This window comes from Lepisosteus platostomus, chromosome 14, assembly GCF_059453375.1.
Source record: "Lepisosteus platostomus isolate fLepPlt1 chromosome 14, fLepPlt1.hap1, whole genome shotgun sequence".
NCBI lineage: Eukaryota > Metazoa > Chordata > Actinopteri > Semionotiformes > Lepisosteidae > Lepisosteus > Lepisosteus platostomus.
Genome location: NC_142624.1, coordinates 1,580,374 through 2,049,230, shown reverse-complemented (window position 1 = coordinate 2,049,230; position 468,857 = coordinate 1,580,374). Strand labels below are relative to the sequence as shown.

The 468,857-nt window shown below is 56.4% G+C and overlaps 34 protein-coding genes, 2 long non-coding RNA genes and 2 other non-coding genes across 92 annotated transcripts; 19 read left to right on the top strand and 19 right to left on the bottom strand.

Annotated features, from left to right (window-relative positions):
• Nucleotides 1-18,447: 18,447 nt before the first annotated feature.
• LOC148648653 (desumoylating isopeptidase 1-like) lies at nt 18,448-24,832 on the bottom strand. The gene is made up of 6 exons (XM_088606380.1): nt 24,383-24,832; nt 23,009-23,030; nt 22,500-22,569; nt 21,621-21,730; nt 20,920-21,042; nt 18,448-20,333 (listed from the first exon to the last, which is right to left on the bottom strand). Exons 1-6 carry the CDS (start codon nt 24,471-24,473, stop codon nt 20,240-20,242), a joined length of 510 nt encoding a protein of 169 aa, XP_088462506.1. The 5' UTR covers nt 24,474-24,832; the 3' UTR covers nt 18,448-20,239.
• Nucleotides 24,833-26,515: 1,683 nt separating this feature from the next.
• xrcc6 (X-ray repair cross complementing 6) lies at nt 26,516-36,675 on the top strand. 5 transcript variants are annotated; one of them, XM_088606376.1, is made up of 14 exons: nt 26,516-26,639; nt 27,956-28,071; nt 28,785-28,894; nt 28,977-29,115; nt 29,752-30,006; nt 30,706-30,895; nt 31,463-31,649; nt 31,874-32,042; nt 32,140-32,301; nt 32,409-32,538; nt 33,125-33,225; nt 35,609-35,728; nt 35,875-36,101; nt 36,207-36,675. In XM_088606376.1, the coding sequence occupies exons 2-13, from the start codon at nt 27,996-27,998 to the stop codon at nt 36,072-36,074; spliced, it is 1,839 nt and encodes a 612-aa protein (XP_088462502.1). In that variant the 5' UTR covers nt 26,516-26,639; nt 27,956-27,995; the 3' UTR covers nt 36,075-36,101; nt 36,207-36,675. The 5 variants fall into 5 exon arrangements, with proteins under 5 accessions (XP_088462502.1, XP_088462501.1, XP_088462503.1 ...); XM_088606375.1 differs by having other exon boundaries at nt 27,966-28,071; nt 35,875-36,675; XM_088606377.1 differs by having other exon boundaries at nt 35,878-36,675.
• Nucleotides 36,676-47,316: 10,641 nt separating this feature from the next.
• josd1 (Josephin domain containing 1) lies at nt 47,317-53,649 on the top strand. 4 transcript variants are annotated; one of them, XM_088606420.1, is made up of 5 exons: nt 47,317-47,729; nt 49,527-50,813; nt 51,743-51,871; nt 52,041-52,235; nt 52,578-53,649. In XM_088606420.1, exons 2-5 carry the CDS (start codon nt 50,572-50,574, stop codon nt 52,678-52,680), a joined length of 669 nt encoding a protein of 222 aa, XP_088462546.1. In that variant the 5' UTR covers nt 47,317-47,729; nt 49,527-50,571; the 3' UTR covers nt 52,681-53,649. The 4 variants fall into 4 exon arrangements, with proteins under 4 accessions (XP_088462546.1, XP_088462548.1, XP_088462549.1 ...); XM_088606422.1 differs by having other exon boundaries at nt 47,317-47,773; XM_088606423.1 differs by lacking the exon at nt 47,317-47,729 and adding an exon at nt 48,776-48,900.
• A 133-nt stretch (nt 53,650-53,782) lies between these two features.
• On the top strand, nt 53,783-63,509 carry LOC148648650 (chromobox protein homolog 7-like). Its single transcript, XM_088606419.1, has 6 exons — nt 53,783-55,211; nt 57,254-57,297; nt 57,486-57,551; nt 58,821-58,887; nt 59,256-59,646; nt 60,290-63,509. Exons 1-6 carry the CDS (start codon nt 55,143-55,145, stop codon nt 60,433-60,435), a joined length of 783 nt encoding a protein of 260 aa, XP_088462545.1. The 5' UTR covers nt 53,783-55,142; the 3' UTR covers nt 60,436-63,509.
• Nucleotides 63,510-65,973: 2,464 nt separating this feature from the next.
• LOC148648649 (histone acetyltransferase p300-like) lies at nt 65,974-106,176 on the bottom strand. Of its 6 annotated transcripts, XR_015926417.1 has the most exons (33): nt 104,794-106,176; nt 102,630-103,479; nt 95,917-96,551; nt 93,562-93,738; nt 92,429-92,720; nt 91,386-91,499; nt 90,461-90,700; nt 89,441-89,546; nt 88,557-88,694; nt 88,107-88,224; nt 87,438-87,606; nt 87,181-87,324; nt 86,796-86,881; nt 86,488-86,631; nt 85,558-86,049; nt 85,199-85,393; nt 84,823-84,991; nt 84,464-84,615; nt 81,073-81,312; nt 80,103-80,191; nt 78,164-78,244; nt 77,455-77,511; nt 76,678-76,755; nt 76,409-76,476; nt 75,730-75,880; nt 74,802-74,948; nt 74,330-74,443; nt 74,012-74,177; nt 73,288-73,455; nt 72,053-72,214; nt 71,586-71,867; nt 67,357-71,076; nt 65,974-66,964 (listed from the first exon to the last, which is right to left on the bottom strand). XR_015926417.1 is itself a non-coding variant. In XM_088606381.1 (32 exons), exons 2-32 carry the CDS (start codon nt 102,724-102,726, stop codon nt 67,957-67,959), a joined length of 8,391 nt encoding a protein of 2,796 aa, XP_088462507.1. In that variant the 5' UTR covers nt 102,727-103,479; nt 104,794-106,176; the 3' UTR covers nt 65,974-67,956. The 6 variants fall into 6 exon arrangements, 5 of the variants coding, with proteins under 5 accessions (XP_088462507.1, XP_088462508.1, XP_088462509.1 ...); XM_088606381.1 differs by having other exon boundaries at nt 65,974-71,076; XM_088606382.1 differs by having other exon boundaries at nt 65,974-71,076; nt 84,497-84,615.
• A 1,517-nt stretch (nt 106,177-107,693) lies between these two features.
• xpnpep3 (X-prolyl aminopeptidase 3, mitochondrial) lies at nt 107,694-116,309 on the bottom strand. Of its 2 annotated transcripts, XM_088606408.1 has the most exons (10): nt 116,000-116,305; nt 115,415-115,537; nt 114,806-115,222; nt 114,198-114,394; nt 113,877-113,939; nt 112,742-112,855; nt 110,898-110,983; nt 110,500-110,683; nt 109,207-109,327; nt 107,694-108,544 (listed from the first exon to the last, which is right to left on the bottom strand). In XM_088606408.1, the coding sequence occupies exons 1-10, from the start codon at nt 116,079-116,081 to the stop codon at nt 108,378-108,380; spliced, it is 1,554 nt and encodes a 517-aa protein (XP_088462534.1). In that variant the 5' UTR covers nt 116,082-116,305; the 3' UTR covers nt 107,694-108,377. The 2 variants fall into 2 exon arrangements, with proteins under 2 accessions (XP_088462534.1, XP_088462535.1); XM_088606409.1 differs by lacking the exon at nt 110,500-110,683 and having other exon boundaries at nt 116,000-116,309.
• Nucleotides 116,310-116,403: 94 nt separating this feature from the next.
• On the top strand, nt 116,404-123,377 carry st13 (ST13 Hsp70 interacting protein). Of its 2 annotated transcripts, none has more exons than XM_088606413.1 (13): nt 116,404-116,525; nt 116,878-117,017; nt 118,359-118,416; nt 118,578-118,665; nt 119,310-119,383; nt 119,670-119,736; nt 120,059-120,143; nt 120,312-120,422; nt 121,023-121,125; nt 121,453-121,569; nt 121,783-121,831; nt 121,957-122,045; nt 122,652-123,377. In XM_088606413.1, exons 2-13 carry the CDS (start codon nt 116,908-116,910, stop codon nt 122,781-122,783), a joined length of 1,083 nt encoding a protein of 360 aa, XP_088462539.1. In that variant the 5' UTR covers nt 116,404-116,525; nt 116,878-116,907; the 3' UTR covers nt 122,784-123,377. The 2 variants fall into 2 exon arrangements, with proteins under 2 accessions (XP_088462539.1, XP_088462540.1); XM_088606414.1 differs by lacking the exon at nt 116,404-116,525 and adding an exon at nt 116,653-116,787.
• A 781-nt stretch (nt 123,378-124,158) lies between these two features.
• Nucleotides 124,159-127,318, bottom strand: rbx1 (ring-box 1, E3 ubiquitin protein ligase). The gene is made up of 5 exons (XM_088606372.1): nt 127,171-127,318; nt 126,266-126,344; nt 125,708-125,778; nt 125,206-125,291; nt 124,159-124,426 (listed from the first exon to the last, which is right to left on the bottom strand). The coding sequence occupies exons 1-5, from the start codon at nt 127,315-127,317 to the stop codon at nt 124,414-124,416; spliced, it is 396 nt and encodes a 131-aa protein (XP_088462498.1). The 5' UTR covers nt 127,318; the 3' UTR covers nt 124,159-124,413.
• On the top strand, nt 127,297-145,487 carry l3mbtl2 (L3MBTL histone methyl-lysine binding protein 2). Of its 4 annotated transcripts, XM_088606362.1 has the most exons (20): nt 127,297-127,523; nt 127,870-128,013; nt 128,462-128,646; nt 129,229-129,335; nt 136,249-136,432; nt 136,879-137,012; nt 137,097-137,220; nt 138,860-138,939; nt 139,035-139,152; nt 139,336-139,470; nt 140,426-140,514; nt 141,134-141,365; nt 141,457-141,533; nt 141,626-141,730; nt 141,962-142,109; nt 142,907-142,989; nt 143,071-143,305; nt 143,431-143,487; nt 143,577-143,687; nt 144,160-145,487. In XM_088606362.1, exons 1-20 carry the CDS (start codon nt 127,411-127,413, stop codon nt 144,285-144,287), a joined length of 2,589 nt encoding a protein of 862 aa, XP_088462488.1. In that variant the 5' UTR covers nt 127,297-127,410; the 3' UTR covers nt 144,288-145,487. The 4 variants fall into 4 exon arrangements, with proteins under 4 accessions (XP_088462488.1, XP_088462490.1, XP_088462489.1 ...); XM_088606364.1 differs by lacking the exons at nt 127,297-127,523; nt 127,870-128,013; nt 128,462-128,646; nt 129,229-129,335 and adding exons at nt 132,724-132,741; nt 134,033-134,151; XM_088606363.1 differs by lacking the exons at nt 127,297-127,523; nt 127,870-128,013; nt 128,462-128,646; nt 129,229-129,335 and adding exons at nt 132,774-133,542; nt 134,033-134,151.
• trnaq-cug (transfer RNA glutamine (anticodon CUG)) lies at nt 132,339-132,410 on the bottom strand. Its single transcript has one exon. It is a non-coding gene; the product is annotated as a tRNA-Gln (tRNA).
• Nucleotides 145,488-145,583: 96 nt separating the features above from the next.
• On the bottom strand, nt 145,584-155,725 carry chadlb (chondroadherin-like b). The gene is made up of 9 exons (XM_088606367.1): nt 155,402-155,725; nt 153,984-154,104; nt 153,176-153,361; nt 152,110-152,304; nt 151,516-151,817; nt 149,653-150,151; nt 148,528-149,214; nt 147,830-147,996; nt 145,584-146,870 (listed from the first exon to the last, which is right to left on the bottom strand). The coding sequence occupies exons 2-9, from the start codon at nt 154,023-154,025 to the stop codon at nt 146,591-146,593; spliced, it is 2,358 nt and encodes a 785-aa protein (XP_088462493.1). The 5' UTR covers nt 154,026-154,104; nt 155,402-155,725; the 3' UTR covers nt 145,584-146,590.
• A 298-nt stretch (nt 155,726-156,023) lies between these two features.
• rangap1b (Ran GTPase activating protein 1b) lies at nt 156,024-165,677 on the bottom strand. Its single transcript, XM_088606368.1, has 16 exons — nt 165,515-165,677; nt 163,363-163,482; nt 163,038-163,165; nt 162,355-162,414; nt 161,524-161,703; nt 161,257-161,391; nt 160,598-160,756; nt 160,114-160,227; nt 159,645-159,744; nt 159,458-159,542; nt 159,176-159,356; nt 158,893-159,009; nt 158,251-158,353; nt 158,045-158,133; nt 157,632-157,753; nt 156,024-157,464 (listed from the first exon to the last, which is right to left on the bottom strand). Exons 2-16 carry the CDS (start codon nt 163,472-163,474, stop codon nt 157,341-157,343), a joined length of 1,809 nt encoding a protein of 602 aa, XP_088462494.1. The 5' UTR covers nt 163,475-163,482; nt 165,515-165,677; the 3' UTR covers nt 156,024-157,340.
• Nucleotides 165,678-166,449: 772 nt separating this feature from the next.
• Nucleotides 166,450-191,810, top strand: zc3h7bb (zinc finger CCCH-type containing 7Bb). Of its 9 annotated transcripts, none has more exons than XM_088606359.1 (24): nt 166,487-166,511; nt 169,152-169,212; nt 169,299-169,335; nt 170,060-170,257; nt 171,391-171,549; nt 172,163-172,243; nt 172,462-172,521; nt 172,877-172,919; nt 173,546-173,772; nt 174,645-174,972; nt 175,325-175,383; nt 175,974-176,085; nt 176,267-176,428; nt 178,228-178,433; nt 178,969-179,069; nt 179,797-179,978; nt 180,372-180,448; nt 180,813-181,030; nt 181,152-181,257; nt 182,226-182,334; nt 183,250-183,383; nt 183,484-183,653; nt 186,833-190,839; nt 191,073-191,810. In XM_088606359.1, the coding sequence occupies exons 2-23, from the start codon at nt 169,154-169,156 to the stop codon at nt 187,014-187,016; spliced, it is 3,012 nt and encodes a 1,003-aa protein (XP_088462485.1). In that variant the 5' UTR covers nt 166,487-166,511; nt 169,152-169,153; the 3' UTR covers nt 187,017-190,839; nt 191,073-191,810. The 9 variants fall into 9 exon arrangements, with proteins under 9 accessions (XP_088462483.1, XP_088462485.1, XP_088462487.1 ...); XM_088606361.1 differs by lacking the exon at nt 166,487-166,511 and adding an exon at nt 166,542-166,711; XM_088606358.1 differs by lacking the exon at nt 166,487-166,511 and adding an exon at nt 166,708-166,847.
• Nucleotides 191,811-194,155: 2,345 nt separating this feature from the next.
• tefb (TEF transcription factor, PAR bZIP family member b) lies at nt 194,156-203,251 on the top strand. Of its 3 annotated transcripts, none has more exons than XM_088606370.1 (5): nt 194,156-194,444; nt 199,085-199,495; nt 200,385-200,605; nt 200,908-201,119; nt 201,421-203,251. In XM_088606370.1, the coding sequence occupies exons 1-5, from the start codon at nt 194,339-194,341 to the stop codon at nt 201,464-201,466; spliced, it is 996 nt and encodes a 331-aa protein (XP_088462496.1). In that variant the 5' UTR covers nt 194,156-194,338; the 3' UTR covers nt 201,467-203,251. The 3 variants fall into 3 exon arrangements, with proteins under 3 accessions (XP_088462496.1, XP_088462497.1, XP_088462495.1); XM_088606369.1 differs by lacking the exon at nt 194,156-194,444 and adding an exon at nt 197,218-197,549; XM_088606371.1 differs by lacking the exon at nt 201,421-203,251 and having other exon boundaries at nt 200,908-201,123.
• A 2,049-nt stretch (nt 203,252-205,300) lies between these two features.
• tob2 (transducer of ERBB2, 2) lies at nt 205,301-211,858 on the bottom strand. Of its 2 annotated transcripts, none has more exons than XM_088606352.1 (2): nt 211,726-211,858; nt 205,301-209,130 (listed from the first exon to the last, which is right to left on the bottom strand). In XM_088606352.1, the coding sequence occupies exon 2, from the start codon at nt 208,922-208,924 to the stop codon at nt 207,644-207,646; it is 1,281 nt and encodes a 426-aa protein (XP_088462478.1). In that variant the 5' UTR covers nt 208,925-209,130; nt 211,726-211,858; the 3' UTR covers nt 205,301-207,643. The 2 variants fall into 2 exon arrangements, with proteins under 2 accessions (XP_088462478.1, XP_088462477.1); XM_088606351.1 differs by having other exon boundaries at nt 211,609-211,853.
• Nucleotides 211,859-214,366: 2,508 nt separating this feature from the next.
• Nucleotides 214,367-217,166, bottom strand: phf5a (PHD finger protein 5A). Its single transcript, XM_088606349.1, has 4 exons — nt 216,861-217,166; nt 216,253-216,276; nt 215,365-215,531; nt 214,367-214,591 (listed from the first exon to the last, which is right to left on the bottom strand). Exons 1-4 carry the CDS (start codon nt 216,910-216,912, stop codon nt 214,502-214,504), a joined length of 333 nt encoding a protein of 110 aa, XP_088462475.1. The 5' UTR covers nt 216,913-217,166; the 3' UTR covers nt 214,367-214,501.
• Nucleotides 217,167-217,420: 254 nt separating this feature from the next.
• On the top strand, nt 217,421-231,651 carry aco2 (aconitase 2, mitochondrial). The gene is made up of 17 exons (XM_088606348.1): nt 217,421-217,573; nt 220,233-220,375; nt 220,475-220,733; nt 220,983-221,075; nt 221,174-221,332; nt 221,887-222,037; nt 222,278-222,382; nt 222,492-222,583; nt 223,538-223,643; nt 224,288-224,445; nt 225,325-225,398; nt 226,098-226,209; nt 226,735-227,013; nt 227,684-227,875; nt 228,036-228,168; nt 228,334-228,455; nt 228,838-231,651. The coding sequence occupies exons 1-17, from the start codon at nt 217,538-217,540 to the stop codon at nt 228,970-228,972; spliced, it is 2,349 nt and encodes a 782-aa protein (XP_088462474.1). The 5' UTR covers nt 217,421-217,537; the 3' UTR covers nt 228,973-231,651.
• Nucleotides 231,652-232,917: 1,266 nt separating this feature from the next.
• polr3h (polymerase (RNA) III (DNA directed) polypeptide H) lies at nt 232,918-237,672 on the top strand. 4 transcript variants are annotated; one of them, XM_088606343.1, is made up of 8 exons: nt 232,923-233,067; nt 233,345-233,427; nt 233,948-234,162; nt 234,682-234,778; nt 235,277-235,363; nt 235,825-235,888; nt 236,200-236,428; nt 237,161-237,672. In XM_088606343.1, exons 3-8 carry the CDS (start codon nt 234,052-234,054, stop codon nt 237,212-237,214), a joined length of 642 nt encoding a protein of 213 aa, XP_088462469.1. In that variant the 5' UTR covers nt 232,923-233,067; nt 233,345-233,427; nt 233,948-234,051; the 3' UTR covers nt 237,215-237,672. The 4 variants fall into 4 exon arrangements, with proteins under 4 accessions (XP_088462471.1, XP_088462468.1, XP_088462469.1 ...); XM_088606345.1 differs by having other exon boundaries at nt 232,918-233,427; nt 236,207-236,428; XM_088606342.1 differs by having other exon boundaries at nt 232,922-233,427.
• Nucleotides 237,673-238,593: 921 nt separating this feature from the next.
• On the top strand, nt 238,594-244,466 carry csdc2a (cold shock domain containing C2, RNA binding a). Of its 2 annotated transcripts, none has more exons than XM_088606347.1 (4): nt 238,594-238,959; nt 241,537-241,773; nt 242,391-242,513; nt 243,074-244,466. In XM_088606347.1, the coding sequence occupies exons 2-4, from the start codon at nt 241,595-241,597 to the stop codon at nt 243,234-243,236; spliced, it is 465 nt and encodes a 154-aa protein (XP_088462473.1). In that variant the 5' UTR covers nt 238,594-238,959; nt 241,537-241,594; the 3' UTR covers nt 243,237-244,466. The 2 variants fall into 2 exon arrangements, with proteins under 2 accessions (XP_088462473.1, XP_088462472.1); XM_088606346.1 differs by having other exon boundaries at nt 238,596-238,937; nt 241,523-241,773.
• Nucleotides 244,467-245,017: 551 nt separating this feature from the next.
• On the bottom strand, nt 245,018-254,605 carry pmm1 (phosphomannomutase 1). Of its 2 annotated transcripts, none has more exons than XM_088606339.1 (9): nt 254,358-254,605; nt 254,196-254,287; nt 251,566-251,683; nt 250,643-250,719; nt 250,076-250,167; nt 249,632-249,731; nt 248,999-249,074; nt 246,667-246,782; nt 245,018-246,295 (listed from the first exon to the last, which is right to left on the bottom strand). In XM_088606339.1, the coding sequence occupies exons 2-9, from the start codon at nt 254,277-254,279 to the stop codon at nt 246,107-246,109; spliced, it is 852 nt and encodes a 283-aa protein (XP_088462465.1). In that variant the 5' UTR covers nt 254,280-254,287; nt 254,358-254,605; the 3' UTR covers nt 245,018-246,106. The 2 variants fall into 2 exon arrangements, with proteins under 2 accessions (XP_088462465.1, XP_088462466.1); XM_088606340.1 differs by having other exon boundaries at nt 254,480-254,602.
• Nucleotides 254,606-259,099: 4,494 nt separating this feature from the next.
• LOC148648633 (guanylyl cyclase C-like) lies at nt 259,100-282,315 on the top strand. 3 transcript variants are annotated; one of them, XM_088606330.1, is made up of 28 exons: nt 259,103-259,575; nt 259,673-260,426; nt 261,679-261,791; nt 262,028-262,095; nt 263,014-263,226; nt 263,739-263,857; nt 264,253-264,349; nt 264,701-264,815; nt 265,382-265,535; nt 265,937-266,022; nt 266,354-266,462; nt 267,077-267,158; nt 267,391-267,496; nt 268,009-268,071; nt 268,917-268,988; nt 269,206-269,310; nt 269,878-269,964; nt 270,289-270,421; nt 270,776-270,913; nt 275,240-275,331; nt 275,648-275,739; nt 276,659-276,817; nt 278,360-278,552; nt 278,871-279,045; nt 279,999-280,097; nt 280,509-280,603; nt 281,088-281,164; nt 281,271-282,315. In XM_088606330.1, exons 2-28 carry the CDS (start codon nt 260,216-260,218, stop codon nt 281,461-281,463), a joined length of 3,246 nt encoding a protein of 1,081 aa, XP_088462456.1. In that variant the 5' UTR covers nt 259,103-259,575; nt 259,673-260,215; the 3' UTR covers nt 281,464-282,315. The 3 variants fall into 3 exon arrangements, with proteins under 3 accessions (XP_088462457.1, XP_088462456.1, XP_088462454.1); XM_088606328.1 differs by having other exon boundaries at nt 259,103-259,843; nt 259,958-260,426; XM_088606331.1 differs by lacking the exons at nt 279,999-280,097; nt 280,509-280,603; nt 281,088-281,164; nt 281,271-282,315 and having other exon boundaries at nt 259,100-260,426; nt 278,360-278,593; nt 278,871-279,010.
• Nucleotides 282,316-283,457: 1,142 nt separating this feature from the next.
• Nucleotides 283,458-291,228, bottom strand: kctd17 (potassium channel tetramerization domain containing 17). Of its 3 annotated transcripts, none has more exons than XM_088606334.1 (7): nt 290,646-291,228; nt 288,037-288,145; nt 287,422-287,513; nt 286,981-287,079; nt 286,603-286,728; nt 285,867-285,995; nt 283,458-284,771 (listed from the first exon to the last, which is right to left on the bottom strand). In XM_088606334.1, exons 1-6 carry the CDS (start codon nt 291,066-291,068, stop codon nt 285,912-285,914), a joined length of 933 nt encoding a protein of 310 aa, XP_088462460.1. In that variant the 5' UTR covers nt 291,069-291,228; the 3' UTR covers nt 283,458-284,771; nt 285,867-285,911. The 3 variants fall into 3 exon arrangements, with proteins under 3 accessions (XP_088462460.1, XP_088462461.1, XP_088462462.1); XM_088606335.1 differs by having other exon boundaries at nt 286,981-287,076; nt 290,646-291,225; XM_088606336.1 differs by lacking the exon at nt 285,867-285,995 and having other exon boundaries at nt 290,646-291,225.
• A 546-nt stretch (nt 291,229-291,774) lies between these two features.
• On the bottom strand, nt 291,775-302,360 carry LOC148648631 (uncharacterized). Its single transcript, XM_088606338.1, has 5 exons — nt 301,898-302,360; nt 300,428-300,634; nt 299,488-299,577; nt 295,886-296,059; nt 291,775-293,430 (listed from the first exon to the last, which is right to left on the bottom strand). The coding sequence occupies exons 2-5, from the start codon at nt 300,507-300,509 to the stop codon at nt 293,117-293,119; spliced, it is 660 nt and encodes a 219-aa protein (XP_088462464.1). The 5' UTR covers nt 300,510-300,634; nt 301,898-302,360; the 3' UTR covers nt 291,775-293,116.
• A 144-nt stretch (nt 302,361-302,504) lies between these two features.
• LOC148648629 (lysosomal leucine aminopeptidase-like) lies at nt 302,505-315,371 on the bottom strand. 2 transcript variants are annotated; one of them, XM_088606333.1, is made up of 12 exons: nt 315,317-315,371; nt 314,349-314,604; nt 312,581-312,803; nt 312,405-312,488; nt 311,521-311,662; nt 309,778-309,930; nt 308,884-309,028; nt 307,725-307,925; nt 306,841-306,981; nt 304,642-304,827; nt 304,039-304,145; nt 302,505-303,688 (listed from the first exon to the last, which is right to left on the bottom strand). In XM_088606333.1, the coding sequence occupies exons 2-12, from the start codon at nt 314,437-314,439 to the stop codon at nt 303,479-303,481; spliced, it is 1,683 nt and encodes a 560-aa protein (XP_088462459.1). In that variant the 5' UTR covers nt 314,440-314,604; nt 315,317-315,371; the 3' UTR covers nt 302,505-303,478. The 2 variants fall into 2 exon arrangements, with proteins under 2 accessions (XP_088462459.1, XP_088462458.1); XM_088606332.1 differs by lacking the exon at nt 315,317-315,371 and adding an exon at nt 314,823-315,109.
• On the bottom strand, nt 304,837-306,831 carry LOC148648630 (uncharacterized). The gene is made up of 3 exons (XR_015926416.1): nt 306,572-306,831; nt 304,950-304,979; nt 304,837-304,919 (listed from the first exon to the last, which is right to left on the bottom strand). It is a non-coding gene; the product is annotated as an uncharacterized LOC148648630 (long non-coding RNA).
• Nucleotides 315,314-315,386, bottom strand: trnar-ccu (transfer RNA arginine (anticodon CCU)). Its single transcript has one exon. It is a non-coding gene; the product is annotated as a tRNA-Arg (tRNA).
• A 284-nt stretch (nt 315,387-315,670) lies between these two features.
• On the top strand, nt 315,671-319,217 carry cby1 (chibby 1, beta catenin antagonist). Its single transcript, XM_088606337.1, has 5 exons — nt 315,671-315,914; nt 316,813-316,901; nt 317,283-317,388; nt 317,986-318,098; nt 318,302-319,217. The coding sequence occupies exons 1-5, from the start codon at nt 315,686-315,688 to the stop codon at nt 318,380-318,382; spliced, it is 618 nt and encodes a 205-aa protein (XP_088462463.1). The 5' UTR covers nt 315,671-315,685; the 3' UTR covers nt 318,383-319,217.
• Nucleotides 319,218-320,466: 1,249 nt separating this feature from the next.
• Nucleotides 320,467-326,974, top strand: slc16a8 (solute carrier family 16 member 8). 2 transcript variants are annotated; one of them, XM_088607010.1, is made up of 6 exons: nt 320,467-320,792; nt 321,501-321,744; nt 323,283-323,506; nt 324,296-324,439; nt 325,155-325,985; nt 326,581-326,974. In XM_088607010.1, exons 3-6 carry the CDS (start codon nt 323,287-323,289, stop codon nt 326,904-326,906), a joined length of 1,521 nt encoding a protein of 506 aa, XP_088463136.1. In that variant the 5' UTR covers nt 320,467-320,792; nt 321,501-321,744; nt 323,283-323,286; the 3' UTR covers nt 326,907-326,974. The 2 variants fall into 2 exon arrangements, with proteins under 2 accessions (XP_088463136.1, XP_088463135.1); XM_088607009.1 differs by lacking the exon at nt 321,501-321,744.
• Nucleotides 326,975-327,731: 757 nt separating this feature from the next.
• On the bottom strand, nt 327,732-338,787 carry pick1 (protein interacting with prkca 1). The gene is made up of 13 exons (XM_088607032.1): nt 338,604-338,787; nt 337,621-337,693; nt 336,281-336,392; nt 335,140-335,268; nt 333,636-333,702; nt 333,187-333,276; nt 332,696-332,749; nt 332,491-332,553; nt 332,110-332,243; nt 331,688-331,780; nt 330,993-331,043; nt 329,418-329,562; nt 327,732-328,895 (listed from the first exon to the last, which is right to left on the bottom strand). Exons 2-13 carry the CDS (start codon nt 337,659-337,661, stop codon nt 328,624-328,626), a joined length of 1,251 nt encoding a protein of 416 aa, XP_088463158.1. The 5' UTR covers nt 337,662-337,693; nt 338,604-338,787; the 3' UTR covers nt 327,732-328,623.
• LOC148648624 (galectin-2-like) lies at nt 334,230-344,955 on the top strand. 5 transcript variants are annotated; one of them, XM_088607172.1, is made up of 6 exons: nt 334,249-334,349; nt 335,233-335,310; nt 340,911-340,966; nt 342,704-342,783; nt 343,779-343,950; nt 344,784-344,955. In XM_088607172.1, exons 3-6 carry the CDS (start codon nt 340,961-340,963, stop codon nt 344,928-344,930), a joined length of 405 nt encoding a protein of 134 aa, XP_088463298.1. In that variant the 5' UTR covers nt 334,249-334,349; nt 335,233-335,310; nt 340,911-340,960; the 3' UTR covers nt 344,931-344,955. The 5 variants fall into 5 exon arrangements, with proteins under 5 accessions (XP_088463296.1, XP_088463298.1, XP_088463295.1 ...); XM_088607170.1 differs by lacking the exon at nt 335,233-335,310 and having other exon boundaries at nt 334,230-334,349; XM_088607169.1 differs by lacking the exon at nt 334,249-334,349 and having other exon boundaries at nt 335,175-335,310.
• Nucleotides 344,956-347,154: 2,199 nt separating this feature from the next.
• On the bottom strand, nt 347,155-361,298 carry LOC148648623 (interferon-induced very large GTPase 1-like). Its single transcript, XM_088606908.1, has 6 exons — nt 360,970-361,298; nt 358,974-359,021; nt 357,409-357,507; nt 356,063-356,206; nt 355,866-355,960; nt 347,155-353,707 (listed from the first exon to the last, which is right to left on the bottom strand). The coding sequence occupies exons 2-6, from the start codon at nt 358,990-358,992 to the stop codon at nt 347,528-347,530; spliced, it is 6,537 nt and encodes a 2,178-aa protein (XP_088463034.1). The 5' UTR covers nt 358,993-359,021; nt 360,970-361,298; the 3' UTR covers nt 347,155-347,527.
• Nucleotides 361,299-368,830: 7,532 nt separating this feature from the next.
• On the top strand, nt 368,831-373,461 carry pdap1a (pdgfa associated protein 1a). 2 transcript variants are annotated; one of them, XM_088607161.1, is made up of 6 exons: nt 368,831-369,043; nt 369,508-369,590; nt 370,319-370,390; nt 370,993-371,117; nt 371,444-371,595; nt 372,318-373,461. In XM_088607161.1, the coding sequence occupies exons 1-6, from the start codon at nt 369,031-369,033 to the stop codon at nt 372,350-372,352; spliced, it is 480 nt and encodes a 159-aa protein (XP_088463287.1). In that variant the 5' UTR covers nt 368,831-369,030; the 3' UTR covers nt 372,353-373,461. The 2 variants fall into 2 exon arrangements, with proteins under 2 accessions (XP_088463287.1, XP_088463288.1); XM_088607162.1 differs by having other exon boundaries at nt 368,832-369,043; nt 370,996-371,117.
• Nucleotides 373,462-376,556: 3,095 nt separating this feature from the next.
• sh3bp1 (SH3-domain binding protein 1) lies at nt 376,557-393,938 on the top strand. 3 transcript variants are annotated; one of them, XM_088606963.1, is made up of 19 exons: nt 376,557-376,969; nt 382,286-382,328; nt 382,692-382,796; nt 383,519-383,595; nt 384,089-384,200; nt 384,674-384,750; nt 385,395-385,485; nt 385,877-385,945; nt 386,106-386,196; nt 386,875-387,011; nt 388,188-388,299; nt 388,610-388,691; nt 389,034-389,114; nt 389,242-389,355; nt 389,699-389,796; nt 390,170-390,287; nt 390,682-390,950; nt 392,309-392,380; nt 392,870-393,288. In XM_088606963.1, the coding sequence occupies exons 1-19, from the start codon at nt 376,923-376,925 to the stop codon at nt 393,148-393,150; spliced, it is 2,076 nt and encodes a 691-aa protein (XP_088463089.1). In that variant the 5' UTR covers nt 376,557-376,922; the 3' UTR covers nt 393,151-393,288. The 3 variants fall into 3 exon arrangements, with proteins under 3 accessions (XP_088463089.1, XP_088463088.1, XP_088463090.1); XM_088606964.1 differs by lacking the exon at nt 392,309-392,380 and having other exon boundaries at nt 376,565-376,969; XM_088606962.1 differs by lacking the exons at nt 390,170-390,287; nt 392,309-392,380 and having other exon boundaries at nt 392,870-393,938.
• On the bottom strand, nt 393,723-410,041 carry cdc42ep1a (CDC42 effector protein (Rho GTPase binding) 1a). Of its 2 annotated transcripts, XM_088607039.1 has the most exons (5): nt 409,606-410,041; nt 403,927-404,502; nt 401,774-402,191; nt 400,920-401,596; nt 393,723-396,492 (listed from the first exon to the last, which is right to left on the bottom strand). In XM_088607039.1, exons 4-5 carry the CDS (start codon nt 401,365-401,367, stop codon nt 395,819-395,821), a joined length of 1,122 nt encoding a protein of 373 aa, XP_088463165.1. In that variant the 5' UTR covers nt 401,368-401,596; nt 401,774-402,191; nt 403,927-404,502; nt 409,606-410,041; the 3' UTR covers nt 393,723-395,818. The 2 variants fall into 2 exon arrangements, with proteins under 2 accessions (XP_088463165.1, XP_088463164.1); XM_088607038.1 differs by having other exon boundaries at nt 400,920-402,191.
• An 8,603-nt stretch (nt 410,042-418,644) lies between these two features.
• Nucleotides 418,645-437,066, top strand: LOC148648618 (caspase recruitment domain-containing protein 10). 4 transcript variants are annotated; one of them, XR_015926500.1, is made up of 24 exons: nt 418,646-419,846; nt 422,082-422,363; nt 422,732-422,869; nt 423,270-423,607; nt 424,141-424,323; nt 424,429-424,548; nt 425,463-425,588; nt 427,328-427,489; nt 427,574-427,705; nt 428,757-428,790; nt 429,066-429,103; nt 429,197-429,285; nt 429,711-429,751; nt 429,946-430,069; nt 430,803-430,965; nt 431,167-431,290; nt 431,386-431,629; nt 431,730-431,796; nt 431,974-432,076; nt 432,481-432,639; nt 433,815-433,927; nt 434,077-434,192; nt 435,360-435,890; nt 435,971-437,066. XR_015926500.1 is itself a non-coding variant. In XM_088606951.1 (23 exons), exons 1-23 carry the CDS (start codon nt 419,840-419,842, stop codon nt 435,565-435,567), a joined length of 3,108 nt encoding a protein of 1,035 aa, XP_088463077.1. In that variant the 5' UTR covers nt 418,646-419,839; the 3' UTR covers nt 435,568-437,066. The 4 variants fall into 4 exon arrangements, 3 of the variants coding, with proteins under 3 accessions (XP_088463078.1, XP_088463077.1, XP_088463076.1); XM_088606951.1 differs by having other exon boundaries at nt 429,949-430,069; nt 435,360-437,066; XM_088606950.1 differs by having other exon boundaries at nt 435,360-437,066.
• On the top strand, nt 419,853-421,838 carry LOC148648619 (uncharacterized). Its single transcript, XR_015926548.1, has 2 exons — nt 419,853-420,265; nt 420,453-421,838. It is a non-coding gene; the product is annotated as an uncharacterized LOC148648619 (long non-coding RNA).
• A 487-nt stretch (nt 437,067-437,553) lies between the features above and the next one.
• On the bottom strand, nt 437,554-443,722 carry LOC148648617 (uncharacterized). Of its 2 annotated transcripts, XM_088607084.1 has the most exons (8): nt 443,621-443,722; nt 442,959-443,147; nt 441,118-441,327; nt 440,352-440,534; nt 439,597-439,728; nt 439,265-439,369; nt 438,336-438,465; nt 437,554-437,797 (listed from the first exon to the last, which is right to left on the bottom strand). In XM_088607084.1, exons 2-8 carry the CDS (start codon nt 443,134-443,136, stop codon nt 437,740-437,742), a joined length of 996 nt encoding a protein of 331 aa, XP_088463210.1. In that variant the 5' UTR covers nt 443,137-443,147; nt 443,621-443,722; the 3' UTR covers nt 437,554-437,739. The 2 variants fall into 2 exon arrangements, with proteins under 2 accessions (XP_088463210.1, XP_088463211.1); XM_088607085.1 differs by lacking the exon at nt 439,597-439,728.
• Nucleotides 443,723-445,995: 2,273 nt separating this feature from the next.
• On the top strand, nt 445,996-468,498 carry tnrc6ba (trinucleotide repeat containing adaptor 6Ba). 4 transcript variants are annotated; one of them, XM_088606906.1, is made up of 22 exons: nt 445,996-446,500; nt 449,034-449,121; nt 449,263-449,284; nt 451,687-452,094; nt 453,311-456,457; nt 456,790-456,948; nt 457,059-457,243; nt 458,461-458,535; nt 459,037-459,237; nt 459,789-459,911; nt 460,266-460,400; nt 460,757-460,891; nt 461,074-461,205; nt 461,484-461,664; nt 462,464-462,634; nt 462,764-462,940; nt 463,312-463,455; nt 463,696-463,788; nt 463,949-464,161; nt 465,293-465,363; nt 465,944-466,083; nt 466,996-468,498. In XM_088606906.1, the coding sequence occupies exons 2-22, from the start codon at nt 449,065-449,067 to the stop codon at nt 467,603-467,605; spliced, it is 6,579 nt and encodes a 2,192-aa protein (XP_088463032.1). In that variant the 5' UTR covers nt 445,996-446,500; nt 449,034-449,064; the 3' UTR covers nt 467,606-468,498. The 4 variants fall into 4 exon arrangements, with proteins under 4 accessions (XP_088463032.1, XP_088463030.1, XP_088463033.1 ...); XM_088606904.1 differs by having other exon boundaries at nt 459,765-459,911; XM_088606905.1 differs by lacking the exon at nt 445,996-446,500 and adding an exon at nt 446,607-446,629 and having other exon boundaries at nt 459,765-459,911.
• The last annotated feature ends 359 nt before the right edge of the window (nt 468,499-468,857 follow it).

Genomic DNA, 468,857 nt, shown 5'->3' with positions numbered 1-468,857 from the left:
TGAGCGTGTGAGAGCGTGTGTGAGTGAGTGAGTGAGTGTGTGTGAGCGTGTGAGTGAGTGAGTGAGCGTGTGTGAGCGTGTCTGTGCACGCGCAGGGAGAGAGGGGAGAGGCCCAGGGCCCGGAGAGGGAGAGACCGCGGAGCGGACAGTCCTGCTCCTCTCTCTCGCCGGTGTGGACCCGCCTGCGGCCGCTCGCTGTCCCTCACCGCAGACCAGAGAGCTGGGGGAGGGGCTGACTGGACATCACGCTGGGCCAATACTGCGCACAGGCAGGGGGTCAGAGAGGGGAGGGGTGAGAGAGAGGGGGGTACAGGGGGAGGGGAGAGAGAGAGGGGGGTACAGAGGGAGGGGTGAGAGAGAGGGGGGTACAGAGGGAGGGGTGAGAGAGAGGGGGGTACAGAGACAGTGGGGTACAGAGGGAGGAGTGGGAGAAAGAGGGGTACAGAGGGAGGGGTGAGAGAGGATGAGAGTGAGAGAGTGAGTGAGGCATCAGTAATTCCAGACCTATTGACTTCCAGTGGCACTTCCACAGGGCACTGCACAGCCTGGCCCTGCGAGCAGCCAGGGATACAGACGGCCCCCTCGCCCGCCGACACCCCCCCTCGTGGTTTTAAAAGCCAGAGTCCATCACCACTAAAAGCCGGGTCTCGGGCCCGGTTAAGCGTGCACGTGCCGTCAGGGGCAGTGGTGACAACGGACTGTCTGACTGTCACCTGAGTCTAGAGCCAGCGACTGGGAAAACCTCTCTGGGACCCTCTCCTCTTCCTCGTGGCCTGATCCCGAAGCCTGCTGGCCCTGCTCTCTTCCCCAGAGCCAAGAGAGAGGGAGAGACCTGTCTGTCTGTCTGTCTCTCTACCTGCAAATGAACCAGGACATCCCAGTGTGATGGGACAGCAACTTCTGTACTGGGAGGAATGGGTGACCTCTGTTCTCAAAATCAGTGGGTTTCAAATGTGAGAGTAATACAGTATATTAAAGGGGCAGGCCCTAAGACACCCCAAAACATACCGGGTGCAACAGGGGGGTTCTGTTTAACACAGAGGGAAAACGGTTATAGAGACAAGAAAAAGGACACCCTCCTGGGCTGTGTCCACCCTAAAACTCCGCCCACCAGCAGCGCAGCCAGTGGTCGGGACAGGGGCAGACTGTGGGGTCCACAGCAAGGGCTTTAGGGGTTACCCACAGAGAGTCTGTGTGTGAGTCTCTCTGTGTGTTTGTGTCAGAGTCTCTCTGTGTGTGTTTGTGTGTCAGAGTCTGTGTGTGCATTTGTGTCTGAGTCTCTGTGTTCGTGTGTGTGTCTGAGTCTCTCTGTGTGTGTTTGTGTCAGAGTCTGTGTGTGTTTGTGTGTCAGAGTCTGTGTGTGTTTGTGTCTGAGTGTGTCTGAGTCTCTCTGTTTTTGTGTCAGTCTGTGTGTGTTTGTGTGTCTGAGTCTCTGTGTTTGTGTGTGCTAGAGTCTGTGTGTGTTTGTGTCTGACTCTCTGTGTTTTTGTGTGTCATAGTCTTAGACTGTGTTTGTGTCTCTCTGAGTCTGTGTGTGTATGTCTGTGTGTGTTTGTGTCTCTCTGAGTCTGTGTGTGTCTCAGACTGTGTGTGTTTGTGTCTCTCTGGGTCTGTGTGTGTCTCAGACTGTGTGTGTTTGTGTCTCTCTGGGTCTGTGTGTGTCTCAGACTGTGTGTTGTGGAGTGTCGGAGTGACTCACCTAGCTCTTCCCCAGCCTGCCAGGGTATCTCTTCTCTTCCTGTGTAAATCCGTCTCACTGTCGCTGACTTATCCACAGCTCTCTAATTCCGTGCTCCCAAATCCCTGGATGGATTAATCCTCTCAGTTCCTCCTCGGAGAGCCGTGTCTGCCCTGCTGCTCCCCAGACCGCCCCCCCTGCATGAGTCCTGTCCCATCGAGTCCTCGTCCTGCGGCTCGGAGCGAGTCCAGAGCCCCCGTTCCACGAGGGGGGCTGTCTCTTCTATTACTGGTGTGTGTTCAGTGTTCAGGAGGGGGTGTGGAGACGTGTCGGGCAGACGCTGGTGTGTTCAGGAGGGGGTGTGGAGAGGAGTTGGGTGGGTGCTGGTGTGTGTTCAGGACGTGTTGGGGTTGGTGCTGATGTGTTGGAGACGTGTTGGGGGGGTGCTGGTGTGTTCAGGAGGGGGTGTGGAGAGGAGTTGGGGGGTGCTGGTGTGTTCAGGACGGGGTGTTGAGCTAGCTGTTATGGCAGTAAGGTATTGAACTTCAGCTGTTTGTTTTTTGTCCTTTCACCACCTGGAGCTCCCAGTCACACATCGGACCTCGTTAATCCCATCATGTGGACGAACACTCGCTCTTGCCTATAGATTTCGAACTGTTGCTGGCTGACGCTGGCAGGAATCGAGTGGGGCTTCTCTCTGGCCTGTCAGGGCAATGTGAAGCTGCTGATTACTCTCCATCGGGCTGCCTCGCCGCGCTGCAGTAACACTCCTAATCCTTGACAGCCATTTTTATTTTCCCGCACGGCGGAGCAGATTGACGAGGCTGCGTGACGACTTCAGCCTGAAGCCTGATCCCAGGCCCGAACCCAGACCCTGATCTGAACCCCATCACCCATCCCAGGCCCAGCCCAGACCCTGATCTGAACCCCATCACCCATCCCGGGCCCAGCCCAGACCCTGATCTGAACCCCATCACCCATCCCGGGCCCAGCCCAGACCCTGATCTGAACCCCATCACCCATCCCGGGCCCAGCCCAGACCCTGATCTGAACCCCATCACCCATCCCGGGCCCAGCCCAGACCCTGATCTGAACCCCATCACCCATCCCAGGCCCAGCCCAGACCCTGATCTGAACCCCATCACCCATCCCGGGCCCAGCCCAGACCCTGATCTGAACCCCATCACCCATCCCAGGCCCAGCCCAGACCCTGATCTGAACCCCATCACCCATCCCGGGCCCAGCCCAGACCCTGATCTGAACCCCATCACCCATCCCGGGCCCGAGCCCAGACGCTCATCTGACCCCATCACCCATCCCGGGCCCGAGCCCAGGGGGCGCCCCCTTGCCCGTGACAAAGGTGGAGTGGGGCGCGTTGTCGTGCGGGTGTTGTGCTGGCTGACGAAAGGGGCGCAGTCCCCACCTCTGCCAGCAGGGGGTGCCGGCGGCGGCTATTTTTCGCTCTTCTGGAGGCCGCCACAAGCACCTGTTTAAACGCACGCCGGCCAGGGACCCCCGAGCTGGCCGGGGCCTGCACAAGTAGCCGTCAGGGCTCAGCCAGTGGGGGGGCTTTTAGCGGGAGCTGAGCTCTCAGCTTAATCATTGAACCCCTAATGGGACAAATTACTTGCCTAATTAGTCTAGTTTTTTTTTCTCATTTGTTTTCAGATCTTAAAAAAAAAAACCCTGCCGATTTCATGCCCCTCGGAAAAATGTTTATTGGCGACTTGAAATCACCCAGTGTTTTAAGAGCAGAAAATAATTAAAAAGACTCCTGATTAGACAAATTACCAGTTTGCAATTAAGCATTGCAAAGGAGACATCCACAAAGAATTAGCCGGTTATTAGAGTTATTTAAATGCAAATTGCGCAGAAGTTGCCTGATTGTCGAAGTTGACTCCGGTAGAGAGGTGGCCCCCTGCTCCATCACTCTGCCTGCCACGGAGCAGGGCCAGAGCAGGGAAGAGGCCTGTTCCTCTGGGTGAGTGCTCCGCACAATCTGGGTCACGTGCTTGTCAGGCTTGTACTCACCGACGCGCACACACATTGACACATAATCGCACTGACGTGCGTGCTCACTGACATACACACAACACACATACACACATTGGCACATACTGTATACTGACTTGCATATGCACCGACAAACGCATTGGCACATATACCAATATGCCTTCACACTGACACACACATTGACATGCATGCACACTGACACACACATACTCACACTGACACAACATTAACACATATACTGGCATGCATATGCACCGACACACACATTGGCACATATACCAATATGCCTTCACACTGACACACACATTGACATGCATGCACACTGACACACACATACTCACACTGACACAACATTAACACGTTTACTGGCATGCATATGCACCGACACACACATTGGCACATATACCAATATGCCTTCACACTGACACACACATTGACGCATATACTGACATGCATGCACACTGACACATGCATACCCACACTGACACAACATTGACGCATAAACTGGCATGCGTATGCACTGACACACACATATGCACGCTAACACACACTGACACATATACTGACATGCATGCAAACTGACACACATTGGCACCTACACTGACATACACTGTCAGCATGAATGTGAGTGGTGGGACTGTCCAGTATGTGACACACACTAACTCACACTGCCACACGAACTTGCACTGACACTGACGTGCACAAACATTGGCGCTATCGTTGGGATTTCTGTACCTGTGACGGCACTTTGTGAGTTATGAAAAGATGTTGTTTACATCCCTACACTGCTCACTGCGTTACACAGAGCTTCCACTGCCTGTATGAGACAGTGAGGCAGACAAGAAAGGAATTAAAAAGGGAGAGAGAGATGGAAATGCGCTTTGACAGGAAAACACAGACGCACATCTGGGCCTCTGTTGTGCGTCTTCCTAACTGAGAGCTGTGACTCTGCACACGTTCTTCTTGTTTAATGGACTCTGGTGGTGGGAGCTGACACCTTAAGCACTGTTACCACAGTCCTCACCTCCGTCACCATTAACAACTTTAACAACTAGTGCCCCAGAGACTGGCGAGGACCACAAAACACCCCTCGTAGCCCCCTACAGGCCTGACGATGGGCGTGTCTGTCTGACATCACTGATGCAGCGAACTCAGCTCCTCCCACTACGACAGGCCTGACGATGGGCGTGTCTCTCTGACATCACTGATACAGCGAACTCAGCTCCTCCCACTGCCACAGGCCTGACGATGGGTGTTTATTTTTAGGGCTCTTCTTCTTGAGGAAGAATAGTGAAGGGGTGTGTATGAAACAGGGAACGTTTCATCCGTTTCAGGAGGTGCTGCAGTACACAAAGGGTGGTGGGTGTCTGGAACGAATTGCAAAGTCATGTTGCTGAAGACATAACCTAAAAAAATCAAATGATCTAATATGGTTTCCTCTTATTACATTTGCTTTCACTCTCAAAGGCACAGGGGTCCACTGCTCTGTAACTACCAGCTCAAGACTTTCGAACTGTGATTAATTGGTCCAATTAAGACAGCAGAAAAATAATAGCCAACAATTTGTTGAATGACATCATTAGGAGGCCAGCTGGAGCTAAAAGCCAAATACACTGTTCATCACTCACTTTCTCTCAGTATTTTTCTTTGAACAAAAGACAGCGCCTATGTTTTGCTGCTGAACAATGACATTCTCTCGTTCACACCTGTTCTCATGAACAAATGACTTAAACGCCAGCACATTTAATTAAACCATAGAATCATTTCTGTAAATTCCAAGGTGTTCATAAAAGATAACAGGTGTGTTATTAAAATGTATTGACGTCTCCATATTATACAGTTAAACAGAAACTGAAAAGCTCCCCATATCGCAGCGTTTTAATAAGCCATCCGTAATGTTTTATTAATACTTTATAATGTATTTATTAACCATTTGTTAATCATTTATAAAAGAAATAAAAGATTCATAAACATCGGCTGATTCCAACTTCGCCAGTAGATCTGGTAACGCGGGGTCACGCACGAATCCTTTAACGTGACGGAGCTGAAGGCAAACCTGAAGCTTCCTCGTTCGGTTTTAATTAGCGCCGGCAAGTTAGCAAGCAATGAGACGCTGAATCAAAATTAATTAGCAGGAAATCTGTTAAAAGGCAAAGCAAGGGGCTGAGCCAAATTCTCTCCAGACAGCTGAATGTTGCCAGGGTGTGCAGTCCTCCTCTTCCTCGTCACCCTCGTCACCGCCACTCTTCACCCTCCTAACCGTCCAGCTCACATGACCTCAGGGCAGCAGGCCGGTCAGCTGCCTTCCTCGCTGAAACTCCATCAGCCAGGAGAGGAAGTTCTTACATTAACAGGGCTGTCCAGTCCTGGTCCTGGAGGGGTCAGTCAGTGTGTCTGCAGCAGGGCTGTCCAGTCCTGGCCCTGGAGGGGTCAGTCAGTGTGTCTGCAGCAGGGCTGTCCAGTCCTGGAGGGGTCAGTGTGTCTGCAGCAGGGCTGTCCAGTCCTGGTCCTGTAGGGGTCAGTCAGTGTGTCTGCAGCAGGGCTGTCCAGTCCTGGTCCTGGAGGGGTCAGTCAGTGTGTCTGCAGCAGGGCTGTCCAGTCCTGGTCCTGGAGGGGTCAGCCAGTGTGTCTGCAGCAGGGCTGTCCAGTCCTGGTCCTGGAGGGGTCAGTGTGTCTGCAGCAGGGCTGTCCAGTCCTGGTCCTGGAGGGGTCAGTGTGTCTGCAGCAGGGCTGTCCAGTCCTGGGCCTGGAGGGGTCAGTGTGTCTGCAGGTTCTCTCTTTAAAGCAGCAGCACCTGAAGAGCTGGGAGAAGCTGTTAAACTGGGACCAGTAACCCAGGGTGAGCGAGAGCCCGCGTGACAGACAGAGACACAATTACTTTACGACTCAGGGACTGCAGAAAATCTTCCGAGACTAGACAAACCTGCCTCCCTGAAATCCCAAGTCTAATCCCAGAAGGCCCAGTCCTACCCAAAACGGAAGAGCACCCTGTCCCGAGGGGGCTGGGAGCTGCATGTGACCTCCTGTCCCTGCCCCAGCGGCGGGCCGCGAGCCGCTGCGCTCATCGTATCGACACAGTCCTCGGTGTCTGGGAATGTTTACTGGTGGTTCCTGCTCTGGCGGCACTGGGATTCGTCCGTCATGCCAGATGAGGGTTGACGCCCGAGACAGAGCCATTCGCGAGGGAGAAGTGAGATGGAAAGAGTGAGAAAGAAAGAAAGAAAGTGTGAGACAGGCAGGCAGGGAGGGGGGGCTCAGTCTCGCTCCCATCTTCGGCTGCTCTGATCCACTTACGTGTGGCTGTGCTAAATTATCTCGCAGGTGCTGAATTCTGAAGTGCCGTCTCCACCGCAGAGGCTGCGCGCCATAATCTGATTGCTCTGTAACTAAATACCTTCCTCTCTTTCCAAATATAGACTCCCCACCCCGGTACCTCCTTCCGAGAGTCGTGAGCTTTGTAGTCTGATTTTTTTGGTGGGGTGGGGGGGGTGGGGGGGATTTGCAAATGCTTTTAATTCCCTCTTGAAATCCCCTGAAAGAGTTTCTACGTGGCTGGCTTGCGCCTGGGCGTTTGTGAGTTCGGATTGATCGCGGGTGTCTGGCCGTAAGCATGCCCTGTGTTCGTGCGTGTTCGTGTGTGTTCGTGTGTGTGTGTGTGTGTGTTTGTGTGTGTGTGGCAGCGACTTTCCTTGTGATCCAGGCTACAATCCTCTCTCCTTCAAGCTTAAACAGCCCGAGACAGCCACCCCTCCTCCTCCTCCTCCTCCTCATCCTCCAGCTCCTCCCCTCCTCCTTCTAAAAATACTGAAGCCACAGTTCTGTTCCCATTTTGTTTTGTTTTGATGCACTCGGAATAATCACAGTAACAAGCAGGGCCTGCGATCGCTGCCTCATTCTGGCGCTTAGGACTTCAAGCGCTCTGATCAGACAGCGGTCTTGGGGGAGCACGTTGTCAGCTGTGCCTGGCTCTTGCACGCAGTCCCTCACCTAGTTTACTGGTCCCCTGTTCCAGACACGGCTCCTCTCTCTCTGTCTGCTTTTCGGCTCTTTCCTGCTCTCTCACACGCTCCCTTTCTGCGCCTCTCTCTCTTTTTATACAGGCTTGCACAGCTTGGCAGCTCTCGTTCCAGACTCCCGCCACTATTGGCGCAAAGTGAAGCCACCCTTAGCGCCTCCTTCTAACACCCAGCCCTGCCCTTGAGCTCCTGCCTCCCTGCTGAGCACGCGCTGATCCCTCGGGTCGTCGGGGTCTACAACGCTGGAGGGTTTCGGATCGTAATCTCCTCTCTCCTTCTGCCTTTTCAAAATCTCTCGTGCCGAAGCCAGGTCGGAGTTGGGCCTTTTCTGAATGAAGTGTCACGCGATTCACTCATTCTTGCCAGACGCCCTCCGTTATCCAGAGAATAGAGAGACTTTTTCTTTCTAGGTTTTTCTTAGTGAAAACTCCTGGATGAGCAAACAAATGCAATTACTGTCTAACTGGGGATTAGGTTTGTGGGCCGGTGTGGTTGCTAGTATCTAATTGATCAGTGAGTCCAACTGTTTTTTTTTTTTAAAGAAGCCTGGATATCAGATCCGACGATCAGATTCAAGGCTGGGTAGCTTGTTCCACGCTCCCCCCACCCTCCGAGTAATGACCTGCCTCCTGGCCCCGGGTTTAAATGCTCGTCCTGGTAGTTCCTTGTGTCCAGTTGTTTGCCCAAGGGTCAGAAATGTAAACTGAAGCAGGTTTTGTTAACTGCTGCGCTGGCACGCCCTGTGGCCAAGGAGACTCTGAGCCTTTCAAGCCAACAGTGTGCTTGCTGAATGCAGAGCTCACTCTGTTCATGCGTGTGCCCAGGGCGCAGAGAAAAAGGGGGAAATCGAAAGCTCAAAACCTGGACTGTTTCGGGGGGAAGTATTGATCTCCTGGAGGCTGAATTTCCACCCCAGTCAGCTTCCTCGGAGGAAAGGTGTGAAGGTATAACTCCAGCTCCTCCGGGTTTTATTCTGTGTCGATAACCGCCAGCGAATTTCTGAAAAAAACAAACAGGCCCCTATTTTGGAAGATAGGTGGCCGCGCGTGTTTGGTTTCCCTGACTGTTCCGAGATTAATCGCACGCGTGTGGCGGTATTAAACACACCGGCCAAACTGCAGCATCAATAAATTGTGGGTTCTGACAGCTTTGTGGGATTTTCAGTGACAGCGGTGTGATTTAATCTGCACAGCGAATCGCGGGCGGAGGGGAGCTGTGAAGAGTCACTGAGCAGGGAGGACACAGCCACTGTCACATGGAGGCTGGGGGGGGGGCCAGCGAGGGGCCGTGCAACCCCCGTCTCCCGCGGGGCTGGGGAGGGGCCGGCGAGGGGGCGTGTGACACCCGTCTCCATGTGGGTCAGGGGAAGAGGCAGAGAGGGGGTGGGTTTACCCCAAACTCCTGCAAGCCTGGACAGGAGCAAGTTAAAGTACTTGAGACGTCCATCCAGCAGAACAGGAACAGGGCACAACCAGGCAGAGAGACGGGTGGGCACAGACCGGCGCAAACAAAGACCTACACAGGAACACACAGACGCATTGCACCATGCAAACACACACACACACACACACCCCCGTATACCCTGTATCCACACTCCGAAGCAGAGAGCCACACACACTCCACAGCCCAGGGGCCCCTCTGTGCAGCAGTGACTGTGGACCCAGTTGGGAATGCCTACGAGCGCCTGCATCTGCTGCACGCGGATGTTTAAAGAGAATAGCTAAGTGTCAGACGGGGGGTTGAGGCTGACTGCCTGCGAGCAGCGTCGAGCAGAGCCACGCAGAGGAGGGCTGCTTCAGGCCCCCTGGCGCCGCTCACAGGGGGAGAGAGGGCGGCGCTGACCAGCTGGCCAAAGGGTCCGTGCAGCGTGTTGACCCTGATTGAGAGCGGCACGGGAAGGTCAGCGCAGACCCAGTGATTGGCCGAACGGACGCCGCAGTGTGCTGACCCTGCCCGAGAGGGATATGGAGAGGTCAGCCCACTGACCGCGCAGGAGAGGTGACGGACACTGAGCTGCTGAGTGACCGAACTGCAGCTGAAGGGAAACTGGGGGGGAGGAATCGAACCCTAGTGACCAGCGTCCATGACGAGCGCGTGACCTTGTCGCAAACCGTTCCGGACCCAAGGGCCTGCGTCCCCTGCTGCAGCTCACCCGACCAGCCTACAACCCACCATCCCACCGCTGACACCAGTGAGAGTGGGCAGGTCCGGTGGAGAACTGTACCCCGGTCATCGGCTCCCAAGGTAAGAGATCAGATCACTGTATTAACCCTTTACAATTTCTTGCATGAGAAATTTGTCTTTTCGCAGACCCCAGCTTGCTCTCCATGAGACACACAGACAGGGAGAGAAGCCGGGGGTCACCCCTGGTGCAGTTAAGAACCTTGCTCAGGTGCCCAACGGAGTAGGATTCCTCTGCCGGCCGCGGGATTTGAACCAGCAACCTTCCAGCCACAGGCGCAGATCCTCAGCCACAGAGCCAGCGCAGCGCTCTGTAAGTGTATAACCCCATCGCCAAAAGCTCCACACTCGCAGGTAACATGGACACTCTTTCCCTTGGCTCCTGTAAGTCTGTTATCAGCTGACTGACCCGACAGGCACTGCAGCGCAAGGTCACTCCGCTGCGAGGTGGACTCGCGAGTTTGAATGGACACACCAGTATACGGACTCTGCACTAACGGAGCAACAGGACAATGAAAGTTAACGAGAGAGGGAAGAGCAGGCTCACCGAAGGGGAAGGCGGGAGATTTCTTGGAGGCTGTGGGTTTTCAGGGTACTGATGAAGCGAGCTGTGGGGAAAGATTGCTGACAGAGTGAAAATCCCACTGCTGTAACAAATTGAGCTGTCAGATTCCAGATGATCCTACCAGCAGTGTTTACTATGAGAGAAAGACTGATGACACCAGCATCAACAGTACAGTTCTCACAGACTTGGGCACACACACCGGCAAGCGTGTGTACTTCCTGCTATACTCTGGAGTATCTCCTGTCTCCTTGTGTCCTGATTGGAACACGCCATGCTGGGTAGGAGCAGGTGTTGTTGGATTTCAAAGAAGTGCTTCACAAAAGAGTCATTTACTTTCTGGGTACGTGCACATACAGTAGCATCTGGCAGTAATGTTTATAACTTTTGTTTATTACACCGATCCTCATGCATGACGTTTGCACACACACACAGACAATCATGCACGCTGTGATGTTGACGGACATACAGATACACGCTGGTGTGTATGTAAGAATGCGGGTTCACACACGCCAGTGTACATACAAACATTCTCTGGTGCACACACATGCAAACACATTGAGAGGCAGAAACAAACATCTCTGGGTACACAGGCGCTCACACACATGCTGTTACTCAGATACAGACACACTTTTGCACACATACACGTGCGAGCACAGATAACGTAAACACGTGCACAGACACACTGCTGTACCTACAATATGCACAGGTGTGGATAGATATCAGATACCACAGACATCAGACGTTCACACAGCCACTGGTCCACAGATTTATAAATACACAATTTTCACACAGACTGCATATAAAAATCGATCGTTCAATTGTGAAGTGAAGGCAAACCCACCCTAAATTTACCATATTTGTTATTGAGATTTTACTGTTTTGGTTTTGGGGTCCTAAACGATTGCTGTAAATAACTTAGAGGTGGACCTTTGAAGAGCATAAAAACCTGTGACCGTGCTCATATTGTTCTTTAGATGGCTCATGCGACTCTCTTTCTCGTAAACCGCCTCTGTAACTTCGTTATTACACTACAGTTTAACATGCGGGACGACAGTTCAGGACGGGGGGTCCCCAGTCCCAGCGTGTCCGCAGGTTTCCAGTCTGCTGAACTGGACCAGCTGAACAGCCGGCCGAACCTGCTGATACACCCGGTTATTAATAACTCCGGCTCCGGCTCCACCTGACGCCGGCTGGCTGATTCTGTATGCAGCCCTGAGACTTAATCTCGGTGTCACTTTCGCTATTATTCCTGCTCTCAAAACGTTCAGCAGACTTTTAATGAGGAGACTCTTATCTCCGGCGCAGCCCTACCGCACACTCAATTGAAAGCGCTGTTGTGTCTCCTCTTCCCGAGTGAGGGTCACTTTGCCTCCGCTCGGAACTGCCCTAGATTCGTTTCTGGCTGTGCCGGAGTTTGCGCCCCTCTCCTTTGCCTGGTTTAACACCGACTTTCAGGCAGGGGGGAAAAAAAGCCCTCAAGTTATCCAGTTGAATTTTTGACCTACATTCATCTCTCTGTCTGCAACAGCCGGGAAAACAGCACCGCGCTCCCTCTCTCTGCTGCGGTCCCTTGACAAGGATAAATGTTGCTTTTCATAGCAGTTATCCGTGTTCAGTATTTTATTATTATGGCTTGATGTCCTCATATGTGTCATTACTGTATTGCACGATTAAAACCACGACCAGTATATCTAAAGAATTCTCCTTGCTCGTCGAGGTGTGGTATACTGTTTGTTATTCAATGTATATTTCCAATCTACCTGCGGCATATAGTCTGGCGGCTGTCCGTGATCAGATAGCTTTATATTGTCGTTATTGCTCTGTAATTGACAGCACACGTTTTGAGAATTAATTTTTTTTTTAAGAAACTAGAAGGCATCAACATGGTTAACAGTAGAAATTAAAGTGCGTCATTTTTGCTGCGCAGGAGTTAAATCGTCTCCACACGCCAGCCAGCGCCAGTTTGTAATAACGGTGCCTAATCTGAGCAGGGGGGAGAGAGAGAGAAAGGAGAGAAGAGAGGGATGAGAAACGGAGAGATGTAGGAAAATATTTTTCTCGAGCTGTGAAACTTTAGTCTTTCTATCGACCTGCAGCTGTATTGGCGCTTTTACAGAAACACGCCTAATGTGGTAAACTACTAATCTGTACTACCGACTGGCCACTGGTACTCTTCAAAACGATCAAAATAAAATTATATCCCCTTATTTTTTTCAATGACCAACCACTCCCCCCACCCCACAAAAAAATCGACATGACATTTTCATGTTTTGGTCTGTGCAGGTTTTTGTCTCCGAGCCGTGAGGAGGGAGAGCGCGTCAGACGCACTCGCCGCAGGAGCGTGTCCGTCTGCTGACTTCTAACTAAAAAAAAACGAATTGGAGTTTTTCAAGCTCCGTGTAATGTCATGCGGATGTGCTGTGTTTGTGTGTGAGGAACTGGCCGGCCGCCTCTCCCTCTCTCTCTCGGTCTCCCAGGGCGGGCTGTCAGGACGGCACTCGGTTACGACGTGAAGCTCCGCCAGCGCCGGGGCGCCGCGCGGCCTGAGCCCGTCGAGCCGAATTCAAAACGGCATCAATTCCTAACGGCCTCCCCGCGAGACCGCGCCGTTAGGAAACCGTTATCCACTCCCCCCCCCCGCCCGCGCTTTTAGTGCGACACTGTGGGAGATGAACACTGAGCTTCACACACACACACACGAAGCGCTGGTCTTGAATTCTTCAGAGCTGCCGTTTGTTTTGTTTTAAAAAATGAACGCATTAACTCCTGGCAAGATACTGACTCCCCCCTCCGTCCGTCCGTGCTTCAGCACAGTGGAATAATTGTGGGCTGGACTCTATTAATTTCACCAGGCCACTTCAAAATGCTCTGAGCGCAACGGATAAAAATACACTGCAGGCCATGTCAGATACCCCGATGACAGACCCTGTGCAATGACAATGATTTTTTTTTTGTAGGTCATAATGGAAACTGAAAATCATGCTGTTCAGCAGCGTGTTGCCAAACAGATTTCTAACCCTACAGAAATTATTTAGAAATCATTTTTATATTCATTTAAATTGAAATTGACTGGGCTGTGTCGGTGTGCTGGACTCCACAGGGACTAGAAGAGTCTAGAGCCCTGTGACTGGGCTGTGTCAGTGTGCTGGACTCCACAGGGACTAGAAGAGTCTAGAGCCCTGTGACTGGGCTGTGTCAGTGTCCTGGACTCCACAGGGACTAGAAGAGTCTAGAGCCCTGTGACTGGGCTGTGTCAGTGTGCTGGACTCCACAGGGACTAGAAGAGTCTAGAGCCTGTGACTGGGCTGTGTCAGTGTGCTGGACTCCACAGGGACTAGAAGAGTCTAGAGCCCTGTGACTGGGCTGTGTCAGTGTGCTGGACTCCACAGGGACTAGAAGAGTCTAGAGCCTGTGACTGGGCTGTGTCAGTGTGCTGGACTCCACAGGGACTAGAAGAGTCTAGAGCCTGTGACTGGGCTGTGTCAGTGTGCTGGACTCCACAGGGACTAGAAGAGTCTAGAGCCTGTGACTGGGCTGTGTCAGTGTGCTGGACTCCACAGGGACTAGAAGAGTCTAGAGCCCTGTGACTGGGCTGTGTCAGTGTGCTGGACTCCACAGGGACTAGAAGAGTCTAGAGCCTGTGACTGGGCTGTGTCAGTGTGCTGGACTCCACAGGGACTAGAAGAGTCTAGAGCCCTGTGACTGGGCTGTGTCAGTGTCCTGGACTCCACAGGTACTAGAAGAGTCTAGAGCCTGTGACTGGGCTGTGTCAGTGTGCTGGACTCCACAGGGACTAGAAGAGTCTAGAGCCCTGTGACTGGGCTGTGTCAGTGTCCTGGACTCCACAGGGACTAGAAGAGTCTAGAGCCTGTGACTGGGTTGTGTCAGTGTGCTGGACTCCACAGGGACTAGAAGAGTCTAGAGCCCCGTGACTGGGCTGTGTCAGTGTGCTGGACTCCACAGGGACTAGAAGAGTCTAGAGCCCCGTGACTGGGCTGTGTCAGTGTGCTGGACTCCACAGGGACTAGAAGAGTCTAGAGCCCCGTGACTGGGCTGTGTCAGTGTGCTGGACTCCACAGGGACTAGAAGAGTCTAGAGCCCCTTGACTGGGCTGTGTCAGTGTGCTGGACTCCACAGGGACTAGAAGAGTCTAGAGCCTGTGACTGGGTTGTGTCAGTGTCCTGGACTCCACAGGGACTAGAAGAGTCTAGAGCCCTGTGACTGGGCTGTGTCAGTGTGCTGGACTCCACAGGGACTAGAGGAGTCTAGAGCCCTGTGACTGGGCTGTGTCAGTGTGCTGGACTCCACAGGGACTAGAAGAGTCTAGAGCCCTGTGACTGGGCTGTGTCAGTGTGCTGGACTCCACAGGGACTAGAAGAGTCTAGAGCCCTGTGACTGGGCTGTGTCAGTGTGCTGGACTCCACAGGGACTAGAAGAGTCTAGAGCCCTGTGACTGGGCTGTGTCAGTGTGCTGGACTCCACAGGGACTAGAAGAGTCTAGAGCCTGTGACTGGGCTGTGTCAGTGTGCTGGACTCCACAGGGACTAGAAGAGTCTAGAGCCTGTGACTGGGCTGTGTCAGTGTGCTGGACTCCACAGGGACTAGAAGAGTCTAGAGCCTGTGACTGGGCTGTGTCAGTGTGCTGGACTCCACAGGGACTAGAAGAGTCTAGAGCCCTGTGACTGGGCTGTGTCAGTGTGCTGGACTCCACAGGGACTAGAAGAGTCTAGAGCCTGTGACTGGGCTGTGTCAGTGTGCTGGACTCCACAGGGACTAGAAGAGTCTAGAGCCTGTGACTGGGCTGTGTATCAGTGTGCTGGACTCCACAGGGACTAGAAGAGTCTAGAGCCTGTGACTGGGCTGTGTCAGTGTGCTGGACTCCACAGGGACTAGAAGAGTCTAGAGCCTGTGACTGGGCTGTGTATCAGTGTGCTGGACTCCACAGGGACTAGAAGAGTCTAGAGCCTGTGACTGGGCTGTGTCAGTGTGCTGGACTCCACAGGGACTAGAAGAGTCTAGAGCCTGTGACTGGGCTGTGTCAGTGTGCTGGACTCCACAGCGACCAGAAGAGTCTAGAGCCCTGTGACTGGGCTGTGTGTCAGTGTGCTGGACTCCACAGGGACTAGAAGAGTCTAGAGCCCTGTGACTGGGCTGTGTCGGTGTGCTGGACTCCACAGGGACTAGAAGAGTCTAGAGCCTGTGACTGGGCTGTGTCAGTGTGCTGGACTCCACAGGGACTAGAAGAGTCTAGAGCCCCGTGACTGGGCTGTGTCAGTGTGCTGGACTCCACAGGGACTAGAAGAGTCTAGAGCCCCGTGACTGGGCTGTGTCAGTGTGCTGGACTCCACAGGGACTAGAAGAGTCTAGAGCCTGTGACTGGGCTGTGTCAGTGTGCTGGACTCCACAGGGACTAGAAGAGTCTAGAGCCCTGTGACTGGGCTGTGTCAGTGTGCTGGACTCCACAGGGACTAGAGGAGTCTAGAGCCTGTGACTGGGCTGTGTCAGTGTACTGGACTCCACAGGGACTAGAAGAGTCTAGAGCCCTGTGACTGGGCTGTGTCAGTGTGCTGGACTCCACAGGGACTAGAAGAGTCTAGAGCCTGTGACTGGGCTGTGTCAGTGTGCTGGACTCCACAGGGACTAGAGGAGTCTAGAGCCCTGTGACTGGGCTGTGTCAGTGTGCTGGACTCCACAGGGACTAGAGGAGTCTAGAGCCCTGTGACTGGGCTGTGTCAGTGTTCTTAAGCCTAAACCCACTGATCCCTGTTCTGAATACCCCTTTCATTCCCTCTCCCTTCCTGAAACTGCTTCTGAACCTGAGAGCAACAGAGTCTCGCCTGCTATCGAAACTAGGAAGCCAGTAGCAATTAACACTATCGCTGTTGGTGGGGGGGGGGGCCTGCCATACTTCAGATTAATTATAGAGGAGGAAACGGCTCACACAGTGTGCCGCCCGAGACGTCTGAGGAGGAACATGTCAAGAAGATTAATCCCCGCAAGGTGAAAATCGCCCCCCTAATAATAATCATCACACCGTTATTTTCGCTCCCTGTGAGACGTGTTTCTCTGAGGTTATTCAGGTCCTCTCAGGTGAGGGCTCTGTGTTCAGCGGTGTTCAGGAACAGGGTGGCACAGGGGCGCGGAGGCGTGCGCCTCAGTCGCTGGCCCGTGTCCCGCCTACCGGCTACCGGTACCGATACCCAGCAGGCTCTGCTCCACCAAGAGCGCGAGAGCTCAGTAGCCCCTGTGCCCCTTTGCTCCTGTGCTCCTGTGCCCCTGCTGTGCCCCTGTGCCCCTGTGCTCCTGCTGTGCTCCTGTGCCCCTGTGCCCCTGTGCCCCTGTGCTCCTGCTGTGCCCCTGTGCCCCTGTGCTCCTGCTGTGCTCCTGTGCCCCTGTGCTCCTGTGCCCCTGTGCCCCTGTGCCCCTGTGCTCCTGCTGTGCTCCTGTGCTCCTGTGCCCCTGTGCCCCTGCTGTGCTCCTGTGCCCCTGTGCTCCTGTGCCCCTGTGCCCCTGCTGTGCTCCTGTGCCCCTGTGCTCCTGTGCCCCTGTGCCCCTGTGCCCCTGTGCTCCTGCTGTGCTCCTGTGCTCCTGTGCCCCTGTGCCCCTGCTGTGCTCCTGTGCCCCTGTGCCCCTGTGCCCCTGCTGTGCTCCTGTGCTCCTGTGCTCCTGTGCCCCTGTGCCCCTGTGCCCCCGTGCTCCTGTGCTCCTGTGCTTGGTGGCATCAGAGGCCTGGCTCCTGCCTGCCGAGCGCCTGATCATCGTAATTAACGGGGGGATAATTGTGGGGTGTCGGCTGAGGGCAGCTGCGGCTCACAATGAAGATCAGGGGGACCTGCTTCCTGCCGGCGACAGATTTCAACCCGCCCTGCAGCGCCTCACTCTCTCTCTCTCTGTCCAGAACTTGCCCCTCTAACCACACGTTCTGCGGGGTGCACCCCCCCGAAACCCTAGATCACACCCCGCAAAGCTCAAGGGGGTGGCCAGGCCTGGTCATGCAGGTCTTCAGTCCAAATCTGCTCCTAACACTGACCCCTCCAGGACCAGGACTGGACGGCCCTGCTGCAGACACACTGACTGACCCCTCCAGGACCAGGACTGGACAGCCCTGCTGCAGACACACTGACCCTCCAGGACCAGGACTGTACAGCCCTGCTGCAGACACACTGACCGACCCTCCAGGACCAGGACTGGACAGCCCTGCTGCAGACACACTGACTGACCCTCCAGGACCGGGACTGGACAGCCCTGCTGCAGACACACTGACCCCTCCAGGACCAGGACTGGACAGCCCTGCTGCAGACACACTGACCCTCCAGGACCAGGACTGGACAGCCCTGCTGCAGACACACTGACTGACCCTCCAGGACCAGGACTGGACAGCCCTGCTGCAGACACACTGACCCCTCCAGGACCGGGACTGGACAGCCCTGCTGCAGACACACTGACCCCTCCAGGACTAAGACTGCAAAGAGTCAAGGAGTAGAGGAGAGAGGCAGACAGAAGGTAAGAGAAAACGCACAGAGCAACGACCAGGTCAATCGCTGGCTTTAATCAATGTGTGTCACTGGCTTTAATGCAACCAGTGCACTTATAGATAATTGAACTATTGATTTTTCTAATTATCAGCTAAATAATTAACGAGCCATCTGTAGCAAGATCCTGAAATGAGGCAGACTGCAGGACCAACACAGGTTGAGAAGCCCTGATTTGTCCTGAATGAAGTGCAGAAATGAGATGGGCCTCTGGTGCCACCTGGTGGAGTACGACTCCAGTCATCAAGAATCCCTCTTCTCCTCTTTGGGTTCCAGTGAGCAGAGCGACAGCAGCTCAGGGTTCTGGTTCTGAGTTCGTGCCTGGAGAGGGGGGAGAGGCTACAGGTTCCCATTTCCAGCTCAAAAACTTGATCCTCCGGTCCAAACACAAAACAGCCGACTCTTGCGGGTTGTGCCCGTGAGAGGAGGGGGGATAAAAATAAGACACAGGGACGCAGGAGAGAGAGTTTCAGCTTTAATGTAGAACGGTGAGCAGCCGCTGAGCCCTGCAGCACAGGTCACAGGTCACAGGTCAGACAGGTTCAGCTGGATTCATGGCTTTGCTGCACATACTGTTCGAAAGCATACGAATTGCTCGATAGTAATAATAACAACAACAATATAATATAATAAGAAGGGAACATGACAAAGAATTAAGTCAAAACAATGTCACAAATAAAGCTGGACCAGTCCCCAAACACAAAGATATACAGATATGAAATATGGCAGCGCGATGGGTTCTAGTGTCAGTGCACCTGGCCGCCCCCCTGCGTCCGGCCCGTTCCGGGATCCCTGCTCGCCGACTCTCGGGGGCGCAGAAGGGTCGCGCTTCCTCCCCCGACACGGCTGGGGCCTCACAGCCCTCTGGGGCCGGACCCTGGCCAGAACCAGGTCTTCTTTCAGCCCCACGGTGGCGCTGGCGAGCCCCGTCTCCGGCCCATCCCGACTTCCGGGGTTAAATCACCTGGCCTGCCTGCTCCCACCTGTCCGAATCCCTGGTATCCACGACGATGACCGCCACACACACACACACACACACACACACACACACACACACACACACACACGACCCAGGTGGGCCCAGGGGCCTCCTCTCATCTAGGATCGCGCTCACGGTCTCAGGACCATCATGCACCTGCACATCTAGGCTCACCGAGGGCGGTCTCTCGCGAGCAGCTCGGCCTGCAGGCCTGGGCCTCTGCTCGTGTCTGCCTTGCCTCTGGTGCGCCCCGATTCCTTCGAACTGGCTCCAACACAGCCCCCCCTCTGCGCGACGCGGCCGGGCATTTACAGAGAAGAAAGAACGTAAAGTATATTAAATAGATCATTAATAAATACTGTTTACAAAAAAAAATCAAGACCACAAAGTCCTCGTCTGTTCCCACGGTTTCAACCCAGAAAGGTTTGAAGTCAATGGTCAATCAATCAATCAATCAACCAATCAATGGGTTGACTAACGAAGGGCGTGTCTGATTTCCTGTTGGTCACCAGTGGGAAGCACCTCACACCCACAGCCCCTGGACGTCTTCGGAGCGCCTCTGGAGATCCAGCACCGACCACCCGTTCTGAGACCTGACCTCTGACCCCGGGCATGACCCTTAGGCGGGTCAGGGGGGAGCCCTTTGCGACCCCCCCCCACCTCTCGTCTTCGTCCGTCTCTCCCGTCAGTTTTTTTTTGTATTACAATGAAACGTTGACAAGGCAATGACACAGCTTCAAAAATACAACCCTAAAAACGCCCCCCACACCCCCACGTCCCCCAGACTCCCACCCTTCCCCGAACCCTTTAAAGACTTAATGCCAGCCCTGGTCCTGGGGAGCCACAGACCTCCGGGGCTTGTAGATCCGGGATAGATACACGATACAAGATCCTACAGGTCTTGGACAGAATTAAAATACAAGATCTTATAGACCTTGGATAGGTATACAGTATAAGATCCTTCAGGTCTTGGACAGAATTAAAATACAAGATCTTATAGATCTAGAATCTTATACATCGTGGACGGGTACAGAATATAAGACCTTTCAGATCCTGGACTGATGTACAATATCAGATCTTATACATCACCGGGGCCTCAGCAGCCTCCTTGATTGGTCCAGTTATTCCTAAGATCGGAGAGCCTGCTGCTTCCCCTGGGGGCCCGGATTTCGGAATGGGACCCTGGGAGCTCCTCGCGGCTCGCTGGGATCAGGGCTGGCTGCCTCCCCACCCCCCCCCCCGACAGTCTCCCCGGCGCGTGGGGTCCGGCGCTCTCTAGCTCTGCCCCTGGTGTCCGTTGATGATGTTCCCTCCGGGGGGCTGGATGTGGATGGAGTCCAGGATGGGCCTCAGCGCCTGTCCGAAGGGCCTGCAACACAGACAGCGCGGTCACCGCTACGTCAGCCCAAAGACCCGCCGGCTCGAACCCGGGGGCGCGCGCGGAGACGGGGTGGGTAAGACCCCGGTAACTGTACCGTTACGGCGCCGTCACTGCCTCAGGCAGTTCTCTCCTGACCCGTGGAAGTGCACTTCGGACCGCGAAGCGAAGGCACCTCTTTACACAGAGCGTGGTGGGGGTGTGGAGCAAGCCACCCAGCCGTGTTGTTGAAGCCAATACCCTGGCTTCTTACGCGAAAGAGCTGGACGAGATTCTCTGGATCGATTAACTTCTAACTACAAAACGGCCTGGATGGGTCAAATGGCCTCCTACATTCTTATTATGAGAAGACAGGAGCTGAGCTCCATCACTGTCTGCGTCACAGAGGACGTGACAAGTTTCACAGCTCTTTACACGCCTGCTGGGAGTATTTATGTCCTCTCCCGAGAGCTGGCGGATCAGAGAGGGTTCGGGGTTTATAGAGCGAGGGAGCGGTGGCGAACAGCTCTCTCTCTCTCTCCTGCGCAATTATTCCACAGGCGAGTTAATTGGCTGACGAGGCTGGGGAGACACTCACGTGGACAGGACCTCGGAGGGCAGGTCAGTGATGTAGGCCGGGATCTTCCTCCCCGTCAGGAACTGACCCACCTCGTTACTGAAGGTGTTGCAGTTGTGCTCAAACAGCCGGTAACGATCCCCCCTGCAGGCACGGGGACACCCGTTAGCGCCCCGAAATAAGGGGAGGGAGAGAGGGCGATGGAGACAGGCAGTGAAGTCAGCCTGCAGGATTATTGGTGCTACAGCTGCCAGACATCGACATCAAACGAACAGTGCCAATATAATCACTTCCTCTTGCACAGTGAATCTGAGCTCCCATCTGAGTGTCCACTTCAACCACAAATCCCACATTCAAGTGCCATAGAATGGAGTTATCCCTTTTCTTCCCCTGGCTATTAAGCCTACTTCCTCTGGACAACCGACTGTACATTTTACTTTATATATACACACACACATTCTTTTTTTCCTCGTCATACACACGTCTCTCATTTGTGAGTGGGGTCTTGTCTATGTTTATGTTAAATGGATTGTGGATCGTGTTCCGTCTTATATCTGCCCACCGAGCAAATTTCCCATCTGGGGCTACAAAAGTTAAGTCAGACAGAGAACATCAGCTGACACATCTGAGATGACACTCCCAGTGACTGATACACAGGCAGAGAGGCCTAACCAGCCCCCCCTGTTCATAACCCCCAGCCCCCTTGCAGTGCCCCTCCTGACCTGTAGGTGGACTCTCCAAGAGAGGAGAGGTACTCCATGAAGATCTCCTCAGTCACCTCTGTGTTGCCCAGGTCCACCACCGTGTTGGGAGGGCCCAGCATGGTCCCGCCCTGAAATCACACAAGCCACACCCCCTTGCGTCAGGAAGGCCCGCCCCCTGCCCTGGATGGAAAAATCTCACTCTGGAGGGGAGGTCCTCAGAACGGGAAGGTAAGTGTGTAACGTGTGTTGTGGATTTGAACATGACACCTGGCTCTGGTTGTAGCAGGTTGTTGTGAAGCCCAGGGAATAGAGATCCGAGTACAGTGTGCAGGGAGGGAACTGGGGTACAGAGTATAGGGTGCAGGAGTACTGAGATACAGGGTGAAGAGGGAGTGGGGTCTCATCTTGAGTCCCAGGGAACCCCTTACTCTCCTGTTATAAGTTCTTACTGAGCTCTTAACTGCTGAGGTCAGTCGATCCCTTTATTGGGTTTAATCTGGCCTGAGTAGACCATTTCAAGCTGCTTTCGGGCCTTGGTTCCAACAATACTCTGCTGCAGGAGAGCTGCACACACAACGCTTCCTCCTTCACCCCCCCAGACTCGCTCCCCTCCCCGTGTGCGGCCGCAGGGTTTTTTGGAGCCGCGAGGCGAAACGCAAAACAAGCAGAACTAGCGATTCCAGAATCGGGTGGATGCGACCAAAAAAAAAAAAAAACTCGATTTTAAAATTCTTCCACCACCAGCTACAGGTCAACCTACGGTCGACTTGATCGCTTAAGAGCTCGTCTGGAAGGAAATGCAGAAGACGAAGGGGTCCGTCCCCCCCCTTCCAGGAGCAGGAGGGGGTGCGCCGCAGATCTAGGGCCGAGGGGGGCGTCTTTTAGACGGTGTCTTACCGGAGGGCAGCTGGAGATCCCCTCTCCCCCAAAGAAGAACTCATCCCCGTAGACCACGATGGAGGTGTGCCTGCGACACAAGACAGCACACAGTCAGGGCCCGGGCCCGGACAGGCCTCGTGGGGGGGAGGGGGGGGCTTCTTTACACAGAGGGTTGTGGAGGCGTGGAACAAACAAACACAACAGGCAAAGGAGGAGAGGAGCTGACAGGGAGGGGATGAGGCGCCCTGCCTCATTCCCGATCCAGAGTGATCTGAGCTCCTTCTCCCGTACTCGGCACGTTAAACTGGATGGCATTTTTTTCCAGGGGGGGGGTTTGAATTTTTTTTTCCGGCGAAGCTCGGGGTCCGACGCCGAAACGCGTCGACACGGCGCCCCCACTCAGAGGTGGGCTTGTTGTGTCTTAGACCTGTTAACTCCTCCCAGGACAGCGCCCCCTGCAGTCAGGAGTCAGGCACCCCCCTGACCCAGGGGGATGGAAAGAAGTTTGTACCTGTTCTTGTACTTACCAAATGCCGTCTAGCTGTTTGCCTGCAAAATAATAAAAATGGTATATAAGTACGTTTCCATATACCGTAGCTACCCCCCACCACCATGACCAGAAAGCCAGTTGTTCCCGATAAGCCTTGTGGAAGCTCCGAAGCCCATCCTGAGCCCTGACAGGCCTCTGCACAAGCCTAGATGACATGGCTCAGCTGGTCCCTGCTGACCGCTTGTCAAGTTAGTCAGTCTCCACTGACCGTTTGACCGTTTCAGGCGGTCAAGACCGGTACTGTACATTCCACCCAGTTAAAAACAACCACCACCAACAACATGGAGAGCAGTTCAGTACAGCACCATCCCTTCACTTTGGACTGGTCAACAGTACAAGTTCATATCAAGCAAGACTCCCTCCCCAATTCCTAGAGACCAGTTGCCAAACCAGTAAACCAAATTTTACTGGGATCAACTGGGACTCCCAGTAGGCAATTATGACAGGACTACATGGCAATCTCCCGACACGAAACAACAGGAAATCCATTCCTTTCAAATATATTTTCCTTGGTACGCGTTAGGGTGTAAGGGACGTTTTAAAATACCACTATTTTTTACCGTGGTGTCGTGTAGGAAGGTTTTAGAGGGATCATAGCGACGTTCGTGTTTTATTCTGGGAAAAGATCAGCTGAGCTACATCCTGGGGGCGTAAGATCAGAAATTGCCAATTCATGTTTCCTCCTTGTACACTGACCTCCTTCTCTACGGTACTTTCTTTTTTTTTTTAATCCTGTCGAATAAAATAAATGTGTAAGACAAGCTCCATATAGATATCGCATATATAGTCAAAACCCTTCTTCCACACGGTTTCCATTAAACCGATTTAATGGAAACGCGACAATAAATTTACCTGCCTGTATGTACTGTATGTCTCGCCCGGAAACCGAATGGGACCGTATATTAATAACACTAATTTAATTATTTCTGCGGGTTTGCGGTCTGAGATATCGAGAAAAAAAAAACGTCGCTGAAAAATGTTATGTATAAAGGTTTCAGTGACACCTGAAGTCCCATTCACTGTCGATGTATAAACATAGTGCTCTAGTTTGTTTTTTTACCGAAGAGATACGAGGAAATGTCGTTTAATTATGAATGTTTCGTGTAACACACAAGATAAATGGCTTCATCACTCCATCATGTATTCAAGTACAATCATGTATTCGCATTTTTCACACAACAGGGAGAATTTTCATTTTCGGCAACCGACGGTTATTAGTACTAGGACAACAACCTTTAAGCCCGTAGGCCTGCCGCTCTAAAGAAATCCTCGGTCTGTCCTGATGTCCTACGCCGCACCGGCTCGCCTTCTTCACGGAAGGCCGGGCCGCGACTCCCCGCGGGGTGCTTACCCAGCATTATAGGACTAAGCTGCCGTGCCATCCCCTTGGAGAGGTCGTAAATGTACAGTTTGACAGGATAGGTCGAGTTGCGTTGCTCCATGACGAGAGGAATGGATGCGAATAAATACTCCGTTTATATACAAACGTATCGTTGCTATGTGTGCATGTAGTGGCAGGTTAATAGAAATCTCCTCTCTATCTATAAAAAATGCCGAGCGGCAAGAATAAAAAACTACTGCAGGAACGGGTATTAGTTACACAAGACCTAGCAGCTGGAGGAGCACAGAGCCGGCTGTGTCGCTTGTTCAGCCCTCTGCTGTGAAAAATGACTCTTCCCACTGCCAAACCCGCTCACAGACACGGGTGTTGTGGCGATCAGCTGATTTAATGGAGATTGAGCAGCGTGTGTCACTAGGGAGCAACAGAAGCCGTGTTGAGCTGCCCCGCCGAGCAACGATCTTTCACCCAAAAAATAAAATATTGGTTGGGGAAAAAAAAAAAGAGGTCAAGTGTGCCTGTTTTAGTGACTCTCCCCCAGCCTTTACCACCCCTGTGTGCGCACCCGCAGGGGCTGGTTAGAAACCTGCAGTTCACAGTACGATCCTGGGTTTTAAATCGCAGCCGCAGAGGTGGAACGCTTCCATTAATAATGCTAGCTAGGCGCGGATGCGGATTTTGTGAGCCAGCATCCCAGCTGGCCCCTGTCCTGCACCGGGAACGACGGGCTCCCGAGAGCTGTGTGAGGCCCTCCGCCGCCGTTATGTCGAGGGACAGACTCCAGTTTCTGCCGGAGCAGGGCGGCGGGGCTCTGGGGTGTGACCCCAGGGACTTCGGCCCCCTGGGTCCCCCCCGGATGCTCCAGGATTTTCATAGTGTCCTGAAGGTTTATCCCCAGACCTCCGCACTGACCAGCTCAGGTGCTAGGAGAGGGCCGGACTGTATTGCGGGCATGTGGGGTTTGTGCATGTCCACATCGAGACAGGCCCGTCCCTCGGCTGGAACCCCCGCCTGAAGACCCTATTGAAACAGGACCGACCAGTGAGGTGCTCATCCTGCACTTTGATTTGGAAATTTTTTGTACGGATCCATGTTATTCCGTCTCTCGACGTTATTTATTTTAATACTGGTGCGTGTTGAGGGTGGTGTGTGAGGATGTGTTGGGTTTTGGGTGGGTGCCCTCCATTACTGGCTTTGTGTTGTGTACTTGTATTGTAGGTCTTTAATTGCATGGGCTTGCCAAACCAAATTCCAGTTGCACGCTCTTCCCTCATTGGCTGACTGCGTCTTGCTTGTGTGCACACAAAACGCACGCTCTTCCCTCATTGGCTGACTGCGTCTTGCTTGTGTGCACACAAAATGCACGCTCTTCCCTCATTGGCTGACTGCGTCTTGCTTGTGTCCAGCTTGTGTGGAGTTTTTGGCCAGTTGCACAGTCCTGAAGTCCTGAGGTTTAAGGCGCCCTAAGTGGTCCATTGCACAAAGCTGGTGGACGAGGTCGGTCCCCCACGTCACTCATGACGTTTCCATATTTTGCACCTGCAAATGTAAGAAAGCGTCGTTGTTAAGTTGTCTTGCGCAAGAAAACTCCGGCGACTAAAAGGTTCACAATATTCTCACGAAGCCACTGTTTCGGTTAACGTGTTCTGTTAACGTGCCGTGTGGTTTGGAAAACCTGATTCCTTGCTCACTTTGCTACAAATGGACAGTTTTACATTTCACATGTCCTTTTTTCGCTAGATACCTGCACCATCATCCATCCACTTTGCAACCGTTTTTTCCAATGCAACGGGCGCAAGGCAGGATACAACCTGGATGGGACGCCAGTCCATCACAGGGCAGGCATATGCACTCACACCTGGGCCAATTTTCCCAGAAGCCAATGAACCCACCAATATGCTATTAGACTGTGGGAGGAAACCAGAGCACCTGGAGGAAAACTACGTGAACACAAGGAGATCAAACAAAACTCCACCGAGGTGGAGATAGCACGCTTGAAATTGTACCTGGGGCCAGCTGCAGGGTTACATACATAGCAAGGAAATTCAATTGTGGCGGGCGCGCATATTCGACGTCTTACGGCAAGTTGAGCGCCAGCACGCTGGAGGCGTGGTTTCAACGGCCCCGCGAACGCTGCTTTGCGTGCGCGCCGTGGCGGTTGTTGCGGGCTCGCTCTCTGAGGGAGGAGAGGCGCTGTAGTTGCTGTCGCTTTCCGACACAAGGAGGCGAAAGCGCGTCCAAGCTCACTGTGCACGGGATTTAAAAAGAGGTAGGTGACGCATAAGCTGGCGACCGCCAAGCTGTTTGCCCGCCTGGGCCGCTTAATGCTTCACAAAAGTGTTTTAATCGCTGAAGCACGCTGACAAGTTTCGGTGTTTGGCGAGCTGTGCCTCTAGGGCTCCCAATTGGCTGAGCTGCCATTGAAAGCTGCTGTCATTGGTGGAGGGAGGTGTCGGTTACCGCCCACTAAACATGCCCCAAACAAGCGAGGTTCAGGAGAGTCTCTCTCAAATTATCGTTGTCCTGGAATCCGAAGTCGGTCCTCTTTTTGTGTTCGTCTAAGAGTGCTGACCCAATCTTGATCCTGCAGGGCTTCTTCAGGTTTTATTCCATCTGTTAACGGGCTAGGCTGGACCAACAGTTGAATAGATTCTTCCAGCTCTTCGGAGATTATTTTAAGAGACCTGGAAAAGACTGACCGGCCCTCCAGGGGCAGCAGGACTGGACAGCCCTGCTGCAGACGCACTGACCAGTCCTGCAGACACACTGACCCTCCAGGACCAGGACTGGTCAGGCCCCCGGTTTAACAACATCCTGTAAACTGTGGTGAAGTAGCTCAGACATCAGACAGGAGACAGAAACAGCTCTCCAGGATAAACCTCCAATTTCCAGGTCTGCGCAGCGCCATGTCCCGCGATTCAGAACGTGGCAACAAATCTTCCAGCGATGTGAAGCGACCCTATTATACTAAAAACATGCAGGCTTGTGAATACAACTCTTTTAATCCAATAGAAATATTGCTCTTTGTTCCGAGATGGTTTTCTGTCAAATACTTGTTACCTTGTTCACTGCGAGTGCAGATCACGCTTGAACACTCCTGTGGTGAAATGTCAGCAGTGTAGCCTGTACTCATACATCCCATTACACTAGTCTACTACAGTGACTAGTGAGCAGGAAGGGCTGCACCATCACACTGCAATTCGTGGGAACTCGCATCTGTGAGGAGAACATGTCGATTTACGGTACTTTCATGAAGCTCACGATTTTGTGCCTCGTTCAGAATTTGCCAGATGTTTCAATCACGTCAACGAATTTGTTTTGTCACTGAGATTAAATAATTGGTTTGAGGAATCGGGACTGTAGTTCCCCTTTAAATCATCTGCATAAACATATAAGAAAGACTAAGAGGGCTCCTCTCGTTTCTAATCTCTCTGGCCCATTGGGTAGTTAGTAATTGGGTGAGCTGAGGATTTCATTGAGCGGTTTCCTGAGAGGAACCAGGGGATTGACCATCGCGGCAGGCCATCTTGTTCCACACCCCCACCACCCTTTGTGTAAAGAGGCGCCTGTGTGTGTGTGTTTGAGTGTGTTCCAGATCTGAGGGGGCCGAGCCAGCTGTCAGGTCATGGCAGAGTGGGACGACTACTACCGTCACGAGGGGGAGGAGGAGGCGGAGCAAGAGGAGGGGGAGGAGTCTGGAGGTGGGTGTGTGGTGAATAAGTAGAGGGGGTGGGGTCAGCCGCACAGCACAGGAAGTGGCACTGTACTCTATTACACTGTACTGTCACACTCTAGTGCCTCACACTGTTCTATATGCTTGTACCGTGCTGATACAGACCTGTTCACATTGCTGTACTGTATCACACTGCACTGCACTGTGTTGTAGCACACTGTGTGTCGTGCTGCCACACACACCACTGGACTGCATACCACAGTTCTGCACTACTGTATCACACTGAAGTGTATCGCTGTGCTGTTTTGTGCTGTATCAGTCTGTGTTGTGCTGTGCAGTGCTCTACCACTCTGTGCTGTTCTGTAGTGTATCCCTCTGTGCTGTAGTGTATCCCTCTGTGCTGTAGTGAATCCCTCTGTGCTGTGCTGTAGTGAATCCCTCTGTGCTGTGCTGTAGTGAATCCCTCTGTGCTGTAGTGTATCCCTCTGTGCTGTAGTGTATCCCTCTGTGCTGTAGTGAATCCCTCTGTTCTGTAGTGAATCCCTCTGTGCTGTAGTGTATCCCTCTGTGCTGTAGTGAGTCCCTCTGGGCTGTGCTGTAGTTAATCCCTTTGTGCTGTAGTGAGTCCCTCTGTGCTGTGCTGTAGTGAGTCCCTCTGTGCTGTAGTGAGTCCCTCTGTGCTGTAGTGAGTCCCTCTGTGCTGTAGTGAGTCCCTCTGTGCTGTGCTGTCCTGTGTTGCAGGGGACTACAAGTTCTCCGGCCGGGACAGCCTGGTGTTCCTGGTCGATGCCTCGAAGGAGATGTTGGTGGAGTCGGAGGATGACATCACCCCCTTCGAAATGACCCTGCAGGTGAGCGACACACGGACAGAGGGAGAGAGAGAGAGAGAGAAGGCCCTGCAGGCACTGACCAGCCGCGTGTCTCCTGCCGCAGTGTGTGCGCAGCGTCTACACCAGCAAGATCATCAGCAGTGACCGCGACCTGGTGGCGCTGGTGTTCTACGGGACGGCCAAGCACAAGAACTCCGTGTCCTTCAAGCACGTCTACGTCTACCACGACCTGGAGAGCCCAGGTGAGGACAGGGCTAGCTCACTGACCGCACTGCGGTCACCACAGGGCACTCTCGCTGTCCTGACCGGCTGTACTCTCTCCAGGCTCACTGTACAGCTCACTGACCGCACTGCGGTCACCACAGGGCACTCTCGCTGTCCTGACCGGCTGTACGCTCTCCAGGCTCACTGTACAGCTCACTGACCACACTGCGGTCACCACAGGGCACTCTCGCTGTCCTGACCGGCTGTACTCTCTCCAGGCACACTGTACAGCTCACTGACCGCACTGCGGTCACCACAGGGCACTCTCCCTGTCCTGACCGGCTGTACGCTCTCCAGGCACACTGTACAGCTCACTGACCGCACTGCGGTCACCACAGGGCACTCTCGCTGTCCTGACCGGCTGTACGCTCTCCAGGCACACTGTACAGCTCACTGACCGCACTGCGGTCACCACAGGGCACTCTCGCTGTCCTGACCGGCTGTACGCTCTCCAGGCACACTGTACAGCTCACTGACCGCACTGCGGTCACCACAGGACACTCTCGCTATCCTGACCGGCTGTACGCTCCCCCCTCTCCCTCTGCCTCACTCTCGCCTCACCCTCCTCTCTCTCTCTCGCTCTCCCTGCCTCCCACTCGGTTCCTCTGTGTCAGGGGCCCGGCGGGTCCAGGATCTGGACCGGCTCCAGGGAGAGAGGGGCCGGCAGCTGGCGAAGGAGGAGCTGGGCTGCAGTCCCGACTTCTCCCTGGGGGAGGCGCTGTGGGCCTGCTCCAACCTCTTCAGCGACGTCAAGCTGCGCCTCAGCCACAAGCGCCTGATGATCTTCACCAACCAGGACGACCCGCACGGGGGCGACCGAACCCGGGACAGGCTGGCCCGCACCAAGGCGGCCGACCTGAAGGAGACGGGTGAGGGGGGGGAGGGGGCAATGCTGGGGCCCCGGGGGTCCGGTTCCGGACCCCGCATGTGCTGTCTGTGTGGAGTTCGCACGTTCTTCCCTCGTTCACACTCCCTCGTGATATCTAGTGCTCTGCCACCCTTGAAATGTCACCCTGAGGAAATCGGCTCTCTCTCGGACTGCACAGGGTCTCGATGTTTAAGGTGCTTTGTGAAATATTTTCAAATTGTTGCTGAGGACCTGAGTTGTCTGCCCCTTGGGGGTTCAGTTCTGGACCTGGGGTGCTGTCTGTGTGGAGTCTGCATGTTCTTCCCTCGTTGTGCTCCGGTTTCCTTCCACAGTCCAAAGACAGGCTGGTAGATTCGTTCTGGGAAAACTGACCGTCCTGTGATCCTGTGTGCGTGTCTGCCCTGCGTCGGGCTAGCGTCTTGTCCCGGGTGTAGCCTGCCCTGTGCCCGTTGCTTGCTGGGATAGGATCCGGCTCCCCCACGACCCTGAATTGGGTTGGAAGATAGACGGACGGAGGTTAGGTGAAACTGTGAGTTTGTGCGTTTGCAGTAAACGTCTCAGATGCCCCTGCTTGTGTGAGAGCAGACGTGAGTCACCCATCTGGCCTGGGGGTTCCCCCTGACCAGATGACGGCTGTGCGGGGATAAAGTGGGGGGGCGCAGATCTCATCCCAGTCCCGGTGTGTCTGTCTGAACCCCAGGGGTGATCCTGGACCTCATCCACCTCCAGAAGCCCGGCGGCTTCGACCTGTCCCGGTTCTTCTGCGACGTCATCTCCCCGGCCGAGGGCAGCGAGGAGGAGCTGGGGGTGAGGATGGAGCCTTCTGGGAAACTGGAGGACCTGCAGAGGAGGGTGAGGGCCAAGGAGCTGAAGAAGAGGGCCCAGGCCAGGTGAGGGGCGTGGCACCTGCGGCGAAATCGGTGATCAGTAAGAGCTCAGAGCAGGAGAGGGTGTGCAGTGTGTTCACTGGGGTGATATCGGTGATCAATAAGAGCTCAGAGCAGGAGAGGGTGTGCAGTGTGTTCACTGGGGTGATATCGGTGATCAATAAGAGCTCAGAGCAGGGGAGGGTGTGCAGTGTGTTCACTGGGGTGATATCGGTGATCAATAAGAGCTCAGAGCAGGGGAGGGTGTGCAGTGTGTTCACTGGGGTGATGTCAGTGATCAATAAGAGCTCAGAGCAGGGGAGGGTGTGCAGTATGGTAGATATTTATCACGTGGGGGTGTAGTCTGGGGGGTAAATCTGATCTCATCAGGCTGTGGGTTCGAGTCTCTGCTGCGGACACTGCTGTTGTGCGCTTGAGTGAGCTGCTGTACCCCAGCTGTGAAAGTGGGGACCAGCGTTGCTCGGGGGGGTGATCCCATGCGATAGACCAGCGGGGGACAGGGTCACGTGCTCCCCAGTCGGCTCGACACCGGGCCCTGACCTGCTCCCTTCCTGCCCCTCTCTGCCCCAGGATCCCGCTGTCCCTGGGGGAGGGGGTGTCCCTGGCCGTGGGGGTGTACGTCCTGGCCCGGACTGCGACCAAGCCCCCCGCGGTGCGCCTGTACCGCGACACCAACGAGCCGGTCCGCACGAAGACCCGGCTCTACCACGCGCACACGGGGAGCCTGCTGCTGCCCAGCGACACCAAGAGGTCCCAGGTGTGCGCGCGCTCCGGCTCCGCTCCGCTCCGGGTTTTACCCAGCGCCTTCAGAAGCCTCTTTTTAAGGCACGATATCACATGAACGTCATAATACTTGTCTCTATTATTATGCTGTTAGTGGAGCAGAATAACGAGCCTGAAAGGTGCAGGGCCCGCTGCCGGTTTCGCTGGGCCCGAGCTGCGGCCTGGCTGACGGTGTTGAGCGACTGTCTCTGTCCCAAGACCTACAGGGACCGGCAGATCGTGCTGGAGAACGAGGAGGTGGCCGAGCTGAAGAAGTTCGAGGAGCCGGGCTTGGTTCTGATTGGGTTCAAGCCCCTGGACCGCCTGAAGAGGCACCATCACATCCGGCCCGCCCTCTTCATCTACCCCGAGGAGCAGCAGGTCACAGGTCAGGGGTCACCCTCCCTCCCTCAGTGCAGTGTTAAGGTACTGTATGAATGCAATATTATATTATTCCTGTACATTTCTCTCCCCCTCCCTCTCAGGCAGTTCAAAGCTGTTCACAGCCCTGTTGAAGAGGTGCTCTGAAAGGGGCGTGTTCGCCGTGTGTCGCTACACCCCTCGCCGGAACACGCCCCCCCGCTTCGTTGCCATGGTGCCCCAGAGGGAGGAGCTGGATGCCAACAACCTGCAGACCACACCCCCAGGTACGGCCCCGCCCACGCCGGAGCCCTATAAAAGCGGATCCGGAAAAGGGCAGGTCGTTATTTCCCACCCGGCCCGCAGCCCTGAGCCCTTCCTTGCCCCTCCGCAGGTTTCCACCTGATCTTCCTGCCCTTCGCCGACGACATCCGCACGCTGGACGCCCCCGAGAAGACGCCCGCCAGTCCGGAGCAAGTGGGGAAGATGAAGGAGATCGTGCACAAGCTGCGCTTCAAGTACAGGTCTGAGGGTGGCGCTGCACGTGTGCCCTGTGTGAGCCCTGTGTGAGCCCTGTGTGAGCCCTGTGTGAGCCCTGTAAGTGTTCTGTGTGAGCCCTGTGTGAGCCCTGTGTGTGCCCTGTGAGTGCCCTGTGAGTGCCCTGTGAGTGCCCTGTGAGTGCCCTGTGTGTGCCCTGTGAGTGTTCTGTGTGAACCCTGTGTGAACCCTGTGTGAGCCCTGTGTGTGCCCTGTGAGTGCCCTGTGAGTGCCCTGTGAGTGCCCTGTGTGAGCCCTGTGTGAGCCCTGTGTGAGCCCTGTGAGTGCTCTGTGTGTGCCCTGTGTGAGCCCTGTGTGAGCCCTGTGAGTGCTCTGTGTGTGCCCTGTGTGTGCCCTGTGTGAGCCCTGTGTGAGCCCTGTGTGTGCCCTGTGAGTGCTCTGTGTGTGCCCTGTGTGAGCCCTGTGAGTGCTCTGTGAGTGTTCTGTGTGAGCCCTGTGAGTGCCCTGTGAGTGCCCTGTGTGTGCCCTGTGTGTGCCCTGTGTGTGCCCTGTGTGTGCCCTGTGAGTGCCCTGTGTGAGCCCTGTGTGAGCCCTGTGTGTGCTCTGTTTCAGGTGCGATGCGTTCGAGAACCCCTCACTCCAGCAGTACTTCCGCAACCTGGAGGCCCTGGCGCTGGACTTGATGGAGCCAGAGCCCATCGAAGACCACACCAGTAAGACTGCGCCCCACTCTCTCTCCGCACCAGTAAGACTGCGCCCCCTCTCTCTCTCCACACCAGTAAGACTGTGCCCCACTCTCTCTCCGCACCAGTAAGACTGCGCCCCCTCTGTCTCTCCACACCAGTAAGACTGCGCCCCCCTCTGTCTCTCCACACCAGTAAGACTGCGCCCCCCTCTCCCCCCTCTCTCTCTCCACACCAGTAAGACTGCACCCCCTCTCTCTCTCCACACCAGTAAGACTGCGCCCCCCTCTCCCCCCTCTCTCTCTCCACACCAGTAAGACTGCACCCCCTCTCTCTCTCCACCCCAGTAAGACTGCGCCCCCTCTCTCTCTCCACACCAGTAAGACTGCGCCCCCCTCTCCCCCCTCTCTCTCTCCACACCAGTAAGACTGCGCCCCCCTCTCCCCCCTCTCTCTCTCCACACCAGTAAGACTGCGCCCCCCTCTCCCCCCTCTCTCTCTCCACACCAGTAAGACTGCGCCCCCCTCTCCCCCCTCTCTCTCTCCACACCAGTAAGACTGCGCCCCCTCTCTCTCCGCACCAGTAAGACTGCGCCCCCCTCTCCCCCCTCTCTCTCTCCACACCAGTAAGACTGCGCCCCCCTCTCCCCCCTCTCTCTCTCCACACCAGTAAGACTGCGCCCCCCTCTCCCCCCTCTCTCTCTCCACACCAGTAAGACTGCGCCCCCCTCTCCCCCCTCTCTCTCTCCACACCAGTAAGACTGCGCCCCACTCTCCCCCCTCTCTCTCTCCACACCAGTAAGACTGCGCCCCCTCTCTCTCCGCACCAGTAAGACTGCGCCCCACTCTCTCTCCACACCAGTAAGACTGCGCCCCCTCTCTCTCTCCGCACCAGTAAGACTGCGCCCCACTCTCTCTCCACACCAGTAAGACTGTGCCAAACTCTCTCTCTCCGCACCAGTAAGACTGCGCCCCACTCTCTCTCCACACCAGTAAGACTGCGCCCCACTCTCCCCCCTCTCTCTCTCCACACCAGTAAGACTGCGCCCCCTCTGTCTCTCCACACCAGTAAGACTGTGCCAAACTCTCTCTCTCCGCACCAGTAAGACTGCGCCCCACTCTCTCTCCACACCAGTAAGACTGCGCCCCACTCTCCCCCCACTCTCTCTCCGCACCAGTAAGACTGCGCCCCCTCTGTCTCTCCACACCAGTAAGACTGCGCCCCCTCTCTCTCTCCACACCAGTAAGACTGCGCCCCCTCTCTCTCTCTCCACACCAGTAAGACTGCGCCCCCCTCTCCCCCCTCTCTCTCTCCACACCAGTAAGACTGCACCCCCTCTCTCTCTCCACCCCAGTAAGACTGCGCCCCCTCTCTCTCTCCACACCAGTAAGACTGCGCCCCCTCTCTCTCTCCACACCAGTAAGACTGCGCCCCCCTCTCCCCCCTCTCTCTCTCCACACCAGTAAGACTGCGCCCCCCTCTCTCTCCACACCAGTAAGACTGCGCCCCCCTCTCTCCCCTCTCTCTCTCCACACCAGTAAGACTGCGCCCCCCTCTCCCCCCTCTCTCTCTCCACACCAGTAAGACTGCGCCCCCCTCTCCCCCCTCTCTCTCTCCACACCAGTAAGACTGCGCCCCCCTCTCCCCCCTCTCTCTCTCCACACCAGTAAGACTGCGCCCCCCTCTCCCCCCTCTCTCTCTCCACACCAGTAAGACTGCGCCCCCCTCTCCCCCCTCTCTCTCTCCACACCAGTAAGACTGCGCCCCCCTCTCCCCCCTCTCTCTCTCCACACCAGTAAGACTGCGCCCCCCTCTCCCCCCTCTCTCTCTCCACACCAGTAAGACTGCGCCCCACTCTCCCCCCTCTCTCTCTCCACACCAGTAAGACTGCGCCCCCTCTCTCTCCGCACCAGTAAGACTGCGCCCCACTCTCTCTCCACACCAGTAAGACTGCGCCCCCTCTCTCTCTCCGCACCAGTAAGACTGCGCCCCACTCTCTCTCCACACCAGTAAGACTGCGCCCCACTCTCCTCTCTCCACACCAGTAAGACTGCGCCCCTCTCTCTCTCCGCACCAGTAAGACTGCGCCCCACTCTCCTCTCTCCACACCAGTAAGACTGCGCCCCTCTCTCTCTCCACACCAGTAAGACTGTGCCAAACTCTCTCTCTCCGCACCAGTAAGACTGCGCCCCACTCTCCTCTCTCCACACCAGTAAGACTGCGCCCCTCTCTCTCTCCACACCAGTAAGACTGCGCCCCCCCTCTCTCTCCACACCAGTAAGACTGCGCCCCCCCTCTCTCTCCACACCAGTAAGACTGCGCCCCTCTCTCTCTCCACACCAGTAAGACTGCGCCCCCCTCTCTCTCCACACCAGTAAGACTGCGCCCCCTCTCTCTCTCCCTGTCTGACCAGAGCCCAAGCTGGACGTGATGGACCAGAGGCTGGGTGTCCTGGCCCAGGAGTTCAAGGAGCTGGTCTACCCCCCCGACTACAACCCCGAGGGCAAGGGTCCCGCGCAGAAACGCAAGCCAGGTGAGGGAGGAGGGGGCCGGGGGAGGGGCCGGAAAGCGGGAGCGCAGAAGCAGCCAGAGGGGGAGCAGTTTTCCAGCTGGGAAATGGCTGTGAGGTGTGGGCGCCGGTGCGAGTCCCAGGCTGACGCAGTGAGTCCTCCTGTCCAGCAGAGGGCGGCGGCGGGGCGGAGAAGAAGGCCCGCGTGGAGGTCTCGGAGGAGGGGCTGCGGGCCCACGTGGAGAAAGGCACCCTGGGGAAGCTGACGGTGCCGGTGCTGAAGGACGCCTGCCAGCAGCTGGGAGTCCGGACCACCGGCACCAAGAAACAAGAGCTGATAGACGCCCTGACCAAGCACTACAGCTGCTGAGGCCACCAGGGGGCGCTATGGGGGCTGGTGAGTGCGTGGGCCTCCGTCGGGAGAGCGATCAGGATTCCTTTCCGCTGCGGATCAGCTGCTCTTCGGGTTTACTTTGTTTTTTTTCTTTTCCTGGGAATTTAGAATCGCCAACCGTTTCCCACCTTGTAAGCCCCCCCCCCCCCCCCCAGTGTTGGAAGTGGCGACTGTCAAGTCTCCATCCCACCGCTGCCACCATCGCGTTGGGGACGGGGCCCCCCCGTGCTGGGCAAGCGCGCGCCGTGGACGCGCCCCCGTTAACCCCCAGACTCCTCAGGGCGAGGCCTGACGCAGCTCTCGCCGACAGCGCTAAAACCCGCCGTCTGCGAGGTGACCGCAAGGGGGCGATGCTGCGCAGCTAGCCCAAGACACCTGGGTGAATCCTGGCCCCGCCCAGATATCCCACCTTTGGTTGTGTCAAAGCTCTTCGCCCGCAGAATCGCTGTTCTTGCCACCTGTTGTTCCCCCTCGGGCCTGCAGGCTGGGTTCTGTCTTCACACACTGATGGCGCCCTTTGTATTTGTCTCCCCTGTTTGCTTTTTTTAACTTGTTAATAAAACTGGAATATAGAAAAGGTTTCCTCTCTCTTTCGTGTTTTTTCTCTCCCCCCCCTACTCTCTTCAATGGCTGTCTTTGTCTCCCCCCCCCCAGGTAAGAGATCTGCAGTATGTAGCAGATTGAGCCAGACGGCCATGCTGAGTTTTTATTGGGGTTTTCTCCTTATTTTCTGTACATTGGCACGGGCAGTATGACCACTGTGTGTCTCCCAGGAGGGGTTACTGGTGCAGAATGATCACTGTGTGTCTCCCAGGTGGGGCTGCTGGTGCAGAATAATCACTGTGTGTCTCCCAGGGGGGTTACTGGTGCAGAATGATGATTGTGTGTCTCCCAGATGTGGTTACTGGTGCAGAATTATCACTGTGTGTCTCCCGGGTAGGGCTGCTGGTGCAGAATGACCACTGTGTGTCTCCCAGGAGGGGCTGCTGGTGCAGAATGATCACTGTGTGTCCCCAAGGGTGGGTTACTGGTGCAGAATGGCCACTGTGTGTCTTCCAGAGGGGTTACTGGTGCAGAATGATCCCTGTGTGTCTCCCAGCTGGGGCTGCTGGTGCAGAATGACCACTGTGTGTCTCCCAGGTGGGGTTACTGGTGCAGAATGATCACTGTGTGTCTCCCAGCTGGGGCTGCTGGTGCAGAATGATCATAAATGTCCTGGATAGATGGGAGGGTAACCCCAGTGATGGACTGGGCAGTTTTCACCACCCGCTGTAGGGCTTTGCGGTCAGCAGCACTGCAGTTGCCATACCACACTGTGATGCAGCCTGTCAGTGTGCTTTCTGTAGTGCATCTGTAAAAGTTAGTGAGGATCTGGGGACATATCTTGGCTTTCTTCAACCATCTTAGGAAGTACAGGCGCTGTTGCGCTTTCTTGATCAGACAGGTGGTGTTGAGAGAACGAATGGTCTTTACCAAACATTTGCTTTCTTCCTTCAGATAACATTATTCATTTTGTCTTTTAAAGTGTGCAGATAAATATGTATTAATGTGTTGACATATGCAAACTCCCGAGAAAGAGAGTACTCTTTTGTGTCAGGAGTGAAAAAAAAACCAGTGAGCACAGGAGGGCACAGAAGGGTCAGGGTGCTACAGGACAACAGCTCTTAAATGTACAGCTTTCTCTATGGTATTGAAATCCCCCAACATATGCAGTTTGGTCTTTGGTTACCCCACAGTTGGTCTTTTATCTCATATCTTCTTGAACCTGCATCTTGAGGGCCATCCTTACCTCACCACATCACAGACATCACACACTCTTAATTCAAATGACAAAGCAGATCTTCAGTTGCAGCACTTATTCTTAACAGACAGGTAAGGGCCGTCTTTTTATGATGAATTTTGTTCTCTCCAAAGACGCCCAGCATTTTTATAAATACAGCCCCTTCCTTTGGCTTCAAGGCCCGTTTTCGAAGCCAGTGGTACCAGCACGTTGTTCTTCTGAGTTTATCCTCATCTCTCCCTTCAGATCATCCACCCTCTTTATTCAGACTGTTTCTAATTGCTGTAGCTCCTTTTTTCTTGGGGCACAGGTGGAAACAAAACTTGATCTGTATCCATTCAGAGTACATTGCCATAATCATAAAAAGGAAGATCGTCCTCTCCACTTATCAATTTCAAATTCTGGCAGCTCACTTCCTTCAAGGCATTCCTAACGCATTAAGCCACTCAGCTGGAGGTCATCGGAGGACTACTTCACCTGCAATAAAACCAATACAGGTGCTCCTTCAGCTCTCTAAGTGCCGAAACAAACCACAGTTCAACCATACATCACTGAAAATGTCCCTCAGCTTCTCTAAGATTTCCTTAATTCTGCAGTGGTGGTTTGGGGTCCAGCTTGATTCGTTCTGGCTCTTTTTTAATCCTTAGCCAAGCCGGTGAAGCCAAATGTATTATGAATAAACACAAAATAAACTGTGATAATGATAATGTTGTTTTATCGGCCAGATACAATTTCTTGCATGAGGAATGTGTCTTTTTGCAGACCCCAGCTTGCTCTCCATGAGACACACAGACAGGGAGAGAGAAGCTGGGGGTCAGAGCACAGGGTCAGCCATTGTACAGCACCCCTGGAGCAGCTGGGGTGAAGGGCCTTGCTCAGGGGCCCAACGGAGTAGGATACCTCTGCCGGCTGCGGGATTTGAACCAGCAACCTTCCAGCCCCAAGCACAGATCCTGAGCCACAGAGCCACTGCTCCGCCCCCAATTAATACAGCTGTTAGCTGTTAATACAGCTACATTTGGGCCCCGACGAGCTCTGTTGGTAGAGCACGAGATTCATAACCTCAGGGTGGTGGGTTCCTGTCCCACGCTGGGCGCCAGATCCTCCATGTTGGAGGCTGGGCACAAGGCTAACAGCCCTTCAAGGGATCTGAACGCCCTTCACGACCAGCTGGGCGTGCGCGGGAGGAGCTGCTGGAGGACACGGCCGCACGGCTGCGGGGGGGGGGGGGCTGGAGCCCAGCGCCGGGGGCCAGTGACAGGTGGGGGTCCCCTCCAGCCTGCCCGTCCGCCCGCCTGGTGAGCAATGCAGAGAGGCAGTGTCTCTAATGGCCTCTGCCCTCTTGCACAGCACGTCCATTGGAGCTCGTTAATATTTGTATTTCCCACCGTTCATCCCAGCTCCTTCCTCCTAAAAACCCCTCCTGAGAAGGAGCATATTGATCGGATCAACTGGTCAATCATATGAATAATTCCTTGTGTCTACCGAGCTCTTTTCACCCCACGGGGCTCCATAGCTTTACATATGGGAGGGAACACCACCTCAACCGTAACTGACGGGCTCTGTGGATCCCGAGTCGCGGGTTCGAGCCCCAGTCATCTCACTGGCTGACTATGTCCTGGGGGTCTCCCAGGCGGGGGAGCACAACTGTCCGAGCATCACCTTCAGTTGCTCTCCTGGGGGTGAACGAATCGTTGGAATGGAATGGAAGTAGAGGGTGCCGAAGGGCATCCTGATGAGGAAGAGGGAGGGATTGTGGTTTTCTGTGTGTCTCTGTCAGCCCTGTTTGTCTACTGATCACGGGTTACCTGAATGTTAACTCCAGCGCCACTCAAATGTCAAGATGAGCAGAGGTGGAAGTTCATTTAGAGGGCCCTGCTTTCTAGAACTATCAGAGCTGATTAATGTTCACATTTCTCATGATTTATAGCGACTTGTGCTTGCTCTTAGAACAACAGTCATTGATAGCTGTGTGTGTGAAGCATAGTGAATGGGATTTCTAACTCTCTGCTCTCCACATGTACCTGTGTGTCCATGCTGATCACTTACAGGTGTATGTATTTCCCTGAGGGGTCTGCCTGTTTTCCCTCCAGACTCTTCTGCACAGAAGCTAAGATTGTGCTTCCTGTGGTGTGTGTGTGAGAGGTCCCCACCCTCGTGCTAGAGAAGACCGGAGGTGTGTGAGATGCTGGCACCAGAAGGGGAACCTGCACACTGTGGTCACTGGGCACACATCCGAACACCCCTGTTGAGCACACAGGGAAGCCGGACCCGTGCCCTTCTCCTGGAGCAGAGCAGGAAGGAATTCATGAGCACGCTAAGGCCAGCGGGAGTGTCCTGCCCATCTGCCTCTGATATTTTTATTACACAGTCTTTGCCTCTCTCTCCCCTCCAAAGCTGGGGTAAATACAGTAACAATCCCAGAAAGAGACACTGGAGGCTGTTTTTTTCTGTCTTTTTTTTTCAGACCAAGTAGTGGATGGATGTCTGAAATCTGAATGGTCACATCTGTCCTCTGGCATGTTTACATTTGAAGCTGCAAAATTCCAAATGTTTACACTCCTGTTATAAATATTTTTCTAATAACACTCTCAGTTTCTGTGTTTTTTTTTCTAGGTTATTTTCTATGGTCCCTAGACTTGGTCATGTTTTTGTTGGATATCATTACTTCACTTTTGATGTCCAGAGTGAAGACATGACTTTGCTTTGGGGTCTGGGACTGCAGGACACAATAGCTAATAAACTTAAAATAATAACTGATTACTTTAAAAGTAATAAACTTTATTTTATATAGTGCCTTTTAAAATGGTTTCTCAAACCACAATACTGAAAGAACAGAAAATACACAATGAGAGGAGACAGCAGAATTACACAGTCACAATGAAGATCTGGAATACAATAGGAAAGCAAAGGGGCAGCAGACACAGAACCAGTTAAATTAGAAGTGACAAGCCATGCAGATGAGCAAGAGGATTTTGAAGTTGACATGAAACCTGACGGGAAGCCAGTGCGAGGACTCCAGGACAGGAGTAATGTCATCACTTGCACTAGACCCGGTCAGGATTCTGGCTGCCGAATTCTGGACATACTGTGGTTTGTTAATATTTGTGTCCAATCATTGAAATTCTTATTTTTTTAAAATTTATTTTTCATCTTTCACTCAGCCGTTTTAAGAGGGTGCACCCGATCAATCTACCAAGGAAAGCAGTGAGTCAAAGACAGCTGCTCTGGTTTAGCATGAGGCAGACTGTTGAGGAGACCAGTGTGGGAGAAATTCTAACACATGGGTACTGCGGCCCTACACACAGTACAACAAGAGAGCAGCAGGCCAGTTGTCTGGTCAGAGAGGAATGCTGTGCTCAGGCAGAGAAAGCAAATAGAACCTATTTAAATTATTAACAACGTCTTTTCTTTATTGTTGCCTATGTGATGTGTTAGCATTTATAGTAATAACCTGGAGACCCCTCTATAAAGCTGGGCATGTTATCTACTGTGAGTGCAGCACATGTTCAAGTGATAACAGAAGTGCTGCCACCCAGCATTCTGGAGCCTCTGAATGTCAAACCAGTGCAAGTGTTGTAACATAAAATACAATGGTTGTTTCAAGAAATCCAACATCTAGTTAGAACAGAAGTGGGGTAACAAACACTGTTCAGTGTGGTTCACATTATCAAAAGAAAAACGAATGGTCTTTACCGAACATTTGCTTTCTTCCTTCAGATAACATTATTCATTTTGTCTTTTAAAGTGTGCAGATAAATATGCAAACTCCCGAGAAAGAGAGTACTCTTTTGTGTCAGGAGTGAAAAAAAAACCAGTGAGCACAGGAGGGCACAGAAGGGTCAGGGTGCTACAGGACAACAGCTCTTAAATGTACAGCTTTCTCTACGGTATTGAAATCCCCTAACATATGCAGTTTGGTCTTTGGTTACCCCACAGTTGGTCTTTTATCTCATATCTTCTTGAACCTGCATCTTGAGGGCCATCCTTACCTCACCACATCACAGACATCACACACTCTTAATTCAAATGACAAAGCAGATCTTCAGTTGCAGCACTTATTCTTAACAGACAGGTAAGGGCCGTCTTTTTATGATGAATTTTGTTCTCTCCAAAGACGCCCAGCATTTTTATAAATACAGCCCCTTCCTTTGGCTTCAAGGCCCGTTTTCGAAGCCAGTGGTACCAGCTCATTGTTCTTCTGAGTTTATCCTCATCTCTCCCTTCAGATCATCCACCCTCTTTATTCAGACTGTTTCTAATTGCTGTGGCTCCTTTTTTCTTGGGGCACAGCTGGAAACAAAACTTGATCTGTATCCATTCAGAGTACATTGCCATAATCATAAAAAGGAAGATCGTCCTCTCCACTTATCAATTTCAAATTCTGGCAGCTCACTTCCTTCAAGGCATTAAGCCACTCAGCTGGAGGTCATCGGAGGACTACTTCACCTGCATTAAAACCAATACAGGTGCTCCTTCAGCTCTCTAAGTGCCGAAACAAACCACAGTTCAACCATACATCACTGAAAACGTCCCTCAGCTTCTCTAAGATTTCCTTAATTCTGCGGTGGTGGTTTGGGGTCCAGCTTGATTCGTTCTGGCTCTTTTTTAATCCTTAGCCAAGCCGGTGAAGCCAAATGTATTATGAATAAACTGTGATAATGATAATGTTGTTTTATCGGCCAGATACAATTTCTTGCATGAGGAATTTGTCTTTTCGCAGACCCCAGCTTGCTCTCCATGAGACACACAGACAGGGCGAGAGAAGCTGGGGGTCAGAGCACAGGGTCAGCCATTGTACAGCACCCCTGGAGCAGCTGGGGTGAAGGGCCTTGCTCAGGGGCCCAACGGAGTAGGATACCTCTGCCGGCTGCGGGATTTGAACCAGCAACCTTCCAGCCCCAAGCACAGATCCTGAGCCACAGAGCCACTGCTCCGCCCCCAATTAATACAGCTGTTAGCTGTTAATACAGCTACATTTGGGCCCCGACGAGCTCTGTTGGTAGAGCACGAGATTCATAACCTCAGGGTGGTGGGTTCCTGTCCCACACTGGGCGCCAGATCCTCCATGTTGGAGGTTGGGCACAAGGCTAACAGCCCTGTCCCGTAAAAAACTAATGTTACAGTTTTGACTGATCTTACTTGCCAGAGAGCATAATGGGCAAACACCCATCCACCCAAAGCTAAATCCCTGTGCGTTACTCCTAGTGAAATTGTGTGAAATACTTCACATAATTTCTGTCTTTCCCTCACATTCATCTCCTGCATCCCTCCTCCTCCCCATTCTGCCCATGCAGCTGGCCCCAGCGTCATTCCTCTCTCTGCACAGGGGTCTCGTCATTCAGCGGTGTCGAAGCAGCTACTTCGGGAAACAAGTAGGAAAGGTAAAAATACACACAATGAATGTTGTAGCAATACAACAATTAACATCTGGAATATGTTTTATTTCAACCTAGGCCTGACTTGAAATGCAAACCTGATAGACAAGTCTCCTCCCACAGTTGGTGTTAAGAAGACGTGTCGGGAGAGTCAGTGTTCTCAGGGCAGTTCTGATAAGAGAGGATGTGCTACAATGGTACAGTGTTGAGCAGTGTGTATATAAAGCACGTCCCCCGGCAGCACACAGACTCATCAACCATGAAGATCCTTCTCGCTGTGGCTGTGGTGCTCCAGGTGTTAGGGGCCTCGCTCTGTCACGCAGAGGTGGTCGGCTCCTTTCAAACATGTCGGGAGTTCTTCTACAGAGGGAAACCCCCTCAGAACGTCGCCACAGCTGCCCACAAACGCATCTGCCAGCGGTTCAGCAACAAGTACCACTACGCCACGCTCTTCGACCCAGAAAGAAAGATTCCAGTCTACTCCGCATACAGACTCGAGGATGGGCATGGTTTGGACCGCAGGGACTGGTACTATGAGCCTCAGGTGAGGACAACCTGTATTCAGTTAATCAGTGGGCTTTGACATTTACAGGGAGTATCAGTCTGGACTCAGGGAAAAGGAAACAATACAATATATGCTTAAATCATTTATGATTCAAATTGGTTACCTTTAACATCAATTTTAATTCTAATACAAATGTTTTCTTGATTGTTTCTCTTATGTGAGAGCAGGCATGTTTTTCTTTAGTGCTGCATTACCGTTTGGATTTTGTGGTATAAACCACAGATTCCAGGTGTCCCAGTAGGAACAATCCTAGTGATGTGTGATCTGGACCACATGGAGACCAATCCACTGGGCCACAAGGTCCTGTCCACTTCAGAGGTACTGATTTGGACAGTAAAGTATATGTATTTACTGTAAATATATACTGTATATATACAGTATATGTATTTCAAGTAAATGTATTTACTTTGGCGATAGACGTCTGATACACCCCTGTCACAGACTCCTGCTCCACCCCACTGGGTGAGCTTGTTGCAGACCTACTGTACATCATGCATAAACATTCCTCTCCCAATCGTTTCTCACTGCTCATTTACTGTTTCCTATTTGTGCACATTGTCACTACACCATCCCAGCCCCCATGCCCTTAACTCACTGTTTCTCTTCCTGAAAGCCACTGTTCGACTAGCAGTCTGCCTCTGGGACACGCCGCGCTGACAGAGAGCCAGGTGTAGACAGGCCACCCCTGCTCCTCTTCTCACACACCCTCTGGTCTTCTCTGCTCCAGAATGACAGCTTCCTGGGAGACCTTGCAGTCCTGGAGGCCTGTTCCTTTAGAACCCTCCAGAATCCCAGGCTGTCATTATATGCTCATGGACCGAGCCCCTGAGCTCCTAGATCGAAGTTGTTTCCATTCCCAGAGAATACTGCAGCTTCCTCTGCCTGCTGATGTCCTCCACACCACTCACTCTCGCTGGACACAGTCTGCAGCCCCCAGCCTCTCGCCGGACACAGTCTGCGGCCCCCCTCGCTGGACAGTCTGCAGCCCCCGGCCTCTCGCCTGACACAGTCTGCGGCCCCCCTCGCTGGACACTGTCTGCAGCCCCCTCACCAGACACTGTCTGGAGCCCCTGGCCTCTCGCTGGACACCGTCTGCAGTCCCCTCGCTGGACACACGTGGCACCAGGAGATCCAAATGAATCATGAGTAAGAATTCACACAAAGAATCAAAAAGGTAACTAATACATTTTATTCTCTCTCTCTCTCGTATTTCAGGTGGATGACCCCAGCAGTAAAGAAAAGAGTATGGTGGAAGAAAATATAAATATCAAGAGACAGCACCAGTCCAGCTATCAGGACTATAAGGATACTCCCTACACCAAAGGCCACCTCAACCCTGTCAGTCACAACCTGGGGGATGGGCAGACTGCCACCTGCACCTACACCAACGCCGTCCCACAGTTGGCACACTTCAACAATGAGGTGTGGGGTGCCCATGAGCAGGACTTACAAGCAGAACTGCTGCAGCACTGCCCAGATCCCAACATCAGCTATGTCCTCGTGGGAGCTGTTCCATCGGAAGACACCACCATAGGAAATGGAGTCAATGTGCCAAAGCAGATATGGTCAGCCTTCTGCTGCGCCAGGGGAGACAACCATGTAGAAACTGGCTTCCACTCTGGCGCATTCATAGCTCCTAACAGAAACGATAACAATGTAAGAGTAGAAAGAATTACAGTGCAGCAACTGCAGAACAGGCTTGGGGGGAAAATCCAGGTTTTTGCTGACCAGTGTGGCAACTAAGAAGGAAAAATGTTATTGTCAGCCCAGGTCTAGAATTCACGTTTGATTTTTGTCATGTTTAATTCAAAGAGCAAAAGCTACTTCAGTAAGGATCAATGTAAAACAATGACAACAAATAAACTGCTAGCATGGTAAGCACATGCGTTCAGACTCCGTTAATATATTTAGAACTAATGTTGCTGTCCCTCTCCTCTCACACTGCCCCTGAATTCACACACTGACACACCCCTGACTGGACTGGAGACACTGCTGTCCCTCTCCTCTCACACTGCCCCTGAATTCACACACTGACACACTCCTGACTGGACTGGAGACACTGCTGTCCCTCTCCTCTCACACTGCCCCTGAATTCACACACTGACACACTCCTGACTGGACTGGAGACACTGCTGTCCCTCTCCTCTCACACTCCCCCTGAATTCACACACTGACACACTCCTGACTGGACTGGAGACACTGCTGTCCCTCTCCTCTCACACTCCCCCTGAATTCACACACTGACACACTCCTGACTGGACTGGAGACACTGCTGTCCCTCTCCTCACACACTCCCCTGAATTCACACACTGACACACTCCTGACTGGACTGGAGACACTGCTGTCCCTCTCCTCTCACACTGCCCCTGAATTCACACACTGACACACTCCTGACTGGACTGGAGACACTGCTGTCCCTCTCCTCTCACACTGCCCCTGAATTCACACACTGACACACTCCTGACTGGACTGGAGACACTGCTGTCCCTCTCCTCTCACACTCCCCCTGAATTCACACACTGACACACTCCTGACTGGACTGGAGACACTGCTGTCCCTCTCCTCTCACACTGCCCCTGAATTCACACACTGACACACTCCTGACTGGACTGGAGACACTGCTAGAGACACTGCTGTCCCTCTCCTCTCACACTGCCCCTGAATTCACACACTGACACACTCCTGACTGGACTGGAGACACTGCTAGAGACTCTGCTGTCCCTCTCCTCTCACACTCCCCCTGAATTCACACACTGACACACCCCTGACTGGACTGGAGACACTGCTGTCCCTCTCCTCTCAGAAATCTATCTGCTGCCTGACAACACTACTGATTAATTCCAAGCAAATACCAAGAGTTACCACCAGGGAGCAGTCTAATACCATCATCGAGGAGTTACAGTACAGGGATATGTATTGAATCATGTAGGTATAGGTTGGAGTGCGTGATTGCGTCAGAGGGCGAGACGAAAAGGAACAAGCAGGGGAGAATTTCAACTGTTGAGCCTCCTTCAGGTGTCGACAGTCACACCTGTCTGAAGGAGCTTCATCACTCACCACCGAACATAAGGACAAGAAAAGTTGCAAACAAAAGGAGGCTTTTCAGTTTTCGGTTTATGTATAGTTTTTAGTCTCTAATTGATCTGGGGACCTCATCCTCCCTTCTCTTGTCATCCAAGAGCACTCACACAGCTGCCAGCCCGGACAGAATACCCGGCCGTGTTCTCGAACCCGCGCAGCCCAGCTGGCTGGAGTCTTACAGACTTCCTTTACTGACAGCGTCTCACTACTACAGCCTGTTGTCCCTACCTGCTTTAAGATCAGCACCATTATTCCAGCAGCCAAGAAAAATACAAACAAGAATGCAAACAAATGTGATGTCATTCATTATGTCAATGTTATGTCATATTTTATGTCACCTGTTATGTGAGAAAAACACGCAAGTAAGCATTTCTCTGACAATAACTTGAGATGCCTCTGTAACTGTCAATTGCTCTTGTAGAGGCAAACACTAGCTGCTTCTCAATAAGTACTATTATTTCGTACTAGTATAGCTTCCTGGGCAAAAGTATTACCTATCTGACCGAACCAATAACGTTAATTTGGCTAAGGTGGCGTAATAAAACAAGCGCACTACTTCTCGTACGAACTAGTGAAATTGGTGCGCCTCTTTATGTGGGGTTACGGTAACCTCAGAGCTCCAGGGCCGTGTTTTCCGCGCAAGCGCCGTGTGATTCCCCCTCCTCCCCCAGCGGCCCCCGCGAAGCGCAGAACTCCCGTGACGTCACGAACGCGAAAGCAAAAAAAAAACCCCGACGGCGAGCGAGTGACGTTTCACGCAGGTCGCGTTATGGAGACCAGCGAGAAGGCAGACGAAGAAACGAAATAAGAGCCAGGGAGAAACGGGGGTAAGAAAGCGAAGTTGGGAGCTGCTGGTAGGGGGAGGAAAAAGGTTGGTGGCTGACTGCCGGGGAGACGGAGCGGGGCGAGGGGAGGGATTTTGCTCATGTCTGTGCGTTTGGGTGGGGGGAGGTAGGTTTTATTTTGATGTGGCGAGGGCTGCTGTACCCCGCTTGAGCTGGGGGGAGACTGGGGGCTGGTTTTGGGAGCGGCGTTGGGGTGACCAGCGGACCCCCCTCCCCCCGAGAGTGTCCCCGGTCCGGAGAGTGGGGCTCCTCGGCTGAGGCTGAGGCAAGCTCTGTCTCCAGGGCGTGTTGTTTTTTTATTTCTAATTTCCTTGGCAGGGAGTCCCTGCTGTCGGACCCCTGGCTGTTGTGTGTGTGTGTGTGGCCGAACCCGGGTTTGAGAGTCTGTGTGTTACTAGTCCGGGGGTTGGGGCCGACACCGAGGCACCTGATAAGGGCGCCCTGCCTGAAATGCCGCGCAAGGTCCGGGCGGCCAGCAGGTTTTGGAAAATGGACAAGCTATCCTGTTTTGTAGGTGGAAATGTCAGAGGGGCACCCCGGCCGTTTCCCCCTTTAAAACAAAAAAAACAAGAGTATGGTAGAAAGGTTGAGTGGCGGGTGCCCGCACGCCTTGTAATTCTTATTATCATCATCAATAATAAATACAAAAATGGATCGGGATTCTTATATTTGTGTATCGGTCGGGATACTGTCTCCAAGGAATCATTGCGGGTTAAGTACGCCGTCCTACGACCCGAAGACACCCCTGTCCCCTGAGGACCTCCGAGACTCTTTTTTTTTTGGACGTCCCCGAAGCTAATACCTCCGGAGACGCCCAAATAAATTAAAAATAAAAACCCTCTTGTACCTTCGTACCTGGCGTCGAGCGAAGAGGAGGCGGCCGGGCCCGCGAGCGGTTTCCGTTAGCGGTCTCCCCTCTCGCGAGCTGTTCGTTTGAAAAAAAAAATCGAATCGAATCGCCAACGGTCGTCCGCCGGGCCGCCTTCCCGCCTCTCCACCGGTCCAGTCGCACCCCTGCGGGCTGAAGGCGAATTCACCGTCAACCCGCGGCGCTCTCGGAGTTTCTGGTCCGGTGTCGGGGCGCCTGGGTGGGGGGGAAACAGAGGAACAAGACAAGGTTTATTCCCCGCTGACAAGGAACACAACGTTTCGGGTGTGGAGCCTTCTTCGGGCGTCGGGAACACACCTGACCCACGACCCCAGCTTCACAAACTGCGTTATAAAGGACCGACATCGCCAGGAAAAACAAATCCCTTTTCCCAACAGGCTGGAGCCTTGAACCTCAGGCTCAGAAACTTGTATTTCCCCCCAGTATTCTCGGATCTATATCGGTTTCACACTGACCCGGGGTCGTCTCTGACCTGTGGCTTCGAGCGGAGTCCGGGGTTATAAATGACCCAGCCGGCGCGGAGGAGGGTATCTCGTTGGATCGAGCTTTTCCCTCCAACTCGTTTCTATTCCTTCCTAAACCACGGTGAGGCCCGGATTGCTGACCTCGTCCCGTGAGTCTCACTCACAGGACGCGTTTAGATCCCCGTTTCAGGAATATCGTGTTGGCTCTATGGAAGGACTAGGCGAGGTGCAGCTCGCGTAGGACCTGCAGGGGCAGGAGCGCTTCCTCTGCGGGTTGGATTTGATTTTATAACGTCGCAGTCCTGGGGTCTCGTGTAAACACGTATTCCTGGAGAGGGGGCCGCGGCTGGGAACACCTGGGACGGATCACGACGCCGTGAAGCGGGACTCTAATCTGTTTTTTTTTTCGTTGTTGTTCTCACGCAGGCGGACAGTCCAGGCCGGTCGGAAGAAACTGCCCAGGTAGACTGAGGTGATCGGGGGAGGAGGACACGGAGGGGAGACCCGAGGAGAGGACGGGATCCGCGCGGAAGTGGGGGGGTTTCACCCGGAGGGGGCTGGAGATGCTGGGAGAGCGCCGGGGGGCGTGAGAGCTCGCCCGTTCTTCGCGATGGCGCCGCTGATGGCCTCGAAGACGGTGCGCCGCCGAGACGGGGCCTTGCTTTCGCCGGACGTCAGCCCGGTCTCATCCGTTTGAGAGACCCCTCTTCGGCCCCCGGCCAAGGAAACTCCCATCCTCTTTTTTTCCCTCTTTTTCCTTCCGGGAGGAAGCAGCAGCAGCAGCAGCAGCAGCAGCAGCAGCAGCAGCAGGTCGGGCTCCCGGGCCGGATCGGAGGATGGGCAGGACTGCTGAGCTGTGAGCTCTGGGGAGGGACAGGTGGGGGACAGCGGGCACACAGAGGGACGTCGCCGCAGACGTGGGCTTGTCCTCTCCCCTCTCGGCAACGCTTCTGCGCCCGTTTTCTCGTCTTCTATCTGGAGAGCGTCGGAGACGTGAACAAGCAGACATTTAGGAACCCTGGTTTAAAATATATATTATATAGAAAGGAACTGGTTTATTTTGATCAATCTTATCGGAATTCATTTTGGCTGGCTGTTACAGCTCTTTCTTTTTTTTTGTCCGATTTTGTTTTTTCTTTAAACTACATTGTCCCATCCACCGGCCGGGAATCGTACATTTCTCCTTGTCCACAAGGGAATTCGCTGGGAATTCGGAGAGAAGCGGGTGATAAAAAAAGAAGACACGGACTTGATTTAGAAAGACGGGAGCCCTCATCACAGGAGACAAACCGCCCCCCGCACGTGGGCCTATGCGCAGAAACATCTGGACCAGTTAGATGTCTGTGCTTTGCTTCCTGTAAGGCTCTGCCCTCATTTTTGGGGGGCTGTCATTACTGGCCCGCCCCCCCCCCTCGTGGATGGGCTGTGTGGTCGCCGTGCCGGTTGCCTTGGTGCGGGTCGGGCGGGCGTGATGGGCAGCGCTCCGGGCTCGGGGGGGTCGCGGGGGCTGGGCTGCGTGCCCTGGCGGCTCGGGAAGTTGAAGGGGGGGGAGGCGGAGAGCGGCGGTGGCGGCGGCGGCCCCCCCGGCCCCCAGGCGCCCCCCATCTACCACGAGAAGCAGCGGCGCGAGCTGTGCGCCCTGCACGCGCTCAACAACGTCTTCCAGGACGGCTCCGCCTTCAGCCGGGAGGCCCTGCAGGACATCTTCCAGAGGTGAGGAGGGAGGGGGCGTCCGTGGCCGAGCCTGTCCCCCACCCCGGTCTCCATCGCTGTGTCTCAGTGCCCGTCTCTCGCCTCCAGTCTCTGCACTCGTCCCCGAGTCCCTGCCTTTCCATGGCCGGGGAACCGCAGTGCTGCCAAAGAAATCCCAATGATAAAGATTCAGGAAAACAACGTCTGCGATTCCCTGTGACTTTCTTCCTCCAGCTGGCCTGGGAGCGGTGATTCTGACTGGAGTGGGAATTCCGGGGGTTGGACCGGTTATTTTAGAGAAACAAAATATTTTGTCTTGTCTGGGTTGGCATAGCTGCCTCACGTTGGGGTCCCGGGTTCGATTCTGGACCCGGGGTGCTATCTGTGTGGAGTTTGTATGTCCTCCCCGTGTTCGTCTGGGAATTCTGGGGTCGGATCGGTTATTTCAGGGAAAAAATATTTTTGTCTTACGTGGCGCAGTGGTCTGTAATGCTGCCTCTCAGCGCTGGGGCCCTGGGTTCACTTCCTGGGGTGCTGTCGGTGTGGAGTCTGCATGTTCTCCCTCTGGGCGCTTCCCCCCCCCCCCGTTCCCTCCCACAGGACCAAGACGTCCTGGGAAAATTGGCACTGGCGTATCCATGTCTCTGCCCTGAGATGGACTGGCGTCCCGTCCAGGGTGTGCCCTGCCTTGCACCCGGTCTTTGCTGGAATAGGCTCTGGCTCCCCTGTGACTCTCACTTGGATCAAGGGATCTGTCTTTTTTACATCTCTCTGTGCCTCTTGCTGCTGGCAGAGGGAGCACGGGTGTTTATCCGTCTCCAGCTTTCTCTCTCACGCGGACGGCAGGGCACCTTTCAGAAGGAACTAGGCCCAGCTCCCTCCTTGGAAATCTTCGGGTGGCCGGTGTGCGACTCCTTTCCTGTCTCACTCCCGTTCTCTCCCCTCTCCAGGCTCTCTCCCAGCACCCTGGTCACGCCCCACAAGAAGAGCATGCTGGGTAACGGCAACTACGACGTCAACGTGATCATGGCGGCCTTGCAGACGCGGGGGTTCGAGGCGGTGTGGTGGGACAAGAGGAGGTAAAGCTCAAGTCCCCGTTTACGCCCCTCCCCACCCCCCACCCCTCCCGTGCATTTCAAAATCTTGCCTTTCCCATCATCCCTTTGCTCGCTTCTCTCCTGCGCCGCCTCCTCCTTCCTGCTCCGCTCGTGCTAATCGCCCCCCCCCTCCCCCACCGCCGTCTCTCAGGGACGTGGCCACCATCGCCCTGCCCAACGTGACCGGCTTCATCCTGAACGTGCCCTCCAACGTGCGCTGGGGACCCCTCCGGCTGCCCCTCAAGCGCCAGCACTGGATCTGCGTGAGGGAGGTGGGGGGCGTCTACTACAACTTGGACTCCAAGCTGCGCGGCCCCCACCTCATAGGGCCCCCCGACGAGCTCAGGTATGGAGGCGGGTGTGGGTGGGAAGAGAGGATCGGGGGGGGGGGCTGTGGGGATTGACATGGAAACGGGGCGGAGAGGTGTGTCGTTTCTCGAGAGCTGGAGTTTGGGAATGCGCACCTGCGGGTTGCTGAGAGATCTCTTGAGATCGGCCCAGGATACAGGCTCCCCGATACAGGATACAGGGTTGGATTAGCTCGCCCCAGGCGGCCTGACCCTTGGCGTTGAGGAGCAGCAGAGGGCAGGGGTTCGAATGAAGACGCGACGGGAGAAGGGAATGTCGGGAGAGGAGCTGGACGGACCGACGGGCAGCCTGGTAACCCTCCCGCTCCCTGTCCCGGCAGGAAGTTCCTGCGGCACCAGTTGCGCGGGAAGAACTGCGAGCTCCTGTTGGTCGTGCCCGAAGAGGTCGAGGTCCACCAGACGTGGAGGACGGAGGCGTGCTGATTGGACGGGGGCGGCTAGCCAATCGGACGACCCGCAGGGGTGGCGGGGGAGGGCGCTTTCCGCGGTGCCCGCCCTCCCTCCCGCCCTGGCAAGACGACTCTGGCCCGCTGGGCCGGGCACGTGGCCCGGGCGGCCGCCGCGGTGTAGTCCCAGACTTGCCCCTCTTCTCTCGGGTCGGCGTGTTCTCTCCTGGCAGCGTGGAGACTGCAGGACGCGGCCGGCGGTGTAAAGCACTATCAATGCATCTCAGTCGTGTTTTGTTTTGTTTCCCAGTGTGCGTCACGTACGTCTCTGTTGGGTTCGGCCTCTTCCTTTTCCCGTTTTCCGTTGGTGTCATCTTTTCGTTGGGTCTCCTGCGACTCCCGACTCGGAAGCTGCCGTTGTCCTCCTCCTCCCCCTCTGTGCTCCTGCCCACCGTGGCCGGAACGGGGAGTTTGTTAATGGGGATAGACGGATTCGCCTCTCTTGAGTATCCCCTTCCGAGAGGGGACCACCGTGATGTCTCTCTTTCCGTGTTGCCCGGTGGTGTCCGTAGGGACCTCGAAGGGGGGGGGAGTCTTCTTCCGCGTGACGGAAGCTCGGAGGGGGACGCCCCCTGGGAGCGATCCAGGACGGAGGGCTGCTGCTGCCCCAGTCGGGTTCATGTTCGTACGTCGGTGTTCTCCAGCCCCAAGGTGACGAAGGAAGGTGAAAAACAAGTTGTTTTTGTGAGAGATCTGTAGCATCGTACTGCTGCCCCCCCCATCCTCAACGCTGAGCGTTAGAAGCCCAGTGAGCCTGAGTTTCTCCAGCTGTTTGCCAAGACAATCTCCCCCCCCCCCCCCGACCCCTCGCTCTCTCTCGAAACTGTTACCTGCCCTCTCTCTCAGGGGAGGAGGAATGGCTCTGTAAAGTGGGTTCTGTTTTCTAAGATGGGGGTTTTTGAGTTGTTTTGTATTTCCGCATTCAAATAAATCTCCTGTTACTGTACCCAACCTGCCCTGGGCGCTCTGTGCTGTGTGTCCCCGCCTCTGTCGGGCCGGTCTGCGCGCAGGTCCGGCTGGTTCTGTTCGTGTCGGCGTGCAAGTCTGTCAGCTCGTGTGGGGATACGCTCCCACAGGCCGTTAGCTGGGCAGCCATCAGCGCACTGTCCTCCCCCCACGGACGCAAACAACTTCGTAACCGTCTCCCAGCTCAAGAGCTGCTTCCTGGCGCACGAGGCGCCGCGCGGCTGAAATTAAATCTCCTGCTCTACCTCTGCAGCTATTCTTGGGATCGGACTGGGTGGCCGGACTGCGGTTGAACAGACCGCAGTCGCAGCCTGCGAGAAGCTCCTGCTTAGAGGTGCGCCGTAGACCTGGGACAGGCCTTTTTTATTGGGACAGATTTCTGAAAGATCAGGTTCCAGAAAGCACAGGGGAGTAGGGAAGAATATCTAACCAAGGTAGTTTAAGCTTGTCGGCGCAGAAAACGCCTGTTCTAGCGTCGGCGCTCGTGTGATGGGGGGGGGGGGGGGGGGGAGAGAGCGAAGCACTCTGGTCAAGCTCACCGGCCCCTGTCCCTATTTTGAACGCCTGCCTTGTATCCCGCCCCGACTCTGCAGGACTGCCCTGAGCCCTGCCCGAGACGGGCGCTTGTGGTGGACCCAGACGCTGCTGCGGTGTGAACCACTCCTGCAGCGGAGGGGCTATTACTGTGTCTTTTCTGCAGCCTGGTCGCCACCAGCTCGGCTGGGGTGCTCAAGCGTAGGGGCTGTCCCTACGACTTTGGGCTGTACGTGCTGTGAATTTTGTGCAGAGGGTGTTGTAGGCCGGTGACCGGTACAAGGCCCGAGCGTGTCTTCAGTTTATCCTGCACTGCCAGAAAGTTCTGGGGGGTTCCTAAACCCCCGGTCTGTGTTTTGAACCTGTCTGACCTCTGTGGCCGGTGTTTTTGCACGAGTTGCCCTTATCTGCCCCCCCCTCTGCGGCTCAACGGCCGCCCGGTTTCCGTGGGGGTATCGCAGTAACGACTTTCGGTTCGCGATGCGTCTCTGCAACTGCCGGCCGTGCACAACCCCCCCGCCATCTCCGAGCGTGCGCGCCCCCGCGCCCAGCTCTCCAGCCACGGGCGCAGGGGCGCGCGGCGGGGATGGCGGAGGAGGCGGCGGGGGCGCGCGCTCGGGCTGACGGGGGCGCGCGTGCGGTGCAGATGTGTCGCAGATTTGAAAACTCTACAAGGAAAAAAAGAAAGCAATCGGAAAGAGAAACAAAAAACAAAACCAAACAAACAGGCCTGCGGTGCCGGCGAGGGAGGGAAAACCGAGGAGGACAGCGGCGGCACACATCCACACGGCACGCACGTCAACTCGCTGCAATCCGTGCAGGACCAGGACGGAGAGGTCCAGTGACAGCGGGCGCGCTCGCACTCGCTCCCTCCCGGTTGATCGCAACAGTGTTTTTAAAAAGCCCACTTCCCAGCCGGGAGCCCGCGGCGGAGCGGGGATGGAGCTGTCGGCGATAGGCGAGCAAGTTTTCGCCGTGGAGTCGATCATCAAGAAACGGGTCAGAAAGGTGGGTAACCCGGGGTTCGGGGGCGGGGTCGGTTCGGACACACGCGGTTCGGACGCCCGGATCCGGGTCTGCAGCCCAGCCCGGGGGTGCGGGGGGGGCGCACCCGCATCGGTCACTTGTCGGAAAGGTGTGTTTTTTTTAACGGACATTTCTGCGACGCTCGTCAGCCCCCCCCCCCGATCAGAACCTGTTCTGTTCGGGGTTTTTCAAAGGCAAAGCCCGAGCCGGGACTGGTGCCTGCAGAGTGCAGCTCTGTGCCAGAGAGGGGAGTGTGGGTGGGCTTGTGTAAGTCCTGCTCGGGGGGGAGGCGAGGGTCTCCTGGAGTAAGTGCGCACTTGTCTCAGGAAGGCGCACAGCCCAGCGCTGAGAGTTGAGCAGTGTTTACACGGGAGATGACCGCGCAACTAGGCACTGGTCTGCACGGAGCTACGCACTTCTGTGCGCGTAGCTCGACACACTCACTTACGCGATATTTGTGTGACTGTGCGTGTGTGTAGCGTCTCGACTCGCGAGGCTCGTGTACTAAATACGTAGCAGCGTAGCGGCTGCTGCAATCTCCGCGCTTGGCTCACTGTGCGGAGGGGGGCGTGCTCTCGGGCATCAGCACGCATGAAACGGACACATCCTCCGAGCCCGATCTGCGAGCAGCGATACCTCCGGGCTCGATTAGTCGGGGGAGTCGGCGGTGGGCTCGCGGGACGTGGCGCAGCGCTCTCGGCTCCCGCCCCCCCGCCGCCTTCTAGAACACACCGCTCGCGCTCCCTCTCCGTCCCTCTCCCCTCTCGTGCGCCGCGACGTCACAAAAACAAAGGCCGTCACCTCCGCCCCGCCCGCCCCCCGCGGCTGACGTCACGGCTCGGCTGGTCCACACGTTTGTCCACAAGGCAGGAAAAAAAAAAAACAACACTTCGAGAGTCTCCGCTACAACCATTTCGCGAGCCGGTGCAGCCGTGTCACTCAGTGCAGTGTTCATGTGCTGTAGTCTCCAGCAAGTGTGTCTGTATGAACCCCTCTCTCTCTCAGTGCAGTGTTCATGTACTGGAGTGTCCAGTCAGTGTGTCTGTATGAACCCCTCTCTCTCTCAGTGCAGTGTTCATGTACTGGAGTGTCCAGTCAGTGTGTCTGTATGAACCCCTCTCTCTCTCAGTGCAGTGTTCATGTGCTGTAGTCTCCAGCAAGTGTGTCTGTATGAACCCCTCTCTCTCTCAGTGCAGTGTTCATGTACTGGAGTGTCCAGTCAGTGTGTCTGTATGAACCCCTCTCTCTCAGTGCAGTGTTCATGTGCTGTAGTCTCCAGCAAGTGTGTCTGTATTAACCCCTCTCTCTCTCAGTGCAGTGTTCATGTGCTGTAGTCTCCAGCAAGTGTGTCTGTATTAACCCCTCTCTCTCTCAGTGCAGTGTTCATGTGCTGTAGTCTCCAGCAAGTGTGTCTGTATGAACCCCTCTCTCTCTCAGTGCAGTGTTCATGTACTGGAGTGTCCAGTCAGTGTGTCTGTATGAACCCCTCTCTCTCAGTGCAGTGTTCATGTGCTGTAGTCTCCAGCAAGTGTGTCTGTATTAACCCCTCTCTCTCTCAGTGCAGTGTTCATGTACTGGAGTGTCCAGTCAGTGTGTCTGTATGAACCCCTCTCTCTCTCAGTGCAGTGTTCATGTACTGGAGTGTCCAGTCAGTGTGTCTGTATGAACCCCTCTCTCTCAGTGCAGTGTTCATGTACTGGAGTGTCCAGTCAGTCAGTGTGTCTGTATGAACCCCTCTCTCTCTCAGTGCAGTGTTCATGTACTGGAGTGTCCAGTCAGTCAGTGTGTCTGTATGAACCCCTCTCTCTCTCAGTGCAGTGTTCATGTACTGGAGTGTCCAGTCGGTCAGTGTGTCTGTATGAACCCCTCTCTCTCTCAGTGCAGTGTTCATTTACTGGAGTGTCCAGTCAGTGTGTCTGTATGAACCCCTCTCTCTCAGTGCAGTGTTCATGTACTGGAGTGTCCAGTCGGTCAGTGTGTCTGTGCCGCACCACGTCTCTCACACTCTCCTCTGTCTCTCTCAGGGCAATGTGGAGTACTTGCTGAAGTGGAAGGGATGGCCTCCCAAGTGAGTATGTGAATTACATCGTCCTCGTCAGCTGCTCTGGGTCTCAGTCCCTGTGCCAGTGTGTAGAGTAGCCCCCGGGCTCATGAGCATGTCACTTCCTGTTGGCATCAAAATACCACCTGCATCTTCTCACGACCCGCCCAGTTAGACCATGATGGAGCTGGAGCTGGTTGTGTTTTCTCTGGCAGGTACAGCACCTGGGAACCTGAAGATCACATTCTTGACCCCCGTCTGGTTCTGGCTTATGAAGAGAAGTGAGTGCAGCCTGTATTAACACATCAACACTGACTCTACTGTAGACCCAGACTGGGCTGCGTATTAACACATCAACACTGACTCTACTATAGACCCAGACTGGGCTGTCTATTAACACATCAACACTGACTCTACTATAGACCCAGACTGGGCTGTCTATTAACACATCAACACTGACTCTACTATAGACCCAGACTGGGCTGTGTATTAACACATCAACACTGACTCTACTATAGACCCAGACTGGGCTGTCTATTAACACATCAACACTGACTCTACTATAGACCCAGACTGGGCTGTGTATTAACACATCAACACTGACTCTACTGTAGACCCAGACTGGGCTGCGTATTAACACATCAACACTGACTCTGCTGTAGACCCAGACTGGGGTGTGTTAGTGATTTTAACTGGTCCCAGAGCTGAGCTGGGCTGCGTATTAACACATCAACACTGACTCTGCTGTAGACCCAGACTGGGCTGCGTATTAACACATCAACACTGACTCTACTGTAGACCCAGACTGGGCTGCGTATTAACACATCAACACTGACTCTACTGTAGACCCAGACTGGGCTGCGTATTAACACATCAACACTGACTCTACTGTAGACCCAGACTGGGCTGCGTATTAACACATCAACACTGACTCTGCTGTAGACCCAGACTGGGCTGCGTATTAACACATCAACACTGACTCTACTGTAGACCCAGACTGGGCTGCGTATTAACACATCAACACTGACTCTGCTGTAGACCCAGACTGGGCTGTGTATTAACACATCAACACTGACTCTGCTATAGACCCAGACTGGGCTGCGTATTAACACATCAACACTGACTCTACTGTAGACCCAGACTGGGCTGTGTTAGTGATTTTAACTGGTCCCAGAGCTGAGCTGGGCTGCGTATTAACACATCAACACTGACTCTACTGTAGACCCAGACTGGGCTGCGTATTAACACATCAACACTGACTCTGCTGTAGACCCAGACTGGGCTGCGTATTAACACATCAACACTGACTCTACTGTAGACCCAGACTGGGCTGCGTATTAACACATCAACACTGACTCTGCTGTAGACCCAGACTGGGCTGTGTATTAACACATCAACACTGACTCTGCTATAGACCCAGACTGGGCTGTGTATTAACACATCAACACTGACTCTACTGTAGACCCAGACTGGGGTGTGTTAGTGATTTTAACTGGTCCCAGAGCTGATTTCCAGTATTAAACGCACGTTGTTCCCTCTTCCTCCCTCAGGGAACAGAAGGACCGTGCTCTGGGCTATCGGAAGAGAGGACCCAAACCCAAGAGACTCCTCCTGCAGGTAGGAGAACGAGGAATGGGAGTTGGGGATCAGGGCCGGGGCGTCGGAGAGACAGATGAACAGGGAGAGTAATGAAGAGACAGGGAGGCTCACCGGCCCCAATATTAGGACCACCCCCCACTGCACCATATTCTCAGCCATGTCATGAGGGGGTCCCCCCCTTTCTTCCAGTGGGGTTCACCCGGAGAAGAGGAGATCTTGAGGTGTGTGAGTTTGCACAGCAATCAGGACACGCCAGGGCAGGGGGGTGCATGGGGTCCTAATGTTTTGCCCAGAGGTGGTCCGTGCTCGCGATGTAGCGTGTCTCCGTGCCCACCCTTCACTCTGTCTTCCTCAACCCCCCCACCCCCGGTTCCCGATCCCAACAGAGGCTGTACGGGATGGATCTCCGGAGCGCCCACAAGGTCCCGGAGAAGCCGGCCCCCAGACTGCGCCTGTCGCTGTCCCGCTCGCTGGGCGCGGTGGAGGAGAGGGGCGGAGGGGGAGACGAGCCCCCGCCCGCGCTGCAGGCCCCGCCCCCGCGGGAGAGCCGCTCCCCGGCTCTGTTCGGCACGCTGTCCCGCCAGAAGCACAAGAGGGAGGTGTCCCGATTCCTGCGACTGGCGAGCCCCCGCCCCCCCCAGCAACCACAGGACCCCGGGCAGGACTGGGGCGGGGGCGAGGGCGAGGAGGAGGAGGAGGAGGAGGAGGAGGAGGAGGAGGAGGGCAGCGGGGAGAGCGGGGGGGACACGGCCGAGCAGCAGCCCCCGGTTCTGAACGGTGAGGTCACTTCCTGCACCTGTACTGTACACAGGAAACGGGCGCGTCTCAGACCCACTGACGCTCTGGCCCACCGACTGACACACTGGCTGAGCGACTGACACACTGGCTGACGCACTGGCTGAGCGACTGACACGCTGGCCCACCGACTGACACGCTGGCTGAGCGACTGACACACTGGCTGACACACTGATTTATATGACTGACGCACTGGCTGAGCGACTGACACACTGACTGACGCACTGGCTGAGCGACTGACACGCTGGCCCACCGACTGACACGCTGGCTGAGAGATTGACATACTGGCTGACACACTGACTAAGCGACTGACACACTGATTAAGCGACTGACGCACTGGCTGAGCGACTGACACGCTGGCTCACCGACTGACACGCTGGCTGAGAGATTGACATACTGGCTGACACACTGACTAAGTGACTGACACACTGGCTGAGAGATTGACACCCTAGCCCGCCGACTGACACACTGGCTGAGAGATTGACCCACTGACTAAGTGACTGACGCACTGATCGAGCAACTGACGCACTGGCTGAGAGATTGACCCACTGATCGAGCGACTGACCCACTGGCTGACACACCGCCTGTGTGACGAGCTGACTGACTCCCTCTCTGTCTCTCCCAGTGCCGGCCAGCGGGGAGGGCTGGCGTCCTGTGGTCGCCCCAGGGGAGATCACCGTGACTGACGTCACCATCAACTCCATCACCGTCACCTTCCGGGAGGCGCTGGCGGCCAGGGGCTTCTTCCGGGGCTGGGGCCTGGAGTTCTGAAGGAGGACCCAGCCCGCCCCCCCTCGCCCCCCTCCTCTCCGCTCTCTTCCTCTTATTGTCTACCTCTCCTCTCGGGGACCCGGTCTGTTGCCCTGATCTGGGGAGACGGAGGGAGGGGGTGTTGGGGGTTCAGCAGTGCGGGGCCGGCGGGGCCCAGGTGGGGCCCGATTTTACCACGCTGGTGCGTTTCTTGTTTGCGACGCGACAGTGGGCCGCAGCCGAAATACTGGCTTCTCGTAAGCGGGCGAGATTTAGACGGTGGCAGAACTTTCACCAGCCTGGTAAAATCACACCCGTCGGTGCGAGTGGGCGGGGCAAGAACCGAGAGGGGCTGGGCCCGGAGAGGAAGGGGCGGGTCCTGGAACGGAGAGGGGGCGGGGCACATAGAGGAAGGGGCGGGTCCTGGGACAGAGAGGGGGAGGGGCACTGCGGGGGCGTGTTTGGGTGGGGCCAGTGATTGGTTTCCTCAAAGATTCTCTTATTTATTTCAATTAATTTATTTTTTTATTACTTTTTTTAAAACATGAGAAGATGGCTCTCCTTCTGGAGCCCTTTTATAGCGGCTGCTGCTGTTGGGGGAAGTCGACTGGCGGGCAGTCGCTGGGGCGGGGGGGGGGGGGGGGGTACTTTTTCCTGTATCATATTTTCAACGGGCCTCTTGAGCAAGGGGAGATTTTTAAACGTTTTATTACTGACCGCCGATAGGCTCAAAGAGACAGAGATGCACTCACCCAGGGGCCGACTCTGCGCGTGTGGGTGATCGTACTTCTGCCTGACATCCCCGCCGGTCACTTTTCCACCCGCTGTGTTGCTGGCGGCCGCCGGTCACTTTTCCACCCGCTGTGTTGCTGGCGGCGGGAGCTGCAGTCTCGCGAATTATTCAGTCGCAGTGCACAGATTGTTTCGTTTTTTTTTTTCTGTTAACTGGGAAGAGCAGAAGGAGGTGTGTGGCCTGCAAAGCTGGGTGGGGGGGGTGGGGGGGTTGAGGTCTCTGTGGCGTGGCGTGGAGCGCACGGACGTGCGCCGTGGCGCCGATGTGACCCAACCGGGATTTTTTAATTGACGTCATACGCACCAGGAAGCAGAGCTGGAGTCGGTGGGGGAGGGGGGGCACCAGTCTGGGTTTTTAGTAGAGCAGACCCCCCCCGGGTCGTCCTTCCTGTCCAGAAGGCCCGTCCGAATTTCAGAGAATCCAGAAACTTCGACCAGCCGCCATGTCGTCCCTCAGCGGGCTGCTGAAGTACGAACCACTGTCCTCCACATCTACCTGATATTATGGCTGGCTGGTCGTCTCATCCCATTCTTGTTCTTAAAGAAAAAAGAAGAGAAATCTGGGAGCTCCTGTGACCGGGGGTTCGAGCCTGGGTCGGCTTCGGCTCTCTCGGCTCTCGCGACACGGCGCCCCCTCCTGGGCATTTGCAGTGATGGACACAGAACTCATCCTGTGGTTCGGAGGGTGGAGTGTGTGTTTCTCCAGTGTTGTTGCAGTGTTATATGGTACCGATATTGACAGAGGTACAATACCGATAAAGATAGTGGGACTGATGCCACTACTGATTTTGCAGCCTCTTACTGAGGCAGGGACAGATGCAGATACTGGGACAGTCGGAGGGTGACGGTGTCACCTCCAGGGGCAGTGAAGCCGGAGGCAGTGGGGAGGTGGGCACACTAGATCAGCGCCTTTAAGCATCGAGAGGGGGAGGGGTGGAGACAGGAAGGGGCGGAGAGGGGGAGGGGCGGAGACAGGAAGGGGCGGAGAGGGGAGGAGTTGAGAGAAGAGGGGCAGAGAGTGGGAAGGGGTGGGGCTTTCTGGCATAGACAGAAAGGGGCAGAGAGAGGGAGGGGCAGACAGAGAGAGAAAGAGTATGAAAAGCAGATAGCCTTCTTGCAGCTGGACAGGAAAGGCATAGTGTGTTTTCCACACTAATATTCTGAGCCGACTCTCCCTCTGTCCAGGGCAGTTGGAAGAGAAGAGTTACTGTAGCTCTTCTCGTGCAGGGGGAACGTACTTGAGGCGTTTGTGATTTAGCCAGATGCACACCTACCTCCAGGCAGAAGCAGGCATGATCTGGGCATCTGCCTCACCGTGAACCCGCCCATCCACTTCCTGCCTCTGCAGTGTCCCGTCCTGTTTGGCCAGGCCCTGCTGGTGTTTGTAGAGAAGGAGGCTACCGCTTGGCTGAACAGGCAGGGAGGCCAATGGGGAAAAAAATTCAAAAGATCAGGCAAGTCCCTGACCGAACGGGTCAGGATGCGTCCAGTCTGGTCCAGTCCCCAGAGGCAGAGCACGACGCCTCAGGAAGAGTGACATGAGCTCGTTTAAAGCCTAATCGGACTCAATTGGGCCTTCACTGAGCTGATTGGACCCAATGAAGGCCCGGTGGGACTAATCTGTCTCGACCATTATTTGGACCGATTTGAAGCAATTAAGGCTCCACTGGACCGATTATCAGGGCCCAGTTGGAGCGGTGTAATTCTCCCCTCCTCCACCCCCCCGCTGCACAGCTCCAAAGGCCAGCCGGCCCTGCAGGGGGTGCTGCTATGCTCCTGTCGGCCGGGGGGCGAGGAGACTCCCGGGAACACAGAGTCCAGCTGTCCAGCTGCCGGGCCGGTCAGTGGCTCGTCGTGGCTCTGGCGCCAGTCCCAGAGGGGCGTGGGGCAACGCTGGTGCCCAGTCCGGCAGACGGGCGCGCTGGACCGGAGCCCTGCGGGAGGGTGGAGGAGGGTGGAGGAGGGTGGAAGTGAGCGCTGTTGAATGTATACCGAAGTGGCGTTGCAGGTTTATTTATGTCAAAGCTGGTCCCGCTTCTGTGTTTCCAAAATGTATAAAAAGAGGCTAGATTTTTTTTCTGTAAAGAAAAGCAGCCTGGCTCTATTTTTGTAACTATGAAGGACTGAATGTATTTATTTTGCTGAAACCTTTATGTACTTGTGAAGAGGAGGAGGTACAGAGTTTAATTGTAATTGTTATTCTCGCAGTGATGGTGATGACGATGATGAAGACTGAAATTAATGTGCTTGGTCCTTTCCTGCTTTGAACCACCGATGTCATTAAACCCAAAAGCTGCACTTGACCTCCGTCTCTTTGTGGTGGAAAATGAGAGCAGTTCTGCACAGAGAGAGAGAGAGAAGGGAAGGGAAAGCGAATGTGTAAGAAAATGACCTGGTGACAATCTGTACAAAACCAAAGGGGAGGAAACGTTGGAAATTGATACCTGCTGCTTAGCTGCATTATAGTCCTACATGTCAGAAGTGATATAGGAACTAAGGTAGCACTCCTATTGCCTGGTGTACTGACAGACTGGCACAGAGCCCCCAGTTGACTGGTGTACTGACAGACCGGCACAGTGACCCCCAGTTGACTGGTGTACTGACAGACTGGCACAGAGCCCCCAAGTTGACTGGTGTACTAAGACTGGCACAGTGCCCCCAGTGACTGGTACCTGGAAGGGGTGTTGTTGCTGGTCTTGAATGCCTGTGCTGTCAGTGTTGTACTGCAGGAGGTCACGGCGCAGCTCAGCGAAGGTTTCAAACGAGGCTTCGTTTGATAGGAAGAAACAGCCATTTCCAGAGAAGAGAAACACAGAGCACACAGATGTTTACATTCAACTTGTATACTTTAACACAACTCTATCTGCTTTAGAAGGCTTTTGAGCAAGTACGCAGGGCACACTCTTAGGTTCAACACACGGATGCCCATCCACAGTGCTGTTTCCAGCAAAGCGAATCCTTACCGTTAGGCTGCTCTGAAATGTCACAAACTCTCTCCACACAGCAGTTGTGTCTCCCTGCTTACACAGGCAGAAAACCTGACCAGATTTAGACAGGAGTCTTGACGCGCCAATGAAATCCTGCAGATATGAATGCGCTGAGGGGACTGCAGAGCCCTCGCCTCCTCTCATTACAAACCCCAACACCCTGCTCCACGGGAGACAGTGCTCGATGTGTAATGCATAGGACTGGCCACAGGGTGGCAGCATTTCTCCTTAAAACCCACTCGGCTGATAAAGCCCAGGACCCCAGGACGTGCTGCCTTCGCCTGCTGCTCAGCTCTCGGGCAACCAAACCCTTAATCGCACAAATGCCACAGCGTGATTGGAGCTGTTGGGGCCTGCTCGCCGTCAGTCTTGAGCAGCATTGCCCCTGCACAGCAGGGCTGAACCTGTCCAGCTACGCCCTAACAGTCTGGGGCTTGAGGAGCCCCAGTCCAGTTTGTCCTATAACCTAGGGGTCTGTACCCCTGGGCTTGTGGAGGCCCAGTCCAGTTTGTCCTATAACCTAGGGGTCTGTACCCCTGGGCTTGTGGAGCCCCATTCCAGTTTGTCCTATAACCTAGGGGTCTGTACCCCTGGGCCTGGGGAGCCCCAGTCCAGTTTATCCTATAGATCAGGGGGGTTTCTGCTCATGAACTTGGGGAGCCCCAGTCCCAGTCAAATCGGGGGTCTCTACCCCTGCTACTGGGGAGCCCCAGTCCAGGTTTTATCAGCCCACTGTAACTCAGCTGTTATGCAAACATGAGGGAAACCTGATGGAGAGAAAAGATCCAACCAGCAAGTGGTGCTTCAGCAAAGGGAACTCCGGTCCCGGAGGGGTGAAGTGTTTCGTTTGATCGCAGTTCAACTACAGCTCCAGCCCTTCAGGAACGGACTGAAAGGACTCCTATAACACCGGCGGGACTGGGGCGCCCCTGGCCCACGGTTCGAGAGACCTACAGACCCTTTGTGCACTCACCCTGCGATTGGAAGAGGGGCGCATCAGTGGAGAGGTTTGTGCAGACTGATGTCGGGGTCCTCCTCTGAATCGCCACTAGCAGCTCAGCAGCGCCACCCCAGGAGCCCCAGCCCCTGCAAAGTGAAGTGGAGGAGGGGGGGGGGGAGGGAGAGTAATTTGGGACAGGCCTGGGGGTTAAACAGCCGCCCCCTCCCTTCCTCGTTTTCACCTCCATGTCTGCTCCGAGCTCCGTGCGCAGTCGAACGCCTCCGACGGTGCCCCTTCTACTCAGAAGTAGAACTGGCGAGTTTATGGCCTCCACCAACTAAGTCACACAGCGAACCTCCGACGTGTTCAGCAGAACTCCAGACCACACAGCAAGCTGGACGGGACGCAGTGCGCCCAAGGATCCAGGGCAGAATGAAACGCAGAAAACCTGGGGTCTCTTTCCCGACACATCTGGGGTCACTTCCAACTCGCACTCCACCAGATCCTCGCAGAACGTGGTCCCATTCTCCCCCAGCGAGGAGCCAGGATCACCCCCTCAGTGGGTATTGGAATGGACCACAAACACCTGTAGACCCAGGGACATCAAGAGCAGGTGGGCTGAGGCCGGGAAAGGAGCTCGCAGCCCTGGGAGAGCAGCTGCGGGGGACTCGATCAGCGACAGGGACCGATCCCACGAGCAGGAGCTCTTCCCATCCGGGCGAGCGGTTCACAGGTTCACGAACGGCCAGTCGCACCCGGAACAATCGCGCGCGTCGAGCTCAGATCACGCGGGCGCCGGGCGAGTGCAGAGGAGAAATAACGAGCAGAAACCAGGGTGGGTATTTTTTTCCAATGGTACAAACATACTTTAATATACAATTAAATAATTGGCAAAAAAGTTGATCCCTCCCCCCCCCAAAAAATAAAATATTTAAAACAAAACTTGAGCGCAGGTTTTTGCTTCCGTTCAGCAAGCACCAGAAAACAAACGAGAGAGAAAAAAATCTCCGAACGCTTTAATCCTCCAGTCCATGAGTCTCTGGTTTATCACAATTTAAGAAAGGAAAGTCACTTGTGAAGACCTGTACAGTGATTCGATATTTATATATAATAACATCATCAGAATTGCATGATTTCCGTTGTCAGAGAACAGGTGGTCACTGGCGCCTGTACATGGTCACCACTAAAAAAAAAAAAAAAAAAAATCTTTCGTGTAGTTCAAGTTATCTCCAAAAAAAATAAAATTTTATATATTTATATATAAAAACCAGTTTTTTAACCCTTTATCGTTTTTTTTTTAGAAAATAAGTCTCAAGCCAGAAAACTGCCACTGACTGTGCACACTGTGCATGACGGTGGACACAGCCACCCTCCCACCTGAAAAACCTTGATTTCTGTGTGAAAGAGACGCTGAGGCCCGGAGTCGCAGTCCTCACTCGCCCCTCAAGCGCAGCACTGAAGCACACAACCTGCCACATGGGAAGACAGGAAAACCCCTCCGGCGGTCCCGGGTTCGAGCTGGATGGACCAGTCTCCCCCCTGCCCCACCCCGCCCCGCCACGATCCAAAACAACGAGCATTGCTGTCCCCACCAAATCCCTGTTTAAAATCTTCCAGCCTGTACAAGACGATTTTTTAAACTCTTATTTTATTATTTAAAAAAAAAACAGTATTTCAAAGTCCACAGTTTGTTTTGTACAGTAAAAAATATTAAATTAAACACCAGGATCGGGGCAGGGACAGCGGACGAGAGGGAGGCAGTGTCCGGGCCCAGGCAGGGGCGGGTCACGAACGCCCGGCTCGTGTCCAGGAGAGGTCAGCGCGAACTGTCCTGTTGGGGCACAGGACAAGGCGGGCTTATTAAGGAGTGTGAACAGCCTGAGCAGACAGGGAGCCACAAGTGACAAACAGTAGAAAAACAATCTCAAGTGCCATTTTGGTGCATTAAAACAGAAGCAACTGATCGTGTCCCAGCAGGAAACCCCCTAACTCTCCAGCTGAGCACAAGCGTGTCCACGGCTCACGTCCCCCTCCCCTGACCGCACACGGCTCACGCCCTCCTCCTGATCGCACACGCGTGTACACGGCTCCCGCCCTCCTCCTGATCGCACACAGATGTCCACGTACACATGCCCCCTCTCCCTGACCACACCCGTGTTTACACGGCTCACGCCCCCTCTCCCTGACCGCACACACGCGAACACGGCATCAACATAAACATACTCGTCATCCTCAGCCGCCCCCTCCTCGGTGTCGGCAGAGACCAGAGCTCCTGACCCAGGCTCGTCCCGAAGGCAGATACACTTGGATAATATTCAGATTAGGAAAGAAACAGACACCACCCGCTCCCCATCTCCAAAAACACAGCCGCACATTGCCAAGGGCTCGGGAGAACAGGGAAAGAAACATTGCATTTGTCATCATCACAATAAAAAAAGTCCATGGCATTAAATTAACTCGCTTTGATTTCCACTGTCTTTAAAACCCTTTACAAATATTTAAAAAGGTGAAATTCCCCGTTTTCTCCTTCCCCCCCGCCCCACCCGCCCACCCATCCAAAAAAAAAACATCAGGTCTTGAGGTGGAGAAGTCCGTGCCAGCCTCATCACGATTAGCCAAGAGCAAAATTATTAACATTAATAACTTACCATTCAATTACTTTATTCATTCACTTTACTGTTTATTATTGTAGCATCTCCCACAGGAAGTTCATTTTCATTTATATGGAAAAAAAATTAAATATTATTAATAATAAAAATTATAAAACAAAAAAACGAAAGGAGTCCAAGGTTCGCCCCCGTGCTTCCCCACAGCGATGTAATGCTACATGATATCCAGGGGATTGTGGGACACCCCCATATCCGGGTTGCTGCCCGTCAGCATGTCCGCCCCGCCGGGCCCGTGCAGGCCCCCCATGCCCGCGAGCTGGGACAGCATGGCGTTCTGGTCGGAGCCGAACGGGCTGGGGTCCAGGCCGCCGGGCTGCGGCGGGTGGGGCGGCACCAGGCCCGGGTGGTGGGGCAGGTGCGCGGGGTGCGGCGAGCCGGTCTGGGGCGAGATGTGGTGCGGCGAGGGCTGGGGCTGCATGCGGGGCGAGGGGCTGGAGTGGGGCGGCTGGGACTGGGGCCGGGGCGAGGGCTGGGGCGAGCGCACCTGGCTGCTGAGCGAGGAGGGCAGGTGTGGCGACTGGGACGGCTGCTGCTGCTGCTGCTGCTGCGGGGGCGGCGGCGGCTGGGGGCTCATGGGGTTGCTGTGGTGGGCCGGCGAGCCGCCGCCCATGTGCTGCTGCTGCTGCTGCTGCTGCTGCTGTTGCTGCTGCTGCTGGAGCAGGCGCTGCTGCAGGGCCTGCTGGATGGGGCTGGGGTGGGGGTGAGGGGGCGGCTGGGGGCCGGAGCCTTGAGTCGACGGCGGCAGCTGCTGCTGCTGCTGCTGGGCGGCGCTCAGTCCCCCTCCTACCCCGCTGTCCACCTGCATCCCAGCCAGGGCGTTCTGCTGCTGCTGCTGCTGCTGTTGCTGCTGCTGCATCTGCTGCAGGTGGTGGTGTTGCAACCGCTGCTGCAGCGAAACCGGGCCCTGACCCGGGTATCCCTGCTGGTGGCCCGGCTGGACCTGCTGCTGCTGCTGCTGCGGGGGTGCGGTCAGGCCGGGCGGACCGGGGTACCCCTGCTGCGACGCCTGGAACTGAGCGTGGTTGCTCATTTGCTGCTGCTGCTGTTGTTGTTGTTGTTGCTGTTGCTGCTGCTGCTGCTGCTGTTGCTGCTGCTGCTGCAATATCTGCCTTCTCATGAACATCTCCCGCAGTTGGTTGGGGTTGATGCCCATCTGCTGGCCCTGGGCCTGCATTCCTGCGGAGTGCTGCTGCTGCTGCTGCTGCTGCTGTTGTTGTTGTTGCTGCTGTTGTTGTTGTTGTTGTTGTTGTTGCTGTTGCTGCTGCTGCTGCTGCAGGGCGGCCACTTGCTGCTGCAGGTTGGCAGCCATCAGCGGCCTCTGCATCTGCTGCTGCTGCTGCTGCTGCTGCTGTTGCTGTTGCTGGAGCTGGGCCATGCTGGGCATCCCCACCCCCTGCTGGCCCGGGTGCACGGAGGGCGGCGCGACCCCGACCCCGCCGGGGCTGACCCCCGCGGGCGCCATGGGCGGCCCCGCCCCGCCCGGCGCCCCGCCCTGGTACCGGGCCGCCCGCTGCTTGATGAAGGCGGCCATGAGCTGGGGGTTGGAGCGCAGGATGTTGAGGACCTGCTGCTGCTGGAGCGGCGAGCTGGGGGAGCGCAGGGTGCGCAGCAGCTCCTGCAGGGCCGTCTGGGGGAGGCCCCCCCCACCTGCACCTCCTGGCTGCACCCCGCCCATCGGCCCTCGCCCTGGGGGCAGGGGCTGCTGGGGCACCGGCTGCTGCTGCTGCTGCTGCTGCGTAGACAGCAGCCCTGGGTGACCCATCTGAGGCATCATGGGAGGCCGGTGCTGCTGGGGTTGCTGCGGCATGGGCTGGCCCCCCCACTGCAGCTGGGGCGGCGGCTGCTGCTGCTGCTGCTGCTGCTGCGGCGCCCCCTGTTGCTGCTGCTGCTGTAACTGCACCTGGTTGGGGATCTGAGGCGGGGGTCCCGGCTGCTGCTGCTGCTGCTGCATCCCTGCTGCTGCTCCCATGACCATTCCCTGCTGCTGCTGCTGCTGCTGCTCCATCTGAGCTCGGGCTGCTGCCTGGGCCTGGGCCTGGGCCTGGGCCTGGGTGGGGAGCCCCTGGCCTGCCATGCCCGGCAGGCTCATGCCCATCTGGGCGCCGGGCGGCGCAGGGTGGTGGGCGTGGGGGTTCATGATGCCGGCCGCCGCCGCCGACTGGCGCTGCAGGATCTGGGCCTGGGCCATCTGCCGCTGCGTCTCGGCCACGCGCTGGATCTTCATGGCGATCTCCATGGCCTTGGGGGGCGGCGCGGGAGGCTGCTGCTGTCCCACGCCGGGCTGGCCGGGCGGCAGCGCCATCTGCTGCTGCTGCTGCTGCTGCTGCTGCTGCTGCTGGGGGGGGGTGGCCGGCCCCAGCCCGGGCTTGCCCTGCGAGTGCGGGGAGACGCCGGGGGGCCTGGCGCCGTAGGGGGGCAGGCTGTTGTGTGGGAGCTGGACGGGGGACGAAGAGTTGGAGAGCTGGCCCATCGGCTGCTGCTGCTGCTGCTGCTGCTGCTGAGGGGCCTGTCCCGGACCCCCGGGCAGGACCCCCCCGCCCTGCATGTGCTGCTGGTGGTGGTGGGGGTGCAGGTGCGGATGCTGGACCATCATGCCTTGCGGGGGCGGCGGTGCCTGCTGGGGCGCCAGCTGCTGCTGCTGTTGCTGCTGCTGCTGCTGACCCGGGCCGCCAGGCTGCGGGCCCATGGGCAGCCCAGGCTGGGTGGGCGTCTGAGGCGTGGGGGGCTGGGTGCCCCCCGCTCCGGTGGGCGTGCCGGGGGCCGTGCCGTTGCTGCCGGGAGACGGGAGCCCCCCGCCCCCTCCGGCGGCCTGCATGGGCGGCTGGCGCTGCATGCTGGCCACCCTCCGCCGCAGCATCTGCGCCTGCTGGAGGCGGTGCTGCAGCTGCTGCTGGCGCAGCTTGTGCTTGATGTTGAGGCAGAAGGGCACGGGGCACTTGTTCTCCTGGCAGTGCTTGGCGTGGTAGCAGCACAGCGCGATCAGCTGCTTGCAGATGGGGCAGCCGCCGTTGGTCTTGCGCTTGCAGCCCTTGGTGTGCTGCACCACCCGCTTCATCTTCTGGCAGGACGGCAGCGAGCAGTTGGCGTTGCGGCACTGGCAGGCGTGCACCAGCGACTGGATGCAGCGCTGGATGCTGAGGCGCCGCGAGTCGCCGGGGCTCTGCGTGGAGGCCGCCGCCTGGCTGTTGCTCTCGTCGTCCAGCCCCAGGCCCAGCTTCTCCATCTTGTGCTCGTGGCCCTTGGTGTTGTAGCAGGTGATGCACAGGTCGTAGTCCTGCGGGGGGCGACAGAGAGAGAGAGAGAGAGAGGGGGTGAGGGGGGACGGAGGGCTGGTGAGTCACGGCCACAGCTGGAACCACTAAAAGCCCCCCTCGGACCTTGAGGAGCTGAGGAAACGGGGTGGGGGAAGGGGGGAGGCGATAGATTCCGGCCTCTGGAAGCAGCTGGAAACTCTCGCTCCCTGGCTCGGCTCCCGAGATCCGAGGGCCGGCCCTGATCCCCCACTATTTCCAACCTGGGATCCGTACTGCGGAACGCCCTCCGGCCCGGGGAGGAGGCCGGAGCCTGTCCGTGTGCTACCCGGTCCGACCGACCGACCAACCGACCTGGCGATGCTGAAGAGGAGAGGAGGGGTCGCCGAAGCCCGGTTGGGGGTCTCCCACCCGCTCAGCTCCTCACGACCCCGAACCTGCACGTTAACCGGCTCCCCTGGGCCACCCCGGCCTCTTCAAGAGACCCCCCACCCTCCTCGCCCCGGTCTGGAACCCGGAGCCCCCGCCTCACCTCGCAGACGGTGCAGTGGAAGCGCGTCTCCACGTGGTGCTTGCACTCGTTGCAGGTGTACACGAAGCGGTCCTGGCTCTGGTTGTGCAGCTCCACCAGCATGCACATGGAGCTCCAGTTGGCGCGGCGCAGCGAGGAGAACTCCAGGTGCTTGTCCCGGGCCAGCGTCAGGAAGGCGTCCCGCCCGTCCATCAGGTCGCAGGCCATCAGGGGGTCGGGGTCCGCGATGGGGGGCAGGGAGTTCGCCGTCGGGCCCGCGATCAGCCGGATCACGAAAAACACCTGGGGGTGGGGGTTACAGGTTACAGGGGTCTGCAAGAACGCACTGTGCACGCGGGTTAGCGGATCATCATGGAGCGTGCGAGCAGCAGTCATGTCGTGTGTGTGTGTGTCCCCCTCTGTGTCTGCCTAGCGTGACACCGCTCAGAGTTAAGGGGGCGCCTGCCCGGCCGTGGGACCCCGCGTACCTCCTTGTGCTTCTCCATGGTGGCGTACAGCTTCTGCGACAGGTCGTTGGACACGTTGGGCATGCCCGGCTTCTTCTTGTTGGCGCGGCTCAGGCTGCTCTTGTTCTTGCTGGTCTTCTTGTTGTTCTTCTTCTTGGCGTTCTTGCTGTCTCCCTTGGTGGCCTGGGGGGAGGAGGGGGGGGGCAGCGTCAGCACGGCCGCCGGCAGGAGGGAGCGGCCCCCCGCAGACTCCTGCGCTGTGTCCCTCGAGCTCCCAGGAGCCGACTCTTTACTTCAGCTGTCATCACTGTCATCATTCCTCCTCCCTCCTCCACCCTCCTCCCCTGCTCTTCCTCCCTCCTCGACCCCCCTCCCCTGCTCTTCCTCCCTCCTCCACCCTCCTCCCCTGCTCTTCCTCCCTCCTCGACCCCCCTCCCCTGCTCCTCCTCCCTCCTCGACCCCCCCTCCCCTGCTCCTCCTCCCTCCTCTTCCTCCCTCCTCGACCCCCCCCTCCCCTGCTCCTCCTCCCTGCTCCTCCTCCCTCCTCTTCCTCCCTCCTCGACCCCCCCCTCCCCTGCTCCTCCTCCCTCCTCTTCCTCCCTCCTCGACCCCCCCCTCCCCTGCTCCTCCTCCCTGCTCCTCCTCCCTCCTCTTCCTCCCTCCTCGACCCCCCCCTCCCCTGCTCCTCCTCCCTCCTCTTCCTCCCTCCTCGACCCCCCCCTCCCCTGCTCCTCCACCCTCCTCCCCTGCTCCTCCTCCCTCCTCCACCCTCCTCCCCTGCTCTTCCTCCCTCCTCCCTCCTCGACCCCCCCTCCCCTGCTCCTCCTCCCTCCTCGACCCCCCTCCCCTGCTCCTCCTCCCTCCTCGACCCCCCTCCCCTGCTCCTCCTCCCTCCTCGACCCTCCATCTCTCTCCTCCCTCACTCACGTCGATGCTCTCGTTGCTGGTGCTGTTCTCCTCCCTCTTGCGCTCCTCCTCCTCCCCCTCCATCTCTCTCCTCCCCTGCTCCTCCCCCCTTCTCGACCCCCCTCCCCCTCCCTTCTCTTCCTCCCCCTCCCTCTCTCTCCTCCCCTGCCCCCCCCCTCACTCACGTCGATGCTCTCGTTGCTGGTGCTGTTCTCCTCCCTCTTGCGCTCCTCCTCCTCCCCCTCCATCTCTCTCCTCCCCTGCTCCTCCCCCCTTCTCGACCCCCCTCCCCCTCCCTTCTCTTCCTCCCCCTCCCTCTCTCTCCTCCCCTGCCCCCCCCCCCAACTCACGTCGATGCTCTCGTTGCTGGTGCTGTTCTCCTCCCTCTTGCGCTCCTCCTCCTCCTGCTCCAGCTCCTTGATGCTCTCCTCCAGCACGTTGGGCCAGAAGTCGCCCTCGAAGTAAGGCAGCTCCTTGGCGCTGGTCAGCCGGTCCTCGGTGGCCTGCTTGAAGATGTCCTGCACCCCGGAGAGGGAGAGAGAGAGGGGGTGACGGGACGGTCGGGGGCCGAGGGGCGCGGAAGCGTCTCGCAGCACAGAAAGAAAGGGGCCGGCCGCAGGGGTTTGTCAACGAATCGGACCCGGGCAGCAGGAGCCCAGGAGCTTCTTCGAATCGGGACACGGGGTGCGGTCTGGAGCCCGGGTTCGAGACCTCCTGCCCGCTGGGCGGTGGGCGTTGGCCTCGCAGCGGGAGCCAGGACCGCGGCCCGAAGCCCGGGTTCGAGACTCCCCGCCTGCTGGGCGGCGAGCAACTGTCTCGCAGCAGGGAGGAAGACTACACACGCAAAGGACAGAGGCTCCGGGGCCTGTGCGTCTGAAGCGGGCTCCGCGCTGGTGTCCCCTCCTGGACAACAGCGCCCTGCCTCCCTCCCAGTGGGCCGGGAAGCAGGGCGAGAGAGATCCCCCCCCGACCAGACTGGTGCGCTTCTGGCCTCCAGAGGGAAAGACTCCCAGCTTCCCGACACCCAGCAGGACCGACGCAGAGAGGCCACGGGGGCCGGCGGCGGCGGCTGACCTTGTAGTCGTGCACGATGCGCTCGGAGACGGCCTTGTCCAGCATCTTCTTGTACCACTCCTGCAGCCGCTTGGGCTTGGGGATCTTCTGGTCGGGGGGGTGGCAGTGGAAGATGTAGTCGTCTCCCTCGCTGGGGGGGCAGGCCCAGATGTGACCCGTCGTGAACCTGGGAGGTGGCGGTCGCAAACGAGAAAGAAAAAAGAAACAGAGGAGAGCGAATCGGTCAGCGGCCGTCTCTACCGAGACCTCGGCGTGGCAGGGCCCAGCGCGCGAGGGGCTCGATGGCGGATCCTGGCGGCCGCTGAAATGAGGTCGTACCCGAGCTTCTTGACGTACTCCAGGTACCCGATGAGGATCTCGTGGTACACCCCCGTCCGCAGGACCCGCGGCTGGAAGAAGTGGACGCTGTCCAGGTACGATATGTACACCCGCCTGTCAAAGAGAGGCAACGCAGACAACAGCTCAATTACAGCATCCTGCACTGAGAGAGAGAGGGGTCAATACAGACACACTGACTGGACACTCCAGTACATGAACACTGCACTGAGAGAGAGAGGGGTTCATACAGACACACTGACTGGACACTCCAGTACATGAACACTGCACTGAGAGAGAGGGGGGTTCATACAGACACACTGACTGGACACTCCAGTACATGAACACTGCACTGAGAGAGAGAGGGGTTCATACAGACACACTGACTGGACACTCCAGTACATGAACACTGCACTGAGAGAGAGGGGTTCATACAGACACACTGACTGGACACTCCAGTACGACAGACTCTCACCTCTGGTTGGGAGGGGGGCAGTCAGAGCCGTACTCCTGGACGTGCATCCCAAAGAAACACACGTCAGCCCCATCGATGTCCTCGAAGGCAAACAGAGCTTTCGTCCGGTAGGGGAAGGACTCCGCCATCTCGCCGCTGTCTACGAACCTGCGCGCACACACACACAGACACACACTGAGGCTCTGGTCAGGCCGCGCGGCGATCTGGAGCGTCCTGAAAGCCTGCAGAGGCCAGGCGCTCCTCTCGATGGGCAGCCCTGCGAGATCTGGCTTCAGCTCCCCTGCTCCGGGCGACGGTGGAGCAGCAGAACTAGACTCGTTTTTTTGTTTTGAGTTTTGCATTATGCTTGCACTCTGTTTTTTTTTCTGTGCTTTGCACCCGTGGGCCACCGCACAGGGCAGGGGAGACAGAGGAGAGGACAGGGCAGGGGAGACAGAGGAGAGGACAGGGAGGGCTGCAAGCTGGAGGAGAAAGCCCTCCTGTCCCGTGCCCAGCACGGCCGCCAGCAGGAGACCGACACACACGAAGTCTCCAGCGTACTGGGACCTCGGGGTCGGGAGACTACATCATTCCCAGCAGCGACTGTAAATGTGGGAGACCGTTTCAGTGCCACACGCGAGACATCTCTAAAACAGCGAGATGCTCTAAACGTACAACTGCGTACTGCAAACATACTGCAGTTCCCATCCCCAACCTAACGCTGTACCTTACAAACATTTGTACGCATTTATACACCCATAAATCTTTAAAACAGAAACTACATGCTAAGTTCACACGTGTGCTGAAGTATTCTGGGAAGCGTCAATGAGCGTGTTTTCCCAGGGATAGGGGTACAGCAGTGACAGTCCCTGCTGTAGCGGAATGGATCGCTTTCACTGATCAATTTAACCGCTGATCAATTCAACAGCCGCGGCCCGCCGCCCCTCACCTGGCCTTCATCCCTGGCTTGACCTCCACGACCTTGTCGGAGACGTGGACGACCCGGATGGTGACCTCGCCGGACTCGGGGTGGTTCTGGCGCCGCAGGTACTCGTTGACCCGGTTCTCCAGGAAGCTGCCCAGCTTGGTCTGCGGCAGTCCTGCGAGACGGAGAGGGTCAAAACCGAGGCAGGTGGTGGTGGTGGTGGTGGGGGGGGTGTCACGGGGTTAAACCAACTAGAAACCTTTTCATTTCTGAGGCTCTCTTAGTGCGTTTCGGCAGACTGGGTCAGAACCGGGGCGTTTCAACACCCTCGACTGTCCGAGGACGGCCGTCTGCGATGACACGCCGGGGCCGCGGGACAGACGACTGGTTTCACACGCACGCACACACGGTAAACTAAAACCCGTCGCCAGGCGGCCGCAGCCCCCCGCCGCCTTCTCCGGCCGCGCCTGGTTACCGATCGGCCACCCCGCCCCTCCCGGGGAGAATGTTTCGGCCTTCAGGTCAGTGCAAAAACAAAACGGGGAACAAAAACACAACACAACACCTGACGAGAGCAGCCGCCCAGAGCTGGCACGGACTCTGCACTCCTTTGCCAGTTCATAAAATACGGAAGGAAACTGGGGCAGGTTTCCCCCAGAACGTGAGTAACCGGGGCCCCTGGTCTTTCTCTCACTCCACTTACTTTTGGCCGCGTACTTGTTCTCCTTCCGCGTCTTCCCCGCCTTCTTCAGGCACCCGGCGCACACGAAGCTGCAGGGAGAAGGGAAACCAGCCGAGTCAGGCAACTCATCGGCACTACTGACCACCGACGAGGAAACCAGAGGGAGGGAGAGGGAGAGGGAGTTTTCGTGGGGCTCGGTGTCACTCCCCGAGGATGCAGAGACGGGAGAGGAGGGAGAAGACGGGGGAAGAGGGAGCAGTGAAAGACGAGGACGGGGGACGGCGTCTCACCCTGCTGGCCAGATGGTGTCGTTGTGCAGGACACAGATCTGGTGCATCTTCCGACCGCAGTCGATACATTCCACGAGCCTGCGGAGCAAATCACACAGGTGAGCTGGATTCACTTTCTGGATCCAAAAGAAAAAGCAGCAAAGCAGTAATACGGCCCTGGGTGTGCCTTCCCTCCTCTGCCTCAGCTCCCTGCCCTCTCACCCACCTATCTCCTGAGCCTCAGCATCCTGTACTGCCCTCTGCTCGCTGCCGTTTGTCTCTCTTCCTGGCTTTCCCTGCTCTTCCTGGCCGAACGCCCAAGTTACACATCCTCTGGACCGCTCGAGGCCGGACCCCGAGCCCCTCAGCCCTAAACCTGTCTAGATCCCGACTCTGGCTTGATCCCTACTCGACTCGGGGAGACTCACAGACGACAACGAAAGCGCAAAACGAGAGCACACCTGCAGGAACTGCGAAGAAAATTCATACAAGATTTAGAAATCCAGACTCCACGAACACCTCACAAGTTACTACTTTAGTCTGTACTGCGCCATCAACAAGTACTTCAAACAGGGCTTTACTGCTGGCATCCCTCCCAGTATATCCAAGCATGGTCACTGACCAAACTCCTAAATCGTCCGTGGGCTTCACAGCTCTGTGGGCCTATTCAGAAACAGCTCCTCTAACTCGCACCCTGCTGGCACCAGAAGGGCCTCGTCCAGAAACCGGAGGAGGAGATGAACGGCGTTCACGCCAGGCGGCCAGCACACGGGGCGGGCCGTGCGACCCAAGACTTACAGCTCAGGGTCCAGCGTGTCGTTCTTCTTCTTCTCGAACTGATCCTTGTTGATCGACCTGCAGGGAGAGGCGGGAGGAGACGCCGATTAGACTCGGGGGGTCGCGCTTGCAAGGGAACAGGGGCGTTAAGGCCGCCCTCCTCCACAATCCAGCATGATCACAGGCACGGGACAGCTCTCTCTCTCTCTCTTCCCCCTGCTCTGCGGTACTGCTGCCTTTGACCGCAACACGTGAGGCTCAAGCACAGACGCACTAGAGCTGCCTACAGCCACAGGACTCCCACTACGAGGGAGTTCCGGCCTCTACTGCTGGGTACGCAGGGCTGGAGCCAGACTGTCGCCCTCTACCTATTGGCGGAAGCACGCGGGGATGAGGGGTGCACTCAGTCTCACTTTGACACGCTGCCCCCCCTAGGTAACGCGCGGTGACTTGTTTTTAAAACTTTATTGTCCGAGCAGAAAGGGATCTCGCACAGAGTTCTGAACAGACAGAGAGATGAGAGAGAGAAGAGAGAGAGAAGAGAGAGAGAAGAGAGAGAGAAGAGAGGACAGGCAATGCAGGTCTACTTTGGGAAGTAAGAGAAACTGGAGACCACAGAGTCCACCACAGCTCTCCAGCAGCCGTGACCAGAAAGGAGAGGCAGGGAAGAGAGACACACAAGTATACAGAGGAAGAAAAAGCTGCGCGGGGGGCACGGGGGTATACTCACGTCTGGGGCTGCGAGGGGTCGTCTCCCAGGGAAACACTCTCTCCCTGGATTTCGTTGAAACACTTCTCGCAGAAGTGGTACCTGTCAGCAAGAAGCCCATATTTTGGTGAACTACAGGGTTCACACAGCACAGGCAACCATAGCAACGGCGAAGCAGCCACCAATCAGGGCAGGCCAAGGGGGCAGGCACAGGCGGGCAGGTGAGAGGAGCAGAGGGCGGGGTCGTCGTCACGGTGACAAGGAGAGCCAATCATGATCCGGGGATTTTTTTAAAGCATAATTTCAGGTTTTTTTTGTGGTTTTTGGAGGATTGGTTTTGTTCAGGCCAAAGCGCCAGTGCAGACATCACAAGCGTTAAAAAAAAAAGAGAGAAGAGGGAGAGGGGGAAGAAGGGGATGGATAAAAATGAATTTTAAAAAAAGCGTGGAAATAAAGTTACCAGACGAGACGGGGGGGAGGGGATGTGGGGATGGAGGGGAGGACGCGACAACATCAAAGATAACACAAAGCAGAAAGCCAAGGCAAAGCACAGATTAGCATCACGACAAATCACTGAGCAACAAAATTACACAGCAACACAGTAACACGTCGTCTCAGGAGATCATGATGTAAAAAAAAAAAGTGAGGAAAGTAAGACTGCCAAAACTACAAATCAAGAAATAAAAACGTTCCACAGTTCACAAATCCATCTTAAAGCTGATCCGTTCTGGCTTCTGAGAGAATGAGGACAATCGGACCGCCCCCAGTGTCGTGCTGCCGACAGCACCAGGACTGTCCAAAGGGGCAGTCGGGGAATGAGAATCTAGGAAGGGATACTGGCACGTGTTGGCAACTAGCCTTTTCAGAGGGGGCTACCCCTACGCACGATGTTTTCTAAAGAAAAATGAAATTAGTAACAGGTGTCAATTTGGGCAGGTAAAAAACTGCAATACTGCGTGTCAGTGCCACCAGTGAGCACTCACACAGCATGCCGAACGCCTGAGGGGCTCGTATGTGGTCTCACTGAGCGGGAGTTCTACTTCTGCGTCACCAGGGGGCGCCACCTACTGTGCGCGACCGCGTAACGACGGGCTTTCTGGCCAGGTGCAGGCAGCGTGCGCCTGCAGACACACACCACATCTGGAACCTCCCAGTGACAAGTACTCGACTGGGGGAGCCGCCCTCATCGGGGCTCTCTTTCTCCACGAACCCGCACCAGCGTGAACCTGCCACGCGGCCCATGCGTTCGCAATCGCTTAGCCTAGCGCTTCCTCCCTGGGAAACACGTTTTCGCCACGCTTTCCGCGGCCGCAGAAGCCAAAAAGGATCAGCCTTGGGGGAAAAAGAACAACAAAATGCCAGTCTGTCTCCCGATTACGCGAGGTGTAAAAACAAAAGGGCGGCGTATGATTCCCCAAGCCTCATCGGCAGACGCCGAGCCGAGGAAGGGCCGGGCGCCGGGGCCCGCGTCAGGCTTTGGGAGCAGGAATCAAGAGCTGCTGTGGGACTGTGGCAACACAGCTGCAGCAGCTCATACACGGTGGCCACTAAAAACGGCCCCCGATCACAGCATCCCAGCAGCACGAGGACAACAAACAATACACCCTCGCTGAACTGCCGGGGAATCTCAGGACTGGCACGGACGAGTGGGGAAACAGGACGTGCCTTTGAAGCGTGTTTACACAAAGGGTGGTGGGAGCGTGGAACAAAGCTGCCCAGCCACGCCGTCGAAGCAGATACGCCGAGACACGACATCCTCCCGCCTGGACAGGAGGCGCTGCTTTACACAGAGGGTGGTGGGAGCGTGGAACGAGCGGCCCGGGCTGCCCAGCCATGTCAAAGCCGGAGCTCCGGCTTCGTCCGAGAAAGGCTCGGAGGAGGGGGTCCTGCGGCCAGTGAGCTAGTTACAACCAAAACCCCGAGGTGGGCCTGTCTGCCGGCGCCCTGTCCTCTCGCTCACCTGTTCTGGTAGCTGAAGTAGGCGGCGTCTCGGGGGATCGTGCACAGCTGCTTCCCGTAGCAGCACAGGGTCTGAGGGGAGAACTCCAGCTGCGCGGCAGAGAGAGGAAGGTGAGGATCGGAGGTTCGGGGCCGGACACCCCGACACACCCCCACCCCCACATCCTCCGCCGAGGGCAGTCACAGTCGGTACAACACAAACACAAGCCTTTCAGCCCCAGTTCCCTCGGCACCAGGACTAGTCCATCCTGACCCCCAGTGCAGCACAGAGTCCGTACCTTCCTCACCCCTACAGCACCCACAGTGTCTACCCCCACCCCAGTGCAGCACAGAGCCCGTACCTTCCTCACCCCTACAGCACCCACAGTGTCTACCCCCACCCCAGTGCAGCACAGAGTCCGTACCTTCCTCACCCCTATAGCACCCACAGTGTCTACCCCCACCCCAGTGCAGCACAGAGTCCGTACCTTCCTCACCCCTATAGCACCCACAGTGTCTACCCCCACCCCAGTGCAGCACAGAGTCCGTACCTTCCTCACCCCTATAGCACCCACAGTGTCTACCCCCACCCCAGTGCAGGACAGAGTCCGTACCTTCCTCACCCCTATAGCACCCACAGTGTCTACCCCCACCCCAGTGCAGCACAGAGTCCATACCTTCCTCACCCCTACAGCACCCACAGTGTCTACCCCCACCCCAGTGCAGCACAGAGTCCGTACCTTCCTCACCCCTATAGCACCCACAGTGTCTACCCCCACCCCAGTGCAGCACAGAGTCCGTACCTTCCTCACCCCTATAGCACCCACAGTGTCTACCCCCACCCCAGTGCAGGACAGAGTCCATACCTTCCTCACCCCTATAGCACCCACAGTGTCTACCCCCACCCCAGTGCAGCACAGAGTCCGTACCTTCCTCACCCCTATAGCACCCACAGTGTCTACCCCCACCCCAGTGCAGCACAGAGTCCGTACCTTCCTTCCGCAGCAGTAACCCAGCCCCTGCATGACGGGGTCGATCTCCTGCTCGAAGACCTCGGCCAGCTTGGAGCAGTACTTGTAGACGCGGGAGGTCTTGCGATTGTAGAGCCAGGCGTTGTTGAACATCAGCCAGATGTCATCCACGTACTGCCAGGGCTCCTGGTATTGCCCCGTGTCCAGCTTGCGCTTGATGGTGGACAGGTCCATGGGGTTCTTCACAATGTCAAAATAGTCCTGCGGTCGGGAGGTGCCATGCCGCCACACAGTCCGTTACCCCCAGAGCAGCGTGCCAAGGGGCAAACATTTTGTTTTGGTTCCCAAAAAAGTACGTGTGTGTGTGGGGGGGGGGGGGGCGTATCCGTGGGTAGGAAAGAGAATCCGTGGATAAATCGGAGAGCCGGGTGGGCAGGGAGGGAGGAGAGAAAGAGAGAGAAAACACAGAGCAAGGTTGAGGACTGCCTGGGACGGTTTCAGACGAACACAATCACCGACACGCGCTGGCTGCGCCGCGGCTAACAGTGTACTGCCAAGCAAGGACAGCGGAGACACAGCGATCGCCAACAAGCCGGGTGCATCAGACAAACAAAAAACACAGCCGCCGCCGGACCGCCGTGGAGCAGCGGGTCAGATCGCGAGAGGGGGCGCTGGACATTTCTCGAACGCAGCCGAGGTTCAACGAGCGCGGTTCCACTGCCTGGCGCTGTGCAGGTCAGAGATACTGATCTCACGGCACTTCTCAGCCTGACTTCAGAGAGAGAGGGGGAGAGGGGGGGAGAGAGGGGGGGAGAGAGAGAGGGAGAGAGAGGGAGAGAGAAGCAGAAAAGATGCAAGAGCAAGAGACGGGAGAACACGCCAGACTGACGAGAGAGGAGAGGCACACTGACTCTCAAGACGCAGAGGTTAAAAATCAGGAACACGTCCACGAAGAGGGAGAAGGCGTGCCAGATATCGGAGAGGGAAAATGGGAAACCTGAGAGAGAGAGAGACAGGCTGGGAAGACCGGAGAGAGAGACCCAGAACTGGGGGGGCGGTCAAAGCTGAAGTCCAGCCCTCGTGCCAAACCCATAATAAACCTCCCCCACTCCTGGCGAAGAATGGTGCCATTAATGTCCAACGACACATCCCAACTGCCCCGCCCTGCCTCACAGGGTGCACGCCGGAGTCATCTTCAACTCCTGCCCCCCCCGGCGCGGTTATATTTCACCCCGTACCGCCGGCGGGCAGCGGCAGGCGGTGGAACCACAGCGCGCCAGCCGGCCTCCTGCGAACCGCGCCGAAGCCCGCCAGAGAGCCCGCACCACACACCCCGCCCTCCGAGCCGGCCGCCGGGAGCGCGCAGGGCGTTACTGTCGACAGCACCTTCGGCTGGCGTCCTGGGGGGGCTCTCAACCGCCCCCACACTGAGGAACGCCACCTCTTTCACAGCTCTTCAGCTCAGAGTTTAACTGGCTGTGGCATCTTCTCCTCCTTTATTTCTGTTCAATACGATTCTGAATCCCCCCCCCACCCCGCCGACTCTGTGCCCCGAACGCTGCCGGTCTACATGGACGCCGGATCACGGATCACGGATCTGTGGACGGGTGGGTGGCTCCCGGCTGCTCTGGCCAGAGGGCAGGCCGGCGGGCAGGCCGCTGGCCGGGTGGAGTCCGACACGGGCACTGCCCCCCTCCCTCTCTCTCTCTGGGCTAACAGACACACGGCCTGGCCTCGGCCCGGCAGGTCGTGCTGCGGATACAGCGGTACCTGCACCCCCCCGCCATGTCCGTACACACCCCTGGAGCCGACGGCAGCTCCGAGACAGAGAGAGAGAGGGGGGGAGGGGGCTCCGGGCCTGAGCGGATCCACACGGCAACTGCGCTGCCGCAGCACAGAGGAGCAGGGAAGGACTGGGGCGCGTGCACGCACACACTCACTCACTCGGGGGGGTCTGCGCAAACAGGAGGCCCGCGGGCGAGCCCCGTGTTTCAGTCCTCGCCCCCTGTGCTGCGGCGGAGAGCCGGAGGGGGGGGCCGCAGCCTCCGCCGCCGCCGCCTCTCCGGCGCCCCCTTGTGTCCAGCGCCACGTCACGCGCGGCGACGGGCGGGCAACTACCGCGGGGTGGTGAAGCATTGTGCGATTTCGTTTTGGGGGGGGACGGACAAAAAAAAAAGACGAAAAGAGGGTGTCGGATTCAAGCAAAGCTAAAAAGCTTGGGAAAGCTTCAAAGCTCGCAAAAAAAGTCCTCACAAAATAATGTAACACTCCGTAAAATATTTCAACAGGTTTCCGGCCCGCAGCACTTCCCGGGTGCGAACTTGTGATCCGATTCTTCCAGAACAACTTCCAGTCATGTGAAAAATCCGGGTTTGGAACACACACACACACTCCGAGCATTTGGGAAGTTCCAGAAACTGGAGAACTTCTGGGTAACATGTTAAAAGCTCTCCAGGCTATACAAATATTACATTCTGGTTCTCACTTTCTGGGACCGTTTCGCACACCACAGAGGTGCGATCTCAAGTGATGTCTCTCTACCCCAACAAACGACCCAGAACTCAGTGGTGAACCGGGCTCTCTGGCCCGGAACCCACAGACACTTGCAGGGGAACCGAGCCACAGTGACCCGGGATCGTGAATTTGGCTACAGAACTCGCAGTTCTCCGGGACATGGAAAAGCACCCTGGGAATGTGTAAAACAAACCAGGAAACCAAGAGGACAGAAGACACACCCCACTGAAGTGGACCTCCAATAACGTATGGATCAAACCTCTGCTCTACCCAGGAATCTAACAAAACTTGATGGGTTTGTTTTGTAAAACTAGGATAACATCTCTTAAGGTTCCCAATCCTGAGAGTCTGTTGTGTACAGTATAGCGTACAGCGAATTTACCAGAGAATGCCCTGGGGCCGTTATCGGGAGAGAAATATTTTGGGAGTATTACATTATTCCATTAAATAACAAGCATGTGTGACAGAGGAGGATTAGAAAAAAGGAGAACACACAGAAAACCAAAGCACACGAATCACCGCACAATCCACTCCACACACACACACACACCAACACGTTTAATGCACAACGACCCACTCGACAACAACCACCATGTGCTACACGTCAACACGGACACACAGCTCATGCCGTGCGGAAGCCAGGGGCAGGCCGGTCACGTGCTCCACACCAGCGACGTGCTGCTCCCAGTCGCACACACAGACGGCGAGACGAGGGGTGGGGGGTTTTGGTAGCTGGACAGGGACAACGCACGCGCACATGAAACCCCCTCTCCCCCCCCCCACCACCACACAGACAACGCCGCTCGCACCCGTGGAAAGGAGAAAGAGTGAAGGGCAGAGGGGAGAGAGAGAGAGAGAGGGATTCTGAGGAGCAAACGAAGCCAGCGCAGTCCCTTACCAGGTTAGTTCGGTTACTAGCTCGAATACGTACGGGTATTCCCAGTAACTGGGGGTCCACAGGCTGCCGGAAGGGCAGAGACTCAGGGTCCTGGCGGTACAGAGCCTCCAGGGTGGGCATCAGGGCCTGCCGCAGCTCCTCCGGCTTAAAGACTGGGACACAGAGAGAGAGAGAGAGGGAGGGAGGGAGGGGACGGAACGTGGGGAAGGGAAAACAGGGAAAACGTCAAGGACGAGGTCACCCTTTACCCTGACTCAATGAAGAGCACACGAACGGCTGACGCAGCCCGACAACGCGACACGAGCGAGACCGGGACGCGCGAGACTCGAAATTCGGGGTCGGGGCGGCGCGGCTCGTACTTTTCCTCTTGCTCTGGGCGTTGAAAGGGGAGCTGTGAGTGGCCGGGGAGCCCGACCCCTCCTCTTCCTCCTTAGGCTCCGCCTTCCTGTCCTCCCCCGGAGGCCCTGACGACGCCTCCATAGGCTCCGCCTTGCACCCCTCCCCTCCGGCTGGCTCCTCCTTCTTGATCTGGAGGCGCAGGGAAAGAGAGAGGGAGGAGAAATGAACACTGCTGCAGGACCTCGATCTACTCACGTACAGCAGGTACGTCTTTTGTGGTCTCCACACATTCTGCATCGGCTCACGAGCCCGAGTCCATTACACCTGCGGGTCACTCCGGCTTCGTCCACGACCCCCCCCCCCCCCGGGCGATCCTCGAAGGCACCCCCCCCTCACCTCAGGTTTCTCCTCCGTCTTGATCTCGCTCTTGATCCCCGTGCCCTCGGACTCCTCCTCTTCCTGTTTGACCTCCATCTTCACCTCGTGATTGGAGGCCTCGGCAGGGGGCTGCTGGGAACCGACGTCCACACTGCTGACCGAGGCCGGGTTAGACACCTGGCCGTCGGCGTTGATCGAGGACTTCTGGGACAGCTGGAGAGCGAGGGAGACAGGTTAGTTACGGACACGCCAGACTGCAGGTCAAGAGAAAAGTCACAAACGATGAGGCTCCCCTCTTAAACATTTAGATAGGTGAGAAAATGCGGTGGTAGCTAACAGATCACCGATTCCAAATCCTCAAGTGTGCCAGGGCTCACCGGAGTTCGTGGGTGCTGGGGAGGCAGGGCAGTGGTAGGGGTGGGCGTGGAGGAGCCCAGCCCAGGCTGGGGTGCAGTAGACACCGTGTGCTGCTGCTGCTGCTGCTGCTGCTGCTGCATCTGGCCCGGCTTGTCCGAGCTCAGCGGCGCCCCCAGTGGCTGGGGCGTGCCCTGGGGCAGCTGCTGCTGCTGGGGGGTCTGCTGGGCCGGGGGGCCCAGCTGCGGCGGAGTGGGAGTCTGGGGCTGGGGGGTCTGTGACCCCAGCCCCGGCGGGGTGGGGTGCGGGGTGGGGGTGAGGCTGCGGGCGGGGGAGGGGGAGTTCTGCCGCATGGGCGGCTGGGGTAGAGGGGGCCCACACATGGGGAGGGAGTTCGGCTGGGGAGTGGGGGCCCCACCCACGCTCCCCGGCCCCAGAGAGCCCACTGAGCCCCCAGAATTAGCCGCCGCCACCGGACTGCTCACTTGGAGAGACGGAGGTGTGGGCATCTGAGACTGGGGAGAAACGAGAGAAACAGTAAGAGAAATGTAGATCACTCCAGGTACACACACACACACCACTTCAAACCCGCAACCCCCTCTACAGCTGTGTCGCATCATCCAGGCGCTGGTGGTGGAGAAGAGTCCCCATCACCTGTACAGAGCTCCGGAGTGGAGTGTGCAGGAGAGAGCTGGACAAGTGTAAGGGTTACTATTAACACATCTATCGTCACACTAAGTCTGGTGACAGCGGAGAAGATCAGCGAGCTCCTCCGGAGCTCCAGGATTAATGTTTCCCTTCATCAGAGCGCTACAACGAGCGAAGTCATCGCGCAGCCAGGTAACACCCGGACGAGGTTGGCCGGGGCTCCCGAGGTAGGTGGAAGTCCCGATCCTGCCCTATTGCCCCAGCAAGCTCGCCGGCGACATCGCCTCCCCGTCAGCTGTGCCTACCTGAGAGATGCCAGGCTGTGCCAAGCCCACCGGCCCTGCGCCGAGCCCACCGGGGCCCGAGCCGGGGAACTGTCCCGAGGGCAGGTACTGGTTCTGGTGCTGGTTCACACCGGGCTGGCCCATCCGAGGAGGGCCCATGCCCATCTGAAAGAGAACGGCACACAGACAGGCGTTCAGAACCGAGGGAGTGGGGGGGGGACACGCACACACAACGCCCACCCTGGCGAGACCTGCGTATAAGAAGTCACTTCCTGTCCCAGCACGTTTAAGAAGTTACTTCCTGTCCCGGATGTGGGGGGGGTCCTCACCTGGTTGAGGGGTGCATTATGCTGGAGTGGGGGGGTGGACCTCTGGCCCAAGCTCTGCATCCCCATCTGGCCAAACTGGCTCATCCCTGGAAGGAAACACAAGAGGCTCGGGTTATATAGCGCCCCCCCAAACCCGCCGGCACCCGACCCCTGTCACGGTGGCCACACCTGGCCTCACCCGGGCAGAGGGCAGTGAGCATGCAGGGAGAGCTCGCTCCCCTGTCGCAGTGGTACTGGCAGTAATGGCTTAACTTCCGCCCCTTCGAAATGCACACGAGGCCAGCACCCGTTACACAGCCTTCGTCCACGGGAGCCGCAGCCACACCTGCGCAGCACAGCGCAGCCAGGCAGGCAGGCAGGCACCGGCACCAGGGCACAGACTCACCACACACACACACGCACGCTTCCTCGTCAAGGCCGCCGGGACACTGCTCACCGTGCTGCCCCCTACCTGCGGGGTTCTGCATCCTGTTCACCATCTGGCCGGGCCCAGCGGGGCGGACCAGGGACGGGTCCGAGTGAGGGCCGTCTGGGGGGGGGGGAGAGGGAGAGAGGCAGAAGAGTAAGCCCGACCGCAACGCCAATCCTGCTCCCCGTTCTTGGGTACGTCTAGCTAAAGAGAGGCGTGGGGGGGGTACTCACTGGGCGAGAGGCCGGGGGGCGCTGCCGCCTGCGCCAGGGCGGAGGGGGGCAGGCTGGGCTGGGGCTGGGAGGGCATCATGCCCTGCTTCTGCAGCCTCGTGCGCCGCTTCTCCTCCAGCTCCTTCTGGATCTTGTAGATCTTCTCGGCCAGGAGGTGGTAGTACTCCCCCTGGGGAAGGAGAGGACAAGTGCGCGGTTGAGGGCTTCGGGCGCGCGGGGGGAAGGCGCCTTTAACGACCTCGGGCAGCGGAAAAAACCGTTCTTGCTGCATCTACAGGTGTGCGAGTGGGGGATCATGACGGTGTGCTTAGGCAGCAGCTGCTTGTGCAGCTCGATCTCTCACAGAAAGGCGTTACGGGGGGATAGGGGGATTACTGGGACTACAGCCCCCCTCTACTGCAGGACACTTTCACAACTCGCTGTCTCAGGAAGGCCGGGAGTACAGCCAAGCACACCAATCATCCTGGTGTCTCGCTTGGCTCTCTGCTGCCCTCTGGCCAGCGATATAGGCGCATAAGGACACAAAGTTCCAGATTCAGAGAAGGCTGTCAGAGGCCGTTCCCATTTGCACACACTGGTGTGCCGCTGGTCTCTGCCGCGGTCGTCGGCGTGTCTTTGTACGCCGGCACGCGCCCCGCCCGCCCAAGCGCGTCTCGGGGACCCACGTACCCGGTTGTTGGCGGACTCGTACATGTCCCCCTCCACCTTGCGGGCGTAGGCCACCAGATTCTCCATGCGCCTGTCCTTCAGGGCGGCCGGGTCCGGCGTGGGGAAGATGGCCTGCACGCTGCACGGCACAGGAGCAGAGGGTGGTTAATCCGGAGCGACAGGAGAGGAGAGGAGAGGAGAGGAGAGGAGAGGGAGACGGACAAGGACGAGAGAACAGCTCACAGCCCCGCCACAGTGACACCGGTACTGGCGGCGCGCTATACATCAGCCCCGCCGAAGGGCAGACAGATTGATAACTCCCCCCTTCGTTTGGGAGTCGGCGAGACCGGGAAGGAGCTCCTGGCTCAGACGACACACCCCTGGGTGCTGCCCTTCGCGACACTGACGCGCACCCGGCCGGTGAGCTGCCTCGGGGAGGGGGGGGGGGGGAGGGGGACTGCTGGGACTCACAGCTTGTGCACCAGGTGGTTGCGCAGGTCCTGGGTGATGTCCTCGTGCCAGGACTTCCGCATGCCGCCCACTGACGGGGGCGTCGCCGTGGGCATCGAGCCCAGACTGCCCACTGCACCGCCGTCGCTCAGCAGGGGACTGAGAGAGAGAGAGGGAGAGAGAGGACACGTCGCATTGGTCTCGGATCAAAGGGGAACTGCAGTCAGGTTATCACATCCCGGTAGCAAAATTAATTGACGGCATTGCAAAATCTCGCGAATTAAATTAAAAATTAAATTAACTCAGAATTAAACACAAGATTGTGAAACTGGCGAAAAGTTCCGTATAGCTGCCATGCTGCACGAGTTTGAGTCAAACTGCGACACAAGGCAGCCCCTCCCGCTCACTAGTCGCTGAGATAGACTAGTGTAAGGCGATGAACGAGCGGATGAGTACAGGCTACACTGCTGACATTCCACCACGGGAATGCCCCAGCGTGATCTGCACCCACAGTTAAGAAGCTGGCTGACCCATCTCGAAATCGAGAGCAACGTTTCGCTGTATTTACAAGCCGGCTTGTTGACAGCGCAAGAGGTTCGCTTCCCCGCACCGGCAAGTGTTGTTGCTCGCTCTGAAGCGCAGAACATGGCGCTGCGCAGACCTGGAAATTCTGCGTTGCGGTGTCAGTCGGAGGTTTTTACAAGTTACTGTGTGGATTCTACGGTCTTCGCGGTCTGAAACGCTCTCCTTCCAGCCCCGAGCTATAAGAATAACCCCTTGAGGAGCTCAGCAGCAGTTCCTGGCGACCCGCCGTCTGGACGTCACGTCCCACAGGCATGTCAAAGCCAAGAGGAGGGAGGAGAGGGATCTTCGGGAGGATCGGCCGTGAGTTCTTCCACACTTACTTTTGCGAGTTCATGTTGGGGTGCAGCATGGCGTCCTGCAACAGGCTGGACTGCTGGTTGGGGGGCTGGACCCCGACACCCCCGTTCACCCCCATAGCGTTCCCCCCTGAGGAGAGAAAGAGAGGACATGAGAGGGCGTGAGAGGCAATCGCCACCGTCACCACCATCGCCCCTCTTCGCCCGACTCCCTCCTTTCCAATGCTAAAACTGACGAAGGGCACTCCCTGCAGACAACAGTCCTCAAGGGTCAGTCTGTAGAGGCTGTGGAGAGTTTTAAGTATCTGGGAGCACGTAGTGATCAGAGGCTGGGTCACAGTGAGACTATAGACAACATCTGTAAGAAAGGCAGTCAGAGGCTGTTTTTAATTCAAAGACTCAAGGACTTTAATGCTAGTCAAAATGTCCCAGAGATGGCATATGAAAACCTTCTGGCATTTAACGTGACAGTTCGCCATAAAACGAGGGAGGTGGCATCTTGGACATTAAACTTGGTCCTGAACGCTGAAATTATTAAACAAGTCTTCAGGGGAGGTGTAAAACCGAGGTCCCGACTCTCTGTGGTCATTAAAAATCCCAGGGCATTTCCTGAAAAGAGTAGGGGTGTAACCACAGTGTCCTGGCCAATGTACCCTCCTGGCCTTTACCAGTTATGACCTCCTAATAACCCCCCTCTCTGAACTGGCTCCATCACTCTGCTCTCCTCCCCACTGAGAGCTGGTGTGTGGGGAGAACACTGGAGCATCATCCAGGTGGGGGTACAGAGTAGAGTCTCTGTTACAGGTACAGGGCTTTCAGTGGTGTGTCCAGAAAGCAGGTTAAGTGTATACATAAGTAAAAGTTATAAGTGTAAGCTATTGTTATGAATAACAATATTAGTCTGCTCTGCACTGAGCCTTCCAGGTCTCCTCTGCTGTCCTGTGCCTCACCTTTCAACACCCACTGCCTGTATACATGTATTAATCTACTTGGCCAGCGTCCTGCTCTCGTCCCCATCGGCAGGGACAACGCCAAGGGACTCACCCATCGTGTTGAGGGGCCTCATCCCGGGCTGCCCCTGCATGCCCTGCGAGGGCAGCTGCGCCTGGGGGGGTGGCGGCTGGATCTGGGTGCCCTGGTAGGTGAGGCCCAGGGCGGCGTAGGCCCTCTCGATGGAGCTGGGGTCGATCTGGCTCGGCGGGTTCAGGCTGGGCGCCGACTGCTGGCCCCCAGACACCGAGCCCAGGGCGCTGCCCAGGCCAACTCCTGCCCCGCCCAAGAGAGCTGAAGAGGGAGAGAGGGGGGGGTCAGTCCTGTGGTCCTGGGGCCCTGTAGCCCAGCGCAGAGGCCGACAGGGAGAAAACGACTGGCGTTCATACAGAGACAGACTGGCCGCACGTGCGACTGAGTGACAAAGTGACCGAAACACACACACACACGTATTTCACTTGTGCTGCTGTACGACCACATACGCCAAGTTCTACGTTGACTACTGTCTAAAAAAATAAAATCTGACACCTGAAAACGGCCTATTTCAATCAGCCTGAAGTCGGCTGCTGGGGGGAGAGAGCTAGCCTATATTTGTGCAGGAGGTGTAAAAACAGGTCACAAAGAGATGATAACCACCAAGACCGGAACAGGGGACTTTCACCGGGGCCGTTAAAGCTGAGGTGGTTATAATTCAGCCCCCAAAAAAAGTTACAAACACCCCCACAGCGGGCACACGCATGCCACTGCGGAGAACCGGCGCGCCGCCACAACCCACGGACACGCTGGGCTCCCTCAGGACCACAGAGCGGACCGGCCAGAAGCAGAAGCCCCCGCCCCGCTGCCGGATCACCTCCGTGCTCGCCCGAGCCGCACCGGTGCCGGGCGCGCGGCTTGGGCCGGATAAGGGCGCCTGCCCGGCCGATCAACGGCACGAGGAAACACAGGGCAGGCAGGCCGAGAGAGAGAGAGAGACACTCACACTGCTGGTTCCGCTTGTCTCCTGCGTTCTTCAGAGGCAGGCACACCGGACAGTCGTGCCGCGTGCAGTTCTTCCAGTGGGAGATGATCTGCCGGGAGGAGGCACAGTGTGCGACTGCGGAGGGGAGAGACGGGCGTGAGTGAGTGAGGAGAGACCGCCAACTCGGCTCGGGGGAGGGGGACAGAGCGAGGTGAGCCGGCCTTGGGGAAAAAAGAGGAGCTGTCAGAGAGAGAGATTGAGGAGAGTTAAGGACTGGCATGGGCCTGTGTGTGTGGACCATCGTGAGGAGAAAAAGACCAAGAGGAGCCATCAGAGATCGAGGGGTGTGCCTGTGTGTCGGCGATCTTGGGGAGACAGAGGAGCAGTCAGAGAGAGACAGAGAGAGGAGAGCTCAAGAGCAGCGCTGGCCTGTGTGTGGACAGCCGTGAGGAGAAAAGGACAGACAGAGGAGCAGTCAGAGAGAGACAGAGAGAGGAGAGCTCAAGAGCAGCGCTGGCCTGTGTGGACAGCCGTGAGGAGAAAAGGACAGACAGAGGAGCAGTCAGAGACAGAGAGAGGAGAGCTCAAGAGCAGCGCTGGCCTGTGTGGACAGCCGTGAGGAGAAAAGGACAGACAGAGGAGCAGTCAGAGAGAGACAGAGAGAGGAGAGCTCAAGAGCAGCGCTGGCCTGTGTGGACAGCCGTGAGGAGAAAAGGACAGACAGAGGAGCAGTCAGAGACAGAGAGAGGAGAGCTCAAGAGCAGCGCTGGCCTGTGTGGACAGCCGTGAGGAGAAAAGGACAGACAGAGGAGCAGTCAGAGACAGAGAGAGGAGAGCTCAAGAGCAGCGCTGGCCTGTGTGGACAGCCGTGAGGAGAAAAGGACAGACAGAGGAGCAGTCAGAGACAGAGAGAGGAGAGCTCAAGAGCAGCGCTGGCCTGTGTGGACAGCCGTGAGGAGAAAAGGACAGACAGAGGAGCAGTCAGAGACAGAGAGAGGAGAGCTCAAGAGCAGCGCTGGCCTGTGTGGACAGCCGTGAGGAGACGGAGCGACAGGGTGCCGTACCCTGGCAGGTCTTGCCGGCCTGGCAGTGCGTCATGTGGTTCAGCACGTTCTTCATGGTGCGGCAGTGGGGCAGGTTGCACTGGCGCACCTCGCCGTTGGCCTGCTCCCGGCGCTGGCACTTGTGGGCGTGGAGCAGGAGCACCAGCTGCTGCTGGATCAGCTTGCGCTTCTCCGGGTCGGCCGTGGGGGGCGCCGCCCCCGCCGCCGCCGCCGCCGCCGAGCCCAGGCCCTGGGAGCCGGGGGGCGCGGACACCATCCCCCCTGCCGGCACGGGAGAGGGCTGCTGGGGCGCCTGGGGGGGACAGGAAGAGGAAACGTGAGAGGCGCGCGGGCGGAAAGACGCCGGGTCGGCGGGTCGGACCGCAGCACGACTCGCGCCAGGCCCCCCCCGCGCTCGGCCCGAGCGGTCTCCCTTTCGTCGAGCGAGCCTCTGCACACAAGGGGCCGGCGCCGGGTGATGAAGACGAAGACTCCGCTACAGGGGCCTTGCCCTCTCTGCATCGCCTTCACCCACAGAGGAACCAGGCGGACAACAGGACGACACCCCCCCCACACACACACACAAGATCAATCTCCAGTCCTGCCAGGTGACCCACACACACACATAAGATTGATCTCCAGTCCTGCCAGGTGACCACACACACACACAGAGTCAGGTTCAATCTCCATTCCTCCCAGGTGACCCACACACACACATAAGATCGATCTCCAGTCCTGCCAGGTGACCACACACACACACAGAGTCAGGTTCAATCTCCATTCCTCCCAGGTGACCCACACACACACATAAGATCGATCTCCAGTCCTCCCAGGTGACCCACACACACACACAAGATCGATCTCCAGTCCTCCCAGGTGACCCACACACACACACAAGATCGATCTCCAGTCCTCCCAGGTGACCCACACACACACACACAAGATCGATCTCCAGTCCTCCCAGGTGACCCACACACACACACAAGATCGATCTCCAGTCCTCCCAGATGACCCCTCCCCCCCACACACAGACAGGATCACTCTCCAGCCGTCCCAGGTGACCACACACACATAAGATCGATCTCCAGTCCTCCCAGGTGACACACACACACACACACACACACAGGCAGACACGAGGGCGCCCCTGTCCTCACCATGCCAGCCATCCCCTGCCCAGGAGGGGTCTTCTTCTCCAGGCTGAACTGGGCCAGGCTGTTGGGCAGGCCGGCTTTGTTCTGCAGCTGAGGGCCCAGCCCCGCGCCGCTCATCGCCGGGCCAGAGCCCTGACCGTAGGGGGAGCCGTAGGGCCCGGGGCTGTTCATCATGCCCATCTGAGAGGGGGGAGGAGAAGAGTGCATAGGAGTGGAGGGAAGAATGAGCAAAAAGACAACACAGGCAAAGCTCTAGGCTGACCAACGCTTTCAAAAACAAATCACCCGAAAACGGCCTGTTTCAATCAACTTCAAGTCAGCTGCAGAGGAAGAGAGGTAGTCTGGAATTCAGCAAAAAAGTGACAGAAACCCCACAACAGGCGCACACATGCTACTGCAGAGAACCGGCTCGCTGCGCCAGCCCATGGACATGTCTGGCTTCTTCTGGACCACAGCCGAGTTTTGGGACAGAATGGCAGGACAGCGCCACGATCACCGAGCCACACACGCTGCTGCCCCAGTAATGACAGGACAGCCTCACGATCACCGAGCCACACACGCTGCTGCCCCAGGAACAACAGGACAGCGCCACGATCGCCGAGCCACACACGCTGCTCCCCCAGTAACAGCAGGACAGCACCACGATCACAGAGCCCCAATCACCGAGCCAGACACACTGCTCCCCCAGAAATCGCAGGACAGCACCACGATCCCAGAACAACACACGCTGCTCCCCCAGTAACAGCAGGACAGCGCCACGATCACGAGCCACATACCCTGCCCCCCCCAGTAACAGCAGGACAGCGCCACGATCACCGAGCCAGACACACTGCTCCCCCGACAATGGCAGGACATTGGCCACGATCACCGAGCCACATACCCTGCCCCCCCAGTAACAGCAGGACTGTGCCACAATCACAGAGCCAGACACACTGCTCCCCCAGTAACGGCAGGACAGAACCACGATCACAGAGCCACACACTCTGCTCACCCAGTAATGGCAGGACAGAACCACGATCACAGAGCCACACACTCTGCTCCCCCATCAATGGCTGGACTGAAGGCACACTGGTTGAGCACCAGTGCTCTGGCAGACATCCCAGACCTCCTGCACAAAACCTGCTCCTCAGGCCACCACAGCACCGCTGGCTGCTGTCCGACGGGACACTTCACACAGGACTGGTTCAGCAACAAGCAGCAGAAACCACAGGCAACTCGGAGCAGTGTGTCAGAGTCAGTCCACATAGACAAACACTTTTCCTGGGGAGCTACGGTCCAGTCATTCTTACAGGTCACCCTAACTCAGCGGTCTCCAGCCCTGCTCTTGGTCCCCAATCCAGTTAGTCTATAGGTCATCCTAAAACAGAGATCTCCAACCCTCATCCTGCAGAGCCCCAGTCTAGTCGGTCTTATAAATCTGTCTACGGTTGTTTAAAGATTAAGAAGACTTAAGTAATCAAGTAACATTTCAATGCTACCCAGAGACCTGAAGGATACTTTTATTTTTGTTCCAAATGATCTCTATATCACTTAAGTGTTTAATTGATCGTAAAGTGTCCCAGACCCTCAGGAACAGGCGATTCAAAGGACATTTCTATAATACCACGTCCTAGATATCTGAGATGTTTAACAATTCCAATGAGTGTGTTCCGAGCACAAAACTAACTCATCGCCTTCAGTCGGGTTTTCTGCTGCTTTAATAAAGTTACCAAACCTAACGGACTCGCGGCTGATCTGTAAGGAGTACACACGTGTCCCTCTCGACACGCTACTTGAGGTACCTCAGAGCAACAGCTTCAACAGGTGAGCTTCGGGGGAAACAGCTAAAACTTCAGTAAACCACCACAGGGCTGCGCTTCCTCGGGAAGAAGGGAAATATCGACCCGGTTTGAGAAAAACAACGCAAAATGTCTCAGGCACCGTACACTGAAGATCTACTTCAGGGTATGCTTGAGAAGAATTTAATCTCTGGGCACTGCAGTCCAGCCGCTAACGAAACTACAAGTCACGTTTTAAACCAGCATGCCGAATCGCACGTCTTGTTCAAACTCCAGACAGAGCCTTCCCAGTTGTCCCAGTCACAGATCCAAGGAAAGGCGCAGGTCTTACAGTAGCAGCCCCGTCAGGAACCTCAGATTAATACATCTGGGTCACGAAAGCCCACAAAGTAGGGAGAAGGATCTGTGGCTCAGCTGCACCCCCTGCTCCTGCCCAGATGCCTACAGTAACGGTTGGCTCAGCCACGCACACAGGCCGGCGCTCGCTCCCGCCACCCCTGCGCGGGGGAGCACAGAGCTCTCCCGTCCCCAATCCACGAGGTTCCCCGGTCTATCTGGGCCGGGCCGAAGGCCTCCTTACCTTGCTCAGCGTGCCGGGCTGCGGCCCCCTCAGGCCAGGCTGGCCGGCGGGCCCTCCCATCTGCTGCGCCGCCCCCTGCTGCTGCTGCTGCTGCAACGTCTCCGCCAACAGATTGTTGGCGCCCCCCAGCGCCGTGTTCTGAAAGCTCATGTTCGGCCTGTCCATTCGGGGAGAGCCGTTCATCACCTGGCCTCCCATCATGCCTTGCGAGGGGGCGTTGGGCCCCTGCGGCGGCTGCTGTCCGTTGCCCTTCTGGGGCCCAGGTCCCAGCATGCCCCTGTTCATGCCGGGCTGCTGCTGCTGCTGGCCGGGCATCATGACGGCCGGGCCAGCGAGGTGCTGCCCCATCCCCGCGCCGCCCGGCGAGCTCTTCATGTTGTTGAGGAGCCCCAGGGGGCCCCCTCCGCCGGCCTGCTGCCCCGGGGGCGGGCCCCCCAGGCCGGCGGTGATGCCGGGCCGCAGGAGCTCGGAGAGCTGCTTGTGCTTGGCGGCCGCGTCCTGGCCCCCCGGCGCGCCCACGCCGCCCAGGCTGGTGTGCAGCTGCCCCAGGTCCCCGCCATTGGCCAGACCCAGGTCCGTGGAGCTGATGAGCTCGTCCGGCAGGTCGTGCTCAAGGTCGAAGAGCGAGCCGAAATCTGCAAGAGGGGAGGAGGCGTTAGGCTGCGACACTTTGCTGGATTGGCGGCCGCGGGAGGCGAGAGACCCCCCCCCCCGAACTCCAGTGCCTTTTCACCGGAACCGACCGCACCTATTAACCTAGAACAGCCCCCCCCACCCAGACCTTGGGGGGCACGTGCGGCGGGCGACTGCGCCCCGAGGAGACCAACCCCACGGGGCACCGATCCGAACGCCCGACATCCTCGCGCCCGGCCGCTCGGGAGAGCGAACCGGGGCACAAGCTGAAACTACACAGAGGGTGGCAGGGGTATGGCACAGGCTGCCCAGCCAGGACGACGAGTCCGACACCCAGCGGCTGGTAATGATAGAACTTCACTTGACGTGGCACACACACACACTCACACACCCTGGACAGGACGCCAGCCCATCACAGGGCACACACACACACTCACACACCCTGGACAGGACGCCAGCCCATCACAGGGCACACACACACTCACACACCCTGGACAGGACGCCAGCCCATCACAGGGCACACACACACACTCACACACCCTGGACAGGACGCCAGCCCATCACAGGGCACACACACACACACACACACACCCTGGACAGGACGCCAGCCCATCACAGGGCACACACACACACACACACACACCCTGGACAGGACGCCAGCCCATCACAGGGCACACACACTCACACACCCTGGACAGGACGCCAGCCCATCACAGGGCACACACACACACTCACACACCCTGGAGAGGACGCCAGCCCATCACAGGGCACACACACACACTCACACACCCTGGACAGGACGCCAGCCCATCACAGGGCACACACACACACTCACACACCCTGGACAGGACGCCAGCCCATCACAGGGCACACACACTCACACACCCTGGACAGGACGCCAGCCCATCACAGGGCACACACACACACTCACACACCCTGGACAGGACGCCAGCCCATCACAGGGCACACACACACACTCACACACCCTGGACAGGACGCCAGCCCATCACAGGGCACACACACACACTCACACACCCTGGACAGGACGCCAGCCCATCACAGGGCACACACACACACTCACACACCCTGGACAGGACGCCAGCCCATCACAGGGCACACACACACACTCACACACCCTGGACAGGACGCCAGCCCATCACAGGACACACACACTCAGTGGAAAGTCTCTTTTCAAAGCGCGTCACGGCGAGAGAATAAAAGGAGATTCACGAGGAGAAGAGGCGGCAGAACCAGCCGGAACGGAGGGTCTCGAGTCATGTAGAGTCTGGTGAAGGGGGTTTCTCGGGAGGAGCCAGGGCGAGATCCCGGCACCGATCCTAAAGGAGCCGGAGGGGGGGTGGGCGAAGGGTCTCTCCCGCCAGGACCTGTGCGTGTGCCCACTGACCCCCCTCGCAGCCCCCCGCAGGTGAAACCTCAGTCTCTACGGAGGAAGGATGTCACCCGGGTGTGCCGGCAGCAGGGGCCCCCTCGGGAAAGCGGTCCTAGACGACTGTGAGCCCCCCCCGAAAGCAGGTCACGCTGCGTGGGGCGCAGACCACCCCCTCTGCACCCACACGACACACCGACGAGCCCCGCCCCTGGGCAGTGACCTCCCCCCTCCAAATAAAGACCGAGAGGCACTTCTTCACGCCCAGCGCCAGGTCTCCCCGCCCCCACCCCCGTCCTTCATCCAGGGAAGCAGCTCTCCGTCTTCCCCGCGCCCACAGAGCGCCTGACACTAGCCTCTCTCGGCAGCGGGCCAGGCAGACCCCACGGACTCCATCCACTTTCTGACCGCTGCTTCTTCCAGTCCAGGGGTGCAGGGGAGCCAGAGCCTGTTCCAGCAAGCAACAGGCACAAGGTACACCGGGGTACACCAGCCCATCACAGTCCATCACAGGACACACCCTGGACAGGACGCCAGCCCATCACAGGGCACACACACACACACTCTGGACAGGACGCCAGCCCATCACAGGGCACACACTCACACACACACCCTGGACAGGACAAGACACCAGTCCATCACAGGACACACACACACTCACAAACCCTGGACAGGACGCCAGCCCATCACAGGACACACACTCACACACCCTGAACAGGAGAGGACGCCAGCCCATCACAGGACACACACACACTCACACACCCTGGACAGGACAGGACGCCAGCCCATCACAGGACACACACACACTCACACACCCTGGACAGGACAGGACGCCAGCCCATCACAGGACACACACACACTCACACACCCTGGACAGGACAGGAGACCAGCCCATCACAGGACACACACACACTCACACACCCTGGACAGGACAGGAGACCAGCCCATCACAGGACACACACACACGCACACAACCTGGACAGGACAGGAGACCAGCCCATCACAGGACACACACACACTCACACACCCTGGACAGGACAGGAGACCAGCCCATCACAGGACACACACACACTCACACACCCTGGACAGGACAGGAGACCAGCCCATCACAGGACACACACACACTCACACACCCTGGACAGGACAGGAGACCAGCCCATCACAGGACACACACACACACACTCACACACCCTGGACAGGACAGGAGACCAGCCCATCACAGAACACACACACTCACACACCCTGGCCAGGACAGGAGACCAGCCCATCACAGGACACACACACACTCACACACCCTGGACAGGACAGGAGACCAGTCCATCACAGGACACACACACACTCACACACCCTGGACAGGACACCAGTCCATCACAGGACACACACACACTCACACACCCTGGACAGGACACCAGTCCATCACAGGGCACACACACACTCAAACACCCTGGACAGGACACCAGTCCATCACAGGACACACACACACTCACACACCCTGGACAGGACGCCAGCCCATCACAGGACACACTCACACTCACACTCACACTCACACTCACACTCACACTCACCCTGGACAGGACAGGAGACCAGCCTATCACAGGACACACACACACACTCACACCCTGGACAGGACAGGAGACCAGCCCATCACAGGACACACACACACACTCACACCCTGGACAGGACGCCAGCCCATCACAGGACACACACACACTCACACACCCTGGACAGGACAGGAGACCAGCCCATCACAGGACACACACACACACACTCACACACCCTGGACAGGACAGGAGACCAGCCCATCACAGGACACACACACACACTCACACACCCTGGACAGGACAGGAGACCAGCCCATCACAGGACACAAACACACACACTCACACACCCTGGACAGGACAGGAGACCAGCCCATCACAGGACACAAACACACACACTCACACACCCTGGACAGGACAGGAGACCAGCCCATCACAGGACACACACACACACACTCACACACCCTGGACAGGACAGGAGACCAGCCCATCACAGGACACACACACACTCACACTCACACACCCTGGACAGGACAGGAGACCAGCCCATCACAGGACACACACACACTCACACACCCTGGACAGGACAGGAGACCAGCCCATCACAGGACACACACACACTCACACACCCTGGACAGGACAGGACGCCAGCCCATCACAGGACACACACACACACCCTGTTCGAAGTTCGCTTATTAACGTCTAGGCAACTTACAGGTGTGCCCGTTTATAAAGCCGGACATCCGACTGGAGCGATCCCGATTGAAGGACCTTGCTCACGGGCACAAAACGGGTCTGATTGTGCTTACAGCTCGGCCCGGTGCGCCCCCCGAAGTTCTCAGATCCCCAAGAAAGCGATTCCGGGGCTCTGGAACGGACCTGCACTTACAGTTAAGCCCTGCCAGATCGGTGAAAGAGCTCTCTGGGCCTGCCCTGCCACATTCCCGCCAGGTAACGAACTCACTGCCACAGAGGACACACACAGGCCACACCGTCTGCTCTCGTCCCTCAGCTTTTGGGGGCTCTTGTGCTGTGCAAGCTGTACCCCCGCTCCGCCAGTTCCGCCAGCCGGCAAGATGCTCTCCCGAGACCACCCACACTTCGACACAAGTTTGCCCGTCTCTCCTGGCTGCCCCGAGCCTGAATCTCAGAGCCCAGAACACGATAACGCAGTTAGGACAAGCGGAAAACCAGAAAACTCAAAATCCTACTGCTTCACGCCGCTTCTCCGCTGTGAACAGCCCTGAAACTACTCCCGAACTCACACGGCAAGCACGCATCACTTCAGGACAACCTGCTGCTTGAGAAACCAGGGGCGAGGAACTCTGCGAACAATCTCTGGACGGCAGCGGCTCGGGACACACACACCAGGCCCTCCTCCTCTTCCTCCTCCTGTACTCAACCAGCATTGTCATTCCCCCCCACCCCCCGAAACAAGGAACGCTCCGTTTCACATTTTCCTCACGGGCTGTTAAAAAGACATTATAGGCACATCGGAGATTATAAATAAAAAGCTCCAAAGCAGTGCATCTGGGTGTGATAACTGTACAATTTCTGAAAAAGAAGCTCCATAAATGCCATCAAGTGACCCCCCCCACCCCCCGACAAGTACAGTAGGATAACCCATACTGACAAATGGGCCAAGCTCAATCATACCAGAAAACGCACATCACTCCGGGGGAGAAGCTGGTTATAAAGAAAGGGATGGCTTGAAGGAGGTCTGAACCGTCTTCAGACCTGCGAAGAGGTTTTAATCTCCGCAAGGAGTGAAAACTTGAAATCGGGTGTCGGAAAACGGATTACGACAGGAGACATCCCAGCTCGCGTCCTGACAGGAGGGATGCTTGTCTAACGGGGAGAGTTAAAACCCAGGTGCAGGAGCACGGCCATGCGAAAACCAGGCGATTTTCATGGAACGTGGGAAGATCCCCAAACCTGAGGTGGTGGGATAAGTTCTCCAGTGGACAGGAGAATGAGTAATGGCATTCTCATTTCAGTGTCATCCCAAAGTCTATGGAAACGGCTGGAACAACACAGTAGATCTGGAGTTTGTGTTGTTTTGTGCAAACGAGTAGCGTTCACAGGCGCAAACGCAGCGAGTAGGGGGTGTTGGAGCAAACAGCGGTGAGCAGCACCTCACAAAAAAAAAAAACTTCACGCACCAAAAACACACCAAAAAAAATAATAATTCAGACGTTTTCAAAGCGAAGCCCCACGGCAAACGTTTCGAAAACATTAAGACTTTACGTTTTTGCTTTCGTCTTCGTTTCGTGTGTGTGTGTCTGTGTAGGGGGTGGGGAGGAGAAGACGGACTAAGTTTCGCTAATTTTCTGATGGTGGTGGTTAGGGGCCGCTTCGCCTTGAACACGCAAGCCCCACGACACAGGCCTTCCTGACAAAACACACGCTCTCACACGCACACGGTTACACCAAAACGGGGGGCTCGTTAACGTGACAAACCCACGGAAAGTTGCCAGACACGCTGCTGCCCGGGACGGGGAAGAGGAGGGAGGGGGGGGGAGACCCCCACAGAGGCCGAAAAACTCGGGTGGGGGGGCAGGCGGCGCCGAGAGAGAGAGAGGAAGGGAGTTACAGCGAAAACCGAGCGCTAATTGCGCCCGGGGAGAGACAACAAAACGCAAACGGGTCCCCACCAACCCCCCCAAAATCCGAACTTTCCGTTTCTCTCGGGGACGGTTTTTGCGGGCCTGCCGGCGGAATAAGCGACGATTATTTATTTATTATGAGTCTTTTGTCGAGCCTCCCCCTTCCTCCCTCCGTCGTCTTTCACGCACCAAAACAAATCTCCGGACCCCCTACCAACCAAGTTCGTCTTCCTCCTAATTCTCAGCCTGGGCCTACCCCACCCCGTCTCTCTCTCTCTCCCCGCCGGGGGGGACCCCCGAAAACCCACTCCCCGAGAAACACCGGCCGGAGCCGCGGAGTTTCGTGAGGAGGAGGAGGGAGGAAAAAAAATGGAGACACGGACTAGCGTCCTCCTCCCCCCCACTCCGCCTCCCGCAGCTGAAAATAAACCACCTAAAAGAAGGGCCGCTAAACGTTTTTGGCTTTTAAAAAATACTAAAACCCCCCCATCCCGGGGGGAAGGGGGGGCCGGCGGCAGAAGTAAACCGAGAAGGGCGGAATAAACTCACCGTTTCCGTCGCTCGCCGACACGGACAGCGCCGGGGAGGAGAGTTTAGGCCTCTTCGCTGAAGGCGGGCCGGCGGACTCGACCACATTATCGGCCATTTTTTTTTTCGCGATTTTTTTTTTAAAACAAAATCCACACAACAGGAGAAAGAGAGGGAGGAGGAGGGGGGGGGGACGGAGAGAGAGGGGGAAGAGCAAGAGAGAGACTTCTTTTTTTTTTTGGCTTTCTGGGGGGGGGGCTGGCTGACCGACCGACCGGCCGACTGGCGGACCGACCGACGGTGGTGGCGGTGCCGAGGATGATGATGATATTATTATTATTCACCACCTCCTCCTCCTCCAGGCGTCTCTTTCCCCTTTTCTTCCTCGGACTGTGTTTTTTTAAATCCCCCCCCTCCTCACCTCTTCCCTCCCCTCGTCTCTCTCTCTCTTGAACGAGGGGAAGAGAGAGATTCGCCAAGAGGAGAGGAGAGAGAGAGAGAGGCAGGCAAAAGTCTCTCCTTCTTCTTCTTCCTCCTCCTCGTCGTCGTCTCTTTTTCGGATTTGGCGTTCAAAACTTCCCTCCCCTCCTCCTCCGGGCGTTTTTTGGGTTGTGTTGTGGTGTTGCTCCTTCACAGATTTCGGCTCCTAGCTGCTGCAGTAGTAGTTGTAGTAGTAGTGACGGGAGGAGGAGGAGGAGGGGAGGAGGAAGAGAAAGTCTCCGAGTCGCTGGGAGAGAGAAAGGCCCTCCGGATTAACTCATGTAGCTTCCTCGGCGCAGATCAAGATGTCCCGGGCAGGGTCCTCCAGGGCTCCGTCTGCGTTTTCTACCATCTCCGGAGGCCAAGGCGAGAGATAATCTGAATTATTTCCCTTTTTGTTGTTGTTGGTGGTGGTGGTGGCGGTGGGTAGGTGGGTTTGGGGAGGGTGGAAAAAAAATAAATGAAGAAGGAGGGGAGAGAGAAAGAGAGAGACGAGGTTAAAAAAAAGTCGCACCCGAACGAGGGCCAGGAGGTAATTATTCTTCACAACACAAAACCCCCGACGCCATCCCCACCCCCCCGTCCTGGAAAGGTAATACTTGTGTTGGGTTTTTAAAAAAAATATATATATTTTCTTTCTTCGTAAAAGGGCGCACGCCGGGTTCGGGCTCGGTTCGGGACGGGCTGGCCTTACGGGCGCCCAGGTCGGTCACACCCCACCTCCCTCCCCTCGGACCCGCCTGTACCCCCCAACTCTCTCTAACACCCCCCTCACCTCACACGAACAGCTGAGACCGGCTCAGAGAAACGGGAGCAACTTCCGATCAATGCGCATGATCACACGCACATCTGCCGGCGGGTGTTAAAAATTGATTAAAAAAAATTAAATAAAGTCGATTTCTGTGAGGGTACGACAAACGGGGCGAACGACTTAATCGTCTCCCCGGCGCGAGTGGGATGCGATACCTTCCGAGGCGCCTCCCGATATCTGTGATCGATATGAAAAAGTTGTTGTTTTTTCGTGGAGCCGCGCTTCACGCCGTGTTTTTTTTCAAAGCGGGAATGAGGGCTTCTTTTAAAAATGTTTGGGAGACCTGGCCGGTGAGGATGATCGCCTCTATCGATTGCCAAACTCAATCAAAGCGCTTGATTGAGCTGCAAGGGCTGAAACTTTGGGTGGTGGTGGTGGTGGTGGGGGGTCAACTTTGGCAATGTTTTTTATTTTTTTAAAGTAAAAAAAAAAACCCGTTTGTATTTCTTGCAGCTTTTTTTGGGGGGATCGATCTGCAACGGAAGTTCACAACACCGGGCCGCTACGCTAGCACATGACCAGAGGGGAAAGGTTTGGCATGCCCGGTTTCAAAAACTGCAACTTGGTCAGGGCGCCCCTCTCTTTTATTAATTACCACAACAACAACAACAACAACAACAACAAAAAAAACCCACTTATTACAAAAAAAATAAGTGTTTGGTTTCACTCTAGTGATGTCAGCGGCGGGCTAATGTGACTTTGTTTCTCGCATTGTGACGGTCAGCAGTCTTCCAGGGTTGGGAAAAAAAACCTAGTTGTCACAGTATCGATCACTTCGCGATCTTGCGCCCTCTCTCTGTGTAATATGTTGGAATTAAAAAACAAAAAACAAAACGGGGTTCAGATATGATTATTATGATGATTATTATTAGGTTTTTTTGAATGCCACCTTACAAGAAAGCGCAGGTTGACGCCGGGGAGAGTCTTGGTTATGACGGACGCAGATGCACAGGTATCCCTTGTTATCTCACGGCGTCTGGGCCACGCCAGGGCTCAAAACGGATTTTCAATCCACTGTTCTTCCTTGGTTCCCAACACAACTGTAGAAGAAGGAGCCGCCGTGCCGCTCCTGCCGGTGCGGGGTGGCCACGCTTGTCCCGGAGCCCAAAAACACGCACAGACTGCGCGCAGGACGGCCGCCACCGGATTCAACCCGCCCGGCAGACACCGGCACCGGGGTGGGGGGTCTCCGGCCGCACAGGAGGAGGAGGAGGAGGAGGAGGAGGAGGGAGGGATGGCCGGCGTGGTGCAAACGGGACAGGTCGCCTCTCGTCGGTCCTCTCCAACGGCGCGATGTGCTGGGTCCCGGCGATGGCGAGGAGTCGGTGCCCCCCCCCGGCGTGCTGGAGTCCGGACCGGGCGGATGGGAGATGGGGGTGTCGGTGCTATGATTCAGGGGGTGAACTGAGCGAGCGGCGGGGTAGGGGGCATTTAAAGAAACCCGGGAGTCTCCCCTCCACGCCAGCAGAAAGGAAAGCGCACGTCCCCCCCCGGAGTCTTTTGTGTGGTGACCCTCAAACCCCCGTCTCTCGCCGCCTGCCTGCGGGGTCGATTATATCCGTCTGCTCCCCCCCTTTTTTCTTAAAAAAAAAGCAATCCTTCGTCTTCTCTCCGCTCTCTAACGGTTGGGGTTCCCGTTTCGCCGATATTTCCTCGTCTCCTCTCTTTTTGCCTCTCTCTCTCTCTCCCTCCGTGTGTACGTCTGCCCGTATGTCTCCCCCCGCTCGCTCGGTGGAGGAGGAGGAGGAGGATGATGAATATTATTTTTAATAATAATTCTTCGTCTCCGGACGCGATGCGCTTGTATTTCTCCACCACCACCGCCGCCACCAACCCCCCCCCACTTCCAAAAGAATTTTTTTTTTCCTCCCGTCGCCTTTTCAGCGTCCCTCCGTTTCTAAAACGCAGAAAATGCTCCCCAGCTTCCGCTTGTCCTCCGCTCCGCGTGAAAAGAGAAAAAAAAATCCCCCCTTCTTTCCTTCCTTGGACGTCTTAAAAGCGGATTTTCTCTCCCTTCTTCTTTTTTTCTCTCTCCTCTCTCTCTCTCTCTCGCTCCTCTTCCTTGTCCTCGTCCCCGACTATCCGTTTCCGCGCTGTGCCCCCCGTCTCTCGCCGTCTTCTCCGGGTCCACGCTGCCGCTGTGTCGGCTCCGGGCTGGTCGGGCGGCCGCTCTCCGGGTCGCTGTGCTCGGCGCTGTGGTCGCTCCCTCTCTCGGGTCTCTCCAGCCGCGCTCGGTCTCTCCGCGCAAACAAAATGGCGGCTTGTTGTTTCTACTCCTCCGACACGGGAGCGGAGGGGGGGGGAGGGTAAGCTAGAGAGCAGAGCGGCGATGTATTCGAAAAAGAGGAGGAGGAGGCGGGGGGGGGGGGGGTTGTGTTCGGGAATTTCCGGAAACCCCCCGGACTCGCTCTTTTCCGGAACGGCGCTAGCGGGTGACCGACGCCAGGTGGCGCTCGAAGATCACCGTCGTCATCATCATAATTGCTTACACTTATGCAGCGCTTTTCTGGACACTCCACTCACGCTGTACAGGTCGTGGGGGATCCCCTCCACCACCACCACCACCCTCCATCCCCCACCTGGATGATGATCCAGTCCGCTCCCCACACACCAGCTCCCAGTGGGGAGGAGAGCAGAGTGATGGAGCCAGTTCAGAGAGGGGGGTTATTAGAAGGCCATGATGGGTAAAGGCCAGGGGGAGATTTGGCCAGGACACTGGGGTGACACCCCTAATCTTGTCGAGAAACAATGTGGGATTTCTAACGACCACAGAGAGTCAGAACCTCGGTTTTACGTCTCATCCTAAGGTCTCCCCTCCAGGTACTGGCCAGGCTCACGCCAGCTGGGAGCTCTGTCTGCTTATTCTCCCAAAATAATAACCCCCTCCCCAACACCAGTTACCCCCTCCTGCAGCTTTCCTTGGGTCCAAACTCTGGGGAGATCTGCACCTCACTGTCTCACCATCCCACCTGCAGTTGGTACAGGCGCGATGCACTTAGAAAAAGTTCATTTGAGGAGGGGACACATCGCTCAGCAGTGGACAGACGAGTGTGGGACCGACAGCTGTTGAACACTCAGTTCAACTGCTGCTGTGAAGGCAGGGAGCATGACAGAATCACTCCATGTCTCTGTGTGAGTGCTCAGGGTTCAGTAAACTCCCTGTAATGTACTGGTTTGGTACCTGGAGAATCTGGGGAGACAGGAACTATAAAAAGAGGGGGGGGTAGGGGGTTCTATCAGGGGAGAAGGGAGGGGTCCCACATAGCCCCGCCTGGGCAGGGTTGAGGGGACGTCAGTCCGGTGAGCCAAGCCCAGTGGACAAGGTCAGCTGTCCTGTGAGAGAATGATTCCTCACACTTCTACAGCACCCTTCTGGACACCCCACTCACAGCGCTGTACAGGTCACGGGGATCCCCTCCACCCCCACCAGTGTGTACCCCCACCTGGATGATGCTCCAGTCCGCTCCCCACACCCCAGCTCTCAGTGGGGAGGAGAGCAGAGTGATGGAGCCAGTTCAGAGAGGGGGGTTATTAGGAGGCCATGACTGGTAAAGACCAGGGGGAGATTTGGCCAGGACACTGGGGTTACACCCCTACTCTTTTCCAGAAACACCCCAGGATTTTTAATGATCGGAGTCAGGACCTCGATTTTACACCTCCCCCGAAGAACGGTGCCCTTTTACAGTACGGTATCTCTCTATTAGATGGGTATTGGAACCCAATATCAAGGTCTTTGAAAGATCGTTTCTAAACACAGACACAGCCCTCGCAGCCCGCACCCCAGAACGCAGAGCTCCGAGCATCCCACACTTTATTATTCAGGGACAGGCACACAGACCCGGAGACAGGGAGACCAGGAGAAGCCGGATCACAAGAGTCCCGGCCTCTCGGACCGGCGCAGCCGAACCGGTAACACAGAGCGGTGAGCCTCAGTCCTCACGGCCCCCCCCCCGGGATCTGAGGAACACCCTGACGTCAGAACCCCTGGGATTCGAACCCACCACCTCCCGGGTACCAGCCCGGAGCCCCGCCTGGACCGGCGCCGCAGAACTCCCGGCTCGGCTGCCCTCTGCCCTCCCTCCCCGCCCACGAGCGGGGCGCGGAACAGCCCCTCGGGCAGCGCGTGAGCGAGGGTCCCGCGGGGGGAGCGCCGTCGAAGCTTTCGCGAAAGAACCGTTTCGCTTCGGTTCGGGCCCCGAAGAAACCTGCACCCCCTCTTTCCAACCGGGTCCCCCACCCCCCCGGGCCCGTGTAATCAACGGGGTGGGGCTGCCGGGTCCTGAGGTGGTCAGCGCCACTGACCCGATCGTCTCTGAAACGGAAGATCCGTGCGGCGCCGTGTCCACCGTCCACGACTTGACCCAGGGGAGCATACCGCGCTGGGCCGAAGCGGGGCGCGTTTAAAAAGTCTGTGTTCCTCTACCAGCTGCTCTCCTTCACCCCCTCCCCCCCCCCCGCCCCTGCCCCGTTAGTCCCGGTCACTGTCGGCAGGCCCTCTCGATCTCCTCCATGGTTTTGGGGGTGTTGGCGGACAGGACCAGGGGACCCTCCTCCTCCTCCCTGATGAGCACGTCATCCTCGATCCTCACGCCCATCCCTCGGAATCGCTCCGGACAGCTGCTGTCATCCTCGGGGATGTACAGACCTGGGGGAGACAGAAAGGAGACTGAGACTGAGAGAGAGAGAGGGGGGTTCATACAGACACACTGACTGGACACTCCAGTACATGAACACTGCACTGAGAGAGAGAGGGGTTCATACAGACACACTGACTGGACACTCCAGTACATGAACACTGCACTGAGAGAGAGAGGGGTTCATACAGACACACTGACTGGACACTCCAGTACATGAACACTGTACTGAGAGAGAGAGGGGTTCATACAGACACACTGACTGGACACCCCAGTACATGAACACTGCACTGAGAGAGAGAGGGGTTCATACAGACACACTGACTGGACACCCCAGTACATGAACACTGCACTGAGAGAGAGAGGGGTTCATACAGACACACTGACTGGACACTCCAGTACATGAACACTGCACTGAGAGAGAGGGGTTCATACAGACACACTGACTGGACACTCCAGTACATGAACACTGCACTGAGAGAGAGAGGGGTTCATACAGACACACTGACTGGACACTCCAGTACATGAACACTGCACTGAGAGAGAGAGGGGTTCATACAGACACACTGACTGGACACTCCAGTACATGAACACTGCACTGAGAGAGAGAGGGGTTCATACAGACACACTGACTGGACACTCCAGTACATGAACACTGCACTGAGTCTCGTACCCGGTTCGATGGTGATGGCCATGCCAGGGCGGAGCGGTTGTGCCCGGGACAGGTCAGGCGTGTCGTGGACGTCCATGCCCAGGTAGTGCCCCACGTGGTGAGGGCAGTAGCGCCTGGCTGCCTGCAGGGGGCAGGAGAGAGAGAGAGCACGCCGCCGTGTCAGAGAGGCAGTGGGACACGGGCCGTCTCCCCCAGCGGAGGAGAGGACTACAAACCCGCTGTCCCGAGCTGGGCGCTGGCACAGAAACAGCTGCCCGCAACACACCTCCTCCGAGCAGCAAAACAGAATCTCGACACATCGGTAGCTGCCACAGTGAACATCCGAACATCAGGGGAGCAGAAATAAGACACAGCAGTAAGTATTGTCCAGGGGCCTGCATCTGGCTGCCAGTCCAGCTGCCATAGGGGCCAGACTGGCTGCCCAGACTCCCCTGGTTTGCTAGCCGTCTTGTGCATCGCGCTAAAAAGCTGACAAAGTAAATAATCATCTCTAGACACAAGGACGCTGTACGTGGTGTTGAAGACCAGATTAAACAAAAAGCACGATTAAAAGTAAACGGGGAAAAAAAAACGACACCGGAACACGCAGGGCAAGCCGACGAGGAGATCTGAAGAGAGGCAGAGACTGTCTCTCGTGGGGTTCAGGGGGGGGCTGTCTGTCCCGCTGGAGCAGCGACTGACCGGGCTCGGCCACCGCTCGGCCTGGGCGCAGCGAGGAGAGGGCCAGCCTCCGCTGCCTGGAGCCTACAGGAGCAGTTCAGACAAGCGACTCAGAGCCCCAGGGGTCAGGGACAGGACCTTGTTGCGCCTGCCGGGCTTTGACGACCCCAGTGCGGGGGGCGGGGGGAGGCGCTGGCCAGGCCTGGAGTGAGGAAGAAGTGGAGGTGCAGCTGACAGAGGAGGGTGCTGGGGAGCCCACACAGGGGAGAGCTGTGGAAATCGGCCTCATGTTCCAGTATAAATGCACCAATCAGGCACTGGGCATCGGACACGGAGAGAAACTGCCTGATGCCGGCAATATCTCTATAGGGTCAGAAAAAGACTTCTCAATCAAAGTCTTCTCAGGGCTCAAGAGACAGGGGGGGATCGAGTGAGACTCCCGCCGACGGATGGGGGAGCCGTCAATATGCCACGGTCCAGCGGGGGGCGCTGTAGTCACCCGCTGTGTGTTACGGCGACGGTGCACTCTGACGCAGTGTCCAGAAAGGAGCCGACGCTTAACCGCGCAAGCGTGTCGGCGTGACAATCCCCACTGAAGTACCGCGGCCGGCCAGCGGGGGGCGCTGTAGTTACCCGGTGCGTGTCGGCGTCGCCGGCCCTGGAGCTGACGATGCCCAGGTCCTTCAGCCTGGCGCCCAGCAGGCGCAGCATGTGGCTGTAGATGCTGTCCAGACTGACGCCCGGGGAGCACAGGGTCAGGCAGGCCCCCTGGATGTCCAGCACGGCCTGGTACAGCTCCGCCTGGGGCGGGGAGAACCTGCAGAGGGACAGGCAGCCTGAGCAGAGCGCGCAGCTGGCCAGCAGGGGGCGCCGGACACTCCCAGCTCGCTGCCCCGGGCTGGGTCGACTTGCACAGACGGGCACGGAGATCAACCCTTGGAGATCGGCGCCCGGACATATCGTCTCATGGCCTGCTCATGGTGCACCCCCCCACCGGCACGTTAATTCATTTCTCACGAGACGGCCCTTACCTGCCGTTCACCGGCCAGGTGCGGGTGACGTCGCTGACATAGCCAAAATACTCACACCCCCCGTCCAGCAGGACCATCTCCCCGTCCTGAGAGAGGAGAGGGAGAGAGTGTGTGTCACCCAGTGACTGTCCGCAGGTCTGCACCGAGTGTGTCAGTCAGTCTGCGCAGCCTGTGTAGAGTGTGTGTGTGTGTCAGTCTGCGCAGCCTGTGTAGAGTGTGTGTCAGTCAGTCTGCGCAGCGTGTGTAGTGTGTGTGTCAGTCAGTCTGCGCAGCGTGTGTAGTGTGTGTGTCAGTCAGTCTGCGCAGCGTGTGTAGTGTGTGTGTCAGTCAGTCTGCGCAGCGTGTGTAGTGTGTGTGTCAGTCAGTCTGCGCAGCGTGTGTAGTGTGTGTGTCAGTCTGCGCAGCGTGAGGAGTGTGTGTGTCAGTCTGCGCAGCGTGAGGAGTGTGTGTGTCAGTCTGCGCAGCGTGTGTAGTTTGTGTGTCAGTCTGCGCAGCGTGTGTAGTTTGTGTGTCAGTCTGCGCAGCGTGTGTAGTTTGTGTGCCAGTCTGCGCAGCGTGAGTAGTGTGTGTGTCAGTCTGCGCAGTGTGTGTAGTGTGTGTCAGTCTGCGCAGTGAGTAGTGTGTGTGTCAGTCTGCGCAGCGTGTGTAGTGTGTGTCAGTCTGCGCAGCGTGTGTAGTGTGTGTGTCAGTCTGCGCAGTGAGTAGTGTGTGTGTCAGTCTGCGCAGCATGTGTAGTGTGTGTGTCAGTCTGCGCAGCATGTGTAGTGTGTGTGTCAGTCTGCGCAGTGAGTAGTGTGTGTGTCAGTCTGTGCAGTGAGTAGTGTGTGTGTCAGTCTGCGCAGCGTGTGTAGTGTGTGTGTCAGTCTGCGCAGCGTGTGTAGTGTGTGTGTCAGTCTGCGCAGTGAGTAGTATGTGTGTCAGTCTGCGCAGTGAGTAGTGTGTGTGTCAGTCTGCGCAGCGTGAGTAGTGTGTGTGTCAGTCTGCGCAGCGTGAGTAGTGTGTGTGTCAGTCTGCGCAGTGAGTAGTGTGTGTGCCAGTCTGCGCAGCGTGTGTAGTGTGTGTGTCAGTCTGCGCAGCGTGTGTAGTGTGTGTGTCAGTCTGCGCAGTGAGTAGTATGTGTGTCAGTCTGCGCAGTGAGTAGTGTGTGTGTCAGTCTGCGCAGCGTGAGTAGTGTGTGTGTCAGTCTGCGCAGCGTGAGTAGTGTGTGTGTCAGTCTGCGCAGCGTGTGTAGTGTGTGTGTCAGTCTGCGCAGCGCGTGTAGTGTGTGTGTCAGTCTGCGCAGCGTGTGTAGTGTGTGTGTCAGTCTGCGCAGTGAGGAGTGTGTGTGTCAGTCTGCGCAGTGTGTGTAGTGTGTGTGTCAGTCTGCGCAGCGTGAGTAGTGTGTGTGTCAGTCTGCGCAGCGTGAGTAGTGTGTGTGTCAGTCTGCGCAGCGTGAGTAGTGTGTGTGTCAGTCTGCGCAGCGTGAGTAGTGTGTGTGTGTCAGTCTGCGCAGTGTCTGTCAATAGACTGAACTGTCATGTGTGTCAGTTTGTCTCTACAGTGTGTCTGTTCAGTGTATCTGTGCAGTGTCTGGAAGCAGTGTGCATTGGTCTGTCCAGTGTGGGGCACGGTGCACAGTGTCAATCTGTCGGGTCAGTTTGTCACCTGCGTCTGTACAATGTTAAGTTGGTCAGTATAATGCTTTTGATCAGTGTGTCTTTACAGTGTGTGGCAGTAATGCGTGTCGGTTTGTTCAGTGTGCAGTGTCAGTCTGTAGAATTCATTCTCCACCAGAGCGCATCAGTCTGTCCAGTGTCTGTCTGGTCAATGTCCGGCAGCAGAGTGGGGCAGGCTGCCCGTCTCACCTTGATAATCTGGTTGTTACTGACGTAGTGCAGGGTGTTGGCACGGTTGCCACCAGCAACAACAGGAGGGTATGCCAGGAAGTTGGCTCCATGAGCCCGACACTCAAAATCAAACTGAGAGAGAGACAGAGGGGTTAATACACACCGACTGGACACTCCAGTACATGAACACTGCACTGAGAGAGAGAAGGGTTCATACAGACACACTGACTGGACACTCCAGTACATGAACACTGCACTGAGAGAGAGAGGGGTTCATACAGAAACACTGACTGGACACTCCAGTACATGAACACTGCACTGAGAGAGAGAGGGGTTCATACAGACACACTGACTGGACACTCCAGTACATTAACACTGCACTGAGAGAGAGAGGGGTTCATACAGACACACTGACTGGACACTCCAGTACATGAGCACTGCACTGAGAGAGAGAGGGGTTCATACAGACACACTGACTGGACACTCCAGTACATGAACACTGCACTGAGAGAGAGAGGGGTTCATACAGACACCCTGACTGGACACTCCAGTACATGAACACTGCACTGAGAGAGAGAGGGGTTCATACAGACACACTGACTGGACACTCCAGTACATGAACACTGCACTGAGAGAGAGGGGTTCATACACACACACTGACTGGACACTCCAGTACATGAACACTGCACTGAGAGAGAGAGGGGTTCATACAGACACTGACTGGACACTCCAGTACATGAACACTGCACTGAGAGAGAGAGGGGTTCATACAGACACACTGACTGGACACTCCAGTACATTAACACTGCACTGAGAGAGAGAGGGGTTCATACAGACACACTGACTGGACACTCCAGTACATGAACACTGCACTGAGAGAGAGAGGGGTTCATACAGACACTGACTGGACACTCCAGTACATGAACACTGCACTGAGAGAGAGAGGGGTTCATACAGACACCCTGACTGGACACTCCAGTACATGAACACTGCACTGAGAGAGAGAGGGGTTCATACAGACACACTGACTGGACACTCCAGTACATGAACACCGCACTGAGAGATCTCACAGAAGACACAATGCCTACAGACCCTGCAGTCTTGAACTAGCCAGCAGGGGACGCAGTGCAGTGAGTGAGTGAGTGCTCTTTACCTTGGCGTATAAATAGGCTTCGTCAATATTTGCTCTGGAGGCAGCCATGGTCTTCTTGAAGGCCTGGAACAGAGAGAAGGGACATCGGTCTGAGTCACTGCACTCCACTTCCCGCTTGGAGTCACAGAGAACTGCCCCACGCACACAGCGTACTGCCCCACGCACACTGAGAACTGCCCCACGCACACTGAGAACTGCCCCACGCACACTGAGAACTGCCCCACGCACGGCATAGTGCCGTGAAGCTGCACTGTAGTCTAGTGCACTAGGGCGTACTGTCATGTATTACTGCGCACTGTAGTGTACCGCGCCGCGCTGTACCTCTGAAGCAATGCGTCCTGCCTCTCTCATCAGCGCCGTCTCCGCGGGGCTCTTCACGGCCCTCAGGCTGTGCGTGAGGGGCCTCAGGGGCCGCACACGCCCTCCCGCGCTGCGGCTGGCTTCCAGCAGGGGGAGCACGTGCTCCCGGTGCAGCTCGGGGTGGCTTGTGTGGGAGTCATCGTACCACACCGTGCAGCCTGGAGAGCGAGGAGGAAACAGAATTCAGAGGCACAGGGGACTGTGTGCATTACAGCACTCTAATCATTAATAGTAATAATTGCTCACACTAATATAGAGCATTCCTGGACACTCCACTCAAAGCGCTTTACAGGTCATGGGGATCCCCTCCACCACCAGTGTGCAGCCCCACCTGGATGATGCGACGGCAGCCATAGCGCCCCAGAACGCTCCCCACACACCAGCTAGCTATAATACATGCAGGTTAATGTTCCTTACACAGCTGGAGTGAAGTTCCTGTCTGTGGAAGGGCAGTGGATGAAGACAGGCTGGAGATCCCTGTCCGAACTACGTTTCCCAGAAAGCAACGGGGGGCAGTGACCTGCCACGCTCAGCTCACGCCACCCCCACTCCCCGGAACAGTGTCATACCCTTCAGCCCCAGCAGCTCCCTGCCCAGCTCCTCAGTGGGGTACACCCTCTCCAGCCCCGTGAGAGCGGCCGCCCCGTCCTGCCCCGACCGCGGGCCGTCCCACAGCTCGCGGGCGGGGTCCCGGCGCGGCACGAACAGCGAGGCGGTGTGGTGGGCCGGGGGGGCGCCGGCGGGCAGGTGCAGCACCAGCGCGGAGTCGGGCTCCAGGAAGCCGGAGAGGTAGAGCAGGTCGGCGCTCTGGTGGAAGGGGTACGGGATGTCGTTGGCCATGTAGCGCGTGGGGTGCGACAGCACGACCGCCACGTGCCCCGGGCCGGCGCTGGGGGGGCCGCCCCCATCCCGCCCGGAGATCAGGGCCATCAGCCTGTGGCGGCGAAGTGCGAACTCCCGCTGGGTCAGAGCTGGGGTCACCTCACCTGGGAGAGAGGAGGAGGAAGAGTCAAGGGGAGAGAGGGAGAGAGTGTCAGGAGTGCTTTGGCAACACTGGAGCGGGTGTGGCGGTTCTTTACACAAAGAGCGGCGGGTGTCTGGAACTGGTCGGTTACCCCGTACAGGAGAGAGAGGAAGGCAGTAACGGGAGGCAGGCAGCAGGCGTGAGAGGAGCTCACCTGGTCTGAGGAGGTGGGGGTGTGTGTGAGGGCTGGGCTGGCCCAGGTACCTGCGGGGAAGAGACCTCTGTTGGCTCGGACAGGCCTGGACACACAGGCCGCTCCTCCGGGTGGACACGCAGCCTGGGGGGGAGAGAGAGAGATTCCTCTTTGCTAAAATAATCAGGTGTTACAGTCGACGCCGCTGTGCGATTTCCAGAGGAAAACAGCTCGACTGGCAGCCTGGTCACATACAGGGATTTTCAGCAAAAGGAAAAATGAACAATTTCTCCGTTTCCGTTTGGGTGGTTTAGGCTGAGGGGGCTGTTAGTGCGAGTGCAATAATATCCTCATCTGTCCTGAGTGGTCAAAAGCATCAACTCAGTTCAACTTTAGCCTAATACAACAGTATAACAGTACAACAGTATGGAGTCTTGGAGGTAGGCCAGCAAGCCCTTCGTCTACTAAGCACAGAATACACCAAACCATTGCTTACGAGCCTCGTACTAACGACACGTCCGCAATGGACACAGGATTACTGGAGACAAGACAAGTCCCCACTCCAACCCTGCGCTCTGAAGAAGAACAAGGACGAATATTTCTAACCTCGAATCCATGGAGTACGCGTTAGAAAGCAGGCGAAGAGCTGTGCTGTAGGTTTGACGGATCTGGTGCTTGACTGGAACATCTTTGGAAGTTAGAATGAGGAACGGGGATGTGCATATAATTCATACGAGTGGTTTTAAGTAGAACTAATTACAAAAAGATGGTCATTTACACCAACCAAAAAAACTACATTAAAACAGCTTCAAAAAGCTAAAATAATCAAAATGGAAAAAATGAGCGCTATGAAGTCGCTATTCCTGCCAAAACTCGCCTACGTCCAGAACATGTTTCTGCAGCTGTGAATGAGACGTCCCCTTTAAGACGAGCGCTCCCATTGGCTTGCCGCTGAGCGAATTCCCCTCGGCGATTGGTCCGTGCCGCCTTAACGTCATCTGCATGCGACCACGACCTCGCTACAAAGTCTCAGGACCCCGCCGTCGCCGCTCAGCTTGGGCTCTTGTTTTGATCGCTGGCGGGGCGGGCCGCGGAGAAGCCTGTGTGAAAACCGGCGGGAGTTGCAGCATTGGTGGGTTTCGCCTGGTCCCGGAGGGTGCGAGGGGTGGGGGAAGAGCGGGTCTGCGGGGCAAATCGGGGAGATGGGGCGAGGCTGGGTAATAAGAGAGAGAGAGAGCAGTGTCGGGTGGGATGAGGCGGGGGCAAGAAAACTGTTGCAAAGCCTTCTGGAACATTCCGCAGCGCTCGGCTGCAGTCTTCACCTCGCTGGGCCGTGCATGTCGGTTAGCAGCCGTCAGTGAGTAGTCAAGGCGAGGCCAATTAATTAGTAGAGAGTGAGTGAGCAGGGCGGCCGCCACCGTTGTTTCGACCGTGTGCGTTTCTGCTTTTTTTCAATTTTGTGCTCGGTCTTCTTCCACCTTAAGGTGATTAGCTTTAATCCGTCGTGACCCGACATGGACCCGAAGAAGGTGTCGGAGCTGCAGGCGTTCGTGCAGCTGTGTACGAGCAGCCCCGACGTGCTGCACCTGCCCGAGCTGAAGTTCCTGCGCACCTGGCTGGAGAGGTGAGCGTGAGCCGCCCCCCGGAGCAGCTGGGGGCTGGACAGCAAGGGGATGCGGTGCCGCTGTTCAGATCAGAGCACAGGACTGGGGCGGGGGGAGGGTGTTGTTCATGCAGCGGCAGCACCCGAAGAGCTGGGAACGCTGTTGAACCAGTAACCAGCTGCCTCGGCTGTTGAGGAGGGGAGCTGGAGTGAAGACCTGCAGGCAGAAGCACTGGGCACTAGGCCCTCCGGCGACTCAGCTTGAGCCGCCTGGTTTACACCCTGAGCGGGTAGGGCTCTTTACCTCCACTAGTTTACTAGTTTACTCTTTACCTGCACTAGTCTTTACCTTTATTGTTGCCCTGGGGAAGCTAATTAACAGTTGCTGTGACATCACTTCCTCTTTGGGGGGTCGAATATAAGCAGTGGTATTTGTACTGTACACTTTACAACAAAGTGCCTTTCTTTAAAAGGCAGCTGGAGGTCATCGCGTCTGCGCTTTACCCAGCTGTGGCAGAACATGTTCGATGAGCAGTTCCATACTGTCTTTGTTTCAGTGTGCAGTCTGTATCTCCGTTGCTAACGGCTGGCTTGATTGAGTTGCTTATTTCTGGAGTCTGCCTTGAGTGTCGGAGATACCTGACCTTATGGGCGCTGATCCCCACAGCTTCAGCACTCGGAGTGTCACTCAGCCTCTCGTTGTCCCTTGAAGGGGGATTGGTGAATGTGGGAGGGGCTGTATGTGTATTGGCCACGCCCTTCCAGGGGGAGGGACCCTCTGCAGTCATACCCCAGGATGTGGGAGGGGCCCTATATCGGCCATGCCCCACAGGTTTGGGTTGGCTACATTGCAGGGAGGCACACCTGATGACCTTTGAATCTCGCCGTTGGAGGAGCTGAAAGCAAATTTACAACACGCCTGAAATAGAAAACTGAAAGCAATCAGCCTGCAATTAGTAACTCGGCCGGATCGGAACCGAGGAGAGAGAGTGTTCCTCTGGGACCCAGTGTTTTGGCGAGAGTGTGGTGCAGCGTGCACAGGGCTGACCTGGGAACCCCTGAGTCTGTCTTTTCTCGCAGTCTGAGTGAAGGATCGACCCTCCGAGTATCCACAGAGGGCCCCTGCCTGTGCTCTCGCACCTCCTTGGGTGCCGTTTCCAAGCCCTTTCGAACTGGTTGACCTCCGTATCGAAAAGACGCGGCGTCTCAGGCTGAAGTAAACGAGCTCAGTGTCTGGAGCCTCAGACGCCTGACTGAGACCATACTGCCCTCCTCTGTGTCGAGTAGATGAACCCGGCTGCTTCTCCCAAAGCGCACCAGTCAGAACTAACTGCCCCCCGTCTCTCTCTGTATCTTCTCCAGCCTGGGAGCCACCATCCCCCCCGTGTGCAAGAACGATGTGCCCCCTGACTCGCCCCAGGTACGACGCACCTCTCCCTTCCCTTGTCGGCCTCCTTCTCAGTTCTTCCTTCGCTGCCCTCCTCCTCTTCCTCCTCTATTCTGTGCCCCTCTCCCCTGCCGAGAGGCGGCCCCGGCCATCGCGTAGATCCGTGTGCTGACCCCCCGTCTGTGTCCCCGCAGAAGGAGACCCCCAAAGCCACCCCCGCTGCCGCTGCCGCCGCCGCCCCCCCGCCCCCGGAGCCTTCGGAGAGCGAGGAGAGCGAGCTGGGTAAGTCCGTCCAGTTACCCCGAGGGGCAGGCTGCCTGTGTGGGTCTTAGACAGTGGGGCAGCTTTAATGTACTGCAGCTGATGAGCCAGGAGAGAGGAGTGGGTTGGAATGAGCCAGTAGTTCCGCTTTTCTGGACACCCCACTCACAGTGCTGGACAGGTCACGGGGATCCCCTCCACCCCCACCAGTGTGTACCCCCACCTGGATGATGCTCCAGTCCGCTCCCCACACACCAGCTCCCAGTGGGGAGGAGAGCAGAGTGATGAAGCCAGTTCAGAGAGGGGGGTTATAAGGAGGCCACGACTGGTAAAGGCCAGGGGGAGATTTGGCCAGGACACTGGGGTGACACCCCTACTCTTTTCAAGAAACAACGTGGAATATTTAATGACCGCAGAGATCCGGGACCTCGGTTTTACGTCTTAGCCGATGGCCAATAATGACCCTGTCTAGGATGATAAGAGCTGTGCTGGAATAAAAAGCTGCAGACAGTGCCCTGTACTGCCGTAGGTGCGCACGAAAACGCCAGCGGAACACGCGAGGGGGTCGAGGAAGAGTAACAGATCGGTTCAGGTGTCGATGCAGACAGGAAGGTGGGACAAGATATTCAAGCTGTCCTTGTTCTTGGCGTTGTCTTCCTCTGCAGAAATCGACAACGAGGGCGTCATAGAGCCTGACACAGATGAGCCACAGGAGATGGGAGACTTTGAAAACTTGGAGGTGAAAACTTGACCCACACTCCCTCCCTCCCTCTCATTCTCCCAGTGCCTCAGCTCTCACCACTAGCCCACACTGCCTCCCTCTCTCTCTCTCTCTCCCAGTCTCTCAGCTCTCACCACTAGCCCACACTGCCTCCCTCTCTCTCTCTCCCAGTGCCTCAGCTCTAACCACTAGCCCATACTGCCTCCCTCTCTCTCTCCAGCTGTGCACTTTTCTCTCTTCCTCATGGTTTCTCAGCTCCATCCTAGACTGCGCTGTCTTTGGTAACCAGAGTGTGGTCTCCTAGGTAACGGAAGAGATGATGGAGCAGGCGAACGAGAAGAAAATGGAGGCGATCGGCGCGATTGGAGAGGGTGGGTGTCTTTGCGGCCGTCTCCTCCTGCTGTCGTGCCTGCGCCAGACTGCTGTTATTATTTCCTTCTCCCTGTGGCAAGTTTCTTCCCCTCTGCATCTCCCTTTCTTCTCTCCACCTTCTCTTCCCTCCTCCTCCTCCTCCTCTCTGTCTCTGCGTTCCAGTGACAGGTAGGTCAGCCCCTGGGCTGGCGGGCTCTGGGTGTGGGCCTGGGTGGGGTGTCTGGGTGTTTCTGGCAGGGGGCTGTTCTGGCTGCTGTGCTCTTTGAGCTGCATGCAGTCTGGGTGATCTGTCCCGTGTGTGTGTGTGTGTGTGTCCTGCAGGAGACCTGCCGAAAGCCCTGGATCTCTTCACTGAAGCCATCAAGCTGAATCCCCGGTTGGCCATCCTGTACGCCAAGAGAGCCAGGTGAGACTCTGCTCTCTGCCCTCTGCTTGGCGCAATTAGCGAATCACCCGAGAGCCGTCAGTGGGGAGAGCCGCTGGCCTTCGCGCCCTCTGGCTCTGCTGAGGTCGGGCCCAGGCGGGCTGCGACCCCGGAGAGCCTGACCCCAGAATGCACCCCCCCCCTCCACAGCGTTTACATCCGGATGCAGAAGCCCAACGCGGCAGTGAGGGACTGTGACCGGGCCATCGCCATCAACCCCGACTCTGCACAGCCTTACAAGTGGAGAGGGAAGGCACACAGGTACGGCACAGGGCAGACGGCACAGAGCATGCACACACAGGGCACAGGCCAGAGCAGGGCACAGGCCAGAGCAGGGCACAGGGCACAGAGCACAGGGCAGAGCAGGGCACAGGGCACAGAGCACAGGGCAGAGCGTGCACACACAGAGCACAGGGCAGACGGCACAGAGCCTGCACACACAGGGCACAGGCCAGAGCAGGGCAGACGGCACAGAGCACAGGGCAGACGGCACAGAGCCTGCACACACATGACACAGGACAGAGCAGGTCGAACACAGAGCACAGGGCAGACGGCACAGAGCCTGCACACACATGACACAGGGCAGAGCAGGTCGAACACAGAGCACAGGGCAGACGGCACAGAGCCTGCACACCCAGGGCACAGGGCAGAGCAGGGCGCACACACACACACAGGGCACAGGGCAGATGGCACAGAGCATGCAAGCAGACTGCAGAGGATACAGCACAGGGTACAAGAGCAAGAGCAAGAGTAAAGCATGCACACACAAGGCACAGGTACAGCGCAGACCACAGACGCAGGTACGGTATGCAACCTCGCGCGTCCCGGCAGTGCCCTCCTCACCCCCTCTCTCTGTGCCAGGCTGCTGGGCCACTGGGAGGAGTCCGCGCGGGACCTGGCCACGGCCTGCAAGCTGGACTACGACGAGGAGGCCAGCGCCATGCTCAAGGAGGTGCAGCCCCGGGTACGAATGACCGTCTCCCCTACCGAGTGGCCGGCCGACTCTCCCCCGACGGGCTGAAGCAGGACAGCCCCATCTAGCCCGCTGAGCTACGGCGCCCTGCCGTAACCCGCTGAGCGGATACGCAGCTCAGGAGCTGGGGAGGAGTAAGAGTTGGGTGCGCGGGGGTGCCCCGCTACGGGACAGCTCTCGAGATGTCTACTGATGGCTTCACAAGTGGAAGGAGGGTTCTCCCTGGGCTGGCAGCTCAGGCTGCAGTGTGAACCCCACTGGACAGGTGAACGTGCCTGCTCCTCCCCCCATTCTCTCACCCCCTCTCCGTCTCCACAGGCAAACAAGATCGCGGAGCACCGGCGCAAGTACGAGAGGAAGAGAGAGGAGCGGGAGATCAGGGAGAAGAGGGACAGGGTGAAGAAGGCCAGGGAGGAGCACGAGAGGGCGCAGAGGGTGAGTGGAGGGGAGGGAGGAGTGAGGGGAGGGGAGGGGAGGGAGGGAGGAGAGAGGAGTGAGTGGGGGGAGGGAGAAGGGAGGGAGGAGTGAGGGGGGAGAGGGAGCTAACCGCTGCGCTGACAGAACGTGACTGAAATGGCACAGATTGATGGGGATTGTGGTCAGATACTGGCCCAGGGTGTTGACCGTCTGTCCTCTGTGTGTCCGCAGGAGGAAGAGGCCAGGCAGCAGTCCAGCGGGGCTCATGGAGGGTTCCCAGGTAAGGAGGGGGGACAGGGGTGGGGGCATCTCATGTGCAGTGGCTCTGGTGTGGTCAGCTGGGCAACCTGTCTGTCTGCAGCATAACGCGCAGGTCAGTGAGCGCAGCTCTGCTCTGTCCTGCAGGGGGAGCTGGTTTCCCAGGGGGCGTCCCCTTCGGCATGCCGGGGCTGAACGAGATCTTCAACGACCCTGAGGTTCTGATGGCCATGAAGGTAAATATCCCCCCTCTGTCTCTCTCTCAGTGCAGTGTTAATGTACTGGAGTGTCCAGTCAGTGTGTCTGTATGAACCCCTCTCTCTCTCAGTGCAGTGTTCATGTACTGGAGTGTCCAGTCAGTGTGTCTGTATGAACCCCTCTCTCTCTCAGTGCAGTGTTCATGTACTGGAGTGTCCAGTCAGTGTGTCTGTATGAACCCCTCTCTCTCTCTCTCAGTGCAGTGTTCATGTACTGGAGTGTCCAGTCCCTGTGTCTGTATGAACCCCTCTCTCTCTCTCTCAGTGCAGTGTTCATGTACTGGAGTGTCCAGTCCCTGTGTCTGTATGAACCCCTCTCTCTCTCAGTGCAGTGTTCATGTACTGGAGTGTCCAGTCAGTGTGTCTGTATGAACCCCTCTCTCTCTCTCAGTGCAGTGTTCATGTACTGGAGTGTCCAGTCAGTGTGTCTGTATGAACCCCTCTCTCTCTCAGTGCAGTGTTCATGTACTGGAGTGTCCAGTCAGTGTGTCTGTATTAACCCCTCTCTCTCTCAGTGCAGTGTTCATGTACTGGAGTGTCCAGTCAGTGTGTGTGTATTAACCCCCCCTCTCTCTCTTCCGCCAGGACCCTGAGGTGATGGCAGCCTTCCAGGATGTGGCTCAGAACCCAGCCAACATCTCCAAGTACCAGAGCAATCCCAAGATCATGGCCCTCATCACTAAACTGTCTGCCAAGTTTGGGGGGGCTCAGCCCTAAAGCTGGGGGGGGGGATAGGGTGGAAGTGGGTGTTGGGGGGGGCAGGGCAGGTGAGGATTAGTGAATGACAGAAAGCACACTGTGCACAGCTGTGGCTGTTGGGGTGGAGGGGGCGAAGGTTCAGATCTGCCCTGCCAGGACACCTTTCTCTCTACGCAAGGCCCTGATGAAGTCTGTATCCAGAACCTCAAAGAGCTGGGAGCATCCCACCTGCCCCCTTCTCCTTCAGGGGAGGATGTTAAAACTGGGGGGCTATCAAGAACTGCAGAAGTCCAACTAAGGGCAGGTTTTGCCAATACCTGAAGCACCCACTCAGGAGATAAGATCCAGAGGCGACTAGCACTGTCCAGGGCACCCCAGGGAATATTTAACTGCCCCCTTAGTGGGCGATGTTTGTTGGTGTATCCAGGTGTGCAAACCCAAGGTTTAACTTGCAGCTTTCCTATTTACTTCTCTACTTCAAGATTTTTTTTTTAATTGTTAAAGCAAAGGACAGCTCTCTGAAATGGAGAAGAGCACTAAATATCTAGCTTTTGTGTTGGGAATTAAATGAATTAAATCAAATCTAAAAAAAAATAAAGACATGAAAATGTTTTTTCTGGAGTCCTTTGGAGTGTTTTTTTGTGTAACCTTGATCTTCAGGAGCTTTTAAATCATCAGCCCATACTACGGCAGGGGCTGTGTTCAGTTCACACAACTGACTAGACCTGATCAGCCCTCCAGAACCAGGACCACCCCACAGTATCAGTCAGACGGCCTCAGAACACACGGGTGTGTGCCGGGGGGGGGGGGGGCGATATGCAAATCCATTTAAGCAAAAGAAAAGTGGTACAGCACTATCTTTGTTTCCTATTTAGCTCACACAATGTATATATTGGACAGCAGGTTAAACCCCACTGGTGTAGAAAGAGGTTCACCTGGCTCCAGGGCAGTGGAAGTGCAGCAGACTAGTTGCACTCTCAGTTAGATTTCACCCACGATCACAGCATTCCTGCATCACAGAACGCACTTTTACATCTCCCATTGTTCTTACTTTGCCCTCTCCCTCAATCCTGGTCCTAGTGACCCCCAGACCTGCTCGGTTCCATTCCACCCCCCCCCGAATTAGACAATCAAAGCCTGTCTTCTTTGGAATATTTGCATTGTGGTTGTAGTCACAAGTTTGGGGTTTAATTCCACGTTAAACAAACACGCCGGTTAGAGCTTGACCGCATTGATGAGCCGCGAACAAACGGTTCAGGATACGGCAACGAAGCCTCTGACTGGGTCTGGAAGAAGAACGGGCAGGTGTGTGGGTCACCAGAACCAGCACCGGGAACCACTGCTCCACCCATCCAAAAAAAAAAAAAACAGATGCCCACAACAGGAAGCCTCCTTACATTGAACACAGAGGTTTATTTATAATTTACAAACGGACCGTGAACGTGTTTTTTTAAAAAAAAAAGAACTCAGACTATTTCATGCCAGCTCATGGGGAGACGCAGTCGAGAGAGAGAGTGCACCCCACACAACAGCTGGGGCCAGGCCCGGGGCCAGTGCTCGCGTGCAGAGGGGAGGAGAGGAGGAGGAGGGAGGGGCTGTACGCCAGCGACCTGTAGCGTAGCCACTGCCCAGTCCACTGTCCTTCACCCTAGTGTCCGTACCTGCAAGGGCAAGGAAAGCACAAAGCAATCATTACACCAGGTAACAGCACCACCCGCCCGCCCGCCCTGACAGAGGGAACAGGATATTGCACACCAGACGATCCCGATTCCAGCACACAGGTGCACACACGCTACACACCTCTCGTCCTGGCGGACATGGACTGCACACCTGCTCTACAAACTGCGCGCCCCGCAAGCGTACAGCTCGCCTTTACTAGAACCCAGATGAGACGCGAATGAATATTAATCAGCTCTTGGTTCGATCGCAGTGCCGCAGGAGACCGTGCTACCTCGAATAATCAATAACCGTTAGACCGAGCTCGGTCCCGTCTCTGGGAGCACTGTGATTGGACAAACAGCTCATCAACATTCCACAGTTCACCCCGAGTGTTGCTCTTCACGCCCAGGCTAGCCAGGAAGGACGTTCATTCACAAAACAGACCTCCTCTATATATACACCCTCCCCCCCCCAGCCTAAAAACTCCATCCTGGTGCCAAAGCATATTTTAAACTATTTTAGTATGAGCAGGAAGGAGAGAGCCCTGTTCTGTTCTGGTTTGTTCTGGACTGTGTGTAACTCTTCTTGGTGCCCTTCTCACTGTACTGATTGTACTGTATTATTATTATTATTGTATCATTCATTACACTGTTGCTGTGCTAAGCTGCTGTTGCACTGCAGTTTCCCTCACGGGATCAATAAAGTATCTGTCTATCCAGGCAGGGATGCCCGGCAGGGGATCCTGGCTATCCTGGCAGGACACGCCAGGGGAGCTACTCACTTCTGGAACTCCCACTCCCGGTTGTCCAGGGGGCAGACCTGTCGCGTCTTCAGCCAGCGCGAGATGCAGTGGAAGTGGAAGGCGTGCTGCGGGAGAGCAAGGGGAGAGGAGGGGCGGTCAGCTTGGGGGTCTTTCCGAGAGGTCGGTCAAGCAGGGGGGGGGGGGGGGGCTCAGGTTCCAGATACCGGGGGCAACGGTGGGCAGCTCTGGCTCCTGTTTCCACTCATCTCCACACCCCCCTTTCCAGACGGGGGGTTTCAGACAAGCGGCACGGATTACAGGAGGGGGGCGGGGCGTTTGCGGGTTCGCCCCCGCACCCGTAGGGGAACCCCTCCCGCGGCTACTCTGTTCGTTCACACAGCGCCAGTGCCACCCGTGTGCCCCTCCGAGGGGCTAGACGGGGCGAAAACCGGCCGTCTGGGAGAGCCCAGCGTGGCGGTGGCGTCTGTGCGGATGAGGCCCAGGGGAGGGCGAGGGAGGGAGGGAGAGCGCTCAGTCTTACATTGCAGACTCCCCAGGCCACAGTGCACTCCTCAGACGTAGCAGAAGCCTGGTTGGCCTGACATTCAATACCTGCAGAGAGAGAGAGAGAAAAACACAGCAGCGTGTTACCCTGTGAGCTTCAGAGGCACCTTAGGACTGGCACCTGAGTAAGACACCAGCGTCTGGATCTCATGTCTGTACACTCATACTGTGTCAGTGCATCAGTACAGTATAATTCATGTCTGTACACTCATACTGTGTCAGTGCATCAGTACAGTATAATTCATGTCTGTACACTCATACTGTGTCAGTGCATCAGTACAGTATAATTCATGTCTGTACACTCATACTGTGACAGTGCATTCACACAGCTCTGGGCTGTCAGTGTATTGGAGTCAGTATAATTAGTCTCAACACTCTTACCATGCCTGTACAGTCACACAGCTCTGCGCTGTCAGTGCGTCAGTGTCAGAACAGTATAATTCATGTCTGTGCACTCTTACTGTGTCCTTGCATTCACACAGCTCTGCGCTGTCAGTGTATTGCAGTCAGTACAGTAGAACTCCCATTTACTCACACAGGTCCATGATGTGGTTCCTGCAGATGGCACAGTTGTCCACCACGATATCCCAGGCCCACAGCGCTACTGCATTCCACTAGCAGCGGGGGGGGAAAGACAGAACACTTCACTTACTGACAGTGCATGCACCAACCTGGCTGACCCTGACCGGCCCCTTTAGAGCTGCTGTTCCGCTGCACCGGGCTCGGACCGGATCCTCTAGTGACTCGTACTCCCTGACAGGCGGCTGACCGAACAACCCCGTCCTCATAACCCACATCTCCTCCCGATCCAGCGAATCAATAGGAGAGGGGGGGGGGGGAATTACCTCAATGATCGCCTGCACTGGGCTGAGATGTGTCCACCCGCTCGTGTTCTCTGCCTGCATGTTGTTATTGCGACATTCGTGAGTCTCGCCCGGCCTCACATCGGGAGGGCCGAGTAATCCGGCAGAGCGGCGCTACTGGGCGCTGTTGTTGTTGTTGTTGTTGTTGTTATTATTCATTAATTAATTATTATTTATTAAAAGGGGCATCTGGTACTGTAAACCGCGTCCGAGGTGCTGAAAAGTGTATTGCTTTTTTCCCTCCCGACCAGCTTTGTCGGCGCTTGAGAAAAGAAACAGCTTCGTCATTCAAAAAAAGCGAGGAGAACTGAACCGGCTGAAACACGAATACACACTTGTTATTCTCAAAAAGCAGGCGCCCGACAAAAATAGTTTAAGCTGGCGTCCTTAGAAAAGCCTACGGAAATAAATCCGTAAGCCCATTAGCCATCGTTAGCTAACCACGCAAAAACACCGCAAAGCGTCCAGTATTACTCCCCAAACACCTGTATGTTACAACCGATTAACAACAGTCATCAACTTAATCTCTCTCCGTCCCTCCGTCCTTAATTTTTCCTCCTCGAATTACTCAAAGTACCTTTTTCACTTCGAAACGCTTCTTGCTGGCTCCGCTGTTGGTCCCGCTCGGGGCGTCCACATCCATCGCTGCCGCCATCTTGTCACTGGGAACCCTGGCTCTTGAGCGCCTGCGCTGGCCGTCGCTTCCGGCGGCGAGCTGTGACATCACGGTCCCCATAACAACAGGGCCTGCGGTTCCACACGAAGCCTGACTTTGTACCTGCAGCCTGCCGGCCCGCCGCAGAAGGACGCGTTTGCGATGGTCCAGTGTTTTGCCCCCGACTGCAACCATCACAGCGAAAGAGAAACCTGCAAATTCTTCCGTTTCCCCAAGGATCCGAGGCAGTTCCGGGTTTGGCAAGAGCGATGCAGGTTGGCACGCCGTTTTGCGGGATAAACAGTTAAAAAGTGACATATGGCAGGTGTCTTCGTTTCACCAGTATGCCTCTGAAAAACCTGCAGCCTGTTTTGCGTCAGAGTATCAAGCTATTGAGTGACAGACCAAACCCCTGCCTGTTTTGACAGAAGGCTTTAGGTTGTCTGGTTGTAGTTTCTGTGAGCTTCTCTAAACGTGAAATGTGTCGTTCAGGAACGATAGGATGGCGATTCTTTGCCTTACAAGTCCTGTTCCTGTCCTGTCCCCCCACAAACACACAGAGAGGCCCTCTAGAGGCACCTGAACTGAGGGTCGGGCCAACCAGCCGGTCTTTTCTTCCAGGCGGCAGGACAAAGACCCGAGCGTCTTCTCCAGGCTCTGCAGCTGCCACTTCGCGGAGGGGAAGAAGGACAGGGGCCCGTCCATCTTCAAGACCCCCGCCACCGGCCCGCGGGCCTGGACGCCGCTGAAGAAGAGGAGGAACCGGTAAGCATCCTGCGAGAGGCAGGAGGGGGTCGCGTTCTCCCAGGGAGGCAGGCAGGACCGTGGGGCACCGGATCTGGCCAGGACACTGGGGTTACACTCCTGCTCTTGTCGAGAGACGAATGGGATTTTTAATGACCACAGAGAGTCAGGACCTCAGTTTTATGTCTCATCCAAAGGACGGTGCCTTTTTACAGTATAGTGTCCCCGTCACTATACTGGGGCATTAGGACCCACACAGACCGCAGGGTGAGCGCCCCCTGCTGGCCCCACTAACACCTCTCCCAGCAGCAGCCTCAGTTGATCCCAGGAGTCTCCCCTCCAGGTCCTGGCCAGGCTCACCCTGCTGGGCTCCAGTGGGGCTGCCGGCCGGGAGCTGCAGGGTGGTGGAGCTGCTGGCCGTATCACTAGTGGGATAAAAGTGAAGAGGATTCCATTCTCCCGCCTGCAGGGCCCCCGGTGCTGAGCCTGCAGGGCCTGTGGTGCCGCCCAAGCAGACCGAGCCTCTGCTGTTCCAGCCGGCGTCCCCCCTGGGCCTGGAAGGCGGCGCTCCGGCTCCCACTGGCGAAGAGGGCGGCGGGGAAGAGGAGCCCGGAGTCCCGGGAGGGGTCCTGCCTCTGTCCCCTCCCTCCCGAGGTGAGGTCAGGGCCCGGGGAGATCGGGGGCGACACGAGGACAGTCACAGAGGAGAAGAGGCCGTAACTGATGGCTCAGCTTTTTCAGTAACTAACAGATCTGTCTGCCATAAATAACCGGACACCTCTTGGCAAAAGCCAGGGTATCGGCTTCAAAACCATGGCAGGGCAGCTTGTTCCCCACTCCCGCCCTTTGCGTAAAGTAGCCCCCCCGTCCCGATTAGAGGATCGAATCCAACCGTTTTGGGGAATTAACTGTGCTTCACACCTTAACTTTTAGTTTATGTCCATAAATTGTCCACAACTTGTGTTTTTGCTTTTATTGCAACAGTTTGATTGGAATTTGCTACAGTAATGTAAGCTTGAGCATTGAGCCTTCTCGTTATTAATTTTTTTACAGCGTGTAAGAACATGTGGGCTGTGTTCCTGCGAGTGACTTGCCGGTTCTGGTGAATCACAGATGCCGACTGTTTATTGCTCAGTTTATTCATCCATTCGGGACGTGTTAGACTGGGCCTGAACCCCGGGTGTCGGTCGGCACACGGGATGCGATGGAAGCCGCTGTGCCTTGTGTTCTCCGCAGCTCCAGCGCCGCCCAGCTGGCTGCCGGCTGCAGCAGACGGCTCCGCGTCGCAGGCGAGCGTGGAGAGGCATGTGGGCTCCCCTCAGGACCCCATCGCAGAGCTGCAGGTAGGTGATACTGCTGCTGTTACTGTCACTGATACTACTGTTACTGCTACTAACACTACCACTGACACTGCCCCTGCTGGCACTGATACTACTGTTACTGCTACTAACACTACCACTGACACTGCCCCTGCTGGCACTGATACTACTGTTACTGCTACTAACACTACCACTGACACTGCCCCTGCTGTCACTGATACTACCACTGATACTACTGTTACTGCTACTAATACTACCACTGACACTGCCCCTGCTGTCACTGATACTACCACTGATACTACTGTTACTGCTACTAATACTACCACTGACACTGCCCCTGCTGTCACTGATACTACCACTGATACTACTGTTACTGCTACTAACACTACCACTGACACTGCCCCTGCTGTCACTGATACTACCACTGATACTACTGTTACTGCTACTAATACTACCACTGACACTGCCCCTGCTGTCACTGATACTACCACTGATACTACTGTTACTGCTACTAATACTACCACTGACACTGCCCCTGCTGTCACTGATACTACCACTGATACTACTGTTACTGCTACTAACACTACCACTGACACTGCCCCTGCTGTCACTAATACTACCCCTGCTGTCACTAATACTACCACTGATACTACTGTTACTGCTACTAATACTACCACTGACACTGTCCCTGCTGTCACTGATACTACCACTGCTACTACTGTTACTGCTACTAATACTACCACTGACACTGCCCCTGCTGTCACTGATACTACCACTGATACTACTGTTACTGCTACTAACACTACCACTGACACTGCCCCTGCTGTCACTGATACTACCACTGATACTACTGTTACTGCTACTAATACTACCACTGACACTGCCCCTGCTGTCACTAATACTACCCCTGCTGTCACTAATACTACCACTGATACTACTGTTACTGCTACTAATACTACCACTGACACTGCCCCTGCTGTCACTAATACTACCCCTGCTGTCACTAATACTACCACTGATACTACTGTTACTGCTACTAATACTACCACTGACACTGCCCCTGCTGTCACTGATACTACCACTGATACTACTGTTACTGCTACTAATACTACCACTGACACTGCCCCTGCTGTCACTGATACTACCACTGATACTACTGTTACTGCTACTAATACTACCACTGACACTGCCCCTGCTGTCACTGATACTACCACTGACACTGCCCCTGCTGGCACTGATACTACCACTGATACTACTGTTACTGCTACTAATACTACCACTGACACTGCCCCTGCTGTCACTGATACTACCACTGATACTACTGTTACTGCTACTAATACTACCACTGACACTGCCCCTGCTGTCACTAATACTACCCCTGCTGTCACTAATACTACCACTGATACTACTGTTACTGCTACTAATACTACCACTGACACTGCCCCTGCTGTCACTGATACTACCACTGATACTACTGTTACTGCTACTAATACTACCACTGACACTGCCCCTGCTGTCACTGATACTACCACTGATACTACTGTTACTGCTACTAATACTACCACTGACACTGCCCCTGCTGTCACTGATACTACCACTGACACTGCCCCTGCTGGCACTGATACTACCACTGATACTACTGTTACTGCTACTAATACTACCACTGACACTGCCCCTGCTGTCACTGATACTACCACTGATACTACTGTTACTGCTACTAATACTACCACTGACACTGCCCCTGCTGTCACTAATACTACCCCTGCTGTCACTAATACTACCACTGATACTACTGTTACTGCTACTAATACTACCACTGACACTGCCCCTGCTGTCACTGACACTACCACTGATACTACTGTTACTGCTACTAATACTACCACTGACACTGCCCCTGCTGTCACTGATACTACCACTGATACTACTGTTACTGCTACTAATACTACCACTGACACTGCCCCTGCTGTCACTGATACTACCACTGATACTACTGTTACTGCTACTAATACTACCACTGACACTGCCCCTGCTGTCACTGATACTACCACTGATACTACTGTTACTGCTACTAATACTACCACTGACACTGCCCCTGCTGGCACTGATACTACCACTGATACTACTGTTACTGCTACTAATACTACCACTGACACTGCCCCTGCTGTCACTGATACTACCACTGATACTACTGTTACTGCTACTAATACTACCACTGACACTGTCCCTGCTGTCACTGATACTACCACTGATACTACTGTTACTGCTACTAATACTACCACTGACACTGTCCCTGCTGTCACTGATACTACCACTGATACTACTGTTACTGCTACTAATACTACCACTGACACTGCCCCTGCTGTCACTAATACTACCCCTGCTGTCACTAATACTACCACTGATACTACTGTTAATGTTACTAATACTACCACTGACACGACTACTATTACCACTATTTCTTGAAAAAAAAGTCATGGCCTCCTAATAACCCCCCTCTCTGAACTGGCTCCATCACTCTGCTCTCCTCCCCACTGAGAGCTGGTGTGTGGAGAGAGGACTGGAGCATCATCCAGGTGGGGTACACACTGGTGGGGGTGGAGGGGATCCCCAGTACCTGTACAGCGCTGTGAGTGGAGTGTCCAGAAAAGCGCTATATAAGAGTAATCAATTATTATTAGTATTAGTATTAGCAGTAGTATTATTATTAGCTGTCTCTACTAGTAACACAACTCAAGCTGCTGCCTTTGCAGATTAGTGTGTAAGAGGGGGTGGGAGTGTGGAACAAGCTGCCCAGCCATGCTGTAAGATGATATGCAGTATATAAGCACATACAATAAGATAAAAACACATGGAGAACGTTTTTCAGGGTTTGATGTGGAATGCCATCTGCAGTATCAAAGGTAGGTTCAGAAGTGTGCTGTCTATACACAGAAATGGATTCTGGAAATATTCTGAATGTTTGAAATAACTGTATGGAAAAAAAAGGGTAAATGTGAAGTTAATAATGACACTGACTTAAAAAACGTCAGGTTCCACCGAGATTTGAACTCGGATCGCTGGATTCAGAGTCCAGAGTGCTAACCATTACACCATGGAACCATGTGACTGAGCCGTGTCGGTCGTCTCTTTTCTGTATTTGAGTAGAACGACAAGCGCTCTCATTCGATGCCGATGTCGATTACTTGTTGAGCACGCGTTTCGGGTTAAGGTGTGTTTTAACTGACTGTGTTAGAAACGCGTTATGTAGACGGGTATATTAGGATACAGCGAAGGGAACGTGCGTCTATTCCGCGCAAGTGTACGAAACTACAAATCCCAGAACCCTCAGCGGATCTCAGCGATGAACCTCGGCTGCGATTGGCGGGATAGGTCTACCGGTTAGCCAATAGGGAGCGAGATACTTGACCGGCCCTAACTCGGCATGGAGCGCGTAAGTTATGTTGTTTTGTTCGGCAATTCTAAATACTTACAACTGCATTAATGTGCAGACAAAGGAAACAATATCCAAGACCGCTTGATGGTGTTTAAGCGTTCGCATGACTTAAACAAGTGTGCATTTTGTTTTTTTTTTAAACATCCCTCGGTTTTGCAGTGTATAGCCTTCGGGCGCTAACCTCTTGTTTTCGTTAAAGCGGAGCTGCGCTCACAATTTCTCAGACCAGGGTATTCGATCTCGGTAACAAAGTCGATTACTGCACGTTAAAAGAATCGCCAAATTTAACGCATGTGGAACGAAGCGCGACATCGTGAACTTTTGTGTAAGCACAGCGCGGTCGCCATGCTGTCGCAGGCGGGGGGGGTGGAGAGCAGCACGCGATCTCGTCACGGGCGAGAGAACGAGAGATCGCGAGAGCGGTGACGTAAAATCGGCCCTTCCTGCTCGCCGGCCGAGAAGCGTGATCTTCTATCTATAACAACATCACTCCTGTTTGTCCTTTTGGAGTCGCGCATGTGTCTCGGACGATGCCTCACTGTCGTGCCTTTGGCTGTTCAGAACATAGTGGCCGCACCCAAAGCAGGGGCTCTCATCAGCAGAAGGTCAGGCTGTTTCCTTTTCCAAGAGATATTGAACTGGCCAGGCGGTGGCTAGCCAACATGGGCACTGAAGCCGGGCCCGTCGACACGTTCCTCGAGGAGATTCAGCGCGATGCGCGATCAGATAAGCACAGGTTGTGCAGCAAGCACTTCACCCCAGAAATGTTCGAACGCGATCTGCAAGCTGAGTTAACAAGTAAGTAGGATTTGTCAGCAAAGCAGCCGCTGGGTTAAAGTCAGGTCAGCTGCGCTCATTCAGATCGGCTGTCCTGGCATCCACACGGGCTGTGACACAACACGTCCTCCAAGAATATCAAGCCCTGCTAGAATCTTTCTGTCACGTCTGATGTACCAGAAAATAAATGAAAGAGCACTTTTGTCAAATTTGGGAAGGAATATGAGCGTATTTATGTTGGTTGGCAGATCGCTCTTTTTTTTTGCAAACCTTAGATTAACTATCTAAAAGAACACGTCGCCTTGTATGGATGGGCTTCATGAGGATATTTAAACTGAATAAAGTGGCGTCATCTGCATGGGCTAAAGCATGTGACTCATTGCGACAGTAATAGATCGGTTTCAGATGTTGTCAGTTTGGGATAGGACCTGTGTGTTGAGCTTTTCTCTGCTTTGGAGTTTACGTGTTTGTGAAGCCCGACGGTCCGTAATATAAAATATATTCATTTCAGATACTGAGCCAAAACTTAGGCTCAAGCCCGGGGCCGTCCCTACCGTTTTTACTCAGGAAAAGCAACCGATGAAAACAGAAAGCAGTGGGAGGGCCAAATCAGCGCTCAATAGAGAACGGGTATGTGAGTATACCTTGGGCCTAGAGTACGGAGAAGCCTCTACTCTTTGTAACCTCTTTAAAAATGTGTAGTTTTCCTCTCCGCAGGTGAGGTGGAGAACTACACTTCCCACGATGCCCGGAGGGGGGGGGGGTATGGCTTGTCCATTTCCTGTCTAATGACCTCGAGCTGGGAGAGATTAGCTACTTCCTCCCTGGCCTTAAGCAGCAAACCCAAGTTTGGTGTCTTCTGTCTGAAGAGGGCCTGAAGGCTAGATATGAAAATATTTAACAAGAAAGTTTGATATCTGTGTGTAAAATTTAGATGCAAGTAATAGCCCTAATAACACTATTTTGTTCATGATTGATTTTGGTTTTCCCTGATCAAGGATTCGACACGATAAATCAGTAACATAAATTTGATGTGCACCGAATTTGAAATGACATTCCCAGCCATTTGAATCAATACGCGAGCTTTGACAATACAGCAGCCGATTGATGCTGTAATGTTTGTTTTTTTTAGAAACTCCTATCGTATCTTTAAAAAAAATTCCAAATGATCTAGCCCGGTATGTTTTTGTTGAAGAGTTGAGTTCTGTCCTTGCTGTCCGGTGTAAATGGAGATCAGCCTCAGTTTGTGAAGCTGGCGAGCAAGCCCCTGCGGGGCTCTTCTGATGAGGCACGCCGCTGAGAATTCGGGGTGCACCTGGGGGAGAAAGTGGGGTCTTCTCTTCGCTACCGCCACGGAGCTCGCGCCTCACGACAACGCCGCGATCCCTTCGCCGTTGGCGCCAGTGTGCAGTCTCGACAACCGCGCCACCTGCCAAGATCCCCCAGGCGGGATTCGGCGTGGCTGCCTTCGGGGGGGGCAGGTTCTGTTTCATCGGCGCTGGTTCCGCCCCGGCTTCAGCGTCTGTTTCGTCTTGCGTGGACTGGAGTTCGAGCCCATACCCTCGCGCGTCCGTCGGGGCGGTTAGGTTACCGCGCGCGCTGTCTCTGTCCGGAGTGAAGGGAGACGCCTTCTTGGGCCTGCTGGTCGGCAGTGTAACAGGGCCGCTTGGACGTGCCCGGAGGTCCTGCATCGTTCAGCATCGCGGGCAACGGTGGTGGTGCTGCACGGACGTGGAGACCTCGCCTCTTCCGCGATGAACGCCAGAGCTTGTACGCGTCGCCTTGTGCTTGGTGGTTCCCCCGCCAGGCGCGCGACGTCGGCGCCGATCCATTCTAGCCCCGGGATGTAAGAAATAGCGTTGTGGTTCTCCTTGAATTTGGTTAAGCTTCCCACGGTTGTGCTGTTTCGTGGTGCGTGCGTGCGCGAGGTTGCGAAAGTGTAGCTCGCTGGCCGGCGATACCAGCGCAGAGTTAAAATCGCCCAGAGCAGCACCAGAGCTCTTACAGTCCGACTCGATGGTGGCTTTATCGTGATAGCTGTACCACGCTTCTGAACCACGTCTCTCCTGTCCCGGTCCTGCAGGCCCCAGTCCAGTAAGTCTCCTAGTGCTCAGTAAGTCAGGAGTCTCTAACTGGTCCTGCAGGCCCCAGTCCAGTTAGTCTCCTAGTGCTCAGTAAGTCAGAGTCTCTAACTGGTCCTGCAGGCCCCAGTCCAGTTAGTCTCCTAGTGCTCAGTAAGTCAAGAGTCTCTAACTGGTCCTGCAGGCCCCAGTCCAGTTAGTCTCCTAGTGCTCAGTAAGTCAGAGTCTCTAACTGGTCCTGCAGGCCCCAGTCCAGTTAGTCTCCTAGTGCTCAGTAAGTCAGAGTCTCTAACTGGTCCTGCAGGCCCCAGTCCAGTTAGAGTAAGGCAGGGGCTCTGTCTCTGCTCCTCATGCTGGTCTTATAGGTCACCCTAAATCAGGGGTTCCCAGTCCTGGTTAGGAATAACTTTGATTCACATTACCACAATATCCGCAAAACGAGGTGCCTGTTACCTGCGCCTGCACTCACAGGAACACAGGCCTTGACTTGAGAACCCCAGAGGAGAAGCAGTGTGCTGGTACTTCACTCACGACGTACCCCCCCACCCGGAGAAGCCAGTGGGAATCGGGGGAATCCGGAGGCGAGGAAGGGTGTGTTGGCTGGACGGGCCCCCGCAGTGACCCCGGTGCCCTTTCGCTCCCGCAGGAAAAGGATTCCCCAGGATCCCGGCCGCCCATCCCCGTCCTGGCCGGGGCGGGGAGCCCCCAGCTGCTCCTGGACAGCGAGGGGGAGATGGAGTCCGAGGAGGAGCTGGGCAGGGATCCGGACGCCCTGTCCCCCGCCTCCCCGCCCCGGGCGCCGCTGTCCAAGGAGGAGATGCACGAGCCGGGTGAGAGGCGGGGGCGAGGTGGGAAGGGAGGGAGAATCCGGACGGGGGGGATGGGGGACAGGGGCGTAGCCAGAGGGGTGGCACAGAGCAGCCGTTGCCTGAGATACGGCCCTGCTACCCCGGTTGTAGGTGTGGCCTGAAATCCCAGCTTGTTCTGGGCTCACCCTCAAAGGGAAATGTACACGTGGAAGACAATTCCGACACGTCTTGGCCGTGTTTTTAGAGGGTACGGGTCGACTCTGCTGGAGGTGTCCGGCGTCGGGACAGTGCGCGGCAGACCGCTCCCGGTGCTGGGAAAGGGAAGGCAGCGGACAGATTATGGCGATAGAGGGACCGCAAGGGGCGGGCAGGGAACGGGGAGCGGAGGGGAGGGCGGTGCGAGGGAAACCGAGGACGTCGGGTCGGTAGCCGACGCCTGGCTGACCGCTGGCTCGTGTCTCCTGCAGCGGTGTGCGAGATGTGTGGCATGGTGGGCACCAGGGACGCCTTCTTCTCCAAGACCAAGCGCTTCTGCAGCGTCTCCTGCTCCCGCAGCTACTCCTCCAACTCCAAGAAGGCCTCCATCCTGGCCCGGCTGCAGGTCAGGGGTCGGGGGTCAAGGGGCGGCGGGAGCGACCTCGTGGCCGCGTGGACCGCGCGCTCACGGCCGGCTCTCTGATTGCAGGGCAAGCCTCCCACCAAGAAGGCCAAGGTGCTGCACAAGGCCGCCTGGTCCAGCAAGATCGGGGCCTTCCTGCACTCCCAGGGCGTCGGGCAGCTGCACGACGGCACGGTGACCGGGCAGGATGGTGAGACTCTCCGGGCCGGCGGGGCCTTAACACGCATGCACTGGGACTGGACACCGCGCTGGACTGCAGCCACACTCGGACTGGACACTGCACTGGACCGCACCCACACTCACACTCACACTCAGACTGGACACTGCACTGGACCGCACCCACACTCACACTCGGACTGGACACTGTGCTGGACCGCACCCACACCCACACTCAGACTGGACACTGTGCTGGACCACACCCACACCCACACTCACTCGGACTGGACACTGCACTGGACCGCACCCACACTCACACTCACACTCAGACTGGACACTGTGCTGGACCACACCCACACTCACACTCGGACTGGACACTGTGCTGGACCGCACCCACTCACACTCAGACTGGACACTGTGCTGGACCACACCCACACCCACACTCACACTCACTCGGACTGGACACTGCACTGGACCGCACCCACACCCACACTCACACTCAGACTGGACACTGTGCTGGACCGCACTCACTCACACTCGGACTGGACACTGTGCTGGACCGCACCCACACTCACACTCAGACTGGACACTGTGCTGGACCGCACTCACTCACACTCGGACTGGACACTGTGGTGGACCGCACCCACACTCACACTCAGACTGGACACTGTGCTGGACCGCACTCACTCACACTCGGACTGGACACTGTGCTGGACCGCACCTACTCACACTCAGACTGGACACTGTGCTGGACCGCACCCACACTCACACTCAGACTGGACACTGTGCTGGACCGCACTCACTCACACTCGGACTGGACACTGTGCTGGACCGCACCTACTCACACTCAGACTGGACACTGTGCTGGACCGCACCCACACTCACACTCAGACTGGACACTGTGCTGGACCGCACCCACACTCACACTCAGACTGGACACTGTGCTGGACCGCACCCACACTCACACTCAGACTGGACACTGTGCTGGACCGCACTCACTCACACTCGGACTGGACACTGTGCTGGACCGCACCCACTCACACTCAGACTGGACACTGTGCTGGACCGCACCCACTCACACTCAGACTGGACACTGTGCTGGACCGCACCCACACTCACACTCGGACTGGACACTGTGCTGGACCGCACCCACACTCACACTCGGACTGGACACTGTGCTGGACCGCACCCACACTCACACTCGGACTGGACACTGTGCTGGACCGCACCCACTCACACTCAGACTGGACACTGTGCTGGACCGCACCCACACTCACACTCGGACTGGACACTGTGCTGGACCGCACCCACTCACACTCAGACTGGACACTGTGCTGGACCGCACCCACACTCACACTCAGACTGGACACTGTGCTGGACCGCACTCACTCACACTCGGACTGGACACTGTGCTGGACCGCACCCACTCACACTCAGACTGGACACTGTGCTGGACCGCACCCACACTCACACTCGGACTGGACACTGTGCTGGACCGCACCCACACTCACACTCGGACTGGACACTGTGCTGGACCGCACCCACTCACACTCAGACTGGACACTGTGCTGGACCGCACCCACACTCACACTCGGACTGGACACTGTGCTGGACCGCACCCACTCGTGCGCTGCAGTGGACTGCGCTGTGCCCACGGTCTGCTGTCTCCACAGCCTTCGTGGTGGGCTTCGACTGGGGCAGCTACCTCAAGGAGCACGGCCACAGGGCGGCGCCCGTCACCTGCTTCCGACACGTGAGTCTGTCGCCCCCCCGCCCTCCCACACAGCCCCGCGGGCGCCGGCGAGCTGGTGTCCATCTCTCTCTCTCTCTCTCGCCGGCCGCCCGCAGGTGCCCCTGTACGACCAGTGGGAGGACATCACCGTGGGCCTGAAGGTGGAGGTGTTGAACAGCGACGCGGTGCTGCCCAGTAAGGTGTACTGGATCGCCTCCATCGTCCGACTGGCAGGTCAGTGCGCCGCGGTCCGGCCTGCTCGCTCGGTCTCGCGCTTCGGTTCAGCCAGCAGGGGGCCTCCCAGGGGCAGGGCCACAGTTAATGCCCTCCACACTGTTCTTCGGCGATGCCGTGGTGGGGAAAGTTATTTCACCTCCGGCCCCCCCGGTCCTGTCCGCGTGTCTCTGTGCCCGTCAGGCTACAAGGCCCTGCTGCGCTACGAGGGGTTCGAGGGCGACGGCAGCCACGACTTCTGGTGTAACCTGGGCACCGTGGACATCCACCCCATCGGCTGGTGTGCTGTCAACAGCAAGCTGTTAGTGCCCCCGCAGTGTGAGTCTCCCGCTAACACTCCCTACAGCGCCCTGCAGACTGACCTGACACTGGGCTAGTGCAACACTGGACCGGTGTGACAGTGCTGCAGACTAGTGCGACACTGGACTAGTGCAACACTGGACCGGTGTGACAGTACTGCGGACTAGTGCAACACTGGACCGGTGTGACAGTACTGCAGACTAGTGCAACACTGGACTAGTGCAACACTGGTGTAACAGTGCTGCAGACTAGTGCGACACTCTACTGGTGTGTCTGCTCTGCAGACTTGTGTGACGCTGGACAGGTGTGACAGTGCTGCAGACTAGTGCAACACTCTACTGGTGTGTCTGCTCTGCAGACTTGTGTGACACTGGACAGGTGTGACAGTGCTGCAGACTAGTGCAACACTCTACTGGTGTGTCTGCTCTGCAGACTTGTGTGACACTGGACAGGTGTGACAGTGCTGCAGACTAGTGCAACACTCTACTGGTGTGTCTGCTCTGCAGACTTGTGTGACACTGGACAGGTGTGACAGTGCTGCAGACTAGTGCAACACTCTACTGGTGTGTCTGCTCTGCAGACTTGTGTGACACTGGACAGGTGTGACTGTGCTCTTCAGACTATTGTGACACTGGACAGGTGTGACTGTGTTCTGCAGACTATTGTGACACTGGAAAGGTGTGACTGTTCTGCAGATCAGTGTGACACTGGACAGGTGAGACAGTGCTGCAGACTAGTGCAACACTTGACTGGTGTGACTGTGCTCTGCAGACTATTGTGAAACTGGACAGGTGTGACTGTGTTCTGCAGATCAGTGTGACACTGGACAGGTGTGACAGTGCTGCAGACTAGTGCAACACTTGACTGGTGTGTCTGTGCTCTGCAGACTATTGTGAATCTGGACAGGTGAGACAGTGCTGTGGATAGAGTATTGTAGATTGCTGTAAGGCCAGCGTCCTGTCTCTCTCTCCAGCTGTGCATGAGCGCATCAAGGATTGGAAGAGCTACCTGATGAAGAAGCTGGTGGGCGCCAGGACCCTGCCCGTCGATTTCTATGTCAAAGTGAGTCCTGGGACCGTCTCGCGAAATCGTACCGGACACCCTCGTCTCTTCCCTCCCCGCTGTCCCTTTCCGTCTCTCCGTCCCATGTCTGACTGGCCTGTGATTATTAGGAGGCCATGACTGGTAAAGGCCAGGGAGGAAATTTGGCCAGGACACTGGGGTAACACCCCTACTCTTGTCGAGAAACGTCCTGGGATTTTTAATGACCACAGAGAGTCAGGACCTCCGTTTTACGTCTCATCCGAAGGACGGCGCAGTATAATCACTATACTGGGGCATCAGGACCCACACAGACTGCAGGGTGAGCGCCCCCTGCTGGCCCCACTCACACCTCTCCCAGCAGCAGCCTCAGTTGATCCCAGGAGTCTCCCCTCCAGGTCCTGGCCAGGCTCACCCTGCTGGGCTCCAGTGGGGCTGCAGGGTGATGGAGCTGCAGGGTGTTCCAGCTGCTGCTGTGTTCTGCTGTCCAGCTGTTCCAGACTGTCTCTCACACACACACACACACACACACACACACACACACACACACACACACACACGGATCAGGGCAGCCCCGCGGGGGCGCGGATCTCCGCAGCCCGTCTGCGCTCACTCTCTGTGCGTCTCTCTCGCCCCCCAGATGGCCGAGAGCATGAAGTACCCCTTCCGCCAGGGCATGCGGGTGGAGGTGGTGGACAAGGCGCGGGTGAGCCGCACGCGGGCGGCGGTGGTGGACACGGTGATCGGCGGGCGCCTGCGCCTGCTGTACGAGGACGGCGACGCCCACAGCGACTTCTGGTGCCACATGTGGAGCCCGCTGGTGCACCCCGTGGGCTGGTCGCGCCGCGTGGGGCACGGGCTCAAGCCGCTGGGTAAGACGGGCGGGGCGTGGGGGGGGGGGTCCAGGGGGGGCCGGAGCCGGCCGGTGCTGAACGTGTCGTCTCGTCTCGTCCGTCCCCGCAGAGAAGCGCGTGGACATGAGCAGCCACCCCACCTTCCGCAGGATCTACTGCGACAGCGTGCCCTACCTCTTCAAGAAGGTCAGGGCCCTCTCCCGCCCGCTGGCCGTCTCCCCCCGCGCCGCTCCCCCGCCCCTCCGGCCCTGACGGCTCTCTCTCTCCCCCACCCCCAGGTGCGGACCGTGTACCCGGAGGGGGGGTTCTTTGAGGAGGGGATGAAGCTGGAGGCCATCGACCCTCTGAATCTGGGCAACATCTGCGTGGCCACCGTGCGCAAGGTGACCCAACGCCCTAACGCACTCTCAGACCCTGTCAGTGCCGTGTTCATGTACTGGAGTGTCCAGTCAGTGTGTGTGTATGAACCCCTCTCTCTCTCAGTGCAGTGTTCATGTACTGGAGTGTCCAGTCAGTGTGTCTGTATGAACCCCTCTCTCTCTCAGTGCAGTGTTCATGTACTGGAGTGTCCAGTCAGTGTGTCTGTATTAAGTTCTCTGCTTCTGTCTTTCCAGGTGCTGTTGGACGGGTACCTGATGGTGGGGATTGACTCTAATGAGGTGGATGACGGTTCTGACTGGTTTTGCTATCATGCCTCCTCTCATGCCATCCTGCCTGCTGGTTTCTGCCAGCAGCACAAGATCCCTCTCACCCTGCCTCCTGGTACGACTCCCTGCCTGGCGCCCACTGTCTGCCAACACACACTGACCGGTACACTCTGTATAATAGTACACTGACCGGTACGCTCTGTCTGCGAACACACACTGACCGGTACACTCTGTATAATAGTACACTGACCGGTACGCTCTGTCTGCGAACACACACTGACCGGTACACCCTGTATAATAGTACACTGACCGGTACGCTCTGTCTGCCAACACACACTGACCGGTACACCCTGTATAATAGTACACTGACCGGTACGCTCTGTCTGCCAACACACACTGACCGGTACACACTGTATAATAGTACACTGACCGGTACGCTCTGTCTGCGAACACACACTGACCGGTACACACTGTATAATAGTACACTGACCGGTACGCTCTGTCTGCGAACACACACTGACCGGTACACACTGTATAATAGTACACTGACCGGTACGCTCTGTCTGCCAACACACACTGACCGGTACACCCTGTATAATAGTACACTGACCGGTACGCTTTGTCTGCGAACACACACTGACCCGAACACGCTGTATAATAGTACACTGACCGGTACGCTCTGTCTGCGAACACACACTGACCGGTACACGCTGTATAATAGTACACTGACCAGTGCACACTGTTTACTGACACGTTTGACCAGTACACACTGTATAAAGGTCTTGACATGCCCCGCCTTTTCTACCACCGGTATGATCCTGGTGTTGATATCGTGTGTATATTAACCTCTAATTCATGAGTCAGCTGTGGCATGAATTCGTGTCGGTCAGTGACTGTGGGCCTCTGTCTCAGGCTGCGACAAGAAGACGTTCACCTGGGCCAAGTACCAGGAAGAAACGGGTTCGAGAGCTGCCCCTGCCCGCCTCTTCAACACGGTGAGAGGGGTTCGGACTGGTCAGCGTCCGGTCGGCCGGGCGGCGAGTCTGCAATGACCCCCCTCTCTCTCTCTCTCTCAGGACTGTCCTGGCCACGGGTTCGCCGCCGGGATGAAGCTGGAGGCCGTCGACCTGATGGAGCCCCGGCTGATCTGCGTCGCCACGGTGAAGCGGGTCGTGGGCCGCCTCCTGCGGCTGCACTTCGACGGCTGGGACCCCGACTTCGACCAGTGGGCGGACTGCCAGTCCCCCGACATCTACCCCGTGGGCTGGTGTGAGATCACGGGGTACCAGCTCCAGCCTCCTGTAGCCACAGGTACGGGGCGGGGGAGTGGGGTTCGGGGGACACCGACGTCCGCTTTCACGGGGCCAAGTGTATTTTAAATTTAGGGTTCAGCTGCGCGTTGCATTAGCTAATATCAGCTCTCCTTTGTGTCGCAGAGGAGTGCCCCAGCTCCCCAGAAGATCCCCAGAAAAACAGACCGCTTGGGAAGAGAAGTGAGTCTCCCTCTCCTCCCCCGTCTTGTTCTTTATGAAACTCTCTCCTCGCCTTTTCATGGAAAACTGTTCCCCCCCTCCCCCCCCAGAGAGGAGGCTGGTCAGGAAGCTGGCCTCGCTGATTGCCAAAAACCGCCCACCCCTGAGGAGCAAGACCCCCACCTGCGAGGAGCTGAAGACCGAGCCCGTGGAGGAGGAGAGTGAGTGTCCCGCCTTTTCTCCTCGCTGTGCCTTGGCAGCGACGGTCTTGGAGACCCCAGATCCTCTGGGGGTATGCAGAGGCTGCGCCCACCCGCCCTGCAGTAACTGCCCCAGCTGCGCACACCCGCCCTGCAGTAACTGCCCCAGCTGCGCACACCCGCCCTGCTGTAACTGCCCCAGCTGGGCACACCCGCCCTGCAGTAACTGCCCCAGCTGCGCTCACCTGCCCTGCAGTAACTGCGCCAGCTGCGCCCACCCGCCCTGCAGTAACTGCGCAAGCTGCGCCCACCCGCCCTGCAGAAGCAGTTTTAAAATTCTGAGCTAATGATTTTAAAAATCCATCAACCTTCCCTGTTGCTGCAAGTCATGGTAGTGGGGCTCAGGTAGTCCTGGACACCTGCATCACTGTTAGATGAGGAGTGAGAGTGCGTGAACTCTGACCTGTGACCTCTGTCCTTCCCGGCCCCACAGTCATCGCGGTGAAGGTGAAGGTGGAGGAGGAGGAGGAGGAGGTGGCCTGTGACCCCCAGCCACCCCTGGAGCAACCAGAGGACTTGCAGATGCTGTTGGAGGAGGTGAAGCAGGAGGATGGAGAATGAGGGGGGCCGCAGATACTCCCGTACCCCTGGGGTACACGAGCAGCGCACGCCCGTGCTCTCTCAGTCCCTCTGTGGCTGTTTCCCTGTCCTCTGCTGCCACCTGCAGTGTCTCTGCTCTCCCCCTGTGGCCCAGACCATCGGGTCTGTACAGTAGGTCCTGAGGGGATTCGAACTGTTGAATTGAGTAATTACTGGAAGTAACTAATTAGGTGAAATATGAAACCAGAGAACTGCATCGCTCCCAGGAACAGCACCCTGTAAAAACCTAACCTGTCCAGGACGCAGGCAGGGGCGCGGTGTCCTGTGTGACCAGCAGCTACGTCAGGAAAGGTCCAGATGCAGGGAGAAGAAGGTGTGTTGTGGTTCTGCAGCAGGAGCAGGACAGAGTGTTGCTGTCCATGAGAGTGTCTTCCGCTGGAAGACTGGGAGACGCCGACAGTCTGGACCAGGGCGCTGGCTCCGAGGCGTCCGCCCCTGGTCCGGGCACGTCGCTCTGGCAGGGCGGACGGCAGGAGGTTCTTCTAAACCAGAGGCGGCCAGTGGGATCCACAGTCCACAAGGTTTTCCAGTCTGCTTTCGGGCCTCAGTTTTTAAAGATGTAGAAATAACAGAGGAGTTATTACAGTGGTGTGGAGTTTGGCATCACGGCCCTGATTAGTCATCCTGGGAAAGGACATGGAGTGAATTCTCACTCCTCCGAAAGAGAGGGAGAGAACTGGGAGTGAATTCTCACTCCTCAGAAAGAGAGGAAGAGAACTGGAAGTGAATTCTCACTTCTCAGAAAGAGAGGGAGAGAACTGGGAGTGAATTCTCACTCCTCAGAAAGAGAGGAAGAGAACTGGGAGTGAAATCTCACTCCTCAGGAAGAGAGGGGGAGAGAGCTGGGAGAGACTCCAGATTTCATTACAGGAGAGGGGGCTGGCAGATTCCTGACTGGTCCTGACTGGTCGTCGCTGGTTTTCTGGTGTTTCTGGTGGTCCTCTGTGATCACAGGGTCTAGACTGAGGAGCTGAGCAGGACGAGCGGGCGTGCAGCATGGCGGACGTCCAGAGCTAGACTCTGGCCACCAGCGGTGTTAGTAACTGCCCACTGCCTTGTGAGCAGAACGGGTTGTTAATCCTGTAGCAATTCAGGGCTGGACAACAGTATCTCAGACAGTTCATTTGTAAATAATAAATTTGATCAGTGGTTGGAAAAAAATGCTTTTTTTTATTGTGTCAAATACATTTTTGTTTTATTGTTTTGTATGTGGTTAAGTGCCTCTGCATAGATATTAAACCTAATATGTAACGAGTCTTATCACATAGTGTCCCACCTAACAGAATCCACTCACTACACTACACTACACTCCGAATACTGATAACTTTCACAACATGCTGGGTAGCCTGTTCCACGCACCTACAACCCTTTGTGCAAAGAAGACATGCCTCCCGTTTTCAGATTTGTATACGTTTCCACTTGAGTCCCCTGGTTTGTGTTGCTCTGTTCACTCGCTGGAGTGACTGACTTATAATTAATAATAATAATGATTACAGAAAGGTTAAAGTCCAACAGAAGCAGAAAAGGCCTTTCTGTGCTGTGTGCTAATTGTAACTGGTGTTTTGGCGCCCCCTGGTGGACACGTGTACGTCGTTCAGAGACTATGGCCTGAGGACCTGTGCTGGACTGACTTCTGGAGTTACTCTCTCCCACATTATTTCCATTATTATCACCATTTGTTTACCCTATTATTTACCCTGAACAGTACATTTACCTCCCTCCACGCCCGGGTACCCACGTTAAGAGTGGGGTTGTTGCTGAGGCTTCAAACCTAAAGTCTATCCTCAGTGTTGTCCCTACGTCTGCAATTGTGTTTACTGGCTAAACATGACGGGGGAGAAGGGTGTCTGTCCTGACCCAATTCGTTTTCCTTCCGAAGAGTCTACGCCCTCACTCCATTTCATAAAACACAGGGGGGTAGAGAACCCGTAGAAAAGGCTCACTCAGCGACGTGTTTGCAGTTTGAAAGAGAAGTGGGTGTGGTTCAATGACCCTGATTATAGCTGTCTAAGCAACCATGGAGGACAGAGGAGTCACGGTAACTCCTCATTTTCAGTGCGTAAAGACCGGCAACAAGGGTGATAACCACCTCAGATCAGGTCACTTCGAGTCCGCGGCGGAGAGAGTGAAAAACCAGGACCAGGACCAGCAGGGGGCGTTATTGGCACACAAGTCGCTGATGAAAGCGGCTGCGATCAGTTGCTGTTAAAGGCCATTTCGGCAGGTGGGGCAGCAGGGCGCCCTCTGGTGGTGGACCTCCAGTACTACAGCGCTGCTGCCTTTTTCTTGCCGGCAGTTTTGAGGGCAGCTGCCGAGGGTCCTTGGGACGGCTTTGGCGCCCTGGCGGGTTGAGGCTTGGGCTTGGGGCCCTTGGTTGATTTGGTGACCAGCGGTTTGGGCCCCTGCGCGTTCCTGGGGCTCTGGGGGGGGGGCACCTCCCCAGGGCAGCTCTTGAAGACGTGGACGTCCTTCACCAGCTGGCCCCGGATTTCGGGGGGGTTCCCACAGCTGGCCCGCACCTTCAGGTTCACCTTCTCGATCCACCTGTGGGGGGAGACAGGGAGCAGGGTGAGCTCTGGGGGGGTCTGGGCGCGGGTGTTGTGTGCTGGTGGTTGGACACAGTGATGCGCATCATGCACAGTTGTGGGGTTCTGTGTGTGCTGGTGCACAGCTATGTTGCGTGTTATGTGGGTTGTGGGGTGTGGAGTCCAGCTGTGTGGTGCTCTGCACAGCACTGGCATGTTTTGCACAGCTGTGTTGCGTGTTGTGTGCAGCTGTGAGGTTCTGTGTGTGTGCCAGTGTGCAGCTGTGGGGTGCTCTGGGCAGTTGTGTTGTGCGCAGCTGTGGGGTGTGGTGTGCGCAGCCATGCGCAGCTGATGGGTGTGGTGCACAGCTGATGGGTGTGGTGTGCGCAGCCGTGTGCAGCTCATGGGTGTGGTGTGCGCAGCCGTGGGGTGTGGTGCGCAGCCGTGCACAGCTGTGGTGTGTGGTGCGCAGCTGTGGGGTGTGGTGTGCGCAGCTGATGGGTGTGGTGTGCAGCCAACAGGTGTGGCGCGCAGCTGTGGGGTGTGGTGCGCAGCTGTGGGGTGTGGTGCGCAGCTGTGCGCAGCTGTGCGCAGCTGTGGGGTGTGGTGTGCAGCTGTGGGGTGTGGTGCGCAGCTGTGGGGTGTGGTGCGCAGCTGTGCGCAGCTGTGGGGTGTGGTGCGCAGCTGTGCGCAGCTGTGGGGTGTGGTGCGCAGCTGTGGGGTGTGGTGCGCAGCTGTGCGCAGCTGTGCGCAGCTGTGGGGTGTGGTGCGCAGCTGTGGGGTGTGGTGCGCAGCTGTGCGCAGCTGTGGGGTGTGGTGCGCAGCTGTGCGCAGCTGTGGGGTGTGGTGCGCAGCTGTGGGGTGTGGTGCGCAGCTGTGGGGTGTGGTGCGCAGCTGTGCGCAGCTGTGGGGTGTGGTGCGCAGCTGTGGGGTGTGGTGCGCAGCCGTGCGCAGCTGTGGGTCTGGCGGCTCCCTCACTTGCGCAGGGGCAGCAGTGGGCAGTCGCACATCAGCGGGTTGCCGGCCAGGTTGATGACCTCCAGGCCCGTCAGGTTGTCCAGGCTGGGCAGCCCCTCCAGCTGGTTCCCCTCCAGCCACAGACTGCGCAGCCCCGAGCCCAGGCCCTGCAGGGCGTCCCGGGACAGCTGGGGGAGAGAGGGAGAGTGAGGAGGAGGAGGAGGGGAGAGAGGGAGAGTGAGGAGGAGGAAGGAGGAAGGGGGAGAGAGGGAGAGTGAGGAGGAGGAAGGGGGAGAGAGGGAGAGTGAGGAGGAGGAGGGGGGGAGAGAGGGAGAGTGAGGAGGAGGAGGAGGGGAGAGAGGGAGAGTGAGGAGGAGAGGGAGAGTGAGGAAGAAGGAAGGTGTTGGGAGAGAAGGCTGGGAGGAGCGAAGACCAGGAGAGAAGTGTGGGCTGGAGCAGAGGAAGAGGGAATCAGGAGCAGATAGGGAAGAGTCTCGGCGCAGGAAAGGCACCGTGAGTCACAGATGGGCTTCAGGCTGAAAAGCTCAAGAACAAATAAAAGCCCCCTTCACACACCACAACATCTCCCCCTCACACACTCCAAACCCTCCCCTCTCTTTACACCCCAAAACCCCCCTCACACACTCCAACCCCCCCTACACACCCCCTCACACACTCCAACCCCCCTCACACACACCCCTACACCCCCCCCTCTCTACCTTCTCCAGCCCCATGTTGGCCAGGTGCAGGTGCCTCAGGCTGCCAGCCAATGGCAGGAAGGCGCCCGGCCCCACCCAGCGAATGGGGTTTCCGGAGAGGCGGAGCTCGGCCAGGCTGGGGGCGTGGCGGAGGGCAGCGGTCGGCACCTCCGCCAGCTGGTTGGCCCCCAGGTGGAGGGTCTCCAGGCCGGGGGCGGGCCTCAGCGCGCCGGGGTGCAGGCCCTCCAGGGCGTTGCCCTCGAGGTACAGCGCCCGCAGGCCCCCGGCGCCCGCCAGCGCCCCCTCGCCCAGGCGCGCGATTGCGTTGCGCTGCAGGTGCAGCGAGAGCAGGCGGGGCAGGGCGCCGAGGGCGGCGGCGGGCGGGGCGGCCAGGCGGTTGCGCTCCAGGTGCAGGTAGGCGAGCTGGGGCAGCCCGCGGAGCGCGCCGGGGTCCAGCTCGGACAGCTCGTTCTCCGACAGGTAGAGGTACACCAGGCTCCGCAGGCCCGCCAGGGCGCCGGCCGCCAGCTCGCGGATCCCGCAGCGCTGCAGGTGCAGGGACACCGCCGCGCCCAGGCCCGGGAAGCTGCCCCTGGGGACGTGGTGGAAACGGTTGCCGCGGAGGTCCAGCAGCCGGGTGTCGGCGGGGAAGCCCTTCGGGATCTTGGTGTGACCCCGGCCCTCGCAGCTGGAGTGCTGGGTGTCGGCCTGCGGGGGGACAGGGGGACATGAGGGCCGGAGAGCAGGGGACGCGGGGGGCCGCGAGGGGCAGAGGGGCGCGGCTCACCCTTTACGCGAAGGGTGGTAGGAGGGGGGAACAGGGGACGCCCAGGCTTGTTGCTGGAGCGAGGACCCTCACGCCCTGTCCAAGACACGGCCGCCCCCCCGCCAAACTCGCCCGCCCAGAGGCCCTTGCGAACCGGCGAATCATTTCTCCCCTGAGCAGCAGAACAAGGGCCACATGCATGCAGGCGTCCTTCAGGAGGAGAGCGGGGGGGGGCTGTTCTTTACACAGAAGGTGGCGGGTGTCAGGAACAAGCCGCCCAGCTGTTTTCTCTGGGGGTGGGGGCGGCAAGTTCCCGACCCCACCACTCTTTGCGCAAAGAGCCGCCCCCCTCCGTCCGAGAGCTTCGGGAAGCAGCTGACCTGGCACTCGCACCCGGCGGGGCAGCGGGCCGGCGCCGTGTCCGGCACGGGGCGGGGCGTGGCCCCCAGCAGCCTCTCCTCCCTCTCGGCCCGCTCCAGGGCCTCCCGGGAGACGCAGCGCAGCTGGCCCGGCTCCACGGCGTCCAGGCCCTCCCCGGCGAGGTGGGGGGGCCCCGCGCAGGCCCCCGCCAGCCGCGCCCGCCGGCGGTCCGCCCAGTCGCGCAGAGGCCGCAGGGAGCAGCTGCACAGCACGGGGTTGCCGGTCAGGTTGAGGCGCCCCAGTCTCTCGGGGCCCCCCAGGGGCTGCAGCGCGCGCAGCTGGTTGTGGCTGAGGTCCAGCAGGGCCAGCGCGGGGGCGCGCTGCAGCGCCGCGGGGGACACGTCCTGCAGGGACATGTGGTCCAGGAACAGCTGGCGCAGCCTGGGCATGGCCACCGCCTCCTCGCCCAGGTAGGTCATGGGGTTCCAGCCCAGGTCCAGGCGGGTCAGCTCCGGGAGTCTGGGGGCGGCAGGAGGAGGAGAGGGACAGGCTGTGGGGGTGCAGGCGAGCGCCGCAGGGGGGCCCCACCCCCAGTCCAAGCTCCAAGCTACAAGCTCCCAATTCCTCACACTTCTACAGTGCTTCTACCCCACTCACAGAGCTGTACAGGTCATGGGGATCCCCTCCACCCCCACCAGTGTGTACCCCACCTGGATGATGCTCCAGTCCGCTCCCCACACACCAGCTCTCAGTGGGGAGGAGAGCAGAGTGATGGAGCCAGTTCAGAGAGGGGGGTTATTAGGAGACCATGATGGGTAAAGGCCAGGGGGAGATTTTGCCAGGACACTGGGGTTAGACCCCTACACCCTGGGATTTTTAATGACCACAGAGAGTCAGGACCTTACGTCTCATCCGAAGGACGGCGCCTTTTTACAGTGTAGTGTCCCCGTCACTATACTGGGGCATTAGGACCCACACAGACCGCAGTGTGAGCGCCCCCTGCTGGCCCCACTCACACCTCTCCCAGCAGCAGCCTCAGTTGATCCCAGGAGTCTCCCCTCCAGGTCCTGGCCAGGCTCACACTGCTGGGCTCCAGTGGGGCTGCCGGCTGGGAGCTGCTGGTTTAGTACAGAGGCACAGAGACGGCAGGCGGAGGACAGAGACGGGGAGACGGCAGGCGGAGGACAGAGACAGGGACAGCGGGCGGAGGACAGAGACGGGGGGACGGCAGGCGGAGAACAGAGACGGGGGGACGGCAGGCGGAGGACAGAGACAGGGGGACAGCAGGCAGAGGACAGAGACAGGGAGACGGCAGGGGGAGGACAGAGACAGGGACAGCGGGCGGTGGACAGAGACGGGGGGACGGCAGGCGGAGGACAGAGACAGGGGGACGGCAGGCGGAGGACAGAGACAGGGGGACAGCAGGCGGTGGACAGAGACAGGGAGACGGCAGGGGGAGGACAGAGACAGGGACAGCGGGCGGTGGACAGAGACGGGGGGACGGCAGGCGGAGGACAGAGACAGGGGGACGGCAGGCGGAGGACAGAGACAGGGGGACAGCAGGCGGTGGACAGAGACAGGGAGACGGCAGGGGGAGGACAGAGACAGGGACAGCAGGCGGTGGACAGAGACGGGGGGACGGCAGGCGGAGGACAGAGACAGGGAGACGGCAGGCGGAGGACAGAGACAGGGGGACAGCAGGCGGAGGACAGAGACAGGGGGACAGCAGGCGGTGGACAGAGACAGGGGGACGGCAGGCGGAGGACAGAGACAGGGGGACGGCAGGCGGAGGACAGAGACAGGGGGACGGCAGGCGAAGGACAGAGACGGGGACAGCGGGTCCAGGAGGGCGGGAGCGCGGTGGGGCGCCTGGGCCGCAGCACCTGGTGAGCGGCTCGGTGGGGAAGAACTGCAGCTCGTTGTGGTCCAGGCTGAGCCGCTGCAGGGCCAGCAGCCCGGCGAAGGCCTCCTGCCCCAGCGTGTTGAGCGCGTTGTGGGACAGGCGCAGCCAGCGCAGGCTGCGCAGGCCCTGGAACACCACGTCCGGCAGGTAGACCAGGAAGTTCTCCGCCAGGCTGAGCAGGTTGAGGAAGCCCAGCTGGGCGAAGGCGTCGGGCTGCAGCTCCTCCACCCGGTTCCTGTCCACCAGCAGCTGCTTCAGGGAGCTCAGCCCGTCGAACGACTCCTGCGAGAGACGGGGGGGGACCACCGGGCAGGCTTACAATCAGCAGGCCGACCGGACCGCACCGGCCCGCTCATCCCAGGACCTCCTCCAACCACGCGGCCAGGCGGTCTGTTCCAGCCACCCCCCACTCTTTGTGCAAAGGGCTCCTGGCTCCTGTCTGCTCCCTGGGGCCGGGCCGGAACGCGCAGGGCTGGCCAGGAGGACTCTGGGAGTCTCGCAGGGAGGGAGAGGAGGAGTGGGAGAGGGCTGGGGAGGAAGGTCAAGCTCTGAGGCTCCTCTGGCCCGCCCTCACCTGGTACAGGATGGAGATGCGGTTGTCGGCCAGGCTGAGGAAGAGCAGGCGCCCCAGGCCCCGGAACGCCCCCTCCTGGACGGTCTCGATGTTGCAGCGCTGCAGGGTGAGGTGGGTGAGGTAGGGCGTGCGCAGGAAGCCGCCCGTCCGCAGCTCCCTGATGTCATTTCCTCTCAGGTCCAGCTTCTTCGTGACCTGCGGGGTCGAGAGGGAGCGAGGAGGTGAGGACCCAGAACCTCACAGCTGGGCTTCGGGCCCGTCTGGGCTGTGGAGCAGGTCAGCTGGGTCTCGGGCCCGTCTGTGCTGTGAGCAGGTCAGCTGGGTCTCGGGCCCGTCTGGGCTGTGAGCGGGTCAGCTGGGTCTCGGGCCCGTCTGCGCTGTGAGTGGGTCAGCTGGGTCTCGGGCCCGTCTGGGCTCTGACCGGGTCAGCTGGGCCTCGGGCCCGTCTGGGCTGTGAGCGGGTCAGCTGGGTCTCGGGCCCGTCTGGGCTCTGACCGGGTCAGCTGGGTCTCAGGCCCGTCTGCGCTGTGAGCGGGTCAGCTGGGCCTCGGGCCCGTCTGGGCTCTGAGTGGGTCAGCTGGGTCTCGGGCCCGTCTGCGCTGTGGAGTGGGTCAGCCGGGTCTCGGGCCCGTCTGTGCTGTGGAGTGGGTCGGCCGGGTCTCAGGCCCGTCTGCGCTGTGAGTGGGTCAGCCGGGTCTCGGGCCCGTCTGCGCTGTGGAGTGGGTCAGCCGGGTCTCGGGCCCGTCTGTGCTGTGGAGTGGGTCAGCTGGGCCTCGGGCCCGTCTGCGCTGTGGAGTGGGTCAGCCGGGTCTCGGGCCCGTCTGTGCTGTGGAGTGGGTCAGCTGGGCCTCGGGCCCGTCTGTGCTGTGGAGTGGGTCGGCCGGGTCTCTGGCCCGTCTGCGCTGTGAGCGGGTCAGCTGGGCCTCGGGCCCGTCTGTGCTGTGGAGTGGGTCAGCCGGGTCTCGGGCCCGTCTGGGCTCTGAGTGGGTCAGCTGGGTCTCGGGCCCGTCTGCGCTGTGGAGTGGGTCGGCCGGGTCTCGGGCCCGTCTGCGCTGCACTCTCTTACCTCAGGGAGGGTGGGGGGCACCTCGGTGAGGTTCCTCTTCAGGCAGCTCACGGTCAGCTGGATGTGGTCGCAGATGCAGGGGCGGGGACAGCGGCGGCTCTCCGCCCCGGCGGCGCCGAGCAGCAGTACCGCGGTCAGCCACACGGGGGAGACAAACGCCCTCCGCGCAGGGGCCCGCATCCGAATCTGAAACAGGGGGCAGAGCGAGTGTGTCTGGTGAAGAGGACACGATACTTCTCCTGTCCAGTCGGCTCGTTCATATTTTACTCTTTCATCGCACATATATGGATCGGCGTCCCGAGCTGAGTGTACCCTGCCGTGCGCCAGCTGTTTGCGGTGATAGGGGATGTACAAGGACCAGATCAATTTGTTTGGCCTGCCCGCTATTTTGTCTTTTCTTATGAATTAAGTCGTATCTGTAACTCTGTAGAGATCAGCTCCGCCGCCCTGTGCTGAGGTTCCCTCCGAGCCCACAGCCCTGCGGGAGACTAGAGTGAGGCCAGGCAGGACTGTCCATCGGGCTCCGGCCAGCGGAACCGCGCAACAACACAAGGACAGAGCAACAACACATTAACAGAGTGGCAACACACACCGACAGAACAACACACATTAACAGAGTAGCAACACACAAGGAAAGAGCAACAACACATTAAAATAGTGGCAACACACAAGGACAGAGTAACAACACATCAACAGAGTAGCAACACACAAGGACAGAGCAACAACACATTAACAGAGTAGCAACACACAACAACAGAGTGGTCTCAAAAGTAGTCATAAAGTCAGGCAGGTGTTTTTTTTTAAGTACCTCTATTTTGTCGTTTTCTGTCGACTGGTGCGCCTTCCTCATCCTTCTCGGTTCGGTTCGGCGGCTCCTCTGACCCACTGGGAATTGTAAGCTAGCGGATAAGCCGTCAAGGTCTCAATACCTGAGGTCAAAAAGTATATACAATTATATAAAAACCTATTAAAAAAAACAATTTGTGGGGAGTTTTTTTTTTTAAATGATTCCTTTCGGAGGCGCCGGCTCTTCTCGCCTCGCAGCCCCGTGTCTTTCCGCGTGTCCGAGGCGCCGGTGGACTCGCAGTGTGTGAAATAGCTGCGTGACGAGACCTCCCCTCCGCACAGCTCCGGGAAATTCTTCAGCCGTGACCCCGCGGCCCCGCGTCTGCCCGGATCCAATTAGCAGGCAGGAGAGAAAGCGGGCAGCTGGGCGGCAGAGCTCATTACAGCAGCGAGGTATCGGGGCGTCTTCACAGACAGGCCCAGTCGGTACCGGGGCTTCTTAACAGAGAGGCCCAGTCGGTACCGGGGCTTCTTAACAGAGAGGTCCAGGCGGAACCGTGTCTCCTGACGGAGAGGCCCAGTCAGTACCGGGGCTCCTGACAGAGCGGTCCAGTCGGTAACTGGGGCTCTAGAAAGAGAATCTCTGTCGGTACCGGGGGCTCTTGACCGAGAGACCCAGGCGGTACCGGGGCTCCTGACTGAAGGCGTCGCTGCGGAGAGGCGGGTTTCTCGGGTTTAAACTCAGCTGCCGACTTCACCCCGAAGACCTCGGAGAGACAAAGCACGACTCCCGCCCAACCCGGGCGGGTTAGTGCAGGGGTAGTTAGTACTGGGGTAGTTAGTGCAGGGAAAGCTAGTACTGGGGTAGTTAGTGCAGGGGCTGTTTCGTCTCGTGACAACACGAGTGTTTTAAAAATAAATGTCCTTCTGTTTAAAATCGCGCCCGTCCTGTTTCTGTGATTCTCGACCGCAGGTGAAGGTCGGATGTTTCCATCGCGCCCACGGCGGCAACAGGTACAAAAGCTGTTCTGTTTCAGAAAGGCGGCAACGTAAGACCACCGTCACTAACACCAGCGTATCGCAGCCCTTGACGTGAAACCAGGCCTGGCGGACCGGTACGTTAAAGACCTGTACGACACGCATACAAAAACGATCAACTTCGTAAAACAAAACATAACACCATCAAATACACGTAAACACATCAACCGGTTCACTTCAGCTGAAATCAAAGCAGTGGTTGTATCTGAAGAATTGCCTGTATTAAGTCAATACCCGGGGCTGGTACGATATCGACGACCGCTGTCGTAATCGATGACGACCTCGATCGACGTGATTAATCCGCTGGATGAGCTAGCCACTTGTACCCGAGCTCACGCAGACGCTGAAAATCCACCGAGACCAAAACAGCACTCTCACGCACAGCTCAAACTTGGAAAATACCTGGAGGTCGCGGCAGCCCAGAGCTCGTGGATAATCCACGCGTTATCCGCGGAGAGAGTGGACCGGAGCTCGCTGGCGAGCTGCAGTCCTCCAGGGGGGGGTATCCGGGCGGCTGGCCGTCCGCACGGCAGCCCACAGCCACACAAAGGCGGCCTGTGTTCGGGCCGGTGAAAAATCACTGCTCAGGTCTGCCCTCTCTCCTCCCGATCTCTCTTTCCTCCAGTCTCTCTCCTCTCCTTCTGCCCCTGATCTCTCTCTCTCTCTCTCTCTCCTCCTGTCACCAGCCACCCCCTCCCCACTATCAAGACCCCTCTCTCCTCTCCTTGTCCTCCAAATGTCTCTCCCCCTTGCCCCTGTCCTCCTGTCTCCAGATCCCTCCTCCCCCCCGACCCCTCTCCTCCAGTCTCTCCCCCAACACCATGTCTATCCTCCTCCTCCTCAATCTTCCCCACTCTCCCTGCACACCTTTGGAATCAACCGAAGGGAGACTCTCAAGTCACCCCAAGCTCTCCGACTGGCACAGGCGGGGATCCCCTCAGCAGTCGTGCCACCCCTGCACCCCTGCTGGACCAGGGACCCCCAGACACACACACAGACAGACAACGGACAGAGAGGCCACTGATCTCTGATAAATAGTTTATTGAGCCGTTAAGTGCAGACTAACAAAGTTCCACTCCCACAAACACGTCTGGTTCTGCATCAGCCGGGCCCGGGCCCGACCCAGTGTCCCGGCCCAGCAGACCGGGCGAGAAACCTATCGGCCAGAGCCAGCAGGGCGGCGCACAAGCCCTGGAGCGCCTCTCCCTGTGAAAGAGTGGAGCCCCAGCCCCTGCTCCAGACCCGACGCTGCCCAACAGGAAAAACACAAGCAGCGGCGCTGGAGTCCCTGATCTGTCATTCCTCCCCATCACCCATCATCCCGGACCGCCCAGGGGCCATGGGACCCCTGAACCCCCAAACCCCCCCTCCCGGTCAGGGTCCTGAGTTTCGGCCACCAGCTCAAGAGCTGGAGCAAGCGAGAGGCCGGCCCCCGGTTCTGGGGAGACGCAGAAGGGTCAGAGGGTCTCGGGCAAGAGGCGCAGAGGACTCCGGCCGCAGACGCCAAACACGGGGGGTGGGAGGGGGCCGAACCAGAACGCCTGTTGGTACCCCAGTTGTAATACGACTCGTCAGAAATGGTTTAGGACTGGGGTTCCCCTTAGGGGCAATGGAGGTCAATTCAGTTCAGTGCTGGGGAGCCCCTCCCGCTGCCTTGTAAACCCAGTGTGGCCCTTCACCTCACCGGGTCCCTAATTGAGCTAACGAGCTGCCTGACTGGAGCTCCTGCTTGGCCTTTCTTCCTGCTGGAGCAGGCTGCGGAGCTCCACTCAGGAAAACGTTGAGGTTATCCCACAAACCCCCAGCCCCTCGGGGAACCGGGGACAAAAAACCAGGGTGTTGGAGCACCCTGGAACTGGGCCGATTGCGTACCTGAGCTCTCCCCTGCAGGGGTGAGAGGTCACCGCTACCCCGACGACCTCCCTCGCCCCAGAGCAGCGTCACCGTGATCAACGAGGTCACCTGGCAACACATCACTTCATCAATAACCTCCACTGAGGGTGACCTACAGCCTAACAGGACTGGGGCTCCCCAGGACCAGGGCTGGAGACCCCTGAATTTAGGGTGACCTACAGCCTAACAGGACTGGGGCTCCCCGGGACCCCTGGTAAGGAGGGTGTTGGGTGGTGGGGGCGGAGGAGAGGGGCGAGAGCTGTATCTTTTTCATCCTTTTTTAAAATTTTCGGAAAGACCTTTATATATACATACTTCTGTAAAAAAATAAAAGCTCAGTAAGGAATCCCGTCTGCCACGTGTGGCGTGCTACTGTCCAGTCCTACTGCCTCTGCCCCCCCTCCCCACCACTGGGGGGGCAGGTCTGAAGGCAGGCAGGCCCCCCTGCTCAGGCGTGGGAGTGGGGCTCCTCAGCAGGCGGGCTCTCCGGCTCCTTCAGGTCGATGAGCTCGAGCAGGGTCTTCTGGAGGGCGACGCGGGCGTTGGGGTAGCTGTCAGCGGCTGCCGACGGGCTGCGGTTCGGACAAACAGGACGGTAAGCGAGGAGATCAGCGAGCCATGGACAGGCCGAGGGAAGACACAATCAAGGGGGAAGTGTGTGCGTGTGCGTGTGTACAGCTCCGCAGGCGGGGGGATGCTCAGGAGCTAGGCGGTCAGTACTGGGGTTCCCAGGTCTTACCGGGACACGAAGGCGTCCAGCACGTCTATGAGTTTGCCGGGGAAGTAGTCCTGCTTGACGGCGTGCTCCAGGGCCAGCAGGTGCCCGGGGACGAGGCGCATCGGCTTCACCTTGTCTTCGCTCTGACACACACAGGCAGGGAGACTCTTACCCTGCGATCAGCACAACGGCAGGAGACGCAGTGCGCGGGGATTTCATACTTCAGGATCTCTCTCCTGTTCACTGCCCAGGGTTTAGGTAAAGACTGACAAGTGCATTGGGCTATAGATGAATGTTTACAAATTAATGTTTCAACAGCATGATATCCATCTCTCCCTCTTTTGGGCTCTGACCCCTGACCTCTGATCCCCACTGGGCTCTGACCCCTGTCCTCTCTCCTATCTCCCCCCCCCGGGCTCTGTCCTCTGACCTACCTTGATCAGCCCCAGCAGCACCAGGATGGTGGAGATGAAGGTGCCGCTCTGGAAGGAGGAGCAGGAAAAGGCTTCTCCCAGCAGCGCATCTGAAACAGGGAAAGCGTTCTGGGTCACGGCTGCTGCGCGGACAGGCCCACCCTCGACACGCTGCCCCTGCCCCTGCCCGCATCAGCCCCCAGACCGACCCCGCGGGTGACCCTTACCGATGCTGTCCAGCAAGGTTCTCTTGAGCGGGGTCTCGTCCTTGAGCAACGAGGCGATCTTGAGGAAGGCCTCGGCAGTTCTGCCGGCGTCCGCCGTGTTGACCTGCGCCGGGAGAGCAAAGGCAGCAGTGAGTGAGTTACACCCCGACCCTCCTGTTTCTTGATGAGCTGGGGCACCCCTCTCCCAGCTCCAGGCAGCAGTGAGTGAGTTACACCCCGACCCTCCTGTTTCTTGATGAGCTGGGGCACCCCTCTCCCAGCTCCAGGCAGCAGTGTGTTACACCCCAACCCTCCTGTTTCTTGATGAGCTGGGGCGCCCCCTCTCCCAGCTCCAGGCAGCAGTGTGTTACACCCCAACCCTCCTGTTTCTTGATGAGCTGGGGCGCCCCCACTCCCAGCTCCAGGCAGCAGTGTGTTACACCCCAACCCTCCTGTTTCTTGATGAGCTGGGGCGCCCCCTCTCCCAGCTCCAGGCAGCAGTGTGTTACGCCCCAACCCTCCTGTTTCTTGATGAGCTTGGGCGCCCCTTCTCCCAGCTCCAGGCAGCAGTGTGTTACACCCCAACCCTCCTGTTTCTTGATGAGCTGGGGCGCCCCCACTCCCAGCTCCAGACAGCGGTGAGTGTGGTACACAGTGACCCACCTGTTTCTTGATGAGCTGGGGCGCCTCCTCTCCCAGCTTCAGCAGCTTGTCGGCGGAGGGCGAGTCCAGGAAGCTGCAGACCTCGGCGGAGAAGGGAGAAGGGACGATCGTGGAGACCTGCAAGCACACACACGCACGCACACACACACATGGTGTGGTGAATACACACGCAGTCTGGTCAAGTTCACACAAGCCAGGCCGGGCGCCGCTCCAGACGCAGGCAGGCGAGTCAAGAGCAAGAGCAGGGACACCCGGAGAGCCATCTTTATAAACCACGACTTGCCTGTATCTCGTTTACCACGCTGACGGGAGTTTCCTGCTCTTCAATCTGCGGCCGCGTCTCGGTCTCTCCATCGTCATCCTCCTCCTCTTCCTCTTCATTCCCTTCCTCCTCCTCCTCCTCCTCCTCTTCCTCCTCCACGTCTTCCTCGTCCTCCTCTTCCTCGGGCTCCCCCTCGTCGTCACTGCGGGGAGAGGCAGCTCTCTGCGTCAGTCGGAGAGGACGGGGCGAAGGTGACACGAGAGAACACACAGCGAAGGTGGGGGGGCTGTGAACAGGCTCTACCTGAGGGATGCCAGCCGGTCGCCCATGTTCATGGAGTTCATCGCTTCCCTCAGCGCCTCGCAGCCCTCTTCTCCGAGATAGTTACCTGCAGGGAGAGGGAGGGAGGGAGGGGGAGAGCTTCAGCGACTGGGGGAGAAAAACCGAGCAGCCGAGAGACGGACGCTGACCGGCGGACGGGCCGACGTACCGTTGAGGTCCAGCCTCTCCAGCTGGTCCTTGTGCTGCACGGCCTGGGCCACCTGCAGCGCGGCCTCCTCCGCGATCTCCCCGAACGACAGGTTCAGCTCCTGGGCGGACAGAGGGGAGAGAAAGGCACCCCCGACGCGTCAGAAACACCGGCCCAAGAGCGAGTGGACGACAGCTAGGAATCCTGGTGATCGGGTCACAGGCTCCTGACTCCGGAAACAGGGAGGTTGTCTGCAGGTTCAAACCCCAGGCAGGGGCACAGCTGTTGAATCCTTGAGCAAGGTGCTGCACTCACCCCGCTGGACAAACTACGGGCCACTTTGGATGAAAGCATCAGCTACAGCAAGCTAATAAAATAACTACAGCACACAGACAGGGTGCTGCTGAAGTAGGAGAGATTTTCTCGATATCCAGAAATGCCAGTTGAGCCCCTGGCCAGAGGGACACACCCCGACACACAGCGGCGTTACCTTGAGAATAGGCAGCCCCGATCTCAACGTCTCGGCGATGGCGATGGCCCCCTCGGAGCGCACCAGACAGTCCCCGAAATTGATCACCTGGACACAGCGCAGGTGCTTCAGGGCCTGAGACGGAGACAGGGGTTAGCGTGTGGAGACCGCGGAGACCGGGAGCTCACGAGCTCACAACCAAGCTGCTCGCTGGCTTCACTTGAGCTGTCCGACTGCTTTCAGACCCTAAACACAGCGGACTCTGCCTAGGAACCATCACATTAACGCCAGTATCGTAGAAACCCCAATTTCCCCTTATTGGAATAGAGAGACACGTTAATATTTCAATCGCCCGACTCATCAGAAAATTAAAGCTGCAATTAAGCAATTGAGCACAGCTGGAACGAACTCTGGCAGCAGCTGGCAGAGCTGGGGCCCTGGGCTCGGTTCCTGGGGTGCTGCCTGCGCGGAGTTTGCCACATTCGGTGGCAGAGGGGTGCCCTACCTCCGCCATGGCCATGGCGCCCTTCTTGGTGAAGGTGTTGTCGTTGAGGTTGAGCACCCGGAGCTGCGGGTTGTCCTTCAGGGCGGTGGCCAGCGCCGTCACCCCGCTGTGGTTGATGCCATTCTGGGGCATGTGGATCTCCTCCAGGCTGCCCATCAGCTGAGAGAGAGAGAGAGGAGAGAGGAGGAGGAGGAGGGACAGGGGTGAGAAGATAGAGAGAGAGATGTGGAGACAATGGAGAGACGGGGTGGAAGAGGAGAGAGAGGTGGAGGGAAAGGAGAAGGATGGAGAGGATAGAGAGGAGAGACAGAGGAGGAGGAGGAGGAGAAGGAAGGGAGAGAGAGTGGCGGAGAGGGGAGAGAGGTGGAGAGAGAGGGGTGGAGAGTGGGAGAGATAGAGGAGGAGAAGGAAGGAAGGGAGAGAGGGGTGGAGAGGAGGAGAGACAGGAGGAGAAAGAGAGACAGGGGTGGAGAGTGGGAGAGAGAGGGGAGGAGAAGGAAGGAAGGGAGAGAGGGGTGGAGAGGGGAGAGAGGAGGAGAGACAGGGGTGGAGAGGGGGAGAGAGAGGGGTGGAGAGAAGTGTAAGGATCAGTTAAACTCCTCGCTCCCTGGCCAGGGCGTTGAGCGCCCAGCGGGCCCCGCCAGCGCGCACCGCGGTACCTTGAAGGCCTGCGCCAGGGCTGTGGCGCCGTCGTTCTCCAGCCGGTTCCTGCCCGCCACGAACACCCTCAGCCTGAGGGGGGCACCCTGCGCGCCGGACCTCCGGTGGCACTCCGTGAGGGCCGCAGCCAGGATCTGCGGGGACACAGAGTCACTCGGGGGGCCGGACACCAGAACGGGGGGGGGGGGGGGTGTCCCCAAGAGCACACCCCCATACAGATGACTGTATGTACAAGCTCTTCTGCTTGGCCCCCTCCTCCTCCTCACCTTGCCCCCTCCGATGCCCATGCCGCAGTTGTTGAGGCGCAGTTCCCGCAGCGTGTAGCAGGAGGCGCTCTTGAGCAGCTCCTCGATGCCCCTCACCCCGTCCGGCCCGAAGGCGTTGTCGCTCAGGTCCAGCTCGGTCAGGCGGGCCCCGGCGGTCATCAGCGCCGCCCCCAGGGACGTCTGGGAGGGGGGGTGGTGGGGGGGGGGGGGGACAGGGCACGCATAGTACGTCAGTGCACACGTCACGCCCCGAAAAGGTGCTTTATAAAGAGTCAAACTGATCGATCGATGACACACCATCATCCCGGGTGCCCCAGACCAGGTGACCACACACCTGCTGGTTTTCACCCCCTCCCACCTGAATTAGATCATTGATTTAATTGATTAATTGATTCGAGAAGTTGCTTCGCTGGAATCTTCCCATCGTTCCTCGTCACAAGTTTGGGATGCCCCCTTCCCCCACCCCCCCCCTCACAACCACACTATGTAACGCGTCTCAGAGCTGGGAACACACAGCTCAAATGAACCTTACTATTGTTAAGTCGTCATTAAAGGGTTTTACTGTGTAACTAACTGAATGGCCCTGCTGGACCAAAACCCAGCTGGCGTGTGGGTCACCAGGACCGGGACTGGGACTGGGACTGGGAACCACTGCTTTCCAGTCTGTCACCATTACAGCTCAGGCTCAGCAGGAACTACGAGCCGAACACAAACATAGCCGGCAGTCGGCACGCAGTCAGGAACCTTGGGAACTATGCACCCTCTGACCAGACATCAGCCTGCCGCGTCTGCAGCTATCTACCTGCCCAGCAGGGGGCAGCACAGACTCACCAGAGCAGGGGGGATCTCCGCACGCAGGCGACCGGTGAACATGTCACTCCAGTAACATCTCTGCCGCAGAGGAGAGGAGAAGGAGAGATTAATACTGATTAAGACTGAGCTAGTTTTCCTTCCAGCTGAGACCTACACCTCTGGTGGTAATTGATGACTTTATTGACCTTCTTGCTGGCTCAGACTTTTATTAAACTTGTTTCCCCCCCAGAGAAAAAGTCAAAAACACCTTTTTATAGAATAATACAGTCTACTGCAACTACAACAACTTGTTGGCCATTGTTTCTGACAAAACGGCTCATACTACTTGATAGATCGGGGATGACATAAGTGGGAGTGGCACTGCCAGACACGCCCAAAGTGGGAGGGGCATTGTATCCAACACACCCACAGTGGCAGGCATGACCATGTTTGGAACGATACTTGGACACGCCCACGGGTGGGAGAGACACGACGCCTCTCGGAGACGCCCACGATGAGGGTTTCTACACCTGCAGGTGCAGGGGGGTCACATTTCGGGCAGCACACCCTGCACGAGGGCAGTACTTCTCAGAACCTGGCACAGGCTTGACCCCCCCATCACACAACCCCCCCCCACCCTGTAGGAGCTGAGGGCACGTTCACAGAGAAGGCCGAAACGGATCGAGCTGTGGTTACGAGCCCGGGCCGGCCGAGGGACTGACCTGCAGCTGGCCCTTGCTCTCCAGGGCCTTGGCGATGGCCTGGGCTGCCTCCACGCCCACAGTGTTGCCCTCTAGGCGCAGGGCCTGCAGGCCTGGGAACTGCTCGATCTCCCTCACCAGCTCTTCCGCTACAGAGAGAGGAGACACAGGGTGTGAGTGACCTGCTCAGTCTCCCACTACAGGGAGAGGAGACACAGGGTGCGAGTGACCTGCTCAGTCTCCCACTACAGAGAGAGGAGACACAGGGTGCGAGTGACCCGCTCAGAGAGAGGAGAGAGGAGAAAAGAGTGGGAGAGGGAGAGAGGGAGAGAGGGGGTGTCCTTACCAGCCTGGGCGCTGTCCAGTTTCAGTCCTTTGCCCTTGTAGCTCAGCTCCCCCTCCACCACCTGGGTCTTGGCCAGAGAGTCGGCCAGCTGGGCAATGTCCTCCGAAGCCATCGGGGTACCTGCAGCACCACAGCCTTTATCACTGCGCCCCAACAACCAGCACAGCCTTCCACACTGCACCCCTCTTCCACACTGTACCCCAACCACCAGCACAGCCTTCCACACTGACCCCCACTTTCACACTGCGCCCCAACCACCAGCACAGCCTTCCACACTGACCCCCACTTTCACACTGCGCCCCAACCACCAGCACAGCCTTCCACACTGCACCCCTCTTCCACACTGTACCCCAACCACCAGCACAGCCTTCCACACTGACCCCCACTTTCACACTGCGCCCCAACCACCAGCACAGCCTTCCACACTGCACCCCTCTTCCACACTGCGCCCCAACCACCAGCACAGCCTTCCACACTGCACCCCTCTTTCACACTGTACCCAACAACCAGCACAGCCTTCCACACTGCACCCCTCTTCCACACTGCGCCCCAACCACCAGCACAGCCTTCCACACTGACCCCCACTTTCACACTGCGCCCCAACCACCAGCACAGCCTTCCACACTGCACCCCTCTTCCACACTGCGCCCCAACCACCAGCACAGCCTTCCACACTGCACCCCTCTTTCACACTGTACCCAACAACCAGCACAGCCTTCCACACTGCACCCCTCTTCCACACTGCGCCCCAACCACCAGCACAGCCTTCCACACTGCACCCCTCTTTCACACTGTACCCAACAACCAGCACAGCCTTCCACACTGCACCCCTCTTCCACACTGTACCCCAACCACCAGCACAGCCTTCCACACTGACCCCCACTTTCACACTGCGCCCCAACCACCAGCACAGCCTTCCACACTGCACCCCTCTTCCACACTGTACCCCAACCACCAGCACAGCCTTCCACACTGACCCCCACTTTCACACTGTACCCCAACCACCAGCACAGCCTTCCACACTGACCCCCACTTTCACACTGCGCCCCAACCACCAGCACAGCCTTCCACACTGACCCCCACTTTCACACTGCGCCCCAACCACCAGCACAGCCTTCCACACTGCACCCCTCTTCCACACTGTACCCCAACCACCAGCACAGCCTTCCACACTGACCCCCACTTTCACACTGTACCCCAACCACCAGCACAGCCTTCCACACTGCACCCCTCTTCCACACTGTACCCCAACCACCAGCACAGCCTTCCACACTGACCCCCACTTTCACACTGCGCCCCAACCACCAGCACAGCCTTCCACACTGCACCCCTCTTCCACACTGTACCCCAACCACCAGCACAGCCTTCCACACTGACCCCCACTTTCACACTGCACCCCAACCACCAGCACAGCCTTCCACACTGACCCCCACTTTCACACTGCGCCCCAACCACCAGCACAGCCTTCCACACTGACCCCCACTTTCACACTGTACCCCAACCACCAGCACAGCCTTCCACACTGACGCCCTCTTTTACACTGTACCCCAAGACACAGCGGCGCATAGTGACCCCGTCAATACACCCTGAAACTACCCCACCAAGAGCGAGCCTGCCCCTCAGGCCTCAGCCCCCCGGTACCCCACAGCTGCGATGAAGGGCTCCAGAGCGAACAGGTGGCCACCTCCTCCTCCGATACCCCAGCCTCTCCCGCCCCCCCGGGGCCCCGCACTGCACCTCGCACGCTAAAGCGAGGGGGACCCCACCCCCTCAGTACCCCAATAGATGCGTGTAGTTTCAATACTCTGCTCACGACCAGCACAGGAAACCATCACGATGACGACCCGGCCGCCGGTGTTTAAATGTCCCTCAGCCGGTGACAGCGCTCCCCTCCCGCCTCCCCTGCTGCCGGTCTCACCCACCCCCCCCGGCCTCATTCAGATCCTAATTAGTTTAATATATATATAAATAAACAAAAACAAAACCGACGCCGGTGAAAATGTCGGCAGAAAAAGTTTTGACGTTCTCGAGCCTCGGACAATGCACGCGCGCCGGTTCGCCTCCCGCCCGCCCGCACGAGCCGCGGCTCGATCCCGGCTCCAAACGGACCCGCCCGCGTCAAGAAACCCGGGGATGCGGGTCCGGCGATTACCGAGAGAGAGTCGAGATCGCAGGCGTCCCTCGTCGTCGGGGTTTGAGTTCGAGGGGAAAACGAAAAAGAATCGCTTCCTCTTGCGGCCCGGTCACGCCGCGTCCCGCTCGCTCAGGGAAGCTGAAATGGCGTAGCGCTATTTTGAAACCGGCCTGCCGCTGGGCCCGACGGGAGGTGTAGTTCTAATCCCCTCCGCCTTCACCGCCACAGCCGCCGGGCACAGAGGAAGACCCCAACTCCCAGGGATCTGTGCGGAAGAGTCATTACCGGGGTGTCGGGGGAGCTTGCTGGGCAGATGCGCGTTAAAAGTGAACATAACATCAAGTGCTATTTTTTTTTAATTTGCAGTCCCAGTGAGTCAGTTTTAAGAAGCACATCCTTCAGTTAGCGCTCTGATTATGAGTAAAGCCCTTTATGCATTAAAGGGACATTAACACATGTGACAGAATGAAGTATACCATACTATCCACAATTAAAAAAAATGACTATCCGCAATTTTTAACAACAAAAAAAAGAACATCAGTTATATTATTTCCCCTTCCCTGGACGTTTTCAGGCGAGGAATGCAGTATTTAAACGGGATCAGAGGGGTCAGAAACCCGGAGGCAGACTTTTCTCTCCCCGGGAAACCCGTCTCTCTTTAGGACCCGCGGGCTGAAGCAGCGGGGCCAAACTTGCTGGGAACTGGAAAGAATTGAAAGTGAAATTTCCCACATGTTTCCCCTCCATAGCGCCTGGCCCGGAGCCTGAGCCACTAGCAACAACTTCGGCTATGAAACCGTAGCGGCGCAAAAACACAGGCCAGTAGCCGGAGATACACGAACACATCCCCCACGCTGGAATTCAGCACAACAGGAAGGATAGCAGCCAAAGGCGAGTTGGTGTATTCTGTTGCTTTAGAGAGAGATGCTGCTGAGATGATGATTTAAAGAGCATGCATTAAGGCACAGATGCGGGTGATGTTTCTATCTCTCTCTTTTTTTTTTGGAAGACGCCAGTAAGTTAAAAACAACATCCTTACGCAAAAGTATTCTGATAACGCTGGCCTTCTGCTATCAGGAGAGGAAACCGTACCTGATTATTTTTTTTTTTTGCAGGGGCTGGGGGAATGAGTTTGAGTCGTTCACTCCGATGACAGCGGAGTGGAAAAAGAAAACTGTGTTGTTGTTGTTTTCCCTCCCCAAGGATAAGTTGCAGGTATTTTGCGGGCACGACCGGCACCGACTAAATTAAATGAGCGCCGGGAAAGGCGTCGTAATTTGCCTTTTGGGATCATTCATGAAAGTGACGTTGCTGGCCCAGGCGTGTTGAGGTGATGCGGTGAAGTTCGCAGGTACTCGTTTCTTCCCTCAAAAAAAAAAAAACACCTAAAAACGTGTTCAAACCAGTTGCTATCGACTTACCTGTTAATACAACGCGCAAAACGGGGGAGGTGTGCGGAAATTTCAACACTCGCTTCCGTTTGAGCAAAACGGTCTATCGCCGGGCTTTACACGGTGTGCCCACAGTGGATTTAAATCGCTCGCTGTCGGTTTGGTACGGTTTTGTTGGCGACAGGAAGCGCCCGTCTTCCTTGCGGATCGGCACCGCCTGCGTGTCCGACGGGGCTGGCAGGGCTCCCCTCGTCAGCCACTGTGCGCACTCGAGCCCGGGGATGAGAGGTGTTGTGTAGGCCGGAGAGATGGATAAAGTTCAGTTTTCGCAAACGGCTTTCCTTGCGCCCGGTAGACATTTTATATGTGTACCTCTTTCTAGTTGAACCAAATCGCCCCGTGTAGCCTGACGTTGTAACTTTGTTTCTGATTGTTTGTACGAAACTACACAAAAATTTGAAAAGGTTGTGTCGTTGCCTTGGATTTTTCTGGATTTGTATCGGAATGCGGCGAAGTTTTAGCCCTGTTCTACTCGGACAGGCGACGAATTTAAATTCGCGGTATATGAAATTATTTCAGAAAGTTGTTTTTCCTAACTTGATAGCTACCCCACACAACATTTGGGACATATAGCGCCTTTCACGCCCTGCTAAATCGTGTCTTTCACAGCCCGACAGCGGAAATGTAATTAACTTGTCTTCACCGGTAACTGTACAAACAGGCCGTAGAAAAAGAAGAAAGCACATAAACACAGTTATGGGGGACATTCGGCCGGTCTAGTGCGTTTGTTTACGGATCTCATCGGGCTTTTAAGTGAAAGAAGCTGGTGTATCAGCTTTAACAGCATGGCTGGGTAACTTGTTCCACACCTCCACCTCCCTTTGCGTAAAGCGGTGTTTTGTCCCGAGTGAAGCATGTCAAACTGCCGTTTCTTGGAAGAAGCCAGGGTAGTGGCTTCAGCAACATGGCTGAGGGGATTGTTTCCCCCACATTTCCCACAACCCTGCGTGAAATGACATGCCACTTGTGAACGGTTTTTAAACACACTTCCATTTCGTTTCCACGTTTGTGTCCCCTGGTTTGTGTTTCGCTTGTTGGTCAAGAAGGAGTCCGGCATGGTGACGGTGTCAGTGCCCTTGAAGATTTTGCATACAGGACAACTGCAAAGGAGCAGGCACCCATCCCATTTCTAACGGCTTCTTCCGATTCAGAGTCACGGAGGGAGGGGGGAGGGGGGCTGGAGCCTATCCCAGCAAGCAACAGGACCAAGATGGGGTACACCTTGGATGGGGCAGACAGACTCAGACAAACAGACACACACCAGGGCCAATTGTGACAGCAGCCCATTAACCCACCTGCATATCTCTTGACTGTGGGAGGAAACTGGAGGACCCGAAGGAAACCCATGTGAACACGGGGATGACATGCAAACTCCACGCAGACGGCACTCCCAGGAATGGAAACCAGATCCCTAGTTCTGTGAGGAGGCAATGTTCACCAAAGCACCACCATGCCTCCTCTATAGGGGATCAGGAAGTATGTCTGTTTCCACACGCAATCACCATGGGTTGTAGAAACCTTGTTAACGAGCTGCCACCCAGCACTTTACAGAAACATGTTCAACTGGTGTGTTATGCTCTCTGGGGCTATCGTTATCAACAAGAATAATGTCATCTTCATCATTGAAAGAACTAATTGGGTAGCAGTGTTCAGGGTACTGGACTTTAAACTGAAAGGATGCAGGTTCAGATCCCAGGAGAGGCACAGCTGTTGCACTTGGAGGAACATGTGAGTTCAGATGTCAGGAAATGCACAGATATTGTACGATACAGCAAGGTTGTTCCAATCCAGGGAAAAGTACAGCTGTTGTACTCTGGAGCAGGGTTGCAGGTTCAAATCCCAGGAAGGGCACAGCTATGCTACTCTGGAGTGAGCTTGTGGGTTCAAATCCCCGAGGGACATAAGCAGTTGTATTCTGGAGCAGAGCTGCAGGTTCACATCCTTGGAGGGGCACAGCTGTTGCCCTCCGCAGCAGGGGGCTACACTTAAATCGCTCCAGCAGAAATGCCCGTCTCTGTCAAAGAGCATGTACGGGGGTTGCTTTAGATACAAGCGTCAAGTCGGATCCACAGCAGATGCAACAGTGAGAGAGGTGGAAGTGAGAGTTTTCGCTTTGCTGAGGCTGGTGTGCAACGAAGGCTTTTGAAGCGGCGCTTCAGTGAAGGACTCGTTGATTTTCTGTTTCCTTCTGTTGGGTTTTGCAGCCATGGATGGAGAGCGCCAGAAACGGAAAGAGGAGATCCAGAAAGCCCTTGGCTTCATCCAGTGAGTAACACTGCCTGCTCTGCACTTTGTATCTCCTTAGTGATTGCTGAGGCTGTGAGGCTGACAGCTGGTGTTTGTGTTCGCAGGTCGTCGCTGCCTTACCCAGAGCCGGAGGGCTACGAGGTGACCGACCGACGGCTTGTCTCTAAGCCTGTAGGCCGCTGTCCCGGCCTGTGTGTGTCCAGCGTCTCTGTCCCCTGCGCTCAGACCCCGCGGCCCGGCCTGTGTGTGTCCAGCGTCTCTGTCCCCTGCGCTCAGACCCCGCGGCCCGGCCTGTGTGTGTCCAGCGTCTCTGTCCCCTGCACTCAGACCCCGCGGCCCGGCCTGTGTGTGTCCAGCGTCTCTGTCCCCTGCGCTCAGACCCCGCGGCCCGGCCTGTGTGTGTCCAGCGTCTCTGTCCCCTGCGCTCAGACCCCGCGGCCTCTGTGATACAGCTGTGAAACCGCAGCAGGCCGTGCCGAGCCTGAGCCCCTCCTGTCGGTGAAATCCTCCCCTGTCAGATCCGTGGTGACCTGTCAGCACGTTGCAGCAGAGGTCTGGACCCTGGTCCTGGGGAGCCCCAGTCCAGTTAGTCTCATAGGTCACCCTACATCAGAGGTCCCCAGTTTTCATCCTGGGGAGCCCCAGTCCAGTTAGTGTAATAGTACTCTGTAAATCAGGGCTCCGGCGTCTCCAGACTGGAGAGCCCCAGTCCAGTTACTCTTACAGGTCACCCCCAAATCAGGAGTCTCCATCCCTTGTTCTGGGGAACCCCTTTCCGAACCTCTCCTGTGCCGTGGCCTCCCTCGCCCCCGGGCTCGTGGAAGAACGTTCTTGGCGCCGGCGTGACCCCCCTCTCCCCCCCCAGGCCTTCCTGACCCAGCTGGTGTGCAACCTGCTGGACGAGGGCAACGCGGTGTACCGGGAGGGCGACCTGAGGCAGGCGGTGGTGCACTACACCGAGGGGCTAGGCGTGGCCGACTACGCGCGGGCCGAGAACCTGAGCATCGCGGCCGAGCTGCTGGGGAGCCTGTACGTCAACCGCGCGGCGGCCCTCTACAACACCGTGAGTGTCGCCGTCCCCGACGTCTGCAGGCGTCCCAGAGCTGTACTGGCGTGACGCGTGAGTGACGGCGCAGTACAGTTGACGCGCAGCGCGTCCGTCCATTTTCCCTCCGGTTTGTCCAGGGCGGGGTCACGGAGGGGGGCGGAGCCCGTCCCAGCAGGCAATGGGCGCGAGGCGGGGTACACCCTGGACGGGACATCAGTCCGCCACAGGGCACGCACGCACAGACACAGACACGCGCTCACATCAGGGCCAGTCGTCCCAGAAGCCAGTTAACCCACCAGCAGGAGTGGGGACGGTGAGGGGACAAACGCGGGAGGACATACAGACTCCACACAGACAGCAACCTAGAAATCGAACCCACAGCTCCAGTGCTATGAGGCAGCAATGCTGACCTCTGTGTCACACTAGTTTACAATGCAAACATGGGACATTCAGAACAGTCTGTTCCTCAGGCTGGGACAGGAGGTCACACACTGTATTATTATTATTGAGAGACAGGCTCACTGTCTGTTCCTCAGGCTGGGACAGGAGATCACACACTGTATTATTATTATTGAGAGACAGGCTCACTGTCTGTTCCTCAGGCTGGGACAGGAGGTCACACACTGTATTATTATTATTGAGAGACAGGCTCACTGTCTGTTCCTCAGGCTGGGACAGGAGATCACACACTGTATTATTATTATTGAGAGACAGGCTCACTGTCTGTTCCTCAGGCTGGGACAGGAGATCACACACTGTATTATTATTATTGAGAGACAGGCTCACTGTCTGTTCCTCAGGCTGGGACAGGAGGTCACACACTGTATTATTATTATTGAGAGACGGGCTCACTGTCTGTTCCTCAGGCTGGGACAGGAGATCACACACTGTATTATTATTATTGAGAGACAGGCTCACTGTCTGTTCCTCAGGCTGGGACAGGAGATCACACACTGTATTATTATTATTGAGAGACAAGCTCACTGTCTGTTCCTCAGGCTGGGACAGGAGATCACACACTGTATTATTATTATTGAGAGACAGGCTCACTGTTCCTCAGGCTGGGCTGTGATCAGAATGACTCTCCCCCTCCCCACTTGCTGGCTGAGTCGTTGTGAAAGCCGGGCTCTCGCTGTCGCCCTCCCCAGGGGGAGTACGATAGGGCGCTGCAGGACTGCGACAGCGCCCTGGCCCTGAACGACAGCGGCCGCAGGGCCCTCTACAGGAAGTGCCTGTGCCTGCGGGAGCTGGGCCGGCTCAGGGAGGCCTACGACTGCGGCACCAGCTGCCTGCTCACCGCACCACACGTAAGAGCAGGGCGCGGGCGGGTGTGTGCGTGTCTGTGTGTGGCTCTGTGTATCTGTGTGTGGCTGTGCGTGGCTCTGTGTGCCTCTGTTGTGTGTGCGTGTCTGTGTGTGGCTCTGTGTATCTGTGTGTGGCTCTGCGTGGCTCTGTGTGCCTCTGTACTGTGTGTGCGTGTCGGTGTGCCTCTGTACTCTGTGTGTGTGTGTGTGTGTGTGTGTGTGTGTGTGTGTGTGGCTCTGCCACGTGTGTACGTCTGTGTGTGTGTCTGTGTTGCTCAGCTGTGTGTGTGTGTGTGTGGCTCTGCCACGTGTGTACGTCTGTGTGTGTGTCTGTGTTGCTCAGCTGTGTGTGTGTGTGGCTCTGCCAGGTGTGTACGTCTCTGTGTGTGTCTGTGTGGCTCAGCTGTGTGTATGTGTGGCTCTGCCAGGTGTGTACATTTGTCTGTGTGCCTCAGGTGTGTGCCTGTTGTGGCTCTGCTGGGCGCCTGTGGTTCTGCAGTGTGTGTGTGGGGAATTGCACCTGTGTTTCTGATCAGTCCTGTTGGGGTTGTAGAGCAGATTTTGGGGTCCCATCTGCGTTGCGTCATCGCGAGGCCCACATTTTTCCTCTCTGCAGGACCGGCAGGTGGCCGAGCTGGCGCAGGACCTGGCCAGTAAACTGGGCCTGAAGATCCGCAAGGCCTACATCAGCCCCCAGGTGAGGGAGCCGGGGGCAGGGGAGGGTCTCGTACCCTTGCCAGGTGAGAGGTGTGGTGTTGGGGGGGGGGGGTGTCTAGTGCCCAAGGAGCCGGGCCCCTGTGGGAGGCGCTGTGGCTGTTCCTCTGAAAGGGGTCAAAGGTCAGAAGAGACGGTGGACCACGGCCTGTAACCCCTTATTTGCCTTCTGACCTCTGACCCCGCACGTTCTTGTTACAGAGCGACTCAGGAACTGCTGGAGGCGAGAGCAATGGGGATTCGGCGCCCTCTGCTGGAGAGGTAAAGAGCTGAGCTGTTGTGGGGGGGGTGGGGTGGAGGGGTATTTATTTCCTCGTGGCTAATTACATCAGCGATGACATCGGGGGGCAGAGGTGAAGCCCAACTGGGGTGCGCGGTGGGTTTGGGGCGATCTCTCTGGGGGTTGTCTTGTAATCTTGACAGCCAGTGCTGTTCGCTGCTGGTCCTGCAGGGGGCAGTCCACCAGGACTGGGCGGTCCTCCGCGAGTAAGGACCCAGAAACAGTGGGAATATGGACCAGTGGAGTGAACGTGGATGAGCTCCTTTTTCCTTGAGGGGTTCCTCGGGCCGAAAGACTCAGACTCTTGACCTACCCTTTTTTTTATCCCCCTTGAAGGTGTCCTCCAACGGCCTTGAGTCCTTGGACGACATTGCGACAGGTGAGGCTGAGCGTCTCTAACCAGTTGTTTCTGATGGCTTTAAATTGAGTGCCTCACGTTCCTGGGCGCTGGAATTTGTGAGTCTGGGCTTCTGAATGGAAGCTTTTAGCAGCCAACCATGAGGACAGATCTCTCCATTCGTCCTTCCCCGAGTTTTCGAGCTGCTTGATTCAGTTCGGGATCAGGGCGGGGGGCTGGAGCCTATCCCAGCATGCAGTGGGAAGGGTTACATCCTGGACGGGACACCAGTCCATTGCAGGCACACACACACAGGCACAGTCACATCGGGGGCAGTTTTCCCAGAAGCCAGTTAACCTCCCAGCATGTCTTTGGAACTGTGGGAGGAAACCGGAGCACCCAGCAGCACCCAGAGCAAACCGACAGGGACCTCGGAAGACCATGCAAACTCCACACAGACAGCATGCCCAGGAAGTGAACCCAGGCGGCGCTGACCCCTGCGCCACCGTGCCGCCCAGGAGGGCAGATGTGCGGATGTCTGATCTTAAAAGATTGGCTCAGTTGCAGATCGTGAGGGCAGTGGGGGTCTGGGGGTTTTGGGGGTGTGTTGGTGTCACGAGGACCGTGATTGGCTAACCCCAGGTCTCACTCCTCTGCCCGCCCGTCAGCCGACGTGCCCAGCGCCCAGTGTATCCCCGCCCCCTTGGCCATGCCCGTGCCGGTGAGCGACGACCCGGCGGTGACCTCCGACGACCTCGACGGGACCCCCGAGGACCCCGGGCAAGGGCCCCAGCCCGGGGTGCCCTACTCCGTGCCCGAGAGCGTGGACGAGGTCATCGGGGAGGAGCTGGACAGCCTGCTGGAGTGCATGCCCAAGGGGGCGGAGCTGAGCATGGTGAGTGTCCGCAGGGACAGCTGGGAAGGAACCGGGCTCGCGCGTGGTTAACAATTGTCTTTAAAGGGGGTGATTAAATCTCTGTAACAAAATAAATTCATTGGTGGTACAGAAGAAATGTGACAGATTTCGAATCGAGCACAAAGTCCCGAACTCCGCGAAAGTACTGTAATTTGCCTTGCTGTCGCAAACCCCTCGTCTCTCCACGGGCGAGAGCGAGAGTTTGCGGCACTTGAGACGCGATGGGGCCCTTCCTGCTCCCTAGTCACGGTAGCAGACTAGCGTACTGTGGCGTACGGGCGGATCAGTACAGGAATGTTCCAACACGATCTGCGGGCAGAGCTGACAACTTGCATGCGTCGGCAAAGCCTTCTTGGAAGTCGAGAGGGGTATTTCTGATGGGTTGAAAGAGTTGTGTTGACGAGCCTCACCGGAGGTTTCGCTGCCTCGTTCTGACCGGCAGCGCGTGGCGCCGCGCAGACCTGGGAATGTCGTCTCCGCTGTGGTGTCGGCTGGGGGTCTTACAAGTTTGCGCTGCACGTTGTCATTGTGGTGTGAAAGGCACTCATCCGCGCCGATTCTTTCTCACCCTGGGGTGGAGATGCTGCCCATCTAATAGGCCTGCAACCACATGGTCGAGCTCCACCAACCCTAGCCTCGGGCTGCGGTTCCCCTGTTAGGCCCTGCAGCGTGAGGCTCGTTCGACCACGTGATTGCAGGCCTATGAGATGGGCAGCAGCTTGGTTTAAATGACGTGGTATATCCGTATCGGCGGGTGGTCACAGTGGGTGCCTCTTGGCCCGAACAGGAAAGGCATTGAACCTGTAACCGGCTGTGATCGTCTCCTGTCTCCCTCTCTCCGCCCGTGCCAGGCTCCAGTCCAGGGGGCCATCCCCACCAACCTGCCCAACACGGTCGCCCATCTGCTGCCCTCCTACGCCGGCGGGGCCGCCCCCAGCTCCCTGCCCCCCGCCATGCCGCCCCCCACCCCCCAGCTGCCCCCGGCGTTCTTCGGCTCGGCCGTGAGCCAGCTCAACGCCCTGGACTCCTTCCCGGGGCTCGGCTCGGGCGAGGGCAGCGGCACGCCGTCGCTGGACGCCCTGGACTCCTTCCCCCTGGCGGCGGTGGGGACGACGGGGGGCGGGCGCGTGGCGATGGGGGGCTCCGGGCTGGACTCGCTGTCCGAGTTCACCCTGCCTGGTGAGTGAGAGGGGTGGGGACTCTCTGTTGCCCCTGCAGGCCGGGGGCAGTAACAGTGACTGTGTGCTGTGTTGGAGAGGGGTGGGGACTCTCTGTTGCCCCTGCAGGCCGGGGGCAGTAACAGTGACTGTGTGCTGTGTTGGAGAGGGGTGGGGACTCTCTGTTGCCCCTGCAGGCCGGGGGCAGTAACAGTGACTCTGTGCTGTGTTGGAGAGGGGTGGGGACTCTCTGTTGCCCCTGCAGGCCGGGGGCAGTAACAGTGACTCTGTGCTGTGTTGGAGAGGGGTGGGGACTCTCTGTTGCCCCTGCAGGCCGGGGGCAGTAACAGTGACTCTGTGCTGTTTGTGTGCAGGAGGCAGAGCAGCTCGCACCCTGATCCCTGGACTGAGGGCCTCTGGATCTGGGCACACGGTACGTGGCTGTCGTTCTCTCTGTGTGTGTCTGACCCCGGTGTGTGTGTGTGTGTGTGTGTCTGTCTGTCTGTCTGTCTGACCCTGGTGTGTGTGTGTCTGTCTGTCTGTCTGACCCTGGTGTGTGTGTGTGTGTCTGTCTGTCTGTCTGACCCTGGTGTGTGTGTGTGTGTCTGTCTGTCTGTCTGTCTGTCTGACCCTGGTGTGTGTGTGTGTGTCTGTCTGTCTGTCTGTCTGTCTGTCTGACCCTGGTGTGTGTGTGTGTGTCTGTCTGTCTGTCTGTCTGTCTGACCCTGGTGTGTGTGTGTGTGTCTGTCTGTCTGTCTGTCTGACCCTGGTGTGTGTGTGTGTCTGTCTGTCTGTCTGTCTGACCCTGGTGTGTGTGTGTGTCTGTCTGTCTGTCTGTCTGTCTGACCCTGGTGTGTGTGTGTCTGTCTGTCTGTCTGACCCTGGTGTGTGTGTGTGTGTGTGTGTGTGTGTGTGTCTGTCTGACCCTGGTGTGTGTGTGTGTGTGTCTGTCTGACCCTGGTGTGAGTGTGAGCCCAGACTGCAGGTCTGATCTCTCTTTTCTCTTCCACTCTCCCCCCCCAGAACGGCCCAGCGGGCCCCGGCGCCGGCTCCGCGCTCGCAGTCCTGTCCCGGAACCCCCTGGCCGCCACCCACGAGTTCCGACAGGCCTGTCACGCCTGCTACAGCAGGATAGGTGAGGAGTCGCTCCGCCGGGGCTGTCCCAGCCTGCCTCGGGCCCTCGGACGTGCCCTGTTTAAAACTCTCTCTCCTCCTCCTTTCACTGCTGATGTTCCCACCCCCACCCCCCGGACTCTCTCGCTCCTCCTCTCCCTCTCTCTCCTGACTCCCCCCTCTGTCTCTCTCCTGTCTCCCAGGGCCCAAGGTGATGGATTATAAGTACCAGCCGGAGGCGGCCCATCGCTGCAAGCGGGATGTGCTCTTGTGCCGACTGAAGGGCTCGGATGATCCCGCCTGGAAGCGCATCCGCCCCCGGCCGGCCCGGAACAACTTTCTGGGGGCCTTCGTGCTCTGCAAGGGTGAGAGAGCCCCGAGTGTGTGTCCGACCCCGGCGTGTGTGCACGCGTGTGTGTCCGCCCCCGGGGAGCGTGTGCACGGGCGTGTGTCCGACCCCAGGGAGCGTGTGCACGGGCGTGTGTCTGACCCCAGGGAGCGTGTGCAAGGGCGTGTCTCTGACCCCGGCGAGTGTGTGCACGTGTGTGTCTCTGACCCCAGGGAGCGTGTGCACGTGTGTGTCTCTGACCCCAGGGAGCGTGTGCACGTGTGTGTCTCTGACCCCAGGGAGCGTGTGCACGTGTGTGTGTCTGACCCCAGGGAGCGTGTGCATGGGCGTGTGTCTGACCCCAGGGAGCGTGTGCACGGGCGTGTGTCTGACCCCGGCAAGCGTGTGCACGTGTGTGTCTCTGACCCCGGCAAGCGTGTGCACGTGTGTGTCTCTGACCCCAGGGAGCGTGTGCACGTGTGTGTGTCTGACCCCAGGGAGCGTGTGCACGGGCGTGTGTCTGACCCCGGCAAGCGTGTGCACGTGTGTGTGTCTGACCCCAGGGAGCGTGTGCACGTGTGTGTGTCCGCCCCCGGGGAGCGTGTGCACGGGCGTGTGTCCGACCCCGGGGAGCGTGTGCACGGGCGGTGTCCGACCCCGGGGAGCGTGTGCACGGGCGGTGTCCGACCCCGGGGAGCGTGTGCACGGGCGGTGTCCGACCCCGGGGAGCGTGTGCACGGGCGTGTGTCCGACCCCGGGGAGCGTGTGCACCTGTGTGTGTCCGACCCCGGGGAGCGTGTGCACCTGTGTGTGTCCAACCCCGGGGAGCGTGTGCACGGGCGTGTGTCCGACCCCGGGGAGCGTGTGCACCTGTGTGTGTCCGACCCCAGGGAGCGTGTGCACGGGCGTGTGTCCGACCCCAGGGAGCGTGTGCACAAGTGTGTGAGTGTGTCTGACCCGAGGGAGCGTGTGCACGGGCGTGTGTGCACGGGCGTGTGTCTGACCCCGGCGAGCGTGTGCACGGGCGTGTGTCTGACCCCGGCGAGCGTGTGCACAAGTGTGTGAGTGTGTCCGCCCCCGGCGAGCGTGTGCACGCGTGTGTGTCCGACCCCTGCGTGTGTGCACGCGTGTGTGTCCGACCCCGGGGAGCGTGTGCACGGGCGTGTGTCCGACCCCGGGGAGCGTGTGCACGGGCGTGTGTCCGACCCCGGGGAGCGTGTGCACGGGCGTGTGTCCGACCCCGGGGAGCGTGTGCACGCGTGTGTGTCCGACCCCGGGGAGCGTGTGCACGCGTGTGTGTCCGACCCCGGCGAGCGTGTGCACGCGTGTGTGTCCGACCCCAGGGAGCGTGTGTGCACGCGTGTGTGTCCGACCCCGGGGAGCGTGTGTGCACGCGTGTGTGTCCGACCCCGGCGTGTGTGCACGTGTGTGTGTCTGACCCTGGCGAGCGTGTGCACGAGCGTGTGCACAAGTGTGTGAGTGTGTCCGCCCCCGGCGAGCGTGTGCACGGGCGTGTGTCCGACCCCGGGGAGCGTGTGCACACGTGTGTGTCCGACCCCTGCGTGTGTGCACGCGTGTGTGTCCGACCCCGGCGAGCGTGTGCACGCGTGTGTGTCCGACCCCGGGGAGCGTGTGTGCACGCGTGTGTGTCCGACCCCGGGGAGCGTGTGTGCACGCGTGTGTGTCCGACCCCGGCGTGTGTGCACGTGTGTGTGTCCGACCCCGGCGTGTGTGCACGGGCGTGTGCACAAGTGTGTGAGTGTGTCTGACCCCGGCGAGCGTGTGCACGCGTGTGTGAGTGTGTCTGACCCGCTGTCGCTCTCCCGCTCTGCGCAGAGGTGCAGGAGCGCCAGGAGTGCAAGTACGGGGAGAACTGCACGTTCGCCTACTGCCAGGAGGAGATCGACGTGTGGACGCAGGAGAGGAAGGGCGCGCTGAGCCGCGAGCTGCTGTTCGACCCGCTGGGCAGCAGCGAGAGGCGGGCGCTGAGCGTCACCCGCCTGCTGCAGCTGCACATGGGCATGTTCATGTTCCTCTGTGAGGTACCGCGCCCCGCTCTCACTCACCGCTTCCTCCCCAGCAGGGAACAGGCGCACGGCGGGGTACACCCTGGGCGGGACGCCAGTCTACCACAGGGCGCGCACACACACACTCAAAGCCAGTTAACCTGCCAGCGTGTCTTTGGACTGGGGGGAGGAACCCCACACCAGCAGGGGGAGCAGGGGGACCCCAGTGGGTCCAAGGCAGGGTACACCCTGGGCCGGACGCCAGTCCATCACGGGGCGCGCACACACACACACACACACACTCGCACCAGGACCAGTCTTCTCAGAAGCCAGTAAACCCGCCGGTGTGTGGGAGACGCCAGGCAGGAAACCCAGGGAGGACGTGGGGAGACCAGCTCGGTTCCCGTTCAGGCTCGATCAGCCCCTGGGGCAGATGTGTTTCACAGCCCGCGGTGAAACGACAAACCCGGCCCTTCGGGAGCTCCGGGGGGAGGGGTGGGGGGGAAAGGCGCTGTATGCGTCGCGGGAAGGCGCCGTCACTGACTGTTTCCGTGGTGATGTCGCCCCGCAGGAGTGTTACGACAGCAAGCCCAGGATCATCAGCAAGCGCTGCAAGGAGAACCTGTCGGTCTGCTCCAACCTCACCGCCCGGCACCCCTTCGACGGAAACAAGTGAGTGGCGCCCGCCCCCTGTCCCCCCCTGGGGCGCAGCGGCGTCAGGGGTGCGTCTCGCTGTGGGCCGGGCACACAGGAGCAGACGCCAGGTTACAGGCGAGAGGGCACGCCGCCCGGCTGGCCCGTGCATCCCATCCGGCTGTCTCCTGGGGGAAAAAAGCAGGGTGTGGGCTCCAACAGCAAGGCAGGGAAGCTTGTTCCACGCTCCCGCCTCTCCCTGTGTAAAGTTGTACTTCCTGTCCGGATTGGAGGATCCCACCCAGAGGTTTCCTCAAAGAAACCGGGGTATCGGCTCTAACGTCGTGGCTGATAAGCTTGTTCCGCACTCCCGCCACGCTTTGTGTAAAGTTGTACTTCCTGTCCGGATTGGTGGATCCCTTCCAGAGGTTCCCCCCGAGAAACCGGGGTATCGGCTTCAGCAGCACGGCCAGGCTGCCCGTTCCCCACTCCCACCCCCCTCTGTGTACAGCAGTGCCCTCCCGTCCTGACTGGAGGATCTGATCATCCAGCTGTTTCCCGAGAGAAGCCAGGGTATCGGCTTCAACCACGTGGCCGGGCAGCTCGTTCCCCACTCCCACCCCCCTCTGTGTAAAGAAGCCCTGTTCCCCTGGCCACACGGGGTGTGTGCGTACTTCCTGGCGGGCAGAAGGGGAGGGTAAGCTGCCCGGGCCGTAATCGGTAATGGCCTCTCGTCTCCCCCCCCCCCCCCCCCCCCCCCCCGCAGGTGCCTGGTCCACGTGGTGCGCTCCGCCAACGTGCGCTACAGCAAGATCCGCCCGCTGCACCCGCTGTGCCAGTTCGACGTGTGCCGCCACGAGGTGCGCTACGGCTGCCAGCGCGAGGACAGCTGCTCCTTCGCCCACTCCGTCATCGAGCTCAAGTGCTGGGTGCTGCAGCAGGACACGGGTACGAGCCCAGCTCCGGCCTCCGGCCTCGGGGACCGTGACACCCCCCCTCTCCCCCCCGCCCGGTCCTGCCGGGACCTGGAGATGCCAGGAATCTGTACCGGGTGTTAGTTAGACCGGCCAGGACCAGAAAAGGGAAAAGGCGCCTGTTCCACACTCCTGCCACCCTTTGTGTAAAGAGCGCCCCCTGTTCTGACTGGAGGGTCTCGTCCAGAGATTTGATAACGGCCTACTGGCGTGAAGGCAGAAGGATTGGTCCTGAATAACGCCTCCTGGTGCCCCAAGAATCTGTGTTTCTCGTCATCGAGCTGCATGAACCTGCTTGAGACCAGGCGACCCGACTCGACACGGCCCTGGGGGCTGTGAGCTAAGGCCTGTGCGTTTGTGTGTTCAGGTATCACTCACGAGGAGATCGTTCAGGAGTCCAAGAGACACTGGCATCGCTTGGAGCAGAACATGCAGAAGCAGAAGGTAGGCTGAGCCCGCCTGGGTCGAGCCTGGGCCTCTCTGGGCTAGCGAGCAAGAGAGGGGAGGGGAGAGGAGAGAGAGAGAGGCTAATGACCGCGCATTCAGAGGCTGGAGTTGTGTACCCGTGCATGTGTCTGTGTGTCTTGTGTGCGAGCGTGTGTCTGTGCGAGCGTGTGTCTGTGCGAGCGTGTGTCTGTGCGAGCGTGTGTCTGTGCGAGCGTGTGTCTGTGCGAGCGTGTGTCTGTGCGAGCGTGTGTCTGTGCGAGCGTGTGTCTGTGTGTGCGTGTGTCTGTGTGTGCGTGTGTCTGAGTGTGCGTGTGTCTGTGTGTCTCTGTCTCTCTCCAACGTGTCCGTCTTGTTGCTGCAGCAGCCAGCCCACGTGCCCCCCCCCAGCAGCAGTGACGGGGTTGGGGGAGGAGGAGGAGGAGGAGGAGGCGGCGGCTCCAGCAGCAGTGGGGGCGGAGCAGGGAGGGTGAAGGGCTTCAATCTGAAGATGAAGTTTGTGTGCGGGCAGTGCTGGAGGGACGGCCAGGTCAGCGAGCCCGACAAGGCGCTGAAGTACTGCACCGCCAAGGCCCGGCACAGGTGAGAGAGAGAGAGAGAGAGCGCCCCCGTGTGGCCAGAACGGGGGGGGGGGGATCTCTGCGTCCACTCCTGCGTCCGTTCTGACCGTGTCCACTCTTCCCCCCCCCCCCCCCCCCCACAGCTGGACGAAGGAGCGCCGCGTGCTGCTGGTCAAGTCCTTCGAGAAGAAGAAGTGGGTGGTGGTGCGGCCCCTGCCCTTCTCCCGCACCTACCCCCAGCAGTACGACGTGAGTGTGGACCCGGCCGCCGAGTCCCCCCCCGTCCAGCTGCGCGGCCTGTGGTCTGTGCGTGTGTGTCTGTGCGGCCTGTGGTCTGTGCGTGTGTGTCTGTGCGGCGTGTGGTCTGTGCGTGCGCTCCGGCCACGCGGCCTGTGGTCTGTGCCTGTGGTCTGCGCGGCCTGTGGTCTGTGTGTGTGTGTCTGTGCGGCCTGTGGTCTGTGCGTGTGTGTCTGTGCGGCGTGTGGTCTGTGCGTGCGCTCCGGCCACGCGGCCTGTGGTCTGTGCGGCCTGTGGTCTGTGTGTGTGTGTCTGCGCGGCCTGTGGTCTGCGCGGCCTGTGGTCTGCGCGGCCTGTGGTCTGCGCGGCCTGTGGTCTGCGCGGCCTGTGGTCTGTGCGTGCGTGTCTGCGCGGCCTGTGGTCTGTGCGTGTGTTGTCTGCCCGGCCTGTGGTCTGTGCCTGTGGTCTGCGCGGCCTGTGGTCTGTGCGTGTGTGTCTGTGCAGCCTGTGGTCTGTGCGTGCGTGTCTGCGCGGCCTGTGGTCTGTGCGTGTGTTGTCTGTGCGTGTGTGTCTGCGCGGCCTGTGGTCTGTGCGTGTGGTCTGCGCGGCCTGTGGTCTGTGCGTGTGCGTCTGTGCAGCCTGTGGTCTGTGCGTGCGTGTCTGCGCGGCCTGTGGTCTGTGCGTGTGTTGTCTGTGCGTGTGGTCTGCGCGGCCTGTGGTCTGTGCCTGTGGTCTGCGCGGCCTGTGGTCTGTGCGTGTGTGTCTGTGCGGCCTGTGGTCTGTGCGTGTGTGTCTGTGCGGCCTGTGGTCTGTGCCTGTGGTCTGCGCGGCCTGTGGTCTGTGCGTGTGTGTCTGTGCGGCCTGTGGTCTGTGCCTGTGGTCTGCGCGGCCTGTGGTCTGTGCGTGTGTGTCTGTGCGGCCTGTGGTCTGTGCGTGTGTGTCTGTGCGGCCCGTGCTGATGGCGCTCTGTCCCCCTGCAGATGTGTGTGCACGTGGTGAAGCAGAAGAAGTGCCACTACATTGGGAACTGCTCCTTCGCGCACAGCCCCGAGGAGAGGGACGTCTGGACCTACATGAAGAACAACAGCTGTCAGTCCCCTTTTCATCTGTCGTCTCGCCGCGCAGAACTGGGGCAGAGCTGTCCCGGTACTGGACCAGTCCCGGTCAGTCTGGGACGGCCCGCTGCAGAGCTGTCCCAGTACTGGACTAGTCTCAGTCAGTCTGGGACGATCCGGTGCAGAACTGTCCCGGTACTGGACCAGTCTCAGTCAGTCTGGGACGATCCGGTGCAGAACTGTCCCAGTCTCGGTCAGAACTGTTTTTGAGAGCAGGAGGCAGGCAGGAGGTGCCCCCTTCGTCTCAAGTGTTCTCTAGTATTAGTCTCTAGTGGAGGTCACAGCTGTCCAGATGTGTCCAGCGTGAGCACAGCTGGATCCTTACCCAGCCGCCAGCTTCGCTCGTTCGCTACAAATTCCACCTTGTTCAGAAATACGGTTCTAAAAATTCAACGAAAATGAACAAGTTGTTTATGAATGGAAGTATTTAGACGTACGCGTGTTCATTTTGTTGGCAGCAGGGTGCCACTGGTTAGCATTGCTGCCTCGCAGAGCTGGGGCCCCGGGTCCAACTCCTGGGGGTGCTGTCTGTGTGGAGTCTGCATGTTCTCCCCGGGGTCGCACGGGTCCAGGGTGTGTCCCGCCTTGTGCCCGTTGCTTGCTGGGATAGGCTCTGGCTCCCCTGCGCCCCTGAACCGGATCGAAGCACAGCCACTGGAAATCTGGGATCGCCTGAAGAAGAACCTCCCCCCGAGCCCCGGCCAGAGCAGAATCCGGCAGCACTCGGCAACCCGGTCACCCCTGGCGGCGCCGGGGCTCATGGTCCCGCCTGTTCGCCGCCCTTGCGGGTCTGCGAGCAATCACCGTGGCGACGCCGCGTGCACCCCAGCCCTCACCAGTCGATAACCGAGCGCGTTCACCTCTCTCTCTCTCTCTCCCCCCACCTCAGTGAGAGACATGCAGCAGATGTACGACATGTGGCTCTCGCTGACCAATCAGAACCGGCGGCCGGACGGCACCCTGATCACCCCGCCCCCCGAGGAGAAGCAGATCACCATGCCGACGGACTACGCCGAGCCGATGGTGAGCGTCCGGGCCGGCGGCGGCGTTGGGGGGCGGGCGGTCGGCCGGCCGGGGGGGAGGTCAGGGGGGTCTCACGGGCCCGTCTCGCCTGCCCCTGCAGAACGGTTTCCACTGCCGCCTGTGCGGGAAGCACAGCAACAGCGAGAGACAGTGGCAGCAGCACATCTCCTCGGAGAAGCACAAGGACAGGGTCTTCAGCTGCGAGGGAGAGGAGGAGGGGCTGGACTGGACCTACCGCTTCCCCGGGTGCTGCTTCTCCCTCTGCAGCAGGTAATACCGCTGGACACTGGACCGGTCACTGCTTCTCCCCCTGCAGCAGGTAGTACCGCTGGACACTGGACCGGTCACTGCTTCTCCCCCTGCAGCAGGTAATACAGCTGGACACTGGACCGGTCACTGCTTCTCCCTCTGCAGCAGGTAATACCGCTGGACACTGGACCGGTCACTGCTTCTCCCTCTGCAGCAGGTAATACCGCTGGACACTGGACAGGTCACTGCTTCTCCCTCTGCAGCAGGTAGTACCGCTGGACACTGGACCGGTCACTGCTTCTCCCTCTGCAGCAGGTAGTACCGCTGGACACTGGACCGGTCACTGCTTCTCCCTCTGCAGCAGGTAGTACCGCTGGACACTGGACCGGTCACTGCTTCTCCCTCTGCAGCAGGTAGTACCGCTGGACACTGGACCGGTCACTGCTTCTCCCCCTGCAGCAGGTAGTACCGCTGGACACTGGACCGGTCACTGCTTCTCCCTCTGCAGCAGGTAATACCGCTGGACACTGGACCGGTCACTGCTTCTCCCTCTGCAGCAGGTAGTACCGCTGGACACTGGACCGGTCACTGCTTCTCCCCTTGCAGCAGGTAATACAGCTGGACACTGGACCGGTCACTGCTTCTCCCCTTGCAGCAGGTAGTACCGCTGGACACTGGACCGGTCACTGCTTCTCCCCCTGCAGCAGGTAATACTGCTGGACACTGGACCGGTCACTGCTTCTCCCCCTGCAGCAGGTAATACCGCTGGACACTGGACCGGTCACTGCTTCTCCCTCTGCAGCAGGTAGTACCGCTGGACACTGGACCGGTCACTGCTTCTCCCTCTGCAGCAGGTAATACCGCTGGACACTGGACCGGTCACTGCTTCTCCCTCTGCAGCAGGTAATACCGCTGGACACTGGACAGGTCACTGCTTCTCCCTCTGCAGCAGGTAATACCGCTGGACACCGGACCGGTCACTGCTTCTCCCCTTGCAGCAGGTAATACAGCTGGACACTGGACCGGTCACTGCTTCTCCCTCTGCAGCAGGTAATACCGCTGGACACTGGACCGGTCACTGCTTCTCCCTCTGCAGCAGGTAATACCGCTGGACACTGGACCGGTCACTGCTTCTCCCTCTGCAGCAGGTAATACCGCTGGACACTGGAGCGGTCACTGCTTCTCCCCTTGCAGCAGGTAATACAGCTGGACACTGGACCGGTCACTGCTTCTCCCCCTGCAGCAGGTAATACCGCTGGACACTGGACAGGTCACTGCTTCTCCCCCTGCAGCAGGTAATACAGCTGGACACTGGACCGGTCACTGCTTCTCCCTCTGCAGCAGGTAATACCGCTGGACACTGGACAGGTCACTGCTTCTCCCTCTGCAGCAGGTAGTACCGCTGGACACTGGACCGGTCACTGCTTCTCCCCCTGCAGCAGGTAATACCGCTGGACACCGGACCGGTCACTGCTTCTCCCCCTGCAGCAGGTAGTACCGCTGGACACTGGACCGGTCACTGCTTCTCCCTCTGCAGCAGGTAGTACCGCTGGACACTGGACCGGTCACTGCTTCTCCCCCTGCAGCAGGTAATACTGCTGGACACTGGACCGGTCACTGCTTCTCCCCTTGCAGCAGGTAATACCGCTGGACACTGGACCGGTCACTGCTTCTCCCCCTGCAGCAGGTAATACTGCTGGACACTGGACCGGTCACTGCTTCTCCCTCTGCAGCAGGTAATACCGCTGGACACCGGACAGGTCACTGCTTCTCCCTCTGCAGCAGGTAGTACCGCTGGACACTGGACCGGTCACTGCTTCTCCCCCTGCAGCAGGTAATACTGCTGGACACTGGACCGGTCACTGCTTCTCCCCTTGCAGCAGGTAATACCGCTGGACACTGGACCGGTCACTGCTTCTCCCTCTGCAGCAGGTAATACAGCTGGACACCGGACCGGTCACTGCTTCTCCCTCTGCAGCAGGTAATACCGCTGGACACCGGACAGGTCACTGCTTCTCCCTCTGCAGCAGGTAGTACCGCTGGACACTGGACCGGTCACTGCTTCTCCCCTTGCAGCAGGTAATACCGCTGGACACTGGACCGGTCACTGCTTCTCCCCCTGCAGCAGGTAATACTGCTGGACACTGGACAGGTCACTGCTTCTCCCCCTGCAGCAGGTAATACAGCTGGACACTGGACCGGTCACTGCTTCTCCCCCTGCAGCAGGTAATACCGCTGGACACTGGACAGGTCACTGCTTCTCCCCCTGCAGCAGGTAATACAGCTGGACACTGGACCGGTCACTGCTTCTCCCTCTGCAGCAGGTAATACCGCTGGACACCGGACCGGTCACTGCTTCTCCCTCTGCAGCAGGTAATACCGCTGGACACTGGAGCGGTCACTGCTTCTCCCTCTGCAGCAGGTAGTACCGCTGGACACTGGACCGGTCACTGCTTCTCCCCCTGCAGCAGGTAGTACCGCTGGACACTGGACCGGTCACTGCTTCTCCCCTTGCAGCAGGTAGTACCGCTGGACACTGGACCGGTCACTGCTTCTCCCTCTGCAGCAGGTAGTACCGCTGGACACTGGAGCGGTCACTGCTTCTCCCCTTGCAGCAGGTAATACCGCTGGACACTGGACCGGTCACTGCTTCTCCCCTTGCAGCAGGTAGTACCGCTGGACACTGGACCGGTCACTGCTTCTCCCCCTGCAGCAGGTAATACCGCTGGACACTGGACCGGTCACTGCTTCTCCCCCTGCAGCAGGTAATACCGCTGGACACTGGACCGGTCACTGCTTCTCCCCCTGCAGCAGGTAGTACCGCTGGACACTGGACCGGTCACTGCTTCTCCCCCTGCAGCAGGTAATACAGCTGGACACTGGACCGGTCACTGCTTCTCCCTCTGCAGCAGGTAATACCGCTGGACACCGGACCGGTCACTGCTTCTCCCCCTGCAGCAGGTAGTACCGCTGGACACTGGACCGGTCACTGCTTCTCCCTCTGCAGCAGGTAGTACCGCTGGACACTGGACCGGTCACTGCTTCTCCCTCTGCAGCAGGTAGTACCGCTGGACACTGGACCGGTCACTGCTTCTCCCCCTGCAGCAGGTAATACCGCTGGACACTGGACCGGTCACTGCTTCGCTCTCCCCCCTGAGCCGCTGCCCTGCCCTCTGACGGTCCCCTCTGTGTGCCGACAGGATGGAGGGCGGGTCCTGTCCGGAGGGGGCGAGCTGCGACTCCGCCCACAGCGCCGAGGAGCTGGCCGAGTGGGAGGAGAGGCGGGACTTCCTGCGCAGGAAGCTGGCCAAGGCGCGGGACGACATGCTGATAGCGCCCTCTGACTGCGACTTCGGGAAGTACAACTTCCTGCTCCAGGACTGATGCCCCTACAGCCACAGCGGGTCGCCCCCCCCCGAGCGCACGCTGCCCCCGGACCGTGTACCCCCTGAAAATCGCGCTCGGCGGAGAGAGAGAGGGAGGGGGGCTCACTGATGTTCGCGGGCGGTCTCTCGGCACTCCTCGCTCGCATTCACTGGGAGCCAGAGTGACCACCTCCTGGGGAGAGACAGAGCCCCCCAGCACCCCAAAAACGCCAACCCCACAGGGCACCCCCTTTATAGGTCTCGCCCTTTATAGGTCTCCCAAGGTTTACTTGGGGCTGTGCTTCAGGGGGAGGACCAGGGCCCCACAGTGATTCATTTTCAGGGCGTGCTGAGCCACGCCCAGACCTCCTGGGGTTCAGAGTTCTGTGGCCCCCTACTCCAATCCTCTATTGGGGGGTCAGGGGGTCGGGGGGGGGGGGCAGCACCCTGAAAGAGCGAACTCCCCTCTCCCCCACGAGCGGTACGAGGCAGCAAGGGGCAGCAACAGGGAGGCAGGGCAGGTCAGGCCGGGGGGGTGCAGTACAGGGGGGCACAGGGGGGCAGTGGCCCCGCAGGTTTTAGGGGGCACCCCCAATTCTTTTTCCGACAGGTTCGGACCCTTCCGGTGGGCAGCAGGACCGGGAACCCAGATGGGGTTTCCAGCCAGGATCGGGAGGGTGTTATATTTATTCCGCGACCCCGGAATATTTGTGGGCGCTGCCTGCTCCCCCTTGCTCCTCACCTGTCAGCCGTCCCGCGTTGGGCCTGGGGTCGGCTTTTATTAACGAGGTGAGAGCGCAGCCCTCGTTAACGCTCGTCGAGCAGAGATAAACCTGCCCCGGGGGCAGGGGGCACAAGCGAAATTGGGGTATCGATAGAGGGCGTACCTCGTGTGTGGAGGGGTAGAATTTGGGGTGCGCTGTGTACCACATTTGTAGGGGGTTCATTGTGGTCTCTCTTTTTGGAGATGTATTTTGTGCGCAGAGGGGTGATACAGGAGAGTTGGGGTTCGCTGAGTGGCGTACTTTGTATGTAGAGGGGTGATACAGGAGAGTTGGGGTTCGCTGAGTGGCGTACTTTGTATGTAGAGGGGTGATACCGAGAGTTGGGGTCCGCTGTGGTCTCTGTTCGGAGGTGTACTAAGTGCGTAGAGAGTTGGGGTTTGCCTAGGTTCGCTTGCGGTACACAGGGTGCGTTGTGAAACTTGCTGTTGCTCTGTGGCCAGCAGGGGGCGCCGTGTGCTAAAGCACAGCCTCGGGCGCTGTAGGCAGTCCAACTGGGCTGCTGTAGCTTCCAGCCCGGGTTCGAGCCTGCACCTCTTGGTTCTCCGTCACAGGTCCCACGGCCCGCGGTCCGGGGGCGCCGGAACCAGGCTGAGGCTCTGTCCTGGTCCAGCTTCGCAGTTTGATCGCGGACCGGCTGGCGTTTTTGGGAAGGGCCGGCCCGTTGTGGGTTCTGAGTGGCGCAGCGGCCGGCGGGGTGCCAGAGGGTCAGGGATGGGTCACCCCCTGAGGTCCGCCAGGTCTCCCCATGATCCTGCGGTCCCCAAAGGTGATGATATCATCGCCACGCGGGGTCTCTCGACGCGTGATCACCTGCCCCGACAGGATCCGCCAACACCCATTGACCCCGAACGCAGGACAGGGAATTCCTCCTGCGGCGACGCAGGGCTGGGGTCTCTGCGCGAGTCGGGCCTCACAGTTGGGGGTACAGTTCAGAGGCCGGGATCTGACACTCGAAATGCCGCAGAGTGAACCTCCCCCCCCTCTTTCTCTCTCTCTCTGCTCGAACCCGAAACTGAGAGAGCTCAGATGAGCCGTGGCTGACGAGCAGCTACCAGCCTCATGGGGCATGACCATGTGAGTACTCCCCTACCAAGATAACTTAGAAGCGACCGGCGCTGCTGCGTTCAAGGGGAAACGGACCGATCCATTCTGTGTGTAGGGGGAGGCGGGGGAGTGGGTGAGAGGGTTTCACTGTGATGACCAATGCATATGCATTCTGTAAATACGAACGGTTCCGTTGCAAAGGCCTGATACTGGTAATGGAACCTTTAGAAAAAAACGTGAGATTTTACCGTTGGGTGATCTGCATTTTTCCTGGCTCAGCTCATGATAAAAAGCCCTATTCTGCTCGGTTTTCAAAGGAGGGGGGGGGGGGGCGTTTGTCCGCTGAAAATCGGGTTGTTGCGCCCCGTCCTGCCGGTCCTGGCGGGACGGTCGCCGGGACAGAGAGCCGCGCGGGTCTTGAAAAGAGAAACCCAGTGTCGGGAGGTGAAAGCCCTGATGTGTACGATGATGAGCACCCTCTTATGATGTCTGTATATTCAGGAATATATACAGTATGGGCAATACCCAGCCATAATTAAATAGGCTCTCGTCTTCAAATGCTATTGTAGGGGACATTATATATATTATATTTCTATTATCGATAAAGAAATCAGTTTACTAATAATTAATGATACCCTAGCTGTTAAGCCTGATTCAACCTTAACCTAATCTCGTATTGATTATATAGTGACTCGTTATGGAGCTATACGCTATGCTGTATTAACTGTATTGCCATGGCAGAGTGTCGCAGTGTGTCGCCTCCCTGCGGGGGTTCACTGGGAGCGATGGTGTTGTTGGTTAATGATGGAAGGCGCCGCCGTCTGCGGTTTTTTGGGGGGCGCAGTGCAGCCGGGCTGGCAGCAGGTGGCGCAATAGATCAACGACCCACCCACCCCTGCTGCTCTTTGCACTCAGTCCTGCCAGGCCACCCGGAGCTGGGCCCCACTCGTCCACGGAGCGGGGTGCCAGGACTGTGTGAGCGCCCCAGTTCTCGGCGCCGAGCACTGCGAGGTAGAGCAGTGCTGTGATTGGCTGTCGACTGTGATTATCTGGAAGGTTGCTTTGTTGAGGGATGGATTTTTTTCTACTTATATGCTATTGATACGTATATGTTAATTGCCATTTATAACTCTCTATCTATGTATCTGTACATGAATCTACGAGTTTATGATAACAGTATACAGGTATCTATGTATGCACTCGGAGACGTGGGTGTTTCTGGCAGTGCTGAGCTGGTTCGGATGGTTTCGTTCTCGGCTGAAGGGTACAGGGCCGTGTCTGAGCCCGCGTGCCTCCTTGGGCAGCGGTTTCTGGAAGTCCGTTTCGAAATGCTTTAGAGGTGGGGAAATGAGCAAGAGGACCAGCTCAGGAACGGGAAATAAGTTGTGTTCTTTATTTCGGCCGAGTGGTTGTGCTGTACCTGGTGGAGATGGGTGGCTGATGTCCAGCTTTGACACTGGAGCTCGTTTTGTTACAGGCGGCGCGGATGGGCCAGACTTCAGCCCTGAGAGCGTGGGTTGAGTTAGTTGTACTGAAGCTAGAGGTAGACTCTTTCACCATCCACTGGAGTGGAGACACAGGCATCTGCTAGACCCAGTGTCTCTAGCAGGGTCTCCAGTCCAGTCAGGAGTGTGTCAGTGTGTGAATTCAGGGGGAGTGTGTGAGGAGGGGGACAGCAGTGTCTCTAGCAGTGTCTCCAGTCCAGGCAGGAGCGTGTCAGTGTGTGAATTCAGGGGCAGTGTGAGAGGAGAGGGACAGCAGTGTCTCCAGTCCAGTCAGGAGTGTGTCAGTGTGTGAATTCAGGGGGAGTGTGTGAGGAGAGGGACAGCAGTGTCTCTAGCAGTGTCTCCAGTCCAGTCAGGAGTGTGTCAGTGTGTGAATTCAGGGGCAGTGTGAGAGGAGAGGGACAGCAGTGTCTCCAGTCTAGTCAGGAGTGTGTCAGTGTGTGAATTCAGGGGCAGTGTGAGAGGAGAGGGACAGCAGTGTCTCCAGTCCAGTCAGGAGTGTGTCAGTGTGTGAATTTAGGGGCAGTGTGAAAGGAGAGGGACAGCAGTGTCTCTAGCAGTGTCTCCAGTCCAGTCAGGAGTGTGTCAGTGTGTGAATTCAGGGGCAGTGTGAGAGGAGAGGGACAGCAGTGTCTCCAGTCCAGTCAGGAGTGTGTCAGTGTGTGAATTCAGGGGGAGTGTGTGAGGAGAGGGACAGCAGTGTCTCTAGCAGTGTCTCCAGTCCAGTCAGGAGTGTGTCAGTGTGTGAATTCAGGGGGAGTGTGTGAGGAGAGGGACAGAAGTACAGTCAGGTGTGTAGACAGCAAAAACAGACAACAATCATGTTTCTGTTGTTATTATTGTAATACTTATTGATTATTATGCCATGTGATTCAGAGTTCTGAGCTCTCATAATGACTGTAGTCCTATTCCAACACCGAAATTTGGTGTTGTGTGCTGTTATCGATAGCCAAGGTCATACATAGATATTTATATACGACTGCATAGCGCCTTATTCAAAATATACCTTAAACACATATTGTCTTTCTCTATATCTACTTATATGAATATATACCTAAACACTTATAGAGGAACATAGATATGAGTGGGATGCCGAGCAGCTGGCTCGTTTTGAATGGTTCTGCCGGTGTCGGTTTCCTGCCAGCGGACTGTCGGGATCGAGGCCCGCGAGCACGTGGAGCACAAGAATAATAATAATTATAATAAAACATTTTTCGGAAAAGGCTCCTGCGGTGCGAGACGGTCTCGGAGAAACAAAATCATTCAAAACGGACGGCGAAGTCGGCCTCCACTCTATAATCCAGTAACGTGGAGATGTGAGCTCTCTCTGTATTAAAGCCTAGAGGTGTGTGTGTGTAAGCACACGTTATATAAATAATCTAGATGTTCATCGATGTCGTATGATTCAAGAGGCGGCATGTGGAGAACGCCGGGTGAAACAAAATGGGGAAAAAAATAAAATAAACTTTTTTAAAAGTCTTCTTCTCTTGGCCTTTTTCACCAAAACGTTGCCCCTTTTCTCTGGGTTTGGGCGGTGCTTCGGTGAGCAGTGCTCCACAGCAGCTGAAGGAAGGCCGACGGAGAGGCCGCGAGGGAGAGGAGACACGGGGGCCCACCTGGCCTGGGTGGGAGTTAATTAATCTGAGCCGCGTCTCGAGAGAAGCTTCACGATCACGGCTGGGAGGCTCGTTCCCCACCCCCACCCCCCTCTGCGTACAGAAGCGCCTGCCGCTCCCGCTTCTCGGCGCCCTTCCTGCCCCGCCTGCTGCAGGGAGGGGTGTGGGCGGTCCCCGCGCGGCCGGTGGCTCCGATCCGGCGGGGGGGGGGTGCGGCGCTCACGTGCTCCGAGCGGCGTGCTGCACGTGCGGCGGAGCCGGAGCGCGGCCCTGGCCCTCACGTGCAGGTGTCGGGTGGCGTCGTTGCCCGGGGCGGCGGTGGAGGTGTGAACGAGCCTCTGTAATTAGAGCGCCGCACGCAGGGGCGGCGGCGGCGACCCCTGACCCTGCGGGCCGGGGGGGGGGGGGGGGAGCTGGTGCTGGTTCGTCCTGGGGCCGCGTGAGGGAGAGGGTGGGGTCACTGCGGTTCCCTCACGAGCTGGGGTCAGTCACGCCACCGCGCACCACACAGCCAGAGGGTAGCGGGGCTCACCCGGCCTGCGAGGCGCTGCCCTGGGGTCCCCCCGGCCCCGCCGAGCTCGGCTCCGTGATGAAGGGGGCTCTCTGCCTCGTGGGAGGAAGGTTCGAGGGGGGGGGGCGAGATAAATCAACAGAGCCAGCCCTTCTGCACAAGTCTCGGGGTCTCCTTCAGGGATTAAAAGGGGGATCCCCAGCCCCAGGCCAGCGTCATTTTGGTTTTTCTGCTAGGTGTCCTTTAAATTGTCAACTTCTGAATTCTGGGAACAGCTCATCGGCTGAATCCAGGTTCAGTTAACTCATGAATAGATCATATGGAACAAAGCTCAGGATTACCCTTCCCCCCTCCAGGACCAGGGGTCCCTCCACTGAAACGTCTCTCAAACTGGTTTTCCTCATCTATAGAGACCTGTAGCTGGTGATTGATGGTGGTCTCCAAGACCAGGACCAGGGCTGGAGACCCCTGATTTAGGGTGTCTTATAAGGTGAGCTAGACTGGGGCTCCCCCAGACCAGGGTTGAGGACCTCTGAGGGTGACCTATGAAACTAATTGGACTGGGGCTCCCCAGGACCAGGGCTGGAGCACCCCTGATTAAGGTAGACCTCGATATCCTCTTGAGCTAGGAATCCCTGCGCCCCACTTCAGCCTCACGTACAGGGGCGTCCGAACATGGTCCTGAACAACACGCCAAGTACACTGAGCTACGTCACCATTACATGGCCTGTTCCTTAGGACTGTGGCTTTTATGACATCATCCATCGGTCAATGAAGCCATTTTTTAAACTTCTCTTAACTGAACACTGCGTTGAGCAAAAGGTGGAAGTGCCCCTCTGGGGGCTCCGGCGTTTTCGTCTCTCCTCCCGCGCGCGGGCTCCAGCAGGGCCGAGACTGGCGCTGGATTGTCGCTCCTCCGGCTCTGTCCGCTGGCCGGCGGGAGCCCGATCCGCGACAGTGCCGAGACGGGTCAGGGCTCTCGAGCGAACACCACTCCCCTCGCCGCTTCCTCTGCGGAACAGGGCCGCCATCTTTCTGAAGGGCCCTTTTTTTTTACAGCCGGTTCCTCAAAACATTTCCTCCGCGGAAGCAAGGGTTAACCTGTTACGAGCCGGATCACAGGCGTTGTCACCCCGCGGTGCGTTCAATACTGAGAGCTAATTCACTGGAATGGATGAGTTCATTCAAGACCTCAACAGCAATATCTCAGTCATGGAAGGAGAGCTCAAAGACAGCCCCAGCAGACTAACAAGCCAGCCTTTTATTAGATGGTGTTATTTCCAGATGTCCTGCGTGATGCTGTTTTCTTCGCGCAGATTCTGAAGATAAAAAGTCCAGCCCCCCACCCCAAACTCCTATGAGGTTGAAAGGCTGAGAGTGCGTGTATCTGCGCTGTAGACTTTCATAACTTTCATAACTCGGGGGGACTCGCACGCCACCCGCCGCTCATCCGGCATGGCTCTCGGGCACGCGGTTTGTTTGCAGTTAGATAATCCGACTCCGCCCCCCGCGCCCTCCGATTGGCTCGGCCCCGCCAAGGGGAGGGGCCCACGCCCGCCAATCGCAGGAGGGGGCTCATTACATATTCAGGAGAACACGAAATCCCGCGTCTCCCATTGGCCGCAACCTCTGATTATAACAAGTAGGGGGGCGTGGCGGAGGGCGAGTCCAGTTAAGTAACTTTTCAACTGGGTTTTTTTTTTTTCCACCCGTCCCACTGACGTCGAGGCGGTCTTGTGCGCTGTCTTTCTGCCCAGGAGTCGCACAGCGCCTTGAAGTACTCTACGGACTTTGATTTTAGATGTTTCAAACTTAAAGAGTTCATTGTTTGTTTGTTTTTTTCATAGAAGTAAACTTTTTTTGGGGGAAAGTCTTCAGCCATGTCGACCGCCGGTGAGATCACGATGGGAGTTTCCAGCGACATCCCCGAGGTTTTGAAAGCTTTGATGGAATACCCCTTCTCTATACCCGCAGCCGACGGCGAGGGTGAGTACTTCTGTCGCCCCGGCTGACTGTACTCCAGGCGTGGCGCTCGCTGTAGTGTGGAAACGGGAGGAATGTGGGAGTGGAGCTTCGTGTGGCCTCGGCTGCCGGTCCGGCGTGACTGGAGCCCAGTTCTGTGCAGGAAAAGCAATGGCTGTATCGGGCATCAGGGTGTTGCTCGCTGTTTCTCCTGAGCTCGGGATACTCGGGGGGCTCTGAGAGTGGGAGGGGAGGGGTGGGGGGTGCGCCGGACTGTCACCGTCGGGCGCTGTTGCCTGGATGTCGAGGTCAGAGTTCACTGGGTCACGGGGTGGAGAGGGGTCTTCCCGAGACCCCGGCGGTTCCGGGGAGGACGGGTCGGGTCGGGTCGCTTGCTGCCGTGTTTGCCGAGTGCGCGGTCGGGCAGGGACACGGGTGGTCTCTGAAAGTAAAAGGGAAAGAGAGGTCTGTCCGGGTCCGGCTCTCCCCAGCCGCCTGCGACAGCCTGCGCCCGGGGTCCTGCCCTCTGCTGATGGTGCACGCGTCTTCTCCGGCAAAAAACAAGAGACGTGTTGTTGTTTTTTTTATTTATTTTTGTCGGAGAAACATAGGGTAGGAGCGTCATTTCCCGGCTGTCCGTGGAGCTGGCAGCTCATTTCGCGGTAGCGAGTGCGGAAACGCCGGCAGCTCTCGGACACGCGGGCGCGCTCCCCCACACACACGCGCACGCAAACACACACACACACGTGCACGCGCGCCGGTGCGTGCGAAGCAGGACTGCTGATTCACGGCGCCCGGGTCAGCTGACTGCAGCCGCTCGCACGCACTGGGGCACCAGGCCAGGCGGACCACCCCCCCCCCCCCCCTTTTTATTAAAAAAACAAACATTTTTTTTTATTACACGTATAAAGAATGAACACATAGAAATAGAGCCAGTGGAGCAGAAACAGGTACAAGAGAAAAAAAAACGCCAACAGATAGACAATTAAACCGCCGGAGGTCATGAAGTAAATAATAATAATAATAATTGCTTACACTTCTATAGCGCTTTTCTGGACACTCCACTCAAAGCGCTTTACAGGTAATGGGGATCCCCTCCACCACCACCAATGATGGCATTTACCCAGAATGACTGATAAATGTACTATAAATAAATGCTCTTTTTGCAAGTTTTCTATTAAACAGTACAATAAAATATCAAAATCTTTCAATCTAAGAAAGCACCTGTAACTGCCTGCAAGTCCGTCCAAAACAACTCCGCAAACCTACACCTCACAAATAAACGCGCCCGAGACTCCCTGTCAGCCCCACAAAAAACACACAGCTTTCACACGATGAAAGCTCGCGCTTTCCTTTAGAGAGCGCTCATTGAACTGGCGTCAAACCTCCAGCCCCCCCGGGGCTCGGCCGCAGGGGCTGGTCTGCAGAAGGCGCGTTTGTGAGCATGCCCGGGCGCGCACAGCTCTGGGCAAGCGTCGGTGTGGAACCAGCTGCCCAGCCCTGTTGTCCAATCCGAAGGCTTCTCTCGGGACAGGAGGTTTCGCTGTACACAGAGGGGGGTGGGGGTGTGGAACAAACTGCCCAGCCATGCCGTTGAAGCCGGTTCCCTGGTTTCTTTTTCAAAACGCAGCTGGAGGAGCTCCCCCAGCCAGGACAGGAGGTGTGCTACTTTACACGGAGGGTGGCGGGGGCGGGGAACAAGCTGGCAGCTACAGTACCGACACATAAACACCGAGAACAGGAATAGCGTCTTTTACAGGAATAGCTGCCCTCCCATCATTTGCCATCCCCTCTGCTCTCGTGTGCGAGCCCTCCCCCACGCCGAATTGTGTCTTCCTGCTGGCCAGCAGCTGGGGAGGTGTCCAGACTCCGCCCTCGGGTCGGGTCCTGACTGGAGCCCCGGGGTGCTGGTGTGGAAGATCCCTCCTCGGCCGCGGCCGCTCAGCTGGGAAGATCCCGGCTCCCGGAGGGGGCGCCCGCCGCTTCCCTGTCTCGGCCTAGTTCCTCCCAGCTGGGGTCCCCAGGGAAGACGGGGGGGGGGGTCTCGTTCGCCGCCCCACGGCCACCCCCCAGCGCCTGGGTGAGCTGCAGCGGCCCGCGGGCTGGTGGGACAGCGTCTCTAGCCGCGGCCCCCTCGAGACGTCACAGCCCACGTACCCGATAACCACGTGCCTTCGTGGGCGGTGACAGCTGCGAGGAGGGGGAGCGACAGGAATTACAAATATTTAAAAATAGATATATCTCTCTCTCAGCTCGGTTGAAGCGGACGCTGAAGGCTGTTCGGGGCTTATGGAAGGCGCGCAGTTCAGGGTCGCAAACGCCGTGGCCGTGGTGGGGGAAAACGTCACGGGCCCGCACGTGAGGGGCTCCCGGGCTGCCAGCGGCCGGCACGTGTCGCCCCTCCCCTCCCACCTGAGACAGTAACGTCCTGTATTCAACACGATACCTGTACAGCGCTGTGAGTGGAGTGTCCGGCAAAGCTATATAGGTGTAAAGAGTTATTAATAATGAAACTCAATCCCTGTGCATTACTGTGGAAGGGTACATTAACTAGGAAATTGAGTAAAATTTGTTTGTTTTTTTTAAAAAAAGAAACCACAAGCGCTGGTCTGAGCTCTTGCCTAAACAGGGTATCATTTTCGTGCAAAACAACCGAGAATCCGCCTCTGGCCAATCAGATCCCAGGGCGTGACGTCGCGAACACGCCCACCCATCCCGTTCCCGGATATGACCGCGGTATATGAATATTTATGCGGCCGAAACGCAGGCAGCCAATCCGCTGCCAGCCGTGGAGGGCGCGGGGGCGGGGCTCGCTTATGAATATTAAGCAGCCGCCTCAATCCGGGGAACGAGGTCAAGCGGCTGGTGCGGTGCGGTGTTGTTGTTGTTGTTTTGGCGAAGTATCCCCCCCCCCCCCCCTCCGGTCGAGCGGGCGAGGGTTCGTCCAGCCGATGCCAAAGCACAGCCAGACTCGGCACCCAGGCGCCCCTTCTCCCGCGTCCGTGGCGACTGAGAGAGCGGCGATGCCGGGCGGCGGCTCCAGCGCGGGGCTGCGCGCCTCCATCCCCGTGGTGCTGAAGAAGCTGATGGAGAGCCCGCCGCCGAACCTTCTGGAACGGAGCAGCGGCGGTAAGGGCGCGAGGCCGCCCGCGCGGGGGGGGCCCGAGACGGCCGAATCTGCTCGCGCGCAGCCGGCGGCCGGACGATCGTGATGATGATGATGATAATAATAATTAAAAAAATAAATAAAAGAACAACGCTTGTGCCTGTTGTCCTGGAAAAAGAAGTTTTATTTCGTCAACCTGTAGCTGTTGAGTTAATTTTGTTTTGTTTTTGTTTTTCTACCGTGGTCGGAATCGGGCCGAGTCCTAAACAAATTAAATGACGAGTCCAGTCCCCGGGGGGGGGGGTCGGTATAGCGAATAAACTGTTCAAATCCGGTGCGAATCCCTCGTCAAATCGCGGCGTTAGTATATCTAAAAAAACAGCCCATGAAAACACACACATGGGCGACGTCGGGCCTGGAGGAGCTCGAGCGGTGCTCTTGTTTACTGCCCTGTGCGCGCTCCCGGCGCGTGTGCGCGCATGTCTGGGGGGGGGGTTTGAGACCTGAAATCGCCCCCCCCCCCCCGGAGCCCGCTTGTGCGCTTCAACTCGGTCGGGTCGTGACCCACAAATATAAATCATACACTTTTATAGAGCGCCTTTCAAGTTCCAAGGGAAGAGAATTACAGATTAAGTTGGGCATCAGGCAAGCGTGCTGTTAGAAATAGGAATATGGAGGATATCCAGACACTGACGACTGAAGTCCTTCTTCACAAGAAGGGTTTGAGTCTGGATTTGAAACGGGGAGGGGGGGGGGGTGACTCCCCGATATCCCAGAGCTCTGGGGCGCAGTAGGAGAAGACCCGTCACCCCTGGGGTACGGAGACACGTTTTAGAGCCCAGAGACCCGGGAGTGTGGCGTTTTTATCAGGTCTCACTCCTGGTTGGCCTGGCTTGATTGAATTCATTCTTGGATCAATAACAGGATGATAGGATGTGGTCCCTTTCCCCCGAGAAAATCAGAAGACGCATACACGCACACGCACACCTCCTTAAGGAATTAGGTTTTTCGGCTCTGCGTTTGTCAGAGTCCCAAAACCTATAACCTGTAACTCTGGATAGTCACGCCTGGCGTCTTCGGGTTTTTGGTCTAACCTGAGTTGGCAGTTAAAATAATTAGAATCGGTTGACACACAATAACGGAATGTGTTTTGCAAGGTTTTTGGAATTTGATTATGTAACTGATGACATTTAATGAATGTACTGGAGTGTCCAGTCAGTGTGTGTGTTTGAACCCCCCTCTCTCTCTCAGTGCAGTGTTCATGTACTGGAGTGTCCAGTCAGTGTGTCTGTATGAACCCCTCTCTCTCTCAGTGCAGTGTTCATGTACTGGAGTGTCCAGTCAGTGTGTCTGTATGAACCCCTCTCTCTCTCAGTGCAGTGTTCATGTACTGGAGTGTCCAGTCAGTGTGTCTGTATGAACCCCTCTCTCTCTCAGTGCAGTGTTCATGTACTGGAGTGTCCAGTCAGTGTGTCTGTATGAACCCCTCTCTCTCTCAGTGCAGTGTTCATGTACTGGAGTGTCCAGTTGGTCAGTGTGTCCTTCTTGTCCCCCTCAGAGAAGGACAAAGACAAGCTCTGCGGGGACGATGACGGTGACGGAGTGGGGGTCAGCGCTGCCGCCGGGGGGGTCTCGGCGTCCCTCATGCCGGCCATCTGGGACAAGACGATCCCGTACGACGGGGAGACCTTCCACCTGGAGTACATGGACCTGGACGAGTTCCTGCTGGAGAACGGCATCCCCGCCTCGCTGGAGGAGGAGCTGCAGCGCTCGCTGGCCAAGGCCGGGGGGGACGACGAGGAGGAGGAGGAGGGGGTGAAGGACGGGAAGAAGAAGGTGGGGTCCCGGGGCTCCCCGACCCCGGCCCCGGCCGTGTCCACGGTCACCCTGCTGCCCGCCTCCGAGCTGGAGCACAGCTGCGAGGAGCTGGTCACTACAGGCACGCCCGCGGACTCCCAGGAGGACCCAGGTGAGGGGCGGGCCGAGGTCGCCTGCTGTTGCCGCCCCTGTGGGCGTTTTGTCTAGTGGTAGAGGCGTTGCCCCGCCTGAGGGCTTCCCGAGAGCCGCCAGAAAGCTGCTCACCGACGCGGCCTTGCCCGTGCAAACTACACTTCCCATAAGCCCACTCACCCAGCGACTTCCTGCAGGGCTCCTGCGTCGCGATTCGCTGAGCTGCCCGTCAAGTCGAGAGGTTCCGCCCCTGTGGGCATTTGTTTAGTCAAAGATGCGTGACCCGGTGTAATGGCTTCCTGAGAGCCGGCAGCAACTTCCAGTATACACTGCCTGGCAGGGCACAGGGGTGGACACAGTTACAGACAACTGGCTCATGTAGCTCACAGACGCAGCCTCGCATGTGCAAACTACACTTCCCATAAGCCCACTCACCAGGCGACTTCCTGCAGGGCTTCTGTGTCGCGATTTGCTGAGCTGCCGGTCAGTCGGGACGTCACTCTGGTCCTGCCCAGCCCCTGCTGGTCTTGCCAGCAGGAATAGAGTGTCAAGAGTTGGAGCAAAGCAAGAGGCACGAGGCAGGGTACACCCAGGACAGGACGCAAGTCCATCACGGGACAGACAGACGCAGGCACACACACCAGGGCCAGTTTTCCCAAAGGACAATTAACGTCCCAGCCTGTCTGGGGAGGACTGTGGGAAGAAACAAGAACACAGGGAGAACATGCAAACTCCACACAGACAGCACCCCAGGTCTGGAATTACACCCAGAGCCCCAGGAACTGCGAGGCGACAATGTTGCCCACTGTGCCACCCTGCTGCCCACCTCCCCCTCCCTCCCCAGCCCCAAGCTGCTGCTTTTTTTTCCCTGTTTTTCATTCTGTCTCTGTCTCCCCCCCTCCAAACAGAGGCGCCCCTTGACCCGGAGCGCGAGACGCCCAGCCCCATCGACCCCGACAGCATCGAGGTGGAGGTGAACTTCCAGCCCGACCCCACTGACCTGGTGCTGTCCAGCGTGCCAGGCGGGGAGCTGTTCAACCCGCGGAAGCACCGCTTCTCCGAGGAGGAGCTGAAGCCCCAGCCCATGATCAAGAAGGCCAGGAAGGTGTTCGTCCCCGAGGAGCAGAAGGTGAGGTGGCCGGGTCGGGTCGGGCCGAGCCCTCACGCCCGCGGAGTACGGAGTACGCGGGAGGCGCGTCTTTGCACAGAGGGTGGCGGGAGTGGGGCACAAGCAGCCCAGCCATGTGGCCTCCCTCTGGGGCAACGGCTGGATCCCGGGATCGAGGAATGGGTGGGGTTGGGGGGGAAAAGGTGGATTTAATGGGCCCCTCTGACGTTCCTGGTGCAGAAGTGGGGCCCTGCGGCTCCCGGTGTCCCTGGCTGCGGACTGAAGAGACTCAGTCCCCTCCCTCCCTCCCTCTCCCCCCCCAGGACGAGAAGTACTGGTCGCGGCGCCGGAAGAACAACGTGGCGGCCAAGCGGTCCCGCGACGCGCGGCGCCTGAAGGAGAACCAGATCACGGTGCGCGCCGCCTTCCTGGAGAAGGAGAACGCGGCGCTGCGCGCGGAGGTGGCCGAGCTGCGCAAGGACTGCAGCCGCTGCAGGAGCGTCGTGGCCCGGTACCAGGCCAAGTACGGCCCCCTGTAAGGACCCGCACACCGCCGCGGGGGAGGGACTGGAGCAGCGCACGCGCGCGGCGAGAGACTGATAACGCCAAACACACACACACACACACACACACACACACACACACACACACGCGCGAGCGCACGGGGAGAGAGAGGGTGTCCAAACTTGCCAAGGGAGAGCGAGAGAGACGCGCGTAGACGCAGAGCTCTGCCCGGGGCCTGCGGGTCGCGTCAGGCCCGGGGTTCGGACAGGGCGAGCTCTGCGCCCCTCTGACCCCACTGACCCCTCTGACCCTGTCTCTCTGCTCTGTTGAAGCCTCCTGCTGGACGCGGACGCGGACGCGGACATGGAGGATCTGTAAAGGTTTATTGATTTATTGATTTATTTTCAGTGGGTGAAATAAATAAATAAATGAATAAATGAACGGACCACGGGGGGGGAACCACGCGCCTGGACAGACTCTGGGAGGAAGATGGAGGGAACAAGGAGAGAAAGAGAAGAGACTGATTTTGTTGTTTTTCGCCGTGATGACGGCGCTGCAGGAACTTGTAAATACCCTCTCGGCCTCTGGCCCCATGTCTTCGCACCCCAGGGAGAGAGAGAGCCCCCGTGTGTACAGAGCCACGTCTTCTCCAGGGGATCGCCCCCGTGTGTGTGTGGGGCTGTGTAAATACCCAGGTCTTCTCGAGCTGTACGCTGGCTCCTCTCTCGGGAGGCTCAGTGTGTGGCTGTGTGTGTCAGTACCCACCTGTGTGTGTGTGTGTGTGTGAGAAATTTCTCCTGCTGCCTCCTAGGCGGGAGACGCCCGACCCCTCACGTCCTGCTGAGTTGTGCTTTTCCTAAGGTGGGGTTAAAAGAGCAGGTCCTTACCCGAGAGCAGCGGTCGTCTCGTGTTCCTGAAGACGTGCTTTCTCGGGATCTTCGCATGTGCTCGGCGTTGGTTTCTCTGCATCGTTTCAGAGTCGGGGGACCCTCGCACCCTCGCACCCCTCCTGCCCGTCGGCTCCTCGCTCCGAGGCGCACAGACCCTGAATGAGGAGCCTGCAGTCGTGGCCAGCTCGTTAAGGGCTGGCGGGACCGGACGCTGGCGCGGCGCTGATCCGCACGGCACAACTGGGGCTCTCCCAGAACCAGAACCAGGCCCCTCGGTGGGGGGGGGTTCTGCTCGCTGTGGAGATGGCAGTCCGAGCCCGGGTTCTGGCTGGGAGGCGTGTAGGAGTCGTCAGCCCGATTCCTCGGCCGTCTTGGGCGCGCGGGGAGATGAAGGCCTGTGGGGGAGCCTGTCCTCTCTCGCTCGCCCACACCTCTGCGGTGTTTCCTGAGGCGGCCCCGTCAGGGAACCCACAGTGGGGTCACGGTCAACCTGGGTGTTGGAGGCACACTGGGGCCGTGCTGGGCTCAAAGCCTACCATCCCCCCCCCCTCTCCTGTCGTGTCTCGTCGGTGTGACGTTGGGGGTTGAATTGGGCCGCCCGGGCCCTGCAGAGCCCCGGTCCAGGTCGGCCGGGTCACCCCGCCATCCTGCGTTTGGGAAAAGCCCCGGAAAACGAGGGGCGTTCCGGCCGGGTTCGCGGGATAGGCCGTTTGAACTGGGTCGGGGGCTCCAGTCTGCGCCCTTGAAGGGGGTGAGGCGTCGGGGTCTTTCGGTCTAGATGATCCCCAGAAACTGCCCCTCGGAGCTCATCGCCCGCTTCTGTGTTCAGAAAGAAACGAAGGGGTGACCCCCCCCGACCCCTAATGGACTGGGGCTCTCCAGGCCCTGACCCCCAGCCGGGCTCTCTCTCTCTGCAACGCCCCAGGACTGTCTCACGGACCCCAGGAGCTCCAGAGGTGCACAGAACTGAACTTTCTAAACCACTCCTGTACAGCGTCTCGGTTCGCAATAGCTGTATAAACAGAAAAATATTGTACATTATTACTCTACCCGTTGTGATGGTTGTGGACGTTTGTGTGACGTTTTATTTTGTAATACAGAAAGGTAAGTTTTTATTGAGTTATTTTGGAGTTTTAAGGATTTATCGGCTTGAGTTTTATATGAATCTCTATTTTCTTTCCTTTGTATACTGTACACTCCCTGCAGGGGAAGAGAAGTGCGTTTTCTGTGCTCACTGTGCTGTACAGGTTAATAAAGGCTTAGGCGGCTCGTCTCCCCCTCTCGTGTGGGTTTTTGTGTTGGAAGTGCAGAAAGTGCCCGTCGAGCAGGTATTTCACTAGCGGTCTTAACACCGATCTCCTTTCTCCCAGCGACTCCTGGCGGTCCGAAAAACCGCCTGTAAAGGTTTTTTTTTTTCCCCAACTCATTTAACCGCTGTAGAGCCCTCTGAGAAACGAGCCGATATGATTGACAGCGCCTGCGCAAACAGCCGCTTGAAATGGCCCGGCTGTCCCCGTTAGGAGAGAGACGCAGTGCGGCTCCGGGGCCGGCAGGGGGCGCCCGTGCGCCGTCTTCTCGGTCTTCAGCCTGGTTTGCGTGAGGGTCTCGTTCGGTGAGCTGATGGGTCCTGTGCACAAGGGTGACTTGCATGTGCGCTCCACTCCAAAGACAGAGGACAGAACAGCAGCAGCGCCGCCGCCAAGTTCAATAACAGCTTAAAAAACATCACCGTGAGCCAGTGGCGGGGCTGGAGCTCAGTAATGTGTCTCCGCGTCTGGAGGTACGTGCCTCTGTGCTCCTGTAACGCGTCCCAGAGGGGAGGGATGGGGGAAAAGTGAGGAACCAGGATGACTGTCCTCAGCGATACTCCCCGCCCTGCCGAGACAGCGAGCTGGGAATATCCGGCGCTGGTCTCGGCCGGATGGGGATCCTTCGTGGCTTAATCGGCCCCGTGGGTCGGAGGGTCGTGCTTGTTGACACTGCTGCCCCGTGGGGAGTCCTCCTGTGGGGAGCCGGCGTGGTGCAGAGGCCCTCCCAGTGCCCGCGCTCTCCCGGAGACACGCCAGCCGGGTTTACCGGGCGTGTCTGGACCCTCCCTGTGGGCGAGCGAGAGAGGGAGCTACAGCGCACGCCCAACCCCTCTCTTTACTTTCCTCTCTCCTGAGACCCTTTCTACAGCAATAACGACCGTGAGCCTAAGACGTGAAACCACGTCAAGCGCGGGTTTGAAAGAAAAAACTGCCACCGGCAGCACAGGCCGCCCCTCCCGTCCTCGTGATTCAATTAACTCATTAGGAGGGCGGAGTGGCATGTGGAAGGACCCCACGTGACTCTTCCCGACCTGCTTTTAAAAAAGATGAAGGCGCCCCCCTCCCTTTCAGCCTCACGGTCAGTCCTCCGCCCCCCCCCCCAGGGGCTAATTTGGGCCTCGCTGCCCCGCCGCCGGGGGGGTGGTCTGTCCAGCAGGTGGGGTCAGAGCTCTCCGCTCCTGACCTCCCTCAGTCACGGCGCCGGCTCTGGAGCCTGCGTGACGTCAGCTTCCGGCTCGGCTCTTCGCCCCGGATGGCAGACAACCCTGCTAAACGGCCATTTCAAACCGGCAGCCGGGACGTGAGGCGGAGGGAGGGGACAGGGGAGTGGGTGAAAGTGTGCCGAGTCCACGGCCGCTGTCCCGGGGTCGAGTTAAGCCCCTGGCCCGGACAGCCCAAACCCCGCCGGGACACCAGCGTCCTCCGGCTCCAGTCCCCTCCCGCTTTGCAGGACAGGAGAGAGAGGGGTACCGGCGAGCTGGAGGGGTTGGGCAGTGTAGGGCCCTTAATTGGAAGAAAAGAAATAAAGAGACGCTTTCCGCTTACCTCACGGCAGCCTGAAGTCCCCCCGGCTCGCTCTTAAAGCTCACGGCGGACGCGAGAACGTGCAGCGTGTGAGAATCCGCCCGTGAAGTGGGGTTCAGCTGTATAGCGTCGCCCTTCGACGTGAGAGGGGCCGGTCTCGACCTGCTGCAGCTGGACAGATCCCACCGTGCCCCCAGCGTCCCGGGGCCCGCTGGCCCACCCCGGCTGTCGGGGAGACCGCTGGGGGTCAAGCAGAGCGCCCCCCCCCCGGAGACGCACGAGCCGGAGGTCACGCGTGTCGCGCCACGTAGGTACAAGCACGGTTCATTCACGTCCCTACCCCCCCCTCCACTTCCCCACTAGAGAGCGTGTTCCTGCCGTGGCGCGCCCCACGCACAGAAAAACCATAATTAAAACCCGCACCCCCCTTCCCCCAAACTCGTGCGTGAATTGCAGCGGATAAAAACAAGAATACAAATAAGATCCTCTTGCATAACAGATTAGGTCATCTTTTATTGAAGAAATTCTGTACAGGATCATACATTTTTTAACACGATTTTCTGTTTGAGCTTGCTTAGATATATATTAATCAAATTTTATTGAAAAAATAATTTGATCGCGTAAGAAAAAAATAAACATGAAAAAAACATTTCCTCGATAATAACGTACGTTAGGAAATATATACACATTTTTATATATATATAATATCTTACTTTTACAAACCTATTAAATCATTTTCTTTAGAAAGGAACACGAGATGAGGAAAGTGCTGTCGACACGCAGGATAAAAGGCAGCGCGATGACGTCAAGCGGAAGTCGGGTCGGCAAAGAACGTGTCCACGCGACTTCGGAACAGCCCCCCCCCTCCCAGAAAAAAAGCACAGCGCCCTGGCTAGCTGGATCTCCCACAGCTGTTCTGAAACACATCCTCCCCCCCACCGCCAAAGCACCCAACAATCCCCGTTGCAGGGGCATGTGCAGTCCCAGCCCAGGAAGACTGACAGGTGTACCCCCAAAACACCAGCAGCAGCTTCAGAGCGGAGGAGCAGCTGCTCCGCAGGCCAGCGGGTCCGGGGCAAGAGCCCAGCTGGAACCAGAACCGGGCCTGCATATACTCTCACCCCCCACACCCCCATGTGAGCCGATACCCCGAGACCTCATCAGATCCAGAGACAGAGGACCCCACACCAGGGGGATCGGGGATCCACAACACTACACTGAGGGTCACCCACAATCTACGTCCCTCAGCCCCCCCAGTCCCAGAGGAACCTCAAACGCAGCCCCTCGGCAGCACCAGCGAGGACCCGGAGACACGAGCCGGGCCCCTCCTCCACCCCCGCCCACTGCTACCAGCCCCCGCTTTCCAGATCCCCCCAGCAACCCGGGGGCGCCGCCCTCCGAGCTCGCTCCCAACGGGCGAGCGGCTCACGAACTCTCCGGCACCTCGCCGCGCACCCCCGGCGACTCACGAGCGTTTAACGCCAGGCCTCGAACCCGGGGGGTCAGGAGGAAAATCCGAGGCAAGGGTTCGACATCGCTGTACCGCCAGGGCAAGACCAGCAGCCATCAGCACTGGGGGCTCAAGACTGCCTCCTCAGGCAGTACAGCCCCACAAGTGGACTAGGGCCCGGAACCTCGGCCAACAGGACCAACAGCTTTCCGTTTCAGTGCAGACTGGACTCACAGTAACCCCACACCTCCCACACAGCGAAACCACGAACCAAAAAGGAGAAAAAAAAACAAAAAAAGCACATCAACGGTTAATAGCTCAGTTAAAAACCTCCACATTGGCTCCACGGTCCAGGAACAGAGCACAGAGTATGGACACGCAGGGTGGAATGGACAGACTGGACTCCATAGCAACCACAGGCTGCAATAAATACCACCCCCCCCCCTCCCCCCTCCACCTGGATCAAATTTGTCCTTCACAACAGAGGAGCGCTAATCCATTTATCACAGTCTGGTCAGGACTCGGGCGCCTCCTCTCCTCTCCTTCACACCCTACTGCCCCGGCTATCGCCCCGCTCGGCCAAGCACAACGCCGACTGACCGCCCGACCGGTCAGCTCTCCCTGCAGGCCTCGGCCCAGCCTGACCGCACACAGGAAGCCCGAGCCCACACGCCCGGGGAGCTGGAGAGATCTCGGGCTGTCCTGCCTTGAGAAATGAAAGGCTTCACACGCCTCTCAACAGAGGCTGGTGCACATCAACGAGGGGGGGGAACAGACAAACCAACTAACCCTTCCCAGCAGTGGGGGTGTTGGAATCAAGGTGCTGCTCTCAGTCTGGTCCAGCACTGGGGGTGCCCTTCCTGGGTCATTAATGCTACAGGCGGGGACAGAACACGCGAGGGTCTCCTCTAAGCCCTCCACAGGAACCTGCAACCAAGTGCCTCAGACCGCTGGTCTGTCTAAGTGAAATCTGAGCAAATGTGGCCCAAAGTCTGGAGCGGAGAGGACCGTCTCCCGACCTGGTATTTGCCAGCGCGCTCTGGAGCGACTCCTCGTGCCTGACAGGAAAGGATTGCTTCAGCACACAGATTAGGAGCCCACTAGATACCCCCACTGTGACCCAAGCTTCATCCGTTCATTTTTAAATGCAGGATGGACCGGGAGGGAACACTACTGTGCAACAGGCTTCTGGGTACCCCCAAACCTCATTTAACGAACTCAGAACGTACATAAACTACGACATGTGCAATAATGGTAATGTTAGTAGTGATAACACTCCTCCAAGCAGTAATTCCAGTAAGAAGAAAGTTACCCCCCTCCCCCCAAAAAAATAGAACTGTTTCTCACGTCCGTCACCCCACCCGCGGCCAGAGAAGGTCCATCAGTTGGCCAAGACGACGGGCTGAAACGCTTGGCTGGGGTACTGGAGGTTGTAGCCGCCCAGGCTGTCCACATAGGCAGGCTTGTCCATGTAGAGGCTACTGGAGATCCCACCGCCGCCGCCAACGAGCCCCACCCCGGAGCCTGGAGGGGGGCTGGAGAAGGGGTCAAACGAGGGGTGGGGGTGAGTGTGAGGGGGAGCGGGGGGCGGCGGAGGGGGCTGGAAGGGGCTGGCATGGGATGACGGCGCATCCGCGTCGAAATACAGCGCCCCGGGGGATCCTGGGTAGACGAACTCCTTAGCGTTGGGGGACAGCTGGCTGCCACCCAGGCCTCCCAGGGAGTGCAGGGAGAGGGACAGCGGCTTCTGCTTGCCCAGGAGGGAGTGGGCGACGTTCGTCGGCGAGCGCACCATCCTCTGCGGGGCCACCCCTCCCCCCCCGCTTCCTCCTCCTCCTCCTCCTCCCGTCCCCGCCAGGCCGCTCCTCTTCATCTTGGTGGAGCCGAACTTGGTGGCGGCGAAACTGGCGGTGGTGAAGGTGAGGGGCTGGGGGGCCGGGCGGGCGAGAGGCAGGGCCGGGGGGGGCAGCGGCGGGGCAGCCTGCGGGGGCAGGGCCGGGTAGGGGTGGGGGTGGGCCGTGCCCAGGGGCGGGGAGGACGCAGACGAAGGGGGCGTGGAGCTGCAGGAGGAGGAGGAGGAGGAGGAGGAGGAGGAGGAGTGCGGGGCGGCCGCCGGGGCGGGGCAGAGGCCGGGAGAAGGGAAGCCGAACCCGAGGCCGGGGCAGGAGAGGGGCGAAGGCGGGGAGCTGGAGAGCCCCCCCACGGGCACGAAGACCTGAGCCTCGGGGTTGAACCCGGCGCTCCGGCCCTCCCGCTCCTGCAGCTCCGCCTCGTGCTGCCCCGGCTCTCCCGCCCCGCCCGGGGGGCCGCGGGGGTCCTCCAGGTACAGCACCTTGACGGCCCCCTTCTCCCCGATCTGGTAGGACACCTCGTAGGGGTCGATCCAGACGCTGAGGCCCGGCGGGACGTTGGCCCGGACCTCCTCGGTGTCCAGGCCGCTGCGGCGGGCCGCCAGCTCCACCAGCGGGTCGGGGGGCGCGCCCAGGTGCAGGCAGCGGAAGGCGGAGCCCCGCAGCGGGGCCTCGGGGTACCAGTGGCCCTGGAAGCGGGCCACCAGCAGCCTCTCCAGCTCCTCCCCGAAGAGGTGCGCGCGGCGGCGGGGCAGCCGGTTGTAGAGGTAGGACATGATGAAGTTCAGGGCCACCTTCACCTCCAGGTGCATGGCGGCGCCCAGCGGGGGGCCGGGGGGGCCCCGGGGGTCAGGCGGCTTCAGCGGGGATCCGGGGGAGACGTCCGCGTCCGGCGAGAGAGGCGTGGCCACCGCGGCGGGGGCCGGGCATCGATCGGTCAGAACAGCCAACGCTGCAGCTGGCTCTTCCTCTTCCTCTCCCTCTCCCTCTCCCCCCTCCTCCTCTTCCTCCGACAGACCTGGGGGGGCGAGCAGAACCAAGCTCAGCTCAGGGAGGCCACCCGGACGAACAGAACGACCCCCCGGGGGGGGGGGGGGACACTCCACACGGACACTCTCGCTTTCGGAGATTGACCCCCCCCCGAGCAAGACAGTGGGCGAGACGGGGGGCTTAAGGGGGACTGCAGATTTTGCACAAAACAGTTTTTTGCGTCTTGAAAGGAGAAAACACACCGGGGAAAAAGGGATGGGGGGGGGGGGGGTGGCGGCACCCCGGTACAGTACAGATGGAAGAATCGAGGCACAGGAGTGAGAGCGGGGGACGACACCGCAGCAACAGGCAGGAGGCGAGAAGGCTGGGATACGGCTGCACAGGGGAGAATTGTGCAGAACAAACCTCTCCACTCCTGCTAAATCATCAATAAGTCTAACGGATTCAAAAAACACCTCTTTTAGCTGCGTCACGAACGATACGCGTCTTTACATTGCGACAGGGTAAAAACGCGCTCGGTAATAAAATGGATGGCGTGTTGTTTTGTATTGGGTGCTCCCCGCCGGCCTGACGTGGGAAACTACATTTCCCAGAATTCCCCCGTCCCCCCCCCCCAAGATACTTCCGCCTGCGTCATCACCACGCGTACACCAGTGCGGAATCCAACTCCCAGTATAAACAACTACAAATACTAACATCCTGCTCACTGGAATGGTGCGGTAATTTACATTTATGCGGATCCTGCAATGTTTTATTCCCTAGCACGAGCGTCAGTACTGGAGGAAAGGTTTCGTGTGTCCTGCAACTGTAGACTCGAGCCGGGTCTCGCTGCTAGAGATCAGATTTCCTACTCGGCAATTTAGGAAAAAACGTGTCATTTTAAGGTGACATTGTTGGAAAGTGCAGCCAGAAGCTCTGCCAGAAAAATCACACGTAGCTATAATACTGGTTTCTCGTCTATCTTGTTTTTCCGTGCACTCAATCCCATTTGATGTCGGGGAATATAAACTCATCGGTGTCAGTTCAGGCCGTGTCTCCCCCCAGATCCAGTGCTAATGACAGAGCTCATGAACCCCCAAAACAAGTACAAGTACATTCCCGTCACAAGAACGACAGAAATCACGATAACCTTGACGTCAAACACGAGAAGAGCGGCACCCGAGACTGCAGGACAGGACCCGGAGTGTTCACACGTCCACGTCAGCACCCACAGGGCCGGGCATATCGATCTGCCCCCATAATCGATACGCGTACGATTATGATGCGTCTTAACCGATGACACTACCGTGCCACAATATTGCTGTGCGTTTAAAACGAGGGGGGAGGACGCTCGACCCATGAAACCGAGTTTTAGGATAAGAAAAGCCCAGGTTCAGGTTTCGGAAACACCCTCTTTTGTGCATTTAACGCTCATGGCTCGCAACGTTTCTTTTAAAAACAAGAAAACGTCACTCGTCCTCAAACACCGTTCTTCGGCCGTTGATGTTTCCAGCACGCAACATGCCAGTGTGCCCGCAGGAGGGCACCTGTACCAGTCGGGAGAGACGCGCTGGGGCTCAGAGGGCACAGCTGTACCAGCTGTAGTGTCCGACCTGCCCAGCTACCCCGGGGACTGGGCCGCGGTGCCCTGGGGGAGGGCAGTCGAGCCGGGTCGCCGGTCTGTATCGCGGCCGAAGATGGGGTCTTCTTCGGTCCCCGGTCTTGGCGAGATACGGTCCCCGATTAAAGACCAGTCCACCAAAGCCGGCGATTTTTTTTTTCCCGGCCAAAGGCTTGGGGGAACCCCCCAGAAAACCTCGCCTGAGCTTGGGGGAAGGGGGTTTAGAAAGCAACACACCCCGGGGGTCGCCGCGGGATCTCCACCCCTCCCGTCTGTCCCGGGGTGACAGGTGCGAGTACCCCGGCTCAGAGACCACAGCTTGGGTACTGGAGAGGCGAGACGCACAGGAGGTTACCCATTGCGTCTGCCGCTGGCCCAGTGGGCATCCCACTCACTGCACACACAGCCCCCCAGTATCCTTATGTAATACAGCAGGATTTATAGAGATGGTTTCCCCACATATCGCCTGGGCAACGTTCATTCACGCCAAGCCCCGCAGCCCGGAGACAACAACAAAAATATATATTTAGATATGACAGCAAGAACAAAAACACTCAGGGCCTTTTCTTCAGCTCCCCCGACTGACGGAGAGAAAAAAAAACAACAGACAGCTTGCATTTACTGCTCTCTGCCCTGCTCCCTCTCCCGATCCGTCATCCATTTTAAACCGAGCTCTCACAAGAACACTTTGAAAGCAACAACCGGGTGATGTCCCCCTCTTTTTAACTAAAATGGGGGACGGACAGAAAAAAAACTAAAAGGCGATCACCCCCACTCTGCCGATGCCTGTACTGCAGAAACACCTCGCCGAGCCAGGAGTCGGGGCAGCACGTAGCTGATCTATAAAAACGTATGCAAATATCTCACATATTTATATGCGGAGACGTGGTTCCATCCAGTACTTACTTGGGTCAGTGCAGAGAGCGTGTCGTCTGAGACACGCAGGTGCTGGTGGATTAAAGTCCCTCGGGCTGTGTAGACATAGCTACTTAGGAGTGGTCTGCTTTGGAACTCATTGCTTACCGGGCGTATTTACAAGAGCATTACTGACATCTAGGTTTGCAAGCGCGTCTCCGCTCCGCCGGGGACAGACGCTTCCGACAGCGAGAGGAAACTTTGCTGGTCGGCAGCCCGGCGCATTTATACAGCCTGCCCGCCCCTCCTCCTCCCTCTGCGACGCGGCCTCAGCCGGGACTCCTTCCCGGTCACCCCTCTCAGTGTTTTAACCCTTGGCGGTGGAGGTCGTAGGAGGGTGTGTTCATCCGCTGGGGGAGGCAGGGTTCTCCTCGCACTGAGCAATATAGATCTCCAGGCTAATATTAGTGACATTTCTAGTGGTGAGCAGAGCTGGGGCCCTGGGTTCAGTTCCTGGGGTGCTGTCTGTGTGGAGTTTGCATGTTCTCCCATTGTTCGCATTAGTTCACATGCTGGTGGGTTAACTGGCTTCAGTAAAACTGTCCCTGGTGCGAGTGTGTGGGTCTGTCTTTCTGTCTTGTGGGAGACTGGGGTCCCATCCAGGGTGTACCCCTTTTTGTGCCCGTTGCTTGCTGGGATAGGCTCTGGGCCCCCCAGAACCCCATATTAGTTAGAAGGTGAGAAAATGGAGCTCCCAGTGAGAGTATTATCAGAAGGAAGCAGCTGAAGGAGCAGGGAACAGTAGGAGTCAATGATTCAGTCCAATGGCTGTCTTTAAGAGACCCTGCCCAGAACTGCTATTGGAGCGCCTGGATCCCACTGTGCTTACTCACTGTGCTAATGGCTGTGCTGTTAGCCAGAACAGGGGAACTGATACAGGACGCCACAAGGGGCCGATCGGCCAGTCTGGCCTGTTCAGTAGTTAGTAGCAGACTCTCCCCCTGAGAGAAGCCAGAGTACTGGCTCTATCAGCCTGGCTAGGAAGCTTGTTCCATGCTCCCACCACCCTTTGTGTAAGGCAGGGCTGCCGTAGGCCAGTGGAGTCCTTCAAACTGTTCACCGAGTCCCAAATCATTAAGCAAGATCTTGGTTAATGATGCCTCTGGGGCCACTGGTCTGCCAGGAGAGCTCCTGTACTGGAAACGGCAAACCAGAACTCCCTGAACTCTTAGACCATAAGACAGGGCACCATCGAGAGGCCTGCGGCACAGAGCTCGTCTGGTACTCAGTACAGTAGCTAATTAATCCCAGGACCTCATCCGGCTTTGTCTGTGAGAGAACCCAGAGTATCGGCGTCAACAGCACCTTGTTCCCCACTCCCACCACCCTCCGTGTAAAGCAGCGCCACCTGTTCTCCTTTTCCAAAGCTCTTCCACGCAGTTTGCACCCGTGTCCTCCTACTCGCCCTGCGCAGAGCAGCTGCAGCCCGGGCTGTCTCGGGGTTAGTGGGGGGTGACATGCTTCAGTCAACAGGGCCCTGCGCGCTGTGCCCAGCCCGTGCTGCCCATCGATGGGAGGAGACACAGAAAACAAACAAGCCCCCAGTCTCTCTCTCTCTCTCCCCCTCGCCATCACACAATCCCTGCAACTCTCACAGCCCTGCCCAGGCTTCCCGCGCAGCAGGTGTTTCCAACCCGCGCACAGCCCGGGCACAGCACGCTCGGCCCCTGGGGCCCCCCTGCGCGGAAAACAGCTCCTCTCTGGGAGCCCGCTGGGAAACACGCACGGGGACTGCGAACATGAAACAGGCCCTAGTTTCTGCCGTGGCAGGATACAGCCAAAACCGAACCGCGTGCTAAGTCCTCGGCTAAAAATACAAGCGACTTGATAGCAACAGAGCGCCCATTGGCTGAGAAAGGGGAGAGTCCAGGAGCAGTGCAAAGGAAGAGGCAGATCCCTGACAGGAAGTGGGAACAGCTTTGCATGATGGGGGGTGTAGTCCACAGACAACATGCTCGGTATATTATGTGTTTTATTCGTGCAACACTTTTACTAACTTGCACATAGGAAAGAATAACATTATTAACATACTCCTCATCATCAAAATGCTCCTTTTCCCCGGTGAGGAATACGGCAGCCTGCTGCAGACTATCCCAGGACCAGACAGTGTGAGGTAGGGCTACAGCCTGGGTACATGTTGCAAGACGTAAACATAAAACCACTACTAATCTCTTAACGTGCTAAATAGTCCACACACAGCTGCATCTCCCTCTCACAGGGAGGTCCTGGAGGGGTCAGTCAGTGTGTCTGCAGCAGGGCTGTCCAGTCCCGGTCCTGGAGGGGTCAGTGTGTCTGCAGCAGGGCTGTCCAGTCCGGGTCCTGGAGGGGTCAGTCAGTGTGTCTGCAGCAGGGCTGTCCAGTCCTGGTCCTGGAGGGTCAGTCAGTGTGTCTGCAGCAGGGCTGTCCAGTCCTGGTCCTGGAGGGGTCAGTCAGTGTGTCTGCAGCAGGGCTGTCCAGTCCTGGTCCTGGAGGGGTCAGTCAGTGTGTCTGCAGCAGGGCTGGCCAGTCCTGGTCCTGGAGGGGTCAGTCAGTGTGTCTGCAGGTTCTCTCTCTATAGCAGCAGTACCTGAAGAGCTGGGAGAAGCTGTTAAACTGGTCCAGTTAGGTCAATTAGGAGCCGATTTGGCCCGTTAACAGTTGAGCTGGAATAAAACCCCGCAGACACACACCGCCCTCCAGGACCAGGACAGGCCACCCCTGGCCTTGCCGCTAAACCCACTTCGAACTAAACAGGACACTCGCGATTAAGCACAGTATAAAAACACCTTTATTACATTTCGAAAATCCTACACGTGTGAAAAAAAAAAAAGCAAAATCTTGGTTTGGACACCAGACTGGAGGCGGGACATCTCGACCTCTGGGCGCCCTCCCGACCTTTCCCCTTTCACCTCTTCTTGAAGCCGTACTTCTTGCGCTCGTAGAAGAGGTCGGTCTTGGAGCTGCCCAGGTTCACGATCTTCGGACAGCCGTCTCTCTGCGGGAGGGAGCAGAGCGACGCAATCAGATTCATCGACGGCGAAACACCGGCCATGAGCCCCTTTGTCCCGCCTGGGGCAGGAGAACGGCTACGCTGGACCAGCGGGTCACCCGACGAGGGGGCGTTAACCTGCGGGATGGTGGCTCTGCAGGACCAAGGCTGCCGACTGCTGTCTAGATCGACTGATCACATGACACTATCCCAGTGGGAGGTCAGCGGTTCCCAGCCGCTGTCCAGGAGGAACACCTGTCTGCTGGTTTTCACCCAAGCTGGGCCCTAATCTCCTGCACTAACCGAGGACTAAACCGATCTGCATGTATTAGACTTTCCTATAACTCATGTCTGCGGGCAGTCCTGAGTGTTACAAATACCCGCTTCAAGGGTCTTTTTCCCAGCAGCTTCAGCACACAGGACTTCACCGATCCTCTCCTCAAATTTCTTGCCAGTTTCTGACTCTTACTAGCTGATCTGTTGATGATGCACAGACAGTCTGAATAAAACTATCAGACACGCCCACACGGGGGTGTGACCCCATAATCTGACACCTGCAATTGGCTTTTTTCTTCCTCTCACAGGTGCAGTGGGTCACATTTCAGCACACCTGAACGAGGGAAGTTCTGTTTCTCGGAACCTGGCAGATCACACATCCCCCTCCACCCTGTAGGGGCTGAGAGCACATTCACATACATGTACACCCCAGACGGAAAACTGATCATTAACGGCAGACCCAGTCTCCAAGGGGCAGGAGGATGCAGAGAGCGGGCACTCACGTCTTTCTCCTGGATGGTGCACTCCTTGCAGTAGTAGGCGTCCGAGACCCCCGGTCCCCCGCAGATCACACAGCGGCCCTGGTAGGAGCCATAGTTGCACTCGTCACAGATCCGAACCAGCGTGCAGGGCCGCACATAAGAGTCACAGATCACACACTTCCCATCACCTGAGAGAGAGAGAGGGGTTCATACAGACACACTGACTGGACACTCCAGTACATGAACACTGCACTGAGAGAGAGGGGTTCATACAGACACACTGACTGGACACTCCAGTACATGAACACTGCACTGAGAGAGAGAGGGGTTCATACAGACACACTGACTGGACACTCCAGTACATGAACACCGCACTGAGAGAGAGAGGGGTTCATACAGACACACTGACTGGACACTCCAGTACATGAACACTGCACTGAGAGAGAGGGGTTCATACAGACACACTGACTGGACACTCCAGTACATTAACACTGCACTGAGAGAGAGAGGGGTTCATACAGACACACTGACTGGACACTCCAGTACATGAACACTGCACTGAGAGAGAGAGGGGTTCATACAGACACACTGACTGGACACTCCAGTACATTAACACTGCACTGAGAGAGAGAGGGGTTCATACACACACACTGACTGGACACTCCAGTACATTAACACTGTATTAACCTCTCTGTCAGTGCAGACATACTTACTGACTTTATTGTAAAAGATATTAAGAAAAATTATATATCTAAAAAAATAATTTGGTGAATTGTTTCTTTGGCCACACAGGTCGTAAAAAAAACTATAACACACTTGCCCCCCCAGCCAAGAAAGTTTAATTCTGAAACCCTCAGTCTACAGATTTTCCCTCATAAAACACTAAGGTCACATAAATTTAGTACTTACATTTTTCACATAATCTTCCAATGGCTGCAATGACATGCAAAAATAAATGAGAAAGAAATTAGGACTCATTATCTATGAATATTAGAACGAAGCCCAGCAATAATAATAAAACATTCCTAATTAGCCACCCTAATCATGATTTAATTACCATCTGAGTTAAAGTCCACTAAATTACAGTGAAACTACTTACTACCAACACTCATGCATTATTACAATCATTCCAGGACAGCTTACTGACGGCTGTCCTTTCAGGAAAACACGGTGCTGTAACTCGCCAATGAGCCCCGTGCCTTCCCCAACAGCAGATTCAGACATAACTTTCATATTGTGTTTCAAAAGTGGGTTACAGCAACACTCGCCAGCAAAATACAACAAAACACAACGACACTAGTATCTTGGTTCGGGATTGACGTTATTATAGAGTGTCCTAGGCAGTTTTTTAAAAAGTATTTCGTGTTACTAAACGGACATACCCGAGCAAAGACCTACTCGTTCAAACTTTAAACCGGCGCCCTGCGATCATATTATAAAGCACGTTGCCGCCTACATTCTGGGCATAGTAACTAAAAGAAAAAGAGTTGTTTTTAAAAAGGAGCTCCCGTTCTTACCGACACCGGCTTGTTTTCTACAGAAGATCAAGTCAGGATGATGTTTAGCCATGTTGAGCTGTAGACAACGGCGCTGTGGCGCGTCTCACCTTTCACCTTTGAACTCAGCGTTGACCCTGTAGTTACGATATATTTTTTTATTAGTTATTTCAACTTTTTTCCACCTGACTGCGTTTTCTAAAGAAGGCCGCACCACCTGTTGTTCACATAACCGTCTACAATTTGTTCATTTTAAGATTTTTATCTAGCACGCGATCTTTCATGCGGTTCCCGTAGCAACCAGCTCACATTTCTCCTCTCATTAAAATATTTTAAAATATTTTTTATTTACTAAGAAGTGAAAATGCTGCTTATCCCTTTTGTCCTGATTACGCTGCTTTTGTAATGACGTTCTGAGCGTTTAATAAAAGATTGCTTGTAAACTTATCCTGGCAGTCGACTACAAACAAAAATGTTAATATGATTGAATACGGTGTGTAGACGGACATATTTCCACAGATATCATCAAAAATAAATTTTATAGTATTCGAGGTACTATTTCTTTCCAAAAATGACAAAAAGAAGATTCGAACATTAATATTTTATCTGTCTGCTAGGACAAACGTCAGCCCCCCGAGGCTATAAAATCGGGTGGCTCAACGTCATCCTCAAGCGACACATCTTTGTCAGTGAACAAAATGGCGTCCTACTGTCTAACCGTCAGCCGGCTTCAGGTGAGTGAATTTGAAATAACTCGTATTCCTATATTAATCGCTACTAGGTCTTATGGATTCCGACAGTTAGCCGCGTACGAACATAGAAGAGTCGGTCTGGAGGGATGTTATTGTTAGGAAATAAAAAGAATGTTAGAACCGTTGTCTCCCTCTCCTGACGTTAGGTCACGGTGTCCCCGTTGGAGTCTTGCGTGTAGCGGGTGATAAGCTGCCCCAGCAATAACAGACTGTTTAACGGCAAACACGGAGTACGGCTCAGTGAAAGGAAAACCATGGTTTAAATGGTTTTCACATCTGTCTAGCCCTGGGTATGCCCGAGAAGCACCAGGAATGCCTCTGTCTGGGGGCTGCAAGGTGATCGCAAGGTTATTGAATTTGAAGTGCGCACTCCGAGCGTTTCTAACGGGGAACGCTTGTACTGTGGATCTCGCACTGGGACGGCATCCGCATTGATCTGGTTCAGCCTTAGCCAAAATACGGGATAAAAACCGTCGGCACTCATGGTGTACAATCGCATTCGGCGACGTGTCCAGTGTGTTAATTTGCTTTTAGGTCTTTTGTGATGCCAAAATTAAGCTTGGCTTTGATTATTGATAAAGGTGCATCGTTTGTCTCCTTTTCTGATTTTAGTTTTGCTTGCCACTTCATCTAGCTTGTGATAAATAATAAAGTACATGATTAAAAAATGGCTACAACCTCATACCCACGTTACCAGGTTTCAGTCTCATGAGTTGTTTTAATAGTTTTTATTTTGTGTCGTTTTTATGTGCTTTGTGTGGATCTGTCATTTTGATTTGTTTTCCCCATACTGAACAGATGTAAGTGTTATGAATTGTTAGCTCTTCTGAGTTTCTTTTTTGTGCAATTTATAACCCGTTAAAAAAAAACGTTTTTTAAATGAATCGCAGTCCCGTTCCACAGCAGGGCGCTCCACTCCGGGGTTTAGCAGGTGCTGGCACCTTATTCTGAGTCAACTGGTGTTGAGTTAAGTGAAGTTCAGTAACGACCATGTTGGGTTTTCTGCCTCGTTGTTTGACCCACGGGGTTCTGTAAGTTGTAAAACCCGAAACAGAAGTTTCCCTCTGTTCCTGTAGGGGACCGCACTGCATCCTGGGATTCTATCCTCCTCACGTCCCGGTCCCTTCATTCCTGAGTGCTGTTAATTTTCTCACTGGGCGTCGGACTTGATTTTGGCCCCCACATTTTCAAAGCATGTTGTAGATGATTCTTATTTCCTCCATGTCGACAGTATCTTTCAAAATCATCGCTCCTCTTTTCCTCCATTTCCTCTCCCCCCTCCTGGTCCGTCGCGCGCTGTGGGCCTCTGCTCGCGCCTCGGTGTCTCAAGGGGACGTCAAGGTGACGCCGGTGCCCTCTGTCTCGGTGTTGGGTTGCACTGCCAGCCCTGTGTGTTTACAGAGCAGCGAGCTCATTCCATCAGATGCATTGTTTGCAGTTTTAATTTACGCGCCCCTGTTCCTTGGGTTTAAGCCCTCTTTTCTCATGAGTCCTGATCTCGTCGTGGCCTGTACGCAGACTCTCTTCATTGCTGGCGGTCAGGGCATCCCCAAGGTCTTAATAAATTAAAGTTGACCAGGGTAAAAGGAAGAATCCGCCTCTTGACACTGCAGAACCTGTTGTCTGCTTTTATTCCTCTGCCCCCTTGATTGTGTTGCTAGTGGTTAACAGACTACTGTGTGAACATCACAGCCGGTAATACGTTATTTATTTATCCTTACTGATCATGTTTTCCACACTTTTTGAGCCACCCAGAAGGTCTTTGGGGGGGGACTGTGCATTTCTCCTCCCATATCACAGCTCTTTGCTCCAGTGTGCAAGTTAAGAAGTTAAGCCTCTGCAACCAGAGTCACAGTCTCAGTCCGGGATGAGTCCCTACAGCCCGGAGATCACAGGCAGGGTCCCAGTCCAGGATGAGCCCCTACAGCCCGGAGATCACAGCCAGGGTCCCAGTCCAGGATGAGCCCCTACAGCCTGGAGATCACAGCCAGGGTCCCAGTCCAGGATGAGCCCCTACAGCCCAGAGATCACAGCCAGGGTCCCAGTCCAGGATGAGTCTCTACAGCCCAGAGATCACAGCCAGGGTCCCAGTCCAGGATGAGCCCCTACAGCCTGGAGATCACAGGCAGGGTCCCAGTCCAGGATGAGCCCCTACAGCCCAGAGATCACAGCCAGGGTCCCAGTCCAGGATGAGCCCCTACAGCCCAGAGATCACAGCCAGGGTCCCAGTCCAGGATGAGCCCCTACAGCCCAGAGATCACAGCCAGGGTACCAGTCCAGGATGAGTCTCTACAGCCCAGAGATCACAGCCAGGGTCCCAGTCCAGGATGAGTCTCTACAGCCCAGAGATCACAGCCAGGGTCCCAGTCCAGGATGAGCCCCTACAGCCCAGAGATCACAGCCAGGGTCCCAGTCCAGGATGAGTCTCTACAGCCCAGAGATCACAGCCAGGGTCCCAGTCCAGAATGGGCCCCTACAGCCCAGAGATCACAGCCAGGGTCCCAGTCCAGGATGAGCCCCTACAGCCCAGAGCCCCTTGTCTGTTAAAACATGATCTGGGGAAAAAAACTCCTGGAGCTGCCAAGTCTGTGTGTGGAACCGACCGTGGAAAGTGACTGCTCTGTGTGTGCTGTCTTCCCAGCATGCCCTGGGGCAGGGCGCGCGGCGGCTGCACGTGACGGCGGCCTTCAGCGCCAAGGCCAAGGTGTCCATGAGCCGCTTCGAGCCCGGGAGCTACATCGACTACGACAAGCTGCACCGGAACATCAACATCGTCCGCAAGAGGTGAGGGTCGTGCCCACCTGGGGGGGGGTCAGGCTGGCGACGCCGCCCTTCCTTGCCCCGTCACGAACCTGTCCTTGTGGACCTCCTCCCCCCCCCCAGGCTGGACCGGCCCCTCACCCTGTCCGAGAAGATCGTGTACGGTCACCTGGACGACCCGGCGGGGCAGGAGGTCGCCCGCGGCCGCACCTACCTGCGCCTGCGGCCCGACCGGGTGGCCATGCAGGACGCCACGGCGCAGATGGCCATGCTGCAGTTCATCAGCAGCGGCCTGCCCACGGTCGCCGTGCCCTCCACCATCCACTGCGACCACCTGATCGAGGCCCAGCTCGGGGGCGTGCAGGACCTGCAGAGGGCAAAGGTCAGCAGGGCAGAGGGAGGGGGAAAGAGGCTGGGAAGGAGGTCTTCATCTTCCGTCGTCGGGTACTGCAGGAAGGCAAGATAGGAGAGGGGGGGTGGAGTGCTTGGGAGAAGTGTTATTCCGGTATCGGGACCTGTATGGGGGGGGTGTTCGCGTGGGGTGTGCTTAGTCCCTGCCGTGGTTCTTTACAGGGGAGGGCGAAGAGGTGAAAAGCTAAACTGTTTTGCTCTTGTCTCTCTGGTGACCCAGGAAGTAAATCAGGAGGTGTATAACTTCCTGGCCAGTGCTGGGGCAAAGTACGGAGTGGGCTTCTGGAAGCCTGGCTCGGGAATCATCCACCAGGTAAATCTCAGATGCTGTTTTTTTTTTTTTTAAATATAGATTTATACGCTCTCTCTGCTTTCTTCCACTGACGTTTCCACCCTCTCGCCCCCTCGCAGATCATCCTGGAGAACTACGCCTTCCCCGGCGCGATGCTGATCGGCACCGACTCCCACACGCCCAACGGGGGCGGGCTGGGGGCCGTGTGCATCGGGGTGGGCGGGGCCGACGCCGTCGACGTCATGGCGGGGATCCCCTGGGAGCTCAAGTGCCCCAACGTGAGTGATGTTCCTCTCCCTCCCCGCCCCCACGGGCCGCCCGGCAGCCCTGTCTGTCCGCTGCCGAACCACTCTGTCCGGGGCAGAAGGGTCGCGGGGGAGCTGGAGACTGTCCCAGCAAGCACTGGGTGCAAGGCAGGACACACCCCGGACAGGACACCAGTCATCACAGGACTCACGCACTCACGCAGAATCCCAGAATCCAATTAACCCACCAGCATGTTGGTGACCCCGGCGGTCGATAGTGGCAGGCAGGTGGGGGTGACCCCGGTTGTCGATAGTGGCAGGCAGGTGGGGGTGACCCCGGTTGTCGATAGTGGCAGGCAGGAGGGGGTGACCCCGGTGGTCGATAGTGGCAGGCAGGAGGGGGTGACCCCGGTGGTCGATAGTGGCTGGCGGGTGGGGGTGACCCCGGTGGTCGATAGTGGCTGGCGGGTGGGGGTGACCCCGATGGTCGATAGTGGCTTGCAGGCAGGTGGGGGTGACCCCGGTGGTCGATAGTGGCTGGCCGTGCCAGGGCCATCAGCTCTCTCTCTGTCTCTCTCGGTCTCCAGGTGATCGGCGTGAAGCTGACGGGCTCCCTGTCGGGCTGGACCTCGCCGAAGGACGTGATCCTGAAGGTGGCCGGCATCCTGACCGTGAAGGGGGGCACGGGCGCCATCGTGGAGTACCACGGCCCCGGCGTCGACTCCATCTCCTGCACGGGTGAGAGGGCCCCGGCGGGCCGTCCCCAGTCCCATCCCGGAGCTCACAACCGATAGTGATAATTCTTTACACTTCCACTGCACTCGGAGCGCTGTACCTGGATGGGATGGAAACCTCACTCTGGGGCGTAGCAGGGGCATCGCAGAGCTCCCTACAGCATGTCGACCCGCGCTGCCGACGTGTGTGCGTGTGGCCGCAGGGTCAGTCTGATGAGAGACCTGCTCTCTCTGCCTCTCTCAGGAATGGCCACGATCTGCAACATGGGCGCCGAGATCGGAGCCACCACCTCCCTCTTCCCCTACAACCACCGTATGAAGACCTACCTGGAGAAGACCGGCCGTGCGGGTCAGTACTGCTGCTGGGGGTCACCTGTCACCTCCTCGTCCTCCCCTGTCCCCTCCGTCTCCTGGCGTCTCGGTCTAATCCATCCCCCCCCCCCCCCTCCTCTTCTCAGAGATCGCGGCGCTGGCCGATGACTTCCGGGAGCACCTGGTGCCCGACCCCGGGTGCGAGTACGACCAGGTCATCGAGATCAACCTGAGCGAGGTGAGGCCCTGTGACGCTGCTCCCAAACCCAGCCCAGCCGACCCCTGCAGAGTGAGGAGCGGTTGAAGGTTTGCTCCACGCTGAAAGGATAAGAAAGTAGGCGTGACGTTTCAGCTGTGGGGCCTTCTTCAGGGGTGTGACGTGTTTGTGCTGAACGAGGTTCCACGGCCAGCTCATCCCCTCTCTTTCCATTTCCTCTCGGTGTGGAGTAAGCCATCGCCTGTTCCTTTGCAGCCTTCGTACGTCGACACGGTTACCCTCTCGAAACCTCTTCAGAGTGAACCGTAAAAAACACACGACTGCACCGCGCCAGTGGGGCAACTGTAGGGACGTGCGTTTAAAACTGAGAACAGGAGGCAGGTCTTTACGCCAAGGGAGGTGGGAGGGTGGAACAAGACAATGGAGCCATGCTGTTGAAGCCGATACCCTGGCGCCTTTCAAGACATGGCTGGATGAGGTCCTCCCATCAGGACCTGAGATGCTTCTTTACACCAAGGGTGGTGGGGGACTGTAACATGTTGGAAGATACGCCAGAGACATTTAGAACTAGGAACAGGAATCGCTTGTTTATGCAGTGTGTGGAATAGGTTGCCAAGAAACAGCTGGATGAGATCCTGGGCTCGGTTACATACCAGCTACCCGACAGACGTGCAGCTGTTGGGCTGAAAGGCTCCTCCCGTCTGTAACTGTGCTCATGTTCCCAGAGGACACCGTCAGCAGGCATCTGACACGAGTGTCTAAGCCTCTGACTTCCTCACAGTGGCAGACAATCGCTCTTCCTGCAGCAAACGAAGGGGTGACCGCCGGAGGGGTGCAGGGTAACGAGTCGTTAAAGATTCCTGGAGTCTCAGTCCGTGGGCCTCGTTATTCTTTGTGTCCGTTAACCCCAGGTGTGAAGTTCCCCCTCGGTCACCCACCTCCTGCTCTGTCTGTCTGTGTGTCTCCGTCTCTCAGCTGAAGCCCCACATTAACGGTCCCTTCACCCCTGACCTGGCGCACCCCGTGTCGGAGGTCGGCGCCGTGGCTGAGAAGAGTGGGTGGCCTCTGGAGGTCAAAGTAGGTCAGTGCTCGTACCCGGACGCTGGGCTCGGAGGGGGGCTGCCGTTTAACGAGGGGTATACCAACACGTTCCTTTCGCCTGCTGCTGGCAAGCTGTCGGGCTCCCAGGAGTCCCTGGTTTTTCCACCAGCGAGCTGCGCTCCTGCTGTCTGCTGCTTCCTGCGCTGGGGGGGCCGAGGGGGGCGCTGACAGAGCTGTCAGGGGTGTCCGTTTGCCTGTGGAGGTGATTGTCGACACAAGCGCCCCCCCCCCCCCACTTCCGGATTTATTTTTGGGAGCGAGGGATGGACCTGAAAGGATCCAGTTCCCAGAGCGGTTTGACCCAGTTCGGGTTTTACCCGTGGTGTCGCAGAATAGAAACGAATTGAACGAGGAGGGGAGTAGAAATGCTCGATATGTACTCCGTGCGGCCCGCAGATGTACCTGAGAAACCTGCAGCTCGCCTACAAATAGGACCTGACTTCTAGAAGCCTGACCCTGGTAGGACCTGACCTGGATTGCACCACTCTGGGCTCTGGGGTTCTGATCCGGTTCCCTGAACTGCAGTGATGTTCCCCAGCTCCTGCCTGTGTCGCTTGCCCAATTTGCCGTACTTCTGCTGCTCGAGCCGGGCCAGGCTCACGAGCCCCCCCGTGTCGCCCTCAGGTCTGATCGGCAGCTGCACCAACTCCAGCTACGAGGACATGGGCCGGGCCGCCTCCCTGGCCAAGCAGGCGCTGGACCGCGGCATGAAGTGCAAGTCCGAGTTCACCATCACGCCCGGGTCCGAGCAGATCCGGGCCACCATCGAGAGAGACGGCTACGTAAGTCGCTCGCCGTGATGATGATGATGATGATGACGATGAGCTCGGGCTCACCGGAGACAGGCGGGGGAGGTTATACAGATCTGCTGTTCTCTGTAGACCCAGGAGCACTAAGGTACTAAGTGGTGGAAACTGAAGCTTTTGTCATGGAGATTCTTCATCAGAAGAGCAGCAGCCTTTCCTGAGCTCTGTACAGCCCAGCAGGACAGACGCACTGCTGGGGCTTCCCAGCTCTCACACAGTATTAGGTGCAGGTGATACAGTATATGACCTGAAACATGTGCAGCCTTCCCTGCGCTCAGTGCACTCAGCAGTGAGGCACTGGGACAGCCCTGCAGGACAGACACACTGCTGGGGCTGCCCAGCTCTCAATTCCAACACGGGAACAGGTAATAACAAATCAGAGGTTCATTTCCCAATGAAGGGTTTTGTCCTGTTCTTCGAGGTGCGACTGAAGTTTGTCTCGCTCTGTAGTTGCTTTGCTCTGTTTATTTGAGGTTGATTACTGTGTGGAGGGAAATTCCCAGCTGCAGCTGTTAACCCAGGTCAGCTTTAATTTCTCTTTGGTACAGGCAGTACAGGGATTAAGCAGTAAACATTAAGCAGCAGTATTGGAACCTAGATTATGCGCAAGACGTATATGCATCTGACTTCCCTTTACAGCCATCAGAAAGAGGTGTTTTACAGTGGAGGAGGTTGTGGTGGCGATACCCATGCTTGCGGTGTCGCGTGATCAGTGAGCGGCGATGTCATGCTCACCGAGCTGCAGTGATGCCATCATTCCAAATGACGTCGTCGTCGTCCCCGGAGACGTGGCAGCAAAGCCACGATGTCGGCGGAGTCATGTGACGTGTGTGACCTCTGTCCCTCTGCCCTCAGGCCCAGATCCTGAGAGACGTGGGCGGTGTGGTTCTGGCCAACGCGTGCGGGCCCTGTATCGGACAGTGGGACAGGTAACTATGGAAAGGCTCACCCCCACGCCTGTGTCACGAGCTGTGTGAGGCCCTACTGTGTACACCTGGACTGTCATTATAGTTTTATTCAGGGTTCTCTGGTGTGCTGACATGAACTTTGACAGGGAGTTAAAAAAGGGAGTTAAAACAATAGAAACAGCAGTAAGAATAGGAGATGAAACTAGCACAGAGAAACAGAAGGATTTAGAATGTAATTAGAAGATGCAAAGGTGCAGACAGACACCAGTCGGATAAAACCCTTCTAAAGATGAAGGTTTCCATTCTGGATTTGAAAGCGCTCAGGGAAGGTGACTCTCTGATCTCCTCGGGGATAGAATTCCAGAAATCTGGGCCGTAGCAAGACGAGAACCTGTCGCCCACAGTCTGTAGACAAGCCTGGGGGACAGAGAGGAGAACAAAGTCGGACGAACGAAGGTCATGGGTTTTGGCAGCCGTCGTGAAACCAGATGGGAAGCCAGTGCAAGGAGTCCAGGACAGGAGTGATGTGATGACGGGGTCAGGGTTCTGGCTGCCTGATCCTGGACATGCTGTGGTTTGTTCAGCCTGGATTGAGACACCCTAGCGAGTGGGGCGTTGCAGCAATCGATTCAAGAGGAGACGAATGCGTCGCTCAGCGAGACAGGGGGTGCCCCGATGTCCTCCTGATCTCTCTCTCTCTCTGTCCCTCTCCCCCCCCAGGCAGGACGTGAAGAAGGGGGAGAAGAACACCATCGTGACGTCTTTCAACAGGAACTTCACGGCCAGGAACGACGCCAACCCGGCGACCCACGCCTTCGTCACTTCTCCCGAGGTACGGGGACCCCGCAGCTACACCCCGATGTCCCCCACACCCAGGGACTCCAGCGCTGCTCCTGCAGAGCCCCTGTCCAGTTAGTCTTTACAGGTCGCTCTAAACCAGGGGTCTCCAGCCCTGGTACTGGGGAGCCCCAGTCCAGTTAGTCTCTCACATCTCTTCCTAAGCTTGAGGAGCTCCTGCTTTCAGGCCCTAGTGAAGGTTTCTCTCTGGTGAAGGTTGTGTGATCTTTAGCCGGTGACTTAAACTGTTACCGATCATTAGAAATGCGCAGTTTAGTGGTGATCTATAAAATCTGCTAGTGACCCCCGTACTGTCCCTCTGTGCTTAGGGCACCCACAGGACTGGGGTACAGGTGCTAAGAACGCTGGTGCCCCCACAGTCTCCTGCCTTTGCCCCCAGCCCTGACACCCCCCACCGTGATCTCCTCTGCCTCCGTGTCACCCTGAACCAGCAGCCCCCCACACTCATGTGCGTTTGTGGGGTTCCCTCCCTCCCTCTCTCTCTCTCTCGGGGGGACAGATCGTGACGGCCATGGCCATCGCGGGCACGCTCAAGTTCGACCCCGAGCGGGACTTCCTGACGGCGCCCAGCGGGGAGAAGTTCAAGCTGCAGCCGCCCACCGGGGACGAGCTCCCGGCCCTGGACTTCGACCCCGGCCTGGACACCTACCAGCACCCCCCCGGGGACGGCAGCGGGGTCGCCGTGGACGTGAGCCCCCAGAGCCAGCGGCTGCAGCTGCTGGAGCCCTTCGACAGGTGGGACGGGCGCGACCTGGAGGACATGCAAGTGCTCATCAAGGTGAGGGGGCCGCCAGGGAGTGGGGATTAGGGATCGGGTGGGCGGGGAGGGATGGGAAGTGGGATTTAGGGCATCAGGAGGGGGGCAGAGGGTGTCAGGGAACGCAAGCTGGGAAGGCTGTGGGATTGGGGATGGTGGGGGGGAAGCCGGGGGCGCAGACAAGGAAGGAAGTTGGTTTGGGGATTGGGAAGGGGCAGAGGACAACCAGGATTGCGGGATTGGGGATTAGGGGTACAGGGCGGCCAGGAACAACAGGCTGGGAGGGGTGCAGGATTGGGGATTTAGGATGTGGGGGAGGGTGATCGGGGATACCGGGCTGGAAGTGCTGTTCCGGGTCGGACAAAGCTGAAAGGTGGAGGGGAGGAGAGATGGAAAAGATGGGAATGGGCTGGGAAATGTCCGATTGGAATCGGAAGGGTGAGACGGGATGCGGCCTGGAAGCATGTTGGGGTGAGGGCTTGGGGGGTTATGGTCCCGAGAAAAAGAGGGGAGGGGAGGTGGGCCCAGGAGGGGGTTAAAGATCCTGGGAGGTGGGGGGTACAGAAGAGGGGGTGATAATGTCAGAGCGACAGACCGGGGGTGTACATGCATAAAGAGAAAGGGAGTTGGATGATTGCAAACGTCACTGTATCCCCAGCGTCTCTCTTCTCTCTCTCTCTCACCCCCACAGGTGAAGGGCAAGTGCACCACTGACCACATCTCCGCAGCCGGGCCCTGGCTCAAGTTCAGGGGTCACCTGGACAACATCTCCAACAACCTGCTGATCGGCGCCATCAACATCGAGAACGACAAGGCCAACAGCGTCCGCAACCAGCTGACCGGGGAGTACGGGGGGGTGCCCGACGTGGCCCGGCACTACAAGGTCAGTGTCTGTCCCTCTGTCCCCCGCCGGACATGGTCAGCGTGCGTCTCCATGTCTCTGCCCTGTGCTCTTCCTCCCGTCTCTGTGTCTGCATCAGACCGTCAGAACGTGCAGCGGTAGTGAACCCCGCCCTCTGTCCGTCTCTCTCCCCCCCCTCTAGAAAAACGGCCTGCGGTGGGTGGTGGTAGGCGACGAGAACTACGGTGAGGGTTCGAGCCGGGAGCACGCCGCCCTGGAGCCGCGGCACCTGGGGGGCCAAGCCATCATCACCAAGAGCTTCGCTCGCATCCACGGTATGAGAAGGGGAGAGCGTCGCTCTGCGTCGCTCTGCGTCGCTCTGCGTCGCTCTGCGTCGCTCTGCGTCGCTCTGCGTCGCTCTGCGTCGCTCTGCGTCGCTCTGCGTCGGTGATGCAGGCAGTCTCTCACTCTCTCACCGTGTCCCCCCCCCCCCTCCCCAGAGACGAACCTGAAGAAGCAGGGCCTGCTGCCTCTGACCTTCGCCGACCCCGCCGACTACGACAAGATCCGCCCCGACGACAAGATCTCCATCATGGGCCTCAAGAAGTTCGCCCCCGGGAAGGTAGGAGAGGGAATCCCATGGGAATCGGCAGGGCTGGGCAGGAATGATGTCCTTCCGATGTGAATTCCCTGCCCTGGCGATATGGCTGCCCAGGTTGCTTACTGCTCACAGAGGTGTATCGATGGACCTCTCCTAGCTGATGATGTAAAAGTCTGTCAACTAGGCGGCCATATTGCCTAGGTGCAGAATGACAGTATTACCATGTAGGCTTGAATATTGGAGAATCTCTGATCCATCCCTTGCTCTCTGTCTTGGCTACATGCTCCTTGAAGTTGGTCTGAGACACCCCACTGGCCACTGGACCGTTACGGGGTTCTCGGTGGTGGGGTTGGGGTGATCCAGTGGGTGGATGTAAGGGACCTCTCCTGTGTGTGTGTTTCAGCCCCTGAAGGCTGTGGTCAAGCACAAAGACGGCAGCCAGGACACCATCCAGCTCAACCACACCTTCAACGAGACGCAGATCGAGTGGTTCCGCGCCGGCAGCGCCCTCAACAGGATGAAGGAGCTACAGCAATGAGCAGGAGGGGAGGCTCCCCACACACACACATACACACACACACCCTCCATCCATCCATCCATCCATCCATCCATCCATCAATCCAGGGAAGGGGGGGACTTACAGTCCATGCCACACCCCTCACACGCCAAACCACTCTGCATTTGGCATTCAGACATAACTACACGCACACAGAACACAACCGCTCCGGCAGGTTTTACAGGACAGAGAGACTGGGCGTGGGCGGGGCCAGGAGCAGAAGCCACTCCCTTCCTCCACCGCAAACCAATGCACTTCCAGGTGGCATTCAGACATCACTACATGCACCCAGAATACACAGGTGGAACAGGCGTTATTGTTCACGCACACTGTACTGAAATACTGTCCCAGACATTACTGTACTCGTATAGCCTCTGAACCTCAGTAGTGATGACTGTACACTCCTACGGTTTGTCAGGCTTTCTTCCCCAGCCTGCGTCTCAAACACAGCCTTTTAGTTCTGTAATTAATGTACACTCTTTACTGGAAGCTGCACCAGCTGGGTGAGAATCGCATCCTCGCCCCTGCTCACTCCCTCTCGCCGTTTCTTCGCCGAGCCGCGAATCGGTCCGTGGTGGCGATGGCTCGGCGGGGGCCCGGCGGCCGCGCTCTCCGCCGGGCGCGGTGTTGCTCGCGCTCCCGCGGCCCCCCGGGTGCGAGTGAATCTCGCCTCTCGCCTCTGGCTCTCGGAAAGAGGCCGGGCGTGCACACTCCATGAGCAGATGGGTGTGACTTGCAGCTTAATTGATGGTGGCTTTGCATGCTGCTGCACGTCACCTTTCGTAATCCTGGCTATGAGTGGTCAGATCCATGCTCTCCCACTTGTCCTGCCCCAGGGGGTCCCGCACACCCGACTTTCCCGAGCTGTGACAGTTGTCCGGCTGGTAGATGGGCCGGCCGTCTGTGACACAGTTCAGAATTGCTGGAGACCGTTATTTAGTAACATAACACACAGAGCAGAGTGAATCGGACACACACGGGGCTCTGTGACAGGAGGGCGACGGACAGACACTCCCTGTGGGCTCGGTGTGGTCTGTTCATTCACAAAGCAGCATTAACGTTGGCCTTCGCATTCCTGTCCGTCTTAAACTGGAGGACAGACTCGCCTGGCCTCACTATATAAAGATCACTCTCGGATTGTTTTCGCATTGAACTGCAAAATAGTGTGCTGCACAACAAAACATTTATTCGGTGAAAAAAACTCCAAGCAGCCATCTTAATGAAGTTATTCAGGCATTTCCAGCCATCTGGAAAGCCAGGCATTTGATATTAATTGTGGTAGAGAATTTAAAAACGGCTGTAGTCAGCTCAGATGTGTGTGCAAGACAAACTATAGCTATAATCCGCATGTTGCGGTAAAACTCTCATGTTTATGTGGTAACTAGGTCATTCAGATGAATTTCAGATTTCTGCTACAACACGTGGAATGGAGAAATCTCTCCAGGCAGCTGCTGACCAGGATTTGTGCCTGTGTGCTGTGATGTCTGAATGCTACAGGTCCTCTATAACTCCAGTGACCTGCGCTGACCTCTACACCCACTGCTCCACGACCCTCTGTGCAATCGGACCGGTACAGAGTTCTGATGGATCTTTGCTCCTGTGAAACAAGGAACTGAATCGTGACAAATTTGCAAAAATGGGAGGGAAGGGTCCCCCCATGGTTTTAATCGAGAGCGGTTTTCCACGGCCACGCCGAGACTGATTCATCATAATCGTCCCACAGCTCTGCACTTGAACCACAAAACGCCTTTTTGTTCTGACCTTCTTTCTTTTTTGTAATCTGTTTCCGTTTAGGGATGAAATTTGTTTTTCATGGCCTGCCTTCGTAGCATACTCGCTTTGCTAAAAGCACGTTGTGATCTGTGATCATTCGTTTGTAACCTCGGGGAGTTCTGGGGCACGCAGCGCTCGGTAATTGTTTAAAATGTCTGAGCCCCACTGTACGGCTAATATGCTTTCTTCCTGCGATTGAGGTGGTCTTCATGAGTCCTGGTGTAACCTGGACTCCACACTCACCCAGTCACTTGTACTGTGACAAGTCTCTCTCAAGGGTGCAGTGGTTGACATCTGTGGGTCTCTCAATGTATAACTGTACGGTAACAAAACAGCTCCTTTTTGTTAAACGGGTGTCAGGTGTCTGGGCTACTGCTTTGCTGACTTTGAAAGAGAAGACTTTTCTGCATCTGAAGCTACCGACTCATTCATCTGACTTTCCTGTAAGTGGATAGAGATGCGAGTCCTTCAGCTCGTATTAAAAGGAGTGAGCATTTGTGTTTTGCATGGCTATTGGCTTTTTGTTGACATTGTGAAAAGTTGTAACTGAACACTTGCTGAACTTGTACCTGTGACATCCGCAGGGATTGAACTTCTCTTTTAATGTCGGCGTGGATCTCTCACTCCCGAAATTCAGTATGTTTAACTGTAGCACTTAAACCCTGAGATGGTTGATTCTCCTGATGTCTGTAAAATGTGCTTAACTTTCTCTCTTTTTCCTCCACCTTAAAAACAACAGATTTCTTACAAGTAGAGGAGAGAAGGGCTCTGGATATATGCTGTTCACAGAGATCTCGAAATAAACTGACTTCCTGTTTCTTTCAACTGTGATATTAATTAAGTATTTATCGGTAAAATAAAAGATTTTTATTGTGGAGGACTAAACAAGAGTGAGGAGTCTTTCCTTTCGGTTTAAACCAAGATCAAGCAGAACTGATAATACGCACTTGGTCCAGTTAACTCGATGAATGGCTCAAGCTCTTACAAGCCCCTCACATGCACACAGCAGGTGCACTGGTTTAGGTGTGTCCCAGACTGTACAGCTCCTCAAAACCAATCCAGTGTTCTACTGAATCCACCCATCATGGGCAAGCTGCCTATTCCTGGTTAGATACCTGGAGATCAAACGATTCAGGACTACACACTGGATTGGGGGGGGGTGTCAGGCACAACTCAAAAGTTTTTGCTATATCCAGTGCCTCTAGGAAGTCCACTTGCCCTTTCCAAAGTTACACATTTTGTGGCCTAACAGTCTGAAATCAAGACGCCTTAAAGATGAATTTACTTGACCTCTTGTTCACGTTGTAAGAACACTGCTGTTACACCAAGTGAACAATAGATTCTAAAACACTTTGAAATGGAGTCGGTAAGTGTTTACAGTCCTTGGTGACAGCAGACTGCAAATGAGCTCTGGTGTAACCAATAACCTTCCAAATCGCATAAGCTCATTAGCCTTCTCCTATGTTCATCTGGAGTGATTCTGTTTTCAGAATAAAATCAGCTATTCCTGCAGGTTTCCTCTTACTGACGGTGTCCTGGGATTATCCTGTTTTGAGCAGTAGTCAGGACACCAGGATTAACACCCCTACTTTTACCAAAGAGATTTTTCACAGCATCTCTGTACAGACTGTCAGACCAGTGTCCAGTTCAAAGCCCAGTGGGCCACGTCAGTGAATGACACCCAGCTGGTGGTACTGGCCTGGATTGCTTCGTTTCATCATCATGATCTCATGCTGTTTTCTGCCGAAACAGTAATGCGCGTGATGTTCTCTGACAACAGACTACAGTTATTTATGTACTGTACGTCTCCTGGTCTAGGAGGCGCAGTAGATAAATGGACAGGAGCCCCTGTCGGCTCTCATGCGATCCTGTGGGATCAGAGAACAGTTAGACGTGCTTCAGGTTCAGGAGGCTGTGTGGACAGCGCAGCCAGCGAGTGGCTCCTATAAAAGCTAACATCAATCATTCCCCCCGTATATACACACATACGGTAAACAAGAGCGGTACACCATGCATTACTGCAAAGTCTTTCACAAAGCCCTACGCAGAACATGACCCACTAACAGCAGAGAAGATCAGCAGTTCCAGTTATTTATCACGTCCTACCAATCACCTCTTGCCGTAAAGTGTAGCAAGCGCGTCGTAAAGACGACTGCGTGTGACGACAGGCCGGGTTGTGTACCGACAGAAACTGGCGTGTGTGCAGTAGCTCAGTGTTGGTTAAACGGAAAATGTGATTATACCGCACTTGTAGGATTCGGCGTTATATTGTGTAATCCGAGACAACTCTGTAACAGCGAGCAGGTAAAAATGAGTTTTAACCTTCATTGCTTTTTCCTGAAACAAGTGCGGTAGTGATTTTTTTCACTCAGTTTATCATCGTTAGCGTTTTGTCATTACTAGTGTAAACGTTCCTGTTCGGACGTTGGTTTTGAGCTACCAGGAAGGATATAAAAGGTTAGTTAAGTATCGAATCACGTTGTAGAATAAATTCGACTTTCTGACTGCGGACAACGAAGGTAACCGAAGCGAAGCCCCACGTTTTCTCGTCTGGTAATCAGGAGGTTATTGATCTCTTAAGAGGCTTCTTAACACGTTTGGACACCACCTTCGGACAAGACTCAAGAGCTACTGTTCCTCAACCTGTCCAGCCTGTGCAACAGGGTAAGAACTGGAAACACTGTGATCTCTTTTGTCACTGAACTCTTTCAAGTATAGTACATACTGTCAGGACATTATCTGTATACCACATGCATATACAGTATATGCCATTTAGAATATTTGTGTTCTGCAACACAGTGAATGGTTAATGTGAGTAAAAAGCTTTTAGATTTCGGACTGTGCCTCAGCGTTACCTTTAACGCCTGTGTGTCCCGTCAGATGTCTTGCTGAACTAACGCTCGGACCAGTTGCGCATCGTTTTGTTTCACTTTTGTGTTTTCAGTCTGTAACTGGAGATTTTAAGGTTTGTTATTAAGTCGGCGGCTTGTGCAGGACTTGACCAGCAACCTCTTGCATGACCGCTGAGCGAGCTGAGCTAGCCCGGGGCTCGGCCGGTCGCCGTGTGATGTTTTGAAGAGTGCTGAGCCCTGGTACAGCGGGGGGGGGCACAGTCTGGCACTTTTACACGCGTGTCGAAAAGCGCTGGGGCGTGTGTGATGAGGGGTCCTGCGTGCCGTGGCAGGAGGGCAGGGGCCCGGGGCTGTCGGCGGCTGGTCTGCGCCCGTCCTGCGCAGGAACTCTTCCCCCGTCGAGCCCCCCCGTCTCGGACCGTGCGCTGGAGCCGGGATGTTCGTGGTGGTGGAGATGGTGGACACCGTGAGGATCCCGCCCTGGCAGTTCCAGCGGCAGCTGAACGACGCCATCGCGGAGGAGCTGAACAAGAAGCTGGCCAACAAGGTGGGGGCGAGACGGAGCGAGGACGTGCCTCCTCTCCTGACACACAGAGACGAAGATACCGACCCTCTCAGAGCCTGCACTGACAGAGAGAATACGAACATCTTCATTTACTCACTGTTCCTAATAAAGTGGCCACACCCCCTCACCCTCTCTGCTGACACACCACAGTGCATTACCAGTGCATGACCCTGAAGGAGAGGCAGCGATACAGATCCACTCACTGCCCACGTACTGTAGTGTGCTGCCACTACACTGAGCCTAAGAGAGAAAGAGTGCAAACATTTTCATTTCCTAGCTGTTCCTAATAAAATGGCCGCACCCCTGCACCCTCACAGTTGACATAACACAGTACATTACTAATGCACTAAGCCTGGAGGAGAGGCGATCATACAGACGTGCTCGCTGCCCACGTGCTGCAGTACACTGGCGCTGGACTGAGCCTGAGACAGAGTGTGATCATCTTCGTTTGCTAACTGTTCCTAATAAAGTGGCCACACCCCCTCACCTTCTCTGATGCAGGTGGTGTACAACGTTGGCCTGTGTGTCTGTCTGTACGACATCACCAAGCTGGAGGACTCCTACATCTTCCCAGGTGATGGGGCGTCCCACACTAAAGGTGAGAAAACTCTCCTGATCTGCAGTAGGACCTTCGAGGGCAGAAGCTGCCTCATGATCAATAATACTTGGCAATCTGTCTCTTAGTCTCTCGTCGGAGCCTGTGCTGATATTTCAATCCCTTCCCAGCTCAGTCCAGACATAAATGTTGTTTTAATATTTGAAATGCAACCTTTATCTCCAGGACCAGGGACTCTGTTCCTCAGGGCTGCTGGGCTTGTGTTTGTAAGACATTGTAGCAGGGAAAGACTGTGATGAGCTTGTAGGAGCAGAAGCAGAAGTCTCTGCCGGAGGGTGATTTCAGTGTTTTCTGGGACCTGATCCATGCTGGGATGTCAACAGTGTGGAAATAGGCACTGCTTGTGGGATACAGGAAGTGAAGTCGGGGGGAAGGTATTTACTGTTACACTGATGAAAAGGTCTGGTTTGGTCAGCTGTGGGCTGTGGTGCTTGTTCTGTTCCTGCTGGCTGGCTGACTGTCTGTCTGTCCCGCTGTCAGTCCATTTCAGGTACGTGGTCTTCAAGCCGTTCCTGGACGAGATCTTGATCGGGAAGATAAAGTACTGTAGCCAGGAGGGTGTGCACGGTGAGGGAGGTGCCTGTCTGTCTCTCTGCCTGCCTGTCTGTCTGATTGTCTGTCCTTCTGACTCTGTCTCTTGTCTGTCAGCCAAGACTTAGCTGCCTGTCTGTATCACCTCTCTGTCAGTCTACATCCCTGCAAATTCAGGTGGGGAGCTGCGTCAGCATGCGTAGGCTGCAAAGGAACAAGTAATAGGTTTATTCCATGCTGAAAAAAAGAAGAAAGAGAACACGAATCCCTGTAAATTGTCAGTTTAAAACAAGCCGAATAAATGCAGAAATGCATCAAATGCAGAAAAGTGTGTCTATAGGAAGCCCTCTGTGTCAGTGCGGTGTGTCTGTGTCAGTGCGGTGTGTGGTCACTGTGGTGTGTCTGGGTCACTGTGGTGTGTCTGGGTCACTGTGGTGTGTCTGGGTCAGTGTGTTATCGTGTGTTTTAACCCCCTGCTGTCTCTCCCTGTGTTTCAGTCACTCTGGGGTTCTTTGATGACATCGTTATCCCCCCAGAGTCCCTGCAGCAGCCGGCAAAATTGTATCCTGCTAGCACTCGTGTCTTACTGAGAGAGTGGACAGTGTGGGGTGGTGAGGTGTGTGTGAGAGAGTGGACAGTGTGGGGTGGTGAATCTGACCGCACTCAATGACAGGGGAGAGGGACATGTGTGTTCTGTCCCTTTGGGCCTATAGTGTGCAGTGTTGCAATGTGAGTGTGCATTGCACTGTGTTTTTGTGCGTGTGTGTGTGTGTGTGTTGCGGTGTGCAGGGCTGTGAGAGTGTGTGTGTGCTTGTGTGTGTGTGCAGGGCTGTCCGTACTCCTGTCCAGCCTGTGTTCCTTGACCTGTCCAGCGACGAGGCCGAGCAGGTGTGGGTGTGGGAGTACGAGACGGACGAGGGCGCCCACGACCTCTACATGGACCAGGGGGAGGACGTCCGCTTCCGGGTCGTGGACGAGGTCTTCGTGGACACGTCCCCCAGCGGCCCCGTCACCGCGCCGACCGAAGCCCCCGGCGCCGCCACCACCGCCGGCGCCGCGGACGAGGGCGGCCAGAAGAAGGAGGCGCCCTACACCCTGATCGTGAGTGTGGGCGGGGCCGGGGGGCCGGGGGGCCGGAGACACTGATGCTCGGACACACACCGGGGGAGCCAGTCAGCCCCTCAGGCTCGTCCCAGCGCTCACGGCTGACTGAGCTGAGGATCGCCCAGCGCCTTCCTGGAAGACGACGACTGGGCAGCTTGTTCCCCATTCCCACCACCCTTTGTGTAAAGAGGCGCCTCCTGTCCTGACCGCAGGGTCTCAAAATCCATCCACAAGATATTGGCTTCAACAGCAAGGCTGGCCAGCTCCAGTCAGTTACTGTACATTATTGATGCTGTATACACAAGCAGTGCGTATCTGTATACTCCAGGTGTGCAGTGTGTGTGTGTGTGTGGTCTGTATACCCCGGGTGTGCAGTGAGTGTGTGTATATGGTCTGTATACCCCAGGTGTGCAGTGTGTGTGTGTGTATATGGTCTGTATACTCCAGGTGTGCAGTGTGTGTGTATATGGTCTGTATACCCTAGGTGTGCAGTGAGTGTGTGTATATGGTCTGTATACCCCAGGTGTGCAGTGTGTGTGTATATGGTCTGTATACCCAGGGTGTGCAGTGTGTGTGTGTATATGGTCTGTATGCCCCAGGTGTGCAGTGTGTGTGTGTATATGATCTGTATACCCGGGGTGTGCTGTGAGTGTGTGGGATGCACTCTATCCCTCTATCCTTGTATGTCAGAGTTGTTTTTCTTTATTTCCTGTCCTCTCCGTGTTCCAGGGGTCGATCAGCGAGCCGGGCCTGGGTCTGCTGTCCTGGTGGAGCAACAACTAGAGTCACAGACGTGCAGGGTGGAGGGGTGGAGACTCAGAGACTATACCCCTGGCAGAGCTCACACCCGATCAGTCTGTGTGTGTGTGTTTTACCTGGCTGTCTCTGTAATGAACAGAGTGCCTTGGGCGGCACTGAGCAGTCGTGAGACCGCAGCGCAGGTATGCAGCAAGTACAGCCGGACAGGAAGAGCTCAGCCTGGCGGAGCTGAGGGACTCTGATTAAACTCTGGACTGAGCTGCTGCGACTGCGTGGGACACTGCCGCCCCCTGGTGGTGAGAAGAGTCAACAGCAAGCAGCTCGGCTCGTCTGTAAATGGCGCTGTTGCTGTAATCGACAAGAATGTCTAGTTTAGAAATCCCTTAAAAGAGCTCTTCAGCGGCAGAGATTCAGATCTCTGCAGCCTGTGATGAACTGTTGCTTTGGGTGCTGAAACAATAAACGAGCTGGTGAGCAATGAAGAGGGATGTATTTTTTGTCGCAGCTCCCAGTTTCGGTCGAGGAGCACCCCGTTTGTTTCTTCTGGGTCACCAACAGGGTCCCCCAAATGAGGGTGGGGTTTATTAGAATTGCATGAGCGTGTTCAGCTCTTGAAAGAAATCAGAACGCAAGTACAGCTGGGAGGTCATTCGCCCCATCAGGCCTGTTCGATAGGCGACAGGCGAGCCCAGGATCTTATCTGTTTGTCAGTAAAAGCTGGGACACGTGGAAACTATAAGGAACTGTACTAAGAACAAGAAGGCAGTTTACACAAAGGGTGGTGGGAGTGTGGAACAAGCTACTCTGCGGTGTTAATGAAGTCTATACCCCGATTCTTTCAAGAAAAAGCTGGTTGAGATCCCCGGACCAATTAACTACTAACAGCCAGAGGGGTCAGATGGTCTCCCCTTGTCTGTAACAAGCACCCTCAATCGGGGGTCTCCAGCCCTGGTCCTGGGGAGCCCACGTCCAGCTGGTCTAGTAGGATGTCAACAACTGCAACAGCTGTGTGAAGTTGATGGATTACGCAAGCTGTTCAGTTAGCAGATCGCTGGCACACGAGACTGAGGGCGACTCCGATGCTCCCCCAGATCTCTGAACGGATCAGTGTGACCGATCACGGCCAGCCCCGAGAACATGGTGACCTCTGAACCCTGAGGGACTGGGGCGCCCCAGGGCTTTGGGTGGGGGGGTAGGGTGGTGAGTAATCTTGGGGTGACACTTGGCGTCCTCATCCCGGGTCTCCCTCACTGCGCCTGACACCCCACTCTCGTCAGGAAATGATAAATGAGGGTGTCGTGCAAGCGCCAGGCTGAGCGCGGACGGGGGTACGGCTGTCACGCTGTGGGGGTGTCAGCGAGCCGTGGGGGGGGGGGTAGGGTTACGCCCACCCCGGCTCTCCTGCCAGAATCCCGGGAGGCGGTTCCGGTTCCGGTCCGCAGTCGGTTGCCGGAGCGTTGCGAGCAGCGGTGGGCGGCGCCGGGAGGCTCGGCTGCCGGCGGACCGTCTTGCCTTGTAAATAAACCGCCCCCGCTGCGTTCATTGACGGCGCTCCGTGTCTCCTCTCTCTCTCTCACACACACTCACACTCACGGCTCGCAGACGCGCTCACACCCACTCGGCTGCCCATCGCCTTCTCGGAACCGGAACCGGTGCGGGCTTTTGGAATCGGCGTGTGGACGATCGTGAAGCGGGCCGAGCACCCCGGCACCCCTGAGCGGAGAACAGCGGGCTCGGTTTATTCACGGTAAGAGCTGCAACCACTGAGCGTCGCGGTAATTATCGCCCGCCGCTGCGATCGTGTTTATACACCGGTCCTTCTCCCGGCGACTGCAATTTCACAAGCGGTCCGAGCAGACGGGTCGGTTGTGTTTTTTTTTTGTTTGTTTTTTTTAATTCTGCGTGCGAGATTTTCGGTGTGCTCCCTTCCCTCTGGTCTGGAGCTCGGCGGCGTTATTGACCGACAGTCGCCCTGATTCCGGCGGAATGTTCTGGAACCAGGGTGTTTCACGGTCTGGGCGGATGGTGCAGGTCTGGAGGGGCCCGTCGAGCTCACTCGTGTTTGTGACCGGAGCTGCCGTGGGGCTGTCGTGTTGCACCGGCGCGGGGCCGTTTGCCCCACCGGGACCCCGCTGTCGCTACTGCCCCCAGACAGCTGCCGAGCGCGGCTCCCCTGCCCTGCCCTGCCCTGCCCGGGCTGACCCGCAGGGCCGCCGATGAGCACCGTGTCCTGCCCACGCAGGGGGAAGCTCTCGCGTTTACAGACCCGAGTGGGGGAAAGGGCTGAGACAATGGGCGAGCAGCCTGACCGCTGGGCACTTGGTCTCTTCTCGACGTGGGGGAAAAAAAAAAAACAGTCTCATTTTCTCCGGACAGTGGGGACGCCCTTTGACCTCTGGTCAAGTGAGGGCGGCTTAACTGACCGTCATTCCTCGGATATAGCTGACCCCTCGGACAGCGCCAGAGACTGGCATCGCTGTCCCGCCTGGAGAGCTCAGATGCTCTGACCAGACGACCTCTATCGGAATGGGCTCTGGTCGTCATTCATCACGGTGCACGAAGGTTTCCGGCCGAGTGACCTCACGGCTCGGCCGGCCGCTCCGTGTATTGTGACGTCAGAGACTCGAGTCCCGTGCCCGCTCCTGTGACGTCAGTGCTGGTTGACGGGGCCGGTGTCCGGACATTTTCCACATTTCCCCCCTGGGGATCGGTCACCTCTGCTGAGAGGTACAGCAAATATGAAGCAGGTGTGTTGTTGTTTTTTTTTCCCCAGGCGGCAGGTGTTCTGTTTCCAGAATCATTACCAGCAAAAGCCTGTGAATCCGCTGTCTTTATCCCACTGCGCTGTCTGCTCAGGGTCTCTGCTGTCGACACCGGAGAGCCCCTCCAGTGTGTGTGTGTGTGTGTGTGTGTGTGTGTGTGTGTGTGTGTGTGTGTGTGTGTGTGTGTGTGTGTGTGTGTGTGGGGGCTGTGTAAAACTGCAGCCAGCTCAGAGTGGCCACAGACCCAAGGGACTCTCTCAGCCCCTCGATCGTGCTCGGTGTCTCGGAGAGAGCCGGTCCCCCTCCCCACCCTCTCTGTTCCTCTCGATCGCACTTTCGATTTCACTTCCCCGTGGGATCACGAGACGGGTCACGGCAGGCGGCTGACAGCACCCCCGCGGTTCCGGCAGACCCGTGGGCCGGTTTGTAAATAAACGGAGCCCGGGATCTCGTCCGGCTCTTTCGGCCTCAACCCCGTGGCCGGGGCTGCTTGTTCCCCACCCCCACCACCCTCTGTGTAAAGACCTGCCTCCTGTTCTCGGTTTTGAATGCACTTCCCTGAACCCTTGAGGGGGTCATCTTCGCCCCCCCCCCCACCGTGTGTGTGCGTGTGCTCGGATTCCTGACCAGGAAGCACACAGACAGTCGGGGGGAACAGATCTTCAGACGGGAGGAGGACGGGAGTGGGTGAAAGGAGCAGCTCTCTGCAAGCAGGACAGGAGCTACAAGCTCGGGGGGCGGCCCTCGGTGTCTGTCTCGGCCCCGGGTGCTGAGGGGCAGGCAGGTGGGGGTTAATTAATCGTCCTTATTATATATCGTCTTGCGGCAGATGGGTTTCGTGGGCTGGTGTGATCCAGGTAATTAGGAATTAACCTGCTGTGGTTTTCGGGCCGCAAGAGGAGATCAGACAGTGAAAAGGGTGAGAGGTCGCCATCGTCTCCTCGCGCCTGTTGCTGTTGGCGCTCCGAAGCGTGCTGAGGAAGACCAGTGCGTGTGAATAAGAGCTGCTCAGAATTCGTATATATATATATCAGACACACACATAACGCCCTACCACAACAAAGCAGAACAAGCAGATCAGTCCGCTTCAGTCATCAGATTTCATCTTCCAGCGAGTTCCCGCAAACCCTGGCTGCTGTCATGAACTGACACATTAGCCAGGCCTGCTGTTGCTTTCTGTAGTACACCAGAGGCACGTGTGCAGGCAGTCACGCCCCTTGCAAGAACATTGGCGATAGGCCTGCTTTCCCTGTAGCGCGGGACACTGGGGAAAAGGCCTGGTCAGCCACTAGTTTACAGCCCCCAAGAATCATGGGACATGCCACTTGCCAGGCCAGCGTCCAGGAGGGGTCACTCCTCTTGAGTGTCCTGCGCTACAGGGAGGGTGGGAGCATCACCCCTGCCCTTGCAAGAGGCACGACACTTGGCGCGCGCTCATCCGGTGTGTTACTGAAAGCAGCAGCAGACCCGGCTAATGTGGAAGGTGATCCCCCGTTCTCGGTTTTGCATCCTGTGACCGGTGTTCGGGGTTTTGTCGGCGGTGCTTGACCTCTCTGTCTGGACGCTGCAGGGCGCGGTCACCAGGGGGCAGTGCAGAGCAGCAGCAGCAGCGGCCGCAGACAGACCGAGCCGCGGGCAGAGGATGGCGGACCCTGGCCTGCCGTCGCCCCCGGCCGCCCCGCTGCGCTCCCCACGCACCCCCCTCTCCCTGTCCTTCCCCTTCCTGCGGGAGGGCAGCCGCGTGTGGGAGAGGGGGCCGCCCCACCCCCCCGGGGAGCTGCCCAGCCCCCTGCCCACCAAGCGCACCCGCACCTACTCCGCGTGAGTACTGCGCCCCGATACCCCCACAGCTCCGGCACTCACCGGAGAGGAGACTGGGAGAGGAGAGAGGGATGGGAGAGGGGAGGAGAGAGGAGACTGGGAGAGGAGAGAGGGATGGGAGAGGGGAGGAGAGAGGAGACTGGGAGAGGAGAGAGGGATGGGAGAGGGGAGGAGAGAGGAGACTGGGAGAGGAGAGAGGAATGGGAGAGGGGAGGAGAGAGGAGACTGGGAGAGGAGAGAGGAATGGGATGGGAGAGAGGAGGAGAGAGGAATGGGATGGGAGAGGGGAGGAGAGAGGGATGGGATAGGAGAAAGAGGGATGGGAGGGGGGGGGAGAGAGGAATGGGAGGAGAGAGGAATGGGATGGGAGAGGGGAGGAGAGAGGAATGGGAGGAGAGAGAGGGATGGGATAGGAGAGAGGAATGGGAGAGGAGAGAGGAATGGGAGAGGAGAGAGAGGGATGGAGAAAGGAGTTAGATGGGAGGAGAGAGGGATTAGAGAGGGAGAGCCCTCATGCTTGCCTGTGTCAGACTGTGTCTATGTCAGGCATTGTGCAGCTGTACTGCAGTGCTGTGTGTTGAGTGGCTGATCCCTGTCTGATTGATCGCCCCCTGCAGGACGGTCAGGGCCACGGCGGGGCCGGTCTACAAAGGCGTCTGCAAGAACTTCTCCAGGTCGCAGGGTCACGGCTACATCCGCCCCTCGGACGGCGCCGAGGACATCTTTGTGCACATCTCTGAGTGAGTGACCGCGAGAACCGAGGAACTGGGGCAAGTCTGTCCCCGGTCTCTAGTCCCATCAGCCCCCGTGACTCCCAGCGGAGGGAGAGCTGGAGCTTCAGCAGACAGGGGGGCTGATGGAGAGGATAGGTGTGTGAGCTGGTGGGCGGGGAGCGTACTGGTGCACTCTGGCTGCTGCTGCATCGTCCAGGTAGGATGGTTGGTGCTGCAGGAGAGTCCCTTTTGCCTGTAGAGCTCTCTGAGTGTCCAGAAGAGCACTGTATAAGTGTAGAAATGATTGTGTGTGTGATGCGATGCTGAGAGAGCCATTTCACCTGAGCGCTACAGCAGGGTGTTAAAAGATTAGAGCCCCCCCTAGTGGGAACTGACAGTACTGCAGCGACTGGCACGGTGAACAGCGCCCTCTTGTGGCGGGGTCTTGTTTGGCGCAGCTCTATGGACACAGAACAGGGCCTGCCTGCCAGCGAGGGAGGCTGGAGGTCTCAGCCCAAGCCGGGCTTTAGTCTCTGGGTCCGTGTCCTGTCCCGGCTGACGTGTACTCCTGTTCCCCCCCCCCCCAGCATCGAGGGGGAGTACGTGCCCATCGAGGGGGACGAGGTGACCTACAAGGTGTGTCCCATCCCGCCCAAGAACCAGAAGATCCAGGCGGTGGAGGTGGCCATCACACACCTGGCCCCGGGGACGAAGCACGAGACCTGGTCGGGCCAGATCATCAGCTCCTAGGCGCCGGTCGGGCCAGCGGGGAGGGACAGGGGTTCGGGACGAGGGTAAGCAGCATGAGGAAGAGTGGGAGGGAGGGGAAGCCGCAGGGAGGAAGGATGGAGGATGAGGAAGAGGAGGGTTTGGGAAGGAGATGGGAGCGGGGGGGTGGGGGGGCGACACTGCGATGTGGGGGGGCTGTCCCCTCCGGGTCTCTCTACGGAAGATCCAGGAGGCGCTGATCAATTAGTCCAATTAAGCCGATAACGAGCTGGTTGAGGACGCGAGCTGAGCAGGAGGGGAGACTGCTGACACACACGCCCAGGCCAAGATCAGGAAGGGACACTCCCGATCGCAGAGCGAGGGGAGGGAGAGAGGAAGAGTGAGGAAGTAACACATATCTTTACTGTGAAACAAAAAGCAGCAATTTTTAACAATTTTTGTAAAACTGTTTCGTTTTCAGTCGCTGGAATGTCTTAATTTTTTTTCCTTTGGTACGTTGGCATTCAGAGTTCTGTCGCTGTCTTTATTGTACGCAGTCCTTTAATGGCTGTCGTCCTCTGGGAGGTGTAGTCCGGAATCGCACCACTCCCCTCCACAACTGGGGGGAACTACTGCCAATTTGACTACAGCTCCCATGATGCAGTGCTGAAACCAGTGTAGAATTTTAAGAACTACATCCCCTACAGTGCACTGCAGGGTGCACTGCTGAGAACCATACAGGGCTCTGCAGGGCTTAGCCTTATGGGAATTGTAGTCCACTTTCAGTACGTTAGCAAATCTCTTCCTTGTTTTGAAATTGAGTGGTTCTGTTAATGTAAATAACTGGTGTTAAACAGGGTACAAACCCCTTATTGAAAGTCCTTTTTTGTTTCTTTAGCAAGATTGTAGAAAAAAATGTTTTTAAGTTACAAAAATAAAGTTGTATGGGGATTGTTTGACATTGACGTTCAGCCATGAACCTGCCAAGATGTGATCTCTGTATGGTTTTCCTCTCCTCTAACACATTTGGGTCTTGTTTTATTTCCCTGGCCTTTCGCTCATGTTTGGAGTTGAAGAGGTGTGTCATGTTTTGAAATTCTTGATCGGGATTATTGTTGTTGTTGTTGTTGTCCTCTTTGGTTTTTTAAAAACATTTCTTAAAGCACTTTTTCTTGTAAAACCACTGTGACTGGCTTTATGTCATGATTCTGATATTACAGAAAATGATGCTGCACAGTTTTGTGTCAATTCAGTAAAAGGCTTCAGCTGCCACATCGGTTGTCATGCTTTTTTTGTTTTGGGTTCATATCTGATACCTTTTTATTTGTACCTTCTCTGCCCATCTATCATGTCTGCTGTCTGTCTGTTGTATATGCCTCCGTACAGCAGGGAGAACTACTGCAGGTGCATGGTCTTCCCAGCGGGCAGGTCTGATAGCTGAAGAGTTTCAGTGTTCAATAAGGACACAATAATAACCCATCTGCCAAGTGCTTCAAAACGCTGTTCAACACAACAGATCATCGAATTAGTAGGAGCATGAAGAAGCTCACTCACAACGCGATCTTTTTATCAGGTCTGGTTTGAAGTAGCATGGAAGCAAATCTCGTGGGATTATTCCTCGCTTCTGCAATGAAACGAACACTAAGAGCTGTCGAGAAGGCATACTGGTTCCGTGTGTCTCTGATCCCAGAGGACATTTTGGCAGCCCTGACCCCCGTCTTTGTACGGTTCAGACGGACAGGGCGACTGCCTGTCCTTCCCAGACCTGTCCGAGGCAACACAAGACTCCCGCCCGCACTAGTCCGCACAGAAAAGTCGTTAAGAAACAGCTAAGCCATTTATTACAGACGAGGACAATAACATCTTCCACTTCACTGAGGTTTTAACAGTTAATACATCTTAGACGCCTAATCTTTCGCAATACAAACATCTTCACAGTACTCATGACAGGGTTAGGGAGCGGGTGAGACAATCGTGCAAAACACATTTCAGTAGGTGGGGTTTGTCAAGTTCATTTAACATCGTCGGTGTCTTACTGTTCCCCTCTGGAGCTAGCTCAACAATTAAAGTGTCGAATAAGCCGATTACCGCGGACTTCGGCCCGTGCAGAATCAACGGGGCGGATATGGTAACGGAGTGTCTGAAATGAGCGATATGCCGAGGGGGAAAGGCGGAGGAGGAGGCCGATGGTGGTGGTGGTGGTCATGTTGAGTCGAGCCTTCATGGCCAGGGCCTGTGGAAGAATCTCCCACTCGTACGCTCTTCTGCGGCGACAGAGAGGCGAAACCATCCTTCAGCCCCCGTCGCGGGGTCCGTGAACCGACGCGCGCACGTTGGAGAAACGGTGTGGCACGTTCTCCGCCGGTCGACGCCGCGAAACTGTGCGGGCGTGGACAATATAAGCCAGTCCCCCTCCCTCCCTCCCACTCCTCAACAGGGATATCATTCACCTCACTGCTATTCCAGACACTCCAGTGCAAAACGCTGCCACCCAGGACATCCCACAAGACGGAGGACACCCCAAGAGACCTTACAAGGGGACACTGTGATACATAAGACATCCCATGAGACCTTACACTCTGACACACAAGACACAGGACGTACCACGAGGTGGGACGTCAGGAAGATCTGGGCACTGAAACTCAGGCCCTCAGTCATGGTCTCCGCTGGACAGATAGAATTAAAATAATTCATCATAAAATCCACCTCGTCTTTTCGCAAAAAAAAAATGGACAAGACCTGTGGTTTCCCCCGCATCGACTGGTAAAATGTAGACGGTCCCTTGTGGTCCCAGTTTTCCCAGAGTAAGTTCTACATTTTAGTTTCTGACAGGTAAAGCTCCAGTGCTCCCTTTGCTGCCCCAGGGTGTATTAATATTATGTTAATTATTAATACCGGTTGCTGTCCGTGTTTTACGTTTCCCCGTGGGGGTGGTAAAATCGCCACGCTCCCTCGCGGCCCCCGACGCCGGTCCCAGCCGGGGGGGCGGCGGGGGGGGTGCTGAAGAACAGCTCCCTGCAGAGCCGCGCCGTGTCCGTGGGGGAGTACACGGTGAAGCCGATGGTCCGCGGGTCGTTGAAAATCTCATAATCGTTGCCCCCCTGCGGAAGAGAAGAGGCGGGTTTCAGACAGGGGGGACAGCTGGCACAGCGCCAGCTCGAACCCCGAACCACCCGGCTCCTTCTGCTACAGTCACAGACTACACAACAGTCACGAGTAACTGATCTTTTATCCCCTCTTCCTGCTATATCCCTCTCCTTCCTTCTCTCCCTGCTATATCCCTCTCCTTCCCACTCTCTTCCTTTCTATATCCCTCTCCTTCCCTCTCTCTCCCTTTCTATATCCCTCTCCTTCCCAACCCCCCTCCCTCTCCCTCCCACACCCCTCACTTTTCCTGTCCTCTAATTCTCCTTCCTCCCTCTCCCTCCCTCTATCCCTCTCTTCCCCGTCCCCCCTCTCCCTCCCGCTGTACCGGCGAGGTCTCGTTGCCGAAGAAGTAGATGGCCTCCAGCCCCTCCCGCTCCAGCACGTCCAGACACAGCCTCTTGTCCCAGCCCTCGGGGAACACGTCGAAGCTGATCAGCCCACCTGCAGCGGGAGCACACAGCGCTCGTTACCAGCAGCTGCCCGCAGGGGGCAGCGGCGAGCTCTGTCCAGAAGCTGGTCCCCGGCGCGTCTGCGGACCAGCCCGGTCTCGGCCACTGTACGCGCACACGGACCCCTCGAAACCGAGCGCCAGAAAATCCCCGAACTGCTTCACGACGACGGGCTGCGAAAGCACGGCCTGACGTCGTTTCTTCCTTCTGGGGACGGGGGTGCTGGAGATCTTTTGGCGCACGGCAGCACAAGGCCTCTTTTGTTTCGTACAGCCTTGGGACAGATTTGCCAGACAGGAAGTGCAATGCAGGCAGGTTACAGTTTCGAATGAGTTCTTTCAGGCTGATATTTCAAGATCTCCCAGCCTCGGTTAGGAGCACGGCACCGGCCCACGCCATCAGCTCTTATGATTTGTTGTGATGACCCCCTACTGTAATAGTATAACCCTCTCCTGGTGCCCCCAGTGCCAGGTGGATGCTGCACATTGGTGGTGGTGGAGGGGATCCCCATTACCTGTAAAGCACTTTGAATGGAGTGTCCAGAAAAGCGCTATATAAGTATAAGCAATTATTATTATTATTATCATCTTTCTTACTTAAGGGACACAAAGGGTTAAAGACATCTCAAGACACACCAGCGCTGTATCCAATCAGAACGGCCGTGGTCACACACCCCCTGCCCTCCCCCCACAGGACACGAGTGCGAAAACAAAGCAGCTCCCAGGCTGCAGTGCGCTACGTGACAGAGCAGCCTGTCAGCTGAGGAACAGTCTGCACCCTGACGCACACACACTGCGTCACATTGACACACACTGCCTCACAGACACACACACTGCGTCACATTAACACACACTGCCTCACATTGACACACACTGCCTCACATTGACACACACTGCCTCACATTGACACACACACTGCGTCACATTGACACACACACTGCGTCACACACACACACACTGCCTCACACACACACACTGCGGCACATTGACACACACACTGCCTCACATTGACACACACTGCCTCTTTACACACTGCCTCGTGTAAACACACACTGTGTCACGTAAACACACACTTCAGTGTCTGAACTATTGATGGGCCACATGATCAATATCACCAGTCACTCAAGCCCTTTGTTGTGCTGGAGTTAATCTTCTCTGGGTTATCTAAACTCCCGGTATAATCATTGACTGAGAAAAACAGCTTAAGACCTGCCTTTATCTCTTCCCTTTACGGAATGTCATTCTTGAGATTTATTGTAGTCTGCAAGGGAACATGGGAAGAGGCAAGAGAGCATTGCAGTGCAAGTGTGGAGTTAATGGCACTAAAGCCCTGTGCAACCATCAAACACTTCCCCCACTGCCCCAGTCTCATACACTAAGGCCTTGTGTGACCCTCAAACACTTCCCCCACTGCCACAGTCTCATGCACTGAAGCCTTGTGCAACCATCAAACACTCCCCCCCCTGCCCCAGTCTCACGCACAAAAGCACAGTGCAACCCTCAAATACTTCCCCCGCTGCCCCAGTCTCACGCACTAAGCCCTGTGTGACCCTCAGACATTTCCCCTGCTATTCCAGTTCCTTGGGACTGCTTGAAAATTCCAGAGAAGGAATCAGTTAGTCAGTGAGTGATGGAGCTAAAACAAGATAGTCATGAGATGATTCAGTTATTCAGCTCCTCACTCACTTTTGAGTAGATTTTCTGTATATGTTAATGATTGAGGTCAGTCATTAACGAGGAAGGAGAACTGGTGAGTAGGTTTTGTCGGTGATAAAGCCAGTTGTTGAGACAGTCAGCCATCAGGTTAGTTATTCAGAAAGTCCAGCGCTGTCAGCTCATTAACCTTGAGACTGGGGGGGTGGGGCCAGGAGGAGATATCAGTCCGCGGGATCAGCTTGTAGTTTAATGGAGCCTGGGGGCTCCCCCCCTGCTGGTCCTCCCCCCAGGGAGAAAACAGCACCCTGAGGCCCCGAGGCTGGACCGAGGAGAGAGAGTCGCTAAGCAAACACTCACAGAGAAAACTGCCTGCCCCAGCACAGATCGCTAATGCGTTTTATGGCTCGTTAGCTAACGAGCTGCGATATTTTGCTCTTTCTCTTGCAAAACCCAGAAAGCTGAAAGTGGAGCGAAGAGCGAGGTAGAGGGGGGGGAGGCGGTGGTGATTTTCCACGCGACCGGCTGTCGCTCGGCGGTTTCCTCGGTGACTCACCCCTGGTGAAACGCAGCCCCTTCCCAGCAAACTCCTTCTGCAGGGTGGCCACAAACTTCTCCCTGATCTTCTCTCTCTGTGGGGGGGGGGGAGACAAAGAGCAGATCGGTCACCAGCAGGGAAGGCTGCAGCAAATGACCTCTGACCTCTGACCCTGACCTCCCTACTGTTCTCATCCGCGCTCGGTTTCACCCTGATCCGATATGAATACACACTGACTTACACGGCCTTCCCACAGCTGTTAACAACCCGTCCAGTATGGACTTGTTCAAGTTTAACGCATGCTCTTGTGTATAGCGCCCTGCAGAAGTATTCAGCCCCTTCCTGTGATGCCCCCTTCCATTAAATTATAAAATAACCCTTTTTTAAGGGTTAAAACTTAAGATTTTATTCAAAACCCGAAGGGCCGAAAGCTGTTGAAACCTATACTCAGGTTTCACGCAGGAAAAGAAAAGATTCTCCACAATTCTTTACACTTAGAGGGGTGGGAGTGTGGAGCAGGATGCCCAGCCATGATGCTGAAGCCAATACTCTGGCTTCTCTCAAGACACAGCTGGCTGGGATCCGGGGATTCATTGGGTACTGACTCTCCAAGGGACCTCCTCTGATCTGTAACCACCCTCGCGCTCTCACCTTGTCGATCTCCGAGAACTCGATCCGCTCCTCCGGGGTGCAGCTCCGGCCGATGGGAGAGATGTTGATCGTTCCGTTGCGGAATTCTATGAAGGTTCCCCTGAGAGGAGGAGGAGGAGGAAGAGGACAGAATACTTAATTTAAAACCACCACAGTGCAGAATTAAGTGCAGCTTCATCACCCCACCCTGCTTCGAGTGCACCACTGAGCAGGGAGCCATATGGTCACCCTCATACTTTATACCACAGTGTTATGTGGAGGCTGAGAGAGAGAAGCAGATGGACTGGCTGACTGGACACTGCACACACAGGGAGAGGGTCGCAGGAGTTAATACAGGCTGTCTGGACAGGTACTACAGCCGGCTGCCACCTGCAGGATTTTTGGAAGTGGGGGCCTGATGGCACCCCAAGTTTCTAGGACGTACAGAGAGATCTCCAGCCTCACCTCTTCTTGGGCAGCTTGAGCAGCCCCATGTAGCGCAAGCAGAAGTTAATGAGGTCCTGCAGGAGCTCCTCCCCCAGCTGGTTCTGAATGGCCTGGGACAGGAAACAAGGAAGCCCTGAGAACATGGAGAAAAGAACTACAACTCCCATGAACCCCGAAACGCACGACCACAGGAACAGGAAGCACCCAGGAAATGAAACAAAAACTCTGTAATGCTGCAGTACTCCAAAACTAAACAGAAGACAGATGTTTTACGGTATGAAACATCATCCATTGATGAAATACTCAAACTTAGGAGAAATGACTCCTCCCCTCACCCAGCGGACAGACAACAATAAACGAAAAAGCATTCCACCAGACAGAAAAAAACAACTTCAGATAAAAAGATACAAAAACAAAAAAAGAAAACTGAAAATTGACCTTTAAACTAAATGAACGAAATGATAAAACCCCAGATCCCATTGGCTGCCGAGGGGTGGCAGCTCTTTGAAATACAGACCAAGCCAATCAATGGCAGATATGGCAGGTGACCTCCACCCCACTCTTCCCATCAGCCCAGGCCCACACCTGCTTGGAGATGAGCTTCCCATCCTTGTACTGGACCGTGCCATTCTCCGCAAACACGTAGTCGAACTTGTGGATGACTGAAAGAGAGCAGAGGGCAAGAGGTCAGGGGGCACAGTGATCGGAGGACAACCTCCAACAACAGCTCTTTGCTCAAGGAAGGAACTCCCCAGCTAACGAGACGGTCGCTCCCCTCTGCTCCAGAGAAAAGGGCCCTTTCCCCTGTCCCTGTGCAGGACAGACAGAACCCCAGTTTGCTGTCCTGGTGCCCTACCACCCCACTATGCTCTTGATTTGGCCGTATCGTCCTGCTGTGTCTTCCTTATTCCAGACAGCTCATGCACAACGCATTTCCCCTCCTTAAAATCCCAGCAAGCAAATCCGATGGACAATGTCAGCGCAGCGATCTGCCTCTAACCACGGCTTACTGGCCGTCTGAGTCATCTCCCTCTAATCTCCCAGCAGTGTCCCAATGTCTCTGCCACTGCCTGTGGATCTGCTGCAAGTATTCATAATCCCCAAGGACACTGACAAAGTCATCCCACTGGGCTGGGCACAAACCACAGGACGCTAGTGGATACTACAGGAAACTAAGAACAGGGAGCACGTCTGTATGGAATGGGTCATAGGCTCATTCTGGACTGAGACCCTGGCAGTAGGGGCTCATCCTGGACTGGGACCCTGGCTGTGATCTCCAGGCTGTAGGGGCTCATCCTGGACTGGGACCCTGGCTGTGATCTCTGGGCTGTAGGGGCTCATCCTGGACTGGGACCCTGGCTGTGATCTCCAGGCTGTAGGAGCTCATCCTGGACTGGGACCCTGGCTGTGATCTCTGGGCTGTAGGGGCTCATTCTGCATGTGGGTTTGCAGGAAGAGGGGACACTGCCCATGACGAGACCCCCTCCCCGAAAGAGGTGCTGCCGTACCCTCGTCTCCCTCCCCGAGCTGCTCGGCGATTTTGGAATAGTCGGATCCGCCCACCACTCCTATCTTCACCCTCTGCCGCAGCTCCTGGAAGAAGGCGTCGAGCTCCGGGTCGATCTTCTGCACGGGGAGAGGAGAAGAGTTTGAGGAGTGCGGGTTCGAATCCCCGGAGCTGGGGACTTGACCCGGACAGCTCCAGAGAAGTCGGACCTTCACTTTGCTCCTGTTGGCATCAGCTGCCAGCTGGAAGGACAGTGTCGTCATGATGTGCCAAACTGGAGCGTTTCTTAATGGCCAGCGAGCAGGGAGAACAGGGTGGTGTGACAGGGCTCTCTCCCCTATTTTTATTGTAGGCACTAACAACACTCTGGGCTGTCTCTGGGCGGTGTGATGGCAGCCGGGTGAGTCAGGACAGTCTGACAGCGTGCCGAGACTGTAAACAGTGGGGTCAGAGGTCATCTCACACGAGGGGAGGGGCGTGGCATTGGCAATCCCATTGTCTCGGACACGCCCCCAACAGACTGACTGATAAACAATCACACGCGGCCAGAGCCCCGCCAGGATTGACTCATCAAGGCCAGAGTGACCTTTAACCCCCTGACCCCAGACGCCTGTGATGTCTGAAGGGCTGGAGACGAGGTGGCTCCAGGACGAAGTAGGGGGGTCCTGGGGGGGTGCAGGACGGTTCGGCTGTGAGGATGTCCGCACAGGCTGAAACGCTCACCGATCCCTCGACTGACCGGCTTACCAACGGCCCGGCCCTGGGAACACTAATCCAGCAGCTGACCAGATTCCCGGCAGCTAGATCGCCAAGAGGCGAGGTCGCGCCGGAGGGCGCATGTCCGACTCGCTCGGCACTGCGCGTGGAAAGACCCGGCAGAGCCGCCGAGAGGAAAGACGTCATTGCAGGAGAACTTCTTATCATCGTTTCCCAACCCCGGTAACACGAAAGTTCTCCGAGCCACCGAACCCCCGTGAATTCACCAGACCAGAAACCTTGCGCCACCTGCGTCTGCACGCCTGCTGTGTGTAGTTACTGGTGTTGACCGAGAGACTAAACGGGCTCGTTTAAAATTCCCTGGCAAAGGCGACGCAGTCTGGTGCTGTAACTATCGTAACAACAGAAACCAAGACTTGCTAACATGTTTAACTTGTTTACTCCATTGTACTTTTTGGACAATCAGTCTGTATAAACCTATGCACATTTTGCACATATTTTATTGTTTTTACAGTGACTATGATCAGCACATTTTGCACACACCTATGTATTTATTTTGTTTGTCTTTTGTTTTATAACTATTCTGATGTCTGTTTTGCTTGTCTTGGGCTGGACTGCTGTAACACATCAATTTCCCTACGGGATTAATAAAGTATTATCTATCTATCATGTTCGCCTGTCTAATCGGCTTCGATAGTACGATAATCCCCGCATTCTTCACTAACAGGCTGACCCGGGTAATCAATAACTACCCTAGACCCGACCTTCCCGTGGACTGACCACGGCGAGGGCTTTTTGCGTGACAGAGCGATACCGCTGCCTCTGTCCAGTAACTTATCCCAGGTGAGATAAAACTTAGATCACATTAGGCAAGATAGTAAAAAAACAAGCTTATTCCAGACCCATGATCAACGACACCGTTTCAAAATTTGTAGTTTTAAGCAACTCAGTCCCGGAGATCAGACCTGACTGACAAAAGAGAACAGATTCTACACCACGGCGACAGAACAGAACCGAACTTTTTCTTGAAGATCCCCGGGCTGTTTGGCAAATGCAACTACTTTTAACTGCCAGGTCCCCGGGGTCGGGGGACTGGCGAGCTATTTTGGACGGGTCTCGTCCCGTCCCGTCCTGTCCCGTCCTGTCCTGTTGTCCCGGGGGCACAGGGGCGCGTGCCAGCCCGGGGTCGCGCCGCCTCGAGCATCTGGCGCTCGGGACGCCGTGTTCCGCGAGACTGGGCCGACATTCCGCTCGTGACAGGGACGGATTAAAACGCCATCAGAAGCATCAACCTCGAGTGACCCCAGGGTTTACTGACAGGGCAGAACCCCCCCTCCTTGAGACGCGCCACCTCGAGTTCAAGGGGGTCGTGTCGTGTCTGAACACAGATACACAACACCCACATCACAAACACGGAAAAGAAACAACAACAAGAAAGTAAATAAAATGCAAACTATTTCACTGCCACGAAAGACCATAATTGCTTCGATTACGAGAACGTTCCGTTTTTAAGTACAGAATTAGTCTGTCTCCAAACACACGACTGAAGCTGTGCGATCTTCAGTCAGGGGGTTATAAGTTATCACCGCCCGTCACATTAGTTACACTGTGATGTTATTGCAGGACTGCCGTCGCTAGTATAACAGAGAGGTCACAGATGCAATAACAGTAACAACATTCTTGGAGATCAAGCCATGCATTGCGGTGCTGGTGGCGACAGTGCCGACTCTGACACGGACGGACACGGACACGGACACGCACGACAGAGCCCACCGCCGCAGTGCGGGCGGGTTGTAAATATTGTTACCGAGCAGCGAGCGCACGCTGTCAGCGGAGACAGCCGCCGCCGGGCCACCGGCCGATACCGCGTTATCATCCCGACTGGTCAAGACCGGCAGGAGCAGAACCACCTACTTCTCTGGCCGCTGTCAGTGTCCCGTCCACGTCGAACAAGCACAGAACCTTCCTGCCCGGGGGGAGACGGCTGTCTTCTTCCATCCTGATTCCTTAAATAGGAGAGTTAAAATGCACTCATAACGACAACAACAAAAAAAAAACTTTTTAAAAAAGAAATACCACGGCAGGCTGTAGGTATGTCCCTTGAAATGAAAGAAAACAACGCGACAGCAGCTGCTCCCTTGCGGGACGTTTAAGAAATGACAGGGCGGTGGCGTGTGAGCTGACAAACACACCCACACCTATTTTTGTTCTGAATCCAACGAGCCCCGTTAACGAGGCTCCTGCACCCCGCCAGCAGCCCGCGAGGTGAATGCGGCCGCCGGGGGCTCTTTCGGCCCGAGCTCGTCAGGACTGGCGGCTCGAGGGGGCGGCCGGCTCCGCCAATGGGAGGCAGGGAGGCGGGGTCACGTGGGGAGGGGGGCCGGGCAGCTCGGAACACGCGGGGAGACACACGTAGCCGCCGCAGAGCCAGAACAGGGAGTGATGACCTTTCACCCAGAGACTGCGAAGCGCTGGGGGGCAGTCAGACCTCTTGCGCGCTGGTGGCTTTCTCGTCCTCCATGCCCGAGCCGGGAAACGCCTCGGCTCCGGCTCGGCTTACCCCCACGCTGCCTGTCCTGGCTTGCGGGCACGCCGCTGCCCAGACCTTCCCCTCGATGGCAGCAGCGAAGTGTTGTTATGTCGCGCACAGCGGCCGCTCGGGTCCCCGACGCTGTGGCGCTGCTGTTTGGGGTGACTGCGTTAGGCCACTCGGATGCAAGACATGCGCGACGCAGAGCAGACCGTCTGCGAAACCTGTCCGCTCCCGTCCCCGGTGCTCCGCGGTGTGTGACAGGTGCCTGGGCCCCCAGAGCTCTGGAATTGATCCCTCAGGGTATCGGGGAGCCCCCCTCCCCGAGCGCTTTCAAACCCGGACTCCGGACCCACTTCTGCAGAAGGGCTTTCCTATCATCGCTCTGCTCTCCTGCTGTGTTCCAGTCCCGAATTGTAACTGTGTTTTCAGAGAGCCTTTGAGAAGCCACTTTTAAAGACGCCATATAAAATAAAGTCCGTTAGCCAACAGCTCCGTCACCCTGCAGCTCCCGGCCGGCAGCCCCACTGGAGCCCAGCAGTGTGAGCCTGGACAGTACCTGGAGGGGAGACTCCTGGGATCAACTGAGGCTGCTGCTGGGAGAGGTGTGAGTGGGGCCAGTAGGGGGCGCTCACCCTTCGGTCCGTGTGGGTCCTGATGCCCCAGTATAGTGATGGGGACACTATACTGTAAAAAGGCGCCGTCCTTCTGATGAGACATAAAACCGAGGTCCTGACTCTCTGTCGTCATTAAAAATCCCAGGGCATTTCTCGACACGAGTAGGGGTGTAACCACAGTGTCCCGGCCAATATACCCCCCTGGCCTTTACCAGTCATGGCCTCCTAATAACCCCCCTCTCTGAACTGGGTCCATCACTCTGCTCTCCTCCCCACTGAGAGCTGGTGTGTGGGGAGCGGACTGGAGCATCATCCAGGTGGGGTACACACTGGTGGGGGTGGAGGGGATCCCCATGACCTGTACAGCTCTGTGAGTGGGGTGTCCAGATAAGCGTCGTCGACGACAACAACCACTGTAACATCTAAGACCTAGGTGATTAATAATAATTACACTTAATAATGGTAACAGTATCGGCACGCAGGCTCTCAAAGTTTCGATGGGTTTCGATGCCGTCACAGTAATTCAATGCAAGTGGTGTCTGTTCGTACTATTTGGTTATTGTAAGTTGTTACGTGTATTTCAAGGTTTCTCCACTAGGGGCCACTTTAGCCTTAAGAACAGAGTCCCATCCGAGGACTAGAGTAAACCTGAGCACTTACCGTCGATAACGCGATCAGCCCTGGACCCTGGAGGGGTCAGTGTGTCTGCAGCAGGGCTGTCCAGTCCCGGTCCTGGAGGGACAGTCAGTGTGTCTGCAGCAGGGCTGTCCAGTCCTGGTCCTGGAGAACTGGTCAGTGTGTCTGCAGCAAGGCTGTCCAGTCCTGGTCCTGGAGGGGTCAGTGTGTCTGCAGCAGGGCTGTCCAGTCCTGGTCCTGGAGGGGTCAGTGTGTCTGCAGCAGGGCTGTCCAGTCCTGGTCCTGGAGAACTGGTCAGTGTGTCTGCACAAATTTGGCCAGGACACTGGGGTAACACCCCTACTCTTTTCTAGAAACACCCTGGGATGTTTAATGACCACAGAGAGTCAGGACCTCGGTTTTACATCTGAGGACAGCGCCTTTTTCTACAGTGTAGTGTCCCCGTCACTATACTGGGACATCAGGACCCACACAGACCGCAGGGTGAGCGCCCCCTGCTGGCCCCACTCACACCTCTCCCAGCAGCAGCATCAGTTGATCCCAGGAGTCTCCCCTCCGGGTCCTGGCCAGGCTCACACCTGCGGAGCTGCAGGGTGACAGAGCTGGATGGGTCAGCTCTGCCCTCGGAAACCCCGCCGGCCCCCATCGTCCTTCACTACGGCACAAGACGCCTCGGACACCACAGCCGCAGGTGTCAGGAGGTCATCACGCCGGGCCAGAGCGTCTGGTCTGCGCTGCTCAGTAGAGAGATAACCGAGAGCGATGCTTGTCCCTCCCTGAGCGAGGGGGCTCCTTCACCATGGCGACCGCCTGACTGCGCCGTCGCTTCCTGCCGCCGGGCCTGGCGGTTATTTCCAGCTCAGCGGTAAAGGCTTTATGGCCCGGAGATGGAACCAGCAGGCACCACCTGGCCGGCCATAAACGCTCCTCGCCCGCTCGTGTTTGCCTGCTCCCGCTGGCGGGGAGAGAGCCGCGGAGCAGAGCTCCCGGGCGGTCAGCGCTCTGGGGGGGGGCTCGCTGTGCAGCCCGCTCGCCCGGGGTCACAGATCGTCCGGACTCGAGCGGCCAATCGGGACTGGAGAGTCACGTCTCCCTCTTTTCGGCAGCGCCTGGGCGTCGGCCTTTTAAAACTCTGGCCCGGAGGGGAGAGCGCCCCCTACTGGTCCACCCGTGGTGCTTACAGCACCCACCAGGTTTTCCCCTGGGGGGGGGGTCTTCCCTCGCGGCGAGCCCCCCCCCGCTGAGCCTCTGAGGCCCAGTCAGGCCAGGCCGCACCACGCGCATGGGCTGAGGGGGAAGAGCAGACAGCTCTGCTCCTGATCTCCTGATCTCCGGTCACTCCGCGCCGCTGGCTGTCCTGCTGTCCTGTAAGCGAGTCCCCAGAGACTGATGGTGGTCTGGAGGTGGGGGCGAGGAAGGAAAAGTGGCGGCCCTGGGGGAGGGGGGGCAGAGAGGGGCTGTTGGAGAGCAACGATTCCCATCCTAACTCATCTCCCCCCGAGTCTGGGTCCATACAGCGCCTCCGATGTGCAGCGCAGCACAGAGAGCCTGCAGTCATGGACAGAATAAGCAGTTTCATGACTTTTCTCACCCCATTCTCCCCCCCATCTTCACTGCAGTATGTCCAAAATTCAGGTGCCAGAATCCTGACCAGGTCTAGCGCAAGTGTTCACATTACTCCTATCCTGGAGTCCTTGCACTGGCTTCCGGTCAAATTCCATGTAGACTTTAAAATCCTCATGCTCACCTATAAGGCTTTACATGGCTTGGCACCTCAATACCTGTCTGAACTATTATCGCCCTACTCCCCACCTCGCAACCTCCGCTCTTCAAATTCCGCCCTCCTTACTGTCCCCCAAGCCCGTCTACATTGTATGGGTGACAGGGCCTTCTCCTGCTATGCCCCCAAGCTCTGGAACTCTTTACCCAAGGATATTAGAGAGTCACCTTCTCTAAACTCCTTCAAATCCAGACTCAAAACCTTCTTCTTCAGAAAAGCCTTTACTGAACTGGTTCCATTCTTCACCCCTCTGCTCTTCTTAATACCATCTTCCACGGTCTCCACTATTGTTATTGTTGTATTGTTGTAATTGTAATTGTGTCCTATCTTGTGAAATCTTCTTATTTATTGTTGTAGTCTTCTTATTTATTGTCATTGTCATCCTGTAAAGCGCTGTGAGAAGCCACCTTTAAAGGCGCTATATAAAATAAAGTTTTTTATTATTACTACCACTTTTCCACAGAGCAATCAGCTGGCTTTTATCATAGCCTTCCAGTTTATCTGGAATGCAGGGGATATTTATCTGACAGGGCCCGGCGACCTTTGCACCCACCGCTCTGCTGCTCCATCTGCTAACTGCTACCCCCCTCTGTGCACACAGACACAAACACACTTCCTTCTCCTTCCATCTCTGTGACAGCTCAAGGCTGTGCTGTCCCACCGCGTGACGCAGGAGGAGAGCAGGGGCCGGATCGGCCCGATCAGACTGTCCCCAGGTCTGTACCCCACAAACCCTCCTGGTGCCCCCTTCTCTCTTCTGATCAAAACTCCAACGCACATTGAAACCTACCTCACGTGGCAAGACATGCACTCCCCATAATTCTCTATCCTTTACTTCATTGTGTTGACGTATGTTTTTGCACCACTGTTGTTGTTTTGCACATTGCCTGTCGTCTCTGTCTTTCGTTTCTTACACATATTGTTTTTTGTACTACTTACCCTCTGAGAGCTAGCTAAATAGCATTTCTTTATACCATATACCCGTGTATGAGTATAATGACAATAAACTTGAACTTGTTTCCCAGATACAGGGGCTTTGCAAGAGAGTGGCCTGATGGGTCGATTAAAGTGTGTGACAGTGCGTGACCGAGTGTGCTTGGTTCTCTGTAATGTGTGTCTGTGTGTTTGGTTCCCTATAATATTTTTCTCTGAGCCTCTGCAAGACCTGTCTGTGTCTCTGTGACGTTTGTGTCTCTGTGATGTGTGCGTCTGTGTGTTTGTATCTCTGTAGTGTGTCTATGCATCCCTGCAACGTTTGTGCGTGTGTCTTTCTCTTTGTGTGTGCCATAAAAATCCACCTGTCTTTTTAACTTTTGTGTCAGTGTGTGTGTGTGTGCGCGGTTCATTCCTCTTCCCAGGACACCGTTACTGATTAACCCAGAGAGAGGGAGCGAGCAGGTCGACCCAGCACTCAAAGTGACAAACGGGGCAGAAGGGACGCTTTTACCGAAACCCTGCCTCTCTCTTACACTCCTCTCATTTGTTGTCGTTCAGTTTCTGTACAGATTATTATTTATTTATCGGTTTTAAGAGTCGTGGTGTTTTATCGAACACAGCGAGATCACAGCAGTCCGAACCTCGGCCGTTCAGACATCCGTTGGTCTGCGTTGACTTCTTTATTATTATTATTATTATTATTATTATTATTTTTAACTTTAGCAGTGGGACGAGAGACCGTGGAAAGCTACGTTTTGTCATCTCTTCAGATCTCACGGGTGAAGGGAGGAGACGGTAACTTTCTCTGGTTTAATTCTTCTCTGACCTTTTTATTTTTAAAACAATTTCTTGATCCTGACCTACAGTTTGTTTTTAATTGTTCTTGGGGAAGCGGAACGCCCAACACGCAGAAGCAGCCTGGGAAAGCAGGATTTGGAAGGAAAACGCGTTTAATTCACGTCCTAAAGGAAAAAAAAAAAGAACTGGAGATTGAAAACGGCAAAGCTACGTTTTACGGATCACTTTCGGAAATACAAAAAAAAAAAGAACAACGAGCACGGAGGTTTTTTTTTTTCCTATCATATAAAAATGATTAACTGCCACATATAATAATGACGCTGTCACAGCCTGAACTATTAATATACCGTATCTAAGGTTGTATTTCTCTTTCTGAAAGGGGAAGTGTCGATAAAGTGCCACTGACGGACCTCATTTACGCAGCCCAGAGGTCGTTTTCTCATCTTGACGAGGGGGAATGTAGGTGTGTGTGGTTTCACCTGCGCGATTTATTTAATCCACATCCACCGCGAAACGAGACTTTTTTGGGCCTCAGAAACGGACGATTTCTCCCCGGAGGGAGAGGGCGGCCGGCGCCGCTTCGCCTCGTCTGAGCGAACGGGCGGGAACGGGCGCGAGGGTCGCCGCCGCCGCGGCCATGCCGGGGGCCGCGTGGGCGCTGGGCGCGCTGGCGGTCGGCGCGCTGGCCGGCCTCGCGCTGCGGCCCGGGGCCGACGCCTGCCTCTTCCAGCCGCACGTGCTGAACGTCATCCTGCTCAACGACACGGAGTCGCCCTGGCGCCTCAGCCTCGTGAAGCCCGCCGTGGAAGCGGCCCTGGAGTACGTCTCGGAAATCAACATGCAGGAAGGTAACTTCGGCGTCTACATCACCCCAGCCGTTACGCTGGGGGCTCCAGTCCCAGTACAGTAGAACAGTCCTGTTACACTGGGAGCTCCAGTCCCAGTACAGTAGACCAGTCTGTTACAATAGGAGCTACAGTCCCAGTACAGTAGGACAGTCCTGTTACAATAGGAGCTACAGTCCCAGTACAGTAGGACAGTCCTGTTACAATAGGGGCTACAGTCCCAGTGCAGTAGACCAGTCTGTTACACTGGGGGCTACAGTCCCAGTGCAGTAGGACAGTCTGTTACACTGGGAGCTCCAGTCCCAGTACAGTAGACCAGTCTGTTACACTAGGAGCTCCAGTCCCAGTACAGTAGGACAGTCTGTTACACTGGGAGCTCCAGTCCCAGTACAGTAGACCAGTCTGTTACAATAGGAGCTACAGTCCCAGTACAGTAGGACAGTCCTGTTACAATAGGAGCTACAGTCCCAGTACAGTAGGACAGTCCTGTTACAATAGGGGCTACAGTCCCAGTGCAGTAGACCAGTCTGTTACACTGGGAGCTCCAGTCCCAGTACAGTAGACCAGTCTGTTACACTAGGAGCTCCAGTCCCAGTACAGTAGGACAGTCTGTTACACTGGGGGCTACAGTCCCAGTACAGTAGGACAGTCTGTTACACTGGGGGCTACAGTCCCAGTGCAGTAGGAATGTCTGTTACACTGGGAGCTCCAGTCCCAGTACAGTAGACCAGTCTGTTACACTAGGAGCTCCAGTCCCAGTACAGTAGGACAGTCTGTTACACTGGGGGCTACAGTCCCAGTACAGTAGGACAGTCTGTTACACTGGGGGCTACAGTCCCAGTGCAGTAGGAATGTCTGTTACACTGGGAGCTCCAGTCCCAGTACAGTAGACCAGTCTGTTACACTAGGAGCTCCAGTCCCAGTACAGTAGGACAGTCTGTTACACTGGGGGCTTCAGTCCCAGTACAGTAGGACAGTCCTGTTACAATAGGAGCTACAGTCCCAGTCCAATAGAACAGTCTGTTACAATAGGAGCTACAGTCCTAGTGCAGTAGGACAGTCCTGTTACACTGGGAGCTACAGTCCCAGCACAGTAGACCAGTCTCTTACAATAGGAGCCATAGTCTCAGTCCAGTAGACCAGTCTGTTACAATAGGAGTTACAGTCCCAGTCCAGTAGAACGACTGTTGTTATGAATTTGAAACCCCTGTGTTAAGCCCCAGGTGCTTCAGTCTGCCTGTCTGTGTGTGAGCAGGTGTGAATATGACCATGAACGCCACCTTCCGCGGGTTCAACAACGACCTGTACGTGAACAAGGGCTGTCACAGCACCGGCTGTGAGGGGGTGCAGATCCTCAAAGACCTCAGAGTAAGTAGGTGACTGTGTGATTCCAGGGGTTCAGGCTCTGTGTCGGGGGAACCGTCTCTCTCTGATGCGGTTCAGGCTCTGTGTCAGGGTAACTGTGTGATTCTGATGGGTTTCAGACTCTATTGTGGGGTACCTGTGTCACTCTGTTGGGGTTCAGGCTCTGCGGTGGGGTACCAGTGTCTCTCTGTTGGGGTTCAGGCTCTGTGGCGGGGTAACTGTGCGCCTCTCTTTGCCAGATCACAAACGAGCTGGGCTGTGCTGTGCTGGGGCCGTTCTGCACCTACGCCACCTTCCAGATGGTGAAGTGAGCATCCGATTCCTCTTCCTCCCGTCTCCCCTCCTCCCATCCGCTCTCTTCCTCCTGTCCCTCACGCTCGGCCGCGGACCTCGTCACCACCTTGTGACAGATCTGGGTGGCCGAGCAGGACCGGGCCCGGTCAGCACCGTCAGGGAAAACCAGGTCTCTGCTGTGTGCGGTGCTGCTGGACCAGGTGGTGGCACTCCTTCCTCTGAAGTGTGGTAACACCGGAGACACTGTGCTGTAGGGGGCGCTGTCCCGACTAGTTACTCATTCAACATCCCAGAGTGTTGTTTGTAGGAATAGGAGTGTTAAAACATGGTGTCCAATCTGGGATCCCTAAAGTTGGCCCTCAACAGGTGATTTGCTGGTGCAGAATGACCACTGTGCGTCTCCCAGGTGGGGCAGAATGACCACTGTGTGTCTCCCAGGTGGGGCAGAATGACCACTGTGTGTCTCCCAGGTGGGGCTGCTGGTGCAGAATGAGCACTGTGTGTCTCCCAAGTGGGGCTGCTGGTGCAGAATGAGCACTGTGTGTCTCCCAGGTGGGGCTGCTGGTGCAGAATGAGCACTGTGTGTCTCCCAAGTGGGGCTGCTGGTGCAGAATGAGCACTGTGTGTCTCCCAGATGGGGTTACTGATGCAGAATGACCACTGTGTGTCTCCCAGATGGGGTTACTGGTGCAGGTTGATCACTGTGTGTCTCCCAGGTGGGGCTGCTGGTGCAGAATGACCACTGTGTGTCTCCCAAGTGGGGCTGCTGGTGCAGAATGGCCACTGTGTTGCTCAGGTGGGGTCGCCAGGTGACCTGACCCTGGGCCATCGGGCCGTCTCACAACTTGGTGTGGCACTAACGTCCTGGCTGAGCTCCCTTGCGTCTTCTCAAGAGGAGAAACCGCTGCGGTTGTGTGTTGTGTCCTGGTAGCCTGGAGACGGTGCTGGGGCTGCCCATCATCTCGGCCGGCAGCTTCGGGCTGTCCTGCGACTACAAGGCCAACCTGACCCGCATGCTGCCCCCCGCGCGCAAGCTGTCCGACTTCTTCGTCTCCTTCTGGGACCTGCAGCTGGACGGGCTGAAGCCCCACTGGACCACCACCTACATCTACAAGAAGCCGGAGAACTCGGAGGACTGCTTCTGGTGAGGGCTCCTCTCCCTCATCTCCTCCTCTGCCTCGTCACTGCCTCTTCCCGGTCATGGTATCCCCACCTCTCCCCCTTCTCCTCCTGTCCCTCCTCTCCTCCCAAGCTGACATCGTCCCGGCTCGTGCTCAGCACATGGATGTGGCAGGGAATTTCTGGGCGAGGTAGGGGGCTGTGACCTGCCCAGCAGTCCGGGGGCAGAACGCCCCGGTGTTGAGGAAGAGCTGGGTGTGCTGCTGTGAAAGGGGTGGTGCCGTGTCTGGTCTGTCACCACCGATTACAAGCATGTCACTCTCTTTTCTCCTCCCCTCTCCCCCTGCTCCTCTCCTACCTGACCCCACCCCCACCCCACCTAACCCGCCCCTCCCCTACCGGACTCCACCCACACCCTCCCTCTGACCCCGCCCGCCCCTACCTGACTCCACCCATGCCCTCCCTCTGACTCCGCCCACCCCTACCTGACTCCACCCACCCCCTCCATCTGACCCCACCCCTCCCCTCTCTCTGCAGGTATATGAATGCGCTGGAGGCCGGTTCCGCCCACTTCTCCCAGACCATCAACCGCGTGGTCGTCCGCACGGTGAGGGACCTGCACGACATCCTCCAGGCCAAAAACAGAACCAGCAACTGTAAGCGTCTCCCCACTCACGTTCCTGTCCTCGGTCACATCACTGTTTACGGCTTTATTATCTGCGGCTTGAGGGTTGTATTATCTGTGCCCTTCGATCGCCTGTTTGTTTCTATGCAAATCTTACCGCAGTTCAGCCGGACAGCATAACTGTCCTTTTCTTCAGGCGCTTTAACTTCTCCCTACAGCCCCTACACATGCTGTCCAGGTGACGCAGCCTCTAGAATCACCCTCCTTGTGTGTGAGGTGGAGCCCCGTGTGGGGGGGATTCCCACCTCACTGCACCCCAGTATTAAAACGGAGCGACTGTTGGGCTCACCTGCCTCTTGGAAATGATTAAAAAAATAGTTTTTTTCCCCGTTATCGTATGACGTTTCCTCCTCCTTCTTCCTTCAGTGATCATCTTATGCGGGACCCCCGAAGAACTGGAGGAGCTGATTGGGGGGCAGAAGGTGGATCCGGACACCGTCTTCCTCCTGGTGGACGTCTTCAAGTCAGTCGCTGGTCTCCCTAGTTTTCCGCTGCTAGCGCCAGGATCGCCCTAGAGCCCGTCCTGGGTCCCGTGCAGGTCGGGGTGATACACACCACCCAGCACGCTGCAGAGCGCGCCCCATCCCAGCAGCGAGAGAGACGGTCAGGCAGAGCGGCACAGTGGCTGCTGCGATCTGTAATCCGTTAAGATGGTTACATACATTATTAGAAGGAATTGCAGACAGGATAGGAAGATAAGAGCGTCTCTTGCAGTGGCTTATGGGTATGAATATTAATGAGTGCCATGTCCAATCACAAGGCCCCAGGAGGCAGGGTTGTGAGCAGGCTTGTCTGTGTGTCTCTTACCCTGCAGCCATGTGTACTACACCAACGCCACCGCCAACGCCACCATGAGGAACGTGCTGGTGCTCACCATGCCGCCCGCCACCTACAACCACACCTCCATCGCCGGGCTCCCCGCCACTATGGTAAGAGCGCCCCCTGACTCTAATTCTGGGGTGCAACACTGGGCGACCACAGAGCAAGACTATGAGCGGGGTTTTGAGTGGAGAAAAGTGCGATCGCAGGGGTCAGCATTGCCCCCTCGCAGCGCCGGGGCCCTTGGGTTCAATTCTGGACCTGGGATGCTGTCTGGGTGGAGTCTGCATGTTCCTCCCCATGCTCACGTCGGTGCCCCCCCAGAGCTCAGAGACCTACTGGTAGGTTTATTGGCCCTGGTGTGAGTGTGTGTTTGTCAGCTCTTCTACAGTGGGCTGGGAACCTCATGATGGAACATTATCTATATAATATCTACTCTCACCCAGGGCAAATAGAATTAAACAACAGTCATGGCGATGATAATGATGATAATGATCTCCCTCTCTCCCTCCCTCCCTTCTCCCTCTCTTTCACACCACATCTTCTCTTCTCTCTCTCTCCCGTTGACCTCTGTCCTGTCTCCATCTCTGCCTTCTCCTCTCTCTCTCTCAATCTCTCTCCCCTGTGTCCTCTCCTCTCTCCTCTCTCTCCTCTCACCTCTCTCTGTGGCGTCCAGCTCCACAATGACTTTGTGATGGGGTACTTTGAAGGCGTGCTGCTGTTCGGCCAGGTGCTGAGGGATATCCTGAAGCAGGGCGAGGAGAGGAAGAGGAGAGGAGAGACGAAGCCGGGAGAGTTCACGAACATGTTCAGGAACATCTCCTTCGATGGCACGATGAGTCATCTCTCGTTTACGTCACATAAGAATAATGATTAATGAGAGTTGGGAGCTCGTGAGTCCTGTGCTGATTTTGGAAGGTGACGGGGCTCAGTAACGTGAGACTGTGAGAGAGGTTCCAGACAAGAGCAGTCCATGGGTCACAGCTCTCTCCATGGGCTGCTAGTAGCTTATTGATCCAAGGATTTCTGTAGAATTCCTGGGAATGTATTGTTCCAGACACCCACCACCCTTTGTGCAAAGAGGCACGTCCTGTTTTCTGTCGAAGCGTCTCCTGTCCAGTACTAACAAGCACTTCAGTAAGACAGAGAGCAGGACCAGTAAAAGGCCACAGAGGGGAGAGTGTTGGTCGGCCTGCGGTGTGTTTTTGTGAACGTGCTCGTCTGTGCGCAGGTGCGGGCGGCCGCATCGAGCTGGACGAGTTCGGGGACCGAGACGTGAACTTCACGGTGATGTACATCTCCACCCTGGACAACCAGGTGAGGCGCGGGGTGGGAACGAGGCCGGGGCGACCGGGTGTGCTCCCAGCAGGGGGCGCCATTTCACAAAACATCTGCGGAGGGTGAAGACGTGTGTGAGAGTGCGAGTACTTGTGTTTGTAAGTCTGCAGGTGTGTGTGTGTGTGTGAGAGAATGTAAATGTGTGAGCATGTATGTGTGTGAGATTATGTGTACTTGTGTGTGTGTGTGTGTGTGTGAGAGAGTATGTGCATGTGTGTATGTGAGTGTGAGACAGTTTGTGTAGTGTACACTATATGTGTGCGTTTGCATGTGGCTGCGAGGAGCTGACTCTCCTCTCTTCTGTCTGCAGTACAAACCCCTGTTCCGCTTCAACACGGCCACAAACGACACCTTCATCCTCGACAGCAACCCCAGCTTCATCTGGGCCAAGAGGCTGCCTGAGGACAAGCCGCGCCGAGGTAGGGTCTCACTGCACCGTGTAGCACAATCTCAGGGTCTCACTCCACCCTGCAACTCAATGTCTCACTCCACTGTATACCTGTGCTCTGTGTGTGTGTAGTGCTGTCTGACTGCAGACTGTGCTCTGTGTGTGTGTAGTGCTGTCTGTCTGTAGACTGCTCTGTGTGTGTGTAGTGCTGTCTGACTGTAGACTGTGCTCTGTGGTGTGTGTAGTGCTGTCTGACTGCAGACTGCTCTGTGTGTGTGTAGTGCTGTCTGACCGTAGACTGTGCTTTGTGGCGTGTGTAGTGCTGTCTGACTGTAGACTGTGCAATGTGGTGTGTGTAGTGCTGTCTGTCTGTAGACTGTGCTCTGTGTGTGTGTAGTGCTGTCTGACTGTAGACTGTGCTCTGTGTGTGTGTAGTGCTGTCTGACTGTAGACTGTGCTCTGTGTGTGTGTAGTGCTGTCTGACTGCAGACTGCTCTGTGTGTGTGTAGTGCTGTCTGTCTGTAGACTGTGCTCTGTGTGTGTGTAGTGCTGTCTGACTGTAGACTGTGTTCTGTGTGTGTGTAGTGCTGTCTGACAGCACATTGCACTCCTGACGCCACTGTGACATTGTGTCCCCTGCTTTAGGAAACTTCACTGAAAACGCAACTGTCATCGCCCTGGCTGTCATTGTAGTCCTTGTGGCTGTGATCGCAATCATTGTGGTTAGGTGAGCACACCTGGGCATCTATAATCAATTTGAATGTGGTCCATTTCTTTCAACACAAGCTTTTAAGGCTGAGACTGTCCACTGTGTCAAAGAATGTGATTGGTGTTTTGGAGAATACCAAACTGTGGGTGGTGGGGGGGGTATGGGACATACCAAACTGTGGGGGGTATGGGACATACCAATGCCATGTGTGGTGGTGGGGGGGGAGTCTCACATTATGACTGGCCTGCAGGCAGTATCGGAAGGAGAGGTACCTCCAGAATAAGAAGTGGTCCCACATCCCGGCGGACCAGATCAGCCCGCTGGACTCCCGGGAACACAGCCTCATCTCCCTGAAGGTGAGCGATAGATATCACAGTGGCGTCAGGAGTGCAGACGACATGATCGGCCAGGTTTCATCTACTTCAAAGGTCTCAAACCCAGTTCCTGGCAGCCTTGTGTCTCCTGGGTTTTGTTCCAGACGGGATAGTCAATTAAACAATTTAAGCTAATTGTTTCCCAAATTTTATATGTAGAGAATTTTTCCTGATGTCTTCCACTGTTCCCTCTCTGGTCCTGGGGAGCCCCAGGTCTGTTCACCTTCTAGGTGACCCCCAGATCAGCTGTTCTAATGACTGGGATCAATTAAGCAAACGATTTGTCCAGTAAGGGAACTGAAGGATTTTCGTGGACCCATTCGGTCTCTAAATTACCTGATTTAGCAAATGATCCGTTTGACTGACGCAGGGGCAGGGCTGCAGAGTCCCGACGTCCCCTCTCTGGTCCCCCACCAGAGGTGGCGCCCCCTGCTGCCAGTGCAGCTTGCGGCTGCTCGCCGTCCCTCTCTGACGCTTCCTCTCCCCCTCCGCAGATCGATGAAGACAAGAGGAAGGACAGCACCGAGTGGCTCCGCCGGGGACGCTACGACAAGAAGGCAAGACGTGTTTCCCCTGCGCCCCCACCCCCTTCGGCCCGGCCCGGCCCGGCCCGTCAGCGCTCCGACTCCTCCCCCTTCCTGCTGTTCCCTTCTCGAGGCCGGAATCGCTCAGCGGCTGTGTCACATCGCCGCTCTGCGCGCGCGCGCCTTCCTCCAAGACCCCGGCGCCTCACAGCGCCTCCCCGGAGGCGGGGCTCTCACCCCCGCGTCACGGCGGGCCCGCAGGAGCCAGAGAGGCCACAAGGGGGCGCCGGGTTGTCAACACCTTGGCCAAGGCCAGGCCAGTCTGCACTGGGGCTCCACGGCTTAGAGAATCCCAGTTGCCGCCGACTAGTGGCACAGCCGGGGCTTTGAACCTGCAGCTCCTGGACCGCAGGGCTCCACACTGGCCACAAGCAAGGCTAGCAGCTTGACTCATCAGCCCCTGCAGGGCAAATCCCATTTGGCCACCCCATCGGCGGGAACAGTACCCTTCGTAATCCAGTGCCCAGATAACCCTGACATACTGGTCTCTGCTCTGGGTGAGCCATTGATTGATGGACTGGCCCAGTACTCTAGGCTGTGGTCTCCCAGTCTGTCCTCGTCGCCTTGTGGAGGCCACTCCAGCTGAGCTCCCTGTGGCTCACTAGAAGCCTGCATCCGCAGCAGGTGGCCCAAGGAGAACTCTCCCTGGTTTCCTGGTTTCATTCGCTTCCGGGCCCCGGACTCTTGGGTGCCGGGAACGCCGTGCATCCGAGAGGCGTGGGGCCCAGCCATAGGGGGGACTCGCGCGGCGGGCAGGCGGCTTCGGTCGCGCGCCTGTCCCTCTGGGCTGATGCGTCGGTGCGCCGTTGCCGTTGCAGGTGGTGATTCTGAAGGAGCTGAAGCACTCGGACGGCTGTTTCACGGAGCAGCAGAGGATCGAGCTGAACATGGTAAAGCCCGGTGCCGGTACCTGTGCCCATGTTGTGCAGTGCTGTTTGATCGCCACCTGCTGGCGGCCTGTGTGCGTTGCAGCTGGTAGTGATGCCACGTGGTCCGGTAGTTCGTGCTTTTAGGCGACGAGGTAATGCAGTTAGTGAAAAGACTGGAGCAGCTGTTGCTCGGTTTCCGGGGGCTGTTCTCAGGCCCGCATGTTTCCTGCGTCTGCAGCTCTTGCGGATTGACTACTACAACCTGACCAAGTTCTACGGGACGGTGAAGTTCGAGCATGGCGTCTTCGGGGTCTTCGAGTTCTGTGACAGAGGATCACTCAGGGTAAGACCGCTTTGTGACTGGAACTGCACACTGTAGACTCCTTCAGCCCGGAGATCACAGCCAGGGTCCCAGTCCAGGATGAGCTCCTACAGCCCGGAGATCACAGCCAGGGTCCCAGTCCAGGATGAGCCCCTACAGCCCGGAGATCACAGCCAGGGTCCCAGTCCAGGATGAGCCCCTACAGCCCGGAGATCACAGCCAGGGTCCCAGTCCAGGATGAGCCCCTACAGCCCGGAGATCACAGCCAGGGTCCCAGTCCAGGATGAGCCCCTACAGCCTGGAGATCCCAGCAAGGGTCCCAGTCCAGGATGAGCCCCTACAGCCCGGAGATCACAGCCAGGGTCCCAGTCCAGGATGAGCTCCTACAGCCCGGAGATCACAGCCAGGGTCCCAGTCCAGGATGAGCCCCTACAGCCTGGAGATCCCAGCAAGGGTCCCAGTCCAGGATGAGCCCCTACAGCCTGGAGATCACAGCCAGGGTCCCAGTCCAGGATGAGCCCCTAGGTAGTCAGGTCCTATGCTTACTCACGCTCTCGCTGACGTCTCTGTTGTGTGTGCTCCCTGCAGTACGTCCTCAACGACAAGATCTCCTACCCAGAGGGGACCTTCATGGACTGGGAGTTCAAGATATCAGTGATGTACGACATCGCCAAGGTCAGCTGGCTTGAAGTCACACCACTCGGGGCATGTCTTTGTGCACCAGTGTGTTGGCATGTCTGTATGCACTCGGGGTGTGTCTATGTGCACCAGTGTGTTGGCGTGTCTGTATGCACTCGGGGTGTGTCTATGTGCACCAGTGTGTTGGCGTGTCTGTATGCACTCGGGGTGTGTCTATGTGCACCAGTGTGTTGGCGTGTCTGGGTTTTTGTGCTTGCTCATGTGTGGTGGTGTGCCAAGTGTGCTGGGCTCTACAGGAAGAGCTTGGACATCAGCAGGCAGCACTGCAAGGCTTATCTGTGTGTGTGCTTGACTGCCCAGGGCATGTCCTACCTGCACTCCAACAACATCGAGGTCCATGGCCGCCTCAAGTCCACCAACTGCGTGGTGGACAACCGCATGGTGGTCAAGATCACCGACTTCGGCTGCAACACCATCCTGAGCCCTGGCAAAGGTAGGACTGTCATCCTCTCTCTCTCCCCGCGTCTGCTCCGCGCCCCATCTCCTCTGACCTCGGGTCTCTGAGCCGAGAATGGCCACTTCAGTCTGCACCAGCCTGGTTCTAAAGTTGCAGGTGATAAAACCAGCAGCTAATTGGTGCATCATCCAGGTGGTGGTGGAGGGGAGTCCCCATAATCTGTACAGCACTTTGAGTGGAGTGTCCAGAAAGGCGCTATATAAGTGTAAGGATTATTATAAAACTGATTGTCCTAAATCAGGACTGTCCACTGAACCTAAATTTCCTGGAAAGCCTGGCTCTGCCCGTACAGCTCTTGTAATAAATACCCCTCCTGCCCCTGTGTGCCAGACCTGTGGACGGCCCCGGAGCACCTGCGCAAGGAGGGCATCTCGCAGAAGGGCGACGTCTACAGCTTCGCCATCATCTCCCAGGAGATTATCCTGAGAAAGGCCACCTTCTACACCGAGGCCTGCTCTGACCGGGCAGGTACGGCAGAGCCTCAGCCTTCCCACAACGCCCTTCTGTCCTGTACCAGTGCCACAACGCCCTCCTGTCCTATAGCACTGCCACAATGCCCTCCTGTCCTGTACCACTGCCACAATGCCCTCCTGTCCTGTACCACTGCCACAATGCCCTCCTGTCCTGTACCACTGCCACAATGCCCTCCTGTCCTATACCACTGCCACAACGCCCTCCTGTCCTGTACCACTGCCACAATGCCCTCCTGTCCTATAGCACTGCCACAATACCCTCCTGTCCTATAGCACTGCCACAATGCCCTCCTGTCCTATAGCACTGCCACAACGCCCTCCTGTCCTATAGCACTGCCACAACGCCCTCCTGTCCTATAGCACTGCCACAACGCCCTCCTGTCCTATAGCACTGCCACAACGCCCTCCTGTCCTATAGCACTGCCACAACGCCCTCCTGTCCTATAGCACTGCCACAACGCCCTCCTGTCCTATAGCACTGCCACAACGCCCTCCTGTCCTATAGCACTGCCACAACGCCCTCCTGTCCTATAGCACTGCCACAACGCCCTCCTGTCCTATAGCACTGCCACAACGCCCTCCTGTCCTATAGCACTGCCACAACGCCCTCCTGTCCTATAGCACTGCCACAATGCCCTCCTGTCCTATAGCACTGCCACAACGCCCTCCTGTCCTATAGCACTGCCACAATACCCTCCTGTCCTATAGCACTGCCACAACGCCCTCCTGTCCTGTACCACTGCCACAACGCCCTCCTGTCCTATAGCACTGCCACAATGCCCTCCTGTCCTATAGCACTGCCACAACGCCCTCCTGTCCTATAGCACTGCCACAACGCCCTCCTGTCCTATAGCACTGCCACAACGCCCTCCTGTCCTATAGCACTGCCACAACGCCCTCCTGTCCTATAGCACTGCCACAATGCCCTCCTGTCCTATAGCACTGCCACAATGCCCTCCTGTCCTATAGCACTGCCACAATGCCCTCCTGTCCTATAGCACTGCCACAATGCCCTCCTGTCCTATACCACTGCCACAATACCCTCCTGTCCTATAGCACTGCCACAATGCCCTCCTGTCCTATAGCACTGCCACAGTGCCCACCTGTCCTATACCACTGCCACAATACCCTCCTGTCCTATAGCACTGCCACAACACCCTCCTGTCCTGTACCACTGCCACAATGCTCTCTCTATCCTGTACCACTGCCACAACGCCCTCCTGTCCTATACCACTGCCACAACGCCCTCCTGTCCTATAGCACTGCCACAATGCCCTCCTGTCCTATACCACTGCCACAACGCCCTCCTGTCCTATAGCACTGCCACAATGCCCTCCTGTCCTATACCACTGCCACAATGCCCTCCTGTCCTATACCACTGCCACAACACCCTCCTGTCCTATACCACTGCCACAACACCCTCCTGTCCTATACCACTGCCACAATACCCTCCTGTCCTATACCACTGCCACAACACCCTCCTGTCCTATACCACTGCCACAATACCCTCCTGTCCTATAGCACTGCCACAATACCCTCCTGTCCTATAGCACTGCCACAATACCCTCCTGTCCTATACCACTGCCACAATACCCTCCTGTCCTATAGCACTGCCACAATACCCTCCTGTCCTATACCACTGCCACAACACCCTCCTGTCCTATACCACTGCCACAATACCCTCCTGTCCTATAGCACTGCCACAATACCCTCCTGTCCTATAGCACTGCCACAATACCCTCCTGTCCTATACCACTGCCACAATACCCTCCTGTCCTATACCACTGCCACAACACCCTCCTGTCCTATACCACTGCCACAATACCCTCCTGTCCTATAGCACTGCCACAATGCCCTCCTGTCCTATACCACTGCCACAATACCCTCCTGTCCTATACCACTGCCACAATACCCTCCTGTCCTATACCACTGCCACAACACCCTCCTGTCCTATACCACTGCCACAATACCCTCCTGTCCTATAGCACTGCCACAATACCCTCCTGTCCTATAGCACTGCCACAGTGCCCACCTGTCCTATACCACTGCCACAACACCCTCCTGTCCTATACCACTGCCACAATGCCCTCCTGTCCTATACCACTGCCACAATGCCCTCCTGTCCTATACCACTGCCACAATGCCCTCCTGTCCTATACCACTGCCACAATACCCTCCTGTCCTATACCACTGCCACAATGCCCTCCTGTCCTATACCACTGCCACAATGCCCTCCTGTCCTATACCACTGCCACAACACCCTCCTGTCCTATACCACTGCCACAATACCCTCCTGTCCTATACCACTGCCACAACACCCTCCTGTCCTATACCACTGCCACAACACCCTCCTGTCCTATACCACTGCCACAATACCCTCCTGTCCTATAGCACTGCCACAATACCCTCCTGTCCTATAGCACTGCCACAGTGCCCTCCTGTCCTATACCACTGCCACAATACCCTCCTGTCCTATAGCACTGCCACAACACCCTCCTGTCCTATACCACTGCCACAACACCCTCCTGTCCTATAGCACTGCCACAACGCCCTCCTGTCCTATAGCACTGCCACAACGCCCTCCTGTCCTATAGCACTGCCACAACGCCCTCCTGTCCTATACCACTGCCACAACACCCTCCTGTCCTATAGCACTGCCACAACACCCTCCTGTCCTATACCACTGCCACAACACCCTCCTGTCCTATAGCACTGCCACAACGCCCTCCTGTCCTATAGCACTGCCACAACGCCCTCCTGTCCTATAGCACTGCCACAACGCCCTCCTGTCCTATAGCACTGCCACAATACCCTCCTGTCCTATACCACTGCCACAATGCCCTCCTGTCCTATACCACTGCCACAATACCCTCCTGTCCTATACCACTGCCACAATGCCCTCCTGTCCTATACCACTGCCACAATGCCCTCCTGTCCTATACCACTGCCACAATGCCCTCCTGTCCTATACCACTGCCACAATACCCTCCTGTCCTATACCACTGCCACAATGCCCTCCTGTCCTATACCACTGCCACAATGCCCTCCTGTCCTATACCACTGCCACAATGCCCTCCTGTCCTATACCACTGCCACAATACCCTCCTGTCCTATACCACTGCCACAATGCCCTCCTGTCCTATACCACTGCCACAACACCCTCCTGTCCTATACCACTGCCACAACACCCTCCTGTCCTATACCACTGCCACAACACCCTCCTGTCCTATACCACTGCCACAACACCCTCCTGTCCTATACCACTGCCACAATACCCTCCTGTCCTATAGCACTGCCACAACACCCTCCTGTCCTATACCACTGCCACAATACCCTCCTGTCCTATACCACTGCCACAATACCCTCCTGTCCTATAGCACTGCCACAGTGCCCACCTGTCCTATACCACTGCCACAATACCCTCCTGTCCTATACCACTGCCACAATACCCTCCTGTCCTATACCACTGCCACAACACCCTCCTGTCCTATAGCACTGCCACAACACCCTCCTGTCCTATACCACTGCCACAACACCCTCCTGTCCTATAGCACTGCCACAATACCCTCCTGTCCTATAGCACTGCCACAATACCCTCCTGTCCTATACCACTGCCACAATACCCTCCTGTCCTATAGCACTGCCACAATACCCTCCTGTCCTATAGCACTGCCACAGTGCCCACCTGTCCTATACCACTGCCACAACGCCCTCCTGTCCTATAGCACTGCCACAACGCCCTCCTGTCCTATACCACTGCCACAACACCCTCCTGTCCTATACCACTGCCACAATGCCCTCCTGTCCTATACCACTGCCACAATGCCCTCCTGTCCTATACCACTGCCACAATGCCCTCCTGTCCTATACCACTGCCACAATACCCTCCTGTCCTATACCACTGCCACAATACCCTCCTGTCCTATACCACTGCCACAATACCCTCCTGTCCTATACCACTGCCACAATGCCCACCTGTCCTATAGCACTGCCACAATTCTCTTTCTATCCTATAGCACTGCCACAATACCTAATCTGTAGCATTGGTGTGATATCCTCCTTGTTACTCTTTAACATGACCATAATGCCGTTAGTCTATACTGAAAGCATTGCCACAGTGTTGTTTTGCTGCCCTATAGCATTTCCACAATACTCTTACTACTACAGATACCTTATAGCTCTGCCTCAGGACCCTCTGTACTGTCCCTTGGCACCACCACAATACCCTCTACTCAGGGACACGGGGAACCTTGCAGATTCAGCCATCATAGGCTGGCGTCCATTACAGTCACTAACGAGGCGTCTTTCTCTCCCTGACCAGAGAAGCTGCACAGGGTCCAGTACCCGATCGCCCTGTCCTGCGTGTTCAGACCTGACCTGAATTTTGAGACGGCGGGGGAGAAGGAGCTGGAGGTCAGTGCCGCGCTCCCTGTGTTTTAGATCAGACCCTCCCTGTCCTGGTCACCGAAGGCCATCGTCCGCCTAGGCTCTTCCCACTGTCCCCTGCCTCAGATCTCGGAAACGGCTCATCTCACGGAATAATGAGTCCAGGTATCAAATTAGGAGCTCAGGGAGGAGGGTGGGGAGACAATGAAGAGACCCCGTGACCCCCAAACCTTGAGTGAAGGAGCACTGCTCGAGAAGCGCATTCACATGCCCCCCCTGGACACAGAGACAGTGACACCTGCTGGACGGGAGGCGTGCATGACCTGGGGTTTGTTGCTGTCAGGTGTACGTGCTGGTGAAGAGCTGCTGGGACGAGGACCCGGAGAAGAGGCCGGACTTCAAGAAGATCGAGAGCTCCCTGGGCAAGATCTTCAGGTGAGTTCTCCCTCCGGGTCCTCGCTCATTTTCCATCCGTCACAAGACGGACGCCCTTCCCTGTGGGAAGCTACAGGCCTTGGGAGCTCCCACTGCAGTCTTCCTCTTTCGCCTTACTCGCTCCGTGCTTGACCACCACAACGCCCTGCTTATGCTACAGCTCTGCCACGAAGCTCTGGTTCCTTTATGAAAGAAGGTCCTGGGGCATGTCCACTCTTGCGCCATACTCGCACAGGGCTTGACCTTACTCTCTGGCTTCCTGTGCCGCACCTGATGGGGACACTATATTGTAAAAAAGGTGCCTGACTCCCTGTGGTCATTAAAAATCCCAAGGCATTTCTCGAAAAGAGTAGGGGTGTTACCTCCAGTGTCCTGGCCAAATCTCCCCCTGGCCTATACCATCATGGCCTCCTAATAACCCCCCTCTCTGAACTGGCTCCATCACTCTGAACTGGCTCCATCACTCTGCTCTCCTCCCGACTGAGAGCTGCTTACCTGCACCACTCTGTGAACTGTGCAGCCCTTGGCAAACCAGACCCAGGGATGTGGACCAGTGAAGACTCCATTATAGGCATCAGCGCAAGTGGTGGAAGCTTCACTGCTGGCTTTGTTCAGGCCTTGAACATGAGACAATACTCCCATCCCTTTATACACGCACGCCCTGAATATACCAAACAAAGCCTCTCATAACACCCATGTGAGACTGGGCATTTTGAAAAGGGGTTACCCGCTGTGTCTATTTACAATCATTAGAGGGACTTTGGTGGCCTCTAGTGGCAGCTCTGCTGCAACTGCAGCTCCACCTGCTGGCCCACCATGTGCACAGGAAGTCTTGGGCTGGTTCAAGCCCACGTTCTGCCAGTAAGGCTCTGCGTGCCGTACGCTGAGGCTTGTCCCCCCGCGTCCCGGGATCCCGCAGCAACCTGCACAACCAGGCCAACGAGAGCTACATGGACAACCTGATCCGGCGGCTGCAGATGTACTCCCGCAACCTGGAGCACCTGGTGGAGGAGCGGACGGCCCTGTACAAGGCCGAGCGGGACCGCGCCGACCGGCTGAACTTCATGCTGCTGCCCGGGTGAGCGCCCGCCCCCGCTTACAGGACAGGCCCAGGACAGTGTCCTACACCCTCTGTACGTGCATAGGGAATACAGCATAGTCAGGGTGTCAGAGTACAGTACATACATACCGAGTACAGTGCCTGTAGTGATGGTGTAAGAGTATATACGGTACATACATAACAGTATATACAGTGTAGGGACAGACAGTGAGGGTGTACATCAGTATATACAGCGTAGGGACGGACAGTGAGGGTGTACATCAGTATATACAGTGCAGAGACAGACAGTGAGGGTGTATATCAGTATATACGGTGTAGGGACAGACAGCGAGGGTGTATATCAGTATATACGGCGTAGGGACAGACAGCGAGGGTGTACATCAGTATATACAGTGTAGGGACGGACAGCGAGGGTGTACATCGGTATATACGGCGTAGGGACGGACAGTGAGGGTGTACATCAGTATATACGGTGTAGGGACGGACAGTGAGGGTGTACATCGGTATATACGGCGTAGGGACGGACAGTGAGGGTGTACATCAGTATATACAGTGTAGGGACAGACATTGAGGGTGTACATCAGTATATACGGTGTAGGGACGGACAGTGAGGGTGTACATCAGTATATACGGTGTAGGGAAGGACAGTGAGGGTGTACATCAGTATATACGGTGTAGGGACGGACAGCGAGGGTGTACATCAGTATATACGGCGTAGGGACAGACAGCGAGGGTGTACATCAGTATATACGGTGTAGGGAAGGACAGTGAGGGTGTACATCAGTATATACGGTGTAGGGACGGACAGTGAGGGTGTACATCAGTATATACGGTGTAGGGAAGGACAGTGAGGGTGTACATCAGTATATACAGTGTAGGGACAGACAGTGAGGGTGTACATCAGTATATACGGTGTAGGGACAGACATTGAGGGTGTACATCAGTATATACAGTGCAGAGACAGACATTGAGGGTGTACATCAGTATATACGGTGTAGGGAAGGACAGTGAGGGTGTACATCAGTATATACGGCGTAGGGACGGACAGTGAGGGTGTACATCAGTATATACAGTGTAGGGACGGACAGTGAGGGTGTACATCAGTATATACGGCGTAGGGACGGACAGTGAGGGTGTACATCAGTATATACAGTGTAGGGACAGACAGTGAGGGTGTACATCAGTATATACAGTGTAGGGACGGACAGTGAGGGTGTACATCAGTATATACGGCGTAGGGACGGACAGTGAGGGTGTACATCAGTATATACAGTGCAGAGACAGACAGTGAGGGTGTATATCAGTATATACAGTGTAGGGACAGACAGTGAGGGTGTATATCAGTATATAAAGTGTAGGGACGGACAGTGAGGGTGTACATCAGTATATACGGTGTAGGGACGGACAGTGAGGGTGTACATCAGTATATACGGTGTAGGGACGGACAGTGAGGGTGTACATCAGTATATACGGCGTAGGGACGGACAGTGAGGGTGTACATCAGTATATACAGTGTAGAACGTGATAGTATGACAGTATAGCCCCTCCTCTCTGCTCCAGGCCGGTGGTGCGCTCTCTGAAGGAGACGGGGCGTGTGGAGCCGGAGCTGTTCGAGGAGGTGACGGTCTACTTCAGCGACATCGTGGGGTTCACCACGCTGTGCCAGTACAGCACCCCCATGGAGGTGGTGGATATGCTGAACGACATCTACAAGAACTTCGACCGCATCCTGGACCACCACGATGTCTACAAGGCATGACCCATCACAGAGTAGAAGTGATACACGCTAGTGGGGTACTCAGCGGCCATTGTAATTGTATTAGAATGAGGTCATTTGTCTTTCCGTTACAGTTCATCAGTGCTAGAAGAACACGTGGAGGCTGATGTATTTAAGAATCTACAAGGGACTGAAGCTCCATACAGACTGACCTGCTTTGTTTTATCCTGCTGTTTCCTCAGCCGTTTCCTTCTTTGCTTGTGCATCAGTTTACCTGTTTGCCCAGCTGGAAAGGGAGCAATGACCTGACCCCTGACCCCTGACCCCTGACCCCTGACCCGGTCTGTGTTCCAGGTGGAGACGATCGGTGACGCCTACATGGTGGCGTCCGGGCTGCCGCGGCGCAATGGCAACCGCCACGCTGTGGACATCTGCCGCATGGCGCTGGACATCCTGGCCTTCATGGGCACCTTCCAGCTGCGGCACCTGCCAGGACTGCCTGTGTGGATCCGGATCGGCGTGCACTCCGGTACGGTACCAGGGAATACCGGGATATCACTGTCGCGTGGACACAGGGTGACCGACACACACACACACACAGGACCCTGCTGCATGGACACAGGGTGACAGGGTGACTGACTGACTGACTGACTGACTGACACACACACACACAGGACACTGTCACATGGACACAGGGTGACTCACACACTCACACACACACACACACACACACACACACACACGACCCTGCTTCATGGACACAGGGTGACTGACTGACTGACTGACTGACTGACTGACACACACACACACAGGACACTGTCACATGGACACAGGGTGACTCACACACACACACACACACACACACACACGACCCTGCTGCATGGACACAGGAGACCAGAGCTTTTCAGAAGTCAGCTCTCTACGTTGAGCTGCTCCTCCTGGTTCTGTAAGAAATCTTTTTCAAGCGACTGCAGCCAGCAGGTGCCCCCTCCTTGTTTCCGACGTGAGGACTCCCAGAACACCAAACCTCCCGGCAACAGTATCCCACGAGGCTGCTGCTGGGATAGCAGGTGACGCAAACATTATTCAGACCCCAGTGCGGTCAGACCTGCTGCACACACAGGAGAGGCCTGCAGGAACATTCACCTTCTGGATGCTGGCAGTGAACCTCAGAGGACACTTGTTGACTCAGACTGACCACCATGGACACAGGCGATAGTGTGGACACGTCACTGTTCCACAGAATACCCAGAGACTGACGCCTGAGGTGGTGGTATCGTGATGCTGCAGTACCTGTGATGGAAACGGCGTAGGAATACTGCTGTTAACAGACGCTTTGTGGCCAGACAGACGACAGTACAAAGTCTGGTACTGTGGGGTGTCTGTGCGGTGTGGGGGGTGCTCTGTGGGGTCCACCCCCACAGTTAGCTGATGGCCGAAGTTGCCCTAACTCCCGTCTGTCTGTTTCTGCCCCTGGCACAGGGCCGTGCGCGGCTGGCGTGGTGGGGATCAAGATGCCACGGTACTGCCTGTTCGGAGACACGGTGAACACGGCGTCGCGCATGGAGTCCACAGGGCTGCGTAAGAACAGCGTGCACTGCTCACATGACACCATGCACACAGCACGTCCACTTCACACATACATAGCATACACACAGCACACCCACAGAGGCATATAGCACCACGAAATAAATTTGCCCCTTTCACTCATACTGTATATTACACACAGAACACAACATGCCCACAGACACACACACAACACGCATACAGCACATACATATCACACACACAGCACCCGCACATCACGAACACGCACTTGGCACGCTTACAGCACGCACACAACATACTGAGCACACGGGAGCAGCAGGCAGGGTGTCTGGTAACGGGCCACGAGTGGAAGACACTCAGCCCTGCTTGCCCTCTAGCTCCAGGTGACAGCCCCACCCCCCCGCCCCCGTTACAACTCCCCTCTCTCTCCCGCTCCTCCTCCAGCGCTGCGCATCCACGTCAGCCAGCCCACCGTCAGCATCCTGCAGAGGACCGACTGCAAGTTCGAGTTCGAGAGGCGGGGGGAGACCTACCTCAAGGTAACCCGTTTCGCCCCGCAGTGCCGGAACCGAGGCCGGGCTGCACAGTCTGCATCAGCCCGAGCATCACTCGCACAGTGCGGGGAAGAGGCCCGTTCAGGAATTGCAAAAAACTGATAGCGGGAAATTTCGGTTGGCAGTTTTTGTGTAGAGTAAACGAGCATAGTAAAGTATCGTGTGCGTTGTTTTGCAGTTCTGTCGTACAGCTTAGTTTTGGAAATGCGTTGATGTTGGCTAAGGGGTGCGCAGAACTGCCTGGGACACGACAGTCTGACATCAAACTCTAAAACTGTACCAGCTTGTACAAGAGTCACTTTTGACTTGCACACATTTTGGTGTAAATAAGGGCTGTCAGATCTGATCCCATCCTCAAGTTGGAGCTATCTGTGCCTCACAACTGAACTCACAGTGCCATGTGTCCGTACAGAGTCTTGCGGCTCTGTCTGCATCATGACTGAGCACCTAGTGCCGCGTATCGTTCCAGGGCCGAGGCACAGAGGTCACATACTGGCTGACTGGAGTAAAGGGACAGGCCTACAACCTCCCCACTGCACCCACTGCGTGAGTATGAGCACACCCCACTGAGCAAGAGGCTCTCCTGCACTCCCACTTAGCAACAGGTTCTCCTGCACTCCCACTGAGCAACACTCCCCATCTCTCTCGGCAGTGAGAATTTCCAGCGCCTGCAGGCAGAATTCGCGGAGATGATAGTGTCCTGCCTGGAGCGGCGCTCCCCGGGGGGGACAGAGAAGAGGAAGACGTTGTCCACCCGGCTGAGGAAGAAGGAGAGCAGCGCCGGGGAGCTCCCGCTTGAGTACCTGCACCTGGTCGTCACAGACAAGTTCAGCACCTACCTGTAGAGCTGCTGGGCTCTCCTGCAGTCCTGCTGAGCAACTTGCTCTCCTGCTCTCCGGCTGAGCAACACTCTCTTCTGCACTCTGAGCAAAAGGTTCTCCTGAACTCCCACTGAGACAGGACCAGCAATGGACTCTCCTGCACTCCCACTGAGCAACACTCTCTCCTGCACTCCCGCTGAGACAGGACCAGCAACACTCTCTCCTGCACTCCCGCTGAGACAGGACCAGCAACGGGCTCTCCTGCACTCCCACTGAGCAACACTCTCCTGCACTCCCGCTGAGACAGGACCAGCAACGGGCTCTCCTGCACTCCCACTGAGCAACACTCCTGCACTCTCGCCAAGACAGGACCAGCAACGGGCTCTCCTGCACTCCCACTGAGTCTCCAGTCAACCCTTATGGAAAAAACATACTGGTCTCTGGCCTTTGAACACTCTCTATCCTCAATCCATACCTAGCGATAACTAATATTTAAAGGCCTACAGCAATGCAAAATTAGATTAGTCTACGTATGAATATCAGAGATTTATAGAGATCGTGATAATTTGTGTTTTTGGCTAGTCTCTGTAACTGCATGTCGGTATTTTCCTTGCTTCAGAAAGATATTTATTACTTAGCACAACTTGAGCACAGTGACAAGGATGTAGATAATCTGTCTCGCTCTCATATTATTTATAAATAGAAATGTTATGTGCCTTTTTTGTCCCGTAATTACTATAACACGTGAAAGACGTTTCAACACTTCAGTAATTAAAGATCAGGTATTTTTTTTGTGGTGTCTAAAAACCCTTTTTTGTGCAGTAGCTTTTAATTCACGTTGTTTTTATTTTCCAAATAAAGATTTATTCTGAATAATTTCAGTGCCTTTGTGATACATTTGTTTGTTTGTTTTTAATTCACAAAAGGCCCACAGAGTTCATTCAATGACTCCGCACTCCAAGAATAAGCTCCCCCCCCCATCTATGATATTCAAAAGCGGAGAAGGAAATTCGAGTGCATTGTGGGAGCCTGGCTGTGGGAAACTGGAGGGACACAGAACCGGTCCCTTCCAAGTTCTGAGCACAACAGGTCCACCCAGGCCTGGGTTCATTACGGATTTCTCCCAGAGATCCAGAGGGCTGCGCTGATCCAGGGTTCCCTCGTCCAGCCCCCAGGCATTTCCGGTAGCGAACCTGCTCTGCCGATGCAGAACTTCAGCCCGGTGCGGCCCGGCTGCTCACCCAGAACCGGGCCGCACTCCATGTGCGGAGGGCATGGAGGTGTGCAAACGAGTGGCGTAAATCCGGGGGCGACAAGGAAGCATCCCTTGCAGGACCCTGGGATCGCAGTTCTTTCTGGTTCGGAATTAAAGGTCTTCCCTCTTCTCTAGCTCATGGACGGAAACGGAGCGATTCTCTGGGCCCAACTGCTCCCGACCCAGGACCACAGGGCCCGCGAGGCTGGAGCTGCACGGGCTGGCTCTTGCTCGGCTCGACAAAGCAGCCAGAGTAAATCGACCCAGTCCTGTACCGTACAGAGCCTTCAACGCCCAGGCGGGACTGTGCGACAGGGATCAAACAGCCCAGCACCAGAGAGAGAAACACTGGTCAAGAACTGGGAGAAGTGAGAAGGAGGAGACCCAGATACCAACAGCCAGGCCAGAGCAGTCACACACAGCATCCTCTTCCCAACCACTCCCCACAGCCAGGCCAGAGCAGTCACACACAGCACCCTCTTCCCAACCACTCCCCACAGCCAGGCCAGAGCAGTCACACACAGCATCCTCTTCCCAACCACTCCCCACAGCCAGGCCAGAGCAGTCACACGCAGCACACTCTTCCCAACCACTCCCCACAGCCAGGCCAGAGCAGTCACACACAGCACCCTCTTCCCAGTCCCAGCATAACCCGATCTTGCACACATGCATCTGGGGGTGAAGTGACAGATTTAAGGACCTGAACCAACCCTATGAGGCAAACGCAAAAGGAAGTGTGACAAAAACTGCTTGAACGACAGAGTGCATCCATGACAGTGTAATATTTAAGACAAGCAACTAAACATTTTACATGGAAAAAAAAAAACATTTTACAAAGTGGAAAAAAAATTAAAAAAGTTTTTTCTCTTTCGATTTTGCACCTGGTATCAGGGAAGCACCGCTGAAATGAATGCACTAGGAAGGCAGAAGAATGATCACAGAGTAAGACGGGAAATGTCCAGCTCGGCTGGTGGATGTGCTGGCGAACTGTCTGAGGCCAAGTCTGCACCCACGGTTCGAGAGAGGAGCGACCTCCTCGGATCTCTTGCCTATTGCAACTCCACAGTGTTGGCAGTCTGTCCTCGGCCAGTGAGCCCCACCCTCACTAGATCTAAAAGTATGCACACATAGCCCCTGGTTCTGGGGAGCCCCGGTCCCACAGATTTAATAGGTGACCCTGAAACCACCAGTTTCTAAACGCCTGGAACAGTCCTGTTGTGACCATCGAAGCAGGAGGTCTGATGCAACAAAGCAGCATCCTCCTACACGGAAATCCCACGACCCCTGTAGATCTTGGCGACCTCAGGCCCGTCCCGACTGAACAGAGACAGTTAACTGGCTCATTCGACCAGACGCCACGTGTTCCAGGTCTGTACAGAAATTGATGAGTTAAGGGAGACCTGGAAGACTTATTAGAGCTTTCCAGACCAGGGTGGGCGGCACCCATCCTGACCGTTGAGGCTCACCGGGAGTGCAGGGAAAGCAGTACATGCACGACAGGTGTGCAGGTACGCCCAAGCCCTACGGGTTTCCGACCAGGTGCAAAATGTTTACAGTAAACAGACCTGGCGTCGACGCACAGAGTGGGGATACTGTACACACCTGGCTCCTACTGCTGGAGAGGGAGGATACACTGCAGGTGCAGGATGGTGGCCCGCCGCCCAGGAGGTGGCGATGGAGAGCCAGCACTGGCCCAGCCGAGGTACACTGTCCCTGGGCCAGGAGGCTGGAAGATGTGTCTTTGGTTCCCAGTCTGCATCTCGAGATTTGTCCACGCAAAACATCGATACACGCGCACAACCTTACAACCTGCGGAGAAGATTCCGAGGTGGGTCCCCAAAGCGACCGTCTTGCAAATTAAAGTACAAATAATAAATACGCACAATTCCGGTTTCCGACACGGCAATGTCGTCTTGGTATCAAGGCACCCGATGTTCTGTATTGCTATTGACGCGCCGCAGGGCACCGGTCGCAGCCGGCTCGCTGAAGGGTGGGCCTGGGACAGAACGACAGCGCACGACTCCACTGGGGAAAACAGTCCTACATCCTACACCCTGTGCCCGTGGATCTGGAAAAGCTGCAAGAGAGAGAGAGAGAGAGAGAGAGAGAGAGAGAGAGAGAGAGAGAGAGAGAGAGAGAGAGAGAGAGAGAGAGAGAGAGAGAGAGAGAGAGAGAGAGAGAGAGAGAGAGAGAGAGAGAGAGAGAGAGAGGCACGTGAGAACGCGTTTTGAGCTGCTGCCGTGACTGACAGCTACTCCTAGACACCGCCATCCCAGAATTCGGTGCTCCTCTCGGCGAGGAGACTGCGGACCGACGGGCACGTGGATCCCCGCTGCCCCACGGAGAAAAAACAGTTCCGGAATTCCGTCTGGACGCCTCTCTTAAAAGCCGGACAGCGAAACGACTCCACACCACACCCGAGCTCAGGCCCATTTCTTGAAGACGCTATTCTCCCGTCTTTTCTGAGATCTTTAAACCCCGAAGAGACACAACACAGGCAAGAAGAGCTGAACGGAGCGCTCCGCATTGTCACTTTGTTCAGGGTCTCATTGGGAACACCTGAAATTAAAGCCCAGCTGGGCTGCGATGGCCCATGGGCTCTGCTGGTGAAGAGGAGCAGGGCTCAGCTCGGAGTGCGAAGGTCTCTGCGCTGCGACGCAGATGGCACACTACCGGAGTGAATCTAGCCCCGAGGGCCCGCAGACTTCTTTTTTTTTTTATGAACAAGCCTTGCATGCTGAATCGGAGCGCGCGCCTCGAAACACATTCGACCGCACGAAGAGAAAACGACCGATGTCATTCTCTCAGTTCAGGGACAATGAAAAGGCCACAGCGCTGGTACATCTTTTCAAATCTGCGAGGTCAAGGGTGTCAAGAGCCGAGAGAGGGAGGCAGTGTGGGCTAGTGGTTAGAGCCGAGAGACTGGGAGAGAGAGGGAGGGAGGCAGTGTGGGCTAGTGGTCAGAGCTGAGAGACTGGGAGAGAGAGAGGGGAAGGCTATACAGTTTTACAGCTGTATTACAAAGCAGTGCTGACAGACAGAGAGCCTGTGTGGATATATAAGAGCGCCCCCTACACCAGGATCCCCCAACACACACCATGTGGCACACCACTTCTAGACCTACTGCTACCCACCACCAGCACAACAACCACAAGACTGGGGTTTTTCTCACCAAGAAAGAACAGCGCCTCATTTTTTGTAACACGCAAATATATTTTTAATCACTAATCCACTCGTTCGGTTGGGCACTTCCCTCCCCTTCCGTCTCCTCCCTCGCTCCTTCCTCCTGCACTCCTGGGGGCTTTGCCAACGGGAAGAGAAAGAAGGAAAAAAATAACTAAAAGAGAAGTCGAGACGGAGTATAAGAGGTTGAGGAGAGCCAAACCATGTCCTGTGTTTCTTGCCATCTTACCTGCTGGGGAGGTGCGAGTGGGGAAGGAAACTGGCGTTGCACAGTGATCAGAGGGTGAAAGGGGAGACGCCGTATGGTATCGCACACTGGTGCAACAGTGAAAGGCTCTCCCCTAACAACTTAGCTCTGGCCAAAACTAAAGGCTTGTGCACCACATTCGCACACTGCGCACTCCTCCCAGCCAGTCCCTCCAGCCAGGCCAGAGCAATCACACTTCCCAACCAGTCCCCCCCACCCAGGCCAGAGGAATCGCACTCAGCACACTCCTCCCAACCAGTCCCCCCCAGCCAGGCCAGAGCAATCGCACTCAGCACACTCCTACCACCCAGTCCCTCCAGCCAGGCCGGAGCAAAAGCACCCAGCACACTCCTCCCAACCAGTCCCTCCCAGCCAGGCCAGAGCAATCACACACAGCATTCCTCCCAACCAGTCCCTCCAGCCAGGCCAGAGCAATCGCACTCAGCACATTCCTCCCAACCAGTCCCCAGTTTCCTACCTTGGTCTTGTGGGTCTGCTCTGGGCCTGCCCCCCCTCCAGAGGTGTGCAGCTCCTTGGACACAACACACAGGAACTCCGCCTGGTCCTCAGTCCCGTAGCTGTAGGACGAGCCGATGTTCACCATCTGCAATGCAGGGCAGTTGTCAGGGCCTGGGCCAGGGTGCGAGACAGCGCTCACCGCAATCCAAAAGGCTTCTGGTCTTGCCCCAACCCGTCCAGGTCCAGCCCAGGCATGAACCCCTGAGCTGTCTTTAAAACCCGGTTAAGTAAAAAAATCAAGTGATGAATTCACGAATGAAGACCCAGCAACAAAAGAATGGAAACGGATCACCCTTTAGAGGCACAAGCACTGCACACACACGCAGAGAGGACCCACCTGCTCGAACCTCCACCCATCGGACATGGTGGACACCATCTGGGTCAGCTCCTCCTCCTGGCACTGCAGCACCCGGTACACGTGCTTGGGAGGAATCTGCTGGCATGGAGAGAGGAGAGAGGAGAGTCAGGAGATGGGAGAGGACGAATGGGAGAGAGGTGGGAGGGGAGAACGGACAGAAGGAATGGGAGAGGGAGAGAGAGGGGGAAATGAAGGAAACACTTAAGTGACACTTCTTCAGAAAGAACAAGGTCCCCTAAAACGAAGTGGGGTTCTTTAACATCCACAGAGATCTCCGGGGTGTTAAAACACAGGAACTGTCCGGCCTTCCAACCCCAGACCCACACTTACACAGAGACAGGGGGTAGGAAAGACAGCAGCGTCGAGGAGGACGGGGAACTAGAAAGGTTCTCAGGTGTCAAGGACGTCCTGGCGGCTCACCTGCGTCGCCTTGCAGTCGCGTTCCTGAATCCTCTCCTTAATTAGTTTAATTAAAGGCGTGATGTTGTAGAATTCGGCTTCCTCCAAAACACCTGGAAAAACAAACAAACAGCACTTAAAAAAAAATCTCACACATTCTTAAGACAGCTACAGCCTGCAACCTACAGCCCTGAGATCACAGCCAGGGTCCCAGTGCAGGATGAGCCCCTACAGGCCAGAGATCACAGCCAGGGTCCCAGTCCAGGATGAGCCCCTATATCCCAGAGATCACAGCCAGGGTCCCAGTCCAGGATGAGCCCCTACAGGCCAGAGATCACAGCCAGGGTCCCAGTCCAGGATGAGCCCCTATATCCCAGAGATCACAGCCAGGGTCCCAGTCCAGGATGAGCCCCTACAGCCTGGAAATCACAGCTGAGCTACGGATCCGAAACAAGCTCTTATGAGTAGGAACAGTTACAAAGGCTCAGCGGGACTCTTGGTCTGTGGTCTGTGAACAGTGACGGTTCGTTAACAGTGTGTTATTACAGGACAGAAGCAGCCCCTGTCTGCCACTAAGGCAGGGAGCGTGTTCGCCCTTCCAGGAAGGCAGCAGAGCGGAGAGCAGGGAGGCCTCACCCTCCTCGGCCAGCTCCTTGTTGTACACCAGCTTGCCGTGACGAAGGTAGTTGAGAATGGGGCCGAAGTAGGTGGGGTCTCTGTCGATCACGTACGCCCCGGTCTCGTCCTGTGAACAGACGGAGCCGAATTAGTGTCAGACTAATCGACAGACAAATACAGGTGCTTCTCCTGCCTGCTCCTTGCTCTTATTAGACAGGAAAACAAGGAAGAGGAAGAGGAAAAAGGGTTTTGGGGACCTGCGTGTAGGGTGACAGAGGAAGAGGAGGAGGGTGGGTTTTGGGGGATGCCAGACAAGCCCAGGACAGCCGATCATACACCCCACTGACGCTCAGGTAAGGGGGGCGTCTGCGAGAGGTTCCCCAGCTTTACTCACACCCTGCTGCAGCACGCAGGGTCAAGATGCCAGTCCAGCACCCCGCGAGGAGAAACCGGTACTGGCCGGTCCTGTTTCCGCTCGGCAGGTTCCCTGCAGAGCCTGCTCTCCCGCTGTCCACAGACGCGCTGGTGCGGGCAGGGTGACCGACTCCCGGGAATACGGCTGTGTCTGTGCCCGTGTGTGACCGACCCCTGCACCCTCCCCACTGGTTGAACCAGACCTTCGATCCAGCCGTTTCCGGAAAGAAAGCCTGTTCCCCACTCCCACCGCCCTTTGCGTACAGAACTGCCGCCTGTTCTCGGTTGTAAAAGCTGTCCCCCGCAGCCAAGAGCAGGCTCCTAGCCATGGAGTGGAACGGCCCTGTCTGGAGGGCCCGCACAGCGCTTCCTGAACAGCAACCCCAGCGATAAGATCAGCTGCTGGGAAAAGGGCCTGTTTGTTCTGGTCTCTCGGCTGTTGTGCCTGCAGGACAGGACTGCGCCGCAGATCCCCTCCACACACGCGCTCACATGCACACACACGCACGGCAACAGGCCTTCTGCACGCAGCCAGAGAGCAGGCACGAGAGAGAGAGACCGCACGGACTCAGGTGGGACCAAAAGCTTCGAATTTCAGGAAAGCAGAGTTCGAAAGCAAGAGGCGAAGCTTAAGAGAGGATAAGGCAGGGGCTAAAATCGAAGGCCACAGTTTAAACAGGTCTGGTCTGAAGCACAAGACATTTATCCCAAGCGGGACGAAAACAGGTTCCCCAAACAGCTGAGCGCACCTAACTCGGAAAGGAAAAGAGGGGAAGAGAAAGAGCTTCGTAAAATAATCCAGCAATAAAGCAGGATCCAGTTAGAGGAGAGGAGCGCAGTTTATCGTGCGCTCAGGCTAAAGGCGTATCGGGGAAGCCCAGGAGATAGACCGAAAGGAGGCTAAAAAAAAATAAACAAACATCCTTCCGAGACACAAACGGGACCTTTCTAATCACGCCAGGGAGCGGGCCGAGGTGCAAAACAAGGGTTTCAGCTCAGGTGTTCGCCGAGGAAGGAGGCAGCAGCACAGCCCCGGGCAGCGGAAGCACTCAGGTCTGTGTTAAACACAAGAGGGAGAAGCCCTAAGGTCACTAAGGCCCGGCGGGAGCTCGCCAGCTGGACTCCAGGAAACGAGAGGCGTCGCTCAGACGCCGCTGAGACCGCACCCCGAGACAGGGCCCGCACCCGGGACTGGAGAACCGCTCAGGCAGAGCCCACCCACAGGGAGGGCGCCAGCTCCAGAGAGGGGTCTTGTTGGGGGTCTCTGAACGAGCAACAACGGTCTCGATGAACGTCCATCTCCAGGAGCCTCGATGGGATGGGGATGATGGAGTTAGGGGGAGCAGGGGCCCTCAGCTCTTCCCAGTTTATATCAACGACCTGGATTCCAGTCCAGTTAAGTGAACGAGTCAACACTGGAGGTGAAACCTGCAGATTTAAGAGGAGTTCACTTCATTGGCCAGATACAATTTCTTGCACTAGGAATCTGTCTTTTTTCCCAGCTTGCTCTCCTGGAGACACGCGTGGAAGGGCGATTAGGGGTGAGCAGCAAACTAGAGAAGCCACAAATGAAATTCGAGGGGATCTGGTTTCTAAAGAGAGGCGACCCAAGAGACCAGCAGACTCTTTAGAGCTGAGCGGAGAAGACGGGGGGTGGACCCGAAACCACTATCCAGAACCCTCCCAGTCACCCACCAGGTGAATCCAGCGGACTCCTTCAGAGCCAGCAGAGTAACACCCGCTGCTGGCCAGGTGGGAACTGAAACCGTGTGGAATACCGTTTGAAACAGAGAACAGGAGGCAGGTCTTTACACGGAGGGTGGCGGGGGTGTGGAACGAGAGCTGGACCCCATTCCGAATTGTCGCCATGGCGGACACCCTGGTTTCCCTTCAGGAAGCAGGAGGAGATCCTCGGAGTTCACAACCAAACGGTTCTTACATGTAGGGAGCAGACGCACACCCAGATCTTAATCACGAGCACCGAGCAGCTGAGCCCGAGACACAAGAAACTCAAGTGTGTGTGTGTGTCACGGGGCAGCAGGCCGGAGGGAACCCGGAGCCCACCCCCACGCCCACGCCCCGAGACCGCATGTGATTGTCTTTGTCGTGTGTCACGTTGCGCTACGAGGTGAAGATGGGGACACAGCCCGGGTCGGGACGGGTCGGGACAAGGTCAGATACCCCCCCCAACACCCCGATCCGCCCCACCTCACCGTGTCGGAGTGCAGGTCCTGATGCTGACACAGCCGGTACAGGAAGGAGGTCTGCTCCTTCAGCAGGGTCTGGCGGGTGGTGAGGAACACGGTGCCGCCCACGTTCAGCCGGACCCACTTGCCCCTGCCGTTGGGGCCGCTGGTGCCGGTCCCGGCGGTCCCGGTATCGTGGGAGGCGCAGTCCGGGCCGGCGCTCCCGGGCTCCGGGCAGACCGAGGTCGGGGTCGCCGGCGCGGTGTCGCAGACCTCGCCGTCCGCTTTGGAACCGGGGTCGCCCGCAGCGGTGGCGGTGCCGGTGCCGGTACCGGTGCTGTTGCTGTTGTTGTTGTTGCTGTTGCTATGACACGCACAGGGGGGCCCAGCCTCCGCCGCGCGCTGCTGCTGCTGCCGGCACCCCCCGCTCCGCTTCTCCTCTGTTGCCATTTTGACGGGCTTCCCGAGACAAAAATCTCACGGCTCCCTCTTTCTTCCTTCCTTCCTTTCTATCTATCTTTCTCCCCTGGTTCCCTCTCTCTCTCTCTTTTTCCCTCCTTCTCCTCGCCCCACGCCTCCTCCCCGTGCCGTGCATGCGCAGACGGGAAGTGTAGTCTTTAAACAGCCCGTGCGCGGTGCATTGTGGGGTCTGTAGGCTCCCCACTGGGAACGCCGTCGTGTAAATCGGGGTTTCCTGTGTGCAGTCGAGTGCAGGCTTGAGCAGTCACCCCAAATCGCCGATTTCTAAAGGGGAGCATCTCGTCATTCATAATTCAAATCCAGCGAGTACCTTAATTTATACAGCTCTTGTCCATGAAGACGGTTCACCGTTGCTGTCCCTGGTGATCTCTGCATTTCTGGATTTCCAATTACATGCTTAATTGTTCGTTATTTTTATTTTTACGATTGACACCTGTGTCCCCAGCATATTTCCCAAAACTCTGAATTCAACTGAGTTCATAAACATACTGGATCACCTTCTAACACAACTAAACTGCGATAACTTTCATTTTATACTTCAATTTCATAAGATATATTGTTTGCTTTTCTCACGGCCTATTGATGATTAAGGCACGGTAACCCTCACCCCCAGTGGCACAGAGCTCTTATATTTCTGCCCCAGCGCGGAGAGCAATAAAACTCTGGACAGCTGCAGTTCAAGTCTGAGGTTTTTATTTGCAGATAAAAAAGCAGCTTAAACGAAGCCCCTATAACTACGACCTTCGTTCATGAGGTCAGTCAGGCGCACGCATGACCACAGACACCCCCAGTTCTCGGCTGGTCGGTTTGACAAAATGGGATTTTTTTTCAAGAGAGCGCGGACGCAGGATGTCACGACAGGCAGCCGCTGCAGTTCCTGGCCTCACGGTGCAGCCCCGAGCCTAGAAGCGACCCCCCCCGGTGGCGGGGTATCACGGTTCTGGGGCCGCTGTCTGCACCCCGGCGCACCGTCCTCGCCGCTTCCCACTCAACACCGCCGCCTAGCGGACACTCCGCGCAACCGCGCAATCCGACATCACTCGGCAGGCGGCGCGTCAGATGAGCAGACGAGTTTCCCCCCACAAACACACACAATAATAATAATAATAATAATAATAATTGCTTACACTTATAAAGCGCTTTACAGGTCATGGGGATCCCCTCCACCCCCACCAGTGTGTACCCCCACCTGGATGATGCTCCAGTCCGCTCCCCGCACACCAGCTCTCAGTGGGGAGGAGAGCAGAGTGATGAAGCCAGTTCAGAGAGGGGGGTTATTAGGAGGCCATGAGGGGTAGAGGCCAGGGGGAGATTTGGCCAGGACACTGGGGTTACACCCCTAATCTTTTCAATTCCTCTCCCTGATCAATTCAATTCCGACACCCTGATCCTCCGAGCAGCTGTCGGGGGAGGTGGGGGGCGCCTCGCACGTAACCCCCTCCCCCCCCAGCCCCGAGTCGGGAAGGGAGTGACAGGAATCGGGAAGGAAAACAAAAATCAGGGAGAAAGAGAGAAAGTGATCATCCCAACCCCCAACCCCTCACCCCCCCGGGGTCACCGCGCGAGGGAGCAGGGACAGGAGGCGCAGACGGATGAGGAAAACAAACGGGGGCGCCCCTGGAGGTCTCCCCCTGCAGCCGAGCCAGCGGGCGCCCTCCTGACCTCACAGAGGTCACACAGTCGGTGTAGCGGGGCTCCGATCGCAACGCTGCCGCAAGAGGCAGGGGACACAGGAAACAGCCACTCGCCCCTGCGTCCGGGGGCCGGGAGGGGCCGGCAGGGGCCGCGCCAAGACAGCAGCAGCCCAGCGCCCTGCTCGCCTGAGTCGAGCCCCGGCAGAACGAAGAGGCCCGGCCCAGGGCAGGGCGCCCCCTGGGGAAGACGCGCGGCGGCCTGCGTCTGCGCGGGGTGTCCGGCGGGAGGCGTGGGGGCCGATGAGCGGAGTCTCCGCGGCCTGTCGCGCGAATGCAACGCGACAGCGGCCTTCCGCGGGATCTGACCTTTGACCTCCCCCCCCCTCAATCGGCGCACTGCACCGTTTTGGTGGTCACCAGGGCGGCGCCGCCGAGCTCGGTGGCAGGTAGCGGAAAGCCGTGCTCTTTCCTGCCGTTGCAGATGTACACCTTCAGACGCCCCTCCTCCTCCTCCTCCTCCTCCTCCTCGCCCGCGGGAGAAGAGTCTGCCAGCGTCCGGGGCGCCTGGACACCGGCCGCCACCCCGTTGCCGTTCAGGTGCGGACAGGAAGTGGGCTGCTGGTCGTCCTCCTCGCCCGGGGGGGCGCCCCCCGCTCCCACCCGCTGCAGCTCGCTGGGGGGTTCTGCTTCCGGGTCGGCTGGAGGGGAAACAGGAAGCACGTCAGCGTCACCGCCCACCGGCCAGGTCACAGCGGCGTACTGGCCTGTGACTACACGTGCGCCAACGCGGGACCCCCGACCTGCCGGGTGGGGGGGGCGCGCGACGCCGCAGGACCGACGAGCGGCTCGCTCTCAGGAGACAGTGCGGGCCACAGGCTGGGCCGGGTCAGTACCGCCATGCGGGTCCTCTAGGGAAAACCAGGTTGCTGCTGTAATGGGTGTTAGGGAACCAGTAGGTGGCGCTTTTGCCTGTAGCCACTGGTGCTGGTCGCTGTGTCTTGCCCTGGGGGGGCAGCTGGTGCAGACTGGTCGCTGTGTCTTGCCCTGGGGGAGCAGCTGGCGTGGACTGGGAGCTGTGTCTTGCCCTGGGGGGGCAGCTGGTGCAGACTGGGAGCTGTGTCTTGCCCTGGGGGGGCAGCTGGCGTGGACTGGGAGCTGTGTCTTGCCCTGGGGGGGCAGCTGGTGCAGACTGGTCGCTGTGTCTTGCCCTGGGGGGGCAGCTGGTGCAGACTGGTCGCTGTGTCTTGCCCTGGGGGGGCAGCTGGCGTGGACTGGGAGCTGTGTCTTGCCCTGGGGGGGCAGCTGGTGCAGACTGGGAGCTGTGTCTTACCCTGGGGGGGCAGCTGGCGCGGACTGGGAGCTGTGTCTTGCCCTGGGGGGGCAGCTGGCGCAGACTGGGAGCTGTGTCTTGCCCTGGGGGGGCAGCTGGTGCAGACTGGGAGCTGTGTCTTGCCCTGGGGGGGCAGCTGGTGCAGTACAGCTCCACCTATATGTAAAGACGCTTTATAGATACATAGGCTTCTTCTTCTCTTCATTAGTCCTCCTCCTCTGAGCACTGATGCGCTTGGCCACAGTGCTCAAAACAAGCACACGACAGGGGTGTTTATCACTCCTTCAAGTCGCCTGAGGCAGGGCCCAGCATTTCGAAGAGGCGACACCACGAACTGCAGATTCACAATTTCAGCCCTTCAGGTATGACCGGTCCCGAAGAATGAATCTCAAGGATCAGCGAATCAGCGACCTGGTAGAAACCGCTGGTCTGATTCGGGGCTGCATTCACAGTTTCCTGGGACCGTCCTGTGACTGGCGGGTACACCCCCCCCCTTTCACTTCCTGAGGTCAGAGGTCAGCGCTTCCTGCTGGGGGGTCAGGACGGTATTCGCAGCGCAGTGGGAGGAGCAGCGCCCCCAGGAGGCTGCACCACGGGCGCCAGGCCCTGCGGGTTCAAGAGAAGGCAGAGTCTCTGCAGCTGTGGGTTCGAGCGGCGGGCCTGACCTTGCCAGGGGCCCCTCGCAGCAGCAGATGTGAGCAGAGCAGGAGATTTGGGTTGTCAGGGTCCCTAGAGATAGACTCTGAAAACAGAGAAACGGAAACCTTCGGGGTGGGGGGCGGGGGGTGTCACGGTTGGGCTGCTGCAGACCAAACTCACCCCCCCCCCTCCCCCATGTACACAGACCTCACCAAACCCCACGGGGCAGAGAGACAGAGAGGGGCGAGTCAGAAAGAGAGTGAGCATGAAAGAGAAAGAGAGAACGGGGGCGGAGAAAGAGAGAAAAAGATCCGGACTGGGAGAAAGAGAACGAGAGAGAGAGCAAGTAAGAATGAGAGAAAGAGAAGCGATGGAGAAAGGCAGGCAGATAACCCCCAGCGGGCCAGGTGCAGCACTGCAGGGCCTGACGCAGACGCTCACCCGCGCCCAGGTGCAGCTCCAGCGAATTCCACTGTGGTTTGGAAAGAAGTTATCGAGAAAACAGCAGGAGCGGACAGTCGTGGTCCCGGAGAGCCCCAGTCCGGTTTTATGGCTCGACTCTGCGTCGTCTGATTCAGAAGGCTGGCATTTTCTCTAAGATCAAGGTGAAATGCCAACACTCTGTAGCTTCCACAGCCCTCGGAGGGCCAGTCCTGGGCTTCACCAAACCCATGAACTTGCTACGTCACTCAGAACTCACATGTTCTAAGTCTATACTAAACTGCCGATTTAAGGGTGACCTACTGTACAAGACATACTAGACTGGGGCTGTCCAGTACCAGGGATGGGGACTCCTGATTTAGCGTGGTCCCAGCACAAGACCTCCTGAACTGTGGATCTCCAGGTCTAAAGCTGGGGACCCCTGATTTAAGGTGGCCCCGACACCCGGACTGAGGCTCCCCAGTACCAGGGCCAGAGACCCCTGATTTAGGGTGACCTATAGACTAACTGGACAGGTGCTCTCCAGGACCAAAGCTGGGGACCCCTGATTTAAGGTGGCCCCGACACCCGGACTGAGGCTCCCCAGTACCAGGGCCAGAGACCCCTGATTTAGGGTGACCTATAGACTAACTGGACAGGTGCTCTCCAGGACCAAAGCTGGGGACCCCTGATTTGGGGTGGCCCAGACACAAGCCCCCCTCGGAGTGGGGCTCCCCCCCAGCTGCCCCAGCCCGCAGTCTCACCTGGTGTGCGCGCGTGCTGCCTCCGGTACTTCCTGTAGATGATGAACCAGAGCAACAGGGCCAGCAGGGAGCTACACATCACCCCCAGCACGCACCCCCAGGCCAGGGGGCTGACCACCGGCGCGCCCGCACCGGGGGGGGTCTCGGCGCTGGCCTCCAGGACGGGGGCGGCCTCTGTTGAGGGAGCAGAAACACCGCGTTCAGCCGTGCACCCGCAGGGGAGCCCGTCCGCTCCGAGGGACTGCGGGGCCATCCCGAGCCCCAGTTCTCCCGGCGCGTTCCGCAGACAGGTCCCGGGGGGGGCAGTGCAAATACTCATCCGTCGGGTCTCTCAGCGCGCCTGGGGGCGCCTGCTCGTTCGCACGCAGCGAGCTGGCGTGAGCGGAGGACGACGCTGTAAAACGACGAGATGTGGCGCTGGCCCACGAACCGGACCGTGGGGAACTCCCGCCCCTGCGGACAACAGCAGAACCCAGCAGGGGGGCGCTACACCGGCTCAGTCTCCCCCACCCAACCTCGGGTCCCTCGAGGGACCGGAGTACATGTCTCATACTGTATATGTATGAGTAAGAAGTGAGGTCATCAGAATCCCCCCCCCAGTCTGTGGGAGGCCAGTGATTCATGTGGGGGTTGCAGTGTGGAGTTCCCCAGAGAGGGCGACATCGACCACGGTGACATCAGCGCCCTCCGATGTGTTGTGCCATTGTCCAGAGAGGAAGGGGTTTTCCACTGCTCCAGCTCCTCACTGTGCCGGCTCACAGCCTGTCACTGGAACAGGCCAGCTGCAATGTCTCCATTTACAGTACATGTACTGCTACTCACACAGCTATTCCTGCTCGTGTGCGCTCTTTTATATCGAGATGCGGTCATTCATATCTGTGTGTGCTCTTTTATATCGACATCCGGTCGTTCATATCTGTGTGTGCTCTTTTATATCGACATCCGGTCGTTCATATCTGTGTGTGCTCTTTTATATCGACATCCGGTCGTTCATATCTGTGTGTGCTCTTTTATATCGACATGCGGTCGTTCATATCTGTGTGTGCTCTTTTATATCGACATGCGGTCATTCATATCTGTGTGAGCTCTTTTATATCGACATCCGGTCATTCATATCTGTGTGTGCTCTTTTATATCGGCATCCGGTCATTCATATCTGTGTGAGCTCTTTTATATCGACATCCGGTCGTTCATATCTGTGTGTGCTCTTTTATATCGACATACGGTCATTCATATCTGTGTGTGCTCTTTTATATCGACATCCGGTCATTCATATCTGTGTGTGCTCTTTTATATCGGCATCCGGTCATTCATATCTGTGTGTGCTCTTTTATATCGACATGCGGTCATTCATATCTGTGTGTGCTCTTTTATATCGACATGCGGTCATTCATATCTGTGTGTGCTCTTTTATATCGACATGCGGTCATTCATATCTGTGTGTGCTCTTTTATATCGACATCCGGTCATTCATATCTGTGTGCTCTTTTATATCGACATCCGGTCATTCATATCTGTGTGAGCTCTTTTATATCGACATCCGGTCGTTCATATCTGTGTGTGCTCTTTTATATCGACATCCGGTCATTCATATCTGTGTGTGCTCTTTTATATCGATATCCGGTCATTCATATCTGTGTGTGCTCTTTTATATCGACATCCGGTCATTCATACCTGTGTGTGCTCTTTTATATCGACATCCGGTCGTTCATATCTGTGTGTGCTCTTTTATATCGACATCCGGTCATTCATATCTGTGTGTGCTCTTTTATATCGACATGCGGTCATTCATATCTGTGTGTGCTCTTTTATATCGACATGCGGTCATTCATATCTGTGTGTGCTCTTTTATATCGACATCCGGTCATTCATATCTGTGTGTGCTCTTTTATATCGACATCCGGTCATTCATATCTGTGTGCGCTCTTTTATATCGACATCCGGTCATTCATATCTGTGTGCGCTCTTTTATATCGACATCCGGTCATTCATATCTGTGTGTGCTCTTTTATATCGACATGCGGTCATTCATATCTGTGTGTGCTCTTTTATATCGACATGCGGTCATTCATATCTGTGTGTGCTCTTTTATATCGACATGCGGTCATTCATATCTGTGTGTGCTCTTTTATATCGACATGCGGTCATTCATATCTGTGTGTGCTCTTTTATATCGACATGCGGTCATTCATATCTGTGTGAGCTCTTTTATATCGACATCCGGTCATTCATATCTGTGTGCTCTTTTATATCGACATCCGGTTGTTCATATCTGTGTGTGCTCTTTTATATCGACATGTGGTCGTTCATATCTGTGTGCTCTTTTATATCGATATCCGGTCATTCATATCTGTGTGTGCTCTTTTATATCGACATCCGGTCATTCATATCTGTGTGTGCTCTTTTATATCGACATGTGGTCGTTCATATCTGTGTGCTCTTTTATATCGATATCCGGTCATTCATATCTGTGTGTGCTCTTTTATATCAACATCCGGTCATTCATATCTGTGTGCTCTTTTATATCAACATCCGGTCATTCATATCTGTGTGTGCTCTTTTATATCGACATGCGGTCATTCATATCTGTGTGCTCTTTTATATCGACATGCGGTCATTCATATCTGTGTGTGCTCTTTTATATCGACATGCGGTCATTCATATCTGTGTGTGCTCTTTTATATCGACATGCGGTCATTCATATCTGTGTGTGCTCTTTTATATCGACATCCGGTCATTCATACCTGTGTGTGCTCTTTTATATCGACATCCAGTCATTCATATCTGTGTGTGCTCTTTTATATCGACATACGGTCATTCTTATCTGTGTGTGCTCTTTTATATCGACATACGGTCATTCATACTCGCGTGCGGTCATTCATATTTACACACGGTCAATCAAACTTGTGGGCATTCATTTATATTTAAACACGGTCATTCATACCCACGCATGGTCATTTATATTTACACACGGTCATTCATACTCGTGCAGGCTCATTTATACTTGTGAATATACTGGGCCACAGCGCTCTATATTTACTGTATATATATGGTTCCGCATATGCAAGCACAGTCTTTTCAGGCATTAAGCATCTGAAGACCCTTCAGGTCGTGAATCACGAGGCCACTGAAGAAAGCAGAGTGAGAAGAGGGAAAAAAGCTTAATGATCAGACAAGCGGACAGACAGGTACACACACAGGCAGGACGTCACACGAGGACAGGTAAGGAGAAGGAGAGGTGAGCACACTAGTGTAAAGAGAGACAGGTACAGACAGGCAGGACGTCACACGAGGACAGGTAAGGAGAAGGAGAGGTGAGCACACTAGTGTAAAGAGAGACAGGTACAGACAGACAGGACGTCACACGAGGACAGGTAAGGAGAAGGAGAGGTGAGCACACTAGTGTAAAGAGAGACAGGTACAGACAGACAGGACGTCACACGAGGACAGGTAAGGAGAAGGAGAGGTGAGCACACTAGTGTAAAGAGAGACAGGTACAGACAGGCAGGACGTCACACGAGGACAGGTAAGGAGGAGAGCTCAGTACACAGGTGTGAAGGCAGACACACAGGGCAGTGTGTTGATGGCCAGGCCAGTCTTACCTGTGGTGAGGTTCTTCTGCGCCTTCATGCACTGTCGGACCAGGCTATCCCAGAAGAGTCCAGCTGCACAGCCCTCTCCCTTCACAGGCCCTGCAGCCAGTTCAAAAAGCCTTTCGTCACACCAGGTGTGCGAGCAAGTCAGGACAGACAGACAGTACACAAGACTCTGGTGCCAGTCAGGACAGACAGACAGTACACAAGACTCTGTGCCAGTCAGGACAGACAGACAGTACACAAGACTCTGGTGCCAGTCAGGACAGACAGACAGTACACAAGACTCTGGTGCCAGTCAGGACAGACAGACAGTCCACAAGACTCTGGTGCCAGTCAGGACAGACAGACAGTCCACAAGACTCTGGTGCCAGTCAGGACAGACAGACAGTACACAAGACTCTGGTGCCAGTCAGGACAGACAGACAGTCCACAAGACTCTGTGCCAGTCAGGACAGACAGACAGTACACAAGACTCTGGTGCCAGTCAGGACAGACAGACAGTACACAAGACTCTGGTGCCAGTCAGGACAGACAGACAGTACACAAGACTCTGGTGCCAGTCAGGACAGACAGACAGTACACAAGACTCTGTGCCAGTCAGGACAGACAGACAGTACACAAGACTCTGGTGCCAGTCAGGACAGACAGACAGTACACAAGACTCTGTGCCAGTCAGGACAGACAGACAGTCCACAAGACTCTGGTGCCCATCAGTACGGACAGACAGACAGACAGACAGTATAGGAGATTCTGGTGCCAGTCAGGACAGACAGACAGACAGAACACAAGACTCTGGTGCCCATCAGGACAGACAGACAGTCCGCGAGGCTGTGGTGCCAGTCAGGACAGACAGACAGTATAGGAGACTCTGGTGCCAGTTAGCAGACAGACAGGACATGAGGCTGTGGTGCTGGTCGGGACAGACAGACACTGCAGGGAAGTGTACCGGTATCAGGAGTTTTCTCTTCTGAGACGCAGGCTTTCACCAGAGTGTCCCAGGACATTCCAGGCGGGCAGCTCGTGGCCATGGCGTGCCGATTCTCGCCGACCGAATGTCAGGGCAACCGGACCGTCTCCGAGCAGGTGCCACGCGCCGGGGGAGCAGGGCAGAGCCGAGGAGCGGAGCTGCAGAGAATGCGTCTCGGGGGCGGCCCTGGGGAAAGATCATGAAAAGACGAGATGAGAGATGACAAGGAAGAAGGAAAAAAACAGCCAACAGCAGCGTTTCACTTCTGCTTAGCGGTGGCAGGAAAGAGTGATTCACCGCGCTGCCGTCTCCAGGGAGCTCCGGGGCCCTGCTGACCCGCAGACCAGCCTGCTGTTCTCACCAGCAATTATCAGGGCCTCAGGGCACACACAGCTGAGGCCTTACGCACACGTGTCCCCCCACAAGCACACACACACGGACGTGTGCACAATCACAAGCACACACACACCCATGGATGTGTGTGCACAATCACAAGCAAACACACTTCCACGGTTGTGTGTGCACAATCACAAACACACCCACAGACGTGTGTGCACAATCACAAGCACACACACACCCATACCCACGGATGTGTGTGCACAATCACAAGCACACCCACAGACGTATGTGCACAATCACAAGCACACACACACCCACGGACATGTGTGCACAATCACAAACACACCCACAGACGTGTGTGCACAATCACAAGCACACACACACCCACAGACGTGTGTGCACAATCACAAGCACACACACACACCCATACCCACGGACGTGTGTGCACAATCTCAAGCACACACACACTCACAGACGTGTGTGCACAATCACAAGCACACCCACACCCACAGACGTGTGTGCACAATCACAAGCACACACACCCACAGACGTGTGTGCACAATCACAAGCACACACACCCACAGACGTGTGTGCACAATCACAAGCACACACACCCACAGACGTGTGTGCACAATCACAAGCACACACACACACCCATACCCACGGACATGTGTGCACAATCACAAGCACACACACACCCACAGACGTGTGTGCACAATCACAAGCACACACACCTTCCCAGAAACTCAAACACACAACCTCGTTCCTTCCCAAACACACAGAAGTACACACACCCCAACAGAAGTGCACTCAGCATCACCCAAGCACACACTCACAGATACAAGCGTGCACAGGGACATTCCCACAGTGCACGGATGTCAGGAATTAGTTATTAATTATTCATTGATTCGTTCTTAATTGCACGAAACAAAGGCGCAGAGTTAAAGAGACAGCCCAGCACTGCTCTGAAGCAGGGATGAGGCCGGAGTTCCTCCATCTCACGTGGAGAGTGACGTTCCTGTTCCCCGTCACGCCGCGATTCCGCCCGTTTCAGCGAAGCAGCGGGTGCGTCACCCCCTAAGCCCCCCCGCCCACTTCGCCCGAGCTCACCCGGGCTATTCTGAAAGACAGCAGCCGCGCCGGGACGCTGCTCGGGGGGGGTTTCGGTTCTGCTTTCGCTCCCACCTCGGCTGAGAGAAAGACCGAGAGAGAGTCACTCCCCACCGAGAGCAGGCTGCAGGGCTCGCTGGGGTCGTCACACACAGCCCCCCCCCGCAGGGAGAGAGAGCTCAGAGGAGCAGGCCATTCAGCCCTCGGAGCCTGTTGTGTAGCCAGGAGCGCATCTGGAGAGAAGCCGGGGTATCGGCTTCAACAACATGGCTGGGCAGCTTGTTCCCCACCCCCACCACCCTTGGTGTAAGGGACGCACCTCCTGTCCCGACTGGAGCGCCGCTTCTTGGGAGGAAAGAGGGGATCGATGTGTGTGACATGGCTGACAGTGCAGGACTGTGCCTGTGCCCTTGAGGATTCTGACTACAGGTGTCCTTGTAGTCTCCTTCATGTAAGACTAAAGAGCCCCAGTTCCTCCAGCCTGTCCCTCAAGCTGCTCTTCTGATTCTTTTACAACACCGTGACCAAGCAGAGCTACCAGATTTCACCAGGCCCTTTGAACCCTGCAGATGCGTTTACAAAAGCGGTCTTCACCTGCCAGCTCCTCTGTTTTTAAACAGCCCACCCGGACCAGTCAGCCAGCCCAGACAGAGCTTTATTCGCCACTCAGCACAGAGTTAAAAAAATATTTAAAAATCATCACAAATCATGCGAACTCGTAGGCTCAAAAACAATGATCCAGCCACCCGGGATCGAGAGAAACCTGAGCAGCCCCTGAGTGGAGCCTAGTACTCCAAAACTCACTTGCAGTTTATTTTCATACACTGTGTACCAATCTACTCAGAATAATTACGTACACAGACCAGGATTAGGGAAAAAAAGTGTTCTAGAACAGGAATATGGAATATAGATGAGATTCCCGGACAGACAAGCCAAAATTCCAGATCCCGTTCAGACACAATGACAAGCACAATGGAAAAAAAAGGGCAGGGATTAATCCGTTAGTCGCAGTTCATGAGCTGATTGGTGATCAATGCAGGAAGCAATGCAAGCAGCGCCGCCGTCGTGCACCAGGGTAGAAACGAGCAGCCCCACTCGTAACCAGTGCCCGTTTCCCAGGCCCTGCAGTGTGGGCGCCGGGCTGCCCAGCCTGCCTCGTGGCAGGAGGGGTTGTATCTGCTCCGTTCTGTGCCCGGTGTTGTGCAGCAGTCCCTGTGTGTGAAGGCGTCTCAGATTCTCCCCCAGCGTCCGGTGCAGCAGGCGAAGAGTCGTCCGACAACTCCATAACAGCCTTTTCTCCCATCACTCTCCTCTCCCTCATCCCCTCACTCCTGTCCCCCTCCTCCTCTCCCTCACTCCTGTCCCCCTCCTCCTCTCCCTCACCACTCACTCCTATTCCTCTCCTCCTCTCCCTCACTCCTATCCCCCTCCTTCTCTCCCTCGCCACTCACTCCTATTCCTCTCCTCCTCTCCCTCACTCCTATCCCCCTCCTCCTCTCCCTCATCCCTCACTCCCATCTCCCTCCTCCTCCTCTCCCTCATCCCTCCCTCCTATCTTCTCCCTCCTCCTCTCCCTCACTCCTATCCCCCTCCTCCTCTCCCTGGCCCCTCACTCCGGGGCTGGAACAGCAGGGGCCTCATGCCCACGAAGGTGAAGTTGTAGGTGTCGGGGAGCCCCCGGTGCGCCGTGCCGTTGAAGTGGCTCCAGGAGAAGGCCGGCAGCCCCCCCTGCACTGTGGGCCCGCTGATGGCCTCCGCCGCCAGCTGCTGGGCCAGAGCGTAATCGGTCACCTGCAGGAGAGGAGAGGAGCGGGGTCACACCCTGGGTCCCCAGTCCTGCTGCTCTGGGGAGGGGGGTCAGTGTGTCTAGAGCAGGGGTCCCCACTCTCTGGGGAGGGGGGGTCAGTGCGTCTAGAGCAGGGGTCTCCAGCCTCTGTGTCTCTGTGGAGGGGGGGTCAGTGTGTCTAGAGCAGGGGTCCCCACTCTCTGGGAGGGCAGGGCCCAGTCAGTTCAGGACAGTCGACTTCAGTGTTTGTGACGATTGAGGGTTCACAGTCTCCCCCAAGGCAGCGACCATGCCCGCCCAGCAGGGGGCCGCGCCGGGAGAGAGAGGGTGGCCGTGTGCAGGGATCTGGCCGTACCTTGGTGTCGTAGCAGCCTTCGGGAGAGGGGTGCTCCGACTGCAGGTCGTTCCGGCAGCAGATGGCCAGACAGGGGTTCTCCTCGGAGTAGGGGTCCCGCTTGTAATCTGACCACAGGAGGGGTGGACATAATTAACCAATCGGAGGGCAGCAACTTCCTGGCATGGATTCGACATGAATCCAGGAACTATCCCATGGAACCTAGACATCCCTCTCCCTCAAACCTCCGGAGGAGTGCTTGCTCGTGACCGCATCTCCGTTTCTGGATTTAATGAGCTGTTCCGATCGCTGTCTGAGCTTGTCGCGCGGAGGACAGGGTAACATGAGACATTGTGCACACACCTGCAGAACCACACCTGCGCAGAGGAGGGGAGCTCGGGAACAGTGCATTCCCGACAGCTGACCGTTTTGGGGAACCCCCCCCCCCCCCGGAGACTCCGGTTAGCTATCTAAGGCCAGGCTGGGACGTCCTGACCGAAGGGGTCCCTGCGAGACTCCGGCGATGTGCAGCAGGCAGGTCGGCCGCGTCAGTCGGGATGCTGGATGGGAACAAACCTCGGGATTCAGGGACCACGCGGAGCGCTCCGGGGTCCCCCCACCTACCGTTGAGCCGCATGATGTGCTTGAGGGACCGCAGGTCGGACACGCCCGCCTGGTCCCGGCGGAAGATCTTGGCGCGGGCGCACAGGTCGTAGGAGAACTGGTGCCCGTACTCCTGCCGCATGGCCGGGTAGCCGCTGAGGTTGTAGATCTGCTCGTGGAAGGGCACGTTGTAGGAGGGCCAGTACCCTGCACGGGGGGAGGGGGGACACAGGGCTCAGGGGGCAGGAGCCGACACCGACAGCCAGGAAACCAGGCCAGGAGACACGGACACTAGGGACCTGGCAGACAGGCACGGGCAGGAGGGAGACCTGGCGGACAGGTACTGGCAGGAGGGAGACCTGGCGGACAGGCACGGGCAGGAGGGAGACCTGGCGGACAGGTACGGGCAGGAGGGAGACCTGGCGGACAGGTACAGGCAGGAGGGAGACCTGGCGGACAGGTACTGGCAGGAGGGAGACCTGGCGGACAGGTAACGGGCAGGAGGGAGACCTGGCGGACAGGTACGGGCAGGAGGGAGACCTGGCGGACAGGTACGGGCAGGAGGGAGACCCGGCGGACAGGTACTGGCAGGAGGGAGACCTGGCGGACAGGTAACGGGCAGGAGGGAGACCTGGCGGACAGGCACGGGCAGGAGGGAGACCTGGCGGACAGGTACGGGCAGGAGGGAGACCTGGCGGATAGGTACGGGCAGGAGGGAGACCTGGCGGACAGGTACGGGCAGGAGGGAGACCTGGCGGATAGGTACGGGCAGGAGGGAGACCTGGCGGACAGGTACGGGCAGGAGGGAGACCTGGCGGACAGGCACGGGCAGGAGGGAGACCTGGCGGACAGGCACGGGCAGGAGGGAGACCTGGCGGACAGGTACGGGCAGGAGGGAGACCTGGCGGATAGGTACGGGCAGGAGGGAGACCTGGCGGACAGGTACGGGCAGGAGGGAGACCTGGCGGATAGGTACGGGCAGGAGGGAGACCTGGCGGACAGGTACGGGCAGGAGGGAGACCTGGCGGACAGGCACGGGCAGGAGGGAGACCTGGCGGACAGGCACGGGCAGGAGGGAGACCCGGCGGACAGGCACGGGCAGGAGGGAGACCTGGCGGACAGGCACGGGCAGGAGGGAGACCTGGCGGACAGGTACTGGCAGGAGGGAGACCTGGCGGACAGGTACGGGCAGGAGGGAGACCTGGCGGACAGGTACTGGCAGGAGGGAGACCTGGCGGACAGGTACGGGCAGGAGGGAGACCCGGCGGACAGGTTCGGGCAGGAGGGAGACCTGGCGGACAGGTACTGGCAGGAGGGAGACCTGGCGGACAGGTTCGGGCAGGAGGGAGACCTGGCGGACAGGTACGGGCAGGAGGGAGACCTGGCGGACAGGCACGGGCAGGAGGGAGACCTGGCGGACAGGTACTGGCAGGAGGGAGACCTGGCGGACAGGTTCGGGCAGGAGGGAGACCTGGCGGACAGGTACGGGCAGGAGGGAGACCTGGCGGACAGGCACGGGCAGGAGGGAGACCTGGCGGACAGGTTCGGGCAGGAGGGAGACCTGGCGGACAGGCACGGGCAGGAGGGAGACCTGGCGGACAGGTACTGGCAGGAGGGAGACCTGGCGGACAGGTTCGGGCAGGAGGGAGACCTGGCGGACAGGTACGGGCAGGAGGGAGACCTGGCGGACAGGCACGGGCAGGAGGGAGACCTGGCGGACAGGTACTGGCAGGAGGGAGACCTGGCGGACAGGTTCGGGCAGGAGGGAGACCTGGCGGACAGGTACGGGCAGGAGGGAGACCTGGCGGACAGGTACGGGCAGGAGGGAGACCTGGCGGACAGGTACGGGCAGGAGGGAGACCAGGCGGACAGGTACGGGCAGGAGGGAGACCAGGCGGACAGGTACGGGCAGGAGGGAGACCTGGCGGACAGGTACGGGCAGGAGGGAGACCTGGCGGACAGGTACTGTACAGGCAGGACATGGATATTATCCTATGAATGAAGCCCAGAAAATGGGACCGTCCAGAATCCCCCTGCTTTGAGAGTAAACAAGCTGCATTAATGAGGCAGACAGCTGGGCGATGGGATCTGCGGACAGAGACCCAGCTGTTCTAAGCGAGAGGGCCGGGGGCAGGGGACCGCAGAGAGGTCCCTTTCAGAAGACGAGGCAGAGCGTGGGCCACAGACACGGAGGAGGGAAGGAGGGGCGCCGGGGCTCACCCCTGCGCAGGGTCTGCGTCTGGTCCGAGTGCACCACCAGCCCGGGGATCTGCTCCACGATGACCAGGGCGCCGTCCTCGATCCCGTGCCCGAGGGACACCCGGCTCAGGTCCACCACCATGTACTGGTTATTGTAGGTGCCTGCAGGGGGGCGACGTGAGGTTCAGGTCGGGCGCAGGGCTGCATGTCAAGAGCTAAGCTTTGGCCCTCCGGTTCCAAAGGCTGGAGCACTACTCTTCCACTCCAGGACAGCACCTTCTTGTTTTATAAATATTCCATATTATATTAGCAGAAAAGCTTAAAACTACCACTTTTTATACACGTTATTTCACATGTTAGTTAAAGACTTCAATGCTTAAAATGTTTAGGGAGAAATGGAATACTGGTGTGTACTTGACCAAGACCAGCCATATACTGTATGTTTATGTTCCAAAATGAATATCGTTTATGGCCTTCACACGTGTTACAGTATGCTCCTATTCTTTTTATGCTCAGCTACTAAGATTTCCCTTCAGTGGTAAAATTCCATATAAATATTCAATACTAAAACGGGCACAGTAAAGACATTTAAATCTTTCTACGACCGACCAACGCACCACGAGTGCCCCTCGTTGAGAAACCAATCACGTACCGCGGTATTGCGCGAGGACGTAGCCAATTACCCGCGGTACGTGTCTGTGCCGCGCACTTTGAATGGCTACATCTGTACCTCTAATATACACCAGATGTGCTCTGTAGGTCACAACAATATCTGATGGAAAGACCACACCTCTCCTTTCACTGCCTCAGACCATGTCGGTAAATGCACAGGAGTGGACGATGGGTTCTGCAACATATACTGTAAAAAAAGGGGATGACTGGCTGGAGGTCAGAGCTGGGCTCACCGGAGTTGTATCTGGAGAAGGTCTCTGCCCACTGCTGCCCGTCCTGAGCCAGTGCATTTGCCAGGCGCACCCTCTGCCAGGCCAGCAGGTTCTGAGGGGTGATGAGGTCAAACAGTGATCTGTTGAACACGCTGTTGGTGGTCTGGATCATCACCAGCCCGCTGCCCAACAGATAGAAATCATCCAGGGACACCAGTAAACCTGCAGACACAGAGAGGGGGGTTCATACAGACACACTGACTGGACACTCCAGTACATGAACACTGCACTGAGAGAGAGAGGGGTTCATACAGACACACTGACTGGACACTCCAGTACATGAACACTGCACTGAGAGAGAGAGGGGTTCATACAGACACACTGACTGGACACTCCAGTACATGAACACTGCACTGAGAGAGAGAGGGGTTCATACAGACACACTGACTGGACACTCCAGTACATGAACACTGCACTGAGAGAGAGAGGGGTTCATACAGACACACTGACTGGACACTCCAGTACATGAACACTGCACTGAGAGAGAGAGGGGTTCATACACACACACTGACTGGACACTCCAGTACATGAACACTGCACTGAGAGAGAGAGGGGTTCATGCAGACACACTGACTGGACACTCCAGTACATGAACACTGCACTGAGAGAGAGAGGGGTTAATACACACACACTGACTGGACACTCCGGTACATGAACACTGCACTGAGAGAGAGGGGGGTTCATACAGACACACTGACTGGACACTCCAGTACATGAACACTGCACTGAGAGAGAGAGGGGTTCATACACACACACTGACTGGACACTCCAGTACATGAACACTGCACTGAGAGAGAGAGAGGGGTTCATACAGACACACTGACTGGACACTCCAGTACATGAACACTGCACTGAGAGAGAGAGGGGTTCATACAGACACACTGACTGGACACTCCAGTACATGAACACTGCACTGAGAGAGAGAGGGGTTCATACAGACACACTGACTGGACACTCCAGTACATGAACACTGCACTGAGAGAGAGGGGGGTTCATACAGACACACTGACTGGACACTCCAGTACATGAACACTGCACTGAGAGAGAGAGGGGTTCATACAGACACACTGACTGGACACTCCAGTAGATTATTACAGCCAGCCCCAGCCCAGGCCCGCACCAGGATAGCTGCTGAAGGACAGTCTCCCGGTGGCGGTGTGGGGCTCGGTCAGCCGGATGTCCCAGTGCTTGAAGATCCGCAGGGTGGCAGCGTAGGTGTACCAACTGGAGTGGGACATCAGCAGGTTCTCATAGCCGGGCAGCACCTGAGACAGAGCAGGGGAGAGTGAGGGGACACAGCCCGGCTGACCGGCCTGTCCAGAGAGGACAGGATCAGTGACCACAGCCCGGCTGACCGGCCTGTCCAGAGAGGACAGGATCAGTGACCACAGCCCGGCTGACCGGCCTGTCCAGAGAGGACAGGATCAGTGACCACAGCCCGGCTGACTGGGCTGTCCAGAGAGGACAGGATCAGTGACCACAGCCCGTCTGACCGGGCTGTCCAGAGAGGACAGGATCAGCGACCACAGCCCGGCTGACCGGCCTGTCCAGAGAGGACAGGATCAGTGACCACAGCCCGTCTGACCGGCCTGTCCAGAGAGGACAGGATCAGTGACCACAGCCCGTCTGACTGGGCTGTCCAGAGAGGACAGGATCAGCGACCACAGCCCGGCTGACCGGCCTGTCCAGAGAGGACAGGATCAGTGACCACAGCCCGTCTGACCGGCCTGTCCAGAGAGGACAGGATCAGTGACCACAGGCTGGACAGATAGACTGGACACAGACAGACCAGAGAGGACAGGATCAGTGACCACAGGCTGGACAGATAGACTGGACACAGACAGACCAGAGAGGACAGGCTGCGCTCCCACTGCCAGCAGGGAGAAGCCCAGACTGAGCTGTACTTCCTGCTGCACTGGGATTAGACAAGGGTGATCCTCGGCACAGATCTCCGCCAAATCACGCCGGCAGTGGAGGGGAGCAGAGTATAACCCCACAGCAAATGACCTCTGACCTTGATGAGGGCGGAGCAGTGTCCCATGGCAGGCTGGCCGGGGTACCTGAGGAGGCCGGGGGGTTTCGAGGGGGGGTCTGGCACCAGGGCAGGGATGAGATCCAGCAGGTCCCCCAGCGCGTTGAGAAACTGCACTGCGAACAGAGGGAGGGGCTGGGGGAGACAGGGGGGGTGTGACTCCACGGCCACTGCTGCGGTCAGTTCGGTGCAGCTGATGGGCCATGTGCACAAGCGTGCTGCCCTGCTGACGTGCGTGGGGCTCCAACACGAAGACAGAGAACACAGAACAGCAGCAGCACCAACAACACGTGAAATAACATACAGCTTAAAAAAAAACCATCAGTGTGAGTCAGTTCGTGGCAGGAAACTCACACCCAGGCAGTGAGGGTATGAGGGCAGTATCGCCTCATACCCAGGCAGTGAGGGACTGTAACATGTAGAATCGTGCCTCTATATTCTATTCATGCTGCATTGCCCCGTTGGAGAACTGTGTTTTACAGCACGCTCCCGACACAACACGCTGGCAGACACAGCTTTACCCACGGAGAAGCCAGTGAAACAGTGCTACGGTAAGATAAGGGAGAAGACAGTTATAATCCGTTTGTCTGAAGGAGCTCCTGCACTGGGGATGGAAGATTTCCTGTGTCTGTTAGTATCCCACAGCATTGCAAGCAGGGGGCTGCGACAGCATGCGCAGGCAGCAGAGGAACAGGAAACACAACGTTTCGGCCCCCCCCAGTGAGCACACAGGCCCCGTCCACTCTGAGCGTCTGTTACAGGGAAACAGCGTCCACAGGTGCGGGTTTGCTTGCGTTTGGCGTGGCTCAACGCTGCCCTCTGGTGGCTCAACCCCATTTTTACACATCCCAAACCCGGCTGCCCTGTCACTGGGACCGACAGCGGCCGGCTGACTGACTGACACTCAGACTGACCACAGGCCGGGCTGGCAGCCAGGAAGGAGAGGAGATCAGTACCAGATCAGTACCTCAGCAGCTGTGTTGTGTTGTGCAGTGTTGTCTTATCCTGTGTGCTGTTGTGCAGTGCAGTGTTGTCCAATACACTGTCTTTTCGAGTGTTGTGCAGCAGGTGCTGTGTAGTGCTGCACACTGTAGTGTTGTACACTGCAACACTGTATTGTGCAGTGCGGTGTACCATTATATAGGCTTGTACAGTACAGTGTTGTATACTGTTGTGCAGTGCAGTGCTGTGTAGTGCTATACAGTGTTGCACACTGAGGTACCTCCCTCTTGTTCTTCTTGGCCTAGTCCGCAGCTCCTGACTGCAGCCCGCTCAGTAGTACAGTGTTGTGTTGTGTTGTATTGTGTTGTGTTGTGTTGCGTTGCGTTGCGTTGCTTCGTGCTGCAGTGCACACTTCAGTACCTCCCTCTTGATCTTCTTGGCCTAATCCCAGCTCCTGCCTGCAGCCTGCTCAGTAGTACAGTGTTGTGTTGTATTGTGTTGTGTTGCGTTGCTTCGTGCTGCAGTGCACACTTCAGTACCTCCCTCTTGTTCTTCTTGGCCTAATCCCAGCTCCTGCCTGCAGCCTGCTCAGTAGTACAGTGTTGTGTTGTATTGTGTTGTGTTGTGTTGCGTTGCTTTGTGCTGCAGTGCACACTTCAGTACCTCCCTCTTGTTCTTCTTGGCCCAGTCCGCAGCTCCCGCCTGCAGCCTGCTCAGTAGTACAGTGTTGTATTGTGTTGTGTTGTGTTGCGTTGCTTTGTGCTGCAGTGCACACTTCAGTACCTCCCTCTTGTTCTTCTTGGCCCAGTCCGCAGCTCCCGCCTGCAGCCCGTCCAGCTGGGCCACCAGGAAGCCGGCGTGGCGCCACAGTGGGTCGGAGGCGCTGTGGTTCCGAACCTGTGCCCTCACCCAGGCGTCCTGTTTCCTGTGGGCATGGGGCAGAGACTCAGGCAGGGGCGCAGACAGCCCGGTGGACCCCGGGGCCCGTCTGGGACTCGGTCCTCAGTGCTCCAGGGCTCTGCAGGACCCCTGTCACCCCGCCTGGTGCCGGCTGTCTGGATCCCTTCACTGGTCTCACACAAACACAGAGCGCCGCGAGACCAGGCCCACGCTGCTTAAACTCCTCTATATACTGAGCTCCACACAGAGACAAAGACGGGAGACGTCTTCCGAACCAACAGTGAAACTCCAATCCCAGGGCACAAAAGAGCCAGCTACAGGGCAGCGCATTTCAAACTGAGAACAGGGAGCGCTTCTTTACACAAAGGGTGGTGGGAGTGTGGAACAAGCTCCCCAGCTGTGTGGTGGAAGCTGATACCCAGGCTGCTTTCCAGACACAGCTGGATGAGACCCTCCAGTCAGGACAGGAAGCCAGATCTTTGCACAAAGGGCAGTGGGAGTGTGGAACAAGCTGCCCTGCCTCGTTGTCTGCCTTCTTTCAAGAAAGAGCTGGATGATCAATTAATCACTCAGCTGCTCATGACTGTATCCTTCCCTATGTTACATACAGGGAGTATGTGTATTTGTGTATTTGTTCATGGGTTCATGTTGTTAAATCCATTATCTATTGTGTACATGTCTGCAATGCAGATGTCCCATCTGGGGCAGTAAAGGAAGTGAGAAAGACAGGGGCTCAGTAAGTGAAGCGATTAACAGGATCCTCCCACCTCATGAAGTCCTGCACCGGGCCGAGAATCTTGGGGTCGCTGATCAGCTGGGGGTACATGTTGGCGTAGTGGTCGAACATCAGCCTGGGGGGACCAAGAGAAACCGACTGAAACCCCAGAAAAAAAAGAAGCCTGTTTGATTTCAGCTCTCGGGGGCTTTGGGGTCTCAAACTTACGGCGCAGTCAGGAAGCCCTCCAGGTACCCCGCGAGGAAAGAGGTGGTCTCGTCGGACTGGGGGGTCTGCCCGTAGCCGGCTCGCAGCTCCAGGACCCCCCAGCCGATCTGGGTCAGGGTGTCGCTGTAGTAGCCCTGGGCGTCGCCCTGCTTCTCCATCACCCCGTCCTTCAGCAGCACGCGCTTGTGAGACGGGTCCCAGTACACTGTGGCCATGTGCTGCTCTGAGAGAGCGGGATCACACTTCACACACTCCACTGGAGCAGGAGTGCTACATCACACTTCACACACTCCACTGGAGCAGGAGTGCTACCTCACACTCTCACACACTCCACTGGAGCAGGAGTGCTACCTCACACTCTCACACACTCCACTGGAGCAGGAGTGCTACCTCACACTCTCACACACTCCACTGGAGCAGGAGTGCTACCTCACACTCTCACACACTCCACTGGAGCAGGAGTGCTACCTCACACTCTCACACACTCCACTGGAGCAGGAGTGCTACCTCACACTCTCACACACTCCACTGGAGCACGAGTGCTACCTCACACTCTCACACACTCCACTGGAGCACGAGTGCTACCTCACACTCTCACACACTCCACTGGAGCACGAGTGCTACCTCACACTCTCACACACTCCACTGGAGCACGAGTGCTACCTCACACTCTCACACACTCCACTGGAGCAGGAGTGCTACCTCACACTCTCACACACTCCACTGGAGCAGGAGTGCTACCTCACACTCTCACACACTCCACTGGAGCAGGAGTGCTACCTCACACTCTCACACTCCACTGGAGCAGGAGTGCTACCTCACACTCTCACACACTCCACTGGAGCAGGAGTGCTCCATCACACTCTCACACACTCCACTGGAGCAGGAGTGCTACCTCACACTCTCACACACTCCACTGGAGCAGGAGTGCTACATCACACTTACACACACTCCACTGGAGCAGGAGTGCTCCATCACACCCTCACACACTCCACTGGAGCAGGAGTGCTACCTCACACTCACACACACTCCACTGGAGCAGGAGTGCTACCTCACACTCTCACACACTCCACTGGAGAGGGAGTGCTACATCACACTTACACACACTCCACTGGAGCGGGAGTGCTACCTCACACTCTCACACACTCCACTGGACTGAGAGAGCTTAGACTGAGATCACAGCTGTTCACAAACAACACTCATAAAATATACACACAGATGCTTTGACACACACACACCAATAGCCGCACACGCACACACATACACCCACATTCAACACACGAAAAATACCGACTCTCACGGCTCCACTGGGAGCGACAGTCCTGTTCACCGCGTTATTTCTCACGTCTTGTTCATAACTTGTTAACCGTGTGAATCGTGTGTGTTTTTTTACAGAAAACTGTTTTCCCCATGTTGATAAGAAAACACGTTCTTACACGCCTTAAAAATGTACTTTTCCCACCCTGTGCCCTGTGTCCTGCTGTGTGTGTGACACACTGTTTTGAACATTTACTGCCCGAAAAACGATATCGGTAAATTATTAACTTTCTTCCCCTCCATTTCGTTCGTCACCCTCTGCATTTACCCTAAGCTTTCACAAATTCGATCTTTGCCAGGAGCAAAAGCGGGCACGACCAGCTCCCCACACCTGTGGAAAACCCAGGCGGAGGACGGGGAAGACAGTCAGACAGGGGACAGAGAGAGAGAGAGACGACAGGATAAGGTCCAGGCAGGCTGGAGAAGCCGACCCCCGGCGGTGGAGACTCACTGCTCGCCTGGGGGACCGGCGCGCACACGGACACCAGGAGCAGCACCAGCGCCGCCAGCAGCGCCAGCAGGGACGCACGAACCGCAGCCATGGGCGGACTTCAGGGGCCGGTCAGGAGCGACACCGCTGCCGCTGCTCAGCCTGTCCTGCAGCACGACCGCGCTCGGAGGGAGGGGGGGGAACCGAGACTGGGGGCGGGTGCCCGTGCGTCAGGCTCAGGAAGTGTCCGACCGAAGTTCTGCTTGCGGTCTTTGCACTGTGATTCGAGAAAGTAATTTAAAAAAAAAATGCTTTACTGATAACAACTAACAAAACACGAACACCGCTAATTGACATTTAACGACATGAAATACTGTACACATGCATTCGAAGAATAGTCGGATGTACTGAATTTATTTACAGAAACAGCTTAACATAACTTGACACGTCAATGGTATTTTGTTTTAATCGTTTCTCCCCTCTGCCCTGCCTCACCGCCGAGCCTGCGTGTGCTTGTCACTGTGATACCCAGCCGACAGCTGTGCTGACCGGGATCTGAGAAAGCGCGCCCGCCCGCCCGGACTCCTCAGGTGTCACGGGTTCTCCTCGGCCTGGTTCCGCGACTCCAACTGGACGGGCTGCACCGACACCGCGCTGAAACACGACTTCTGCAAACTCTCTGGCATAACTCACTTCACCATCGGAGTGCAGAGCAAAGATTTCACATCCTCTTTCCATCTTAAGCAACCAGCTCATACAGTTGTGTATAAACAGGCAGCTCTGCGGCTAAAATCTCGCTCAGGCAACTGCGGCACATAACGATGAAGAAATAACGGTCTGGCTGTGGTCAGAATACCTACCCCTGCTAAATTAAGAAAGCATATATTACGTGGAAAATTCACAATTCGATACAACGGCGTCAATTATTTATACTAAAACAATATACAACACAATTAATTTTAAATAATAAAAAAAAAAATCAAGCCCACCCCAGATGGGACTCGAACCCACAATCCCTGGCTTAGGAGGCCAGTGCCTTATCCATTAGGCCACTGGGGCTGATTACAACACGTGATGGCACTCGCAGGCTTTTATCACTTCCCAGCGGCCCCTGCGCTGACACGGCAACGTCGCGCTTGACGCCATCTCCATGGAGACGGAGCTTATCTCGAAAGCGCCGCTTGGGCGCTTCCATTTCGAGACTCGGCAAGGGGGGGAAAATAAGTATGTCTTGTCGAAATGTATACCACATCAAAACTATTACCTGTCATATTGTGGATTACTTAAGCATTATAGTCTTAAACGTCTTATCCACGACAAAAACCTCAGGCTGTTTTAATGTAAATCACACGATAAGAATGTATTTTGTTTTCTTCGCCACCCCCGATGTACTGTCCGTTGAAGACTTGATACGCTCGCACAGGCGCAGTAGCCGTGTTGATGCCGGAGAGCTGCAGCGAGTGTTGCCCTCTTCAAACGCGTTTGTGAATTACTTTACTATCAAGTGTACATTTTGTGTCAAGAGCAATAGTAGCCAAAGCGCGTCGAAGCTTCGGGAAGTATTATACCGGACTGCAGGACATCACGGTAAGTCCATTCCAGTTTTCTTCGTTGACACTGTTGGCAACAGTGAGAAAATGATCGGGCCACATAAGCGTGCCTTAAACCGCGTCCGATCGGCATTTAACTAAAAAAAAAACAACAACAACAACAACTCGTGTCTTCGCCCTTTTCCGTATCGTGTTCTGCGCGGTGAAGCTGTGCTGATGCGCCGTGTCTGCATGGCCCGGAGCCCAGAGAGCGGACCTCTGGGTTAGACGCGCTCAGCAGCGCCGGACACAAGACCCCCAGGCGAGGCTCTCTGCCCCGTCTGAAACTCCGCGTTTCCCCCCCTGCAGCGCCGGGTTTGCGGGCGAGCGGAGCCGCTCGGACCCGTGAGGATCAAACCTCCCCCCCTGAGCTGCCTGCTCTTTCCCCGTCGGCCCGGCTCGCTCAGCTGGCCTCGTCGTCACTGAAAGTCTCTCCTTATCTGCCCGGGCTGCTGAGCTGGCGGGTTATTATTATTATTATTATTATTATTATTATTATTATTGGTAAATAATAGGACGTGCTGGTATTGAGAGACTGTCAAACGCTCGGCCTGCGAGGATGGGAGCTGGGGGGAGACGGATATTCTCTGGGCAGTTTTACTGCTGATCAGCCACATTGACACACCTGCTGCGTTCTCGGCTGCCTCTCCCTCTTCCCGATCTCTCTCCCCTTTTCTCCAGTCACGCTTTTCCCAGAACACAGCAGAAAGGAATATTAAGGTAAACCTGTCCACCAGCTGGAACAGAGAGTCCCGTGCGGCTCCGGGCGTGATCAGCAGCAGCAGTGGTCGTGATTGATCTTTCGGTGGGGCTGTGTGCTGCTGCTCAGCGGGTTCCAGCAGGGAGGTCCTGTCTGTGTGGGGTCCCCCTCTGACCTGTGTCTGGTTCTTCTGTAGACGCCGCCGCCATGCCCCTGTTCGGGAAGAGCTTCAGCCCCAAGAGGACTCCGCCCAGGAAATCAGCCTCTCTGTCCAACCTGCACACGGTGAGCCTGTCCACAGCACCTACTCACAGCTGTCCTGTCCAGCTCTGGACACTGGCCTGGCTGTGTTCTCTAGGGTCTTCCTCACAGCGGTCCTGTCCAGCTCTGGACACTGGCCTGGCTGTGTTCTGTAGGGCCTTCCTCACAGCGGTCCTGTCCAGCTCTGGACACTGGCCTGGCTGTGTTCTCTAGGGTCTTACTCACAGCTGCTGTTCTGTTCAGTCCTAATTCCAGTGTATTCACTGCTCCCTGCAGTAGAGCTCCCCCTGGTGGACAGAAACAGACTACTAGGGGATTTAAAATTGAAGGTGTTCAGCAGAGGGTTGTCTGGGTCTGGGTCTTCTCTCCTCTGATCCCTGTTCTTCTCTCCTTGCTCTGCCACAGCTGGACCGGTCGACCCGAGAGATCGAGCTGGGTCTGGAATATGGGGCGCCGGCGATGAATATTGGGGGGCAGAGCCTCAGGTTTGAGGATGGGCAGTGGATCACAGGTCAGCACTGATCGCGTGTCCATCTGAGCCACACTGACACCCCTAATCCATAGGGTATAGCGATGTTGCACTGTGATTTAAGTACTTCTGCAGTTGTAGGAAACATAAGAATATGAAACATTTGAGTGTATGAAAACGATAGGAGACCATTTGGCTACCAGTAGCTAATTAATCCTATAAAGCTAAGTGCTTTATAGCTATACAGTTGAATTGGTTGAATTGAAACAGACAGTATCGCCAATAAATCGAAGTGCTTTATATGAAGCTAGAGGTGTTGTTTTACTCTGGTGTTGTGTGTGCGCCTGCTGCTATAAGACTTGCTGTGTTGAGGTGGAGGTGTACAAGTGTGCTGTACGGATCCAGTGTGTGTGTGTGTGTGTGTGTGTGTGTGTGTGTGTGTGTGTGTGTGTGTGTGTGTGTGTGCCGTGTTGAGGTGTACAGGTGTGCAGTACAGATCCAGTGTGTGTGTGTTGCCGTGTTGAGGTGTACAGGTGTGCAGTACAGATCCAGTGTGTGTGTGTTGCCGTGTTGAGGTGTACAGGTGTACCGGTGTGCTGTACTGATCGGCAGACCTGTGTCTGTGTGTCTGGTGTTCAGAGTCCGGGGGCAGTGTCTCCCACAAGGAGGTCCAGAGGCTGAAGAAGAGGAACCTGCAGCTGGAGGAGGAGAACAACCTGCTGAGGCTGAAGATCGACATCCTGCTGGACATGGTGAGCGGGGAGCTGGGCCCCTCCTTCCACCGGCCCCTCCCTCACCCTCACCCTCTCCCCACCCCCTCCCTCACCCCTCCCCTCCCTCTGCCCTCCCCTCCCTTTCCTCTCCCCTTCCCTCTCCCTCTCCCTCTCCCTCTGCCCTCCCTCTCCCTGTGCCCTGAGCCTGACGCAGCTCACCTGCGTGTCTCTGTCCGCCGCAGCTCTCGGAGACGACAGCCGAGTCCCACCTCATGGAGAAGGAGCTGGAGGAGGTGAAGAACCACAGCCGCCGCAGGAAGTGAGAGGAGGGGGCCGTCCCGGGACCGCCACCACCCCTGGGTGGTGGGAGAGAGAGAGACGGGGGCCGTCCCAGGACTGTTCGAGACGCAGCCGGACAGCGGTGAGGAGCAAGGAGGAGGGTCTGTCTGTGTGGCCTGAGCCTGTAGATCCTGAAGTATCAAACTGCACTGTACAAGTACACACAACGCTCCCCCACATCCAGAGAGCAGCTCCTTCTGCATGCTCTTGCTGTGTCTGTGCAACACACTCTCTTGCACCAGAAGGACTGTATTCCAGGGGAGGGCCTGCTCAGTTTTCCTGTAATTTTTTGCTTCACGTCTCCTTCCTTCGTCTGGAATAATCGCAGCCGCTTCGTTCCTCGAACGGTTTGTAACGGGTCAGTCAAGCCTGCGGAGCCAGACGTTCCTTCATTTGTTAGCTTTCAAGTCGAGGGGCGAGAGGAGAGCAGCTGCAGTCCAGGATGAAAAGCTTCAAGGCCCTGGTACGAAGGAGTGGCCAAAACCAAGCCTTGCGTTCACCACTTGGCTTCCACGTCCACTGGAAGAGTTGGGTCAATTGGACACAGGAAATAAGGATGAGGAAACGCAGCAAGACCTGCAGGAATGATGAGCTGCCCCCTGGTCCCACGGACACCCCCCTCCTGCCTGTCCGTCGTCAGTGAATAAGGTTTATACAGTCGAACGGGAACATCGGGATTCATTCGCTGCCTGAAGAGCCGTCTGCAGGAATCTGGAAGGCAGTGGGAGACTCATGCTATGGCTGTTGTTTTTTGGGTAGTAGTTGTGCTTTCAGTGTTTGTGTTGAATTTTTCATTTTAAATTAAATTGGTTGACCTAGTTCTTCTAGTCCTTAAATTTCTTATCTTCACAAAGACCAGTATAGGGTACAAGTTTATGTGCCTTATTAACTAAAGATACAAATGAATGTACCAGAGACACTGCTGTCCCTGTCCTCTCACACTGCCCCTGAATTCACACACTGACACACTCCTGACTGGACTGGAGACACTGCTAGAGACACTGCTGTCCCTCTCCTCTCACACTGCCCCTGAATTCACACACTGACACACTCCTGACTGGACTGGAGACACTGCTGTCCCTCTCCTCTCACACTGACACACCCCTGACTGGACTGGAGACTGTGCTGTTTTCTCATTTTGTAACTAAATTCTGCCCTCAGCGGTCTGAGTGCCGAGGAGCTGTGGTCCGGGGAGGAAGTGGGCTGTTGTTTTGCTGATTTATCTGCAGGTTGCTGCAAGGGGCCGGGGACAATGGGGCTCTTTGTGTGTGGTGACACGAAGGGGGATTAAGGGCGAAGCTGAGGAGCGCCAAGCCACCCTCACAGAGCGAGGCACGCGGCCGGCCCCCCTCGCCACGCAGCTCCCCAGCTCTCCAGCAGGGGGGGCTCTGGGGATGTGCCACCCGAGAGCTCTCACCTCCACCCCAGCCCCTGTCAAGTGTACCAACCTGGAGTTTTTTATTCTCTCTTTTTACCTGTCAGCGTGGGACTTAAATCTTCATGCAAGAGGAACAAACTCCGCCTGCTCTTTATTCAGAGAGCTCCCTGCAGTGCCCGGCGCGACTTTAAAAACCTGCCATCGATACGACACTGAGCGGTTTGGCAGAGAATGCCCCTCGGGCACGAGACTGTAGCACCGGGCTCGTCGGGGTCTCTGCTTTCCTCACCCGGCAGGTTGTAGCTCCAGTGTCCTGCTGCTGGCAGAGAGGGTTTGGGGGGAAATAAAAGTGGCGAAATTAAAGGAAATGGAAAAATCGAGTGGCCTTGTTTGTTGGGCGAGGGAAGCAAGTGGCAAGTTAAACTCATCTGGAGCAGGAGGAGGCCGGGGTTTGCAGGCGACGGGTGCGTTGTGCTGGCTCTGGCCACTGGCCACTGGACACTGGACACTGGACACTGGACACTGTCCGGGAGAAGAGTGAGCGAGGGCAGCTGTTTCAGGCCAGGCTGGGGTGCCGAGCTGGGATCTGGGAGTCCTGGCTCGGGAAGGGGGAGGCGGGGTGGAGAGATGGAGGGAGGAGGGGTGGAGTTGCGTCTCACGGCCCTGGTTAAATTAGCCCCTTGAGAGGTGGGAAGTGGAGAGAGAGAGGGAGAGGGAGAGGGAGGGCAGGGAGAGAGCTGTTCAGAGAGCTGAGCCGGAGGAGCAGGGACAGCCTTCATCCCCGGGAGGACTCTGGAAGGGGCTGGCTTGTGTTTGGAAGCTGGGCTCCGGATTCGCACCATGGACCCCAGGACAGCGGAGGAGCAGCGGCCCTGACTGGACTATCGCTCCAGCCGCCGGAGGCTGAAAAGGGGGCAGCGCGGCTCCTGGCCCTGACCGCAGCTCTGTCCGGCTGCACCGAGACCGAAACACAGGGACAGGCGGCCGCACGTGGGAGGAGTCGGGGAGACCGGCAGGTGAGTGAGAGATCCCACAGGTGAACTGTCTTTTCTCTTCTAACCCTGATGGAGCCTGCAAGCAGCTTTCACAATGCTGAACTCCCCCTGTACTGACCCCGAGCTGGTGACTGTTTACACTGAACCCCCGATGAGAAAGACAGGTTTAAGTGCTGTCTGAGTCAGGGAGTACTGTGCGGAAGATACCTCAAAGAGAGACAGGTATATACAAGCTGTGTAGGGCCATATCCCCTTTGAGCTACGATAGGTACTATAACTATTAAGGTGCTTATTGTGGTTCCTTGTATGCATACAGTAAAGCTTGGCTGGACGAACAGACACTCCGGGCTTGAATTTCTTGGTTTCTACAACCCTAATGTACTTCGTGTGGAATCGTCCTTTCGTTTGCGATCGGTCCTTCGGGACGAGCTGAGAAGGTGTCGCACTGTGTTGAAGTCCAAAAGATGTCGGTTTTGGAGAATTTATAGTGGAGGGTTTTACCTGTTCTGTTCTAAGTGCTTGATCGTCAAGTGCTCACGCTCAGGGGACAGCAGCTGGTGGACTGGGAGGAAAGTCCATCACTTCCTCCTCACCTGGTTTAAATCCTGTTCCTTAAACGGAACCGCAGTTGTCTTCTGATCTGCAGAGCTGGTGCCGTGCCCTAGTCTGAGGACAGGGTCATTCTCCATAACCAGAGCTTGAGGAAAATCCAGCTTGGAATTATTTCAGACATCCCTGTCGCTGTCAGGACTGGGCTGAGACCTGTCGCTCTAAAGGGGGAAGGAGTGATTCACTCTGCAGCGTCACGTGCCTGGGAGCAGGGCGTCCTGGAGCTCGTACCCAGAGCCACGAGCGCAGTGGCTCCCGGCCAGGCCTGTCTGCGTGGAGGCTGCGTGCTGCACGTTCTGCCGGCTCTAACGAGGCTGTTTTAATAACCTCTGAGCCTGATATAATCCCCAAAGCCTCTCATCTGGTAGGGCTAATCGCCGCCCAGCGCCTCTTGCCCGTGTCTAGGCGAGGGCGAAGGGCAGATGATCTCGCGGAGCTGCCCCGCGGAGACCTGGGCCTGGGAGAGGGACCCGGAGCGGGACCGTGACCTCTGACTGGTCCGCGTGTCGCCCGGGCTCACAAGCATGGCTCACCTGCCCAACACCCCTTAGAGCCCAGCGGCTGAACGCTGGGTTTTCTGACACGTGCGAGGAGTGAGGAGTGACTCACAGGCCCCCTCGCTGGGGGGGGGGGTGACACCCCGGCCCCCGTCTGACGGCCCTAACAACTCTCTCTGCTCAGATGATCAAATAGGGATTATTTCCAGAAAAGAGGGCCTTTATTTTCGGAAGGTCTTAAGCTGGTCAAAGTGGGTCAGTCAGGGAGGCCCTTGCTGAAGGACAGAATGAACTGCTCAGATGCAAATCTTAATTAAGATGGGGGAAAAAATAGGAAATTTGGAAAGAATGGTTTAACTAGGCGTGAAAAATTAAGGAATCACGTTGTACGGACCAGTCTCATGACACCTCTTTTGCTCCCTGAGTAGTTTCTCATCCAAAATAATCCCCTGTGCCCACCCCAGAGTGTTCTGGAAATCCCAGCCAGGGTCCCAGTCCAGGATGAGCCCCTACAGCCCAGAGATCACAGCCAGGGTCCCAGTCCAGGATGAGCCCCTACAGCCTGGAGATCACAGCCAGGGTCCCAGTCCAGGATGAGCCCCTACAGCCTGGAGATCACAGCCAGGGTCCCAGTCCAGGATGAGCCCCTACAGCCCAGAGATCACAGCCGGGGTCCCAGTCCAGGATGAGCCCCTACAGCCCGGAGATCACAGCCAGGGTCCCAGTCCAGGATGAGCCCCTACAGCCTGGAGATCACAGCCAGGGTCCCAGTCCAGGATGAGCCCCTACAGCCCGGAGATCACAGCCAGGGTCCCAGTCCAGGATGAGCCCCTACAGCCCGGAGATCACAGCCAGGGTCCCAGTCCAGGATGAGCCCCTACAGCCCAGAGATCACAGCCGGGGTCCCAGTCCAGGATGAGCCCCTACAGCCCGGAGATCACAGCCAGGGTCCCAGTCCAGGATGAGCCCCTACAGCCCGGAGATCACAGCCAGGGTCCCAGTCCAGGATGAGCCCCTACGGCCTGGAGATCACAGCCAGGGTCCCAGTCCAGGATGAGCCCCTACAGCCCGGAGATCACAGCCAGGGTCCCACCCTCCCACCACTATGTTTACTGTGCCTTTAAGCTTTCAGCACTGACTTACACAAGAAAACGGGGGAACATCATGTTCCTGGTGTTGAAAGGCTTTCAGAGATTACTGTTAGCATGTTATGTGCCTGCTAATCGTATTACAGTTGTGATTGTTTTGTATTAATTCGCCGTGTGTGCACTCGGGGCTGGGGCTCCAAATGCCGACCAGTCTGAAGCAGCGGCAGGCAGCCTCAGCCCAGCGGGTCCGACCGGGGGCAGGTTGTCCGGCGGTCCAGCTGAAGCTGACCGGTGTTTCCTCTCCCCCCCGGGGGCAGGGCGATGGGCGCGAGGGGTCGGAGGGCAGCGGCGGCGGCGGGGCCCCCGGATGGCGGCTGGGGCTGGGTGGTGCTGCTCAGCTGCTTCGTCGTCACGGGCTTCTCCTACGCCTTCCCCAAGGCGGTGAGCGTCTACTTCAAGGAGCTGATGAAGGACTTCGGTGTGGGCTACAGCGACACGGCCTGGATCTCCTCCATCATGCTGGCCATGCTGTACGGCACCGGTGAGCAGAGAGGCTCGTGGCGCTCCACAGCGGCCTGGCGGCAGGGAGAGGCCCGCTCGGGAATACCGGAGCCCTCCATGTGGCAGTCCGGACGTGGGTTTGAAATACACACCATACTGGCTGCAAGAGTCTCTCCCCTGTAAACACGACCCTCATGGCTACACCAGAGTCGCAGCCCTCCGAGACCGATTGAGAGCAGCAGGAAAGAGCACTGTTGCTCATTCCTGATCGTTCTCTGCAGACGGCCCCCTTATCGTACCCACCTCAACCTGTGTTCAGGCTGAACTCTTTTCACTGAACTGCGCTGTAACCCCTCTCCGCCCCGCGGGGGGGCAGGGAACTGGAGAGTGAGGAACATAAGACGTAGGACAGGAGGGAGACCTGGGGATCTGGGTTTCGGGGCGTCATCACGAGGCGTCCCTCCGAAAGAAAGGCCACAGTGCCAGCTCCCGAGGAGCAGCTCAGTTTCCTAGGGAGACCCTGTATTGCCCGTTCCATAAAGACATACGATTTTCAGCCTGATTCTAGTTAAAAGTTATAGAGAAAGGGCAGACGTTGACCCCAGAGGCTGGAGGGAGATTGACCAGGCTGGGACCCAGTGAGGACCGGATATCCGGCTGCACACTGCTGTTCACAGGAGGCCTGCACAGCTGGAAAGCACTCGCTGATAAGGAACAGGCTCCCCGGGCACCTCAGACACTGGCTGTCACACAAAGACTGCGGTGCGTTCGTATCCCCGTCCCCCGTGACGCGGACTGACCCCTCTCGCCTCGCCCCTCCTCTCCGCAGGCCCCGTCTCCAGCATCCTGGTCAACAGGTTCGGCTGCCGCCCCGTGATGCTGCTCGGGGGTCTCCTGGCGTCGGCTGGCATGGTGGCCGCCTCCTTCACCACCAACATCATCCAGCTCTACCTCTCCGCCGGGGTGCTCACAGGTAGGACGCCCCGCCTGCACTCGCTCTCTCGCAGGCGGTCAGCCACGCAGCTCACAGGTAGGACGCCCCGCCTTCAGTCGCTCTCTCGCAGGCGGTCAGCCACGCAGCTCACAGGTAGGACGCCCCGCCTTCAGTCGCTCTCTCGCAGGGCGTCAGCCACGCAGCTCACAGGTAGGACGCCCCGACCTTCAGTCGCTCTCTCGCAGACAGTCAGCCACGCAGCTCACAGGTAGGACGCCCCGCCTTCAGTCGCTCTCTCGCAGGGCGTCAGCCACGCAGCTCACAGGTAGGACGCCCCGCCTTCACTCGCTCTCTCGCAGGCGGTCAGCCACGCAGCTCACAGGTAGGACGCCCCGCCTTCACTCGCTCTCTCGCAGGGCGTCAGCCACGCAGCTCACAGGTAGGACGCCCCGCCTTCACTCGCTCTCTAGCAGACAGTCAGCCACGCAGCTCACAGGTAGGACGCCCCGCCTTCACTCGCTCTCTCGCAGGCGGTCAGCCCTGCCGGATTCCACAGCAGGACGCCCTGCCTTCAGTCGGTCTGTCATGGGCCCTGCAGGCTGTCCAGCGGTCCTGTCGGGAGTGATCTCGTGGGTTGTAGTCTGGGAAGAAACCGCGGCAGGCAGCAACTTACTCCTGTCTCTCTTCTCTCTGCTTCTGGCTCTCCTTTACCGTCTTGCCTGCCCTCCTTACCCTCTCCTCCCCCCGCCCGCAGGTCTGGGCCTGGCCCTGAACTTCCAGCCCTCCCTCATCATGCTGGGCAGCTACTTCGACAAGCGCCGCCCGCTGGCCAACGGGCTGGCGGCCGCGGGCAGCCCAGTCTTCCTGACGGCGCTCTCCCCGCTGGGGCAGGTGCTGCTGGACCGCTACGGCTGGCGGGGGGGTTTCCTCATCATGGGGGGGCTGCTGCTGAACTGCTGCACCTGCGGGGCCGTGATGAGGCCCCTGGGGCGCCGTGGCGGGGGGCGGGAGGGGGCGGCCCCCCAGGAGCTGAAGGAGATGCTGCCGTCCAAGGGCGGGGCGGAGGGCGGGAGGGCCGGGAAGAGGAGCGACCGGAAGAGCAGGAGGAAGCTGCTGGACTTCAGCGTCTTCCGCAACCGGGGCTTCGTGGTCTACGCCGTGGCCAAGTTCGTGACCGTGCTGGGGCTGTTCGTGCCCCCCATCCTGCTGGTCAACTACGCCAAGGACCAGGGGGTGCCTGACCGGGAGGCGGCCTTCCTGCTGTCCATCATCGGCTTCATCGACATCTTCGCCCGGCCCACCTGCGGCGTCATCGCCGGGCTCCGCTGGGTGCGGCCCAGGGTCGCCTACTTCTTCAGCCTGGCGCTGCTGTTCAACGGGCTGACGGACGTGTGCTCCGCCCGGGCCACGGACTACCGGGGCCTGGTGGTCTTCTGCGTCTTCTTCGGCGTCTCCTACGGCATGGTGGGCGCCCTGCAGTTCGAGGTGCTCATGGGCATCGTGGGCTCCTCCGCCTTCCCCAGCGCCCTGGGGCTGGTGCTGCTCATCGAGGCCGTGGCCGTGCTCATCGGGCCCCCCTCCGCAGGTGGGGCGTCGGGGACGGGCGCTAGAATGGGGAAGGAGGGAGGGGAGGAGAGGAGAGAGGTGGGACGAGGACTCGGGGGTTTAAACTGCAGGATCCTGGGCTGAAGTGGTGCTGTAGCTCAGTGGTCAGCATCGCTGCCTCACGGCGTTGAGGCCCCGGGTTAAGGCAGGTCCCGTGTGGCAGTTGTATGTTCTCGCCGCGGTCACTTCCGGGTGCTCCAGTTTCTTCCCACCGTCCAGAGTCCAGAGGCATGCTGGTACGTTAACTGGCTTCTGGGAAAACTGGTCTGGGAAAAGCGTGGGTGTGTGTGTTTGTGTCTCTGCGTGTGCCCTGTGATGGACTGGCGTCCCGCCCAGCGTGTGCCCTGCCTCGCACCCAGTGCTTGCTGGGAAAGGCTCCGGGTGCCCAATGACCCGAATTGATAGAAGCGATTAGAAAATGGATGGATAGATTCTGAGCTGCAATGGAGTTCGAGACTTAAAGGTCTTAAGAGGCTTAAGACTAAAGTAAGGGGCAGCATTTTAGGTTTAATGTCCTGGTACAGATCGAGTCAACACAATGCCAACGGACTAACCCTGCCCCTGGTGTTTTCCAGGCCGGCTGGTCGACGCCTTCAACAATTACGAGCTGATCTTCTACATGGCCGGCGGCGAAGTCATCGCTGCCGCGGTCATCCTCAGCGTGGCCTCTTACTGCTGCGTGGGGCGGGGCCAGCGCTCCCGGGACCCGGCCAAGGGGGCGGGGACAGACAGGGAAGCGGACTCCCCATTGGCAGACGGCAACAACGCCCACCGAAACCACTCCTCCTCCGAGCTGGCCCCCCCCAGTCGTCAGGAGGACCTGGCCCAGGGGGGAGGGGCCTTGCGGGAGGAGGAGATGGGGTTAAACATGGAGTGTCCGGTGCAGAGAGAGAGCTTCTGAGGTTCTTCTCCGATACTGCACTTAGCCAGTAACGTCTTGCAATAAACTCACTGCCCTTGTGAAAAAAATCAAGTCTCGTCTTAAAAGGTATTATAAACGTCTTGCATTTTCCCTCTGCTGTTAAATGCTCTATATAGAGTGCCTATCGCATCTAGACCTCTCTCCTCCGACTGCACTGTCTCAATAATTGGACTGAGCCCAGAAAGCCTGAATTAAAACTAAAAACAAAAGCCTCCATCTGGGCACCTCCTCCTCTATCTTCATGTCTCGGGCGCTGTCCCCAGTCCTCGCCGCGTCAGGAACAACTGGACAGTGCCGTGGACTGTGGGGGTGCGAGGGGTGGCAGACTGCTCTCAGGGTGGACGTACTCCAGATGTTCACCTTACAGAGGCTCGTGAAGGCATGAGCTACAGCCGGTCCTGCTGTACAGTACTATTCTACTTGCATACGCTGGTGTGCTGTACAGCTCTGTTCTCTTGTGTTACTGCAGCACCAAGCCTTGGGTAGGGGTGCGTGAGGGGTGTTAGTGCTGTACTGTTATAGACACGATGAATAATTCAGATTATAGACTCTCTTTTCTGTGGAAATAAATCGGTGTACACTTCAGGCTCCCTCACTGACAATGTCAGAAACTGGAATCTCTTGTGCTCTGTCCCTCCACGCCGCGACAGGGGTGGGGAAATGAGTTTTAACCCCTGTCCCCTGCTCACTGGCGGAGCTGCACTGAAACACCAACTTGCACTCGGGTACAGGTCCGTCACAGGGGTGCGGACCGCAGGACCCAGCAAACCCGTCCCGGACAGAACCGAAGCAGAGGGACTGGAGTGCAGACAGGCTGCCAGCAGTGAAGTTTATTAACCTCAAATGTCATCATTTCCAGTTCTCTTTACAAAGCATTTACAGAAGGCATCCCCGTAGCGTCCACGAGTTCATAAATAAATAGAGAAGAGGGACGCGTGTCACACAGAGGCACCACACAGATCGATCGACCGATTGACGATTAGGGTCTGGTAACGGCGGGGGGTCCCTGGGCTCAGGCTCGTGTCCGGGAGCGTCTGACCTCACCTCCCTGCGGCTCGCGGTGCCCATCGCCACCGGTGTGGCCAGGCCGGACGGGAGAGGAGGTCAGAGGTCGAGCCCTCCGTCCAATCAGGCTCCAGGTCGGCAGAGGAGTGGAAGCGAGATGGCGAGGCCGAAACAGAAACCGAGATCGGGAGTGTGAGCGGGGGGTGGGGGGCGGGGGACGGGGGGGCTCGCCCGGTGGACACGTCGACCTGGACGGAGGTTCGACAGAGTTTCCCAGCAGGCTCTCTGCTCAGTCCTCCCCCCAGCGGAGGGGCTGCCCTACGCCGACAGCGATCGGCCCTCGGCCTCGCGGGACCAGCGGGGGCTCGGATACAGATCCCCGCTGCAGAGCGGGCCGATCCAGCTCGGTTCTCACCTGCTGCAGGCTCTCCGGCCAATTCTACTGATGAAATGCAAAAGCAAAACGTACTCCGGTCCATCTCCACGCCGACCGGGCATCTGCCTGGGAATGTGGAAATTTGGGAACGCTTCCGAAAACCGGGTGGGATCCGGCTTCAGAACCAGAGCCCTGCAGCAGGTAAAACCCGGACCGGCCCAGGCTGCTTTGCAAGAGGAGCTCCTGTTCCCGGCGCTAAGACTGGGAAGTGGTGGGAATCCCCCCCCCCCAGGGCCCGCGGATTCACGGACGCCCTCACTCGTCGTCGATCAGCTTCTCGGCGCCGTTCTCCGCCTGCCCGGAGACGCCGTGGCCCGCTCGGCCTCCCTCCTCCTCGCCGCCCCCTTCCTCCTCCTCCTCCTCCTCCTCGGCGTAGGGGTCTCTCTGGCCCCCGTAGTTGATCATGGTGCGGGACAGGTCCACCTCGATGGGGAAGACGTCGGCCTCCTTCAGCACGGCGTAGCACTCGTCGTAGTAGCGGGACATCCCGGAGACGAAGCGCTGCAGCTGGAACACGATGTCCTGGACTGCAGACACAGGGGCGCAGGGTTACTGCAGCACGGGGCTCTCAGGGGTGAGCACAGGACTTACTGACAGAGTCACTGCGGCACTCACTGTCCTCACAGAGTCACTGCGGCACTCACTGTCCTCACAGAGTCACTGCGGCACTCACTGTCCTCACAGAGTCACTGCGGCACTCACTGTCCTCACACAGTCACTGCGGCACTCACTGTCCTCACACAGTCACTGCGACACTGAGCTCCTGTCCCGACAGACAGAGTCACTGCGGTACTAACTGTCCTCACAGAGTCAGTGAGACACTGAGCTCCTGTCCCGACAGACAGAGTCAGTGAGACACTGAGCTCCTGTCCCGACAGACAGAGTCAGTGAGACACCGAGCTCCTGTCCCGACAGACAGAGTCAGTGAGACACCGAGCTCCTGTCCTGTTCTCGGAGGGATACACTGTAGACTCACTGCAATACCGAGCTACTGTTCTGACAGACAGAAGGACAGGCGGACGGACAGACGGACAGACGGACAGACGGACCGTGCTTCTGGTCCAGCAGCTCGATCTTCTCCAGCACGTCCTTCCTCATCTTGGCGAAGCGTGCGCGGGCCTCCTGGCGGCAGCGCAGGATGAGCCGGTACTCGTAGTTGCCTGTGCTGACGCGGTACAGGGGCTCCCCCAGCGCCTGAGGTCAGAGGCAGAGTCACGGTTAACGCTGACAGGGCAGTCCGAGACAGTGCGGGCTGGACTGGACTGACTTTACTGTGAGCTGGATTAGTTATTGACTCTGACAGGGCAGTCTGAGACAGTATGGGCTGGACTGGACTGACTTTACTGTGAGCTGGATTAGTTATTGACTCTGACAGGGCAGTCCGAGACAGTGCGGGCTGGACTGGACTGACTTTACTGTGAGCTGGATTAGTTATTGACTCTGACAGGGCAGTCCGAGACAGTCCGGGCTGGACCGGACTGACTTTACTGTGAGCTGGATTAGTTATTGACTCTGACAGGGCAGCCTGAGACAGTCCGGGCTGGACTGGACTGACTTTACTGTGAGCTGGATTAGTAATTGACTCTGACAGGGCAGTCCGAGACAGTCCGAGCTGGACTGGACTGACTTTACTGTGAGCTGGATTAGTTATTGACTCTGACAGGGCAGTCCGAGACAGTCCGGGCTGGACTGGACTGACTTTACTGTGAGCTGGATTAGTTATTGACTCTGACAGGGCAGTCCGAGACAGTCCGGGCTGGACTGGACTGACTTTACTGTGAGCTGGATTAGTTATTGACTCTGACAGGGCAGTCTGAGACAGTCCAGGCTGGACTAGAGTGACTTTACTGTGAGCTGGATTAGTTATTGACTCTGACAGGGCAGTCTGAGACAGTCCAGGCTGGACTAGAGTGACTTTACTGTGAGCTGGATTAGTTATTGACTCTGACAGGGCAGTCTGAGACAGTCCGGGCTGGACTGGACTGACTTTACTGTGAGCTGGATTAGTTATTGACTCTGACAGGGCAGTCCGAGACAGTCCAGGCTGGACTGGACAGACTTTACTGTGAGCTGGATTAGTTATTGACTCTGACAGGGCAGTCTGTGACAGTCCAGGCTGGACTAGAGTGACTTTACTGTGAGCTGGATTAGTTATTGACTCTGACAGGGCAGTCTGAGACAGTCCGGGCTGGACTGGACAGACTTTACTGTGAGCTGGATTAGTTATTGACTCTGACAGGGCAGTCCGAGACAGTCCGGGCTGGACTGGACTGACTTTACTGTGAGCTGGATTAATTATTGACTCTGACAGGGCAGTCCGAGACAGTCCGGGCTGGACTGGACAGACTTTACTGTGAGCTGGATTAGTTATTGACTCTGACAGGGCAGTCTGAGACAGTCCGGGCTGGACTGGACTGACTTTACTGTGAGCTGGATTAGTTATTGACTCTGACAGGGCAGTCCGAGACAGTCCGAGCTGGACTGGACTGACTTTACTGTGAGCTGGATTAGTTATTGACTCTGACAGGGCAGTCTGAGACAGTCCGGGCTGGACCGGACAGGACCAGGCTGACGGGTCTCAGCAGCAGGGCCAGGCACAGCCGCAGCAGGGCAGTAACACTCACGATGCAGCTGTATTCCTCATCGTCCATCTCCTTCACCTTCAGGCAGTAGGACTGAAACAGACAAAGGGCTCGATCAGACTCTGGCCTGCGTCCGTCCGTCTGTGGGGATCTGCTGAGCCTGTGCAGTGTGTGGGTCTGACCGCACACGAGCGCAGGGTGTGCGTGCGTGCGTGCGTGCGTGCGTGCGTGCGTTGAAGCACTCTGTCCTGGAAGGTGTGTGTGTGCCTGTCTATCAGTGCAGTCTTTACACTGTGGTGAACTGTAATGTGCGCTGTCACCGACCCTCCATCCCCAGTGCTGGTGACAGTCTTTTAAGGATCTGTTATACATGACATGACGACGAAGTTCGAGTGCGGAGCTGTCTCAGCGCGTGTTTATCGACAGGTTGACAATGTTTCGGGTGTGGAGCCTCCTTCAGCTCTGTTACTGCCAAAACATATGTTACACACCCGAAGGGGGCTCCACACCTGAAACATTCTGTCTCCCTTCTTTTCAGCGTGGAATAAACTTTCACCTGTTCCTTCATGCGGTTCTGCGATCATATTCTGGATACTGTAATATTACGTAATGCAGCTCATTAAGAAACCGTGCAGCAGTCAGAAATCACGGTAAGAAAGACAGACATAATGAATTCGACCTGTTCCGCTACCATAATGGTCACACATAGCGCCGGGTCACTAAGAGAACCAGCTCACCAGGTACTCGAACTTGACGTCCAGGTACTTGCGGATGGTCAGCTTGGTGTCGGGGATGGCCTTGTGCAGGTAGGTGTTCAGGTCGTGCAGCATCTGCGGGGGGCCGGAGAGAGAGGGGGAGGGGTGAGGACGGCTCCGCCCAGTCGACCCGTTTCACTCCGGCTCGCTCCGGGCTTTCCCGACATTCCTTAAATAGCCGGAGCGCTCCACGCCCCCTCGCCCCCCGTGCGTGTCGAACCCGTGGCCGGGTGAGCTGATCGCTCAGAGCAACAGGGGGCTGCCCGGCCCTCTCCCCTCTCCGTAAGAAACTGCTCTGTGGAGGCCCCCGCCTGTACTCTTCCTTCATCTCTTAACTCCCACCCCCCACCCCCGCCGAGCGCCGAGAGAGCAGCTGGGTCTCGAACCCGCGGCTTGACCCTCACCGGCTTGATGGTCTTCAGCAGCTTGATGCCGAACTTCTCGATGTTGCGGTGCGCCTCGGCGAACTTCACGAAGGCCTCGCTGGCCGCCGCCTGGGGCTCCCGCACCCCGATCACCGAGAACACGTCCCCGAACGCTGGGGGGGGGGGGGAGAGGCAGGGTGAGAGGGCAGGCGCGTCCGGTCCAGGCCCTGGGGAGAACCGGGCCCTGGGGAGAACCGGACTGGACCTCCTTTCAGCTTTAAGCGAGCGCGACAGTTCGGGGCAAGAAACGGGGCGCGGTGGTTCCCCAGGTGTGGGTCTGGGACTTGGGACAGCAGAGTCAGCGAGAGGGCTGGGCGGGTTGAGGTCAGGCAGGGTCGAGTGGGCAGGTGGACAACGTACCTCGGTGTGTCTGGGACAGCTCGAAGAAAGCCCTGAGCAGCCTCTTGGTGTGCTCCATCAGCCCTGGGGACACGGACAGAGAGAGATGGTCACAGGGCTGAGCACACCGCGGCCCGGGTCAGAATCAGTCACAGAGTTGAGCACTGCCATCCAGGTCAGCACAGAGAGAGACAGGCACAGCACTGAGACTCTGCTGCTCTCTTACCTTTGTAAAGCTCGGCTGTTTTCTCCAGCTCCTCCAGTCTCTTCACCAGCCCGTCTGTAATCACAGAAAAGCAGTCACTCTGTCACTCCATCTCCCTATCACCGTCAAGAACCCCGTCCAAACAAAATTCACTCTGCTGTCTCCCGCAGACAGAGACCCGGGAGCAGAAGACAAAGAGAATAAATGAGAGCTGACAGCTGGTGGAGAAGGAGTGGACAGGGCGTCTGGACCGAGGGCAGGAGTATGCACGGAGTGAGGCGTTGGCAACAGGTTCGAACAGGTAGGAGTGTAGCAGGCACAGGTCCTGGTGTTGAGCAGGGAGTAGAGACCAGCAGTCAGGCATGGAGTGGGATGGAGGGACAGGGAGTGAAGGGAACAGAAAAGGAGGAAGAGAAGCGTGAACGGGGCAGACAGCAGTGTGCAGGGGTCAGAGGTCAGGGCTGGAAGGGACAGAGGGACCGCAGTCGGGCCGCAGCCCCGGAGTGTCTCACCGTTGCACAGGATGGCTCTGCTCAGCCCCAGGGCGTCGGCCGTCCCCGAGCTCATGTTCTCCACCAGCCGGTGCTTCACCTTCTTCAGCACTGCAACACAGCACAGCGCGGGCCTCAACACAGCGCGGCGCGGGCCTCAACACAGAGCGGGCCTCAACACAGCGCGGCGCGGGCCTCAACACGGCGCGGGCCTCAACACGGCGCGGGCCTCAACACGGCGCGGGCCTCAACACAGCACAGCGTGGGCCTCAACACAGCACAGCGTGGGCCTCAACACAGCACAGCGTGGGCCTCAACACAGAGCGGGCCTTAACACAGCACAGCACAGGCCTCAACACAGAGCGGGCCTGAACACAGCACAGCCTGGCGGGGGCCTGAACACGGCGCGGGTCTGAACACAACAATAGAAGCCTGCTGGCGACAGAGCAGCACAGGCCTGAGCACTGTACCTATGTCCAGCGATTTGCCTTGCTTGGGGTCGGCCTGCAGCTTGTTGTAGTGGATGTTGACTTCACCCTGCGGGGGGGAGGGGAGAGGGGAGAGAGGGGCGATGAGGACTCTGCGTGTTTCGCTCCCATGCGCATGAAATTAACTTCTTTTTCCCTCTGACTGTTTTCTGGGAAGTGGGAAAATCTCTCCAGCACCACTTATCGTGTCCCAGCGCTGCCCCACAGAGCCCTTTGTCTTTGCACAGCAGGGCCGCCTGAGTGAAGCACACTGCTCCAGGGGATACAGCTGTGCCCCAGCCAGTACGTGAATCAGCATCTTCCCAGGTCCCAGCTCAGACTCCAACACGGCTGAGAACCTGCAGTACGAGCTAATCCTTTAATACAGGCAGCACGGGCGCCCCTGATGTCCCTTTCATACCACAGAGCCAGATCACAGTGTCAGCAGACACTGTACTGTATCAATGGGGCATAATCCTCAGTGCCTGGCTACTACCGTAATTATCAGAGTAGAGGGGCCTCGTCCGTTCTCACGCAGTGCCACTGTGTCTTCTGTTTTCTAGTACCCATCCCAGGACGCGGTGCGTTACGGTAGAGAGGGCAGCTGGCTTTGGAAAAGCCCAGAGACAGGGTGTTAGTCTGTCTGGACCCCCGCAGAGAGAGCAGGACTCTTCATCCGCACAACTGAAGTGTCTGAAGACCACAGGCAGGAGCCCGGTAAGTTCATGTCTTTTATTTCCCTCAGTGGTGATTATTAACAGGTCAGCTCAGAGCACACGCTAATGGAAAAATGAATGCAGCTGACGTTCTGTGTGAATATGAACTAGTTTTTATTTTCGAACTCCAAGTTACAGGGTTGTTCTGATATTTTGTAGCGAATCAGGTGAATTCCTGATGTAGCTGTGGCAGTGAGCTCTCTCTGTAGGGCGAGGAGCAGAGGGCTGGGCTGCTGGTTCTCAGTGGTCAGCAGCTCTAATCCAGTGATCTGCTCCTGCACACTGGCGGGGCACAGACACTGAGCACAGACATGGGGGTCACTGCTGCCTGTTTCTGGGCACGTCTGCTCTCCTCTTCTCCTCCCCCCTCCCTCACTGTGTCTCTCCCCTCCCTCACTGTTCCTCTACCTCAATCTTTCAATCTTTCTCTCCCCACCTCACTGTGTCTCTCTCCCCCCTCCCTCACTCTGTGTGTCTCTTTGTTCTTGTAATCCAGAGGAAATGTTGGCGCGGGTGATGGTCAAAGGTATCTGCTCCCAGAATCCCTCCCGGACTCTCCCATCTCCCATTTCTCCTTCCTTCCCACCCCCCTTCCTCCTCCCTCCTCTTCCCCTCGGTCTCTCACCCTGCCTGCCAAGACCCTTCCTCCTGACCTCTGACCCCTGTCATTGACCCTTGACCCTGACCAGAAGCTTGACTCTGATTGGTACCATGGCCCCCCACCTTGATCCTGACCTTGACCCTTGACCCCGATTGGTATCCTGACCATGACCCTTGACCCTGGCCAGTACCTTGACAGCCTGGATCATCTTGGCCACCTCCACCTTGGTCTTGCCCTTCACCGGCTTGCCGTTGACCCCGGTGATCTCGTCTCCCGCCGCCAGCGTGCCGTCCAGCGCCGCCGGCGTGTTGTCGAACACCTGAGGGGGCGAGGGGCAGAGCCGTGACAGGCTGGATGACAGGTAACAGAGCCACAGCGGCGGTGCCCGGCCCCTCACGACACAGCTGGGTGAGACCCTCTAATTAACAGAGGATGCACGTCTTTACACAAAGGGTGGAGGGTGCCTGGAACAAGCTAGCCAGCCATGCTGTTGAAGCTGATACCTTGGCTTGTGTGTGGGGTACCTGCACTGCGTACAGACAGGGGCAGTACTGTAGAGTGTGGGGTACCTGCACTGCGTACAGACAGGGGCAGTACTGGAGAGTGTGGGGTACCTGCACTGCGTACAGACAGGGGCAGTACTGGAGAGTGTGGGGTACCTGCACTGCGTACAGATAGGGGCAGTACTGTAGAGTGTGGGGTACCTGCACTGCGTACAGACAGGGGCAGTACTGTAGAGTGTGGGGTACCTGCACAGTGTACAGATAGGGGCAGTACTGTAGAGTGTGGGGTACCTGCACAGTGTACAGACAGGGGCAGTACTGTAGAGTGTGGGGTACCTGCACAGTGTACAGATAGGGGCAGTACTGTAGAGTGTGGGGTACCTGCACAGTGTACAGACGGTACTGTAGAGAGTGGGGTACCTGCACTGTTTACACACAGTACTGTAGAGTGTGGGGTACCTGCACTGCGTACAGACAGGGGCAGTACTGTAGAGTGTGGGGTACCTGCACTGTGTACACACAGTGCTGTAGAGTGTGGGGTACCTGCACTGTGTACACACAGTACTGTAGAGTGTGGGGTACCTGCACTGCGTACAGACAGGGGCAGTACTGTAGAGTGTGGGGTACCTGCACTGTGTACACACAGTACTGTAGAGTGTGGGGTACCTGCACAGTGTACAGACGGTACTGTAGAGAGTGGGGTACCTGCACTGTGTACACACAGTACTGTAGAGTGTGGGGTACCTGCACTGCGTACAGACAGGGGCAGTACTGTAGAGTGTGGGGTACCTGCACTGTGTACACACAGTGCTGTAGAGTGTGGGGTACCTGCACTATGTACAGACAGGGGCAGTACTGGGCTCCCCCTCCAATGCTGATCCCAATCAGGTTCTGAGAGTCCTTCTTCAGGGTGACTGTGCCCGGGACGGTGGGGATCCCCCTGTGGGAACAACAGATATTGACGACCCCCCCTTCAGAGCTGTCAGGGAGGCTGCTGTAGGCCTGCTTCCCAGCATCAGGGCCAGTGAGCAGCAGCCTGGGGCCCAGTCTGAGCCAAGGAGGCAGAATGTGTTGAACAGCGCTGTTTATTTTTCTCGAAATATTAACGCAGCCACAGCAAAACACGTGACCATCTGCAATGAAGCCGTGCCTAGATAACGAGAATGATATCTCACAAGAGTTTCTACAGTTCTTTTGGTTCATGTCCTCCTGCAGGGAGATTTCTAGGGGTTACATATCAGCAAAATAAGCAGTGTCTCAAATTAAGGAAATTATTTCAAACTCACTAACAGCAAATGGAGACCAGGGCAATGACAAAATATGCATTTATAGTACTAGAAAGTAAAAAAAGTAATGAGAATGAGCAGATTTTTTGTACTACAATAAAATGTCCTCCATTGTTTAGCAGAACTTCCAGATGACTTTTTGCTGGAATCGAGTATATGCAAATTTAAGGCAAAACTGGTAACACGTCATGCCTCCTCCGGAGCGCTGGAATGACGAGCGCAGCTCTGTTCGCCGGTGTGCCTACATGCCAGGAGCAGATTCCAGACAGGAGGAGACATTCCTGCTCCGGAATGGGTCCGGGAGAGTGAGCACACGTGTTCCTGGGTGAGAAGCATCGTCCTGCACTGAGGGGCTGACGGAACCGATCCCCGCCAGCCGTGATCCGGACAAGCTGCCCAGTCAGGCTGCCGAAGCCTTGTTACATATCCTTGTTTCTCAGGGGAAACAGACGGACAAGATCTTTGGATCAATAACTTGCAAATGAGCTAACAACCTAGGAAATAGAGCTTCACCCAGGCCTCAGGTTCTGTCTGGCACTGTAACACCTGAGAGACAGGTGTGCTGAGGGGCTCGTGAGGCAGCTTCAGCCTACATTTCAACCAAACGGCAACGTCCTGTTTCAAACCAGAAAGTGCCAAATGCAACTGTTTCAGGTCTCCTTCCACCCTGTTCATCTGAGCAGGGGACAGGACAGTCACCAGAACCGGGACCAGAGTCTCCCAGGACCCGCGAGAGGTCCTGACCAGAGTCTCCCAGAAGCTGAGAGGTCCTGACACAGACAGCAGTACAGAAACACCAGACTCGTGTGTCTTTTTTGTCGACTGGGGTTCCCCTCCAGTGTTCTCTCACCCCACACACCCCCCAGCACCCGAGTCACTCACAGCTTGTCCTCCTCCAGTTCGTACTCCATGTCTGTGAACATCCCAGGCCTGCTCAGTCCCGGGAAAGCGCGCCCTGGTGGAGAGAGAGGCAGGGGAGACAAAAACCGGACAAGACCTTTACTCACACTCCCTCAGGTACAACGAGCAGGGGGCACAAGAGGAAACTGTCTGGAGGAGCATTCAAAATAACCGAGAACAGGAGGAGCTTCTTTACACAAAGAGTGGTGGGAGCGTGGAACAAGCTTCCCATCTATGCTGTTGAAGTCATAATCCTGATTTATTTCAAGAGGTGATGAACTGGATGAGGTCTTGGGATCCATTAACTGCGCAAGGGGGCCTTTTCATGTTCTGTTGCAACCATCCTGAATTATTTGAATAACGGCATGTGTGTCAGAGGCTGGTTTGCACAGATCGCCTAGAGACGCCGCTGGCTGGAAGCCCCTGGGTCCCAGTGTTTGATGCACAGGAGTAAGGAAGCGTGCTGTACCCCAACACGCAGGCGTTCAAACCCGGCTCAGCGCGGAACAGGGCGCCCCCTAGCGCCTCCGCGCTGTAACGCGACACCTGTCAGGAGCGGCGCTGGAGCCGGGTGTCGACAGATCCGTGCAGATCCTCGGGAGCTGCTGTGACAACGGGATGATCCATTCGCACTGTTGCCTGGACACAAATGAGATGCGAGCGACAGGAACACCCAGCGGGTCTGACCGCGCCGGCCCACCTGATCGCTTATCGACAGTGCGGTGTCCCCTGATCGATTACGGACAGTGCAGCGTCCTGACAGCTGACATCGTTTCACTGTGCCTATCACACCCTTACCGTCAACCGCTTGGAGGGAGAGATGTATAGTTTTTTTGATGCAATCGCATCATTTGCAGTTCGACCACCGGACGAGTGTATCTAGCCAGGCGATGTGTATGCAGACGCATATACATAAATAATTACCCACAGAATTAACATCGGCGATAATACTGGAATTCTCTTACCTTTTAGGTTTCAGGCGCGCCCGAGGCAAACGAGTGTGTTTATTCGTCCCAATTTTCCACACAGGTTATCCCCCTCTCCTGATTCATCGACACGTCAATCCCTTCTTCCTCCGTCCACCTGCATCTACCGACACAGGTTGGGCTCTGTTTGTTTAAACGCGTCACTTCCGGACCAACACCGGAAAAACCCACATCCTCCGCCTGCTCCCTCCAGCATCCCACAATTCCACTCTCTCTCCCCCCCCACAGTCGTCTAGCCTCCAAAGGGTGACCTCTGCTGTTGCAAGGTGGTATTACACCCGGAGTGTTTTTAAAATGTATTACTACAGAAATGAAAATACAGCAATTACGGCCAATTAATCTAGACACACGCGCACTTGAAGTAGGCTCCACAGCCGAAATAAATCTTCACCTGTTCCTACATATAGACACTGAAAAACAACAATAAAAAACAACATCAAATGAGTAAAGCTAGAACATTGTCCACTTTGTGAGCGTTACGTTCTAGGTGGAAGAGGGGTATCTGGTAGGTTCTGCATCTACAAGAAGCTAAAGGTGAGTTTGACAGGTGTCAATCTGAAGAAATCACAGACTCCAATCCAGTTGCATGTCTGGTTCTGGTGAACACTTCCAATCTTAGCAGAGGTCAAGAAGGGGAATTCTAACATCTGGGGTAGGAAATGTGATAATATAAACACATCTGGAAAAAGCACGACTGAGAGAACTTTCCCCTTCATCAGAGGGCAAGGACATTCTGATGATAGAGATGATGAGTCTCTCGTCAGGGCAAGATCGCGTGCAGTTTTCTTCCCAGCCCGCCAAAAACTCAAGACAATCATTTTAAAATACCTAACAACATCTATCCTCGAGAGGAATTCCCAAGAGAAAGGCTTAACTGTGACTGTGGCGCCTGGAGCACCGATGAGGAAGACAGCTGGGCTGCGCACAGCAAGGGACAGCAGGCGTCAGTGTTCCCGAGCTGTGTGGAGAATCAGGCGGGACGTCTGAATCTCTCAGCGCCATGGAGGGCTGTTAGACCTGCTTTCCCCACCTGCTCCTGCTCTGCTGCTGCGGTAACCCGCTCATCTGCGCGCGGACAAGGGCATCGTTCGAAATGTCCTGGCGCCTGGTTACACCGATCGATGATAGATGAGGGATGACTTGTCGATGAAAAGTTTTTCAGCGTGTATTGGACACTGGTCTGGTTTAGGGTTGCCTCCCGGTATCCTGATCCCGGGGCAGCTGGTGACAGGGAAGGGTTTTCCGGTCGTTCCCAAACTTCAAACGGATTGCGCGAGGACGAGCTCACAAGCCTCTGGTGTGCAAACTCACCCTTCAGATCCGGGATGAATGAAAACAGAGGAAAACGTAAAGCTATGGCTTTGCCAAGTACTGTAAAAGCCAGCCAGACTCACACACGGAGACACATGCTGCACACTGGGCACTGTGGGCCAACCTGCCCTGATCTGTCATTACTAACCACCAGCGCTGGGCTGGGCGTGGGGGCAGGGCTGTCTGGTCAGCAGAAGATGGTGATGGGTGAGTCAGCAGTCAGCTGGTACAGCCTGGCACAGCCTGGCACAGCCTGATTCACAGGCATTGTCTGAAGTTGCTGGGGGGGTGTGAATTGATTTTTCAATCACACCCACTCTCTCTCTCTATCGCTCTCTGGCTCTTTGGCTCATATCGACCTCTGCCTTACGGGAGGCTGCTGTGAAAAGTCACACGCAGGCGCCTGTACCCTGTGTGAATGAAGAAAGTCAAACCGTCTGGCAATGTGACAGCGTGTTAGTCAGTCAGTGAGTCAGTCTGGAGGTGTGTCAGTCAGTCTGGCAGTGTGACAGTGTGTTAGTCAGTCAGAGTGGTTGTCTGACAGTGTATCAGATACTCAGTGTGTTAGTCAGTGTGTCAGTCAGTCTGACAGTGTGTTAATCAGTCAGTGTGTCAGTCTAGGGGAGTGTCAGTCAGTCAGTCTGACAGTGTGACAGTCTGTCAATGCCCAGTTCATCTGTTGGTTTGCCCGTTGATGGGCGTTTCCCAGTGCTCCCAGTCTCCCTGTCCATCGCCAGCTTGAGACCGTGAGTCTGAGAGTCACTGCTCTGTGCTGAGGGACAGCAGAGCAGGAACTACACACCCAGAGGCTCAGTGACCCTTGTCCTGTAATTGCTGAGGTCTGTTAATAAATGACTGGGGGAGAGGCAGGGAAGAGGTTCAGGAGATACACTGAGAGAGAGAGAGAGAGCACCTCTGCAGATCGCTCTCCTGCTTGAAGAAGTGCAACAGTCTTCATTCCTCTCTCTCCCACAGAGGACATCAGCACAAACGGCCCTTCTTGACTCTGGATCCGAGACCACAGCATGTCGGTAAGCGCCTATACCAATCCTCTACGTGCACATTACAGCCGGCTCGGTGTACTTGGCGGTCTCCCATTGTGATAGATAGATCCTTTATTGATCCCGTGAGGGAAATTCTCAGACTTTCGGAGACACAGGCCATACACTCACACCCCACTCAGTATTGATGGAACGGAAGTGGAAACAGTCACCAGCTTTAGGTTTTTGGGAGTTCACATCTCTAAAGATCTAACCTGGACTGTGAACACTGACTCTATCATGAAGAAGGCTCAGCAGCGCCTTTATTTCTTGAGGTGCCTCAAGCGATGGGGGATGCCAATACATGTGTTGGTGAACTTCTACCGCTGCACCATCGAGAGCGTCCTCGCCAACGGGATCACCGTGTGGTATGGCAACACCTCTTCGCGAGAAAGAAAGGCACTGCAGAGAATGATCAATATGGCCCAGAAGATCATCGGCTGCGGTCTCACCGAGATTAAACAGCTTTATGAGGACCGCTGCCGTGGTAGAATTCTGGCCATCACAGAGGACAGTCACCACCCCGGGCATGAGCTCTTCACCCCACTGCCCTCAGGCAAGAGATATAAGAGCATACGGACACTTACCACTAGATTCTTCAATAACTTCTATCCACAAGCAGTGAGACTGGCAAACATATTTAGCCATCCCCCTCGAACCACACCTACACCATCACCATCTACCTCTTTATGATTTCTTATCTATTGCACATCTCAAGTCATTGTTTACACGTCTGTATTGTTTACATTCAAACTGTCTACATGTTTACTTGCACATTGTCTACTGTTTGTTTGTACATTGTCTTGATGCACTGTTTGCACTTTGTTTTGTTTTTTACACTTGTTTTACAATCGAGAGACTTTCTGTAAGAAAGAATTCCATTGTACCAGTACCGGTTACATATGGCAATAAAGTTCAAGTTCAAGAAATCGCCCATGATATGGCCTTGCACGCCCAGCTGTAGTGTTGGTGAAGAGACACAGGCTGTGTGGAACTGGCAGGACCCTTTCTGAAGCCTGAGGAGCACAGGCCTGTGTCTGTGTCTCCTAGAAAAGGGTCTTTTCCAGCATGACGCAGCACAGCAGTGCTTCTCAAAACAGGGCCTCCGGCATTAGGGAAAAGAGCAGGAACTGCGCAGGACAGCTTCTGAGCCACTGGAGGTCACCCTGCCTCTACTGGTTGTCATTCCAGCTGAGCTCTGGTCCCCCAGTGGTGCTTGATGACTCAGTTAAGAGAGATCAGATCCCTTTATTGGCCCTGTACAATTTCTTGCATTAGGAATGTGTCTTTTCACAGACCCCAGCTTGCTCTCCATGAGACACACAGACAGGGAGAGAAGCTGGGGGTCAGAGCACAGGGTCAGCTGTTGTACAGCACCCCTGGAGCAGCTGGGGTGAAGGGCCTTGCTCAGGGGCCAAACGGAGTAGGATTCCTCTGCTGGCCACAGGATTCGAACCGGCAACCTTCCAGCACCCAGCACAGATCCTCAGCCACAGAGCCAACCCAGTTGATCTGCTGGCTTGTATTTAAGCCTTTTATTGAACTTTTTTGTTTTTTTCCCATCAGTCCCGAATGTCAGAAATACCCGACTTCAGGGGCACTGCTTCTGACAGCCCCGCACACAGGAGTTCTTGATGTCTCTCCAGAATTTGCTGGCTGTTATTTTTTATTAGAAATGCTTTTAATTGTTTAATTTGATTGGTAACTGTGTGTCTGAACCCCCGGCAGGAGTTTGAGGTGAAGAACATGGAGCTGAGGCCTGGGGACAAGCTGAAGATCAAGGGGAAGATACTGGAGGATGCAGAGAGGTGAGCAGGTGTTATAGATTATTATTAACTGTCTAGAGTTCTGTTCTCCATAAAAACATTACAGACTTTCCTGCTGGCTATAACAATAGCTCTAGGGATCTTCACTTGAATTAAACACGATACAGTGCCCTTAGGTCAGTGATCTTACAGTAATAACACACTGTCAAGTGATCTCACACTGCAGTCTCACTGTACTGCCACTGGTGTCCAGTCCAGTGATCTCACACTGTAAACACACTGTACAGTCACTGGAGTCCAGTCCAGTGATCTCACACTGCAATCACACTGTACAGTCACTGGAGTCCAGTCCAGTGATCTCACACTGCAGTCTCACTGTACAGTCACTGGAGTCCAGTCCAGTGATCTCACACTGCAGTCTCACTGTACAGTCACTGGAGTCCAGTCCAGTGATCTCACACTGCAGTCTCACTGTACTGCCACTGGTGTCCAGTCCAGTGATCTCACACTGTAGACACACTGTACAGTCACTGGAGTCCAGTCCAGTGATCTCACACTGCAATCACACTGTACAGTCACTGGAGTCCAGTCCAGTGATCTCACACTGCAGTCTCACTGTACAGTCACTGGTGTTCAGTCCAGTGATCTCACACTGCAATCACACTGTACAGTCACTGGAGTCCAGTCCAGTGATCTCACACTGCAGTCTCACTGTACAGTCACTGGAGTCCAGTCCAGTGATCTCACACTGCAGTCTCACTGTACAGTCACTGGAGTCCAGTCCAGTGATCTCACACTGCAGTCTCACTGTACAGTCACTGGAGTCCAGTCCAGTGATCTCACACTGTAGACACACTGTACAGTCACTGTAGTCCAGTCCAGTAATGTCACACTTCAGTCTCACTGTACAGTGACTACAGTCTAGTAGTCCTACATTAAGTCAGAGAGTGGACAGGAGAAGATCCTGATGTGCAGGAGTGATTCCCAGCTCCATGTGAGTGACAGATACAAGCCCATCACCACCTCTCCTCCTCCAGGTTCCAGATTGACCTGGGGCGTGGTCCAGAGGACCTGGCCCTGCACTTTAACCCCCGTTTCCATGACGGCGCGGACGGCGAGGTCATCGTGTGCAACTCGAAGCGCGAGGGCAGCTGGGGCTCGGAGCAGAGGGACCGGACTTTCCCCTTTCAGAAGGGGGCGGAGGTCAAGGTGAGAGAGTGCGGCCCCCCCCCGGCCCGTCAGGCAGTCTGCCTCGCGGCCCAGTCTCCTCTCCCAGCACCCCTCGCTCTCGCCATCACTCTCCCTGAGAGACACTCCCGGGAGTGACGGGGTCTGCCCTCACCCCCCAGTCTCCCCGCCAGTCCCCAGCCATGGCCACTGACCCCTCTCTCTTGCTTCACTGTCCCTGATGGGATATTTGATTTGCAGGCAGGTGAAGGCATGACAAGAGGGACGATTGAGTGGCTCTGTGGCTCAGGATCTGTGCCTGGGGCTGGAAGGTTGCCTGTTCAAATCCTGCGGCTGGCAGAGAAATCCTACTCCATTGGGCCCCTGAGCAAGGCCCTCAACCCCAACTGCTCCAGGGGTGCTGTATAAATGGCTGACCCTGCGCTCTGACCCCCAGCTTCTCTCCCTGTCTGTGTGTCTCATGGAGAGCAAGCTGGGGTCTGGGAAAACACAAATTCCTAATGCAAGAAATTGAATAGGGCCTATAAAGTGATCTGATCTTAAATACATTTAACACACAATCCATTTAACAGTTGTGTGGTGAAAAAGAACATAAAAATATATAAAGTAAATGTATAGTCATAGTAAATGTGAGAATAAAAGATGACAAGTTCTATTGTTCTTGAATTAGGGCAGCTCAAATCTACACCCAGATGGAAATTCACTGTGCCAGGGTGTGGTCCTGACAGTCAGTGATTGAACTGGCCTTCTGCACTATTGCTTGACGTAGCTGTCTGAATGCCTCTGTCCCTGTCGATACCAGCTGAAGTGACGCACCATTCCTAACCCTCGCTCTCTGTCGCCCTCTGCCACAGCTGACCGTGAAGGTGACGGGGCAGGGGTTCGAGGTGGAGCTGCCGGACGGTCGGGAGCTGTTTTTCCCTGACCACCTGGGACTGGACACGCTGACCTACATCAGGGTCAGAGGTCACTTCAAGGTCACCTCCTTCAAGTTCAGCTGAGCTGCTCAATAAACTGCTGCTGAGAGTCAGGCCCCTGGTGTCTGTGTGTTGGGGTGGAGTGGGGTCTGTGTGTGGGTGTGGAGTGGGGTGGGTCTCTCCAGTGTCTGTGTGTTGGGGTGGGTCTCTCTGGTGTCTGTGTGTGGGTGTGGGGTGGGGTGGGTATCTGGTTTCTTGTGTGAATGGCTTTCAGCTTAAGCTATTGGACAAAAGATCTTATATTTCCCTCTGGAAGGCACTGGAACATGAGGGATTCATGCTGAGGTGTCCAGGTCCTACAGCTATAAAGCAGGTCCAGATCACCACCCCTCTCCACCATGCCTGACGGTGGGTATGAGGTTTGTTAGGTGACACACAGTGTTTGGTTTGCACCAAATATGTCATTTTGCATTATGACCAAATAACCCCACTTTGGTCTCATCTGTCCAGAGGACATTGTTCCAGAAGCCTTGTGGCTCATCCAGGTGCTGTTTTGTAAACCTCAGCTGTGCAGCAGTGTTCTTTGTGCAGAGAAGGGTTTCTCCTGGATGCTTGTTCAGTCTTTTCCTAATGGCAGAATCATGAACTCTAATGCCTACTGTATTGACAGAGGCCCGTAGATCCCTGGATGTAGCTCTGAGGGTTTTCTGTGATCTCTAGGAGCATCACACAGTCTGCTCTTGGGGTGAATTTGCAGGGATGCAAATAGAAAGCTTCTGAATGCTGGCTGACATTTTTGTCAAATAATATCAAAATCAAATCTGTGTGCGTTATTTGTGATGAGGTAACATTTATCTACCTTTAGGACTTGGTGAGGACTAGGTTAAGGTCAGATGTGTCTTAACATGCAAAACTATAGAACTTTAAGGGGTATACTTTTTCATAACACTGTATAATGTTTACCACTGTGCCTCCAAGCCCTTAATACAGTGGTTTTCAATCCTTGTCCTGGGGACTTGCTGGTGTCAGCTGGTTTTCCTTCCAGATGAGCTCTTGGGTATTTCAGTGACATGATGAATGATTGTTGCAGGCTGGTTTTCGAGCCGATCGTTGACCAACTGACTTGTTAAAGGTCTCTATTACTGTAAATAGACACACTGGGTGTTGATTAATTGAGATGACTGTCAAAGGGATTTGAGGGTACATTTCACATGAGTATGGTCAAATCAGTATTGCCTCTCATCAGTGTTTTATGTGTCCAGATTGTTCAGTCCACTGTAGTTAAGGGTGGGGTGTGTCACAGTGTCACCTGAGGCTGGTATCCAGACTGGGATGCTGGAGATGTGACTCAGCAGCGCTAATCATCACACTGTCTGCCAATAACAGCAATCATTTCTCACCAATTTCCTTTGTTAAAACTCCTTGAGGCCCAGTCTATAGGTGACCCCACTGTGTATCAGTTCATAACTGCAACAGTTTAAAGTCTTAACACAAAACAGTTAGGATGTCTTTCAGCATCCAATCTTTTCTTACTCCATATACCTGCCGGGCGTGTCAGAGTAAATGAGTTTAAAGGAAAGGCCCTGCTGTTTAATCTTGCAGCCCACCACCTCAAGACCTGAGGCAAGATCATCAGCATTTACCAAATTAGCTACAGTGCTTACGAATTTTAAACATTTTAAACAAAACTTGAATCTTCAAACAGATCACTTTAATGATTAATAAACCATACAGAAACAAGAGTTCCGGGTGAGATTTTAAATTCTCACATGGAAATATCTCAGATGCAGTAAACCTGGATTTCTGTTGGTACCATTTGCCTAGTAGACTCAGACTTTCACTTTATTGGCCAAGTAAGCTTTCACTTACAAGCAATTTGACTTGGTGAGTTGCTAATACAGAACATATACATACAGATATACTATATATACATAGACACATAAATCATAATATCCATTTCAGAATTTAGAGGAAAAATATATATTGCACTTCAAGAATGTGTCAAAACTCTACCTATGTGTGATAACACCATACAGATATACATATTTATAAGTGATAATTAAACTGTCCATAATAAATAACCATATACAGATAATAATATTATTAATGCATGTAATGCCATAGTTGTAAACTAATCAGTATTCAATTTTAATAACACAAATGTTAGTAATGTTCAGTGATTAATAGGAGTCACTGCCTGGGGAAAAAAAGCTGTTTTTGTGTCGTGGGTCCTGGTGCTGATTGACCTAAATCTCGATGTTACCTTGCCATAATCTGGAACAAAGAAACAAGCCAGAATTCAAGTAGATGACATCAATTTTATGAGTTTATTGTTCTACGGTAAAGAAGATTTAAATGCACCTCATTATTATAAAATGGTATATTTTCCATAGCAAGAGTGATTTAAAGTGATTAATACACGAAAAAAGCTACTATCACTGCTATTACAAGTTAAAGAATTATTCTGTCAATCAGATCTAAATCATTTAAAAAGACTCATGAGTGGATTCAACACTTATAACAACAGAGCATCATGCGACAGGGTGACAGCAGGACCTCAGGCCCTGCAGCTGTGCTGGTGTTAACTGTGCACAGCAGAGAGAACAGTGAGCTCAGGTCCAGCTTTCTCTCCCCACTGATGCAGACCAGAGGAGCCAGGACAGCACACACACTGGCCAGAGCTACTCTTCTAGGCTTGTTAGAGCTTCTTGTTTTGTGATCTCCCTCCACTGCTGGGGAATCACACCTCTTCCTTGAAACTTCCTGGAGTAGTACTTTTCCAGGTCCTCCTGAAATCGGCACACAAACCATTTCCAGTAGGGCTGCTCAGAGCAGTCAGGGGTGATGCTCCAACAGGCGTATTTTGGACCAGCTTCTCTGTAGCTCTTGTAAGGAACACATCTTGCACCATCATCTAGTACTATTAAATTATCACTTGCAACTGCAGAGGTGCAGATGTCAACAGAGAGATTGTCTGTTTCATACCATTTTAACCCCTTAACCCCTTCAGGCCGATGGAAGGGGACACTGTGGTCCCCAGGGTGTCCTTCCATGGTGTTGGTACAGATGGCTTTACAGAAGGGGCACTGAGCCCAGCACCCACACAGCTGCCTGAACAGGATCTCATCCGGCTTCTCCCTGAACTTCCCCATGTCAACTGAAGAGAGGCTGAAGCCTTTCCTTAAACCCTCAGTGACCTTCTGGAGCGCATCAGTCATTGCTTTCTGAAGGAAGTCAAAGTCACTGATGTCCTGGTACTGGACACCTTTCAGGTCGTTCTCACTGAATTTCAGATTGTCTTTGAGTTCGTTGGAAAATATTTCCAGCCATGTGTCCACATTCCCTTTCCTCGACATCACATCACCTGTTGCTCTTGAAACTGCAGCAGCTATACAGGACTGCTGCTGATCCAAGTTTTCTTCGAACAACTTGATCACAGTGGAATTATTTGTAAAGGACCACTTCAAAACACACTGGGTTATGAATTTTTTGAAGTATTTCTTTGGGTGATGGATGTAAGTCATGAACTTGTCAAAGTTCTCCTCTTCGGCCAGCGCCCTCAGGATGTGCTTCTCCAGGTTAGACCTGTTCCCACTGAATGCTGGGAAATTGGCCCTCATGTTTCCAGCCACGTCAATGGCTGTTCTGTCATAGACGGCCTGCAGGAGTGACGGCTTCAGTTTGCTGCACAGAAAGTCTGCAAACACAGTGGTGGATGTTGCACCTTGACAGAACTTCCTGAAGATGCTGTAATAGTCTCCTTTCTTACTGTTCAGGTGAGTCAGAGGGTCATTAGCCTCCCTGAATGCTCTGTGAAGCTCAGTGAACTTCGGTACTGCAATGCCACACACATACAGTGAAACATCAACTTTAAATTCTTTTTTAAACACATATTTTTTGGTGTTTGATTCAAAATCTTTGATACGTTCCAAAACATAATTTACAATCTCCTGTATGTAACTTTCACTGTAACCCATCTTAGCCATATGCTTCTTTTTAATGTATTCCTCAGCCGTTCTGTCTAGGTCCTGCACTAAACGTTTAATTTCATCATGATCTGTAGACTTTAGTTGATAACTCATTAATTTAAGTGTATATTTGTATTTGTTTATTATAAGATAGTCAGCATAATCTGACAGGTAGCAGATGTTTTTATAAAGACCACGATCCTCGTTAGAATACACAAGCTGACTTTCAAACATCTGTGTCAGGATCTTCATCACATCCTCCTGTATGTTGATGTCTTTAATGTCTGGCATGGCAGATGTTATATCTGATGCCCATTTCTTCCAGACTAAATCAAACTCTCTCTTCAGATCGTGTTCATTGCTAACCTTGTGCTTCAGTGTGTGAGCCAGCTGTTTGCTCCTGTTGAACAGCTTGTTTTCATACTGAGTCTTCTGATCATCCAGATTTCTACAGCCTTTCTTCAGCTGGATCAGCTCATCAAATTTCCTTCTCGTTCCCTCAATCAGCTCGTCCCTCAGCTCCTGGATTCTCAGCTCAGTTTTTGCTTTCCACTGAACCAAGATCTCCTTGTCTTTATCATCATTGAAATACTGATCCACCTCTTTCTGGATACTTTCATAAGTCTCTTTCATGTCCTGAACCAGGTTGTGTTTGTCAACTGACTGTGTTTGTCCATTCTCGATCCTGTTGTGCAGCTTGTTCTCGATGGACAGCATGTGGCTTCTGAGTTTCCAGGTCCAGTTTCCATACATGACCTCCAGTTTCCTGTACGCTGAGATCTCCAGGGTGTTCTTGAAGCTGAAAACAAAGTTTTCATTCAGCAGTGCTTTCCAAAGATCTTGAATCCTGATTCTGAACTCTGACAGGTTCAAGCCTTTCTGCTGTGATGCAGTGGAGAGGATTGTCTGCTTGAGTTCCTGAATATTTTCGCTGTACCGGGGGTTAGGAGGAGCCATCGGAGGATTTCCTTCCCAGAGCTGTGCGAAGTAGTGAACGTCTGTCTTCACATCAAATCTGATGACATCATTGAAGCACTCCACGTCACACACCTCTTCCTTCGCCGCTAAACGAGCCATTTCGTCTAGTCTCTCCTGCAGTCGTCTCTTCCCCTCCATGTTCTTCTCTCCAGCTGTGATCTCCCCAACGTTCTGGTGAACAAACATGCAGCTGGGACTCAGCCTCACCTGCTTCATTCGGAGAAACGCCTGGACTGAGATCTGCAGGATGTCCTGCATCTCTGCAGGGTTCTCTCCAAATATGTTAATCAGGGTCATGTTTCCAAGACCGATGACGAATGTGGCCAGTTCATTGTCATGATGGATGGTGGATTTCCCAGCAAGCTCTAGGGCTCTTAGCCCCTCAGTGTCCACAACCAGAACATAATTGAACTTGAGCTCCTCTCTCAGCTCCTCCTTCACCTTGACCAGCTGCATGAAAGCCCCCCGGGTGCATCTGCCAGCACTGACCGCAAACTGCAGGCCGAACATGGCGTTCAGCATGGTGGACTTCCCCGAGCTCTGAAGGCCCAGCACTGACAGCACAAAGACTCTCTGGTCTCCCAGTCTCTCGACCACTTTGCCCAGGACTGAGTCTATCCACCTCAGAGGGACATGAGCAGCGTCTCCATCCATCAGTTCCACTGGATTCCCAGCGATCAGGAGATCTGCAGCCAGGGCAGGGAAAGAGGAAACGTCCTTCCCTGTTTCTCCAGGCTGGGATTCCCAGGCTTCATAAATCTGACCCATCTCTCTCAGAAGGTGCTCCAGCCCAAAAGTCGCTGCGTTCAGCTTCTCAGACAGTGACTCCAGTTCTCCTCGTCTCACATTCAGCTCTTCTGATCTGTCATGGTTCTTTTTTAAATCCATCACCTCTGTCCATTTGGCGTCATATTGGTGATGTAGCTCTGAAAGCCGATGTGAACAGTGAGCATCTATAAGGACTCCCAGCCACTTCAGAAAAAACTTTCTTTGTGTCACTTTGTGTGAGTGCAGATTTTTTAGAAACACACACATCAGGTCACTGAGACCAGCGTCTCTTTGCTTTTTTCTTATCTTTTTTATTTCCTGCAGTATTTCACTCCTGGTCTGTTCAATGTTGCCATGTAAGCGATGAAGATCTTTGTTCTTCTGGCACCAGTCATGCCACAGTTTTCCCTGACAGGGCAGGAAGGTCTCCTTGATTTGGGAAATGTCCACGTTCTTCAGCAGCTGTGTTACCTCCCGGGCACTGGCCTTCCCTCTCTGGCAGTCCTCACTGTCTTCATCAACCCTGAACCCACAGCCCCTAGCAACACCAGAGCATTCCTCAAGACTGAACTTCTTATTTGTGCCTTTCAGACAATTGCTGATAGTCCCTGTCAACTCTCCAACAATCTCAGCCTGATTTCTGTCCTTGAGTCCTATTTTAAACTTGTTCCCAGAAACTCCAGTTAGAGGTGTGTCTTCTTCAGCAAGCAGGCAGATCAGAGGCCTGGGGGAGATGAAGAGCTCCTGTAAGATGTCCCTGCCTTCGTCATCAAGGTCAAGATCAGCCAGGAGGATGACATTGACAGCTGCAGCACCAACTAGAAACTCCCTCTGCCTCCTGTGTTCTCCTGCATCTCCACGCAGGTTACAGAAGGCAACACAGTCCTGAAAAACATCATCACTCCTCCCTGCAGGACAGTACCAGGCGATCTCCACAAGCCCGTCCAGCAAGAGACGGCTCCTGCTGCTGCCTGGGCAGTGTCTGTGGAAGAACGTGTTGTGTCTCTGTGTGCTGATGAGAGAGTTCAGGATCTGGGATTTGGAAGAGGATACAGAGCCAAGCCTGAAGAAGGACACCATTGGGACCTCGACCTGATAGACAGGCAGGGTCCTGCTGGTGACATTGCCTGAGCTGTCCACTGTCTTCCAGCTCTTCTGAAGCTGTTGGAATGTCCACAGTGGGAACTCGATGTCTCCAGTGACAGGACTGGGCACTAGCAGTGGCAGGGCGTACTGACAGAAGCACAGCTTGGTCACCATGTACTGCCTCAGGAAACTGTCTGCACAGTACAGAAGAGCCATCTGGACATCCATCGGGTGAATATGGACAAGCTGTCCTGTCACATTATCAGTGCTGGGTCTTTTTCCTGTATTTAAAAAGCTGCTGAAATCACTTTCCTTTCCTGCCTTCCCAGATTGAAAGCTTCTCCCCTCACTGCTCTCCTGTTTGACTGTCACATGTCTGGCTCTGTAATCCAGCATCAACAGCTTCTGTAGAAAAGCAGAAGACAGGTCCTGCTCTTCCAGAGGCTTGTCCTTCAGTAATGGAGATCTGCTGATTGCAAGAACATCAGATGTTGACATTTTACTGGGATAAAACCCTGTTAGTCCCAGCCTACAGACCAGCTCGCTGCATTTCTCTTTCTGTGTTTGTCGTGTCTTTGAAACTAACTTGTTTCTAGGTCTTTCTATCGTAGTCTTCAGAGGTTTTTTAACACTTTGATCTCTGGTAGCACAGTGTGGTTTGTTTCTGTTCTCCCATGTCTCAGTTGACATAGGCTTTTCTTCCTCATGCTTTGGGTACTTGGTGAGGTCATCAGGCCCACTCTCCACAACATCAGCTGCTCTGTGATTGTACACCTCTGAGAGAGCAGTGCAGATTCTGCTCGCATCTTTAAAACAACCGCTGTGATTGGACATGACGATGTCCCACACCGGCAGGAGACTGAGGCTCCTGTCTATCACACTCCAGGTTTTGTTGTGGGAAACAATGCTGGCTTTCCAGGGAAGATAGCTGTTACTTCCAGAAGGCCCTCCAGTCTGTGACACAGAGAATTCTATGTGTTTAATAGCAACCTGAGATAAACTGTTGAACTGCAAGCCACAAAAGCCCTCACCAATGTACTTATTCAATATTTCATCCATGAGCTGCTTGTCATCCAAAAGGTCATTTGCACTGCGTCCCTCACAATGAGCTTTCCAGAAGAATATTCCCCCAAAGTGAAGAGGACCCCGATTCGCATGAGAACCAAACCTTTCAAAAAACGTCTCAATCCTCTTTCGCCTGTCTGAGGCTCCAGCATGATCCAAATTCTCTTCTATCTCCTGCAGTGCTGTTATTGCAGAGTCTGAGAGACGGAGCTGGTCAATTTCAAACTGACAAGATGCTAATGGAATACAATTGTACTTTGTTATAGATGTGTAGGTCCTGGATGATTGGTTGTTTAGCTCCTCTTGTGAAAATTTAACAGACTGAAACTCTGCATCCACTCTGGGATCTAGACAGATGCTCTTCATGCTATAAGCTGCATTTTCCAGGGCTTTTCTGAACCTTGTCTCCTGCTCACTGGAAAAAGCTTCGTGCTGGTAAAACCTGGGTTTGTGCACTGGGTCAGAAAGACAGAAGCGGTCTGGTGTTTTTAGAAGACGGCCTCTTGTCTCCAGCATGCCTCCTGGGCCACAGGTCTTGTACAAACCCTGCAAGGCGAGGCCTCCTGATGCGGACGACAGAATCTCTTCATCAGGCAGATTTTCTGGATTCAAAACCAATGACTCCATGACTTGTAATTGATCACTTAAGTGATGTGTCAGGTCTCTTAAATGCATCCAGTTTGGAATCCAGTGCTTTATGGGTAAATCTAACGCTGACTGGAGCTGCTGTAAGGAAGCCTGCACTGTGCTGTCTTTAACATTTTTACCTTGGGATCGGTATGTGTTCAAATCTTCAAGGACCAGTTTTGCCTCAGTTAACCGAGTTTGCAAACCCTGCATCTGTCTCTGCTGTACTTCACTGAATCGGTTCTGTGTCTTCTCCGTTTTTACACTGGACATGTTCTGTGTAGAGAGTCCTGACTCCCAGTCAATTTTATGATGCTCTTTCTTGTAGCTGTAGTCAACAGATACGTTTTGATTTCCTTTGGTGATTTCCTTCAAAATGAATAACACATTGATTAGTATGTTTAATAAGATGGTGTACTTATTATTATTATTATTATTATTATTATTATTATTATTATTATTTCATTAAAATAATTACAGGAAAGATAATTAAAAAATCTAAACCAACTGAGTTTTCACATTATGCACATTCACTCATTATGAATTAACTTGCATATGTAGAATTTACTAATTGTAAGACACACAATCACATTTCAATATAACAGGCCCAATCACAGTTTTAAAATGAATACATCATCCCTGGAACTGAAGACAAAAGTGCTTGGTGATGTTCTTTATAGTATGAGACAACCAAGGAAAGCATTTTAGGTTGCAGTCTAGTTTCTGAAATTGTGTTTTACACCAATTCTAAGGGAAATTAACTATCTCTACTACATCTGTTCCACAAGTTGGAAAGCTTTTGGACAGCTTGTTAGGTATTTATGTGATACTTATTAGATCAAGTCAAACATGATAATTTAAACATATTTTGGAACTACTCTTACCAAATTAATAGTACATTGGTGGCAATTTGTCCAGTGGTGGGGAAATATGGAAGCCATTGTAATTCCTTTACTGGTTTACCCTTCCTCAGATAGATCAGTGTAATAGTAATGAAGCTTGCTAATTAAACTGATTTAGGAAAGCAAGGATCATGAATGTTATAAAATTCGGTCTGTGGAATAGCACAGCTCACCACTTAGTGAATAATGCACTAAGTCAGCTCATTAGAGTATATCCTCTTGTGGCACTGCTTTAATATATAAAATAATGCCAGTTTTAATATAACCTCTTCTGAACCAATCACTGATTCTTTAAGGACGGCACAGAGATTGCCAACCAGTGCTGTTTTCTCGCTATCCAGGCATGGTGTGCCTCAAGGTCTGCACTGCCTGGTGCCACCAGAATCCACATTCTGCCCACCAGTGTCAGGCTCCTTCACACTAGAGGGTTCTTGTCATTTAAGCCCTGGTGGAGTGCAGAGCTGACTGAAGATGGAGAACTAGGAGAGGTGGAGTCCAGCAATTACAGAGGCAAGACAATCATTGCAGGAGAAGAAATTAAAAGTCAGTCTAGAACAAGGAAGAGTGGTCAGGCTGGCAGACTAGTAATGTTCGGTGAGTACACCTCTTTGCACAACTGGTGAGACATTGGGAAGCTGCCACATCAGGAGCCTTTCTGCTAGTGTCTGTGACTAGTGTTATTATTTGTTATCAAAGTGTGAGAATTCTGTTCATGAAATGATATTATTTTGTTCTTCTAGTCAGAGAAGAGGAACTAGAGTTCTAATAGGGTTCCTTCCAACAGGGAACAGCTAAGTCTGTAAGAGGAGTGCGATCACCCAGTACTTATTGAGTTCAGTAAAAATGAATCTGCACAAGAAAATTGGGCACAGAATATATTTACTGAATTTGTAAACTGGAGGTTCGTATGTGGGGAGATGACTGTATTTGCTCTCTGATCTCTCAGTTCATCTGCTGCCCTTCCTTCAGCACCTCAATCCCAGACTGATGTTCAAGGGAAGCATCTGTCCCTGCTGAGAGAGGAGCTCATGGCTGAGGACTCAGGCTGCCCTTGTAGTACAGTTTCTACAAAGTGTAGACCACTTGTGTGTAGCTGCTGAACCTGGGATCTTCCTGTCGTGAATCTGAAACCGACTGAGCAGTAACGTTTAGCACATCGTTAACTACCCTTAAGAATCTTAAGCCTGATTGGAACATAAAACTTTTAGCCAAGTCTTCTATCGAGCGCCTAACTGGACTGCCTACCCTCATCGGCAACCTCCTTTATAAAACCCTCTCAACTTAATAAGCCTCTATTTATCATCTCCATGCTACAAGACAGGCTGCAGTGTATGTCCCTTTACTCGATATATTCTGGGATCTTGTTATCCACCTGATGTCCACTGCAGTCTCAGGAAGAGGAAGCAGTAGGTAATCTTTTCAGTGTTGGACCACAGTTCTGTCTCAAAGGGCTGGTGCAGCACTGATTTCCTTCCCCAGTGTTGGAGTAATAGCATTGTGAACAAAGTGAGCAGATCAAATATCCATATGAAAGATTACAGTACACAAAGAAATGGTGTAGGAAAACTCACAACAGATATTTTGAATTATCACTCTCTTAGCTGCTTGTCCAGTTGTGCTCTTACCTTCGGCTCCAGACCCCATTGCTTCCTGTAGAGATGATCCTTGGAGTCGTCAGCAGAAAGATTTTTCCTGGAATCTTGACTGGGCAGATTGTCATCTGAACAGGGACAAGGGTTCGACAGATGAGAGCACAGCTGACACCGATCAGAACTATTAAGACAGACTGGTCTGCTGTATTCGGTCTGAAAATATCCCTCACCAGCCGACGTCTTTTCATGAAGGACCAGTACCAGCTGTGGGTTGTCAGTCAGCAGGTCAGAGAAGACGTCCTCATCGACTCCTGTCCCTGTGTCATCTGTCACCTCCACCTGAGTGCTGGGAGCCAAGGAGAATTTCTGTAGGACTGGAAAAAAAAAAAAGAGACAGACCAGTGACAATTGAGATTAGACAAATTCCTTCAATACATACAGAGTATAAAAATATCCACATCCATCCGTCTGCTTTCCAACTACTTTATCCAGTGCACAGTAGCAGAGGAGCTGGAGTCCATCAGAGAGAGCAACAGGCACAAGGTGTGGTATAACATCAGATCACTTTATTGGCCATATACAATTGTTTGTATTAGGAATTTGTCTTTTCACAGACCCCAGCTTGCTCTCCATGAGACACACAGACAGGGAGAGAAGCTGGGGGTCAGAGCGCAGGGTCGGCCATTTATACAGCACCCCTGGAGCAGTTGGGGTGAAGGGTCTTGCTCAGGGGCCCAACAGAGTAGGATTCCTCTGCCGGCCGCAGGACTCGAACCACAGAGCCACCGCACTGTATACACTGAACAGGATGCCATTCCAACACAGTGAGGCTGGTTCATGACTCAGAATTCCAGGACAGTGAAGAAGGGAAGACCAAGGCCAGGGTCAAGAGGCGAGTGAAAGTCCATAGCCAGAAGACAAACTCAGTATCAAGCACCAGAAACACAGTCCAAAAGCCAAGGTCCGGAAACAGGCTGAAATCCAGAAAGCCAGGCAGAATCCAGCAAAGGTCAGATCAAGAGCTCAAAGAGGTGAAAACAATACTGAGCCCAGCTGGAACACAGAGCAGGGTTTAAATAGGTTTGGGGCGGGGAAGCGCGGTGATGGAGGGACACTGGGCAAGCAGGGATTGGCTACTGCCCTCTGCTTGATCTACACCTCTGCTGCACAGATAAAGTAGGCACTAGAGGCTGGGGTGCCCTCTGGTGGCGGGATGTAACGGCGGGTGGTGAACTGTAACAATCACAGAGCTCACACAGACACACGCTCACACCAGGGCGAGTTTCCCAGCAGAAAATTAACCCACCTGCATGTCTTATTGCTGTGGGAGCACCCTGAGGAGACACATGAACACAGGGAAAACATACACGCTCCATGCTGATAGCACCCCTGGAATTAAACGCAGGAACCCAGGGCTGAAGGCAGCAATTTTAATTAACCATTGTGCCACCATGTGTTTCTGCTTGAAATGAACATCTTAACTTTCTTCTCACTTGTTTCTCACTGAAACTTGATTTTGTGTCCCTTGGGGATATTTCATATTTAAACAAGATTATTTAAAACATGAATATCTTACCCTCAGAAATGAAACCTTGGTAGGAAAAGCTGTCAGCCTCTTTCTTCAGCTTCACGTACTTCATTTGATCTCTATATTTCACTTTCACAAGATTTGTAACTGGAAAAAAACAAAAAGTAAAGATTACTTTTCATTCACTATTTAGCAAAATCTATTTAAACACATTACTTTATTTTCTAAAACAAGATTGATAATCTTTCTTTAATTTGTAGCGCTGTGCAAGACATACTGTAAGTATGCAAAGGAACAAGTAATAGGTTTATTCCATGCTGAAAAAAAGAAGAAAGAAAACACAACGTTTCGGCTGTGGAGCCTTGTTTTCTTTCTTCTCTTTTCAGCATGGAATAAACCTATTACTTGTTCCTTTGCAGCCTACACATGCTGACGCAGCTACCCTCCTGAACTACTAAGACATACTGTATATCACTTTAATTAACCTACACTATTTATTTAAGTCCCGGGTTTCCTTAAAAGTCATAACTGGTGTTTATTTAATGAAAATCTTTGAGTATAATACTTCAATTATTACCTAATTGCTTTAGCAACACTAATTCATTAGTCATGCTGAATATAGCACTTTGAACTGAATTGGCTGAAATCACACTGCACCCAGCTGGGAGCTGAGATTGCTGAAACTCTGCTAATGTGTTACATTGATGCCCAGTTAGTAAAGTAACATCACTCATTAATGCAGCAGGCATAGATATTATATAAGAACAAGTTAAAGGTTTATTCCATGCTTAAAGGAGAGAAAGTAACAATGTTTCAGCTGTGGAGTCTTCTCTGCGTGCGAGGGTGTATAGATGTTATATAACAACTTGTAGTGACCTGAGGTAGTGTAGCTGTAGACAATATACCCTGCCTGATCAACAATGTGATGTCATTTTATCAATAGCGTTTGGACAGCAACTGCCTTTGACCTCCTGAAATCTGTCTCCACTAGCACTCTCACACCTGCTTCTCTGTAACTATTGATTCCTCTTGTGGATGGATCATTGGAACTTCTCGAGACAGCATCCAAGGCAGCTGATGTGATCCCTGTGGGACTGTGAGTTAATATCCCTGCAGTACAGATCCCTCTGGCTGTGCTGTCCTGTGATGTGATCTGATCCCTATGGGACTGAGTTAATATCCCTGCAGTACAGATCCCTCTGGCTGTGCTGTCTGTGATGTGATCTGATCCCTATGGGACTGTGAGTTAATATCCCTGCAGTACAGATCCCTCTGGCTGTGCTGTCCTGTGATGTGATCTGATCCCTATGGGACAGTGAGTTAATATCCCTGCAGTACAGATCCCTCTGGCTGTGCTGTCCTGTGATGTGATCTGATCCCTATGGGACTGCGAGTTAATATCCCTGCAGTACAGATCCCTCTGGCTGTGCTGTCCTGTGGTGTGATCTGATCCCTGTGGGACTGTGAGTTAATATCCCTGCAGTACAGATCCCTCTGGCTGTGCTGTCCTGTGGTGTGATCTGATCCCTGTGGGACTGTGAGTTAATATCCCTGCAGTACAGATCCCTCTGGCTGTGCTGTCCTGTTATGTGATCTGATCTCTCTATACTCACTCATTGGGTGATCTTCCATTCTCCTCCTCAGCCCAGACTTCTACTCATCTGTGTATGAAACACAAAAAACACTTAATATTATGGACAGGGGTAGCCAACAGAAAAAGTTTCCTTAAAGCAATCATTCAGACTCAATTAAACAGTAAAACTCTCTATAGCAGTGGTTCTCAAACTTTTTGGACCAAGTACCACCCCTAATCCAACCAAAGCATCCAAGTACCACCTACAAGTCATCATCTCATAGGAACCCCAGAAATTCTCAATGACCAACATGAGCGCGAGTGCACACACACTCACACATACATATAATAAATATTATAATAATACACTTTATTTTATATAGCGCCTTTAAAGGTGGCTTCTCAAAGTGTTTTATAGAAAGAAAACATTAACAACAACTAAAAAAAAAGCACCATTTCAGTGAGAGGGGTGAGCCTGTTTAGTTGAGCAAAGCATAGGTGAATTAATTTTTCGAGCCTTGATACAATTCACAACAGAGTCTAACAGAAATTAAATCGTCAGGCATTTTCTTGACGGCAAAGGTCTCGCGGTGGATGTTGTAATGCGTCCATTAATTTCTGGAGCAACCTCTCTAATTCGTGCAACTACACCGTTATGTCGGCTTGTCATTGCTCTAGCACCGCCTGTACAAACTCAGACGCATTTTATCCAGTCGAGGCCATTCTCTTCGATAAATTCATTCAGAAGCTGAAATATGTGCTCTCCTGTAGTTCCTGTTGGTAGCGGCTTACAGAACAGAAAGTCCTCACGGGACGTGCCCTCAAACTCGTATCTAACATAAAAGAGCAAATTGACCAAATCGACTACAGACTCATCTAATTGCAGTGAAAAACATCTGCTCATCTTAACGCGCTCTATCAGTGTACTTTTGGTATAATCCTTCATTTCAATAATTCTATGAGTGACTGTGTCTTTCAGGGGGAGGGGGGCAGCAGGTCGAGCTGTTTAGCAGCTTTTTCTCCACACATAATACGTGTCGGCTCTTTTGCCAACGGTAAATAAGGTTCTTCAAAAATAGTGTAGCTTACCTGCTTTAGCAATCCGCAAGCCTGCATTTTTCCGCGTTTCCGTTTTTATTTCCGTATTTATTTAAAGTTTTTATTTCATGCACATGAGAGCGAAACAGAGACGCTCGGTGTATTTTTCTCAAATTAGAACAGTTCTTAAATATTTTTCTGTTATCACGCTTTCGTGTGCTCACAAGATGACCTGCGTTCGTAGCACGTATTTCTATGCATTCCTGTGTTTACAACGTTGGCATTGTTCCAAAATCACGCACATTCTACTTTCTCCCTATTTGCTGGCGATACAGTAGCTTTTTTAAATACAATTGGTCACTTGCGTCCGTAGCACGCATCCCTATAGTGGTATAGAATTACAGAGTATCTCTTGTGTCCACTGAAGTATTAGCGCGCACTGTATCGCAGTACGTAGGCTGCGTATTCGACACGTATTAAAATACAAGATATGAAAACCCGTCCCGATTTTTCAGCGCACACCACACAGTTCCAGGGTCATTTGGCATACCTCCTGGCGGCACTCCACGTACCACTGCCGGTACGCGTACCACAGTTCGAGAACCACTGCTCTATAGTATTTGACAGCAAACTAATAAAAAAATCATTTACATTTCCTGAAGTGCCTTTAAAATATAATGACTTTCACACACCAGACTTTTGAAAAATGTATAATTGCTATATAAACTTGCAAGTCACACTGATTATAAAATGTATTTTTGCTTATCTTAAGGTTCATTTTAATAGCAAGTGTTTTAAAGTCGGTGTGTGTCCTGGGTGCTCTCACTCTGCTGGTGGCCTGTGTTTGATTCCCTGCACGTATCAGCTATAACGTTTTATTCTTTTGTGTGTGTACTCTACATGTGTATTGTTCTTTATTTCTTCATATTGTCTGCTGTGGCTGTGTGTAGCCCTCATGTAGCTACAGATCAATCCCCCAAAATGTCACAAATACTCACTGGTCTCTCTTGACACAGAATCAGACAGTTGCTTGTTTGAGTTTAAAAAATCAATCTTCTGCAGTTTGTAAAGAATAATACCGACAGACTCTGGTCTTAAATTATTATTATGCAAAGCTTTCCATCTCAACTATAGTGTATAATAATTCCCACAGCTCCCAGTCTTGAGGAAACACAGATCACTCTCCTGATGAGCTACTTTAATAGGGAAAGTCAGGTGTCAGGGCGGGACTGTAGGAGAAGACAGGACAGACAGGTCAGTCTGCTTCACAATTAATTCTGCCATTTTCTTGAACACTTAGTGTTCTTTCTCAGAAATCTCTGCATTAAATATTTGCATTTGTACTGCAGAAGTGATGAAAGTGAAACATGCAGGTCTCAGATTGGGAATAACGTTTAAAAAGACAGATTCCCTTTCTCATCAATAACACGGGCTGAAATAACTTTTCATATATTTGAAAGTAAACGCTGTCTTCTATTTGAAGTATTTCAGAGCTCATGAAAGACTACCTAATATTTATAAATATAAATATTTAATATATTTATTCAATTTAATTTGTCAAATGAAACTCAGCTCCTTGTCACCAGTAGCAGTGCTCACTCGAGCACAGGCCAAGCTTTCCGACGCAGGTTTGAGACGGCAGGCTGTGAGCGAGAGTCCCTCCAGCCAGGGCTCATGGGGGACATGGGGACCCCTGCAGCGGGGAGCTTGTAGTGCCAGTCTCTCCATTACTCACGGCCGCCCCCCACCACCAGTCTCGGCCGATCAACGAGCCCCCTGCCGATTCTTGCGTTTCCACGTGTTCAGCGCTACAGGGCAAACCCATCGCCGACAGTGATTAGATTAGAGTGGGGCGCTGCGTCAGCATGTGCAGGCTGCAGAGGAACAAGTAAAGGTTTATTCCCCTCTGAAAAGAGGAGAGACACAACACGTCAGCTGCAGTGCCTTCCTGAGGTGAATCTCACCATCCCCTAACGACAGGACAGACAAAATGTCACTGACCGTGACAGGCAACTGTGAGACAACAGCGAACTGAAGGGATGCAGGCAGGAACTGAACATGTATTAGTATTTCAAAATAACACAACTCCTGTTTTATTTTTAAAATGTTTTGGACTGTTACGTTACAAAAACAATCATTTTCTTTCAGAAGGCTACAAAATCACAAAGGTTTCCATCAGTATGCCGCAGGCCTCTCAATGCAAGACGGTCAGAGCAAGAGAAGCCACTTCCTGCCAGACTGCAGGAGAGATGAACAACTGGTCCAGTAGCCTCAGGCCAATAGAGGCACGGGCTTCCATGTGTTATTATTAAATTAATTAGAAACTGACATTATTATAGTTTTCTAAAGTAATGGAACTTCTCTTCTATTTTTGCACTTTTTAGTTCTATTAAATTACAATAATTCCCTTCCAGAAAGCTACAAAGGTTTAAATGATTAAAACAGAGACAGGTTTCAATGAGTTACCAACAGAAAGATGAAGAACTTTCCCAACCTTAAAAAAAAAAAGAATTTGCTTTTGTCCTGCGGTACAAATCACTCTGCTGATGGATTAGAGCCCCAGAGTGATTCCACTGGGTTTGTGGGTTAGAATGTCCTTCTCTGTCACTGACACCCAGCTGAAGACGCTCGTACAGATCTGTTCCTACTGATGTGCCCACATTGTGAGAGGAGTCAGGAGGCAGGAAAGAGTGAGATGGTCTGTCAGGGGGAGGGACAGTGTCTCTGTCTGGGGGCTGTAGCTCTGGCAGTGAAATCCAGGTGTGTCCACCTGTACCCCGGGTGAACTGTTCCACACACCCACCACCCTTTGTGTAAAACAGTGTCTCCCACTCTGTTTTAGTCAGGGGCCTGTAGCTCTGGCAGTGAAATCTGGGTGTGTCCACCTGTACAGCTGGTGAACTCTTACACACCTGCAGCAGGCAGAGATACCCAGGAGCCTCAGACATCAGAAGAGTCTTCTGACCCACAGAGCCCGACCAGCACCGTGTACCAGGACCAGACAATCCAGGGCGAGAAAAGAAAAGAAAGAACAAGAAAAGAAGTTGCCCAGTGAGATGACTTCTGTACAGGTCAGCATGCAGATAACGTCCAGGTACCCTGACCACTGAAGAGACCAGAAACGGAATGAACGTTCAGGGGGAATGACGGCAACAGAATTAATCCAAAACTGTCACCTCTGCCGCTCTAACTCCTGATCCTCCATGACATCACTTCCTGTAGCGATACAAACACCAGAGCGAGCCCCTCTCTCCTGCAGACATTTGACTTCCTGCCCCCTGTGCTCTTGAGTGTGTCGGCTGCCATCATTCCATCTCATGAACCCGATCGCACCTCCCTGCCCAACAGAGGCCCCCAGATTTCAAATTCCTGCTCCATACAGTCGTTCAGCTCATTGACCAGTGGGTCCAAATTCCTGCCAGGTTCTTGATCAAAGCTGTGTGATCAAAATGAACAAAGCAAGTCCCAGATTTGGAAGAATGGGTTTGTAAAGTGGAATAAAACTAAAAGCTACAGTATCTCATTCCCTTTCCTATAAACAACACTGAGGCCACAAGACTTGTTGTTGTTTATAACTGAAAGTAAAACCTGTCCTCTGTTTTTCAAGCCCTGTCTTTCAGGACTTCCGCATGTTATCATTGTTATTGAACTTTCTTTAGAATGAAAAGAATTTGCTTTTGTCCTGCGGTACAATTCCGGGGGGGTGAACTGTCACTCTGCTGATGGATTAGAGCCCCAGAGCGATTCCACTGGGTTTATGGGTTAGAATGTCCTTCTCTGTCACTGACACCCAGCTGAAGACACTCGACAGGTAACACCTGCAGAACAGTTCGTGAGAAGTGAAAACCTTCACACCTGAGATATCCATCAACATACCTCAGTACCAGGAGGAGAAACACTTTCTCTTCCTGAAAGAACTAAATGTCACCACAGGACACAACTTTGTTCCTCATCTATTAAGACACAAGAGCTGAACACATGACTCTCCCACCTCTTGTTCTTGGGTAAATAGTAATACCTGTATAGACTTAATTTCTAAGGATATGGTTCCAAAGTATTTTTTCTTGGCAAAAATGTCACATTGGTGCGAGTGTCTGGTGCTGGCAAAGATGGCACTGATTGCAGTCAGCTTGTATTGACCAGGTCTGTTTGTCATTTGTGCCTATTTTATTTATTTTCCTCTTCTGGCACTGGGTACAGCTGAATGAGTAAGCTTTCCAATACACTTGGTGGATATGGCAAATAAATTATCTTGAATACATAAATGCCTAGTGCTTAAAAGAGTTCATAAATTCATTTAACTTGTACTCAAATTAAAATATATATATCTAAAACTACCCCAGGAAAACTCTTCTACACAAATCTGTAGCTTGGATCACCTACGCACTGAGTAATGTTTTAGCTGCTTTGGTGTTCAGTTGGTCATTTGATGTTGTGATATCGCAGTATGTATGTGTATATATGCCCCTGATGCTTGTCTTTTCTTCTCTGTGCAATAATAAAATACCAAAGATGCAACCCGTCTCAGTATAAGGCTATTTATGTAACGCTACCCTGAAGAGGTGAAAAAAGGATCCAGTGCAGATGCAGGAGTCGTAGGGAGGCAAGTAAGCGAACAAACCGAAACTAGGAGCGGAATCGTAGTCAGAAGGTGAAGTTAGGTCGAAATCCGGTAGAGACACTGGTGGCGAATAATCCAAAACGTGAGTCAGAATCGAGGTCTAAAAGAGAGCGGTAGGTACAAATCCGGTATAGACACTGATAGCAAACAATCCGAGGGGCAAGGCGAGATCTGTAGTCCAAAAAGCAAAAAGATGTAGTCAAAATTCCAAAAAGGCAAATAGGTGGAGCTTACAAGAAGTTAACTCAATACCGAGCAACAGGAAGCGGGTTAGAAAGGTATAAATAACCCGGCGTACCGCACGGTAGAGCAATTGCAGGTGTGTTAACTCGTGCGGCGGCGCTTGGTAATAGAAACCCGCTGCTGGTGCTGATTAGCTCGCTTAGGAGTTGATCTCTGCTAGCTGGCGGTCGTGACAGTTTAGGCCCTAATACCTTTTCAATGACGACGAACCGTACGCACACCCAGACTGTAAAGATCTGTTTCTTTCGCCTTTCGTGTCTAGTATTTCTGCGAACCCTGAAATGCGGGTCCCGCTCCATGACCCCTGACCCCGGCCGTCCCGTTGAGCCCCGAGCTCTTGTCCCAGCAAGCCTGCACTCTGCTCTGGACTCGCACGCCCGCCCCTCCCACTCCAGCCGCCGTGGCGTCGGCAGTGAGACCCCGAGACGCGAAGGAACGAGCGGAGGTTAATTCCACGCTGAAGAGCGGAAAGAGGAAACCGTAAAGCTGACTGTCCTACGATGGGCAAGAGGAGGAGAAAGAGTTGTTGTTCCATAGTTTTAGCGCTTCTTTCTATCGAGACTGACCCTGACCCCTCCTTCTGCATTCTGTTTACATTTGTCAACTGGTTTCATGAGCCAGTTCATGAGCTAACGATTTCTCACCTGCAGACACAGCGGTCACAGAAGCGTCGAAACTGAAAGTATATGTGTCCGTTTCCAGGCCCCATCTTTCTTCGGGCTGTTTAAAAACAAAATCTGGATTTTTTTTTCCTGATTACGGGGCAAGAAATTAGATATTAACGATTATATTTGCTCATTACCGCTAGCTTACAAGAAGCTATCTGCTGCAAAAACTATTCTAGTTGTAGGAAAACAAAACTCTTACTTCATGTACTCCATTCCAAGTGGTACTATATTAATACTGGTGGAATATCGTTAACACGAGGTCTTATAGCAAAGAAACGGGTTTGCAGGCCCATTAAAGCGATAAAAGCTCCTAAATGTTGAGATTATTTTATTTACAAATTCTCTCGGATTAAGGCCGCACGCTTTTGAACTTTCATTACTCTATGCCGAAGCTATATATTTTCAAAGATAACAATATTCGCCAAAACAAGTCACCTGGCGTGAAGCCATTCCTGAGGTGAAAGTTGTTCATTGACGAGAAGATCTCGCCGGCGGCTCCGCACCGAGCGCTCGGATCAAGCGGAGACAATGTCGAGCACCGGGCCTGCCCCCTAGTGGACAAGAGAAGGGTGTGCTGCAGAAAATTACATATTGTTCGTATCCATATTATTAATAATTGCTTACACTTATATAGCGCTTTTCTGGACACTCCACTCAAAGCGCTTTACGGGTAATGGGGATCCCCTCCACCACCACCAATGTGCAGCCCCACCTGGATGATGCGACGGCAGCCATAGTGCACCAGAACGCTCCCCACACACCAGCTCTCATTGGGGAGGAGAGCAGAGTGATGGAGCCAGTTCAAAGAGGGGGGTTATTAGGAGGCCATGATTGGTAAGGACCAATGGGAAAGTTGGCCAGGACACCGGGGTACACCCCTACTCTTTTTCGAGAAGCGCCCTGGGATTTTTAATGACCACAGAGAGTCAGGACCTCAGTTTAACATCTCATCCGAAGGATGGCGCCTGTTTACAGTGTAGTGTCCCCGTCACTATACTGGGGCATTAGGACCCACATGGACCACAGGGTGAGCACCCCCTGCTGGCCCCACTACCACCTCTTCCAGCAGCAACCTTAGTTTCTCTGTCCTTCTCTGTCACTGACACCCCAGCTGAAGAAGCTCGTACAGACCTGTTCCTATTGCTTCATCCCAAAGGGAGGGTGGGATTCTGCTACACTCCCTGCCCCTCTTCCTTCCTGCCTCTGTCATGAACACTAATAAGGGAGCTGAACAGCAGCGACTGGCTGTGTTTTATAGACTGAGCTTCAAGAGGAACCTCTTACTGCTGCAGTAACTTTCATCAGGAAGCGTGACAAGCGTGGCTTTTGTAGCTGCACTGACATTTTAAGCAACGAACACGACTTTGGCAAATATTCCAGATTAACACCTGTGATCAACAATATTGAGCAGCAGGAGATCTTGCTGTGAAAAGTCACAGGCTAGTACGTTTGTGCTCTGTGAAGCTCAGTGAACTCCTGTACTGCAATGTCACACACAAACAGGCACAGATCCACTTTGAATTCAGTTTTAAATTCAAATGATTTGTGCTGGGATTCATATTCTGTGACACACACCAGTAATATACTGATTATTTCATGCATGTAGCTGTCACTGTAGTCCACTTTAGCTACTTGCTTTTTCTTAATGTAGTCTTGAGTCTCTGTGAATGTGGTCTGTGTTAAGGCTCTAATTGAGTCATGATGTTCAGAGTTTAAATTGCTCTTAACTAAACCAAACATGTATTTGGTCACTTTAACGCAGGTGGAATATTCTGCCAAGTGGCACATTTGTTTAGAATTTCCTTGGTTTTTGCTACAATGAACAAATTTGCTTTCAAAGTACGAGGAGAGGATTCGTATCACATCCTCCTCTATATCACATTCCTTCATTACAGGTGTGTCTGCTGTCAGGCCTGAAACCCATTCCACCCAAACAGAATCAAACTCTCTCTTCAGCTCCTGTTCATCGTCAGCCTGGTGCTTCAGAGTGAGAGCCAGCTGTTGAACAGCTCGTTGTTATAGTTATAGTTGCCCCTGTCTGTACGCAGTGCAGGTACCCCACACACAAGCCAAGGTATCAGCTTCAACAGCATGGCTGGCTAGCTTGTTCCAGGCACCCTCCACCCTTTGTGTAAAGAAGTACCTCCTGAGAGCTGGTGTGTGGGGAGTGTACTGGCGCATCATCCAGGTGGGGCTGCACACTGGTGCTGGGGGTGGAGGGGATCCCCATGACCTGTACAGGTTACTATGATTATTGTAGATGCCAGTCAGGAGGTCGAGTTCTTCCAAAAGTTTAAACTGTTTTTAGTCAATTCTGCGAGTTATTTGAATCATTTTCTTAAACTGCAGTGATGCATTATACATTGCATGAGACGTTGTCCTGTCTCTTTATTACTGTTTGTATTTTTATTAGTAATAAACCTCCCAGTCGATGTGTTTTGATGTCTGGTGCATTACTGTCTCTGTACAGGTCGGTTCTGTTAAATACGATGCTGTTCCACCCATCCGTTCACAGTGAAGCCCTCTCCCGTCTTCTGCTCCGCCGCCCGATCTCTCTCATGGCTTCTCTGTTCCCTCGCCTCTCCTCTGCCGGTTCGCTCGCACGGAGAGCTCACGACACTCATATCAACCGGAGCCCAGCGCGAACTGGCCGAACCGAGCAGACGCTCCACCCCGCGCCGTGATGAAGACGGCACGGTGCTGCCCACTTCACCAGAGGTCACGGGGGCTGTCCACGCAGTTGCGTCTCCAGCCGGCGCCAGGAGCACACGCCTACTGCTTTAACACGTCACTCGCGCAGCCTGGGACTGGCAACAAGCCTGTGCGCAGAATTTTATTTTTCAATGGAGAAAAATGATGCAATAGTATAATTACCGTATGATTAAGAAAAAGGAGCGCCAAACTTTACGAGTATAAGCGGTGTTTCTTAGCTGTAGACAAAAAGCCGTTTCTACTTATCCACACCAGAAGCATTCCACTTGCTTTCCAGCACAGAAACAGAAAGTCCTATAAGTATCATTCATTTATGTTGTGATTGTGCACATATTTTTGCGCTTCGTGCAGTATTATACGGTACTGCTTTCCTCCAAAGGACTCGCCGGGATGTCTAAGTGGGCGGGGCGTACGAAAACGTGCTTGTCATTACCGCTGCCGGAAGTCCCGCTCCCCTTCACGGGAACTGCTTTTCTATTGGCTGTTGTCACACTCCATCAACCCCCAGCCTGCGGCCCGTCACATTCTCAGAATGGATACACTCTGTGTCAATCTCCCTTTAAGGCTCGCCATTGGTCCACTTTCGCACTTCCCGTCCCGCCTCCCCGGTTTTTTTTTAGTTTCTTTACACAGAGGGAGAGAAACCCGAGCGACGCGGGAGGCAGGAGAGCGTGAGGCCTTTCCTAGGAAGAAGAAAAAAAATCAAGAAGAGAAAAGATTGTGTTTGAAGCAACATAACGGCCGTTAGAGACGTTTTGGTTTCGTTTCTTTTCTCTGCTTTGTGAGGCCTTATCCGCCACGCCTTAGACGGCGTCATGCCCAGAGGAGGTAGGTTACAGTAGGCTGTCGGGTTTAGGGTAGGCTCATCCTGGTGAGGCAGCTGCCGAGGCTCCTGACAGGAAAGTGCTCGTTAGTCTGGTTCAGCCCGCAAGCGTGGGGTGTCCTCCGACATGCCTGATGCCGTAGCGGCGAGGGACCCGGCTGCGGGCGGGCGGGCGTGCTCGGTGAGAGGGGTGAAGCTATGGACCGGGACCGGGACCGGGACCGCCAGCATGGCGCAGCTCGCTGTAGCATCTGCAGGCTGGTTCGCTTTCCGGGTCCGGCGGCCCGTGGGTCAGCCAGTACTGGTCCAAGGCTGCCCCGCGTTCCTGCGGCGGCTCAGCTCCTGGTGTCGCGGTCGTCCCGGCTGCTGCGGCCCCATGTGCTCCCAGACTTCGCGTTTACCGTCCTCCCTCTCCCTCTCTCTGTCCTCCCTCTCCCTCTCCCTCTCTCCGTCCTCCTCTCTGCTCCAGGGAAGAAGGGACACAAGGGCCGCGGGAAGCAGTTCAGTAACCCGGAGGAGATCGACAGACAGATGCGGCTGGAGAGGGAGAAGGTGAGCTTGTGGTCTCCCCCAGTTCACAGCCGGAGCCCCCGGCCCAGTGACACCTCCCACTGTCCCCGCTGACTCCAGAACCCCCCCGGCCCAGTGACACCACACTGTCCCCGCTGACTCCATAACCCCCCTGGCCCAGTGACACTCCAGACCCCCCCCGGCCCACAACACCCCCTGCAGTCCCCCCTGACTCCAGAACCCCCCGGCCCAGCGACACCTCCCACTGTCCCCCCTGACTCCAGAACCCCCCGGCCCAGCGACACCTCCCACTGTCCCCGCTGACTCCAGAACCCCCCGGCCCAGCGACACCTCCCACTGTCCCCCCTGACTCCAGAACCCCCCCGGCCCAGTGATGCCACACTGTCCCCGCTGACTCCAGAACCCCCCGGCACAGTGACACCACACTGTCCCCGCTGACTCCAGAACCCCCCCGGCCCAGTGACACCACACTGTCCCCCCCCTGACTCCAGAACCCCCCGGCCCAGCGACACCTCCCACTGTCCCCCCCTGACTCCAGAACCCCCCGGCCCAGCGACACCTCCTGCAGTCCCCCCTGACTCCAGAACCCCTGAGCCCTCTCTGCACCGGGTCAGCTGCAGTGGTCAGCGCCGGTGCCGCCTGGTACAGCAGCGGTCCTCGTGGTGAGGAGAGGAGGGACGATGAGGCTGTTTTCTCCCCTGGGCTGTGTTTTCTTCGGTCCTGTTTAACGGCCGTCTCTCTCCGGGCAGGAGGAGAACGGAGGGGCGGCCCCGGAGAGCCCGTCGGGGTCTGAGGAGGAGAGCAGCGACGAGGACTACGACGTGAGTGGCAGGGGGCTGTTTCGAGCGGGGCTGTGGGGGTCTCTCGGCTGCCTGCGGTCCGCTCGGCCCACGGCGCGTCGGTGGAGGAGGGGGCTGGCTCTTTCCCGGCCCGTCGCTGATCCCGAATCCGTGTGTTTGGCTTGAGCTCGTGGACACCGTTGAGCGGTCGGGATATTTCCGATGGTTTCACGGCAGAGCTCCCTGCCCCTGGAGGGGGGTCCGCTGTCTGCTTCTCTGGCAGGCCCCACCCTGTTCTCGCGGCCAGGGCGCCATGTGCTGGCCGGTCACCCTTACGCCAGTGTGTATAAAACCCCGGGCCGTATCCACGTCGCCGGTGTTGGGGGATATTCCTGAGACGGTGTCTACAGCGGCAGTGGCAGGTGCATCCTACTCCGTTGGGCCCCTGAGCAAGGCCCTTCACCCCAACTGACCCTGCGCTCTGACCCCCAGCTTCTCTCCCTGTCTGTGTGTCTCATGGAGAGCAAGCTGGGGTCTGGGAAAAGACACATTCCTAACGCAAGAAATTGTAAAGGGTTAATAAAGTGATCTGATCTTGGTCATTTTTCTCCCTGTTCCCCCCCCCCCGACCCCGTTCGGAACAGCAGCAGAAGAAGAAGGGCGTGGAGGGGCTGATCGAGATCGAGAACCCCAACAGAGTCACCCAGAAGAGCAAGAAGGTGGCTGAAATTGACGTCTCCGTGCCCAAAGAGCTGTCTCGCAGAGAGAGGTGAGGACCGGAGCAGAGGCCCGAGAGACCCGGTTTCTCAACCACACACACACACACACACACACACACACACACACACACACACACACAGTACTGCCTGTCTTCAGGCATGGTTGGGCAGCCTGTCCCCCACCCCCACCACCCTCTGTGTAAAGAAGGGCCTCCTGTCCTGACTGGAGGAGCTCACCCAGTTGTTTCTGGAGAGGAGCCGGGGTATCGGCTTCAACTGGGCGGCTTGTTCCAGACCCCCCCACCCGTTGGAGGAGCGTACCCGCCGGCGTTCAGTCGGGGCCGCGCCTGGAACGTCTCCTTTGCGGTGTTTTCAGGGAGGAGATCGAGAAGCAGAAGGCGAAGGAGCGGTACATGAAGCTGCACCTGGAGGGCAAGACGGAGCAGGCCAGGGCCGACCTCGCCCGGCTGGCCATCATCAAGAAGCAGCGGGAGGAGGCCGCCCGCAAGAGGGAGGAGCTCAGGAAAGGTGAGACGCGGGCTCCGTGTTCCTTCGGCACGCCGTGCACGCGCCCCTCCAGCCTGCTGGCTCGTTAGTAGCTAATTGATCCCAGGGTCTCGTCTCGGCTGACAGAAGCCGGGCTATCGGCTTCTGCTGGGCGGCCCGTTCCACGCCCCTGCCACCCTTTGCGCAAAGGACCTGCCCCCAGTTTTAAATGCGCTTCCGCACCGTTTCCGCTGGTGTCCTCTTTCCCCTGTCGATTCTTCTGAAGGAAGGCTTGACCGTCTCAGAGGCCCAGGGAATAGTGAGTGCTTTGATTTGGGAATAACCGTCCGACCTGCGGAGAGCCGCCGGGGTCTCCTTCAGCGACCGGGAAGCGCCGGCCTGCGAGGCATGTCGATTAGGGACGGTCAGTCCACTCATCGATCCTGTGAAGACCACTTCGGTGGAGCTGGGAGAAAACCCACTTACTGCTGTGGTTCTCCTGGGCCAGGGCTTAAAGGGGGATCGGTGTGTACCCCAAAATCTGTCAGGGAGCCATAATGGAGTCTGCAAGCGCTCTGTGCTGTTGCTGGCCGGTTCTGCCGGCTCTCTCTCTGGACCCGGGCCCGGCTGGCTTGCTGGCTCTGTTCTGGTTCTGATCTGGTCTCTGATCTGCGGGTCTCGGTCCGGCAGGTTTGTGGGAGCCCTGTCCCCGCCTCACTCATGCGCCTCTGTGGCTCTCTCTCTCTCCCGCTTCTCTGTTTCAGTGAAAGAAGAGGCCGAAGCCAAGTCCAAGCGCTAGGGCCCCCCCACTGCGACGGGGAATTTGGGGGTGGTGTGATGGACCGGTGGGTGGGGGGGTGGGAGGGTAAGGCTCGGGGTGTCCACAGTCTGCCCACCCCCCCCTTCACTTTCCTCTGGCAGGCTGGGTGTGGGGGGGTGCTTTGTGTGGAGGGACCGGGGTGACTTGGGGAGAGGAGGAAGAGAGGAAGGACACCCCCTGTGCTGTTCAATCCCGGAGACTAGAGAGTGACCCCCCTCTCCCCTCCCCTCCCCCCCCCACGCACACCACCAGCTCCTCTTCAGTTACTGCTGCTGGAAGTGTGTTCATTCCCAGTTTCTTCCAGAGTTTTTAATGGTTTACATCTGTGGGGGGAGGGTCTGGGGGTGTGGGGGGGGCGACTGTCCCTGGGGACAGCCGGGACCGGGACCAAGGGGAGCCAGCGCCGCGATCCGACTTCACCGCCGACCCCTTCCTCCCGACCCCGGCGTGGGGGGCGGGGTCTCCGCCGGGAGAGCTGGGCGGGTGGGAGGCGGGGGGCCGCCATGTCCTGGTGGGAAATCTGGTCTCCGGCGGCCCCTGGCCCTTCCGGAATCTCCCCCTCGCGCGGCCGGCTGGGATTCCTCCGGCTCCCGGGACGGCGGGGCCCGGCGCCAGCTGGTGGCAGTCCGGGGCCGACGGCTCTGCGCGGCGGTGAGTCGCGGTGTCTCTGCCTGACCCGCGGCGGGGGGTCACTGGGGGGGCTGGGGGGTCTGGTCCAACTCTCACTGCTGTACAGTCCGGGGGTGGGAGGGGGGGGGTCCGGTCTGTCATGGGGAGAGCCGTTTGACCCCGGCCAGCTTCCTTGACCCCCTGCAGTATTACCGCCCCCTGTCCGCGGCGCGTCCCACACAGTCATCCCGGGGGATTCAGCTGCTCCTGCACCGGGGATCGAGCTCCACTCTGATGCCAACGGAAGACCTGTATTTTAATGTAACTTTAAGCGGCTTTCTCTTTTCAAGACTGAATATTTAACTTAATACAAGCCATCTGAGAAACTGGTTTTGCATTGTGTTGGACTTTTTAACTGACTGAGACGGGCAGCGGGGGGGGTTTCTTGTGTAAAGAGAATAATAAAAAATAACTGAGAATGCTGCTTTTATTTAATTGATATCTAATTCTTGGGTTTATCCTATGCCTCCACCTCTTCTGCGGCTTCCTGTCTTTACTGTGCAGCCCAGAGAGTGGAGGGAGTGTCTGTGTGGGTCTGTGCAATAATCAAGTTAATTGCACCTGTGCTTAAGTGGGTGCAGTTTTGAGTTTGTCCACCAGGTGGCACCGTACAGTCACAGAACAGGAGTTCCTCAACTGCGGAAGCAGGAGTTGGTCTTCCAGGCCTCTGGAGGGTCTGGAATGGGCTTCTAGTTAAACAGGTTTGCAAAGAGGGGGGTTTATTACATCTTTGAGACTTGATAAACCAAATGGTTTGGTTTGCGAGAAGTTATTTTTAAACACCGTGGCGCTGGGCTTGAGGTATTTCAGTTATGCAGCAAGGGACTGAAGTCGGGGGATGTTGGTCCCTCCGGCAGTTAAGGGCCGGACCCCCGTTCTGCTCGTTCCCTATTTCTATTTCAATGAAAAAGAAGGGGTGAGGCTTGTCTGCCTAATGACCGAGGGGCCGGTTTTCAGGCCTGTGTTTTATTCCCCACTTGGTAAACTGGTGCAGAGTTTGGCTTAAGCGGCGCAAAGCTGGAGTGTCTGGAGCTGGCGGGGGTCCGTCAGGTGGGCTGGGAAGCCGTTGTGCAAGTCGCTGACAATTGCAACACGCCCTTCGCTTGGGGAAGTTTTCCCTTGCGTGATGCAGACGCTCTCGCCTCTGGTGCGCGCGCGTCGCTGGGCCTCTCCGAGCAGCGCTGCAGTTGCCGCAGGGCCTGTGGTCCGGGGGGGTCGGGGGGGGCTGGAAGCGAGCTGCTCCCGTTTCCCCTTTTCTCAAGTCCCGTCCTCCTGCGGCCTGCTGTCTGCCGAGAAGGAGGAAGAGCTGCCTGTGAGAGCCGGGTGGCTGAAGCCTGTTGCCAAGACTGAGTGCGATTCCTCAGACGCAGTCTGGGCACCTACAGGACCTGCCCTGAGGGGTGGAGCTATAGGGCCTACAGGACCTGCCCTGAGGGGTGGAGCTATAGGGCCTACAGGACCTGCCCTGAGGGGTGGAGCTATAGGGCCTACAGGATCTGCTCTGAGGGGTGTGGGGGCGGAGCTATAGGGCCTACAGGACCTGCTCTGAGGGGTGTGGGGGCGGACCTATAGGGCCTACAGGACCTGCCCTGAGGGGTGTGGGGGCGGAGCTATAGGGCACCTACAGGACCTGCCCTGAGGTGTGTGGGGGTGGAGCTGTAGGGCACCTACAGGACCTGCCCTGAGGGGTGGAGCTATAGGGCCTACAGGATCTGCTCTGAGGGGTGTGGGGGCGGAGCTATAGGGCCTACAGGACCTGCTCTGAGGGGTGTGGGGGCGGAGCTATAGGGCACCTACAGGACCTGCCCTGAGGGGTGTGGGGGCGGAGCTATAGGGCCTACAGGACCTGCTCTGAGGGGTATGGGGGCGGAGCTATAGGGCACCTACAGGACCTGCCCTGGGGTGTGTGGGGGCGGAGCTATAGGACACCTACAGGACCTGCGCTGAGGGGTGTGGGGGTGGAGCTGTAGGGCCTACAGGACCTGCCCTGAGGGGGGTGGGGGTGGAGCTATACGGCCTACAGGACCTGCTCTGAGGGGGGTGGGGGTGGAGCTATAGGGCCTACAGCACCTGCCCTGAGGGGTGGAGCTGGTCGTGCTCCAGGTTAGCTTCAGTTACTCGTCATGAGTACGCCGCAGGTGAGGGCATTGTGGCTGTAACGTAGCCCAGAGTTTCAGACGAGCTGCATTGCTTGCTCTAGAAGTCCTGCAGTCCCCGGGCAGCGAGAGCTGGCCCCGCACAGGCGGAGTAGAAATGCCTGTCTCAGGTCGGTGCCCTCGGTCAGTCACTCCCACGTCACTGACAGTTTTACACCCTTCACGCTGGCTGCTCTCCTGGCGCCCGGACCCCTCCCACGGGGTGCACAGTTCCAGCTCGGCGGAGGGGCAGCTCCCTGAAGCAGGCGGGGGCTGGGGTTCAAGGGCAAGAGGGGCAGATTTCTGCCGCTGGCTTCAGGGTGGGGGCGGGAGGGGAGATGGGGAGGAGAAGGAGAGAGAACGGGGAGTGGGAGATACCAGCTCGTATCGTTGTCACGATATGGTGTCAGTTCTCAGCTTCGCCTGCCTGCTGCTGCTCAGCCTGGTAACGGCCTGCCTTCTGAGAAGCCCTGTGCTATTTCTGACGGTATTGTGCAACCCACAGAAGCAGGCGCTGCTCTTCGAAGCCTGCAAGTCCCTGAAAAGCACAGAAATTGCAATAAAAAAAAGGAGGGTTGGCCCTCAGTGCTCATAGCTGCGTCGAAGCTGTTGATGGCACTACTGATCTGCCTGGGAGGGGGGTTCTGTCTGTTCAATCAGTACGCTCACTGCTCGGCTCTGTGGAGCTTTCTCTGGTACATGGTTTCCTTCCTCATGAGGCCAGTGGCGTCTTGTACTGTAACTGTAGCCCAGCGGCACAGTTCGGTCCCTTCTGCACGTGTGAGATACACCCTGGCAGGGAGTGAGACAACATCTCGCCAGTTACAGCCGTGTGACATCCTGCCTGGTGTGGGGGGAAGGACCCTGGAGAGTGGAGCGTCTTCTGTGTGTGTCCACTTCCTGCTGCCTGTCTGGACTCCCCCCAGGCCGGCGGCCCCCGTTCCTTTCTCGCTGGGGCTGTGGTCTGAGGCCTCCTCGCTCCCTCTCTGCCCCTGCTGCTCGTCTCACCTCGAGCAGGCCCAGCGGGGCCCGGTTCCGCCCCGTTGCTAAGTCTCAGGAAAGACCGGGCTTCAGCCATGCGTGCGTGCGTGTTTCTCTTTTAACCTTCACCGAACCCGAGACCACACAGCCTGCTTAATTTATCTTAATAGGCATGCTATTATTAAAGGTGACTGTGGTCAGTCGATTTCCCCTCCTGCTCTGAGCAGAAAAGGCGGTACACAGTGGCGCGTTCGCTGCTTACAGAAAGGGGGTGATGTGTCAGGGCGGGTGGGTTTGTGATCCTGCCTGAACCCCAGTTCTATGGACACCCCCTCCTCCCTGTTCGCTCTTTCTGTTGTTTTTTCGGAGCGAATGCCTCTCTGCTAAAGACGTTGCTTTCTGCTCTGCCATGAGATCACCGAGCTCTCTTCCTGTTCCCCGTGCAGGGCGACTTCCTCTTTTGCAGTGACTGCGGTGCTCCGTGTGCGTGTGTGCGTCTGTCTGTGTGTCTGTGTGTGTGTGTGCAGGCGTGCGCGTCGCCATTCAGCAAGCAGGCGAAAACAAGAACTAGGAGTCCGAGCCGCTGCCGGGGGAGAGCAGAGCAGAGCGCTGGGGGCTGGGGGGGCCGGAGAGAGCAGTTAAGCGCAGAGGCGGCGGAGCGGGGCTGGTGGCTCCTGGTGTCCAGCCCGTCCAGACGGTGGCCGACCCCCGAGAGAGAGAGAGACAGACAGACGGACGGAGAGAGGCTCCTCTTCCAAGCCATCATGCTGAAGCAGCTGAATCGCATGAAGCAGTTCACCACAGGGGGGAAGTAAGTCCGGCCGCCGCCGTGCTACCTGTTCTGCCTGCTCTGGGCGACGCCGACGAGCCCCTCGGGTCGCCCGAGAGGCCCTGGGAAGGGGGTCTGGTTTGGAGGGGCTCGCCTCGCGCTCGGTCCCCTTTTAAAACATCCTGCCAGCACAGTGGGCCTGGGCCTGCGCTCTGCCCGAAGGGCCTGGGCTGAGGGGAGTGGGGAGCTGATGCGTCGAGCTGGCTGATCGTCCAGGTGCTAGAGAGGAGGGGACAATACTGACACTCGCGGGGCGAGGGAATTCTGGGGGAAAAAGATGCCAACACACTCTTTCCCACCTTACCCCTTGAGCTGTCTGTGGGTAAGTTAGTTAGCCTTTAATTAGGGTGTTGTGCAAACCTGCCGTCTGCGCTGGTGCCAGAACGGCGTTGTCTCCGGGGATGTGTGGAGTCCTCTGGGAGCAGGATGGATTATCCCAGGGCCCGGGAAGCCCCGGTGACGCCTGGAGCTGCTGCAGCCTGGCTGACACTGCGGTCTGCACAGCACAAAGCAAGAGCACTTTCGTGATCCCCTGCTGCCACTTCTCCAAACTGCAGTGCATGCTCGCAGGGCTTGCAGGCGCGCAGGCTTGCAGAGATCCGCTTGCTTCAGTCAACTTAAAGACGCACGAACCCCTCCCTGCGCTCTGTGTCATCTGTGGGAACAGTTTTAAAGCGTGTCAGATAGCCAGGGCCCCGTGCTGTCTCTGAGTCCGTGCTGGCCCGGACGAGGGAAGGAGTGTCGGGCTTTTCTGTTTCCTTGCAAGTCTCCTCCGCTGTTCAGATCCAGGTACCTGGGCTGGAACTGTCCTGCAGAGCTGGCCTCTACTCTGGCCTTGCTGCCTGTCTGTTATCGAGTCAGTGACCAGTCCAGGCAGGCAGGAATACTGGGGTCTTCGGCCCGTGACGGGCAGTGTCTGCAAGACCAGGTTCTGGGGCTGGAGCTGTTACCTGGACCAGGACTGGGGCTCCTGACTCCCAGACAGCTTGAGAGGAAGAGGCTTGAACTCGTTGGTCCTTTATCATCCCTCTCTCCACCTGGCGCTGCACCAGGTGATGATTTGATCACGGAGCCAAATACTTTCACAGTCCTTAACGCCGGCAGAGGAGCCCTTGTCCTGAGCTGCCAGCTGAGTGGAACCGGAGGCGTCTGTCGGAGCTCGGACACTGGGGCTCTCCGGGGCACGGGGTCAGAGCCTGAGCCACCGGACACTCGTCCAGGCTGACCGGCCGGCTGCCCGGGGCACGTGATGAGTCACGTCATTGTGATTTCTCACATGGCCGCCCTTCGGTGCTGTCATTCGCGGGGATGCTGGTCTCCAAAGGGTGGTGTTTACAAAACGGTGGCGCTATTTGACGCCCTGTGTCCCGCCTACTGGTCTTGAAAACGGCCTGTCGGAGGGGAGCAGAAGCTGGTCCACTCCATCATCATCATCATCATCTTCCTCTCCCTGGCCTTCCCCAGTCTCTGGACTCGGCGCCAAGTGCGTCCGTGCTTAATGAGGTCATTCTGCAGGTCCGTGTGGCACAGAGAGCATCAGAAAGGTTAGAGACAACAGGAGGCCATTAGTCCCATACAGCCTGCCTGGTAGCTAGGAGCTGATTGATCTGAGGATTGATCACATTGGTAGGCGCCCATAAACCGGCATTGATGAGCAGTCCTGCCCCTGAAGTGCGGGGCGCAGCTCGGTCTGGTTCGGTGGAGAACCGGGGCGCAGGTGCCCTGGCTGTCACCCCAGCTCTGAGCTCAGCGGCTCAGCCGGTTGACTGAAGCGAAACCCCGGTGGTTTCTGGGGCGTGAAACAGCTTGCCGAGTGGGAACCTGCGCGAGGAGCTGCACGGCCCCCTGGGTCGAGCCTCCGGAGCCGGGCCGTTGGCAGATCTGCGGAGTCGGGGGTTGAATCATTTCTCCCCTGGGGGAGACTTCTTCTCCAGCACAGCGGCTACAACAGAAACAGGCGCCCAGCGTCCCGAGTCTGTCGCTGTTCCGCCTGCGCAGTACCCTTGCCATGCGAGTTCACAGTGGAGGGGGACGTGCCTCCCCTCCTAGTCCTTATGCACAACCCCCTGCTGGCAAAGGGTGATTAGACCGTCCAGACTGGCCCCCAGTCATTCCTCTGCTTGTCTTCGCTGATGCCCCCGGCCTGTTGTGCTGTAAAAGCAGTTTACAACATCCATGGTCCCAGACGAGCAAGACCGTGAGCCGTGTAAGTGGAGGACCCTGAGGTGCCCCCCGCGAGCCGGAGGCAGCCACGCGGCGTGGCCGGGGCTCGGCTCAGGTGATGTCATCTTGACAGGGCAGCTCGCAGAACAGTGCAGGAGGCTGAAGTGGGTGGCTTTTATTAATAGAAATATCAAAACCACTCGCACAATGAAACAGTAATAAAAGATGCGTGATCAGTGACCTAGATAGAACAGTGCCTGGTGCTATACATATATTCTGCACACAATGCAGGGCAGAGGAAAAAGTTTCAGCTTATCTTTCAATTGCAGGATGTCTTTTAAGGTGTTTTATTACCTTAAAAACACGAGAAATGTTTTTTTTTTGTAAAGGCTAACATGTAAAGTGAAAACATTGGAAATAAGTGCATGTTGTTTTTACCCTTTTCAGACTTAAAAAAGCAGTATCTTTATCTTTTTGGCATGGTTGTGTGGCAGCTGGCACTGCTGCCTCCCAGTTCTAGGGTCCCGGGTTCGAGACTGGCCTAGCTGCACCTTCTGTATGGAGTTTGCAGGGACTGGGTGCTTTTTCCTGGGTGACCTGGTTTCCTTCCCCAACAGTATAAAGACAAGCTGACTGGTTAAGGTTAACCAGTGTCCCCTGTGCGTGCGTGGTGCGTGTTTGTGTGTGGCGTGTGTCCCTGTGATGGACAGGTATCCCATCTCCAGTGTCTCCCACATTCCCAGTACGTGTGGCAACTGCTTCAGTGCACGTTCAACAGATCTGGGAACACCACAGAGAGATCCCAGTGAGCAGGACAGGAAAACCACATGGACAGAGATAGAACCTGGAACAAAAACCTTGTGATCTGGGATCTGGGCTGCACCTTTGACCCGCAAGAGACTAAAATCAACAAGCTCAGTTCCCCCTCCTAATTCTCAGCTACCCCGTCCCAGTGTGAATACCCAGCTCGCCGGAGGCACAGAGGTGTGGCTCTTAGTCCCACTGCCTCACAGCTTCCCAGTCCTGTGTTCGATTCGGGACTGTGGCACCCTCTGTGTGGAGTCTGCGTGTTCCTCCAGTGTGCCTGAGGGTTTTCTCCAGGTGCTCCAGTCTCCTCCCGTCTTCCCAAACTGTGCTGACTGGGCGAACCGGTCTCTCAAAACTCTGCTTGCATGTGCGTGTACCCCACAATGGACTGGTGTGTCACCCCAAACCCCAGCAACCCCTTCAGGGGTGTCCAGGCCTGGTCTCGGGGTGCCAGTGCGTAACCAGGGGTAACCGCAGCTGAAGTCTCGCATGATGAGACATCAAAGACAGAGCAAACCCCCCGCGTGAGGGTCTTGATCTCTCCCCCTGCTGGACACGTTTGCCCTGTTTTTGCGGGGATCCTCTCGGATGGCCTGTTGGGGTCACCAGAGATCTCCAGACCGCCCCTTGTTAACGCCCCCCCTCCCCCCTCCTCTGAAAGCGACACAGTTTTCAGTCGCCGGAGCGGGCCAGGGGTTTACCGCCTGACTGGCGATTATGGCAGGTGTCAAGCCGAAGGCCGAGGGCCCGGCGGGCCCTGCCCCCAGCGCGGCAGAGCGCGACCCGCCCCCTGCAGTTCCTGTCACACGGGGGGAGAGGAGAGCGTGTGGGCGAGAGCCGGCAGGGCGCCACAGCAGCAGCCACAGTGGCCTCTCTCTCGCAAAGCGAGCCTCCCCGCCCACAGCCCGCCCCCCCCTCACCAGCGCCGCACAAACACAGCGCACTGCGGACAGACGGCACCACGGAGCAGGCTTCTGTCACCTCAGGGCCACAGCACCTGCGGGCCCAGGCCTGTGGCTGACGCAGGTCCTTGACGTTCTGATCTGAAAGAACATCCATCCCTCCGTCCCCCTGCAGGTTCTAACCCCTGCACCCAGTCCAGGGTCGCGGGGTGTAAGAACACACAAATAAATGAGAAGAGGCCCAATTTACGGTAACTAATTGATCCCGGGTCTCATCCACCCGTTTCTTGGAGAGAACCAGGGTATCGGCCTCAACAACATGGCCGGGCAGCTTGTTCCACTCTCCCACCACCCTCTGCGCGCAGTAGTGCCTCCTGTCCTGACTCGGCTGTGTCTTGAGAGAAGCCAGGGTATCGGTTTCCGCAACATGGCTGGGCAGCTCGTTCCCCACCCCCACTGCTCTCTGTGTAAAGAAGTGCCTCCTGTTCTCGGTTTCCAATGCTTTTTCCACGCCGTGTCTGTCGGCTCGTTGCTCTGGTTCGTGTTTCCAGAAGACTCGTTGTGTCATGGTCTTCGAGGGTTTAGATACCGGTATCAGGTCCCCTCATCATCTTCTCTGTCTGGGACCGAAGAGACTCAGCTCCTCCAGCCTGGCAGTAAACACTCAGTGGCTGACATGTTACTGGTTCCGAGCCAGTTCCATCCCACGATCCTTTTGGAAAACGGGTCAGGACTGTCGGGGCTGCAAATGTTCATTTTCCTGTGGAAACCTCATCCTGGTCCTGCGCAGGCACCTCTGACAACACGAGAGAGACGGCTCAACGCTGTATTCGTGGCGGGGGGGCATCCTGATACATTGGGCCAGTGAGTGCTGGAGGTCAGTAAAGACGAAGTGAGCTCAAGCTCGGTGTTTGGTTTTTGTGCTTCTCACGAAGTGTGGGTGTCAGATGTGTAGCTCTTCTGAGAGCACTGGACCGCTGACATATTTTGCACATTTAGCTACTTGTAGGCGTCGGGCAGCATTTCTGAGATTCCTGACATTTGCCCGGTCAATCCGGCTGCTTTTCCATTGACTGGACTGGCTTTCTCTAATGCCGCTGTCCTGCTGGAGCTGTCACAGTACAAACGGCTCATTGTGCCTCGTTATAGACCTGCTCTGAACTCGTTATAACCCATCTCATTCTGGCCCTGCCAGAAATCCTGGAAAATAAAAATAAATTATTGTCATATACCAGGACCGTGTCTCTGCAGAAAACTGCTTAAGTCTTTCACACCCAGGCTGTATCTGCAGAAAGCTGGTTAATTATTTCACACCCAGGCCTTGTGTGTCCTTCAGAAAGCTGGTTAATGGTTTTTGTTGGCTCAGACCCGGCTGTGTGTGTCTGCGGTACGAGTTCACCGAGTGGCTCTTTTTTTCAACCTCCAGGGCACAGGATGCAACTGACCTCCTGGCTGAGGATCTCGTGCTGGTGAGTTGATACCGCTGGGCTGTTTCTGGACCCCCAGCTAACGGGGCTGGGGCTCCGCGGGGGCACTTCCACCCGGGCTCCGCTCCAGGGCTTCCATGCCGCCAGCGTGGTGTTGATCCTACAGATCTGGGAGTCTGGCCGCTCGAAAAACATGCCGCGGAGTGCGCTGGTAATGGAGTGGACTGCAAAGTGGCCTCACGCTTGCCCTCCTCTTACACTGCCGGCTCTGCACCGCGCGCGCTGGCGAGCTCGGGGCTTGTGCGGCCGACGATGGTGGCTTGCTGGTATGATTGGCTGAATGTGTTGTCAGTTCCCGCGCAGTTGCCTTCTGAGGCCCCGCCCCTCCGTTCTCATTGGCTGCAGGTGGAGCAGAGGGTGGAGCCAGCCAAGAAGGCCTTCCAGATCCTTTCCAAGAAGCTGACTGGCTGCTTGCAGAGCCAGCAGGGACCGGACATGGATAAGCGTATGGTACAGCACCCCCGTCTGTCTGTGCGTCTGTTGCCGTTCGGGGCTAGAGCTCTGTCTGCAGCAAGTACTGCAACAGGCTCGTCCCAGGCGCATGCCTGTAACGCTGTCTGGAAGCTCATGGGTCAGTGATCTTCACTCCTGGTCCCGCGGTGACACTGTGCACCAGGATCCACCCACAATCCTCACTGGGTGAAGAACTGGAAACAGTGGGAATAGAGCCCGGTTAAGTGATCAGACAAAGTCATTAAGAGTGAATAATCATTGCCATAAGTCCCTCGTGTTCCTTACATAGCTTACACATCTTAGCCACTAGAGGGAGTATGTCACTATTGGTAGCACTGTATGTGCAGTCTCCCTGTGTTGGGGGGAAAATACACACATTTTTCACATTTACTCAATCAGTTTTTTCTTTTCCTCTTTCACCAGTCCTCCCCATCAATCTTCTCTCTCTCTCTCCTGTCTCTCTGACCTGTCTGTCTCTCTCACCTGTCTGTCTCCATCTCCTATGTCCCCCCCGTTTCCCCATCTCTCTTGTGTCTGTCTCTCCCTGCTATCTCTTTCATGTCTGTCGCTCTCTTCAAGCAGGGTTACTTACTCCCTCTCTCACCTGTCCGTCTGTCCCTCTCTCACCTGTCTGTCTTCCATCTCTTGTCTTTCTCTCACGTCTCTCTCCTGCCTGTCTGTCTCTCCTGTCTGTTTCCCATCTTCCTGTCTCTCCACAGAAAAAGATCCCTCTGATGATGCTGTCTGTCAGCATGGCGGAGAGCTTTAAGGACTTCGACGGGGATTCAAGTATAAGGTGAGGCTCTGAGACTCTGGGCTGCAACACAGACAGGCCAGGCAAGAGCAGACAGCCCAGGTGGCACACAGGTGGCACAGCACCTCCTGGGGGTGGGAGGTGGGATGAGACAGATGGGGCTTTCTCTGGGCGCCTGCAGGCTCGCTGTGATGTCAGCGAGGGACTTGCCTCTCCTCCAATCAGGACAGGATCACCTGCAGGTCGCTACAGAGCCAAATGCTCAAAGAGTGGATGTGGTGGGGAGCCAGTGTGCCTATAGGGGCCAGATTCAAGTGTGGCGACCGAGCTGTGAGTGTCCATCTGGGCCAGTGTCAGTGTGATGATCGGCTGTGTGTGTGTGTGTCCATATGGACCAGTTTGAGAATGCTGACCGGGCTGTGTGTGTGTGTCCGTCTGGGACAGTTTCAGAGTGATGACCGAGCTGAGTGTGTCCATCTGGGCCAGTTTCGGTGTGCTGACCGGTCTAAGCATGTCTGTCCCTTCTGTGCGTCAGGAGGGTGCTGGAGATGTGCTGCTTCACTGAGAACAGGCTGGCCAGGATGCTGGCCGATTTCGAGGTCCAGATGGAGAAGGAGGTGCTGGAACCCCTGAATAAACTCAGTGAGGTGAGCTACCTAACTCCCCCAACTGTACCCTAATATAGGGTGTCTCTGACGTAGGAGGAAATAATATAATATAGGTGTTTTCTGTACAGGGGGTCTGAGGGGCATCTAGAATCCATAGGGGGTCTGTGGGTTGGGGTATCTCAAGTGAAGAGGGGTATAGGGGAGTCTGCTGGACTGACAGGCTGAAGGAACCAAATCTCTTTAGTTTTAATTGGAGAAGATTACGAGGGACCTGATACAAGTATTCAAAATCCCTGAGGGTGCTGACCCAGTGAACTTCTCCAGAATCAGTAGAGAAACCAGAAGTGGTAAGACTATGGAAGTACATTTTGAATTGAGAACAGGAGACTCTTCTTTACACAAAGGGTGGTGGGAGTGTGGAACAAGCTGTTGTTGAGGCCAGTGCCCTGGCGTGCGCTGCTGTGAGGCTGGAATCTGTGTCTAACACTGTGCTGTGTGGGCTGTTGTCACAGGAGGACCTGCCTGCTATCCTGAGGAACAAGAAACAGTTTGCCAAGCTGACCACTGACTGGAACACTGCCCGCAACAGGTCAGTCTGCCTCCTCTCCCTCATGCTCTCATCCCACTCTCATGTCTCAGACTCGGACCTCAGGCCCTCTGTCTGTCACTGTACTGACCTCAGGCCCTCTGTCTGTCTCTGTACTGACCTCAGCCCCTCTGTCTGTCTCTGTACTGACCTCAGGCCCTCTGTGTCTCTCTGTACTGACCTCACCCCCTCTGTTTGTCTCTGTACTGACCTCAGGCCCTCTGTCTGTCTCTGTACTGACCTCAGGCCCTCTGTCTGTCTCTGTACTGACCTCAGCCCCTCTGTCTGTCTCTGTACTGACCTCAGGCCCTCTGTGTCTCTCTGTATTGACCTCACCCCCTCTGTCTCTGTACTGACCTCAGGCCCTCTGTGTCTCTCTGTACTGACCTCACCCCCTCTGTTTGTCTCTGTACTGACCTCAGGCCCTCTGTCTGTCTCTGTACTGACCTCAGCCCCTCTGTCTGTTTCTGTACTGACCTCAGCCCCTCTGTGTCTCTCTGTACTGACCTCAGCCCCTCTGTCTGTCTCTGTACTGACCTCAGGCCCTCTGTCTGTCTCTGTACTGACCTCAGGCCCTCTGTCTGTCTCTCTCTGCACTGACAGACCAGGCCCTCAGCCCCTCTCTCGTTCCCTCTGTCTCTGTACAGGCAGACTCAGGGCAGCTCCGGTGCCCAGGCGAAGCAGGAGGGGCTGAGGGAAGAGGTGGAAGATGCCTGGAGGAAGCTGGAGATAATCAAAGTCAGTCACCTATGTGGTACCAGACGCACCATCAGATCCTGTCATCAGCAGTATCAGTGTGACAGCAGGCAGCAGTAGAATCAGTGTTATTACTGACAGCATGTGAGGCTGTACTGCCTATAAAATGATATTCCAGTTATCACCAGTACACTGAGCTTTAGTTTCTAGTCATGTGAACACCTGTCGTAGATGTGCTGTAATAAGTCTAGAGTCCATTTGAACCATAGTGCATGTCAGGGATGGGAGCCATCACCTGTGATGGTTTCCATGGTGAAGGAAACAGGTGAGGTACCAGAGTGTCACCATGGGAACGGGCGGCCTGCCAGGCCTGATGCCGCGGTCCAGACAGGGGGTCAGCGCTGACCGCGCCCTGCTCTGTGTTTGCCTGCAGGACCAGTACTCCGCCGATCTCTACCACTTCGCCACCAAGGAGGATGACTACGCCAGCTACTTCACCCGGGTGGGTAGTCAGCTGCCGGCCCGTTCAGCGATCACACGCAGTCGCATTGAATCGAGTTCGGCGATCTGGGGGGCGATCTGCGCGCGGCTCACCGGCTCGAGGGCAGTCGCACCTGCAGTCTTTCGGGAAGGAGTCAGAGCGTGTCGTCCTTTTCCCACAGCTCCTGGAACTGCAGGCCGAATACCACAAGCAGTCCTTCAGCATTCTGGAGCCCATGATATCAGAGCTGAAGGAGAACAATCACCACACCGGTGAGCCAGCAGGCCCTGCTCTATATACCCTACAGGCGCAGAAGGGTTTTGAAAAAATGGTTAGACTGAAAAAGGGAAATTAAGAATCACGTTGCACAGACCAGTCCATTGCTTCCTGAGTAGTTTTGTCATCCAAAAGAATAGCTGTAGCCCCAGAGTGTATCTCGGAGATCACAGCCAGGGTCCCAGTCCAGGATGAGCCCCTACAGCCTGGAGATCACAGTCCAGGGTCCCAGTGCAGGATGAGCCCCTACAGCCCAGAGATCACAGCCAGGGTCCCAGTCCAGGATGAGCCCCTACAGCCTGGAGATCCCAGCCAGGGTCCCAGTCCAGGATGAGCCCCTACAGCCCGGAGATCACAGTCCAGGGTCCCAGTCCAGGATGAGTCCCTACAGCCCAGAGATCACAGCCAGGGTCCCAGTGCAGGATGAGCCCCTACAGCCCAGAGATCACAGCCAGGGTCCCAGTGCAGGATGAGCCCCTACAGCCCAGAGATCACAGTCCAGGGTCCCAGTCCAGGATGAGCCCCTACAGCCTGGAGATCCCAGCCAGGGTCCCAGTCCAGGATGAGCCCCTACAGCCTGGAGATCACAGCCAGGGTCCCAGTGCAGGAGGAGCCCCTGCTGCATTTGCAGTTGTGTGTCAGCGCCTCAGAGCCGTGGCTGGTGTGTCTTGCAGTGCCTTCGATGAGCAGTGGCCGAGCGAAGGTGTATGGCGAGCCCCTGCAGTCCCACCTGCAGTCCAGCAGCAGAGAGATTGCTCTGCCCGTCCAGGAGTGTGTCCGCCTGCTGCTGCTCACGGGCATGAAGGAGGAGGTGAGCGCGACGTGCCGGCCAGGGGCCGAGACCCCCTGAAACACCACACGTACCTTCTTCAGGCATGAAGAAGACTCCTCACCCGAAACGTTGTTGAGTCTTCCGTTTGCTTCCCAGCGTGGAATTATCCTTGACTTGTTCCTTACTCGCTCACACAGCTCCCCTCTCCTGCCTCTGAGATCGTTTATTAGGTCAGAGCTTCTCACAATGTACAGTACCTGCACGGTTAATCTCCTGGGAAATGAAGTATTATTATATCAGAATAATGGTAATAGAATTCACTGTCTCCTGTTTGTGTCTGTGTCTCTTCTGTGTGCCTGTGTGTTTGTGTCTGCCTGTCCTGTATATCTGGACTGTGTGTCTCTGTGTTGCTGTCTGTGTGTCTCTGTGCTCCTGCCTGTCTCTGTGCTGTCTGTGTGTCTCTGTGCTCCTGTCTGTGTGTCTCTGTGCTCCTGCCTGTCTCTGTGCTGTCTGTGTGTCTCTGTGCTGTCTGTGTGTCTCTGTGCTGTCTGTGTGTCTCTGTGCTCCTGTCTGTCTCTGTGCTGTCTGTGTGTCTCTGTGCTCCTGTCTGTCTCTGTGCTGTCTGTGTGTCTCTGTGCTCCTGTCTGTTTGTCTCTGTGCTCCTGTGTGTCTCTGTGCTGTCTGTCTCTGTGCTCCTGTGTGTCTCTGTGCTCCTGTCTGTCTGCCTCTGTGCTCCTGTCTGTCTCTGTGCTGTCTGTGTGTCTCTGTGCTCCTGTCTGTCTGTCTCTGTGCTCCTGTGTGTCTCTGTGCTGTCTGTCTGTCTCTGTGCTCCTGTCTGTCTCTGTGCTGTCTGTGTGTCTCTGTGCTCCTGTCTGTCTGTCTCTGTGCTCCTGTGTGTCTCTGTGCTGTCTGTCTGTCTCTGTGCTCCTGTCTGTCTCTGTGCTGTCTGTCTGTCTCTGTGCTGTCTGTGTGTCTCTGTGCTCCTGTTTGTCTCTGTGCTGTCTGTGCGTCTCTGTGCTCCTGTCTGTCTGTCTCTGTGCTCCTGTGTGTCTCTGTGCTGTCTGTCTGTCTCTGTGCTCCTGTCTGTCTCTGTGCTCCTGTCTGTCTCTGTGCTGTCTGTCTGTCTCTGTGCTGTCTGTGCGTCTCTGTGCTGTCTGTCTGTCTCTGTGCTCCTGTCTGTCGGCGATGTGTTGTCCGTGTGTCGGCGATGTCCAGGGTCTGTTCCGGTTGGCGGCAGCAGCCTCAGTGGTGAAGAAGCTGAAGTCCAGTCTGGACAGTGGGAATGCTGACCACAGCGAGTTCTGCACTGACCCCCACGCAGTGGCAGGTATGATGGGGGGGGTGAGAAGGGGAGGGAGACTGAGAATGTACAGGGCAGGGAGAGGTGGGAGGTGACAGAGGGAGGAGAGAGGAGAGAGATTTGGAAGAAGGCAGAGAGGTTGGGGAAAGAGTGTTTTCTTGCCTCATTCAGAGCACTGAGACTCAAGGGCAGTGCCTTGGAGCTTCAGTCTTTCCGATTGGAGCCCCAGAACCAGATGAAACTGAATCAGACTCTTGTGTGTGAAAATGTTTTCCCCTCTCATTTTGACAAGGGAGAGGGGTAAAGACGTGTGTCTGTACTGCTGTGTCTCTGACAGGTGCTCTGAAGTCCTACCTGAGGGAGCTGCCGCAGCCTCTGATGACCTTTGAACTCTACAGTGATTGGTTCGAGGCAGCTGGGTAAGCCAGATACCGCCCTCTACTGGAGCTTCGGCACCTGTAACCTTAGAGATCAGCCCGCACTTGGGTTCAGTGCCTTTTTAGTGGTTGATTAACTTTTGACTCCCCTGTGGTGTTTGTATTAGCAAGAAGTTGTTGCTAAGAATTCTGGGATATTAGTAAGCTCTTCTATTTTTGAGACACTGGGAAGCAGCACCACCTGACCCTGCTTTCGTTGTCTACATTTACACAAATCAGCGTCTGAGCTCTCTTTGGGCAGGTGTGTTCTCTAGCCCTGTACGACTGTCAGCGCTATTTAGCATTGACGTATCCCGTTGTCGTATCCCTGTCCTCCTGCTGCAGGGAGAAGAACGTTTCTGTCAGGCTCGACAGGCTCAGAGAGGTGTGTGGCAGACTGCCCCCCGAGAACTACAACAACCTGCGGTCAGTGCCTCCTTCTCAGGGCTCAGTCCCGATATTGTTCTGACCCGTAAGCTGTGAAACCAGGTCTCATCCTCCCCCCTCTCCCCTGTCCCCTCTCCTGCATGCTGTCTGCTGTCCGTGTGTCCAGGTACCTGGTGAAGTTCCTGGCCAAGCTGGCCGAGCACCAGGAGGTCAACAAGATGACCCCCAGCAACATCGCCATCGTGCTGGGGCCCAACCTGCTGTGGCCCCGCAGCGAGGGGTAGGGCAGCCCTCTGTCAGTGTGTGTGCGTGAGTGTGAGAGTGCGCGAGTGTGTGTGACTGTGCGTGAGAGTGTGAGTGTGTGTAAAAGCAGTGTGTCTGTGTGTGTTTGTCTCAGGGAGGACTCTCTCCTGACAGTGTGTGAGAGTGTGAGTGTGTGTAATAACAGTGTGTCTGTGTGTGTTTGTCTCAGGGAGGACTCTCTCCTGACAGTGTGTGAGAGTGTGAGTGTGTGTAATAACAGTGTTTCTGTGTGTGTTTGTCTCAGGGAGGACTCTCTCCTGGACAGTGTGTGAGAGTGTGAGTGTGTGTAATAACAGTGTGTCTGTGTGTGTTTGTCTCAGGGAGGACTCTCTCCTGGACATGGCTTCAGCCTCCTCAGTGCAGGTGGTGACAGTGATTGAGCCCCTCATTCAGTTCGCACACGATCTCTTCCCAGGAGGTACCCTGCCTGTCTGCCTGTCTGCCTGTCTGTCTGTCTGTCTGTCTGCCTGTCTGCCTGTCTGCCTGTCTGCCTGTCTGCCTGTCTGCCTGTCTCCCAGTCTCCCAGTCTCCCAGTCTCCCAGAAACCCTGTTCAAGTGTCTGGCCCTGTCCTTCTCTATTGGACTGTTTATCTACGAGCGGATCTCTGTCCTCATGCCTGTGTGTTTCTCAGCCCTCCGTGCTCGTCAGATTGTGCAACAGTGTTAGCACGTCTCAGAGAGTGTCGCTGTGCGTGTGTCTGTTCCTCAGCCTCTGTGCATGGCTTTGGGGGCGCTGTCTGTACCCCATCTTGGACAAGAGCCACTGCTCCAGTCTCTCCTTCTTGATGCAGAGGTGGACTTTGAGACCCAGGGACCCCAGGGTGCTCCAGAGCCACAGCACCCCAAGACAGAGACAGAGTCTGTGGAGATCCCCCTCACTCCCCCGGGGTCCCCCACCCCCTCCCGTAGGTACGGGACCCCAGTGCGGCTCACTCGCCCTCTCTTTCTCACCCCCTTCCTCTCCTTCTGCCCTCATCCTGCTCTCCTCCCTCTTTCACTGCCCTCTTTGTCTCTCACTCTCTCTCCCCCTGCCTCTCTCTCCTGTCACTTTCGCCATCTCCCTGATCTCTCACTGCTTGATCTCTCTCCCTGATCGCTCCCCCCTCCCTGTCTCACTAATTGACGTCTCTCTCCCCTGTATCTCTCTCTCTGATCAATCTCCCTCCCTCTCTATTCCTGTTCAATCCCTCTGTCCCTTATCAATCTCTCTCCCCGATCTCTTTCCCTGATCCCACTCTCTCTGTCTAATCTCTGCGTCCCTGGTCACCCCCTGACCCCTCTGCCTCACCCTCTCGCTCTGCAGCTCCCAGGAGTCGGCGCCTGTCCCTCAGCAGGGCGGTTCCGAACCCGTCGTCCTCAAGCTGGGCTCAGTGTCCCGACGCACCAGCATGTGGGAGAACCCGGCTCCGGCCCCCACGGCGCCCCTCTCCTCCGACCCACCGGGCCAGAACCCAGCCCAGAGTCACAGTGGAACCCAGGCCCCAAGGAGACCGAGCCGGGAGACGAGCCCACCTGAGCCGAGCCCCACCCTGCCTCAGGGTGGCCCAGGAGTTGGCACAAAGCCTCAGAAAGGTAGCAGGGCTCTCGACAACCAGAGTGTGCCTACGTGTGTGCTATGTGTGTTGTGTGCACAGTATATAAGTATTTGTGTGTGTTACATGTGTTATTTATACAGTATATGGATATATGCATGTGTATACAGTATGTATGTGGTAGCTTCCAAACGTATTTCTTACCCTTGGCGAACTGTGGCAAAGCTCACCTAAAGAAACTGCAGTTGTACGTCAGGATTTTATCCAGTTAAAAATTAATAATACGAGGAAAGGTGTAAAGAGGAACATTTGTAGAAGGGACAGCGTAACTGTAACAAATAGTTCCATACGTTTGTAAGAATGAAACATTTAGGTTTCTCCACCCCCTGTCGGTGTGACAAAGATAAACCCTTCCAGTTGAGCCCCCTGGCGGTCTCACCCAGACTCGGGTCAGAGTGTACGGACCTCTGTGGCTCCGGCGAGGGCTGTGCCAATCCACAGGACAGTCCAGTCCTCACCGAGGGGCTCAGGCTGATGGCAGGAAGAGGACAGAAGAAGAGTTTTACCCACATGTGGCCTGTGAGGCTCATTGACGTGTGGGAATCACACGAGGACCACCTCCTGATGCTGCTGTTTCCAGCACATCTCCCTGCCAGCGGAGGAAGAAGAGACTTCAGTGTGCCAGAATCACCATGAGTCACCTCCCCGGCCACACGGGCCCACACGGTGCAGCTGGGTGAAACTGGTCTCACTGGGCACACTGCGGTCTCAAGCAGGACCGTCATGACCTGAGCAGGAGGAGTGGAGAGTCGAGGAGTCGAGGAGCTGAGGAGTGCAGTAGGTCCCTCAGGAGGAGATTAGGAGCTGATTAAAAGGTCACACGAAGGGCCACTTCAAGGTTGTCAAAGCCAAACAGGGGGTCTCAAAGTATGAAAGAATATGAACACTACATTTAGGAAATTCAGATAATTTCTTCACTTCTTACAGTCCATATTGAAATTTCCTAAGTCTCTACTTTTTATTTGTATTGAATAAATACAGTAGTGCAGATGCATCTGGATTTTCATAGACCAAGTCGTAAAAGCTCTGGTTCAACAAGGGTATGAATGCATGCATACATAACAGCCCTGTGAGTACCTGCGCTTTCCTCACCTCACAACAGAGTCTGCTGGAGGGATCACAGGGGTCAGGCGCCAGCTGTGACACGCACATCTGTGCACTCGCACATCTGTAAAATCACACGTCTGTGCGCTCGGCAGGCTCTGGTGGGAGGTGAACTCCAGTGCGCGGTGTGTGGGTGTGTCTGTGGTGTCGGGTTCTGTGTGTCCAGGCTGTGCCCCGTGTGTATCACCAGCTGTGCCCTGTGTCTTGTCTTGTGTTGTGTGTCGGTGCTGCCAGGGCCCAGACTGCGATGCTACATGAGTCTCCTGCAGCACACCAACCCTGTCTTCCACCTGCTGAGCCCTCTCGGTGAGTCACAGAGCCTGCCACTGCTGAACAGGTCCATACTGCAGCTACAGCACCACAGCTCTAGTGTGACCCACTGGCCCGTACTGGAGCTACAGCACCACAGCTCTGGTGTGACCAACTGGCCAGCACTGCATAGTCATAGTACCACAGCTCTGGCAGTGCACCAACACTACAACACTTCAACTCCACACACGGGGTAGCTGTGGTGGCGGCAGCCCCTGCTCCGATGATACCGCCTGCCAGCGCCATCTGCACCGCGGCCCTGGGCTTTAGGCCTCGTGTCTGTGCCGGAGGGGGCAGTGTGTCTTTTCTGGCTCTGTGAATCCCTGCGCCCTCAGGGTGGCCGGGACCGGCAGCGGCTCTTTTCACCCGTGCCGGCAGCACACGTTTTAAGAATCCGGACATTGACAATCCTCACGGACACGTCTGGTGGGGTTTCTGTGTGCTGCTCTTTGTTTATTTCTCCCGCCCGTGTCTTCTCTCCAAAAGCTAAGAGATCCTTCCAGCAGAGGCCGGCAATCACCCATGGCAAGGGGACAGGCCCCCCGTCGAACGTCCCGCAGTACCCCAGCACCGCACCCGCCAGGCCCCAGGCTCAATTTCCACCTCTTGCCCAGACGACGGCCCCCGAGCCCCGGCTGCAGCCGGCACTCCAGCCCCAGGCTCCTGGGACCAAGAAGGCCACGAACCGGAGGGGTAACGTCCGAGCTCCCAACTTCCCGCCCCCTCAGCCGCCGGGCGGCACGCAGGTGTCGTCCGAGGCCCGGTGAGCGCAGAACCCCGCGGCCCCGAGACTTGCCGACCGGAACCAGCCCTCCGGTCCTTCCCTCTGTGTGTCTGCTTCTGGTCTGGACCTGGCATGTCCCATGTCAGCGATGGATGCAAACTTGTTTTTTTTCTTTCTGTCTGGACTGGGATCCCTGGAAGAGAGGGGGGCACCTGGAGCTCCTTCTCCAGCCAGGGGACAGAGGCGCAGTTCTGACTGTCCACCGACAGGGAAGCTGGTGTGCACAGTGCTCATGCACTTACATGTGCCACCACTAGGGGGGGCTGATGGGCTCTTTCTGCCATTTCTGCCCCCACAATACGAGCATCTTTTTTCCCAAGATCGCATCCCATTAGGAGCGTCCCCAGACCTTTTCCTGCCATAGAGAGTTACCAGCTTGTCCTTTGTCACTTACCCACAGCTTCACAAGGGCTCGTTATCGTTCAGGCTCTTGCCAGAGAGCAAATCGCCGAACGAAGAAGGAGGAGTTTGTTCGTTTGCAGTGTTAACGTACATCGGCTGCTGGTACGGGAAAGAGTTACTAAATGGCCAAACACTGTCACTTGTACATAGTAACAAGCTTATTAAAACAGTTTTATTATAATTATTGTCATTAATACTGTTGTTGCTGTAATTATTCGTAAGTGCACCAAATACATGTTATATATTTATATATAATACAGCTCATTACATTTGTGATATAAAATAATCCAGGCTAATTCACTGCCTTTGATTGTACAATGCATAGCTATTACATAGTTGCAGATTAAACGATTTACACTTTTAAACATGTTAACGTGTCCAGCCTTTAATCCAACAGGAGACTGTCTGTCTTTGTACGCGTTTCGAACACCACATGGTCTCTGGGGAGTGGTTTAGAGCACCCACCTGTACATTGATTTCTCTCTTCCCATCACGTCTTACCACCTTGTTTCTGTACCTCTGGGATACCCACTGAGTTAGCTGTGTCATGGTGTCCCCATAAATAGAGCATACATTTATTCTGCTGTGTCATGGCTTCCCCATGGCCTGACCACACTTGAAGGGTGCAGCTGTGCACCGATGGCGTTGCAGAGCTCTGCTCACACACTCTGCCCAGCCTGGCTCCACACTGTCAGGCTAAATGAACGCAAGTCTCCACTTCACAGCAGACTTCTTTGGTTAGGAAAGTTAAATGCGGAGCAGCTTGTCTGAATGGCTACGACAGCTGAGAAGGGGGGTGTTGTGGCGCCTCGCAGTGAACACCCCTCATGAGATAACTCCACTACACAGAGTCAAGACAAAAAAACAGAGAAAACAGAATTTTAGAAAGAGAGGGAGACAGATGACTACAAACACAACGGTCGCATAGTTCCCTTATCTGTCCAACGCATTAGGAAATCAGCATTTAAATTAGCGACAGTAACCAGAAGAAAAATTCCAGTCCCCGACATTGCTGGGTCTGCAGTTCCTCCCCTGCTGGACGGCGTCCCAGGAACAATCCCCTAATTCCTTCGGCTTGCTCCGGTAATGACTTCCAGCTGCCTGCTCTGGAAGAGCGATCCCAGCTCGTTCCCCTGGTCGTCGTCTCTGGAACTCCTGGAGCCGAGAGGAAACCAGCCCCCCGACTGGGACGCTGCGGCCCTGCCCCTCTGGTCACTGCCGAACCAGAACCAGAACCGCCGCCGTCGGGACGCAGTGCGATTCCTGTCCGAGCCCGGCCCAGGGGGGCTGGCGGGGGGCAGTCTCGGGGGGCTGCGGCCCGATTTTTCTTTTGTGCTGTTGTGTGAGCAGAAGTAGCTCACGCCCGGGGGAGAGAGAGAGAGAGAGCGCCCCCCCCCCAGGGCGAGGGCAGGTGCTCCTGTCTGGAAACCCAGGCCAGTCGGGAGCCTCTCTCGCCCGGTCATTCCAGACGTGTGCCCCGAGACTCGTCCCGGAGCGAGGCGGCAAAGCCCGGCAGCATCACGGAGTCAGGGCTCTTACTTCCCCAGCTGGGAGCGCTTCCCATCAGCCCCTGCTGGCGCTCCCTTCTGCAGCCAATCAAGCGCAGAGCTCCACCGGGATCTAGGACTCGGCACCAGGACTCTTTCGGGCCCGCCTGAGAGGGTTCGAGGGCCAGACCGTTGATAAGCAGATGCTGTCTTCTCGAGTGACACCTCCCCCCTCCACACGGGGTCAAAGGTTAGGGAAATGGAGGCCTGAGGTCGTGGAGGTTATTGTTGGTGGTGGGGGCCAATCAGAGCAGGAGGATGAGAAGAAGGGAAAGCGTGATGGTCTTCCTCCCAGCAAGCGGCTGTCGGCCACGCCCACCCCCAGGCCCGGCTGACCCGGAACCACAGCTGCCCCACCGTGACGCCCCCCCCAGGGCCGGCGAAAAGGGGCGCCTCGCTGAAGCTGCTGTCCCGTTCCCGGGAGAGGGCGGCGCAGGATCGGAGGAGAGGGCATCGGGGAAGGTAGAGATACGCCTGTGGAAGAGAATGAGCCTGGAACTGGGGGGGCGTGGGGTCCCCCGTGTGTGTGTATGACCGTGCAGGCGTCTCAACATCCTCGCCCCCCCCCCGTTCCCTGTCCAAAGCTCAGTCTTTCTTTGCTTTGTAGTCCTTTATTTTTCTGGCCCCCGAAACGGCGCCCAGCAGCTGTATATAGATCCTGACGTCAGCACCCGGGGGCTTGCAGGGCTCGTGAAGCGGAGCTCAGACCTTGATCTCGTCCTCCTCCTCTGGGTAGGCGTAGGGCGCCCTCTTCAGGGCCGTGCTGGAGTCCGCGTCTGGGCTGAACTGGTGGGCCCTGCCCTCGGTCTGCTGTTGCCCCTTTAAGAAGCCAGAGCCCCCGTAGTGCCGAGCCAGCACGTCGGCCGCCCTCTGGAACCTCTCGGCCTCCATCCCCGGCTCCACTCTGCAGGGGGACCCCAACACTACATCTGGGGCTGCTCTTGTAAGAGCCTCCTCCTTCTCAAATTCCAGCTCCCCCATGGAGTCCTGGTCTTCACAGTAGGGGCTCCCCCCCCCGTTGAGGCGTTGCCCTCTTAAGTCCTCGACCAGGGGGGACCCATCTGCGGAGGGAGGCTCTGATTGGCCGGCCGGGCTGACAGTAACCGGCTCGGAGGCGGTGCTCTTCTCCTCCCCCCAGCCCTGATTGGCCCCCAGGCTGCAGTCGGGGCTGTCAATCAGGCCCAGGACCTCGCTCATTAAGGAGGGCCCCAGGTCAAAGGTGAAGGACTGCAAGGAGTCGGACCGCGCGAGAGACAGGCTGCCGCTGTCCTGGAGGGAGTCCCGGCGGAGTTCCGAATCGCACACGTCGGGAGTCTCCTGCAGCTGCTTGTCCGAGCGGGAGAGGCGGGGCAGGGTGACGAACCCCGAGTGCACACCTGGAGAGAGACAGAGACAGGCGTGAGCAAGCTCAGAGATGGACACTGTCCAGCCAGGCAGCAGTGGGGCAGAATGACTGGTGCAGGTTGACCACTGTGTGTCTCCCAGGTGGGGCTGCTGGTGCAGAATGACCACTGTGTGTCTCCCAGGTGGGGCTGCTGGTGCAGAATGACCACTGTGCGTCTCCCAGGTGGGGCTGCTGGTGCAGAATGACCACTGTGTGCCTCCCAGAGTGGTTACTTGTGCAGAATGATCACTGTGTGTCTCCCAGAGGGGTTACTGGTGCAGAACGACCACTGTGTGTCTCCCAGGTGGGGCTGCTGGTGCAGAATTATCACTATGTGTCTCCCAGGTGGGGCTGCTGGTGCAGGTTGATCACTGTGTGTCTCCCAGGTGGGGTTACTGGTGCAGGTTGATCACTGTGTGTCTCCCAGGTGGGGCTGCTGGTGCAGAATGATCGCTGTGTGTCTCCCAGGTGGGGTTACTGGTGCAGGTTGATCACTGTGTCTCCCAGGTGGGGTTACTGGTGCAGAATGACCACTGTGTGTCTCCCAGGTGGGGCTGCTGGTGCAGGTTGATCACTGCGTGTCTCCCAGGTGGGGCTGCTGGTGCAGACTGGCCAAATGGGATGAAAGGCGCTATATTTAATACATGCTAGATACTTTTCCTAAGAGCCCTTGGGAGTGACATCCCTGTAGAAATATCCCTCCTGGCCCTGGCGGCAGTGTGGGAGATCAGGAAGCCCGCTGTTGGGCCGGTGCTGTGACAGCCTTTCGCCAGCAGGGGGAGGTGCAGCCCCGGCAGTGTCTGTCCCCTGGGAAACAGCCCACATGCATTCCACTGCTGCTGGCTCTCCTGGCAGCCCCTGCTCTCGGGAGGGAGGAAGAGAGGGAGCGAGGGAGAGCCGGAGAAGGAGAGAGGACAGAGCTCTGCACCCCTCCTCCTCCTCCTCTTTCCCAGCTGAGGAATGTGCTCCTGCCCTCTAATCGCAATGCATTCCTTCCCTGTGGGCAGCACAGGGGATTCCCACACGGAGCAGAGCGGGTCGGGGCACGGAGGTCGGGCTGCAGTCGCTGAGAGAGGAGTCCAGCCCAGGCGGCCCGGTTTGCCCCAGTGGGTCAGCTGGTCACCCCGGACCTAGCCTGACGGGTCAGCGAGGAAGAGCGGGGAGTGCAGGGCCAGACCGGCTGTGTGAACTGGACCGGTCTCAGTATCAGTACCAGCAGTGTGAACTGGATCAGTAGGGGTATCAGTATCTCAGTACCAGCAGTGTGAACCGGACCGGTGTCAGTGTCAGTACCAGCAGTGTGAACTGGATCAATCTCAGTATCTCAGTACCAGCAGTGTGAACCGGGCCGGTGTCAGTGTCAGTACCAGCAGTGTGAACCGGGCCGGCGTCAGTGTCAGTCTCAGCAGTGTGAACCGGGCCGGCGTCAGTGTGTCAGTCTCAGCAGAGTGAACCGGGCCGGTGTCAGTGTGTCAGTCTCAGCAGTGTGAACCGGGCCGGTGTCAGTGTGTCAGTCTCAGCAGAGTGAACCGGGCCGGTGTCAGTGTCAGTCTCAGCAGTGTGAACCGGGCCGGTGTCAGTGTGTCAGTCTCAGCAGTGTGAACCGGGCCGGTGTCAGTCTCAGCACCAGCAGTGTGAACCGGGCCGGTGTCGGTGTGTCAGTCTCAGCAGAGTGAACCGGGCCGGCGTCAGTGTGTCAGTCTCAGCAGAGTGAACCGGGCCGGTGTCGGTGTCTCAGTCTCAGCAGAGTGAACCGGGCCGGTGTCAGTGTCAGTCTCAGCAGTGTGAACCGGGCCGGCGTCAGTGTGTCAGTCTCAGCAGTGTGAACCGGGCCGGTGTCAGTGTGTCAGTCTCAGCAGTGTGAACCGGGCCGGTGTCAGTGTCAGTCTCAGCAGTGTGAACCGGGCCGGTGTCAGTGTTTCAGTCTCAGCAGAGTGAACCGGGCCGGTGTCAGTGTCTCAGTCTCAGCAGTGTGAACCGGGCCGGTGTCGGTGTCTCAGTCTCAGCAGTGTGAACCGGGCCGGCGTCAGTGTGTCAGTCTCAGCAGTGTGAACCGGGCCGGTGTCAGTGTCAGTCTCAGCAGAGTGAACCGGGCCGGCGTCAGTGTGTCAGTCTCAGCAGTGTGAACCGGGCCGGTGTCAGTGTGTCAGTCTCAGCAGAGTGAACCGGGCCGGTGTCGGTGTCTCAGCACCAGCAGAGTGAACCGGGCCGGTGTCAGTGTCTCAGTCTCAGCTGTGTGAACCGGGCCGGTGTCAGTGTGTCAGTCTCAGCAGAGTGAACCGGGCCGGTGTCAGTGTCAGTCTCAGCTGTGTGAACCGGGCCGGTGTCAGTGTGTCAGTCTCAGCAGTGTGAACCGGGCCGGTGTCGGTGTCTCAGTCTCAGCAGTGTGAACCGGGCCGGTGTCAGTGTGTCAGTCTCAGCAGAGTGAACCGGGCCGGTGTCAGTGTGTCAGTCTCAGCAGAGTGAACCGGGCCGGTGTCAGTGTCTCAGTCTCAGCAGTGTGAACCGGGCCGGTGTCAGTGTGTCAGTCTCAGCAGAGTGAACCGGGCCGGTGTCAGTGTCTCAGTCTCAGCAGTGTGAACCGGGCCGGTGTCAGTGTGTCAGTCTCAGCAGAGTGAACCGGGCCGGTGTCGGTGTCTCAGTCTCAGCAGAGTGAACCGGGCCGGTGTCAGTGTCAGTCTCAGCAGTGTGAACCGGGCCGGTGTCAGTGTCTCAGTCTCAGCAGAGTGAACCGGGCCGGCGTCAGTGTGTCAGTCTCAGCAGAGTGAACCGGGCCGGTGTCAGTGTCAGTCTCAGCAGTGTGAACCGGGCCGGTGTCAGTGTCTCAGTCTCAGCAGAGTGAACCGGGCCGGCGTCAGTGTGTCAGTCTCAGCAGAGTGAACCGGGCCGGTGTCGGTGTCTCAGTCTCAGCAGTGTGAACCGGGCCGGTGTCAGTGTGTCAGTCTCAGCAGAGTGAACCGGGCCGGTGTCGGTGTCTCAGTCTCAGCAGAGTGAACCGGGCCGGTGTCAGTGTCAGTCTCAGCAGTGTGAACCGGGCCGGTGTCAGTGTCTCAGTCTCAGCAGAGTGAACCGGGCCGGCGTCAGTGTGTCAGTCTCAGCAGAGTGAACCGGGCCGGTGTCGGTGTCTCAGTCTCAGCAGTGTGAACCGGGCCGGTGTCGGTGTCTCAGTCTCAGCAGAGTGAACCGGGCCGGTGTCAGTGTGTCAGTCTCAGCAGAGTGAACCGGGCCGGTGTCGGTGTCTCAGTCTCAGCAGAGTGAACCGGGCCGGTGTCAGTGTCAGTCTCAGCAGTGTGAACCGGGCCGGTGTCAGTGTCTCAGTCTCAGCAGAGTGAACCGGGCCGGCGTCAGTGTGTCAGTCTCAGCAGAGTGAACCGGGCCGGTGTCGGTGTCTCAGTCTCAGCAGTGTGAACCGGGCCGGTGTCGGTGTCTCAGTCTCAGCAGAGTGAACCGGGCCGGCGTCAGTGTCTCAGTCTCAGCAGAGTGAACCGGGCCGGCGTCAGTGTCTCAGTCTCAGCAGAGTGAACCGGGCCGGTGTCAGTGTCAGTCTCAGCAGTGTGAACCGGGCCGGCGTCAGTGTCTCAGTCTCAGCAGTGTGAACCGGGCCGGCGTCAGTGTGTCAGTCTCAGCAGAGTGAACCGGGCCGGCGTCAGTGTGTCAGTCTCAGCAGTGTGAACCGGGCCGGCGTCAGTGTCTCAGTCTCAGCAGTGTGAACCGGGCCGGCGTCAGTGTGTCAGTCTCAGCAGTGTGAACCGGGCCGGCGTCAGTGTGTCAGTCTCAGCAGTGTGAACCGGGCCGGCGTCAGTGTCTCAGTCTCAGCAGTGTGAACCGGGCCGGCGTCGGTGTCTCAGTCTCAGCAGTGTGAACCGGGCCGGCGTCGGTGTGTCAGTCTCAGCAGTGTGAACCGGGCCGGCGTCGGTGTGTCAGTCTCAGCAGTGTGAACCGGGCCGGCGTCGGTGTCTCAGTCTCAGCAGTGTGAACCGGGCCGGCGTCGGTGTGTCAGTCTCAGCAGAGTGAACCGGGCCGGCGTCGGTGTGTCAGTCTCAGCAGTGTGAACCGGGCCGGCGTCGGTGTGTCAGTCTCAGCAGAGTGAACCGGGCCGGCGTCGGTGTGTCAGTCTCAGCAGTGTGAACCGGGCCGGCGTCGGTGTGTCAGTCTCAGCAGAGTGAACCGGGCCGGCGTCAGTGTCTCAGTCTCAGCAGTGTGAACCGGGCCGGCGTCAGTGTGTCAGTCTCAGCAGTGTGAACCGGGCCGGCGTCAGTGTCTCAGTCTCAGCAGAGTGAACCGGGCCGGCGTCAGTGTGTCAGTCTCAGCAGAGTGAACCGGGCCGGCGTCAGTGTGTCAGTCTCAGCAGTGTGAACCGGGCCGGTGTCAGTGTGTCAGTCTCAGCAGTGTGAACCGGGCCGGTGTCAGTACTCTCACCGTACGAGTATCCTGTGTCCGGGGGGCTGCCGGGCGAGCCGGGGAACAGCGCCCGGCGCGGTGAGCCGTTGGGGGTGCCCACGTCCAGCTGGGGCAGCGAGACGGCGTTCTTGATGATGGGGGAGACGGGCGGCGGCGGGGGGGACAGCTCCCGAGAGCCCCCCCGGGCCCGGGCCGGGGTCTTGCGCACGTGGCGCAGGGTGCGGGAGAAGAAGCCGGCGGCCTTGGCGCCCCGCTCGGGGGTCTCGGGGTCCCCGCCCGCCCCGCCGTGGTTGCTGAGGAAGGAGGTGTCCCCGAAGACGTCGCCGCCGCGCCCCACGTGCATGGTGTGGCGGAAGTCGCCCAGCGGGGGGCTGATCATGTCCACCGTCAGCTCGCTGCGGTAGCGCCGCCGGCCCTGTGGCTGGGGCACCAGCCCCTTCAGCCCCGGCAGCTTGCCCAGGCTCATGGCGCCCCCTGGCTGCGGCTCTCTCCTGCCCCTCCTCTCCTCTCCACTCCGCGCGGGTTCTCTGGGGTGGAGGCTGGGGCTCGAGCAGGGCAGGGCGCTAGGAGGGCTGGAGCTGGGGCAGGGACTGGGGCACTAGGAGGGCTGGAGCTGGGGCAGGGACTGGGGCACTAGCAGGGACTGGGGCACTAGGAGGGCTGGAGCTGGGGCAGGGACTGGGGCACGAGCAGGGCTGGAGCTGGAGCAGGGACTGGGGCACGAGCAGGGACTGGGGCACTATCAGGGCTGGAGCTGGGGCAGGGACTGGGGCACGAGCAGGGACTGGGGCACTATCAGGGCTGGAGCTGGGGCAGGGACTGGGGCACGAGCAGGGACTGGGGCACTAGGAGGGCAGGGGCGGGGCAGGGACTGGGGCACTAGGAGGGCTGGAGCTGGGGCAGGGACTGGGGCACGAGCAGGGACTGGGGCACTAGGAGGGCAGGGGCAGGGCAGGGACTGGGGCACTAGGAGGGCTGGAGCTGGGGCAGGGACTGGGGCACTAGGAGGGCTGGAGCTGGGGCAGGGACTGGGGCACTAGCAGAGACTGGGGCACTAGGAGGGCTGGAGCTGGGGCAGGGACTGGGGCACGAGCAGGGCTGGAGCTGGGGCAGGGACTGGGGCACGAGCAGGGCTGGAGCTGGGGCAGGGACTGGGGCAGAGCAGGGCGGGGGCGGGGCGGGGGCAGGCGGGGGTCGACAGCCCAGCTGCTGGTGGTTAAGACGCTGGCTCGGGCACCAGCGCAGCGCCGTCACGCGGATCCCTCTCCGGCCCCATGCTGTTTCCCAATCCTGCGGTTGTGCAACGGGAGAAAAACCAGATGAAAGGGTGGGGGCTGGGAACGAGCAGGAAGGAATTTCCGAGCCCAGCTTTCGGGAATGCGCGCGTGCGGTTTGTATACACAAACAATCTGGCCTGCCTGGAGCGGCTCCCGGCTCAGTTCGGGAAAATCTCGCTGCGGCAGCAGAACCCCGACGCTCCTCCCTGCTCCTGGCGCGGAGACCGGCCCTGCCAGCCCACCGGAGACGCCGCACCACAGAGTGGCCAGCACGCACACCAGCTATGAGACTGGCTGTGGTTACCCTGTGCTGGAAGGGTCTGTGCGAGAACCGGGTTCTAGAACGGGCCGGGTTCTAGAAGGGGCTCTGCTTCTGCAGGGAGGATCTGAGGCACAGAACAGATCCTGGGCCTCCACTCTGCGAAGTCTGCAGACCACCCGGTTGTCTAGACCCTGACTTGGGCACAGTCTGGCTCCGACCCCCACTCTCACTCCAGAACACAGCCAGACCCTCAGCCCAGACCCCCAGAGCGCGCCAGCCCGCTCTCCTCCTCTCCTCTCCCAGACCCTCTTTTCCAGGCTTCCTGCCACATGCCACGGGCCTGGCTCTCCAGCAGCTCCCCCCAGACCGTCTCCCGCCGCCCACACGAGACCAGCGTGTACGAGAGAGCTCGCCCGGCTCTTACAAGTCACTGACCCGCCGGGGGGGCCGCCCTCTGGCCCCCTTCATCTTCACCCGCGATGGAAACAAACGCCTTTATAAACCCAGACCTGCGCCGGTGAGACCGGCAGCACACCGCGGACAGGGACAGACACTGGGTCGTGACTGAAGGCCTTTTAAACGTTGGGCTTTTAAATGCGTACGGTACATGCTACCATCATGAGCAGGGCCTTCCTCCTGTCAATATAGTGGAGTATACACGCCTGTCTCAGGGCCTTCCTCCTGTCAATATAGTGGAGTATACACGCCTGTCTCAGGGCCTTCCTCCTGTCAATATAGTGGAGTATACACGCCTGTCTCAGGGCCTTCCTCCTGTCAATATAGTGGAGTATACACGCCTGTCTCAGGGCCTTCCTCCTGTCAATATAGTGGAGTATACACGCCTGTCTCAGGGCCTTCCTCCTGTCAATATAGTGGAGTATACACGCCTGTCTCAGGGCCTTCCTCCTGTCAATATAGTGGAGTATACACGCCTGTCTCAGGGCCTTCCTCCTGTCAATATAGTGGAGTATACACGCCTGTCTCAGGGCCTTCCTCCTGTCAATATAGTGGAGTATACAGGTCTGTCTCAGGGCCTTCCTCCTGTCAATATAGTGGAGTTTACACGCCTGTCTCGTGTCCCTCTTCCCTGAGTGCTTCCACGCTGTGTGTGGTGGGCTGTGAGCTGCTCTCCACCCGTCTTCGCGGGGAGTTTATAAATAAAGTTGTTAACGAGCTCTAATTGGATTTCGGCGGGTTTAAAACAGCTTGTGTTTTTTTACAGAGAGCTGACTTTTTTCCAGGAACTTTCTCTCCGCTTCTCAGATATCCTGCGCCGCCGGCACCTTTTCCTGAACCAGAAAATAAGACGTGTTTTCCCCAACGGGACCCTGTGCCCCGCGACCCGACGGCCCTGCCCGCTTGCCTCCGCCGGGAGAGCGATGCCCAGTTGGCACTTCCTCAGCGCCAGAATCACAGCCCTCTGTCATGCAGCTCGTGCCGTTCCAGCAGGATACAGCCCGACACAGGTCAGAGGTCACAAACTCACCCGCCGCCTCGATCCAGACTGAACGCAGGGTCTTCCTGCAGCCCGGCCGGCCGGTTTGTCGACCCTCAGGAGTTGTACCGCTGCAGAGAGGGAAGGTCCGCTTCAGCCCGGGGCCCAGCTGGGATCCGAGGACTGGGGCAGAAACGGTCCGGTCCGAAGATGGTGCGAAGCCCGCTCCGGTGCGGGTCTGGTCCGGTCCGGTCCAGCAGGGTCGCCAGTGCCCGGGTCACGCCCACATTGAGCGCGGATCTCGGGTTCTTGGTTTGGAACGGAGAGTCCGGGAATTCAGCCTCGGGGGCCAATCAAGTGACAGTTATAGTATCCAGTCGGGAGGCGAGAGTGCGGCGATTTACACCTGTGTCACAGCAAATCCTGTAGGATCCTATAATGTCCCTTGTCCCTTCCCTTGGGATATTCCTTCCCCCGGGAAGAGTCCAGCCGCTCCGCAGGCGCCCAGGTCTCGCCCTGCCTGCTGGGATCTCGCTCGCGTCCCAGATTAGACTCTAATCCCGCAGCTCCGCTCGGCCCCTCGGCCCGTCTCCCTCAATCCACTTAGCGCGGTGATCCGGCGGCGCCCTGCGAGACACGGAGGGGAGAGGCTGAGAGCGAGGCAGGCCGGTCGGACCCGGGCCCGCCGTCACCGGGCCGCTCCTCGTGTGACAGCAGACTCTTACTGTCGCGGTTTGTGGGCGCCAGGTCTCCCCAAGCGCCCGTGCGGCAGGTCAGTGTGGTTTAACTCGCGTTTCTGCACAGGGCTGGGGAACTTCTCTGCAGAGACACGAGCCTCCCAGTTCTGGACAAGATCCCGGTTCCGGGGAGCTCTCTCTGAACCTCGGGGTGCGAGGGCGCTCTGCGCGTGGGGGTACCCCTCTCTCGCGCTGAGACAGGAGACCCTGCTCCGCGTGCCCCCGGTGACAGACCTCACTCGCTGTCAGTTCTGCTCTGACTGGCACTGACCTGGATTAGCAGATGGCTAAAGACATTTAGCTCATTAGCGCTACAAGTCAATTAGCCTTGTTGTGGTTATTCCAGTGGTGTGAACTTGCCTGTGGGCACCAGAATTTCAGACTGAGAGAGAGTCTTTACTGTCCCCAAGGGGCAATTTGTTTTACAGCAGCAGATACATTTCAGATTGATCTAATCTTTTAGCTACAGTCCTAATATAGTAGGACAGTCCTATTACACTGGGGGCTACAGTCCCAGTACAGTAGGACAGTCCTGTTACAATAGGGGCTACAGTCCCAGTACAGTAGAACAGTCCTATTACACTGGGGGCTACAGTCCCAGTACAGTAGGACAGTCCTGTTACAATAGGGGCTACAGTCCCAGTACAGTAGGACAGTCCTGTTACACTGGGGGCTACAGTCCCAGTACAGTAGGACAGTCCTGTTACAATAGGGGCTACAGTCCCAGTGCAGTAGAGCAGTCTGTTACAATAGGAGCTCCAGTCCCAGTCCAGTAGAACAGTCTGTTACACTGGGGGCTACAGTCCCAGTACAGTAGACCAGTTTGTTACACTGGGGGCTACAGTCCAAGTCCAGTAGAACAGTCTGTTACACTGGGGGCTACAGTCCCAGTCCAGTAGAACAGTCCTGTTAAATACAGTCGTCATTCACAGTCAGTAGAACACAGTGCCTACAGTCACACCAGTATGACAAATAAAGGTATTTCTGCACAGGAGCTGTGGGAATGTGCTGTGTGTGCAAGAAAGAGCCAACCTAACACAGGCGATTAATCCCTAACTCCATTAACCAGCCAGACAAACACTTCTCTCAAGATAAGATCCCCAGATTTTTCACTTAGCCCAGCTGCTCTGTTCCGAAGAGCCTCCTTTATTTCCCAAGGAGAAGAAAGACACATTTTATTTCAAGGAGAAGGTCTGCTCTCAGCCAGACAGCGAGCAAGAAGACTCCCCTCTCTCTCTCTCTCCCTGTGCTCCCCCCTCCTGACGGAGAGAGACAGGGGGGAGTCCGATCTGTCTGCGTCTCCCACCGCTGGCAGTGTTATTACAGCGCAGGAGGACGAGGAGGGGTGGGAGGAAGATAGAGGGCGAGACGCCTCGGGCCTTTGGGTATTACAGAAAGACAGCTCCCTGAGCGGGAGTCAGCATGGGGCAGAGGTTAGGGTCGCAGGTTCGAATCCAGCAGGGAGCAGAGCTGTTGCACCCTTCAGCATGGCAGAAGCCCCTTGAAACTCCCCTCCCCCAGCACGCCCAGCAGGCACCCTGGTTAGTGCTTGGCACCACAGCCTCCCGGTCCTGGGTTCGATTTGGTCCTGAGGGGTCTGTCTGTGTGGAGTCTGCACGCTCCTCTGTCTGACTTACCTCCCACCTCCCAACACCACGCAGGCTGGGATTTCAAGGTTGGGAGGGGGGGGGGGTGGGTGTCAAAGGTATTTTATACTGGGAGGCGGGTCCTTCCCAGCACACCCATGGACAGAGGGAGAAAGAACATGCAAACTTCAATCACGGACTGAGGCCCAAGCCAGAGCTGGACCCAGGAGGGAGCAGTGCTGCCTAATGCCACAGCCCAGACTGGAGCCAGAGACCCCCAATGAACTCCTGAATGGGCTGAGCCTGCCGGGGCCCCAGGTTGCTCACTCAAACAGGTGCACCGTCTCTCCTCCCACACCACAAGCCACGCCCACCCGGACCAACAAACCACACTCCCTATTGGAGAAAGGCCAGAGGCCCCGCCCACCCTGACTGGACTAGCCACACCCCCTGGTGACAGGACACAGGCCCCACCCACCCCCAATCAAACACTGATTACAGAGACCCCACCAGGCACTGGCCTGTAATTCACGATGGGGTGCAGTCAAAGTCTTAATTTAATCTAGAAGCAGGTCCTCCATCTGCACTCCCAGTAACATTTTTCAACCCTTAACTGAGCTACTACTTGACTTAATTAGATCTTTTAAATGGTTCCAAGCTTGTAAACAGTGGGGAGTTTCAAGCTCACTCTAAAAACATATGCAGGCACCTAGAAATTATTTTTAGAGACCTATTTTAAGAAAGTTGAAACAATAAAATGTACTCATTAAACTTCAGAGCCATAAAATGCTGCTTAGAGGGAAGACCAGCAGACTAAAAGACTTTTTTTTTATTGAAGTCCTACGTGGTTTTCTTTTTTTTCTAATGTAATCCTTAAATTTCATCTCCTCAATCCTGTATAAAGTGAAATGAGCACCTCCATGGTCAACAGAGAGGTCAAAGGTCATCCCAACAAGTTACCATGGAAACTAAACTATAGCTCTATAACACTACAAAACAGGGGAATTGCTGGTTTGGGGTCCCCGAGCCCTAACCCAGCCCCCAGGTCTGTCCCAAGTCCGGACCACACCTCAGAGCAGGGCTCTCATCCGACACAGGGGCCTTTCTGACAGCTGCCAATCCACCGAGCCAGGAGGAACAGAGGGACAGCACGCAGACTCCACACAGAAGGTGTTTCCCCTCCTGAATCTAACCTCGAACCCAGGACCCGAGAGCCGGGAGGCAGGAGCTTTCACTGTCCCGCCCCTGGTAAGTGAGAAAAGTCAGACAGAAAATATGGCAGAGACAGGAGACCGGACAGGAGCACGCACCACAGTCGGGAGGGCCTGGCAGGACTGCCCCCGTGGCGATGAAGGGGTTAACGCTCTGCCCTGGAATTCCAACACAGGGGTCTTGTTGTGCCTAACGAAGCCCCGGGTCCCTGACCTTTGACCCGGCCCGTGAGAGACTGTGCATGTGTGTGTGTGTGCACAGGGGCTGTGATGACATCGCTGCTGCTGACAGGGCTGGGTGATGGTGTCGTGAGCGAGCCAGCCCTTATCGCCTTTCATCCTCCACGACGGCGTGGGGGAGGCACACCGGACAGCTCCCATTCCCCCTCAGACCCCAAAATACCCCCACAGCAGGTCGGGTTACCAGCCTGCTGAAACTGAACACACAGAACGACAGGGCACCCAGAGTTCACACAGGCGCAGCTCACAACTGACCAGATAACACTCTACAGACTGTGTGTGTCACTCCTGCTGGAACACAGGGACTCTGTGTCACTCCTGCTGGAACACAGGGACTCTGTGTCACTCCTGCTGGAACACAGGGACTCTGTGTCACTCCTGCTGGAACACAGGCACTCTGTGTCACTCCCGCTGGAACACAGGCACTCTGTGTCACTCCCGCTGGAACACAGGCACTCTGTGTCACTCCCGCTGGAACACAGGCACTCTGTGTCACTCCTGCTGGAACACAGGCACTCTGTGTCACTCCTGCTGGAACACAGGCACTCTGTGTCACTCCTGCTGGAACACAGGGACTCTGTGTCACTCCTGCTGGGACACAGGGACTCTGTGTCACTCCTGCTGGGACACAGGGACTCTGTGTCACTCCTGCTGGAACACAGGGACTCTGTGTCACTCCTGCTGGGACACAGGGACTCTGTGTCACTCCTGCTGGGACACAGGGACTCTGTGTCACTCCTGCTGGGACACAGGGACTCTGTGAGCCCTGGGGGAGACCGTCCGCCCTGTCGGTGATGCTCTGTGCTGCTGACATTCTGCCTGTTGGAGACCCTGGTTTCGCTGTAATGCTGTTCATGTGGATAGGGGCTGATTGATCCCTAATCAGTCTGATTGATCCCCGGGCTGGGGGCTGATCAGGCTGTCTCTGTCTGGGGCCGAACAGCGCTGTCCTGGGTTGAAGGGTCACTGGAGTGGCTGTGTTGAGTAACAGCTACAGCAGGCGGAGTCAGAGAGGAGGGGATCTAGCGAGCACTAGTGAGGCGGGTGAGAGAGAGAGGCGGACTGGTCCCACTGGAGACTGGAGTAGCTCTGCTGGGACGCGGTGGAGGGGGGTAAATACTGAAAACTCACTCCCCAGTTTCACCAGCTCCGGCCTCCAGTGGGCTCAAGCCCAATCAATCACTCGTGCGTCTTTTCCGCGCCGGGTCTCGGAGACGCGGGTCCGAGCTCGGCAGGGGGGTGGGGTGGGGTGGGGTGGCTGTGTGTGGGGGGGGGGGGGGTAGGTAATGGGCACGTGCACGGTCCCCGGCCGTGCCCGAGACTGGGAGCCACGCGCTGAAGCTCTCGGTACCCCTGAACGCGCCAGGAAGTCGCACCCTTGAGTATCGCAGCGGCCGAGCCGAGCCCAGCCCAGCCCAGCCCAGCCCCGGAGCACCCCCCCCCCCGCTCTCCTGCCCCGCTCGCACGGGCTTTGGCCAAGAGAGAAATTACAGGCTGCCCGGCCCGGCCCCGGCGCGACGGACTGCCCGAGAGCTGACCGCATCCCCGACAGCCTGGAGTCATCTTGACTTCACGCGCGCTCCTCCCGGGGCTCCCAAAAAAACCTGGACGCGCAGCAAACAGCTCTGCGCCGACCGCGTCCCGGGACGGAGCTCGGAGCTGGCCAGGGCTGGGGTCCCGTCTCTCTGCAGGAGCTGCTGGCGAGCGGAGCGCGTTCCTTTCGGGATCTTTCCTAGCATTTATTTTGTTGTTGTTGTTTAAATTAGAAACTTTAACCTTCTGCCGGCTACCTGCCTACCAGAAACACATTCCCAAGAAGGGCGAAAGTCAGGAGCGAACGGGATGAGGGGACAGCTCTCCTGCGAGGACGGGCGGGCGGGTGAAACGGTACCTCGGGGCTGGAAACTTTCGCACGTCCTCTGAAAACGTCCCCCCCAAAAAAAACCCCAGGCTTACCTGGAAACGAAGAAGCCAAGTCCCGAAAACGTGGTCCTCGGTGGCTGGAGTGTGTAGGGGGGCCTTTGTCGTGAGAAAGGAGCGGGATTGGTGCAGATATTTCCTCGGTTTTCAGATGCGCTCCCCCAGGGCTGCTCGGAGAATTCCGCTACTGTGGGTTAATTGTACCAGACTAAACTCTGGGCAGGACCGCGGGGGGGAGGAGCCCAGCCGGACGGACAGGCACGCCGCCCAATCCCGGGAGGGCACGGGAAGCCCGGGGCCAATCAGAAGTGCACGGAGGCGGTACCCGATCTCCAGGGCTCTCGCCTGGGGTTTCTCACCGTGACGCTCCGGAGCGCCGTGTCCAGAGACGTGTTGTTTTTTTTTTAAAATAATCTTTCGCGACTGTAAAACTTGTTCGCTGGTCAACGGCTTGACGACTGACGCAGGGAAGATGGAGTGGGTGACACACCCCACCCCCCCCGGAAGGCAGAGCCGGCGTTCAAAAGTGTGTGTGTGTGTTTTATTTTAAATTTGACACAGCCGCCCCTCGCCCGGACGGGAACTCACTCACACTGATGCCAAGACAGGACGGGAATGCTGGTCCGTCACTCTTGTTTCCGATAACCCTGGTTATCCATTGACCGGCGACTGCCCTCCCCCTGGTCCAGCCCACACTACCCCGGCACCCCAGGCAGCGTCCAGCCCGACCCAGTCCCCCACCGGACAGACACCAGGCCGTCTAGCCCGAAGTTTGATTGCCTCGTCTAACCTTAATACAGGAACAAGTAAGAGGTTTATTCCCTGCTGAAGAGAGAAGAGAGAAAACACAACGTTTCGGCCGTGGAGCCTCTTTCAGGTGTGAGCACAGGTGTGCCTTAATATATACTGTTTAGCTACGTATATACTCACACCTGAAGAAGGCCCCTTTCTTCTCTCTTCAGCAGGGAATAAACCTCTTACTTGTTCCTGTATATATATATATCAATGTAAAGGTTTCTAGTTTGTGATTCCCTATGTGTATTCGTGAGAAGAAAATAGAGTCCTTAAAAATCGAAATCGTTTAATTGTGGACAAGCGGAGGGTTTGTAGAGTCTGGGCGTGCAGGCAGTGAAAACACACCGTAGCACAGAGGTGCAGCAGGTCAGAGCCGAGAGCTGGAAAACCATATCTCTAGGCGACAGGGCTTCTAGACCATGTGGGAAAGTGCTGGGATATACAGCTGAAGGTGTAGGACTAAAATCGGGGGCTGTTGTGTTAAAACTGAAGAGCTCACCAGGAGGGGAACCCGATACAAATACCCAAAATCCTCAGAGGCATCGCCAGAGCTTCTTCAGAGCCCGCAGGGAAAGACGAAGCGCCTGTGAAACTGAGAACAGGAGGCTCCTCTGTACGCACAGGGGGGTGGGGGTGGGGAACAAGCTGCCCAGCCATCCTCAGTGGCCGAGGAGGGTGCTGTTAACAAGCTGGGCTGAGCTGTGCCAGGCTGATCTGAGCCGATCTGAGCTGGGTCGCTTTCGGCCTCAGCAGTGCTGTACAAGAGGCTCTGTGTAGTCCGTCATCAGGGATGGTGCTGTTAACAGGCTCGGTTGATCTGAGCTGTACTGTGCTGAGCTGATCTGTGCTGTGTCTGGCTGGGCTGTTTCCTGCCTCAGCAGTGCTGTACAGGAGGCCCTGTGCTGTCTCAGCTCGGCGACGGCGCTGTCTCACCAAGGCCCTGTGCTGTCCGAGCTCAGGGACGGCGCTGTCTTATGGAGACCCTGTGCTGTCTGAGCTCAGGGACGGCGCTGTCTCACCGAGACCCTGTGCTGTCCGAGCTCAGGGACGGCGCTGTCTTATGGAGACCCTGTGCTGTCTGAGCTCAGGGACGGCGCTGTCTCACCGAGACCCTGTGCTGTCCGAGCTCAGGGACGGCGCTGTCTTATGGAGACCCTGTGCTGTCTGAGCTCAGGGACGGCGCTGTCTCACCGAGACCCTGTGCTGTCTGAGCTCAGGGACGGCGCTGTCTCACCGAGACCCTGTGCTGTCCGAGCTCGGGGACGGTGCTGTCTTATGGAGACCCTGTGCTGTCCGAGCTCAGGGACGGTGCTGTCTTATGGAGACCCTGTGCTGTCCGAGCTCAGGGACGGCGCTGTCTTATGGAGACCCTGTGCTGTCCGAGCTCGGGGACGGTGCTGTCTTATGGAGACCCTGTGCTGTCCGAGCTCAGGGACGGCGCTGTCTCACCGAGACCCTGTGCTGTCCGAGCTCGGGGACGGCGCTGTCTTATGGAGACCCTGTGCTGTCCGAGCTCGGCGACGGCGCTGTCTCACTGAGGCGAGGAGCTCTCAGACACCAGCCGCTGAGTCCTCTGGGTCTGTTTAGACTGACATGCCTCGGCGAGAGCGAAGCGAGCCTCTGCCTCATTTCCAGCGCGGTCAGCATGCTCCCAGCCCCCAGAGCCCGCTGGGGCAGTTCGCCAGACCGCACGTGTGTGTCAGAGAGAGCGGTGCTACGGGTCTTCGCACAGAGATGACCGTCTCGGAATAATTACCAGGTTTCGTGAAGTCAGAGGTGTCTATATGGGGACTCGAGTCTCTGGCCCAGCTGGGGTCCGGCGTCTGGAATCTCAGCTCTGCGCCCCGCAGGTCTGGCAGGACACAGGCCCAGGAACCGAAGGGTGATGGAGGGGTGACAAATTAACTATGCGGGCCCGTGCGTTGACACCCGACCCCTGATCCCGATTTGGATCGACTTCTGGGTGAGGGGGCTGAGAGGAGCTGCAGGCTTTCCCTCTGGGGAGTCTCTGGGAGGCAGGGGGAGGGGGTTCAGACAGCAGAAAATTCCTGATGACTCAGTTTAACAGAGTTTCTACAGTCTGGGAACACTTATCCCCACTTATCAGTCCTGAATTCACACACTGACACACTCCTGACTGGACTGGAGACACTGCTGTCCCTCTCCTCTCACACTGACACACTCCTGACTGGACTGGAGACACTGCTGTCCCTCTCCTCTCACACTGACACACTCCTGACTGGACTGGAGACACTGCTGTCCCTCTCCTCTCACACTGACACTCCTGACTGGACTGGAGACACTGCTGTCCCTCTCCTCTCACACTGACACACTCCTGACTGGACTGGAGACACTGCTGTCCCTCTCCTCTCACACTGCCCCTGAATTCACACACTGACACGCTCCTGGCTGGACTGGAGACACTGCTAGAGACACTGCTGTCCTTCTCCTCTCACGTCCCGGAGCTGTGGGGTTTGTGGACAGAGGAACTGTGTCTGGGAAGAGGGGGCAGGCAGGGGGCTTGTATTTCACAGAGAGCAGCACAGTGGCTTTTCCCAGAGCCTTACTTCCTGTGCAGGCAGAGTGAGAGCTGGGCACAGGGAGAGGAGAGAGAGGGGGAGACGGGGAGAGAGGGGGAGAGAGGGGGTGCGGGTTTTGGGGGCTGTGTGTGCATGTGAGTATGTGTGATTATATATTTGTGTGCTCACAATTGTGCACGCTTTTATGCATCTGTGTGTTGTTTGTGTTCGTGCGTGTATCTGTGCATATGTACGTGTGTGTATCCATGTCTGTGGTCGTGTGTGAGTGTGAGTACTTGTGTATGAGCTGTATGGGTGTGAGTGTGTAACTGTGTGAGTTTATGTGTGTGAGAGTGTGTAACTGTGTGTGTGTGTACTTGTGTATGAGCTGCATGGGTGTGAGTTTATGTGTGTGAGAGTGTGTAACCGTGTGTGTGTACTTGTGTATGAGCTGCATGGGTGTGAGTGTGTAACTGCGTGTGAGTTTATGTGTGTGAGTGTGTAACTGTGTGTGTGTGTACTTGTGTATGAGCTGCATGGGTGTGAGTGTGTAACTGCGTGTGAGTTTATGTGTGTGTGAGTGTGTAACTCTGTGTGTGCTTGTGTGGGTGTGTGTGAGAGACACAGGCAGCAGGGATAGGGGCTGTCAGTGAAACAGGATGAGATTTTCCCAGACAGAGGGAAGGAGAAAGGATGTCTTTCCAGGAAAGGAGTGCACTAGGAAAGTTTAACCCTCTCCTGGCCGGGCCTGCCTCTGCGGGGCTCGTGCCCTGCCATCACAGCTGGGAGAGGAGGAGAGTGTGTGTGTGTGTGTGTGTGTGTGTGTGTGTGTGTGTGTGTGTGTGTGTGTGTGTCTCTCCCGGCCCGCACACCCACCGCAATCCTGGGACATGGCCTGTGTGTGTCGGAGTGTGTTCTTACTCTCTTACAGTCCAGCGCTACAGGTTAGTAAAGGCTAGGCTGAAGAAACTCCCCACTCATATTTCTACAACTCCGCATTGCAGGAAGGCTGTGTCTGTGTTTGTGTGCGTATGTTTCTGAGTGTGTGTTGTCTTTGCGTGTGTTTCTGCGTACTTCTGTGTGTGACAGTGTTTCTGCGTGGATCCATGTGTGATTGCATGTGAGTGTTTGTTGTCTGCGTGTGAGTGTGAATCCATGTGTGATCGCGTGTTTCTGCATGTGTGTTATCCGCATGTGAATGTGTATCCGTGTGTGATTGTGTGTCGGCAGGTTTCTGAGTCCGGTTATGTGACTGTGTTTGTGTGCGCGACCAGCTGTGTGGGTCACTTGTGCGTCTGTGCGTGTTCGTCACTCCTGGGCAGGACTCACGGACCTCAAACAGTTAACTCTGCTGTTTTTTCCTCAAAAGCAAATATTGATTTAAATCTTGAGTCAGGGAGCTGACAGAGTGCCCGATAGCTGGGCTCCGCTCGGGGCCTGGGGAAGCAGGCTGGGTTTGGATCACGAGCTGCAGCTGTGGCTCAGGGGAGGGCTGGGCGCATCTCTGACCCCCAGGACAGAGGAAGGAAAAGCAGAGGCAGCAGGAGGACGGGAGAAGGATTTTGGGGTACCTGAGAAAGTTTCCCAAGGAGAGGAAACGCCGTGAGCACACACCCCCTCCTGTCAGCGCGACCCTTGCAGGTCAACACTGGGTGCTGGGGCTGCGACGCTAATTAGTTTCCTGCCCGAAGAGGGGGAACTCGCCCCGCAGCCCGTTGGTTCCACCCCGAAGCGCGCGGTGTTTATTTGGACGGGGCTGTGCCCGGGCTTCCGGGCATTCTTGGGGAGCGGAGAGCAGGGCGTTGCTCGGCGGCGGCGCGCAGGAAACGGCCAGCGGCCCGGAGACAATGGGTCATTGTGGCCGGGAGTGGGGGGGTTCGCGTGCAGCCCGAGCCGAGAGGAAAGGCTCCCTTTTACGACACCGGCTAAAAATACCAGGGTCAGGACTCCGCGCGCTGACTGCTCCTTCCTGCTCTCTCCTCCTGTCTTCCTCTGTCCAGCTCCGCCGCGCCCCTCCAGAGAAAGGGGCGGGCCAGCTGCTCGTCTCGAGAAGCCCACCTCTCCCCCTGTGAGACCCCCAGGGCGGGGAGTGGTCAGTTCTGGGCCCCTGCCTGACGTCCTCCGGTGTCCAGCGGTTTCTCTCTCGCTCCTGTGTCTCCAGGAACGTGAAGTGGGGTACAGGGTGCTGCCCTCTTGCCACACTGTCCTGAACACAAACACACAAATATACACATTCAAACACACAAACACACGTGCACATGCACACATATACGCATATACACACACATACGTCCAAACCCAAATGCACACAACACATGCATACACAAGGCTGCATACACATGCACACGTGTGCACTTACATCTGTGTGATCTTCACAGACCCACGCAGAAACTCAGCCCCAGGAGCAGTGAAGAGAGATGGTCCGACCTGCCTGTGACAGCCTGTGCTCCTGCTCCTCTCAGCAGCTCCGCCCTGTGGCCGGTGTGTGGAAGTACAGGCTGCAGGGGGCCTGCTGTCTGGGGTCTGAGCGCCTGCTCCACCCTCCTGCCTGCTTTGACACTTTGAACTCTCTGATCGAGGGGAAAGTTCGGCTGTGGAGTGTCCTCTGTGCCTCTCACACCCTCCCTCCCCCTCTCTCCTCTCCTTCCTCCCTGCGACCTCCAGAACACTTCCCTCAGCCCAGCAACAGGGGGCGCTGTGGTGCCTGCCTCCCTGCAGGCGAGTCCAGAGCACACACGTTTTCCAATCCCAGGGCTCCGGTCCCTAAGAGGGGGGGTGTTGGTGTTCCCGCTGAGCCAGCAGCCCCGTCCAAACCAGCCTGTACAATCCAGAAGCCTAGCAACGCCGTCGCCAGCCCCCTGTCTCCAGCATCCCAGTTTAGCTGGGGTCAGACCCAGTTCCCCATCTCAGCCTGGCGGTGTGGGAGTCTCTGTGACTGGCAGTCACACTGACCAACGGCTCAGTCATTAACCCCAGCAGCCCAGCTCCCTGCTCTTACTCTCTGTGCTAATTAATCCCATTAACGAGCGGACCTCCAAGGTGATTGGCGTTGGAGCGTCTGTGTGGGCTTGTGTGTGCGTGACTGTGTGTGTGACTGCGTAGCTGTGTGTGCGTGTGGGGCTGTGCCGGCTTTCTGTGTGTTTCAATGGGGCTGTGCAGCTCTGTGCGCATGTGTGTAGCTGTGCAGGCAACTGTGGGCATGACTGTGTGTGGGGCTGTGTGTGTGGGGCTGTGTGTGTGGAGCTGTGTGTGTGGAGCTGTGTGTAGGGCTGTGCAGCTTTGCATGTGGGGCTGTGTGGCTGTGTGTGTGGGGTTGTGCAGCTGTGTGTGTGGAGTTGTGCAGCTGTGTGTGTGTGGGGTTGTGCAGTTGTTTGTGTGAAGTTGTGCAGCTGTGTGTGTGTGTGGAGTTGTGCAGCTGTGTGTGTGTGTGTGTGTGTGTGTGTGTGTGGAGTTGTGCAGCTGTGTGTGTGTGTGTGGAGTTGTGCAGCTGTGTGTGTGTGTGTGCGCACTGCGCTGTGTTTTAAATAGCCCTGGACACTCTGTAATCAGGGACCTGTCAGAGCGGGTGGCTCGCGAGGCCTGAGGCCTGAGGGCAGCACAGCCCCGCTCCCCGCAGGAATCCGGAGGGAGCGCGGTTCTCCGCTCGCCGTTTCCCACACTCTGCTCTGCTCACGGGGACCCAGCAGTCTGCCCCCCCACCACCACACGCCGACAACAGGGGCTCCTCCTCTCACGGCCTCAGAGCCCTGTGCAGCACGGATATCCTTCCCCCCGCCACACCTCACCTCACTGCGGAGCTGGTCTGCCTGTTCAGAAACTTTATTTGGGGGAAGAGTTCCTCACGTGCTCCCACACACACACACACACACACACACACACACACACTGCCAGCGAGAGTGTGGTAAATGTGAAAGCCAAGCCCTGAGAGCCTCCAGCCCAGCAGTGACTGGGCCTGTGGCTCGGTGCCCAGGGGCTCTGAGTTTCATTCCACATTCCTGGGTTTGGACGGAGAGCAAAAGACACTATATATATATATCTATCTCTCTCTCTTCATTTAAAAAAACAACAAAAAAATAAATATTCCACGGGTTTCTATGGAAACAGCGAACTGAGCGTTTGAATGACCCCGCTGAGGGTAATGAAAAATGAATTCCTTGAATTAACCCCTCTGTCCCTGCAGACACACACATGGCCATGGGAACAGGCCCAGGGTGGATACGGCGTCAGAACCAGCAGACCGCCTAGCACAACAGCACGCAGTGTGTGTGTGCAGTGTGAGTGTGTGTCTGTGTGTTAATGTGAGGCTGTGTGTGTACACTGTGTGTGCAGCATGTGTGTGCAGTGTGAGTGTGTCTGTGTAAGTGTGTGCAGTGGGAAGCTGTGTGTGTAGCGTGAGGTTGTGTGTGTGTGTAAGAGTGTGTGTGTAGTGTGAGGTTGTGTATGTGTGTAAGTGTGTGCAGTGGGAAGCTGTGTGTGCAGTGTGAGGTTGTGTATGTGTGTAAGTGTGTGCAGTGGGAAGCTGTGTGTGTGTGTAAGAGTGTGCAGTGTGGGTGTGTGTCTATGTAAGTGTGTGCAGTGGGAAGTTGTGTGTGTAGTGAGAGGTTGCTTGTATGTGTAAGTGTGTGCAGTGGGAAGCTGTGTGTGTAGCTGTGTGTGTAGTGTGAGGTTGTGTATGTGTGTAAGTGTGTGCAGTGGGAAGCTGTGTGTGTGTGTAAGAGTGTGCAGTGGGAAGCTGTGTGTGTGTGTGTGTGTGTGTGTGTGTGTGTGTGTGTGTGTGTGTGTGAGTTCCTGCAGTACAGTACGACAGACCAGAGCTCACCTCAGGACAGTGAAAGCACACACTGGTTGGAAGGCTGGGGAGCACTGCGGTGCAGCTCGGGGTCCTGTGCAGTAACATGCAGTAATGTGCAGTAACAGGCAGTAAGGGCTCTGTGCCAGGCTGCCCGCGGGGGGCATGGCGAGGGGGCGTCTCGGAAGGCTGAAAGCAGGACTTGTTGAGCAGGACGGGGGTGGGCATTCCTGACCCCCTGACGCAGGCTGTGGGCCGGCTCTGTCAATGGGCTCTGTGTTTGCCCAGAATAACCCCCTGTCCTGAGACAGACTGGACACTACAGAGAGGAGAGAGAGAGAGGAGACACAGGGAGAGAGGAGAGGCAGAGGGACAGAGACACAGAGAGAGGAAAGACACAGAGAGAGTGTGTGAGGTTGTGGATATGTGAGAGAGTGTCAGGGTACAAGTGTGTTAGAGAGTGTGAGAGGTAGAAGACCTCAGTCCGGACAGCTCTTGCCACTGGGAGGGGTAGCAGACCTCAGACAGGACAGCTCTTGCCCCTGGGAGGGGTATCAGACCTCAGTCCGGAAGGTTCTTGCCACTGGGGGGTATCAGACCTCAGACAGGACAGCTCTTGCCCCTGGGAGGGGTATCAGACCTCAGTCCGGAAGGTTCTTGCCACTGGGGGGTATCAGACCTCAGACAGGACAGCTCTTGCCCCTGGGGGGTATCAGACCTCAGTCTGGTGACTCAGGTTTCTGGCCGGTGAGTCACGGAGACGCGGAGGCCACGCCCTGGTGCTGGGGGGTTTCTGGGACTGAGGAGGACCAACAGTAACCCAGAGAGGCGAACCTCCCTCTCGCCTGTCCCACTGGCGGATTCAAGATCCAATCAGCAACAGCCGCGGTATTAATACCACCACTGCTAACAATAAGACAGGCGACAGCCGCCTTACATCAGGACTAACATTTTTCAATGAGTAGTACTGTCTTCATTACTAGCACTAGCAATATAGGGAGAAGCTGCATGATTGTTAGTGATATTAGTAGCAGTAGCACTAGCTGCAGTAATATTGATGTCGGTAATAGTCATCTTCGTTTCTGTGTCTGGTCAATGTAATGATCCCAGTTTGGGACAGTTTGTGACGCCTTTGCTCTACTACGGTGCAGCGGCGTCATCTGCCTGGTGATGACCCCCCTCCAGCGGTCGCCTTGTGAAACTGCAGCCCCGGGGGCGACCGCCGCCGAAGCGGTCCGGACCGGGTCCCTGCTGCGGGTTCTGAAAAGGTCCCGGGAGTTCGGTTCGGTTTGCGTTTTTGTGGCGCGTGGGGGAGTCAGACGTTTAAGGGCAACTTTCATTGTTCCATCGTGTTGAGCCTTTGATCAGATTATTATTATTAATTATTATTATTATTACTCGTATTTTAAAAAAAATAGACTGTTCTGCCTGAAACGCATGTAGGAACACGTCCTTCGGAACTCCCTGTGCCTCCAGACACAACTCCTGAGACTTGTTTACGAGACTCTTAGCGACGAGGGCGAGAGCGAGAGGTTGAACGGGACCCCAGTTTAGAACCCATTAATCCAGGCTGACACGTTGTTTTTAAAGAGGGGCGACACCTGTAAGCTACCGGTGAATAAACCTCGCAGAGAACTGTCCTGCTCTTCAGAGAAGAGCGAGAGGCTCCGATAATGTTTTCCTGAGACAAGGGCGTGATTACAGCGTGCTTTCTCAACACGAGGATTGAATTTCAGGAATGCGCCTATTCTTATAAAAAATTACACACAACCGGAAGTTTATCTCCGTCAGGGGTGCGCCCTGGTGCGGGAGGGCACTCCATCAGTCTAGGTCTATACCACTTCACGGGCTAAATATACCTGCGTGGCGTTTAGAAACGGCTTCGCTGAGCAGTTAAACTTGTGTTGTCGGTGTTGTGTTTTTTGCCTGGTCTTCTTCTGCTCGGGGGCTTATAAAGGAACTTCCCGCCGCCTCCCTGTTTGGGAAAATCCGGGGACGGGGGAACCCAAACACTGGAGAGGGGGCAGGAACAGCGGTGAGGAGGGCGGGTACGAGAGTCTGTAGCGCTGCGACCGGCGCCGCTCCACCACTTGCAGCCCTGACCTGTTGCTCACCTGAGCTCCTCTCGGATTCCAGGGAGTCACTCTCACGAGCGTACATTCCGAGCATGTGTGGTAAGAGAGGCCTGTTCCCGGCTGTGTGTGTCCGTGTTTCTGAAGCTGTCTGACCGGGGTCTGTCTGTCTGTCTGTCTGTCCAGGTGTCTGTCCGTCCAAGTGTCTGTCTAGCTGTCTGGAGTCTGCCTGTCTGCTGCTCTGTTTGTCTGCTGGTCTGTGAGTGTGTCGGGACGTCAGGACCAGTCACCTGTGTGTGTGTGTGTGTGTGTGTGTGTGTCAGTGTGTCAGTACGTCAGGACCAGTCACCTGTGTGTGTGTGTGTGTGTCAGTACGTCAGGACCAGTCACCTGTGTGTGTGTGTGTCAGTACGTCAGGACCAGTCACCTGTGTGTGTGTGTCAGTACGTCAGGACCAGTCACCTGTGTGTGTGTGTGTCAGTACGTCAGGACCAGTCACCTGTGTGTGTGTGTGTCAGTACGTCAGGACCAGGTCCCTGTGTGTGTGTGTCAGTACGTCAGGACCAGTCACCTGTGTGTGGGGGTGTCTGATGACACAGTGTTTGTCCTACTCCCACTGTGCTATGTGCCCCAGTGTACCCTTGTGAGAGCTGCTGTGTTACTCAGTGGCTGAACCAGGGCAAACCGATAGACACCTGACTCACCCAGCCAGGGAGGGACTGGTACTGAACTGAACGACTTTATTTTGTACAATATAAATTCCAGGTTATAATGCTATTACTGCTTTTGAAAATGTTTACGCATTACTTTCTCATTTTATATGGTAATTGATTTTTCATGCATATGAATGAGAATTAAGCTATAGTTGTTTAACAGCTCTGACTTAAGTACAGTGTGTCTGCAGTGTGAGATCACTGGACTGGACTGCAGTGACTGTACAGTGTGATTGCAGTGTGAGATCACTGGACTGGACTCCAGTGACTGTACAGTGAGACTGCAGTGAGAGATCACTTGACTGGACTCCAGTGACTGTACAGTGTGTCTGCAGTGTGAGATCACTGGACTGGACTCCAGTGACTGTACAGTGAGACTGCAGTGTGAGATCACTGGACTGGACTCCAGTGACTGTACAGTGAGACTGCAGTGAGAGATCACTTGACTGGACTCCAGTGACTGTACAGTGTGTCTGCAGTGTGAGATCACTGGACTGGACTCCAGTGACTGTACAGTGTGTCTGCAGTGTGAGATCACCGGACTGGACTCCAGTGGTACAGTGAGACTGCAGTGAGAGATCACCGGACTGGACTCTGGTGACTGTACAGTGAGACTGCAGTGAGAGATCACCAGACTGGACTCCAGTGACTGTACAGTGAGACTGCAGTGAGAGATCACTTGACTGGACTCCAGTGACTGTACAGTGTGACTGCAGTGAGAGATCACTGGACTGGACACCAGTGGTACAGTGTGACTGCAGTGAGAGATCACTGGACTGGACTCCAGTGACTGAACAGTGTGACTGCAGTGTGAGATCACTGGACTGGACTCCAGTGGTACAGTGTGTCTGCAGTGTGAGATCACTGGACTGGACTCCAGTGACTGTACAGTGTGACTGCAGTGTGAGATCACTGGACTGGACACCAGTGGTACAGTGTGACTGCAGTGTAATCCAGCAGACCAGCGTGGGTTGGAGTTGGGTTTTGTCAGAGTGCAGCCTGCTTTTGTATTTGATGACCGTGACTCACACCTTCGCCTGCACGAACGGCCGATTCCCTGATGAGACGGAAAATCGAAGGGACAGGGCACGTTCCTCCAGAAGAGGGAGAGAGGAGAAAGCAGGACGAAGGGACTGAGGGAGGAGCAGGAGAGGGAGTGGGAGGCGTGCGCAGAGACAGAGAGACGGGCCGAGAGCGCGGGGGTCGCGGCGTCTGTAATGAGCCTCCAGTTCTACTCCCGCCCCTCTCCTGATCTGGCAGAGAGATTCCTCTGGGCCTGCGATCTGTCTCGGCCTGTCCCGGGACCGCCGTCTCTGTGTGTGCTGTGTGTCATCGCCCCCAGGCCGGTCTGCTGCTGTTCCTCTCGGCTCTGCTCCGACTTGCCTCTTATCTGCGCTGAGAAACTCACACAGCGTTAGAGAGCAATCTCAGCCCCCTCCATCTCTCCTCCTGCCACCCCCTCCACTCATTCTTTCTCTACTGTCTCCCCCTCTTTCTTCTCCTCCCTTTCCTCTCGCCTCTCTCCTCCCTCTTTCTCCACTCTCCTCCCTCTCATTCTCCCTTTCTACCCCATCTCTTCCTCTCCTCTCTCTCTGATCTCCCTGCGGTCCCCCTCTCTCTGCAGACTGGGTGTCCATGTCTGTGGAGGGGACAGGGCAGCCGGGGCAGCAGGGCAGCAGCACGGAGGCAGGGGCAGCAGGGGCAGCAGGGGCAGCGGCCCCACCCTGGGGCCCAGGCCAAGACGAGGAGCTGTGGGACAGGGTGGACGGGGTGCGCCACAGGCTGACCCGCCTCCTGCACCCCGCCAAGCTCACGCCCTACCTCAGACAGTGCAAGGTGATCGACGAGCAGGACGAGGACGAGATCCTGAACTCGCCACTGTACCCCCTGCGCATCAACAAGGCCGGTGAGGGAGGGAGGGGTCGGGGAGGTAGAGGGAGGGGCTGGGGAGGTAGAGGGAGGGGTTTGTGGGTGGATGGAGGGAGGAGCCAGTGATATAGAGGGAGGGGCTAGTCAGGGTTGGGGGAGGGGTCAGGGTGACAGAGGGAGGTTTTGCGGGTGGGTTGTGGGAGGAGCCAAGGATGTAGACTGACGGGTTGGACAGGGATGGTGGGAGGGGCCAGGGGGGATAGGGGGAGGGTCTCTGGGGAGTGGGCGTCGGCTAGTGTGAAGGAGGCCGAGGGTCGGAGGAGGGGCAGCTGTGGTTGTGAGACCACCTGACTGTGGGTTTTGACTGTCCCTGCCCATGTGCCCATCTGTGTGCCTGTCCATCAGGACGCCTGATTGACATCCTGAGGCAGAGGGGGCAGAGGGGCCTGCAGGCCTTCATGGAGTCTCTGGAGTTCTACCATCCAGACCAGTACACCCAGCTGACAGGGCAAGAGCCCACCCAGCGCTGCTCCATCATACTGGGTGAGTCTCTCTGATCGCCTTCATTCCTGTCTGTCCTTCATGTGTCTTTCTAACCCTTCTCTCTCAGTGTACTGGAGTGTCCAGTCAGTGTGTCTGTATGAACCCCTCTCTCTCTCAGTGCAGTGTTCATGTACTGGAGTGTCCAGTCAGTGTGTCTGTATGAACCCCTCTCTCTCTCAGTGCAGTGTTCATGTACTGGAGTGTCCAGTCAGTGTGTCTGTATGAACCCCTCTCTCTCAGTGCAGTGTTCATGTACTGGTGTGTCCAGTCAGTGTGTCTGTAGTGACCCCTGTGTCCAGGCGGCCAGTGTGTCTGTAGTGACCGCTGTGTCCAGGCGCCCAGCGGTCAGCGTGTCTGCAGTGACCCTGCAGTGACCCCCGGGAGTCCTGTCCTGTCCCAGATGAGGAGGGCCCGGAGGGGCTGACCCAGTTCCTGCTGCTGGAGCTGCGGAAGCTGAGGGAGCAGCTGAGGGGCAGCCGGCTGTGCGAGAGGCGCCTGTCCCAGCGCTGCCGGGCCGCCGAGGAGGAGCGGGCGCGGGCCGAGCGCCGCGCGCAGGAGCTGGCCCAGGAGCGCCGCGCGCAGGAGCTGGCCCAGGAGCGCCACCGGCTCGACTGGGAGGCGGGCCGCCGCGAGCTGGGCCTGCTGAAGGACCGGCACCTGGAGCAGGTGCTCAAGTACTCCCGCGCCCTGGAGGAGCGCGGCCTGGCCTCCGCCCGCGAGAGGGAGCTGCTGGTGCAGGTGCCCGCCCGGGGGGGGGGTCGGGGGGGCGGGACGAGACCGGGGGGACCCCGAAACGAGTGGCTCCGGCTCAGTCAGGAGCGACCAGGGCTCCCATCGCCGAATCTGGGGGGGTGGGAGGCAGGGGTGAGGGGACCCTCTCTGTGAGGTGGGTCAGTGACTTCTCTGAGCTCCAGGCCAGCTGAGAGAGGGGCTCGTCCCTGCCCTGTCGGGTTTGGACCAGAACCGGCAGGGCAGGGCGGGGCAGCAGCGGGGCGGTAGTGGACTCGGGACGCAGGGCAGCAGGGTCCCGGGTTCACATCCCGGGGGGTCACTGGTACCCTGCTCCGCTACAGATGGCTCTCCGAGGCGCCTGTGACCGTCAGAGCTGGTCTTGCGGTCATTCCTGTCCCATCGTCTCTGATCTGGACTCGTGCAGCAGGGGGGGGGAGAGAGGGAGGCGCCAGACGGGCCAACGGGGGGAGGGGGGCACCCCCAGAGACGGCCAGATGAAAGGCGTGGTTGTCGTCTCTCCCCCCCCCCCCCCCCTGCAGGTGGAGCAGCTGAAGAAGAGGCTGATGGCCCTGGAGCAGGGGGAGAGCGCCCCCCCGGCCAAGCTGCCCCTCCAGGGGGACGGCAGCCGGCTGGCCTGCGGCGAGGGCGCCCCCGCAGGTCAGGAGGACTCACTGCACCGCACGGACAGAGACAGGCCGAGAGAGGGATCAGGAAAGACCCAGGTGACGGGCCGTACCCTGCGGGCTTGGTGCGCTGATAGTCGTTCCTGGGGGATCAACCAGGCTCTGTTGACTCCTGTGTCCCCTCTGTCTCTGCTCCTCCCCCAGGCCCTGCTGGATATCCTGAGACAGGACCAAGAGGAGGCCCAGCAGCAGAGGCTGGAGCTGTGCAGTACCATTGCCAGGCTGCAGGGGGAGCTGGAGGCCAGTGAGAAGCAGAAGGACAAGGTAATAATAATAATAATAATTGCTTACACTTATATAGCGCTTTTCTGGACACTCCACTCAAAGCGCTTTACAGGTAATGGGGACTCCCCTCCACCACCACCAATGTGCAGCATCCACCTGGATGATGCGACGGCAGCCATAGTGCGCCAGAACGCTCACCACACATCAGCTATCAGTGGGGAGGAGAGCAGAGTAATGTAGCCAATTCATAGAAGGGGATTATTAGGAGGCCATGATTGGTAAGGGCCAATTGGAAATTTGGCCAGGACACCGGGGTTACACCCCTACTCTTTTCGAGAAGCGCCCTGGGATTTTTAATGACCACAGAGAGTCAGGACCTCGGTTTTACGTCTCATCCGAAGGACGGCGCCTGTTTACAGTATAGTGTCCCCATCACTATACTGGGGCATTAGGACCCACATGGACCACAGGGTGAGCACCCCCTGCTGGCCCCACTAACACCTCTTCCAGCAGCAACCTTAGTTTTTCCCAGGAGGTCTCCCATCCAGGTACTGACCAGGCTCACACCTGCTTAGCTTCAGTGGGTTGCCAGTTGTGAGTTGCAGGGTGATATGGCTGCTGGCACTGGGAAAGAGAGAGGTCTGGGAGAGAGAGTGTGCAATTTGTTCCTGTGTGTGTGTGTGTGGAGACCATGTGTGCTGTGAACAGTGTTTAATCCCATGCTTGTCTCGCACAGCTGAGCTAATTTCTCACTGTCAGCAGCTGGAACGTGGACAATAGAGGTGTGTGGTGCTGTTGTGTAATGCTGTCTGAGTTGTGATGCATCTTGTCTGGTGTGATTGCATACTACATTGTGCTCTCTGTTGTTGGGTGGCACACTGGGTGGTTTCAGTGTGCCCCCTGTTGCGTTTCCATTGTTGAGCGTTTTGTTGGTGTGTTGTGACGTTGTGTAGCTGGTTTCCCAGTGCGAGCACCTCCAGCTTAAGGTGCACACGCTCCAGCTGGACTGGGAGACGGAGCAGAAGAGAAGCATCTCCTACCTGAACCAGATCATCGAGCTGGAGAGAGAGAGGGACCAGGTCAGTGTGCGCCGCAGCACGCCTGCTGTCCGGGTGCACTGTTGTGTGCTGCAGCAGTGTTGTGTAGGGCTGCTGTGTGTCTGAGGGCACTGTTGTGTGCTGCAGCAGTGTTCTGCAGCGCTGCTTTGTGTCCGAGTGCACTGTTGTGTGCTGCAGCAGTGTTGTGTAGGGCTGCTGTGTGTCTGAGTGCACTGTTGTGTGCTGCAGCAGTGTTGTGTAGGGCTGCTGTCTGAGTGCACTGTTGTGTTGTGCTCACTTTTTAAAGACAGTCTCTCTCTCGCCCTCCCTTTCCAACCCCTCACCCTGATACTTTCTCTCTCTTTCGCTGTGTCTGGATCTTCCCCTCTTTCTCCTCTCTTTTCTCTCCTGCTCTGTTCCCTGTGTCTCCTCTCCCTCCCCATGTCTCCTCTCCCTCTCTCTCTTGTCTCTCCTGCCCTGCCCTGTTCCTTGTGTCTCCTCTCCCTCTCTCTCTTGTCTCTCCCGCCCTGCCCTGTTCCCTGTGTCTCCTCTCCCTCTCTCTCTCCTCTCCCTCTTTCCCGCCCTGTTCCCTGTGTCTCCTCTCCCTCTCTCTCTTGTCTCTCCCGCCCTGCCCTGTTCCCTGTGTCTCCTCTCCCTCTCTCTCTCCTCTCCCTCTTTCCCGCTCTGTTCCCCGTGTCTCCTCTCCCTCTCTCTCTTGTCTCTCCCGCCCTGCCCTGTTCCCTGTGTCTCCTCTCCCTCTCTCTCTCCTCTCCCTCTTTCCCGCTCTGTTCCCTGTGTCTCCTCTCCCTCTCTCTCTCGTCTCTCCTGCCCTGCCCTGTTCCCTGTGTCTCCTCTCCCTCTCTCTCTCGTCTCTCCCGCCCTGCCCTGTTCCCCGTGTCTCCTCTCCCTCTCTCTCTTGTCTCTCCTGCCCTGCCCTGTTCCCTGTGTCTCCTCTCCCTCTCTCTCTCCTCTCCCTCTTTCCCGCTCTGTTCCCTGTGTCTCCTCTCCCTCTCTCTCTCTTGTCTCTCCTGCCCTGCCCTGTTCCCTGTGTCTCCTCTCCCTCTCTCTCTTGTCTCTCCCGCCCTGCCCTGTTCCCTGTGTCTCCTCTCCCTCTCTCTCTCCTCTCCCTCTTTCCCGCCCTGTTCCCTGTGTCTCCTCTCCCTCTCTCTCTCCTCTCCCTCTTTCCCGCTCTGTTCCCTGTGTCTCCTCTCCCTCTCTCTCTTGTCTCTCCTGCCCTGCCCTGTTCCCTGTGTCTCCTCTCCCTCTCTCTCTTGTCTCTCCCGCCCTGCCCTGTTCCCTGTGTCTCCTCTCCCTCTCTCTCTCCTCTCTCTCTTTCCCGCTCTGTTCCCTGTGTCTCCTCTCCCTCTCTCTCTTGTCTCTCCCGCCCTGCCCTGTTCCCTGTGTCTCCTCTCCCTCTCTCTCTCCTCTCTCTCTTTCCCGCTCTGTTCCCTGTGTCTCCTCTCCCTCTCTCTCTCCTCTCTCTCTTTCCCGCTCTGTTCCCTGTGTCTCCTCTCCCTCTCTCTCTTGTCTCTCCCGCCCTGCCCTGTTCCCTGTGTCTCCTCTCCCTCTCTCTCTCCTCTCTCTCTTTCCCGCTCTGTTCCCTGTGTCTCCTCTCCCTCTCTCTCTCCTCTCCCTCTTTCCCGCCCTGTTCCCTGTGTCTCCTCTCCCTCTCTCTCTCCTCTCCCTCTTTCCCGCTCTGTTCCCTGTGTCTCCTCTCCCTCTCTCTCTCGTCTCTCCCGCCCGGCCCTGTTCCCCGTGTCTCCTCTCCCTCTCTCTGGCAGGCTCTGCGCTCCAGGGACGTGCTGCAGCTGGAGCACACCGAGTGCCTGCTGGACAAGAACCGGCTGCGGAAGCAGGTTGCGGAGCTGCTGGCCAGTCAGGAGCAGCTGCGGCGCGACAGGGAGCAGCTGATCAAGAGCAGCGAGGAGCCCTGCCTGCACTGCGTGAGTGCGGCACCCTTCCCAGCGCACCTGCCTGCGCAGGCGGCCCTGCCCCGCGCCGGGGCTGACCCCTCTCCTCTCTCGCAGAGCCAGCTGTCCCTCTTCAGCGATGAGCCCTGCAGCGACCTGTGCTGCTCCTTCAACGACAGGATGTCATTACCCGAGGACACCAGCTGGGGGAGCTCTCACCCTGACAGTGCACACCCACCACTGCGCAAGGTGGACACGCTGGACCTGACACCCAGCACACTGCACCTTACACACTGCACAGAGCACACTACAGTGTCCACACTGCACAGAGCACACTACAGTGTTCACACTGCACAGAGTACACTGCATCTTGCACACTACAGTGTTCACACTGCACTGGTCACACTACAGTGTTCACACTGCACTGTTCACACTGCACTGTTCACACTGCACTGTTCACACTGCACTGTTCACACTGAACCTTACACACTACAGTGTTCACACTGCACTATTCAAACTGCACCTTTCACACTGAACCTTACACACTACAGTGTTCACACTGCACTATTCAAACTGCACCTTACACACTGCACTGTTCACACTGAACCTTACACACTACAGTGTTCACACTGCACTATTCAAACTGCACCTTTCACACTGCACTGTTCACACTGCATCTTACACACTACAGTGTTCACACTGCACAGAGTACACTGCATCTTGCACACTACAGTGTTCACACTGCACTGTTCACACTGCATCTTACACACTACAGTGTTTACACTGCACTATTCACACTGCACCTTTCACACTGCACTATTCAAACTGCACTATTCAAACTGCACCTTTCACACTGCACTATTCACACTACACTGCTCACACTGCACAGAGTACACTGCTTCTTACACACTACAGTCTTCACACTGCACTATTCAAACTGCACTGTTCACACTGAACCTTACACACTACAGTGTTCACACTGCACTATTCAAACTGCACCTTACACACTGCACTGTTCACACTGAACCTTACACACTACACTGTTCACACTGCACAGAGTACACTGCATCTTGCACACTACAGTGTTCACACTACACTGCTCACACTGCACAGAGTACACCGCTTCTTACACACTACACTGCTCACACTGCACAGAGTATGCTGCACCCTGAATTCTGTACCCTGCAACACTCGCACTGTGCACTGCCTGCACCTGGACAGGAAAGGGCACACTGTATATAGTGGGCTGGTCTGTCCAACGGAACTCCATGACTGCTCACACTGCTCTCTTCTCTCACAGGCTGTGCCGAGGCGGAACAGAGAGTCCTCAGATGGTGAGTGCAGAGCAGAAGCACAGAGATGGGGAGGAGAGAGTGCTTGTCTTTGCTGTGGCACATGTGTGTTTTCTGTGCACAGTACAGGAACGCCCTGTGTGCAGCGTGTGGGGTCTGTACTGGTGTGGACAGTGCACACTGTCTTGACAGTGTCGAGGTCTGTATGTGCACAGTGTAGTGTACAGGTGGACACGGCCAGTGTCCAGCCCCGGAGCAGGTGATCTGTCTGTGTAAAGACTGTGGGTGTCGGCTGATTGTACCCCTCTGCTCTGCAGGATCCTGTTCCAACTCTGAGGAGTTCATCTACCTGCAGGTGAGAGCAGCTTTTCAGAACATTGCTCCGCTCTGTCCCGGTCCTTCGCTGCTGACCCCTACAGTCTAACCCCTGTGTCCGTCCGGGTTTCAGGAGATGGGCAGTGAGAAGGACATCAACAGACTGTCCATCTTTCCCTTCCCTCCCTGTCTGGGCTCCATGCACCGCAGAGCCACCACAGAGTGCGTAGAACCTTGTGGACACGGTCGCCGAACCCCACACCCACTCACGGTCACCGAACCCCACACCCACTCACAGTCACCGAACCCCACACCCACTCGCAGTCACTGAACCCCACACCCAACTCACAGTCACTGAACCCCACACCCACTCACACTGCCACACAGACACCGAACCCCACACCCACTCACAGTCACCGAACCCCACACCCACTCACAGTCACTGAACCCCACACCCAACTCACAGTCACTGAACCCCACACCCACTCACACTGCCACACAGACACCGAACCCCACACCCACTCACGGTCACCGAACCCCACACCCACTCACAGACCCCCTCATACCGCCACACCTTACAGAGCCCAGCCCGGTCGGTGTGTGTGCTGTGTGACGGGCTGCTCAGTGTGTGTCCTCGTGTGTTTCAGCTTTGACCTGGACTCCTGGGGCAGTGACGAGTGCGCCGCAGGTACGGGAGAGTCCTCGCCCGTCCTCCAGCAGCCCCCTGTTCACCCCTCGCTTCTTCCTGAGGTCCTCACTGGTGGACACTGGCGTCTCTGTGTCTCCACGGGCCGGAGCTGTTGCTCTGAAGGGCTGTGTGTGTCTGTGTGTGTGTACTGTTCCACTGAGTGTCCTCCTCTTGTTGTTCCACTCGTTGTCCAGCAGAGGACCACAGCGAGCCATCGCTCTCTGCCTCCTGCAGCTCGCTGGCCTCCTACACTTTCCCCCCCGACCTCGTGACCCTGCCGAAGACCGCAGCCCCCAGACCCCCCCTGCCAGACCGCAGGTACCAGCCCACACCTGGCACTGACCTCTGCTGGCTCACACTCACACCCTCTACTCTCTCACACTCACACTTACACACTCACAATCTCTTACACTCTCTCACACTCACACACTCACACACACTTACACACTCATACTCTCTCACACTCACACACTCACTCACACTTACACACTCATACTCTATCACACTCACTCACATACTCACAATCTCTTACACTCTCTCACACTCACTCACATACTCACAATCTCTTACACTCTCACACTCACACACACACTTACACACTCACACTCTTTCACACTCACTCACAATCTCTTACACTCTCTCACACTCACACACACTTACACACTCACACTCTTTCACACTCACTCACATACTCACAATCTCTTACACTCTCTCACACTCACTCACATACTCACAATCTCTTACACTCTCTCACACTCACATACTCACAATCTCTTACACTCTCTCACACTCACACACACACTTACACACTCACACTCTTTCACACTCACTCACAATCTCTTACACTCTCTCACACTCACTCACATACTCACAATCTCTTACACTCTCACACTCACTCACAATCTCTTACACTCTCTCACACACACACTCTCTCACACACACACTTACACACTCACACTCTCTCACACTCTCATACACACTCACACTCTCTACTCTCTCGCACTCTCTCACACTCACTCAGATACTCGCTCACTCTCTCGCTCTCTCTCAGACCGGAGCCCCTCCTGCCCAGCCCCACCTCCTCCCGCCAAAGGAGCCTGGCCGACGACATCACCATCGTCGGGGGCAACTGCACAGGGATATTTGTGCAGAGCGTGAAGGCGGGGTCCCGGGCGGAGCAGTGCGGCCTGAGAGAGGGGTCCGAGCTGCTGGAGGTGAGCCGGAGAGGGAGGGCGAGAGCAGGGACGGAGGAGAGGAGAGATGAAGGACAGAGAGGAGGGTGGTGGCCAGATGAGGGAGGGAAGTGGGGAGAGGAGGAGGAAGGGCGAGACGGAGGGCGGGGTGCCATGCAGGAAGTGGGGCTCTGTCTGCGTGTGCCGTTGCCCTGACCCGCTCCCTCTCTCCCTGTGCCCCAGCTGCAGCGGGTGCTGCTGGGAGGAGCCAGCCTGCAGCTGCGCCACTGCACCCTGGAGGTGGCGCACTTCAGCCTGCAGTGGTGGACCGAGCCCGCGGCCCTGCGGCACCAGCCCAGCCCCGAGGGTGAGTGCCTCGCCGCGCCCGCTGCCCACGCCCACGCCCACAGCCGCCGTGCAGCCGTGTAACGCGCCCTGTCCCTTCCTCTTCCTCGCCCTCAGCCTACGCCAGCCTGCGCGCCCAGGCGGACAAGCCCGGCCCCGCCGCCGGCTTCGATTCCTTTTACATCCGGGTCAACCTGGACCTCAACCCCCAGGGCCCGCCCCCCTGCCTGGGCGCCCACGCCGACGACATCCTGCACGTCACCGACACGCTGCATCGAGGGAAATGCCAGTGGCACTGCGCCCGAGTCGAGCTCCAGACCGGAAAGGACCTGGAGGCTGGCGTCATGCCCAGCTACAACAGGTAGGGGGAGGCGTGTGCGTGGCTGTGCGGCTGTGTGTGTGCACTGGAGCCTGGCTCCCCTCTGTGGGCACGCTGGGTCAGTGTCCCTCTTTCTCCACAGAGCTCAGCAGCTGCTGCTGGTCAGACTGCGCACCCTGGCCCGGGAGCAGGAGGACCGTAATAAAAAGGTGAGAGACTGACCCAGCAGTGACCCCTACAGGCTGGGGAGGACCCCCAGGGTCCCAGTCCAGGATGAGCCCCTACAGCCCGGAGATCACAGTCAGGGTCCCAGTCCAGTGTGTGGTTTGGCGAGTGTCTGGACTGGACAGCTGTGTGCTGAGACCGGGTCTCTCTGTGTCCTGCAGTTCTCCAGGAAGGCCAGGGAGCGCGTCCGGCTGGTGAAGGCGGTGTCCCCTCACTGCCGCGGCATGGGCTCCGCCCCCCAGGTTCACTACACCCTCAGCCAGCGTGAGTGCCGCCTGCCAATTAACCAATTAACCCAGCAAGCTCATTAACCAATTACCACCTGCCCCTCTGACTCCGTATATCTACTGTTGTCAATTATGACAACCATCTCGCCAACAGAGGGGTTCACGAGCAGCAGGGGCCACAGGTCACCCCTTAATGAGCAGTTTTGAAGGAATGGGCACAATCCCACTAAGATTATTTCAGAGATAATCGAACAATTAAGCAATTTACAGGTCATCTGGGCTGGAAACAAGACCACCACACCTGCCACTATCCAGGACCAAAGACAGTCATCCTCATTAAGCAAATTAACAAGATCAAATTAAACACAATTTTATATTTCTTTCCTGCTTCACAGAATGATGGATTTTCCAGGAAGACTGTTCTCTGTAACTGTGTTTCAGGTCACGAGGAAAACCTGATCCCATACAGTCTGGTCCAGCCCGTCCTGGTCCAGTCCAAACGGCCTGTTGTCTTCTCCCCCTCACTGCTGTCCCATGGGCTGATAGTGCGCCTCCTGCAGCCTGCATCGTCTGGGCTGGAGTTCAACACCTGTCCCCCAGGTACGGCCACGGACACACACACCTGTCCCCCAGGTACGGCCACGGACACACACACCTGTCCCCCAGGTACGGCCACGGACACACACACTTGTTCCCCAGGTACGGCCACGGACACACACACCTGTCCCCCAGGTACGGCCACGGTCACGCTCACCTGTCCCCCAGGTACGGCCACGGACACACACACCTGTCCCCCAGGTACAGACACGGTCACACACACCTGTCCCCCAGGTACGGCCACGGACACACACACCTGTCCCCCAGGTACGGCCACGGACACGCACACCTGTCCCCCAGGTACGGCCACGGACACGCACACCTGTCCCCCAGGTACGGCCACGGACACGCACACCTGTCCCCCGGGTACGGCCACGGACACACACACCTGTCCCCCAGGTACGGCCACGGTCACGCACACCTGTCCCCTGGGTACAGACACGGACACGCACACCTGTCCCCCGGGTACAGACACGGACACACACACCTGTCCCCCAGGTACAGACACGGACACACACACCTGTCCCCCAGGTACAGACACGGACACACACACCTGTCCCCCAGGTACGGCCACAGTCACACACACCTGTCCCCCAGGTACGGCCACGGTCACGCACACCTGTCCCCCAGGTACAGACATGGACACACACACCTGTCCCCCAGGTACGGCCACAGTCACACACACCTGTCCCCCAGGTATGGCCACGGTCACGCACACCTGTCCCCCGGGTACAGACACGGACACACACACCTGTCCCCCGGGTACAGACACGGACACACACATCTGTCCCCCAGGTACGGCCACGGACACACACACCTGTCCCCCAGGTACGGCCACAGTCACACACACCTGTCCTCAGGTACAGACACAGACACACACACCTGTCCCCCAGGTACGGCCACGGTCACGCACACCTGTCTCCCAGGTACGGCCACGGTCACGCACACCTGTCCCCCAGGTACAGACACAGACACACACACCTGTCCCCCAGGTACGGCCACGGTCATGCTCACCTGCCCCCCGGGTACAGACACTGACCTGGCCACGCACACCTGTCCTCAGGTACAGACACTGTCATACACACCTGTCCCCCAGGTACAGACACGCACACCTGTCGCAGGTGTGGATGTAGTACTGTAGGGCCGGGGATATTCAGTCCCCGTGTGTCTGTTCTCAGAGCCCATCAGCGCCGCCGACAGGCAGGATCAGAAGGTGTTCCTGCTGGAGTCTCCTGGGCCCGAGCAGAGTCTGGGGATTAGACTGCAGTCCATCCAGGAGGTCATCAGCCAGGTACAGAGCCGGCCCTGTGATGATGGGAACAGCCAGTCTGTGTGTTGTGGCGTTTCAGAGGCTGAGGTCACACACACACACACCTGGGCGCGGAGCTCTGAGCCTCGTGTGTGGACTGTGAAGCCGTTGCCCTCTTGCCCTGTGTGCAGGACAAGCACTGCCTGCTGGAGCTGGGCCTGGGCAGCGTGGAGCGACTGCTGAGGCAGGGCGTCTACCCCATCGTCATCCACATCAAGCCCAAGGACAAGAAGGGCCGGAAGTTCAGGTGAGCCACACTGCTGAGGCCACCGGGCCGCCTGCTGCAGCTACTCTCACACCCAGTGTGACTGCCTCACTCCCCGGCTCTCACACCGCCTCACTCCCCACTCTCTCACTGCCTCACTCCCCTGCTCTCACACTGCCTCACTCCCCAGCTCTCACACTCACACTGCCTCACTCCCCGGCTCTCACACTGCCTCACTCCCCGGCTCTCACACTGCCTCACTCCCCGGCTCTCGCATTGCCTCACTCCCCTGCTCTCGCACTGCCTCACTCCCCGGCTCTCACACCGCCTCACTCCCCACTCTCTCACTGCCTCACTCCCCAGCTCTCACACTCACACTGCCTCACTCCCCGGCTCTCGCACTGCCTCACTCCCCGGCTCTCGCACTGCCTCACTCCCCGGCTCTCGCACTGCCTCACTCCCCACTCTCTCACTGCCTCACTCCCCGGCTCTCGCACTGCCTCACTCCCCGGCTCTCGCACTGCCTCACTCCCCGGCTCTCGCACTGCCTCACTCCCCGGCTCTCACACCGCCTCACTCCCCTGCTCTCACACTGCCTCACTCCCCTGCTCTCACACTGCCTCACTCCCCTGCTCTCACACTGCCTCACTCCCCAGCTCTCACACTGACACTCACACTGCCTCACTCCCCACTCTCACACTCACACTGCCTCACTCCCCGGCTCTCACACTCACACTGCCTCACACTCCACTCTCACACTGCCTCACTCCCCACTCCCACACTGCCTCACTCCCCGGCTCTCACACTGCCTCACTCCCCAGCTCTCACACTCACACTGCCTCACTCCCCAGCTCTCACACTCACACTGCCTCACTCCCCAGCTCTCACACTCACACTGCCTCACTCTCCAGCTCTCACACTACCTCACTCTCCCGCTCTCACACTGCCTCACTCCCCAGCTCTCACACTACCTCACTCCCACACTGCCTCACTCCCCGGCTCTCACTCTCACACTGCCTCACTCTCCAGCTCTCACACTGCCTCACTCTCACACTGCCTCACTCCCCACTCTCACACTGACACTGCCTCACTCTCACACTGCCTCCCTCCCCAGCTCTCACACTGACACTCACACTGCCTCACTCCCCAGCTCTCACTCTCACACTGACACTCACACTGCCTCCCTCTCACGCCCCTCCCTCCTCACAGGAAGCTGGTCTCGGAGCGCGGCGATGAGGGGCTGCTGGAGGCCGTGTGCCAGGCGGAGGAGCTGCAGCTGGAGACTCTGCCCCTGCTCTACCACACGCTCGAACCCGGCACCTGGCGCAGCACCGAGGAGCTGCTAGCCGCTGTGCGCAGAGCCATCGGCGGCCAGCAGAGGGCGATGGTGTGGGTGGAGCCAGACAAGCTGCAGTAGCCCCCCGGACCCCTCGATCAGCTGATCGCCCTCACCTGGCTGAACGACACCCGGTCCGTCTGGGGCTCTCCGTGCTGTTGAGTGTTTAAATAGCCGACCGGCGGGAGGGGGAGGACCTGCAGTCGGATGCCCTCTGTCTCTCTCTCTTTCTCCCCGCCTCTCCGCCCGTCTGTCCAATTCCCATGGCGCAGGTCCTCCCTCTGTCCCTCAGGCTCCCACCTTACTGGCCACGGGGACCGCTGGAGCTCGCCATTCCCAAGGAACAGACAACTGGAAACCAGCAGGAGAATCCTACCAGTCGGCGCTTCGGTACTGGGCAGACTGTTTCACACAGACGCAGTGTCAGCAGTGCCGGGCCGGACCGGGTCAGAGGGACCGTTTCGCACAGACGCAGTGTCAGCAGTGCCGGTCCGGACCGGGCCAGAGGGACCGTTTCGCACAGACGCAGTGTCAGCAGTGCCGGTCCGGACCGGGCCAGAGGGACCGTTTCGCACAGACGCAGTGTCAGCAGTGCCGGTCCGGACCGGGCCAGAGGCACCGTTTCGCACAGACGCAGTGTCAGCAGTGCCGGTCCGGACCGGGCCAGAGGGACCGTTTCGCACAGACGCAGTGTCAGCTGTGCCGGTCCGGACCGGGCCAGAGGGACCGTTTCGCACAGACGCAGTGTCAGCAGTGCCGGTCCGGACCGGGCCAGAGGGACCGTTTCGCACAGACCGGTCTGGACTCACTTCACCCCTGGTGGAGTAGCACAGAACGGCTGCCCTTGGACCCCTCCCTTACCAACAGCGCCCCGTCTTTACCTCCCCCGAGTCGGGGAACTGTCATAATAAACCACAGGAGTGGCCGAGAGAAGAGCAGAAAAATCGTTTTAATCGCTAGCAACAGGGCTCAGCCTGGTCTCGCCAATCCCACCCCCTTCCCAGAACTCTATTCCGAGCCCCCGGGGGCGCGAGGCGGAGACCGGCTGGAGCGAGCCCCGGGCGTCTCTGAAGCGGAGAGGAGAGAGGGAAACGGGTCGGGGCTCTTCCCACGCTCGAGGGCTTCGGAAGCTCGAGCGGCAGGCGGACTCCCTGGGAGTTTTCCTGGACCCACCGACCCCAGAGCAGTGTCCGGCTGTATCAGCAGGACTAGCTGGACAGGTGAGGCCCAGGGCCAGGGCAGGACCCCCGATTCAGGGCCACATACAAGACTAGACGGGGTTCTCCAGGATCAGGGCTGGGGACCCCTGTTTCAGGGCGACATACAAGACTAGACGGGGTTCTCCAGGATCAGGCCTGGGGATCCCTGATTCAGGGTGACCTGTGGACTAATTGGACTGCACTGCTGTTTTTCTGGAGGTGATCCTTAAACCAGACTTAAACCTGCCTGAAGACGGGTGATTGGCTATCGACCGAGTGTAACGGTGCAGAACAGTGTCCGTGATCAGGGTTAGACACACCGCTTGTTTTAAAATGCAAAATGATTTGTTTTTAATGCCAATAAACAAATATTTGACACAGCCCCCTTAAAAGCTTGCATCTCCAAACGCTTTCCATTGAAGGGAGAGAAAAAACCATTTCCCAGAGAAACAATTACAGCAGTGTGGATGAGAGAAGCGTGCTGCAAAAAAACTGACATTTGGGATCAGCGCAGGGCTGGTCAAGGTGAGGATCAGTGCAGGCGAGCTACGCTTCCCCAAAATGCCCTTAAGAAACTTCAGCGGACTGCCCTAGGAATTGTAAGCAGCTGCGATGCGATACCGGAGCGCGGGTTCCAGCCGCCTGGACTGGCTGCAGGACGTCCCGTCCGATTCTCTCGGTCTGGAGCGGGGTCAGACTGAGGAGAGCGCTTGGCAGCCAGGGCCCTGCCAGTCCGACACACGCGGGTGCCTGGTTATTCTGGAGAGAGACGGGGACGTTCTCCACCTCCATCGCAGGGGTCTCTCTCCCGAAAGACTCCCCCCTTCCCCACACATCTGCACACGTGCCCAAGACGAGAAGCGAGAGCTTTCACGTTCATCTGGAACTTTATTGATAATATTTTTAATTTGACAACATTTCCGGGGAAAAAAAAGACACACTGTCAAAAACAAAAACGTAGAAAAATACAAAACCCAGGACAGGCAGTGACCTTGCCCAGTCCGGGGGGGAAGGACGCTGAGATCATCGCAGTGTGACCTCTGACCTCTGACCCCTAGTCCTCGCAGAGGGAGTACAGCAGCTCAATCTGCTCCGCGTACTCGAACCCTGTGCTGTGGAGGGCAGCAAAGAGAAACTTACTGCAGCAGTATCTCACCTGGGATTCGAACCCACAACCTTCCAGAGTAGGGTCCAGTTTAGAGATCATGTCACAGTCCCCTGCAGCCCTCATGAGCCACACCTGACCCTTCCTGACGTCAAATAAAAAAACATCGCTAAATTGATCAAAACGGGCATCGTAAAACCTGCTGGCCCGCGGGTCCCAGTGGCCTGCTGGTCACCCCTGACTGCGGCGTCTCCATCTCACAGGTACACGTTTAGAACTGCGTTACCGGTGGTAACAGACATGTTAGCTGTGATAAGAATAGGACGGTGATTAACACACAGGCCAGCTCTTGTCCCAGGAAACTGGGGGCTGTCCATAAGCACCAGGACACTGATCAGATGGGAGACAGAGTTAGAGGTATGAATGGCAAGGAACTTGTTAGATCAGTCAAGGCGCCAGTCGCCCCAGGAAGGCGGGAGGGTGTGGGATCCAGCAGCAGTGGGGGTCACCAGGACCGGACTGGGAACGCCGGGAAAAACACTCACCGGCCCGGCATCTCGAGGATCATGGGGATGCCGTCCAGGCGCGGCTCGTTGACCAGCTCTCGGAACGCTGCCAGGCCGATCTGGCCGCGCCCAATGTCCTCGTGGCGGTCCAGATGACACCCCAGCTTTCCTGGAACGCCAGCAGAGGGGGGGGGGGGGACACAGATTTGGGGCGCGATGCGGTGACTTGTTTGAGCTCCAGTTGCCCTGCATTTCCACTCCCTACCACTAGAGGCCACTTTCACAGAGGAGCTGGAGCCTATCCCAGCAAGCACCAGGCGCAGAACGGGGTACATCCTGGACAGGACGCCAGTCCATCAGGGCACACACAGACACAGACCAGGGCCAGTTAACCTGCCAGCCTGGCTTTTGTGGACTGTGGGAAGAAAGAGGAGCAAACTCAAAGAGAACATACAAACTCCACACAGACAGCACCCCAGGAATTGAACCCAGGGCCCCAGCTCTGTGAGGAAGCAACGCTAACCATTGCATTACCTTGCTGACCTCCAATAACTACAGCGAACATTTGCAGGCTAGAGCTTCAGTGCCCCCTAGTGGCAAGCAGTGGAAATGCAGGGAGCCGAAGGAGTGACCTCCCAGCTCCCCAGTCAAACCTCACGCTCACCTCGGAGGTCAAGGGGCAGGGGGGGTGGAGCGTGAGATCACCCCAGTTCGGGACCCTGAGGGCCACGGACAAGCAGATTTCTGGGCCCTTGGTTTCAGGTGCAGAGAAGGGCTCAATTCAGGTCTGGCGTTAACATGAACTCTTTCCACAGTCACACCCCGGAACATTACGCGTTCCCAGGCTGGGATAGTCTGGAGCCCCCAGAGTCCCACTGGGCTGTGGCCCTGGAGGGCCAGAGCCGGTCTCGGGGACGAGAGAGCCGTGCGCACGCAGAGACAGGGACAGACGGGGACACGAGTCTCACCTTTGGAGTCGTTGAGGTGAAGAGCTCTGAGATACGACAGCCCCACCACAGAGTCAAACTCATCCAGAACCTTCTTTATCCCTCCGGCCGCAGAAATGTCATAGCCTGGAGCCAGAGAGAGAGAGAGAGGGGTGGAGAGAGAGGAGGGAGGGAGGGAGAGGGGTGCGGGATGGAGAGAAGATGAGTTCAGACGCTCTGAGACTCAAAGGCACAGAGAGAGGAAGTGCAGAGAGCGTGGGTCCCGGCTAGAGGAATTGTGGGAAATGGAGGGGAGGGAGAGGGTGGCGGGGCACAGAGCAAGGGAAGGGATCGGCCCCGTCAGGCCCCCTCACCCGCGGCGAAGGCGTGGCAGGTGTCCAGACACACCCCCACTCTGCTCTTGTCCCGAACCCGCTCGATGATCCCGCGCAGCTCGGAGAACTGGCCGCCCACCGTGCTGCCCTGCCCACTCATGTTCTCCAGCACTGCGGAGGCACAGAGCCGGGAGAGATCAGGCCTCGCTGGCCCTGGCTGTGTCCACTGTCCAGGTGAGGCTGTCTCTGTGTGCACCGGTCAGTGTGTGTGTGTCAGGGAGAGTCTGTGGACCAGTCTGTGTGTGTGTGTGTGTGTGTGTGAGGGTGTGTCTGCGCACCAGTCAGTGTGTGTGTGAGGGTGTCTGTGTGCACCGGTCAGTGTGTGTGTGAGGGTGTCTGTGTGCACCGGTCAGTGTGTGTGTGAGGGTGTGTCTGTGTGCACCGGTCAGTGTGTGTGTGAGGGTGTGTCTGTGTGCACCGGTCAGTGTGTGTGTGAGGGTGTGTCTGTGTGCACCGGTCAGTGTGTGTGAGGGTGTGTCTGTGTGCACCGGTCAGTGTGTGTGAGGGTGTGTCTGTGTGCACCGGTCAGTGTGTGTGTGAGGGTGTGTCTGTGTGCACCGGTCAGTGTGTGTGAGGGTGTGTCTGTGTGCACCGGTCAGTGTGTGTGAGGGTGTGTCTGTGTGCACCGGTCAGTGTGTGTGTGAGGGTGTGTCTGTGTGCACCGGTCAGTGTGTGTGAGGGTGTGTCTGTGTGCACCGGTCAGTGTGTGTGAAGGGTCTGCAGGCCCAGCTCACCCGTCATGACGGCAGGCACCTGGCGGTGGGCGTGGTCTATCGCCTCGGCGATGCGCTGGATGCACTGATCAGTGGTGATGTCACCCAGGGACGCCCCGGGGTGCAGGTTAAACATGGAGAGGCCCAGCTGAGCACAGCGCGACAGCTCGTCCACCAGCAGGACCCTGCTCTTATCACACACATCTGGAGAGAGAGAGAGACAGGTCACAGCTCTTCACACACAGCTGGACAGAGAGAGAGACAGGTCACAGCTCTTCACACACACATCTGGACAGAGAGAGAGACAGGTCACAGCTCTTCACACACACATCTGGACAGAGAGAGAGAGAGACAGGTCACAGCTCTTCACACACAGCTGGACAGAGAGAGAGACAGGTCACAGCTCTTCACACACAGCTGGACAGAGAGAGAGACAGGTCACAGCTCTTCACACACATCTGGACAGAGAGACAGGTCACAGATCTCACACACATCTGGACAGAGAGAGACAGGTCACAGATCTCACACACAGCTGGACAGAGAGAGAGACAGGTCACAGCTCTACACACATCTGGACAGAGAGAGAGACAGGTCACACATCTGGACAGAGAGAGACAGGTCACAGATCTCACACACAGCTGGACAGAGAGAGACAGGTCACAGATCTCACACACAGCTGGACAGAGAGAGAGACAGGTCACAGATCTGGACAGAGAGACACACCAGTAGAGTTGGAATGGGGGCTCTGCTCCACAGGAGGAGTGGGAGGGGGGGTGTCCCCACGCACCTTGCTTGGGCGAGCCACAGTTCATCAGGTAGGAGCCGTGAGGCAGAATGAAGGCGGGCTCAACCCCGTGTTCGCGGCAGGCCTCCCGGAACCTGGCCGCCGCCTTCTCGTCCAGGGGGGGGCGCTGCCACGAGCGCTGGGAGCCCAGGAACATGGCGAAAGAGCGCCCCCCAAAGGACACGCACTCCTCCACCGCCTTCCAGATGCCCCCTGCACAGGGCGAGAGGGCGAGAGGCAACGCTTGTGGGCTGAGACCTGCTCACCCCCAAGAGCCCGCCAGGTGTCACCCCTGTCCACAGAGGCCTGAGGAATCCGTCCAAGATCCTGGAAATATCCCGGGCGCGCCTGAGAAGTGTCCTGTCTCTCCCACCCCTGTGCGCGTCTGAGAAGTGTCTTGTCTCTCCCACCCCTGGGCGTGTCTGAGAGGTGTCTTGTCTCTCCCACCCCTGGGCGTGTCTGAGAGGTGTCTTGTCTCTCCCACCCCTGGGCGTGTCTGAGAGGTGTCTTGTCTCTCCCACCTGTGGGCGTGTCTGAGACGTGTCCTGTCTCTCCCACCCCTGTGCGCGTCTGAGAAGTGTCTTGTCTCTCCCACCCCTGGGCGTGTCTGAGAGGTGTCTTGTCTCTCCCACCCCTGGGCGTGTCTGAGAGGTGTCTTGTCTCTCCCACCCCTGGGCGTGTCTGAGAGGTGTCTTGTCTCTCCCACCTGTGGGCGTGTCTGAGACGTGTCCTGTCTCTCCCACCCCTGGGCGTGTCTGATATAATGTTGCCATGGATGTAGGGACATGCGAGTCTCCCCACACCTGTGGGCATGGCTGACAGTGCCACTCCTCCTGTGGGCGTGTCTAATACAATGCCCCTCCCATTGAGGGTGTGCCCTAATATAGTCTCATTCCCAGCCATATCTGATTAACTAGCAGGAGCTCTTTAACCGGAAATAAGAGCCAGCAAATTCAGGAACAACTGAGTGACATTCCGTGCACAGTCAGCTGCAAACAGTGAGCTTGAATGTGGGCATTTGGGCATTCAGAACTGACCAAAGAAACAAGCTGAATTCAAGTCCTAACAAGCCAGCAGATCAGTTCAGTCCCCAGTTCATGCTGGAATGAGCACCAGCAGTGTTCCTCCAGGACCAGGACACAGAGAACTGGGGTCCAGTCTGCTGGACTCACTGGACGGCCTCAGTCTCGGACGGCCAGCAGACTGGTCAGTCAGCTCATCACTGTTGACCGAGACCACCCTCTGCTCAGATCTGCCCATAAGGGCAGAGCCTGTGGGGGCAGGTGGAGTTTGCCCCAGCTGTGCAGCTGTGTTCATTTTGGGAACTTTAGTAATGATCTGTAACTGCTGGGGCAGCTTACATGACAATGTCCCAGAGGGCTTTGCAAAGCCGGAGCAGGACAACAGCAAAGACACCCAAGACAGGTGTACTCACACGTCCTAGAGACTTTCCCAGAACAGCTCGAGAGAGCACTTGCCCTCCTTTCGTCTGAAGCCTTTCTTATGCTCTTCGATAAACAAAACACTAATAAAAATAACTAAAAGCCGGTTTTAAAGACGGCGTGCGGACATGCTGACAGATGTGCAGACATGGCAACAGCTGCAGGGAGATCGCCGCTTCTCTGCTGCTTTCCTGGAGATACAGGGACAGGGAACAGTGTCCACGCGACAGAATGTGGAAAAAACACGTTGATTTCGCATTAGCCGCAGGGCGACACAGTTACAGATGCCCGCCCCTACGAAACAAGCACACGACCCACAGGGTGAATTCACATCCGTGGGTGTGTTAGCAAGGTCCTGCGTGTTACAGGTGGGTGTATTGTCCACGGTGCGTGCCGGGATACCTGCTATGGACACGTGCGCCCCGATAAACTTCTTCTCCCTTCCTCCCTGCGCTCGCGCCACCCTCTTCTTCGCCCCCTCCTGCCCCGGGGGCTGCGAGCGCCGGCCCTCCCCTCCAGCCTGCGCGCTCGTCTCCACCGCCGCCGTCTCCGGCTCCGTCCTCCGCTTCCTCGGCCCCATCGCCGCCAGCCCTGCGGGGCGAGGAGACAGCCGGCTCACCCCCTGCACGGACTGACAGACAGACAAGACACCGCCCCCCGCAGGACCACCTCTGAAAACTCAGCTTGTGCTCATCGGCCCCAGCAGACACCTGCGCGCCCAGAGACGGAGCCGTGCTCTGACGGCACTCTGACATTAAACCGCGCTGTGTTTTTCTGCTGGAGTCCCGCATGCTGTCTGACGCAGCACCGGCATTTCTTTCAGGCATGCTTTGCGATTTATCGCGGCGCTGCTCGCGTGTGTGCAAGCGGCCCGTGGCGTTGCACAAACTTGGGAGAGCTCGGGTTTGGAATCCGCTCAGAGTGACAGCACACAGCCCTCCCGTCCCGTCGTCTGCTTGCTCCCATGGGGACAGACAGCGGTTTGGGCCATGCGAATGTCGCTTTTGCTTGCGCATTTGTTTGGCATTAAAGGCTTAAGCGGCTTAGCAACACATGAAACTCACAACAAGAAGCTGTGTCGCCCCAGCCTAACGCACACCAGGCGCTGCGCTCAGCCGTGCCCCGTGTTTCTGCAGGAAGAGCCCTGCGCCACGTGTTCCCAGAGGCCCCGCCCAGCCCCTTGACTCTCGCTCCTCATTGGCTGAGGGGAGCATCTTGAAATTCATTTAGTTCTTGAATTGCATTCTCGCATATGCTAGCTGGCTACAGGCAAAGTCCCATCTTTTATCAGACTACCCGAAGATCTTTCCAAGTTTTTATTAAGCTACTAACCCTACTAGGGGAATTTTACATATATTGAATGAAGTGGAAAGCGGGCGATTATCTGATTTTATCTAAGTGCATTTGCAACTGGGAGAGAGAGGCTGGGCTGCCGTGATTTCGAGGTGTATGGGGCGGCGGCGGCCATGCTTGTTTGTTTTTGAAAAGCTCCTCACCCGCTCAACGACTGTGGCCAAGAGGAGCCGCGTTGCGCAACACCAGGTTCGGCCTCTTAGGAGCAGCGCCACCTGCAGGAAGAGAGGGGGTGGCCGTCGGAGGAATCCGAGACCTGGCCTCCGCTGAGGAGCTCGACAGAATCGCTGTGCCCGATCCGTCGTGCACACAGCCTCGGTGTCATGCTCCTGTCCTATTCCTGAGGTGGCCCGCCTGCGTAACACCTGCCTTGCCAGTCCGCTTTCCAGTTTCGAATCATTCACTGCCTCATGTGGGAACACTGTCATTAGATTAATTAGGTGGGGCTGCACACTGGTGGTGGTGGAGGGGAGTCCCCATTACCTGTAAAGCGCTTTGGGTGGAGTGTCCAGAAAAGCGCTATATAAGTGTAAGGAATGATGATTATTATTATTATTATTATTATTATTATTACAATACTGGGAAAAGCTTCTAGTTGAAAGACGCGAAAGATGAGCTTGCAGATGGGGAAAGTACATTTCATCAAGCAACAACACACGAGAGGAACTCGAACCCGTGACCCGCGGGACCGGTGAGGCGGTGCTCAGCCTGCTGTCTGGGAACGCCACAGCGCTGCAGTGACTGCACTGGCCTGACGTACTGTTAACGCGCTAAACCGCCAGGTCAGCCGAGCTCTCAGGATCGTCTGGACGGAAGGGTGTACCGAACATGTTAGCAGAGATATCATTGCCTGCTAACGATGGTTAATTAGCCAGCACTACTCATTGCACTTAACGAATTAGTCAATAACCGCCGGAGGCAGAGGGTGCCGTTAGTCAACCTGCTAACAAAACTCGCCGTTGATAAGTGCTCCTGCACGATTCCCAGTATTGCTTTCCTCGTCAGCTCGATGCTGCTCATGTCCCCTGTCCCAGATGGGAAGAGACGCCGTCTTGCAGATCTATCGACCCGATTGGGCCAGCCAGCACACGCCCGGTGTCACACAGCACTGCCAGTGACAGCACTGGAATGACGACGGTCTCTCTCCCGACTCCCTCAGCAATGTAACGTGGATTTTATGAGCCCATCTCGCCGTTCGAGACTCACCTGAGCGTGTTGCCTGCCCTTTTCCTCACCTCTCCACACAAGCCAGAGCTCATGAACCTCTGTCACCTTTCTCACCTGGGGTGTAATCTTTGTCGGTGGACCAGTAGGGGGCGCTCTCTCCTTTGGCCCAGAATTCCCAAGCCCATTCCCCCACGGGGTGTCCAGGGACACTGTGCTCCAGCCTCTGACTTCCCAGACTGAGCTCCTGACTGCTTGGCCATTAGTGATCCCAGGGCACGTTTGTTACAAGTGGGGCTGTTAACGCTGGTGTCCTGACTAAACTGGGCTCACTGGAATTCCCTCTTAATTCACCTGGTGGAACAATTTCTCTCCCCTCCTCTTGATCCCCTGGTGCAGAATGACCACTGTGTGTCTCCCAGGTGGGGTTACTGGTGCAGAATGAGCACCATGTGTCTCCCAGGTGGGATTACTTGTGTAGAATGGCCGCTGTGTGTCTCCCAGGTGGGATTACTGGTGTAGAATGACCACTGTGTGTCTCCCAGGTGGGATTACTGGTGCAGAATGACCACTGTGTGTCTCCCAGGTGGGATTACTGGTGTAGAATGACCACTGTGCAGAATGTACTTTTTTTAAAGAGCTCTGTATATGTTATCATCATAGGCTACTTTCGGTCCCTTTTTAATTTTTTTAACTATTGAAATAAAGTCAGGCGAGATACTGCAGTATGTTAATTCTTGCCGATACACACCACCATCTGAATTTGAATTTCGGATTTCATTTTTTTTTTAATCGTTTCGGTTGTTCGGGAGCCGCGATCGAGGATCTAAGTATGAATTAAATCATTCCCAGTCGCAACAGAAGTGTGAGTTTCAGCAGCCTCATTCATAACAACCACGGAAGCACCAGCAATTTGATACAGAATGTTTTTTTAGTGGCCAGAAAGGACGCAGTCAGTTGATTTGTGTAATTTGCTTAGGTCGTAAAAAACAGTTTAAAAAAAATTAAGGTCGTTCTCGCCTCCTTATAGCGACACGAAGGGATGCTGGATTCTGACGGGCAATCCGTCTGTAATCACATGAGATTTCTCAGCTTGAAGGTCGGGAGCGAAGAGAAAAAATTTCTCCCTCCCGTCAGAGAGACACACACACACTGAAGAGTAAAATGGCCGACCGTCAACACTGACTTCATAGCGCTCACAACACACCGAGGAGATTCTGCAGTTCAGTTTACAGACGACAAAAACCCAGCGAATTGCAATTACGCTCATCGACAAACGTTTTTTTTCTTCATTTTTTTATTTGTTATAATTTCCTGATTGCTTGTTGTGTGTGTGTGTGGGAGGGTTATAGTATTCGATTTAATGTGTTGCCTCAAACAGCTAGTATTCCGCACTGAAGCACTTTATTTCATATGTAATTCCTGAGGTAAGTGTGGTTTTAAAATTTTCCTTTTTTTCCCCACCCACCGAAGCGCTTTTTGGTGTTTAATTCGTGGAGTTTAATTTGCTGGTAATTAGGAAAAAACGGAGTTTGGGCTGCCGTCCGCTTGGATCGGTAATGAGTTTTATTTTCGTTGGAGCTGGAGAAAAGACGTGCCTTTTTGTTATTATTAACATTGTGCATATAACTTATTGTATTTTAATATTTACCACGTTTATGTTACATTTTAGCACTGTAAGTGGCGTAGGAAAGCTTACAGCGTTTCTGCCTCAGTCACTGTAGCGCCTACTTAATCCCTTTCGGATAGATTTTGCTTGGTTTTTTTTTAATCGTACTCTATTTTTGATATTTTAAAACGCAACCTATTAGACGGTTTCTTGTGGTTTCATTTCAAAGCAAACGTGTAAGTGGTCTAGACGAACCGCCAATCCGGCAGGTTTTGATAAGTCGGGGTTGAGGTCGCGGTTGCCCGGACTTTCCTGGCTCCCGCGGCTGTCAGTGAAGGCCCCGGCCTGCGCCTTCGTACTCGAGCCCGAGGCCTCGGCGAGGCCTTGTTTTGGTGCGGGCCGGGTGGTTTTAATTTCTTAGCATTTATATCACGGGCGACAAGTCAAAACGATCAGCAACAGCCGCCTGGGTAGGGGTGACATTACCGCTGTGGACTATGCACGTCTGTCGCTAAAAATAATCGAGATATCGGGGTGTAAAAGGCGTTAATTGTGCCGCAAGTTGGCTGTTGGGTGTTTTGACAGCTCGGGGTGATTTCAGTGGGACTCTGCCTCAGCCGCTGAGCGCAGTGGCTACCTGAGGCTTTGGGAGTTAATAACGAAGCACCTGCGGTATCTTAGGTCTTGTTTCCTGGTGTTTTTCAAGGAATGGCGTTTGAATATTTTCTGGCCAGTATCAAATTGCCCGCATAACGTCAGCGCCAGTGCGCCGTCTGCGGCGGACGGACCGACCTGTCAAACCGCTGTCACCGGGCTGCGCCGGGGGTTTGAGGGGTTACGCGAAGCCCGCTGGCCGGGTGACCGCTCTAGGAGGATTTGGAAAGGGGGTAGACAAAAAAAATGAGTAAATTGACAAAGCTGTCGGCATCAACTGGCTGTGAGCTCGACGTTTCTGTCCTAAGGCACGTCTGCTTTTCGTTCACCCCTGTCTTCTCTGCGTGTAAAGTGTGTGTCACACCTATGTTATCTTTCTGTACGTGTGTTTGTGTACCTGTTTACCTTTCTGGGTGCCTGAAAAACGCTTTCTTCGTGTCTGTTTTAAACTCTGGCTGCTGATCAAGGTTGCCGGTTCAAATCCCGCAGCCGGCAGAGGAATCCTACTCCGTTGGGCCCCTGAGCAAGGCCCTTCACCTCAGCTGCTCCAGGGGTGCTGTATAAATGGCTGACCCTGCACTCTGACCCTCAGCTTCTCTCCCTGTCTGTGTGTCTCATGGAGAGCAAGCTGGGGTCTGGGAAAAGACAAATTCCTAATGCAAGGGCCAATAAAGGGATGTTAGACGTCAGTGCAGCCCGCTGGGTAGAGGTCTGTAAACCGGGGGGGAGGGGGGAATCACATCACTGACGCACAGGCCTGGGTGCTTCAGCGATGGGCAGCAGAGCCCTGCGTCACCGTCATTGTCTTCCCCCCCCGCTCACTTCCTGCCGCTCGGCCTGGAGGAGCGGTTCCGGCTCTGGGTTTTCCGTGGCTCTTCCTGGGACTTGGGCGGCTCTGCCGGAGATAACGAGCCGGCTTTGCCGACGGCTCTCCGAGCTCGGAAAGCGGTTCTCAAGCGCTGTGGGAAAGACGCAGGTGTGGTTCCCTGGCAGGGCCAGCTGCTCGATTGCTCGACGGAGCCCGCTAATTGGCAGTTTACTAATTAAGGAGCGGGCTGTGGCCTTCTTCCACGTCGGTGGCGGAAGGGGAGGGCCGCCGGCGACCAGGTGGTGTCCGTGTGGACGGGCGCGTCCGGCGCTGGGTGGCCGCCAGTGCCGATGTCAGGAGGTCGGAGGTCGGAGGTCAGAGGGCTGCTTGGCGGGACGTGAGCTGGATGCTCGCGGTCCAGGCGCTGTCGTCTGTGCTCCCCTGCACGCTGTCGCCTCTGTCGGGGCCACTGTGGCCCTGGTCTGCGCTGTCCGCTGTCCAGGGGACCAGCTGCTCCCCAAGGTCCAGTTGGTCAGCCCCGGGCAACTTATAGCCGGAACCAGAAGCTCCCCAGAGTGACCACCCGACTGCGGTCAGCACGGGCAATCTGGGCCCGATCTGGCCCGGCATCCTGCTGCTGAGGCCCGCCCGCGGAGACGCTGATCGCTTGGCTCTGTTCCCACGCAGGGGGGAGCCCCCCCGACCTGCAAGAAACCGAGCCTGCTGACGGTCCAGAGGGAGGGGGGGCGAGAGGAATCGTTTTGCTTTGTTCTGTTTTGGGGGGGGCAGGCTGAGGGTTCGAGCCTGAGGGTGCACTGGGGGGGAAACCGCAGTTCTCATGGCGTCTCTCTCTCTCTCTCTCTCCCCCCCTCCCTCCCGTCGGCCTCAGAGAGGAGCATCAGGAAAGGGAACAGCAGTTCATGGAAGACAAGAAAAGGAAGAAGGAAGACAAAAGGAAAAGGGACGCTGCCCAGAAGGTAGCGGACGTGTGTGGGGCCGCCGGCCGGCCCGTGTCTTCCGTCTGTGTTGGCTCGCCTGTGCCCGTGCAGTCGCCGGCCTCGCGTGTGAAGGCAGGGTGTCGCTCGACCCTGTTCACTGACTCTCTTCTTTTCTTTCAGGTTGCAGAGCAAAAAAACAAAGGTGAGTGGATCTCTGTCTCTCACTCTTCCTCACTGTCAGACTTTCTCCCTCCCCCCCCCCTCTCAGGGCAGTGTAGTCCAGTCAGTGTGTCTGTATGAACCCCTCTCTCTCTCAGTGCAGTGTTCATGTACTGGAGTGTCCAGTCAGTGTGTCTGTATGAACCCCTCTCTCTCTCAGTGCAGTGTTCATGTACTGGAGTGTCCAGTCAGTGTGTCTGTATGAACCCCTCTCTCTCTCAGTGCAGTGTTCATGTACTGGAGTGTCCAGTCAGTGTGTCTGTATGAACCCCTCTCTCTCTCAGTGCAGTGTTCATGTACTGGAGTGTCCAGTCAGTGTGTGTGTATGAACCCCTCTCTCTCTCAGTGCAGTGTTCATGTACTGGAGTGTCCAGTCAGTGTGTCTGTATGAACCCCTCTCTCTCTCAGTGCAGTGTTCATGTACTGGAGTGTCCAGTCAGTGTGTCTGTATGAACCCCTCTCTCTCTCAGTGCAGTGTTCATGTACTGGAGTGTCCAGTCAGTGTGTCTGTATGAACCCCTCTCTCTCTCAGTGCAGTGTTCATGTACTGGAGTGTCCAGTCAGTGTGTCTGTATGAACCCCTCTCTCTCTCAGTGCAGTGTTCATGTACTGGAGTGTCCAGTCAGTGTGTCTGTATGAACCCCTCTCTCTCAGTGCAGTGTTCATGTACTGGAGTGTCCAGTCAGTGTGTCTGTATGAACCCTCTCTCTCTCAGTGCAGTGTTCATGTACTGGAGTGTCCAGTCAGTGTGTCTGTATGAACCCCTCTCTCACTGCAGTGTTCATGTACTGGAGTGTCCAGTCAGTGTGTCTGTATGAACCCCTCTCTCTCTCACTGCAGTGTTCATGTACTGGAGTGTCCAGTCAGTGTGTCTGTATGAACCCCTCTCTCTCTCAGTGCAGTGTTCATGTACTGGAGTGTCCAGTCAGTGTGTCTGTATGAACCCCTCTCTCTCAGTGCAGTGTTCATGTACTGGAGTGTCCAGTCAGTGTGTCTGTATGAACCCTCTCTCTCTCAGTGCAGTGTTCATGTACTGGAGTGTCCAGTCAGTGTGTCTGTATGAACCCCTCTCTCTCTCAGTGCAGTGTTCATGTACTGGAGTGTCCAGTCAGTGTGTCTGTATGAACCCCTCTCTCTCTCAGTGCAGTGTTCATGTACTGGAGTGTCCAGTCAGTGTCTGTATGAACCCCTCTCTCTCTCAGTGCAGTGTTAATGTACTGGAGTGTCCAGTCAGTGTGTCTGTATGAACCCCTCTCTCTCTCAGTGCAGTGTTCATGTACTGGAGTGTCCAGTCAGTGTGTCTGTATGAACCCCTCTCTCTCTCAGTGCAGTGTTCATGTACTGGAGTGTCCAGTCAGTGTGTCTGTATGAACCCCTCTCTCTCTCTCTCTCAGTGCAGTGTTCATGTACTGGAGTGTCCAGTCAGTGTGTCTGTATGAACCCCTCTCTCTCTCTCAGTGCAGTGTTCATGTACTGGAGTGTCCAGTCAGTGTGTCTGTATTAACCCCTCTCTCTCAGTGCAGTGTTAATGTACTGGAGTGTCCAGTCAGTGTGTCTGTATGAACCCCTCTCTCTCTCAGTGCAGTGTTCATGTACTGGAGTGTCCAGTCAGTGTGTCTGTATGAACCCCTCTCTCTCTCAGTGCAGTGTTCATGTACTGGAGTGTCCAGTCAGTGTGTGTGTATGAACCCCTCTCTCTCTCAGTGCAGTGTTCATGTACTGGAGTGTCCAGTCAGTGTGTCTGTATGAACCCCTCTCTCTCTCAGTGCAGTGTTCATGTACTGGAGTGTCCAGTCAGTGTGTCTGTATGAACCCCTCTCTCTCTCAGTGCAGTGTTCATGTACTGGAGTGTCCAGTCAGTGTGTGTGTATGAACCCCTCTCTCTCAGTGCAGTGTTCATGTACTGGAGTGTCCAGTCAGTGTGTGTGTATGAACCCCTCTCTCTCAGTGCAGTGTTCATGTACTGGAGTGTCCAGTCAGTGTGTGTGTATGAACCCCTCTCTCTCAGTGCAGTGTTCATGTACTGGAGTGTCCAGTCAGTGTGTGTGTATGAACCCCTCTCTCTCTCAGTGCAGTGTTCATGTACTGGAGTGTCCAGTCAGTGTGTCTGTATGAACCCCTCTCTCGCTCAGTGCAGTGTTCATGTACTGGAGTGTCCAGTCAGTGTGTGTGTATGAACCCCTCTCTCTCTCAGTGCAGTGTTCAAGTACTGGAGTGTCCAGTCAGTGTGTCTGTATGAACCCCTCTCTCTCTCAGTGCAGTGTTCATGTACTGGAGTGTCCAGTCAGTGTGTCTGTATGAACCCCTCTCTCTCAGTGCAGTGTTCATGTACTGGAGTGTCCAGTCAGTGCTAATCCCTTCCTCTCTCTCTCTCTGCCCGCCCAGTGCCAGAGTTGACCAAGTCCCTATCTGCGCAGTCTCCGGCCGCCCCCAGCTCTGTTGCCCCCAGCCCTGGCCCCTCTCCCTCCTCTTCCTCCTCCTCCTCTTCCTCCTCCTCGGCCGCAGCCGCCCCCCCCCAGGGAGGGAACAATGCCAAGCGGGCGGCGGTGCCCAACGGACAGCCCCCCAGCGCCCAGTCCCAGCGCTACATGCCCCGGGAGGTGCCCCCCCGCTTCCGCTGCCAGCAGGACCACAAAGTGCTACTGAAGAGGGGGCAGCCCCCCCTGTCCTGCATGCTGCTGGGCGGGGGAGGGGGGGGCAACGGGGGCGCGGCCGGGCAAGGGCAGACCCCGCCCGCCTCGCAGGGCCCGGGGGACCCCTCTAACGCCGGGGGCCAGGCGGCCAGCCCTGCAGGTGAGTGAGCCGGAGGGCGCCGTTGAGGACCTGTGTGTGTGTGTGTGTGTGTGTGTGGGCAGCTGTTGGCGTTGGGCAGCCCCAACAAGACTTCAGGGCAGATTTCATCTGGGCTCAAGCAGGGTTTCACCCCCCGAGAAAAGAGCGGTCCACTCTGAACCCCTGGTCACCGTCCGCGCCTCGCCAGCCTCTGTAGATGGGGGATGGAGTGCAAGCCCTCCTTGTCCCTGTGGGATGGATGCGGCAGAGACTGTAGCACCTCCTAGAGGCCGGGGCCAGTCCGCAAAGCCAGCGCAGGACCAGACGCCCCCCCCCCAAAACACAGCTGGACCAGAAGCTGTCACCTATCTCTGGGGCTTTGCATTCACTACATAGTGTTAGGCAGCCAATCACCACCCCCACCCCCCTTCCCCTGCAGAAAATGGAACAGTCCGTTTCCTCTTGAATGTGACCCGTTGGCCCTGCTTGGGCCGCTACCAAACTTATGTTAGAAGGTGGGGGGGGGGAGGTGTGTGTTTGCTCAAAACGGCCGCTGTCGGTGGTCTGTGGACCCATGTGGATGGTTTGCCGTTTTTACAGAGAAAGTGTCGGATCAAGACCGGCACGTGTTCATGAAAGTTTTTCCCCCAGTGTGACGCAGAAAATAAAGAACCCTTATTCTTACACGCCACCCTCTCTGGTCAGACCTCTGGAGCTACCGAGCCAGTACTGGGATGGGAGACCTCCCGGGAAAACCAGGTTGCTGCTGCAAGTGGTGTTGGTGGGCCAGGAGGTGTTGCTCCTGACGACAGTTCTCAGACCTGTGTTCCAGTCAACTGGACAGAGTCCCTCTGCTGTCCTCTGTGATGAGATGTTCAGCCTGATGGGTCCGTAGAGATGCAGTTGCTGTCTCTCGGAGTATGGGACCCCTGTGTCCTGGCTGGATTCCACTCTGGGCGGTCCAGTGAGAACTGATTCACCCGTTGAATTGTCTCCTCCTCCCCCTGATCTGTGTGCAGTGCAATATCCGCCATGCGTCGCCCTGATGGGGGTTGAGGTGGGTCCCCTCCCGAGCACAGCGTGCTTTGGGATCCTTTGGGAAGAAAGGGGCTGTAGGAATCGAACGGGAGTTTGTAACTCGGTGTCGGAAATCTGTAACTGCGAAGTCCTTTATATTATCGTATCCTAAAACCCTGCGGTCATTCACTAGTTTTTCCTCTTCCCTCTTTCTGCTCAGATTCCGGTGCAGGATCAGCTGGACCGGCTACTTCCTCACCCTCCTCCTCCTCCTCCTCCTCCTCATCATCAATCGCTGCTGCTGCTGCTTCTTCTTCTTCTTCTTCTTCAAATTATGCAATTTCCACGTGGGGGGCGAGCTCAGGCAGCCAGCCCCCGTCTCAGGGCTGGGAGAAGGTGATAGTGGACGGCTCGAACATGGAGGAGTGGCCGAGCATCGCGGCCGGAGGGGGCAGCGGCGGCGGCGGAGACGGGGGGTCGGCAGGGGCGCCCCCGTCCGAGAAGCCCGGCGGCGGCGGCGGAAATCCGAACAGTGCCTCGTGGAGCGACAGGAGCCTGCAGCAGCCCTCGCAGGCCGGAGGAGGGGCGGGGAAGGCGGCGAGTTCCTGCCCGCCCAGCGAATGTATGCAGCCCGGCGGGGGGGGCGCCTGGGGCTCCCCGGCCGCGGGGGGGGCGCCCTCCAAATCCAAACCCCCTCCCTTCCCCGGGAATCCGGAGGGTTCCCTTGGTGGCGGCGGTGGGATTCCCGGGGACTGGAAGAGCGCGGTGGTGGCGGCGGCGGCGGCCGGCGGCAGTGCCAACTTCAACCCCAACGCCAACCCCTCAGCCTGGCCCGCGCTGGTGCAGGACGAAGGGGGCGCCGCGGAGGGCGGCGGCGGCGGCGGCGTGCCTGGGGCCCCCTCCTCTGTCCCGCCTCCTTCTTCCACCTCCGCCGCCGCCGCCGCCGCCGCCACCTCCCCCGGTCCCTCCCTCCACCCGCCCGCGCCCTCGGCTTCCGGGAACCCGGCCGGCCATCAGCACCAACTTCACCAAATGCAAGGCAGGGATCGCCACAAAGAGGACTGGGCCGCGGGGAAGGAGCACGGACAAGGGGCGGGACCAAAAAAAGCAGGGAATGGGAACGGGGCCGCGGGAGAGGAGGTGGACTGCGGAGGGGGCGGCAGGGCTGGAGAAGGAGATCCCTCCTCCTCCTCCTCCTCCTCCTCCTCCTCGTCGACCGCCTCCTCTGCGTCCTCTTCCTGGAGAGCCCCGCCTTTCTCCTCGCACCCCAAGCCGGCGGCCGCGAGGACTGACGCTTGGGAGGGCAGGGGAGGGGGCAACGGGGGAGGCGCGGGGGCGGCGGGAGACGCCACGGCCCCCTGGGGCTACAGCGGCGGCAGCAGCCAGGAAGGGAAAGAGGGAGCTGGAGGGGGCAGAGCTTGGGGTCCGGGCGGTGGGGGCAACAGTAAGGCCCCCGGGGTATCTCAGGGAGCGTGGGGGGCGCCGGGAGGAGGGGAGGAGCTTTCTGTGGGGGAGTGGGGCAATTCTGGAGGGGGAGGGGGCAGCTGTAATCAGCCGGCTGTCTCTTCGCCCACCACTACTATGACAAGAGCTTGGGACAATCAGAAGGGGGGGGAGCTGGGGGCCGGGGGGGAGTGGGGCTCCGCGAGGGGCGCGGCTGGGGGCCAGGGCAGTACAGGGCGGGGCGGAGGCGGGGCGCAGGGCTCTCTGCCGTCGTCCTCCTCCTCCTCGGGCAGCGGGGGCCGCTCCAGGGCGGGCGGGGGGGGCCACAATCAGCACCACTCGCACCACGGCCACGGCCACCACCACCGGGCCGGCCCGCTCAGCACCCCCGAAGTGGCCTTACAGAACCTGCTCAGCAGGACCGACCTGGACCCGCGGGTGCTGTCCAACTCCGGCTGGGGCCAGACCCAGATCCGGCAGAACGTGGCCTGGGACGTGGAGGGGGGCGGCGCCCCCGGGTCTGCAGCGTCCGCCGCCCCCGCCGCCGCGGCCCCCTCGTCCCCCTTCACCGCTGCTGGCTCGATGACTACTGACGCGGCGCCGCCCCGCCCCGCCGTGACCCCCGCCAACGCCGGCGGCGACGGCGCGGCCAGGGAGAGCCGGGGGGGGGAGGGCTGGGAGGGCGGCGGCGGCGGCGTTGGCGGGGGTCACGGGGTGCCCGCTGCCCAGCCGGCGGGCGGAGCCTCTCTCCAGCGGCAGGCTCCGGCCCTCCAGCCGGGCGGCGCCAACCCGCCGGCGCCCGCCAGCGCCGCCTCGCCTTCCTCCGCGCACGGGCACGCGCACGCGGCGGTGGGGGGCGGCGCCCCCGGCAACGGTAACCAGGGCATGGCGGCCGGCGGCCAGGGGAAGAATTCTGGGGGCTGGGGCGCAGGGGCGGGGGAGCCCCCGGGGCAGGGGTGGGGCAGCGATGGGCAGGACTGGAGAGAGCGAGGCCGGGGAGGGGGGGGCAGCTGGGGAGATTTCGAGCAGCAGGGCCCCCCCGGCGGAGGAGGGATCGGGGGTGGCTGGGGGGGCGGCGGCCAGGAGGAGAAGGGGGTGGGGACTGGGGGCGGCTGGAAGGAAGTGGGGATCAGGGATGGGGGCTGGGGCCAGAGAGGGGGCAACGACTGGGGCGACCGCGACACCAAAACAGGAGGAGGAGGAGGAGGAGGAGGATGGGACGAAGGGAAAGGCTCGGAAGGCGGGGCCTGGGGCAGCTGGGACGAGGGGGGCCCCACGAGGAGGGGCTGGGGGGGGGCGACGGGGGACCCTGGAGGCAAGCCGCACCAAGGCTGGGGGAAACCCAACCAGATACCAAACAGCCAGGCAGCCGCCCTGAAGACCCAGGGACAGCAGCAGCAGCAGCAGCAGCAGTCCACCCTGGAGCCGGGCTCCGCGCAGGGGGGCTGGGGCCGAACTGGAGCGCCTCCCCCGGGCGCCGGGCTCCAGAACCAGAACCAGAACCAAAGCACCGGCTGGACCTCTGGCCCCATTCCTCAGGTGGCCAGCGGACCGGGAGACGGGATCGAGCCCAGCGGCTGGGAGGAGCCCTCCCCCCAGTCCATCAGCCGCAAGCTGGAGATCGACGACGGGACCTCGGCCTGGGGCGACCCGAGCCACTACAACTACAAGGCCGTCAACCTCTGGGACAAGAACAGCGCCCCCTCTGGCCAGACGCCGCCAGTGCAGGCCCCACAGCAGCAGCAGCAGCCGCAGCCGCAGCAGCAACGCCAACAGCAGCAGCAGCAGCAGCAGCAGCAGGCTGCCCACCCACAACAGCAGCAGCACCAAGGCAGGCAAGGCCACCAGCCTGTCCCCTCTGGGCCCAGGGACTCGAACCCGGGCCCTGGAGCTCCCAGCCTCCCCGGGAAAGGCCCCGGGCTTGGTAAGTATCAAATCTGGGTACTGGGGTTCAGGAAGAGTGTAAATTTTGCAGAGCGGACTCCTTATATGAGTAGTTGTGTTGAGTTGTGCGGCCCTCCGTGTGTTTGTGCGTCTGTGGGGTTGCGTTGCGCGTCGTGAGCGCGGGGGGCGCGAGTTGAAGCAGCGCCCCCGAATCTCATCTACTTTCCGACACCCCTCCGAGAGGCGAGCCCCGGAGAGGAGGGGGTGTCGGAAAGTAGATGAGATTCGGGGGCGCTGCTTCAACTCGCGCCCCCCGATTCTGGGGGCCCCGGCTCTGACCATTGTGCTCTCTCTTCCCTCTCTCCTGCCCAGTCTGGGGGGGCAGCTCCGGCCCCTCCGGCCCCGCGGTGGACAACGGGACGGCGGCCTGGGGGAAGCCGACCGACGCCGCTTCCGGCTGGGGCGACGCCGAGGATTCTGGGAAGGCCGCGCCTGGCTGGGGGAACCCCTCTCCCAGCTCCGTGAAACCTGGTGAGAGCCGCGTGACCCCCGAACCCCGACCCCACAGGATCCTGCTCGGGTGGCGTCTCGCGAGGCGCGACCAGCTTTGCGTGACCTTTGCCCCCCCCCTGTGCCCGCAGGACCGAAGTCTATGCAAGAAGGCTGGGGCGAAGGCGAGGGGTCGGTCAGCGCCTCCCGCCACTCCAGCTGGGAGGAAGAGGAGGAGGGCGGCGTGTGGAACAGCGCTGGGTCGCAGGGCAGCGGCTCCTCCTACAACTCCGGCGGCTGGGGGCAGGGCGCCGCGGGCAAGAAGAGCGGCAGCAAGGTGCGCGGCCAGCAGGGGGCGCCGTGTGTGCCACGATTCTGTGGTGTGTGTCAGTGTGTGTGTGGTGTGTGTGTGTGGTGTGTGCTTGCCTGTGGGCGGACGATTCTGTGGTGTGTGTCAGTGTGTGTGGTGTGTGCTTGCCCGTGGGCGGACGATTCTGTGGTGTGTGTCAGTGTGTGTGTGTGGTGTGTGCTTGCCCGTGGGCGGACGATTCTGTGGTGTGTGTCAGTGCGTGTGTGTGGTGTGTGCTTGCCTGTGGGCGGACGATTCTGTGGTGTGTGTCAGTGTGTGTGTGTGGTGTGTGCTTGCCCGTGGGCGGACGATTCTGTGGTGTGTGTCAGTGCGTGTGTGTGGTGTGTGCTTGCCTGTGGGCGGACGATTCTGTGGTGTGTGTCAGTGTGTGTGTGTGGTGTGTGCTTGCCCGTGGGCGGACGATTCTGTGGTGTGTGTCAGTGCGTGTGTGTGGTGTGTGCTTGCCTGTGGGCGGACGATTCTGTGGTGTGTGTCAGTGCGTGTGTGTGGTGTGTGCTTGCCCGTGGGCGGACGATTCTGTGGTGTGTGTCAGTGTGTGTGTGGTGTGTGCTTGCCTGTGGGCGGACGATTCTGTGGTGTGTGTCAGTGTGTGTGTGTGGTGTGTGCTTGCCCGTGGGCGGACGATTCTGTGGTGTGTGTCAGTGCGTGTGTGTGGTGTGTGCTTGCCTGTGGGCGGACGATTCTGTGGTGTGTGTCAGTGCGTGTGTGTGGTGTGTGCTTGCCCGTGGGCGGACGATTCTGTGGTGTGTGTCAGTGCGCGAGTGTGTGTGGAAGTGTGTGTGTGTGTGTGCTTGCCCGTGGGCGGACGATTCTGTGGTGTGTGCCCGTGGGCGGACGATTCTGTGGTGTGTGTGTGTGGTGTGTGCTTGCCTGTGGGCGGACGATTCTGTGGTGTGTGTGTGGTGTGTGCCCGTGGGCGTACGATTCTGTGGTGTGTGTGTGGTGTGTGCCCGTGGGCGGACGATTCTGTGGTGTGTGCCCGTGGGCGGACGATTCTGTGGTGTGTGTGTGTGTGCTTGCCTGTGGCGGACGATTCTGTGGTGTGTGTGTCGGTGTGTGTGTGTGGTGTGTGCCCGTGGGCGGACGATTCTGTGGTGTGTGTCAGTGTGTGTGTGTGTGTGTCTTCCTTGAGGAGACGCCAGCCGTTTGTTGGTGGTGCTGACCCGCCTGTCTTGTGTGCGCAGGGTTCTGTGAAGGCCGGCGCGGGTGACTCCTGGATGAACCCCATCTCCAGACAGTTCTCCAACATGGGCCTGCTGGTAAGGGACGGGCCTGGAGTCGGCCCGGCTGGGCGGCATCGCTGCAGCTGCTGGTATTTTGTGCGGGCGGGGTGGTGAATATCGAAACCGATCAGTGGCACGCGGGTGAGAGTGAAATGCTTCCGAAACGTCGGATCACGAGTGTAAGCTCAACGCTTCCCTCCTGCTCTGCCCCCTTTCCTCTGGCTCGGCGATGAAGGCTGACCGTTGGGGCGCCCTCATGAATAAACGGCAACTAGAGTGCACTACATATCTCAGTTAAATGCTCGTTGTGTCTTGAGTGTAGTTGTGTAAGGGTAGATTAGACCCATAAAAGGCGCAGAACCGGAGCCTCTTCACTGTGTTGCTCCGCGCTGTGCGCTGTGGGTGTCGACTCTGATGTTGACGTCGTGTTTAGACCCATAATTCCCGGTTCATTCCCGGGGCTGGGCCGGGGGGGGGTTTTCACAGCGGCCCCGTCGTCCCTCCCTGAGTAACCGCGTGTCTGTCCCCCCCCCCCAGGGCGACGACGGCGCCGGCGGGAGGCCCGTGGACCTGGCGCCCGGCCCGCCCGCCCAGGAGAAGAAGCCGGAGGTGAAGGAGCGCGGGATGAGCCTGAGCGACTTCAACGGGGAGCTGCGGAAAGGGGGCAGGGGGGGAGTCTTCCGATCGCCCGGTTCCAAAGAGGTGGGGTCTGGCGAGGCCGGGCCTTACTACGACAAGGTGGGTACCCCCCACAAAACGCCCCCCCACTCCCCTACCCCCCCCCCCCCCCAAGCCTGGTAATGGAGCCGCTGGCCCAACAGGCACCTCACTCCAGAGGGGTGGGTCAGAACCCCACTCCGCTTCGCGAGCGTGAGCCAGGATCTTGTTGTACCGAAATCCAGTCCGTTCTGCTGCGAGAGACGTGCGAGCCCTTTCCAGACCCCGTGTGATTGTACCGCCGTCCGCGTCGTGATTAAATTGGGGGTCGCGACGTACTCGGCCTCTTTAGACGTCAGAACTGGTGTCCTCGGTATCCTGATCGGAATCTGGACTAACTCTTTGGCTAACTACAAGTAATTTGTCTGTCTCGTTGTGCTTCTCTCTCTCTCTGTCTCTCACACACTTTAACTCTTGTCTTTCCCTGTATCCTTCTCCCTTCCTCCCTTGTGTCTCTTCTCCCTCCATCTCTCTCTCTCTCGGGTGATCTGGCTCGGCTAACCTTTAACTGTTCCCCGTCCGACCCGATTGGCTGCCTCTGCGAGCAGCTGACCTTGCCTTTCTCCAATCAGGATGGGTGCCTTGGGGAGGAGGGGCCTTGCTCTCCATTTTCCCCACCCACTGGTTTCAAGCTCCCCCACTCGGGGGCGCCAGGCCCTGCCCCTCACTACAACCACCCTGCCCCCCCTAGACAAGTAAGACTATCGCCTTTTCTCACTCTTTTTTTCCAACCTCTTCCTCTCCCTCTCTGCTTTCTGCCCCTCTCTGTCCTGATGTAAGTAGTAGCCCTGATTCCATTTAATTTTCCCTGTTACTTTCTCACATTTTTTCTCCATCCCCACTCAGCTTCGTTTCTCCAAACAGTTCTGACGCCTTCCCTCTCGATGTCTCTCATGTTCTCTGTGAAACCCAGGCCCAGCCTCCACTTACTAAGGCTTTCTCCTTATTGGCCCTCTGCCTGCGCATTTTAGTGTACCGCAACGTGGGCTCTGTCAGTCTCTTTGTGTTCACGTTCCCTTCTCTGTCTGTCTGTGCCTTTCTGTTGTCAGACGGGCAGTCACGGCGTGTTTGGTGGCGGCGGTGGGATGGCGCAGTCTCGAGGCGTCCACCAGGCCGGGGTGCCGCCCATAAACCCGTCCCCAGGGATACGAGCGCAAGTGCCTCATCAGTTCCTGCCGCCTCAGGTGCGTCGTCTGCAGAGTCAATCTTTGGCTTTTATGTTTGTGACGTTTCCTGGGACTCGGGGCATCTGGTGTTTCCGTCTGTGTATAATCTGCGTCATAATACGAGTTTTGTAAGCATTTCCATCCATTCTAAACAGTAAAAATACAAAAATAGTTTACAGGCCCCTGTAACCCCTGCTTCACTCACAGGGCGCGGTCTTGATTTGACACTGGATCAATACTGGTTTTGCAGTCAGTCTTGGAATTTAACAGGGAGCCAGTGCAAGGAAGCCAGGACGGGAGTAATGTGGTGTGCGATGCGTGTGTGTAACAGGCGTGTAGCGTGTAACGCCCCCCATGCGTCCTCTTGTGTGCAGGTGCCGGGCTCGGTGCTGAAGCAGATGCCCCCCAGTGGCAGCCTGGGTGGGGGGATGTTCGGGGTGGGACCCCAACTCTCCCCTCAGCACCTGGCCATGCTCAGCCAGTTGCCGCAGATCCAGCAGTTCCACCTGGTAACGACGTCTCTCTATCTAATGTCTATAAAGCCCCCCGGTCCCAGTCCTCTTTGCCTCTGTGCTGTGCTAATGTGCACTAATTAACGACAGTTTAATAATGAGCTACGTTCTTTGTTTTGGCAATCTGTTGAAACTCCTCCTTGTCGGCCCAACCCCTGTCTCTCCCGCCTCGCACCCAGGCCTGTCAGCTCCTGTTACAGCAGCAGCAACAGCAGCAGCAGCAGCAGCAGCAGCAACAGCAGCAGCAGCAGCTCCTGCAGAACCAGAGGAAATTCCCTCAGAACCTCCGGCAGCAGCCTGACCCCCAGCAGGTCGGTACCGCTCTCTCTCGACCCGCCTCTCTCCCTCCTAGAGCCGGCCGGCCCCCAGGCAGTCTCTCTCTTGGAGCAGCCCGGCTCGAACACTACAGCGGGTGTTGAGGTGGCTGCTCAGGAGAGTGATCTGTGTGCATCGGGGCAGCACGCATTCTGGAAATTGGGGTTTAACCCCAAGAGGCAGGCCGCTGAGCCCCCCGAGCTGGTCTGTTGTCCAGTTCTGCTGTGCGTCTCTGTCAGTCCTGCCCTGACGCCTCCCCCCCTCTCTCCACCAGCTGGCCCGGATGATGGCTGTGCTCCAGCAGCAGAGGCAGCAGCAGGGAGGTGGGGGCTCCAAGCTGTCTCCCTCTCATCTGGGGGGCACCCCCAAACCCCACCTTGCTGATCCTCTACCCCACCCCAGCCTAGGCGCCTCCCTGGCAGACCTGCATCCCAAAACGCAGGGAGGGTACACCGGTGAGTCTGTCTGCGGTGGGCTGGACTGTGTCCATGTTATTAATAACCTTCTCTCCTTGTGTGCAGTGTGCAGTGTCCAGTCAGTGTGTCTGTATTAACCCCTCTCTCTCTCAGTGCAGTGTTCATGTACTGGAGTGTCCAGTCAGTGTGTGTATGAACCCCTCTCTCTCTCAGTGCAGTGTTCATGTACTGGAGTGTCCAGTCAGTGTGTGTGTATGAACCCCTCTCTCTCTCAGTGCAGTGTTCATGTACTGGAGTGTCCAGTCAGTGTGTCTGTATGAACCCCTCTCTCTCTCTCAGTGCAGTGTTCATGTACTGGAGTGTCCAGTCAGTGTGTCTGTATGAACCCCTCTCTCTCTCAGTGCAGTGTTCATGTACTGGAGTGTCCAGTCAGTGTGTCTGTATGAACCCCTCTCTCTCTCAGTGCAGTGTTCATGTACTGGAGTGTCCAGTCAGTGTGTCTGTATGAACCCCTCTCTCTCTCAGTGCAGTGTTCATGTACTGGAGTGTCCAGTCAGTGTGTCTGTATGAACCCCTCTCTCTCTCAGTGCAGTGTTCATGTACTGGAGTGTCCAGTCAGTGTGTCTGTATGAACCCCTCTCTCTCAGTGCAGTGTTCATGTACTGGAGTGTCCAGTCAGTGTGTCTGTATGAACCCCTCTCTCTCAGTGCAGTGTTCATGTACTGGAGTGTCCAGTCAGTGTGTCTGTATGAACCCCTCTCTCTCTCAGTGCAGTGTTCATGTACTGGAGTGTCCAGTCAGTGTGTCTGTATGAACCCCCCTCTCTCCTCTCTCTCAGGGTTTGGCTCAGGGGTGAACCTGTCTGGCCTGGACTTGGGGTCCATGGTGGGGGGTCCCGGTGGGGTGAAGGACGGGGTGGGGCAGCAGTCCCGCTTCAAGCAGTGGACCTCCATGATGGAGGGCCTGTCTCCGGCCGCCTCCCCGCCGGACGTGGCGATGGCCAAGAACGGTAAGCGCGCGGGAGCCGCCGAGGCCAGCGTCCGCCCACCCGCCCCCGAGGGGTGCAGCCCGCCCGCCTGTGTCCGTTTCGGGGTGTGTTCTTGGCCCGGGATACCGACCGCCTCTGTCTCCCTCACAGGCCCCATCGGCGGCCCGGTGAAGCTGCGAGGCGGCTCCCCCTACTCCCAGTACGACATGCTGGGGGGTGCCGAGGCGCTGGGGGCGCCCCCTGCCAGCGGGGGGGACAGCTGGCTGCCACACCGCACCCCGGGCAGCAAGCTGGGCAGCAAGATCGGCACCTCCAGCTGGCCCCCAGGTAACGGCCGCGCCCCCGCCCGTCGTGTCCGCCGGCGCGGATGGTGTGTGGAGGGGGGCGGGTACGTTCCCTCGGGGCCTCTGTGCTCTCCTGGGCTGATCGCCCTCAGTGCTGGGGCGCGGGCAGCCGCAGTGCAGCGCAGGTGGGAGAGGAGGTCCGTTGCGGACAGGCCCCCCCGAGATCAGGCCCCCCCGAGCGGTCGCTCCTGGTCTGCGTGCCCTCGCTCGCCCGCGCCTTGTGACTCCCCGGGCTGTGCGCCTGTTTAAAGTTGGCCGTCTGGTCCTCTGCGCGGACCCCCGAGTCCGGCTGGGGGTGCCCCGGCCAGGCGGGGGCGAGGGGTTTACCTGGTGTCCCCGCTGGTGTCCCCGCAGAGTTCCAGCCCGGTGTTCCCTGGAAGGGGATGCAGAGCGCTGACCCCGAGTCTGACCCCTACGTGACCCCGGGCAGCGTGCTGGGAACCTCGGGGTCCTCAACTCTCGCTGACACTGAGCACCAGCTGCTGAGAGACAACACAGGTACACAGCGCCCCGAACCCTGGGGGAGACATAGGGGTACACAGTGCCCCCGAACACTGTGGACGACGGGTACACAGCGCACCTGGTCGCTGGGGACGACATAGGGGTACACAGCGCCCCCGAACACTGGGGACGTCATAGGGGTACACAGCACCCCAGACACTGGAGAGACAGTGCTGGTACACTTTGCGGGTGGGTGGACACTGAGGCAGTGACCGTCTCGTGCTCTCTCACTCCTAGGGTCTAACCCTTCCCTCGACACCTTGCTGCCTTCACCCGGTGCCTGGCCCTACAGTGCCTCTGACAGCCCCCACAGCAACGCACACAACTCAGGTACAGGCTGCTGGGCCCAGTGTCCGTCTCTTGTCTGTTCTGTGCTGTACAGGTGTGGCTGGATGTGCACTGTGCAGCCTTTGAGTACTGGCCTCTTGTTTTTTTATCTAACAGACTATCACAGTCTCTCTCTCCTTGTCCTTCTGTCATGCCCTCCCAGCAAAGTACACTGAGTATAAACCCAGCTGGCCTCCCGAGCCCATTGGACACAACAAGCTCTGGAAGACCAATCGCAACTCCTCCCAGGTGCCACGCCCCCCACCGGGGCTCACCAATCAGAAGCAGCCCTCCCCCTCCCCCTGGGCTGGAGGAGGCCCACGATTGGCCAGGGGCTGGGGAGGGGGCGGTGGCCAAGACACTAGATATGGGGCAGGTAGGTTCATTTTAATACACACCTCAATCGTGGTACGTACAGCCATACAGCACCTGTTCGGTGCCATAGCATTATCAAGACCGTATTTGAGAGAACAGTGGAGCTTAGACCTAAAAAGGTGCTGTTGAGTCCAGTATGATAACTTGTAGTTACAAAACGCCCTCCCAACCACAAGGACGCTGTACATACAGATAAAGAAATATGATAAAAAGTGCTGTACGTTCTTGGGTCAATTTGGGAATAACAGACAGGTGTGGTAAAAGCGTGATTTTTAAGTCTAGAAGAATGAGCCTCCCCGAGAGCCGGAGGAAGGGCGTTCCGCGTTCCTCAGTGGAGCGGCGCCAGAATAGGCCCGGTCTCCGGGGGTCCGGGAGTTAGTCCCGGGAACGGCGAGGACAGGACCAGCCTCGGTGTAAGCATGCAGGGGCTCAGGGGGGGTGTGGTGGAGCCAGATCCTTCAGAGCCTTGGGACGCGCGCGCTGGGCTGGGGTTCTGTGGGCGAATGAAGCAGTGCGGCGCTGCCGAGGGTCGGGCTCACTTTAAAAACCCTGCGGTCCATGTGGATCCTAATGCCCCAGTATAGTGACGGGGACACTATCCTGTAAACAGGCGCCGTCCTTCGGATGAGACGTAAAACCGAGGTCCTGACTCTCTGTGGTCATTAAAAATCCCAGGGCGCTTCTCGAAAAGAGTAGGGGTGTAATTTCCCATTGGCCCTTACCAATCATGGCCTCCTAATAACCCCCCTCTATGAATTGGCTACATTACTCTGCTCTCCTCCCCACTGAGAGCTGATGTGTGGTGAGCGTTCTGGCGCACTATGGCTGCCGTCGCATCATCCAGGTGGGGCTGCACATTGGTGGTGGTGGAGGGGATCCCCATTACCTGTAAAGCGCTTTGAGTGGAGGGTCCAGAAAAGCGCTATATCAGTGTAAGCAATTATTATTATAAAAACTCTGGGCTGCGGCGCTCGAGACTTCCCTCTCGACTGGCTGCTGCTTCACGTAGTGGAGCTCACGGCTGTACCCCTCCCCTCGACTCCGGGGGGGGGGAGCCCCCGCCCGCGGTGTTGACCGTTGAAGGAGGGGCCCGTCGGGAGCCAGGGGGGTCTCACGTGTGTCTGTGCCGCAGGCTCGGCGTGGAGCGACGGCGGGGCGGCGAGGAGCAGCTGCTGGCTGGTGCTGAGCAACCTCACTCCGCAGGTACGGGGTTCGGGAGCGAGCGAGGGAGAGAACGGCCCCGCTATCTTAGAACTGTGTGTTTAACCATGAGAGGACCGACAGGTACAGCCTAGACACGGTGACGGTGCTTTCTGCTTTCGTGTCACAGTTCTGTCTTGAATAAAAATTAAGTATTTACACTGTGCCAGAACAGGTGGGAGGATACATATGGAAATCTAATCGGTAAAAACACCACAAGCCGCTAATCATCCAAACGACAGGAAAAGATACCGTCATCTTCTTTCACGGAATGACAGCAGGTCTCAGTGGGGTCACACATTTAATGCAGGCTTGTCAGTATTTGCTAAACCTCTCTGCCTGTAACCTAAGAGAAAGGGTGATCTTTTCCAAATCTTTTATAAATCTCCTGCACCGCATTCAGCGACGTTATTCTCCTTGTAACCCGACCGGCTTGGATCCCAGTCGCTAAGCCAGGCTTCATGCCAAGAATCCTAAAAATGACATTTCTGGATTATATGTGGATTGTGTTTTTAATTTGAATATTTTGTTTGGTTTATCTCTTTGCTTCTGTGACTTTCTCCGAACTGTACCCCCCTCTCAGATTGACGGATCGACTCTGCGCACCATCTGTATGCAGCATGGCCCGCTGTTGACCTTTCACCTCAGCCTGAACCAGGGCAGCGCTCTGATTCGCTACAGCTCCCGCCAGGAAGCAGCCAAGGCCCAGAGTGCACTGCACATGTAGGTCCCTCTGTAGATCGCACTGCAGGACACGCTGCACGTCCTGTAGGACACACCGTAGGACACTGCACATCCTGCAGATCGCACTGCGGACACACTGTAAGACACGCTGCAGATCCTGTAGGACACTCTGCAGATCGCACTGTAAGACATGCTGCACATCCTGTAGACACACTGTAGGACACTCTGCAGATCGCACTGTAGGACATGCTGCACATCCTGTAGACACACTGTAGGACACTCTGCAGATCGCACTGTAGGACATGCTGCACATCCTGTAGACACACTGTAGGACACGCTGCAGATCCTGTAGGACACTCTGCAGATCGCACTGTAGGACATGCTGCACATCCTGTAGACACACTGTAGGACACTCTGCAGATCGCACTGTGGACACACTGAAAGACATGCTGCAGATCCTGTAGGACACTCTGCACATCCTGTAGGACACTCACACTGGAGGTCCTTCCAGTCACACTGCAGGACAGCCCCAGGACCTGTTGGTCACATGTCCGGTCCCACTGCACATCCTGAAGGTCACACAGCAAAAGCAGGTCACACACTGGGCACTCGTATTCCCCTGAGTACCACACACCCACTGCTGGAGCAACGTACACACATAGGAGCTGGAAACACGCTCTCTGTCCTCCCACACCGTGTTCACGCTGCGGACCCGGACACACTGGGTCGCCACGAGCTACTCGCAGACTCGGGGTCCCCAGCTCTGGCTCTGGAGGGGCGCAGACCAGCCGTGGCGGTGGTCCAGTCGGGCTCGGTGGGCCTTCGTTCCTGACCACGCAGCCCCCGACCCACGCACCCAGCGCGCGGAAATGTTCGGAGTTTACTGTTCCCGTTCGTTCCCGGACCCGCCCTGATCTCCCTCCTCTCCCCCTCCCCGCTCCTCTGTTGCAGGTGCGTGCTGGGCAACACCACGATCCTGGCGGAGTTCGTGAGCGAGGAGGAAGTCAGCCGCTATTTTGCACATTCCCAGGCGGGCGGGGGAGGCGGGGCCGGCGGCGGCGGCGGCGTCGCGGTGACGGGAGGGGGCGGGGCCGGCGCGGGAGGCCAGGGCACGGCAGGGACGGGCGGCGGCACGCCGGGGGGAGAGCGCGACCGAGGAGGAGGAGGAGGAGGAGCAGGAGGGGCGGCCGCAGGCGGGGGGGGCTCCCCCCTCACGGCCGGGGGCAACAACGGAGAAGGCAGAGGAGGGCCCTCGAGCTCGGTCGGGGGCTGGCAGGGCTTGGACGGGACAGGCAGCTCCCCGGACGCCTCGGCGGCCCAAGGACCCGGGCTCAGTATTTTCGCGCAGTGGAGCAGCAACGGCGCGGGAGGCAACGGGGGCACCGCAGGGGGCAACGGGGGCAACGGGGACCCCCAGAGGCAGGGGCTGTGGGGTGGCGTCACCCCGGGATATCCCACCAGTCTCTGGGGTGCCAGCCCCCTGGACGACAGGCACCAGATGGACAGCCCCGCGCCCCTGCTGCCGGGGGACCTGCTGGGAGGGGGCGCCGACTCCATCTGACCGGAAGAGAGACTTTTCCCAGGATAACCGACAGGAAAACGGGACACGGAGACGCGTGGACTGGGGGGGAGAGAGACGGCTGGACTCGCACACACGGAACATGCAACCTGCATTCGTGACACACACACACACACATACACGGAAAATGCAACCTGCAACCTGCATTCGTGACTGACACACACACACACACACACACACACACACACACACACACACACGTCCCAGCGACCTGCGGCCAGGTCACGGAGCCCCCTGCACGCTCCTCCTGAAGAGACACTGCTCTCTCAGAGGCCCTCCGGCAGACAGGCTGGGTTCTATTGTGTTGGATTTTCCTCCGTTTGTTTTTTTTATTTTTTTAATTTCGGGGGAGAAAAACAAACCCGGAACCCGGAACCCCGAAAGGGCAGCATTTTTTTTTTTAAATCTCTCCGGAAAAAACGCTGACCTCATTTTGATTTTGTTTTCTTCTTGCGGCGTCCCCCAACCCCAACCCCCCCCCCCCCTCGCAGTCTGGAGCGATGGCACGTGTGTGACCCTTGACCCTTGACCCCTGTGTCACTCTCACTCCCCCCCCCCCGCCCCCCACTGTCACACTGCGGCTCTCAGCAGCCTCTCATTGGCCCTGTCCGAACCGCAATAAGACTGGGAGCGAAGGCCAACCAGTACCGAGCGTTCAGGAAGAGAGACGCCAGGCCCATCCATCCAAGTCGGCTTCCCCCCCACACCACCTCCCCCCGAAAATCACTTTTCTTTCTGTTTTTTTTCCATTACGTTTTGAGTTAAAGACAGGGCTTTAACACTCCTGTTCCTTGCTGTTTTCAGTTTTTACAAAGAAAAAAAGAAATAATTTAAAAAACAATAAAGGTTGAAAGTATTGCCTGTTTCTCTCACAAGCTTGGTCTTTCCTTTTGTGGGGTCCCTCCGGGCTGCGGCACCCTTCCTTCCAGGAGCGGGGAGTCCCCCCCCCCCTCCCCCGAGATCCGGTCCGGAGTTTACCAGCTGCGGGCTCCAGCGTGTGCTGCCTGCGAACAGCGGAATGTTATTAAAATATCCAGGTTAAAAATCAGGTGTTTTCCTGATGGGCAAGGGGTTGTTTTGTGTTTTGTTCCCGGGAGCTTCTCCGGGGGCAGTCTGCCCAAAGATCCTGCAGCTGGGAAAACCCGAACTGGATCGCCCCCCCGCTGTGCATCGGGAGTCCGCGTTCCCAGCCCGGCTTCCTGCCTCATCCCTGCGCTTTTCCCCCGTCTCCCTG

Bases quoted from the DNA above. Each gene is read 5' to 3' on its own strand.
- tefb (XM_088606369.1), top strand. From the start codon at position 197,237: ATGAATATTAAGCAGCCGCCTCAATCCGGGGAACGAGGTCAAGCGGCT. The intron at 199,496-200,384 runs GTGAGGGGCGGG...CCCTCCAAACAG, and splicing joins GGACTCCCAGGAGGACCCAG to AGGCGCCCCTTGACCCGGAG. The intron at 201,120-201,420 runs GTAAGGACCCGC...GCTCTGTTGAAG, and splicing joins CAGGCCAAGTACGGCCCCCT to CCTCCTGCTGGACGCGGACG.
- st13 (XM_088606413.1), top strand. From the start codon at position 116,908: ATGGACCCGAAGAAGGTGTCGGAGCTGCAGGCGTTCGTGCAGCTGTGT. The intron at 118,417-118,577 runs GTACGACGCACC...GTGTCCCCGCAG, and splicing joins TGCCCCCTGACTCGCCCCAG to AAGGAGACCCCCAAAGCCAC. The intron at 121,126-121,452 runs GTACGAATGACC...CCGTCTCCACAG, and splicing joins TCAAGGAGGTGCAGCCCCGG to GCAAACAAGATCGCGGAGCA.
- rangap1b (XM_088606368.1), bottom strand. From the start codon at position 163,474: ATGGCTTCGGAGGACATTGCCCAGCTGGCCGACTCTCTGGCCAAGACC. The intron at 160,757-161,256 runs GTACCGCGGTGC...TCTCTCTCTCAG, and splicing joins CCCTGGCGCAGGCCTTCAAG to CTGATGGGCAGCCTGGAGGA. The intron at 159,357-159,457 runs GTAGAGCCTGTT...CTCTCCCCGCAG, and splicing joins GACCGGCTGGCATCCCTCAG to TGACGACGAGGGGGAGCCCG.
- chadlb (XM_088606367.1), bottom strand. From the start codon at position 154,025: ATGAGGAAGGCGCACCAGTCGACAGAAAACGACAAAATAGAG. The intron at 147,997-148,527 runs GTAGAGAGGGGG...TCTCTCCCCCAG, and splicing joins CCAACATGGGGCTGGAGAAG to CTGTCCCGGGACGCCCTGCA. The intron at 146,871-147,829 runs GTGAGGGAGCCG...CTCCCCCCACAG, and splicing joins CCACTGCTGCCCCTGCGCAA to GTGGATCGAGAAGGTGAACC.
- pick1 (XM_088607032.1), bottom strand. From the start codon at position 337,661: ATGTTCACAGACATGGAGTACGAACTGGAGGAGGACAAGCT. The intron at 335,269-336,280 runs GTACCCCACACT...TCGCCCCCTCAG, and splicing joins CCTGTCTGTACATAGTGCAG to GTGTTCGACAACACGCCGGC. The intron at 332,244-332,490 runs GTACGTTGTCCA...CCCCCCCCCCAG, and splicing joins GCTGTCCCAGACACACCGAG to CGTTCGGGGACGTGTTCTCG.
- LOC148648624 (XM_088607170.1), top strand. The intron at 342,784-343,778 runs GTGAGCAGGTGT...CTCCTCCTCCAG, and splicing joins ATACTGGAGGATGCAGAGAG to GTTCCAGATTGACCTGGGGC. The intron at 343,951-344,783 runs GTGAGAGAGTGC...CCTCTGCCACAG, and splicing joins AGAAGGGGGCGGAGGTCAAG to CTGACCGTGAAGGTGACGGG.
- tob2 (XM_088606352.1), bottom strand. From the start codon at position 208,924: ATGCACCTGGAGGTGAAGGTGGCCCTGAACTTCATCATGTCCTACCTC.
- phf5a (XM_088606349.1), bottom strand. From the start codon at position 216,912: ATGGCTAAACATCATCCTGACTTGATCTTCTGTAGAAAACAAGCCGGT. The intron at 216,277-216,860 runs GTAAGAACGGGA...ATGTCATTGCAG, and splicing joins TAGAAAACAAGCCGGTGTCG to CCATTGGAAGATTATGTGAA. The intron at 214,592-215,364 runs GTGAGTGCCCGC...TCCCTCCCGCAG, and splicing joins GCACCATCCAGGAGAAAGAC to AGAGACGGCTGTCCGAAGAT.
- LOC148648633 (XM_088606330.1), top strand. From the start codon at position 260,216: ATGCCGGGGGCCGCGTGGGCGCTGGGCGCGCTGGCGGTCGGCGCGCTG. The intron at 265,536-265,936 runs GCACGATGAGTC...GTCTGTGCGCAG, and splicing joins CAGGAACATCTCCTTCGATG to GTGCGGGCGGCCGCATCGAG. The intron at 270,422-270,775 runs GTAGGACTGTCA...CCTGTGTGCCAG, and splicing joins CATCCTGAGCCCTGGCAAAG to ACCTGTGGACGGCCCCGGAG.
- pmm1 (XM_088606339.1), bottom strand. From the start codon at position 254,279: ATGGAAGAAGACAGCCGTCTCCCCCCGGGCAGGAAGGTTCTGTGCTTG. The intron at 251,684-254,195 runs GTAGGTGGTTCT...CTCCCCGTGCAG, and splicing joins CACTGACAGCGGCCAGAGAA to AAGATCGACCCGGAGCTCGA. The intron at 250,720-251,565 runs GTACGGCAGCAC...GCTCTCTTTCAG, and splicing joins GCTCGGGGAGGGAGACGAGG to TCATCCACAAGTTCGACTAC.
- LOC148648650 (XM_088606419.1), top strand. From the start codon at position 55,143: ATGGAGCTGTCGGCGATAGGCGAGCAAGTTTTCGCCGTGGAGTCGATC. The intron at 55,212-57,253 runs GTGGGTAACCCG...TGTCTCTCTCAG, and splicing joins TCAAGAAACGGGTCAGAAAG to GGCAATGTGGAGTACTTGCT. The intron at 57,552-58,820 runs GTGAGTGCAGCC...TTCCTCCCTCAG, and splicing joins GTTCTGGCTTATGAAGAGAA to GGAACAGAAGGACCGTGCTC.
- rbx1 (XM_088606372.1), bottom strand. From the start codon at position 127,317: ATGTCACAGCTCGCCGCCGGAAGCGACGGCCAGCGCAGGCGCTCAAGA. The intron at 126,345-127,170 runs GTACTTTGAGTA...CCCCGCTGCTAG, and splicing joins AGCGTTTCGAAGTGAAAAAG to TGGAATGCAGTAGCGCTGTG. The intron at 125,779-126,265 runs GTGAGTAAATGG...CTCTCTCTGCAG, and splicing joins GAACCACATCATGGACCTGT to GTATTGAATGTCAGGCCAAC.
- LOC148648649 (XM_088606381.1), bottom strand. From the start codon at position 102,726: ATGGCCGATAATGTGGTCGAGTCCGCCGGCCCGCCTTCAGCGAAGAGG. The intron at 84,616-84,822 runs GTACGAGCCGCG...TCTGTGTCCCAG, and splicing joins CGCCCAGAGCAAGAGGAAAA to TCTTTAAGCCGGAGGAGCTG. The intron at 76,756-77,454 runs GTAAGTCTTGGG...TTTGCTCCGCAG, and splicing joins GACACGCTGGACCCTGAGCT to GCTCGTGGAATGTATCGACT.
- csdc2a (XM_088606347.1), top strand. From the start codon at position 241,595: ATGGCGGACCCTGGCCTGCCGTCGCCCCCGGCCGCCCCGCTGCGCTCC. The intron at 241,774-242,390 runs GTGAGTACTGCG...CGCCCCCTGCAG, and splicing joins CGCACCCGCACCTACTCCGC to GACGGTCAGGGCCACGGCGG. The intron at 242,514-243,073 runs GTGAGTGACCGC...CCCCCCCCCCAG, and splicing joins ATCTTTGTGCACATCTCTGA to CATCGAGGGGGAGTACGTGC.
- LOC148648631 (XM_088606338.1), bottom strand. From the start codon at position 300,509: ATGGCCACGAGCTGCCCGCCTGGAATGTCCTGGGACACTCTGGTGAAA. The intron at 296,060-299,487 runs GTAAGACTGGCC...CTCCCTCAACAG, and splicing joins GCAGAAGAACCTCACCACAG to AGGCCGCCCCCGTCCTGGAG. The intron at 293,431-295,885 runs GTGAGACTGCGG...TTTCCCCTCCAG, and splicing joins GCAGCACGCGCGCACACCAG to CCGACCCGGAAGCAGAACCC.
- l3mbtl2 (XM_088606362.1), top strand. From the start codon at position 127,411: ATGGTCCAGTGTTTTGCCCCCGACTGCAACCATCACAGCGAAAGAGAA. The intron at 127,524-127,869 runs GTTGGCACGCCG...CTTTTCTTCCAG, and splicing joins GTTTGGCAAGAGCGATGCAG to GCGGCAGGACAAAGACCCGA. The intron at 128,014-128,461 runs GTAAGCATCCTG...TCCCGCCTGCAG, and splicing joins CTGAAGAAGAGGAGGAACCG to GGCCCCCGGTGCTGAGCCTG.
- slc16a8 (XM_088607009.1), top strand. From the start codon at position 323,287: ATGGGCGCGAGGGGTCGGAGGGCAGCGGCGGCGGCGGGGCCCCCGGAT. The intron at 324,440-325,154 runs GTAGGACGCCCC...CCCCGCCCGCAG, and splicing joins CTCCGCCGGGGTGCTCACAG to GTCTGGGCCTGGCCCTGAAC. The intron at 325,986-326,580 runs GTGGGGCGTCGG...GGTGTTTTCCAG, and splicing joins CATCGGGCCCCCCTCCGCAG to GCCGGCTGGTCGACGCCTTC.
- sh3bp1 (XM_088606962.1), top strand. From the start codon at position 376,923: ATGCTGAAGCAGCTGAATCGCATGAAGCAGTTCACCACAGGGGGGAA. The intron at 384,751-385,394 runs GTCAGTCTGCCT...GTCTCTGTACAG, and splicing joins TGGAACACTGCCCGCAACAG to GCAGACTCAGGGCAGCTCCG. The intron at 388,300-388,609 runs GTATGATGGGGG...TGTCTCTGACAG, and splicing joins TGACCCCCACGCAGTGGCAG to GTGCTCTGAAGTCCTACCTG.
- pdap1a (XM_088607161.1), top strand. The intron at 369,591-370,318 runs GTGAGCTTGTGG...CTCTCCGGGCAG, and splicing joins TGCGGCTGGAGAGGGAGAAG to GAGGAGAACGGAGGGGCGGC. The intron at 371,596-372,317 runs GTGAGACGCGGG...TCTCTGTTTCAG, and splicing joins GAGGGAGGAGCTCAGGAAAG to TGAAAGAAGAGGCCGAAGCC.
- xrcc6 (XM_088606375.1), top strand. From the start codon at position 27,996: ATGGCAGAGTGGGACGACTACTACCGTCACGAGGGGGAGGAGGAGGCG. The intron at 28,072-28,784 runs GTGGGTGTGTGG...CCTGTGTTGCAG, and splicing joins GGAGGGGGAGGAGTCTGGAG to GGGACTACAAGTTCTCCGGC. The intron at 30,007-30,705 runs GTGAGGGGGGGG...TCTGAACCCCAG, and splicing joins GGCCGACCTGAAGGAGACGG to GGGTGATCCTGGACCTCATC.
- LOC148648617 (XM_088607084.1), bottom strand. From the start codon at position 443,136: ATGGGGCCGAGGAAGCGGAGGACGGAGCCGGAGACGGCGGCGGTGGAG. The intron at 439,370-439,596 runs GTGAGGGGGCCT...CTCTGGCTCCAG, and splicing joins CTGCCACGCCTTCGCCGCGG to GCTATGACATTTCTGCGGCC. The intron at 437,798-438,335 runs GTGAGTGTTTTT...TGCCCTCCACAG, and splicing joins ATCCTCGAGATGCCGGGCCG to CACAGGGTTCGAGTACGCGG.
- cdc42ep1a (XM_088607038.1), bottom strand. From the start codon at position 401,367: ATGAGCCTGGGCAAGCTGCCGGGGCTGAAGGGGCTGGTGCCCCAGCCA. The intron at 396,493-400,919 runs GTGAGAGTACTG...GTCTCTCTCCAG, and splicing joins GGACACAGGATACTCGTACG to GTGTGCACTCGGGGTTCGTC.
- LOC148648623 (XM_088606908.1), bottom strand. The intron at 356,207-357,408 runs GTAAGATATTCA...TTTTTTTTCCAG, and splicing joins CCAAGGTTTCATTTCTGAGG to TCCTACAGAAATTCTCCTTG. The intron at 353,708-355,865 runs GTAAGAGCACAA...TTCATTTTGAAG, and splicing joins AATGGGGTCTGGAGCCGAAG to GAAATCACCAAAGGAAATCA.
- tnrc6ba (XM_088606904.1), top strand. From the start codon at position 449,065: ATGGAAGACAAGAAAAGGAAGAAGGAAGACAAAAGGAAAAGGGACGCT. The intron at 456,949-457,058 runs GTGAGAGCCGCG...CTGTGCCCGCAG, and splicing joins TCCCAGCTCCGTGAAACCTG to GACCGAAGTCTATGCAAGAA. The intron at 461,206-461,483 runs GTCGGTACCGCT...TCTCTCCACCAG, and splicing joins AGCAGCCTGACCCCCAGCAG to CTGGCCCGGATGATGGCTGT.
- cby1 (XM_088606337.1), top strand. From the start codon at position 315,686: ATGTATTTTGTTTTCTTCGCCACCCCCGATGTACTGTCCGTTGAAGAC. The intron at 315,915-316,812 runs GTAAGTCCATTC...GTTCTTCTGTAG, and splicing joins CCGGACTGCAGGACATCACG to ACGCCGCCGCCATGCCCCTG. The intron at 317,389-317,985 runs GTCAGCACTGAT...TCTGGTGTTCAG, and splicing joins GGATGGGCAGTGGATCACAG to AGTCCGGGGGCAGTGTCTCC.
- xpnpep3 (XM_088606408.1), bottom strand. From the start codon at position 116,081: ATGTTCCAGTCAAGCACCAGATCCGTCAAACCTACAGCACAGCTCTTC. The intron at 115,223-115,414 runs GTGAGCTCCTCT...CCTCTCTCCCAG, and splicing joins CCCCCACCTCCTCAGACCAG to GTGAGGTGACCCCAGCTCTG. The intron at 110,984-112,741 runs GTGAGACGGGCA...CTCCTCTCTCAG, and splicing joins GTAACAACCAGATTATCAAG to GACGGGGAGATGGTCCTGCT.
- LOC148648653 (XM_088606380.1), bottom strand. From the start codon at position 24,473: ATGGAGCAACGCAACTCGACCTATCCTGTCAAACTGTACATTTACGAC. The intron at 21,043-21,620 runs GTCAGGAGGGGC...CCGTGCCTGCAG, and splicing joins CTTGGAGAGTCCACCTACAG to GGGGGATCGTTACCGGCTGT. The intron at 20,334-20,919 runs GTGAGTGTCTCC...TCTGTGTTGCAG, and splicing joins CCCTCCGAGGTCCTGTCCAC to GCCCTTCGGACAGGCGCTGA.
- kctd17 (XM_088606334.1), bottom strand. From the start codon at position 291,068: ATGGCAACAGAGGAGAAGCGGAGCGGGGGGTGCCGGCAGCAGCAGCAG. The intron at 287,514-288,036 runs GTGAGGCCTCCC...TTGTTTTTCCAG, and splicing joins CAAGGAGCTGGCCGAGGAGG to GTGTTTTGGAGGAAGCCGAA. The intron at 286,729-286,980 runs GTGGGTCCTCTC...CCTGCATTGCAG, and splicing joins ATGGGTGGAGGTTCGAGCAG to ATGGTGAACATCGGCTCGTC.
- polr3h (XM_088606342.1), top strand. From the start codon at position 234,052: ATGTTCGTGGTGGTGGAGATGGTGGACACCGTGAGGATCCCGCCCTGG. The intron at 235,364-235,824 runs GTGAGGGAGGTG...CCTGTGTTTCAG, and splicing joins TAGCCAGGAGGGTGTGCACG to TCACTCTGGGGTTCTTTGAT. The intron at 236,429-237,160 runs GTGAGTGTGGGC...TCCGTGTTCCAG, and splicing joins AGGCGCCCTACACCCTGATC to GGGTCGATCAGCGAGCCGGG.
- zc3h7bb (XM_088606353.1), top strand. From the start codon at position 168,503: ATGTTCAACTGGTGTGTTATGCTCTCTGGGGCTATCGTTATCAACAAG. The intron at 172,522-172,876 runs GTAAAGAGCTGA...TCCCCCTTGAAG, and splicing joins CGGCGCCCTCTGCTGGAGAG to GTGTCCTCCAACGGCCTTGA. The intron at 183,654-186,832 runs GTAATACCGCTG...GTGTGCCGACAG, and splicing joins TGCTTCTCCCTCTGCAGCAG to GATGGAGGGCGGGTCCTGTC.
- LOC148648618 (XM_088606950.1), top strand. The intron at 422,870-423,269 runs GTGAGTCTCTCT...GTCCTGTCCCAG, and splicing joins GCGCTGCTCCATCATACTGG to ATGAGGAGGGCCCGGAGGGG. The intron at 432,640-433,814 runs GTACGGCCACGG...GTCTGTTCTCAG, and splicing joins GTTCAACACCTGTCCCCCAG to AGCCCATCAGCGCCGCCGAC.
- aco2 (XM_088606348.1), top strand. From the start codon at position 217,538: ATGGCGTCCTACTGTCTAACCGTCAGCCGGCTTCAG. The intron at 226,210-226,734 runs GTACGGGGACCC...TCGGGGGGACAG, and splicing joins CCTTCGTCACTTCTCCCGAG to ATCGTGACGGCCATGGCCAT. The intron at 227,014-227,683 runs GTGAGGGGGCCG...TCACCCCCACAG, and splicing joins ACATGCAAGTGCTCATCAAG to GTGAAGGGCAAGTGCACCAC.
- LOC148648629 (XM_088606333.1), bottom strand. From the start codon at position 314,439: ATGGCTGCGGTTCGTGCGTCCCTGCTGGCGCTGCTGGCGGCGCTGGTG. The intron at 312,489-312,580 runs GTAAGTTTGAGA...TGGTCCCCCCAG, and splicing joins GAGGGCTTCCTGACTGCGCC to GCTGATGTTCGACCACTACG. The intron at 307,926-308,883 runs GTGCGGGCCTGG...CTGTGTCTGCAG, and splicing joins GTCCTTCAGCAGCTATCCTG to GTTTACTGGTGTCCCTGGAT.
- josd1 (XM_088606420.1), top strand. From the start codon at position 50,572: ATGGGCAGCGCTCCGGGCTCGGGGGGGTCGCGGGGGCTGGGCTGCGTG. The intron at 51,872-52,040 runs GTAAAGCTCAAG...GCCGTCTCTCAG, and splicing joins GTGTGGTGGGACAAGAGGAG to GGACGTGGCCACCATCGCCC. The intron at 52,236-52,577 runs GTATGGAGGCGG...CTGTCCCGGCAG, and splicing joins GGGCCCCCCGACGAGCTCAG to GAAGTTCCTGCGGCACCAGT.